At 38.0% G+C, this 511,257-nt stretch overlaps 6 protein-coding genes and 1 non-coding gene across 33 annotated transcripts; 4 read left to right on the top strand and 3 right to left on the bottom strand.

Moving 5' to 3' along the window:
• Positions 1-25,318: 25,318 nt before the first annotated feature.
• LOC111750014 (U6 spliceosomal RNA) lies at positions 25,319-25,429 on the top strand. The gene has a single exon (XR_002785163.1). It is a non-coding gene; the product is annotated as a U6 spliceosomal RNA (small nuclear RNA).
• Positions 25,430-90,276: 64,847 nt separating this feature from the next.
• On the bottom strand, positions 90,277-237,905 carry NLN (neurolysin). Of its 11 annotated transcripts, none has more exons than XM_010588186.3 (14): positions 237,451-237,479; positions 229,876-229,884; positions 199,128-199,387; positions 192,268-192,416; positions 154,636-154,743; positions 153,020-153,122; positions 152,225-152,385; positions 146,833-146,968; positions 143,901-144,267; positions 137,395-137,596; positions 113,903-114,089; positions 113,460-113,588; positions 110,467-110,603; positions 90,279-99,383 (listed from the first exon to the last, which is right to left on the bottom strand). In XM_010588186.3, the coding sequence occupies exons 1-14, from the start codon at positions 237,462-237,464 to the stop codon at positions 99,249-99,251; spliced, it is 2,097 nt and encodes a 698-aa protein (XP_010586488.1). In that variant the 5' UTR covers positions 237,465-237,479; the 3' UTR covers positions 90,279-99,248. The 11 variants fall into 11 exon arrangements, with proteins under 11 accessions (XP_023401285.1, XP_010586485.1, XP_010586488.1 ...); XM_023545516.2 differs by lacking the exons at positions 90,279-99,383; positions 229,876-229,884; positions 237,451-237,479 and adding exons at positions 99,410-104,178; positions 105,578-105,662; positions 237,743-237,905; XM_023545513.2 differs by lacking the exons at positions 90,279-99,383; positions 229,876-229,884; positions 237,451-237,479 and adding exons at positions 104,237-105,662; positions 214,024-215,715; positions 237,743-237,855.
• Positions 237,906-238,121: 216 nt separating this feature from the next.
• On the top strand, positions 238,122-288,764 carry SGTB (small glutamine rich tetratricopeptide repeat co-chaperone beta). Of its 4 annotated transcripts, none has more exons than XM_023545508.2 (11): positions 238,122-238,289; positions 238,946-239,536; positions 247,704-247,807; positions 253,675-253,744; positions 257,643-257,742; positions 278,092-278,196; positions 280,639-280,777; positions 280,876-280,938; positions 283,929-283,966; positions 284,181-284,264; positions 286,222-288,764. In XM_023545508.2, the coding sequence occupies exons 2-11, from the start codon at positions 239,437-239,439 to the stop codon at positions 286,331-286,333; spliced, it is 915 nt and encodes a 304-aa protein (XP_023401276.1). In that variant the 5' UTR covers positions 238,122-238,289; positions 238,946-239,436; the 3' UTR covers positions 286,334-288,764. The 4 variants fall into 4 exon arrangements, with proteins under 4 accessions (XP_023401276.1, XP_003408115.1, XP_010586482.1 ...); XM_003408067.4 differs by having other exon boundaries at positions 238,122-238,303; positions 239,402-239,536; XM_010588180.3 differs by lacking the exon at positions 238,122-238,289 and having other exon boundaries at positions 238,310-239,083; positions 239,402-239,536.
• Positions 288,765-290,256: 1,492 nt separating this feature from the next.
• TRAPPC13 (trafficking protein particle complex subunit 13) lies at positions 290,257-336,330 on the bottom strand. Of its 8 annotated transcripts, none has more exons than XM_064272523.1 (15): positions 335,912-336,330; positions 333,045-333,224; positions 331,876-332,320; positions 318,390-318,458; positions 317,468-317,567; positions 316,161-316,245; positions 310,017-310,144; positions 304,242-304,314; positions 303,249-303,293; positions 299,675-299,692; positions 297,655-297,788; positions 296,450-296,648; positions 295,160-295,260; positions 292,484-292,634; positions 290,257-292,372 (listed from the first exon to the last, which is right to left on the bottom strand). In XM_064272523.1, the coding sequence occupies exons 3-15, from the start codon at positions 332,201-332,203 to the stop codon at positions 292,265-292,267; spliced, it is 1,539 nt and encodes a 512-aa protein (XP_064128593.1). In that variant the 5' UTR covers positions 332,204-332,320; positions 333,045-333,224; positions 335,912-336,330; the 3' UTR covers positions 290,257-292,264. The 8 variants fall into 8 exon arrangements, with proteins under 8 accessions (XP_064128593.1, XP_064128603.1, XP_064128609.1 ...); XM_064272533.1 differs by having other exon boundaries at positions 292,484-292,631; XM_064272539.1 differs by lacking the exon at positions 299,675-299,692.
• Positions 336,331-336,392: 62 nt separating this feature from the next.
• TRIM23 (tripartite motif containing 23) lies at positions 336,393-394,927 on the top strand. 4 transcript variants are annotated; one of them, XM_010588174.3, is made up of 11 exons: positions 336,393-336,788; positions 343,325-343,487; positions 347,991-348,112; positions 358,697-358,975; positions 359,899-360,081; positions 364,666-364,881; positions 377,538-377,672; positions 379,730-379,859; positions 380,391-380,501; positions 383,453-383,577; positions 386,453-394,927. In XM_010588174.3, exons 1-11 carry the CDS (start codon positions 336,708-336,710, stop codon positions 386,630-386,632), a joined length of 1,725 nt encoding a protein of 574 aa, XP_010586476.1. In that variant the 5' UTR covers positions 336,393-336,707; the 3' UTR covers positions 386,633-394,927. The 4 variants fall into 4 exon arrangements, with proteins under 4 accessions (XP_010586476.1, XP_023401274.1, XP_064128586.1 ...); XM_023545506.2 differs by lacking the exons at positions 358,697-358,975; positions 359,899-360,081; XM_064272516.1 differs by lacking the exons at positions 336,393-336,788; positions 358,697-358,975; positions 359,899-360,081 and having other exon boundaries at positions 343,389-343,499.
• Positions 391,652-421,486, bottom strand: PPWD1 (peptidylprolyl isomerase domain and WD repeat containing 1). 2 transcript variants are annotated; one of them, XM_010588172.3, is made up of 12 exons: positions 421,255-421,446; positions 420,156-420,198; positions 417,007-417,109; positions 414,757-414,857; positions 414,451-414,571; positions 412,511-412,958; positions 406,530-406,720; positions 405,515-405,704; positions 396,824-397,005; positions 395,518-395,599; positions 393,349-393,531; positions 391,652-391,795 (listed from the first exon to the last, which is right to left on the bottom strand). In XM_010588172.3, the coding sequence occupies exons 1-12, from the start codon at positions 421,321-421,323 to the stop codon at positions 391,652-391,654; spliced, it is 1,857 nt and encodes a 618-aa protein (XP_010586474.1). In that variant the 5' UTR covers positions 421,324-421,446. The 2 variants fall into 2 exon arrangements, with proteins under 2 accessions (XP_010586474.1, XP_003408112.1); XM_003408064.4 differs by lacking the exon at positions 420,156-420,198 and having other exon boundaries at positions 421,255-421,486.
• CENPK (centromere protein K) lies at positions 421,430-473,684 on the top strand. Of its 3 annotated transcripts, XR_010318623.1 has the most exons (11): positions 421,430-421,659; positions 431,755-431,892; positions 434,109-434,165; positions 443,585-443,657; positions 452,972-453,018; positions 458,855-458,937; positions 459,435-459,533; positions 459,878-460,004; positions 462,670-462,723; positions 465,765-468,443; positions 468,492-473,676. XR_010318623.1 is itself a non-coding variant. In XM_064272605.1 (10 exons), the coding sequence occupies exons 2-10, from the start codon at positions 431,776-431,778 to the stop codon at positions 467,015-467,017; spliced, it is 669 nt and encodes a 222-aa protein (XP_064128675.1). In that variant the 5' UTR covers positions 421,430-421,659; positions 431,755-431,775; the 3' UTR covers positions 467,018-473,684. The 3 variants fall into 3 exon arrangements, 2 of the variants coding, with proteins under 2 accessions (XP_064128675.1, XP_003408111.2); XM_064272605.1 differs by having other exon boundaries at positions 467,006-473,684; XM_003408063.4 differs by having other exon boundaries at positions 465,765-473,676.
• The last annotated feature ends 37,573 nt before the right edge of the window (positions 473,685-511,257 follow it).

Genomic DNA, 511,257 nt, shown 5'->3' with positions numbered 1-511,257 from the left:
CAGGGTTATTGTCTCGATAGCGCCTGCCGCGCCCTTCGCCCGCGCTGCTGCCGCCGCCCGGAGCCGGAACCGAGGGGCCGGGGAGACTCGCTGGCGGACCCCTCCCCGGGCCGTCCGTCGGGCAGTCCGTCCTTCCGTCCGTCCCTCCCCGCCTTCCCTTCCCCGTCCTCGGACCCTCTTCTGCTCCCTCCCCGGTTTTCCCGCCGCCGTCCCTTCGCTCCCCTCAGCGCTCTTCTTCCCCAGCGGCTGTGGCTCCCCCAAGAAGCTCAGGGGGAGGGGACAGCCGGCGGCGTCTCCTCACGAGCTCGTGGGGCCGCGGCAGGCGCCGAGGCTGCGTCCCGCGCTGCCGCGCCACATTCACTCGAGCTAGGGACAGCGAGGAGAGGGGAGGGGAGGGGAGGGAGGGAGAGGAGAGAAAGGAGGAGGAAGGGGCTGTGGTGGAGAGGAGTTACTGCCTCACAGGCCGCGACAGCAACAGCGCCACCGCCCCGGCGAGGTGGAAGCAGCAGCGCGCGGCGGGGGCGGGGCGGCCTCCCGCCGTCTTCGCCCCAACCGCCAACAGCCGGGCTGGAGGTCGGCGCGAGCCAGTGGCTGCTCGCGGGGGCGGGCGGCCGACGTCGACGGCGCCGGGGGGCGGCGGGCGAGGGGCAGCGGGGCCGTGGGGGAGGGGCTGCCGGCGGCCGAGGGTTAGCAAGTGAGTCGCTGCGCGGCGAAGGGCCCCGGGGAGGCCTATCTGCCTCTCCCCAGCCCGCCCCACGACCCCGCACACACCCGCTCCTGAGCGGTCCGAGGGGAGTGGCGGTGCAGACGCGGACCCTGACCGGCTCCTCGCAGCGCCGCGCTGAGCCCCGGAGACCGAGAGCCCACAGGCCTCCGCCGCCCCAGCTGACTGAGTTTCTTTGTACGACAGTAATCGGTGCGGAGAGGTTGTCCAAGTCCAACCCCGATTTGAAGGCTGCAGGTATCTCTTTCAACTGCAGCACTCCAACTTCCGCTAATGGCACGCTCAGGTTGCAGGAAACCACAGCGGCATTTCGGTGAAGCTTCCCACGCTGGCCCTTGCTCGGAGCTTGCTCCCACAGCCACCCAGCTGGGGCTCCTCCAGTTCTCAGCCTCACACCGGCGGGGAGACAAAGCTGGCGCTGGAAGGAGGAAAATGGCCCGCGAAATTGCCTCAAGATAGTGCCTTTGTTTGAAGAAACATTGGATACACTCCGAATGCGACGTAGGCTTCCAACCCCAGCGGTTTTGGTGGTGCAGTGAATTGCGTTGGCCCTAATAATTCAGCCTGGCAGGGTTTGCGTTTATTGCGGAGAGAGATTTTTAAGGGTTGTGTCAACACATATGGCATAGAAATCCTCAACCATAACATTGCACTGTTTTTTGCAGTTGCTGCTTTAGATACCTTAACAGGCAAGACGGCTTTGTTTTACCCGGAGAAGAAAAGATACTGAGCAAACCACACACCCCACCCCCTACCCCCGCTGTGCTTAACTGTGTACAGTGATGGTAATTAGTCTCTGGGTCCCTGAAGTCACTGGTTCAGTTCTTCCGTCTGCGTTACAGAGATAATTATTTATTACCAAGTATGAATAAAGAGTTGAATACCCTGCAGATGATTTTTGGCGCGCATCCAACGGGAGGAGTTCATTAAAAACCATCAAAGAATCATTTACCAAAGTGAGTTGTATACTTGTGAAAAGCACTTGAAATAACCCTAAAGATACTCAGGACATTCTACTAGGGGCGGGAGCATTTTAACTAACCCCACCTCCCACCTCTAACCCCCCATTGCTGGAATTAACCCTGGTAAAGGAGCCGTTATAGGTTGCTATGAGTCGGAATCGACTTGACGCCAACGGGTATAGGAGCTCTGGTGGCTAATAGTTAAGAGCTGGGCTGCTAACCAAAAAGTCGGCAGTTCGAATCCACCATCCGCTCCTCGGAAACTGTATGGGGCAGTTCTACTCCGACGGCAACGGGTTTGGTTTTGGTATTAGTTCCTTAATGTAGAGCAGAAGTTGAAGATTTACTAGTAACATCAATACCAGATTGTTCACGCTTATTCAGTGCTTAACTGAAAGTAAGGGTGTTGTAACTAGAATAGGAAACAGCAGCCATATATGCCAAGCGAGGTATCCATTTTATATGAATAAGAATCTTAGCCATTGTATAAAATTTAAAGTTAGCATATTATATGATCAATTTTTAAATCCTCATGAGAAAAGATTTCTTCCTCACTTCCAAAATCTCCTGTGAGTCTGAACAGAGCCGGATGTTCTAGCTATGAACTGAAAGGATCAGTCCCCTAAATCATTCCAGGGTGAAGAATCTCCCATACCAGAGACCAGCTGGATCTTGGAATTAGAATGCTAAATCTAGTCTCAAGTTGATTCAACCAAAACCTGTTGCCTTCAAGTCATTTCCGACTCATAGCAACCCTATAGGACAGAATAGAACGGCTCCATAGGGTTTCCAAAGAGTAGCTGGTGGATTCAAACTGCCAACCTTTTGGTTAGCACCCGAACTCTTAACCACTAAGCTGCCAGGGTTTCCCAGGTTGATTCAAGAGCCCTTTAAATCTTGGGGTGTCCAAAGTAAACCTAACCACCACCACCACTGCAAACCTAAATAAGTAGAACTAGACCACATCCCTAGGCTAAGACCTGCCCTGTCCTAGTCATTTTTTACTTGAACTCATACTCCGGACCAACCTGGCTGACCATCATTCAGGCTATAGAAGTCCCTATAACCCAAAAGCCCTCCTTCAGCTCACCTGAAATTCTGCCATTGGGATTTTTTCCCTTTGAGTAGTTTCATCCTCTGGCACAAAATCATAATCCTGGAAAATGTAATATTTTAAGCCTTATTAGTTATTTAGACCTAATTCATCAGATTATTTCCCAAAAGCAGATTTGATGGGAGGGAAATGGAAATAATACATGCTGAGGCTGAGTATGTAGGAGAGGGAAATGTGGTTTCATTCCTTGGAATAATGTATGAAGTATACGATTAAAAAAAAAAAACGATTAGAGACAATAAAATGACTCCCTTTTGATTGTTAAATAAGTGTTGCTTACTCATAATACAAGAATGAGCCCCAAAACACTGTTCTTCAAGGGTGGAAGCCAGGATACACTCGTCAATAGTTATCTATGTTTTGTCAAATATTTCTTTCATAATCCCTTTATAAAGTAGGCAATTGGTTCTTCGAGAACTGTACCTTCAGCAGTGATTCTGCATCTGTACTCATAGAAAATGGTGAAATGACAGCTATATAATCAGGGAATATGACTCATCTTTGCTATTCATCGCTGACCACTTACTTCTAACTCATATGAACAGCACATACAGATACAGCCAAATCGTGTAGTTGTTCTTTTTTATAACCAGGCATTCCTGCTCCATGCTTTACAGATTAGTTTCTTATGAAAATTCTCCCTCAAGACCCTGAACTAAAATGGACTTCACTTTTCAATCATGATTAAAAGAACTAAAGCCCCACCCTAAACAAGCCTTCCTAACTGTGATTGTGTAATGATTAACCGATTGTGTAATGATTAGCTTGATCTTCTCCATTGTTATTCTCTAAATGATTCTTTGCAAAAAGCAAAGGAATCCTTTAGGATTCTTCTTCCCAAAGGTTGAACTCAGGAAAGGAATTACTGCCTAATAGAGATAAGCCGTACTTCTTAAGGAGATGCCTTAAGGCTTTAATCATTCCATGGAATACACACAGCTCCCATCAGAAAAAAAAGTACCGGGGTATAAGGCCAGGTGCTTTTAAAAGGGTCCCTCTATCATTTCCCCAAACCAGCTGAGCAGCTATGCAGAAGCATTAGAGAGACAAAAGTAGCAGGAGGAAAGAAAAGGTTTGGGGTGATAATTCTTCTTTTCTCCTTTTTTCAACCCCTTGTAAAGAGTTGGTTACCTAAAATCAAATTTTTCATCATAGTGGTGTTTGGAGAAGATCAATCTCAGACCAGAGTACGGTTACATTCAAAAGAAGTCAAGAAGCACCGTTGTTCTTAGGTGTCATCAAGTCGGTTCTGACTCAAAGTGACCCTACGTACAAAAGAATGAAACACCGTCCAGTCCTGTGCCATCCTCACAATCCTTGCTATGCTTGAGCATATCATTGCAGCCACTGTGTCAGTCCATCTTGTTGGGGATCTTCCTCTTTTTCACTGACCCTCTACTTTCCCAAGCATGATGTTCTTCTTCAGGAACTGGTCCCTTCCAATAACGTGTCCAAAGTATGTCAGAGGAAGTCTCATCCATCATCCTTGCTTCTAAGGAATATTCTGGCTGTATTTCTTCCAAGACATATTTGTTCATTCTTCTGGCAGACCATGGTATATTCAGTATTCTTCACCAACACCATAATTCAAAGTATCAGTTCTTCTTTGGTCTTCCTTATTCATTGTCCACCTTTCACATGCATATTAGGCAATTAAAAACACCATGACTTGGGTCAGGTGCACCTTACTTCTCAAAGTGATCTCTTTGTTTTTTAACACTTTATAGATGTCTTTTGTAGCAGGTTTGCCCAATGCAATGCATCGTTTGATTTCTGGACTGCTGTTCCCATGGGTGTTGATTGTGGATCAAAGTAAAATGAAATCCTTCACAATGTCAGTGGTTTCTCCATTTACTAAGATGTTGATTATTGGTCCGGTTGTGAGGATTTTTGTTTTATGTTGAGGTGTAATCCATACTGAAGTCCTCTTCACTTTCAGCAAGCAAAGTTGTGTCATCTGCATATCACGGGTTGTTAATTAGTCTTCCTCAAATCCTGATGCCACATTCTTCTTCATATAGTCGGGCTTCTCGGGTTATTTGTGTAGCATACATATTAAATAAGTATGGTGAAAGCATTCTTCCCTGACACACAAGTCTATCTTAGAAGAAGTATTGCCAGAATACTCATTAAAGGCAAGGATGGCGAGACTACAAGGGACTAGTCCCTGGAGACGGACATCATGCATGGTAGAGTAGAGGGTCAGTGAAAAAGAGGAAGGCCCTCAACGACATGTGGCTGCAACAATAGACTCAAGTGTAACAAAGATTGGCGAAGCTGGCACAGGACCAGGCAGTGTTTTGTTCTGTTGTATGTTGGGTCTCTATGAATTGGAACCTAACAGCAACAACAACACACGGTCTAATGCTCTTGCACAGTCAATAAAACACAGATAAACATCTTTCTGGTATTCTCTGCTTCCAACCAAGATCCAGCTGACATCAGCAATGATACCCTTCAGTCCAGGTTCTCTTCTGAGTTTGGCTTGAATTTCTGGCAGTTCCCTGTTGATGTATTATTGCTGCAACCACTTTTGAGTGATCTTAAGTAAAATTTTTTTTGTATGTGATATTGTTTGATAATTTTTCGCATTCTGTTGTATCACCTTTGCTTGAAATGGGTACAAATATGGATCTCTTCCAGTCAGTTGGCCAGGTCTTCCAATTTCCTGACATAGTAGAGCACTTCCAGCACTGCATCCCTCTGTTGAAACATCTCAATTGGTATTCCGTCAATTCCTGGAGCCTTGTTTTTTGCCAATGCCTTCAATGCAGCTTGGACCTCTTCTTTCAGTACCATCTATTCTTGATCATATGCTACCTCCTGAAATGGTTGAATGTCAACCAGTTCTTTTTGGTACAGTGACTCTGTGTATTCCTTCCATCCTCTTTCAGTGCTTTCTGCATTGTTTAATATTTTCCCCATGGAATCCTTCAATATTCGACTCGAGGCTTGAATTTTTCCTTGAGTTCTTTCAGCTTGAGAGATGCTGAGCATGGTCTTCCCTTTTGGTTTTCTATCTCCAGGTCTTTGCACATGTCATTATAATAGTTTGTCTTCTCCAGCTGCCCTTTCAAATCTTCTGTTCAGCTCATTTACTTCATCATTTCTTCCTTTCACTTTAGCTACTCTACATTCAAAAGCAACTTTCAGAGTCCCTTCTGACGTTCGTTTTGGTCTTTTCTTTCTTTCCTATCTTTTTTAATGACCTCTTGCTTTCTTCATGTACAATGTCCTTGATGTCATTCCACAACTGGTGTGGTCTTCGGTCATTAGTATTCAGTGCATCAAATCTATTTTTGAGATGGTCTTTAATTCAGGTGGGCTATACTCAAGGTTCTACTTTGACTTTTGTGGACTTTTTCTAATTTTCTTCAACTTCAACTTGAACTGGCGTGGTGCAATTAATTAGTTTTGTGTGTGGCCTTTCTAGCCATGGTCTTGTAACTCCTAACAAGGTGATTGGGTGGGATTGTGTGATAGGGTAATTGTGGTCTGCCAAGAGAATTGTTCAGTTTTGCACATATTTGGGGGGAAACAATTCAAACCATGACAGTGGCCATTGCAATGAATTATCGAACCCAGCAGAGAAATAGAGAGTGCTGAATGAGGGACGGTTGCTGTCAGAATTAGTAAAGATGGTGGACAGAGGACGATTGCCTGGCCTCCACCTCATGGGAGTCAGCCTTGCGCTGTTGATCATAGTTCTCCTTCCCCCTTGTGGGATTGCAGGAGGTCAGACACTGCCCCCATGCTGTTTTTACAACTTGCATATGAGCAATTGATCCTCTGTTCCACAATCGGCCCTGTGCCTTGTTCTGACTGATGACAATTGAGTTTTTCTATCGTCTCTTTCTACAGATGTAATCAGTTTGATTCCTGTGTATTCCATGCGGCAGGGTCCATGTATGTAGTCACCATTCATGTTCTTGAAAAAATTATTTGCAGTAAAGAAGTCATTAGTCTCACAAAATTCTATCATGACTTTGTTTCTATCACCAAGGCCATGTTTTCCAATTACCGCCAGTCTTTTTTCTTTGTTTCCAACTTTTGCATTCCAATCACCAGTAATTACAAATGCATCTTTATCACACGTTTGATCAATTTCAGACTGCAGAACTTGGGAAAAATCTTCAATTTCTTCATCTTTGGCATTAGTGGTTGCCGCAAAATTTGAGTAATAGTCTTATTAACTGGTCTTCCTTGTAAGCATATGGATATTATCCTATTGCTGACAGCATTGTACTTCAGGATGTATCTTAAAATGTTCTTTTTAACGATGAACACCACACCATTCTTGAATTTTTCATTTCTGGCATAGTAGACGATATAATTTTCCAATTCAAAAGAGCCAATGCCAGTCAACTGCAGCTCACTAATGCCTAGGATATTGATGTTTATGCATTCTATTTCATTTTGACAACTTCCAATTTTCCTAGATTCATACTTTGACATTCTACATTATGATTATTAATGGATATTTACAGCTTTTTCTTCTCATTTTGAGTCATGCCACATCAACAAATGAAAGCCCCAAAAGCTTGACTCCATCCACATCATTAAGGTCTACTGTACTTTGTGGAGTCAGCTCTTTTCCAGTTGTGTTTTCAGTGCCTTCCAACCTGAGAAGCTCATCTTCCGGCACTATATCAGATAATGTTCTGCTGCTATTCATAAGGTTTTCAGTGGTCTATTTTTTCAGAAGTAGACTGCCAGGTCTTTCTTCCTAGTCTGCCTTAGTCTGGGAGCTCTGCTGAAACCTGTCCACCATGGGTGTCCTTGCTGGTATTTGAAATACCAGTGGCAAAGCTTCCAGTATCACAGCAACATGCAAGCCCCCACAGTATGACAAACTGACAGACACATGGTGGATACTGCTGGGATTAAAATGAGGAACTGTGTGTGTCAGAGTTGTATCCTTTCACCATACTTATTCAATCTGTATGCTGAGCAAATAACCTGAGAAACTGGACTATATGAATAAGAATGCTGCATCAGGACTAGAGGAAGACTCATTAACAACCTGCATTACGCAGATGACACAACCTCGCTCGCTGAAAGCAAATAGGACTTGAAGCACTTACTGATGAAGATCAAAGACTATAGTTTTCAGTATGCATTACACCTCAAAATAAAGAAAACAAAAATCCTCACAACTGGACCAATAAACATCATAATAAATGGAGAAAACACTGAAGTTGTCAAGGATTTAATTTTACTTGAATTCACAATCAACGTCCATGGAAGCAGCGATCCAGAAATCACACAATGTATTACATTGGACAGATCTCCTGCAAAAGACCTCTTTAAGGTGTTGAAAAGCAATGATGTCACTTTGAGGACTAATGTGTGCCTGACCCAAGCCATGGTATTTTTCAATTGCCTCATATGCATTTGAAAGGTGGACAATGAATAAGGAAGACCGAAGAAGAATTGATACCTTTAAATTATGGTTTTGGCAAAGAATATTGGTTTTGATCTGCCAGAAGAAGGGACAAATCTGTCTTGGACGAAATATAGCCAGAATTTTCCTTAGAAGCGAGGATGGTAAGACTTCATCTCTCATACTTTAGACATGTTATCAGGAGGGGATCAATCCCTAGAGAAGGACATCATGCTTGGTAAGGTAGAGGGTAAGCAAACAAGAGGAAGACCCTCAAAGAGATGGATTGGCACAGTGGCTGCAACTATGGGCTCAAAAATGGCAACAATTGTTCGAATGGTGCAGGACCTTGCAGTGTTTTGTTATGTTGTGCATAGGGTCGCTATGAGTTGGAACCAACTCAACAGCACCTAACAGTAACAGCAACCATAACACAACCAGAACACTGGTTAATTTGGTTTAAACAGTATTTGGAAAATAATATTTCTCAGCTGGATTTTCTAAATAGTTCTGAATACCCTTTATATAATTTCTTCTCTTGGGAACAAATTTATTTCCTGGTAATAGTCTGCGAATTTCCTTTAAAAATCCTAATCCAAATAAGATCATGTTTTTAAATATCTCATCTCTCCTCTGTTTTTCCCCAATTCAATCTCTTTGTTTTTTTATGACATTAATGTCAACCATCAGATCGATCACATAATATTTCTGTTTTCTTAGTTTTTAATTAACTCTCATTTTCTTATTCTCTTAGTTTTCCTCTAAAATGGATACTGAATTTCTCTTTCCTCTATCTCTGGGAACCCCCCCCACCCCGAGAAGCTTTTAGTTTTCTTATTTCTTTCATATTTCCTGCTATACAATAAAAATGTTACTTTGCTTCCAAAGGATGTTTATTTGTACTTCTTTATATAGAAATAAATGTATAGCCAATATTTTTATTTTATGATAAATAGCCAATACTTTCTATTTTATAATTCTCAACAATACTTTTATTTTTCATTCTTAATATTTTTTGTTTCATTTACCTGATCACCAGCCATCTTACCTCACAGATGATTGCTATTTCTACTTTGTCTTTGGTTGAAATGCAAACCTAGCCAATAAATTCTTTCTCAGCAATATTATTATCTTTCAGAAGAGTTCTGGCAGTGGCATTAGTGTGACCTTGGTCAAATTATTTAACCTTTCCAAGCAGTGTTTCATGATTTATAAAAGGGAAAATTGAACGCTGCCATATCTATATCATAGGATTATTGTGGCCAACAATAGATGATATATATGATAGAAAATAAATAAATACTTTTTTTTTCCTCTTCCATCAGTAATAATACAACTCATTATTATCATCAGTAAAACATCATAAGCCATTTTAAATGTCCATTGACTTAGTGGCTCCATATTATGCATAGTTTAGAGTACATACTAAATGCAGGCTTTTTTTTTTTTTTTTCTATGAAGTCTATAGCCTATAAGACGAGGTGAGTACAAACTTATCAAATTCTATATAAAAAAATTCAAGTCATTAATTCAGATGCCAAAAATTCAGAACTTTTGATAATTCAGGCAGCGGTTAGACTTTACACTATGAAAATGTTGCTAAGGAAATTAGAAGTGTTAATTTCAGGAAGAGCATTTGGCCTACTTAAGAAAATAAACTTTTAAATATATAGAATCTGAGAAATTTGAGTAAGTGTTGAATTAAAGCAAGAAAAGACCCTAGAGGTCATGTGGTGTCTAGTCTAAGTACATTTTATAGGTGAGAGAACTTAGGTTTAAAGATTTGCCCAAAGTCACACTGCTAGTTAGTGGCAGAGCCATAATTAGAACCCAGATCTCTCTGAGTTCAGTACATTTTGTACTATATCCCACAGTGCCACCACATAGCAATTCAAATGTGGAACAACCCAGAAACCACAAAGGAAAAGTTTGACAGATTGGACTACGTACTTAAAAATTTAAAACTTCAGTTGGCAAAAGACATCATAACCAAAATTAAAAGACAAATGACAGCCTGGGAGAAAACATACCATATATAAGAAACGATTGTTAATATCCATAATATATAAAGAACTCTTACAAATCAAGAAGAAAATAATCCAACAGAACTATACACAAAAGACATAAATCTTCAGTTCATAAAAAAAATACGAGTAGCCAATAAAAATTTCAAAATATTTAAAGGCCTTAAAAATTCAGGTGGGGAATGGCTCTATTTAAAAACCAGGATAATTCAAACTCTAGCCAGCTTTTGCGGTTGTTATTGTAACTAGAGTAGTGGTTGCTCTTCACCTCTCTCAATGAGCAAAAGGAACACCAATAGGCTATAAGGCGTGCTGCTATGACCTTGCCAGAAAGGGAAATGAACCAATATGGTAACAAGTAGGTTGGAATTAAACGGATTTAAATATGGTCCCAGAAACTAGACACAATCTTTCTGGTGCCACCCTCCATAAGTGTCTGTAGGGAAACTCAACAGCACCACCTCAAAATGGTCAGTCCTGAGCATGTACTAGTGAGCCCTTTCTTGGGTATATTCCCCTAGGCCACCATGCTTCTGGCATGTCTTTGCCACCATTTGTCCAAATTCCAACCATTATATACTTTAGAAACTATAGATTTTAAAATACTAGGTTCCTCAAACAAGGGCTGAACAGCATGAGATGGTAGCAAATTGTTCTAGTAAATATAAAGTGGTATTTGTATAGTGGGTTTAATTCACAATTTTCCCCAAACTCTTGGATTAAGATTTTGTTGGTGCTGGAGAATCCTGTCAAACAATCCAGAGGCAAGTGCTGGAGTAGCGGCAGGAGTGGGGGAGGGGAAGGGAAGAAAGCCTCTGTCTTTCTGCCTCTGTAAAATGTGGACTCTCTCCCCCGCTACCCGCTGCCATTGAGCCTTGCATTTCGCTGGACTTGCTTCTACCCTACTACTATAAGGACAAGCTGTAGACAAAAATATGGGATCATGTAGGAGAAGAAGAGAAGAAAGTAGGCTTAGAATAATTTTTTAAAGACTTCAGATGGCCTCTAACTAGGAATCAAGGAGGCCTGGGGTCATCCTGGTGGCATAGTGGTTAAGTGCTAAGGCAGCTGCTAACCAAGAGGCCGGCAGTTCAAATCTGCCAGGCGCTCCTTGGAAACTCTATGGGGCAGTTCTACTCTGTCCTATAGGGTCGCTGTGAGTTGGAATGGACTCGACGGCAGTGCGGTTTTTTTTTGCGGGGAGGTGGGGGTCACCAGAATTGACTAGACGGCAACGGGTTTGATTTTGGCTTTGGGGTCACTCTAGGGTGCTGAGTCAGAATTGACTCAATGGCAACTGTTTTTGTATGTTTGTTTTTTGACGGCACAACAGTTAATCACTCAGATGCTAACTGAAAGGTTGGTTGTTCAAACCTACACCAGCGGCTCTGCGAAAGAAACACCTGATAATCTGCTTCCATGAAGATTACTGCCAAGAAAACCCTCTGGGGCCCTTCTACTGTGTCGCAGAAGGTAACTATAAGTTGGAATCTACTCAACAGCACTGGACAACAACATAATTAGGAATTAAAGTAAAATATTTTTAAAAGACTGAGATACGTTCATATAAAACAGACAAGAGGAGATAAAGTGAGCAGTGTAAATCACTAAAAAGAGCACATAGAGAAAAAATAGATTTGAGGGTAAATTCTTCGAAAGCCAAACCCAAAACCCAATATTTTCAATCACCTTCTATGCATGAGAAAGCTGGACAACGAATAAGACCTAAGATGAATTGATACCTTTGAATTGTGGTGTTGTCGAAGAATATTGAATGTACCATGGTCTGCCAAAAGAACAAACAAATCTGTCTTGGAAGAAGTACAGCCAGAATGCTTCTTAGAAGCAAGGATGATGAGACTTTGTCTCACATACTTTGGACATGTTATCAGGAGGGACCAGTCCCGGGAGATGGACATCATGCTTGGTAAAGTAGAGGGTCAGCGAAATAGAGGAAGACCCTCAAAGAGATGGATTGACGCAGTGGCTGCAGCAATGGGCTCAACCATAACAACAACCGTGAGGATGGTGCAGGATCAGGCAGTGTTTTGTTCTGTTATACATAGAGTTGCTATGAGTTGGAACCAACCTGACAGCACCTAGCAGCAGCATAACACAAAAAACAAACAAATACAGTTATAAATTAGTTAAAATGAAAGAAAACAGGTAGAGGCCATTTGGTTCCTGAATCTGAAATCCATAGAAAATAGGTTCCTGCTGCACCAGGAAATTCCTAGGTAGAGAATTAATGAAACAGAGGGCCACACAACTTCCTGGGAAGTTCATGGTTCCCTAATGCCCTTTCTCAGCTATCTGTGGAAGCTTCTGAGCAGGGCTTCCCACTGGTATGTTCCTGGTTTGAACCTCTGCTGAGAATTTGTATTTTCACCCCAGATATACTGAATTAGAATCTACCTTTTTAACGCGATCCCCAGGCGATTCTTATGTATAACTTCCTGGAACTTTGTTAGAAATGCAAATTCTCAACAGGCAAAACCTTGCTTCTGAGAGCCCAAATTTCCATACTGATTCAAGTAGTAGAACTTCAGAGCCTGGCCTCAGCAAACTTCTTCCAAGCCCTCCACTCTCTGGCCTACTTCAATATATCATTTTCAGAATAATAAATTAGCATGTCAGTTAATAGATAAACTGCCTCCACAAAATCACATATCTGGTAAGTTGCAGAGCTGGAAAATGAACTTGGCAACCTGAGACTAGAGCATAAATCCCAACCATTAATGCTATGTAATTCTGTAACCACTTTTAATGCCTGTACCAGTATATTTCCACACCATATATAAGCTGACGTTTTCAGTTTTAATCATTGGACTTTTTTTTTTTTTTTCCATAATCCACAACCTTCTGGCAAAAACAAACTAGTTTTAATTTCATCTTAAAATACCAGTCTGTGCAGGCCGCTCCTGACTGCAGAAGAGATGAGAGGGCAGAGGGGGTCAGAAGCTGGCTGAATGGACACAAAAATAGAGAGTGGAGGGAAGGGGTGTGCTGTCTCATTAGAGGGACAGCAACTAGGAATATTTAGCAAGGTGTATATAAGTTTTTGTATGAGAGACTGACTTGGCTTGTAAACTTTCACTTAAAGCACGCAAAAAAAATTCTTGTTTCTTCCTCTTCTACTTCTGCTCCTTTAAAATAAAAGCAGATATTTTTTCCTTTTCTTCATTTTTTTCTATTAGAAAGGCAATATGTTTGCATTGTAGAAAATAAGGAAATTACAAAGCGTGCAAAAGAGGACAAAAAAAAAATTTTTTTTTAACCAAGTAGAAACAACTGAAATTGGGATCCTGATAAAGATAATGGTGTCTCTCAAGTGCTTGAGTGTAATTATTGTATATAGATTACAAGGTCTTTTCTTCAGTACATAGAACTTGTTTGGGGGTAGCGGCAATGCATGATTATGCCACATTCACAACTAGAGTCACACTCTTTTTATTCATGGGACTGAACGAAAAATGAGCCCTCCCAATTTGGTTTTGCGGTAGCTTTCGTCTAAGTACTAATGCTGTGTTTTCTCTTAACCTCATCTGTAATCATTCCATCTCATTTTACTATAAACCTTTCAGCATTGGAATCTTGCTGATAACCATTCTTTTCACATGTCTAATGGAATATAACAAAAATAGAGTGAGCATGGCTTCAATACTGATATGCTTGGTGGTCTCTAACATCTTGGGGTTCTTCTCTTTCCCCTTAATGTATATATGACTCATTGATGCCTCTAAGCCGCTAGTGGAGAAGGTAGTTTAAAAATCATTACCACATAAATTTCCATTCACAGACTCTACATTTTACTTTCTCATACTACCTCATCGAAAGTCTTTTTTGTTTAAAAGTATGTAATAGTCCTAAAAGAAGGTATTATGTGTCTCATCTGTTGCTCTAGACTATTAACTTGCTGCGCAATCCCTGCACAAACTACAGCGCCTTTAAGTGGGAAGCCAGGCTCTGCTAAAAGCAGGGAGGATTGCAGTTTAAACATTACAGGGTCAAGTTCAACATTTGTTCCATTCACAGAACTCCCACTGACATCAATGGGAGTTTTGTGCAGAGTAGAATTTCTTACTCAGTTAAATCGTTTCTATAATGCTTTCAATTTTGCCAGAACATATTCCATAAAGAATGTAATAAAGAAAATATATGCAGTACCCTTCTTTTTTTTTTTTCCCCAGGCCTACTCTTGATTTCAATAAAATGTCATCTGCAAAAGCATTTTTCTTGTTAAGCATTTAGGAGGTAAATAAGTCATTTATAGAGAATGTAAAGAGTTTTCACATTATGCTAGACTCATCTGCTTGCAATTTTTTAGGGCTTTTTAATTTTTTTTTTTTTTGGCCTGTGATGTAAAAAGCACAATTGAATTCAGCCAGAGGACTTTGAAACTCTAAAATTTTATGTTCTATGGTATATCACAGTTGACTGATTGGGACCGTTGGGTTCTTATGCTGATTAGCGTATGAGAGGTATGTGGAGTTAAATATCAATTCCAAAAACCATCCCTAGGCAAATAAAGGCTGAAAACTAGGAAAAGTAAAGGGACTGAAATTTATATGATTATTAGGATGGACAATCTGTATTACTGAAGAGTTTGAATACCTTAATGTGATTTTATTGTTATATATAGTAATATCAACTAAAATTCATAAAATATTTTAATAAATACTTATAATTTGTAATTACCCAATTGTTTATGTAACTTACGATTTTAAGATACTTTTTTAGTTTTATGTCATATTAGATTTTCTCCCTTTGAATAGCTATAGTTTTTATCTGATGAACATTTCTGTCATTTCTATTCAGAGAAACCTATCCATATACCTCTTCCCCATACCTCCTTGTCTTAATTTCCCTATCATCTTTCTTCCAAGTCCCTGACCATCCACCAAACCATTGGCCACAGCCCATGAATCAGTATATGATCGCACATTTGGCCATTTCTTCTTCCAAGCAAAATGAATAACCAGGAATGTTGCTCAAAGTTCTGCCCATTGGGAGGATTTCCCTTCACCACTGTCCTTCAGGGAGGTCCCAGAAAGGGGCTGTAGTGCTGCCACTGCCCACTTTTGAGTGGTGTCTGCATATCGTGCAGAACCATCTGTAAACCAGGCACGAATTTTCTCTTCCTCAGTCAACTGATCAAAAGGAACTCTGCATGAGGCCATAAGTGCAGACTGGGAGATGGAAGATAATGTGACAGGAGTGGAGACTATAGGCATTTGGGCCACTTTCTCATGCAACTTATTTGTGCCTTCAGGTCCTGCTCGGGCCTGATCTTGTATATACCACTTTCATTTAGTGATGGAGTGCTGCTCTGCACAACTGTCTCTATGACTCTGTCAGTCAGACAACACCCAGTTCATGATGGGCAGGTCAGGCCACATGGTGAGTTGGTGGCCCATGGTTAAACATTCAGTCTCTACTAAGGCCCATTAAGTACTAAGCTAAAAACTGTTTCTCAAAAGAAGAGTAGTTATCTGCTAAGGGGGCAGGGCCGCCATGCCCAAGGGGCAGAAGAATGGGGCCTGCTGGGGCTGAGGAGGTAAGGTCACCACTCAGACAGACTAGGAGAATGGGGCTGCCCATATCTGAGGCGGCAGATTTGCCATTCCAGTGACCCTGGAAGATGGAGCTGAAGCCCAGGAGGGGCCTCCACCTGGAGTCTGGAGAGTGTGACCAACACCCAGAATCTTTTTTTTTTTTTAATTGTACTTTAGATGAAGTTTTACAGAACAAACTAATTTCTCATTAAACAGTTAATACACATATTGTTTTATGACATTGATTAACCACCCCGCGACATTGGTTAACAACGCCATGATGTGTCAATACTCTCCCTTCTCAACCTTAGGTTCCCTATTACCAGCTTTCATTTCTTCTCCTGCCTTGTGGTCCCTGCCCCAGGGCTCGTGTACCCCTTTAGTCTCGTTTTGCTTTATGGACCTGTCCAATCTTTGGCTAGAGGGGGGAACTTCCGGGCTGACCTCGTTACTGAGCTGAAAGGGTGTCCTGGGGCCATACTCTCAGTGTTTCTCTAGTCTCTGTCAGGCCAGCGAGTCTGGTTTTCCTTTTTGGCCTTTCTTTTTGAGTTAGAATTTTGTTCTACATTTTTTTCCAGCTCTGTCCGGGATCCTCTATTGTGATTCCTCTCAGAGCAGTCAGTGGTGATAGCCGGGCACCATCTAGTTGTACTGGACTCAGTCTGGTAGAGGCTGTGGTAGATGTGGTCCATTAGGGCTTTGGACCAGTCTTTCCCTTGTATCTTTAGTTTTCTTCATTCTTCCTTACTTCTGAAGGGGTGAGGCTAGTGGAGTATCCTCGATGGCTGCTCACAGGTTTTGAGACCCCAGACACTACTCACCACAGTAGAACGTGGAACGTTTTCTTTATAAACTATGTTATGCCGACTGAACTAGATGTTCCCCAAGACCATGGTCCCCACAGCCCTCAGCCCAGCAATTTAGTCCCTCAGGGAGTTTGGATGCGTGATGGTTAAGGTCGTGTGTCAACTTGCCTGGGCCGTGATTCTCAGTGTTTTGGAAGTTGTATACTGTTGTAATCACTTCCCTGTCGAAATTTGATATGTGATCACCCCCATAATGGAATCTACTGAGTGGTACCGGCAGGGGTGGGGCCTGTGGTGGCTCACCGTCCCCTCAACTTCGTCTCTCTGCCTTTTGCTGCCTACTTCTTTCCTCCTCACCTTGCAAAGGTTGTTGGCTTGTTCTTGATCCAGCAACTGTCTCTTGTCTGACCTCTGGTTCATGGGACTTGAGCTAGCAGCTTATCTGTCCATCTTGGGATTCCTCAATCTTCACGACCTGCAAGCAAGAGTCCTGCTCCAGACCTGCCTATCTTGGGTTCGCCAGCCCCTGCAGCTACGTGACTCAGGAGAAATCTTGCAGTCTTGCCTGCCGACCTTGGGGATTCCTCGATCGTCACAGCCTCTGAGCGGGAACCCTGCTCTCTGACCTGTTCATCTCTGGTTTACCAGCTTCTGTGGCTCCGTGAATTGGGGAAGGCCTCTATCCTGATCCAAGGACTTGGGACGTTCCAACCCCTACAATCTCATGAGCTGTTTCCTTGATATAAATCTCACTATATATATTTATACACTTTACTAATTTTGCTTCTTTAGAGAGCCCAGCCCAAGACATTTGGTACCAAGAGTAGGGTACTGCTGCTCTAACAGATACCTAAAATGTGGAAGTGGTTTTGAAACTGTGAATGAATAGAGGAGTAGTAGTGGCAGAGAAACAGCAGCAGCAGAACCAGGAGACCAGAACAAGACGGCAGTGGATCCGACCCACAGAGCAGGAGAGCTGAGTGCCTGTTCACAGGCAGCTGCCTGGCAGAGTGGGGTGCCTCTGGGCACTTATCAGTGGAACTACTGAGCTTTGGAACACTTGCCCCAGCAGGGCAGATGCAGGCATGAGACCCCAGAGCTGAGAGGCCAAGAAACCAGGAAACAGAAGCTGAAGAGACAAGGAACACAAGAAACTGAGCTGCCTCAGTCTCAAAAGGTATGGCCATGACCTCAGGGGTTTCAAAGGGTGGAGCCATGGCCTCTGGTGTTTCTAAGGGTGGAGTTACCACTCACATGGAGGAGGAGAATGGTATGCCTAAAGCCAAGAGAGCAAAGTTGCTGTCCCAGTGGCCCTGGAAGGTGGAGCTGAAGCCCAGGGCCAAGGTGCCTCCACTCAGAATCTGGAAAGTGTGGCCAATACCTAGAGATGGAGGGCAGGGTCCTTGTGTAAATTGTCTCAGAGAACAGAGGATTATTTTCAAACCTTTGAGGGCTAGTCTAATGTGTTCTGCTGACTTGCTTGGTGCCTTTTGTCCCTTCTTTTCCTCCGGTTTCTCCCATTTGTAATGGAAATGTCTTATATGTGCCTGTTCTGCCATTCTACCCTTGGAAGCAGATAACTTGTATTCTAGATTTCACATATGAAGAGGAATTTTTGGATTTTGGACTTGGGGTTAAGTCCAAAAGACTTTTGCTTATGATATGATGGGATTAATTTGTTTCTCATATTGCAAGTATGTGATTTTTCGGAGGCCAAAGGGTAGAGTGTCATGGATTGAATTATGTACCCCCAAAATGTGTGTATCAACTTGGTTATGCCATGATTCCTAGTATTGTACGGTTGTCCTCCATTTTGTGATTGTAATTTTATGTTAAGAGGATTAGGGTGGGATCGTAACACCACGCTTACTCAGGTCACCTCCCTGATCCAACATAAAAGGAGTTTCCCTGGGGTGTGGCCTGTACCACCTTTTATCTCTCAAGAGATAAAAGGAAAGGGAAGCAAGCAGAGAGTTGGGGACCTCATACCACCAAGAAAGAAACACCGGGAGCAGAGCATGTCCTTTAGACCCAGGGTTCCTGTGCAGAGAAGCTCCTAGTCTAGGGCAAGATTGATGAGCAAGACCTTCCTTCAGAGCCGACAGAGTAAGAAAGTCTTTCCCTGGAGCTGATGCCCTGAATTTGGACTTTTAGCCAACTTTACTGTGAGAAAATAAACTTTTCTTTATTAAAGCCATCCACTTTTGGTATTTCTGTTATAGCAGCACTAGATGATGCCTAAGACAGGATGTATCTATGGAGCTTCCATGACTTTGCCTTGTACAAGTTGTGCTGGCTTCCCCAGTATTGTGTACTGTCTTACCCTTCACCAAAGTTACCACGTAACTATTGTCTATTTAGTGTTTTTTTTTAATCCTCACCCCTTCCCACCCTTGTAACCATCAAAGATTGTTTCTTTTACATGGGTATTTACAGTAGTGGTCTCATACAATATTTGTCCTTTTGTGATTGACTTATTTCACTCAGCATAATGCCCTCCAGTTTCATCCATGTTATGAGATGCTTCACAGATTCATCATTGTTCTTTATCATTGCGTAATACTCCACCATTTGTATGTACCACAGTTTTTATATCCATTCTTCTGTTTGTATGTACCACAGTTTTTATATCCATTCTCCTGTTGATGGGCATCTAGGTTGTTTCCATGTTTTTTGCTAGTACGAACAATGCTACAATGAACACGCGTGTGCATACATCTATTCGTGCTACACCCAGAATCTTGAGGGCAGGGCCATTGCCTAAACAGTCTCAGAGGACAGAGGATTATTTTGAAGCCTTGAGAGCTAATATAATGTGTGTTTCTGACTTTCATGGTGATTGTTACCCTTTCTTTCCCTCTAATTTCTCCCATTTGTAATGGAAATGTCTAGCTTGTGCCGGTTCCACCATTATACTTTGGAAGCATGTAACTTGTATTCTAGATTTCACAGATAAAGATGGATTTTGCCCTAGGAGTTTTTGGACTTCGAGTTGATTTAAGACTTTGCAATGATGTGATGGAGTGAATGTGTTCTACATATGGCAAGGACATGAATTTGGTTGGGGGGGCAAAGGGTGGAATGCTACTGATTGAACTGTGTCCCCCCAAAATGTGTGTCAACTTGGCTAGGCCATGATTATCAGTACTGTGTGGCTGGCCGCCATTTTATGATTAGATGTGATTTTCCTATGTGTTGTAAATCCTACCTCCATGATGTTAATGAGGCAGGATTAGAGGCAGTTATGTTAATGAGACAGGACTCAATCTACAGGATTAGACTCTATCTTGAGTTAATCTCTTTTGAAATAAAAGAGAAAAGTGGGCAGAGAGGAGAGAGACCTCCTACCACTAAGAAAGAAGAACCAGGAGGGGAGCATGTCCATTGGACCCAGGGTCCCTACATTGAGAAGCTCCTAGACCAGTGGAAGATTGATGACAAGACCTTCCGTTGATAGCTGACAGAGACAGAAAGCCTTCCCCTGGAAGTGGCATCTTGGATTCAGACTTCTAACCTCCTAAACTGTGAGATAATATACTTCTCTTTGTTAAAGCCATCCACTTGTGGTATTTCTGAGAAAGCAACACTAGATAACTAAGACAAATACCTATAGTTTTTACTTGATTAACATTTCTATCAGTTTGGGAAATTACACATTAATTTATATTACAAATGAATTTTAGTGTTTAACAAGATAATTTAAGGTCATCTCTGACCTTTAAGATTAAAGAGAAAATCTTAATTTTCTTATAGGTCAAAGAAATACTCTCAACTCTGATTTTTTTTTTTTTTTTTGGCTTAATCTTCAGAGATATTTTAAAACAGATTGGACTCTAAACACCATTAGTATTCTATAAAAAGCTTTGGCATGATACTTCCAACTTCACATAAGGGAAATGCTCCTATTTTTATGTTGCTTAGGGAAGTTTCAGAAGGCAATCTGGGAAAGAAGAAAGCTGATAGAAAGTAAAAACAAAACAGAAAACAAAAAAAGCACTCTGTCTATGCGAAAACTCATCTCCTGTTATCACCAAGCATCACCCATCTGTAACACTTTATAATGAATTTTACACTTTATCAGTTCTAGAGAGGTTCAATACTTCTTTCAAACTGGAACTGTTACAGGTCTTTCAGAGAATCATGAGATTGCACCAACTACTATTTATTAATGGTGTGCTCAATCTATAAACACTTCTGAGGAATTCAAGCAAGGATCAGACACCACCACCATTTATGGAGTATCTATTTTTTTTTTTCTATTATGGATATGGTACTGGGCTGGGCATTTGACATGTGATATCCTTTAAAGTCATTTAAGAGATACCAAGTTATGAAGTTTTAAGATAAGTCTGTAAGGTATATGGCAGTTTGAAGAGGAATCAGTAGTTCCATTGTCCTAGGAATCAGAAAAGTCCCAATTTATGAGCAACATTTACGATAGACTTTGTCAACACTTTTGTGGCCTTTTTGGTTGGAGGTTGATCACCAGATGTATGTGACTATTAAAATAATGTACCAGCTCCACAAATTCTTTGACATTCCTTGCACCAAGAGATGCAAATGGGCTAGCTTTTGATTTTGCTTCAACCAATAGAGTACAGAGAAAACGAGGCTATGTAACTTCCCAGGCTAGTGTATAAAAGGTTCTATTTCATTCACTGAAACACTAACTCTTTTTTTTTTTTTAATTTTGATGAAGTCCAATTTTATTGATTTTTTTCTTTTATGGAGCGTACTTTTTTTTTTTTAATTTTTATTGAGCTTCAAGTGAACATTTACAAATAAAGTCAGTCTGTCACATACAAGTTTATATACACCTTACTCTGTACTCCCACTTGCTCTCCCCCTAATGAGTCAGCCCTTCCAGTCTTTCCTTTCGTGACAATTTTGCCAGCTTCCAACCCTCTCTACCCTCCCATTCCCCCTCCAGACAGGAGATGCCAACACAGTCTCAAGTGTCCACCTGATACAAGTAGCTCACTCTTCATCAGCATCTCTCTCCTACCCACTGTCCAGTCCCTTCCATGTCTGATGAGTTGTCTTTGGGAATGGTTCCTGTCCTGGACCAACAGAAGGTTTGGGGACCATGACTGCCGGGATTCCTCTAGTCTCAGTCAGACCATTAAGTCTGGTCTTTTTGTGAGAATTTGGGGTCTGCATCCCGCTGTTCTCCTGCTCCCTCAGGGGTTCTCTGTTGTGCTCCCTGTCAGGGCAGTCATCAGTTGTGGCCGGGCACCATCTAGTTCTTCTGGTCTCAAGGTGATGTAAGTCTCTGGTTCACGTGGCGCTTTCTGTCTCTTGGGCTCATAGTTATCATGTGACCTTGGTGTTCTTCATTCTCCTTTGATCCAGGTGGGTTGAGACCAATTGATGCATCTTAGATGGCTGCTTCTTAGCATTTAAGACCCCAGACGCCACATTTCAAAGTGGGATGCAGAATGTTTTCATAATAGAATTGTTTTGCCAATTGACTTAGAAGTCCCCTTAAACCATAGTCCCCAAACCCCCGCCCTTGCTCCCCTGACCTTTGAAGCATTCAGTTTATCCCGGAAACTTCTTTGCTTTTGGTCCAGTCCAGTTGAGCTAACCTTCTGTGTATTGAGTATTGTCCTTCCCTTCACCTAAAGTACTTCTTATCTACTAATCAGTAAAAAACCCTCTCCCACCCTCCCTCCCTCCCCGCCTCGTAACCACAAAAGTATGTGTTCTTCTCAGTTTGTACTATTTCTCAAGATCTTATAATAGTGGTCTTATACAGTATTTGTTCTTTTGCCTCTGACTAATTTCGCTCAGCATAATGCTTTCCAGGCTCCTCCATGTTATGAAATGTTTCACAAATTCGTCACTGTTCTTTATCGATGCATAGTATTCCATTGTGTGAATATACCACAATTTATTTAACCATTCATCCATTGATGGACACCTTGGTTGCTTCCAGCTTTTTGCTATTGTAAACAGAGCTGCAATAAACATGGGTGTGCATATATCTGTTCATGTGAAGGCTCTTATTTCTCTAGGGTATATTCCAAGGAGTGGGATTTCTGGGTTGTATGGTAGCTCTATTTCTAACTTTTTAAGAAAATGCCAGGTAGATTTCCAAAGCGGTTGTACCATTTGACATTCCCACCAGCAGTGTATAAGAGTTCCAATCTCTCCACAGCCTCTCCAACATTTATTATTTTGTGTTTTTTGGATTAATGCCAGCCTTGTTGGAGTGAGATGGAATCTCATCATAGTTTTAATTTGCATTTCTCTAATGGCTAATGATCGAGAGTATTGAAATACTAACTCTTAAAGACAGCAGCTGACCACTAAGCAGACTGACTTCTCTGAGGCTACTATGTGTGAGAAAAAAAGAAACTAACCCACATGGAAAGACTGCATAGGGAGTATCTGCGACTTCCAGGCTCCCACCCCATCTCTTATCTCCCACCTCTGGCTGTTACAGCTCTATAGCTCTAGCTGCCATCACAAAAGAAACTTGGAGAACCAGAATTGACCAGCCAAGCCATTCCTAAATTCCTGACCCAGAGAAAATATGAGAGATAATATAATGATTATCGTAGTTTAAGCCATTACATTTGAGGTGATTTGTTACACAGGGAGTCCTGGTGTTGCAGTGGTTAAGAAATCGGCTGCTAATCAGAAGGTCAGCAGTGCAAATCCACCAGCCATTCCTTGGAAACCCTATGGGGCAATTCTACTCTGTTCTATAGGGCTATAGAGTCACTATGAATTGGAATCTACTCAATAGTAATTGTTTTTTTGTTTTTTAATCTTAACCAGAATAGGTATAAAATTTTAAGTTAAAAAAATCTTATATTGAAAAAATTTCAGATATATTCTAGAGAGACTATATAATAAATCTACATGTGCATTACCCAGATTCAACACTTATTAAAAATGTTCCCACATTTGTTTCATCTATTTCTTTTTTTTTTTCTTTGCTGAAATAGTTGAAACTTAATCCCAGATATTGTGTCATGTTATTATCTCATGCTTTGGTATGAATATCTAAAAAATATAGACATTTTCTTACATAACCAAAATGCTATTATTACACTTAACAAAATTTACAATTTTTTTTGGCATCTTCTAATAGCCAATCCATAAGCAAATTTCCTGATTATCTCAAAAATGTCTTTTTACGTTAATAGAATAAGGATCCAAACACACCGCGTTTATAATAGTTGTGCCTTTTGGCCTCTTTTAGTCTAGAACAGTCACGCCCCCTCCTCTTTTCCCCTTTCCCTTAACTAGTTGCAGAAACTGGATTAGTTGCTTGAGAAATGTTTGCTTCCTTGTGGTGTCATTTAACTTTCTCCTTTATCCTCTGCAGTTCTTATAAATGAAAGTTGGCTCTAAAGACTTGATTAGATTCTCTTCTCCCCCACAAGAATATTTAAGAAGTGCTGTGTGTATCATGTCAGGAGGCACACAGTATCTGGTTGTTCCACTTTGGAGATGCTAAGATTGATCAGTCATGTGACGATTGCCTGATCCATCATGGTAAACTTCCCTATCAGCCTTTCAACTAACATTTTGATCCAGTGATGATCTTTGCCAAATCGAGTATTTCATCATTGCTACTGGATTGTCATTGTTTCTACACCTTTTCAGTAGGTAGTATGAGGAAATTTGTATATTTGAAAAGGAAAAAAAAACACTGATAAGTTAGTAATGATATTTCCAATCCAAATTTAACATTATAGAATTTTTTACTTAAGTTTTTTTGATTTTCTGCTTGTTTCTTTTACACTGAAAATCTGTTCTTAATATCAACATAATTACTTATTTGTATTACTGTACAGTATATTTAAAATAGTTTCAAAATAATTATTACAATGTTACCTCTAACAATTAGACTACTGAATACAGTTAAGCATTTCTTTGTATCTCTATTTGTTCTTAGAATATGCTCTGCTAAGCTGTACCCTTGAAATAATCACATTCTTTGTGTGTTTTTGTGTTACCAACTTGATATTAAGTTCATTTGTTTCAATTCATTAATTTCAGTTCAAATTAGATTCATTTGTTTCAACTTTTTATGCATTGATTTTAAACTTATTTTATTTTTTAAACTTGTGAAAAGATTTGTGTGTTTATATGGGCAAACTATGTAACAAGATATTCAGAGAAGTCTCCTTTCTATTCCTGCTGCCACCACCTTGTTCCCTCCCTTTATAAGTAGTCATTTCTGTTAGTTTTGGTTGAGAGCTGTGTTTTTTTTTTTTTAACAAGGTTTTCATTTATTTATCTTTATTTTCAGATGCCATAGAGGGTGACAATTAGGCTTAGTCTGAGTTGCTACAGCAATTCTTAGGATTAGGATAGCTGTAGATTGAAGAATTAGTCTGCAGATGAAGCGGTCTGCATAAAAACAAGTCATTTTGCCTTTTCTCCCCTCACTCTTCCCCACCAAAGCCTTTTTTAAATAGAGAATTTGTTCTCTGCACCTTTTCTTCATGGTTATTTACCATCTCTACTGAAATGTGCTTACCTGCGTAAAAGAATTTTTTTGATGGTTAGAAAGTAGAATTCATAATAGGATTTCATTTTACATATATACATTTGGAAGAGGAAAACAATGATAACTAGACACCAAAATATTAATGCTACTTATTTGTGGAGAGTGAAATTTCAGAAGATTTAATTTTAATTTTTATCTATGTTCTTAATTTTCTCTAATGATGATATGTTTCCCCTTATACAAAAAGATAATAAAAACAATCATTTAAAAAATGACTACAGTGCTTGCTTTGGCAGCTCGTATACTAAAATTGGAACTATACAGAGAAGATGAGCATGGCCCCTGAGCAAGGATGATGCACAAATTCATGAAAAAATGGATACAGATTTTCCCAAGTATTAAATAAAACTTATTCTTTTTATTAAGTACCATGATCTTGTCATGCTTCAGTTATATTCATTAGACAGAGGTTCAAAATATTATTACTGGCTTGGTGTATAAACCAAAAACCAAAACCCACTGCCATCGAGTTGATTCCGACTGACAGCCACCCTATAGGACAGAGTAGAACTGCCCCATATGGTTTCCAAGGAGCGCCTGGTGGATTCGAACTGCCAACCTTTTGCTTAGCAGCCGTAGCTCTTTACCACTATGCTACCAGGGTTTCCACTTGGTGTATAAGAATAATAAATATAAACTAATGTTTATTGCCCCCACGTGTCTGTCAGTTTGTGGTACTGTGGGGGCTTGCCTGTTGCTGTGCTGCTGGAAGCTATGCCACCAGTATTCAGATACCTGCTGCAAAGGACCTCTTTAAAGTGTTGAAAAGCAAAGATGTCACCTTGAAGACTAAGGTGCGCCTGACCCAAGCCATGGTATTTTCAATCGCATCATGTGCATGTGAAAGCTGGACAATGAATAAGGAAGACCGAAGAAGAATTGACGCCTTTGAATTGTGGTGTTTGCGAAGAATATTGAATATACTAGGGACTGCCAGAAGAACGAATAAATCTGTTTTGGAAGAAGTACAAGCAGAATGCTCCTTAGAAGCAAGGATGGTGAGACTGCATCTTACATACTTTGGACATGTTATCAGGAGGGATCAGTCCCTGGAGAAGGACATCATGCTTGGCAGAGTATAGGGTCAGCGGAAAAGAGGAAGACCCTCAACGAGGTGGATTGACACAGTGGCTGCAACAATGAGCTCAAGCATAACAACAATTGTAAGGATGGCTAAGGACTGGGCAGTGTTTCATTCTGTTGTGCATAGGGTCGCTACGAGTCGGAACCGACTTGACGGCACCTAACAACAACAATATTTATTGAGACACGAAGAAAGCATTTTACATACAATATGTCATTTGATATTTCCAAAAGTCAATGAGATAAGTACCAGTATCACCTCCATTTTCAAAACGAAGAAACTGAGGCTAAGAAAAGTTAAGAAACTTCTCAAAAGCTTCTCAGCGAATAGAGGAAAAACCAGGGTTTAAGCCAAGTCACCTTGACCCTGCTCTTAACCACCATGTTGTAGCAGTGTGGCTACACAGTTCTATATTGCCCTATAGGGACTTGTGGCATCCCAGTGTTTATTAAAAATTCTTTCGTAGCTTTCTAGCTATGAGTTGACTTAAGAAGTCTGCCATATTTACTTTTAAACTTTTGTGTTTCTGCTATGTTTTAAAAAATTGGTTAATAGAGATCTCATAGAAATTGTTCCCATGATTACTATTCTAATCAACCAATTTTATAGCCACGTTAAATAATGATAATTGTGTTACACTTACTCTATTTTTCTTGGAGGCAAGGTCAATAAGAAGGTGTACTTTAGGATGGATTTTGAACACATTTTCCCAAGGTGAAGTCAGCAGCTTTCTGGAAATAATAGATAAAAGAATCATCCAATCATCTTTCTAAACCCAGCAACTTCAGAGTCTACAGGGTTTGGGGAGAGGACCAGGGTTTGGGTTCGGCCTGAGTTATAGAAACATAGTCACTTTACACATTCTCTGGAAGCTTAAAATGTACACTATGTTAGAGTACAGGGTAGCACATTGGTTTTAGGGCCCACTCCCTACTTCATACTTCAAAGCTCACAGGAAGCATAATTTGGCTCCACTAGGATCGCTGGCATGGCTTAGAACTACTGCAAGGATCCTGGAACCAATTTATTCCCTTAGATGCCAGTCAGAGTTTTGATTCTGAACCAGCAATGTGGCCACGCTCCTAGATGGACTATTAATAGGAGCATGTTTCTCTGGGCCCCTTGAACTGACCCTTTAAACACTGAACCCTCAAGTACAGGATGCAGTAGGCTACCTAAAGTTTGAAGTACAGACTAGCAGCACTAAACTGAAAATATGTCTGTACAGGGAGCCTGCTTATAACTTTGCTTTGTATTGACTTAGTTTTCCCACATAAATATAATAATTCATTTAAAACAAGAAATACTGTTTCCAGAGCTGTCAAAAATATGTAAATTTAAGAGCATTGCAAGCTCATTCCTGAAAGAAATGAAAAAAGCAATTTAAAATCATCAATATTAACAATACCCTTAGTATGAGGATGAGAAAGTAAAATTCATGCCAAGAATTTGTCCAGTCATGCAGAACTGAAGTCTGTGCTTGCGAAGTAACTCAGTTAATCAGTATCAAAGGACAATAATGAAATAGGCCTTTGAGGTATATAAAGGGCACATAAAAATTGGATGAACATGCAGAAAACAAAAAATCCAGAGGCTTGACCCTCTTGGAATTCAAAAGATTTCACATTGAATATGTTCTCCATACTCTTAGTTAATACTCTATGAGAAATTCTTCACATAAATTTCTACCGCCCATAAATATGCCTCTGCCGTTTTACAAATGGCTAGCATCAGACATTCTCATTAGAAAAGAAGGTGTGTCTACCACTCTAATCCAAAGGCTATAGACTCTTCATTAGCCATTGGAAGACATGCACAGAGAATAACACGTGTGTATTCAATGCTTCATTATCCTTGTTTATAGAGGGAAGCTGTGGAATAGCAAATCCAAAATGGAGGATAACCCCAAAATCACTCATATTTCAATTTGAAATGTGTTTTTTAGTTGTTAATTGCTTCCCATTTGATACTTTATTTAAGCCAAGGTTTTCGGCCTCAATACCACTGATCTTTTGTGCCAGATAAATCTGTTGCAAAGGGCTGTCCAGTGCATAGTGGGTGTTTACCAGCACCCCTGGCTTCTACCAGTAGATGCCAATAGCAATCCCCAGTGCAACCAAAAATGGCACCAAGCATTGCCAAAGATCTCTTGGGGAGGTAAAATTGCTCCTATCTGAAAGCCACTGATTTGCACAAATATCAAAATTAATTTGTCTTTCCTGCTGGTAGAGAGTGGCTCAAGGGAGTACAGAAGAAGGTGGCTCAGGACAAAGAAAATGTATTGCAGATAATCTGCAGCGTGGATAATCATCATGGTAATTAAATATAGGGCTAGGTGCATCTTATTAGAACCAATGATCTTAATCCGGTAGACAGTGAGTGATTGAGGTTGTTATAAATACCGGACGTAGTTACAATCACCTTCCGCCGCCAGACCCTGACTACTGAAGATTAAATCAAGTATTCTTTTTATAGAATTGCGTGACTTGATACACATTGTGCAATTGAGAGTCTGCTTGTTTTTCATTCATTGACAGCTGGTCTAGGAGAAAGGCTGCCAGAAACTTGGGTCATGCAACCAAATCTCAAAAAGCACATTTGTTTTGAGAAAAAATAGACATGATAAGTAAGAATTTTAAGAAAGGAAAAGTAATCACTGCTAACTTAAACATAAATTTGATGGTGTTTATGATGCACTTGAGCAAAGTATGTTTTAGCCTCATGTAGTTTGTATGAATATTTCTGGACAAAAATCTTATTTCTGTGAGAAAGTAGTAAGTTATGGCAGCAGGATGGTTCATAAAGTTGTATTCTGAAGACCAGTACAATAAAATATGGGCTAACAACTTACACTCTTAAAAAGAATACCTATGTTGAATGTATTTCTTCTTGTTCCTCTATTAATAATTTTGACTGTGCCCTAAGCTCTGTTGTCTGCCCCGTGTGAGACATTCAACAAAAAATTGTACAGATGTGCCTGTGGACCAGGAAACAGCTAACTCAGCTGTATCTATATCAGGTTCAATAACCATACTTTCTGTATGTTCATTAAATGAGTGCTATCTATTTATCTACATAGAGGAAAATCTAGAGTTAAGAGACATAGCCAGACGTTGATCCTGGAACCTATTTTGTGCAATAATTTTATTAGTGAATTTAATAAAGACCCCAGAAAAGGCATTTACTATATTGCTAACAGTGCCTGGTACATAGAAGGGGCTTCATAAATATTTGAATGAATGAGTAAATGAGTGGATGGATGGAAAAATGGATGTCACATGACTAAATTAGGGGCAAAGTAAAAATAATTAGTAAAAAAAGAAAAAGAAAGGTGGTTAAAAAATTAATAAGCTTAAAAAAGTAAAGCCGTTTACCCAAGGTCAGATAGCCAGAAAATGAATGAGCTGGGTTACAAGCCCAGGCTGTCTAACTTCAAAGCACTAAACTAGGTAGAATACTTGGAAAAGAAATGCTAGTAGGGATGAATAAAAATTCTTACATTTGAGAGAAAAAATAAATTGCACAGGTGAAGAATTGTGTACTACTTTTTTTTTAATGACTACATTTCATATGAAAGAGACCTGATGGCTTTGGTTGATCACAGTCTCAGCTGATTCCTCAGTGTCATGTACCAGTAAAAACACTTATGCCATCTGAGGCTATATTAACCTGTAAAATCCCAATCAAAGTAGTGGAACTCCTGTTCAAACCAGCGTTGCACTGTTCACTTTCCTCTCCTTGCCCAATGTCTTGGACAGGATGTTGTAAAAAGATTCAGTTCTTTGACCTTGGGTCCTTGTGTTTTACTGTCATTGGAAATACACAGGCTTCACATCATATAGACGAGTAACTAAGAACAGATAAGACATTCCAAATTAACCATTTTTATTACTAATCGTTGCTTCAGGTCCAATTCTTGTCCTCTGCCTGCTACCTTTACTTGACATTTTATATTGCCCCTTACTTCTGGTCCACTTTCACATCAGAAGTGGTCACCAGCTATCTTTGCTTTATGCCCCCAAACTCAAGCCAGCAAGGTCCACTCCCATACCCAGTCTGAGAATTCTGGCCTGCCCTGGACCCCATTAATTTAAAAAGGAGATTGGGCAAGTCTCAGTTAATTCTACGATGGAACATTATACTTGATTATGTGACCCTCATTAAGACAGATAGAGATAAGCTAAAGGCAATAAGATGATGATATATCTAGAGACCATACCAGATTTACACATTTTACTGTAGCCAGAAGACTGAGAAAGAATATGTTATATGAGGAAAAGCCTGGTGTGTGGTAAGCATGATTTTGTTTTATATGTGAATGGCTACTCTGCAGAAGAGGGAATAGTCTTATTCTCCTTATACACACAGGAAATACAAATCGATGGAAGCTTTAAGGGGGGCAGTTTGGGTCTGATGGAAGGAGGAGCTTAACCATAAAGATGCATCAATACTAGGCACGTTGCAACCCAACTCAACCTAGTTTACACACTGAGCGGAATATACTGTCTTTTGAAACTGAAAAACTCAGAGGGAGGGTTGGCTTAAGACTTGAGAGGAAAATGAGGTAAAGATACTACAGAGGTAAGGAAAATTGATAAGATTCTTGAATCATTCTAAGTTATTTCCAAAGGTTGGGGTATGTTAGGGTTGATTTCTTGAAAGAGGTTAGTTTTCTAAGTAGTTTGAAGAATAGAATAAATTTCAGAGATTGTTCTGTACAGTATAGCTGGGGTTTAGAAAAGAGAATAATGAATACAATAAGAAGTTCTTTCTTTGACTAGACTGGAACGAGTAGAGAGAAATGAAAGGATAGGAAATTTGAGACTGTGGCAAAGTGATTGACAAGTTAGTCTTATTCTAGCTCTTAAGATATTTATGAAACAGTTTAGGCCACAGACTCCTAAAAGTTCTTAAATATTTACTTAAACTTAAAACAAGATTTGTCTATCTGTAAAAGAATCATTATTATTTATAAAAATATATCCATATATTATTAAAATATCATGTCATGGATAGTTTACCAACAAATCCATGACAATATTTATAGACCTGCCATTTCTAAAGAAAAAATCAAAATAATATATAAATTATCAAGATACTATGCTTGTATATATGTTTCTATATTCATAGTACATTTTTGGAAAGAAACGCAAGAAACTGCCTCTAAGAAGGGGGCCTAAAGAGCAGGGCCCAGGCATGGAAGGATGAATTTTCACTTTATACCTTTTGGAACTCTGTGAATTTTTGTATCATATGTATGTATTACATTATGTAAATAATCAATGAATAAAAATGGTAATCTTTTATTCCTGTTTCAGGCGGTATCAAAAGTTTGAAAGACTCTATGTACATTTTTGCATTGTTCTAACTATTGCTTTTAAAATCCTAGCCTTCCATATAATCACATGCTTTGGATCTTCTTTTAACCTGTTCTTTATTTCAAGGAACATGGCTGACCAAAATAGTTATTTAATTTAATTTGATGTTTGAGGGCAAGCCCTTGAGCCAGACTTATCTTTTTCTCTTTGCTATTGGTCATTGTGGTAGCTTGATAGGAAAATTCCTGAGACAGAAATGACCAGAAGCTCTCAAATTTATCCAATTTTCTCTAGTGATCTCTTTATCTTAAGTCCTATCTCCCTCCAATTCTTGCTCCACATTACAGCCAGTAATCTAATCATGTCTCTCCTGCTCAAAATCCTTGGATGACTCTCCCTTGTCCTCAGGAAAAAATCCAAAATCCTTTATACAGCTTACAAGGCCTTGCAGGATGTGGTCCCTGCTTCTTCATCATCATCTCTTGCCATCCTCCCCTTCTGTGCTCCAGTCTTTCCATTTCTGGAAATTGCCTTGCCCTTTCTTACTCCTTGAACTATCTGCCACCCCATTTTTGCCTGGCCTAACTCGTATTCCTCTTCAAGTTCACTTAGCCACTTCCCCTGGAAAGTCTCTCAGCCCTCAAATCTGGGTTAGGAAGCCCTCCTATGTGCTTCCATAGCACCTGTACTTCCTTTCATCATCTATTATTTCACTGCACTGAACTTACTTTACTTCACCTGATTCCTTCACAAGACTCTCAGCTCCATGAAGACAGGGACCATATCCTTGTGCTCATAGTTATATCCCCAGTATTTAGCATAGGTCTTGGAATGGATATCACTTAACCTACTAGAGGCATACTCGGGAGAAAGAAACTATTCCTTCTTCTCTCCTTCCTTTGGATGTGTGATGGTTAAAATCGTATGTCAACTTGTACAAGGCAAGGTACCAGAAGATAAACTAGGTAACTGGAAGCTTCTAAAAATTAAACATTTCTGCTCATCAGAAGGCTTCACCAAAAGAGTAAAAGAACCTGCAGACACATCCAAACTCCCTGAGGGACCAAATTGCTGGGCTGAAGGCTGTGGGGACCATGGTCTCAGGGAACATCTAGCTCAATTGGCACAACATAGTTTATAAAGAAAATGTTCTACATTCTGCTTTGGTGAGTAGTGTGTGAGGTCTTAAAAGCCTGTGAGGGCCATCTAGAATACTCCACTGGTCTCACCCCTTCAGGAGCAAGGAAGAATGAAGAAAACTAAAGACACAAGGGAAAGATTAGTCCGAAGGACTAATGGACCACAACTACCATGACCTCCACCAGACTGAGTCCAGTACAACTAGATCGTGCCCCGCTACCACCACTGACTGCTCTGATAGGGACAATAATAGAAGGTCTTGGACAGAGCTGGAGAAAAATGTAGAACAAAATTCTAACTCAAAAAGAAAGACCAGACTTGTTAGCCTGACAGAGAGGGAGAAACCCTGAGAGTATGGCCCCCAAACACCCTTTCAACTCAGTAATGAAGTCACTCCTGAGGTTCCCCCCTTGGCCATTGAGTGGACAGGCCCATAAAACAAAAGGAGACTAAAGGGGCACACCAGCCCTGGGGCAAGGACTCGAATGCAGGAGTGGACAGGAAATCTGGTAATAGGGAACCCAAGGTTGAGAAGGGAGAGTGTTGACATGTCATGGGGTTGTTAACCAATGTCATGAAACAATATGTGTACTAACTGTTTAATGAGAAACTAGTTTGTTCTGTAAACCTTCATCTAAAGTACAATAAAAAAAATAGTGATCTCATACAGTATTTGTTCTCATGTGATTGACTTATTTCAGTCAGCATAATGCCCTCCAGATTTGTCCATGGTGTGAGATGTTTCACAGAGTCGTCATTTTGCATTCCCACCAGCAGTGCATAAGAGTTCTGATCTTCCCATGACCTCTCCAACGTTTGTTATTTCCTGTTTTTTTGGTGAGATGGTATCTCGTTGTGGTTTTGATTTGCGTTTCTGTAGTGGCTAGTGATCACGAGCATTTCCTCTTGTATCTGTTGGCCGCTTGAAAGTCTTCTTCGGTTAAGTGACTATTCATTTTCTTTGCCCATTTTTTAATTGGATTATTTGTCTTTTTGTTGTAGAGGTATTGGATTTTCTTGTAGATTTTAGAGATTAGACCTTTGTCTGATTTGTTATAGCCAAATTTTTTTCCCCAGTCTGTAGATTCTCTTACTGTTCTGGCAAGGTCTTTTGATGAGCACAAGTGTTTAATTTTTTAGAAGATCCCAGTAATCTAGCTTATCTTCAGGAGTTTTTGTGTTGGTGCTTGTGGTTTGTATCTTGTTAATGCCATGTATTAGGGCCTCTAGGATTGATTCTATTTTTTCTTCTAAGAAATTCGCAGCTTTTGGCTTTATATTTAGGCCTTTGATCCATTTTGAGTTAGTTTTTGTATATGGTGTGAGGTATGGGTCCTGTTTCATTTTTTTGCAGATGGACATCCAGTTTTGCCAGCACCATTTGTTAAAAAGACTGTCTTTTCCCCATTTGATGTACTTTGGGCCCTTATTGAAGATCAGGTAACCATAAAAAAAAAAAAACCATAGGTGGATGGATTTACATCTGGGTTCTCAATTCTGTTCCATTGGTCAATGTATCTGTCATTGTACCAGTACCAGGCTGTTTTGACTACTGTAGCTGTATAATTGGTTCTGAGGTCAGGCAGTGTGAGCCCTCCCACTTTATTCTTCTTCAATAGTGCTTTACTTATCCAGCACTTCTTCCCTTTCCATATAAAGTTAATGACAAGTTTTTCCATCTCTTTAAAGATTGTTGTTGGTATTTGGATGAGATCACTATTATGAAAACTCAAGAAAAGGTTTACACACAGAAAAATAAATCTTTGATGGTTACAAGGTGGGGTAGGGGAAATCACTAACTAGATAGCAGACAAGTGTTAACTTTGGTGAAAGGAAAAACAACACACAATATAAGGAAATTTAGCATAACTTGACCAATGCAAAGTCATAGAAGCTTCCAAGACACACCCAAACACCTAGACAGAATTACTGGGGCTGAGGGCTGGAGACCATAGTCTCAGGGGACATCTAGGTTAATTGGCAGAACATAGTTCATAAAGAAAATGTTCTACGCCCTACTTTGGTGAGTAGTGTCTAGGGTCTTAAAAGCTTGCGAGTGGCCATCTGAGATACATTTACTGGTCCCAAAGGAGAATGAAGCAAAGGAGAATGAAGAAAGCCAAAGGCACAAGGAAAATATTAGTTCAGAGGACTAATGGACCACATAAACAACAGTCTCCATCACCCTGAGCCCAGAAAAACTAGATGGTGCCCAGCTACCACCACTGGCTCTTTGACAGGGATCACAATAGAGGATCCTGGAGAGAGCAGGAGAAAAATGTAGAACAAAATTCAAATTCACTAAAAAAGACTAGACTTACTGGCCTGACAGAGACTGGAAGAACCCTGAGGCTACGGTCCCTCAGAACTGAAGTCACTCCCGAAGTTCACCTTTCAGCCAAAGATTAGACAGGGCTAGAAAACAATAACACACATGAGGAACGTGCTTGTTAGATTAATCAACTGTATGAGACCAAATGGCAACACCTGCCCAAAAGCAAAGATGAGCAAGCAGGAAGGGACAGAAAAACTGGATGAATGGACACAGTGAAGAACCTGGGGTAGAAGAGGGGAGAGTGCTGACAAATTGCAGGGACTGAAACCAATGTCAGAAAACAATTTGTGTATAAATTTTTCAATGAGAAAAAAAGAAAGAAGATTGTCATATTGGGTAATGGAGACCTGCCTGACAAGAACCACAGAAAAGAAGGATCTTATCAGTTTAATTTATTAAATTATGTTAATATAGTTTAGTTCATGATTATTGTCTTTACTGAATTCCTGGAAGGAAGGCATTAGAATATTTCCTTTGGGTGAGGGTATATTTATATCCAGAACACATCTTAATAAAGCTGGCTCTGCTGTTAGAGAATCCTCTAGTGTAAGTATACCTGGGAATCTAATGTTATTTGATTAGGATTTTATTAAAATTTTCTTAAGTCTCCTTTTGCTTACCACTACTCTTTATCTTATAGTTCCTATTCTGCACGAAAATACTCCTAAATAACCCTATACCGTGTTTTTTAATATGAGCACATTGCTTTTACATCTGAAAAAAAGGTATGAAATTAAACTTTTTAAAAATAATTTTTATTGTGCTTTAAGTGAAAGTTTACAAATCAAGTCAGTCACTCACACATAAACCCATATACACCTTGCTACACACTCCCAATTACTCTCCCCCTAATGAGACAGCCCGCTTTCTCCCTCCACTCTCTCAGCTTCTAACGCCCTCCACCCTCTCATCTCCCTCCAGGGAGGAGATGCCAACATAGTCTCAAGTGTCCACCTGATCCAAGAAGCTCACTCCTCACCAGCATCCCTCTCCAACCCATTGTCCAGTCCAATCCCTGTCTGAAGAGTTGGCTTTGGGAATGGTTCCTGTCCTGGGCCAACAGAAGATCTGGGGGCCATGACAACTGGGATCCTTCTAGTCTCAGACTATTAAGTCTGGTCTTATGAGAATTTGGGGTCTGCATCCCACTGCTCTCCTGCTCCCTCAGGGGTTCTCTGGTGTGTTTCCTGTTAGGGCAGTCATCGGTTGTAGCCAGGCACCATCTAGTTCTTCTGGTCTCAGGTTTATGTACACTCTGGTTCATGTGGCCCTTTCTGTCTCTTGGGCTCATAATCACCTTGTGTCCTTAGTGTTCTTCATTCTCCTTTGATCTGGGTAGGTTGAGACCAATTGATGCATAGATGGCTGCTTGCTAGCGTTTAAGACCCCAGACGCCACTCTTCCAAGTGGGATGCAGAATGTTTTCTTAATAGATTTTATTATGCCAATTGACTTAGATGTCCCCGAAACCATGGTCCCCAGACCCCTGCCCCTGCTACGCTGGCCTTTGAAGCATTCAGTTTATTCAGGAAACTTCTTTGCTTTTGGTTTAGTCCAGTTGTGCTGACCTCCTCTGTATTGTGTGCTGTCTTTCCCTTCACCCAAAGTAGTTTTTATCTACTGTCTAATTAGTAAATGCTCTTCTCCCACCCTCCCTCCATCCCCCCTCTTGTAACCACAAAAGAATGATTTCTTCTCAGTTTAAACTATTTCTCAAGTTCTTATAATAGTGGCCTTATACAATATTTGTCTTTTTGCAACTGACTAATTTCACTCAGCATAATACCTTCCAGGTTCCTCCATGTTATGAAACGTTTCACAGATTCCTCACTGTTCTTTATCGATGCGTAGTATTCCATTGTGTGAATATACCATAATTTATTTATCCATTCATCTGTTGATGGGCACCTTGGTTGCTTCCAGCTTTTTGCTATTGTAAACAGTGCTGAAATAAATATGGGTGTTCATATATCTGTTCATGTAAGGGCTCTTGTTTCTCTAGGATGTATTCCAAGGAGTGGGATTGCTGGATCGTATGGTAGTTCTATTTCTAGCTTTTTAAGGAAGTGCCAAATCGATTTCCAAAGTGGCTGTACCATTTGACGTTCCCACCAGCAGTGTATAAGTGTTCCAATCTCTCCACAGCCTCTCCAACATTTATTATTTTGTGTTTTTTTGGATTAATGCCAGCCTTGTTGGAGCGAGATGAAAATCTCATTGTAGTTTTGATCTGCATTTCGCTAATGGCTAATGACTGTGAACATTTCCTCATATATCTGTTAGCTACCTGAATGTGTTCTTTAGTGAAGTGTCTATTCATATCTTTTGCCCATTTTTTAATACGGTTGTTTGTCTTTTTGCAGTGTAATGTAGATTTTAGAAATCAGGCACTGATCAGAAATGTCATAGCTAAAAACATTTTCCCAGTCTGTAGGTAGTCTTTTTACTCTTTTGGTGAAGTCTTTGGATGAGCATAGGTGTTTGATTTTTAGGAGGTCCCAGTTATCTAGCTTTTCTTCTACATGCTTTATGTTTTGTATACTGTTTATGCCATACATTAGGGCTCCTAACGTTGTCCCTATTTTTTCTTCCATTTCTTTTTTTTTTGTTTTAGATTTTATATTTAGGTCTTTGATCCATTTTGAGTTAGTTTTTGTGCATGGAGTGAGGTATGGGCCTTGTTTCATTTTTTTGCAGATGGATATCCAGTTATGCCAGCACCATTTGTTAAAAAGACTGTCTTTTCCCCCATTTAACTCTTTTGGGGCCTTTGTCAAATATCAACTGCTCATATGTGGATAGGTTTATGTCTGGATTCTCAATTCTGTTCCATTGGTCCATGTATCTGTTGTACCAGTACCAGGCTACTTTGACTACTGTGGCGGTATAATAGGTTCTAAAATCAGGTAAAGTAAGGCCTTCCACTTTGTTCTTCTTTTTCAGTAATGCCTTATTTATCCGGGGCCTCTTTCCCTTCCATATGAAGTTGGTGATTTGTTTCTCCATCTCATTAAAAAATGTTGTTGGGATTTGGATCGGAATTGCATTAGGTGTATAGATCTCTTTTGGTAGAACAGAGATTTTTATAATGTTAAGTCTTCCTATCCACGAGCAAGGTACGTTCTTCCACTTATGTAAGTCTCTTTTGGTTTCTTGCAGAAGTGTACTGTAGTTTTCTTTGTATAGACCTTAGATTTATTCCTAAGTATTTTATCTTCTTGGGGGCTAGTGTAAATGGCATTGATTTGGTGATTTCCTCTTCGATGTTCTTTTTGTTGGTGTAGAGGAATCCAGCTGAGTTTTGTATGTTTATCTTGTATCCCGATACTCTGATGAACTCTTCTATTAGTTTCTGTAGTTTTCTGGAGGATTCCTTAGGGTTTTTTGTGTATAAGATCATGTCATCTGCAAATAGACATACTTTTACTTCTTCCTTACCAACCTGGATTCCCTTTATTTCTTTATCTAGCCTAGTTGCTCTGGCTAGGTCTTCCAGCATAATGTTGAATAAGAGCAGTGATAAAGGGCATCTTTGTCTGGTTCCCGATCTCAACTGGAATGTTTTCAGGCTCTCTCCATTTAGGATGATGTTGGCTGTTGGCTTTGTATAAACGCCCTTTATTATGTTGAGGAATTTTCCTTCTATTCCTATTTTGCTGAGACTTTTTATCATGAATGGATGTTGAACTTTGTCAAATGCCTTTTCTGCATCAATTGATAAAATCATGTGATTTTTGTCTTTTGTTTTATTTATGTGGTGGATTACATTAATTGTTTTTCTAATGTTGAACCATCCCTGCATACCTGGTATGAATCCCACTTGGTCATGGTGAATTATGTTTTTTGATATGGTGTTGAATTCTATCGGCTAGAATTTTGTTGAGGATTTTTGCATCTACATTCATGAGGGATATAGGTCTATAGTTTTCTTTTCTTGTGGTGTCTTTACCTGGTTTTGGTATCAGGGATATGGTGGCTTCATAGAATGAGTTTGGTAGTATTCCATCCTATTCTATGCTCTGAAATACCTTTAGTAGTAGTGGTGTTAACTCTTCTCTGAAGGTTTGGTAGAGCTCTGCAGTGAAGCCGTCCGGACTAGGGCTTTTTTTTGTTTGGAGTTTTTTGATTACCTTTTCAATCTCTTCTTTTGTTATGGGTCTATTTAGTTGTTCTACCTCTGTTTGTGTTAGTTTAGGTGGTAGTGTGTTTCTAGGAATTCATCCATTTCTTCTAGGTTTTCAAATTTGTGTATAGTTTTTCATAGTAATCTGATATGATTCTTTTAATTTCAGTTGGGTCTGCTGTAATATTGCCCCTCTCATTTCTTATTTGGGTTATTTGCTTCCTCTCCTGTTTTTCTCTTGTCAGTTTGGCCAGTGGTTTATCAATTTTGTTAATTTTTTCAAAAAAACAGCTTTTGGTCTTATTAATTCTTTCAATTGTTTTTCTGTTTTCTATTTCATTAAGTTCAGCTCTAATTTTTATTATTTGTTTTCTTCTGGTGCCTGTGGGTTTCTTTTGTTGCTCTCTTTCTATTTGTTCAAGTTGTAAGGATAATTGATTTTGGCCCTTTCTTCTTTTTGGATGTGTGCATTTATTGATATAAATTGGTCTTTGAGCACCGCTTTTGCTATGTCCCAATGGTTCTGATAGGAAGTGTTTTCATTCTCATTGAATTCTCTGAATTTCTTTATTCCATCCTTAATGTCTTCTATAATCCAATCTTTTTTGAGCAGGGTATTGTTCAGTTTCCAAGTGTTTGATTTCTTTTCCCTGCTTTTTCTGTTATTGATTTCTACTTTTATGGCCTTATGGTCAGAGAAGATGCTTTCTAATATGAAGTTAAACTTTTACTAAATGTATGATTGTACATTGTATTTTCTCAATTCCGAGATGCCAAAGATTTAATAATAGCTTTTCAGAGGTGTGTGTATGTGCAGTTGGAGAACAAATATGATATTAAATATAGCCAACAACTTTAAAACTTACCTCAATTTCAAAGTATACACTGTCATCGTTTTCTAAGAGGGAGATTAAGATTCTAGCAGGGCTTCAACCATGATTTTTCCTGTTCTGATTATGGTACCAGTTCTCCCAAATTTTTAAAATTCAGGTCTATTCTGGTGTTGCTTTCTCAGCCATGATTGAATTGGGAAGAACTGATTTGAAGCCCTGGTGTAAATGCCATGTTCCCTGGGAAGTCTTTCTAGCTTGGCTCCTGCCCTTGACTGAGAAAGGTACACCTTATGCTCCCATAGCATCCCACACTTACTCCTGTCACATTGCACACTTTATTTTAAGTTTTTGCTTACTTGTCTGTCTCTCTATACTAAACTGTTAGCTCCTTAAGAACAAATACAATGTCTTGTTTACTTTTATATTCCTTGTACCTAGTAAAGCCCTGGCACACAGTAAGCTCTCAAATAACATTTGTTGAATTGACGGATGAAGGTATAGAAGTAACAGGTTTCGTCAATGCTAGAACTTCTACAAATAAAACTTGGTTACTCTGATGGTTTGGATTAGCAAGTATGTCTTCAGACCTAGGTCAGATGAGAAAAATCAGGACTCTGAGTTTGATGGAAGGCTTGGGTTAGATTAATTCGACTCCAGAGTCAGCTGTTCCTTTACCAATCTGAGACATGTGAATTGAAACAAGCCTCTTATCCCTGATTCTGAGAAGCAACGTCATCCTCAAGACAGGCTATAAACTAGGCAAAGTAACTTTTCTATTCTTTTCTTTGTTGGAGCATTCTTCTGAGGATTAGATGGTTTCAATCTTAGACTCCAGAAAAACAGATAGGCACAAGAAAATGAAGATTAGTGCTGAAGAACAATGAAGGACAGACTGCATTGCACCTAGCTCCAACAATGTTTTCAACTGAATGTATTGAATAGTTGGAATATTTTGATAAGAATATTCCAGAAATAGAGGTTACCAAGAGACAATGCCCCTGCTGTGTAGTAGAGTTATACAATAAGCCAACAAATAAATCATCAAGATTAAAATCAGAAAGTAATAAATTTTATGATGTCAATAAAACAGGATGATGTGATATAGGGTCGCTATGAGTCGGAACTGACTCGACGGCACTGGGTTTAGTTTGGTGACAGAGAGTGGTGGTGGTGAGATGGATGCTTACAACAGGGAATCAGCAAAGGCTCTCTGAGGGGATGACATTTGAGCCGAGACCTGAATAGTGAAATGGAGGTGGGCATGTAAAGAAATGAAGGAAGAATTATCCTGTTGGAAGGAATAGCAGATGCAAAGAATACATTTGCAAGTTTAAGGAACAGGAAAAAGACCAGTGTGAACAAGGGAAGCATGGTTGCAGATGAAGGTAGGAAGGTGGTCAGGGGCCTACTGAGCAAGGCTCAGGAGTTTGGATTTAATATCAGAGCAGTGTGAAGCCACTGGAGGTTTCCAAGCAAGTGGCTGACTGTCTAAACATAATTGAATTCATAGACTGAGAAAAAAAAAGGCTAAATGTGAAAACAAATTTTTTCTTTTTAACCTCTCCTACTTAATTAAAAGTGTATGCTTGTGTTTTACAGCATTAACTACTTAGAATGAATGGTTGACATAATAAAATGCATTTATTACAGATTTTATTTTCTTAATTGAAGGAGAACTTAGAAATATCACTGCCATTAGTGATTCTAGGTGAAGAATTCCCTGCACATTTTTTTACTGTTCTTACCCAATGGGAAATTAGAATGTAATTTTGTTTAAGAACTAAAATTAAAGTAATTACTAATTTTAACCTATTCTGCTCCCATGTGATTATCGCAATTAAAATCAGGACTTTCAATGGTCTTTTCCAACCAGAATTCAGCGTTTTAAAACCATTCATTATAGGCCTTTAAGTTAATAGCTGAAATCTTCTCTGTTTAACTGCAATTAACACAGCCTTTCTAGTGATTTTTTTTCTAGTGAAAGTGGGAGGTTAAAAGGTGAATTGAATCTGAGTGTAACTAAAAAGTTATTTGGACCACATTCCTTGCTAGGAAATGTTATCTATATAGTGTTTGTTAGTGATTATAAAGCTTGATTTGTTAACTGTAATTCAGAAACATTATGTGGTTCTCTGTCAAAATAAAAACTTAACATATCTTAGGGCTGAAAAAAATTTTTTTTTTTTCCTGAGAGACTCAAAGCACTTCACTGTTGTTTTCCCATTAGTCGTCCCCATTTCCCCAAGCTAGAGGTGGAAAGTGTTATGCACATTCAATAGATGGAGGAACAAGGCCAAGAGAAATGAATGAACATGCCCAAGGCCATATACTACATCAGTGGCAGGGAAGGGATGAATCTCAGGTCTTCTAATTCCCAGGGATCTGGTATTTTACAATGTAGGGCAAGGTACCAAACCAGTTCTTGTATATTTGAGCCCCACGTACACAGTTACACGAACTAATAAGATGTCTGTTCTAGGGTATATCTCTATGTTTGATGTTTACATTGGCAATGCCTCTTAACTGTTATTTTTTAAAATGAAGATACTTAACAAATACAATAAGGTTAGAATATATCATGTATTATATAACATGGGTTGCCTGTCTAGGAATTTACACTGGCTTTTTTTTTTTTTTTATAGGGTTTTTTTTTTTTTTTTTTATAGGAACTTCATCCTTTTTCTAAAGACTTATTTTAGAAATAATTCTTTGTTTAAAAAATAAACTTTCAGTTTTTCTAAAGGTTTATTGCCTGCAGTTTAAGAAATTAGGGGGGAAAAAAAACACTCCAAAAACTTCGTTGTATCGTTGCAACATTTTCCCATTCAATGCTTTTTCTTCATAATAGGACATTTGAACCTCGGGGACTCTGGTAAAAAGTTAAGGTTGTTTAAGCTTTGGTTGGTTCTTAGATTTTAGGGTGTTTACATCATATTAGTAGGTATTCCTGTTTTTTTTTTTTTGCTTCATTTTCCTCTCTTTCTCTCCCTTGCCTGTCTCCTCTCTCTCTCCTGTGCCTGAATATTTAATATAAAAAATTCTGAACACACAGAGGCTTAGTAAGGTATATGAGCCTACATATACCCATCATCCTGATTCAAATATTATATTTTGCCACATTGTTTCATTTGTCCCCCGTCCTTTTTTTTTGTTTCTTGACCTTTAACAAACTTTTTTTTAATAATTTTTATTGTGCTTTAAGTGAAAGTTTACAAGTCAAGTCGGTCTGTCACATATAAGCTTATATATACCTTGCTCCATACTCCCACTTACTCTCCCCCTAATGAGCCATCCCACTCCCTCCTTCCAGTTTCTCCTTTCGTGACCCTTTTGCCAGTTTCTAACCCTCTCTGCCCTCCCATCTCCCCTCCAGACAGGAGACGCCAACACAGTCTCAAGTGTCCATCTGATACAAGTAGCTCACTCTTCATCAGCATCTCTCTCCAACCCATTGTCCAGTCCCTTCCATGTCTGATGAGTTGTCTTCGGGAATGGTTCCTGTCCTGGGCCAACAGAAGGTTTGGGGACCATGACCGCCGGGATTCTTCTAGTCTCAGTCAGACCATTAAGTCTGGTCTTTTTGTGAGAATTTGGGATCTGCATCCCACTGTTCGCCTGCTCCCTCAGGGGTTCTCTGTTGTGCTCCCTGTCAGGGCAGTCATCAGTTGTGGCCGGGCACCATCTAGTTCTTCTGGTTTCAGGATGATGTAAGTGTCTGGTTCATGTGGCCCTTTCTGTCTCTTGGGCTCATAGTTATCGTGTGACCTTGGTGTTCTTCATTCTCCTTTGATCCAGGTGGGTTGAGGCCGATTGATGCATCTTAGATGGCCGCTTGTTAGCATTTAAGACCCCAGATGCCATACTTCAAAGTGGGATGCAGAATGTTTTCATAATAGAATTATTTTGCCAATTGACTTAGAAGTCCCCTTAAACCATAGTCCCCAAACCCCCGCCCTTGCTCCCCTGACCTTCGAAGCATTCAGTTTATCCCGGAAACTTCTTTGCTTTTGGTCCAGTCCAGTTGAGCTGACCTTCCGTGTATTGGGTATTGTCCTTCCCTTCACCTAAAGTAGTTCTTCTCTACCTAAAGTAGTTCTTCTCTACTAACTAATCAGTAAATAGCCCTCTCCCACCTTCCCTCCCTCCCCCCTCGTAACCACAAAAGTATCTGTTCTTCTCAGTTTATACTATTTCTCAAGATCTCATAATAGTGGTCTTATACAAAATTTGTCTTTTTACAGCTGACTGATTTCACTCAGCATAATGCCTTCCAGGTTCCTCCATGTTATGAAATGTTTCACAGATTCGTCACTGTTCTTTATCGATGCGGAGTATTCCATTGTGTGAATGTACCATAATTTATTTAACCATTCATCCGTTGATGGACACTTTGGTTGCTTCCAGCTTTTTGCTATTGTAAACAGTGCTGCAATAAACATGGGTGTGCATATATCTGTTCATGTGAAGGCTCTTATTTCTCTAGGGTATATTCCGAGGAGTGGGATTTCTGGGTTGTATGGTAGTTCTATTTCTAACTTTTTAAGAAAATGCCAGATAGATTTCCAAAGTGGTTGTACCATTTTACATTCCCACCAGCAGTGTATAAGAGTTCCAATCTCTCCACAGCCTCTCCAACATTTATTATTTTGTGTTTTTTGGATTAATGCCAGCCTTGTTGGAGTGAGATGGAATCTCATCATAGTTTTAATTTGCATTTCTCTAATGGCTAATGATTGAGAGCATTTTCTCATGTATCTGTTAGCTGCCTGAATATCTTCTTTAGTGAAGTGTGTGTTCATATCCTTTGCCCACTTTTTGATTGGGTTGTTAACAAACTTTTTTAAAGCAAATCTCAGACATTAAATCAACCCAAACCTATATCTTTTTTTTTTCACTGATGTATCTTATAAAAGTAATCATAATGCCATTATCACACCAAAAATATTAACAGTAATGCCTTTGTTTTGTCTAATATCCATTTCTTAATCAGCTTCTCAGATTGTTTAAAAACTATCTTTTCGTAGTTGATTTGTTCAAATCAGGATCAAAACAATGTTCCCACGTGGCATTTGCTGATTGTGTCAGTTGGTCTCTTTTACTCTAGAGAAGCCCTCTTCCTTTTCATTTGCCCCCTGCCTGTAAATTGCCCTGAAGAATGTCCCACATTCTGGAATTATCTGTTTTCTTCTTCATTCAACTTGCTTTCCCTAATCCTACGTTGTTTACAGATAGAAGGCAGGCCTAGAGAGTTGATTAAAGTTCGATTTTTTTGTTTTAATTTTTGTGGCAAGAACGATTCATAGGAAGTGCTGTGAGCTTCCCATTGCTTTATGTGAGGAAGCCCACAACATCTGGTTGTCCCCTTCTTAATGATGCTAACACTGATCAGAGGGTTACTATGGTGACAGCTGTATTCCTCCATGGTTAAGTTCTCCACCAACCTTTCAACTAATGGTTCAAATAATTATTTTCTAATTTTATTAATTTCTCAAAATTTATGCTGAAATTCTCCCGTAAATCAGAATCTTTATCAACTAAACTCATTTTATTAAAGAGAATAAATGCTTAATTCTTTCCTTTTATTTGACAAAGAGTTGGTATCTTATAGTCAAGGGTATCCAGTGGGGTGGGTTTTCATTTAATTGCAGTAATGATTCTTCCTGATACTCAAATTCATGCACTAAATATTTATTACTAACAACAGCAAATGTTGTTGTTAGGTGCTGTTGAGTCAGTTCCAACTCATAGGTGCCCCATGCACAACAGAACGAAACATTGCCCAGTCCTATGCCATTGTCACAATCATACCATTGTTGCAGCCACTGTGTCAATCCATCTCATTGAGGGTCTTTTTCACTGACCTGCTACCTTACCAAGCATGATGCCCTTGGTACATTCAATATTCTTCAGCAACACCATACTTCAAAGTCATCAATCCATCTTCAGTCTTCCTTATTCATTGTCCAGCTTTCACATGCATATGAGGCAATTGAAAATACCATGGCTAGAGTCAAGCCCACTTTAGTCTTCAAGGTGACATCTTTGCTTTTTAACACTTTAAAGAGGTCCTTTGCAGCAGATTTGCCCAAGGCAAAGTGTTTGATTTCCTGACTGCTGCTTCCATGGGTGGAAACCCTGGTCGTGTAAGTGGTTAAGTGCTACGACTGCTAACCAAAGAGTCGGCAGTTCGAATCTGCCAGGCTCTCCTTGGAAACTCTACGGGGCAGTTCTACTCTGTCCTGTAGGGTTGCTATGAGTCAGAATCGACTTGACGGCACTGGGTTTTGGGGCTTCCATGGGTGTTGATAATGGATCCAAGTAAAATGAAATCCTTGACAACTTCAATATTTTTTCAGTTTATCGTGATGTTGCTTATTGGTCCAGTTGTGAGGCTTTTTGTTTCTTTATGTTGAGTTGTAATCCATATTGAAGGCTATAGTCTTTGATCTTCATCAGTAAGTGCTTCAAGCCCTCTTCACTTTCAGCAAGCAGGGTTGTGTCATCTGCATATTGCAGGTTTAGTGAATCTTCCTCCAATCCTGATGCTGTATTCTTTTTCATGTAGTCCAACCAGGGATGCATTACCCAATAAGCAAGGTATGCATGGGCTTAATTGTGCTTACTTACTAATCTGTATCACAGGAGAATTGATTCATTTGAATTATTGTGTCGGTGAAGAATACTGAATACACCATGGACTGACAGAAGAACAAACAAATCTGTCTTGGAAGAAGTACAGCCAGAAGGCTCCTTAGAAGTAAGAACAGCAAGACTTCATTTCACGTACTATGGACATGTTATTTGGAGGGACTAGTTCCTGGAGGACATTACGCTTGGTAAATCAGAGGGTCAGAGAAAAAGGGGAAGACCCTCAGTAAGATGGACTGACACGGTGGCTGCAACAATGGGCTCAAACATAGCAACAATTATCAGGATGGCACAGGACTACTCAATGTTTCAAAGTGTTGTACATAGGATGGCTATGAGTTGAAACAAACTCAATGACGCTTAACAATAACAACAACATACAGACTGAATAAGTGTGGCAAAAGAATACAACCCTGATGCAAGCCTTTCCTGATTTTAAACCACCCAGTATCCTCTTGTTCTATTCGAACAACTACCTGTTGGTCTATGTACAGATTCTACATAAACACAATTAAGTGTTCCGGAATTTCCATCCTTTGCAATGTTATTCATAATTTGTTATGATCCACACAGTCGAATGCCTTTCATAGTCAATAAAACACAGGTAAACATCTTTCTGGTATTCTCTGCTTTCAGTCAAGATCTATCTGACATCAGCAATGACATCCCACGTTCCATGTAGGCTTCTGAATCCAGCTTGAATTTCTGGCAGTTCCTTGTCCATGTACTGCTGTGGCTGCTTTTGAATGATCTTCAGCAAAATTTCTATAATTTCTACATTCTGTTGGATCACCTTTCTTTGAAATGGGCATAATTATGGATCTCTTCTAGCTGGCTGGTCAGGTAGCTCTTTTCCAAATTTCTTGGCATAGAGAAGTATCTTAGGCTGGGTTCTCTAGAGAAGCAAAACTAGCAAAGTGTATAAATATATAGAAAGAGATTTATATCAAAGAAATGGCTCACATGGTTGTAGAGGCTGGAATGTCCCAAGTCTGTGGGTCAGGATAGAGGCTTCTCCTAATTCACATGGCTGCTGGGGGTGGTGAACCCAAGATCAGCAGGTCAGAGAGCAGGGATCTTGCTCACATGCTGCGAAGATTGATGAATCCCAAGGTTGGCAGGCAAGACCGCAGGTAAGTTGCTAGCTCAAGTCCCAAGAAACAGAGGTCAGATGAACAGGAGCCAGCTGCAAGATCTGGAGTGAGCAAAAGCCCCGAACCTTGCCAGAATGTCCACTTATATTTGAGGCAGGCTACATGCCCAAGAAAATTCCCTTTCAATTGATTTGCTACTCACAGCAGACCTCATCATGGAGGTGATCACAACATCATGACTGCCAAATCACTGAGAATCATAGCCCAGCAAAGTTGACACATAACCTTAACCATCACAGACAAGTGAGCACTTCCAGGATTGCATCCATTTGTTGAAACAACTCAGTTGGTATGCCGTCAATTTCTGGAGCCTTGTTTTTTGCCAATGCCTTCAGTGCAGCTCAGACTTCTTCCTTCAGTTCTTGATCATGTGCTGCCTCCTGAAACGTTTGAATATCAACTATTTCTTTTTGGTATAGTGATTCTGTGCATTCCTTCCATCTTCTTTTGATGCTGTCTGTGTTGTTCAGTACTTTGCCCACAGAATCCTTCGGTATTGCAACTCAAGGCTTGAATTTTTTCTTCAGTTCTTTCAGCTTGAGAAACACTGAGCATGTTCTTTGCTTTTGGTTTTCTAACTCCAGGCCTTTGCACATTTCGTTATAATACTTTACTTTGTTTTTTTGAGCAGCCTTTTGAAATCTTCTGTTCAGCTCTTTCACTTCACCATTTCTTTCATTTGCTTTAGCTACTCTACTTTCATGCACAGCTGCAAACATCCATTAATAATTGGAACATGGAATGTACCAAGTATGAATCAAGGAAAATTGGATATTTTCAAAAATGAAATGGAACACTTGAAGACAGATATCCTAGGCCTTGGTGAGTTGAAATGGACTGGTATTGGCCATTTTGAATCAGACAATCATTTGGTCTACTATGCTGGGAATGATGAATTGAAGAGGAACAGCATTGCATCATTGTCAAAAAGAACATTTCAAGATCTATCCTTAAGTACAATGCTGTTATTAATAGGATAATATCCAAGTCCTGCAGGAATACCAGTTAACATGACTACTATTCAAATGTATGCACCAACCACTAATGCCTAAGATGAAGAAATTGAAGATTTTTACCAATTTCTGCAGCCTGAAATTGACCAAACATGCAATCAAGATACATTGATAATTACAGGTGGTTAGAATGCAAAAGGTGGAAACGAAGAAATATTAGTAGTTGGGAAATATGGCCTTGGTGAAACAAAAGATGCTGAGATTGCATGATAAAATTTTGCAAGACCAATGACCTATTCATTGTAAGTACCTTTTTCAACAACATAAATGGTTACTATGCATGTGGACCTCCAGGTGGAATACTCAGGAATCAGACAGACTACCTGTGTGGAAAGAGTTGATGGTGAAGCTCAATATCCTTAGTCAGAATAAGGCCAGGGGCCAACTGCTGAACAGACCATCAATTGCTCATATGCAAGTTCAAGTTGAAGCTGAAGAAAATTAAAACAAGTCTAGGAGAGCCAAAGTATGATCTTGAGTATATCTCACTTGAATTTAGAGACCATCTCAAGAACAGATTAGATGCATGAGCACAATTAAAGTGTTCTGGAATTCCCATTCTTCACAATGTTCTCCACAATTTGTTATGATCCACACAGTCGAATGCCTTTGCATAGTCAGTAAAACACAGGTAAACATCTTGTGGTATTGTCTGCTTTCAGCCAGGATCCATATGACATCAGCAATGATATCCCTCATTCCATGACCTCTTCTGAATCTGCCCTGAATTTCTAGCAGTTCCCTGTTGATATACTACTGCAGCCATTTCTGAATGATCTTCAACAAAATTTTACTAGCATGTGATATTAATGATATTGTTTGATACTTTCTGCATTCCATTGGATCACCTTTCTTGGGAATAGCCATAAATATGGGTCTCTTCCAGTAGCTTGGCCAGGTAGCTGTCTTCCAAATTTCTTGGCATAGACGAGTGAGCACTTCCAGCACTGTATCCGTTTGTTGAAACATCTCAATTGATATTTCGTCAATTCCTGGAGCCTTGTTTTTCGCCTATGCCTTCAGTGCAGCTTGGACTTCTTCCTTCAGTACCATCTATTCCTGATCATTTGCTACCTCCTGAAATGGTTCAACATAGACCAATTGGTTGAACTAATTCTTTTTTGGTATAATGGGTCTGTGTATTCCTTCTATCTTCTTTTGATGCTTCCTGCGTCATCTAATATTTTCCCCCATAGAATCATTCACTATTGGATCTCAAGTCTTGACTGTTTTCTTCAGTTCTTTCAGCTTGAGAAATGCTCAGGGTGTTCTTCCCTTTTGGTTTTCTATCTCTAGCTCTTTGCACATATTATTATAATACTTTGTGTTCTTGAGCAGCCCTTTGAAATCTTCAGTTCTTTTACTTCCTTATTTCTTCCTTTTGCTTTAGCTACTTGATGTTCAAGAGCAAGTTTCAGAGCCTCTTCTGACATCCATTTTGGTCTTTTCTTTCTTTCCTGTCCTTTGAATGACCTCTTGCTTTCCTCATGTATGATGTCCTTTATGTCATTCCACAGCTCATCTGGTCTTCGGTCATTAGTGTTCAACCTGATGTCTTTTCTTGAGATGGTCTCTGCAGAAGCTGGTGAAAATCTTCAATTTCTTCATCTTTGGCCTTAGTGCTTCATTCATAAATTTTAATAATAATCATATTAACTGGTCTTCCTTATAGGCATATGGATATTATCCCATGATTGACAGCATTGTACTTCAGCATAGATCTTGAAATGTTCTTTTTGGCGACGAATGCAATACCATTCCTCTTCAAGTTGTCATTCTGGCATAGTAGGCCATGTGATTGTCCGATTCAATATGGCTAATACTAGTCAATTTCAGCTCACTAATGTCTAGGATACCAATGTCTATGCATTCCATTTCATTTTTCCTATTTCCAATTTTCCTAGATTCATACTTCATGTGTTCCTTGTTCTGGTTATTAAAGGATGGTTGCAGCTATTTCTTCTCATTTTGAGTTATGCCACATCAGCAAATGAAGGTCCTAAAAGCTTAACTCTATCTATGTCATTAAGTTGGCCTCTACTTTGAGGAGGCAGCTCTTCCCCAGTTGTCTTTTGAGTGCCTTCCAACCTGGGGGCTTATCTTCTGGCACTATATCAGACAATGTTCCACTGCTATCCATCAGATTTTCACTGTCTAATTCTTCTCAAAAGTAGACTGGCAGATCCTTCTTCCTAGTCTGTCTTAGTCTGGAAGCACAGCTGAAGAAACCTGTCTGCTATGGGTGACCCTGCTTGTATCTGAATACCGATGGCATAGCTTCCAGCATCACAGCAACACGCAAGCCTCTACACTACAACAAAATGACGGCTATGTGGGGAGTTTTGGTAGGTTTCAGAAGATAATTTTATGCTGTACTCATGTACAAAATGAAGTTGGGAGACTAGCTGTCAGCAATGAAATTTATAAGAACTTTTTAATATCTTTTAATGTTAGAGGGAACACAAAAATCATTACCACAAACCAAAAGTAGTTTGGCAAAGCATTGTTTCCTTTACAAAAAACAAAAAATATAAGGCTAATCCGCAGTGTTTTCTTAATGGTCCAAAAATCATAGAAAATCATAGCTCAGAGTAAGAATGCTTTGTTTTTCATTCACCTTCCTCTAATGGATATTAATTTCTTAAGTCATAAAATTTTCTCAGCCCTGCCAAGTTATACATTTTAAAAATAAAATCTTATAATGCAGCCTGACATTCTTCAAAGTTATGTAGTATTAAGGATACAGGTCTTAGAATATTTGAAGACAAGGTGGAAGTAATACATTACTGACTTTCATAGAAAACAAGTTTAAATGGTATCCTTTTCCCAAGAACAGTTAAAAAGAATCTTGCCACTCAATTCTGTTATCAAGGTAATGATAGTTCTTGTGGAAACAAGTTATCTAAAGACTAGACTTGGATAATTGGAATGATGAGTTCCCAGAGGTTGAAGTAGAAATAATTAATTCTAAGTATCTTGGCATCATTTCTCATTAAGTAGGATATATATTTGTGGATGGACATAAGACAGTGGACACGAAGTGTGAAGATCTTTGTATTGCACATTAATGCCCACCAGGAATAACCTACATGAAAGAGTCACTAAGCAATCAAGGAGACAAAGTGACTCTGTTGGTTATGTCAGCCAACCTACGTTACTGGCCACTGCAGTGCCGGCACAATGGACACGTGAACAGAGCGATGAAGAAAGATGGATGAATCCCCAAATCAGCAGCGAAGACAGCAGGTAAGCTGCTAGCTCAAGTTCCAAAAACCAGAGGTCAGATGAACAGGAGTCAGCTGCAGGATCCAGCATGAGCAAAAAGCCTCCCAGCCTTTCCAGAGAGTCCATCTATATTGGATGTAGGTCACACCCCCAAGGCTTCTTTCAACTGGCTTCTCACAGCAGATCCCATCATGGAGGCGATCACATATCAAATTCCTTCATGGAGATGATCACAAAATTATATGACTACCAAACTACATCACAACTGCCAAGCCAATGAGAATCATGGCCAGCCAAGTTGACACACACCCTTAATGATCACAAGGAAGAATTCATGAGTCTGGGAACTAAGGGGTGGAAGCATGAGTGGCCCTATTTACCATCACTCCCAATATCCCACATGAGGAATTGAATTTGTACTTCTCATCCCCATTATTTTGTGCTCTGTAAATTTAGTGACCCAGATTCCAAAAGGGGAAACATTTCTCCCAGGGAACACAATAAGAATTCCACTGAGCCATAAGCAGGCTGCACCTGGGTACTTTGAGATTCTTGTGTTGAGGGACCAGTAGGCAAGAAGAAGAGTCACCATTGAGGTTGGGGTAATTGACCCTGATCTTTAAGAAGAGATTAGACTGCTATTCCACAGTGGGGCATGGAGGAATATATCGTGGAATACAGATGATCTGCTTAGTTACCTCTTGTTACACTCTTGCCACATTACAATGGAAATAGGTACGTGCAGTAACTCCAGACTGGGAAGAATGTGGAGACCAGGGGCTCAGACTCCCCAGGAATGAGTGTCTGGGTTATGCCACTAGATAATCCACCACCAAAACTAGCAGAGATGCTAGCTGAGGGGAAGGGGATTCTGAAAATGGTTAGTAGAGGAGAGATAAGGTGAGTATCAGTTGCAGCCCCCAAGACTAGCCTCAGCAGTGGGGGTATAGTATGTCCCACTAACCTTCGTCTTTTAAGGAAGAGACTCCAACTGGACATATACAAAGAAGTGAATCTAAGTGGTACAAGGGGTAGGCTGTGGTGAACATGAAGAGGAGCTGTCCAGATCCCTCTTCAAGGAAGGATTTGTTGCCCCAGCTGGTGGGAGTGCAATTGACAGATAACCTTCAACTGTTGGTTCGTGCAGGGACTGCTTCAGCTTCAGATATCCACCTCATCCAAGCTCACATCCTTCTGGGGGTAGCCCATATCCAATGACTGATTGAGGTGAGAATATAAAGGCCTGGCTACTTTGACAAGGATCCCTGGTAATGCAGGGGTTAAGTGCTCAGCTGCTAACTGTTTGAAAGTTCAGTGGTTCAAACCCACCAGGCACTCTGCAAGAGAAAAGATGTAGCAGTCTTCTTCCATAAAGATTACGGCCTTGGGAATCCTGTGCGGCAGTTTTACTCTGTCCTGTAGACTCACTATGAGTTGAACTCAACGGCAATGAATTTTTTTTGGCTACTTTGTTCCAGTGTGAGGGACCATTTCAGCTCCAGAGCTCCCCATGGAGTTGGCAGAGGCTGCCAGGCCTGTGTCACAGCTGACTTTTCTTTCTGCCCAATCCGACTTTCCCTTTCTCCTTAAAAAACATCCCAAACACCAAGCTCTGTCTCAGAGTCTGCTTCCCAGAGAACCCAAACTGTTAGTATCTGTTACAGAGACTCCTGCTTTTCTGCTTTCATGAATTTCATTCAGTCTGCCAATTTCTTTCATTAGCTGTGCTCATGTTGGGTCTATAGCATGCCTAGGTAAAACTGGCTTCTCACTTCTCTGTGCCCCCACAGCACTGACTTCATTTCTTTAATTACAGCACTCACCACATCACATTGAGTTACATTTATGTCAATGTGCCAGCCTCCCTCCCCAAACAGGAATTCTTTCCTCATCAATCTTTATATTCCCAGTGCCTAGTGCATAATCAGTGCTCAGAGCGTATGGCTGAATAGCAATGAATGAAGGAAGAAGCTTTAGCACTAAACAAGGCTTTTTGTTTGACTCCTTCTTGAAGTTTTAAGCTCTTTACTAAAAAATTAAGGTCTTATTAGATGACCTACTCTATTTGGCTTTGTGCCAGGTAAAGTCATGCTGATGGCATCACAAATTGTTTTCTCATTGTATTAGCATAGGGATCAAGTGGTAAATGATTACAAGCAGCAGAGTAGCAATGGATTTTCCAAACAGGGGAGAAGGGTGAATGAGTCCTGTCAACTTCTTTGGCAAATATCCTGGATATCAGTGCCTGTTTGCTGACACAAGTGGTTGACATTTACTGAGAGGCTGCTATGCACCAGGCACAGTGCTAGGTTCGGGGGTCTGAGAGAGGAGAGACATAGTCCTACCCTTACAAAGGCTAATCTAATGAGGAAAACAGATGAGCAAATGAGACTTGGATGTAAATAACCCATGTTCTTCCTAAAACACCTACGAGAGCATCAGTACCTGGATGAGAGTGAAATGTGCAGCAGCAGGAAATATCCTTTGAAATAAAATAGAATAAAAGCCAATACTAATTAGAATGCCATTAGACACACACACACACATACACACACTCTTTTTCTAGTTAAGCAGCTAAGAAACAGGGCTTCAAACCTATTGGTTCTGGTTCAAATCCCTGCTGAGAATTTGCATTTCTAACAAGTTCCCAGGTGAAGCTAATGCTGCTGGTTAGGGACCAATTCTGAGAATCACTACTAGAGCCCAAATCAAAAACTGAACCCACTGCCGTCGAGTTGATTGCAACTCGTAGCAACCCCATAAGGGTTCCAAGGCTGTAAATCTTTATGGAAGTTGACTGCCACATCTTTTTGCTATGGAGCCGCTGGTGGTCTCACACCACCGACCTTTTGGGTAGCAGTCGATCGCTTAACTCACTGTGCCCCAGGGCTCCTACTAGAAAAGCAATGATTCTCAAATTTTATTATACATAAGAATCACCTGGGGATCTTGTTAAACTGTAGATTCTGATTCAGTATATCTGGGGTAGAAATGCAAATTCTCAGCAGGGATTCAAACTGGAAGGAATCAGTTCAAAGCCCTGCTAAGAAATCACAGATCTTTTCAGCAGAAGATAGTTAAACAAAGGGTAGATTGTTTATTGGGAAAAGAAATTAAGTAATTAGGTGAGAATGAAAGGGTACGTGCAGCTGAAGCTGTGGGAAGAGTATATCAGAGATGAACTTCTGGTATCACAGATACCAGAAGAGTCATGTGTTCTTTCTCCTTTCCCCCCACTTTGAGGCAGGAAGAAGGAAGAGTGGACTTGTAGTCCTTTCTTATAAAATGAGAAACTACCAAAATAGTATTTTTGTCACTGTTTAAATGCATGGGATAGGAGGAATAAAAAGTTCTGCACTGTGGTATCAATTAGTTACTTACACATGGAAAAAGAATAAAGTGTCAGAAAGACAGTGTATCTTCTGGGATATTAGTACAAGAGCTAGCATCGACAAGATAATAAATTTTGCACTAAATTACTGTGTTGCTCTTTGTCGGTAATAAGGGTGCTACCATGCTCCCATCGGTAGGACTTGATCTTTGAAGAATGGTAGTGGACTTGTGATAAGCCAACTCTATTCTCTTACCCTTTGTTCAAGAGTGAGACCAGTAAACAGGTTAGAAATTAGCAGGATTTACAGTTAGACATTCAGAGAAAAGCAGGTATTCAGCGGAGAACCCTGTCTAGGCAGATGCCAGGTTCAGAGAAATATAGCAATGAAAGATGCCAGAATAAATAGAACACAGCATTAATCACGGCAAGGTGGAAAGCTATTTGGTCATTCTCAACCAGGTGCCTCCTGTAACTCTGCAAGAAAGTCACTATTGAGCTTTGGTCCAAAGCCTATGTGGAACCTCCAGTCCTGAAGCTGGATTGGATTTTATGGGAAGCACAGACACTGCCACTCCTCTGATCTAATGTCTACTCGGAAAGCAGGCCCTCTCTTTGAGGCCCAGGACTGAATGTTGGTTTTACCACTCTAACGGCGATGTCATGAGCCAAAGAGAGAGAAACCTAAGGAAAACCAACCAACTAAAAGACTCATAGAACTACCATATGACCCAGCAATCCCACTAGGGATTCACCTAGGTATATATATATAGATTTGAAAGAAGAGACTCAAACAGACACATGTACACCAATGTTCATTGCATCACTATTCACAATAGCTAAAAGGTGGGAACAACCTAAATGTCCATCAGTAGGTGAATGGTTAAACAAAATGTGGTATATACATACAGTGGAATATTATTACTTAGTCATGAAAAGAAATGAAGTCCTGATACATGCTACAACATGAATGAACCTTGAAAACATGCTGAGTGAAGTAAGTCAGTCACAAAAAGATAAATATTGTATGATTGCTCTTATACGAAATTATCTAGAATAGGCAAATATATATAGACCAAAGTTTAATAATGGTTACCAGGGGTGAAAGGGAAAGTAAAAGGGGGAGTAATTGTTTAGGAAGTATTGAATATCTGTTAATAGCGATGGAAAATTTGGTAACAGATACTGGTGATGGTTGCACAATATGGTTAATGTAATCAATGTCACCGAATTGTACATGTGAAAGAAAAATGTTGAATTGGCAAATGTTACATTATATATATTTTTACCACAATAAAAAAAGAACATAGACTAACAACATGGATGAATCTCACAGACATAATAATAAGCAATAGGGAACATATTGTATGATTCCATTTATATGAAGTTTAAGAACAGAATAACTACCGTATGGTGATACAAGTCAGAATAGTAGTTATCCCTGGGAACCGGTGGTGGGAGTGTTAGATATTGCCTGGGAAGGGATTCAAGAAAGCTTTCTGGGATGTTGGAATAGAAATTACCTGGGGAATTCAATATGTAAAAATTCATCGAACTGTATATTTAAAATGTATACACTTTACTTTCTATATGCTATACCTCAAAAGGAAGTAGAAAAATAAAATATACTTATTTTAACCCCATTTCCCTTTCCTTAACTTCTGCCATGAACATACACATGTGTGCACATGTGCGTGCACATACACACACAAACACACACACATTATATAACCCAAGCATCTTGGCCAATTTACATTTGAGCTCCTCTTCCTGAGGAAGCGGAATGTAGATAGGGCATCCTTGAGTTTTCCCCAGTGGTTGGAGGGTCCCACTGATGCAGCAGTACATAAGAGTCCCAGCCAAAGGGATTGGATACATGGGCAGAACTTATTTCCTAAAATTTGGGGGTGGGTTGGGCAAGGCTGAAAGCCTAAAGGAAGGGGATACCTACAAGGATAAAACTAGGGTGCTTATGGAGACTAAAGGGACTTGGTCACAAAAAATAAGTCCAGAATCCTTTCCTTACTTGGGAGGTACAAGGAATGAAGAGGAACAGAAACAACAATGACTTTGCTAAACACCACAGGGCTAATAGCCTAAGTTCTCTGATTCCCCTGGTCTAAGAATGGGATTAGCTCTGGGATCTGCAGTGAGATTAAACTACAGGTAAAGGTCGTTATGTGGTCCCAGCTTTGTGGCCGGGGCCAGAGCAATCATTAGAAATACCAAGCTCTCACAAAGGCATTAACCTGAAAACTTGGATTCATTGACCTCACATTTTAATCAAGTGTCTTCCAAAGAGTTAGCAGGTGCTCAAAACAAAACCAGTATTGAACCTTTTCAGAATATGAGACCTTGTCTACCACCTGAATGGCTTTCAGCTTTGAGATAAATATAATGTGCCACTGGCATAGAGCACATAATAGAATGGCATGATGGAATCTCTAATTGCATCAGTAGATCCATGAATATAAGCATAGCTTGTCTAAGATCAAACATCATACAGGTGATGCTATTGTAATCTGCAGGATAGAGCCACTCTTGGTGCAGCCATTTCAGGATAACATTAACCGTCTCAGCATGCAAAGGAAGCGATGCTGTCAGGACAGCTGCATCTGAGAATACACTGTAGTCATCAGAAATCACCACTCAGCTGGGCAATCAAATAGAAGTCCAGTAATTAATTAAGTGTAGAGATTGTTCCAAGTTAGCTACTGGTTCTATTGTCCAATGTCATTTATTGGAAGCAATTATTTTCAGTCAGGACAAGAATACTATTCCCTGAGATAGGAAGTGCTGCTGGATTCATCCTCCAAAAGCGCTTCTTCTAAGGTGTTCCTCTGCTACTCGAAACCATTGATGTCTTTTCTTTCAACATAGCAAATATTCATCATTTTAATTGGCTTCATGCTCCATAATCTGGCTTCATTCTGTGCGGCAAAACTTCTTTTTAACTGCTTGCAAGAATCCTTTTGATTTGATTAGTCTAGAAAGCCTTGGAGCCCTGGTGGCTCAGTAGTTAAAAGCTTGGCTGCTAAGCAAAAGGTCAGCAGTTCGAATTCACCAGCCATTCCTTGGAAACTCTATGGGGCAGCTCTACTTTGTCCTATAGTGTCGTTATGAGTCAGAATCAACTGGACGGTAACAGGGTTTAGAAAGCCTTGGCTTGTGCTGTTCCTCTTATGTGGACTATCCTCTCAGTTTCCCTCCTGTCTATTCAAACACTAAGCAGGCTTTAGAGTCTAGTTCTAGATTCACCTTCTACAGACAAAGGCAACTGTCCTTGATTCAATCAACCCTCAATGAGCTCCTTATCAAGTCCCTCAACACTTATCCTCCCAGGCAATTTAGCCCTTGGTTTTATAAGAACAATCATGTTTTTTGCTCTTATTTGAGGTAATTTGGTCTTCTCCAGTACTTTCAAAGCCCCAATGTGCCTCCATCCTGATGACATCCCCACCCTCCACCCCAAAGAAAAACCTCTATTCTGAATTTTGTACGCGAGTTTCTTTAGGGTATATATTTAAGAGTGGAATTGTAACTTGTAAGGTATATGCATGTTCAACTTTATCAGGTAATTCTAAACTTTCTCATATGGTGATATTATCAATTTACACTCCCACCAGCAGTGACTGTGTTGCGGGTGCGGGGGGGGGTTCCTCAGGAAAGTAGACTCTGAGACGAGATCAATTTACTACAGGAAGTTTACGAGAAGTATTCTTGGAATCAACACCTGGGAATGAAGCAGGACTGGACAGAGGGTTAAGCTGAACTATGATGCAATCTCAAGGAAAGCCTCAGCTCACCCCTCAGGGAGCTCTGAAGCTGAGACAGCCCTTCAGATTTGTCCTTTTTGTGGGTGAAGGAGTCAGGCCTTATAAGCCTGCATGAACAGTCACAGGATGCAGGCTTCCCCCAGGGAAAATTCTCTCCAGCTGATTTCTGACACTGTCATAAATCAAGTTTCCATAATGTCTAGTTCTATTTCTGGACTCCCCTTTCTGTTCCATTGGTCTATTTGTCTGTTCTTCTACCAATTCCACATTGTCTGAATCACTCTACCATTATAAGGAAGTTCTGATACCTCCATGGGGTTTTGTTTTGTTTTCTGTCGTTAGGAGTGTCTTGGCTTTTACTGGCACTTTGTTCTTCATATAAATTTTAAAAGCTAAATCATACAAAAAATTCTGGTTTACACTGCATTTATAGATCAATTTGTCGAGAACTGATGTTTTTAAGACATTGTTTTCCTATCTAAGAACATAGTCTGTCTTTCTAGATATTAAAGACTTCTTTAATATCATTTAATAAAGTTTTATAATCATCTCTACACAGGCCTTGCACATTTTTGTTAGATTCTCCCCCACCCTGGCACTTTATACTTTTTTGTTGCTATTATAAATTTGTGTTTTCCAACAGCTTGTTGCTGGTGTTTAAAAACACAATGAACTTTTGATTTTTATCCAGCAGTTTCATTGAATTCTTATAGTAATTCTAACAATTTTTCTGCAGATTCTTCTCAACTTGCCAGTAGTTAATCCTAATATCTATTTTGTATTTTTGAACGAACAACACGCTTCTGTAATAATTCATTATGATACAAAGATGTCTAAAAACAAAGAATGAAGAACATCAAAGATATGTAGTTAAGATGAGCCCAAGAGACAGAAACGGCCACATAAACCAGAGACTACATCAGCCCGAGGTCAGAAGAACTAGATGTTGCCTGGCTACGAATGATGGCTGCCCTGACAGAGAACACAACAGAGAATGCCTGATGGGGCAGGAGAACTGTGGGATGCAGACCTCAAATTCTCATAAGAAAGATCAGACTTAATGGTCTGACTGAGACTAGAAGGACCCTGGAGGTCATAGTCCCTGGATCTTCTGTTACCCCAAGACTGGAACCATTCCCAAAGCCAACTCTTTAGACAGGGATTGGACTGGACTATAAGACAGAAAATGATACTGGTGAGGAGTGAGCTTCTTGGCTCAAGTGGACACATGAGACTATGTGGGCAGCTCCTATCTGGAGGGGAGAAGAGAAGCAGAGGAGAACAGGAGCTGGCTGAATGGACAAGGGGAATACAGGGTGGAGAGGGGTGGTGTGCTGTCTCATTAGAGAGAGAGCAATAAGAGCACATAGCAAGGCGTATATACATTTTTGTATGAGAGACTGACTTGATTTGTAAACTTTCACTTAAAGCACACACACACATACAAAAGTAGTGCACAGACACACGCACACACACACAAAAAGCAGATGAAGCCACGATCAGCAAAATACTACCAACAAAAAGTAACAATCTGATTTTACTTATCTTTGGGTAATGTACTGTATCAGGTGACTCCAGTTGTTTCAATGGTTCTGTGCTGTGCCACCCAGATCATGTCTGTCCAGTGAGGTTAAGTGAGAACAGAAACTATACCAATCAGCCCGCCAACAACTTTGCGGAGATTTTTGGACTTGCAACCTAGTAGTAATTTTAAACTAAAGAGATGTCTGAAACCAAACATAATAGAACTGGTCATTCTTGCTATGGTTGCTGGGGGAGAGTTTTCTCTGTCTGTGGCAGCATATGAAATCCCATTATGTCAAAACTCTAGAACACATGGAGCCTTCTACAGAAGCATGGTGTGTAATCTGCCAAAAAAAATTAAACGAACCAAATTCATCTGGTGTTTTCTGTAAATATTTTACTATTGTAGTCTAGCATTTTGTCAGTATTGACTATGTTTTGAAAATAGAATTCTAGGAATGACTTACCCTATTTTCTGTGACTTCACTGAAGAGGGAGCATATTATTTTATTTGTATATTTCATGTCAGCAATTTTTAGATATTATAGTTCCCTGTTAAGATTTTGTTCTTTGCACCATGGAGTCATAATATTGCCCCACACTGAGTGATTTATTATTTATTTGAAAGTTAGTAGTGTATATATTTCATAATCTTCATTATCATCATTAACAGCAAACAGTGACAGTGTATCATATAAAAAGCCTACTGTGCTAAGTTTGGTGAAGGATGCTAGAATATACGGCATGCAGTTTCTGCTATCCAGGAACTGACAGTCTAGATGGGGAGATAGGTATAACTAGATGAAAAAAAGATAACACAGTTCTACCTTTTACTGAACTGTGAATTACTATGTTCTGGTATAGTGCTAAGTATTTTCCATAATTATCTTATTTAGTCCTCACAATAATGTAATATGGTGGGTAGTATGTTCCCATTTTACAAATGAAGACACTAAACTTAGCAGTAACTTGAACTTGGCTGTGAAGATTTAATCTTTCATTCAATAATGATCACTTCTTGAGCATCAGATATTATATAATATAGAAAACTCAAGGCAGAGAGAGATCTACTTGATAACGCTTCATCTGATCCTCATGGCTTAATTGGATTTTAGCAAACAGGGAGAGAGAGGGACAGCATTCCAGGCAAAGGAAAGGACACTCCTGAAGGTAAAACGTATGATGAAAGCATGTTTGATGAGACCAGTTGGCCTCAAGTGAGTATAAGTAGGAAAGCTGAAGGTGAAACTCAATTCTATCAACAAACATTTCTTTAAAAACTGGCAAAAACTAGTTTGTCACCAACTTTTAGAGTGTTTCAAATATAAAGCTAAGAAGTTTAGACTTTATTCCACAAAAAGTTGTCAAAAATGATTTAACACCGCATGGGTTTGCCAGGAGTAGTAAATCGACTCGACGGCAACTGGTTTTGTTTTTACATAGTTATATGTCCATAGGTAGACAGATACGTGGAAACCCTGGTGGCGTAGTGGTTAAGCGCTACAGCTGCTAACCAAAAGGTGGGCAGCTCCAATCCACCACACACTCCTTGGAAACTCCATGGGGCAGTTCTACTCTATCTTATAGGGTCACTATACGTTGGAATCGACTCAACAGCGATGGGTTTTTTTTTTTTATAGATGGACGTGTGGCAAATTACTAATGAGTATTATGGGTAGATTTTCCTCCTTTCATTTTTGTTTACCTACACTTATAAGTTTGCCTAATGTCTTAGTTATCTAGTGCTGCTATGATAGAAATACCACAAGTGGATAGTTTTAACAGAAAGAAATTTATCCTCTCACAGTCCAGTAGGCTAGAAGTCCAAATTTAGGGTGCCAGTTCCAGGGAGAGGCTTTCTCTCTCTATGGGCTCTGGGGGAAAGTCCTTGTCACCAATCTTCCCCTGGTCGAGGAGTTTCTCAGCACAGGGATCCAAAGGACACGCTATGCTCCCAGTGCTTCTTTCTTGGTGTCTCTCTGCTCGCTTCTCTCTTTTATATCTCAAAAGAGATTGGCTTAAACTGTAGATTAATCTTGTAGATTGAGTCTAACTGCCACTAATCCCATCTCATTAATATCATAGAGAGGATTTACAACACGTAGGAAAATCACATCAGATGACTAAATGGTGGACAACAATACCGGGAACCATGGCCTAGCCAAGTTGACACATTTTGGGGGGACACAATTCAATCCATGACACCAAATAAACTTGTATTTGTTTTATAACAGAAAATGATTTAACACACATTTGAATTATTTAAATTGTACTAGTAACATATGTGCATTAAAAAAAGATCAGACAATACAGAAGTGTAGAAAGAATAAGGCAAAAATTCCCTTCTCCCCATCATGCCATAAGTCTACTCCCCAGAGATATAACTGCTAATAGTTTGAGTACCACTTTCCAATCTTTTAAAATTCATAAAGGTATAGATGTACTTTTCAACATAAGAGTAATTATACTATATGTAGTTTTTGGCAACCTGTTTTTTTCACTGAGTAATGTATTGTGGATACCTTTGCATGTCAATACATGCTATGAAGGCTTTTGAGCAGCCTCAAGCATTTCAAAACATGGATGCACTAAAATGAAAAAAAATTCTATAAAATGTATATTAACCCAACTAATGTTGCAACAAATATCTTTGTATGAATATATCTTTGTGTACTTGCCCAATTATTTCTGTAGGCTAAATTCCTAAAAGTGGAATTGCTGGATATGTACATATTAAAATTTGATATATATGTATATTTTCAAATTGCTTTCCGGAAAATTTGATCAATTTACACTCCCACAGAAGGTGTTTGAATGTTATTTTCCCTGTACCTTTCCCAATACCAGATCTTATCAACAAAGAAACTTTTTGAGCAAGGATGTGGCATGATCATAGGTATGTCAGGTAGCTGGCCTATTTCAGAGCATTGTTTTTAACGCATAATTCATTGTTTAAAGCCTTAACATGTATAAGAAAACAAGTAAATATAGTTCTTAGAACATTCCCTGGAAGATTAAAAAAAAAACACACACACAAGTTAGAACAGCTCAGGTCTGGCTGACATTCAGATAAGGCAAGATTTACGTGGGCAACATTAGTAAAGAATAAACTAGTCCACAGAGAACTGTTCTCAGGTATTTCAACCAAGTGTGACCTGATTTCCCCCATCTTATTACCATTTAATCTTGTGATAAATGCTATTGGGAGGAAAATCATACCATGTTTTGAGGGATAAATGGGTCCTCACCCTGCTGACTGGGAGAATGAGTCACTCACTTCCCACAGACCTCAGGATATTTTGGTGTTCTCTGTCAACCTATCATTGCCAAACAGCATCTGACACTTTAAAGTGAACCTCTGTCCTTCAGAAATGGAAACTGAGCTCTAAACTTAGCTATTCTGAGTTTCACATTGTGCCTGGGTTGGCGGCCAAGGCTGCAGAGGCAGTCAACTTTCTAGGTACAGTGAGAAGCAAGTTGCTGATCGGCGCTGGCAACAGAGCATCGGACCTGGAATTCATTTTCTGATATCATATTGGAAACAGAATGGCTTTACTAGAAGGTGTGCTAATAAACAAGCTCTCTGTGAGGTGGAAGATAGTGGGGGGTGGGGGAGCCCTGATTTGTAGCATTTGCCAGTTACTGTGGTGTAAACACTCCCACCACAGCTGATTTCAAATTATCAAGTTAGCAGTAAGTTTACAATCCTGAATATTCAGCAGTCCGCACTCTTTAGCTTGTGGGAGCTGGCTCCAGCACACCACTAGGTCTGCCTCTCTAAGAATGAACAATCTTGTTTTTCTGGTGGATGTTATAAATTGACAGCAAGCATAATTATTAGAGTTGAAGCCATTTTGTTGCTCAAAATTCTGCCCAAGTGAGCAGGAAAGCCCAGCTCACACCTCGACCACAAGTTTCTCAACACCTACTTTCAAAGACTATAGGGCTCTAACAATGAGAAAGCTCAGTTATTAGCATTTCAAAGAATTTTATTTTTAAGAGGATATAGTCTAAAACTAAGAAAAATAATTATTTTGGGTTAGGAGCATGGAATATATTGAAATTTCAAAAGTGTTTAATCTAATAACTAAATCTGTTTCTCAACAGTAATGGTTGCATGCTTGACCATTCTCTTCTTTTCTCACGAAGTCCAAAAGTTCTGTAAGGAGTGAATGGCTGTTCCATATCCTACTTTATTTGGCCCAAATATGAGTTGTAATCTCTTTGGAAGAGATGACTTCTCTGCTTTTCTTGTGAAGTCTCATGTTTAGTAAGTGGGTGGTTTGAATAAAAACAAACACTGGTTGGACTGGCTTCTATCTGGAAAAGGAACCAGTCTACCTCTCTCTGGAAAATGATCATTTTCTATTCACATGCTTGTAGGAGGGAGTCATTATTTTTCCTTAGCATATTTCACTTAAAAATGTTGAAAATATGGGAATAGAAAATGTCAGTAAATTACAATTTGAAATAACTACCTGTTAAGTGCTTTCCATACCACCATCCCATAAAAATACTGCTTATTGTATTAGTCTCACTCAATAATAACAATGCCAATAATAACTTGCATTTGTATACTACAGGTCAAGTGACCTGGGATCAGAACAGGGGTTAGATCAAATATTTAATGTGCAATGTGACTTTGAGCAAGTTATTTAACATCTCTAAGCCTTAACATACTCGTTTGTAAAATGGGGTTGTTGTGAGGATTAAATCAGATAATATAAATGAAGCACTTAGCATATGCTGGGCATTCAGTAGATGTACAATAAACCATGAAATTATTATTATTATATTGTTATTCTTTTGACCCTTTACAATGTTCTTAATCAACCCAATCTCGTAAGATTGTAATCTTATGAAGTATGTGAAATAAGTATTATTACAGCCCTTTTAAAGGTGAGGAAATGAAGGCTTAGAAAAATTAAGAATTTTCCCCAGGTAGAATAGCTGGTAGATGACTGAGTTGGGATGCACTTTTCACTATATGTTTTTTTTTTTTTAATTTGTGTTTATTTTTAGGCGTGAAAGGAAAGGAGTTTTATTGGGGAATAATACAGCCCAAGCTGAGCAGTGCTAAGTAAAATTATAAAGCACTCCATCATTCAAGCTGGAGAGAGGAGTCTATATACACAGAGAACAAAGGAAAGGTAGGAGGTTAATGATTGACAAGATCAGCCTCAGCTTCAAATTCTTGCAAATGTAGAGGTTGGCGGCTTGGCTACAAGGGAGTGACTTACCACCTAGGTGAGTAGCACTGGTCAGTTCGGTTATACATGATTGCAGTCATGAACTAATTTTTCCTGGAAACAAATTGTTTACATCTTGACACATTACTCCCCTGAGCAAATAGTTTACATCCTGATCTTTCCCTTCCTGGGAATGCACATTGGCCCCCTCATTTTTTCCTCTGACACAAGTGCCTACAATTTGAAACATTTGTTTACAAGGGATATTCCACAAAATAGCTGACCAGTATCACTAAATGTTTTTATATAATTAACGATAACAGTATTTTGCTGACTCAAAATAGGGTAAACTATTAACTAACGATAAAGGAGCCCTGGTGGCGCAGTAGTTAAGCACTTGGCTGCTAATCTAAAGGTCAGTGGTCCACACTGTCCAGCAGCTCCATGGGAGAAAGATGTGGCAGTCTGCTTCAGTAAGATTACAGCCTAGGAAACCCTATGTGGCAGCTCTACTCTGTCTTATAGGGTCACTATGAGTCGGTAGATACTTGACAGCAATGAGTTTTATTAAACGACAGTAAAACTAGTATTCTCATAAGAAGATTTTTTCTTTTCATGAGTAGGGTAAACGTTGCTAGCTATTAATTTTGAAAATACTATTATTATTATTCCTTGGAAACAACTATACATGCCTTCTGTTAGTGGCAGCAACAACTATTTTTAAATGCTTTCTATGTGCCACACTGTATTAAATACTTTATATCCTTCATCCGTTTTGATCCTAACAAGAACCCTCTATGGTGGGTATTCAATTCCTTTACAGATAATAGGAATAGCTAACATTTATGACCACTTAGCCTATGCCAGACATTGTGCCAGTATTTTACATACATTTTCTCATCTTAATCAGTCAACAACCTTCTGTGAAAACAAAATAAAACCCATTGCCTTTGAGTTCAACTCAGTGACCCTATAGGTCAGTGTAAAACTGCCCCATAGGGATCCCTAGGTTGTAATCTTTATGGGAAGACCTGGTGGCTCAGTGGTTAAGAGCTCAGCTGCTAACCAAAAGGTCTGCAGTTGGAATCCACTAGCCACTCCTTGGAATCCCTATGGGACAGTTCTACTCTGTCCTATAGGGTCGCTATGAGTCAGGATCAACTCAGTGTCATCAGGTTTGGTTTTGGTTTGATCTTTACGGAAGCAGACTGCTACATTTTTCTCCCATGGAGCGGCTGGGGGATTCGAACCACCAACCTTTTAGTTAGCAGCCGAGTGCCGAACAACTGTGCCACCAGGGCTCCCCGTTTGCTAATGGAGGTAATAGATAGATAAATTTCTGTTAGAATTACAGAGCAGGAAGCTTTTTTATCCTACCCTTTGTAATTTTATCATTTAAAGGTACTGTCAGGATTATCCTGCCAGAGTCAGTCTATTAAAAATAGCCATTGAAATAGAGATTAGAGACAAAATAGGATTTGAGGTAAAGCTCAAAGTATGTTTGTACATTCTTTTGATACTGCCTCTCCCCCCACCCACACACACATACTCCTTTCTCACGTAGTTGTAGAATAAGAAGACATGCTGTTAAAAAAAAAAGAATTTTGGAGAGTCATTGTATCAGCCAAGCCCTATCCCTATCCAGTCTGAGTAAAAATAAGTTTAATTTGGCAACTGCAAGTCAAAAAGTAAACTATTCTTACCATCCGGTAACACATCATAGCCTTCCCTCAGATAAAAATGGCGATAGGCTCAGGACGTATGCTGCTATTAATAAAACAGTCTCTCCGCAGGAAATATACACAGACAGCTCACAAAAGCAGGAAAGTCACTCAGGAACCTGCTTCAAAACTCCTGGTCTGAACTCATAAAATCGCCCTAAAACCATGAGGAATGGGTATCATAAATTAGACGCCAAGGAGAAGAACACAGTGTCTCTCACACTTTAACTTAGTACCGTAGTTTCAATCCTGTGAAGACTGATCTAGGCAGACTAGAACAGGACTTTTTAGACCAACCCCTTTATTTTATAGACAAGGAAACTAAGATCACAGTTGGATATGGTGAACATCTCGCGTTTTTGCCTGCCCGGAATCCATTTCCCCTTCCCGTAACAACCTATCCCACGGAATTTTTCAGGGGAAGTTTCCCTGACTCATGATCTATTTCATTTGGCCAAGGCTGAGCTCACCCCTTGCTTTAGGAGTGGACATGAGACCAGGAATGGTCAGAGTCACATTAAAGCATGACGAACACGAGGCAGAATCTGAATTGATTTAATGTAGAAGTTAAAGTAAACCCAAGATCACACAGTTGATGCCAAAGCTAGGACTATATCTCAAGTCACCTGTCCCTTAGCCCAATGCTCTTTTCATATTATTATGCCACCAAATCTACACAAGCAAAAAATGTTGTTACTAGTTTAAAAAATAGTTGTAATAAGTCAAATTGTCTCAGGGTCTATGCTACCTCCTGTTTATACATTAGGTACTTGGCGCATATGCCCACCTTTTCTTCTATTTCCTTAAAGAGAGTAACAATTTATACCTGAGTGAGTAGAGAACATGATGATTTAGTTACTTTATATTCAATGGTCCCCTGAGGTCATTAAAAAAAATTGTCTTATGCAACTAGGATACCACTATATATCTCAGTCAATTAATGATTGCACTATAATTTATAACCATGTGAAAAAGGGACCAGACTAGGAAAGAAATGGGAGTACAGTGTCCCAAAATACTTACAGTGGTTGTATTGGAGTAATTGGATTATAACATCCCCTTGTTCCTTTATTCCCCCCCCCTTTTTTTTTTTGGTAATACTATATTTCAAAAATTAGTAAATTTATAATTTTGTGAAAATCTGATTATTGAAAGATCAATTGTCTATGCTTCAAATTATTCAACCTTTTTGCTACTGTCTCACAACTCCCTCCTGCTGTGTCTATTTTGGCCACTGCTCTCCTCCTTTATTCTGCTAGGACAGAAAGACTCAAACCAGATGATACTTCGAGTATTCTAGGGCATAATTTGTGTGAAGGTGTGACTAGATCAGGGCCTGTGCATCGAGGTTCCCAGGAAAGCAGCTATGTAGAGTGAGGCAGTGAACATGAAGAGGAGGAGATTTAGGAATTACCCGTATCCCTTTTAATTAGTTACAGCAATATGCTCTTTCATTATCTCATGAAATTGGAGTTGACACCCTTAAAATTATATTTGAGCATAATACACGCCAAACCTCAAACACAAAATGTCTGAACTGAATTCTCTATCCTCCCCTTTCCAAAACAGTTACACACTCTATACACACATCTCTGTGAGTGATCATCTAATTCAAGCCAGAAACCTGAGGCTTATTCTCAACTCTTCCTCGCTGCCTACATTTAATAGCCATCAAGTCCCTAATGTGTTTTCTTCACCATTCTCATGGCTACTACCTTCATCAGTTCCTGTTTGGACTAATGTAATAGTTTCTTAGCCATTCCTCCTCCTCCTTCCTGCCATCCTCCACAGCAACCTTTCAAATCACAAATCCAATCACGTCCCTCCCCAACTTCATCTCCACCCTACTCAAAACCACTCAATGGTTCCTCATTTCCTTCAGGATAAAATCCAAACTTCTTAGTATGGCATTCAAAGATTTTCCAGGTCTGGTCTCTGCCTATGATTTTTGCACTATCGCTCACCCATCCCCTATACATTCACGGTCTCTCTTCAGTCACATCACATTACCTGAATTACCTAGCTGTAGTTTTATAATCCACTTTGTACAGATTATTGCATCTTTCTGGAATACTTTAACCCCTCTGTCTGGGGATGATTAACTCACACCTGTTATTAAGACTTAACTCAGAGTTCAACTAACCCTCAGGGGAGACATGACGGTGATTTAGACTATAAAAAAAAAAAAAAAATTTTTTTTTTTTTAGTAGCAATGGCGAAGGAGAAACAGACATTTAAGAATTGTCAAATCTTGCCGAGGTGAAGGAGGAGAAGGAGTCCGGAATTGCTCCAAGGTTTCTGGATAGAGCAGCTAAGTGACTAATGATGCCATTTACTGAGATATGGAACGATGGAAAAGAAATGCCAGCAAAGGATGAAAAATATCTCTGGGTAGTGCAGCCTCCGCCCTCTTTCACCCCCCACAAGTCCTCCCACTGAGGCTGCATAGGCCCATTGCATCCTGAATGACTAGCCCTACTTATTAATTGACTTTTTCATAGTTCTTTTGCAGACTTCTTGGAAAATAAATTACCACCCTACCCCCATGCCAAATAGTTGGCATGGTTGTTCTGATGGCTGTCTTGTGGTTATTGTTGTTCTAACCGTATTAAAGAGTTGTGTTGATGTCATGTTAAAAAAAAAAAAAAATCAATGCAACTTCCATACTAAGAATCAATAAAGAAAATAAAAAAGCAATTGGGAAAACGCTAAGAATTTCTTTAAAGAAAGAGAAAAATTTGAAGCAATAATTGATTATAAGAATAAAATTCTGATTAAAACAATTACAAAAAAAACTCAGAATTTTCTATCATGACCCCAACAGCCCCCAAACTGTGATGTCTTCAGTCTTGCAGTCTCTAGCCTACCAGCAGCAGGAAATGTGCTTTTACAATTTGTGAAACAACTTTTAGAAATGAAAGTGCATAAAAAGGAACATTGACTGACATTTTATTGGGACAGTTCAGTTTATGGAAAAGCACCAGTTAGCAATGGAAGCACAGGGAAATGTTGAGTAAATAAAGTTTTTCTGGTTAGGTGGTCAATAGAAAGGGTGAACAATGGTGATCTTTGTATACAAAAAGACAGAAGACCCAGGTGGTGATGAGAAAGAGAGGCAAGGAAGAGACATGGTATAGGTACCCAGAATATTTAAAAGTGAAGAAAAATAGGTATGCAAAACTATAAAATAAGATACTTTAGAATATATCAGAGGAGCTCAAGAAGAAGGGAGAGCTCAAGAGAAGGGAAAGGAAGAATCACCTGAAGTGAAAGTAACATGTACTACTTTTCAAAAAGACTTACTTTTCAGTTCAGGCAGGAGATGTTTGAGTCAGTCTGTCATCCTCACTCCTCAGGAGAGTAAATGCTGAGGACTTTGAACTTCTAGTTTGTCAGGTTTTTTTCTTTTAACAACTTTTTTTCTGATTAAAAAGTAATAGAGGCTCATTGTAGAAAATTTGGAAAAAACAGAAAAATATTAAGGAGAAACCAAAAATTGCTCAGAGATGACCACTGTAGCATTTTGGTACAGGGCAATTTCTAATCCGCACAGAGCAGCAAAACAGAGCGGGCCAGAGACTCTTGCCTTATGGTCCTAGATGTTGATTCTTGGAGATTTGCAATTTTTCTTTCATTGGTGCATTTTCCCACTAGAATAAATCTTCATGAGGGCAGAGATTTTTGTCTATTTTGTTCACTGTTGTATCCACATTGCCTGGCATATAATAGGCACTCAGTAAACATTTATTAAATTAGCTATTATTCATATTTACTTATGAATTTAACTGCTTCTTATGCGTTCTTCTTATATTTTCCTTCCACTATTAAAACATTTGAAATTATTTCCATGTTCCATTTGGTGACTTTTCAGAAAAACCTGAAACAGAGTTTATTGAGCAATAGAGTGTTCGTGATTGCAAGCATGGCACAGGCCTGGGCAGTGTTTCATTCTGTCGTACATAGGGTCGTTATGGATCGGAACTGACTTGACAGCACCTACGAACAGCAACAACAACAAGCTGTTCATGAACAGGGAGCACCCAAACCAAAAGTGGCAAGGGGCTCGAGTTTACACAGTTACAACACAGCCTTTTATAGCTTAGATGATTAAGAATTTTGCCCTTTGATTGGTTAATTCTATTTAATCTTTTGGAGGGGGAGATTTGGCTATTGAATGTTCAGCTGGCCTATTTTGATTGGATGAGTGTTGCTAACTCATGCTGATAAGTATTGCTAACTCATGCTCATAGATACTGCTAACTCATGCTAACTTATGTTGATAAGAAAAACTTGTGTAACTTTTCACTGTGCAAAGTTGAAAGTTTCTTGTAAATAGCCTTATGATTAATTTTCATTTGGCTCTTGGCCCTGAGAAACCATTTTAACTCTTGCATCTATTGCAATTTTTAACATTATTTAGATTAATCTAGTCATTAAGTAAAAATATCCATTGAAGTTAGGAAAAAATCAAATGTGATTAAAAACTTCATAATGTATGTTATTATCACATTACATTTTTCCTGAGATGCCTTTTCATGTACTTTCTCTGAATATCAGCAGAAACAATTTCTTCTACTCCTTATTAGTCTATTGCCCGTACAAGTTTTGAAGTTATAACAAATTGAACTTGAAAATCAATTTAACATCTACATCATTGCAGCTCATTTAAAAAAAAAAAAAAAAAACATAATTTGTTTTAATATTCAAGTTAGGAATTTTTTTTTCCAAATCAGAACTTGCCTTTGAATGGTGAAGAATGATCAAGGAGATTACACGATGCTTATAAGTCTAGCGAAGGAAGTTAAGAATATTGAATATTTCTGCAGTAAAAAATTTCAGGGAGGGCAGATGGAATTATTCAAACTTCAGATATAGCCATAATTCTGTAGCCAACATCCCTATCCTTGGAATTAAAACAAGACCCTTGTAATCTTTCCTAATCAGAGGTAGCCAGGGTCTTCAACTGTCCAAAGCCAACCAAGGGCCCTGGGGCACAACACAGTTATTTTGGAAAACAAAACCTGACACACGCCACATAATTATGCAAAAGGGGGTTTTATTGGTTCAAATAACTGGGACGTTTAGAAGTGGCACTAAGCAGGCCATCGCTAAATTCAGGGGGCTTATAAAATATTGGGGAAACCCTGGTGGCGTAGTGGTTAAGTGCTACAGCTGCTAACCAAAAGTTGGCAGTCAAATCCACCAGGTGCTCCTTGGAAATTCTATGGGACAGTTCTCTACTCTGTCCTATAGGGTCACTATGAGTCAAAATCAACTGGATGGCAACGGGTGCGCATATACAATGTCGTGATACTCTTTTCCAGTATCCATGTGATCAAATCTCAGGAAAGACTGATTGGTTCTGCTTGGATAATGTACCGTTTGTTGGGCAATTAATGCTGTTGTTAGGTGCCATCCAGTTGGTTCTGACTCATACCAACCCTATGTACAACAGAACAAAACACTGCCAGGTCCTGCGCCATCCTCACAATTGTTATGCTTGAGCCCATTGTTTTCACCACTGTGTCAATCCATCTCATTGAGGGTCTTCCTCTTTTTCACTGACCCTCTACCAAGCATAATGTCCTTCTCCAGGGACTGGTCCCTCCTGAAAACATGTCCAAAGTATGTGAGACGTAGTCTCACCATCCTTGCTTCTAAGGAGCATTCTGGTTGTACTTCTTCCAAGACAGATTTGTTTATTTTTCTGGCAGTCTATGATATATTCAATATTCTTCGCCAACATCATTAATTCAAAGGCATCAATTCTTCTTCAGTCTTCCTTATTCATTGTTCAGCTTTTGCATGCATATGAGAACACCATGGCTCGGATCAGGTGTACCTTATTCCTCAAAGCGACATCTTTGCTTTCAAACACTTTAAAGAAGTCCTTTGCAGCAGATTTGCCCAATGCAATATGTAGTTTGATTTTTTGACTGCTGCTTCCGTGGGCATTGATTGTGGATCCAAGTAAAATGAAATCCTTGACAACTTCAATATTTTCTCCATTTATCATAATGTTGCTTGTGGGTCCAGGTGTGGGGATTTTTGTTTTCTTTATCATGTTGAGGTGTAACCCATACTGAAGACTGTAGTCTTTGATCTTCATCAGTTAGTGCTTCAAGTTTTCTTCATTTTCAGCAAGGAAGGTTGTGTCATCGGCATATCGCAGGTTATTAATGAGTCTGCCTCCAATCCTGATGCCAATCCTTCTTCATGTAATCCAGCTTCTCGAATTATTTGCTTAGCATAGGATTAGAATAGGTATGGTGAAAGAATACAACCCTGACGCACACCTTTTGTGATTTTAAACCATGCAGTATATCCCTTTTTTCTGTTCAAACAACTGCTTCTTTGGTCTACGTACAGGTTCCACCCGAGCACAATTAAGTGTTCTGGAACTCCCATCCTTCACAATGTTATCCATAATGTATGCTCCACACAGTTGAATGCCTTTGCATAATCAGTAAAACACAGGTAAACATCTTTCTGGGTATTCCCTGCTTTCAGCCAAGATCCATGTGACATCAACAATGATATCTTTTGTTCCACTTCCTCTTCTGAATCTGGCTTGAAATTTTGGCAGTTTCCTGTCGATGTATTGCTGTAACTGCTTCTGAATGACCATTGATAGTCATACGATTTGAATTGTCAAGGCCTGGACCACGTGTCCATCCACATGAGTAGGAAAAGTAGGGAAAAACCCCAGCCAAAGCAAGTAAATTGGAGTTTCCACAAGAAAGAGGGGTTCTTTCACTACACAGAGCGGCAAATGGTACTGAAGACAACATTGAATTATAAGTGAGCCCTGTGCTCCTGGAAAACCGTGGTGGTCAAGAAATTCTCCCCACCGGTTTATGTTCTTCTCAGAACAGAAATGGTTTACTGCAAAGAACCACTTTCTCCCATATGACTTAAAAAAGATTTATGTATGGCCCCTTGTCTACCTATAACAAGGCCCAAGATACCAACCAAAAAACCAAACCCAGTGCTGTCAAGTCAATTCCGACTCATAGTGGCCCTATAGGACAGGGTAGAACTGCCCCATAGAGTTTCCAAGAAGCGCCTGGTGAATTCAAACTGCTGACCTTTTGGTTAGCAGTCATAGCACTTAACCGCTACGCCTCCAGGCCCAACGTAGACCCTCCAAATTCTCAGTCTTTTTCTCCTAAGTGATTAGCTAAACTGTTTGTCCCCACTGACCCTCTAGATAAAATGCCAGCTAGCTTGATTAGACCAAACTTAGTTAGGCTTCTCTTCCTTCCTCAGGTCCCTGAACTGTGGCCCATCCTTGAGCATTGGAACAAAAGAACAAGCAAGCCCTGCCTAACAGCCCCTCTGTGACCTCAGGGAAAAACATTCCCTGATCAACTGTCATGTCCCTACGTCCACTCATCCCACTCCCTACACCTGGCTTTTTGTAGCCTTGTTTACTCTGCCCTATAAAAGCCTATTTCTGCCTGACCTTTGAGCTGCTTGCAGATCTTATGTTCTGTGATGGGAACATTCTCCCTATTGCAATAGTCCTCCTCCCCTTATTAAAATAAGTCTTTTGAGTAAAGTCTCTCTTTACCTAAGTCTGGATTTAGGTTTTATTTGACACTGGTCGGACAAAACAATAGATATCTACCACAACACACTATTACTCAGTCTGATGGGGCCTGAGGGGATAGTAATTAATTCCACACCTTCCTCTCCTCTTACTCTCAGTTTTGAATCATTGAGAGAAGCAGAAGCAGGAATCAGGCAGCCAGAGTTCAAAATGTCAGCTTCATTACTACTAAAGCTGATTGGAGAGTTCAGTACATAGATCTGAGGCCAAATGGATTTGCTAATACTCGCTTCCCTGAATTAAAATAAACCTCTTCAAATTTCAGGCCTTCTTGCAGGGCAGTTCCTACTCCAGTAAGCTTGTCATGAGGATGGACAGGGAATGGGTAGGTCCTTGAGGACCGGCTACTCTGACAGAAAGAAGGGCTGACTCACACATTAGCAGTCTCTTTCCTCAATCTTACCAAAGAAGGCGTTTTTCTCAAGGAAAGAGTGAGTGAGGGGAAGAGGCCTGAGCTTCCCACTGTGTTCCCACTCCTGGAAAGTAGACTGAGGCCTGAGGGGATGAGCATTCACCCCCTAACCAGTTTGTTAAAAGGAAAGCACATTAGAATATGGACAGGAAATGGATATGAAAAACTGTGAAGAGTTGCTAGGACAACAGGTTTTGATGTGATCTTTTTATCCAAATTAAAACAATATTATTGTTATACCTTTTTAAAATATAATTTTGCGAACATTGGAATGATGACATTTGTAATAATTTGATGCATACAATTTATTAAGTGGTGAAAAGGGAAAAAAATCATAAAAGGGATCATTAATATACAGTTCAAATTTCTATAATTATCCTATTTTCTGGCTTTTTGTCATGCAATGTTCATTAATACAATCAGTGAAGCTGAACTGTTTCAAAATGCCCTTAATTGATATCGATGCCAAAACAAGAGGATAATTTTGTTGTTACAAAATTTTGTTGTTACAAAATTATCTGATTTACATGTTTTCATTTGAAAAAGAAATACACCCCCTCAGGCACAAAAACTCTAAGGTCAGGTAGAAATGCAGTAGACATATTTGACTGGGTACAAATTTTTAAAGTGTAATAATTCAATTCACTACAGTACTAGTGCTATCCCTGCCTTTCCAGCATCTTTGTGCAGAACGTAGGGTGGGTTTCATTTTTCTAGGTTATCAGATGAGGAAACTGAAGCATGATTATGTTAAATTATATGCTTCTCATTATATCGCCAGGGAGTGAAACAGCTGAATTTAAAACCTCATTCTCTTCTATTTTACACTTCCCAAACACAGTATGGTTAAGTATATACTTCTCTCTCATTTAGCTAATTTGTGGTGAAAGGGTTACCTTAAAAAGTTACAGTTATTTGCAATTCAGATTTTAAAGACAAACTCTTATTTACACTGAATATAATTAAACATCACTTAAAAATTTTAAAAAAGCATAACACAAAGTTGAAGGAAAAAAATACTTCTTTATTGTAGGGACCTCAGATAAATACATGAGTAAATTTAGGATAGGCTGTAGTACAACACTGAATAGTATAGAGGAAAATTCACTTTGTATCTTAAAAAAAAAAAGGCAAATGGATATTGTTCCATCAAAAAAATATATACCCTCTATCAGTCCAAAGCACATTTGGTTTGAATAATTTCTACATCCTCAGAGACATTCTCTCTCTAAGGAAACAATCCATTTAGGAAATTACTTCCTTGAACTTGTACTAAAAAACGAAGAGGACTTATCTATCACATTTGCTTTGAGGGGAAAATGGTGCACTTTAGATAAAACATTACAGTGACCAAAATACCTCCCATCTGTCAACTTAATATTTCTCTGGTTTAGTTTCACATCATGCATTTTGGCAGCATTCACGGGGCAAAGCAGACAGGAACCTATTTTTACCATTGTTAAAAGCATGCCAATTTGGCAAGGCTGTGGACAATGGGCATTCTAATCCACAGTTAGCAACAGTATTAATTGGTTCAGTCTTTCTGGAAGGTAATTTGGCAATAAACAGAATAACAGGATTTTAAATATGTATATCCTTTGGCCTTGAAATTCAACTTCTGGGAATTTATCCCAGTGAAAAAACTGGGAAAATACACAAAGATATACATAAAGGGCATTCACAAAGCCCTTTAAGTTTGAAACCACTCAAATGTCTATCATGAAGGAACTGATTAAATACATTATGGTATATCTGTTCAGTGGAGTATCTTGCAGTGCATTGAAAAGATCATGTATAACTGTGTTTACTACTTAGGAAAGGTTACAAAATAGCATGTACAGTATGGGTTGTAAAACAATATTATTGTTATACTTTTTTAAAATATAATTTTGCTAACATTGGAATGACCACATTTGTAATAATTTGATACATACAGTTTATTAAGCGGCTAAAAAGGAAAAACGTTTTTGTTAACATTTTGTAAAAATGTTTTGTTAAAAAAATATGGTTCTACATGCACAGATCCTTTTGGTTTTCTATCTCCAGCTCTTTGCACATGTCATTATAATACTTTGTCTTCTTGAGCCGTCCTTTGAAATCTTCCGTTCAGTTTTTTTACTTCATCATTTCTTCCTTTTGCTTTAGCTGCTCGACGTTCGTGAGCAAGTTTCAGAGTGTTCTCTGACATCCATCTTGGTCTTTTCTTTCTTTCCTGTCTTTTCAATGACCTCTTGCTTTCTTCATGGATGGTGTCCTCGATGTCATTCCACAACTTGTCTGGTCTTCCGACACTAGTGTTCTGTGAGTCAAATCTATTCTTGAGATGGCCTCTAAATTCAGGTGGGATATACTCAAGGTCATATTTTGGGTCTCAAGGACTTGCTCTGATTTTCTTCAGTTTCAGCTTGAACTTGCATATGAACAATTGATGGTTTGTTCCACAGTCAGCCCTTGGCCATGTTCTGACTGATGATATTGAGCTTTTCCATTGTCTCTTTCCACAGATGTAGTCAATTTGATTTCTCCGTGTTCCATCTGGCATGGTCCATGTGTATAGTCACTGTTTATGTTGGTGAAAGAAGGTATTTGCAATGAAGAAGTCCTTGGTCTTGTAAAATTCTATCATTCGATCTCTGGCATTGATTCTATCACCAAGGCCATGTTTTCCAACTACTGATCCTTCTTCTTTGTTTCCAACTTTCACATTCCAATCACCAGTAATTATCAATGCATCCTGATTGCATGTTCGATCAATTTTAGAGTGTAGCAGCTGATAAAAATCTTCTATTTCTTCATCTTTGGCCTTAGCGGTTGGTATGTAAACTTATATAATAGTAGTATTAACTGGTCTTCCTTGTAGGCATATGGATATTGTCCTATCACTGACAGTGTTGTACTTCAGGATAGACCTTGAAATGAAAGAACTGAAGAAAAAATTCAAGCCTCAAGTTGCAATAGTGAAGGATTCTATGGGGAAAATATTAAACGATGCAGGAAGCATCAAAAGAAGATGGAAGGAATACACAGAGTCATTACACCAAAAAGAATTAGTCGATGTTCAACCATTTCAAGAGGTGGCATATGATCAGGAACCGATGGTACTGAAGGAAGAAGCCCATGCTGCTCTGAAGGCATTGGCAAAAAACAAGGCTCCAGGAATTGATGGAATATCAATTGAGATGTTTCAACAAACAGATGCAGCACTGGAGGTGCTCACTTGTCCATGCCAAGAAGTATGGAAGACAGCTTCCTGGCAACTGACTGGAAGAGATCCATATTTATGCCTATTCCCAAGATCCAACAGAATGTGGAAATTATTGAACAATATCATTAATATCACACTCAAGCAAAACTTTGGTGAAGATCATTCAAAAACAGCTGCAGCAGTATATTGACAAGGAACTGCCAGAAATTCAGGCTGCTTTCAGAAGAGGATGTTGAACCAGGGATATCACTGCTGCTGTCAGATGGATCCTGGCTGAAAGCAGAGAATACCAGAAAGATGTTTACCTGTGTTTTATTGACTATGCAAAGGCATTCGACTATGTGGATCATAACAAATTATGGATAACATTAAGAAGAATGGGAATTCCAGAACATTTAATTGTGCTCATGAGGAAAGTTTACATAGATCAAGACGCAGTTGTTCAGACAGAACAAGGGAATACTGAGTGGTTTAAAGTCAGGAAAGGTGTGGGTCAGGGTTGTATCCTTTCACCATACCTATTCAATCTGTATGCTGAGCAAATAATCTGAGAACCTAGACTATACGAAGAAGAATGGGGCATCAGGATTGGAGGGAGATCATTAACCACCTGCTTTATGCAGACCACACAACCTTGCTTGCTGAAAGTGAAAAGGACTTGAAGCACTTACTAATGAAGATCAAAGACCACAGCCTTCAGAATGGATTGCACCTCAACATAAAGAAAACAAAAATCCTCACGACTGGACCAATGAGCAACATCATGATAAACGGAGCAAAGATTGAAGTTGTCAAGGATTTCATTTTACTTGGATCCACAATCAACAGCCATGGAAGCAGCAGTAAAGAAATCAAAAGGCGCATTGCATTGGGTAAATCTGCTGCAAAGGACCTCTTTAAAGTGTTGAAGAGCAAAGATGCCACTTTGAAGACTAAGGTGTGCCTGACCCAAGCCATGGTATTTTCAATCGCATCATGTGCATGTGAAAACTGGACAGCGAATAAGGAAGACCGAAGAAGAATTGATGCCTTTGAATTGTGGTGTTCGCAAAGAATATTGAAAATACCGTGGACTGCCAAAAGAACGAACAAATCTGTCTTGGAGGAAGTACAACCAGAATGCTCCTTAGAAGCAAGGATGGTGAGATTGTGTCTTATATACTTTGGACATGTTGTCAGGAGGGATTGTTCCCTGGAGAAGGACATGATGCTTGGCAGAGTGCAGGGTCAATGGAAAAAAGGAAGACCCTCAACGAGGTGGATCGATACAGTGGCTGCAATAATGAGCTCAAGCATAACAATGATTGTAAGGATGACACAGGACCGGGCACTGTTTCGTTCTGTTGCGCATAGGGTCACTATGAGCACCGAACAACAACAACATGCATAGATAAAATTCTGGAAGGATATACAATGAAACAATATGATTATCTCTGGTCTATGTGCTTTAAGTGATTTCTACTTTATTCGTTTTATTTGCATCCACAAGCAGCACCCAGGGAAGCAGCAGTTAAAAAATCAAAGGACTCTTTGCATTGGGCAAATTGGCTGCAAAAGACCTTTGTAAAGTAATTAAAAAGCAAAGAGGTCACTTTGAGTACTAACTTGTGCCTGACCCAAGCCACGGTATTTTCAATCACCTCACATGCATGTATAAGTTGGACAATGAATAAGGAAGACTGAAGAAGAATTGATGCCTTTGAGTTATAGTGTTGGCAAAGACTATTGTATATATCATGGACTGCCAGAAGAATGAACAAATCTGCCTTGGAAGAAGTACAGCCAGAGAGGTCCTTAGAAGCAAGAATGGCAAGATTTCATCTCGTGTACTTTGGACATGTTATCAGGAGGGATCAGTCCCTGGAGAAGGACATCATACTTGGTAAAGTACAGGATCAGCGAAAAAGAGAAAGACCCTTGTCTTAGTCATCTAGAGCTGCTATAACAGAAATACTACAAATGGATGGCTTTACCAAAGAGAAATTTATTTTCTCACAGTCTAGTAGGCTACAATTCCAAATTCACGGCATCAGTTCCAGGGGAAGTCTTTCTCTCTCTGTTGGCTCTGGAGGAAAGTCCTCTCATCAATCTTCCCCTGGACTAGGAACTTCTCTGCGCAGGAACCTGAGGTCCAAAGGATGTGCTCTGCTCCTGGCACTGCTTTCTTGGTGGTATGAGGTCCCCTCTCTTTGTTTCCCTTTCCTTTTACCTCTTGTAAGATAAAAGGTGCTGACGGCCACACCCCGGGGAAACTCTCTTTACATTTGGTCAAGGATGTCACCTTAGTAAGGGTGTTACAATCCCACCCTAATCCTCTTTGACATAAAATTACTATCACAAAATGGAGGATAACCACACAATAGTGAGAATCATGGCTTAACCAAGTTGACACATATTTTGGGGGGACACAATTCAATCCATGACAACCCTCGATAAGATGGATTGACGCAGTTGCTGCAGCAATGGGCTCAAACAGCAAAAATTATGAGGATGGCGCAGGACCAAGCAGTGTTTCCTTCTGTTGTTCGTAGGGTTGCTATGTGTCAGAACCTACTTAAAGGCACCTAACAACAACATTCTTTTTCATGTTGCTTGAAACTATGCAGTAAGCATGTATCACCTGTTTAATCATAAAATACAGGTCTCCGAGCTTGAAAAAAAGTTAAAACATGCCAACTTTAAAAACAATTGTTTTCTACATAAACCAGAACCAAACCTGCTGCTATGAGTCAATTTCTACTCCCAGCAACCCTATAGGACAGAGTAGAACTGCCCCATAATGTTTCCAAGGAGCGGCTGGTAGATTCCAACTGCAGACATTTTGGTTAGCAGCCGTGCTCTTAACCACTGCATGACCAGGGCTCTGTTTTCTTCATAGAGGTATCTATTTCCATCATTCTTACAGAAAAAATATCTATAGACTTTAGAAAACAGAAAACTTATATTCACCTCAATTCCTATTATCCTACCAGCCTGACCTACATTGGAAGATATAGGGGACATTTATCCAAGTTAATAAGAGTTAGATTAATCCTCTTCATTCCTCTCAATCCAAATTGGTTTGTTCATATGTGACCCTTATTTCTCCAGATTGTATCAGACACCTGGTGGAAAGATTGTAGGGGTAATTGCAGGCAAATGTTTACTCCAGACCTGTCAGCTTGAAGCCAACCTGAAATACTCGGGCTTATAAATGATTACAGCTCTTCAGGTTCTCAGAAGTAGTCTGGCTTTTTCCAGTTTTTATCTTCATCAGGCACTGGCCTGGTAGGAGCTACTACTAGTGTGACCTCAATCTGCACCATTCTCTTAGGCAGGCTCAATAATCTTGGCTCCTGGTCTCAAAAGGAACACATAACCCTCTCCTGAATGTGAAGATTAGTTTCCATCCTTTTCAGGGACCCACTCCCCAGAGGTGGAAGCAGTTTTCAACTCTATTGATGGGAGAACTTCATTACAGTGGGGACCTCTCAGTCCCACAGTCCCCTTTGATGTTTCTCCCTGGGATCATGGGGGAGCTAAGGTGAATAGCTAGTGCTTGGGCTGGGGCCTGGGGTGTGGGAGGAGCAGCACTGACCCCAAAGAGCCAGGTCAACAGAGCACTGAGCTGGTACTGGGAAGAAAAGAGGGGCTGCAGCCTCTAATTAGTCAGGCCCAGGCAATTTAACAGCTGCCCGATTGTCTATTAGGTCCCTATGCGTGGGAATCAACTTGAGGGCAACAGGTTTGGGTTGGGTTGGGTTTGGTTCTCTGTACAAGCCTTTATGACAGCACCCAGGACTAAGAAATCTAAAATACCTTCCTTCATTCTTTGGCAATTTCCCTCCCACCGCCAAGAGAAAAAGAAAACAGAAACAAACACTGTTCCACCTCTTCCTTTTCACTGTGCCAAATCTCATTGCTGCTTAGTTAAAACCACTACTTTCTCTTCTGGAAAAAGAAGGGAAGGGAGCCTTTTCTGTTGTTACATGCAGGGGCCCCTCATTTTGCACTAGCCATATTTTTACCAGTTAACTCACTGTCCACTGCCTAGGAGCTTAGGGGAACCTCGTGCTAACTGGACTTCCAATTGCCTGCCCTTGTATCTTACCCTTCCTTAGGTAAATGGGTATATGAAGCACTATTTTGATTCTCAAGACTAGAGCACACAGGCTTCTGAAACTGTAGACCTAAAAGGGATTTTGAAGACCAACCAGTCCAGTTTCTTCGATTTTTGGATCAAGTTCAAGGACTTTAAGTGATCTGACCAAGAATACAACTATTGCATGTAGAAATCTTCACCATTTAGTCTAGGAATAATTAGGACTTCTTCCTTTTGTGGCTTGGTTTCAATCACTGCTTTCAGTACCTTCATCAGTGGAGAAGTAGGGAGAGAAAAGGAATCTCAAATTAGTCATTCTTTGTAGTTGTTGATGACTCGGATGTAAGGTTTTTTGTGATAAAGGAAGTTGAAATTCGTAATTAAAACCAGTAATTAAAAGAAAAAAACAAAACCTCTATATCTACTTACCATTTCCCCATTCTCACGAATATTTAAGAGTTTACAGGATTTAGCATATGCACCAATCAGCTGTGTGGAAAAAATGGGTAAGAACTATGGATAATACAACAAAACAGCTAGTTGAAAATTAAACTAATTTGATTTCTGAAAATAATCACACAGATCCTGAATAGTTTCAGTCTCAACTTTGACAAACTGGGTCCTACCTGCTTTTGGAAAAGGCCCTCTCTTCCATGGCTGAGCCACTCCTGTTTCACTGGAATTGAACTTCCTATCCATCTTCTATAGTTTTTCGTGACTTGGAAGCATGATGCAGTGCTGGTGGCTGCATGGAGTTGGTGAGATGGGAAAGGTTTAAGACCTGCCCACGAAGCTTGGACGGCAAGATGGACCTGGCTGCCAAGGTTGACTCCAGAGGCTTAGCCAGCTGGGACAAACACATAACTACCCGTGTAGTGTCCAAAAAAAGGACACAATAATTTCAGTTCTAGAATTGGTGAGCAATGGGTTTCCAATAAGACAGGCTGGGCACAGTAGAAGGTAATTCAGATGGTGGTCACCACTCAGGCTGAAGGGTAAGGTATGGGACAAAGGTTAAAGAATAGGCCAGGGGCTCTAAGTCTGGGACCACCATGCCCATGGAAGCAGCAGCTGGAAAATCAAATGATATACTGCACTGGACAAATCTGCTGCGAAAGACCTCTTTAAAGTGTTAAAAAGCAAAGATATCACTTTGAGGACCTAAGGTGGGCCTGACTCAAGCCATGATATTTTCAATAGCCTCCTATGTATGTGAAAGCTGGACAATGAATAAGGAAGACCGAAGAATTAATGCCTTTTGTCTCAGTTATCTAGTCCTGACATAACAGAAATACTACAAGTGGATGGCTTTAATAAGGAAAAATTTATTTCCTCACAGTCTAGTAGGTTACAAGTCCAAATTCAGGGCGTCAGCACCAGGGGAAGGCTTTATCTCTCTGTCAGCTCTGGAAGAAGATCCTTGCCCTCAATCTTCCCATGGTCGAGGAGCTTCTCAGGCGCAGGGACCCCGGGCCCAAATGACGTGCTCTGCTCCTGGTGCTGCTTTCTTGGTGGTGTGAAGTCTCTAACTGTCTGCTTGCTTCCCTTTCCTTTTATCTCTTAAGAGATAAAAGATGGTCCAGGCCACACCCCGGGGAAACTCCCTTTACACTGGATCAGAGAGGTGACCTGAGTAAGGGTGGTGTTAAAAATCCCACCCTAATCCTCTTAACATAAAATTACAATCACAAAATGGAGGACAACCACAATACTGGGAATCATGGCCTAACCAAGTTGACACATATTTTTTGGGGGACACAATTCAATCCATGACTCCTTTGAATTATGGTGTTGGTGAAGAATGTTGACTATGCCATGGACTTCAAAGGAATGAGCAAGTCTGGCTTGGAAGAAATACAGCCAGAATGCTCCTTGGAAGTGAGGCTAGCAAGATTTCATCTCACGTACTTTGGACATGTTATTAGGAGGGACCAATCCCTGGAGAAGGACATCATGCTTGGTAGAGGGTCAGCAAAATGAGGAAGACACTTAACAAGATGGATTGACACAGTGGCTGCAACAATGGGCTCAAACATAGCAATGATTGTGAGGATGGCACAGGGCCAGGCAGTGTTTCATTCCGTTGTATGTAGGGTCATTATGAGTCAGAACTGACTCGATGGCACCTAACAACAACAACTAGTCTGGGATAATTTGGGGACAAAGACTAATGTAAAGCAAAGTTCTTCATAGATGGGAAAAGGAAAGAGATGGTAATACATCCATAATCATTCTGGGTTCATCCCTGCAGACACCATAAGTTTAGTTAGCAACATCAATACTTAGAGACTAATTAGCCCCAGGGGTTATCACTAGGTTGGAAGAACTCTCATTTTTCAGCACTCCTGGGTGCTTTTCCTAGATGATGTCATTAAATTCTCAATTAGTTTTACCAGGTGTATTGAAGGAATTGGCTTTTGCAATTTCAGGGTGTAGGCAAGAAAATCATGGACAAAGCTATCATGAAGGGTAGACTGGAAGGTCTTAGGTAGCAGCTGAGGCTGTAGTCCACAGACAGAATTTCTTCTTCCTCAGGGGAATCCCAGGCCTGTCAACTGATTGGATCAGGCCCACCCAATTACCCAGGATAATCTCCTTTCCTGGAAAATGTAGATTATCCCTGATTATAGATGTTAATCACATCTACGAAATTCCTTCACAGCAACACCTGGTTTAGTGCTTAATTGAATAACTGTGTACCCTAGCTGTGATGGTTAAGATTGCACGTAAACTTGGCTGGGCCATGATTCTCAGTGGTTTGGCAGTCATATGATGTTGTGATCACTTCCATAACGAGATTTGATGTAATGTGATCAACTACATGATGGGATCTGCTGTGAGTAGCCAATCAGTTGAAACGAGGTTCCTTTGGGGCTGTGGCCTGCACTGAATAAAAGTGGACATTCTGGCAAAGCTCGGGGGTTTTTGCTTGCTCTGGATCGTGCAGCTGGCTCTTGTTCCCTCACCTCTGGTTCTTGGGACTTAAGCTAGCAGCTTACCTGCTGTCTTGCCTGCCGATCTTGGGATTCATCGATCTTTGCAGCCTGTGAGCAAGAGCCTTGCTCTCTGACCTGCTGCTCTTGGGTTTGCCGGCCCATGCAGCTACGTGAATCAGGAGAAGCCTCTGTTCTAACCCATGGACTTGGGACATTGCAGCCTCTACAACTGTGTGAGCCATTTCCTTGACATAAATCTCAGTCTAAGAGAACCCAGCCTAAGACAATAGCCTAGCCAGGAGCCCTGGTGGTGCAGTGGTTAAGAGCTCAGGCTACTAAATAAAAGGTTGGCAGTTCAAATCCACCAGCTGCTTCTTGGAACCCCATGGGGGCAGTTCTAGTCTGTCCTATAGGGTCACTATAAGTTGGAATCAACTTGATGGCAATGGGTTTGGTTTTTTTGGGGGGGGGTTTGTAAAGCGTAACCATGGAACCTTGTGGTGCAGTGGTTAGAGTACTTGGCTGCTAACCAAAAGGTGAACAGTTTGAGCCCATCAGCTACTCCACAGAAGAAAGATGCGGCAGTCTGCTTCCATAAAGATTTACAGCCTTGGATACTCTATGGGGCAATCCTACTCTGTCCTATAGAGTCACTATGAGTCAGAATTGAGTCAACTGCAGTGGGTATAGCCTAGCAAAGTTGACATAAAACTGGCCATCATACCAGGTAAGCTTCATTGCTCTGATTTTAGATCTGGAATCTGAGTCTCTGAGAGGTAAAGACTCTGGTCCTTTGATACAGGCTGTGGTTTTTGCATTATACCATGTCTCCTGGAAGGGAAATAAATGCATTCCAATCATCTGTACGATCTAATGTTTCCAAGATCTTAGAAAAGTGGGAGAGAGAACCAAACATGTATTATTTGTCCCAGATAATTATGTGTAATCTGCAAACAAGTGAGACCAAGTCTTCTGGGGAAGAACTCTGGGTCCACTTGAGGAAACTGGTATGACAGAGATTGGAGAGGTAGCATAAGGTCATACAAAGACAATAGGCTTTGGAATCAGGAACACTGCATTTGAATCATGGCTTTGCCACTTTGCAAATGCTGAATCTTAGGCAAATTGCCAAAGTATTTTTTTAATGCACTTAATTAAGGTATAATTTGCATACAATATAATGTATCCATTTAATTGTATATCTCAATGAATTTGAACAAATTTATACACCTGTGCAATCATACACATAATTAAAATACATATTATTCACTCTTGTTGACCGATATTTTGGTGGTTTTCAATGTTTTGCTATTGCAAACAAAGCCACTGTGAACACCTAGTAAATATTTCATGGTGCAGATGCAGGAGACCTTTTCTGATGGTTCATACCTTGGAGCAGAATTACTGAGTGTGCTCATCTTCTACCTTAATTGTTGGTGTCAGATTGCTGCGAAATGGAATGGCATCATTGGTTTCAGAAGTATAACTTTTTTTTTCTCCCCTTACATTTTTAATACATATGATATTCTCCAGTATCTTGAATTATCCCATTTTAGTGCATTGGACTACTTTTTTTTCTTTCTATATCATGGGATACCTTAGTGGCTATCTCTTTGTCTTGAGTGAGCCTGTTTTCTCCTTTGAAGTATATTTTAATATTTATTGGACACAGAGAAATGACAGTGAGAGGAAAGAAATAAACACATATATACAGGTATTTGTCACTTTCTGTCATTGTTTTTTGATTTAAGGTAATTTTTTCTTGGTAATTTCTTTCTCACTTGACTACATATATAAAGCGATCAGAATTTTGCATTTCATACGGGCATTGGAATATATCCCCCTTTCTTCTCACTGGAGAAATCCTAAGATCAGGGGAGTTGAGAATAGTTTTGGTAAGTAATTAGTTTAATTAGTGTTTGGAAGCTCTGTCCAGTAAATCCTTGGAACTTGCACTTGCAGTACAGAGAAGATGCTACTGAATGATGCCACTTTTGCATCTTACAGCACTGCTTTATTTTTATTCAATGCCCACCTAAGAGGCTCAGTTGCACTTGGATACACACTTATAGCGGCTCACTGAAGTTTCCCTGTGTTTTGGGGGAAGAAGCTACATCAGTAGATCAAAATTTACACCCTGTTGATCTAGGAAATGCAATGACAACACAATAAACAAACATGAGATCATATTTCCATTTTGTTGACGACAAGGGGAACATTTAATCCTAAGCAGAGCAAGAGAGAAACAAGAGGAAATAAGATGCATGCTGACTGCGGTGGTAGTGTTTTCTCTTGCAGTTCTGCTCTGCAAAATCCAGATAGGAAATGAATAATCATTTACTTCTTTCACTTTCCACACTTACCTTTTAAATGTCTCAGAATCAAAAGAAAACCTCAGTTGGAAAGTATATTTTTCTTGACTCAAAGAATGTGGTTTAAGTGAGAATGTGCGTGAGGGTAAAGGTGAGTGGGGAGAGCTTTGTGGGCACAAAGAAATATTCAACATAAAAATCATGGAAAAAAATGATACTTTCTAAGTTGTAAGACAGAAAGCTCTGGGGAAAGTGATTTGTGTTGGCTACAGGTTCCTAGAGGACTGGACCGCACAACCTGTCCTTTTGTTTATTGATTAGGCTGTTCAAAAATGTTACAAACAGCCGTGGAGTCTGCAAACAGTTGCCTTTACTTCTTGCTCTAGGGTCTCAAGACAACAGTCAGATTTTCCTGGCATGCACAGGAAAGGTCAGCCTTGGTGTTGTTCCATGAAAACACGACTACAAAAGCTTTTATGCATAAGAGGTCATAAGGAAGTTTTTAGGAGTTTTCTTCTAACTTATGCCTTTTATTAATGGTTAACAAGACCTGAACCTTCTTTGGAAGAAGTTAGATATTCTCTTATAATGCTTTTGAAAAGTAAAACTTCTACTCACTTGAATTAAAATAATAATTTATTAATCAAACAGATTCTTGAAACTGAACACTTTCTTCTCTTGAATATTCACGTCTCCCTTAGATTCCTGCATTGCCCTTGTTCATAGCTGCCCTTGCCTGCTATCAAGTTCTCTGCCCTCTGTTCTAACTTCCCTCCCAGCACTGACTTTCTGGTAGGCACATCTGCACTTCAGCCTCCTCACCAACCCCTGTCATTGCTGTGTCAAATATCATAAAACCTTAACATTCTTAAGTGGCACTTCCGTCTCACCCTCTCCTGGCTTCTGTAACTCTTACAGCTGCTGAATGAGTGACCTTAACCTAGGAGAGGGTCAGTGTGCTCAGGGTGAGAGAAGTGTATCCTGGCACATGATTCACTTTCTAATCTAATGACTTCATTTCATTATCCCAGAGGAATCCAGCGGGCATATTGACATTTTGTTTACTGGCACCAGAGAAAACAGTGTGTTGCTGTATTAACATGTCCCAGCTGAATTTTGATAGGGTACTGAGAGACTTGTTAGATAGAGGAACTAATCAGGCCTTCCCAAGGCTTAACAGGAGCACACATCACCCTTATAAAAAAAACAAAAACTCAAACCAAACCTGTTGTGTGGAATTGATTCCGACTTATAAAACAAGCTACTTTAATTAGCTTTTTTTCCTCCCCCTTAACCTGGACTTCAGTAGATAAAGGTCAACCAGGTAGCAGCCCAGCTTTCCTGGAACAAGATCATAATCTTACTTGAAATGTTGTTAATGTATTATAAAAGAAGCCAAACCTTTGAGACCTCTTCTATCTTCTGCACAGACATTTAAAAAAGGCATTTACTCTTAGGAGTAGCTGCATGTAATTTACCCTTATCCCAATCCCTTCAAACCTCCCATTTAACCTGCAGGCATCAGAACCTTGACTGTAATTTAACAATGGGGTGTTGTGAAGAAAATTCTTCCAAGCCCCCACTCCAAATTAAAAAGCACCTTGATCTGATGTACATGGCTTCACTGGTCACATTTTCTGCCTCAGACCTCTGTCCTGTTTGTTCCTGCTGGGAATTGGAGAGATTTGCCCAGAGTCTTCCACCTAATTGGACTTTTGGAAGAAAAAAAGAAAAAGGAAGGGAAGGCAGGAGGGATGAGATGCTTCATATGGCTGGTTACACCACAGTATGTAGCTCATCAAAGAGGAAGTGACATGAAAATAATGAAACAGAAGGACTGAGCTCTATGAATTTAAAGGTTCTGTCTTTATTTGGCGCCCTGGTGGCAAACTGGCTAAGAGCTTCAGCTGCTAAACAAAAAGGTCTGCAGTTCAAATCCACCAGCCCATGCTTGGAAACCCTAAGGGCAGTTCTACTTTGTCCTATGGGGTCTCTATGAATTGGAATCGACTTGATGTCAATGTTTTTTTTTCTTTTTTGTCTTAATTTAGATCAAGTCACCATTAAACTACTTCCATTTCCCCACCCTTAACTAAGGTGGAAATAGGAACGCAAAGTTGGGTCACCTTTCAGTAATTTAATCAATGGCTTCGGATTAACCAAAAAAAAAAAAAAAAAAACCCGTTGCCGTCAAGTTAATTTTGACTCATAGTGACCCTATAGGACAGAGTAGAACTGCCCCACAGGGTTTCCAAGGAGTGGCTGGTGGATTGGAACTGCTAACCTCTTAGGTAGCAGCCAAGCTTTTAACCACTGTACCACCAGGGCTTCAGATTAGGTGGCCCCAAAAAGGGGGAAACACAGCAGGGTGTAGATAGGCTTCATGGACAATGTCTGAGAAATTTCTCTATTGCCACCTGATCCCAGTTGGAAATTCACTGACCCCAAACTGTGTCCTGACTGAACTAAACAGAGGATAATAGTCTCTGGCTGAAGATTTTATAATTGCAGCTGAGACAGAGTAGGCCATGTGCATGTTTAGAACAGTGACAGCATTGTGAATTATAACAGAAGTCCTACTTGTCAGTCACACAAATGTTTAAGACCATAGAAAGGGATCTGATTTGGGAAGGGGGTCACAAAATCAACCTTTTGGTTTTTCCCACTTTGACCTGAATACAAAGGGACTGGTGACTACCTTGTTGTGGGATGCAGTCCTTTTAGTACCTACTCAATCATTAAGGGAGAGAGAGAAAATTCCTGTCTGGAATCAGTCCTACCACTTTCTAAAAGAAGTAACCTTTAGTCCTCATGGTGAAGAAAGCAATGTAAATACCAAGCCAGAGAGTTTTTGCTTTGTTTGCTATCATCACTTTCTTCATTTACCTTTAGTAAATGCCTCAGTGTCGCTCTGGTAAGCAACATTAAAAAACACGGCTCTAATTTGACAGTATCTATTGACATTGTGGAAACCCTGGTGGCGTAGTGGTTAAGTGCTACAGCTGCTAACCAAGAGGTTGGATGTTCAAATCTGCCAGGCGCTCCTTGGAAACTCTATGGGGCAGTTCTACTCTGTCCTGTAGGGTTGCTATGAGTCGGAATCGACTCGACGGCAGTGGGTTTTATTGACATTTAAAATGCCTCTATCCTTTGAACCAGCAATTTACTTAAAAAAATTATTTTTTAAATGTGGAAAATGACCTATTTACAAGGATAATCATAGCAGCATTATTTGTAACGTTCTAAGAATGAAAACAATCTAAATGGCCATCAGTAGGGGATTGATTAAATTACGGTACATTTATACAATGGGGTATTAACCAATACAAACTAACCCGGTGCCATTGATTCAGACTTACAGTGACCCTATAGGACAGAGTAGAACTTCCCCATAGGGTTTCCAAGGAGCGGCTGGTGGATTTGAACTGCCGACCTTTTGGTTAGCAGTGATAGCTCTTAATCACTGTGCATCAGGGCTCCAAGAGAATATTAGGCAATCATCAATTAAAATGTGCCAGATCTCTAAATACTGATAAAGAAGGTACAAAACAATGTGTATAGAATGCTACTGCTTGGGGCTGAGGAGGATATATGATTTTATATGTGTGTAGAATATCTCTGGAAAGATATTAAAAAAAAAAACTGGTTGCCTCTGGGGAAGTGACTGGGTACCTAAGGGACAAGGATGGGAGGGAGACTTAATTTTCACTATCTATATTTTTTGTACCCTTTGCATTGTGTAATATGTGCACTTATTATCTCATAAAAAATTTAAATAATTATACAAATAAATGAAATCCAAGAAAATAAATACACGGGTCTGATGGACAGACATAAAGGAGCTCTCTGAAATATATGATTGAGGAAATGCAAAAAATGGGGTGCAAGTTTAAAGTCCAGTCCCAGATCCTGTTTTTTTCCATCTTTTATTCATCCACTTAATTAGTTGTTAAGAGATTGACTGTATCATAGATTGACAGGATGCACCAGTAACTCTTAGGTATATAATGCTTATCAGGCCAAGATGAGGCCCCTATTATTCCTCTAACGGCTATAGGTTTATAAGCATTTGACCACAATACATAAAAATAGTTGAAGTGAATATTTTCCTCTCTTCTTTGTGAGCCCTTTAACCACAGGACCAAAGAAATTCCTGGATATAACAGAGATGGAAGAACTCCACTTAGGCTTTTCTGGTGAAATGTAGAAAAGAGAAAAGCAACTATTTTGATAAAAATAAAGGTCTGTGGTGGCAGGTGGCATGGTAACCATATACGATTTTGTGACACAAAGGTGTAATTGCATAATTGAGTCAGCCACTGTTTTGGAAAAAGAACAGAGAAGCTTTATATACGTACTTTTATAATTTATCTTTACGTACTATGAACTTACTTGCCTTCCCCACTACACTGAGCAACTTAAGTTCGGCATTGTCATTTTTGTATCCTCAGTGCCAAGCACAGTGCCAGATGCACCATGGACATTTTACAAATGGTTTGTGAACTGAATTCAAAAACAAAAGTTTGAAAACAAATTGGTTAAGACAGTTATTAAGTTTTCCTGATAAAGCTAAGCACCTTCTCTTCAGAAAAATAAACAGATCCATGTACACCAAAATTTTAATTCAGGGTAGTCATGAGACATCTTCTTCCCCTGCGTTTTTCATAGACCCTCCCTCCTAGGGAACCAGAAATTCTAGATTAAGAATTTGTAAATTTAGACTAAGTAGTAGAGGGATCTTTTGGAAACGCTGTCTACACCGCTCCCCCCGCAACTTTTCTTTTACAAAAGCATGTTTCTTTCATTGCCTTCATGCGGAAGCCCTTTCAGTACACTAAGGAAAAGGGACCTTTCATGTAGAAATCTGTCCCTAGCAGATGGAAAAGTCCTTCTCTATGTGGAGTTAGATTCATTTTCAAATTAGACATTTTGCAGTCACTTTAGAAAAATGCATCTTTATAGCAAAAGATAATTTTAAAGAAGGTATACTTATTTTACAAATTCGATGAGTTATTTACTATGAGTCAAAGACTGTGTAGGACAGAGGATAGAAACAATGACTCAAAGAGATCACAATATGGTAGGGTATGTGCATAATAAACCTGGGCTCTCGAGTCAGATTTTTGCCTTTGTGTATGTGTGATGAAGACAGTGGTGGGTGGAATGGGCAGAGAGCAACTGTAACTCCTCTAAGGGAAGAAAACTAGCCTTTATTCATTCTCTAAGACTCCTTGGTCACTATGAGTTGGAATCGACTCAATGGCAATGGGTGTTTTGGCTTCATTATATATACAGTCACAAACAACTGTTACTCTTCCATCCTCAGCTCCCAAATTACCCACAGGACGACTGATAATTCACCTCTGGATAAGCTCTGGTTGATTATAGGTGGGAAGATAGCACTTAAACGGTAAAGGAAGCTACATTAAGAGGGAGTTGCAACCACCTAAATGCCATTTCTGAGATCTAGTAATATAAACGTTTCACCTGAGTGATGTTTTTCCAATCATCTTAAGCTTTGGAGGAGTCTTCAAAGTTGATCTGGGACTAATGTCTAATCAAAGGAGGAATTCCCTCTGTAGCATCTGTGGCAGTCACAGGTTTTGGCTGAATACCGTTAACAGCTGCAGAATCTACCGTTAAGCAGTGATATTAGAAACCTCTTCCAACCATTTTTCTAAGCTTTGCCTTTTAAAGCAACGCAGAATACATCTACTCCCTCTACCATACCCTTTAAGTATCTGAAAACAGCTATCACATGTATTTCTGAATTTTCTCATCTTCAGACTGAATTTCCAGAAATGTTTTATGTATTCCTCTTGAAAAATATTTTCAAAGTCACTGCCATCCTGTTCCTGCTCGTCCGAACACTCTATACTTGGCCAAAGTCAGCTTATAACGTGGCAGCTAGAATGGAACATGATATTCTAGCCGTGACTGATCTTACCATATCAGAGTACAGAGGGTTTATTCTTTTGATCTGGTCACTTGCTTGTATCAGCACACTTTTAAAAGGCTTTAGTTCTTTCCTCCTAGGTGTGTTGTACTGTGGGTTTTATTTGGAATTTGGTGAAATTAACTGCCAGGTCTTTTTTCCTCCCCAAATACCACTATCAAGTCAGGTTTCCCCTTGTCTTAATTTCCTAGTGCTGCTTGAACACAAATAGCACAAATGGTGGCTTTAAAGAGCAGAAATTAATTTTCTCACACTTATGGAGGCTAAAAGTCCAAATCAGGTTCTTGGTGGTGTCGATCCTTTCCTTGTTGGTAGCCCTGGGCATTCCTTGGTTCCTGGGCGTTCCTTGGATTGTAGACAATTATCACATGGCATCTGTCTTTTCCCACATGTGTCTCTGTGCTCATTCCGCTGTTTTTATAACTCAGAAATGATTACATTTAGAATCCACCTACTGAGGTATAAGGAGTCCCAGTGGCACAGTGGTTACGTATTCGGCTACTAGCAAAAAGGTTCGCAATTCAAACCCACCAGCCACTCCACGGGAGAAAGATGTGGCAATCTGCTTCTGTAAAGATTACAGCCTTGGGAACCCTATAGGGGCAGTTCTACTCTGTCCTATAGGGTCACCATGAGTCAGAATTCACTTCATGGCAATGGGTTTGGTGTTTACTCAGGAATATTCTAGATAACGTAACAAAGAAAATCCTCTTTCCAAACAGGATAACATTTACAGGTATGGGGAGGCCAGGATTTCAATACACATTTTTTGGGGACACGGTTCAAACCACTAACACCCTTTCTTTTACTGTGGCAACAGGATGAGTCCCATTTCACCTTAAATTTGTCTCACCATTGAAATGATTTTATATCTTAATAATGTTACCCTATGTAACCATTCCAGCTGTTATCTGTACATTCAATAATACCTTTCTATGGAATTCCTTGTGTCTTTGTCCAAAACACTGAATCACTATTCGACTCCCTCAGGCAGGGATGTTTCAGTAGCTAGGAATCTACCTGGCTCCACTATCACCCAGTCATATCCTCCATCTTAGCCACAAAGATGTCAATAAAGATGTCGAGTATCTTGTTGGTTTCAATGAACACTGTTTCTTTAAACCACTCTTAGCCATACAGCTTCTCTCATCACTGTCTAGAGCACCATGCTGGCTCCGCCCTCCAAACTTCTCCCATTACTAATGCTAGAGACGTTTTATGAAGAGAGTAAAAGTTTAGGTGAGCCTCCAGACTTTATGAAATAAGCAGCTAGAGTGGTGCCAGCTCATGTGAGCAGAAACAAGAGAGCTTGTTTTAGATTCACCCCTTCCCTTTTCTTGTACATAAATACAAGTAGTCCTCAGGTTACAAATGAGATCTGTTCCTAAGTGTGTCTTTAAGAATTTGCAGGTAAGTTGGAACACATGCATAAGGTTCTTATTTAGCCTTACCTTTTCTTTTTGGAGTCATGGTGGTGCAGTTCCACTCTGTCCTTTGGGGTTGTTATGAGTTGGAAACAACTTGATGGCAAAGGGCTCTTTTTTTTTTAGTGCAAGAAAAGGCTCGAAGCCAATGATTTAAAAGCTGCATGTGCAGCAAGCGAAGGTGACTGTGATGATGAATTTTTAGGGGTTGGTTCAATCGTTTCAAAGTAAGGGCAAATTTACTAACGTTAAAGGGCAAGTACCAGTTGTCTGTTAAGTCAGAGGTTAGTAACGGGGACTTAACTTCAGATGCATCAGGCCTTTATTTTATCAGGAAAGGGAATGACAAGGTGAATCCGACCAAATAAAAACTCAAGAATCACACACTGGTGAGGGTGGGAGAGGTTGTGTTCATTGCCTCAGTCTTTAACAGTTTTTTTTTTTTTTTTACAAAGCCTCTAATTATACCGTTTCTGTGGGTATGTTGGGAAAGACTATTTTGATCTAGTATTTACATTTGATAAATTCTTACCATTTACCTTGGTAAACTTGATATTAGATTATCTCTTAACTAGGTGGATTTGCTTCCAATGAAAATTTCCCCACTAAAGATAACTGAAAATTTAACTTTGGACATTGTTTTTCAAAGAAAATGAAAATGTGTGTCTTTTTTGCTTTTATTCTCACCAAATATTCATAAAACAAGACATATTCAATTGCGAGGGGCTATCCAAATTCAGATGAGAGATAGGTGTCTTAAGGGAAGAGAGCAGTTTGGTTTCTACGTCTATTCAAAAGAGATAGGGTTTCTCTTTTAACACTGTTTGGGGCTTAGTTAACTAAGCTTAAATCCGGTTTGAGGGATTAGTATTTTATTGCAATTTCCTCAGAGCACGGAAATTTCTTCTTGTGAATGAGAAAAAAAGAAAAAAATGGCCATACATAAACCAGCTAATCCAGTGGGGGGGCAGAATCTCCACGTACATTTAATTCATACACAAAGGGTACGGGCAAAATAGAAAATTAAGTCATTCTCTGTTAAGGCTTTTAAAAGTACAAAAACATATCAGTATTTTTCTTTAAAAAGCTATTTTCTCAATTTTAACCTCTTATACAACGTTTTTTATACAATGTAGTTTGTTAAGTCTAAAGAGCTACAGGTATCCATCTTTAATCATACTAGCTTTAAAAAAAAAAAAAAATTTTTTTTTTTTTTTTTGAAAGGCACAATTTTGGCGTTAATAACTCTTAACAATCCGGAACAAAACCAAACCCACTGCCTTCCAGTTGATTCCAATTCATAGTGACCCTATAGGACAGAGTAGAACTGCCCCATAGAGTTTCCAAGGAGTGCCTGGTGGATTTGAACTGCCAACCTCTTGGTTAGCAGCCATAGCACTTAACCACTATGCCACCAGGGTTTCCATGCTTAACAATAGTTTTTGTTATTTATCTTGGAAATATGCAACATTTATACTAGAGGGGGAAAAAAATCTGTATTAGGTAGCATAACATCAGGTCTTTTTTTTTCTCTTCTCTGAAGTATCTTAAAATTAAACCTCTAGGAATCATGCCTGATTTATTATTACTAGCAGAAGATGTTTAAGAACTTACCCTTAGCAAAATAACAAGACCCTGAAGACCTGAAGCATGAACTGTGTGGATCACTAAGCAAGACAGACATTATTACATGTGGCCCAGTCCATATATCTGAAGTTTGCCCAATTACAATTTTTATAGCTATCCACTATTCAGGAAGCCTCAATGACACCTATGTTCTGATTGAAAAAAACAAAACAGAAAAGCAAGCAGATGGATGGCCACTATCAAAAAGGTTTTAAAAAAAAAAAGTTCTTTTGAATTATGCTAAAGAATACTTTTTTGTGTGAAAATTTAATTTTGTTGCTGTTCTTTGGTAGATTTTAAATATTAGATATGGACCCTAAATAAAAAGAATGCCATAGTGCTTTTGCTCTCATATGCATTTCGATTTTAACATTAAATTATTAAAGAAATATGAGTTCATTTTCTTGGATGATACTGTAGCTTTATTGTGTGCAGCAGTTATTAATTTTTCCATGTGAAATAAGTTAGGATTTAACATGATAAAGTTATCGTTGATGTGACACATTGGGTGATAGAAAAAGCTGAAGAGAGTTTTCGTTGAAACTAGAAACAGAACAGTCTAAACAACAACAATAAAAACGAAGATACAAGTAAGTGATTACAGGTTGCTAAGACAACAAAAACAGCTTTAGGGACCAAAGAAGGTGACACTGAATTGAATGTGGGGGAGAGAAGGCCTGGACAAATTGTCTCAGGAGAGAGGTAAGATTTCATGTGGAAGTTTAAGGTATTTGTTTAGCAATAATATTTTTTTAATAATCTTAGAATTTCCTTCTGAGTCTCTAGAGCTCTTCACTTTTCCTGTTATCTATAATTTTATTACTTAGCATAATAATTCTTAGTAAAATCAAAGTCTATTTGGACAAAAGGATAGGAAGGTTCTAATTTTGTCCTTGGCCAGTAAAATAACACCTCAGATACACACTGGGAAGCGACTAGAAGATCTATGCAAAATACATTCAAAGGTTTTTTTTTTCTTGGTTTGCTTTGTTTTTGGATTATCCTGTCTTGGCTTCCGTTTTGAACAGATTCCTAGAGGAAAAACAAGTACTGTGAGTTTACTAGTCCGCTGCAAATTTGAACTTGGGCTTATAGTACACAGAGTTATAGAGCGATCCAAAGGTTCACTTAAAAAAAATCACCAGACAAAACAGGCTACTGAAGAGTCTCTTCCCCATGGGGTCTCAACAGCTGGCTTCAAACACTTCTGTCCAGAACCTACTCTCTTCTGGAGTTTCACAACTCTTTGTACTGTACCTCAACTGAGCTTTCTTCCTATGGCATCCTAAATAGCCATTTGTGACATGTCTACCTGACAGTTTGGGTGAGGGGGGCAGTAAAAGAGGCAAAGTCCCTATCACTTATTTAAGAAGGAAAAATAGAAAAATATCCTTGGACTTGCTTTAGTGTTTTAATCTGGCAAAAATTTCAAAAAGCGACAGTCTTGATTATGGCAGTGAGAATGGGCTAATCCTCTACTACAATATAAAACTTGCTCTATACATTAGGCCAGTTCAGTTAAAACTCGTAATTGTTTCTTACTTTCTGACTGGGCTATAGACAGAAAAGACAAACCTAAACAGAGGCACATAATTCAAGTGTGGCAGAAAGTTGGAAATCACAAGGCCTCATAGACAAAGATAAATGCATTACTGAGGTATATTCCCCAGGCCCTAAGGTGTGCAGACAAAGAGGTCACACTGTACTGTATGAATGAAAATCAAACTTGATGCAGGGTCCAAGAAAGTATTTACCAGAGGAATATGTAGTGATTCATGTATCAGTTCAGAAATCCCAAGTACAAAACTTCAAAATACAAGAAGGATCAAATTATATAATGTATATGATTCAATTTAAAAATTCTTAGCCCTCTTACATTACATTATCTAGATTATCATAGTAAAAAAACCAAATTACATTCATATGAAACTTTTATAAAAAGAAATCAAATCCATTTTAATGAAATTTTATAGTACAATTATTTTCTAGCGGTCTTAGGTCACAGTATTTGTTATTCCATTTACATCTGTATCATTTTTAAAATTGAAAAACAAAACAAAGTCAATAGAAATTTAAATTTTGATTCACAAACTCCCTTCAGTTTCTAGGCCAGTAACACATGGTGATGTCGACTTGTCCTCCAGACATGGACTGCTACCAAAGATCCCCAGTTTATGAAGCATGCAGGCCTCTACTCATTAGGAACGCTTTTTGGTTTGGCTCACGTTTCAAGAAATTCTGGAGCATGTCCATGCCGTCCAGAGATCCCCCAGGTTTCAGGATTAGGTTTCTGTATTTCATTCCAACCTAATAAAATGAAACATACCTAATAATTCATGGTTACATGAATTTTCCAAATCTCTAGATGCAAAAAAAAATAAAGGAGTAGGAGCAAAGAGAAAGCGACTTCAGCTTTACATTGTCTGGATGTTCTTTTACCTAGACTACAGCTCTGTAGTGTTTGTTCACTTATTTATTTTGTTAGCTAAGAGAATTGGAGCTTAAAACTCAGGTCTTTCTTACGTTTCCTCTCTTACATCTCCTTATATTCTCAGCAGTGAGCTAATAATCTGAGTAAATAGACAAACAAAAATTAACCAAGTGGAATGTATAACATACTACTTTTTGATGCTCCATCGCAAATAAAATTTCAAAACGGTTAGAAAAGCAAGTGTTACAAATGCTACAATCAGGGCTTCTGTAAACCTGGAAACAATGGTACAGCTATTGTCAAAATGGCTTCTACTTACAGACTGGGAAAAAATCTTTGGAAATGACATAACCAATAAGGATCTAATCTCTAAAATACATAGAAAACTTCAAAACTCAACAATAAAAAGACAAACAACCCAATTAAAAAATGGGCAAAGGACATGAACAGACACTTCACCAAAGAGGACATTCAAGTGGTCAAGATACACATGAAAAGATGCTCATTAGAGAAATCCACATCAAAACTATGAGATATCATCTCACCACAGCTAGAATGGGACTGATAAAAGAAAAACAAATATTGGTGAGAATATAGAGAGACTGGAATGCTTAACCATTGCTGGTGGGACTGTAAAATGGTATAACCACTATGGAAAATGGTATGGTGCTTTCTCTAAAAACTAGAAATAGAAATACTTTATGATCCAGCAATTTCTCACCTATATATATACCCTAGAGATTTAATAAAAGAGACCTGGATAGACATACGCACATCTATGTTCACTGCAACATTATTCACAATAGCAAAAAAATGGAAACAGCCTAAGTGGCCTTCAACTGATAAATGGATAAGCAAAATATGGTATATACATACAATGGAACACTATGCAACCATAAAGAACAATGATGAGTCCACGAAACGTGCTATGACATGGATGGATCTGGAGGACATAATGCTAAGTGAAATAAGTCAATCACATAAGGACATACATTTTATGATCTTCTTTTATGAGAAGGTAAGGATACATATATATATACACACACACACAGACCAATGTCCATTGGTGCTTACCAAGGATGTGTGGGGAAGGAAGGGAAATCACGCTCTAGATCATAAACCAAAACTAAACCCATTGCCATCGAGCTGAGTAGATACTTAGAAGCACACAAGAGAAAAGGGTGTTTGTGCTAAAGAATACGACATATATAATTTGGCAATACGACATATATAATTTGGCACCAACAATAAATAAAAAATGAGTATATGCTCACATATGTAGGTGTATAGGCATACATGTATATGGGTAGGTACCGGTGTGTACATATGTGTGCACAGACAGAAGTATCTGCATATACAGGTACACACAGATATGTGTATGCATGTATATATATTCATAGAGGACACAATTACAGAGACTTCTCAGACATAACCAAGCACCTTTTGAGATTGGTTATCTGGGTTTGAAGGCTTAGGACCTAAGTCACATGGAACAACTCAGTCAATTGGCAACTCAAAGTTCATGTTCTGCATCCTAGTAGAGTAGCATCTGGAGTCATAAAATCTTGTGAGCAGCCATCTAAGATATGATTGGTCTCTACTCCTCAGATGCAAAAGAGAAAGAAGGAAACAAAAGTTTCAGACAAGAAATTAGTTTACAGGGCTAACAGCCCACACAAGCCATGGGACCATGTACCTTGAGACCAGAAGACCTAGATGGTGCCTGGTCTTATAAGGGCCACAACTGATGGACCCTGATAGAATGGGAGAAAAACGTGGAACAGAACTCAAATTCTTAAAAAGTCCAGATTTAGTGGAGCAGTTGAGACTAGAGGACTCCCTGAAGACTATCGCTCTGAGAAACTCTTTAAACCTTGAACCAAAACTGTCTCCTGAGATCACTTTTTAGCAAAACAACAGACAGACACACAAAGGATATTACTTGTGAGTACAGTGCTCAATTAAAAAAACATCTATATGAGACCAAAAGGTCAACAATTTCTACAAGCTAAGATGAGAAATAAGGGAGCAGGACAACTACAGTACTGGAGAGGGAACAACCAGAATGCAATTAAAGAGAATGTTGACACATCGTGAAAAGTGAAAAATGTAACTAGTGTCATTGGACAATTTGTGTAGAAATTGTCGAATGTGCTGTGTAAACTCTTTTTGAAAACACAATAAAATGTTATTTAAAAAAATGGCTTCTGCTGTGTTTCTGCTGATGGGAGCAGTGGTGATCAGTGGTAGAATTCTCACCTTCCACGCAGAAGACCTGGGTTTGATTCCTGACCAATGCACTTCATGTGTACTGATTCCCCATCTGTCAGTAGAGAACTGTGTATTGCTATGCTGCTGAAGAAGTTCCAATGGAACTCCCAGACTAAGTATGACTAGGAAGAAAGGCCTGGTGATCTACTTCTGCCCACTTGAGAAAATCAGCCAATCAAAATGCTATGGATTACAATGGTCAGATCTGCAACCTGTCACGGGAATGGCATAGGACCAGGGATCCGTTGTGCATGGAGTTGCCATCAGTTGGGGGCAAACTCCATGGCAATTAATCATAACAAATGGTTCTGCTATGGTTTTATGAGGGGATCATAAAAGAACCCTCTTCTCTGTATATGCTAGTAGGAGAACAGGACATGTCCCATGGTGTAGGGTAGGACATTTTTGTGGGCCCAGTAATGGGAATGAGGACCTCTGTAAAGTTTTCTGTGGGGACAGAGGTCTTGAAGTCTAAAACATCATAGTTCCTCTGCCTCTATTTATATAAATGCAGAGGCAGATAAAGTGAAACAAAAACAGTTGTTATTCAATATCAGTGACTAATTTCCACTTCCTTTTGATTGTCCTCTGAGGGATGCAAGAGAATTCAGTGAAGAACAATTCTTAATAAACACAAACTAAGAAGTGCACAGAGTAGCACTCTTAAATTTATATCCATTATGTTATTTGATCAATGGGACTAAAAGTCTTTTTGACTACAAGGAGACTAGATAATTTCTAGAGACTATAGTTATCTTTCAACATATAACAATGATTTTGCTTGGTACAATCTTAAAAATAGGTCTAGTCAAACTGTTAAGGAAAATAAAACATGGATGAATGAAATCTTCTAAGTGAGATACAAAACTGATGTCCTACAGGGTGATAAAATCAAAATCTCTGGGGTCATTTCTTAGTTAGAAACAAAAATCATGTGTAGCTTATCAGTCATCTACAGGCCAACATCTAACTTCAGTCTGGACCCTAATCAGGAGTAAATAATTAGTCAAAGTTACCCTCTCACAGACTCTAGAGTAGCACTGTCCAATAGAAATACAATGTGGACCATACATATAAATTTAAATTTTATAGTTGCATTAAAAAAAAAAAGAACAGGTAAAATTAATTGTAATCAAATATTTTATTTAAACTAATTTATCTCCAACATTATAACTTCAACATGTATCAATAAAAAATTTTTTTGAGATGTAATTTTCTATAGCAAGTCTTTGAAATCTAGTGTATTTTTTATGCTTATAGCACATCTCAGTCTAGTTCCTCAGTCGCACTAGCCACATTTCAAATGCTTACTATCCACACATGTGGCTACTATGTTGGACAGCACACGTCTAGGGCCTACACCATAAGATGATCCTGAGGTGGCTTGTTAGACGATGCTTTAGTATGACATCGAAAGGACACACAGTAATCCTGTTGCCTTATTTACAAGTTTTGGGTAAATAGTCCTAAAAAAGGAGGGTCTATAATCACTGCTATTGGACTTCCTGAAAACCTTGGTGATGATAGCTTACAGCCAGATTTAATCTGCTTTAGAAAAATAATGACATGTCATTTCTTGCTTGGTCTGCAGCCATTTATTCCTGTTACAATAGCAATTCAGACTCTAAAATGTGAGTGATGGCTATTATTCTAAAAAGTAGTATATCAGAGCTCTTGAGCCCAACCACAATTCACTTCCCTTCCCTGTCTGTCTTTCATTGCCCGATGGGTCTAAATTTGACCAGTGGTAAGTTAGTGGGTAGGGCAAAGAAAGATGGTGCTTTCTGGGTTTAGGAAGAACATAAAAAATGTGAACAAAACTTATCTGCAGAATTACAAAAATATTTATACTGCTTATTATAGAAACCTTAAAATATGTATTCATAGTAGAGACAACAATATAACGAACCCTCGTGTACCCCATGGTCCAATCTCAGTAATGAAGATTTATCTGCAGAAATTCTTAATGCTCAAGATGGAATTCTTTTATCTATTATAAAGACATTTTCATTCCACAAATACTACAGGAGCACTCATGGAAATCTAAATAAAAGTTAAAAAATCACCTACAAGCCCACCATCTGACAAAGTATTCTCTTTTTGTAGACAGAATGGTAATTTTAGGTAGTAAAGAAAGGCGAGCATTTGAGGAGTTACATGGTGCTGTGAAGGCACAGCTCACGGCTCCTCTAAATGGTAAAGTCAGGTGAGAGCAGGGCACTGTGCAGTCTCACAATATGTGGCTCAGTGCAGTTCAAGTCTTCCTCTGCTTATAAGCTCCAAACAAGTTGATTCAATTTCCTGAATTACGGAGCAATGGTCTTTTAATAGTTTCATTTCCTTTGCAGTGAAGTTTTGAGAAGAGTTTAAGAGTCACTTTGGCAACAGGATCTTGCTTTTCTTTTAAAAAAAAAAAAAAATTAAGTGAATTTTTGTGTTTTAGAAAGGTACCCAGCTCTCTGGGTGAGAGAACACAGTCTGGGAGACATAATGTCACCAGTGGAAGGAGTCTTTGCCATGTTTTGTTTATCTAATAGACATTTTAACTGTGAGGAAAGCAGGAAGAGAAGCACTAAGAGAACCACTAAACTTTTTCATGCTCAAAGTATCCTTCAGGAGGCACTGCATATAGTATAAGATTTCCTATTAGCTAGCCTATGAGGGAAAATCAGTATCATATTACCTCTGTGGTTTTTAATCCTTGAAGATTAGTATGTTTCCTCTTGCAATTGTGCAAGTCTTTTCGAACACTTAAGTTTTTTAATGCCTCAAGATGAGGAGTTTTGGAGTTAGGCCTAGGTTTGAATCTTGGCTCCATCCTCAACCATGTGACCTTGGGCCTTGGTTTCCTTTTTGTAAAATGAGAATATGCCTACCTCACTCAGTTGATGGGTGATTAGAGGAGATGATTTCAGTACCTGTCCACTCCCTACTATAGTACCTGGCATACAGTGGTTTTCAATAAGCCTCAGTAGTCATCTATCCCTCCTTTTATTCCTTCTCCTCTCGCACTGCCCCCAAGTTCAGTTATTCGTATACAGTTCAGGTAAATAAATATATTCTTGGTTTTGCATTTCCTTAAAAATTAGCTTTATTTCCTAATAAACCAAACCCACTGCCATCAAGTCGATTCCAACTTATAGCAATCCTGTACGACAGGGCAGAACTACCCCGTAGGTTTCCAAGAAGTGGCTGGTGGATTCGAACTGCCAACCTTTTGGTTAGCAGCCAAGCTCTTAACTACTGCACCACCAGGACTCCATCTCCTAATAAAGGTAGAGAAAAGTCCAAGAGACTATTTAGAAATAGGAAATATAATTCAGTAGGAATATTAAATAGGAGAGACAGAACTCATTTTATCCAGGAATATGCACCTTTTATAAAAGACAACAGTCTGCTTCTGTAAAGATTTATAGCCTCGGGAATCCTATGGGGGAGTTCTACTCCATCCTATAGGGTTGCTATGAGTAGGAATCGACTTGATAGCAACAGGTTTGTTTTTTGGGGATGTGACGCAATGTTTTCATAGCAATCTCAATTATCTGAATGAAGGATGCTCATCATTTATTAGGAATGAGAATAAATAAATGGGAAACAGATTGGGTCTCCTACTATCTCTCCCATCTCTGAAGAAGCACATGCAAGCACCCACTGACTTTCAACCCTCCCTCCTCCCTGCTATGACTGACTTTGGGGAGTGGAGCCAGAATTTCTCCTTCACACACTAAGTAACAGGCATCACGGCACAGAACATTCACCCAGGGACAGGAGAGGATGATCAGGCACATAAGATGCTTACCAGCATGCCTTAAAATTGGACTTTGAAACTCTTCTCTTCCATAGTCCATCTGTAAACTCCTTCCCAACAGCACACCCTTTGTTTTCTATAAGGGTGGGGAGATTGTGGGTGGAAAAAAGATTTTTGAAAGAATACCTTTGACAACAACAAAGGAGGGAGACAGCCAAAGACTGGCATTGGTAGTCGGGGAGACGGAAACAAGAACAGTGGTAAGAATCATCACTTGACAACCATGGGGAAGGCTGTGCTTAGAAGAGGCTTTCTGGAAATCTTACGCAGAGTTCTAGTTTGTGGAGGGAGATGGATAAACAGATCTTTATTTGGGTGGGGGAAATCAAGAGAAGAAAAGTACCCTGGGTGGTAGTATGATTAGGGAGGTGGAGAAGTGCAAGCAGATGGGTGAACTCCGGTTGAGGTTCAGAGAGGTATGTGTGTGTGTGTATATATATATATATAAATATAAAATATATAACAACAATAATGAAATTAAGCACTTAGGAAGCATAGGAGAGAACACACGGATGAATAAAACAGTTCCTGTTTCAAGAGTCTTATAATATGTAGGGGAGATAAAGAAACAGACAACTAACAAGGCAGGTTATGAGGGCTCTAAGAAAAACACAGAGAAGGTCTGTAAGAACACAAAAGAAAAACTGCTTCCAGTTTGGGATTCAAGACTTAGAAGCTCTGGCCTTGAAAATATTCAAAGAGTAGGTTGGAAGTCCTTCACATTTCCTTCCTTTGTCCCTTAAGTAAGGCAAAATCTAAGAGAAAATCAGATCTACCACCAAAATGTTGGCTGGTAGATCAAGAATAAGGCTCTCAAGTGGAAGAGAAGCTATGGTAATCTACCTGTAAGCACCATCAAGAGAGGAAATTTCATATTATCCCCTTAGCAACACACTGAAGCAGCAATTGGGCCAAGTATTCTGTATGAAGAGCCCTGGAATTCTCGGCTTTGTATTATACTTTCTCTGTCAGGTTATCCTTTTTCACATGAAACCATGATTCTGTGTCTGTTATTGCATGTAAGATCTTACTACTTCTTTTGGCATTAAAGATTAAACTATAATAGTTACACTTATTTGTCTTGATTTTCTTGGTATTCCCTTCAGAAATGACACTTAGATGTAATTCTACTTCACTGATGGAAGAAACAAAGTTTAATAATTTTTCTAAATGCAAAAGAAGAGGAAGGTAATTCTGGCTTAAAAATATAATTGCCTTTGAATCTACAATGTCTATTACCTCTTAGAAAACTTTCCCATAACGAAGCTGCATATAAAAAGAAATGGCCCTAGTTAAAGTACCCCATTCTTTCAACCCTGTGATTGGCTGCTGGATTTTGAAACTACATTTGGTCATCTTAAAGATATCCTTAAGGAGCTCCTAGAGCTTGCTGCAGAAGTGTTAATCCAAACCAGTTCCCTTGTGTAGTTATTTAAGAGAACAACAAGAGAAGTAAAAGATATGTCTGATAATGAGACAATTTCTCCATGTTCTACTAAGAAAAAGACTGTAGGTAACATTTAAACTAATTAAACAGTTAAGATGTGATATCTATTTATTATGAAGGGTAACATAAAAAAACTACAGATAAAACCAGAGGTAGCAAACTTTTAGGTTACTTATAGGTAAGCTGCCAGTTCTCTTTGATAAATGGTCTCAAAACAGAATGAAAACAAGCTTGCCATGCCACAAAATATTCTACCACTATATTTGGTATCCAGAAGACTGTAGGCTTATATTTGCTTCTTTCTATAACTGCCTTCCCAGGGAGTTTCCAGTTCTGCTTGCTAAGATGTGAAATGGTTCTCAGAACAGACACTGCACAATGTAGCTGTAACAAAGATCTAAGCTTTTTGTAGAACAGGATTGTTGTTCCAAAGCATTAATTTTAAAAAAGTGGGTATCTGAATTTTGTAAATCAGGTGTTATTTGAGAGCAAACATTTGCAAGTATAAATAAAAATTTAAAATAAATAAATAAATGGTACAGTGTAGAGGGAAGAAATTGGTTGCTTAAAAATAGCAGCTTAAAAAGCTGTATCTACCACTGCAGTGAGGGGGATGGGGTGGAGGCCAGGTACAGGGAAGGATTCTCCATGGCCACTTGAGCCAGGTCCACTACTGCTGTCAGAGTAAGGACAGCAAGAAAAGACATGATACTCCAGAGTAGTATTTGATATGAAAGAAAAAAGAAGCCAGAAGAAAGGGATTAAAGCCAGCTTCATGGCATATAATGTCTAATAATATATACCACGTTAGAATCCAAAATTTTAGTACAACTGGAAATTCTTTTTATTATCACAAGGAAGCAACTTCAAGTTGCCTCCCAGTAGCAGCCTACACCTCACTACTGCTTAGAGTTTGGTGAACTAGCCCCTCTGTCTAAATCAAGAAGAGTCTGGAGGTACCTACCAGGCTGCAAAAAGCTTGAGAATAACGAGTACATAGAAATATTACAGCAGGAGTTGTTTCTTTTGGGCTATCAAGTTCCTACTTTGACAGCTGGAAGAGAAGAGGTAATGGTGGAGGTGTCCTGGGGATGCGATCAGGTGCGTGGAAGCACTGCAAAGGTGAGTGAGGACGCTTAACCTAGGAAGGGAACGCAGCATTTATGCCAGGAAGCCTCACCAACTAATGAAAAGAGCCACCAAGATGTCATAATAGCACCTCTATACAGTTAGACTTTTTGTCTATTTATAACATTAGTTTTCTGATTTCTAAAGTAATCCATGTTCTATGTGAGCACTAGGAGAATGCTCCACAAAAAAGCACAGAAGGAAATTTAATAATCACCACAAACTTACCAACCAAAGATAACCACTGACAACATTTTGATGTCCTTTTTTCTAAGTACACGTTTTCAAATCAAAACTTACATGCTATGGTATAAACCATTTTATAACTTGATTTTTTCATTTTATATAATAGCTACATTAGACAGTCCAGACATAAGAAAAAGCTTACTGAAAACTATTCTCATGGCCAAGTCCACTCTTTTGTTCAGGGAATGGAAGGATAACTTTTGGCTTGGATAATCTGGCAGACTTCATAAATGAGTGGCATTTGAGTAGGGCTGGTAAGAATGGTAGGATTTTGAGAGGCACAGATAAGCGAGGAATACATTCTAGGTAGAAGGAATAGAAACAGTAAATTTGTGAAGGTGGAAAGATCTAAGGGAGCACACAGACTCAGTTGATGCACAGGGACTACTGGGAAGTAAGGAAGGAATTTGATTGCTAAAAAAAAAAAAAAAGCTAAGGGTTGTGGAAAAAAAGGAGAGGAATACCAAGCAGGGGGTACAGATAAAGGTAGACTGAGGGCCTTTGGAGTTAGGGACTAGGCCATCAGTGGGAACTTTGGAGGGAGATGTTCCAGCTCAATTGACAGGGCCAAAACCCAGGAAATAGATTAAAAAGACTCTTTCTTACATCAAGAAGTAGGGCTGTGAAAACAAAATCAAAAGAACATTAGCACCGGGACTACTAGAGTCAGTACAAGCTTTTTTACAAGATTGCAGAACAATAACGCTTGGTGTCAAAGATATCTCCTCTGAGACAGAAGGAGAGAAGATAACAAGTACTGAAGTACAGAGAAAGAAAGGTGAATGTACTCATTTCTCAATGATTTCAATTTTCTCACTGAAGAGGAGAGATCAGTGGAGGGAATCAATAAGAGAAATGTAGTAGGACAACAGAGTAACACTGAACGCCCAGTTCAGGTGGGACAGAATGACTGTGTAGTGGGCCATATTAATGGAGTTACTCAATATTTCCCAGAACACTTGAAATTCCAACGGTGCTATTTCTAAATGAGATGGTGGAGGAATTCAGGGGTGGGCACTGACTGAAGTTCATGCAGATTAGGTATTTGTGAGAACAAGAGTCAATGGTTGACCTTTGTAAATGGGTTGGCCAGCAAATGAAATGAAGCTTAAAAGAACCTAACAGACCAACAGACTGGGTGGGTGGGATGGGAGATGAAAGGCTTGAAGGGGCTTGTGAGTATAGAATGTGGGTACCATGGGAGTGTTTATTTTTTTTTGGAGGGGGGTTGTTGGTGGTCTAAATTACAGTAGTGTATTTCAGTGCATATGTGTAAGGCACTATGCAATCCAGAAATGTAAAGTTTAGAGAACAAATCAACTGGCTGAAAAAAGAATGGAGAGCCTGATTTTGATAATTTGTTCTTCTAATCTTTGAATGAAGCAGAAATTTAAAACACCCTAGAAAATGTGTCAACCTTAGCAATAATCTGACAGCTGAATCTTCAATGACAGTGGAGTTTGGAGGCTGTAACTCAGGAAGGCTTGGCTGGCAGCCACCTGGCAGTCAATTCACTGGACACGGAAAGGGGTGGCTCGGGTTAATGAAGCAGTTTAAGTTACTTTTAAAGGCATTTAGGTTACAAACTGCAGTAGGTGGGGTATGCCAGCCACAGAAAAAGGGTGCCACCCACAGAAAACACACAAAGAAAGCATGTGGAGAATATCAAAACACAGGGAGACCATTTACATCACGAAGGAGTTTACCTTTCTTACTCAATGTCCTATAAAACTAAAACAATGTACAGCACATGTCCAAACTAGCAGCTATAAATGCCCAAATCCTTAAACAAACCTTTGAATTTTTAATTACGTAACATGTTGGAATGTTAATAAGCAAGAAAATGCAGTAGTTTTTTTTTTAACTTACAGAATTAATCACTTGTACACTGCAACTTAATAAGGATGGATAATGATTTGAGAAACTGTACGACCTTAAAGTTAAAAGCTGTTACCAAAACTCTTACTCTAAAATCTAGGTGTAATAAATATTTTATACTAGGAGTTAAAGGCAGAGGAAACAACTACAATACCAACAAAAGGAGAAACAAATACAATACCTCTGGATTCATTATCCCTTCTTTTTTAAAACAGCTGTAAAACATGTCCACGGAAAAAACTTCACTCCAAAGATATCCATAGTATTGGCCATCATATCCCCCTGCCAAATGTCCAAAAGTAGCTGGCATATTTGTGCCTTTAAAGAAACAGACATTTCAATCAATGAGATGATAAGTGTTAATTATCAGGTTATCAGCTAGCTAAGGTCTCCCTATGAGGAGTCCAGCTGTGGGAGGAAAGAGTGATAGGATCTCACCTCTAGTACTCCCTGGGTTATGCCTTTGGCAAAAATGTTTACCAACTTCTCTCCTATGTGGCTCAACCTCAGACCTGGTTTTGGCCTTAAGCTCTGGAATGCCTAACAATAGTTTCAGAGGCTGTCCACACCCAGCAAATAGTTCAGATTTTCAGAAGTCAGTTCTTTCTTATCTCTTGCTGTTGCTGTTGTTAGGTGCCTTTGAGTCGGCTCCAACTCATAGTGATCCCATGCACAACAGAATGAAACACTGCCTGGTCCTATGCCATCCTCACAATTGTTGCTTTGCTTGAACCCATTGTTGTAGCCACTATGTCAATCCATCTCGTTGAGGATCTTCCTCTTTTTCACTGACCCTGTACTTTACCAAGCATGATGTCCTTCTCCAGGGACTGATCCCTCCTGATAACCTGTCCAAAATACATGAGAGAAGTCTTGCCATCCTTGCTGCTAAGGAGCATTCTGGCTGTACTTCTTCCAAGACAGATTTGTTTGTTGTTTTGGCAGTCCATGGTATATTCAATATTCTCCAACACCACAATTCAAAGGAGTCAATTCTTCGTAGGTCTTCCTTATTCATTGTCCAGCTTTCACATGCATATGAGGTGATCGAAAACACCATGGCCTGAGTCAGGTGCACCTTAATTGTCAAGGTGACATCCTTGCTTTTCAACACTTTAAAGAGATCTTTTGCAGCCAATTTGCCCAATGCAATGCGTCTTTTGATTTCTTGACTGCTGCTTCCAAGGCTGTTGATTGTGGATACAAGTAAAATGAAATCCTTGACAACCTTAATCTCCTCTCCGTTTATCATGATGTTGCTTATTGGCCCAGTTGTGAGGATTTTTGTTTTCTTTATGTTGAAGTGTAATCCATACTGAAGTCTGTGGTCTTTGATCTTCATCAGTAAGTGCTTCAAGTCCTCTTCACTCCCAGCAAGCAAGCTTGTGTTATCTGCATAATGCAGGTTGTTAATAAGTGTTCCTACAATCCTAACGCTCCATTCTTCTTCATATAGTCCAGCTTCTCAGATTATTTGCTCAGAATACACACTGAATAGGTATGGTGAAAGGATACTACTCTGATGCACACCTTTCCTCACTTTAAACCATGCGGTATCCCCTTATTCTGTTCAAACGACTGAGTGCCTCTTGATCCATGTACAGATTCCTCATGAGCACGGTTAAGTGTTTCGGAATTCCCAATCTCCGCAATGTTATCCATAATTTGGTATGATCCACAAAGTCAAATGCCTTTGCATAGTCAATAAAACACAGGTAAACATCTTTCTGGTATTCTTTGCTTTCAGCCAGGATCCATCTGACAACAGCAATGATATCCCCGGTTCCACATCCTCTTCTAAATTTGGTTTGAATTTCTGGTAGTTCCCTGCCGATATACTGCTTCAGCTGCTTTTGAATGATTACTGGGAAATCCCTTAGACATACAAAACAAAAAACTAAAAACACCAAACCTGTGCCATCAAGTCAATTCCAACTCATAGCGACCCTGTAAGACAGAGTAGAACTGCTCCACAGAGTTTCCAAGGAGTGCCTGGTGGATTTGAACTGCTGACCTTTTGGTTAGCAGATGTAGTTCTTAACCACTACGCCACCAGGGTTTCCTCAGACATACGTGTGTCTTACAAATGCTCTAATATAACCCTATTCTTTTTCATACCTCTTTATATCTAAAATGTGTCAGCAAGGCACTTATCTTAGGTTGATAATTACTAAAAAAGAACTCTTCACTTGAAAAGTTAAAAAGGTTTTACCAGTTTAGTCTTCCTCTAAAGAAACAAAAACAAAAAAACCAGTTGCCATTTAGTTGATTTTGACTCATGGCAACCCCATATGTTGCAAAGTAGAACTGCACTCCACTGGGTTTTTAAGGTTGTGATCTTTCAGAAGCAGATCACTAGGCCTGTCTTCTGAGGCACACCAACTTTAGGTAGGTACAAACCACCAACCTTCTGGTTAGTAGTTCAGTGCTTAATCTTTTGCACAACTCAGGGACTCCAGTCTACCTCAAGGGCTACTTTCAAAAGGAGCTAAAGTGGCCTGAGGCACAAAGTTGCCCTATGGTCCACTATAAATAGATCATAAAAGGAAGTGAAGAAACTAGATTGATTCAACTGACCATTCTTATCTTTATTATCTGTACAAATGTGGCTGATTCATTTTAACAACAATTTCCTTAGTGAAAAAAAATTCTCCTTACCAACTACATAGACACGCCCAACTACATGCATGTGGGTTTAAAATACATAAATATAGATAATACAAACACACACGAAAATGAATCTCAGTTTAGAAACTGCAAGTCAAACTGACTGAACTGATCTCAAAATTAGAAACAAGGTAGAAGTTTGTGCTTCTCCTTAAAAAGGTTTTTTTCTTTCAAATCATAGGGAAGTTCATGGTGCATATAGGGAAGGGGAAGCCAAGTGGGTGTTACCAAATGTGAATGGCTCTCCCTGCTCTGGGGTGGAGGCCAATTGTGCATGCCTAATTACCACTAAAATGCTGCAAAGCTGGACCCACCTTTCTTTCAAGCACATTTGGCAGGATAACTCATAAGGACATAGTATGCTTATCTGAAAGTCATGGCTTGATTACAGAAATCAGAAACAAATTAAATTAGGTAAGCCATTGGCCAAACTCCACCTGTGGCAGTAATAGGAGGATGCCCTATGCTTCACAGGAAAAATGAACCCAAACCTTAGTATTTACATACCAGGAGTAGCTGAAACACCTAAAATTTCTGTGCAGTATTTGGCGTATTCACTCGCAGCATCCAGTGATACGTTGGTATGGAGAGACTGATCAACTTTGCTTAAAACAATCTGGCGTAGGGTCAGAAGACCTAGTAACATAAGAATATTTGGGCATGTTTTAGAGAAGAGAGAATTGTGTTTTCTAACATCATAGGTTTCAAAAACTGATTCCAGCAATACTCATCACAAAATGGGAGCAAGACATTCTATTTAAGATTTAAAATCTTAAATTTAATATTTCAAATTCAGATTTAAAATACCACAGGGTTCTCTATTCCAAGGTATTAGCACTCTTGGGGTGCCATTACTATGAAAGGACAAATAAGTTTTATAGATGAACATGTCAGCAATTCTGCATTAAGTGGTTCTAATTTATTTTCCTTTCTAAAATTTCAAGTCATACCTGTGTTGACCAGTTTAGAAGCAACAAGTTTTTCCAGCTGATCATCTGTAATAGGACTTCCATCTTTATAATGTTTTGACAGTCTTCGGAGAGAATCAATGTCCCATACCCAATTTTCAAGCATTTGTGATGGCACCTCTACAAAGTCAGTTTCCACATTTGTTCCACTAAATCGTGCAAAATCAGTCTATAAAGTAAACATAGTATTTTTTAAAGTACAGAATGAAAATTATATATGTGATCAATTATAATTAAGACTCACTGAAACTTAAATCAGAGGCAGGGTCAATTGTTCCTTGAATGAAGGGTTAAAAAGACCTCAAATTTAAATGAAAATAAAATACAGCAGCCAAGCAGCATGAAAAATAATCCCCAAACACTCTATATTAAGGGAATATTTCATTCCTTTGAATCACAGACGAACTTGGAGCAATCATGAGAAAATCACAACTGAAAAAATATAGCATAAGCTAAAACAATTCTTAAGCTTTGAAAGTAAAAGTATTTCTAAAGAATTTTCCATTAGAAACAAAAAGATCCATAATTTAAGACAAAAAATTTCTCCTTAGCTGCCCCTTCCATTTGCTTACTATGTTTACTTAGTAAGTGCCTTTTCGGGGCACTCAGCGCTCTACTGCTTAACTACTCAAACCACATCAGTTGTTCTTGAGTCAATTCTGACTCATGGCGACATCATGTGTTTCAGAGTGGAACTATGCTCCATAGGATTTTCAGTGGCTGTGATCTTTTGGAAGTAGAAAGCCAGGCCTTTCTTCTAAGGCACCTCTGGGAGGATTTGAACCACTATGCTTTCAGTTGGTAGCCAAGTGCTTAACCATTTGTACCACCCAGGGACTCCACATAACTAATCAGTTTTAATAAAAATCAATTGTTGTTGTTGTTAGGTGCTGTCGAGTCAGTTCCGACTCATAGTGACCCTATGCACAACAGAACGAAACACTGCCCGGTCCTGCGCCATCCTTATAATCCTTGTCATGCTTGAGCTCATTGTTGCAACCACTGTGTCAATCCACCTCGTTGAGGGTCTTCCTCTTTTCTGCTGACCCTGTACTCTGCCAAGCATGATGTCCTTCTCCAGGGAACAATCCCTCCTGACCACATGTCCAAAGTATGTATGACGCAGTCTCGCCATCCTTGCTTCTAAGGAGCATTCTGGCTGTACTTCTTCCAAGACAGATTTGTTAGTTCTTTTGGCAGTCCATGGAATATCCAATATTTTTCGCCAACGCCACAATTCAAAGGCGTCAACTCTTCTTTGGTCTTCCTTATTCATTGTCCAGCTTTCACATGCATATTATGTGATTGAAAATACCATGGCTTGGGTCAGGAGCACCTTAGTCTTCAGGATGACATCTTTGCTTTTCAACACTTTGAAGAGGTCCTTTGCAGCAGATTTGCCCAACGCAGTGCGTCTTTTAATTTCCTGACTGCTGCTTCCATTGCTGTTGATTGTGGATCCAAGTAAAATGAAATCCTTGACAACTTCAGTCTTTTCTCCATTTATCATGATGTTGCTCATTGGTCCAGTTGTGAGGATTTTTGTTTTCTTTATGTTGAGGTGTAATCCATACTGAAGGCTGTGGTCTTTGATCTTCATTACTAAGTGCTTCAAGTCCTCTTCACTTTCAGCAAGCAAGGTTATGTCATCTGCATAATGCAGGTTGTTAATGAGTCTTCCTCCAATCCTGATGCCCCATTCTTCTTCATATAGTCCAGCTTCTCGTATTATTTGTTCAGCATACAGATTAAATAGGTACGGTGAAAGAATACAACCCTGATGCACACCTTTCCTGACTTTAAACCAATCAGTATCCCCTTGTTCTGTCTGAACAACTGCCTCTTGATCTATGTAAAAGTTTCTCGTGAGCACAATTAAGTGTTCTGGAATTTCCATTCTTCGCAGTGTTATCCATAGTTTTGATGCATTGAACACTAGTGACCGAAGACCAGACAAGTTGTGGAATGACATCAAGGACATCATCCATGAAGAATGCAAGAGGTCACTGAAAACAGAGGAAAAAAAGAAAAGACCAAGACGGATGTCAGAGGAGACTCTGAAACTTGCTCTTGAGCATCAAGCAGCTAAAGCAAAAGGAAGAATTGATGAAGTAAAAGAACTGAAGATTTCAAAGGGCCTCTCGAGAAGACAAAGTAAAGTATTATAATGACATGTGCAAAGAGCTGGAGATGGAAAACCAAAAGGGAAGAACACGCTCAGCGTTTCTCAAGCTGAAAACTGAAGAAAAAATTCAAGTCTCGAGTTGCAATAGTGAAGGATCCTGTGGGGAAAATATTAAATGATGCAGGAAGCATCAAAAGAAGATGGAAGGAACACACAGAGTCATTATACCAAAAAGAATTAGTTGATATTCAACCATTTCAAGAGTTGGCGTATGATCAGGAACTGAAGGTATTGAAGGAAGAAGTCCAAGCTGCTCTGAAGGCACTGGCAAAAAACAAGGCACCAGGAATTGATGGAATATCAATTGAGATGTTTCAACAAACAGATGCAGCGCTGGAGGTGCTCACTCGTCTATGCCAAGAAATGTGGAAGAGAGCTTCCTGGCCAACTGACTGGAAGAGGTCCATATTTATGCCTATTCCCAAAAAAGGTGATCCAACGGAATGTGGAAATTATAGAACAATATCATTAATATCACATGGAAGCAAAATTTTGCTGAAGATCATTCAAAAATGGCTGGAGCAGTATACTGACAGGGAACTGCCAGAAGTTCAGGCTGGTTTCAGAAGAGGACGTAGAACCAGGGATATCATTGCTGATGTCAGATGGACCCTGGCTGAAAACTGAGAATACCAGAAGGATGTTTACCTGTGTTTAATTGACTATGCAAAGGCATTCGACTGTGTGGATCATAACAAAAAATCAATTAAAGGGTTAAATTACAATATTACAGACTGATACCCTTTTTGTGTGTGAAGTTTTGGTTTAGTCTAAACTTTAAGTAAGTCATTTCTACAACATGGTTGTAGAAAGCCTGAGTCGTACCTCTCAAATTGGGTAGAAGTGTTTACCTTAAAATAAGAAACCATTTTAGTGGGAATCAGGGCTGCAAATTAGCTGGTAAGTAGGGTGAAGTAAAATGGTACAGGAAAAGAGAAACAAAAAATATACTCAGAAGTTAAAACACCCCTGGAAATATAAAAGGCTTATACTGAGGTGCTGGGCCAAGAATAATAAGAGTTAAAAAAAAAAAAAAAAGGAAAGTTCAGTAAATTATTGAGTCAGATGTCAGAAAAACTCTTGAGCAGCAAGCTGGGGAGTCACTAGAACAGGCTAGTGGTTTGTAACCTTCACGTCATTCATCGAACATCTGTACAATTGCCATTTGCAGAAGAGACTAAGCATTCACCTCAACGGGTCAAGTGCAGAATGGGGGTCAGCATTATGTTGTCTTTCTCTACCTCTGTCCTATTTTCCTCTTCAGATGCTTTACATCCCAATCTTCTCTCCCTGACTTCATCATCCCTTGGGCTTTAAATGGAGGGGAAAGGGGAAGAGGGACTTAACTACTGGAGAATGCAGCAGATGGGATGTCAAATCAGCAGCAAACAACCATTCTGTTTTTGGCCCAGGGCAGAGGCACAGATTTCAACGCCATCTCACATTCTGCCTTCCTCTCTCTATGCAAAAAAGTGTTTTGCTTGACTTCCCATTATAATTGTGCTGATTCTAGATATGAAGAGCTGCAAATACTCAAGAGCCAAGTGAAACTAAATTCACTAGGAGCTGGAATTAGGCCACCTCTGTTGAGGACATCCCAGTAAAAAATTCTTACAGAGAAAGAGGCAAGGGTCCCTGGCTTTTTGGTATATTATTTTCTAACATCCTGCATTATACAAAAAACAACTGCATACAATAATTATAATAATAGACAACATCTGTTGAGATTTTACTGTATTAGGCATTATGTTTGGCTCTTTCCATGGATTATTTGATTTAAATTCCAAAACAATTGTATGAAGTAAGTAGTGTTAGCTCGATTTTTGACATGAGAACAGGAGCACACAGAGAATAATGGCAGAAGTTGGGTTTGAAATCAGGCAGTCTGACTCCAGAACCCAGAATCTTAACCATTAATGTAATCCAAAATCCACTGCCGTCGAGTCAATTCCAACTCATAGCGACCCTATAGGACAGAGTAGAACTGCCCCACAGAGTTTCCAGGGAGTGCCTGGCGGATTTGAACTGCTGACCTTTTGGTTAGCAGCCATAGCACTTAACTACTACGCCACCAGGGTTTCTATTAATGTGATAGTGTTTCTCTATTGTACAGAAAAATGAAAGGTCAAATTATGATATTAAAGAATGACTAACTTCTCTTGGAAGGCATCTGAAATATATATGTGTTATATCAAACTCCCCTTTGAGTGAAGAGTTATAGTGAGGTTTCACTGTGCTTCCATAGAAATTTGGCTTCCTCTATCTACTGGCAGAGGTGCTCTGGTGGCACAGTAGTTAAGAGCTGTGCTGCTAACCGAAAAATATTGGCAGTTTGAACCTAGTAGCTGCTCTGTGGAAGAAAGATGTGACATTCTGCTTCCGTAAATATTTACAGCCTCGGAAACCCTATGGGGGCAGTTCTACTCTGTCCTATAGCGTCGCTATAGTCAGAATTGACTTGACAGCAATGGGTTTGGTTTTTCTGGTTTATATACTGGAATACTTCAAGGATCAAATATAAGGCTGGGTTGTAAAGGTCAGCCTTTGTAACCATCTATCCAGGACTCGGGATGGTAGTGATATTTGTAATGATAACTGCATACTTTTCTAAAGTATACAGTTACTAAAATAGGTACTAAGAGAGCAAATAAAGGCAAAATTACACCATTCTCTACCACTATACGATAGTTTGACAAAAATATAAACTTTATCCTGTTTGCGTATTTGAAAAAAAGTAATTTTTCAGAGTTAGTATTTGCAGATGAGGGAGTAAAATCAAGCCCAAATAACAACAAAAAAGTGTATGTGTGTGTATAGGGGGGAGTAGGTTCAGTACCCAGAGAAAACATGAACAAATGAATAATTCACACAGTGGAGTTAAAACTGAATAAAATAGGAATCAACACAATTATGTCATGCAGAGTAGAGAAGAGAGGGCTTATTCTACCCAAAAGTCTTCATGCGGTGGGGCGGGGGGGAGGCAGGGGGAGAGAACACAGCAAATGAATGAACAGATCAACAATGTCTTCTAAAGAACAAAGGGAAATGTTTGCAGGGAATAAAAGCTAAAAATAACCCTAGTGCTTACTAATTTCCCGATAGTCACACTGCTTCTCTGTGTGCCCGCCCTTTAGGCAACGTCATTTGAATATTTTTCAAATGAAGAGGACAAAGAACCTAAAAAATTCAAACCTTCAATTTCTAGCAAATAACTAAATTCTAAAGAGAAAGGAATCCACAGTCAGCCACTGTGTATGCCCACACAGAAACCACAGGCAAGACTCGGGATCTAGCAGCCTCAGAGGCAAACAGCATGGCAGCAAAACTATTACTCATTCCCCCCAGCCGCCAGATACCACTGCAAAGTTTTTAAACTGCAATCCAGTGAGCCCTAAAGTACATTATATACTTTTCAATATGCACATTTTTTAAAAATAATTTTTATTGTGCTTTAAGTGAAAGTTTACAAATCCAGTCCCTCACACAAAAACTTATATACACCTTGCTACATACTCCCAATTACTCTCCCCCTAATGAGACAGCCTGCTCTCTCCCTCCACTCTCTCTCTTCATGTCCATTTTGCCAGCTTCTAATCCCCCTCTACCCTATCATCTCCCCTCCAGGCAGAAGATGCCAAAATAGTCTCAACTGTCCACCCGATCCAAGAAGTCCACTCCTCACCAGCATCCCTCTCAGTATGCAGAACTTGAGGGTTTTTAATATAGAAGCTTTGCGGGCTACGGTAACTACGGGTGCTAATATATATCTCCCAGATTGATAAAAGGGTATTCTCAAACAAAGATCACAAAATTATCCGATTAACAAATCATTTTGCCGGTGACACTTCAAAAAATCTTATGGCATTACTGCTATAGAAAATATTTTGACAAAGCCTAGAGACCGATGTAAGCTTAGATTCCTGTTTGCTTATAAGTTCCTGAGAGGAACAAAGTTATCTGAAGATGATATTTTTCCTTATCTTTTTAAACAGACAATAAAAACCAAAAACCAAATCCGCTACGATCGAGTCGATTCTGACTCATTGTGACCCTATAGGACAGAGTAAAACTGCCCCGTAGGGTTTCCAAGGAGCGCCTGGTGGATTCAAAATGCGGACCTTTTGGTTTGCAGCCATAGCTTTTAACCACTAAGTATCAGGGTCTCCAGATAATAGCATGCCTAAAACATACTCCATGACAGATTTTTATAATATAATTGAATCTCCAACAGATGACTTGATGCAATATACAAAGATTAACTTTCTCATTTCATACCAGACAGTATGAGCTGGAACAAAATTATATAAATTAAAGTTCAAAAAGTCTTGTGTAAGCTTTTGAATTTAAATGTCAAACTTTTATGGGTTATTGTTCTAATGAAGAGACAGTTGCTTTCAGTGGTTGCAACTCAGTGTTATTTTCATGATAGAAAATCCCAATTCAAAGAAAAGGTTGTTGCTGAAATCAATAGGTGTACTGTATTTAGGAAAAAGAAGAGGCCTCAGGAGAGCTGACCTTGGCTCTTCAGGGTGATTCACTATTGATTTCTTAGCAGTCCTTTCATATTGTGACCTGTCTGATCTACCACTAAATTCAAGGATGATGGAGAAATTTATGTTACAAACCAAGGCATGAAAAAAGAAAAAAAAAAAAAAAAAAGTGACCACTACCCATAGACTTGGTCATGGTCATAAATAGATGGTTAAAATGTCATGCTTTTAACTTCATCACATACCTAATGATCACTGTAGTTAACAACAGTAATAAAGAGAACATGAGTAACAGAAAACCTAGGATTAGCGGTGGAAAGACTGTGAGGATGGCACAGGCAACAGTGTTTTGTTCTGTTGTACATAGGGTCACTATGAGTCGGAACTCACTCAACCCTAACTAACAACAATAAGCAATAGTTCAAGAGGTCAGTATCACCACTATCATTTAAAAGACATGTAAAACAACACATAATCTGCAGAAGTCTTAAATATTGCATCTTAAATTCCCAGCCTTGTCCCTAAATTGGCTATACCTTCCTATGTTGTGCTGTTGGGTGCCGTCAAGTTAGTTTTGACTCATAGAGACCCTGTGCACAACAGAATAAAATGCTGTCTGGCTCTGCTTCATCCTCACAATAGCTGCTACAACCACTTTTGAATGATCTTCAGCAAAATTTTACTTGTGTATAACATTGATAATTTCCACATCTCTTTCGATCACGTTTCTTTGGAATGGGCACAAATATGGATCTCTTCCAGTTGGTTGGCCAGTCTTCCATTTCGGTCTTCAGAATTTCTTGGCATAGATGAGTTAGCACCTCCAGTGCTGCATCCATTTGTTGAATCGTATAGTCCTTCTATTTCTAGCTTTTTAAAAAAAAAAAATATATATATATATATATATATATATATTTTTTTTTAAGGAAGCGCCAAATCTATTTCCAAAGTTGCTGTACCATTTTACATTCCCACCAGCAGTGTATAAGTGTTCCAGTCTCTTCAGTATCCATTTGTTGAAACATCTCAACTGGTATTCGGTCAGTTCCTGGGGACTTGTTTTTCACTAATGCCTTCAGTGTAGCTTGGAGTCTTTCCTTCAGTAACATAGGTTCTTAATCATATGCTACCTCCTGAAACGGCTGAACATCAACCAATTATTTCTGGTCCTAAACAGGACTCTGTATATTCATTCCATCTTCTTTTGATGCTTCCTGTGTCATTCAGTTTTTTGCTCGTGGAATCCTTCAATATTGCAACTTGAGCGTTGATTTTTTTCTTCAGTTATTTCAGCTTGAGAAATGCCAAGCGTGTTCTTCCCTTTTGGTTTCCTAACTCCAGTTCTTTGCACATTTTATTATAATACTTTGTCTCCTCAAGCCACCCTTTGAAATCTTCTGTTCAGCTCTTTTACTTCATCATTTCCTCCTTTTGCTTTGGCTACTCTTCATTCAAAAGCAAGTTTCAGAGCCTCTTCTGACATCCCTTTTGGTCTTTATTTCTTTCCTGTCTTTTTAATAACCTTTTGCTTTCTTCATGTATAATATCCTAGACGTCATCCCACAACTGGACCGGTCTTCAGTCATTAGTGTTCAATCATTAAATCCATTCTTGAACTAGTCTCTAAATATAGGTAGGATATACTCAAGGTCATACTTTGGCTTTTGTGGACTTGTTTTAATTTTCTTCACGTTGAACTTGAACTCACATATGCGAAATTGATGTTCTGTTCCACAGTCAGTTCCTGGTCTTGTTCTGACTTAGGATATTGAGCTTCTCCATCATCTCTTTCCACAGATGTAGTCAATTTGATTCCTGTGTATTCTATCCGGTGAGGTCCATCCATGTGTATACTACCTGTTTATGTTGTTGAAGAAAGTTATTTGCAATGAGTAAGTGATTGGTTTTGTAAAAGTCTGTCATTCGACCTCTGGCGTCATTTCTATCACCAAGGCCATATTTTCCAACTACCAATCCTTCTTCTTTGTTTTCAACTTTGGCATTCCAATCACTAGTAATTATCAATGCATACTGACCGCATGCTTGATCAATTTCACACTGCAGGATAAGGACTGGTAAGAAGGACATTGCGACCTATTTCTGAAAACAATGGCCAGTGAAAACCTTATGGATAGCAGTGGAACATTGTCTGATGAGCCTCCAGGTTGGAAGGCACTCAAAACACGACTGGGGAGGAGCTGTCTCCTCAAGGTAGAGTCAACCTTAATGGTGTGAATGGAGTAAAATTTTCAGGACATTCATCTGCTGATGTGGCACAACTTAAAATGAGAAGCAACAGCTGCAAACATTCATTAGTAATTGGAACGTGGAATGTACAAAACATGAATCAGGTAAGGCTGGAAGTAAAAAATGAAAAGAAATGCATAAAGATTGATATCCTAGGCATTAGTGAGCTGAAATGGACAGGTATTGGCCATTTTGAAGTGGATAATCATATGGTCTAACGTGTCCGGAATGACAAATCGAAGAGGAATGACGTTACATTCATCATCAAAAAGAACACTTCAAGATCTATCCTGAATTACAATGCTGTCAGTGATAGGATAATATCCATACACCTACAAGGAAGACTAGTTAATACAACTGTTATTCAAATTTGTATACCAAGCACTAATGCCAAAGATGAAGAAATTAAAGACTTTTATCAATCTTCCCATGTACTTATTTAAATTGCTTCTTTTTAGGTAAAGACAAATAGAAGTACTAAACTCAAATATTAAAGTCAGGGAGTATGCCTTATTTTTCACCATATCTTCAAAATATAGCATGTGCCCAGAAAATAGTAGGTACTCAATAAATATCTGTGAAATGAATATAGCTGTAAGGAGAAATTTTCTATATGAAGACCCAACCTTAAACAACTTTAAGATATTTACTCTTATTATTATATTTGACCTGACCTCTTAACCAACCTTCAGTCTAACTTCACCTCTTAATAAATACTGAAATTTTTATCAATTTAACTCAATAATATGGTTTTTAATTTTTTATCTGATCATTTCATGTGACCCAAACTAAACTTGAAACATTCAAGATACTATATCTTTTCGTTCTATTAAAACCCCTCGTAACAGAACTAGTATGTCAGACACATCGGATAACCAAACTCTGTTTCTTAAGAATCAACTAAACATCTCTCTCTCATTTAAAAATTATTTTTCTAATTATTAAAAAAAAATGTAGAAAATACAGTAAGCAAATCAAAGAAACACATACCTCCCCACACAGAAATAAACATTGCATAGATTACCAGATTTTGGTTTACAACTTTAGAAGTTATTCTATGTACACATGTATGTATGTGCTTGTGTGTATATAAACAAACAAAAAAACGAGATCCTAATGAAATTACTTCTATAGTTAAAGCAAAAAAAAGGTAACAATGCACAAGGGCTGGGGTTAGGGAGATAGGATGATCATCAGAGAAGGCCCCATGGTTGGTGATAAGATGTACTCCAGGACCTAAGTCTCAATGGTCAAGTAGATAAACTCATTCATTCCACACAAATGTACCTGAGATTGATTTAGAGGGGATGCCATTTAAGTACTAAGAAAGAAGTCCATTTAACAGCAGTACATACTAAGGAGATCAAATTCAGATCATATAACCTGGTGGCATCTCCAGTGCACGGAATGACAGAACAAAGGATGGTTATAGGTAATAAAGTAGAGTTGTTAAGAGAATGACATGAGATCTTTGACAACTCACTTAACTCTTTTGAGTCTCAGTTTTTTACACTTGGAAAATGGGAAAATAGTACCTACCCACCTACCTCAGAGAGTACTGAAAATAAAATGAATAAGTGAATGTAACGCACTGCATTATGGTGCCTGGACCAAGGTAAGTACTCAGTGAATCTTGACTGCTATTATTCTTCTTAGCCTGCCCAGCCTGCCTGACCAGATATGGTCTTGGCTGGTCTGACCAAGCTTGTCTCAGCCTCCTCCATGTATCTATTCCTTGGTGTTAATGCTGAAGATAAACACCATTATTTTCTCTTCAACTAATCTCTTACCTACCCCAAAACTCTAAGCTTATTATGTTCTCGCTTTGGCAATCAAACTTCTAAGTAGGAAGCAATCTTTTTTTTATAATAACTTTTATTAAGCTTCAAGTGAACGTTTACAAATCCAATCAGTCTGTCACATATAAGTTTACATACATCTCACTCCCTACTCCCACTTACACTCCCCGTCTTGAGTCAGCCCTTTCAGTCTCTCCTTTCTTGACAATTTTGCCGGCTTCCATCTCTCTCTATCCTCCCATCCCCACTCCAGACAAGAGTTGCCAACACAATCTCAAGTGTCCACCTGATATAATTAGCTCACTCTTCATCAGCATCTCTCTCCCACCCGCTGACCAGTCCCTTTCATTTCTGATGAGTTGTCTTCGGGGATGGTTCCTGTCCTGTGTCAACTGAAGGTCTGGGGAGCATGGCCGCCGGGATTCCTCCAGTCTCAGTCAGACCATTAAGTTTGGTCTTCTTATGAGAATTTGGGGTCTGCATCCCACTGATCTCCTGCTCCCTCAGGGGTCCTCTGCTGAGCTCCCTGTCAGGGCAGTCATCAATTGTGGCCGGGCACGAACTAGTTCTTCTGGTCTCAGGATGATGTAGGTCTCTGGTTCATGTGGCCCTTTCTGTCTCTTGGGCTCTTAGTTGTCATGTGGGCTTGGTGTTCTTCATTTTCCTTTGCTCCAGGTGGGTTGAGACGAATTGCTGCATCTTAGATGGCTGCTTGTTAGCATTTAAGACCCCAGACGCCACATTTCAAAGTGGGATGCAGAATGATTTCATAATAGAATTATTTTGCCAATTGACTTAGAAGTCCCCGCAAACCATGCTCCCCAGACCCCCGCGCTTGCTCCGCTGACCTTTGAAGCATTCATTTTATCCTGGAAACTTCTTTGCTTTTGGTCCAGTCCAATTGAGCTGACCTTCCATGTATTGAGTGTTGTCTTTCCCTTCACCTAAAGCAGTTCTTATCTACTGATTAATCAATAAAAAAACCCTCTCCCACCCTCCCTCCCTCCCCCCCTCGTAACCACAAAAGTATGTGTTCTTTTCAGGTTTACTATTTCTCAAGATCTTATAATAGTGGTCTTATACAATATTTGTCCTTTTGCCTCTGACTAATTTCGCTCAGCATAATGCCTTCCAGGTTCCTCCATGTTATGAAATGTTTCAGAGATTCGTCACTGTTCTTTATCGATGCGTAGTATTCCATTGTGTGAATATACCACAATTTATTTAACCATTCATCCGTTGATGGACACCTTGGTTGCTTCCAACTTTTTGCTATTGTAAACAGAGCTGCAATAAACATGGGTGTGCATATATCTGTTTGTATGAAGGCTCTTGTATCTCTAGGGTATATTCCTAGGAGTGGGATTTCTGGCTTGTATGGTAGTTCTATTTCTAACTGTTTAAGATAACGCCAGATAGATTTCCAAAGTGGTTGTACCATTTTACATTCCCACCAGCAGTGTATGAGAGTTCCAATCTCTCCGCAGCCTCTCCAACATTTATTATTTTGTGTTTTTTGGATTAATGCCAGCCTTGCTGGTGTGAGATGGAATCTCATCGTAGTTTTAATTTTCATTTCTCTAATGGCTAATGATCGAGAGCATTTTCTCATGTATCTGTTGGCTGCCTGAATATCTTCTTTAGAGAAATGTGTGTTCATATCCTTTGCCCACTTCTTGATTGGGTTGTTTGTCTTTTTGTGGTTGAGTTTTGACAGAATCATGTAGATTTTAGAGATCAGGCGCTGGTCGGAGATGTCATAGCTGAAAATTCTTTCCCAATCTGTAGGTGGTCTTTTTACTCTTTTGGTGAAGTCTTTAGATGAGCATAGGTGTTTGATTTTTAGGAGCTCCCAGTTACCGGGTTTCTCTTCATCATTTTTGGTAATGTTTTGTATTCTGTTTATACCTTGTATTAGGGCTCCTAGGGTTGTCCCAATTTTTTCTTCCATGATCTTTATCGTTTTAGTCTTTATGTTTAGGTCTTTGATCCACTTGGAGTTAGTTTTTGTGCATGGTGTGAGGTATGGGTCCTGTTTCATTTTTTTGCAAATGGATATCCAGTTATGCCAGCACCATTTGTTAAAAAGGCTGTCTTTTCCCCAGTTAATTGACACTGGTCCTTTGTCAAATATCAGCTGCTCATACGTGGATGGATCTATGTCTGGGTTCTCAATTCTGTTCCATTGGTCTATGTGTCTGTTGTTGTACCAATACCAGGCTGTTTTGACTACTGTGGCTGTATAATAGGTTCTGAAGTCAGGTAAGGTGAGGCCTCCCACTTTCTTCTTCTTTTTCAGTAGTGCTTTGCTTATCCGGGGCTTCTTTCCCTTCCATATGAAATTGGTGATTTGTTTCTCTATCCCCTTAAAATATGACATTGGAATTTGGATCGGAAGTGCGTTAAATGTATAGATGGCTTTTGGTAGAATAGACATTTTTACTATGTTAAGTCTTCCTATCCATGAGCAAGGTATGTTTTTCCACTTAAGTATGTCCTTTTGAATTTCTTGTAGTAGAGCTTTGTAGTTTTCTTCGTATAGGTCTTTTACATCCTTGGTAAGATTTATTCCTAAGTATCTTATCTTCTTGGGGGCTACTGTGAATGGTATTGATTTGGTTATTTCCTCTTCGGTGTTCTTTTTGTTGATGTAGAGGAATCCAAGTGATTTTTGTATGTTTATTTTATACCCTGAGACTCTGCCAAACTCTTCTATTAGTTTCAGTAGTTTTCTGGAGGATTCCTTAGGGTTTTCTGTGTATATAATCATGTCATCTGCAAATAGTGATAACTTTACTTCTTCCTTGCCAATCCGGATACCTTTTATTTCTTTGTCTAGCCTGATTGCCCTGGCTAAGACTTCCAACACGATGTTGAATAAGAGTGGTGATAAAGGGCATCCTTGTCTGGTTCCCGTTCTCAAGGGAAATGCTTTCAGGTTCTCTCCATTTAGAGTGATATTGGCTGTTGGCTTTGCATAGATGCCCTTTATTATGTTGAGGAATTTTCCTTCAATTCCTATTTTGGTAAGAGTTTTTATCATGAATGGGTGTTGGACTTTGTCAAATGCCTTTTCTGCATCAATTGATAAGATCATGTGGTTTTTGTCTTTTGTTTTATTTATGTGATGGATTACATTAATGGTTTTTCTGATATTAAACCAGCCTTGCATACCTGGTATAAATCCCACTTGATCAGGGTGAATTATTTTTTTGATGTGTCGTTGGATTCTATTGGCTAGAATTTTGTTGAGGATTTTTGCATCAATGTTCATGAGGGATATAGGTCTATAATTTTCTTTTTTTGTAATGTCTTTACCTGGTTTTGGTATCAGGGAGATGGTGGCTTCATAGAATGAGTTGGGTAGTATTCCGTCATTTTCTATGCTTTGGAATACCTTTAGTAGTAGTGGTGTTAACTCTTCTCTGAAAATTTGGTAGAACTCTGCAGTGAAGCCGTCCGGGCCAGGACTTTTTTTTGTTGGGAGTTTTTTGATTACCGTTTCAATCTCTTTTTTTGTTATGGGTCTATTTAGTTGTTCTACTTCTGAATGTGTTAGTTTAGGTAGGTAGTGTTTTTCCAGGAATTCATCCATTTCTTCTAGGTTTTCAAATTTGTTAGAGTACAATTTTTCATAATAATCTGAAATGATTCTTTTAATTTCATTTGGTTCTGTTGTGATGTGGTCCTTCTCATTTCTTATTCGGGTTATTTGTTTCCTTTCCTGTATTTCTTTAGTCAGTCTAGCCAATGGTTTATCAATTTTGTTAATTTTTTCAAAGAACCAGCTTTTGGCTTTGTTAATTCTTTCGATTGTTTTTCTGTTCTCTAATTCATTTAGTTCAGCTCTAATTTTTATTATTTGTTTTCTTCTGGTGCCTGATGGATTCTTTTGTTGCTCAGTTTCTATTTGTTCAAGTTGTAGGGACAGTTCTCTGATTTTGGCTCTTTCTTCTTTTTGTATGTGTGCATTTATTGATATAAATTGGCCTCTGAGCACTGCTTTTGCTGTGTCCCAGAGGTTTTGATAGGAAGTATTTTCATTCTCGTTGCTTTCTATGAATTTCCTTATTCCCTCCTTGATGTCTTCTATAACCCAGTCTTTTTTCAGGAGGGTATTGTTCATTTTCCAAGTATTTGATTTCTTTTCCCTCGTTTTTCTGTTATTGATCTCTAGTTTTATTGCCTTGTGGTCTGAGAAGATGCTTTGTAATATTTCGATGTTTTGGACTCTGCAAAGGTTTGTTTTATGACCTAATATGTGGTCTATTCTAGAGAATGTTCCATGTGCGCTGGAAAAAAAAGTATATTTTGCAGCAGTTGGGTGGAGAGTTCTGTATAAGTCAATGAGGTCAAGTTGGTTGATTGTTGTAATTAGATCTTCCGTGTCTCTGTTGAGCTTCTTACTGGATGTCCTGTCCTTCTCCGAAAGTGGTGTGTTGAAGTCTCCTACTATAATTGTGGAGGTATCTATCTCGCTTTTCAGTTCTGTTAAAATTTGATTTATGTATCTTGCAGCCCTGTCATTGGGTGCGTAAATATTTAACATGGTTATGTCTTCCTGATCAATTGTCCCTTTTATCATTATATAGTGTCCTTCTTTATCCTTTGTGGTGGATTTAAGTCTAAAGTCTATTTTGTCAGAAATTAATATTGCTACTCCTCTTCTTTTTTGCTTATTGTTTGCTTGATATACTTTTTTCCATCCTTTGAGTTTTAGTTTGTTTGTGTCTCTAAGTCTAAGGTGTGTCTCTTGTAGGCAGCATATAGATGGATCGTGTTTCTTTATCCAGTCTGTGACTCTCTGTCTCTTTGTTGGTGCATTTAGTCCATTTACATTCAGGGTAATTATAGATAAATAAGTTTTTAGTGCTGTCATTTTGATGCCTTTTTATGTGTGTTGTTGGCCATTTCATTTTTCCACACACTTTTTTGTGCTGAGGCGTTTTTCTTAGTAAATTGTGAGACCCTCATTTTCATAGTGTTTGACTTTATGTTAGTTGAGTCGTTACGTTTTTCTTGGTTTTTGTCTTGAGTTATAGAGTTGTTATGCCTTTTTGTGGTTACCTCATTATATACCCCTATTTTTCTAAGTAAAAACCTAACTTGTGTTGTTCTATATCGCCTTGTATCACTCTCCATATGGCAGTTCAATGCCTCCTGTATTTAGTCCCTCTTTTTGATTATTGTGATCTTTTACCTATTGACTTCCATGCTTCCCTGTTATGTGTATTTTTTTTTTTAATTAATCTTAATTTGTTTGTTTTTGTGATTTCCCTATTTGAGTTCATATCAGGACGTTCTGTTTTGTGACCTTGTGTTGTGCTGATATCTGATATTATTGGTTCTGTGACCAAACAATATCCTTTAGTATTTCTTGTAGCTTTGGTTTGGTTTTTGCAAATTCTCTAAACTTGTGTTTGTCTGTAAATATCTTAATTTCGCCTTCATATTTCAGAGAGAGTTTTGCTGGATATATGATCCTTGGTTGGCAGTTTTTCTCCTTCAGTGTTCTGTATATGTCGTCCCACTCCCTTCTTGCCTGCATGGTTTCTGCTGAGTAGTCAGAACATATTCTTATTGTTTCTCCCTTGAAGGAAACCTTTCTTTTCTCCCTGGCTGCTTTTAAAATTTTCTGTTTATCTTTGGTTTTGGTGAGTTTGATGATAATATGTCTTGGTGTTTTTCTTTTTGGATCAATCTTAAATGGGGTTCGATGAGCATCTTGGATAGATATCCTTTCGTCTTTCATGATGTCAGGGAAGTTTTCTGTCAGAAGTTCTTCAACTATTTTCTCTGTGTTTTCTGTCCCCCCTCCCTGTTCTGGGACTCCAATCATCCACAGGTTGTCCTTCTTGATAGAGTCCCACATAATTCTTAGGGTTTCTTCATTTTTTTTAATTCTTTTATCTGATTTTTTTTTCAGCTATGTTGGTGTTGATTCCCTGGTCCTCCAGATGTCCCAGTCTGCATTCTAATTGCTCGAGTCTGCTCCTCTGACTTCCTAGTGTGTTGTCTAATTCTGTTATTTTATTGTTAATCTTTTGGATTTCTACATGTTGTCTCTCTATGGATTCTTGCAACTTATTAATTTTTCCAGTATGTTCTTGAATAATCTTTTTGAGTTCTTCAACAGTTTTATCAGTGTGTTCCTTGGCTTTTTCTGCAGATATCCTAATTTCATTTGTGATATCATTAAGCATTCTGTAAATTAGTTTTTTATATTCTGTATCTGATAATTCCAAAATTGTATCTTCATTTGGGAAAGATTTTGATTCTTTTGTTTGGGGGGTTGGAGAAGCTGTCATGGTCTGCTTCTTTAAGTAGTTTGATATGGATTGTTGTCTTCGAGCCATCACTGGGAAACTAGTTTTTCCAGAAAATCCGCTAAAAAAAAACTGCAGTCAGATCCCTATCAGAGTTCTCCCTCTGGCTCAGGCTATTCAGATGTTAATGAAGCCGCCTGGGGAGGGTGGGGGAGGGAACAGAGAGATAGGAGAGTAGCACCTCAGAATATAGCCAGAGTTGCTTGTCTTGCTTGGAATGACTGTTATATCTGAGATTCCCGCGGGCGCGTCGCCTATGTGTGCTGGCTGTGTGGAGATTGCCCCCAGGGGGTCTGGCCCGCTGGAGTCACGGTCAGATCCTCCGCTTCCAGCCCCACGCCCAGCGTCAAGGCTCCCCTACTGGGACGGTGCACTCTCAACTCCAAAATCAGTCGCTGCCTCCCGGGGACTTCTCGTCCCTCCAGCCGCGTGGCCGTGCCGCCCCCGTGAACCAGGTGGGCCCCCTCCCGGGGTTAGTTCAGATGGGTAGAGTAGCTCCCCGTGCTTGTGCCGCGACCAAGTGTCCCGGCTGGAACGCTGTTCTCCCCACTCCAATACCAGTCGCTGCCTCCCGGGGACTTCTCCTACCGGCTGCGTCCCACGCCGCCCGCGCGACCCGGCTGGTCCCCTTCCCGGGGTTAGTTCAGGGGGTGGAGCAACTCTCCGTGTTTATGGCGTACCTGCGAGCAGTCCAAATCCCTGCGGGACGGTTCCCCGGCTCGGATGCTGCTCTTTCTGCTCCAAGATCAGTCACTGCCTCCCGGGGACTTCTCCTACCGGCTGCGTCCCACGCCGCCCGTGGAACCGGCTGGTCCCCCTCCCGGGGTTAGTTCAGGGGGGTGGAGCAGGTCTCTGTGCTTGTGCCGTACCTGACTGGTACGCTGGCTCCAGGCTCTGGAAACTATCGCTGCTTCCCTGTATTAGTTCGTTCTCCGTCTCTAAATCTGTGTTTGTTGTTCAGGGTTCGTAGATTGTTATGTATGTGATCGATTCACTTGTTTTTCCGTGTCTTTGTTGTAAGAGGGATCCGAGGTAACGTTTGCCTAGTCCGCCATCTTGGCTCCGCCGGAAGCAATCTTTAAAACAAAACCAAACTCATACTTGGTGCCTTCCAATCACCTTCCACAGATCTTCACTCACAATCCACGGAGCGTAAGCATTTGTAAATTTTCCTCAACCTGAAGTGACAGTATGTTATCTCATGGCAACTACTATTATTGTTATTTTAAAGTTTTGAATTATGTGGTATTTATCGACCCAAAAAGAGTTGAATTAAGGACGGTGGTTAAGAGCTCGGCTGCTAACCAAAAGGCTGGCAGTTCAAATCCACTAGTCCCTCCGTGGAAACCCTATGGGGCAGTTCTACTCTGTCCTACAGGGTCACTAAGAGTCGAAATTGGCTCGATAGCAATGGGTTTTTTTATGGGTATAGTTATAAAACTACTTCAAACATGTATAGCACTTTATGATTTTCCAAGTGGCTTCTCACACATTATTTTAACTCCCCAGCACCCAGGGAAGTGGGTACGAGAATCACTGTTGCCCCCATTTTATAAACAAGAAAAACGAGATGGTTCAGAGAGGTAAGTAACTTGCCAAAAGTCACAGAGCTAAGCCCACAAATACACAAATTATTTCTAATCCAGTGCTCTTGTCATAACACCAGGGTGTCTTCCTGGCTACTACAGTGAAGTTTACTTACAACAGTATCTAATTCAAAATATTTAGAGCAGACAAAATACTTCTGACTAGATTACACAGACTTGAAATCACATAAAGTTTTACTGCTCCTTCATTCTTCTTATTTTTAAATAAGAAGACTTTATTGCAATTCTGATGTATTGCCTTAAAACAACTATCCCTAACAGTTAAAAATTCATGACTGCCCTTAATACACATATCAATATAGACATTACAATGGAGGCCATTGAGAGGTATGGCTCTCCTACAGAAGCTCAAAAGGCCAGTGATTACTGATAGCCCAAACCACAATAAAGCCACAAAACAGGGACAGATACTAGAGGTACCACCGCTTGATTGGTACCTTCAAATTACATACACTGTAGTGTAAACATAAGAAAATATGGGTGAAACTCATCCCCTGAACAATAAGACAGTAGACATATTGAACTAGTGCATCTACGTGTCTGAAAACTGGATGTTTCCGTCAACACATTTCAATACTACTAGCTCAAAGGAGCCCTTCTGGTCATCAAACCTGCAAACTGCCACAGTGGAGAACTCAAATACTGCCAGATCTTGAAACCCACCTATTGAATATGTCTGGCAATTTTTTTATTCATTATATACATTTATCGGATAGATAAGTCAAAAGTATTACTGAACACAGAAACTATTAAACTCGTTATTCATTACTATCCAGTATAGGTCACTACAAAAGGTTTTGCAATTATTAATAAAGCTGCAAATATATGGATCTATGCCTATTACATTTAAGACAAAAGTAGTGACCAGTGGTTCCAATTACCGTTATACCTTAAAAATTCTTACATTACAGGACATCCGAAAAGTTTAATGGACAAATAAGATACTATTCAGAGATAACCTCATGAGGAGATGACCAAGCAAAGATCTTAACTAACACACTATTCATCAGTATGACACATTTTGTGCTCATGAATGAGGTTAGGCAGAATTCCAAGAATTGAATATAGTCTACTGTTTCAAGAGAGAGACATCGAACTAGGGAATGTAATATATATAGCTCAGTCACGAGTCAAACAGCTCTAAAATGTCGTAGTACCAAGGAAAGATTTTCCAGTAACAAAGTGTCTATCTCAAAGGATCAAAAATAATACGAGAAATAAGAATATTATAAAAGAGCTCCGCAGGACTGCACCGTGAATACATGATAAGCATATATAAGGTTATAAGAGGACTGTACCTGAAAACAAGAACATCCACCAAGTGCACTGAAAACCCTGAAGATCACTATTATTTTAATAACCCTGGTGGTGCAGTGGTTAAGGCGATCGGCTGCTAACTGAAAGGTGGATGGTTTGAAATCACCAGCTCTGTGGGAGAAAGATATGGCAGTCTGCTTCTGTAGAAATTTGCAGCCTTGGAAACCCTACGGGGTCTCTATGAGTCGAAACAGACTCTACAGCAGTGGTTTGGTTTTTGGAGTGGGTATTATTTTATAGATGTGATTAAGATATCGAATTACTTCTTTGTGAAATCATCGGTCTAAAATGAACACCCAAATAAGGAGGAAACGTGCTACAAACCCAGGAATTCTTAACTTAGGGTCTGTCACGGGCTGGGCTTCAAGGAACCTATGAGCGCTTTGGAATTCTAGCCTCCTAAACTGTGGAGAATACATTTCTGTTCATTAAAGCCACCCATTTGTGGTATTTCTGTTATAGTAGCACTAAGAAACTAAGACACCCTCTGTCTTTAAAATAAAAGATGGATGCACTGGGATAAAAGATAAAACGTTGAAAGAATTACAAGTTTCTCCAGAAATGTGGCTGTGTTATTTTGGAAATGAGTGGGTACATTTTTGTTATTACAATGATTAGGGATCACTGTGGGGGCTAGCAATGTCCAGGATTGTTCTACATGTGTCCGGATAACAAAAAATTGATCCATATTTGGCATGTTTTTCATATGTCCTGCTGAACTTTCATATAAACGAAAAAATGAGCCTGTAACTAATACCATTGTCCATATTTATGCAAAGTTATTTTTTTACACAATTTTAATTTCCAAGACTACAACTACTGGAATCTACTGTATAACTCAAAGTTAGATTCAGTTTTTTATTTGGAAGTTTTACAATTTTGGAAAATTACATCACCATTTGTCATACCATTCTTGGATTTGCACTGACAATTCAAACTACTTGTCTGTAGTTGTTACTGCTGCATTCAGGGTTATTTATATGTACTTCAAACCCTTGAATACTTCATCAAGCATTACTTCATAGTCATGCCCAGCTATTACCATTTGAAAAACATAATACATTTATTTCTTTTATGTTCAGTGAAGACACTGCATTGATTTTAAAAAACGGAAAAAGGACATTAAGAAAAACTAGTAAAATCTGAAAAAGAAACCATGGGGTTTAGTTAGGAATAATATACTAAAGTGGATTTCTCAAATGTTAATAATAGGGGAAACTATAGGAGTATATGGAAAATCACTATAAATCAAAAACTATTCTAAAATAAAATGGTTATTTTAAAAAAGCTTAACTTTAGAGACTCGTTGTTAGGTGCCAAAAAGGCAGTTCTAACTCAGAGTGACCCTATGTACAAAGAATGAAACACTGTCCAGACTTGCACCATCCCCATAATCATTGTTATGTTTGAGCCCATTGTTGTAGCCACTGTGTCAATTTGTCTCATTGAGAGTCTTCCTCTTTTTTGCTGACCTTCTACTTTACCAAGCATGATGTCCTTCTCCAGGGACTGGTCCCTCCTTATAGCATGTCCGAAGTACATGAGACAAAGTCTCGCCATCCTCACTTCCAAGGAGCACTCTGGCTGTATTTCTTCCAAGACAGACTGGTTTGCTCTTCTAGCAGTTCATTGTATATTCAGTATTCTTCGCTGACACCCTAATTCAAAGGCATCAATTCTTCTTCGGTCTTCCTTATTCATTGTCCAGCTTTCGCACACATAGGAGGTGAATGAAATATCATGGCTTGGGTTAGGCGCACCTTAGTCCTCAAACTGAAATCTTTGCTTTTTAACACTTTTAAAAGGTCTTTTGCAACAGATTTGCCCAATGCAATACATCATTTGATTTCCTGACTGCTGCTTCCATGGGTGATGACAATGGATCCAGGTCAAACGAAATCCTTGACAACATCAATCTTTTCTCCATTTATCATGGATGTTGCTTATTGGTCAAGTTGTAAGAATTTGGGTTTTCTTTATGTTGAGATATAATCCATACTGAAGGCTGCAGTCTTTGATCTTCATTAGTAAGTGCTTCAAGTCCTCTTCGCTTTCAGCAAGGCTGTGTCATCTGCATATCACAGGTTGTTAATGAGTCTTCCACCAATCCTGATGTCACATTCTTCTTCACATAGTCCAGCTTCTCAGACTATTTGCTCAGCATACAGACTGAATAAGTATGGTGAAAGGATGCAACGCTGATGCATGACTTTGATTTTAAACCATGCAATATCCCCTTGCTATGTTTGAACTATTGCCTCTTGTTCTATGCACAGGTTCCTCATGAGCACAACTAAGTGTCCTGAATTCCCATTCTTTGTAATGTTATCCATAATTTGTTATGATTCATGCAGTTGAATGCCTCTGCATAGTAAATAAAACACAGGTAAACATCTTTCTGGTATTCTCTACTTTTAGCCATGATCCATCTGACATAAGCAACGATATCCCTCATTCCATGTCTTCTTCTGAATCTGGCTTGAATTTTTGGCAATTCTCTGTTGATGTATTGCTGCAATTTCTGAATGGTCTTCAGCAAAATTTTACTTGTGTGTGATATTAAGGATACTGTTGGATAATTTCAGCATTCTATTGGATCACCGTTCTTTGGAATGGGCACAAATATGGATTTCTTCCAGTTGGTTGGCCAGGTAGCTACCTTCCAAATTTCTTGGCATAGACAAGTGCACACCTCCAGAGCTGCAACATGCCAGCTACCACAGTACAACAAACTGACAGATGCATCGTGGCTAGAGACTCATTAAGATTTTTATTCTGGAAAACTGTCCCTCTGTTTATGTTAATATCAATATATTTAAATATTAAGTTAAACTACTCAACCTTTCCATATGTCAAAGATGGCTAAATATTAGCAAGTGACACGGTTCAACCTAAAATAGTTTGACAATAGCTTACTGGACTGTGTTACAAAGATTCATTGTTAGAAATAAAGAGAGATCAGTTGTAATCCATTGCATATACCCTTCTCCCTGGAAAATTCTCTGCTTGATTAGGTTATATTTTCTATTATTTTAATGTGAAGCTAATAAAGGGGTACTACAAAATATTTATCATGCAAAAAGGAATAAAGGGCCTGAGAGAGTTGAAAATCAGTGAACTAAACAAAGCATAAATAAGCAGAAAGGACAGATTACATCTCAGCTTATCTGTGAAGCTTACTCCAAATTCCCAGGAAAAGAATTAAAAGAAAAAAATCTATAGTATTTATAACGCATACTCAATGGCAGTCTTTTTTTTTCCTTTTCCATAGGCCAGTATTCAAAAAGCTCTTTCATTGGTAGGTTAACTTCTGAGTGAAAATATGTTGTTAAAGAGGACATGATTAGAAGAAACCTGTGTTTCTGCAGAACATCTATGAAATTCCTGAACATATTCAGTTTCTGAAAAAACACATTAAGTGGAGAAACTTGACAAAAGAAAAAAAAAAAAAAGCCCAGAAAAGCAAGGGGAAATTGGTAGGCTTACCATAAAAATTCACTTACCTGTGCACAAATCTGATGCATGACATGACCAAACTCATGGAAGTAAGTCCTCACCTCATCGTGCCTCAGGAGAGAGGGACGACCTGCTACTGGCTGTGAGAAGTTCACCACAAGGGCAGCCACAGACATCATTCGACTCCCATCAGGGAGAAGGCAGCCAGGCTGGAGACCAAAGCAGGCTGCATGGTTGTATTTTCCTTCCCTACGAACCAGAAACATATGTCAGTGAAATATGTCAGTCCCCAGGCCATATCAGATACATTTCATTCACCTTTTGGAAAACAGGTCAGTGTTTTGTTAAAATAGAAAAACTAAAACTAAACAAAGAAACAAAGAACCCACCATCACTTTCCTTAAGTTATAGCTCCGAGGTTTCTTTTGTTGCAAATCTTAATGTGAGAATTAAGATGCATACCACACCTATCGTACAGCTGAATATCCAACTTATTTTAATGAGCTCCTGTTTGTCTTCTTCAAAGATGGAGTCAATTCACTTTTCACTAAATAGTGTTGAAGCAAATTTGAAATGAAAAAATATGGTTTGATTGATCAGGTATTTTTTTCTTTAAATTAGAATTGATTAAAAAAAAATTAATTCCAGACAATGAGGTTTTTCCTTTTATTTAGAGAGAAGAATCTCTACTCACAATTAAACGAGCTCCTTTATGAACTAGACAGGGTTTTTGAAAACAGAATCCTTTTAGTTAGCCCCAAATAGCATAAATTAAACTATGAATCTTCTGTTCTTGAGCAATGTGGTATCTGTGACGGTCTGTTCGAAAGGCCGTTAGACTTCATTCTTGGAGTAGGCTTACTTCTTTTTCTGTGCTCAGAAAACTAACAGTGTATTTGGGTTTGGGGAGGTTTTTAGTTTGCTTTGTTTCAGTTTGTGTATTTTTTCCAGACTGCTTTTCTTGGTGACTCTAATTATTTTGTTTTTTTTCCCCGCTGATGCTATTCAAGTTAAAGAGAAATTAGCCTTTTTCTAGCTCCCTCTTAATATGTATAAAACTGGAAAGAGCATTGGTCCTGCCTTTATAACAACAACAAAAACAGCGGCAGCAGCAGCAACAACAATAATCACAAAAACAAAGCATGCTTGACCATCTGCAAATGCAACTTTTTTTAAACCCATGAGACCGCTGAGGTTACGAGTAATCAACTAATGAACAATCTAAAACAAATGCCTCCAAGGAGAGAGGAAACCAGCAGCTACAAGAAGTTTTAATAAATTACTAAAGGCTAACAGTTACTAAATTATTAATAATTTATTAGTTACATTACTAATATTTTGGAAGTGAAGTGATAGCTGTATAACACAGTGAATGTAATTAATGTCGTTGAATTGTACACTTAAAAATGGTTAAAATGCCAATCTCTTATTATATATATTTTACCACAATAAAATAAAATAAATAAGGTAACAAAAAAATTACTAATAATTAAAAATTATCAGCAAAATCAGAGAAGAGGCGGTATAGATAAGCGAAATTTTGTATCCATTTTCAGGTTCTTCTCTACAGACTTCAATGGGCACACACAAAAAGACTGGGGCAGTTGAGAGCCCTAAGGGATGTATTAGTTGTGATGCAGGCCTGGGGGAAGGTAGCAGCTGCTGTGGTAAAGGCATGGACCAATGCCTAGATTCTTTTTACCTCTTTCTCCTACAGAACAAAAGTTTTAAATTGCTGGGGAAAAAGCAACAAATGCTTTCATCCTTACAGCACTGGTGAAAGTCTACTGTCACTGGGGAAAACAAACAGGAAAAAAAAAAAAAACCTGAATCCCTGGAGGAAGAGCAGGAATACGTCCTGGGCCCAGACCTACAGCTGAGGCTGGAGTAGAGCAAGATCACTGAGCAGGGCCCACTCTGAGGTGTAATCACAACAACAGACAACTCTATTCTCCTAAGCAGACTAAGGATCGAGTAACATAACAGCAGTCTACTGCCGGGAGAGAAGTTAAGAGCTTCAAGGGACTCATTTTAAGGCACAGCACAAAAGGAAGACCTAAAGGAGAGGACGAAACAGACACTGAGAAAAACTCCCAGGCAAACTAGTTCCCATCGTAAACACAACATAACAATAATGTGAAGCTTGTGGTCCACTAAGGGCAACTATGGCAACAAAATGTCAAACTCAGCTCAAGTACTAAATAGAATCAAACGGCCTTAAAGACATTAAAGACCTAGCAGAAGTAAATGTGTGTCCATTTTCAGGCACAAAAAAATAATTTGCTTTAGTCTTCACTGTCCTATAAAAGTTATCTGACTTTTAAAAAAAACTGTGAGGCATACAAATGTGCAAGAAAAAAGAACACACAGTCAAGAGAAAAAACAAACAACAGAACAAGATTCAGACATGACAAAAATGTTGAGCTCTCAGACAGAGAGCTATGAATAATATGTTTAAGTTTCTAGTGAAAAAAGAGGACACCACGCATGGTTAGATGGATATAGAAAGTAGGAAACTATAAGAAACAAATGGGAATGCTGTAAATGAAAAACACAGTATACCTATCCCTCACTTATCAACTATCCTGTTATCTGACATTTCAAGTTTACAACAATAGTAAAAAATCTACTATATAACTATTTTGTGTATTAACGAGGCAGTGGCCATGGCAGCAATAGCTATGGAGTGTCACCTCCCTTGAGAAGGGTCTCCAGGTAGCCTCTGGGAAGCTGGGCCACAGTGCCTTGTGCCCTCCAGTCCCCATCAGCAGGGGTGCCTCGACCAGCTGGTGCTTGGGGCCAGCCTCCTCTGTGGCCGCAGCCTCTAGGTGGACGTGCAAGTCGCACTGAGCCAGGGGCATCTGTTCTGGGTTTCCAGCTCCTATTCAGCCTGAGGCCCTAAAGCTCAAAATTGCTGTGGGGTGCGAAGGGAGGGAAGAAAGAGGCCTCAAAGAGGGTGTTTGGAAGAAAAGCTCGTGAGCTTAATGGCATCCTGAAGTGAGCTGTACTGGGCCTGAAGTCTCTGCCTCAGTGGGGCTGGGTGTGTGGCCCAGCTACCAGTCCCTTTGCAGAAAGCCCGGAGCTTCAGTGACTTGCCAGGCCTGGAGGGCAGAGCAGGCTTCGGGATGCTGAAAGCAGGGCTTGCAAGGGTGGGAGTGGAGCCCTGGTGGCAGCTCTTGAAGGCAAGTGCTGACCCAGTAGCAAGAGGAAAGTGAAGTGGTTAAGCCACGAGTCCTCCAGTCACATCACCCATAGCCCGACTTTATCCAGCTTTGTTTTCTCCAAGCCTCCTTCTCCACAGAGGAATAATTCATAACTGAACTCGTCACAGTGATTTACTCATCAGTAAATCTTAGCAGTTATTATTTCTGTGATATTTTCTAAAAAAAACTGGAAAAAGAATGGCCTGAAAACAACAAAAATCCCCCATTTTTGCATAACAGATTTTTATATAACAACATGGTCTTTGGAACCTCACCGTGTTGGCAAGTGAGGAATGGGCGTAACAGAGATGAAAAATGCTTCAGACAGGATCATTAGGAGACTTGACACAGCAAAGGAAAGAATCAGGGACCCTAAAGACAGGCCAATAGAAATTGCCCGAACTAAAACACAAAGATTAAAAAGAGTTAAAAATAAAACAAAACAAAACAGAAAAAAGCCTCTAGATCTGTGGGACAATATCAAATGATCTATCATATATGTAATTGGAATCTCAGAAGAGAGATAGAACAGGATAGAAGAAATATTTTAAGAAATAATAGCTGAGAATTTCCCACAATTAATGAGACACCAAACAACAGATCCAAGAATCTCGGAGAACAACAGTGAAGTTCAAAACAAACAAGAAAAATAAAACTACGCAATATACTTTAGTATAACGAAACTGCTAAAAACCAGAAATAGAAAATTCTGAAGGTAGCCAGAGGAAAAGAGCACATTACACATGGACAGGGATAATAATTATAGCTGACTTCTCCCCCCAGAAACTATGCATATCAGAAGAAAATGGAGTGACACCTTTAAAATGCTGAAAGAAAAACCCCAAGAACCCAGAATTCTACAAACACCAAAAATATCTTTAAAAAAAGGAAGAAAAATAAAGACTACCTTGGACAAACAGAACTTAGAGAATGTATTACTAATAGACGTGCACTACAAGAAATTTTAAAGGAAGCTCTTCAGGCAGAAGGAATATATCAACCCAATATGAAAGTGTAATAAATGAAGTTAAATGTAAAAATTCTTATTTTTTGGTGCTCTAAAAAATAAACATTTACAGCAGTAATATTAACAATTCACAGGGTGTTTATAGCATAGTAAAAGTAAAATACAGGCCAATGATAACACACATGATGAGGGAGAAATTGAGAATACACTGTTTTAAGTTCCTTATACTACATGTGAAGTGTTATAACATTTGAAGACAGACTCTGATTAATAAAAGATGTATATTTCAACCCTGAGAAACAATTCAAAAATTTAAAAAGAGGCATAAAGAAAATGTCAATAGTGGAGATAAGATTGAATCTTAAAAAAACCCCTCAATCCTACTACACTGTGCTGCCTGTCAGCAAGACTGAGGGGAGTGGCAATAGATTTAAGAATACTGGCAGACAAGTTACTTAATCATAAACCTTTTTTGGCAGGGGTCACAATAGAGGGTCCCTGGCAGAGCAGGAGAAAAATGCAGAGCAAAATTTGAACTCAAAAAAAAAAAAACCAAAACAAAAACCAGACTTACTGGTCTAATATAGACTAGAGAAACTCTGAGAGTATGCCCCCTGACACCCTTACAGCTCAGTGGTGAAGTCACTCCTGAGGTTCACCCTTCAGCTGAAGATTAGACAGGCCCTGTCATGAATTGAACTGTGTCCCCCCAAAGTGCCTGTCAACTTGGCTAGATCATGATTCCCTTGTATGATTGTAAGGTTGTTTAACATCTTATCATCTGATGTGATTTTCCTACATGTTGTAAATCTCATCATTATGATGTAATAAGATGGATTAGTGGCAGTTATATTGATGAGGTCTGTAAGATTACATAGTGTCTTAAGCCAGTCTCTTTTGATATAAAAGGCAGAAGTGAACAGAGAGACATGGGGACCTCATACCACCAAGAAAGCAGCGCTGGAAGCAGAGCATGTCCTTTGGACCTGAGGTTCCTGAGCTGAGGTGCTCCCATACCAAGGGAAGACTGATGACAAGGACGTTCCTCCAGAGCCAACAGAGAGAGAAAGCCTTCCCCTGGAGCCCTGAATTCAGACTTCCAGCCTACTGGACTGTGAGAGAATAAACTTCTCTTTGTTAAAGCCATCCACTTGTGGTATTTCTGTTATAGCAGCACTAGATGACTAAGACAGGCCCGAAAACCAAAATGAGACTAAATGGGCACACCATCCCAGGGGCAAGGATGAGAAGGCAGGAGAGTACAGGAAAGCTGGTAAATGGAGGAACCTAAAGTCAAGAAGGGAGGGGTATTGACATGTTGCAGGGGTGGCAACCAATGTCACAAGACAATACGTGTTGTGTATTAATTGTTTAATGCAAAGCTAGTTTGCTCTGTAAACCTTCAACTAAAGCACAATTTTTTAAAAAAAAGGAAAAGAACTGACAACAGCAACTGGAAAGATTAGATAGGAAGTTTAGGAGACAGTGACTTTATGTTAATGGGGGAGGAACAACTCAGAAAAATAGGGTGACAATGGTTGCACAACTTGAACACAATCAATGTCACTGAATGGTACACGTAGAGACCGTTGAACTGGTGTATGTTCTGCTGTGTATATTCTCAACAACAACAACAAAATGATAAAAAATAAACCTTTTTTTGGGTCAATTTTAAGTAAATGCAGTGCACAAATTAGATGCTGCTGCTGCTGCTGCTAGTTACTGCTGAGTCAATTCTGACTCATGGCAACCCCATGCATGTCAGAGTAGAATTGTGCTCTACAGGGTTTTCAATGCTGATTTTTCAGACGTAGATAGGCAGATCTTTCTTCCAATGTATCTTTGGGTGGACTTGAACCTCTAACCTTTAGATTAGCAGGCAAGTGCATTAGCTGTTTGCACCACCCAGGGTCTCCATGATGATAGCAGCTAACTAATTAGGCAACTGTTATGTGCTGGGCACTCTTCTTTAATGCTTTGCATGGAATAAGCCAATTTAATCCTTACAACAACCCAATGAAATAGGTATTGTAAGTGTTTCCATTTTATAGGACCTAGTAGTACAAAGAAACTAAAACCAAAACCAAACCCATTACCATCGAGTCGATTCCGACTCATAGCAACCCTATAGGACAGAGCTGGGTTTCCAAGGAGCGGCTGGTAGATTCAAACTGCTAACCTTTTGGCTAACAGCTGATCTCTTAACCGCTGTGCCACCAGGGCTCCAAAGAAACTAAGACACATAAAAATTAAGTTTCTTAATTTTTTATTCTGGCTTCAGGGTCACATTTTTCACCCTATACTGAGAACGATGGAAGAGAGGAGTCTTAAACTGGGAGGGTTGAACTCCTAAGGTCCCTTCCAACAGTGTGATCCTCAGTACCTTGGATAGAGGTCCAAGTAGAACTGTCCCAACACTTCTCCTGTAGCTTTATCCTTCACAGTGTAAAGTGTAACACTTTTATCCCAAACGTGAGCATCTGGTACTTGCTCAAATGAAAGTCCCAACAACTCCTGGTAGATGCTCAGCAAGCCTTCTGTTACCACATCGATTGGGAAGTATTCCTTGAGGATTTCTTGGTCTAGAGAGTACTTGAGTTCCTCTGTCTGAGTCATGTAGTAATGTAGATCCCAGGCATTGATTTTTCCATCGTATTCAAAACCTCTCTCTTCACATTCCTTTTTCTTCAAATTCAAAATAAACTCTCGTTCTGCCTCGCCCAAGGGTTTTAATTTCTGGCTTAAATCATCTGTGAGGAGAGTGGGAAAATTTAGTGATTCACTGTCCTTGGGAGCAAGCGGTATTTTATCATGGTACCCTCTCCTTGGTAAACCCGTTAAAACCTGTTGCTGTTGATTCTGACCCATGGCAACCCAACAGGACAGAGCAGAACTGCCCCATAGGGTTTCCAAGGAGCAGCTGGTAGATTCAAACTGCTGATGTTTTGGTTGACAGCCAATCTCTTAACCACTGAGCTGCCAAGTTTCCCCTTCCTTGGTAGTAATCAATAAAGATAAACAGGAAGGCAGGCAGGAAGAAAGGATGGAAAGAAGGATATAGGGAAGAAAGGAAAGAAGGATGCACGGAGGGAGGCTCTATTATAGCAGCATATTATATGCTTTTCTCTTCAGGGTGATTTATTTTTATGGCTCCTCCCCTCTTTTTTCTTTTTGCACCACCAAAAGCAGGCCAAGACTTCCTGACATCATCAACAAAGCTGAAGTTTATCTCAGAGAACTATGACTCAAGAATGGTGTGATTCATGGAAACTAAACTCACGTACATGATCATTCCTCGACGAGGTCAGCCTTCTCAAAAAGCCAGGGAACAAAAGAGATGTAGCCTGTGGTCGGTATTATGTAAAAATTGCTCAACACATTTGACAGTCATGGGTTTAATTTATCACTCGCCCATTCCTATCACGAAGATATATTTGGACATAGCAGTTCCACTTTTTAGATGGGGAAACTTCTCAGACTACAATTTATATACTGAGTCCAATTTTGTGACTTGTTTCATGTTTTCGGTTAAATGAGAAGGCTCTTACTAGTATTTATTCCTCGCAACTTGTTAGATACGTAAGAGAAAAATGTGCTTGGCTCTGTAGGGACATGGCAGTTCAGGGGGCAACCCCGTAGCATGACGAGGAGGCAGCAGCCTGAGGAATGTTGTGTGAAGAGAAAGGAGGAAGCTTATGGTGTCTACAAAGAAACACAACTCTGATGGGGGCCTATGAGAGAATATGTGAGTACAGGTGATAAGAGAACAACTCTGGGGAGAATCAGACAATTTTAAATTAGAGAGGATACTACTTTAAAGTAATTAAGTCATTCAGGTAGTTACCAAGAAAACATTTCAGCATATGCAGTTATCCTAAAGCAAGCAGTCTCAGCAACCTTGTTAACACCCTGTGCCATGCTTTTGCATAAAATGCATCAGACTGTATGAGTTACCTGTTCACATCTCTATTGTTCCACTCAATGTAAAATTCATTGAGGAAAGGAGCCTTATCTTTTTCCTTTCTGCAGATCTACCACTTAGCGTTCTGTATAATACAAGGTAGTTATTCCACAAATGTCTCATGAATGAATAAATGAATTACGCAATAATAAATATAGCTACCATTTATGGAATACTGGCTCTATGTCAAACACCATGCCCACATATGTATTAATGAATTAATGTGCGGCCATTGGGGACACAGTGGACTCAATTCTGCACTGAAGGCTTATTTTAACAGATTACTAACTCTTTCTACCATAATTAAGCTAATAAAAGGATATCATGGTTAAATGAGTATCAAAGCAATAAATTACATAATCTGATTAGCTGTTGAAGGTGAATAAAGTCTGAAAGGTGTCAATGAGGAAAATACATAAAATATCCTACTTTGGGTAACTTTGATTAGAGCTGACTACAATGAAAATTAGTATCTTTACTATGGCTAAGTTATTCAACCATCTTCACTAAGATGAAGGAGAGTGACTGTTAGAATTGTGATACCCAGACTGACAAGTGGATGGGGAAGAGTACTAGAGTATCAGTGATTAAATGCCATGGACATAAGAACCATGGTTTTTAAAAGGTTAATGAAAAAGTTATTTTAAATTAATGTGAATATAATGATTATAGTTTTGATGTACATCATTTAACACTACTTTCATATAATAGCAAGTGGTTTCTGGAGTGGAAAACATTTATTTTTTGTTTCTTTATGTTCTATTTTCATTTATACCCATTTGTCAGCTTATTTCATATAAATTCACAAGTAGCCATGTTATCACTGCCAAAAGCCTGGTGGCAGTGAACAATGCCAATGGCCTAATATTCTCCATTAGAACCCTAGACATCTTGTTAAGAATTAGCATGAAAATACAAAATAAGATACAAATAGAATAAAGCCAGGTCTATAATAGTAATACAAAGACTCCTGGTTATGCAGTGCTTAAGAGCTGAGCTGCTAATCAAAAGGTCAGCAGTTTGAGTCCACTAGCCGCTCCTTGGAAACTCTGTGGGGCAGTTCTACGGTGTCCTGTAGGGTTGCTATGAGTCTGAATCGACTCAACGGCAATGGGTTTGGTTTTGGGTTTTATAATAGTAATACAAACAATGAACAATCCCTAGAAGCCAAGCAGTCTCTAGCATATAGTAGGTAATCAATAAACTTCTTAATGAAAAATAGGATTGTTAGAATTCTATTCTAACAGGCATGTTAGATTCTGAACCCCTCTGTCCACCTGCTATGATGTTGTAAAACAGTCATAGAAAACAAGAAATGAAAACCACATAACTGATTTAAAAAAAAAGAACTCACCAAGAAAGGCTATTACACGGCTTGTACTCTTTGCAGTATTCATTTCAAGTACAAAGTCAGCATGTGTGCTATAGCCAAGTAGTTTGGCTACTTTGGCACGCAGTGGAAGTAGGTGCTGCAGAATTATGGTGTTTTCCTAGGAATAAACAACAACAAATTTAATACCTGACAGGATTCAAAGCACTAAAAATAAAAGAGTTATTACATATAATCTTAGGCTGGTAAAAACTGTCAAATATTTTTAGATCACCTCAACTTCTGCTACATTATTCCCTATCAGCGTTATATACTTTTAAAAAATTTAAGGGGAGGATGGGATGGAAAACATAGAAAAGCAATTCATCCCTAGCGGAGAAAAATTTTGTTCCCTTCTTAGAAGACTTTTTTTTTTTTTTTGTACACCCAGAGACAGCCTGTCATCAACTGCAATCTCATCTCAAAGACGGAATTCAAAACAGCACAACTTAAGCATTCATTTGTGAGTCAAAAATACAAACTAAATTTTAACTAAGTTGATAAATATTTCTTAAATAATAATAAAAAAAAGAGTGACTGTATTTGCTACCAAACCAAGTGTTGGAAATCAATACCCTGGGACAGGTTTTCTGCGGCCTTATGTTAACTTTTGCTACCACTCATAAGATTTTCATTGGTGCTAATTTTTTTCAGAAGTAGGCTGCCAGGTCCTTCTTCCTGGTCTGTAAGCTCAGCTGAAATCTGTCCACCATGGGTGGCCCTGCTGGTATTTGAATAGCAGTGGCATAGCTTCCAGCATCCCAGCAACACACAAGCCACCACAGTACGACAAACTGAGAGAGTTGCCTCCTCAAAGTAGAGTTGACCTTAATGACATGGATGGAGTCAAGTTTTTGGGACCTTCATTTGCGGATGTGGCATGACTCAAAATGAAAAGACACAGGTGCGAACATTCCTTAATAATAGGAACATGGAATGTAGAAGTATGAACCTAGGAAAATTAGAAATCATCAAGACTGAAATGGAACCCATAAACATTGATATCCTAGACACCACTGAGCTGAGATGGACGGGTATTGGTCCTTTTGAATTGGACAATCATATGGTCTACTATGCCAGGAATGACAAATTGAAGAGGAATGGCATTGTATTCATCATCAAAAAGAACATTTCGAGATCTATCCTGAAGTACAACTCTGTCAGTGGTAGGATAATATCCGTAAGTCTATAAGGAAGGCCAGTTAATATGACTATTATTCCAATTTATGTACCAACCACTAAGGCCAAAGATGAAGAAATTGAAGATCTTTACCAACTCCTACAGTCTGAAATTGATCAAACACATAATCAGGTGTACTGATAACTACTGGTGATTGGAATGTTAAAGCTGGAAACAATGAAGGTTTGGTAGTTGGAAAATATGGCCTTGGAGACAGAAATGATGCCGGAGATCATATGACAGAATTTTGCAAGACCAACGGTGTTTTCATTGCAAATGCCTTTTTTCAACAACATAAATGGTGACTGTACATGTGGACCTTGCCAGATGGAATACACAGGAATGAAATTGACTACATGTGTGGAAAGAGTTGATGGAAAAGCTCAATGTCATCAGTCAGAGTGAGGCCAGGGGCCGAATACAGAAGAGACCATCAGTTGCTCATATGCAAGTTCAAGTTGAAGCAGAAGAAAATGATAGCAAGTCCATGAGAGCCGAAGGACAACCATGAGTATATCCCACCTGAATTTAGAGACTATCTCAGGAAAAGACTTGATGCACTGAACACTAATGACTGAAGACCAGGTGAGTTGTAGAATGACATCAAGGACAAATGTATGAAGAAAGCAAAAGATCATTAAAAGACAGGAAAGAAAGAAAAGACCAAAATGGATGTCAGAAGGGACTCTGAAAGTTGCTCTTGAACACAGAATAGCTGAAGCAAAAGGAAAAAATGATGAAGTAAAAGAGCTGAGCAGAAGATTTCAAAGGGCATCTCCAGAAGACAAAGTAAAGTATAATGAAATGTGCAAAGACTTGGAGCTAGAAAACCAAAAGCAATGAACATGCTTGGCATTTCTGAAGCTGAAAGAACTGAAAAAGAAAAAAAAAAATTCAAGCCTTGAGTTGCAATATGGAAGGATTCTACGGGCAAAATACTTGAGTGATGCAGGAAGCATCAAAAGAAGATGGAAAGAATACAGAGTCGCTGTAGTAAAAATGAGATGTTTCAGCCAACAGTTGCAGCAGTGGAAGTGCTCACTCATCTATGCCAAGAAATTTGGAAGACAGCTACCTGGTGAACCAACTGGAAGAGATCCATATTTGTGCCCATTCTAAAGAAAGGTGATTCCACAGAGTGCAGAAATTATCAAATAATATCATTAATATCACAACCAAGTGAAATTTGCTGAAGATCATTCAAAAGTGGTTGCAGTAGTACATCAACAGGGAACTGCCAGAAATTCAAACCAGAGTCAGAAGAGGACATGGAATGAAGATATCATTGCTGATGTCAGATTGATCCTGGCTGAAAGCAGAGAATACCAGAAAGATGTTTACCTGTGTTTTATTGACTGTGGAAAGACATTCAACTGCGTGGATCATAACAAATTATGGATAACTTTGGGAAGAATGAGGAATTGCAGAGCATTTAATTGTGCTCTTGAGGAACCTGTACATAGACTAAGAGGCAGTCGTTTGAACAGAACAATGGGATACTGCGTAGTTTAAAGTCAGGAAAGGTGTGTATCAGGGTTGTATCCTTTCACCATACTTATTCAATCTGTATGCTCAGCAAATAATCCAAGAAGCTGAAATACATGAAGAACATGGCATCAAGATTGGAGGAAGACTCATTCACTACCTGTGATATACAGATGACACAACCTTGGTTGCTGAAAGTGAAGAGAACTTGAAGCACTTAACTGTTGAAGATCAAAGGCCACATTTCAGTATGCAGTATACCTGCACATAAAGAAAATAAAAACCCTCACAACTGGACCAATAAGCAACATCATGATAAATGGAGTAAGGACTGAAGTTGTCAAGGATTTCATTTTACTTGTATCCCAATCAATGTCCATGGAAGCAGCAGCCAAGAAATCAAATGGTACATCGCAGTGGGCAAATCTGCTGCAAAAACCTCTTTAAAGTGTTAAAAAGTAAAGATGTCATTTTAAAGACTAAGGTGTACCTGACCCAAGCCATGGTGTTTTCTTTCTTTTTTTTTTTTTGTTAGAAATTATCTTTTATTTCTTACATCATTTCACTATTGTACACAACATACAGATACATAGAAGACATTAAATAATTGTTATTTTTAAGTCAACTAACCCTCTAAGCTTAGCATCTTTATACCAATTCCCTTTTTTAACTCTGCATATTCTACTTATTTTAAGGGCTTTTTTTTTTTTAATTTGTACTTTAGATGAAGGTTTACACAGCAAATGAGTTTCTCATTAAACAGTTAATACACATATTGTTTTGTGACATTGGTTGCCAACCCCACGACATGGCTTTGGGTTCTCCATTCTTGACTCTGGGTTCTCCATTACCAGCTTTCCTGTCCCCTCCTGCCTTCTCATTCTTGTGTCTGGGCTGGTGTGCCCATTTAGTCTCATTTTGTTTTATGGGACTGCCTAATCTTTCCAAGCTGTGGTGTTTTCAATCACCTCATATGCGTGTGAAATAAATAAGGAAGACCAAAGAAGAACTGATGCCTTTAAATTATGGTGTTAATGAAGAATACTGAATATACCATGGACTGCCAGAAGAACAAACAAATCTTTCTTAGAAGAAGTACAACCAGAATGCTCCTTAGAAGCAAGGATGGAGAGACTGCGTCTCACACACTTTGGACATGTTATAAGGAGGGACCAGTTCCTGGAGAAGGACATCATACTTGGTAAAATGGAGGGTCAGTGAAGTAGAGGAAGACCCTTGATGAGATGGATCAACCCAGTGGCTATAACAATGGGCTCAAGAATAGCAATAATTGTGAGAATGGCACAGGACTGGGCAGTGTTTCGTTCTGTTGTATATAGGGTCACTATGAGTCAGAACTGATTCGATGGCACCTAACAACAACAACATGTTAAACTTCTGGAGTCCCTGGGTAGTATAAATGGTTAAGGAACTTGGCCTACTAACTGAAAGGCTGTAGGTTCAAGTCCACCCGGAGGCACTACAGAAGAAGGGCCTGGCAATCTATTTCCAAAAAATCAGCCATTGAAAATCCTATGGACCACAGTTCTACTATGACACATACAGTGTCTTCATGTGTAGGAATTGGAAAGTAGTTTTTGTTGTTTTTTAAAGCAACCCTAAGGATTCAAACCAGTATCAGGAGGAATCTATATTAGAATCCATCAGGGATTTGGAGGCTAATAAATAATAAAGAATGCCCTGCAGACAAAATTAGGGGCCGTGGAGGACAGTTGCTAAAGGAATTCCTGTCAGAGAGCCAGCCTAAATAAGTCCAATGGGCTAACCAGGGAATTTCACCAGAGCACAAGATTCTCACAATTTCTGCCAAATCTTTTTGACAATTGCAATGGGCCTGCTGTTTCCCAGTCTTTTCTTTTCTGAATGGGAGTTTTTATTGTGGTTATCCTGTTCCTATTCCACCACTGGGTGTATGTATTGGGATGAGAAGGCCAGACAACTAGTCTTTCCTTTTACAGGTTGCCAAATCATGAGAAGCCACAAGTGGGGAGGACTTTGTATTACCCAGAGACCTTTGAGCTTGAGGCAGTACTTGCTGAGAGTAAAATGGGTACTGTGTGTGGAAGAAAGGGGGCTCATGGTTACTTGGATATCCAGGGAGGCTGACTACAGAGGAGTCAGCTCTAAGAATCCATTTCTAATTCTTCCTTTCTTCTGTTAATAGAACTCGCTTAGCGGAACAAATGGCTGTCAACTAAAGACTATACTTACCATCCGTCCTTACAGCTAGATATAGCTCTATGACTGAATTGTGGTCAGTGTGAATGGAGTTGAGGTATGCCATTTCCAGGTTTTCTCCTTACAGGTGTTTTCTCTGTACTCTCTTTTCCCCCTTCCCAGCAGGCTAGGGAATGGTGACAACTGGAATGACCTTGGAAGTCACTTGCTGAGGAAGGGAGAGATGCCCACCAGCCCTGGACTGTTGGCTTGGGAGAGGAAAAAAACTTCTACTTTATTTAACCCATTCTATTTTTGTTAGAACCACTTAGCCTGTGCCCAAACCAAGCAAGGCTCCAATCACCAAGGAAAAGGCTAAAAGTCTTGCAGGTCAGAAGAACTGGGAGGCAAATAAAAGGGCTTAAGGCAAACACAAATAAAAATGTCAGTCCGAAGTGACTTCAACACAAGTAAACAAGGCAAACCTTTCTCTCAAAATGCTCCACTAAAACAGAAGACAAAAATTTATAGTACCTCTTTGCACCTTGTATTAAAAGCCATTTCCATCTTCCTTCTGGTTTCAGGGACACAACATTTCTTCATGACAGGAAAATAGTGTGGATATTTTAAGGTAATTTTATACTTGTCATCATTTGTCTTTTCTAAACTGTCAATGAAATCATCAGGAAGAGCACCTGCAAAACATCGTTTGGAAAATACATCATTTTTTCCACTCGTTATTGGTTTATTTAGTATTGGTATGGTGCCAAGTGGTTTGAGGAATTTTGTGGAGTAATTGAAACTCAAGTAAAATAATGACAATCTTTATAATATCTTTTTAATGTTGCTGAAATGGGGGTGGTGGTCAGAGGCCAGGTGGCTTAGGATATGGTAATTCAAAATATGAATAGGCTTCAGCGTACTTGTGTTTTGATGGAGAACAGGCAAATGTAAGCCAAGAAATACCAGGAACAGAATAGAAGAGACTAGCTTAAATTACAATGTAGGGGACATTGTAAGGCAGAAAAAATTTCAAGGCACCAAAGGCTGTTAAACACCAGCATTAACTAGGAACAAAGATCATGAAATCGCCTCTGGACTGTTTTTCCAGTACACAGTCTTATTAGCCTAAAATCTAGGATTGGTTTGGCTGTACTTTTTTTTTTTTATGGTAAGAGGAATGGTGGAGTTAGGTACTGAATGATTTCGTTTGTTTGTTTTTTAAAGAATTCTTTGATTTAGGTTTGGTATCTGGAAATTGAGGCAAGCCGTGAAGTGACATTATCTGCCTAAATTACATCGTTTAATCTAGAAATAACAAAAATTTACCAAGTTCAGCCTTGGAAAATACAAGGAAGGTATCATCCTCATTGAGGTTTTTGTTAAAGTCAATACACAGCTCACTCATTCTTTTCTTCATTGCTTTGATTTCCTGAAACAAAGATAAAAATATGGGACATTTAATGGTAAAACGCAACTGATTTTTACTGCTACCAGTCAAGTAAATTTCACTTTTATATGAAGATTGGCTTCTGTAGCCAACCCTCTGGAAGTATTTTCTTAGAGATGTACCTGATAAAATAGCTTTCTACGGCTTCTGTATCATCCACATGTGCATTTGTACAAAGCACTCATGGAAAGGCAGTTTTGATGATGTTTTTAAAAGTCTGAAAGAACTAAATAAATTTAGGAAGTATCATAAAAAAACAGTGCCTGGTACATAGGTACATAGTAAAAATAGACACCATAAATAACTACTGAGTGATTGAGTGAATGTAGTAGCTCATTACTAATTAGCATACTTTGAATTCAAAATTAACAATCATTATTTGGTGCTGAAGTAAACCAAGAGATAAGAAGCCAAGTAATTAATTCTATGGCTGCTTCAGAAAAAAGGTTAGGTCTCAGTTTTACAGAGATTTTGTAAACAAAGGTGATTTATAGGTCCTAACTTTTACATAAAAAGTATTATGTAGGAGATTTTTTTTTTTTTTTTAACTTTTACATAAAAAGTATTAGGTAGGAGATCAAAGGAAGCAATAAAAAGGAAATCACAAAGAGAAAAAAACATTAACCTGGCCCACTGCTCTTCCAACAATGCTAGATAATGAAGTTTACTTAAACCACTAGTTCTCAAAGTGTGGCCCTGACGAGAAGTATCAGCATCACCGTAGGAAATGAGAAATTCAATTCTTGAATCCCAACTCTAGGCCCACTGAATCACAAACTCTCAGAGGTAGGGCCTAGTAATCAGAATTTTAAGAGTTCTGATGCATACTGAAGTTTGAAACCACCAAGTTAACATATATACTGTTCAGTGTGGTTTGCAGACACTTGAGTTGTCTCCTCAACACCCCTGCTGTCTCTCCCCCACTGTACAGCAGCCAGGTCATTGGGGAGGGACCTGATTCTATATGCCCTGTACCCCAGTTAGGTCATCCCATCTGCCTTGACTCAGTGACTGGCTCAGACAACCCAGGTCTGGCATTCCCTTGACTAAAAGATTCAGGATTAGACATATAATACAATCTGGGCCATTAAGACATGAGGGGAGGTTTGATGGGGATATCTCTATGTCCTTCCGGGTGGTGGAGTTTTTTCAAGTCTGCGGCTATTCTAGTAATGAATGGAAGTCAGCCTTTGAATAACAGTGATACTGAAGAAGACAGAGTAGAGAAACAAAGAATATAAAACAGAGAAGGGAAAATATACCCAATACACATGAAACAAAACTTGTACAGGATTAAAGATTAAGTATTTAGTGGTCTGTCAGTCACCGTGAGGTTAACAGAAGTTGTAGAATTTAAAGCCGCTGAAAATCAAATACATTGTAAATGAATTTGTACTTTGGGATATTTTATTACAGCGCACCTATTTCCCTATTTCCTGGTTTTAGTTTTATTTATTCATAATTCTCCCAATAAGGAAAGGAAAGATAAACTTACATTCTGAACTTGTTCTGGAAGATGGAGCCCATTCCTTTTTCCCATTTTAACTGATTTTTCCAAGTACCGTCTGGCTTCAGGCTTTATCTTCCCCAGATCACAGGTTTCCTGAAATTAAAGAGTGTGACAACCATTTCTGTTGCAACAGTGCATGAGTAAATCATAAACTATGAGGCCAAAGCAAATTTATTCATCAACTCTGTTGGGCTACGAAGTACATAGGTGATTATGAGGCAGGCCCTTTCAAAGACCTCATTTCACTGCTGCCTGTTATGCTCTAGTGTGCTTCTGCTAATTTAAAATAGGAAAAAAAAAAAAAAAGCTAGCTAGCCATCATTTCCTTGCCTTGAGTAAGAATCAAGAGTGCCTGTACCATCTGAAAGTGCGATAATAGAAGCATTTGCATAATCTCATTCTGAGCTATGACTCAGTGGTCTTTTTCACAAAACACATTCCTTATCACAAATCATATGGATTTAATTTTCTATCATTTGCTAACCTGGTTCCACTTGAAAGGCTGGAAAAGAAATAATGGGCAAATCCTATACAAATGGAGAGTAAGACTCTTGCCAATATGCCAAACAAGAACATCTGGATAAAACCCCAGGAAAAAGCTTCTAAAACTTCAAAAATGCCTTATTGTCATCTGGCAAGTGAGATCAAGGGGCTACAGCAGGCAGCATATGAACAAATATTGGGGGAAAATGAGTCAGCACTGTATAAAGAGGAGGAAAGCTGGACAGTGAATTTGAATCTGCATGCAGCAACACAAACAATACTCCAAAGAACGGAGGGCACTGGAAGAGAGTGGAAAATTCCTCCAGCCACAGCAAGGTAATAATGCCAGGTGTTTCTCTAAAACAGGTGGTGGAATATACATGGCACATCTGGATGGCCATCCAATTCATGGTCCCTGAGAGGAAATCGAATCTAGACAGACTCAGCAGGTGTAATGAATTCATTCTGGTTGAGAGCCAAACTTTCAGACATCTGTCTCTGGAGCCTTAAAACTCTCCCATCTGTGGAACTCTCTCTCCATGCAAGATCTGGGCTGTCCATCCCTGAGCTTTATATTTTACCAACTAAATAGGTCTTCAGAAGGTCAAGGGCTGTGTTCAGCTGTTGAACCTGAATCTTAGATTGTTGGTGCTAGGTTCTTCTTTTTTTCTTCGTAAATAGTTTTATTTTATTGTTGTTGTTGTTGAGAATATACACAGCAGAACATATACCAATTCAACAATATCTATGTGTACAATTCAATGACACCGATTACATTCTTTGAGGTGTACAACCATTCTCACTTCTCTTTTCTGAGTTGTTCTTCCCCCATTAACTGCCCCCTAAGGCTCTTATCTAATCTTTTGAGTTGCTACTCTCAGTTTCATTCCATACAGATCTTAAAAGAGCACAATGCTCAAGGCAAGCATTACTAGTTAAGCTAAAATACTGTTTGGTTTTAAGAAGACTTTGGGGGCTATTTTGGTTTAAAAGATTATTGCAGGGTAATAGCTTCAGGGGTTTGCCCAGCTTCCATGGCTCCAGAAAATCTGGATTCCATGAGAATTTGAAATTTCATTCTGCATTTTCACCCTTTTGATCAGGATTCTTTGATGGAATCTTTGATCAAAATGTTTGGTAGTAGTACCTGGGCACCATCCAGTGCTTCTGGTCTTATGACAAAGAGGGCAGTTGTTTATGGAGGCAATTAGCCAAACATTCAACATTCTCCTCCTATTCCTGACTCTCCTTCTTCCTCTGTTGCTCCAGGTGAATAGAGACAATTGTTGTACCTTGGATGGCCACCTGCAAGCTTTTGAGACCCCAGGCACTATGCAACAAACTACAAGGTAAAACAGAAGCACTAAACATGTTACTATGCCAATTAACTGGGATGTCCCATGAAACTATGATCCTAATCCTCCAAACAAAGGTACCAAATTCCAACAGCTGTTTGGTTGTACAAAAGCCTCAGCAGCTTCCCTCTCTTTTTTTTGGTCATTGTTGTAAATGTATCTATCATACAACTTTTGCTAACTCAGCTTTTTATAAGTGAACAACTTATTGATGGCAATTACATTAATCAGCTGTGCAATCCTACCCTTAATCAATGTGATTTTCTTCATCACTGCAAATGGAAACTCAGTACTTCATAATCAATAATCTCCTCTTACCCTCAACCCTCCTGCCCCCAGTAACCACAAAAAAACTTTGGTCTCTATACATCCATCTGTTCTTATCTTTTCATATAAACGAGGTCATAGAGTATCTGTCCTTTTGTGATTGACTTATTTCACTCAGCATAATGTCTTCAAGCTACACCCATGTTGTAGCATGTATCAAGACTTCATTTCCTTAAGGGATGAGTAGTATTCTATTGTATGCATGAACCACATTTTGTTTATCCATTCATTCATTGATGGACATTTCGATTGTTTCCATATTTTGGCTACTGTGAATAGTGCTGCAGTGAACACTGGTATATAAGTATCTGTTTGAGTTTCTGCTTTCAAGTCTTTTGGGTATATACCTAAGGAGTAGACTTGCTGGGTAATATGGCAGCTCTAGTTTTAGTTTTTTGGTCTTGGTTATTTAGTGCTTCTATAACAGAAATACCACAAGTATATAGCTTTAACAAGCAGAAATTTATTCTCTCACAGTCTATGAGGCCAAAAGTCTGAATTCAAAACACCAGCTCCAGGGGAAGGCTTTCTCTCTCTGCTGGCTTGGGGGAATGTTCTTGTCATCAATCTTCTCCTGGGTCTAGGAGTTTCTATGCACTTGGATCCCAGGTCCAAAGGATGTGCTCTGCTCCTGGCTCTTCTTTCATGGTGGTAGGAGTTCCTCTCCTCTCTGCTTCATTCTCTCTTTTATATCTCAAAAGAGATTGACTAAAGATACAACCTAATCATGTAGGTTGTTTCCTGCCTCGTTAACGTAACTACCTCTAATCCTGCCTCATTAACATCACGGAGGTTAGGATTTACAACACTTAGGATAATTACATCAGATTAGAAAATGCAGGAAAACCACACAATACTGGGAATCATGGCCTAGCCAAGTTGACACACATTTTTGGGGAACATAATTCAATTCATAACAGTCACATTGTTTTCCACAATGGCTGTACCATTTTGCATTCCTACCAGCAATGCATATGGGTTTCAATTGCCCCTCATCCTCACCAACATTTATTATTACTATTATTTTTATATCTTAGCCTTCCTAGTAAGAGTGAAATGGTATCTCACCATGGTTTTTTCAGCCTGTAAATTATATTTTGTTGCTGTTGTTGAGAATATACACAACAAAACACACACGAATTCAACAATTTCTACATGAACAATTTAGTGACAATGATTACATTCTTTGAGGTGGGTAACCATTATCACCCTCTTTTTCTGAGTTGTTCCTCCATTATTAACAAACTCACTGCCCTCTAAGGTTCTTATTTAATCTTCCAAGTTGCTGTTATCAATTTGGTCCCATATAGATAGTTCTTAAAAGAGTATAATGCTTAAGAAGCAGAGCCAAGATGGTAAAGTAGTCAGATACTTAATGTTGTCCCTCTTACAACAAAGACCTGAAAAAACAAGTGAATCAACCATATATGACAATCTAGGAGCCCTGAATATCAAAGACAAAGTTGAGGAGTAGGACTGAGCAGCAGGGTGAGGGAGAGACAGTTCAGAAGCAGTGAGGATTTGCCAGACCTGACCTGGCTGGCACCCTGCAGGCTGGATTGGCCAGTGTGCATGAGCTGGGGCAAGCACTAGTGCTCAGGATGTGTTTTCCACACTGGGAGAGCCCGAGCAGCGGAGAGTCTGTGCTGGCTTGCGGAATCAGGGGAAAGCCTTGCTGAACCTGTGAAAGTTAAGCACACATCTAACCTAGAGCATATGATCAAAAACACCCTGCCCCCCGGGAAGTACCTCTCTCCCATTTAACTGCCCCCTCCCTGCTCTGCTCTGGTCCTGGTCCAGCTACAGCGACTGTGGTGTCCCCCCGGGGCTAGAAGTGGTACACACTGCATGCCCCAAACCATTCTTCCGGCTTCGGAGAGGGAAAAAATTAACAAACTGAAAAAAATAAGCTGCAGCTCCCCTAAGCTGGGAACCCAGGACAGGCATGGCCCTTTGCCTGGGCACAGGAAAAAAGGATCCATGGACTTTGAAAGCCTTTCACCCCTGCCTAGACCTATGTGGGCCCATTTCAACAGCGTAGGCCCTCATTAGCACAGTACAACAGGGTATACACCTGAAACCTATTTTCAACAGTAAAAGCTAAGGAGGAGTTGCAGATTTGTGATATTTGACACTGCCCTGCCCATTAAGCAGGGTCCTTACCTACCCACATCCACCTAGCCACCTGAGACACAGGTCCGAGAATAAGCAGCGCCTCTCAGTCCTTACAGCCAATAGCATTGGGTGCTCGAAGTCTGGCTGGAAAACCCACCCACCTACATGCTCTAGGGAACAGGGACATGCCTTCCACCCGGGCACTCTGGGGAGCCATCAGCCCCCTACTTTGCTTAGTACATAGCCTCCTACTGCAGCCAGATACATGGGCCTACTCTAATCACCCCTATGTAGCCCTGCCCGTCTAAGACTGTAGGTGAGAGTCTGCACCACATACTCGGTGACCAATGGACACCTGAGCTGAATTTACACAAGAAAAGTAAATAGACTCCTGGGTTCACATACCTAGTAACTGCTCAATCCACCTGGTGACAGAAAGTGAGAGCTTCAAAGATGCCAATAATCAAAGTAGCTCATGACCAGCCTATTTGGCCATATCAAAACAAAACAAGAAGCTAGGACACAGTAAACAAACATAAAATAAATATGATAACTTATTGATGGCTTGGACACAACAGTCTATATCAAATCAGGCCACGATGACTTCAGCAAGCGGCCAAAACAAAGAACCAAGAGACCTCCTGGAACAAGATAAGGTCTTGGAATTACCGGAGGTAGAACTCAAAAGATGAATATACAGAGTTATTTAAAAGAACAGGAAGGAGATCAGGCAAAATGCAGAACAAGCCAAGGAACACACAGACAAAGCAAGAGAAGAGCTTATGAAAGTGCTATAAGAGCATAATGACAAACTTAACAGGCTGCAAGAATCCATAGAGAGACAGCAAACAGAAATCCAAAAGATCAACAATAAAATTTCAGTATTAGACTACTCAATAAATGTCACAGCAGAACTGAGGCAATGGATGTCAGAATTAGTGAGATTGAAGATAAAGTACTTGACACCAATTTATTTGGGGAAAAATCAGAAAAAAAAATTTACAAAATGAAAAATCCTAAGAATTATGTGGGATTCTATCAAGATTAATCTATGAGTGATTGCAGTACCAGAAGTGGGGGATATAATGGAAAATACAAGAAGAATTGTTAAAGATTTGTTGGCAGAAAACTTCCCTGATATCATGAAAGACAAAACAATATCTGTCCAAGAAGCTCATCGAACCCCACACAGGGTAGATCCCAAAAGAAAGTCACCAAGACATATTATAATCAAACTTGCAAAAACCAAAGATAAAGAGAGAATTTTAAGAGCGGCTAGGGATAAACGAAAAGTCACCTACAAAGGAGAGTCAATAAGACTGAACTCTGACTACTCAGGAGAAACCACACAGGCAAGACGGCAATGGGATGACACATGTAAGCCTTAAACGAAAAACACTGCCAGCCAAGAATTATATATTCAGCAAAACTGTGTCTCAAATATGATGACAAAATTAGGGCATTTCCAGAAAAACAGAAGTTAAGGGAATTTGTAAAAACCATATCAAAATTACAAGAAATACCAAATGGAGTCCTCCGATCAGAAAATCAGTAACATCAGATAACAACCCAACACTAGCACACAGGAGAGAACAACCAGATATCAACCCAGATAAGAAAGTCACAAAAATAAATCAAAGCCAAAACACTAAAAAAAGGGAAAGAGAGCTGTCAATGTGTAAAGATGACAACATTAAAACAAAAAAGAGGGACTAAATAATGTAGTCAGAGATCTTTCATATGGAGAGGAAGTCAAGGTGATATTGAGAAATAAAAGACTGGTTTAAACTTAGAAAAATAGAAGTAAATATTAAGGTAATCACAAAGGAAACTAAGAATTCTTCACATCAAAATAGAAAAGAAGAAAAACATAAACTCAGCAAATACAAAATCAACGACAATGAAAAAGATGAAAAGAAAATACATAAAGAAAAATGACTCAGCACAGAAAATTAAGGGGAGCAAGGAAACCGTCAACCACACACACATGAAAAACACATCAAAATGGTAGCACTAAACTCACACCTACCAGTAAGTAGGCTGAATGTAAATGGACTAAATGTTCCAATAAAGAGACAGAGAGTGGCAGAATGGATTAAAAAAACACAATCTATTTGCTGCCTACAAGAGACACACCCTAGACTCAAAGACACAAACTAAAACTTAAAGGGTGGAAGAAATATATATCAAGCAAACAACAATAAAAAAGAGCAGGAGTGGCAATATTCATCTCTGACAAAACAGACTTTAAAGCAAAATCCACCGCAAAGGATGAGGAAGGATACTATATAATGACTAAAGGGTCAAAACAACAGGAGGACATAACCACAATAAATATTTGCGCACCCAATGACAGGGCTCCAAAATACGTAAAACAAACTCTAAAAGCATTGAAAAGAAAAACAGCCCCAGAATAATAGCAGGAGACTTCAACACACCACTTTCAGTGAAGGACAGAACATCCAGGGAGAAGCTCAATAAAAACACATAAGAACCAACACAATCAACCAGCTTGATCTCATAGACATATATAGAATACTCCACTCAACAGCAGCCAAGTATACTTTCTTTTCCAAGGTGCATGGAACATTCTTCAGAATAGACCACATATTAGCCCACAAAGCAAGACCTGACAGAATCCAAAACATCAAAATATTACAAAGTATCTTTTCTGACCATAAAGCTATAAAGGCAGAAATCAATAACAGAAAAAGCAAGGAAAAAAAAAAATCAAATACATGGAAACTGATCAACACCCTGCTCATAATCTACTGGGTTATAGAAGAAGTTAAGTACGGAATAAAGAAATTCACAGATTCAAATGAGAATGAGAACACATCCTACCAGAACTTTTCGGACATAGCAAAAGCAGCGTTCAGAAGTCAATTTATAGCAATAAACACACACATCCAAAAAGAAGAAAGGACCAAAATCAAAACATCAATCCTACAACTCAGATAAATAGTAAGAGAGCAGCAAAAGAAGCCCTCAGGCATCAGAAGAAAGGAAATAATAAAAATTAAAGCAGAAATGAAACGAAATAGAGAAGAGAAAAAGCTGAACAAGACCAAAAGCTGGTTCTTTGAAAAGATCAACAAAACTGACAAACCGTTAGCCAAGCTGACAAGAGAAAAACAAGAGAGGAAGTAAATAACCTGAATAAGAAATAAGATGGCTGATATCACAACAGACCCAACTGAAATTAAAAGAATCATACCGCAATACTATGAAAAATTGTATTCCAACAAATTTGAACACCTAGAGGAAATGGACAAATTTCTGGAAACACACTACCTACCTAAATTAACACGAACAGAGGTAGAACAATTAAATAAACCCATAACAAAAGAAGGGATTGAAAAGGTAATTAAAAAACTATCAACAGGGAAAAGCCCTGGCCCTGATGGCTTCACTGGAGAATTCTTCCAAACTTTCAGAGAAGAGTTAACACCACTACTACTAAAGGTATTTCAGAGCATAGACATGCATGGAATACTCCTGAACACATTCTATGAAGCCAGCATAACGCTGATACCAAATCCAGGTAAAGACATCACAAAAAAAAAAAAAAAAAAGGAAAATTACAGACCAATATCCCTCATGAATACAGATGCAAAATTCTCAACAAAATTCTAGCCAGTAGAATTCAATAACATATCAAAAAAATAGTTCACCATGACCAAGGGGGATTCATACCAGGTATGCAGGGATGGTTCAACATTAGAAAAACAATCAATGTAATCCATCACATAAACAAAAGATAAGAAGCACAGTGAGTGATCTTATCAATTGACACAGAAAGGCATTTGACAAAGTCCAACACTCATTCATGATTAAAAACTCTCAGCAAAGTAGGAATAGAAGGGAAATTCCTCAACATAATAAAGGGCACTTATACAAAGCCAACAGCCAACATCATCCTAAATGGAGAGAGTTTGAAGTAATTCCCTTTGAGAATGTGAACCAGACACAGATGCCCTTTATCACCACTCTTATACAACATTGTGCTGGAGGTCCCAACCACAGCAGTAGGGCAAGTAAAAGAAATAAAGGGTACCCAAATTGGAAAGGAAAAAGTAAAAGTATCTCTATTTGTAGATGATATGATTTTATACACAGAAAACCATAAAGAATTCACAAGAAAACTACTGAAACTAATAGAAGAGTTCAGCAGAGTCTCAGGATACAAGATAAACATACAAAAATCAGTTGGATTCCTCTATGCCAACAAAGAGAATGTTGAAGAAGAAATCACCAAATCAATACCATTTACAATAGCCCCCAGGAAGATAAAATACTTAGGAATAAATCTAACTGGAGATGTAAAAGACCTATACAAAGAAAATTACTAGACACTACTGCAACAAACCAAAAGAGGCCTACATAAGTGGAAAAACTGAGACAGATAGGGTCAACTGTGCTAAACAAAAGAGCTTTTAAAAGATTATCACCTAGAAGTTGGGTAAACAGGAACCACACCCTATAATGAGAAAGATACGGTTAACTGTTCTGGTGGAACAAAAGAGCTTTTAAAAAGACTACCATCTAGAAGCTGGGTAAACAGGAACCCACCCTGTCAACATGAGATAGGATTGTGGCAGCCTGTGAAAACTTTTTTTTTTTTTTTCTTAGTGTCTTTCTAGTCCTCTCCTCCTTTGCAGGCTCCATACATGCAGATGAGCAGAATGTGACTGCTGTTTGACTGTCCTTAGCCCTTCGAAGATGGCGATGTAGTGCCGAAGATCAAGTGTGCTTGCGCTATATCCCATAATAAGTGATGCCAAGGGCTGACGAGAGGATTCCATCTTGAATATCAGTGGCTTCCACCTTAGATTCCGGATGCACACGCAAGCTAATTAACATACACCGGCATTCTGAGAAGTACCCGCCCCTTGAAAGAAGCCCACTAAATATTCATTTCTCTATTGTCTCCAGCGAACCCATATAAGCCCTAGCCTTGCTTCCCTTTTTGAGTCAGACTTTTGGAGAGGCTTAGATCCCCGCTGACTCCTTTTGCTTGACTCAAGCAAAATGAAGCTTGCTGAAGATAAAGTTTGTCTTTTGCATGTATTCTTACCCAGGAAAAGACAAGGACCCTTTGTGTCAGATTGGCAATTGGTAACCAAACCTTGCCCATGGATAGGAAGAGTCAACATGGTAAAAATGTCAATTCTACCCAAAGTGATCTACAGATACAATGCAATCCTGATCCAAATACCAATGACATTTTTTAACGAGACAGAGAAACAAATCAGCAACTTCATATGGAAAGGGAAGAGGTCCTGGCTAAGTAAAGCATTACTGAAAAAGAACAAAGTGGGAAGCTTCACACTACCTGATTTTAGAACCTAATATACCAGCCCTGTAATCAAAACAGCCTGGTACTGGTACAACAACAGATAACACAGACGAATGGAACAGAATTGAGAATCCAGATGTAAATTCATCCACCTATGAGCAGCTGATATTTGATAAAGGCCCATAGTCCGTTAATTGGGGAAAAGACTGTCTTTTTAAGAAATGGTGCTGGCATACCTGGACATCCATCTGCAAAAATTTGAAACAAGACGCATACCTCATGCCATGTACAAAAACTAACTCAAAATGGATGAAAGACCTAAATATGAAATCTAAAACAATAAAGGTCATGGAAGAAAAAATAGGGACAATGCTAGGAGCCCTAATACATGGCATAAACAGAATACAAAATACAGTTAACAATGCACAAACACCAGTAGAGAAACTAGATAACTGGGAACTCCTAAAATTCAAACACACTCATCCAAAGACTTCACCAAAAGAGTACAAAGACAACCTATAGACTAGGAAAAAATTATTGGCTATGACAAATCTGTTCAACTTCTAATCTCTAAAATCTACAAGATACTGCAAAACCTCAACAACAAAAAGACAATAACTCAATTAAAAAACAGGCAAAGGATATGTACAGGCACTTCACCAAAGAAGACATTCAGGTGGCTAACAGGTACATGAGGAAACGCTCTCGATTATTAGCCATTAAGAAATGCAAATCAAAACTACAATGAGACACGATCCGATTCCAACAAGGCTAGCATTAATCTAAAAACCGAAAAATAATAAATATTGGAGAGGTTGTGGAGAGACTGAAACACTTACATACATTGCTGGTGGGAATGCAAAATGGTATAACCACTTTGGGAATCAATTTAGCGCTTCCTTAAAAAGCTAAAAATAGAAATACCATACAATCCAGCAATCCCACTCCTTGGGTTATATTCTAGAGATATAAGAGCCATCACAGGAATAGATATATGCATACCCATGTTCACTGCAGCACTGTTCCCAATAGCAAAAAAATGGAAACAATCTAGGTGCCCATCAACAGATGAATGGATAAACAAATTACGGTATATTCATATAATGGGATAGTAAGCAACAATAAAGCACAAAGATGAATCCACAAAACATCTCACAAAATGGATGAATATGGAATATATTATGCTGAGTGAAATTAGTCACAAAAGGACAAATATCATATGAGACCACTATTATAAGTATTCAACTAAAAGGTTAAACACAGAAGAAAACAGTCTTTAATGGTTAGCAGGGTGAGAAAGGAGGCAGAGGGGAATTCACTAACTAGATAGTAAACAAGAATTATCTTATGTGAAGGGAATGACAACACATGATACAGAGTAAACAAGCACAAAAGGACTAAACCAAAAGCTAAGAAGCTTGCTGAACACAACCAAACACTTTTGAGGGACAGAGTAGCAGGGGCAGGAATCTGGGGACCATGGTTTCAGGGGACTTCTAGATCAATTGGTGTAACAAAGTTTATTAGGAAAATGTTCTGTGGCCTCTACCAGACTGAGTCCAGTACAACTAGATGGTGCCCAGCTACCACCACTGACTGCTCTGACAGGGATCACAGTAGAGGGTCCTGGACGGAACTGCAGAAAAATGTACAACAAAATTCTAAACTCAGAAAGAAAGACTAGACTTGCTGGCCTTACAGAGACTAGAGGAACCCTGAGAGTATGGCCCCCAGACACTCTTTCAGCTCAGTAATGAGGTCACTCCTGAGGTTCACCCTTCAGCCAAAGTTTGAACAAGCCCATGGAATAAAACAAGACTAAAGGGGTATACCAGCCCTGGGGCAGGGACTGGAAGGTAGGAGGGAACAGGACAGCTGGTAATAGGGAGCCCAGGGTTGAGAAGGGAGACTGTTGACATGTGGTGAGGTTGTTAACCAATGTCATACAACAATGCGTGTACTAACTGATAAGAAACTAGTTTGTTCTATAAACCTTCACCTGAAGTTCAATAAAAAAGAAAAAATGTTCTGCATCCCACTTTGGTGAGTGGTATCTGGGGTCTTAAAATCTTGCACGTGGCTATCTAAGAAGCACCAACTGGTCCCAACCCACCTGGAGCAATGGAGAATGAAGAACACCAAAGAAACAAGGAAAATGTTAGCTGAAGAGACAAAAGGGCCACATAAACCACAGACTCCATCAGCCTAAGACCAGAAGTAGATGGTGCTTGGCTACCACCAATGACCGCCCTGACAGTGAACATAACAGAGAGAACCTGATGGAGCAGGAGAAAACTGTGGTGCAGAACTCAAAGTCTAGTAAAAAGACCAGACTTAATGGTCTGACTGAGCCTAGAGAACTCCCTAAGACATGGCCCCTGGACTCTCTGTTAACCCAGAACTAAAACCATTCCCAAAGCCAACTCTTCAGACAAAGATTAGACTGGACTATAAAACATAAAATAATACTTGTGAAGAGTGTGCTTCTTACGATAGACAAAACTCAATAGACAGCTCCTGTCTGGAGGCAGGACGAGAAGGCAGAAAGAGATAAGAGCAGGCTGAATGGACATGGGAAACTTGGGGTGGAAAGGGAGAGTGTGCTGTCACATTATAGGGATTGCAACTAGTGTCACATAACAAAATGTGTATAAATGTTTGCATGAGAAATTAACTTGAGATGTAAACTTTCATCTATCTAAAGCACAATTTAAAAAAGGCGGGAAAAGCATGTATGCTCAAGGCAGGCCTTTTTTACTCGTTAAAGTAAACAATTGTTCAGTTTTAAGATGACTTTAGGGGATATTTTTGGTTTAAGGTGCAAAGATTATCTCAGGGCAATAGTTTCAGTGGTTCATCCAACCTCCATGGCTCCAGAAAGTCTAGAGTCCATGAGAATTTTAAATTCTCTTCTGCATCTTCCTCATTTTGACCAGGATTCTTCTATGGAATCTTTGATCAAAATGTTCAATGATGGTAGCTGGGCACTATCCCATTCTTCTGGCATCACAGCAAAGGAGGCAGTGGTTCATGGAGGCGATTAGCCACACATCCCATATCATCCTCCTATTTCTGACTCTCCTTCTATCTCTGTTCCTCTAGGTGGATAAAGACCAATTGATGTGGCTTAGATGGCCATTTGGAAGCTTTTAAGATTCCAGGCACTATGCAATGAACTAGTAGGTAGAACAGAGCACTAAACATGTTATTAGGCCAATTAACTGGGATTTCCCAAGAAACCATAACCCTATACCTCCAAATCAAGGAACCAAATACCATGAAGTGTTTGGTTGTACATAAGTAGCCTCAGCAGCTACTCTCTTCTTTTTTTTCGTAGTTGTTGATATATATGTATCACATGACTTTTGCCAGTTCAACTTTTTATAGGTGTACAACTTATTGACAATTACAATAATTGGCTGTGCAACCCTGCCCTTTAATCAATGCAATCTTTCCACGACTGTTAACCCTTGTTTTCCCCTCCCTCATACCCTGGTAACCACTAATAAACTTTGGTTTCTATATTTTTGCCTTTTTTTCTCTTTCTTTTTAAATTTTATTTTACTATTGTTGTTGAGAATACACACTGCAAAACATACACCAATTCAACAATTTCTACATGTATAATTTAGTGACACTGATTACAGTCTTTGTGTTGTACAACCATTCTTACCCTCCTTTTCTCGGTTGTTCCTCCCTCGTTAACATAAATCACTGCCCCCTAAAGTTCTTATCTAATCTTTTGAGTTGCTGTTGTTCATTTGACCCCATATAGATAGTTCTTAAAAGAGCACAATGCTCAAGGCAGGACTTTTTTACTAGTTAGGGTAAACAATTGTTCAGTTTTAAGATGACTTCAGGGGAAATTTTTGGTTTAAGGTTAAAAGATTATCTCAGGGCAACAGTTTCAGTGATTCACCCACCCTCCATGGCTCCAGAAAGTCTAGAGCCCATGAGAATTTTAAATTCTGTTCTGCATTTTCCTTATTTTGATCAGGATTCTTCTACAGAATCTTTGATCAAAATGTTCAGTAATGGTAGCTGGGCACTATCCTGTTCTTCTGGTGTCATGGCAAAGAGGCAGTTGTTCATGGAGGCAATTAGCCACATATTCCATATCCTCCTCCTATTCCTGACTCTCCTTCTTCCTCTGTTGCTCGAGGTAAGTACAAGACCAATTGTTTTATTTGGATGGCTACTTGCAAGCTTTTAAAACCCCAGGCACTACACAACAAAGTAGGAGGCAGAACAGAAGCAGTAAACATGTTTTTAGGCCAATTAACTGGGATGTCCCATGAAACCACGACCCTTGTCAAAAATCAGCTGATGCATTACATTGGGCAAATCTGCTCCAAAAGAGCACTCTAAAGTGCTAAAAAGCAAAGATGTCACTTTAAGGACTAAGGTGCACCTGACTGAAGCCACGGTGTTTTCAATTGCCTTAAATGCATGCAAAAGTTGGGCAATGAATAAGAAAGACTGAAGAAGAATTGATGCCTTTGAATTGTGGTGTTGGTGAAAAATATTGAATATACCATGGACTGCCAAAAGAATGAACAAATGTGTCTTGGAAGAAGTACAGCCAGAACGCTCCTTAGAAGCAAGGATGGCGAGACTTTGTCTCACATGCTTTGGACATGTCATCAGGAGGGATCAGTCCCTGGAGGAGATCATGCTTGGTAAAGTAGAGGGTCAGCAAAAAAGAGGAAGACCCTCAATGAGATGGATTGACACAGTGGTTGGTACAATAGGCTCAAGCATAACAATGATCGTAAGAATGGCGCAGGACCTGGCAGTGTTTAGCTATGTTGTACAAAGGGCAGCTATGAGTTGGAATCGACTTGACAACACCTAACCACAGCAACATAGGTGTTTGGGTCTATTTCTGGACTCTCAATTCTATTCCATTAGTCTATGTGCTTCTTGTTATACCAGTACCAGGGTCTTCTGATTACTGTAGTTATATAATATACTCTAAAATCTGGAGGTCTGAGCCCTCCTATCTTGCTCTTCTCTTTCAAAATTGCTTTAGCTATTCAGGCCATCTTGCAATTCCATGTAAAGTTGAGGATTGGTTTTTCTATTTCTGTGAAGGCTGTTGGAATTTTGATCAGGATTGGGTTGAATCTCTAGATTGCTTTGGGTAGTACTGACATCTTAATAACATTGTCTTCCAATCCATGAATATGGAACATCTTTCCATTTATTTAAGTCTGCTTTTAGGGTTTTTTTTTTTTTTTAATGTCTTTCAGTAGTGTTTTATAATTTTCATTGTATAAGTCTTTCAGATCTCTGGTTAAATTTATTCCTAGGTATTTTATTTTCTATTGTAAATGGAATTGTGCCCCTAATTTCCCTTTCAGATTTCTCATTGCTGGTATATAGAAACCCAACTGAGTTTTGTTTGTTGTATCCTGCAACTTTGCTAAATTTGTCTATTAGCTCTAGAAGCTTTCTTGTGGACTCTTTGGAATTTTCTCTATATATAATCGTATCATACATGAATAGAGACAATTTTACTTCTTTTTTTCCCGATTTGGATACTTTTTATTTCTTTTTCTTGTATTATTGTTCTGGCTAGGACTTCTAATACAATATTGAATAGAAGTGGTGAGAGTAGGCACCCTTGTCTTTTTCCTGATTTCAAGGGGAAAGCTCTTGATCTTTCTCCATTAAGTAGAATGTTGGCTGTTGGCTTATCATATATGCTCTCAATCTTATTGAGGAACTTCCTTTCTATTCCAAACTTCTTGAGCGTTTTCATCAAGAAAGGATGTTGGCGTCATCTGGAGCAAAGAAGAATGAAGAAAACCAAAGACACAAGGGAAATATTAGTCCAAAGGACTAATGGACCACAACTACCTCAGCCCCCACTAGACTGAGTTCAGTACAACTAGATGGTGCCTGGCAACAACCACCAACTGCTCTGACACGGACACAATAGAGGGTCCTAGACAAAGGTGGAGAAAAATGTAACTCACACACACACAAAAAGAGACCAGACTTACTGGTCTGATGGAGACTGGAGAAACCCTGAGAGTATGGCCCCCGGACACCCTTAGAGCTCAGTAGTGAAGTTACTCCTGAGGTTCACCTTTCAGCCAAAGATTAGACAGGGCTGTAAACAAAAACAAGACTAAATGGGCACACCAGCCCAGGGGCAAGAATGAGAAGGCAAGAGGGGACAGGAAAGCTGGTAACGGGGAACCCATGCTTGAGAAAGGGAGAGTGTTGACGTGTTGTGGGGTTGGCAACAAATGTCACAAAACAATATGTGTACTAACTGTTTAATGAGAAACCAGTTTGCTCTGTAAAGTTTCATCTAAAGTACAATAAAAAAAAAAAAAGGGTGTTGGAGTTAATTGCAGTTTTCTGCATCCACAGAGATGATGAAGTGTTTCTTTACCTTTGTTCTATTGATGTAGACATTGATTTTCTAATGTTGAACCATCCCTGCGTTCCTGGAATAAATCATACTTGGTCATGGTGTATGCCTCTTTCTAAATGCTGTTGGTGGTACTACGTTCTTGTTACAGTAATTCTGTAATTTTCTATTTTTGTTACAGCAGGTATATAGGGAGTTGTATTTTAACTGGGATATTATTTTATGTAACAGACTGTATTTCATTTTACCTACCAATAAATAATTTTGTGTCACAGTACTAAAGTATCTATAAAGCATTACTCACAGCTTCCCCTGAGTTTGTTCTCAGTGGAGGCAGAGAATAGTTAGTCTCCTTTTTCTGTTATAGCCTCTTTTTACGTCATTGGAGACTTTGTAAGCTTGCTGACATGACTGAAGCTAGAACCCTCTCCAGCTGGAATTGACCCATGCTGGGATCCCAGCAGCAGGTGCCTATACTGGGAAGAAAAACCCAAAATGGCCAGGAAGATGATTGGGCTATGGGCTGATTCCATCAGCAGTGGTCAGCAGTTCAATTCACAGTATTCACTCAGATGTGATTAACTTGAGCTTGATCTAGGCTAGCTTTAATAGCATCAAGAAGACTGTCCTGAGATGTAGGGCACGGCAACAGCAGTCTCTAGACAGTACAATGCTGGAAAATTGTAAGGCTGGAGCGAATCCAGGCAGTAGCTGTGCACAGCAGGGGGAGAGAGAAGAGCAAGAAAATCCTTGAAGAGGAGGGGTTCACAAGAGCTGGGTGAGTTGTTAAGGACCCAGGCAAACGAAAGAAGATCCAAAGCAGAGGGTCATCCCAGCAGGGAACCAAACCCAGGCCGAAGCCCAAGCATACATCTGTGTAGCAGCAATGGGCACTTGGGTTCTTGGGGTTCACCTCAGCCACATTTGTGCCTGAACTTAGGACAGAGACTCATCACAAAGCCTCCTCAGAGGTTGCTGGCAGAATTTCTACTCTGGCTATGCTGGATCAGGACAGGCTCTCATGCTAGGTGAGCCTGAAACTGTCACATCTGTGAGCAGCAGGGCTGCTACTTTAGAAAACACGGACATACACTCAGGACAGTAAACTAAAAACTCAAGGTCTAGGTTTAGTAAAGCTACTTACTCCCAAATGGTCTAGATTAGGTGAAACTACTTACTCACAAAATGGGTGATACAGACGTAAACAGGTAGAATATTCTGAGAAAAATCAGCCCTGAATTTGGCCTAATTAAAATATGACTAATTAGCTGTGCTGAAATATTTAACTTACCACAAAAATTACACTTTGCAAAAGCCTCACTCGATTATAACCAGAAACCTTTTGTCAGTCAGACTCTAAGGTCTCGGTAGGAGCAAGGCATTTCTAAATCTGCTTCAGAATTACATTCCTGTTTCAATACTGATCATAACAATATTCTTCCTTACAATCTCTAGGCACAGAAAGAGTTACTGCCCAAGGGTTTTCTAAGATGGAATCAGTTCAACACTTCTAGACTGATTTGCTGCAGCTGTGACTTCCTTCCTGAACAATAATTTCTTCCCTTGAATGTGAACCAGGTCTCAGGCTTCTTTGGGTGAAGCTTTTCTTCCTTAGATGGGGCCTGAAGTTCTTTGAAGCAATTTTTGAATTTATATGATCTGACGGCAGGTGTAAGAAGAGGAGCCCTATTTTAATCACTGCTGTGACACGTTTTGTTTCCTTACTTCCTCTTGTAACAGAAAGCTTTTATATAAATGTGTACACACACACACACACGTTGTATATACTCATTTTACAGATAAGAAAACTGAGGTTAAATGATCTTATAAAGATCATAGTGGTAAAAAAATTCTTCAAACTCTTAGTTTATAATTTTGCCCAATGTTCTGTACTACATTACCATCCTTAATTCATTACCATTCTTTAAAATTTCATAATAAAAACTGAATATTTTTCTTAAATTCCTCCAAATCCTCCCCACCTTCTGTCCCATGACTTTATCCCTTTCTTCACAAGACCTTCACAATTCCAGTTTCTAAAATATGTAAGTAAAGAATTATTTCAGTGAGATTTTCTGTATTGTGTCTACAAAGTAGAAATTACAATATTGGAAAAAGAACTCAAAAGATCCAGATAATATATTACTCTGAATATTGTTTAGAAAAACTGATATAGAAACTTTAAGTTTGCTAAGGAAATATAATAATACCATAGAATCTGATAATAAGAAGCCTATTTCAAAAGCTGAAATAGAGGTATAACTTGTTTAATTAAACGTGTTACATTTGCAGTTATTTCGCTTTCCCTTCTGTTTCTTTCAGTCCATTACATTTATTGTTAAGTTTCTAACCTGCTATTAAGGTGAGGGCACCGTGGATTCCTGGACTGGAAAGATGCAAAAAGGCCTATCGCTAACTACTAACTCATGTTGCCATCACAAGATTCACTGCTTTGGCGTGAGCCACAGGTTGAGCGAGGACACTGGGAGAAGGGTACTCTATTGGATGAAATCATAATTGGGGCTAGTATAGGTCCATTCAGTATACATTTACTGAGCACCTATTTATGCCTAGTACTAGAGAAACAAAGAGATGGATATCCTTGAGGAGTTTTACAATGTTTTTACGAAAATGACGCACACCTTCCATGTTTGTTTGCCAACTACACCCACCCCACCCCCCCCCGAGGTATTTGGTAAGTGCTTTATGCTAATTTTTTTTACAGCAACATGTAAAAAAAATTAGCATAGTGGCACTTATGAAAATACCTTGAAGGGGAGGGTGAGGTTGGCAAACAGAAGGCAAGCGCTATTTTCATAAAAATGCGGTTAAGTACTATAAAGGGGAAAAAAAATGATATGTTTAAGAGATAACTTCAATGTAATGTAGTGAGTGAAATGAAGGGTAGGAACAAGGTATCTGGGAAGCAAAAAGGAGGGGCACTTGGCCCACAGGGAAACTAAGCCAAAGTGGCACTGTTAGGTTGAATTGGTTCTGACTCACAGTGACCCTGTCTACAACAGAATGAAACGCTGGCTGGTCCTGAGAAATTCTTACAATCATTGCTATGTTTGAGTCCATTTTTGTAGCCACTGTGTCAGTTCATCTCATTGAGGGTCTTCCTCTTTTTCACTGACCCTCTACTTTACCAAGCATGATGTCCTTCTTCAGCAATGGTCCTTCCCAATAGCACGTCCAAATTATGTAAGGAGAAATCTTATCATTCTTGCTTCTAAGGAGAATTCTGGCTGTACTTCTTCCAAGACACATTTGTTTGTTCTGGGAGTGCACAGTATATCCAATATTCTTCATCAACATCATAATTCAAAGGAGTAAATTCTTCTTCAGTCTTCCTTATTTATTGACTAGCTTTTACATGCATATGAAGCAACTGAAAATACAACGGCTTGGGTCAGGCATACCTTAGTCCTGAAAGTGACATCTTTGCTTTTCAACACTTTAAAGAGGTCTTTTGCAGCAGATTTGCCCAAAGCAATACATCTGATTTCCTGACTGTTCCTTCCATGGGCACTGATTATGGATCCAAGTAAATGGATCTTGACAACTTCAATATTTCTTCACTTTTCATGATGTTGGTTATTGGTACTGTTGTAAAGATTTTTGTTTTCTTTATGTTGAGGTGTAATCCATATTGAAGGTTGTAATCTTTGATTTTCATCGGTAAGTGCTTCAAGTCTTCTTCACTGTCTGCAGGTTGTTAATAAGCCTTCCTCCAATCCTGATGTCGCCTTCTTCTGGATTTTTGCTGAGCATGCAGGTTGAATAAGTACGGTGAAAGGATACAACCCGATACACGTTTTTAAATTTTAAACCATGCAGTAGTCCCTTATTCTGTTAAAAAAACTGCCTCTTGGTCTATGCACAGCTTCCTCATGAGCACAATTAAGTGTTCTTGAATTCCCGTTCTTTGCAATGCTATCCATAATTTGTTATAATCCACCCAGTCGAATGCCTTTGCACTGTCAATAAAACACAGGTAAACACCTTTCTGGTGTTCTCTGCTTTCAGCCAGGATCCATCCGACGTCAGCAATGATATCCCTCGCTTCACATTCTCTTCTGAATCGGGCTTGAGGTTCAGGCAGTGCTCTGTGGATGTACTACAGAAACTGCTTTTGAATGATCTTCAGCAAATTTTACTTGCCTGTGACATTGATGCTACTGTTTGATAATTTCTGCATTTCGTTAGATCGCCTTTCTTTGAATGGCATGTATATGGATCTCTTTCAGGCAGTTGGCCAGGTAGCTGTCTATCAAATTTTGTGGCACAGACGAGTGAGCACTTCTATCTTTGCATCAGTTTGTTGCAGCATCTCAGTTGGAATTCCATCAATTCCTGGAGCTTTGTGTTTTGCCAGTGTCTTCAGTGAAGCTTGGACTTCTTCCTTCAGTAACATTTTAGGAGGTAGTACACTACCTCCTAAAATGTTGGAATGTCGTCCAATTCTTTTTAGTCCAGTGACTCTGTTATTTTTTCCATTTTCTTCTGATGCTTCCTGCGTCATTCAATTTTTTGCCGATAGAATCCTTCAGTATTGCAACTCAAGTGTTGAATGTTTAATTCAGTTCTTTCAGCTTGAGAAATGTTGAGTGAGATCTTTCTTTTTGGTTTTCTAACTTCAGGTCTTTGCACATTTCATATAATCCTTTACTCTGTCTTTTTGAGCTGCCCTTTGAAATCTTTTGTTCAGCTCTTTTATGTCATCATTTTTCCATTGCTTTAGCTACTCTATGTTCCAGAGAAAATTGTAGTCTCTTCTGACATCCATTTTGGTCTTTTCTTTCTTTCCTGTTTTTGAATGACGTTTTGCTTTCTTCATGTGTGATGTCCTTGATGTCATTCTAAAACATGTCTGGTCTTCAGTCATTAGTGTTCAATGTGTCAAACCTATTCTTTTTAAAGAAAAACTTTAGTGAGATTTTGGAGAAAATTTACATACCAAATTAGGTTCTCATTTAACAATTTTTATACATATTATTCAGTGACATTGGTAACACCCTTCACAATGTGTCAGCCTTTTCATTATTTCCATTCTGGTTGTTCTATTTCCATTAATCTAGCTTCCTGGTTCCCCCTTACCTTCTCATCTTTGATTTAGGGTAAATGTTGACCGTTAGGACTCATTGAGATGATTGGTTAGAGGAGTACAATACTCATGAGTGATATTATTTATTTTATGAACCATTCTGCCTTTTGGCTGTTAGGTGACCACTAAGAGTGGTTTGAGTTTCAAGTTTAAAGGGTATCCCAGGGTGATTATCCTGAGGGTTCCTCTAGTCTCTGTCTAGTAAGTCTGCCTCCCCCAACTTTTTTTTTGTTTTAGGAATTTGAGGTTTGTTCTACACTTTTCTCTCATTCTATCTAGGACCATCTATTGTGTCCCTGGTCTGAACAGCTGCTAATGATAGCTGGACACCATCTAGTTCTTTTGATCTCAAGGTAGGTAAGGCTGTGGTTAGTGCAGAATATTAGTCTTGTAGACTAGTTTCTTCTTTGAGTCTTGGTTTCCTTTTTCCTCTTTTGCTCTAAACACGTAGAGATCAATAGTTGTAACTTAGATGGCCGCTCACAAGCTTTTAAGACTTCAGATGTTACTCACCAAACTAGGGTTTAGAACATTATCCTTATGACCTATGTTATGCCAACTGGCTGAGATGTCCCCCAAGACTGAGCCTCAAATCTATTCTTGAGATGGTCTCTAATTTCAGGTGAGATATACTGAAGGTGATACTTGGTTCTCATAGACTTGCTTTAATTTTAACTTGAATTGTGTATGAGCAGTTGACGGTTTGTTCTGCAGTCGGCCCCTGGTCTTGTTCTGTTGATATTGAGCTTCTCTATCATTTATTTCCACAGATGTAGTCAATTTGACTCTTGCACATTCCATCTGATGACATCCACATGCATAGTCATGGTTTATGTTATTGAAAAAGGTATTTCCAATGAATAAGTCATTGGTCGTGCAAAATTCTATTGTGCGATCCCTGGAGTCTTTTCTATCACCCAAGGACAAATTTCCCAACTACTGATTCTTTGTCTTTGTCTCCAACTTTTGAATTCTAGTCACCAGTAATTATCAAAAAAAACTTATCAATGCATCTTAATTGCATGTTTGATCAATTTCAGGCTGCAAATGTTGGTAAAAATCTTCAGTTTCTTCATCTTTGGCCTTAGTGGTTGGTGTGTAAATTTGAATAATAGTTATATTAACTGGTCTTCCTTGTAGGAGTATGGATATTATCTTACCACTGACAGCACTGTACTTCAGGATAGATTTTGAAATGTTCTTTTTGACAATGAATGTGGTGCAATTCCTCTTTGATTTGTCATTCCTGACATAGTAGACCATATGATTGTCTGATTCGAAACGACTAATACCAGTCCACTTCAGCTCACTAATGCCTTTACGTGTTCCATTTCATTTTGGATGAATTCCAATTTTCTTTGATTCATGCTTTCCATATTCTACATGCCAATTACTAATGGATGCTTATAGCTATTTCTTCTCATTTTAAGTCATGCCACATTAAGGAAACAAAGGTCCTGAAAGCTTGATTCCATCCATATCATTAAGGTCGACTGTACTTAGAGGAGGCAGCGCCCCCCTAGTCATATTTTGAGTGTCTTCCAACTTGGGCAGCTCATCTCCCAGCATTATATCAGTGTTCCACTGCTATCCAAAATGTTTTCACGGGCCACCCGTTTTCAGAAGTAGACTGCCAGGTCCTTCTTCCTAGAGTGTCTTAGTCTGGAAGCTCCACTGAAACCTGCCCACCATGTGTGGCCCTGATGTCTGAAATACTGGTGGCATGGCTTCCAGCATCACAGCAAGATGCAGTCTACTATATAGTATGACAGACTGACAGACAAGTAGTGGAAGTCAAAGTAGCTGATGGTTTTATCTGGGTTCCTAGGCTTTAAGGGAAGTCCCTGGGTGGTACAAATTGTTAACATATTTGGCTGCTAACTGAAAAGGTGAAAGTTTGAGTCCACCCAGAGGTACCTCATAAGAAAGGCCTGGTGATCTAATTCTGAAAAATCAGCTACTGCAAATGCTATGGATCACAGTTCTACTCCTGATACTTGGGGTCATGTCTTAGTTATCTAGTGCTGCTGTAACAGAAATACCACAAGTGGATGGCTTTAACAAACAGAAATTTATTTTCCCACAGTCTAGTAGACTAGAAGTCTAAATTCACAGCATCAGCTGCAGGGGAAGCCTTTCTCTCTCTGTTGGCAGGTCCTTGTCATCAATCTTCCCCTGGATTTGGAGCATCTCTGCGCAGGAACCCTGCAAAGGATGTGCTGTGCTCCTGGTGCTGCTCCTGGAACTGCTTTCTTTGTGGTATGAGGTTCCCTCTCTCTGATTGCTTCCCTTTCCTTTTATCTCTTGTAAGATAAAAGGTGGTGCAGCCCACACTCCAGGGAAACTCCCTTTACATTAGATCAGAGATATGACCTTAGTAAGAGTGTTACAATCCCACCCTAATCCTCTTTAACATAAAATTACAATCACAAAATGGAGGACCACCACAAAATACTGGGAATCATGGCTTAATCAAGTTGGCAGATATTTTTGGGGGACCCAATTAAATCTGTGACAGGTCACCATGATTTAGAATTGATTTGATGGGAACTAGGTTTTTTTCAGGCTTTAAGAGGTAGACAAAGTTACAAGTTTCAATAGCATTGATTTTGGCCAATGACTAGACTTATGCTTTTAAAAATCAAAGATGCCATGTCAAGTAAAGTGAATTAGACTTCAACTGAATTTTGGCCATACTGGTTTTTTCTTTTGGGGCATATTTTTTAACATGCTGGTTCTTTAATTTTGCACTTGGCCTCTATTTCTGGTAGGGTAAGAGAAATGACATAATGCTAAAAAGAATCTATACTCTCATGATCTATTCATTTGCACTTGCAACATTAAAACTTTCCTTTTAAATAAGGAATTGGTTAAGATGAATTGGCAAGACCAAAGCACAAAACTCTGAAAAAATATAAACAATGTTATAATAGATCACTGCATTCCTCAAATTTAGCTTACATAATTCAGCCTCTCTTTCACTAAAAAATTCCTCCTGTGTTTTTATTACTTGGCATGTCATTGAAATAAAATATTACATGACTGGATTGTTTTAACATGAAGAGAGTGTACATTTTTTTCTCACCAGTATGGCTGGAAAGAGTGTCTATGAACTCTTCTTTGATCACTGTTGGCTTTTCAGCCAATGATTGAGAACCCTTTGTCAAGACTGGCAAATATCAAGATTTGTGGCCATAAACACTGGCTTTTGGCATCTGGCCATTTTTTAGACAAATGGATGAGAAAATACTTGTTTTCATTTTTTTTTTTTTGGTGGTAGGAATAAAGATAAATTTTGTATGTTAAATTTTTATGTAATATTTGATACCAACAAATGAATATAATTACATATATATGTAAGTTATGAAAATAAATTAAAACTACCATTCAATGGAAGAAATAGAACATTAACAACATTGTTGCATTTATTTATATAAACAGCAACCTTTGTGAAAGGTAGCCAATCATTTCTGGGCTTTTAACTTCTACAAAACCTTAGTGGACTGTCAATTTCTTTTTAAAGAATTACTATTATTAGTATTAGTATGGTAAATATATATTACAAAATTTTGTCATTTTAACCATTTTTAAGTGTACAATTCAGTGGCATTAATTTACATATACCAGGTCGTGAGATCATCACCACTATCTCTTTCCAAAAGTTTTTCACTTCAAACAAAAACTCAGTGCCCTTCAAGTAGTAACTTCCCATTCCCCCCTCTCCCCCCATCTCCTGGTAACTAGTGATAAACTTTTGACTCTATCCATTTCCTGTTCTAGATATTACACATAAGTGAATCATCCAGTATTTGTCCTCTTGAACATATTTCACTTAGCATGTTTTCAAGGTTCATTCATATTGTAACATGCGTCAGAACTTCATTTCTCTTTATGGCTGAATAATGTTCCATTGTATATGTGTACATTTGTTTATCCATTCATCTGCTAATGGATATATGGATTGTTTCCACCTTTTGACTACTGTAAATAATGCTGTAGGGAATATTGCTGTACAAGTATCTCTTTTGAGTCCTTGTTTTTAATTTTTTTTGCCTATACACCTAGGAGTAGAATTGCTGGGTCATATGCTAATTCTATGTTTAATATTTTGAGGCATGTTAAACCTGTTTTCCACAGCAGTTGCACCTTTTTACACTCCCATGATCAATTAACAACAGTTCCAAACTTCTCCACGTTCTTCTCTGAACATATTTAAGACAGATGTTTAAAAGTCTTTATCTACTAATTCCAATGGCTTGGCTTTCTCAAGGATAGCTTCTGTTTCTTTATATTGTTCCTTTGAATTGTCCGTCCTTCTCTTTTTCCCTGTATGTCCTGTGACTCTTTGTTGAAAATGGGACATTTGGATAATATAATGTGGTGACTGTGGAAATTAGATTCTCTCCCTTCCTAAGAGTTTGCCAGCCTTTTCTTTTATTGTTGAAGGCTGTAGTAATCTGTTGGTTCAGTGACTTTTCCAAACTATCTTTCCAAAGCCTGTATTACTGGATGTGTGTGTTCACTGAGAAGGAGCCCTGGTGGTGCAGTGGCTAAGCTCTCAGCTTCTAATCGAAAGGCTGTTGTTTGAACCCACCAGCCACTCTGCAGGAGAAAGATGTGGCAGTCTGCTTCCATAAAGATCACAGCCTTGCAAACCCTATGCAGCAGTTCTACTATGTCTTATAGAGTCTCCATGAGTCAGAATTGACTTGATAGCAATGGGTTTGGTTTAATTTAACAGGTGTTTACTGAAGTCTCAATGAAAAACAGACAATCTTGTAGTCTTTGCGGATTGGCTCTGTGCTATGGCACTCTTTCAGCACTTAGCCAGGCTTACATGCTCCTACAGAATCAGCCTGAGGTGAAAGCTCAGGATTTTCTCAGGTCTTTTCTGGGCACGTGTCCTGCCCTGGGCTTATGTGTGGCTTTCTAAATTCTCTGGTATACATAGGTACTTCTGAATGTTCCATCTTCTTAAAGAAACTCATCTCAACACCATGGCCTTAGCCCTAAGCTTTCTTTTGTGTGTCTCAACTGCTCTCTTTTGCCCCAGGCAGCTACAGACCTATCAGTATGCTCTCCACTGCTCCAGCCTGTGCTACCTCCAAGATGAATGAAACGCAGGCATGTGCCTGGCTTCAGTCCTTATGGTTGCCACTGGACAAGTCTGAACAGACACATACAGTACTTTGTGCACAAGGTGTAGTCTGTTCTTTTCAGAACCCAGGATGAAGGTCTCAAGGTAGGAACGTGAGCTGCACTTCTAATCAGGGGTTGGGGAGGGGCATGGTCCAGTAACAAAAAGCCACAAAGCTTCCTTACTATTTTCTTGTAGTCTCATTATTGATAATTTTGCTTGGTGGCTGTGAATCTCTGTGTACTTGAGTTCTGACAAGGTTAGTTCTGACTTTCTACTTATTTTTTGGCATTTCTTTGGAGGACCAGAACGTTAAGCTTTTTATTCCACTATCTTGGAGACATCACTCCTCCCAAAAAAACCACACCCACTGCCGTGGAGTCGATTCCGACTCATAGCGACCCTATAGCACAGAGTAGAACTGCCCCGTAGTTTTCAAGGAGCACCTGGTGGGTTCGAACTGCTGACCTTTTGGTTAGGAGCCATAGCACTTAGCCACTATGCCACTCAATCACTCCTCCAGTTTACTTATTTTTACTGCTATAAAATATTCTATTGTATAAATACATCAAAATTTATTGATATAGTAGTACTTCTTGTACCTTGTTTAAAAAATACTTTGCTGCCCACGTGTTACAAACAATTTACAAATTTCTAAAAGACTTACGGCTTGGCCTTTAAATTTAAGACTTTAATCCATGAGAAACTTTTTCACTTTGGTTGCAACAAAGATATCCCATTTTATTTTGTTTTCATGTGGATAACCCACATCCCAGGACCAATTACCGAAAGCCTATTTTCTGGATCTGTTACTAGCTAGTTTCTCAGTTTGGTTCAGTGAGCATCTACTGAATGCTTACTTTGTACCAGGTACTTACACAGGAGGTATAAAATGAATCAAATGTGATACCTCCCTCAAGACATTAATGTAATGTCTGCATGACTTCTGGCAAGCACTTATCAACCAGTTCTGTGGCTTTTTGGAAAGTCTCCATTTCTGAGCCTCAATTTTTTCATTTATACAAAGGGCTACCTCTAATATTGATATAAAGTTTAAATTAGATAACCATAATTTCTATACAGACTCACTAGCTACATTGGGAGAGAGGTAGGAAGATCATTGCACACTGGTTAGTCTCATGCTGTATTATAATTTTACCCATCCATTTAGTCTACAAATTACTTCTTGTGGAGGTTTTGAAACATAACTGCAAATTATTTGATACTCCCCACACTGAGACATAATGTCTAGATTCTTTTCTCTTGAGTAGGGCTAATTGCAGTAAACAGCAAAGTAATATAGTACGGCAAAAGTGATGCTGTGACTTCTGACCTAGGTCACAAAATATAATGGAGCTTCTGCCTCATTCATTGGAAAACTTGTGTTGAAGTCCTGTCATCCTAAAGCTACCATGCTGTGAGGAAGCTCAAATAAGCTTACGTGAACAGATTACATGGAAACACCTTGGCTATATAAAGAGCTGCCTGGTTAGCCCTTACATGCTTCAACCCTAGCCACTTATGTGTCTGAAACCACATGCGAGATCCTGACAGAATTGCCCAGTTGATTCAACACCCATAGGATCTGTGTGAGATAATAAAATGATTGTAGTTTTAAGGCACAAATACATAACTACAACCATTATTGAGCATAGATCTTGCACAAAGAACTGAAAAGGAAAGTAGTTTCACATTTCTATTTATCAATTCTTCATATAGTACAGCTTCTCGGATTATTCGCTCAGCAGACAGATTAAGTACGGTAAAAGGATACAACCCTGAAACACACCTTTCCTGACTTTAAACCACACAGTATCCCCTTGTACTTTTCTAACTACTGCCTCTTGGTCTATGTACAGGTTCCTCCTAAGTATAATTAAGTGTTCTGGAATTCCCATTTTTTGCAATGTTATCCATAATTTGTCATGATCCACATAGTCGAATGCCTTGGCATAGTCAATAAAATACAGGTAAACATTTTTCTAGTATTCTCTGCTTTCAGCCAAGATCTGACTTCAGCAACAATATCCCTCATTCCACATGCTGTTCTGAATTCAGCTGAAAATCTGGCAGTTCCCTGTAAATGTACTGTTGCAACCACTTTTGAATGATCTTCAGCAAAATTTTACTTGCATGTGATATTAATAATAAAATCATATTAATAATATTATAAGGTAATTTCCGCATTCTGTTGGATCACCATCCTTTGAAATGGGTACAAATATGGATCTTTTCCAGTCAATTGGCCATGTAGCTGTCTTCCAAATTTCCTGGCATAAACAAATAAGTGCTTCCGGCGCTGCATCCATTTGTTGAAACATCTCAGTTGGTATTCCCTTCAACTCCTAAAGCCTTGTTTTTCGCCAATGCATTCAGTGCAGCTTGAACTTCTTCCTTCAGTACTATCAGTTCTTTATCATATGCTACCTCTTGAAATAGCTGAACATCGACCAATTCTTTTTGGTACAGTGACTCTGTATTCCACCTCCTTTTTATGCTTTCCACATCGTTTAGTATTTTGCCCACAGAATCCTTCAATGTTGCAACTCAAGGCCTGGATTTTTTCTTCAGTTCTTTCAGCTTGAGAAACACCAAGTGTATCATTCCCTTTTGGTTTTCTACCTCCAGGTCTTTGCATATTTCATTATAATACTTTACTTTGTCTTCTTGAGCTGCCCTTTAAAATCTTCCGTTCAGCTGTTTTACTTCATAATTTCTTCCATTTGTTTTAACTACTCTACGTTCAAGAGCAACATTCTGAGTCTCTTCTGACATCCATTTGATCTTATCCTTCTTTCCTGTCTTTTTAACAACCTGTTGCTTTCTTCATGTATGATGTCCTTGATGTCATTCCACAACTCATCTATTCTTCTGTCATTAGTATTAACGCATCAAATCTATTCTTGAGATGGTCTCGATATTCAGGTGGGATATACTCAGGGTCGTATTTTGGCTCTCATGGACTTGTTCTCATTTTCTTCAACTTGAACTTGCAAATAAGCAATTGATGGTCTGTTCTACAATCAGTCCCTGGCCTTGTTCTGACTGATGATATTGAGTTTTCCATTGTCTCTTTCCACAGATGTAGTTGATTTGATTCCTGTGCATTCCCTGTGGCGAGGGCCACGTGTATACTCGCCGTTTATGTTGGTAAAAAAGGTATTTGTAATGAAGAAGTCGTTGGTCTTGCAAAATCCTATTGAGCAATTTCTAGCATAGTTCTATCACTAGGGCCATATTTTCCAACTACCAATCCTTCTTTACTTCTGACTTTCTCATTTCAGTCACCAGTAATTACCAACATACCTTGACTGCATGTCTGATCAATTTCAGACTACAGAAGTTGGTAAAAAAAATCTTTAGTTTCTTCATCTTTGGCCTTAGTGGTTGGTGTGCAAAATTGAATAATAGTCGTATTAACTGGTCTTCCTTACAGGTTGTCATGGATTGAATTGTGTCCCTCCAAAATATGTGCCCACTTGGTTAGGCCATGATTCCCAGTATTGTGTGGTTGTCCTCCATTTTGTGATTGTAATTTTATGATAAAGAGGATTAAGATGGACTTGTAACACCCTTACTGTCTTAGGCTGGGTTCTGTAGAGAAGCAAAACCAATAAAGCATATAAATATATATAGAGAAAGGTTTATATCCAAGAAACGGCTCATACAATTGTGGAGGCTGGAATGCCCCAAGTCTGTGGATTAGGATAGAGGCTTCTCCCGATTCATTTAGCAGCAGGGGCTGTCAAACTCAAGATCAGCAGGTTGGAAAGCAGGGCTCTGTTCACAGGCTATGAAGATGAGTGAATCCCAAGACTGGCAGATAAACTGATAGCTCAAGTTCCAAGAACAGGAGGTCAGATGAACAGGAGGCAGCTGCAGGATCCAGAATGAGCAAAAAGTCAGAGTATCTGCTTGTATTCAAATGCAGGCCATAACCCCAAGAAACTTCCTTTCAACTGATTGGCTACTCACAGCAGATCCCATCATGGGAGTGATCCCCATATAAACACTGAGAATCATGGCCCAGCCAAGTTGATATGCAATTTTAACCATCACACTTACTAAGGTCACATCCCTGATCCAATGTAAAGGAAGTTTCCCTGAAGTGTGGCCTGCACCACCTTTTATCTTACAAGAGATTAAAAAGAAAGGGAAGCAAGCAGAGAGCAGGGTCCTCATACCGCCAAGAAAGTAGTGCTGGGAGCACAGTGCATCCTTTGGTTCCAGGGTTCCTGCACGGAGAAGCTCCTAGTCCAGGGGAAGATTGATGACAAGGACCTTCCTCCAGAGCCAACAGAGAGAGAAAGCCTTCCCCTGGAGCTGATTTCCTGCATTTGGACTTATAGCCTACTAGACTGTGAGAAAATAAATTTCTCTTTGTTGAAGCCATCCACTTGTGATATTTCTGTTACAGCAGCGCCAGATGACTGAGACAGAATTTGCTACCAAGAGAGTGGGGTGCTGCTCTAACAGATACGTAAAATGAGGAAGCAGTTTTAAAACTGTGAATGGACAGAAAACTCAGAAGGAAGTGAGAAGTGTTAACACCGGAGAAGGTACAGATGGTGAAAAACAGCAGCAGAGGGCCAGCAGCAGCAGAACTAGGAGATCAGCCCCAGACAGTGCTGGAGCTGACCACAGAGTGAGGAAGCTAAGTGTGAGCAGGAGGCTTCCTGGTGGAGTGGGGTGCCTTCAGGCACTTATTGGTGGAGCTACAGAGCTTTGAACACTTGTGTCAGCAGGGCAGATGCAGGCGTGAGGCCTGAGGGCTGGGAGGCCAAGGAACACAGGAAGCCAAGCTACCTCAGTCTCAAAAGGAATGGCCAGGACCTCTGAGATTTAAAAGGGTGGACAAATGGCCTCTGGTTTTTCTAAGGGTGGAGTCACCACTCAGACGACTAGGAGAATGGTGTGCTCAAAGCCAAGGGAGCAGAGTTGCCGTCCCAATGGGCCTGGAAGGCAGAGCTGAAGCCCAGGGCCAAGGGGCCTCCACTCAGAATCCAGATAGTGTGGCCAATACCTAGAGTCTGGAGGGGAGGGCCATTGTGTAAATTGTCTCAGAGAACAGAGGATTATTTTCAAAGCCTTGAGGGCTACTGTAACGTATTCTGCTGGTTTGCTTGGTGCCTGTTAATGCCTTCTTTCCCTCCAATTCCTCCCATTTGTAATGGAAATGTCTAGCTTATACCTGTTTGCCATTGTACTTTGGAAGCAGATAACTTATATTCCAGATTTCACAGATGAGGAAGAATTTTTTGCATTTTGGACTTGGAGCTGATTTAAGACTCTTGCTATGATACAATGGGGTGAACATGTTTTACGTGTGGCAAGGATGTGAAGTTTTGGGGGCTAAAGGGTAGAATGTCATGGATTGAACTGTGTCCCCCCCAAAATATGTATTAACTTGGTTAGGCCATGATTTCCAGTATTGTGTGGTTGTCTTTCATTTTGTGATTGTAATTTTATGTTAAAGAGGATTAGGGTGGGATTGTAATAGCCTTAGTAAGGTCACATCCGTGATCCAATGTAAAGGGAGTTTCCCTGAAGTGTGCCTGCACCACCTTTTATCTTACAAGAGATAAGAGGAAAGGGAAGCAAGCAGAGAGGAGGATCCTCATACCACCAAGAAAGTAGTGCTGGGAGCAGAGTGTGTCCTTTGGACCCAGGGTTCCTGCATGCAGAAGCTCCTAGTCCAGGGGAAGATTGATGACAAGGACCTTTCTCCAGAGCCGAGAAAGACTTCCCCCAGAGCTGACACCCTGAACTTGGACTTCTAGCTTCCCAGACTGTGAGAAAATAAATGCCTCTTTGTTAAAGCCATCCCCTTGTGCTATTTCTGTTATAGCAGCACTAGATGACTAAGACACAGTTGTATAGATATTAACCTATCATCACTGACAGCATTGTACCTCGGGATAGATCTTGAAATGTTCTTTTTGATGATGAACATGATATCATTCCTCTTCAATTTATCATTCTTGGCACAGTAGACCATATGACTGTCTAATTCAAAATGGCCAATACTAGTCCATTTCAGCTCACTAATGCCTAAGACGTTGAAGTTTATGCATTCAATTTCATTTCTGACTCCCAGTTTTCCTAGATTCACACTTCGTTCATTTCACTTTCCTATTATTAATGGATATTTGCAGCTATTTCTTCTCATTTTGAATTGCGCCACATCGGCAAATGCAGGTCCTGAAAGCTTGACTCCACCCTTATCATTAAGGTTGACTCTACTTTGAGGATACAACTTTTCCCTAGTTGTACTCTGAGTGCCTTCCAACCTGAGGGACTCATATTCTGGCACTATATCAGACAATATTCTGCTGCTATTCATAAGGTTTTCATTGGTCAATTTTTTCAGAAGTAGACTGCCAGGTCCCTCTTCCTAGCCTATGTTAATCTGGAAACTCTGCTGAAACCTGTCCACTAAGAGTAACCCTTCTGGTGTTTGAAATATCAGTGGCAAAGCTTCCTGTATCACAGCAACATGCAAGCCACCACAGTATAACAAATTGACACAAGCGAATAATCTGAGAAGCTGGACTATATGAAGAACACGACATCAAAATTGGAGGCAGACTCCTTAACAATCTGCATTATGCAGATGATGCAACCTTGTTTGCTGAAGATGAAGAGGACTTGAAGCCGTTACTGATAAAGATTAAAGACCGCAGCCTTCAGTATGGATTACACCTTAACGTAAAGAAAACAAAAATCCTCACAACTGGATCAATAAGCAACATCATGATAAATGGGGAAAACATTGAAGTTTTTAAGGATTTCATTTTATTTGGATCTACAATCAATCCCATGGAAACAGCAGTCAAGAAATCAAACCATGCCTTGTATTGGGCAAATGTACTGCGAAAAACCTCTTTAAAATATTAAAAAGTGAAAATGTCACTTTAAGGACTAAGGTGTACCTGTCCCAAGTCATGGTGTTTTCAATAGCCTTATATGCATGTGAAAACTGGACAGTGAATAAGAAAGACCGAAGAACTGTTGACTTTGAATTATGGTGTTGGCAAAGAATATTGAATATACCATGGCCTGCCAGAAGGATGAACAAATCTGTCTTGCAAGATCTTCGTACAGCCAGAATGCTCCTTAGAAGCAAGGACGATAAGACTTCGTCTTGTGTACTTTGGACATTTTATCAGGAGGGACCAGTTCCTAGAGAAGGACGTCATGCTTGGTAAAGTAGAAGGTGAGCAAAAAAGAGGAAGGTTCTTGACTAGATGGATTGACCAATGGCTGCAACAATGGGCTCAAGCAGAACAATGATTGTGAGAGTGGCACACGCCTGGACAGTGTTTTGGTCTGTTGTACATAGGGTCGCTATGAGTCAGAACCAACTCAATGGCACCTAACAACATTTAACAATTCTAAGGAAAAAAAAATACCATGAGAGCTAAAATAATATTTTATATTTAATTTGGATAGTACAGTAAAACTTGTGAAAGTCAGAGCTTGTGTCAGAGATGAAAACTAAAATATTTTCTAATAAAACAAGCAATACAAAAGTGGTAAGACTGCATTCTGTCAAAGGCAGAAAACTTGGAAGAGCTGAAAAAACAAAGCAGGCCTGTCAACTTCCCACTCTCATGTTTCATTGCGTTATATCTGATTATTATTTACATTGGTGTATTTTCAATTCTTAACATTATTCAGAGCACCGTCATTTTAGTAGAGCATTCTTGATATTGCTGACTTTATATTAATGTAAGATTATATTTGCACAGCTTAATAAAGGCTTTATATGTTACATCATGGTTACCTTATTTCACTTCCAGTATTAAAAAAAAAATACTTCCAGTATTACAGGGAAGAATAAATACATATATCTAATTTTGTACTTTAAATATGAATGAGATGAAATTTACCATTTATTAAAGCTATAGCAGAAAACGGTACTGATAATTCTAGATTCTAGAAAGTACTGCCTCAATAAACATAACTATTTGTCAAGAAAGATTTTTAAATTCACTTAACAAGCTCCAGTACAAAAGCAAAAACAAAAGTTATTTTTCTGACGTAGCCTTAACAGACATAGTAGAAGCTCCTAAAAATGTTCATATAATAATCCACATGTACTAGAGCAATTACTCCATTGGAGAGAGGAAACATTATGGAATCAAATCTGAAACAAAATTGTTACAATAAAACCCTGAAGTGAACCAACCCAAACAAACACACAAATCTGATGAACACACTGGTGCTTTTTTAGGTAACTACGGTATGCTAGGTGCCCTGGTGACGCAGAGGTTAAGTGCTTGGCTGCTAACCAAAAGGTTAGCGATATGAACCCACCAGCTGCACCGTAAGAAAAAGACGTGGCAGTCTGCTTCTATGAAGATTACAGCCTTGGAAACTCTATGGAGCAGTTCTACTCTGTCCTATAGGGTCACTATGAGTTAACATTGACTCGATGGCTATGAGTTTTGTTTTTGGTTTTATGGTATGCTAGTCTACTGTGATAATCTACAGGCAACAATTTGATCCTAAATTTAGCTAGATCAGTTTCAAACATATACAAAATTAAAAAATATAGCAAGAGATGGTCCTGGATAGAATGAAAGAAAAATGTAGAACAAGCCTTGAATTCCAAAAAAAGGCCAGATTTACTGGACCAGTAAAGACTACAGTATCCTCCAAGACTACTTCCTTGAGATACACTTTAAACTTGGAAGTGAAGCCACTCCTGGAGGTTACCTTTCAGCCAAATCATAGATTGGCTCATATAATTAAACAGTATCACCTGTGAGTATTGTGCACCTTTAAATAATGACCTATGTGAGACCAAATGGTCAATATTTATCCTAAAGCAAAGAATAGAGGGTAACGGGGGCCAGGGAAGCTAGTTCAAAGGAAACAGAACAACCAGAATGGAAATAATGATAATGCTCACACATTGTGAAGAATGTGAGCAATATCACTGAACAATATATATAGAAATTGTTAAACGGGAACCTAATGTGCTGTGTAAACTTTCACCAAAAATACCATAAAAGGAAAAAAAGTATAGCAAGGAAATTAATAAGGAGTTTCTAAAATCAAACTGAGTCTGTTAGCAAGGCCAAGATGGTTGATGACTAGGCTCTCAGTAGAGGGTTAATCCAGCTCACTCCAAGTAAGCAGGGGAGAGAGACGGACAATGTTCCCAAGGACATCTCATTTATGTCAAATGCTTCCTGGAACACTCTAAGCACATACATTACTTTTCTTTTTGTCTCCCTCTCCTGCTTGTCAATTTTCATGCTGTTAGTTGTAAGACTTGTTAAATGTATTGTGTATTATATATCTAACTTTTGTAGCCATACCGCCAGACTCAAAGTTATGAAAAGGATTATGTATCTTCAGGAGACTCATGTTTCTGGAACTTCGGTGCTTGTGCCCTAGCACTCCATCACCTTGTGTATTGCTGAGAGGTTTCCCTAAAAAATTTAGCCTATCTACTCCAGATGTCCCTTACCATCAGATCACCAGAAGTAGAGTGACTAAGGAATGGCATAGTAAAGATACTAGATGGTGCCCAGCTACTGAATAAAAGAACAGTAGCTTCTGGAGTCTTAAAAGCTTAAAGGCAGTCATCTATGTTACAGCACAACTAAAAGACCATGCAGGAAGAAAATGCTCTTATAGTGGTCTTTGTGATCTAAGAATTTCTATAAAAATTCTTGATCAAAAGGGGGGAATAATAAGCACTTTCTAAAATTAAAATGAGGCTCTCAGCTAAGCCAAGATGGCTGACAACTAGGCTCTCAATAAAGTGTTAATCCAGATGACTCTGAGTAAGCTGGGGTCAGAGACAGAAAGAGAAGTAATGTATGTGCTTAGAATGTTTCAGGAAGCATGTAAGGCAAATGTGATACCCTCAGAAAATGTTTTGCGCAGATGGTCTTCCGGAAGCAGAAAAGATTAACTGATATGAAGAAAGAGCTGTTTTTGAAATGTTTGTAGGATTAGTCATGCTCAAGTTTGTATATAAAAGCTCAACTTTGTCTCCAGAAAGATGGAGCATTTTGGGAGTTCTTCCTGAATGCTGCCTGATTCAAACTGCCATGTTCCCTCAATAAAACTCTTTACTATTGCTTTCAGTAGACTCAGAGATTTTACTCTGACAAAATCTAAAGTGACAAACCTTCCATACCTATGGACAACATTTATAATAATCAGACAAAGTGGAATAGTAACAAAAACATTAGACTTAATTAATGACATTAAGATTGAAATGCTTTTTTGAGGTTAGAGTATCCAAATGAGAACTTAGAAGTCAGGACGAAAACACAACAAATCAAAGGAAATCAGAAATTCCAGAAAAAAGTTCTAAAATATGTATATAACACAGAGTAGAAAGGAAATCAGATTATTTTGGGATGAAATAAAAATAGGAGACAAGTAAAGGTTACAATCCAAATCACATGAAATAATAAGTGTGGCCAAAGGAGAAAAGAGAACAATTTAGTTCGTAAAGAGTAATTACAAAGTTATTCTCATTTATATTATATAGTACCAAAGACAAGCAATCATAAACCACACAGATGATTATAAATTATGAAGCGAAAAGTACTTGTCTGACATAAGAAAATAAATAGCATGTATATTTTACAAACCTAAAAAAAAAAAAAAAAATTGTTTTTATATTCTATAAGTGAGTTAAAAAAATTTTTTTTTTTATTTCAAATGCTTCCTTTTAACTCTCGGCATAAACTGCTAACAAGGCATAAAGAACATTTGAGATTCTGCAGAAACAAACAAGTAAAATTAAATAAAAATGCTCAGGATTGTAAAACATTTGTTTTCCAACAAATTGCTGAGGTACCATGAAAATTAAAATTTAAAGCAAAGACATGATCAAAATGCTGGGAAGCAAATCAAAATTGGGGACGAAAAGACCAAAAATACTCAAGGCAGACCCACCTAGAATATTCGTTATCCACAATTTCCATGAGTCCTAAAACATGTAAGGATGACAGACAGGAATGACTCTGGTGTGCATCAACAGTTTGTTATAACTATGATCGACAAAAATACAAGGTATTTACAAATAAGTAACTCAGTTCCACTTGCATCTAGTTGATATGATCTAACATAAACCTTGCAATATTTTGAAAATTCAGAGGTTTCTACATTGAACCTTCAAATTCATTGATGGTTAATAAGCCCTAGATATAGATTTATATTTACCTACACTGTGTTTAATTCTAAGTGAATGAAATTAGCAACTCAACATAAACCTACCTGGTATCATATAATATTATAGTCTACTATGCTTTGCCTATTATTATAATCCTTGTAACAAAATGTAGGAAAACTCAAATACTTTATATTGCTGGTCAAGGGCTATTAATTTTTTGTGTGGTTTTATGTTTTTTTAAAGGGATTTATAACACCATTTACCTGTAGGTGAACAATTCTCTGAAATATATCTTCTCTCATGCTCATCTCAATATCAAAACGAGAAAGTCTTTTGTCTGCTTCAGTACTTGCTGCCCGTACTTCTTTGTCAGAGGAGACATGCTGGGGAAAGTCTAGCATGGTTCTTTCCACTGTTGATAGAGAAAAAAATAGTATTTTTTTTTTCCAGTTGTCATTGATTCAGACTCATGGTGACCTCATGTGTGTCAGAGTAGAACTGTGTTCCACAAAGCATCCAATGGCTGATTTTTCTGGAAGTAGATCACCAGGCATTTACTCTAAGGTGCCTCTGGGTGGACTTAGTCAAATACCTCCTGCCTATATGAATGATTATCCAAATGTAAGTTTGTCATTTTATACTTTCAGTAAAGGTTTTTAGGGCTATCAAAAAACAGCATCAAATGCAGGACTTGGCTGTTGGTATGTTATTAACAATATGCTATGTTGTTAACAGAAGTGTTGTAGACTGAGGAATTATCAAAGTATGTTTAGAGCATAATTAATTTACTGGGAGCGCAGGAAGAAAAAAACATAGTTTTGTAGTCAGGCATCTTATAATTTTTTGGGGGAAGTATATAAGATGATAAAGAACAACACATTACAGAGAATATTAGTTTTCAAGTGAAGAGGATAGTATCTCAAAGACAGCAACTACCAAGGGCTGGGAGACTCAGTAATTGAAGAAGGTAGTAACTGTACTGGACCTTAGGGGATGGGTGAGACAAGAGGAGGGGCGCAGTAGGGATTGTAAGCATGGGGGCTGGCAGAGACAAAGAATGTTTAAGAAACAAGCAGATCAATGTAGTAGGGTGGGTTATGTTTAGAATAGGAGTTCTTCATCTTGTTTTGCTATTAAAAAAAACCGAAATAAACTCATTGCTGTTGAGTCAATTCCAACTCGTAGGGACCCTATAGGACACAGTAGAACCATCACATAGGGTTTCCAAGGCTGAAAATCTTTACAGACATACTGCTACATCTTCCTCCCACAGAACAGCTGGTGGGTTTGATCTGCTGACCTTTTGGTCAAACTTACGCACCAACCACTAAGGTCAAAGACAAGAAATTGAAGCTTTTTAGCAACTTCTGCAGTCTGATATTGATCAAACAATCAGGATGAACTGATAATTACTGGTGACTGTAATGTGAAAGTTGGAAACGCAGAAGGGACAGTAATTGGAAATATGCCTTGGTGATAGAAATAATGCCAGAGATCGCATGATAGAATTTTGCAAGACTAATGACTTCTTTGCAAATATCATTTTTCAACAACATAAACGGCCACCATACACGTGGACTTCACCAGATGGAATACACAGGAATCAAATTGACTACATCTGTGGAAAGAGGCAATGGGAAAGCTCAATATCATAGGTCACAACAAGGCCAGGGGCTAACTGTGGAACAGGTCATTAATTGCTCATATTCAAGTTGAAGCTGAAGAAAATTAGAACAAGTCCATGAGAGCATCCACGAGAGCCAAAGTATGACCTTGGGTATATCTCGCCTGAATTCAGAGACCATTTCAACAACAGCCTTGATGCATTAAACACTAATGACTGAAGACCAGACAAGATGCAGAATGACAGCATACATGAAGAAAGCAACAACTCATTCAAAAGACAGCAAAGAAAGAAAAGACCTTAATGACGTCAGAAAAGACTCTGAAACCTGCTCTTGAACATAGGATAGCTAAAGCAAAAGGAAAAAATGATGAAGTAAAAGAGCTAAACAGAAGATTTCAAAGGGTGTCTTGAGAAGACAAAATAAAGTATCATAATGAAATGTGCAAAGACCTGGAGTTAGAAAACCAAAATGAAAGAACATGCTCAGCATTTTTCAAGCTAAAAGTACTGAAGAAACAATTCAAGTCCCAAGATGCAACACTGAAAGAGTCTATGGGAAAAAAATTAAATGATGCAGGAAGCATCAAAAGAAGATGGAAGAAATACACAGAATCACTGTACTAAAAAGAATTGGTCAACGGTCAACTATTTTGGGAGGTGGCATATAATCAAAAACTGATGGTACTGAAGGAAAAAGGCCAAGCTGCATTGAAGGCACTGTCAAAATACAAGGCTCCAAGAATTGACAGAATACCAATTGAGATGTTTCAACAGAGTTGGAAGTGTTCACTCATCTATGCCAAGAAATTTGGAAGACAGCTACATGGCCAACTGACTGGAAGAGAACCATATACATGTTGGTTCCAAACAAAGGTGATCCAACAGAATGCAGAAATTATCGAACAACATGTTTAATATCGCACACAAGTAAAATTGTGCTGAAGATCATTCAAAAGTAGTTGCAGCAGTATATGGACAAGCAACTGCCAAAAACTCAACCTGTTTTCAGGAGAGGATGTGGAACAAGGTATATCATTACTGATGTCAGATGGGTCCTGGCTGAAAGCACAGGATACCAGAAAGATGTTTACCTGTGTTTTATTGATCTTGCAAAGACATTTGACTGTGTTGGGCATAACAAATTATGGATAACATTACGAAGAATGGGAATTTCAGAACACTTAATTGTGCTTGTGAGGAACCTGTACATAGACCAAGAGGCAGAGATTTGAACAGAACAAGGGAATAGTGTGTGGTTTAATATCAGGAAAGGTGCGCATCAGGGTTATATCCTTTCACCATACTTACTCAATCTGTATGCTGAGCAAATAATCTGAGAAGCTGGGCTATATGAAGAAGAACATGGCATCAGGATTGGGAGAAGACTCACTAACAACCTGCGATATGTAGTGACACAACCTTGCTTTCTAAAAGTGAAGAGGACTTTAAGCACTTACTAATGAAGATCAGACGACAGCCTTCAGTATGGATTACACCTCAACATAAAGAAAACAAAAATCCTCACAACTGGACCAATGAGCAACATCATGATAAATGGAGAAAATGTTGAAGTTGTCAAGGATTTCATTTTACTTGGATCCACATCAATGCCCATGGAAGCAGCAGTGAAGAAATCACACGATGTATTGTATTGGGCAAATCTGCTGCAAAAGACATCTTTAAAGTGTCAAAAAGAAAGACATCACTTTAAGTTCTAAGGTGCACCTGACCTAAGCCATGGTGTTTTCAGTCACCGCATATGCACGTGAATGCCAGACAATGAATAAGAAAAACTGAAGAACTGATGCCTTTGAATTTCAGCGTTAGCGAAGAATACTGAATATACCATGGACTGCCAGAAGAACAAACAAATCTGTCTTGAAGAAGTACGGCCAGAATGCTTCTTAGAAGCAAGGGTGGCAAGACTTTGCCTCACGTACTTTGGACGTGTTATCAGGAGGGACCAGTGGCTAGAGAAGGACATGATGCTTGGTAAAGTAGAGAGTCAGTGAAAAAGAGGGAGACCCTCGACGAGATGGACTGCAACAACGGGCTCAAGCAGAACAAAGACTGTGAGAATGGTGCAGGACTGGGCAGTGTTTTGTTCTGTTGCACATAGGGTCGCTATGAATTGGAACTGACTTCACGGCATCTAACAACAACAAAGTTACGGACCCTCTCCCAAATGTGCATAAGCATATAAACAGAAAAAATTCCATACAATTACAGGGAATTCCCAGATTCCCTGAAATCTCAGTAGACACGTCCAGTAAGCAGCTGGATATTGGGGCTATCTCCTGTGAAATGATGACAATGTTGTTGTTAGTTGCCACTGAGTGGATTGAGTAATAGTGAACCCATGTACAGTCCATATGGTTTTCAAGGCTTTGACCTTTTGGAAGCAGATTGCCAGGCCTGTCTTCAGAGGACTCTTAGTCTGCTCTAATCTTCACAAATTAAAATTGGTTCTTAGGCTTTTCATACATTTGTATTTTGGCTTTCACTGGACAAAAATCTGTTAGTAAAATAATATACACTATAAAACAAAAATGACAATAGTTCACAGTGATGGTTGTGGCTCTGCTACAATGAATATGTTTTTATTATCATCAGTGTTCTGAAAGTATTATAAGAAAAATTTACCCATATAACATATAGTAAACAGTAGAACTATCCTATTCATACCAATATTTGTACAGTTAAATAAGCTAACTCACTCATATCAGTTCTCTTAAAGCACTGTTACAAATAAAACTGTAAAAACAAAAAATAAGAAACAAAAATCTGCCAAAAATATCTGAATAGTTTAATAATGTGTGTTTTTAAAAAAATTGAATTAGGTAATTATGCTTTTATGATTCAATTAAATATATAATTTTACGCCCCTTAACTATGGAAAGAATGAAATAGAAAATTTAAATTTTAATACATATAGTACTTGTTTAAATGATATAGTTAACTATAGAGTTATATTTTGTTTAGTTTTTTAAATTAGCACAAAAAGATATTAAGAAGGAATATTGCTAAAGATCTTAAATGTGCAACATAAAATACACAAGCCTAAAATTGGAAACATATTCTTAAGCAAACAATGCTGAAAAGCACTTCCTTCCTTACTTTGCCACAAAGACCTGGAATCAAACTTTATGCTCTCATTGCCAAACTATAAACAATGGTGATACCCAGTACCTGACACACAAATGGGGTCTTTAACAGCTATTGTAGAAGGCATAATGAACTCTGAAAACACGCACACATAGGAGAAACTAGTCTTTAAAGACTCTCTTTCCAAACTAAAAAATTATGATTAATTCACAAAGATAAATCTTGTTACAGGAGAACAAAGAACAAATACCACAAAACTGAAAGTATATTTAAAAGATCTGTTATTAGGTGTGGAAACCCTGGTGGCATAGTGGTTAAGTGCTATGGTTGCTAAGCAAAAGGCTTGCAGTTGGAATCCACCAGGTGTTCCTTGGAAACTCTGTGGGGCAGTTCTACTCTGTCCTATAGGGTCGCTATGAGTCAGGATCGACTCGAGGGCAGTGGGTTTATTATTAGAAGTGGGGAATAAAATTTAAAACAGTAATATTTTTTAAGATTTTGTTTTTTCCTCACTGATTTTTTATATTAGTCAAATATGTAAGTTACCAGGCTGGTATATCATCTTGGCTATAGAACTGAGCACCTGGTCTATGGACAACCCAAATCCAGGGTGGGGATGCACGTGAAGTTAAAAGTTTTGCTGAATAGGGGCCAATCTCATCCCTTTGACTTTGACTAACAGGACCAATTATATCTTTTTATTCAGGAGCTTCAACTCAAGACTGGTAACAAGATCTCATGGTCAGTAATGAGAGTGAAGTAGTTGGTAGTAGGGATAGAAACTGAAGAGAAACACAGAGATAAGAGAGAAAGTGGCCAAGTCCCTGTTATGATGGAACACTGAATAGGGAGCTCTTGGTTTTCAAGGATTGGTTCACTAAGGCTATGCTGGATTCTGGACAACTTTCCAAACTCCAAAATGCATACATACAAGTGATTATGATATCCAGTTCTACAGCTATCCTCTATTTTTATGAAGCTTGGACACATAGCCAAGATTGTATAGCTATAATTATGCTACAAAATATGTCCAAGTCTTACAGTTAAGACAAGTGACTCTTCATTTCTTATAACTCAAAGGACCTAACACATATATTATAAAAGTAATACATGTTCATTTTAGGAAATTTGGAAAAAAGATGGAAAGCACAAGGAGGAAAATAAAAATCAACGGTAAACCTACCACTTAAGACATTAACCATTATTAAAATCTGTGTATTTTCTTCTAGTTTTCCTTCTGTGTCCTCTTTTTCTGTGTTATTAAATATGGCTCTGAAACATGATTTCAACAGCTACATAGTGTTACAGAGGAAGGATGTATCATAATTTACTTAGCTGTTCTATTCGCTGACATTTAGAAATCGTTTCTAAGCTTTTAGTATGACAGTATCTATTTATACATAAATTTACACACAAATTTTGCCTGTATTTCTGATTATTTTCTTTGAATAAGTGATTGCATTTGGAATTATTGGGCTAGAGTATGAACTTCTTAAAAGCTTTGATACAGTCAATCCTCGTTATTCACAGATTCCATATTTGCAATTGCCTGCTTGATAAAATTTATTAGTAACCTCATACTCAGGACTCGCAGTGCTCTCATGGTCATTCACGGACATGTAGAGTGCTGAAGATGTGAGTTGCCTGATGTGCATATTCCCAGCTGAAGTCGAATGAAGCAATGATTTGCCTTCTTATTTCAGCTTTCATACTGTAAACCAGGGTCCTTTTTGTGGTTTATTTAGTGCCATGTTTTTTGCATTTTTGTGCTTTTTCTTGATAATTTCACTATTTAAAATGGCCCTCAAGTATGGTGCTGAAGTGCTGTCTAGTGTTCCTAAGTGCAAGAAGGCTGTGATGTGCCTGACAGAGAGAACACCTGTGTTAGATAAGCTTTGTTCAGGCATGAGGTACAGTGCTGTTGGCCATGAAGTCAATGTTAAAGAATCAACAATATATACTAAGTAAGGTATCTTTAAACAGAAAAAATATGGAAAACACGGTATGTACTGACTGGCTGACGAAAATGTGACTAGAGACTCGCAGGAGCCTAACCCTGAGTTTCTCCTAGGAGCAATGCTCAGCACTTGCTAATTCAGTGTTCGCTGTGATTTTATAGAACATAATAAGTGCAAATAATGAGAACTGACTGTATATATTCCCAAAATGCTCTCCAGATAGCAGTATGATGACAGTGTGCATTTTACGGCACCTTTGCCAACGACATAAAAATTTTAAATCTCTGGTAATTTAATTCTAAGCAATTAATTAGCCATTATGTAAAATTCAATCTCTTGTAAAATTGGAAAATTGACTGCCAAGCCAGAAAGCATAAAATGGTTTATGATGCCCACAAGATGAAATATTGATATACCTTTGCATCCTACTCACCTATATATTTCACTTCTACATCTGCTAGTGCCTGCAAACAGTTCTCGTAAGTTACTTCCTCAATATCAATCATTGCAACAGCATCATACACCTGTTTAGTCTGCACAATGAGCTCCTCAGTTCTTGTTTTAATTTGCTCTGGTGACAGATCCCATCTTAAAATGTTTCTGCCCGCTGCAGTAAAGGAAGACATTGTCTGAAGAGGAGACATCACTTCTCTTCCTAAAGTCATTCTGAGTAAAATCTTGGAACCACCAACTCTAAAAAGAAAACAGAAAAAGAATAAAAATCAGGGATTTCTGTTGACCCAAAGTCAATATACAAATGTATAATTATCTAATTTTTTTAAATTGTGTTTTAGGTGAAAGTTTACAGCTCAAATTAATTTCTCATACAAAAATCTATACACACTGTTATGTGACATTAGTTGCAATCCCTATAATGTGACAGCACACTCCCCCTTTCCACCCAGGGTTTCTTGTGTCCATTCAACCAGTTCCTATCCCTTTCTGCCTTCTCATCCTGCCTCCAGACAGGAGTCGTCCATTTGGTCTCATGTATCTAACTTTACCCTGCCTGATATTAACTCTATGTGTAAAAACTAAAACTAAACCCATTGCTGTCTAGTCAATTCCATCTCATAGTGATCCTGTAGGACAGAGTAGAACTGCCCCACAGGGCTTCCAAGAAGCGTCTGGTGGATTTGAACAGTCGACTTTTTGGTTAGCAGCTGTAGCTGCTGACCACTGCACCACCAGGGTTTCCCGTTATAATTAATAGCTAACATTTATTCTTTGCACGCTTAGGCATTATTATAAATGTTTTCCAATTATTAACTCACTCAGTCCTCACAACAACTTTATACGGTTGATACCATGGTTATTCCCATTTCACCAAAGAGGAAACTAAAACATGAAGATGTTCAATAACTTGCCCAAGGTCACAGAGCTGGTTATATGGTAAAAAAAAAAGTAGAAGCAAGAACTAAACACCTGGCAGTATGGATTCAAAATGCACACTCTTAACCCCTACGCTAAGCTTCATCCCAATTATCTTAAAAAGCCAAAACCCAAACCCATTGCCGTTGAGTCGATTCCAATTCATAGCAACCTTAGAGAACAGAGTAGAACTGCCTCACAGGACTTCCTAGGCTGTAATCTTTATGGGAGCAGGCTGTCACATCTTTATCCTGAACGGTGGCTGGTGTGCTTGAAACGCCAACCTTTTGGTTAGCAGCCAAGCCCTTAATCACTTGTGCTACTAGGGTTCCTTTCTATTATCTTACAAGACCCCAAAACAGCCTTATTAGGTAGGTAGGGTACTAATTCTTTTTCATCAATATGACAATTGAGGCTCAGAGAGGCTAAATGATTTAAGTTAAGAATACTCGACAAATATTTATGAGCATATAGTATGGATATGGTTACTGTGATAGGCACTGGGGATAAAATATCAACTAGGGCAATTTTATTAAAATATAATGGAGAAGACAATGACTAAACAGGCAATTATATTACATTGAGATGAGTGCTACGATAGGGGTGTTGTTGCTGCTGTTAGGTGCTGTCAAGTCAGTTTCAATTCACAGCGACCCTAGGTATAACAGGAAGGTCCTTGTCATCAATCTTTCCCTAGTCTAGAAGCTTTTCTGTGCAGGAACCCCAGGTACAAAGGATGCACTGTGCTCCTGGAGCTGCTTTCTTGGTAGTATAAGGTCCATATGCCTCATTGCTCGCCTCTATCTTTTATATATCAAAAGGGATTGGTTTAAGACTCAATCTAAGTTTATAGATTGAGTCCTGCCTCATTAACACAACTGCCGCTAATCCCATCTCATTAATATCATAGAGACAGGATTTACGACACATAGGAAAATCACATCAGATGACAAAATGGTCGACAAGTTGATAGATATTTTTGGGAGACACAATTTAATCCATAACATTCCACCCTTTGACTCCCCCCAAATTCATGTCCTTGCCACGTGTAAAACACATTTACCCTATCTTAGCAAAAGTTTTAAATCAATTCCAAGTCTAAAATCCAAAAATTCCTCTTCAACTGTGAATCTAGAATACAAGTTACCTGCTTCCAAAGTACAATGGTGCAACAGACAGGCACAAGCTAGACATTTCCATTACAAGTGGAAGAAATTGGAGGAAAAGAAGGGAAAACAGGCACCATTGTCATCAATCTTCCCCTGGTCTAGGAGCTTCTCTGTGCAGGAACCCTGGGTCTAAAAGAGGCGCTCTGTTCCTGGCACTGCTTTCTTGGTGGTAGAAGGTCCCCATGTCTTTCTGCTTGGTTCTCTCTCTTATATCTCAAAAGAGATTGGCTTAAGACACAATCTAATCTTATAGATTGAGTTCTGCCTCATTATCATACCTGCTACTAATCCCATCTCATTAATATAGAGATAGGGTTTACAACACATAGGAAAATCACATCAGAGAACAAAATGGAGGACAATCACACAATACTGGGAATCATGGCCTAGCCAAGTTGACAGATATTTTTGGTTGAGACAATTCAACTCATAACACTAGGCATGCAATATATTTCCTGTGCTGTGGATTTATATATACACACATACATACTTACACACACACACATATATATATATATCTTTAACTGTGGCAAGTTTATAAAGAAAACTCCACTTAAGCTCATTTATTTAATGTTATTATTTGCATGTCCAAGACATAAGCAGTTCTATCTAAGAGTGTTTACCTACCATGGACCGTTACTGTTATGGATTGAATTACATCCTCCAAAAATGTCTATCAACTTGGCTAGGTCATGATTCCCAGTATTGTGTCGTTGTCTACCATTTTGCCAACTGATATGATTATCCTATGTGCTGTAAATCCTAACCTCTATGATGTTAATGAGGTGGGATTAGAGGCAGTTATGTTAATAAAGCAGGATTCAAATCTACAGATTAGATTGTATCTTGAGTCAATCTCTTTTTAAGATATAAAAGAGAGAATTGAGCACAGAGAGGGACCTCATACCACCAAGAAAGAAGCACCAGGAGCAAGTGTGTCCTCTGGATCCAAGGTGTCTACACTGAGAAACTCCTAGACTAGGGGAAGATTGATGACAAGGACCTTCCTCCAGAGCTGACTGAGAGAGAAAGCCTTCCCCTGGAGCTGGCACCCTGACTTCAGACTTTTAGCCTCCTGAACTGTGAGAGAATAAATTTCTTTTTGTTGAAGCTATCCACTTGTGGTATTTCTGCTACAGCAGCACCAGATAACTAAGACAATTATATAAAGCCCTGATTTGCAATTAATGAAGGTGATGCACACTGGATATGACACACATTGAATATTCAAGCATTCTGAACATCGCTAATAATTTTTCTTCTGAATGGGTTGCTGGTACATTAAGGAATCAGATTTAGGAGTAGCATTCAACATTTACTGAGCCCTTCAGTTTGGGTACCTATAGTCTCCTAAGTATCTAACACTTGAGTCACTAGTGTCCCAAACAATGGACTTTTTCACTTAAGGACCTTTTATTTTGGCTTAGGGTCAGACTGTTTAATGAATAGAATGTCTCATAACTAAATGTGTTAGCATAAGTAAACTTTTACTATAAAGAGACTCATTCTTAGTCAAAAGTGTTATTTTATCTTTAGTAAACTATGATGAATTAATGTCCAGAAAGGCTCTTCTAGCTCAGTTTCTGAGTTTACGGGTATGAGGTACAAGCCCTATTTTTACCCTAAGTAAGGTGGCCTTTGTCTTGGGCTCCAGAGAAATAACCCTCGGAGTAATTGAAGTGCCTTGGTCTGACACTTCCAGGGTATACTTGAAGACTTGTGCTGGGGAGAGGAGACTGGCCAGACTAGAAAAGAGTCACCTGGGAGGCCGGTATCAATTAGCCTTGGGAGGCATGATTTAGCCTATCACGCAGGACTGGCTGATAAAAGCTCTGAACACAGAGGCTCAGGGAGTTTCCTGGTTGACAAGAATATCTGCTCTCAGAAGTGTAGTGTGTCCCTTGGGACACGGAAGCGCTATATGGGAACACTCCCAGGCTGTACCCTATGCATCTCTTTATTGTATTGTTTTTGGTTATAACAAATCTGTAGTTGTATGTATAGTATACTCTGTGAGTCGTTCCTGTAAATTATTGAATGGAAAGATGTGGTGGGAGCCAGGAGGTCAGAAAGCAAGGGTGTCATGCAGAGGCACAGTGAGGGGGACTTTTGCCCTGGATGCAAGTCCAAAGGGGTGCCAGATGAGGTTTGCTGGAGAATCACCCCTACAATTGATGGGAGGTAAGGTACAAACTTAGAGACTGCTTCTGGGCTTTCATTACCCTCGATATGCCTCTGGTGCTGTGTGGACTCCAAGTCTACAGCTGGCATCCTAAAGGGGTAGTGGAAAACCAGCCCCAAATTTGTGGCTAGCAGGCCAGAAGGTTGGGATGTCATGTGGACACCCCAAGCCTGTGGCTAGCATGTGACTATCTGGCAGTCTGAAGGATGACACCCTTTTAACTTTTGAACTCTGACCTAGTTCCAGGTGCTTAGGGTCAGAGAGAGAGTGTCCTGAGGGAAGCTTGTGATGAGGGTGGAGAAGTGGGAAACTGAGGACTGAATTAATCTCCACATTTTGGGGTCTGGGTTCATGTTGGTTCTTATCATGCAACAGGAAATGTAAGTATGATAAATGTTATGTATATCTGTACCCACCCTCACCTTTCTCTTAATCTTAAGAAAGATGTATCCCCCAACCTATGGTTTTCAGCTTTTGCACCCTGCAAATTTCTCACTGTCTCTATTTCCTTGCCTATCATTCTTTTACTATTCCACTAAAAGTGCTCTGGCAAAGGTGTAGCTTTTTTCTTTTCTGGACTTCTTCCACTTTTCCGACCATTCTTTCAGTTTCCTTTGCTGGCTTCTCGCCCTATACCCACCCAAAACCTACCCATAAAAGTTGGCGTCTGCCATGATTCTGTGCTTGGTTTTCTCTTTTCATTTGATTTATGAAGGCTTCCACTCTGAAGACTTTAATGACCACCTATAATTATCTATAGCCTTCATCCAGATCTCTCACTGAAGCTTCAGACCCACGTATGTAACTGCCTCAGACATCTCAAATGTAACATGCTCAAAACTTACTTTTCCCTACAAATTCCCAACCAGGGTTTACCACTCTCCTTCTAGGCATCTAAGCTAGAAACCTGTCACATATATGACTGGTATGTATCATCATCACACCTAATATTTACTATGAGCCTATTAATGTGTTTTCTTATTTAATCCTCCCATAAGCAATGAGGCAGGTATTAACCCAATTTTACTGGGCACTGAGAGGTAAAGTAATTTGCTCAAGGTCACATAGCAAGTGTAAAGCTGCGAATTAAACCCAGGTCTACTCCAGAGCCCATAATCTTAACTACTATGCTATACTGAAGTTCCAACTGCATCCCAGAAAAGATAAACATCAAGTTTCTCACCAGTTTGACCTCCCTGATCTTCCACCCTGCTTTTGTAAGGAGAGAACCAGGTTAGTTAAAGCATACCCATTTATATCATTTCTCTGATTTGTTATCTGTACCACTCCCTGAGGGACTCCTGCAGGGAATATGGAGGAGTGTCCCACCTTAGCTTTCACCCAGCTCTGAAAAACAGGCCATGTTGGCTTTGGCAGCTTTTAGTCTCTCATTTCTAAAGACTAAAACAACTTAAACTGGGACTACCTGGATGGCTACCTTTTGCATCCAAGCCTCATTCCTTTCTAGAGCCCTTTCATTAACTGTTCTTAGGTAATCAGTAAACCACCTGAAAAAGTGTACCCTCAGGAAGTAGCACCCTTTCTTAAAGTACTCAGGCAAAGAAGTTTATCAATCAGGTTCAGCAGAGGCATTCTAAGAAAACTCTCTATGTAATAAATGATAGTTCTTTATTCTCCAGTGATTTCTCAGATAAGAGATATTGATTTGTTACCTTCATCTGTAATTATGCCTACATTGCAGACTATATTACAAAAAAAAAAAAAAAAAAACCTCAGTACAAAGCGAACTGCTGTGAGATAAATTAGGTGTTTCAGTCAATTATTCAGCAAATACTTAGTGACACCCTAACACATACTGTGGCTACAAAGATGAATAAGACAGGAGCTTGTATAGCCTTGTGAGGAGAAGACATAGAAAGAAAGAGATTGCAAGATCAGGCAGCCAATTCTATACGGAAAAAGTGATCTGGGAACACAGAGGACAGTGTCTTGGAGAACTAGGAAAGGCTTCAACAAGCATATGACACCTAAACAGGTTCAGTTTTTCAAGATAGCTGTATGAGGTACGGAGGGCATGTAGATTTGAAGGGTCTACAGAGTGGGAGTTAAGGCTAAAATACAGTAGGTCAGACCCAGACTATGCATCCTCTCAATGATTTGCATAACCAAGCTGATGATAAAAAAAAAATCCTTTAACTGGGTTGGAAATTTTTGATGAACAACAGATTAAGATGATGGGCAGCTTGGGGCCTGAGAGATAGTACTGAATATTGGTAGCAGCTAAATCTTGCAAGAAATTCTGACACCATTCTTTTCTGTTTTCCACAATCATGAAGTTCTTCTATATTTCTCACTCTATGTACACACACACACACACCCACCCACCCACCCTTAGAATTTGGTTCTCCTCTTTCTTTTATACCTTTTGTATTAATTCACAGCTAACAGAATTGACCTAGAGTATCATATTTCTATTTTTACTTCAACCAGCATATGTGGACTGTCTTCTAAGTATATTTCAGATAGTGTCACCCATATTAGCTACATCTACCTGAAAATTCCTTAAGCTCAAGGTTTTAGGGCATATAATGTCAAGTGGTTACATGCTTTGCATTCTGTATTGAAATATTTTTTAAATTAAAGACTGTTTTGATCCTTTTTTTCCCCCCATCTGTAAGAAAAAAAAAACATAAGTTTATAAATTAAGTCTCTATATGGTACCTGGCACATCACAGACAGTAATCACTTGTTGAACAAATTAAGTCTGTGTGAATACTGAACCTTAATCACTACCTAGTGCAAGCCACAGGCGGGCAGGAGATATACCAGGAAGGTTGAAAGGTCTGCTCTGCCAGGTCGGAGAAGAATGAAGACATTTTCCTTCCAATTCTATAAACTCTTTGGGAATATGGTCTGTGTTTTAGTCAAGTTTGTATTTCTAGAAAAATGTGGAGGAATTTGCTCAGCATATAGCATATATGTGATAACTATTCAATGAACGAAATAGGGATGGGAAGAAAAATCCAGGTTGGTTTGTCTTAGAATGACTACTAAGGTCAGCCCAAGACACCAAGCAAGCACAAAAATAAAACAATAAAGAGAGGTGCTAAGCATCAGGAGAGTTGTTGAAGAAAAGTAATCAAGTAAGGATATATCATAAAGGTACTTTGGAGACATGGATAGATATCTACAGAACATGCCAGTACACTTGGAAAGCAAAGCACTACAATTTGACTGTTCTTGCTTCCACCTGGTGGTATAGAAAGTAATTTTTTAGGTATGGGCAGAAACTGTATAACAGCATTATAAAAAATGACTTTGTGAAAATACTGAAATTTGAAAGCTTTCTTGCCAAGATACTACAGTACATTTTCTATCAACAGCCATTCACTGAAATGCACACCATGAATCAGCTACACCAATTTTGAGTGTAGAGTAGAACTGTCTAAACATGGAGACATTCCAGTGGCCTTTATTCTGAGTAGTCTCTTTTGTCTGATAAAGCCAGAAGCATTATCAGTTTTCTTTCCTTATACAATCCCTTTTCTTGTACTCACAAAGGTAGCATTTATATTTGATGACTAAAATGACCAGTGAAACTTCAATGGTCCAATCTTGGCCTTAAAGAGTGAAATCTACCACTTGATTTGGAAATGGTGCCACATGCAGTGTTATTTGTGCATGACTTCCTCCATCAGCAATATCTAAAAGTGGAACTAATTATACCAAGGCTCCCCTAGGAACCAACGACTGATTCACTCTCAACTGTGTCTCAAATGTTAGGGATGCCAGTTAAAAAAAAATAAAAAGGAAAAAGGTAATTTTATTTTAAATTTTGTAGTGTAACAGAAATATGAAGTTCTTGCTTCCAAATTTCATTGTAAATAAATGAAAAGGAACCCTTTAAAGTCTTGTGTCCCAAGAAATATGAACAAAACAAAAATATTAGAAGGAAACTGCTCAAGGTGTAAGAAGAACTGTTTGACACTAGAAATGTGTAATACTTCTACCCTTGACAAATAGAACTTTTAATAGAAAAGGTTCATATTAATAAACTATAAAGAATGATAAAAAAATCATAGGTTCTGAAAAATAAGAAATAGAAGATAAAAATTTAATTTTCTACTAAATTTATATATGAGATAACTGGTTTAATAATTACAGGTAATTTCTTATAAGTGAACATGAAAGGATTTCTTAAATTGTATAACTGAATTAAGTAAAGCTACCTGAGACCACAGGTCATATAAAAACAAGTGCTGCTTCATAAATGAAATCAATAGATTTCCTTATTAATTCATTAGTAAAGAGCCCTATCCACATACCCGGAAAACCACAATTAAAAAAGACATTCTAATTTTATTTTTCTCCAGAAGCATGAATAAATTGACTTCAGCACATTTAATTGGTGTTTGCGGCATACTTCTCAGAATTGAAGTCCTTAGTAAACTGCTCAGGAGAGAGATTCTCCAATCCTAACACATTATTTAATACTCAGAAATTTTTTTTTTTTTTTGTCTTCTACACATGGATATTTTGCTGTGTGAATGATGATGCCTAAGTCTCCATCCTACACCTGGCTCATAACTAGTTTCCTGATGAACTAGCAAGAAGTGTTCATCATTTTTACGTGTGACAATGATATTATGATTATGTTTCTTTTTTTTTTTTAAAAAAAACTATCTTTTAGAGCCATATACTGAGAAACAATTGAAACAATATAATGCTAGGTGTATGTTTCAGAATAATTGGGGGAGGTAAATGAAAAAATATTGGCCATGAGCTGACAATTTTGAAACAGTGGTGAGTACATGAGAAGGTTCAGAATAATAATTACTTTTGCTTATGGTTGAAATTTCCTATAATAAAAAGTAAAATAAAAAAAGTATTTCATAACTGTCCATGTATCTAGCTCTAGTTGTTATTCTAAATTCAGACAAGTAGTTGAGTGTCTTCTGACTCATAGCAACCCTATAGGACAGAGTAGAACTGTCCTATAATGTTTCCAAAGAAGAGCTGGTGGATTCGAACTGCCGATCTTTTGGTTAGCAGCCGAGCTCTTAACCACCAGGGCTCCATCATGCTAATGAGCATATTATAAGGGATATTAGATGGAGCAAACCCTAAGGGGGAAAACAGAGGAACGGTAAGATGAAATACATTTCACCAACAAATGAAAATTCATAAATTTACAGTTGGAGGGAGTCTTAGAAATCAGCTTGTTGAAATACTTCAATAATGAAGGCCAGTGACGTTAAGCCACAACTATAGCCCCAGGGTTAAACATTTAATTTTACTGCAGATACAGGGAATGTTATGTTAGAATATTAGAGAATATTTAAGTGATACTGTGTATCTAAAACTTGAGGTTGGCAATTGTGAGCATAGCTATCAGATGGTTGGCATGCTGCTTCATCTATTTACCCGATAAGCCTCTTTAGTTGCTGCTTGGCTACTGCCAACCACAACTACCACCACCAACATTGTCAAACATTATGTAGCAGGCACTGTTCTAAGAGCTTTACATATACTAACTCATTTAATCTTTTCAATAACTCTACTTAGACCCTATTATTATCCCCATTTTTAGTAGATGATGAAACTGAGACACAGTGATGTTAAATAACTTACCAAGGTCACACAGCTAGAAATGGCTACTAACCCAGGCAGTCTGCTCCAGAGTCAACACTGTTAAATACTATACCATACTGCCAATCACACTATCTCTGGCAGTTCTGCCATTCTCTTCAAGCTGCCCACAGCCATTAATCTAACACATTATCAGCACCCACTACTTTATCTTCTCCTGTCTTTGTTGACAGGCAGGGTCATAAGCAGACCCTGTGGCACTGTGGTGACCTATGCCATGTACCAAGGCTCTTCTTTTGGTCTGGCACAGGAAACCTAAAAGCCATCGTCATTTTTTTTTGAGGATTATGTTAGAGTGCTCTCAACAGTCTACACGAGAAAGGAAATCATGACATCTTGTATTTCTATATTAAAACCCAAAAAAAACCCCAAACCCATTGCCACTGAGTCAATTCTGACTCACAGTGACCCTGCAGTACATGTAGATAATTAGCAGATGTTATCTCATGATGGTAAAAATGATTTCAAATTCTTTGACCTTCTATATAACAAAAGGCAGGGTACAAAGAAGGTCAAAGGAAGCCTTAAAGCAGGGTAGAGAGCTTCCTTATCAATAAAAGATAAAAGGCATTTTTTTTTTAATTTCCTAATAAAGGATGAATAATTACCAACTTTAGATCCCTTAGGTTTGGAAGCCAAAACAGAAACCAGATGAAAGGATAATCACGTCTATTGAATATAATTCAAGGTCATTCATTTACTTATGGTGTGCTTAGTACATCCATGCACTGTGCTCAGTGTTTTCTACACATTATCTCATATAATTCTGGCTCTACAGATATAGAAACCAAGGCGGAGAAAGGTTTAGTTACTGACCCCAAAATCATGCAGCTATTAAGTGGCAGATCTGGGATATGGCCCAGGCAATCTCCTTCCAGAGCCTGAAACTATTTACTAAGCTGCCTCCTTTAGCCTAAAAATGTTATATTATTTTGTATAAGCCAAGCTGCTGGTTACCAAGAGAATAACAGAATTTCAGAACTGGAGGTGATCTATTTGATTCTCTATCTAGTAAGTTTATATGCATGACTTAGTAGAATGAGGCTGGGAAGAGAATGGGCGTCTAAGGTGATGACCATGTTTCTGCTTTATGTAGATATGCACAACAGTGCCAATCACCAAGCTACGGGATTCAGGAGGAGAAGCAGCTTAGAATTTTTTTTTTTCTGTTTGGGGGCACAGAGGGGAGAGTGAGAGAGCTGTGAGGGAACAGGGGCTTGAAATGCATTCAATTTTGGACATTGAGTTTGTGATGCCAGTGAGATGTGTACCAGCCACCTGGAGCTCAGAAGAAAGTAATGAGCACAGGGCTAGTTGCTAAAGACACAAAGATGAATAAGGCCTCAAGGTACTTACTGGATAGTAAGGCAGAGAAACACATTAGAATTCATTTAGCAAATACTGAGCACTTGGGTTGGGTGGCTATGTAATAGTAAAACCCAAAAAACCAAACCTGTTGCTGTGGAATGGATTCAGACTCATAATAGACACAGATAATAACAATACAGAGTTATAAATTCAATTATAGAGTTAAATACAGGCAGTTCCTGGGTTACAAGCAAGATTTCTTCCTAAGTGTGTCTTTAAGTTGAATTTGTAGGTAAGTCAGAACAGGTACATACAGTTCTTAGTCTTACATTAGTGCAAGAAAAGACTCAAAGCCTTTTCAATGATTTAAAAGCTGACCTTGCAGCAAGTGAAGGTGAATGTGATGAAGAATTTGTTGCTAGTAGGGGTTGGTACAATCGCTTCAAATTGAGGGAAAATTTATGTAACATTAAACGGGCAAGTACGAGTTGTCCTTGACATTTGTAACCCAGAGACTTACTGTTACAAGACTTTAAGGTTGGACAGGGGAAAAACTCTCAACAGACTGAGGAGTCAGAGAAAGCCTCCTAGAGGCAGTCGTGAATAGCAGTAACCTAGGTGAAAAAAAAAAAAAAAAAAAAAAAATTTTTTTTTTTTTAGGTGACATAGTGGTTGAGAGCTACAGCTGCTAACCAAAAGGCCGGCAGTTCGAACCCACCAGGTGCTCCTTGTAAACCATATGGGGCAGTTCTACCCTGTCCTATAGGGTCACTATGAGTCAGAATGACTCGATGGCAACGGGTTTAGTTTTTTTTTTTTTTTTTGGATAGGATGGGGAAGGGTGGGTGAAGAAGCTTAAGAGCAAATGTGAAAGAGTGAACAGGACCAACAAAGACTCCTTATCAATCACTACCCACTACTCACTGCCGTCGAGTCGATTCTAACTCGTAGTGACCCTATAGGACAGAGTAGAACTGCCCCATAGAGTTTCCAAGGAGTGCCTGGCAGATTCGAACTGCCCACCTCTTGGTTAGCTGCTGGAGCACTTAACCACTACACCACCAAGGTTTCCTATCAATCACTGGCATAGTGTATTCCAGGAATTACAAGCATTTTGGAATTTAGAAGTGAGAACTGGCAAGACATGAGGCTGTAGAGGTTGATAGGCAAGATTCCGTGGATTCATTTATGCTATGCTAAGAGTTTATACTGTAGGCAATGGGAAGCCTTCAGTGACAGGGGAGAGATCTGTATTTTAGCTGGGCACTCCAGTAGCTGTGGAAGGTGTGGAAAGTTGATTTTAGGGGGCAAAGGAGACCAGTTAGGAGGTAAGTTTTAGACATGCTGAGTACTGAGTGGAAACCCTGGTAGCAGCGGTTAAGTGCTACAGCTGCTAACCAAGAGGTCGGCAGTTCAAATCCGCCAGGTGCTCCTTGGCAACTCTATGGGGCAGTTCTACTCTGTCCTATAGGGTCACTATGAGTCGGAATTGACTCAATGGCAATGGGTTTTTTTTTTTTTTTTTTGAGTATTGACTGTCTCTGAGATACACCAGGGTTTGTGTGGTTGAGCGGTGATTTGGCAACTGGGTACGTGAACCTGAAGACTGAGAGGACTCTGATATAGATACAGACGTCTTCAGACAGTAGGTATCATTCTTAGAACGGACTGGGTCACCTAAGGAGATAATGTAGGTGGGAACTGTGGAGACGCATGGGAAAGTAGGCAAAGAGAAAGACTGCATAGTAGCTGGATTGAGGGAACGTTTCAGACAGGAGTATGTGTGTGGAAGAAACTGGTGCATGCATGCAGGCTAAAGGGAAGGAAGTAATAGAGAAAAACAGATTCACAGTAGAAGTTGAGAACTGAAACTTGAAAAAAACAAAAAAACACTTGAGGGGCAAGTGTTAGGAAAAGGAAGTTTAAAAGGAAACCTGGGGATTGCTCAAAGGAAAGGAAAATTAGGCCAACAGTGCAAATGTCACATGGAGACCAAGTAAGGTCAGTGTTAAGTCCACTGAATTTAGCAACTAAAACCCAAGATTTAAAGTGTCATCTGATCAGTATCTTTCCTCTCTTGTTCTTTGGCAGTCTCATCAGTCTGCTAATTCATACTGAACCTGGAAACAACTCAAGAGTCTGAGTTTTTCCTAAGTGCTGCTCTTATATCATCTTGCTCTATAAGTGATTTGTGGAGTTTAAATGAAAGATTTCGTATTAATGATATTAAGAATCACCTTATTAGACTGGTGTTCTAATGAGTAGAGAATCTTCTGGAGCTTTAATTTCTCATTTTTACTTAGACTTTACTTAGGTGAAAATTTTATCTGTAGGTCATCTATATCCTCACCCTAGTCACTGATAAAATCTTGGTGATTTTCAATACCCACATACAGTCAGTTCTGAATTATGCAAGGGTTGATTATTCATTCTTCACACAAATTATCCAGGTCCTTACTACTGCTTTTTTTCTACCTTGAATGGAAAAGAAGAAACTATAATTTACTATGTAGCTATAGGTATCAAGCAGTGTGCTAGGTGTTTTCTCATACACACATACATACATTGTTAAAGAAATTATAGGACGTAATCATTCAACCTGTATGCTGAGCAAATAATCTGAGAAGCTCAACTATATGAAGAACATAGCATTAGGATTGGAGGAAGGCTCATTAACAGCCTGCAATATGCAGATGACACAACCTTGCTTGCTGAAAGGGAAGACATGAAGCACTTACTGATGAAGATCGAAGACTACAGCCTTCAGTATGAATTACACCTGAACATAAAACAAAAATCCTCACAACTGGCCCAATAAACAACATCATGATAAACGGAGAAAACATTGAAGTTGTCAAGGATTTCATTTTAGTTGGATCTACAATCGATACCCATGGAAGCAGCAATCATGGAAGCATTGGACAAATCTGCTGCAAAAGACCTCTTTCAAGTGTTAAAAAGCAAGGATATCACTTTGAGGATTAAGGTGCACCTGACCCAAGCCATGGTATTTTCAATCGACTCATAAACATGCAAAAGCTAGACAACGAATAAGGAAGATTGAAGAAGAATTGATGCGTTTGAATTGTGCTGTTGGTGAAGAATGTTGAATATACTAAGGACTGCCAGAAGAATGAACAAATCTGTTCTGGAAGAAGTACGGCCAAAATGCTCTTTAGAAGCAAGGATAGCGAAGCTTCATCTCACTTTGGACATGTTATCAGGAGGGTCCAGTCCCTGGAGAAGCGCATCATGCTTGTTAAAGTAGAGGGTCAGCAAAACAAAGAGGAAGACCCTCAATGAGACGGACTGACAAAGTGGCTGCAAAAATGGGCTCAAAATTAACAATTATTGTGAAGATGGTATAGGATCAGGGAGTGTTTTGTTTTGTTGAACACAGGTGTCTTAGGCTGGGTTCTCTAGAGAAGCAAAACCTGTAAAGCATATAAACATATATCTACGTATATAAAACCACCAAACCAAACCCACTGCTGTCGAGTCGATTCTGACTCATAGCGACCCAAAGGACAGAGTAGAACTGCCTGATAGAGTTTCCAACGAGAGCCTGGCGGATTCGAACTGTCGGCCTCTTGGTTAGCAGCTGTAGCACTTAACCACTACGCCACCAGGATTTCCATCTAAAAAAAAAAAACATATATAGAGAGGTTTAAATCAAGGAAATGGCTCACGTGGTTGTACAGGCTGAAATGTCCCAAGTCCATGGGTCAGGATAGATGCTTCTGATTCACGTGGCCACAGATGCTGGTGAACTCAAGATCGGCAGGCAAGACCACAGGTAAGCTCCTAGCTCAAGTCCCAAGAACCGGAGATCAGACAAACAGGAACCAGCTGCAGGATCCAGCTCAAGCAAAAAGCCCCCAAGCCCTGCCAGAATGTCTGCTTATATATTCGATGCAGACTACACACCAAAGGAAACTCCCTTTTAACTGTTTAGCTACTCACAGCAGATTCCATCATGGGAGTGATCGCGTATCAAATCTTGACAAGCAAGTGTTCATAACATTCTACTACTGGCAAAACACTGAGAATCCTGGCCCAGCCAAGTTGACACACAATCTTAACCATCACCACAGGGTTACTATCAGTCAGAATCAACTTCATGGCACCTAACAACAAGTTAATGTTATCTCTATTTTAGGGTTGAAGAAACTGAGGCTTAAGGAGATTACACAGGCATTTGAACCCAGGATGGCAGTGGGTTTGGTTTTTTTTGTATGCCTCCAAAGCTCATGTGGTTTATATTCCAGTGCATTCCCTTTCTTGGTGTTATTTTGTTAGTTTTTAGCATCTATGCCTTGGGTACTCAACTTAATGTGACAATTTCTAAACTCTGGGACATAAACTGAGGAAAAGAGTACACACTCTCCCTGACCTTTACATGTCTACATCTTTCAAGGCCCATTTCCCACGCATAAAATATTTCCTTATATACTGGAAGTAAACTCTCCCTCCCCTGAATTCCTATGTCAGTTTTTCTGTTACCCTCTGTAGTACTTATCACTCTATTTTGTAATCTAATTATTTACATGTGTGCCTTATCACCCTTACTAACTTGTATTGCCCTGGCCTTTTAAGAAAGGTCAAAACAGTAAATAGCTCCATGAAGTCTACTTCTGCTTTTCCCATGTAAGTATTCTTAAGGCTATTACTCATCGAATTACTCAATTTCCCCTACAGAATATGTCCACATGATAAATTTATCTCATAAACAGTCCCAAGAAAAACTTTGGTACTGATAATTCTCAACAATATGTTTTCCCTTTGTCCTTACTTCCAGAAAACTCACGGTAAAATTCTGGGCCCAATTATTACAGCAACTAGGCCAGCTCTAGTTCTTTTTTTTTTTTTGTCTAATATTCTTTTCCCTTTACATTCTAAATCTTAAAGTGTATTTTTTTTTCCTGGTAACCAACCACAAATTATTTTTTGTAAAGAGGGAGTATAAAATAAATTTTAACAAGCAAATAATACCAACATTAAGTGTCTCTTATATAGGACCTACGTGCCTTATACATCTATCCTCGTGCTATTTGTATTTAGCACAGTCCCTTGCATGTATTAACTGTACTAAGTTAATGTGTGTGGCATAAATTAATAAAGATTTGGACGCTATATATAGTTTAAATCAGCCACATTCCACTACTCACCATTTCTGTAACTTTATAATTTCTCAGTGCCATAAAGAACATTTTTGATGAGTGGTTATCCACCTTCTGTGTAGTCTTGGGATCTTTTTGCCATTCCAAGAAAATTTTCCATATTATTCCTTCCTTTCAGCTGCTTCTGTGCAGTTATGAGAATATAGTACTTACAGCACAGGGTGCTAGACCTGATATGGTAACATCTGTGAGATCAAGAACCTGTGAAAGGCAGGAACCTGTCAGAGAAGGAAAACTCAAGTATTTTCCACTAAAATGAGCGATAAAAAAAATGCTAAGACTGTACTCTGTCAAAGGCAGAAAACTTGGAAGACTTGGAAAAACAAGGCAGTCCTGCTGAGTTCTAGCTCTCACAGGTTTCACTGTATAACAGCCATGAGATGTGCTCTGGGATATGGATTCCCCCATTATGGTTTCTCCGAGTTCTCCTGGGCATTTTGTCCACCACATAGGTCAAGCTGCTTGTCATTACCTTCTTCATCTGGTCAACAAGTATTTCTGCTTCTTATAGAATTATATAACCTATGTTTAGTGACCTATGTTTCCCCAGTTCCAAGTAATCCCAAGTAATACCAATCCAGAGAGTCTGGCTTCCCTGTGCTGGGCTGACTCCAGGTTTACCCATGAGAAGCCTGCCTTCTGTTCTTCCTCAGCTGTGGTTGGTTCTGACCCAGTACTGCAGGGATTGGCATCTCCTTCCATTTCTTCCATACCCAGGCTACCATGTTTAGAAGGAACTTTGCTCTCAGAGTATTATTAATTAGACTATCACTCTACAGACCCACCAACTGGGTCTGCAAGGCACCAGGTCACTGTTTGAATGCCCCCAGTGATGACATGGGAATATGACACAGCTCATGCTGTTTAATACACAGCTTCTCTTCTGTCCCACTTCCATCCCAGTATATACCCCAAATTCCTGCGTATCTGCTGATTACACTGACAGCTTCCTACTGCGTGTTACTCCACACTGTAATTTTTTATTACACAACTAAGTCTAAATTGGCTCACTTGATATGCAGACATAGTAATTTCCCCTGGCAACAAGTTTTTTTTTACCTAAAGAAATTCACAACCAGCTATGTCACATAGAGCTTGAAAGATTTACTTTCTACTGAAAGTTATACCTATAATTGTCAAAATCTAAATGCCAAATCCAGGCCTAGGCTCCTTAGATATCAGCAACAAATAACGAATTTTCAAGTATTATGGCAGATGACATCTTTCCACCCATAGAGTGAACAAATATATTTAGTGAGCATCTACTACGTGAAAGGCACCATGCTAAGTGCTGGAGATACAGACGAACAACAAAAAAATTGGCTCCTGATCTCAGAGAACTTGTAAACTAGTGGAGAAGACAATCACTATTAACAGTAATATGTGTGCCATGAAAGTACAGTATACAGGGGGATCTAATTTGGTAAGTCAGATAAATTCACCTCAAGGAAGTGCAAGTGAAGAGGATATTGATAGCACTTCTCACAATCTAATTATTTGACAGATTTGTTTATTCTCGAACTCCTGACGAGAGTGAGGGCATGAATCCATGAGGACAGGGATAGCGTTTCCTTGTCCACAGCTTTATTCCCAGAGTTTAAGCAAGCAGCTAGTAAAGATCAAACATCCTATATATATATTTTTGAATGAAAAATATCTAGAATATATAAATAATGCTTAAACTCAACACGTAAAAGACAAACAACCCAACAGGAAAATGGACGTTAAGACACAAACAGGCACAAAATGCAAATTACAAATAAACGTGAAAAAACAAACTCATCAGTACACAGGACAATGCATATAAAACCTAGAGATGGCATTTTACAACCACTGTATTGGCAAAAGGTCTGACAAAACCAAGAGTTGCTAAAGATGATGGACAATGAGTATTCATGAACACTATGCAGGAAAGAGAATAAATCAGTATCATCACTTTGGGAAAGAACTGGCATTATTTTGTAAAGTTAAGGATGTGTACATCCTACAAGCCAGCAATTTTTCTCTCAGGCCCATATCCTTGCATATATGTACCAGGAGAAATTATAAAAATATGGATAGCAGTATTGCTTGTAATAGCAAAAAGCTGGAAACAACCCAAATATTAATTGACAAGAAAATGTATAATAAATCTTGGAATATTCACACAATGAAAGGTCTTGTTGTTGTTGTTGTTAGGTGCCGTCGAGTCGGTTCCGACTCATAGCAACCCTCTGCACAACAGAATGAAACACTGCCCGGTCCTGCGCCATCCTTACAATCGTTGCTATGCTTGAACCCATTGTTGCAGCCACTGTGTCAATCCACCTCATTGAGGGGCTTCCTCTTTTCCTCTGACCCTGTACTTTGCCAAGCACGATGTCCTTCTCCAGAGACTGATCCCTCCTGACATGTTCAAAGTATGCAAAACGCAGCCTCGCCATACTTGCTTCTAAGGAGCTTTGTGGTTGTACTTCTTCCAAGACAGATTTATTTGTTCTTCTGGCAGTCCATGGTATATTCAATATTCTTCGCAAACACCACAATTCAAAGGCATCAATTCTTCTTCGGTCTTCCTTATTCATTGTCCAGTTTTCACACGCACATGATGCGATTGAAAATACCATGGCTTGGGTCAGGCAAACCTTAGTCTTCAAGGTGACGTGTTTGCTCCTCAACACTTTAAAAAGGTCCTTTGCAGCAGATTTACCCAAGCAATGCGTCTTTTGATTTCTTGACTGCTGCTTCCACGGCTGTTGATTGTGGATCCAAGTAAAATGAAATCCTTGACAACTTCAATCTTTGCTCCATTTATCATGATGTTGCTCATTGGTCCAGTTGTGAGGATTTCTGTTTTCTTTATGATGAGGTGCAATCCATACTGAAGGGTGTGGCCTTTGATCTTCATTAGTAAGTGCTTCAAGTCCTCTTCACTTTCAGCAAGGAAGGTTGTGTCATCTCCATAAAGCAGATCGTTAATGAGTCTTCCTCCAATCCTGATGCCCTGTTCTTCTTCATATAGTCCTGCTTCTGGGATTATTTGCTCAGCATACAGATTGAATAGGTATGGTGAAAGAATACAACCCTGGCGCACACTTTTCCTGACTTTAAACCAATCAGTATCCGCTCGTTCAATCTGAACAACTGCCTCTTGCTCTATGTAAAGGTTCCTCATGAGCACAATTAAAACGTGTTTTGGAACTCCCAGTCTTTGCAATGTTATCCATAATTTGTTATGATCCACACAGTCGAATGCCTTTGCATAATCAATAAAACACAGGTAAACATCCTTCTGGTATTCTCTGCTTTCAACCAGGGTCCATCTGACATCAGCAATGACATCCCCGGTGCCACGTCCTCTTCTGAAATTGGCCTGAATTTCTGGCAGTTTCCTGTCGATATACTGCTGCAGCCATTTTTGAATGATCTTCAGCAAAATTTTGCTTGCGTGTGACATTAATGATTTTGTTCTATAATTTCCACATTCCATTGGGTCACCTTTCTTGGGAATAGGCATAAATATGGATCTCTTCCAGTCAGTTCGCCAGGAAGCTGTCTTCCATATTTCTTGGCATAGATGAGTGAGCTCCTCCAGTGCTGCATCTGTTTGTTGAAACATCTCAATTGATATTCCATCAATTCCTGGAGCCTTGTTTTTCGCCAATGCCTTCAGAGCAGCTTGGACTTCTTCCTTCAGTACCATCGGTTCCTGATCATATGCTACCTCTTGAAATGGTTGAGCATTGACTAATTCTTTTTGGTATAATGACTCTGTGTATTCCTTCCATCTTCTTTTGGTGCTTCCTGCATCATTTAATATTTTCCCCATAGAATCCTTCACTATTGCAACTCGAGGCTTGAATATTTTCTTCAGTTCTTTCAGCTTGAGAAACACCGAGTGTGTTCTTCCCTTTCGGTTTTCCATCTCCACCTCTTTGCACATGTCATTATAATACTTTACTTTGTCTTCTTGAGCCGCCCTTTGAAATCTTCTGTTCAGTTCTTTTACTTCATCAATTCTTCCTTTTGCTTTAGCTGCTCGACGTTCGAGAGCAAGTTTCAGAGTCTCCTCCGACATCTATCTTGGTTTTTTCTTTCTTTCCTGTCTTTTCAATGACCTCTTGCTTTCTTCAAGTATGATGTCCTTGATACTGAGCTTTTCCATAGTGTCGTTCCACAGATGTAGTCAATTTGATTTCTGTGTGTTCTATCTGGAGAGGTCCATGTGTATAGTCACCGTTTATGTTGGTGAAAGAAGGTATTTGCAATGAAGAAGTTGTTGGTCTTGAAAAATTCTATCATTCGATCTCTGGCATTGTTTCTATCACCAAGGCCATATTTCCCAACTACTGATCCTTCTTTGTTTCCAACTTTCACATTAAAATCACCAGTAATTATCAAGGCATCTTGATTGCATGTTCGATCGATTTCAGACTGCAGCAGCTGATAAAAATCTTCTATTTCTTCATCTTTGGCCTTAGCGGTTGGTGCGTATATTTGAATAAGAGGCATATTAACTGGTCTTCCTTGTAGGCGTACGGATATTATCCTATCACTGACAGCATTGTACTTCAGGATAGAGATTGAAATGTTCTTTTTGGCGATGAATGCAACACTATTTCTCTTCAAGCTGTCATTCCCAGCATAGTAGACTATATGATCTCCGATTCAAAATTGCCAATACCAGTCCATTTCAGTTCACTAATGCCTAGGATATCAATGTTTATGTGTAAAAATGAACCATAGCCACATGCAACTAGTTTATTCATGTGAAACTAAACCACATATCCTTTAGGGGTGCATGTTTGTGGTAACAGTATAAAGCAAGAGGATGATAAATACAAAATTCAGGACAGTGGATAACTCTGGAATGAGGAAAAGGGATATGACCGGAGAGGGGCACCCTAGCGACTTCGAAGGTATATGAAATACCCTTTTAGAAATACAAATACCTTTTCTTCTCTTCATTCTTTAAATTATACACAGTTACACATTCTTTTCCATATATTTCATAATAACTTTCAAAATAAATGTTAGCCAGGCTGTGAGAGGTGGGGGAAGAGAAGAAAGTTCCAAATTAAAGGATTAGCATATGCTAATTTTATTAAGGCCAAGAGATGAGGATGTGACTCTGCCTGAAACATTGAGTTCAATGAGCAATAGTGAGGGGGGACAGTAGGGAAAGGTAAGTAGGGGTTACGCTGTATAAAACCAAAAAAAACCCAAAAAAAAACCTGGTTGCCATGAAGGGTTCCAACTCATGAAAATCCGCTGTGTGTCAGAGTGGAATTATTTTCCAAGAGTTTTCAATGGTGGATTTTTTTGGTGATAGGTTGCCAGGCCTTTCTTCTTAGGTACCTCTGGGTAAACCTGAACCTCTGTCATGTACACTGAATTGTGTCCCCCTAAAATATGTGTCAACTTGGTTGGGCCATGACTGTCCCCCATTTTGTGATAGTAATTTTAATGGTAAAGAGGATTAGAGTGGGATTCTAATACCCTTACTAGGGCCACATCCCTGATCCAATGTAAAGGGAGTTTTCCTGGAATGTGGCCTGCATCACCTTTTGTCTTATAAAAGGTAAAAGCAAAAATGGAAGGAAGCAGTGGGGGGGTAGGGGAGGGCTCACACCACCAAGAAAGCAGTGCCGGCAGCAGAGCCGTATGTTGGACCTGGGGTTCTTGTGCGGAGAAGGTCCTAGTACAGGGGAAGATTGATGACAAGGACCTTCCTCCAGAGCCAAGAGGGAGAGAAAGCCTTCCCCTGGAGCTGACGCCCTGAATTTGGACTTCTAGCCTACTAGACTGTGAGAAAATAAATTTCTCTGTGTTAAAGCCATCCACTTGTGACATTTGTGTTACAGCAGAACCAGATAACTAACACAAACCTTTCGATTAGCAGAGAAGTGTGTTAACTCTCTGCACCACCTGGGGACTCTTAAACTGTATAAAAAAAAAAAATTTTTGATTTATAAATCATATTAAGGAATTTTGATTTTATCCTAAGGTTAGTGGGAAGCTAAAGAAGAATTCTGAACTGGAATGTATATACCATATTCACATCTCATAAAGATCTTTGTTTTCCTAAGAAGAATATATTAGTGGGAAGCAAAAATTGAGGCTGGGATATAATGAGAGTTTGGATTACAGTGGTGGTACTGGGGATAGAGAAAAGAGGGAATCTGAAGACTATTTAGGACTACTTAGGACTTGGCAGTAGATGGAACAGATAAAGGAGATAGAAAACAAATCCAGGAACGGCTCCCAGGTTTTTCACTTGGGTAAATGGTGGCATTTATTGAGACAGAGAACAGCATTAGAAGAGCACGTTTGTAGGGGAATATTGTAAATTTAGCTTAGGACAACTTGATACTGAAAGTAAACAACCATGGAACTGGTGCTTAGTAAATATCTGTAAAAAGGAAAAATCAACTGAACGTGAGACCTCCAATAGGTAAAAAAAAAAAAGAATTTGGAACTAAATACCCATTATCTACCACTGTTTTAAAGAAATACTTTGTGTTTATTTTTTACCTTGGCTAGGAAGAAGAAAGAACCTGAAAATAATTCCTATGAAATTTGAAAGGTGTATATATGTATTTAAATAAGTATGTGGCCCTAATAGTATGGGTGTTATGTATTGCAGTAAGCAGGATTCATCTGAAAGCTGAATTCCAGTCACTACACCCTTGCCTAGGATATGAAGCAGAAATAGAATTTTTCTCTTGGTCATGATCACAAATAGGTTGTTGTTAGGTACTGTCGATTCTAACTAGTAGCACCATATGCACAAAAGAACAAAATGCTGCCTGGTCCTGTGCCACCCTCACAATTGTTGCTGTGTTAGAGCCCACTGTTGCAGTCACTATATCAATCTATCTAATTGAGGGTCTTCCTCTTTTTTGACTGGCCCTATACTTTACCAAGCATGCTGTCCTTCTCCAGGGACTGGTCCCTCCTGATAACATGTCCAAGTATGTGAGATGAAGTCTTGTCATTCTCTCTTCCAAGAAGCATTCTGGCTGTACTTCTTCCAAGACAAATTTGTTCATTCTTCTGGCAGTCCATGCCAACAATATAATTCAAAGGCATTAGTTCTTCTTCAGTCTTCTTTATTCACTGTCCAGGTTTTGCATGCATATGAGGCGATTGAGAATTCCATGGCTTCAGTCAGGCACACCTTACTGCTCAAAGTGACATCTTCATTCTTAACACATGTAATAGGTCTTTTGCAGCAGATTTTGTAGAATGCAACACGTCATTTGATTTCTCAAGTACTGCTTCCACAGGTGTTGATTGTGGATACAAGTAAAATGAAATCCATGACAACTTCAATATTTTCTCCGTTTATCATGATGCTGCTTATTGGTCCAACTGTTAGGGTTTCTTTCTTTTTTTTTTTTTTTATTGCACTGTAAGTGAAAGTTTACAAATCAAGTCAGCCTCTCATATAAAAATTTATAAACACCTTGCTATATACTCCTAGTTGCTCTCCCCCTAGTGAGACAGCACACTCCTTCCCTCCACTCTCTTTTCGGGTCCATTCGGCCAGCTTCCATATCCCTCTGCCTTCTCATCTCCCTTCCAGACAGGAGCTGCCCACAGAGTGTCGTGTGTATACTTGAGCCAAGAAGCTCACTCCTCACCAGTATCATTTTCTACCATATAGGCCAGTCTAATCCCTGTCTGAAGAGCTGGCTTTGGGAATGGTTCCAGTCCTGGGCTAATAGAAGGTCAAGGGACCATGGCCTCTGGGGTTCTTCTAGTCTCAGTCAGACCATTAAGTCTGGTCTTTTTACAAGAATTTGAGGTCTGCATTCAACTACTCTCCTGTTCCATCAGGGATTGTCCGTAGTGTTCCCTGTCAGGGCAGTCATCAGTTGTAGCTGGTACTTCTTCTGGTCTCAGGCTGATGTAGTCTCTGATTTATGTGGCCCATTCTGTCTCTTGGGCTCATAATTACCTTGAGTCTTTGATGTTCTTCATTCTCCTTTGCTCCAGGTGCGCTGAGACCAATCGATGCATCTTAGATGGGCACTTGCAGCTGTTTAAGACCCCAGATGCCACTCACCAAAGTGGGAGGCAGAATGTTTTCTTAATAGATTTTATTATGTCATTTGATCTAGATGTCCCCTGAAACCATGGTCCCCAAACCCCCACCCCTGCTACTCTGGCCTTTGAAGTGTTCAGTTTATTCAGGAAATTTCTTTGCTCTTGGCTTAGTCCAGTTATGCTGACCTCTCCTCTACTGTGTTGTCTTTCCCATGACCTTAAATCGTTCCTGTCTATTATCTAATTAGTGAATACCCCCTCCGTTCCTCCCTCCCCACTCTTGTAACCATCAAAGAATATTTTCTTCTTAGTTTAAACTACTTCTTGACTCCTTATAATAGTGGTCTCATACAATATTTGCCCTTTTGCAACTAATTTCACTCAGCATAATGCCTTCCAGGTTTGTCCATGTTATGAAATGTTTCACAGATTCATCATTGTTCTTTATCAATGCATAGTATTCCATGGTGTGAAAATACCATAATTTATGTATCCATTCATCCATTGATGGACACCTTGATTGCTTCCATCTTTTTGCTATGGTAAACAGTGCTGCAATGAATATGGGTATGCATATATCTGTTTGTGTAAAGGCTCTTTTCTAGGATGTATCCCAAGGAGTGGGATTGCTGGATCGTATGGTAGTTCTGTTTCTAGCTTTTGAAGGAAGCACCAAATCGATTTCCAAAGTGGCTGTACCATTTTACATTCCCACCAGCAGTGTATAAAGGTTCTAATATCTCTACGACCTCTCCAAGATTTATTATTTTGTGTTTTTTGGATTAATGCCAGCCTTGTTGGATTGAAATGGAATCTTATCATAGTTTTGATTTTTATTTCTATAATGGCTAATGATCGTGAGCATTTCCTCATGTAGCTGCCTGAATGTCTTCTTTGGTGAAGTGCTGTTCATATCCTCTGCCCATTTTTTAATTGGGTTATTTGTCTTTTTGTTGAGTTTTTGCAGTATCATGTAGATTTTAGAGATCAGATGCTATTGAAAATGTCATAGCTAAAAACTTTTTCCCAGGCTGTAGATATTTTTACTCTTTTGGTGAAGTCTTTGGATAAGCACAGGTGTTTGATTTTTAGGAGCTCCCAGTTATCTATTTTCTCTTCTGGTGTTTGTGCATTGTCAGTAATGTTTTGTATATTGTTTATGCCATGTATTAGGGCTCCTAGCATTGTCCCTATTTTTTTTTCCGTGACTGTCATTGATCCATTTTGTTAGTTTTTGTGCATGGTGTGAGGTATGGGTCTTGTTTCATTTTTTTGCCGATGGACATCCAGTTATGCCAGCACCATTTTTTAAAGAGACTGTCTTTTCCCCATTTAACTGACTTTGGGCCTTTGTCAAATGTCAGCTGCTCATATGTGGATGGATTTATGTCTGGCTTCTCAATTCTGTTCCATTGGTCTATGTATCTGTTGTTGTACCAGTACCAGGCTGTTTTGACTACTGTGGCAGTATAATAGGTTCTAAAATCAGGTAGTGTGAGGCCTCCCGCTTTATTCTTCTTTGTCAGTATTGCTTTACTTAGCCGGGGCCTCTTTCCCTTCCATATGAAGCTGGTGACTTATTTCTCCATCTCGTTAATAAATTTCATTGGAATTTGGATCAGAATTGTATTGTATCTATAGTAGAATAGAGATTTTTACAATGTTGAGTCTTCTTATCCATGAGCAAGGTATGTTTTTCTACTTAGGTAGGTTTCTTTTGTTTTTTTGCAGTAGTGTCTCGTAGTTTTCCTTGTATAGGTCTTTCATGTCTCCGGTTAGATTTATTCCTAAGTACTTTATCTTCTTGGGGGCTATAGTAAATAGTATTGATTTGGTGATTTCCTCTTTGATGTTCTTTTTGTTGGTGTAGAGGCATCCAACTGATTTTTGTATGTTTATCTTGTATCCTGATACTCTGTTAAACTCTTCTATTAGTTTCAGTAGTTTTTTTTGAGGATTCTTTAAGGTTTTCTGTGTATAAGATTATGTCATCTGCAAACAGAGATACTTTTGTCTTCCTTACCAATCTGGATGCTCTTTATTTCTTTATCTAGCCTAATTACTCTGCCTAGGACCTCCAACACAATGTTGAATAACAGTGGTGATAAAGGGCATTCTTGCCTGGTTCCTGTTTTCAAGGGGAACACTTTCAGACTCTCTCCATTTAGGATAATGTTGGCTGTTGGCCTTATATAAATGCTCTTTATTATGTTGAGGAATTTTCCTTCTATTCCTATTTTGGTGAGAGTTTTTTTTTCTTTTTTATCATGAATGGGTGTTGGACTTCGTCAAATTCCTTTCCTGCATCAATTGATAAGATCATGTGGTTCTCGACTTTTGTTTTAGTTATGTGATGGATTACATTGGTTATTTTTCTAATGGAGAACTATCCCTTCATACCTGATATGAATCCCACTTGGTCATGGTGAATTACTTTTTTTGTTATGTTGTTGAATTCTATTGGCTAGAATTTTGTTAAAGATTTCTGTATTTAAGTTCATGGGGGATATAGGTCTGTAATTTTCTTTTTTTGTGGTGTCTTTACCTGGTTTTGGTATCAGGGATATGCTGGCTTCATAAAATGAGTTTGGGAGTATTCCGTCCTTTTTTATGCTCTGAAATTCCTTTAGTAGTAGTGGTGTTAACTCTTCTCTGGAAGTTTGGTAGGGCTCTGCAGTGAAGCCATCCAGCCAAGGGCTTTTTTTGTTGGGAGTTTTTAATTACCTTTTCAATCTCTTTTTTTGTTATGGAATTATTTAATTGTTCTAACTCTGTGTTAGTTTAGGTAGGTAATGTGTTTTTAGAAACTCATCCATTTCTTCTAGGTTTTCAAATTTGTTAGAGTACAATCTAGTAGTAATCTGATATGATTCTTTTAATTTTAGTTGTGTGTTGTGATTTCGCCCATCTCATTGCTTACTCAGGTTAATTGCTTCCTCTCCTGTTCTTCTTTTGTCAGTTTTGCCAATGGTATATCAATTTTGTTAATTTTTTCAAAGAACCAGCTTTTGGTCTTGTTAACTCTTTCAATTGTTTTTATTATTTGCTTTCTTCTGCTGCCTCAGGATTTCTTTTATTGCTGTCTTTCTTTTTTTTCAAGTTGTAGGGATAATTTTTGCCCTTTCTTCTTTTTGTATGTGCCCATTTATTGATATAAATTGACCTGTGAGCACTGCTTTCACTGTGTCCCAAAGGTTCTGATAGGAAGTGTTTTCATTCTCACTGGGTTCTATGAATTTCTTTATTCCATCCTTAATGTCTTCTATAATCCAGTAGTTTTTGAGCAGGGTACTGTTCAGTTTCCAAGTGTCTGATTTCTTTTCCCTGCTTTTTCTGTTACTGATTTCTACTTTTATGGCCTTATGGTCAGAGAAGATGCTTTGTAGTATTTCGATGTTTTGGATTCTGTTAAGGCTTGCTTTATGACCTAATAGGTGGTCTAGAGACTGTTCCTTGTGCGCTGGAAAAGAAAGGATACTTGGCTGCTGTTGGGCAGAGTGTTCCGTACATGTCTATGAGGTCAAGTTGGTTGACTGTGGCATTTAGATCTTCTGCATCTTCACTGAGCTTCTTTCTGTATGTTCTGTCTGTCACTAAAAGTGGTGTGTTGAAGTCTGCTACTATTATTGTGGAGCTGTCTATCTCACTTTTCAATGCTGTTAGAGTTTATTTTATGTATCTTGCATCCCTGTCATTGGGTCCATAAATATTTAATATGGTAATATCCTCCTGGTATATTGTCCCTTTTATCATTATATAGTGTCCTTCCTTATCCTCTGTGGCGGATTTAAGTTTATTTAAAGTCTCTTTTGTCAGAAATTAATATTGCCAATACAGATATTTTTTGTTTGTTGTTTGCTTGATATATTTTTTCTATCCTTTGAGTTTTAGTTTGTGTCTTTAAGTATAAGGTGTGCCCCTTGTAGGCAGCATATAGACAGGTTGTGTTTTTTTTTTATCTAATCTGCCACATTCTGTCTCTTTATTGGTGCATTTAGTCCATTTACATTCTGTTTAATTATGGATAGGTATGAGTTTAGTTGTCATTTTGATGTTTTTTTTTGTGATGTTGACAGTTTCTTTTCTCCCCTTAATTTTTTGCGCTGAGTAGTGTATATATTGTGTTTTCCTCTCATTCATTGTTATTGATTTTGTTTTTGCTGTGTTTTTATTTTTTTCTTGTATTTTATTTTGATGAGTACGGTTGTTAGTCTCCTTTGCGGTTACCTTAATATTTACCCCTATTTTTCTATGTGTAAACCTAACTTTTATTTCTTTATATTGCCTTGACTTCTTCATATGAAATATTATGACATTTTTTAGTCCCTCATTATTGTTTTAACGTTGTCAGCTTTTACATAATGGCATCACTGTTTCCCTGTTTTGAGCATGTTTTTATCTTGATTAATTTTTGTGATTTCCCTATCTGGATTGATATCCAGTTGCTCCATCCTGTGTCCTAGTCTTGGGTTCATATCCGATATTATTGATTTTCTAACCAGAGAACTCCCTTTGGTTTTTCTTGTAGTTTTGGTTTGATTTTTACACGTTCCCTAAACTTCTGTTTATCTAAAAAGTCTGAATTTCACCTTCATATTTGAGAGCCAGTTTTGCTGGATATCAGATTCTTGGCTGGCAATTTTTTTCCTTCAATGCTTTATATAAGTCATCCCATTGCCTTCTTGCCTGTGTGGTTTCTGCCGAGTAGTCTGAGCTTATTCTTTTTTTTGTTTTTTAATAATTTTTATTGTGCTTTAAGTGAAAGTTTACAAGTCTGTCACATATAAGCTTATATACACCTTACTCCATACTCCCACTTATTCTCCCCCTGATGAGTCAGCCCGCTTCCTCCTTCCAGTCTCTCCTTTTGTGATGGTTTCACCAGTTTCTAACCGTCTCTACCCTCCCATCTCCCCTCCAGACAGGAGACGCCAACATACTCTCAAGTGTCCACCTGATACAAGTAGTCCGAGCTTATCCTTATTGACTCTCCTTTACCGGTGACTTTTCATTTCTCCCGAGCTGCTGTTAAAATTCTCTACCTTTGCTTTTCTCAAGTTTGATTATAATATGTCTTGGTGACTTTCTTTTGAGATGTACCTTATGTGAAGTTTGATGAGCATCTTGGATAGATAGCTTTCATGATATCAGGGAAATTTTCTGCCAATACATCTTCAATGATTCTCTCTATTTTCTGTTATCCCTCCCTGTTCTGGTACTCCAATCACTCATAGGCTCTCTCTTGATAGGGTCTCACGTGATTCTTAGGGTTTCTTCATTTTTAAAAAAATTTTTTATCTGATTTTTCTTTAAATATATTGGTGCCAAGTGTTTATCTTCAGTCTCACTAATTCTGCCTTCCATTTCCTCAATTCTGCTCTTCTGACTTTCTATTGAGTTGTCTAATTCTGTAATTTTAGTGTTAATCTGAATTTCTGATTGCTGTCTCTCTATGGATTCTTGAAGCCTAATAAATTTTTCCTTACATTCTTGAATAACTTGTTTAATTACTTCAACTGCTTTATCTGTGTGTTCCTTGGCTTGTTCCTTGTTTTGCCTGATCTTGTTCCTGATGTCTTGAAGTGTTCTGTATGTTAATCTTTTGTATTCTAAATCTGGTAATTCCAGGGAGACACCAACATCTGAAAGATTGCTTGATTCTTTGTTTTGAGAGATTGTTGAAGCAATCATGGTCTGCTTCTTTATTTGACCTGATATTGACTGTTGTCTCCCAGCCATCTATTCATTACTGTGTTAATTTATGTTTGTTTAATGTATCCTAGTTTCCTGCTTTGTTTTGTTTTGATATGCCCAAGTAGGGTGCTTGAGTGAGCTAGCTTAATTATCTTTGCCTTTGGAGCTCTGATGTACTATACCAGATGGACAGAGTTGTTACCAGGTGTATAAGCCTAGGAGTCCATTCACTTTTCTTGTATGGATTTAGCTCAGGTGTCCACATAGTTGGTCCTCAAGTGTGTGGTACAGGCATCGTCCTACAGTCTTAGAGAGGCAAGGGTGATTGGTGTAGGCACAGGTATCTGGTTGCAGTAGGAGGTTATGCTTGGAACAAGGCAGAGGGTTGACAACTATTTCCCAAGTGTTGTGAGGAAAGTGCATCCCTTCTTCCTAGGGCACACAGGTGGGTGGGTTCTGGACCATGGGCACCCAATTCTTTTGGATGTAAGGACTGGGAGGTACCACTTGTCCTTGGACCCATGTTGCAGGTGGCTAGGTGACATGGGTGGAGCCACCAGTCCTTAGGCCCCTAATGTGGGTAGGTGTAGGTGAGGACCCTGCTTAATAGGGAAAGTGGTGTTAAACATCAAAAACCCACCTCTCCTCCGCACTGCTGAAACAGTTGCAGTCTGCCAACAAGGGCCTATTCTCTTGAAATGGGCCCACACAGGTCCATGCAGGGTTAAAAGGTATTCCAAGTCCGCGGACTGTTTGTGCCTGGACAGGAATCACTTCTGTTTTGAGCTCCCCAGCTTAGTGGAGCTGGCAGATTATCTTTTCCCCTAATTGTTAATTTTTTCGTTCTCCAAGGCTGGGAGAATGGCTCAGGGTATGCAGTAAAACCTATCTCAGGCCCAGGGAAATTGGCAGCCACTGAAGCTGGCTTGGGGCTGGGGGCATGGTAAAATAAACACAAGTACTTAGCTTCTGCTGAGAGCGCCGTTCTTCTGTGGTTCCGTAGGTGTGTGGCTTGCTGTCTCTACTTGAAAAAACTGTCTGGAATGCTACTGTCAGCGCTGCTGCAATTGCTCCAGGGGATCATGCCTGAGGATTCCTGTTACCTCTGTACCGTCTCTCCCTGTCCCTGCAGCTCGATCAATTTTCTACCTTTGCCTTTGATATTAAGGGCTCCTATCTTGTCGTATATACAATCGTTTCACTTGTTTTTCCAGGTCTTTGTTGTAAGAGGGGTCTCCGGAAGCGTTTGACTATTCTGTCATCTTGGCCCCACCTCCAGGATTTTTATTTTCTTTATGTTGAGGTGTAATCCATATTGAAGGGTATAATCTTTGATCTTCTTCAGTAAGTGCTTCAAGTCCTCTTCACTTTCAGCAAGCAAGTTTGTGTCATCTGTATGTCACAGGTTGTTAATGAGTCTTCCTTCAATCCTGATGGCATGTTCTTCTTCATATAGTCCAGCTTCTTGGATTATTTGCTCAGCATACAGATTAAATAAGTATGGTGAAAGGATACAGCCCTGATGCACACCATTTTTGACTTTAAACCACGCTGTAACCTCTTGTTCTGTTCAAATGACTGCCTCTTGTTCCTCATGAGCACAATTAAGTGTTCTGGAATTCCCATTTTTTGCAGTGTTATCCATAATTTGTTATGCTTTACACAGCTGAATGTCTCTGCATAGTCAATAAAACACAGGTAAACATCTTTCTGTTATTCTCTGCTTTCAGCTAACATCTATCTGATATCAGCAATGATATGCTAGATAGGATTAGTTATCAAAAGATACCAGTAAAGTGTGGCTGGCAAGTAAGAAGGCATCTTTTGAAAGCCAAGCTGGAGCTATAGATAATTTCAGAGTAGGTGGAATGGGAGCACGTCTTCCAAAGTAAGTGGTGGTAAATCAGAAGCCCGTGTGTTTTAAGCTGAACTTCTTACATGTTCTCTTTATAGAGTCTGTGTTGATTTTCTTTTTATTTCACTTAATGATTAGAAGTCTTTTCCAAGTAAAAGTCATAAAGGAAAACTGATATGCTTGAATGCATGAAAAACTTAAACTTCTGCATGGTGAAAATGGAAAAGGAAAAAGCAACCATCACCCACCCCAGAATTCAAAGACTAAAAAAACTGCAGAAAAAGCAATTGCAACATCTATGAGGAGGTCTTATCTATTAGTAACTTCAACTTGAAAAGTCCCCAAATAAAACTAAGAAATTCACAAAAGTAAAAATAATAGCTAATATTTACTGAGCTTTTATTATGCACCAGTGTGATATACTGACTCCTAACAGTCCCCAATCCTCCAGTTCTGTATGTATCCATAAGGCGAAATGGTTAAGTGCTCAGCTGCTAACCAGAACATTGTGGTTGGAGCCCATCAATGGCTCTGAGGGAAAAAAGACCTAGTGATCTACTACCATGAAAACCTGTTGCCCTCAAGTCGATGCTGACTTATAGTGACCCTACAGGACATAGCAGAACTGCCCCACTGGGTTTCCAGGGAGTGGCTGGTGGATTCAAGCTGCAGACCTTTTTAGCTAGTAGATGACCTTTGGGTTAGCAGCCATAGCTCTTAACCACCACGTCACCAGGAATCCCCATAAAATTACAGCCTAGGAAAACCTATGGGGCAGTTCTATTCAGTCCCCTCGGGTCACTATGAGTTGGAATCAACTGGATGGCACACACAAAAAATTATGTATTCACGCCTCTGTACAGAGTACTATCCTGTTCTTCCCATTAAGTGATAGAGTTTATTTCCCCAATTCTTGAATCTGGGCTGGCCTTGTGACTTGCCTTGGCCAGCAGAATGTGGCAGAATTGATGATGTTCTAGTTCCAAGCCTGGGCCTCAAGAGGCCTTCTACATTTCGTCTCTGTCTCATGGAACCCTGCCACTGCCATGAGCATAAGCCAGAGTTAACTTCCTGGAGGGTGAGAGTTTATGTGAAAGAGAGCTCAGTGGATCCAGCATTGGGTTTCTAGACCCCCAAACATGTAAGAGAGCCCGGTTGAGATCGGTAGAGATACCTATACAATCCAAGCAAAGTAACGCATATAGCCAAGCAATATTCAAAGCACTCTATGTTTATTATCTCTCGATTTTAAAAGGCAAGTGTAATGTTTACCTCTCTGATCTCATCCTCTATTCCCCTCTCTGATGTGTATTCCATTCTAGTCACAATGGCCTCTTCACTTTCTCAAACACACCGGGAATGATTTTACTTTCACAGCCTTGGCATTTGCTACCTCTCTTTAGAATGCTTTTCCCCCACATATCCACAAGGCACATCTCCTCATTTCTTTTGGATCATTACTCAAGTATCACCTTCTCGGTGAGCCCTTTCCTGATGACTCTATCTAAAATCTCATATCCCCAATTCTGAGTATTCCCCTTTCCAGCTTGATTTTTGCTCCTTAGCACACTTCCCCACTTAACATACTCTATTATTTTACTTAGTTGTCTCTCCCACTGGAACGTAAACTCCATGACCCCAGGGATTTTTGTCTGTTTTGTTCATTGCTATATCCCCAGACGCAGAATACTGTATGGCACATAATAGACACTATAAATGTTTGATGAATGAAGAAATCAGCCAATTAATCCTCAATTTACTGATGAGGAAATTGAGACACAGAGAATTAGCTCTGCCTGACTGCGAGTAAGTGGCAAAGTCAGTATTCAAGCTCAGGCAAGCTGACTCCAGGTAAGTTCAGTACAGTACAAGATAGTTTAGTATAATATAATACAGTGAAATGTGTTAGAGCTGGAACTCGGTGGGACTACCTTTTTTTTCTAGGTCTTGCAAGCTCTCCACCTTTGACAGGGTAGTCTTACCACTTTTCTATTGCTCGTTTTAGTGGAAAATATTTGCGTTTTCCTTCTCTGACACGTTTCTGCTTTACACAGGTTCCAGTTTTAGCAGGTTTTACTGCATATACAGTACGTTACATGCTCTTTCTAAAGCAGAGCTTGGTATATACATACATTCTCAATAAATAGTCATTTACTTGATTTTTCATATCTTTCACTTAGTTGCTTCTCTTCATGGAAATCCTGTGCCTTGTTTTAACTGAAGGGGTAACAGTATTTAAGGTTGAGAAAGTATCAGGATATTTCTCAATTTCTACTTAATTACAGTCAGATACACAAAGACTGCTAAATTTATGAAGAGTGCAATTTAATTTGTCTGACTTCTTGAGACTTTTCATATGAATAAATTTTCACATCAAAAAATAAAACCTTTCTTGATGTTTGGACCACAAGTCCTAAATTTTTGGTAAGGAATTATACTCACTGAATAAATCCCCCCAAAATGTAAAGAAATGCAAATTATAATAAGAACGGCTTCCACTTATCAAATTGGTAAGGATAAAAAATATTAAAATGCTCAGTATTACTAAGCATGTGAGAAGCTAACATTTCATACTTTGTTGGTAGGAGTATAATTTGGGAAAAACTTTTTGGAAAATTTTGGAGGATAATATGATAGTATGTACCAAAAGCCTGAGAGATGTTCATGCCCTTTGAAGTGTGAATTCCATTTCTGGAAACTTATCCTAAGGAAATAATTAAGGATTTAGAAAAACACTTAGTAAAAAGCATGCTTATCCAAACGTTGTTGTTCTTCATTGCAAGAAGTTAAAACAGTTGACATGTCCAACAGTAGGGTTTAATCAAATTATCAAACATCCTGAAATGGACTATGTTTAAGATATTTCCATTACGGAAAGATATTTTATATTGTATTTCATGAAAAAATTATAATATCATAAATATAGTATATATTTATTTTTGTAAAAACGCTATGTCTATTTTGATGCTGTTAATAGTGATTCTTCTAGATGGGTGAATTGTGTATATTTTTAATATTTTCTGTGCTTGTCAGTATTTTCTAAGTTTTCTCTAATGAACATGCACCACTGTCATAATTCTAAAAACCAATCTTTTAATTCAAAAAGGAAATAAGGGCTATTACACCTATAATTCAGCTAAATACTGTTGAATCATCTTTGACCATGCTTTCTATTTTTCATTCTATAATATATACTTAGATTTTGATGTGCAATCTGGCTGAGATAGGAAGGGAAATTCTCCTGATTTAATTGCTATGTCAACATTTTAGAGTTGAAAGAAAGCTTAGACATCATTTAGTCTAGTCCTTTTCAATTTTACAAAATAAGGAACCCGAGAGAGGTTCAAGAGATTGCATGATTTATTTAAGGGCACAAGGTTAGCTGAACAACTATAATTCAATCTCTAGATTCTCAGCCCACTCATTTCAAAGAAATGTGCTTAAGACCCCCAGGATTAATGATTCTGGCTGCCAAGTTGGCAATTTTAAAACCCACAGGAAGCCATAAGTCAGTTGAAGAAAAGCCTAGTTACTTCCACAACACCAAAATGAACTCCCAAGTGTCAGAGGAAACAGGAAAAAAAAATTCCTAACACCACCAGTTTAGGAGAACACAGAGGCCTCTCCATGTTATTTAGTAATGACATCTTTTAGAGGATACAGATGTTGAAACAAAGAGGAGATTCGATGATTAAGTCATTTGTAAGAGGCCTTTTTTTTTTTTTTAAGAGGCCTAGGTTAAGAACCACTATATCTTATGATTAACTGCAAGGATGCCTGTAAGTAACAAAGTAGTTGATACACTTATGATATGGCTTTTATGTATTTGTTTTCCTCCATGCGTAAGCAAAGAATCTAGAGACAACATATCAGAGTTTCTCAAAATATAGTCTGCAGACCCTGGGGGTGGGGGGGCAGGGAGGTGTCCTTTTAGCCTTTCAGGGAGTCTGTGAGGCTAAAAATACTTTCCTGATAATATGAAGGCATTATTTACCTTTTTCACTTTGTTACATTTACTCGGTGGTAACAAAAAAATGAATAAAATTGCTGGCACCTTAGGAAAAATCAGGAGCCCTGGTAGTGCAGTGGTTAAGAGCTAAGGCTGCTAACTCACCAAAAGGCTGGCAGCTCGAATCTACCAGCCACTCCTTGGAAATCTTATGGGACAGTTCTACTCTGTCCTATAGGGTCACTATGAGTTGGAATCCACTCAACAGCAATAAGTAGCACAAACCAAGGCAGTGGCACTGAACTGTACTGGTGTTTGTATTCACTGTCACACACACTAAAAATAATGCCAATTTCATTTTAGATGCCCTTCATGAAATAATAAAAATTATTAATTTTATTAAATCTCATCCCTTGAATATATGTGTGTATGGCAATGCATGCATAGAGCACTTCTGCTGCATACTCAAGTACAATTGGTTGTTAGAGGAAAACCTCCTGTGCAATGAAGTTGTGAGCTGAAATAGCTGCCTTTCTCACGGAACATCGTTTTTACTTGAAGGGCTGACACACAAACCATGGCTACTTAGATTTAACTATTTGGCAGGAATTCTCTCAAAGATGTAACAATGTCACTTTCACTTCAAGGAAAAAAACTGACGCATTTGCTGCCAGTGATAAAATTCCAGCTTTATAGCAAAAATTAAAATTTTGGAAAATTGTATCTGCCACCAGGATCTTGAGAACTTTCTAATACTTGAACACTTTTCTAATGAGATGGTTGATTATATTATAATGAAATGTGTCGATATTACGAAGATCTGCGTAACACAGTGAACAGCTATTTTCCAAATGATCAATGTCTGAAGTTACAAAATCATTATGGGTAAAAGATGCATTCAAAGTGTAAGAGGGACCAAATGATTTTAATGTAACAGAGTAAAAAAAGTACACTGATAAGGCTTCAGATTCCACATTGCAACTAAAAGCCACTGCCATCGAGTCAAATCCGGCTCATAGCGACCCTATAGGACAGAGTAGAGCTGCCCCACAGGGTTTCCAAGGCTGTAAATCTTTATGGAAGTAGACTGCCACATCTTTCTTCTGCAGAGAGGCTGGTGGGTTCAAACCACCAAACTTTTGGTTAGCAGCTGAGTGCTTTAACCACTGTACCACCAGTGCTCCCTCCACATTGCAAATGATCTTTATAAAATTACTAATTGTGAAATTTCGGCATGTCAAGGAATATTCATGATTATTTAAACAAGGCTATTAAAATACTCTTTTCCAACTACTTAACAGTGTGAAGTGAGAATTTCTTCACCTCCTTAAACCAAAACAACAGAGTGCAACAGATTAAAGGTAGCAGATTAAAAGAATCGAGTTATCTTCTACTAAGTCACACATTAGTTCTGAAAAAATGTTAACCAATGCCACCATTTCACTGACTTTGGAGGAAGGGTTGGAAATTTTTTGTAGAAATGTTATTTATACATGTAATGACTTTATTATTGTTATTAAAAAAATAAGCTAATATATACTTAAAAAATTTCCCAGTTTTAATTTCTGGTATGGTAAATATGGGTAGATATAACTCACATTAACAGAAGTTCTTGGGTCCTCAGTAATTTTTAAGAAGCAAAGGGGCCCTGAGACTAAAAAGTTTGAGAATCGCTGCCTTAAAATGAAGAGCCTCTCTTCTCACACCTGCTAGCAGCTTGGAGATTAGCAAAAAAGAATACCCTGAAATATGACCCAAATCATTACATTAATTTGACAATTACTATTGTCCTCTGGATGCATCAAGACTACGGTAAAAGCTGAGCAACACAAAGCTCCCTGCAAGATGAAAGGCCATGTGTATGTAATAGAAAACTGTAAAAAGCTGAAATGCTAATACATTCTAGTTTTACAGGTATCTAGCAAGGTACACGCATTTCTTCTGTTGAATCTTCATGTGAATTTACAGTTCAGGGCTGGATTTGGGAATGGGGGTGGTGGTGGTGGCATTGTTTCTGAAAACCACTCCATCTAGCGCATCCGTGCAAAGAATTTAATTCTCTTAGCATCTTGCTGGCCTATTGCAGAGGTGTGGTCAGGGAGCTAGGAAACAACCCCAAAACAGCAATAATTTTTTCCATTTGGGGCCAAGTCAATCAGTCCCTGCAAGAGCCAGAATGTTTTAAGAGAAGAGGGAAATAAAAAGGAAATTAGAAAGCATGGACGGAAATAGGAGCAAAACCAAAGCGGTTTCATCTTACGTGGTTGTTAAATGATTGGTATACTAACCACGTGTGCGAGGGGCAAATGCGAATTGCTAGTTCTGAGTGCACAGATGCGGCACTTTTAATGACAGGTCTGCAGTTCTGGATGCGGGCGAAAGTCAAAAGATTTTCTTACCGGACCACCTTTCTGCATTCATTTTGGGCTGGGCCTGCGACCAGTTGCGCTCTCTGCGGCTGAGGAAGACCCAAACAAAGGGGAATGGATGCTCTCCTCAGGAAGCGGAGGAGGGAAAGGTGGCCCCGGGGCTCCCGCGCCAGGTGTCCCGCAGGAGTCGACCTTGCAGGCCGCGGGGGAAGGGTTCCAGGAGCGTCGTAGGGGTGTGGTCGGGAAAGGATAGGCCCGAGTACTCGGTACTGTCCCGCCAGAAGACCCGGCCCTGCCCACGGTCAAGGTTAACCGGCACACGGGAGGTACCTGTGGAGGCCTCGCACAGCCGAAAGGCACCAGGCGATCATGGGAGCGCCGAGAGGGCGGCGGCGGCAGCGAGCGCGTTGTCCTTAGATTTGAGAGCGGAGAGGAAGGGCGGCGGAGTCGAGGCACTGGAGAGCCGCGAGGCGGCCGAGGCAAGGAGGGGACAGCGGCGGCAATCACGGCCGCGCTGCGGCCTGCCCAGCCTGAGCCCTCCCACGTGCGGCGGTCCAAGCCGGAGTCCACTTCAGCTCCGCCCCGCGCCCCGCCCCCGGGTCCGCCCCGCACTCCGCCCCGCCCCCGGGCCCGCCCCTCTCCGCGCGCCCCGCCCCGCGCGTCCTGCATCGCCCCCGGGGCGGTCCTGGCGAGACCCAGGCACCGTGAGCGAAGAGCACGGCCGGGTGGGCTGAGGGGTCGGCGGGGCGGCTTGGGAACCTTGGAAGTTTGGGCGACCGCTGCCTGCGTTGCGGCTCGCGAGCCAGGCTCAAACCCCGAGGACGACGGGGCGTGCGGACCGGCCTACGGACGCCCGCGAGACCGCTGCTGTCGTCTCGTATCCTCTTGCTGGTAAGGGGCTTCTGCTTGGGAAGGGCGCGTTTCCTGTCGCCCCTGCCGGAGGCCTGTGCCGCACACCCGCTGCAAACCCGGTCGGGGCCGAGGCGCAGCCCTGGTGCAGAAGGGAGAGAGGAGGTCGCTGGGGAGAGAAGTCAGTAGGAGATGGAATATCTCTTTCCCCCCCGCACCTCCTTTCCCCCATTCTTTTTTCACCTTCTGCCCTGGGGCCTTATTCAGTATTTGCAACTCCATGGCCTAGAATCTGGGCTCGCCTTTAGAATAAATACACTGATAATAAACACCCTAGCGGCGGGTACCACACCCTGGCTTGGAATTAGGGAACCTGGGGAGCAGATGGATGATGCGATTTAGTGGAAATAAGCCATTAATGCCGGCTGGCCCTGCGCCACTGTTTGGATGCGATAGTATTCCGTGTGAATGAACGCGATCTGCAGCTTCCAGTTTGTCCAACAGAGCACAGCTACTGCAGAGAGCACTGATCGGTTTGCAATATCCATCGATTTAGGCAGAGATTTTGTGACATATCTGTTGAATGAGTAGAAATGCCATTTTTATTAAGGATGACAGTCAACAGTTGAATTGCCTTTCCTTAATGTATTTTCTCATTAAATAACTCTCTCAACTTACAAAAAGTATGTGGAGTGTAAATTATGCATGCATTTTTTGAAAAATCGCATGAAATAGAGGAAAATACCAAGTGGGGATCAGCTTCTGAGTCAGCAGTGTGAAATCTACCTCAACTTTGTGCTGAGGCCTTTTGGGGATACCTATGTATGTATGTATACTGCTGTACCTATGTATGTTGTTAAGATATAGTGAGGTGCTTAGTGAGCTTATACTGTACATGTTTTTAGAAAAATTTTTCTTATACAAGACTTAATCTAATATTGCTGGGTATAAATGAAAATACATAATGAATTTCCATAACAATACTTTGTGCTTTCCTGGCTCAAAACGAGAAAGAAGAGAAGGAATACAGGGCTTTTTGAAATTTTGCTTTGTTTTTTAACTTTTAATGTAACTCATAACCCTTGTTATTTATAACATTTGTGACTGATTCTTTAAAATAACTTAATCCAGTGTTTTCAGTTTTCTTATCAGGTAAACGTGTTTAAGCTTCTAAAATGTCATCTCTCAAGCACCTAGTTTATGCAGTGATTCGTTTCTTACGGGAACAAAGTCAGATGGATGCTTATACTTCAGATGAACAAGAAAGCTTGGAAGGTAGACACTTGTTCTTTGCATTTATTTGTATTTTAATTATAAATAAAGACTAAAATAGCTATAAGCCTGATTTTATGATCCATTATAGCAAAAATCAGAATGTTCTGTTGATCTTTCAAGAAGAGAGGCCTAACTATAAGGTTATTGTATTCCTATTCTCTGAAGAAGAGCCTTGGTGGCGCAGTGGTTAAGTGCTTGGCTGCTAACTGATGGGTTGGCGGTTTGAACCCACCAGCGGTTCCGTGGGATAAAGATGTGGCAGTTTACTCCTATAAAGGTTAGAGCCTTGGAAACCCTGTGGGGCAGTTCTACTCTGTCCTGTAGGACCGCCATGAGTTAGAATCGACTCGACAGCAACGGGTTTGTTCTCTGAGACTTGCTTGATTTATTTGTTTTAATTAGCAAAAGGGTAGGGGAACTGTCTTTCATTTATTGAACAACTAGTATGTGCTAAGACTATACTATTCATTTTGTAGGGAATTTATTCTTCACAGTAATGTTAATATCCCCATTTAACAGATGCATAAATGAAAGTAGATAGGCAAAAGTAACACAGTTAATATGTGTCAAAGCTGGGATTTAAATCTTAGTTTTTACTCTAAAACTCTTACTGTGTCCTCTACCTAATAGGAAATTATCCAGTTTAGAAACTGTATGAAAATACCTTAGTTATCATAATAGCGTCATGTTTAGGTCTAATACTTATACCACTAGTGAGCTGACAAGTGCCTGTTTGGGACTTGAAATGAGAAGTTTTCTTCCTTGTTTTTATGTGAGCTTTAAATATTGGATTTGGTAATTTGTAAAGTTGATCAGAGCTTGGATGATGGTATCATGTGTTTCCTAGACACCATCCTTTGTTCTTCATGTTTATCGTTATAAAATTTAAATTAAATATAACTCTACCAAGATAGAATTTTGCAGATGGGCTTGTGGACATTCACTGGGCCCACAGAGGATTCAGTAAGCTTCCTTGTGGTCTAAGGACTTAATAATTCCAATGAGACAGTACATTTTGGAAAACTTAGCAACCAGTACTGTGTGAATTTCCTTTCTTGAAGCTGTTTCTCGTATAAAGGAACACATCCATTACTTTCAACTAGCGCCTTCCTTGTGATGTGCTTTTAGGAGGTGGGAAGGGAAATTGGGCATTTGCTCTAAATCTTGCAATCTGGTGAGATGATGTCTTTCCAGGTGGCAGTGAGAAGAGCAGGTGACACACAGTTGGAGAACATTGCAATCAGTCCATTTAATATGAAGGTCTTTTTGTCTTCCTTGATGGTTAGGCTATGTGAAGATAAAGGCGATTGGTTATCTAAGGGAAATAGCATTGGTTGTGGTTGCTCTGCAGCAAGCAAATAAATGCAGTCATTTAACAAAAGTTTTTTTTTTTTTTTAAATTCTATTTAGAGACTGAATAATACTTCTAAGCATGAGAAAGAAAATTGAGAACTTTTAAAAATCAAGATGTTAACTCCTATTTTTAGGATGGTATTCAGCCAGAAATATGTGCCTTCAGCTGTTTGTTATCTATGGCCGTCAAAAATGGTGCTAATTGTTTTTTATCTTCTCCTATTTTTTGACTCTGTGAGTCTAATTTAATTGATTATGAAATCATGTGGAGGCGTCTGCCCACCTTCTAGACATTTAAAAAATCTTTAGGAAAGGAGCCCAAGCTCTAGTACCAGCTTCACCACTGTTGTTAAGCTTGGTGTATTATCAGTTTTGAGTGTCATTATTAGATCATATCATCCGCTCTTCCTAGTTATTGCCATCAACTGACGTCTGAGTCATTTTTCAACTGCTTTAGCTCCTTGTCCCTGTTATTCTCTCTAGCACTACTCCTGTCGTAATTCTCAGCAATTCCAATATGTTCATAGATGATGATTCTTCCAGTTCTCTGGCTTCTCAGTTCCTTAATGTTCTCTCCTCTGGTGATCCTGTCTTCCCACTTACCTAAACTATGCACTCCCTTGGTCATCCCCTAGACTAGTGGTTCTTAACTAGGGGTGATTTTGCAATGTCTGGAGACATTTTTGATATCACAATGAGGGAAGGTTGTTACTGGCATCTAGTGGGTAGAGGCTAGGGATGCTGCTAAACATCCTACAAAGCACAAGATAGCCCCCCACAACAAAGAATTATCTAGTTCAAAATGTCACTAGGTTGAGAAAGTCTTCCCTAGACCTTGTCATTACCACAATCTCAATCTTAGACATTTCACTTCCTGACTATTACTGCTTGTCTTTCTGGCTTACTCCCTCTTCAATTCACTACCCAAACAGTTCTTTGACCCCACCAATACCTCCAATCTCTTGATCCGTCACCTTTTCACGTCCCTCTTCTTACACAGCTTAAATTCCATAGTTGATCATTATGATCATTCTTTTGCATATTCCTTCCTTTCTTGCAAAAATCCAACCTTGTTTAAATGAATCTCTCCACCTACTGCACGCTGGTATCCATTTTTTTGTTGTACATAAACAAAAAAAACCCAAACCCATTGCTGTCGAGTCAATTCCAACTCATAATGATCCTATACGACAGAGTAGAACTGCCTCACAGGGTTTCCAAGGGTGTAAATCTTTACAGAAACAGACTGTCACATCTTTCTCTCATGGAGCAGTCTAGTGGGTTCAAACCACTGACCTTCTGGTTAACAGTTGAACTCTTAACCACTGCACTACCAGGGCTCCTTGGTTGTACATAGATGGAGAAAAACACACAACTATGTTGCCTGGTTTTGCTTTTAATCCATGACCGGGAACCTCAAGTGGACCTTTAATGCTGCCAGATAATCACACTATCTGTTCCAAGTTCATTCATCCTTCACTCTCCAAGATGACTATTCTAACACTTTCTCCTCTCTTCTCATGCCCTAAACTTCCTTCCCCATCCTCTCTTTTAGCTGATGACCCTTGCTTCCTATTTCACCAAGAAAATTTAAGTAATCAGAAGACAACTTCTATAGACTCCCACTGCTCCCTCTACCCACCTGTTTACATACACACCCACATGCTCTGCCTGCATGCCTGTCTGCCTGTCTGTTACCACAGATGAACTGTCCATGTTCCTTTCTAAATAAAACCCCTCTAAAAGTACATGGAACCCATCCTGTCTCACCTACTCCAGGATATCACCAGTTATTCTGCCTCCTTTCTCTTCATCAGATTTTCACTCTCTTGGATCATTTCCATCAGAATATAAACTTTTCATTATTTCTGCCTTCTTCCAAAAGCAAAAACAACAAAAAAATTTACCACTGACCAACCATACTATCCTCACCCCCCTCCTCAGCTAAGGCCTAATTTCTTTTGTCTTCCTTTGCTGCAGAATTCTTTGACAGAGTTGTCCAGTTCCTCCCCTATTCTTTCTTAAACCCACTCCAGTTAGTGCTTCGCCTTGTCGCTCTACTCACATTGTTCTCATCAAGGTCATTAGTAATTCTGTGCTGTTTTGTTCAGTGGTCAGTTCTCAACCTTCATCTGACTTATGAGCTGTCATTGATACAGTTGGTGACTACTCCCTCATCCTTATCCTCCTCCAGATATACTCAATTCATTTGGCTTCCAGAACACTTATACTCCTTGATTTTCTTATCTCATTGTTTGCTTCTTCTCTGTCTCCTTTGCTGATACCTTTTCTTCCTGACCTGGAGTGCCTAGGGTCCAGTGCTTGGTCCGCTTCTCTATCTGCACTCACTCCTTTGGTGATATTATTCAGCATCTTGGCCTTAAATATCCTTTATTTATATGCTGGTATGTCTCAAATTTATGCCCTTGGCCCAAACCTTTCCTCTGAACTCTAAACTTCTATATTCACTGCCTAGTTGATATTTCTACTTGTATGTCTAATGTTGTTGTTAGATGCAATTGAGTCAGTTCCCACTCAAAGCGACCCTGTGTTCAATGGAATGAAACACAGCCTGGTCCTGCACCATCCTCATGATCATTGTTATGCCTGAGCGCATTGTTGCAACCACTGTATCAGTTCATCTCATTGAGGGTCTTCCTTTTTATCACTGACCCTCTCCTTTACCAACTATGATGCCCTTCTCTGGGGACTGGTCTGTACTGATAACATGTCCAAAGTATGTGAGATGACGTCTCACCATCCTTGCTTCTAAGGAGCACTCTGGCTGTGCTTCTTCCAAGACAGATTGTTCATTCTTTTGGCAGTCGATGGTATATTCAGTATTCTTTGCCAGCACCACAGTTCAAGGCATCAATTCTTTTTCTGTCTTCCTTATTTATCGTCCAACTTTTACATGCATATGAGGTGATTGAAAACACCATGACTTGGGTTAGGTGCACCTTAGTCCTTAAAGTGACATCTTTTGTTTTTAATACTTTAGAGAGGTCTTTTATAGCAAATTTGTCCAATGCAGTGTTTTGTTTGATTTCTTGACTGCTGCTTCCATGGGTGTTGATCGTAGAGCCAAAGTAAAATGAAATCCTTGGCAACTTCAATCTTTTCTCTGTTTATCATGTTGTTGCTTTTGTCTAATAGGAATCTCAAATTTAACATAGACAAAACTGAGCTCCTGAACCTCCCACCCCAAACCTCTTCTATCTGCAACTTCTACATTTTAATTAATGTCAACTCCAGCTCTTTAGTAGCTCAGGCCAAAAACTTGGATGTCGTTCTGGACTCTTCTCTTTTGCTCAAATTTCTGTGTTAATAAATCATTTTGGCTGTGCCTTCAAAATATGTCTGGAGTTTGACTGCTTCTTACTACCTCCACTGGTATCAGTCCTGGTTAGAGCTATAAGTATTTCTCACCAGGATTACTATGGTAGCCTCTAACTGGTCTCTCTACTTTTATCCTTGTCCCTCTGTTGACTATTCTTGCAGAGCTGCCGGAGGGATCTCTTTAAAACAGTGTATGTCATATTATATTACTCTTCCACTCCAAATCTTGCAATGAATGGCTCCTTATGTTACCCAGTCATTGTCCCTATATAATTTGGACTTCTGTGATCTTTCTAATGTCTGCCTACTTTTTCCCTTTCTCACTGGCTTTAGCCACGTTAGTTTCCTTACTTTGAATGCATCTTGCCTAAGGCTTTTGCTCTAGCTATTTCCTTTGTCTAGATCGTTCTTCTCCTAGATAATGGCAACACCGCCATCTCCTTCATGTTTTTTTTTTTTCGATGACGCCTACCCTGACCACTCTATTAAATCTATAGCCCCGTTTCTGCTCCACTGTCCACCACTCGCCACCTTCTTACCCTGTACTACTTGTTTATACTCTACTGTTCCTTCTCACTAGAATGTAAGTCCCAAGAGATTAGGGATATTTTAAGTTTTCTTCACTGATATATCCCAAGTGTCTAGAAAAGTGCCTCACACATGATAGGTGCTCAATAAATATTTGTTGAATTGATGAATCAAGTGATCCTGGGCATATCATTTAGTTAGTTTATATCTTAGTTTCTAAGCCTATTAGATGGAGATATTGCCCCCTACCATGAGTCAGAGTCAATTCTATGGCAACAACCCATCTAATAGATTTGTCACAAGAATCAGAATCAGTGAATGGTAGGTGCGAAGTATGTGAAAGCTTTTGAATAAAGTGTTACACAGGTGGGATAAGGTATTATTCAATAGAATTCTTTGGTTGCCTCTTTCTGTTCATCAGTACCAAACAGACTACTGTTGTTTGGTGTTAAAGTAGATATGTATATCTATTGCCCTCTATTAGTGGAAAATATTTGAGTTTTCCTTTTCCAACAGGTTTCTGCCTTACACAGGTTCTAGCTTTTGCAGGTTTTACTGTATATGCTGGATCTGTGTTTTAAGCTTAGTGGCTGCAGAAATAAAGGAGCTGGATCGGATTGCCTCAACAAGATAGGGCATAAAAACCCTTAGAGCCACAACATGGACTTTTTCACCTGTCGTGTTTAGCTCAGAAGTTTCAGGCTCTGATTTTTGGTTAAGGGCTTCCTTAGGTTCTATCTTTCATGTGGCTGCAAATGAATTTTTTTCCACAGATTTGATTGTTTTTATTTCCTTTGAAATTAAATTATTACTTTCACTGGAAACAAAGAAGGCAGTAGATTAAATTTATTGTGCATCTACTATTTGCCAGACTCTGTTAAGAGTCAAAGATGAATAAAATGTAGGCTGTGTTCTCAAGGAGACAGACATAATCTAATATGGAAAATAGACATGTAAGCATGTATCATGTAGTATGATAAGTGCAATAATAGAGGCATATATAAGCTACATGCACAGTAAAGGACATGATCAATCTGACGAGGGAGAGAGGATGTTCATCAAGGAGATATATATATACACACACACATATATATGTTTAATCTATATGATATAATCTATATTTAATATTATGCACGTACAAACACACACACAATCTTCATGGCCGTGAGAGCCTATTTTCTTGTGGCCGAAAGTTTTAAGTCCAACTGTTTGACAAAAATAGAAAGGGAGAGAAAGAGGGATGGCTAAACAGTAGATTATAGGCAGTCCCCAGGTTACAAACAAGATCCATTCCTAACTGTGCCTTTAAGTTAAATTTGGAAGTTGGTAACAGGTACATACAGTTCTTACTTAGCCTTACTGTAGTGCAAGGAAAGCCTCGAAGCTGAGCATGCAGCAAGTGAAGGTGATCGTGGAGAATTTGTTGCGAGTAGGAAGTGGTTCATTAGTTTCAAGGTGAGGGTACATTTATGTAACATTAAAAAGCAAACACAAGTTGTCCATAAGTCGGACCTTTTTAACCAGGACTGCCTGTTTTTTTTTAATCTAGGAGACAGTTACATTTTGTGTTTGGTATCTTAGTTGCTTCAGTTTCTTTTCTAAGGAGAATTGCTGTAAGGCTGGTGAGAGTACGATAGTAGTGTTTCTTTTATGACAGAGGTAATTTTCTCAGGACCACAATTAATATGTAGCTTTTAAAAGTTATTACAAGTATGAATATATCTGTTTCACGTTGTCTCGATGTATGCTAGACATTTTGGCTAGATTCTCATCTTGTAGAGCCAGGAGAGAATTCTTTCTCAAACTAGAGCACCATCAGAATATGAATCTGCTTCCCTTCCCCTCAAAGGGTACATGTAGAGAGAAGACAGGATAGATATACTCCTCCATTGTTACTGCCCTGGTTCAGACTCTTCGTATCATTTAAGTAGGAACCCCCCTGGTGCTCTCCTTCTCTCACTCAGCTTCCGTTTCTAATTCTTTCTCAACATTCCTACCAGACTTTTAGTTCTAAGCATAAATCCAGTTATGGTATTCCCTTTCACTAAATTTCTTAATGACTCTCCATTTACCTAAGCATGGATCCAAATCCTTTGAAAATGCCATTTAAAGTGGTTTGTCATCTGATGCCAGTCTTCCTTCTAGCATTATCTCCCAGCATGTCATTCCACACAGCCTACGCTCTAGCCATACCAGCCATCTATCCACGCACCAAATATAGAAGTGGCACGTATCATCACTTAACATTCTTTGTATTTTACTTATTGTGTCTGTCCACCTCCTATTAAATGTAAGCTTTGTCATGTGAGCAGTGATTTTTGTCTGTTTAGGTGTACTGCTGTATGCTTACTACCTTAGAACAGTGCCTTACACATAGTAGGGGCTTGGAAATTTGCATGCATGAATGAATTTTTTAACATCAACCTATCTTCACACAACTAAACCTGGATCAGTATTTACAGCCTCCTATTGTTTGTTGTATGTGCCAGAGACTAAATTGTGCCTGATTTTAAAAATCAGGTAAAGAATTCTATTTCTTACATTAAAAAATACAAAAGATAAATTTTTAGTTTAAGGAATAAGACTTTAGTCGTATTCAGAGATTTTAGTGAGTGGGAGTAAATTGTTAATGACTTGCTCTTTCTTAAATCATATTCTTGTAGCATTCCACAAGAATATGATGAAATACATGTATTGAGAAATTATGTTCTAGATAACATTTTTCTTTGAGTGAAGAATAAGAAATCAAGTTGCCTTCCCTCAAAAAAAAAAAAATTTTTTTAGCTAGCCTATAAACAGAAATCTCTGTGCAGCTGAACCATTTAGTTTTCCGTATGTTCTGTGATGCTAAATGCTGAAATACAACAGATTGCAATCCTGCCAGAAAAAGAAAAAGTGGTTTCTTTTTTTAAGTTGCTATTTTTTCACTATTAAAATTTATTTCAAGTTGCAATTCAGTGCTTGGAGACAGTTTTTAAGATCAGCTCAGAAGATACACACCTCGCAGTTCCACAGCGTTTGACAGAAATGTTTACGAATTCCTTCTGTAAGGTAAGCTGTCGTTGTTTTCTCATTAGCACCTGATTTAAGTATGATTACGATTTTATGTTACACTGTTACATAGTTGAAGGGCCCAGCCTAGAAGTAACTAACTTCTTCCTGGGTATAAGCTTGATAGTCCATATGAGTACCATTTGGGACAGGAAATGACAACTTGTAATGCGTTTTAGATTTTCATATTAGTAACTATTCTCCTCTTCTCAACCTTCTTTTGTATTTAACAATATGTCTTAGTTGACTTTTAAGTCCTTAAAATATCTAAGTATTTTCAGATTTCTAGTGTCTGAGTTGACGTTTCCCTAAAACATGGAATACAAGTTCAAGATAAGTTTTAACATCTAGAAAGCACCCATGCAGAAATTGGTTCATCAAGAATTGGATCATCATTTCTGAGAATGGATTTCATCGAATTTGCCCATTGACGGGGCCCTTTAAAATGGGGAAAGCTTCAGGGTCAGTGTACAAAACAAGACTGAAACCCAAGTTTTCTGATGCCTATTTACGTGGTCTGTGATTTCCAGCCTTTATGGGAATCGTAGACCATAAAGTTGTGTTTGAAAATTTTTCAGATTAGATCTGGTGCCTCATGGATTCCATTTGTTGTTCTAGTTCTGTATCTAAGCTTCAGTACAGTATGAGGAATTCAGGAATGAAGCTGAAATGTGTAGTGTATACCTTAACCTGGAATGGACATTGCTGAAAATACCACATTTGACTGGATTTTCTATGCTTTGTTTCTGGAACTAAGAACTAAGAAAGGTTCTTAAGGTTGCAATGAAGATGTTAATTTGCCAGTAAACGAATCCCTCCTTTTATAGTTGAAAAAGAATAATGTGGTTTTACCTTAATTCATCAAAGAGATGAATTCTGATGATATGACAAGGCCTGGGGAGACAGTGGCATGTCTCTCTGTGTTGCTCATCAGGGAATTCCCTTTCCTTCCCTTTGGTTATGATGGGCTGTAGTTTTCTCATTGTCTGGGCTTAGTGGCTGCATATGGCTGTGACTGAAGCATACCGTCTTACTCATCTAGTGCTGCTATAGCAGAAATACCACGAGTGGATGGCTTTAACAAAAAGAAGTTTATTTTCTCAGAGTCCAGTAGGCTAGGAGTCTGAATTCAGGGCACTGGCTGTAGAGGACGGCTTTCTATTTCTGTCTGCTCTGGAGGAAGGTCCTTGTCATCAGTCTTCCCTTGGTCTGGGAACATCTCAGTGCAGGAAGCTCAGGTATGAAGGATGTACTGTGCTCCCGGCACTGCTTTCTTGGTGGTATGAGTTCCCCATGTCTCTCTGCTTGCTTCTCTCTCTCTTTTATATCTCAAAAGATATTGGCTTAAGACACTACCTAATCTTGTAGGCCTCATCAGTATAACTGCCACTAATCCATCTGATTATATCATAGTGATAGGATTTACAACATATAGGAAAATCACATAAAATGGTGGACAGTCACACAATACTGAGAATCATGGCCCGGTTCAGTTGACAGATATTTTGGGGGGACACGATTCAATCCATGACACATACCATATTTACTCTTAGGTGTCCAAGAGGCCTGTGCTTGAAACAGAAGTTGAGTCTGTTCACTCTTAAGCTCCTGTTACCATTGACCTAGTAGTGAGGAGATCAGAACTTTGCCTGTCTCCCAGGAAGCTCAGAGTGACTTTTGTACTCTATTTCAACAAAGTTCTATTTTTTCCTTTATGTTCTAATTGCATATAATAGTAAGAAATTGATTGCTTACTATTTTCTTAACATAGTTTCTTGAAACTGGCTCCATAGTAAAATATTATTTGTGGTATCACAATCCTTTAGTAGTCCTATTTTACAGCTTTGGCTTCACTACATATGTATTTGTTTGCAGAATACTGAAATTCTAAAACTTGTGTGAAATAGCATCAAGATCGTTATAATTAAAGAAATTATCTGTCTCGTCAAGTGTACTGGGTTGTTAAATAGGTCATTTTATTTTAGGATGCTGCTTTTCTATTTTTTCCCCCCTCCAATTCAGCTTACATACTAAATAAATTCATTTCTTTCATTTATAGTAGGTAATGCTCACCGCCACATCATGGTTGCTGATATGCAGTTGAATATGGAAATTGGTTTCCAAAGTGATAAAATTGTAGTAATTTCATTAAAATAATTCAGAAGTATTTGGAAGACAAAATGGATTATAATCCAGTTTTCAATATGCCATTTTTCTAGCCTAAAAAGATAATTTTTCCCCCATACATAAACTGCCTAGGTTTGTTGGAAGAGTTGAAACAGAAGGAACCTCAAAAGCACGTACTGAAGGACAGTAATGTGTCTCGAAACTGTAGTTACATCCTGAGTTACTATACTCACTTTTAACTGGTGACCTCCTCTTACAAAGTTTCCCATTTTATACTTCCCTTCTATACTTTTCTATTCCATTAGTTTTCTTGTTGTTAGAAGCCATTGAGTTGGTTCTGACTCATAGTGACCCTATGTACAACAGAAGAAACACTGCCTGGTCCTGGGCCATCCTCACAACCATTGCTATGTTTGAGCCCATTTTTGCAGCCACTGTGTCATTCCATCTCGCTGAGGGTCTTCTCTTTTTCACTGACCCTCTACTTTACCAAACAAGATGTCCTTTTCCATCAGCTGATCCCTCCTGATAACATGTCCAAAGAACTTGAGATTGAGTCTCACCATCCTTGTTTCTGTGGAGCATTCTGGCTGTTCTTCTTCCAAGACAGATTTATTACTTCTTCTGGCAGTCCATGCTATATTCACTATTCTTCACCAACAGCATAATTCAAAGGCATCAATTCTTCTTCAGTCCAGCCTTCACATGCGAGACAATTGAAAATACCATGGGTTGGGTCGGTCACACCTTAGCCTTCAAGGTGAAATCTCTGCTTTTTAACACTTGAAAGAGGTCTTTTGCAGCAGATTTGCCCAATGCAATATGTCATTTGATTTCTTGACTGCTGTTTCCATGGGTGTTGATTCCAGATCCAAGTAAAATGAAATCCTTGATAACCTCAGTCTTTTCTCTGTTTATGATGATGTTGCTTATCGGTCCAGTTGTGAGGATTTTTGTTTTCATTATGTTGAGGTATAATCCATACTGAAGGCTATAGTCTTTGATCTTAATCAGTGTTTCAAGTCCTCTTCACTTTCAGCAAGCAAGTTTGTGTCATCTGCATGTGAAGAAATTGAAGATTTTTACCCACTTCTGCAGCCTGAAGTTGATTGAACATGCAATCAAAAATGCATCAATAATTACTGGTGATTGGGAATGGGAAAGTTGGAAACAAAGAAGAAGGAACAGTAGTTGGAAAACGTGGCCTTGGTGATAGAAACAGCGCCAGAGATCACATGATAGAATTTTGCAAAACCAACAACCTGTCCATTGGAAATACCTTTTATCAACAACATAAATGGCAACTATACACATGGATCTCACCAGATGGAATACACAGGAATCAAACCTACTACATCTGTGGAAAGAGGCCATGGAGTAGCTCAATATCATGAGTTAGAATAAGGCGAGGAGCCAGCTGTGGAACAGACCATCAATTGCTCATATGCAAGCTCGAGTTGAAACTGAAGACAATTAAAAGAAGTCCACGAGAGCCAAAGTACAACTTTGTATCTCACCTGAATTTAGAGACCATATCAATGTATAAATTTGAGACATTGAACGCTAATGACCGAAGACCAAACTAGTTGTGAGATGACATCAAGGACATCATACGTGAAGGAAGCAAAAGGTCATTAAAATACAGGAAAGAAACATAAGACCAAAATATACGTCAGAAAAGACTCTGAAACTTGCTCTTGAATGTCGAGTAGCTAAAGTGAAAGGAAGAAATGATGAAGTAAAAGAACTGAACAGAAGATTTCAAAGGGGGGCTTGAAAAGACAAAGTGAAGTATTGTAATGAAATGTGCAAAGACCTAGAGTTAGAAAATCGAAAGGGAAGAAAACTCTTGTCATTTCTGAAGGTGAAGGAACTGAAGAAAAAATCTAAGCCTTGAGTTGTAATATTGAAGGATTCTGTGGGCAAAATGTTGAATAACACAGAAAACAACAAAGAAGATGAAAGGAACACAGAGTCAGTGTACCAAAAAAAAATCGATCGACGTTCAACCATTTCACCAGATAATAAATGTTCAAGAATTGATGGCATTGAAGGAAGAAGTCCAAGCTGTACTAAAGGCATTGGTGAAAAACGAGGCTCCAGGAATTGTCAGAATACCAACTGAGATGTTTTAACAAACAGTTGCAACACTGGTAGCACTCACTTGTCTATGCCAAGAAATTTGGAAGACAGCTACCTGGCCAACCGACTGGATGAGATCCATATTTGTGTCCAATATGGTGATCCGATAGAATGTGGAAATTATTGAACGATAGCATTAATATCACACACAAGTAAAATTTTGCTGAAGATCATTCAAAAATGGTTGCAGCAGTACACTGATAGAGAACTGCTAGAAATTCAAGCTGCATTCAGATGTGTGGATCATAAATTATGGATAACATTTTAGAGAATGGAACTTCCAGAACACTTAATTGTGTTTGTGAAGAACTTGTCCATAGACCAAGAGGTAGTCATTCGAGCAGAACGAGGGGATACTGCGTGGTTTAAAGCGAGGAAAGGTGTGTGTCAGGGTTGTATCCTTTCACCATACTTATTCAATCTGTATGCTGAGCAAATAATTTGAGAAGCTGAACTACATGAAGAAGAATGTGGCATCAGGATTGGAGGAAGGCTCATCAACAACCTGCATTATGCAGATGACACAACCTCCATTAGGTTATGTATAGAAAAATTGATTGGAGATTTTTATTTTAAATAATGACAAGACTCATATGCTTTATCAGTGATTTTGTACTATGACTATACATATGTAATAGGAAAGGAATATTTCCAATGTTAAATCGTTAGTTTTGTTGAAACTTTAGTCAAGACAGGGGTAATAGTAGATATATTTTAAATATAGTATGTAGGTATAATGGCTACAAATTATGCTTTCTTGAAAATTGTGGCTTATTTATGAACATTAGACTTAGGTTAAAAGTGGTGCAATTAAAAAAAAATCTATCAGAAATGGAAGAATATATTGTGTTCTCAGTGCCACTGAAGATATTTTAAAATTTTCAATGTAGTTTTCATAAGCACCTTCGATTTGAACCTTATTAATGCAAAAGAGGTTTGAGGTAATAGTGGTTGCTAAAAAACAGGAAGTTTATGTTTCTTACCTTATGATGAAAATAATATATTTTCATTGTTTTAAAAAATTTGGATAAGTGGAAAGATATAAAGAAGAAATTGAAATATTTATCTCCAATTAGTACTCTTGTAAACTTTTTGGTATACACCTGTCTAGTGTTTGTTTTTTTACCCTTTGTGTGTGTGTGTGTATGTGTGTGCGTGTGCATGTGTACATTTTGAAATAATATATTATAAATTTTTTTTAATTACTTAATGTGGTACTGCTTGGATATGATATTAAACGTTTTGTTTTAAAATTTTCACTAATATAAACACTTTTATGAGCACACTTTTATCTAATCTTTGTATACTGATTTTAGTTTTTTTTTTTTTAATGAAGTGGATCGATGTGTACAGAGAAAGCAGTTAAACAAATTTTGATTCACAGTTACTCATTGTCCTTCAGAGAGATTCTACATATTCATATTTCTAATATATGAGGACTCTTCCTCTATTTCTTGCTAACACTAATATTTAGGTGTTAGATTTCATGAGTAGAATTACAGATTGTTTACTATAATGTGGATAATTCAGTATTCTTGTAGTTGTCTGAGATGACTGGGTAACTAAATGGAAATACATTGATTTTTATTTAATTTCAGAATGACATTCTGCCCCTATCTAATTCAGTGCCTGAAGATGTGGGGAAAGCTGACCAATTAAAAGATGAAGGTGAATATTTCATAGAAAAAGTACTGTTTTAATAAAGCTTTCTGAAACTCTGAAAAAAGTGATTGTCAATGAATTAATATAATTCTGATTTTCACTGCCAAGACTAGATTATCATAGGTTCACCTGGCACTTGTGAAACAAAAATGAATATGATGTATAAGAAACCTGTAAATACAGAATGGCTTGTGAGCGGTGTAGGTATGGCTTCCTTGAGTAAAAGTCGATCTGTTGTGAGTAAAACTTGCAAAATGAATAACTTAAGAGCTGATTATTTGTGACTGTATTTGCTACTTGTACTCTGGGATCCCGAATTCTTTGTGTTTAATCAAAGAGGGAAAAATAATTTTCAGTATTATTTTAACATTAGTGTATTTAGTGTTTTTGAATTCTTTGAAATTTGTTAGTGCATGCGTATGACATTTAAGCGTTTATTAGCCAGTGCATTTGATTACCTACAATATTGTATTTCTAACTGCTGGCTGTTGAAGCATTCCTGGTTTTAACAAATTCCCTCTTGAGAATCTGTGTTCAGTTTTTCCATCACGTCTGTTATGTTAAGCTATAGAAGAGAGCCAGGTCAGGTCAAAAGATTTGTACTAAAGAATCTGTAAAGCAGAGCCATTATTTTTAGCTGTGAATGAGAGCCAATAAATTCCCCTTCCTGTAGGCAGAGAGTTGTTAGGGAACGTATGCGTTCAGAAATTATACTTGGAATCATTTACTGGCCTTTTTGTTCGTTCATGTCCTGAAGAAGGTACTTGAGTTTTGTTTGCTTTTTAATCACTTAATGTCTAAAAAAGGAAGCTATGGAAAAGAGTGCATTTTTCTGTTCCATGGGCTGGTCATCTCTCTGGGTCAATAAATATACAATTATATCATTATTTTTAATAGCTCTGGTTTTGGAGCCCTGGTGGGGCTGTGGTTAAGAGCTCAGCTGCTAACCAAAAGCTGGGCAGCTAGAATCCACCAGCCGCTCCTTGGAAACTCTATGGGGCAGTCTATCCTGTCCTGTAGGGTTGCTATGAGTTGGAATTGACTCAACGGCAGTGGGTTTGGTTTTTGATTTTTAGTGCTCCATGACACTGATAGACCATTATTTACTTACCCAGACAGATAATTTTGTAATCCCAAGTAGCACTGTATTCAGTATCATTGCATGTATATCTTTTCATTATTGCATGGTTATTTTGTTAGAATGATATTTATGAAGTGCTTTGTTTCCAGTACACTGGTTTCAGTTTTCAATTTTTTATTTCCTTTCAGAAATGGTATCAGCACAGTGCCTTAAAAGCTTAGAATACAAACAAAACAAAACAAAACAAAACCCCTTGCCATCAAGTCTATTCTGACTCATATTGACCCTATAGCTTAGAGTAATATGACTTAAATAAATTAAAGCTACAGCCAACCAGATCCTCAGTGTCAGTTGAGTTATACTGTTCACCCCAAATGAACTTGGTTTAAAAATTCATATCAAGTATGAATTTTTCACACATTTGTTTCTAATTGAAAGAATTTGATCTGTTTTTTTCTCTTGCCCAGGTTTTTCTAGTGTATGAAATCTTCAGTGATGTAGTAGTTTCTCTACTAATGTTTTACTTCTACAGGTCTCATGGTTTAGCATAATAATAATGACGAGTAAATGGCAAATTAAGATTTTGTTTTAGTCCCTCATGCTTATTCCCTCTGCATGGCAAAACATTGGGAGATTATATTCCCTGTGGAGTTTGTTTTGACATAACAAGTGTAAGACGAGTTAGAGGAATGAGCAGGGTGAGGCTCATTTACTGGGATTGCAGCATCAATTACTGCCTTTGCCTTTAACCCAGAACTTTTAGTCCTTCTTTTTTATTAAGACATGTCACATCTAAGACATGTTTCATCTAAGATTGTCATTTTATCCAGGTTTTATTATTTGTGTGGGGGAACAAATACCCAAAAATGGCCCTGGCATATTGTCAAGCATAGGGTTATCCCAGGCTGCATGTTGTACCTATCTGACTGAGTAATTAAGGCTTTTGGCCTGCATACCTTTCTGGAAGATTGCTTTTAAATATTTTGGTGTGCTTTGCTTCTGAAGAGCTCCAGTAAGATCAGAAGAGATCAAGAAGAGTTCAGTGCTGTCATTACCCGACAGGTCACAGAAGTATAGGGTTCTCATAGAGGTGATGTGAGATTAAAGGGAACAGTTTAATAGGAGAGCACCATGTAAGTATAAAGTGCTGTACAAATGCTTAGTTATACTTATGTCCTCAATTTTTGTATATTGAATATTTTGTGCTTTGAAACGTTTCATCATTAACTTACAGTTTGCATATATGTAATCTTTGTAGAATGTATACATCCATTATAGTATATATACATTTGAGGTGGTTTACAGTAAAATATATATAATACATTTTAATAATAATAATAAATGCCATCCCAAGAATAAAATAGCTAGCATCAACAATAAAATCCCAATAACCCCCTCAAATTAAAAGCTGTTATATGGAAGAAGCAAATCTATTTTAACTACCTGGTCTAATGTAGTTAACTTTGTGCTTAATCATAAAAATGATGGTATCTTCTCAGCTTCCTTGGAGGCTTTATATTCATTACTTTTTTGGGAGGGGCCCCAAATTATTTAACTTATAGAACATTTTCCTAACCTCAGAACAGTCTTCATTGCGTTCATCCCTGATTCCCAATTTTGCAGTAACTTTTGCACAATTCTAGATGCTTTTATCTACTTGCCTTTTCTTTAGTCTTTCTGTGCCTGATCCCTGCGGACTTAACACCCCCTTCTCCCCTTTAAGTAGCTAATGATCTATTAATATACAAGGCATATAGGAGAGCTTCTGGTTTAGAGAATGCTGAAAGACTCATAGAAGCCTTTGTGATGTAAATCCTTCATTCTTATCCCCCAATTTATTATTGTAAAAGTTTTGATTTTAAGCACTGGTTCTTATAAATGTGCAGAACATTTTAATGTAAAACAAATGATAGCTACAGGAAATCCCTTGTTTTGCTAACCAGTTGTTAATCTAGTAAATTATTAACAGATGTAATTACAGATACCCTTCCTGAAAATTGGTGCCCTGTGGGCTAGCCGAAGAGCACTGGTGGGCCAGCCAGTGGTTAAGCACTAGCCTGCTAACTGAAAGGTCGGTGGTTCCAACTCACCAGCTGATCTGAGGGATGAAAGACCTGGCAGTCTGCTCCTGTGATGATTTCAGCCTAGGAAACCCAATGAGACAGTTCTACTCTGGCCTATAGGGCTGCTATAAGTCGGAATCTACTCAGCGGCACCTAACGACAACAACAACGTGGGCTAGCTATGGTATCCGAAATGCTGTCTTTGCAGAAATTAATCTTCAGAAATCCCCTTCTTAAAAGAATCTGTCTCTGGAAGAGATAGCACATAAAAATTTTATTTGCTAATTACCATGATTAGTTTACCAGCTTAGCCCCAGTAGAGTTCTGAGAGCCTGGTTACTCAGCAGGTATAGGTTATGATGGGATGAATTGGGATTGAAGACCAGGCCTGGATTGAGATGGTGATTGATGAGGTTGTTGCATCTAGAGCAGGGCGGGACACTTCTAAAAAGGAGAGAGATGAAGATAAGGAAGGTTAAAAGAAACTGGATTTTGCTGTAGTCATAATTGTTGCATTTACTCTCTTAATGAGGCCTGAATCTTATAAGGTGTACAAACATTAATTTTGAGGACTCTGCATTGTTCATGCATGCACACTGAAGGCTAAGGAGAATTAACTATATAGTATGATATAAAATTTATCTCCATGATGAGTGAAAAATCATGTACCTGCCGTTTGTACTATTGTAGTTTCTATGATTAAAATTTACCTTTCAGACTTTAAGTATTCTGTATTTACTGTATATATTGGTTGTTTTAGGCAATAATCACATGAAAGAAGAAAATTACGCTGCTGCGGTGGACTGCTATACACAGGCAATAGAATTGGATCCAGATAATGCAGTTTATTATTGCAACAGGTAAACTGGCACTGTTGTAGCAGATTTATAGTCTTAAACATTTGGATTAATACCTCTGAAGGAGAACTGTAAAATGTATTTCCTTAGAAAATTTTGAAAGTTCAGAAACATATAAAGAAGGAGGAAAAAAAACCCTAAAACTTACCACTTAGAGGCAACCTTTATCAACCTTTTGGCATATTTTCTTCTACATAAGTGCAATCAATTTTAGACTCAGTTTTATTCACTAAGCATATTGTAAACATTGCATTATTTTACTGAAATCTTTTATAAACATTATTGAAATGGCTACAAGTTATTTTATTATTACCTCCTAATTCTTTTCTGGAAACCCTGGTGGCGTAGTGGTTAAGTGCTATGGCTGCTAACCAAGAGGTTGGCAGTTCAAATCCACCAGGTGCTCCTTGGAAGCTCTACGGGGCAGTTCTACTCTGTCCTATAGGGTTGCTATGAGTTGGAATCGACTTGATGGCAGTGGATTTGGTTTGCTTTGGTTAACTCTGTTCTGAATTTCCAACACTTGCCATTGTGCCTGGCGAATATGAACTCAATGTTATTTTTGAACGATTGGATAGACATAATTTATTTAACTGTTACCCTGCTGATGGACATTGAGGTCATTGCCATTTTTTTTCCCCAGTATTATAAAGCTGCAGTGAGGATCTTTGTTTCTAAAATTTTTTCTGGAATTCACGTTTTCTAGATTTTGTAGTAGGGCTAATGGTATAGACAAGAAAAAAAAGTTGATGCACCTTGCAAAGTTGTTTCAACTTTGAAAATATTTAGAAAATGATTTCCCTCCCCCAGGAGTGTATGAGTCTATCTACCAAACCCTTATCAGCATCAAGTATTCAAGTTATTATTTACTATTTAAAATATAATATTGTTATTTTAATAGCAGTTGTTCTAATTTATATTTATTTGATTATTGGAGAGCTTGAACGTTTTTCATATGTTGGCCATTTGTAAATTATCTTTTTGTAACTATCACAGGCTGTAGCCTGTTTGGCCTTAGACTTATTTTTTTATTTCTTTTCATGTTGAGCTTTTTATAATAGTGGGGCTGACTCCTATAGGCTGCATTTCCCAGGCTCCTTTTTCTCTTGGCTTCTGTCTGGGTTCAGCCACGGAAGGTACTGAAAGGAGATTGGAAGGTAGAATGAAGGGAGAACTAGGGTATTTCTCCCTCCTCCCCCTCCCCCTTTTTTTTTTTACCTCAGGGCACGCATCTGGCAGGGCTATGTCTCATATTTGCCTCCGTCTTCCACTGGAGAGATCTGTTATGTTCCCAGCTTTAGTCAGGTGATCAATCTTGGGTTTTGGACTCTGCCTTTTGTCCTGTCTTAGGCTCCCTATCTCTGGATTGTTGTACAACCCCGTTTGACATCTCAGCTCTTCTCTTACCTGTGTAATTAATTCCCTGAATTGAGTTACTCTATTTTAAATATTTTAACTGCTACGTGTTCTTTAACCATTTTTTTATTATGTTTTTCAATATATGATATGCATATATCAATGTTATTCAATAAAACTTTTTACACTGATGGAAAGGTTCTATATCTGTGTTGTCTACAGTGGCTATTGAGCACTTGAAATGTGGCTACCATAAATGAGGAACTAAATTTTTAACTGAAAATTAGTTTAAGTTAATTAATTTAATCAAATTTAAATAGCCACACGTGGCTAGGCCTACCATATTGAACAGCCCATCTATATATTAAACGTGTAGTTCCTTTGTCATAATTGCAGAGCTTATTGTTTGCCTTTAAATGTTTTTAATACATAAAAGCTTAAAATATTTATGTAATGAAATTTGTTTTCCTTTAAATTTTCTTCTAATGCTTTTCAGCTTAAAGCTGTCTTCATTTATAGACTTGACAAATAACTTCTATTTTCTTATTTTTCCTTTACATTTAAACTTTATCATCTCAGATCTATTTTGGTGAATGGTATAACTATTTTAATCAATCTGCAACCTTTTATGACTTAGCCTAATAAGATTTACCTTTTATTTTACAGTAAGTTCTTAGATTTGAAAGATATCTTTAAGTTAATTTGGTCCAATTTATCATTGAGTTACTATTGCTGTATTGAGGGTATTCATACCCTTCTGAGATAGCCTCCCCCACTTTTCATTTTTGGTTCTATCTAACTGTAAGAAATGTCTTCCTTCTACTGACATTGAATTTGTTTGCATGTAACTTCTATCAGTTGGCTTCATTCTTACGGGCCATTATAGAACAAGTATTATTCTTTTTATGACAGTACCTTATATATTTGAAGTTTGCTACCATGTTCATTTGAGTTCTTTTCTCCATGTTAAATGTTTGCAGTTTCTTCAATTATATCTCAGGAAGAACAGCTTTAAGCCCGCATCTTTACTCTAAACTTGATCCAGTTTACCTGTGTATCTTAAAGTGTAGTTCGCATAAGTTAACACAGCGTACCTGGCATTGGTCTGACTAGAACAGTCTTGTAGGGCTCTCATTTAACCTACTTCTAGATAACCGTTACATATTAACACTTTATAGCATTGTTCATTTAATTCATATTTTGCTTTTGGTTAGTTAAAAACCCCTCTCTTTTTCACACATTCACTCTACTCTATTGTCAGTTATAAGTCCAGTAGTAACCTTGTTAAAGTAAAAAGGAAATGATGCTAGTCAGATAGGCTTGAGTTAATCCAGTGTTATTTTCTTTCTTCTTTCTTGTCCCCAACATTTTATTATGAAAATTTTCAAATTTGAAAGAAGTTCACAGTGAAATCTTGAGCACATTCACTGAGTTTGGACAGATGCATACACCTTTGTAACCCAAACCTTCACCGACATATAGAAAATTATCATCAGCCCAGGAGTTCCCTCATGCCTCTTCACTGTCAATTAGCTCCCACCCTCCCCAGAGGCAGTCACTTTTTTGTTTTTTTCCTATCATACATTAGATTTATCTGTTTTAGAGTTTCATATGAAAGAAATAATACAATATGTACTGTTTGTGTAAGACCTTTTTGGCTCAACATGATGTTTTTGAGATTGCAAGTTTGGGGCCTCCCAAAAGAACCCACATGTTTGACAATTCATTGGAAGTACTCACAGAACCCCCATGTGACTGTCAGTTTGTCATACTGTGGGGGCTTGTGTGTTGATGTGATGCTGGAAGCATCACATCAAATACCAGTGGAGTCACCTGTGGTGGACAGCTTTCAGCTGAGCTTCCAGACTAAGACAGACTAGGAAGAAGGACCTGGTGGTCTACGTCTGTTCTGTTGTACATAGTGTCGGTATGAGTCGGAACCGACTCGATGGAACCCAACAACAACACTCACAGAACTAACTGAAAGCTATTATACTCATGGTTATGGTTTTTTTCAGGGAAAGCATACAGATAAAAATCAGCCAAGGGAAGAAGTACATAGGGGAAGGTCCAGAAGGGTTCGAAATGCAGAGCTTCCAGTGTCCTCCCCCCGTGGAGTCACAGTGCTGTTATTTTCTGGCAACAGATAGCTGACAATATGCATGGAATATTTGCTAAAACACACCCCAGCTTTGGTGTGCTGAGTGTTTATGGGGCCCCCATTATATAGGCATCATTGATTGATTGATTGCCTACACAGATGATTTCTGTCTCCAGGTTGACTGATACCTCATGACCAAAAGTCTTCACCCTATATCACATTGTTGGTCTTTTTGGCATGGTCAGCCTCTATCCCAAGAGCCTATGAATGTGGCCAGCCTCTGTCCTAAGTCACAGTGTTAGACTATCCAGTATGACCCTTTGTCTTCAGGCAAACAAAGACACTCCCAATAGGCATGGCATCCCAGAGATTACCTCCCAAAAGACGAGTGCAAAGGCCAGGACTCTTCTTTTGGGCACGTTCTTTACTACATAAAGATTCAACCATGTTGCTGTATATAGCAGTAGTTTGTTCCTTTTTATTGCTCGGTAGTATTCTGTTGCTTGAATATGCCATAGTTTGCTTAGCCATTTACCTATTGATGATTACATGGGCTGGTCCAATTTTTGGCTATTATGAATAAAGCTGCTATGAACATTTTTGTATAAGTTTTTGTGAATGTATTTTTTTCCTTTCTATTGAGTAAATACCTAGGAATGGAATTGCTGGATTAAAAAAAAAAATTTTTTTTTTTTTAGGGTAGATTTATTCTTAGTTTTTATAAGAAACAGCCAGGACATTTTCCAGTGTGGTTGTACCATTTTAAATTCACATCAGCGATGCAAGAGAATTCCATTTGCTTCACATCCTTGTGAACATTTGACATCTATCTCTTGAATTTTAGCCACTCTAAGTGATTGTGTAATGGTGTCTCATTGTGAGTTTAATTTACATTTCCCCAATGACTAATGATGTTGAGGACATTTTCATGTGTGTATTGGTCATCCTTATATCTTTCTATTATGAAGTTTCTGTTAAAAATTTTTGATCATTTTAAAATTGGATTTATCTTTTTATTATCGTTTTGTAGGCATTTTTTATATATCCTTTTTTTATATACCAATCTTTTGTCTCATGTAAGTTTTGTGAATATTTTCTTCCAGTTTATGGTTTCATTATTTATTTCTTTAATGCCAGTCTTTGATTACCACATTTTTAATTTTGATGAAGTCTAATTTACAAATTTTTTCTTTCATGATCAGCATATTCTATAACCTAAGAAACCTTAACCTACCCCCTAAGATTCAAAGATGTGATCCTTCATTTTCTCTAAAGCCTGTATTATTTTAGGCTTTCCATTTTAGGTCTGTGACCCATTCCCAGTTAATTTTTGTATATGGTGAAAGGTAGAGGTTAGATTCCTTTTTTTTTTTCCTCCCCTATATGGACAGCCATTCATTCCAGCAGCATTTGTTGAAAATATTTTTTTTCCTCATTGGATTGCTTTGCTGCCTTTGTCAAAAATCAGTTAACTATAGCTGTGTAGCTCTATTTCTGGATTCTATACTACTTTATTATCTATGTGTATCTTTATACCAATACCATGCTGTGTTGATTTCAGTAGCTTTATAATAGTCTTGAAATTGGATAGTGTAAGTCCTCTATATTTTTCTTCTATTAAGATTGCTTTGAATATTCCAGGTCCTTTGTATTTTCCGTATAAATTTTAGAATTATCTTGTTAATTTCTACAAAAAGCCTGCTGGGATTTTGATTGGAACTGCATTGAATCTGCAGATTAATCTAAGGAGTATTGCTGGCTTAACAATATTGAATCTTCTGATCCATGAACATGGTGTGGCTCTTCATTTATTTAGGTCTTTTTCTCAAGTGTTTTGTAGTTTCACTATGGAGGTCTTGCATGTTATTTGTTAAATTTATTCTCAAATATTTAATTTTTTTCTTACACTATTGCATGTAGAATTTTTTTTTTTAATTTTATTTTTCCACTTATTTGCTGCTGCTGTTAGTTGCCGTCAAGCCGATTCTAACTCATGGTGACCTTATGTGTACAGAGTAGAACTGCGTCATAGGGTTCTCAAGGCTGTGACCTTTTAGAAGCAGATTGCCAGGCCTGTCTACTGAGGCACCTCTGGGTGGGTTCGAACCTCCAACCTTTCAACTAGTAGTTGAACGCTTGACCACTACCTAGGTACTCCTATTTGCTGCTAGCATATAAAAATACAATTTAATTTTTTATATTAACTTCATATCTAGCAGCCTTGCTAAATTCATTATTAGTTCTAGTAGTCGTTCTATAGATTCTTCAAGATTTTCTATGTAAACGGAATAGAAGTGGTAAGAATGGGCATCCTTGTCTTGTGCCTAATCTTAGGAGGAAAGTGTTTAATATTTTACTTAAGTATGGTGTTACCTGTTTTTTTTTTTTTTTATGTTGTTACCTGTAGGTTTTTTAATAGATGGCATTTATCAGATAGTGAAAGTTCCCATTTGTTCTTAGTTTACTGAGAATTTTATCATGAATCAGTGTTAAATTTTGTTAATTTTTTTCTTCTATTGAAATGATTATATGGTTTTTATTCTTTATTACTATGGTGAATTATATTGATACATTGTTTTGAGTAGTGATCTACCTTGTATTCCTCGGATAAACCTCACTTGGTCATGATGTATTTTTAATCTTTTTTAGATCATGTGTGGTTTAACTTGATAATACTTTGTTAAGTGTTTTTGCATCTATGCTTGTGAGGGAGATTGGTGTATAATTTTTTTTTTTTTTCAGTTTGATATCTGTCAGATTTTGGTATCGGAGTTATTCTGGCCTCAGTGAGTTGAGAAGTGTTCTCTTTTTTCTGTACACTTTGTTTAAGATTGGTGTTGTTTCTTCAGTGATAGCATGCATCAGTTAAATCATGTAAGATGATTTCTCGGACGTATTTATTTAATAAATATAAAGATATTCAGATTTTCTGTTTAGTCTCGCATCAGCTTTGATAGATTATAAATTTTAAGAATTTTTAAATTTCATTTAGGTTGGCAAATTTGTTGGCATGAAATTGTTCTTACTATTTTCTTATTATTTGTTTAAGTGTATAGAATCTGTAGGACATTTTTTACTTTATTCTTGGTAATGTGTATCTTTTTTTTTCTTTAAATATAAGCAGGGGTTATCAATTTTGTTGATCTTTTCAAGGAATCAACTTTTCGCTATGTCAGTTTTCTCTATTGTTTGCTCTTTTTTGTTGATGTTTCTTCTTATTTCCTTACTTCTACTTGCTTTGGATTTACTTTGCTCCTCTTTTTCTAGCTTCCAAAAGTAGAACTTTAGATCACTGACGTTGGACCTTTTTTCTTTTCTAAGTATTTAAAGCTCCGACTTTTCCCCTAACGATGCTTTAGCTACCCCACATGCATTTTGATATGCTGTATTTTCATCCTTTTCAAAATGCTTTCTAATTTCTCTGTGATTGATTATTTTTTCCCTGGATCATTTAGAAGTCGTGTTTAATTTCCAATATTTGGAGTTTTCCTATATATTTTATTTTTATTGATTTAAAATTTCATTCCATGTGGTTGGAGTACACACTCTGTACAGTTTCATGACTGAAATTCTTTGAGAGTTCTTCTGTGGCCCAGCATATGGTCTATCTTGGTGAGTGCACTCTGTGCACTTAAAAAGAATGGGTTGTAGGGTTCTATAAACAATTAACTTGTTTCAATCCAAACTGCAAACTCTGTCTCTAAGATGGCAGTCAGATTTCAGTTCAGTTCCTTTACCTAGCTGGGCCGCTTGCAGTCTGCCTTATGCAACAGCGTTTCAGGGGTCTCCCAGGGATGTGGATACACACAATGTACTTCTTTGGCCTTCTTCTTTTTAGGATATTGGCTCATCCCCTCCCCCGGCCCCCCCAAACTTTCCAGCCTCTGTGGTTGTCCTGAACTCAGTCCCCTGGTTCTTTAAGTCGGAAAACCAAAGTTTTTCTCTCTGAGGTTTAGCTGCTCTACTCATCACCACCATAAAAATGGGAAGCTTACCCTGCATTGGTATCTTCTTCCCCCTTTGAGTCTCCTTCACGATCTGCCTGTTTTTTTTTTATTCTTCAGTGGCTTCTGACAGTTACTTTTCTTTTGTATTTTATCCAGAATTTTAATTGTTATTTGTGGGAGGGTCAGATCCATAAGAAGTTTAGTTGGCCATATTGAGAACCTTTATTTTCTTTCCCTATGAAAAATATCTTTATTGATCTCTCCTAAAACCTATCCCAGAAAAAAAAGAAAATCCATGATTTGGGGAGAATAAATTTCGCAAGCTTCAACATGATATTTGAGTTTCATCCTCTGTAATCAGATGAATATACATAATGTTTTAATTTAGCATACGAAATCTTGAAGTAGATACATTAAATCTTGTTATTTTTAGGTGCTGTCTAGTTGGTTCTGACTCATAGAGACCCTTTGTACTGCAGAATGAAACAGTGCCCAGTCCTGCACCATGCTCACAATTCTTGCTATGTTTGAGCCAATTTTTGCAGCCACTGTGTCAGTCCGTCTCATTTTTCACTGTCCTCTTTTTCACTGACTCTGTACTTTATCAAGCATGATAATCCTTTTCCAGGGACTGCCTTATCGTTAATGCTCAAAGTACATAAGATGAAGTCTCTCTAGTCTCGCTTCTGAGGAGCATTCTGGCTGTTCTTCTTCCAGCATGGATTTGTTCATTCTTTTGGAAGTCCATGCCGTATTCAGTGTTCTTCACCAACAACATAATTCAAAGGCATCAGTTCTTCAGTCTTTATTCATTGTCCAGCTTTTGCATGTATATGAGGCAATTGAAAATACCATGGCTTGGGTCAGGCACATCTTAGTCCTCAAAGTGACATCTTTGCTTTTTAACACTTGAAAGAGGTTTTCTGCAATGGATTTGCCCAATGCTGTACGTCATTTGATTTCTTGACTGCTGCTTCCTTGGGTGTTGATTGTGGATCCAAGTAAATTTAAGTCCTTGACAACTTCAATATTTTCTCTGTTTATCGTGATGTTGCTTATTGGTCCAGTTGTGAGGGTTTTTGTTTCCTTTATATTGAGGTGTAATCCATACTGAAGGCTGTGGTCTTTGATCTTCATCAGTGAGTACTTCAAGTCCTCTTCTCTTTCAGAAAGCAAGGTTGTGTAATCAGCATGTCAAGGTTGTTAATGAGTCTTCCTCCAATCCTGATGCCACATTCTTCTTCATATAGTCCAGTTTCAGTGTTTTTAATACATTGAATAGTGTCAAAAAATATTATGACTAAGCATAAATATTATCAGATAATTCCTTACTAATAGAGCACAACAAGCCACATACTTTTACTGTGAATGTGAGCCTAAACAATTTATTTTTAATGAGATTAGAGTTCAGAAGTAGTTTTCCACTGGTTCTGTATTAGAAGAGATTTATGGCAATACTTATACTTGCTTTTTATTTAATTTTATTGTTAAATTGAAATTATAAAATAATTATGATTCTCTTTTGCATTTAAAATTGTATTTTTTCCCCTGAGGAGTTCAGTAATAGAGCATGCTATTTAACATTAAAAAACTAGAAAATTTTGTTCATACATTTAGTACAAATACTGAATAAAGCTTTAGGATCATTTTGTCTTTCTCGAGACTCTTTATAAATATCTTGGAAACCCTGGTGGCATAGTGGTTAAGTGCTATGGCTGCTAACCAAATGTTTGGCAGTTCAGATCCACCAGGCGCTCCTTGGAAACTCAATGGGGCAGTTCTACTCTGTCCTTTACAGTTGCTATGGATTGAAATCGACTAGATGGCAACAGGTTTGGTTTTATAAATATCTCAGTAACCAGAAGTTTTGACAATTATCCCTTGTCGTCTTTCTTAGCCAGCTGACTGCCAAGAGTTGGAAGCTCAGAATAGCACATCTAAATCTTCCTTTTAATACTCATTTTCACAGTTTTCTTACTAGTCAAAATATTTTTCACATACTGAACTTGCTAGGATTATGTAAAATTTACTTTTTATGGAAGTGACTTTTAAAAAATTTTTAAGTAGAAAATACCAATTGGCAGTTTTAAGCATGAGTCTTTCTTTTCTAGCATTTATCTTTTATTTTGGCCTTTGAAGATCCTACTGGTCTTGATTTCTTTCTGAAAACCTGTTATATATTTTTGCTTTTTTTTTTTTCTATACTCTTAGTGCTTATCAGTCCATGTAAATGTTTACATAGTTTTATCATGCGTTCTACCTTATAGTTATTTGCATATGTATTTTATTTCTTCAGGTGAAGGGCAGTGATTGGGTCTAGTATATGTTTGTATTCACTACGGCTCCTAGCACTGTGCCACACAGGAGTTCAGCAAGTTTTTGTTGGATGAATAGAGGACTATAGAGGAAATAAAAGAAATTTCTGGTGATTCTGAATCAATCAGACATTCACATTAACACTTGTATACATAAAACAATAAATGACTGAGTGTAGGTCTTAAAACACTTTTCAGTACCTAACAGTATGAAACAAACAGCCAGTTTTCTTTGTCTTCCATTCCTAAACAAACATGGTGTCTTTTTTTTTTAATAATATTTTATTGTGTTTTTGGTGAAAGTTTATCCAACAAATTCGTTTCCCATTTTACAATTTCTATACAGATTGTTCGGTAATATTAGTTACATTTTTCACAATGTGTCAACGTTCTCTTTAATTGCATTCTGGTTTTTCTGTGTTTAGTGCTAGAGTTTCCCTGCCCCCTTATCTTATCATCTTTAGAGTAACTGTTGACCTTTTGGTCTCATATAAATGGTTTTTTAATGGAGCACCACACTCATGGGTAATATTCTTTATTTTGCATGACAGTCTAAAATGTAACCTCAGAGAATAGTTTCGGTTCCAGTTTTAGAGAGTATCTCACGGTGGTAGTCCCAGGGAGGCCTCTCGTCTCAGCTGATCCAGTACATCTGGATTTTTTGAGAATTTGGGTCCTGTTCTGCCTTTTTTTCCCATTCTCTCAGGGTCCATCTATTGTGGCCCTGATCAGAGAGGTCAGTAGTGGTACCTGGGGATCATCTAGTTCTTCTAGTCTCAGGGTAGGTGAGGCCGTGACTTGTATAGACTCTTAGCCCTGTAGGTTAGTTTCTTCTCTGAGACTTGACTTTATAAACACAGTGTCTTATTTCCTTCATACAACCTCAGTGCTGAGTGCATTGCTTTATCTATAGCAGGCTCATGTTTCTGGAGTGGATAGATGATTGAATGACTGAGACAATAAATGGAATAAAAGATCAATAGGAAAGAGGGAGCATGATGGAGGGAAGGCTTCACAGGTGATGGGGAACTTAAGTTGGAGCTGGATTTGAAGGACATTTAGAACTTGGATAGACAGAGAAGAGACAGGAAAGCATTTTAGGTTGGGGAGCATAGTTTTAAAGATAAAATCAGGAAGTATCAGTTGATTGTAACAGAATGGTAGTGACAGAGAAATCCCCAAGAAAGAAAGGCACAGAGACATCATTATTTTGTTCTCTTATCTTTCTCCACTTCTGTGAACACCACGTAGTCACTCAATTCACTGGAATTTGAACTTGACTTTTGGACTTGAAGTGGAATCTCAGTTCTGCCACTTGTTAGCTATATTTAACTTCTTGAGGATCAATTCCCTCACTTGTAAAATAGGGGTAATACTAACCACTTCACAGGGTAGTTGTGAAGAGTGATAAAGTGCACAAAGTCCCTAGAATTGTGTTAACTTTCAATATTTGTTTGTTTTCAAAAACAATATAAGACTTTTTTTATCTGAAGGATATATGTTTGCTGTAATTTATTTATGCATGACATACAGTATGGGAAGTGTGAGGTACATGGTTTTTTTTTCTGCCTCATTTTCTACAAAAATAGAGCACAAATTATTTTTGTGCTTTTCCTCTAATAAGATAAAGAGATAGAGGGTGTTTCAAAACATGGTGACTCTGACTCTATTGTTCTACTGAAATTTCATTAGTTATGCCCTGATAACTAGACAGCAGAGGCAGAGAGAACAGACCACATTGTTATTCACTTCAGACAGTGGCATGTTTAGCTTCCTCTCACAGGAGATTTGAATATAGCTTGGCTTCTCTTCCCTTTCCTGGCCTCAGAAGTTCAGACGCGCCTCCTCCTTTTGTGAGCTGCACAAATTTGCCTTCACCCTAGCTTGCGGTTTGTGATCTAAAGCTGTCAGGAGTGAAATATTACGATTCTCTTCTCTTTCCTTCTCTTCCTCTCTTCATTCTGGGTCTGATCTTTCTTGCTTTATTACCTATCCTATTATCAGTATCTGAAGCCAGAGAGCAAGGAGTCTTCCTCTAGGCCTCTTTTTCCTGTATACCTCCCAAATAATCTGATTTGTTCCCTCTTCCATTTCTCTTACTACTCCCTTAATTTAGGTTCTTAACTTTTGGTAAACTAATACAATAGTAACTTAAATTGACCTCCCATTTCCACTTTTACTCCCCATTCCAGAGTTCTGCCAAAAGGATCTTTCTAAAATGTGAAATTGACCATCTGATTTTTGCTAGTTCCAAATACCTGCATGGTTGAATTTAAACTCCTTAGCATGATATATCTTTTATAACCTAGGCCCTTTCTTTTCTCTTAACTTTATTATCTCTACTTGTTCTCCTACGCCATTCCTCTTCATTCTACCCTCTGTGTACATATAATGTGAAATGTACTGATTTTTAAAAAAATACCATTGGGCCATTTCTCAATCCTTTGTATACACTGCCCTTATGCCTAGAATATTTCTCACCTTATCTAATTGGTCCACTGCTAGTCATCCTTTAAAATCCTGTTTAGGTGTTGCCTCTTTTGGGACAACCTCCTTAATTTCTTCCACTCCCCAGCCTTCCTGACTATGCCCCTACACCCTTTTCCTTTATCTGGTGCTGTTTTATGTGGTAGTTCCTGGTCACATGTGACTATTTAAATGTAAATTAATTAAACTAGACTGTAGATAAGTGGTAACTTTGGTGAAGGGTAAGACAGTACACAATACTGGGGAAACCAGCACAACTTGACCAAAGCAAAGTCATAGAAGCTTCACTGACACATCCAGATTTCCATAGGGACCGAGTTACTGGGCTGAGGCCTGGGGACATCTAGCTCAGTTGGCATAACATAGTTTGTAAAGAAAATGTTCTATATCTGACTGTGGCAAGTAACATCTGAGGCCTTAAAAGCTTGTGAGTGGCCATCTGAGATATGTCTACTGGTCCCACCCAGTCTGGAACAAGGCGGAATGAAGAAAACCAGAGACACAAGCAAAAGATTAGTCCAAAGGACTAATGGATCACAACTACCACAGCCTCCATCAGACTGAGTCTAGCACAACTAGATGGTGCCTAGCTACCACCACTAACTACTCTGACAAGGATTACCATATAGGGTCCCAGACAGAGCAGGAGAAAAAATGTAGAATGAAATTCTAACTCACAAAAAAAACACTAGACTTACTGATCTGATGGAGACTAGAGAAACCCCAAGAGTATGCCCCCCAGATACCCTTTTAACTAATACTGAAGTCACTCCTGAGGTCACCATTTAGCCAAAGATTAGACAGGCCTATAAAAGAAACAGTAGTACATGTACCTCAACCATATATATTAGACTAAATGGGCACACCAGCCCAGGGGCAAGGATGAGATGGCAGGAGGGAACAGGAAAGCTGGACGAATGGAAATGGGGAACCCAAGGTCAAGAAGGGGAGAGTGTTGACATGTTGTGGGATTGTCAACCACTGGCACAAAACAATATGTGTATTCATTGTTTAATGAGAAACTAATTTGCTCTGTAAACCTTCACCTAAATCACAATAAAAAAAAAAGTAAATTACTTAAAATATAATGAAATAAAAAAATTCAGTTCCTTGGTCACACTAGCCGTACATCAAGTGTTCAGTAGTCATATATAGCTAGTGGCTGCCGTATTGAATATGCAGATATAGAACTTTTCCATCACAGAAAGTTCTACTGGACAGCTCTGACTGGGTTAATTACACCTTTCTCTGTACTGCCTTTTACCTTGATACTTCCATTCTTGCATTTACCATAGTGTTTATTTATTCGCATGTTTGTGTCCCTAGTAGACTGTGAAAGGTTGGAGGGCAGGGATATATCCTCTTTCTCGCTAAATGTTGGTTTCAAATTAAGTGTCCAGCATATTATAGATGTTCAACAAGAGTTTGTGTTGAATTGATTCAGTGAATTTTAGGAGTGAAAATTGTCTCTGGGTGAACATGTCTAGTGGTGAATCCATTCATATGGTAGTGTGCTACATTTTTTTTTAAAGGTACATTTTTTTAGAAAAACAAATTTAAACCTATATAAAACCTGTTCAAACTTATGGAAAGAGTAATACAATGAATATCCACGTACACTTAATCTAGAGTCACCAGTTCTAATATTTTGCCACATTTTCTTTTTCTGTCTTTGTCTTTCTCTCTATGGGGGTGTGAAGGTATGTATGCATATATACAAATATATATGTATATACTTTTTCTTGCCGATCCTGAATTATTCAGCTTTATCTCCTAAAAATATATATTCCACATAATTATCATGCCATTCACACTTAAGAAAATTACCATTAATATAAAAATCTCCTCCTCCACGTGTCTGTCATTTTATTATACTGTGGGGGCTTGCATGTTGCTGTGATGGTGGAAGCTATGTCACTGGTATTCAAATACCAGCAGGGTCACCCATGGAGGACAGGTTTCAGCTGAACTTCCAGACTGAGACAGACTAGGAAGAAGGACCCGGCAGTCTACCCCTGAAAAGCATTAGCCAGTGAAAACCTTATGAATAGCAGCGGAACATTGTCTGATATAGTGCTGGAAGATGAGCCCCCCAGGTTGGAAGGCACTCCAAAGACGACTGGGGAAGGGCTGCCTCCTTAAAGTAGAGTTGACCTTAATGACATGGATGGAGTAAAGCTTTTGGGACCTTCATTTGCTAATGTGGCATGACTCAAAATGAGAAGAAAGAGCTGCAAACATCCATTAATAATTGGAACATGGAATGTACAAAGTATGAATCCAGGAAAATTGGAAATCGTCACAAATGAAATGGAATGCATAAACATCGATATCCTAGGCATTAGTGAGCTGAAATGGGCTGGTATTGGCCATTTTGAATCGGACAATCATACAGTCTACTATGCTGGGAATGGCAACTTGAAGAGGAATGGTGTTGCATTCCTCATCAGAAAGAACATTTCAAGATCTATCCTGAAGTACAGTGCTGTTAGTGATAGGATAATATCTATATGCCTACAAAGAAGACCAGTTAATACGACTATTATTCAAATTTATGCACCAACCACTAGGGCCAAAGATGAAGAAATAGAAGAAGGATTGGTAGTTGGAAAATATGGCTTTGGTGATAGAAACAATGCTGGAGATTGAATGATAGAATTTTGCAAGACCAACGACTTCCTCACTACAAATACCTTCTTTCACCAACATAAACGGCAACTATACACATGGACCTCGCCGGATGGAACACACAGGAATCAAATTGACTACACCTGTGGAAAGAGATGATGGAAAAGCTCAATATCGTTAGTCAGAACAAGACCAGGGGCTGACTGTGGAACAGACCATCAGTTGCTCATATGCAAGTTCAAGTTGAAACTGAAGAAAATCAGAGCAAGTCTATGAAAGCCAAAATATGACCTTGAGTAAATCCCACCTGAATTTAGAGACCACCTCAAGAATAGATTAGATGTATTGAACACTAGTGACCAAAGACCAGATGAGTTATGGAATGACATCAAGGACATCATCCGTGAAGAAAGCAAGAGGTCATTGAAAAGACTGGAAAGAAAGAAAAGACCAAGATGGATGTCAGAGGAGACTCTGAAACTTGCCCATGAACGTCAAGCCACTAAAGCAAAAGGAAGAAATGATGAAGTAAAAGAATTGAACAGAAGCTTTCAAAGGGCAGCTCGAGAAGACAAAGTATTATAATGACATGTGCAAAGAGCTGGAGATGGAAAACCAAAAGGGAAGAACACGCTCAGCATTTCTCAAGCTGAAAGAACGGAAGAAAAAATTGAAGCATCGAGTTGCAATAGTAAAGGATTCTGTGGGGAAAATGTTAAATGATGCAGGAAGCATCAAAAGAAGATGGAAGGAATACACAGAGTCATTATACCCAAAAGAACTAGTCGATGTTCAACGATTTCAAGAGGTAGCATGTGATCAGGAACTGATGGTACTGAAGGAAGAAGTCCAAGCTGCTCTGAAGGCATTGGCAAAAAACAAGGCTCTAGGAATTGACGGAATATCAATTGAGATGTTTCAACAAATGGAGGCAGCACTAGAGGTGCTCTCTTGTCTATGCCAAGAAATTTGGAAGACAGCTTCCTGGTCAACTGAGAGGAAGAGATCCATGTTTATGCCTATTCCCAAGAAAGGCATTCCAACCAAATGCAGAAATTATAGAAAAATATCATTAATATCACACGCAAGCAAAATTTTGCTGAAGATCATTCAAAAATGGCTGCAGCAGTATATTGACAGGGAACTGCCATAAATTCAGGCCAGTTTCAGAAGAGGACGTAGAACCAGGGATATCATTGCTGATGTCAGATGGATCCTGGTTGAAAGCAGAGAATACCAGAAGGATGTTTACCCCTGTTTTATTGACTATGCAAAGGCATTCGACTGTGTGGATGATAACAAACTATGGATAACACTGCGAAGAATGGGAATTCCAGAACACTTAATTGTGGTCATGAGGAACCATTCCATAGATCAAGAGGCAGTTGTTCAGACAGAACAAGAGGATACTGATTGGTTTACAGTCAGGAAAGGTGTGCGTCAGGGTTGCATTCTTTCACCATACCTATTCAGTCTGTACGCTGAGCAAATAATTTGACAAGCTGGACTATATGAAAAAGAATGGAGCATCAGGATTGGAGGAGGACTTATTAACAACCTGCGTTATGCAGATGACACAACCTTGCTTGCTGAAAGTGAAAAGGACTTGAAGCACTTACTAATGGAGATCAAAGACCACAGCCTTCACTATGGATTGCACCTCAACATAAAGAAAACAAAAATCCTCACAACTGGACGAGTGAGCTACATCATGATAAATGGAGCAAAGATTGAAATTGTCAAGGATTTCATTTTACTTGGATACATAACACCCATGGAAGCAGCAGCCAAGAAATCAAAAGACGCGTCGCATTTGGTAAATCTGCTTCAAAGGACCTCTTTAAAGTGTTGAAGAGCAAAGATGTTACCTTGAAGACTAAGGTGCCCCTGACCCAAGGCATGGTATTTTCAATCGCATCATATGCATGTGAAAGCCAGACAATGAATAAGGAAGACCGAAGAAGAATTGACTCCTTTGAATTGTGGCGTTGGCGGAGAATGTTGGATATACCATGGACTGTCAAAAGAATGAACAAATCTGTCTTGGAAGAAGTACTTGGAAGAAGTACAGCATCCTTGGAAGCAAGGATGGCGAGACTGCATTTTATATACTTTGCACATGTTATCAGGAGGGATCAGTCCCTGGAGAAGGACATCATGCTTGGCAAAGTACAGGGTTGGCAGAAAAGAGGAAGGCTCCATGAGGTGGATTGACACAGTGGCTGCAACAATGGGGTCAAGCATAGCAACAATTGTAAGGATGGCACAGGACCAGGCATTGTTTTGTTTTGTTGTGCCTAGGGTTGCTATGAGTTGGAACAAACTTGACAGTACCTAACAACGACAACAGCATTGAAATTTCCTCAGTATTTCAGTATTTTATTTCAATATTTTTGATCTAGAATTCAGTCAAGGTTCACTACATTGCATTTTGTTATGTCACTTTAGTTTAATCCAGAAAGTATCTCCATATTTTTTCTCTTATTTTCAGGACAGAATTTCTTGAAGAGTTCAGGCCAATTGTCATATTCTGGATTTGTGTGATAGCTTCCTCATGATTAAATTTAGGTTCAAAGTTTTTGGTACAAATCCTACGTAAATGATTATGTAAATCATTTATTACATCATATTAGGAAGCACTTAATTTCAAACTGTTTCATTATTGGTAATTCTAAATTTGATATCTGTTATTCCTTTTATAGTTAATAAATAAATAATTAATGGAGCCAGACCATGTGAATATCCTGTTCTCCGAAAATCTTTGGCTCAATGATGTTATCATCCATTCACGATCCCTCCCTGAATCATTAATATATTAAGGGTTGCAAAATGGTGATTTTCTAATTTTATTATATATAATTTCCTCAGTTATTTCTGTAAAGAAAAGCTTTCCCCTTTTTCCACCTTTTTTTCCTTTCTCTGTGTATCCCTTCCTTGCCTTTTTGAGTATTATTATGGACTCATGAAGGAGCACTGATGGTGCAGTGGTTAAGCACTTGGCTGCTGACTGAAAGTTCAGTGATTCAAATCCACCAGCGGCTCCAGAGGAAAAAAGAGCTGGAGATTTGCTCCCATAAAGATTTACAAGCCTAGGAAGTCCTATGGAGGAAGTTCTAGTCTGTCATATAGGTTACTATGACTTGAAATCAACTCAGCAGCACACAACAACATAGACTCATGAATTTTTTAAATTCAGAAGGCATTGGTGGTAGAATTCTTGCCTTTTATATGGGAGACAGAGGTTCAATTCCTGGCCATTGCACCTCACGTGCAGCTACTACCTGTCTGTTGGTAGAGACTTGTGTGTTGCTATGATACTGAACAGGTTTCAGTGGAGCTTCCAAACTAAGGCTAGCAAGAAAGGCCTGGTGATTTACTCCCAGAAATCACCCAGTGAAAACCCGGTGGATCTCAGTGGTCTGACCAGCAGGGGATCATGGATCCCGAATGGCTTAGGACCAGGCAGCATTGTGTTACTTTTGTTACTGTTGTGCATGGTGTCAATATGAGTTAGGGGCCAACTCCACAGAGCTAACAAATCAGTTACCATAATTATTTTTGACATTAGATTATCCTATATTTGGCTAGTAGGAGCCCCTTCAAACTGGTCCCGTGTACTTTTTCATAACTTCATTTGCATTTAAACACTTTGTTGCTTTCTGAGACAACAAAATACTCAAGATTTACTTCACGTTTTCCCATCCCCAGATACGGGCTCAGCCATTTCTCCAAGGAGCTCTGGTTCCTTTTTGTGAAGTATGGTATTTAGAAACTAAGATCTGGTCTCAAGATGTGATCATTGTTACAGAGTGTCATTGCATCTAGGCCCTATCAATGGACAGACCTAGGACATACATTTTTTAAAAAGTCATCAGTTTATACAGATAACTTTAATTTACATTCCATTGTCAGAGAGCTCTCCTTCACCTTCCCCCATTTTATATTTGTATCTCCCTTCTCCCAGGGTGAAAACACTACTTGCCAGCTCTATTCTTCATTATCCTTCAGTTGGTATTATAACACTGATACTACACTAACAACAAACCTACTAAATAAACTTCAGTTTTTTTTTCAACCTTTTTTTGTAATAAATCCTACTAAGGATATATACTCAGAACACTGTACTCAAAAGTTACTTGAATTTTTTTTCCTTTTTGATATACTTTAAGATCATATATTTCTGTTTGATTCAAATAGTTTCAAGATTTGCTTTTCATCCTTTTTTAAGTCTCACTCCCATTCCTATCCTACCTTATCCCCACCCATCCCCCCAGAGGGTGAGAGTGAGACTGTTAATATAGGTTTGATCTCTGAGCCACGTTAAGTGTTACATATTAAAAAAGTAAAATTAAAAAGGATAATAAATAATGACTCTATCCCCTTTAAGGGCTCTTTGTCTTACATATGATATTAATGTTTCTATACCAGCTTTCTTTTGCTTGGTTTTCATTTTGCCTGATTGTCTTTTTCTATCCCTTTAACTTCCAACCTATGTGTGATTATGTAACCAGTTTGAGAATCTCAGTTTTGTTCTGGCAACTTCATGGTCACTAATGTATTTGAATTGCATTCTTCTCTTTGTTTGTTTAGCATGCCTCTTCTTGCCTCCCTCCACCTCCCAGTACCCCTTTTCACTTTCTATTGGATTGATTGAATTTTCTTTACTTAATTTTTTCTCTAATTATATTTGGAAATTATACATTCTATATCTCTTCTTTTAATGGTCATCCTTATCACGCTGTTAGTTTGTCTTGGAGGTAAGTATTTGAGGCAGAGAGCTGCAGCGTAGCATTCCCTTTTGTAGCTGTGAGAAATCTAAGAAGTGATCACAGCAAATGGTGACCACACTCTGGCCCCCCTGCCTGATTCAAGAGCATTGACTGTGGTTGCTCGTGTAGCTACTGTTTTTTGGCTGCTGGCTCTCCATATTGTCTTTCTTAGCATTTATTTTAGAGCTTCTGTTTTCCTGTTTCTTCTCTAGGTTAATTTTCCCTACTTGGAAACATCACTGAGAGTAGGTCATACTTAAAAGGATACAGGTCTACACAAATATTCTTTTTACAAAGTTGGCTTTTTCAACCTTTTGCTGAGGGACAAAATTATGAGAATTTCTGAGAGACTGAAAGGATTAAAAAAAGTTTAGTCTGCGTTAGAAGTGAATTTTCATTCAAGTGCCAGAGGATTGGAATATTTTATTTGTGCTTTAACCCCGCTGGTAAAGTACAGTTGTATAACACTCTGGGTAGCCATTCACAGCATAACTCACTTTGTGTGCCTCCTAAGTGACCCCAGATGTCCTAGCATTTTCAGTTTGGGCAAATTAGAAAGGCAGTAAGCAGGCAGATAATTTGCATCAAACAGTGAAAGGCAACCTATATATTTTCTCTGAACATAAGTTTCTGAGTTATTTTGGTTTGATTATCAGTTTTTCTTAGCTTGATATAGAGATTTACTGGGAGTGATTTACAATTTGGGAAAAGGAAAATGTGTTAACAAAAGTCTCTTCTCTTTCTCGTAGGGCTGCTGCTCAGAGTAAATTAGGTCACTACACAGATGCAATAAAGGATTGTGAAAAAGCAATAGCAATTGATTCAAAGTACAGCAAAGCCTACGGGAGAATGGGGTAAGTCCTAGGAAAATGTCCCAAATAGTGCCAAGTAATACCAGATTTACTTTTCATGAGTTGGCTTTAATCTCCTGCTTAATGTTGTACCTTCTGAACTAATAAGTTATAACATAACACAGTGGAGAAAATGACTGTCATTTCCACGACTTGGGAACAAGATGATTAGTTGTATGATAAGTAGTTAGTTGGAGAAGATTATACAACCATATTAGGTAGATTCAGTTCATATTTATGACTATATATCTCAAATGAGCATTCACTGTTGACTGACAGTCCTTCTATACTTCCTTCTAAATTCACCTTACCCACTCTCTGAGGTATTTTGCACCTTCCCTTCTCTCTTCAAATTTCTAGTACCCTCTCCATGGTGACTCTCATCTGACAATATTACTTCATACTTAATTGAGAAAATAGATGCATTTAGAAGAGAAGTAAGGAGTACTTCCAAATCTTCCAGCCTATCTGCATTTGTATACATACAGACTGCCTTTTTCCTGTTAAAATTGGAGGTTCTGATCTAAGACCATCCCCTCCACTTTATGCTTTTGATCTCATCCCTTTGTAACTCCTCCAGGACTTAAACTTATACTTATCCTCCTTATCTTCTATAATACTAATTTTCCTATCTCTAATAGATGACTGGCATGTGAAAAGATCATAAAAATCATCCATCTGAACCCTCCTTTTACCCAGTGTTCCCCTCTAGCTACTACCTTATTTCGTCTTTCTGTGCAAGTTGTCTGTACTTGTCATCTCTTCATTCTCTCTTCTGTTCACTGCAGTAGGGCTTTTGAATCACCTCTTTAGAGTCACTGGTTGTCTGTATCTTGCCAAGGACAACACTCAGTTTTGTATCCATATTATACAGACTATATCTAATCCTTCAGCAAGTTCTGTCTTGAATCTCAGCGTTGATCACTGTCTTCCTCATGACCCTAGTCCAAACCACCACCTCCTAACTGGTCTCCCTGCCTCTACTCCAACCCTTGCCCGTGTCTGTCCTCTACAGATAAACCAGAGTGTGCTTTCTAAAGTGCAAATCAAATCACATGACTCTGTTGCTAGCAGAATAAAACCCAAGCTCCAAACCATGGTCCTATAATACGATCTGACACCTGACTACTCTGACATTATCTCTTTGCACACTTTGTTTTCTGTGCTCCCTTTGTGAGCTTTTGTCCTGTACCTTAAGCAGACCATACTTGCGTCTTTCTCAGAGGGCCTTTGTGTTTACTGCTGCCTCTGATTTTTCATATGACTGTTTTCTTCTCATCATTCAGGTCTCAACTCAGTTGTCACCTTTTTAATGTGGCTGGCCTTGAGCAGCTCCCCTATTCATTCTCTTTAATATTATCATTTTTAATTTGCATGTTTATTGCCTGTCTTCCTCAGGTTGAATGTAAATTTCTTGAAGTCAGAAACTTTATCTTTTTCATTGTAGAATCCTCAGTGTCTAAAATAGTGCCTGGGTTTCAGTAAGTACTTACTGACTGACTGTTGATTTACTGGGGACCCTGATGAAGTATCTTTCATGGTTGACTAGTAGACAGCTAATTAGGTTCTGAGAAATTTTCTGTTGTTAGGCACTGTATTTTATCCATATCAGAAAACTGTGAGGTAAGTCAGCAAAGAAGGAATTGGTGTGCTTTGTTAGAAATCAAACCTAGAAAAAACAAAATCCCCAACATTCTCTCTCCATATATACTTTTGGCCATTATTATTTACTTCTGAAGTAATTATCCAATAAATAAATTCTAACTGGGTATAGGTAAACATTAAAATTTAGTAACTATTTGATCTGTGCCTGCGATAATAATTTATGCTATTTGCATTGTAAAGGGTGCTAATTCTATTTAACAACTAAAGTTTCTTGTTCAGGAATAGTAAGCTGATAAACCATAGCCCCCTTCCCCCCTTTTTTAGTGGTAAATTGGTGTTTACCATGGCTCAAGTTCTCTGTTAGGAAAAAGGAAGAAGTGGGACATTATGAGGCACAAATCTAGTTCAGAGTCCTTAAAACGGTTTTAGCAACATGGAATTATATGACCATAGGATTATTAGTTAGCTCACATCTTTGTGGAGCTTAATCAAGGCCTTCATAAGCAAACTGTTCCACATTTTAGGCATCAGAATGGAAAGGTAGACAAGGGTCATGTCTAAGTGTAAAATTCAGGATGCTTTTTTTTTTTTTTTAGGACCGCCAAGGTTGTCAGGAAGCAGAATGAAGAGAGTTCAGAGTCATAGAATCTTAGAGCTGGAGTTCATTTTATTGTTCCAGTTTTTTTCCAGTGATGCATTCCTGTGAGCCATAGTATAATGAATAAGTTAAATGTAATCTGAATTAAAACTGAATACCAGGGCAATCCTTGGCTACATTTATGATGTTCTGATGCTCTCTAATCATATATGTTATATTCTTATACTCTTTATTTTCTTCAGGCTGGCCCTCACCGCCATGAATAAATTTGAAGAAGCAGTTACAAGTTATCAGAAGGCAATAGATCTTGACCCTGAAAATGATTCCTATAAGTCAAATCTGAAAATAGCAGAACAGAAGTTAAGAGAGGTATCCAGTCCTGTAAGTTATAAGTGTCAAACGGCTGAAATATTTTGTCATTCACAATGTATTGTAATTACATTGTAGCAGTTAGAGTGATTCTCAGAATTCTTTTACAGACAGGAACTGGATTGAGCTTTGACATGGCCAGCTTGATAAATAATCCAGCCTTCATTAGTATGGTGAGTATATTACCATTTCTGCTCTGTTGCCTGTTTTCCATAGCACTGTATAGTTTTAATACTTTTTAGAAACAAATAAGGAAGCTTTTGTGGTGGGTGGTGGTGAGTGGTGGCACAAGGCTGTGGCAGAGGCTCTTAACCTACTCAAGGACCTGTTTGTGGGAAAGCCATGGATGAACTTCAGGAAGCCCAGGGATTCCCTGAAATTGTATGTACAAACTTGTATATATGGGGATATATGCATTTTTCTTAGGGGGAGAACCATAGTTTTCATCAGATTGGCAAAGGAGTCTATAATTCACAAAAGGATAAAAACCACTCTCCTATACAGAAGTGCTCCTAGGAATATCTAATTGAGGTCTGAGGATTTTGGCTGTAGTGGTTCCCTACGTTCACTCCTCAGCATTATCTGCCTTCCTTTCTATCTTAGAAATTTATTTGAACTTTTAATATAATTCTCGTGTGTGTACTCCATCCTTCAAGCTGACAAAATCACTTTGGGACCTTTTTGAAAGCACAAATGCTTTGGTCCAATACATGGACACTCTAATTTGGTGGGTTTGGGATGCCACCGGGGCATATAAGCAACTTGGATGACCACATACTGCTGGCTGAGAACAACTCTATTACATGCTATGCCCTTGGAAGGCAGGAATCATTTCTTATTCATCTTTGTTTCCTTCAAAAAACATCTGTTGCATCTACTAAATCTTCAGTTGAATTGAAATGCACAGATGACTCCTTCCCAGTGAGACAAAGAAGTCTTTTGAGCAATTGGTTGTTTTTATTTTCCATCAAACTTAAGTCAGTTTTCCTTCCTACTTAGGAAGTTTATGTCTCTTTGTAGGTTTTGTGACATTTTTGAACATTGTTACTCATTGCCAGGCCTCAGGTTATGCTGTTGTAATGGGATGTGAAAACGGAATTCTTTTAGTTTCAGATTTGGCATAGGCCCTGAGATGCTTCGTGGTGTGGGACCACCATGGAGGAGTTGCAAAGGTGGGGGTTAAAAACATGTCTTGTGACTCTTAGAAAAGAATCAGACTGATAGGGATTAAAGAGGATTTTTGAAGACAGCTATTGGAATTCCAGAGTCCTGTTCTATGAGCCAGGGAAGTAGGTAGGTGTGTCCTCATCTCAAGCCCACTGAGAAGGGATTTTTCTAACCCACTCAGGAGGCTTTCTCTATGGCCCTCCTTTTGGAAGACAGCGGCCTGGTGTCTGACTTGCTAGCTAAAGAGGCCTGTGGCTGAATTAGTGGTCTGGATTGGGAAATAACTGTCCTGATGACAGTGGAGTGGAGGTGTGTTTGCTGTGGACCAGAGTTGAGCACACATGCTTGTGAGATGGTTCCAGTCTCAACCAATCTAATGGGACTTTGCCCAAGGGGCCTCCTGGAATGTGATGGGATCCCAACACAGAGTCTCTGGAGAAGGACTACTAAGAACCTGGGACCAAAAGGAAAGTCATAAGCATCCAGCCAGCGAGTATATTATTTTTCAGAGAATAGGTGAGAAATCTTGGGTGGGTGGGTAGGGGGAGGTATCTGAAGAACCTCAGAAAGTACCCATGAGAGATTGAGAGTAATTTTAAACAACTGTCAAACTTAAAGAGCAGCAATGCAAAACCACTGTGATAGTAGTCATCAAATAACTTTCCTGCTCCCCTCACCTCTCTTTCCTCCACTTAACCCAGACCCTGGAGAGCCAAAAATCTTGGTCAGTGAGCTGGGGAAAAAGGAGTAGAAGCATTATGGGGAAAAAGGGCAGCTAACCATGCCCTTCTTTTCTATGGCAAATGGCCAATTTGTAGCAGGCCCATGCTAGGGAGGGAGAAGTTTTACCTATAAATGAAGTTTTATGTATTTAGTTATTACACTGAGTAAGACATATTAATTACTGAACTGAAAGTCATAACAAAATGACTGGAGGACTTCTTACTTGAAGGCAACCAGAAAAGCCATGGGAAGTGCTCTAAATTTCTTCTCTGGCTTCAATTGTAGGAGAAAGGGGAAGAACTAGTTTTGCAGAACCAGCTTAAAGGGATTGTGAAACTAAATAAAAATATGTTTATGGCTCATAATGTACTTTTTATCTAATGCCTATAGCACACGTTTTTGCTCAGAGGCACCAATCCTGATTGAGACTTAGGATAGTTATTGAATTATATGCAAGTCAACTGAACAATTATCTTCTGACAGTAAAAGCAAGTGGTTTTTTTTTTCCCAACACCTCATTTAGGATCGATGAATCAAAAATTACCGTCTACCAAGATTTAGGCTAAATTTAAATTTTTCATGAATATTGTTGACAATAAGGAGTCTGGTGGCGCAGTGATTAAAGTGATCGACTGCTGACCGAAAGGTTGGCGGTTCGAAACCACCAGCTGCTCCGTGGGAGAAAGATGTGGCAGTCTCCTTTTGTAAAGGTGTACAACCTTGGGAAACCTGCAGGGTCGCTGTAAGTCAGAATTGACTTGATGGCAGTGGGTTTTGTTGACAATACCAAGTTAAGACAAAAAATTGTTATATTTCCCAAATGGAAAATTTTTAAAGTGTGTGTATAAATCTGATTTACTCCCACTCCCAATCCCACTGTAAACATGAGAACGATTGAAACCACTTGGCCCCATGGAGCACAGTCACATCTCCTTTGGAGTGCACCATCTCAGGTGCGGAAGATACTTTTAACTTACATTTAAAGTTTCTACTTTCCCTTGTGGCTCAATTGATCTGATCATTCGTAAACTACCATCAGTATCCTTAGTTTATAGTGTTGCTTGTAATCTCTTTTTCCTTGCAATGTATTTTTTAATGACTTTTTTCCTATTCTAGTACCTCCTCTTTTTCCCATTCACTTTGTATTGTACACTAAAACTCTGTAAAATGCTATATTGTTTAGCCACTACTAAAAATATATATATATATATCTTTGTCAAAGATCCCTAAACATTAAACACCTTTAATGGGAGATGCCATTTTTCAATTCCAGGCAGCAAGTTTAATGCAGAACCCTCAAGTTCAACAGCTGTAAGTATATTGAAAGAGCTTATTACATTTTTCCCTTCCACCCCAGCAGGCTGTCAGCTCAAAAATGATAAAACTATCCTGAATGCTAGTCAGTTGGACCTTAGAGCCACACTTGGCCTAAACTTTTATATAATTAGGGTATATTTAGTTGCCAGTTATCCTACTTGTTAAGAACGTATGCCAATCCCAGTGATATACCTTTTGTGTACTGTAGAATGTCAGGAATGATGACAAATGCCATTGGGGGACCTGCTGCGGGAGTTGGGGGCCTAACTGACCTGTCCAGCCTCATCCAAGCGTAAGTGTTACAAGAAACAGTGAAATGTAGTTTACGTTTTAAAGTTTGTCTCTAAGGTGAGGAAACTAGGACTTTTTTTGTGTGTTTTTATTTACTCTTATTATTAAATTCGGTGGTCTCATTAATTATTAAATCTGGAAGAACTTTATAAATTGGAATCACTTTTCAGACTCAAGGGCAGGAATCCAAACTTGGATCCTCTGGCCAGCTTAGTCATATCTTGCTCAATGGGCTTTTTTAAGGCATCTCCAAGTACCAGTGGGGGTATTTTTTTCCCCTTTCAAGTGAGAACAATTTAGTAGAAAGGGAGTAGGTAATTTACATTCCTATCCAGTGGTTAAGAAATGGAGGTACAGGTTAGTGACTTACTGTTTCAGAGAATCCATGGCGGAGCTAGCTCCACAGTTAGTCTTTTGACTTCCGCCTAATTTTTCCTTACTTGATTGTGCTGTAAGTGTGATATTCCCAGTTGCTGTCTAGTCAGCTCTGACTTATGCAGGGCCGGCTTACCCAGTAAGCAAGGTATGCACAGGCTTACTTGTGCTTGCTTACTGATCTGCAGTGCAGAGTTTCACCTGTTTTTCACACAGCAACTATGTGATGAAACTCATGTGAAATTGTGCACCACAGATTAGTAAGTAAATACAAGTAAACCTGTGCGTACCTTGTTTACTGGTTAATCTGCCCCTGGACTCACAGTGAGTCCATGTGTGTCAGAGAGAACTGTGCTCCATAGGGTTTTCAGTGGCTAATTTTTTGGAAGTAGATCATCAGGCTTTTCTTTCGAGGTGCCTCTGTGTGGACTCAGACTACCAGCTTTTTGGTTAGTAGTTGAGCACGTTAACTGTTTGCGCTAACTGGAGACTTCTCAGTATATTAAGGGCCTCAGTTTCTTAAATGGGGATGTCAGTGGTACCATCTTCATTTATAGAGCTTCCTAAGGATTGGTGATCTGGTACTTTTGAGGGCAGGGAGAGAAATAGTAAAAATCATATGTTCAAATATTATGTGATCTCACATATAAAGCAATTTATTCCCCCATTTTTCCCAGTGAAGATCTAAGAAAAAGTTTTTTGGCAGGCTTGTATATGTAACTACTGAGGGATCTAGATTAAAGTAAAATATCTTAATTTAGGAACACATATATTTAAAAATCACATTACATATATTAATTTTCAAACTATTTTTTTCTGAATTTGTATTTTAGGAAACTATTTTATTTAAACATTTTTATGGTCATCACTAGAGAGAGTCCTTGCATCTCTTCACTGCTTGGCACATTAACCTTCACTTCCATTCAAGGAGCTTAAGATACATTACTCTGTGCATCTGTGTGTGATGCTGTCGCTGCAAATTTTATATGAGGCCACAAGTTACCTATTTGCTGTTTGTGATTGAGACATATAGCCATTTACACTATAGCTTTTTTTTTAGTCATCTTTAAGTGGTGTAATTATAAAGATGTTCAACACTTGCAATTGAGGGTCACACACTCCGGAATTTGTGTTAAACTTCTTTGCCTTTTTAAAAATCAGTACTGTTAGGTGACCTCTGTAAGCATCTCAAACTGTGAGTTACATTCTGTGATACGAGGGACTTTTAAGACATGAATATAAGGGAAAATATCCTGCATTATATTTGAGCACATAAAATAAAAGCCTCTTGTTTCTTTGTGGTTAAGCACTAGAGGTGTGGATTTCACCCGATTCAGGCACTCGCATTTTAGCTTGAGTGCTTTAAAGAATTATAGAATAAAGAGTTCTGCACTGTAATAACTTTATGTGGAAGCACTGGTAAACTTGCAGATACTAAAACTGTGATTCTAAACTTGTCTTTTATAGAAAAAGTTACCTTTGGCTAGTCACCTCATCCTCTGAAGTTCTTTCTACATGAGTATTGTGTGAAATTATAGAACCACTATTGTAATCTCACATACCACCCTGTGTCTTTATTACAGGGGACAGCAGTTTGCTCAGCAGATACAGCAACAGAATCCTGAGCTTATAGAGCAACTGAGAAATCACGTCCGGAGCAGATCATTCAGCAGCAGCGCTGAAGACCATTCTTGATTTGACTAGGAACCTTAGCCCTGAGTGCAAATGATTTATGGCTCTGAAATCTTCACTGTAGGGAGTGGCCAAAAACACTACCATATCTGATGTTTGAAAATAGTGGAGGAAAAACTCTTGTGTATATTCCTAAAGAATAAATCTGTTTAGATAATAGGTTTATCACAGACTTGAACATAACATGACTCCTTTGGAAGGCTTATTAACTGAAGTGCCAATATAGCACTAGACAAGGTTCCATTTTCAAACCTTTGTTATCATATTTGTATATTACACTTAACAGCAGAGTGTATTTATTGAAGAGTAGGGGTGTTTATCAGTGAGTTTTCTATCTCCAAATTCCCTTAAGCAAACTTTTTTGAGAGGGGAGAAGAGTAAGAGGAAATGTTTCCCATGCTGGTCTAGAAAAACTATACTTGCCATGGACATGAGTAGCAGCATGTCAGAAGAAAGTTGTTACCTAGGTTTAGCTTTCATAGTGCCATCAGCAATGAACGTCTGTCATAGATGCGAGTACCACCTTTAATGCTGCTTGTTCCAATGAGTGACATCTTAGGAGCTCGTAGAAAGTCGCATTTGGTGCAAGGGATGTTGTTTTGGAAAGAAAAAAATAGATGAAGTAAACGTATAGAAAGTAAAGGTCGGATGCTCAGGTTTTCTGCATAGTTCTTAACCACTCTTGCCTGCAGTTTGGTGTTGATAACATTAGCATGGCCAGTTGTGCTAAGTTCATAATAAAATACATTTAGAAATCCTTAATGGTACTGGTTAGGTCAGTCATATAACTATTCAACTTAATTAGCACAATTTCACCAGTGGTGACCTTAACATGGAAACTCTGATATAGGTCAGATATACCTGTATTTTAAAAAACCAGTGGCTTGGCCGTAAGGATTTTCTAAGTGGCATTTGATTTGTTCCAAAATATTGATTTTTTTTAAAGCTCAGTAATTATTTGATGGATTACAAAAAACATCTAACATTGCTTGCTCGTGTCATCTGTTGTAATTTGGCTTGGCATGCCACATGTATGCTTAACTTTAATTTGATGCAACTGAAACAATTAGGAAACTTAAAATGTTGTATTGTAAATTAGATTCCATAATAGTGGAGAGACGTGACATTAGGTAGTAATGGAATAACTCTATCTACAGTGACAGATAAGACTGTTCAAATTCCAATTAGAATTTCTTTTGTTAATCCTGAATTTGGCAAAGTGAGGCTGACATGTAATGATTTCACAAGTTTTGTGAGGGAAAACTGAAAAAGAAAGTAATATAAAATTAAAGTAATAATGTTGATGATCAAAGTCTTGTTATTACTGTTCATTCATAAAACCTAATTAATTGGGATCTTGGAGTTTAAAAATCAACTTTTTCTTTCTTTCCCTTTCTGAGATCTGAATAGGGGTTCTATAGTTTCATTGTACCAAACGTCTGGGGCATTTATTAAAAATGCAGAACCAGGGCTATGCCCCAAATTTTGATTTAGTAGGTCCTGTAATATGGCCTGGAAACCCTGGTGGCGTAGTGGTTAAGTGCTACAACTGCTAACCAAGAGGTCGGCAGTTTGAATCCACCAGGTGCTCTTTGGAAACTCTATGGGCCCGTTCTACTCTGTTCTATAGGGTTGCTATGAGTTGGAATCGACTCGACGGCAGTGGGTTTGGTTTTTTGGTTTGGTAATATGGCCCAGGAATCAACATTTTAAACAGAATACCAGGTGGTTCTGATTGTAGGTCCAAGGACTCTAACTTAGAAAATAGAGATTTCTCTTGAATTCAACCAGGAAACAGACGTCTGGGTTCTGGCAACAAGGAAGACCTATATGAATTTATGGGTCTTGCCAGAGAAGACCAGGACTTAAATCTTAGGTTCTTTGAAATTAAATCTCTGTAGTGATTAAGCACTCGGCTGCTAACCAAAAGGTCAGCAGTTCAAACCCAGCAGCGTTCCATGGGAGAAAGATGTGGCCTCTGCTTCCGTAAAGATTACTGCCTTGGAAACCCTATAGGCAGTTCTACTTTGTCTTACAGGGTTGATATGAGTTGGAACTGACTCCGTGGCAATGGGTTTGGTTTATATTCTATCTAAATCAACTTAATTTTTCATGAAGTTAGATTCACCTCTTAGTGTTCAAGTGCTACGCAGAATAAAATGCTAACTAATCACATAGAAGTGATGAAAAAACAAATGAGAACCGAAGTTGATCCTTAATTAAAAACTAATCATTCTTATCCAATGTCGAATAAGAAATTAAAGTTTCTAGCCTGTCCTGAGTGCATTAAAAATACTTTAAGATTAATTAAAATTGGTAAGCCTCTAGCCAGACTAAGAAAAAACAGAGAAAATACAAATTAACACTATCTGCAATGAAAGGAGATACCAGTAGATGCTGTAGACATTAAAAGGATAATCAGAAAATACTAAGACCAGCTCTTTTTGATAGCTACCATCAAGTTAGCCCCCAACTCTTGGTGAGCCCATATAAAATAGAATGAAATACTGCCTGATCCTGTACAATTCCATGATTGGTTGCGGATCAGACAATTTTGATCTACAGGGTTTTCATTGGCTGATTTTTGGAAGTAAATTGCCAGGCCTTTCTTCCCAGTCTTAGCCTGGAAGCTTTGCTGAAATCTGTTCAGACTCTTAGCAACACACAAGCTCCCACTGATAGATGGGTGGTGGCTGTGCATGGATTGGCTAGGAAGTGAACCTTAGTATCCCACATGGAAGGTGAGAATTCTACCACTGAACCACAAGTGTCCCCAGTTCTAGGTCCCTATTTTTAGCAATTTAGATGAAACAAATTCCTTGTAAGATACAAACCACCAAAGCTCACTGAAGAAATAACCTCAATATAGACCTATATTAATCAAAGAAATTGAATTCATAGTTAAAAACCTCCCAGAAGAGAAAACCACAGGCCTAAATGGTTTTACTTTTGAAATCTACCATATGTAAGGGAGAAATAATATCACTTCTACACAATCTCTTCTAGAAAATAGGAGGAGGAAACACTTGCACCTAATTTTATTTGCCCAGTATTATCTTAGTACCAAAATCAGACAAAGATATTATAACAAAAAACACTTTAAAATAGTGTCTTGATGTGCTTATATTATCTGTAGTTAAGATAGCCTATCTTTTTACATAAGGAGCCCTGGTGGTACGGTAGTTAAAGCACTTGGCTGCTAACCGAAAGGTCAGTGGTTTAAACCCACCAGTGGCTCCACAGGAGAAAAGATGTGGCAGTCAGCTTCCGTAAAGATTTACAGCCTTGGAAACCCCATGGGGCAGTTTATGACCCTGTCCTATAGGGTCATTGTGAGTCAGAACGGACTCGATCGCAGTGGGTTTGGTTTTTGTTTTTCTTTTTACATAAAGGGAATTGGTCCCCATTATTCTCATTATTGCGTGTAATGGGGACGAATTCCCATTATTGTATGTAGAAAGAAAAGGAAAAAAATCCCTGGAGCCCTGGTGGCACAGGGGTTAAGCATTTGGCTGCTAACCAAAAGGTCAGCAGTTCAAATCCACTGGCCCCCACTTGGAAACCCCGTATGGCAGTTCTGCTCTGGTCTGTATGGTTGCTATGAGTCAGAATTGACTCAACTTTTTTTTTTTTTCAATGGGAATTGGTATATTTCTGGCATTTCACCTTTTAGTTTCTTTGCTAATACACCACCCATAACAGATTCAATCTAGATGTCATCTGTCCACTTACCTGGGTTCCCATTATATTGACGCCATTTTTGCTCTTCAAGAAAATACCTTCATTACTTTGGAATCATTACATTGCAGGCTACTTGAAGAAAGAATTCTGTGTGGTTAGATTATGCTAGCTACTCTTAAAATTAGAAGACTTGCCCCAAATATTATTCTTTCTTATCTGGAAAATATAGTTCCAATCTAACTAGAGAAACAAGAGGGCATCATGTAAATCTCTGTAAACATTCTACTTAGGAATGCCTGACTTCCATTAACCATATTTCATTGTGGTAGCTGTAGCTGACAGATGCTATGTAAAACTGAACATGTCTTTGTTATGCAGATAACATTTTCATTTAATGTACCAAATTATTTCTTATCTACTTTGTATACTATGGTTTAAACAGATTGTTTCCAACGTGGCATTATCTAACCTTTAAACCTTTAAGTATGAATAATACGTGTTTGGTTTCTTGTTTATAAACATAAGAGACTTTATAATTAAATTGTATAGCAGATTCCAAGTGACCATTATACGCTAACTTCTAAAATTTGAAACAGAAGGTTCAGTCATGAGAAGATGCTTAAAAACAATCAAATTGCCCAATGCAGCAGCTACAAAATCTTGTTTCATCTTTTAATTAATTTTAATAATTTCAGAAGAAAGATAGACTTTAATTTTACAGTACTTGTACTTTATGTTGCATGGAGATTTCATTAATTACTCTGATTTGGGAAGCAAACCTCATTCTGACCATAGCTTTCATTTTGGACCAAACAATTTGTCATGGCAATAAATATTTATGCATTTACGAAAAACTGATTTTTGTATTTGACTTTAATACACTCTTACACTTAAGAAATTCTATATACACCCTTGAATTTCAGTTTCCCAAAATAGGATCACTTTTATTTAACAGCTAAGCTTTTGTTTTCCTGACAAAATATTCAAACTTTTATAACTTTCATGTTGCAAAGTTGTTTACAACCTTAACTGTTTTGTTCATGACATAAGTAAAAAAGTTTGATTACATGCAGAGCTAGAAAGTTTTATTACAATATTAATACTTGATTCAGAGTTCAAGATCAAGTATCAGAAGCTGGAAATCTTTTAAATAAGACATGAAAAAAATGGATAATTTTTCAACGGAGAGAAAAACAAACCAGGACTTTCTGGCTTAGAATTAGAATATTATTTGGCTTTTTTAACTTAATTAAAAGTTAACTGAGTAATCAACCATCTAAGGAATAAAAGTAATTCTGATCTGCTGTTTAGTAACTGAAAGTAAAGAGGTACGTACATACCACAGCCCCAATACAATAATTTTGAAAATAGAAAAGCTCATACTGTGTTAGCAAATAACAGGTTATTCAAGGACTACCCCAATTGTTTTAAACAAATACCTTTTCTGTTGACTGAAGAAGCAAGAAAACATGGGTCACCATATTTTAATGCAAAAAACACACGCCATTTATGTTTGCTTGCCAACTGCGCCCTGCGCCGACAAGGTATTTTCATAAGCGCTGTGATGCCCCTTTTCTCTGACATGTTGCTGTAAAAAGTGAGCATAGCATGCTTATGAAAATACCTTGAGCGGGGAGGGCGCAGTTGGCAAACAAACATAGGAGGCATGCGTTAATTTGTGTAGAAATAAGGTAACTGAACTATTTCTGATAAAATATCAAGAGAATTCCAAACTTGTAAGAAATAAATATCTTCTAGATCAGTGTCAACAAACTATAGCCTAATCCATCCTGCTACCTCTTTTGTAAATATAGCCAGTACTCTTTTTTACAATTGTCCATACCTGCCTTCGCCGTACAATGGCAGAGTTGAGTCGTTGTGACAAAAACTACATGGCCTGCAAAGCCTAAAATATTTGCTATCTGTCCCTTGACAGACAAAAGTTTGCTGATGCCATTCTAGAGGCTTGCTAGCAACAGATGTTCTCAAATAGAGTACATTTGGATAACAAAGTACAAAGGTCACTGAAAATGAAATGAGACGTGGAAAATGTACAAATGTTCATGTAGAATATAAAAACCAGATAGTTCTTTTCAAAACAAATATTTAATATTTTAAACAACTCAGTTATACAGGAAATTTAAATCATACATACTCATTTTTGTTGTTAAATTGGTCATTTTACAAAGCTGACAAAAATACAGAAAGCAGTTGTGTGAAACTAAATGAAAAGCGTAACATTAGAAATTTTCTTCAGTTTTCCATTTTAACGGCCGAAGATACCACACAGACTTGTGCGATGTCATCATATTCATATGTTCTCTTTAAGAATGTGTCTGTTAGTCTTAAGCCAGAGACACTCTATTAAGAGAAAGACAGAAGTCTAAGATATACATACACACACACACACATATAATAAATGATTATGGGTTCATTGTCTCTCCATATTGAAATTAGTAAAAGAAAGCATACCTGCAGTCCTTGTACTGAAGACAGCAGAGTAAGGGCAAGGCAGAGAGAGGAACTTGGATGTAGTTTTCCAAGCTGTCTTCCTGAAATGCCACACCAGTGGATAGAATTGGTATTGCACATTTCCAAAACCAGATCCATAGTCCTTTCACTGCTGGAGCAATCAGAAAAAAACGATAAATCTTGTTCCTTGCACAAAGAGGTATTATAGTATTTCTTTCACTATTGCTAAATGAACTTGTTTTCTGGGTTTCCAGGAGAATATAAACCAGAAACAGAACTGAAAAGCTATCATATCATTTTTATTTCACTTTACGAATCAGGAAAATGCAAAGGGATGTCACCTTCTAGGGCTTAAAATGGCACTCAGACTAATCAGCCTGCCTTGATGTTGGCCTTCTGGTTCTAGTACTGCACCTCTTAACAGCTTTGCTATTTCTCTGGGAGGCTTCCAGACATTTGCATCTAATCTTGCTGTTATATACCCTTCCTATTTGTTAGGTACTCTACAGGAAAGAAAATGACAAACTGAGTATGGCCCAGTGTTTTTGATATTTAATCTATGTTCCTTTAGTATTATTATAGATATGCATATAACCTAGAAAATGACTGACAGGATTCATAAGAAGTTATGTATTGTATTATTTAATATGAAAAGACTGCTTCTGCTTATAATTGATACTACCAGTTCAGCTTAAACATTTATTGCAAGTTAAATTTTAATGGAAGTATGTACATTAAAAAAAAAAATCTAAAGGCTCATTATGAAAAACAGTTTCCTACTCTACCATCATTCATGAACTACTTTCAACTTTTTTAACTGTTTTCTCATAGTTGGCTCTATATTTTAAATTACTCATTTTAATTTTAATATTAATTTACTGATTTTTAGACTTAGTGACCTTATGATATTTAGCTTTTATATGTCTCTATATCCCTGACAGACGTTTGCAATGTCCACTATGTGCCAGAGACCAGGTTAGGTGCGCTACTTTAGTTTTCTCATTAAATTTCACAAAAATACAGTAAGAGTGTATATGTGTTGTGTATGTGATGGGGGTAGGGTTAGCACCAGTTGGAAACTGAAGATCCAAGTAATAAGTGCTTTTTAGAAAATTCTTATTTGAATCACCAGAAGTTAAAGTGAACACTGAAAGAAACTGAATTTATTTTTTATAGCACTTTTGTCGGTTGGTGAATAACTGAGTTGCTATGCTTCAAAAAAGACAAACAAAACAACCCCAAAACAAACCCTATATGCACAGGGTCTTTACCATGTGTGTATTGCTTACTGAGCTCCTATGATGTGGCAGGCACCGTATAAATGAGGCTTGGTAAAACATGATCCCTTTTGCTGAATAATTCACAGTCTAGTGAAGAAAAGACTAATAATTATAGCAATATGTAAGTGTCACTAAAAAGCTATGTTAAACTGTGCTTTGGAAGGACTACGCAGCTTCACAGAATAAGCTGGAATTCTGAAGGATGAATATTTCTTATCTCCGTAATATCAAAAAGTTGGAATGGATATGAGATTAAAAATGGATTTACACATTCAGACTATTAAGGATGGGATTCATCACTGCAATATTACCAAAATGCCTCAACTAATAGTAAATAAACCAAGTAGTAATACAAGTAGTAGCAAAAGTGGGACTTAATCCTAGGATTTTCTAGCTTCAAAGCCCTATGCTTTTCACCTAATGGCTAGATTATGCTGTTTATTGGCAAAGCTCTGTTTCCCAATCTACTATTATCACTCATGGAGGAGCCCTGGAAATGCAGTGGTTAAGCAGTCAGCTGGTAACCAGAAGGTCGGTGGTTTGAACCCAGCAGCGGCTCGATGGGAGAAAGGTGTGACAATTTGCTTCTGTAAAGGTCTACAGCCTTGAAAATCCTATGCGGGAGTTCTACTCTGTCCTACAGGGTTGCTATGAGTCAGAATTGACTTGATGGCAATGAGTTTGGTTTTGGGGTTTATTATCCATCATATTTAAATTCATAACTAGTTTTTAGTTTCTTAATACTAAGCATACAACTCAGTTATTACCCAAGTATCTGTCAGAAAAAATCCATCTTATTCTAAATCTATAATGCATTTTCCCATAAGAACCTACTAGCTTATGCTTTAGTAAACTCAACTGTGAAGGAGGTATAAACAACAAAAAGAACATGAACTTTGAAGTCAAATACATCTGGATTCAAATTCTGACCCCATCTTTACTAGCTCTGTAAGTCTGAATAAGTTACTACTTAACCTCTCTTGAATTGGCTTGTCCATGCATAAAATGTGAATGTGATAGATAAAAATACAGAAAGAATCTAACACACAGTAAACTCGTTGCCATCGAGTTGATTCTGACGCATAGCGACCCTACAGGACAGAGTAGAACTGCCCCAAAGGGTTTCCAAGGAGTGCCTGGTGGATTCGAACTGCCAATCTTTCGGTTAGCAGCTGTAGCTCTTAACCACTATGCCACCAGGGTTTCCCCTAACACAGTAGGACCTATCTAATACACTGCCACCAGATGAAGAATGTTACATTATTCAGCATCTACATCAGAGAAGACTATAAGGCAACGGGAAACTTAAAAGGAGACAGCGTATTTAAAAGATTTAAAAGCTCTCTTTTAGGTAGGTGAGGAAGAAAGGACATTCATCCAGAAACACTGCCATTACCTGCAGTTTGTTATTTTACAGGTTATATGGAAAGGTTCTTCTAGGTTTACAGTATCTGGGATTGCCTCCAAAGACAACCTAACATCTCCATAACCTGGAGCCTAAGAGAGAAAGCAATACAGTTAATATATATCTATTATAAAACCCCTCAACTTTAATAAAGGCACCAAACCAGCACATCCACTCAACAGTTGTTGAACCTCCAAGCTGATGTTCTGAGAAAACACTTGTCATTCATTCCACCGTTCCCCCATTCTAACCTCTTGTGCTGCTATAGCTAAAGAACAGCACTGTGAGCCCTAACAATTTGTTTTTGCTATAATTACTCCAAGCTCAGTAGAGTTGAGATGAATCGCATAGGTAAGTAGTCAATAAAGAAATTTCAGGGAGTCTGATCTTAAAGTGATGCTTTCCAGAGATACTGTAGCAATCTGTATACATAATTCTAAATAGACAATGTTGCCGCATTTTTACACAAATAATGCACACTTTCTACATTTGTTTGCCAACCATGCCCCCCTCCCCCGCCCCTGGCAAGGTATTTTCATAAGTGCACCGTGCTAAATTTTTTTTTTAGCAGGAACATGTTAAAAAAAAAAAAAAAACTTGGCATAGCACTTATGAAAATAACTGGTGGGGAAAGGGCGTGGTTGGCAAACAAACATAGAAGGTGCGTATTATTTACATAAAAATAAGGTACTGTCTAAAGAGAAAGATCACTTTGAAACAGGCCAGAAAGAAAAACACATCTTTTCACAAGACACATCATCAGACATCAAGGTTTGAAACATATCATGTCAGCATGATAGCTAACTGCTGTATTTTAAACAGATACAGTGATTGTCTTTTTTTAAAGAAATTATTGAAAATCTCCAAGTAATGGGATGGCTACATAATGAAAATCCTTCCTTTTGAAATTACTAGCTTAAACAGTGAAAGGAGAGTAAACTTTAAAATTATTAGTCTTTTCTCTCTTATTCTCTAGTAAGATTAATATCTTCTATGGTGTTTTGATTTTTAGTGATAGACCTAGAAAAATTTAAGTTGTTCTAACCATCCCTCACATGGAAACCTGGTGGCGTAGTGGTTAAGAGCTACAGCTGCCAACCAAAAGGTAAGCAGTTCGAATCTACCAGGTGCTCCTTGGAAACCCTATGAGGCAGTTCTACTCTGTCCTATAGGGTCGTTATGAGTTGAAATTGACTTGACAGCAATGGGTTTGGTTTTCTTTTTTTTTGAACTGTAGCCACGTGCCCCCAAACCCCCATCAAAATTCTTTTCCAGACTCACCATTCTTTGAAGTTGGCTGGTTTGTAACCTTCCCCTTTCACCTAGATTTGTTTTCCATACTATATCCAATTTTCCGATTACTGTTACTCCCTTAATGATGCCTGCTTTTTCTGCAAACTCCTTCTTGGGCTTAAGGCAGTATAAGTACTGGCGTGTATCCATTGGCTGCAAATATGCTCTTGAACCAAACGTAGATATACTGAGAGGAATGGAAATAGAGATGGAGAAAAATCTCTAGCATCTTTTAAAAGAAAAACCACGGCTTGTGATTGTTTGTTTTGGACAAGAACTGGATGATTTACTATCTAAAGACCTAAAATAGAGCAGGTCAGTGGTTTCATCATAAACAAAAAGGATTTGTATTGGCAGGATTTATTTATGTATTTCAGTTGATTGACATGGAAAATCTTGAGGTTCTTTACTACAGAATGAAACCTAGAGTATACTACCTAAAAAGAAAAATGCAATAGAAAATCAGGACATTAAGTACCATGTCCCTTTTCTCTAAACTTGTCAATGACAATAGTTTAGAATAAGAAGAAACATACCATTCTAAAGTTAAGTAATCATTTTAAAAATGAACTAAAAGAGAGGACAGGTTTCAGTTAGGAAAAGAAAGCAAAATCATTGTTTTCCTCAGTGAGGGACTGGAAGACTAAACTTTTCTATATCTGACCACCATGATAAAAGTAAACCTCATTCCTGGCTAAGAAAATGAGGTACTACTTTTTCCAGCTATTACTTTCTTATCCACGTTAATATCAACCATACATCTATTTATTCTCCCTCTTTTGTATTATCTATAGAAAGACACATGTGCTTCCTTTTCACACAAAAAATTAAATCATCTCTTCCTATGCCCACTACTTTTGGTGTCGGGAGAGTGTTTCTTCTTAAGACTCACCATCACTCTTTTCCTAACTTATTTTTTATTATTTCTTTCTATGCCTCAGTTTCATCATATGCAGGATAGGGATGACAGTTTCCATATTTACCTCACAGAATTATTTTGAGAATTCAAAGATCAAGTGCTTCAAATAGTAAAACATAAAATGCAAAGGACCATGATTCTTATTTTTATGTGGATAATTGAAGCACTGATGTCGAATTACTGAAACAAACAAAAAAACCTCCAAGAGTAATGGATGTTAGAAAAGCATTTATTTTTCAAACACAAAAACAAATGCTTCATAATTCATATTTACCATTCTCCAGCTTGGTTGACAGCATTTAATTCTGCTACATTGTACATTATAGATGGTTCCAATGAAACCTTCTCCATAAACATAGGTGAGTTCGTAATATTCTGAATCTGGGCTTCAAGAAATACTTCATCAGTCTGAGGATATGAAAAAAATATCCACCAAAGTGTGAAGGTATTTAAAATACTGACCTCAAGAACAGTATCTGATCTATATGCAGAAAAAATATTAACCACAAATGTGATTAGTTCATGCCTGCAAATCAAAGTTATTGTAATTAATGCAAGAAATCTTCATCCCAACATAATTAATAGGAGCAAAGTTAAGTGTGTTAGTCAACTGATACCTTGCCAAACAATGGATGGGGGATAACTGTAATATACTTTAAATTAACATTTCAAAAATATTTATTTAACTGAATTTCATTCACAAATATCCTAAAGCTTTTAGTAAGTCATTAAAATGCTAAAATATGCTTTATATGAATATACCTGTGCACCAATAATTTTGTGGTATTTCATAATACGAGATAATTAGGTCTTTATTTTAGATATTACAGTGAGCACTAGTACTGTGAAATAGTCTTTTATAATTTTATAGGAATTAATTTTTTAATTAAAACAACTTGTGAATAGTCATTAATGATTTCTTGGTTCATGTTAAATATATATTTAGAATTAGAAAAGGAATATATTAACTATACCTGACAATCTTAGAGTTTTTAAATCAAGCAAAAAGTTAATTCGTAGCCTTAGTGAGAGACATGAACATGGATACTATTCAGCAGCATTTTAGTCATTGGGTATTTTAAGCATCTAATTTTATACAAAATTTTTATTCCCTGATTATTTATGGTAAATAGCCTTGTTTTTATGCTATTTGATTACTATTTTTCTTTATGTAATTGAAGGACAACAGACTCAATTGGTTGATCTTTGAAACAAACCTATATTAAAAAATGATATACTGAGAGAATTCAAGAATTATTTTATTCAAAGATTCCATAATAAATATACAGAAATAAAACATTAAAAGAAAAACACTGTGACCAAAAATTTGACTTACGAGTTTTTGTAATACTAAAGATAAGCAAAATCATTTGTAAACATATGATGAGGAAGTTACAATATATTATCATCTAAAATAAAACAAATTCTGTAGTCCCTGACACATGTGCTCGAATGAAAATAGTAAGACAATCATTTATCAGTTTAAAACACATGTACAACTAAGGGCATTATTCTGTTCCCTTTTCTCAAAAAAATTAGTAAATATATCCCATCAATCCATTGCTTTAAACAAAAAACAAAACAAAACAAAACCACAGACCCACATTTCAATTTAAAAAATGCAATTGTCCGCATAAACTGGGGAAGAGTTTAGATAAAATGGAAGAAAAACAAGCAGCATAAAGGAAAACCAAGTTAGTTTGAACAGTTAGTATAAAAGTAATTTGACATCTGAAAAATTAAGATAAGAATTCAATGTTAAGGCAATTGGTATTGTTATTAAATGTGCAGCACCATATAAGCAAATGCCGCTTATTTTAAATAGAAATTTGAAATGTGATTTTAGTAAACTGGGGAAAATTTGCTTTTCTTCTACTGGCCCATCTTTAACTGATCCATACTTAAAAATGCATTTGAAGACCGATTTCAACTATATAATGTAGTCAATGAATTCAAGAATAGCAGAATAGTTTATAGCAAGGTGTTGAAAATCCCAAGGGTATTTTCAACAGGGTTACTAAGCCTCTTTTAAAACACAGCTAAATGAGAAACATTAAAAATGGGAAGTGTTTCAATATGACAATTTAACCTTTGATCTACTTTTTCCCCAAATAAGATAATCAATATAAATAAAAACTATATAAAAATTATACATAGCTTTCTGAAACCATATAGGTGGTATTCATAACTAACTTTGTTTTTCCAGTATGTTTTATAAAGAGAGATTAATTAGGCAGAGTCAATAAGTGGTGAGTAAGAAAAGCATATAAATTTATAATAAAAAATCAAATTACCACAGAACTGAGGTCACTCTAATGGAAAAATAAAAAAGAAAAATTAGAAAACTCAGAGTTAAATGTTAAAGAAAAAGAATAACTAACTTTAAAATAAAATAAAATGCATTTCTGCATTTTTTTAACATTCACTAAACAAGACAGCATTAGTGAACAAGTAAACAGAAAGCAACATAAAGAAATATGACAAAACATTTCTCTAAAAAGGTGAAACTGCTGAAGTTAAATGACAATGGAATAGAGAAGAACACCACAGCTGAACACTTAAACAGGAGCAAATACTTAAGGAAACATCTTGGAGGACAGAGGTATACTCCATGCCTTTCTAGTTCTATAAATTTTACACCTACATTGTAATTCTTCATAGATCATTTAGGATGGATATATACTACTCACAACAGTCAGAATAGATATATACCATATTGTTGTTGTTAGTTGCCACTGAGTCGATTCTGACTCATGGCGATCACATATAACAGAGTAGAACTGCTCCAAAGGGTTTGCAAGGCTGTGACCTTTCAGAAGCAGAGAGCCAGGCCTATCTTCCCTGGTGCCAGTCTTTTGGCTAGTAGTCAAGCACTTAACCGTTTAGCTTCTCCTACACTTGTCTGATAGAATTCTTTTATCGAGGAGCACCTTGGGTGATTAGAGTTCCATGGATCACACTTTGAGGAATGCTGGCTAGACCACTTCAGACAGCTGAGAGTTTATTCTCTTATTAACAGATTTCATAGTCTTTTTTTCATATATATTTCTAAAAGTATTTATTTTTCAAGGGCCATCTTGAATATCACCTCCTTTGTCAAACGCATAGCTGGAAATAGTTTTTCACCTCTCTATTCCCAAAGTATAATGCTTGCACTTCATGTTTTTTTTTTTTTCTGCCTTATATTGCAGTTATGTCAGTCTCCTCCACTAGATGTAACTTCCTTGAGGAGTGGGAAGATATTCAATTTATATTTATTTCTCTTTTGTACCTGGCATGACACTGTGTATTCAGCAGGTGGCCAGGTGTTTGAATCCTACCTTCTAATGTCACCAATCTTCTTGCAGACTTTCTTAGAAGACTACAACAAAGTTTCTCAGGAAATTATTCACTTATTTGAAACAGCATCAAAAAACATGTTTGAGACAAATGTGGGGCTAACAGCACAGAGTAATACTCATCAGCTATTAATGCTAGTGTGGTTTACTGACTCCTACAACCTACCAGAAATTCCTAATTGTGTTCAATAAACTCTGCCTTGTGCTACTGGCTGAAGAGTAACTGAACAGTAATGGGTAGTACTGAATATCTCAGAGAGATCCTTAAGGCCATTTATTCACTCCTGGTTTTTAAAGAGATGTCTGTTTTCAGAAGTTAAGAATTTTACTAAAAAAATTTTAGTTGAAGTTCTTTGTAAAGTTTAGATTAATGATTATACCTACATATGTTAGCTGAAGAGGCAGTAAACTAAATTGTTACTATGATTATAAAAACAGAATATTATATGTAAATGGATAAAAATTGAAATAGAATATGGTGTAGTGAGGATCAATTACTTGCTGGTGTGGTGAAATTGTGGGGTTTTTTTCCCCTTTCTTTTTAGGGGCACTTCACTGCTATACTTATGGAATAACTAGAAATTTAAAAATCAGCTGGCAAATCACTCTGAATATGTGTTATAAAACCACCTGACAAGTATCTAATGTATTACCACATTTCCAACAACAACAAAAAAACCCTAGAACAGTTTATTTTAGGAGTCTATTATAGAAAAGAACCTACCTACATCCCTATTTGTTTTTTGCCTATCTATCCTAACAGAACAGTTAACATTCTTCCCTCATCCAAAAAACCCAAACCCATTGCCGTCAATTCCAACTCACAGTGACCCTATAGGACAGAGCAGAACTGTTCCACAGAGTTTCCAAGGAGCGCCTGGTGGATTCAAACTGCCAACCTTTTGGTTAGCAGCCATAGCTCTTAACCACTATGCCACCAGGGTTTCCTCTTCCCTCATACTAGAAATGAAATCTTTTCCAGCATAATGACAAATGAGACTATTTAAAATTCACCAAGTTGAATGGCTATACTACAATTAATTGACAGCATACTATTAGTAACAAAACATGTGGAACAAATATGTAGTACCCCAAACTCCCCTCCTCTCCAAAAAGAAATGCCAACTCTAAACGTTTATTGCTCTCCATAATGAGGCTGTACCTCCCATCAAATATGTATGCTCTTTATTATGTGGTCAGTATTCCACACGCATTAATAACCCTTCTTGGATGACTTCAATGACACTTTCTATTTTCAACATCCACTCCTTCCATACTCTGCTACAGTTCTCCTTCTCTTCTAGGAAGCTGCTTCAGACTACCCCAAGATCTCATCCCAAGTGTTCTACAGCACAACTGTTTATATCATCTTTTTAGACTTACTACAGACAGGAAACCCTGGTGGTGTAGTGGTTAAGAGCTACAGCTGCTAACCACAAGGCTGGCAGTTCGAATCCACCAGGTGTCCTATAGGATTGCTATGAGTTGGAGTTTACTGTATGGCAGTGGGTTTGTTTTTTTTGGTATATACTATCCCAAGTAGTTTTGTTATTTTATGCATTTTTTTTTTCCTTTTCTCCTAATAGGGCTTCACTGCAAGCAAGTTCCTCATCTTAGAAATCTCAACATTTATTTCCAATTTATATAAACCTTATACCTCAGATGCTGATGATAAAAACATGTTATCAAAGTGCAAATTTCTGATTTTCACTAGGTTTTAGAGTATTAGAGATATAACCTTCATTTCAAAATACTTTATTTGGATATCTTTGAATTTACCACTAAGCTATGAAATACATGATTTTTGGGAGGAGGAAAGGGAGTGTCAAGTGATTTGATTTTTCTAGAGCTATAAAAGCCAAATAAAACAGAATATTCTAAAAGAAATCCAATCAATAAAATCCTTCTCCTATGGCAAATTCTGTATTATGCCTTTTGTTAGGATAGAATATAGATTATTGTTTATTCAAAAGGTTACTTCTCTATTTTTCCTAAACTTGTTTCTCCCAAGGAGCTTTTTAAGCCATTCACCAAACTCAGCAACCTAACTCTGGCTGGCATGTTGACTTCCCAGAACAAAGAATTTAATGTGCTGAGCTTCACTTGTCAATATTTTTACATAGGAATAAGAAATCTATTTTGCAGGGTTAGATCTACTTCAATTTTTGTAATAACCAGAGCATTATAAATATTCAACAGATTGTTGCTGTTTTTAAATAGTAATGACCACCATTAAATGCAATTACAGACAAATCACTTAATGAAAGAGGGGGAAAAGCCTCACAAAATTAACAATGGAAATAAAAATCAAGAACCACTGAATTTGAGTAGGTTGAAAGCAGCAGATTAAGAAGAGACCTACAATTGAAATTATTCACTCTTGAGTGAGTTTTATGCTCCTTTTTTCACAAGAAATGCACAATCTTATAGCAATTTACTTCATTATGATGAGAAATGTAATAAATCAGATTTTTAGTAAAATAAGATCTTAATGTTCAATTTAAAATCCCATTAGGTGTCTAACACTTACCTCTGCATTATAAAATTTGGTTTTCACATCCAGTGGTTTGAGAACCTGGTTGAATAAAGCATATCAGAAGAGATTCTTATCATTTGACCATTTACATTTTATTTGTTTTAAATATTAGGGCTTAAATTTATCAAAGTCATTTCCCAATTTTAATTGTCAAAGACTTTTCTAATGGGTATTAAAAGGTAACCATTTTTTCCTGACAGGGTGATGGTTACATGGTATTCATTTTATAAGATTTTGTTAAACTTAACACATTTTCTTATCTATGTTACATTTCATAGTAAGAAAATTTACGATAAAAGCAACTGAACCTTTTATTTTAAAATTCATTCCAAGTCTTTAATAACTGCATGCTGTAGCAAAGCAATGGCAATGTTTCTACTGATAATACTTTTTCTTCTACTTACAAAGAGAAAAATACATGTAACCACTCACCCCAAGTTAAAATCTCCCTTTAAAATATTCAGAAATTTGATACTATTTCCACTCCTTTTATCCTTTCTATATTCTTGTGTGTTTTTTCAAGTCATGAAAACAAACTATTATTCTTTTGGATAAAAACCTTCAAATTTCATTACAAAAACATTACACTGGTGGTGTTATTTTGCTTTGCTTTTATTTAACATATTTTAGCCTGCTTTAAGATTGCTAGTAAAATAGCAGGAAGCCCTGGTGATTCAATGGTTAAAGCCCTTGGCTACTAACCTGAAGTGCGGTGATTTGAACCCACTCGCAGGAGAAAAGAACTGATGATCTTGTCCCGTAAAGATTACAGTTTTGTAAATGCTATGGGACAGTTCTACTCTGTCCTATAGTGTTGCTATGAGTCAGAATTGACAGCATATAACAACAACAAATAATATGACAAATGCAAAATATTGAGCCATCTACTTTATTTGGAGCTTGTTTTCACTGAAAATAAATGTGAATCACTGTACACCTCCAGGAAAAATAAAGTCGAAAACTACTGACCACTGTCATATTTAATACCTGAAATTTGAAGAATTTTCTAAAATACATTTTTTCTCCACTCTGAGTTGCATAACTCACTGCACACACCAAGCTGAAAGAGAAAGATGTCTTAATGATTCTGAACTATTTTCAATTTTATTTCTTAACAGTACATACAACACACCTCAACTTTACCCATAGATCTAAAAAATATTTATGCCAGTGATGTCTAACTGATGAGGCTAGAGCAGTTACGGATATAACTCTATGACAAAGAAATCTCTGATTAGTAAAATGAGAGGCATCAATTTTGGACCAGCAAGCTCCGTTCCTTTGAAAGATGAAATATATTTCAAAATAAAAACCCCAGAATAACCAAGTAATCAAAGAAACAAAATAATGAGGTAAGATTTTTCTATCAAGGTTTGCCAAAAATTATTTTTTTTTAAATATTTTTGTTGTAGTTGTTGAGAATATACACAGCAGAACATACACCAAGTCAACAATTTCTAGGTGTACAATTCATTGAAACTGATTTCATTATTTGAGGTGTGCAACCATCAGCACCCTCCTTTTCCGAGTTGGTATGGTAGTTCTCGACGGCACTGGGGACTGGGGTTGGGGGATGGTAGTTCTACATTTAGTTTTTTGAGTAACCACCACATTGTTTTCCACAGTGGCTGTACCATTTTGGATTCCCACCATGAACGGATAAGGGTTCAAATTTCCCCACAACCTTGCCAACATTTGTTATTTTGTTTTTTGCTTTTTATCTTAGCCATCTCAACCAAAACCAAACCACTGCCATTGAGTTGATTCCTACTCATAGTACCTGTATAGGAAAAAGCAGAGCTGCCCCATAGGGTTTCCAAAGAGCGCCTGGTGGATCTGAACCAGCAACCTTTTGGTTAGCAGCCAAACGCTTAACCACTGTGCCACCAGGGCTCCATCCTACTTGGCATGAAATGGTATTTCACTGTGGTTTTGATTTGCATCTCTCTGATGGCTAATGATGTTGGGCATCTTTTCATGTGTTAGTGCCATTTGAATGTTCTCTTTGGTGAAATGTCTATTCAAGTCCTTTGCCCATTTTATGATTGGGTTTTTTATCTTTTTGTTGTTAAATTGTTGAAGTTTTATTATGTACTTTAGTTATTAGATTCTTATTGGATATACAGTTTCTGAAGGTATTCTCCCAGTCAGTAGCTTGTCTTTTAACTTTTTTGGTAAAGTCTTTCGATGAACAAAAGCTTTTAATTTTTACGAGGTCCCATTTTTTAATTTTGTCTTTTGTTGTTTGTGCTTTTATTACATTAGATAATCCAACAGCGTTTCCCCTTCATCTTCTTCTAAGATTTTTATGGTTTTAGTTTTCACGTTTAGGTCCTCAATGCATTTTGAATTCTTGTGTATGATGTGAGGAATGGATCCTGTTTCATTTTCCTGCATGTGGAAATCCAGTTTTCCCAATACCACTTGTTGAAGAGATTCTTCTTAATCCATTGAATACACTCAGCATGCTTCTCAAAAATCAGTTGCCCACAGATGTCTGGGTTTATTCCTGGACTCTCAATTTTATTTATTTAGTCTATGTGTCTATTGTTATACTAGCACCATGCTGTTTTGATTACTATAGCTGTATGTTTTAAAAATCAGCAAGTGTGAGTCCTCCTACTTTGTTTTTCTCTTTCAATACTGCTTTACCTATTCGAAGCCTCTTGCCATTCTATATAAAGTTGAGGATTGCTTTTTCCATTTTTGTAAAGAAGTCTGTTGGAATTTTGATTGGGATTGCATTCAATCTATAGATTGCTTTGGATACTATTCACATCTTAACAACATTAAGGTCTACAGTCCATGAACATGGACTATCTTTCCATTTATTTAAGTCTTCTTTAATCTCTTTCAGGAAAGTTTTACAATTTTCATTGTATAAGTCCTTCACATCTCTGGTTAAATTTATTTGTTAAGTATTTTATTCTCTTAGATACTATTGTAAATGGAATTGTTTCCCTAATTTCCCTCTCAGATTTCTCACTGCTGGTTGTTATGGATTGAATTGTATCCCCGCAAAATGTGTGTCAACTTGGTTAGGCCACGATTCCCAATATTGTGTGGCTATCCACCATTTTGTAATCTAATGTGATTATCCTACGTGTTGTAAGTCCTAACCTCTGTGATGTTAATGAGGCACAATTAAATCTACAGGATGAGGTTGTATCTTGAGTCGATCTCTTCTGAGCTATAAAAGAATTGAGCAGAGAGGAGAGGGACTTCATTACCACCAAGCGAGAAGACCCAGAAGTGGGGCACGTCCTTTGGACCTGGGGTCCCTGTACTGAGAAACCCAGGGGAAGACTGATAATAAGAACCTTCCCCCGGAGCCCCTGGAGCTGGCATCCTGAATCTGGACTTCTGGTCTCCTAAACTGTGAGAGAATAAATTTCTGTTTGTTAAGGCCATCCACTTGCGGTATTTCTGTTATTGCAGCTCTAAATAACTAAGACACTGGTATATAGAAACCCAAATGATTTTTGTTTGTTGACCCTGTACCCTGCAATTTTGCTAAGTTAATGATAAAAAGTGTGGTATCACTTTTAAAAGGCATGCCCAGATGCAACAGATAAACAAAGAAGATTACCTTCAATCAGTTGAAGGCCTACAGAGCAAAAACTGAGGTTTTCTGGAGAATAAATTCTACTGAGTTTGTAGCCTTTCAATCTGCCCTCCAGATTTAAAACTCAAGACTGCAACATCAAGTCTTACATGAGCTTCCAGCCTGCCAGCTTTCCCTACCGATTCTACACTTGCCATCCTCCAAAATTATGTGAGCCAATTCCTTAATTACTTTAGATATATCCTATTGGTTCTGTTTCTCTGGAGAAACCTTACTGATGCATCAGGGTTAGGGAAAGCTTAAAAAAACTAACTCTCTTTGCACTGCTGGTGGTTGTTAGGAGTTTGGAAAACAATCCTTCAATAAAAGAGCTTTAAAAATGCTTATACACTCCGATAGCAAACCCACTTCAAGTAATCTATCATAAGAAAATACTAGAAGATTTATACACAAAGGTGTTCACCACTATGTTATTTATAATAGTGACAAATTAGAAACAATCTAAGTGTCCAAGATTAGGGAATTTAAATTCAAATATATCATCCAAATGACTTTATAAGATGCAGCCATTTAAAAAATCATGTTTACAGAGAATACTGGCTGACGTGGAAAAATGTTCACAGTTAATTTAAAAAGATAAAACCATGTGTAATATGATCAAAGGTCCCTAGTTGGAACAAATGGTTTGCATTTGACAACTAACCTAAAAGTTGGTGCTTTGAACCCACCCAGTGGTACCACAGAGGAAAGGCCTGACAATCTTCTTCCATTAAGATTACAGCCAAGAAAACCCCACAGAGTACTTTTACTCTGTAATATATGGCGTTGCCATGAGTTGGAATCAACTTGATGGCAACACGTTTGATTTTGTTTTAATATGATGAAAATTTTATAAATTATTATTTATAAACATCTACTTTATACACACACGCAAAGATTGGAAAGAAATGTACCAATATTTTAATAATAGCTATACCAGGTAGTGACATTATATAATGTAGTTTCTCCTTTATACATCTGCCAAGCACTAAGCCAGATGCTAGGGATACAGAGTTGATCAAAACACAACACCTACCCTCAAACTGTTCACAGCAGGAAGAAGTGTAGTAAGGTACAGGTTTGTAAATTAGATTTGGATCTGAGTTCTATGCCACCATTTACTAGCTGTTTAATTCTACAAGAATCTCATTTTCTGTAAAATGGGAATTTTACGCATTTAATGTTTCAATACATTCAATTTCAACAAATACTGACCACTGTTCTCTGCTAGATCCTGTGGCTATAGTTGACCTGCTGGACCTCATAATTTAATGGGGAAGGCAGGCACTTAATATATATAAGTATGAAAGACATAAAAAATGATAAATTGTGGGTACTGTAGAATATACAAAAAGGGGGTTTAATCTAGCCTATATGGTCAGGAAAAGCCTCCTTGAGGAAGTCATGTTGAAACTGAGATACAAATTATGTCCTCCAAAAACATGTGTTAGAATCCTAAACCCTATACCTGTGGATGAAGAAACCCTGGTGGTGCAGTGGTTAAGCGCTTGGTTGGGGTTTGAATCTACCAGCTGATCAGGGGAGAAATATGTGGCAATCTGCTTTTGTAAAGATTACAGCCTTGGAAATACTATGGGGAAGTTCTACTCTGTCCTACAGGGTTGAGAGGAATTGGAATGGACTGGAAGGCTCACAACAACAACATACCTGTGGATGGACTCCCATTTGAGAATAGCGTTTGCTTTGTTGTGTTGTTTAGGCCATGTTAGTGTAGGGTGTATCTCAGATCTTATCATTTTTTAGATCTAAAAGGGCAGATTAGATACAGAGAGAAGTAAGCAAGAAAGGGGGAAAGATACATGCTACCTGAAGACCTCCAAGGAATGCCCAGAAGAATGCTAGAGAAGCTGAAACAACAATTTTCCCCCAGAGAGCACAGAGAGAGCCTTCTTCTAAAGCCTGTGCTCTGAATTTGGACTTCCAGTCTCATAAACTGTGAGAAAATAAATGTCTGGTCACTAAAGCCATCTATGTGGTATTTGTTACAGCAGCATTAAGAGACTAAGAATGAATGAGAAGTAGAAGTTAACTAAACAAAATGACGAAGGCATTTCTTTGTGAGGGAAGAAGGCATTTCAAGCCATGGAGTTTTGAGGTAAAAGAAGTCCAATATGACCGCAGTGTAGGGAGAGAGGGGAAGAGTGAGAAAAAGTGAGAACTAGAGTGGTAGGTAAGGATTAGGTTGTGGAGAGCTTTGAAAAAGCTATGATAAAGTCAGAATTTTCTGCAAGGGCAATGGAAGGTCATGAAATAGTTAAGTGACTTAATTCAAGATCACATAATTATAAACGGTAGAGTTGAAATTGGAATCCAGAGTATTTGACTCCAAACCTCACATCAATTGCAGAATATATATTAAAAAGTGCCCACAACAGAGCTTATGACCAAAATGAACTCATTAAATAATAGCTAATTCGATGGCACTAGTTTTTTTTTTTTTTTTTTAATATATACTTTAATGGGTTCACAGAAGAGAAGCAAAAATGGAAATGAAAGTGAACATGGAGAGAAGGGGATAAACGAGAAATGTTTAAGAATAGGACTTTGTGAATCGACTGGATGTGGAAGTGGCAAGGGGGATAGAAAGTCTAAAATTACATCTGATAGCTGAAATTTTCACATTTGCCTCTCCAATGGAGAGAAAAGTATTCACATTCAAATACATAACCAGGCCAGTAGTACAGAATTTAAGATTTTTTTTTCATAGCTTGTATTATTTTGGTGCTGTATTTCTGAGTTCTCAGGACAGAGTATATACACAAAGTTAAATACAGAACTAAAAAACTGTGATTTAAAAATAAACCCTATGAACATAGGTTAGCATTTCAAAATGCTATCTTTTAGACAGAGTGCCACCTGGGTTTTAAACGTTTGTATGGCTTTTCATTTTTTTATAAAATTGTCTTTAGATGCAAAAATGAAACAAGAGATAAATTAGGATAAATTAAATTTTTTCCTAAAAAACAGAAAAACAAAAACATTTAATTTAAAGTTGGTTCTGGTAAGGATGTAAACATGAATCCATAAAGTTCCTTTTGAAGTAGGTGCTTAGACTTAATGATAAAGGGAGAGAAAACAAAAATTTAAAATGAAAGCATATATAAGTAAAAGCCTTTGAGAATAAAATTAACTCTTACATGTGTGTTCCAATCTCCTTTACTTCATGATGTATGACGTCATCAATACAGCAATCAGGTTTTAGTTCAGCCACTGCAGCACTGGAGGCTGAGAGATTTAAACGCTGAGAACTTGTCTGAAGATCAGCCTTGAAAGAAAGTATAAGAAAAACCGAAATGCGATTAGTTAATGTACAGGATGTGGATGGGCAGAAAGCATAGGGGAATAGGAATGAGGAAGTAGGGATGAAGAGGGAGCAAGCTTCTCTACGTAAACCTTCAATATTAGCTCTAACGCTTGGAAACGTGGCAATGGTTCATACTGCCAAAATAAATAAAATCAACCAGGAAATGGGGAGAACCCAAAATGGAATACAAACAGTAACAAATGAATTTAACTGTATTCAAATGAAGAACGTAACTACACTGTGGGGAATGAAGGCAGAAAAAGAACTAACGTAAGTTTGGAAAACAAAGTCGTGACTACTGGATAAAGCTAAAGATAAAAAATATACTCATTTGTTTTTCACAGGGATATGGGCTAGCAATGCTGAAATTACTTTGTGTGTTAAAAATAATCAAAGACCAAAGAAATTGAAATGCAAGGTTTATTCGGAGCACTTATTCTATCTGCATACAGGGAGATGATTTAGATTTCAGAAAAAGCAAATGGCTTGAAGTTTACTAGTTACAATGAAGCTTATAAAGAGGAGGAGGAATAGATCAACCACTGGCTAATCTTAACATGACTGATTGAATCCTGCCCTTTCCCTTTTACTAAGATCAACTAGTATCAGGTCACAAGGTAGCCCTCCACCCACCTGCAGCCACATCTTTTGAAATTCGAATTTAGTAAACCTGGCTTCAAACTAGAAAGAAAAGAATAGCAATTTTCAGTGAAAGAAAAGCCACTGGCAGAATTAATTTTGGTCAGGAATTTCTTTACAGTGAATACCTGGTTTCACAGGTAAGATTCAATGTCAGATGTCTGTTATTAATTTTTCTCTTTGACATGTGTATACTAGGACTAAACACAAAATAAATAGAGATAAGTTTCTTGAGTGAAAAAAAGGTACAAATAAGGAAAGGGGGAAGGCTGGAATGAAGCCTTTGGTGTTGGACTGGAATTGGAGGCATCAGTATGAACACATGTGTTTTTTTAAAATATAGGTACAGATAGACATTACAGAAACAAATATATGTGCATGTATATGTTAGTACACAATGCCAAAAGATAAATATCCATTCAAAACAATGTTAGGTATCAGAGACTAATTGATTTGTAGAACTGAAAAAGGGCTTTAAAGCCACCAACTAAGAAAGAACTACCTTCTTTAAAGTAGTACCCCCCCGTTACTATTATATGCCCTTTTTATTTCCCTTTGAATTTATCATTTTCTCTAATTACCTCAAACAGCACATTCCCTTAATTTCAGTTACTATCTATCACATTCAAATTTTACTTCTTTTATTACATTTATCACAAGCTATGAGAAAAAAAAAAAAAGAGAACACTTTCTCTCTTTTATGAGTAGAACTGACTCTATGATGACAGATTTGGTTTTTGAAGCCCTGGTGGCACAGTGGTTAAGTGTTTGGCTGCTATCCAAAAAGGTCAGCAGTTCGAATCCAGCAGCCTCTCCTTGGAAACCCTATGGGGCAGTTCTACTTTGTCTTACAGGGTCGCTGTGAGTCGGAATCGATTCGATGGCAAAGGGTTTTTTTGTTTGTTTGTTTTGACTAGGTGCAAGGCATATTTTAAGCACATTACTCATTTAATCCCCACAATCTTGAAGTAGTTATTAGTATTATTCCTGTTTTACTACAATTTTACAGATAAGGAAACCAAAGCACAACTAGGCACAGGGTACAACCCACAACAACTTCTCCAAGGTTCCACGACTTATGAGTAATGAAGCTGTGATTCAAATATCCTTAAAGAGCATTTTAGAAATCAGAGAAGAGAAAAAGAATACTCAAACCCACTGGCTTTCTTTCTCAATATGCTTTCTTATGTGCCATTTTTTAAAACATTAATCATTACTCTGGTATATGTTATTATTTGGAAACCCTGGTGGCGTAATGGTTAAGTGCTACGGCTGCTAACCCAAGGGTCGGCAGTTCATATCCACCAGGTGCTCCTTGGAAACTCTATGGGGCAGTTCTACTCTGTCCTATAGGGTCGCGCTATGAGTCGGAATTGACTTGATGGCACTGGGTTTTTACTGGGTTATGGTATACATTTGGCTGAACATTTTGTTTTTCTTCTTTTTTCACTATATAAATCATGCTGCATTGAACATTTATTTCCTAATTACCAACTATATGTCAGGGCCTGTTGTAGAAGCAGGAGATACATCAGCAAACAAAACTCATAAAAACCAAACTCACTGCCACTGAGTCGATTCTGATTCATAGCGACCCTATTTATTTACTGCAAAAATTCTACCTCTGAACTACCACTGCCCCCTTGACTTGGGGTAGGAGAATGCAATTTAAATTGCAGGGTGGGCTTCATGCTGCAAGATTTGAACAGGCAGAGAGGAAAGGTAGGAGGGAGACATTATTCCCAGTAAAATGAAGACAGCTAGCCAAACACCAAAAGAATGAAATTTCAAGGTGTCTTCAATAAGGTCATTAAGAAAGAGTTTGGTATAACTAAGGAGTTCATATTCAGGAAGAAAGAAAAACATATTTTAAAAATCTCTAGAACAAGCTTCAAGAAAGCAGAGTGTTGGTAAGTTTTGTTTCCTGCTGTAACTCTAATATCTACAATCATGCCTGGAATATACATTTGTTGAATTAATCAATGAAAGACTAGTATTGTTCCTAGACCAACAGAATCATCATCAGACGGAAGCTTGTTAGAAATGCAAATTCACTGGCGTTATTTTGGATGAAATGAATCAGAAAAACTGGTGGTGCGGCCCAGTGATCAGTATTTTAACAAGTCTTCCAGATGATTTTGACATCTTCTACAGTTTCAGAACCACTGGTATAGACCCTATTAGTTACTATTTTTTACTTATGGAAAAAAAAAAAAAAAAAACCCAAACCCAGTGCCATCGAGTCAATTCTGACTCATTGCAACCCTACAGGACAGAGTAGAACTGCCCCATAGAGTTTCCAAGGAGTGCCTGGTGGATTCGAACTGCTGACATTTTGGTTAGGAGCCATAGCACTTAACCGCTACGCCACCAGGGTTTCCAGAATTAGATGAGGACTATTGAACTGTTTCTGGAATTTCACAGGTGTAAAGATCAGGCTGGCCTCCTTATAAGCAGCAGATCTGATCAACCCCACCTGAGCCGTTAAAAAAACCATCTCAGATAAAGGCCTTTGGAAAGGAGCTGCTAAAATGCCTGAGGCTTCAAGACGCCGGGTTTTCTCTGGGCTACAGAGAGAACCAAGAACCCGCTGCCATCAAGTCGATTCTGACTCATAGCGACCCTATAGGACAGAGTAGAACTGCCCCATAGAGTTTCCAAGGAGTGCCTGGTGGATTCGAACTGCCGACCTTTTGGTTAGCAGCCGTAGCACTTAACTACTACGCCACCAGGGTTTCTATTATAGTTTGTTCTTTTTTAAAATAGAAGAGTTTATCTTTTTTGTAGTACACTAAAGTTTTCAGACTTAAGGCTGAGATTTTGAAAAAATTAAAACAACAACAACAAAACACTAGTGGTTTTCAGTTAAACACTGCAGATTAAACATGAGCGTTAGCATTCTAAACACCACTAAGATGACAGTAAAAGAACAAAAAAAAATGTATCGATGCACAATCTCTTCTCCGTGATTCCAAAATTCAAAGGGTTAAAAAAACTAAAATTTTGAGGGCAGAATTCTGGGTAGCCGAAGTAACGGCAGCAGTGTAATTGTGAATGTCCCAAGACATCTTCCAAAACGAAACAAGAACAAATGAAACTATACAAAACTTCATATTTAGCGTAACTGGAAGGCAGTGAATGTCCAAACTTTAAAATACCTGTAAGTAAACAAATACCAACTCCTGCAAGCTATTTTCATGCTCTTGCCATAAGCTTTTGCAAAGAATAAGAGCAGTTCAGGAAAAAAACGAAGGAGAAAAGGAGAGTAGTGAGAGGCCCAAGAATGAACTACACCAGTGCCAGAAAGATAAAGTTTACATTAAGTGTTAAAACACTGAGAGTGTATTACTGGAAGATGAGAGCACAGACTGCGGGGAATACTGTGTAAGGAATGAGGTGGCAATCTTGGAAAGACAGCCTTTCAGGATAAGAAAAGGGAACCAAAAAGGAGAGGTACGCCTTGGAACTGCAGTGAAGGGGAAAAGAAGCGAGGGGGGCAAATTTAGGACGGTGTAATTCAAAGGAAAGGAGTCTCTGGGTGGTGCAAATGGTTAACATGCTCAGGTGCTAACTGAATGGCTGGAGGTTAGAGTTCACCAGAGGTGCCTGGTGATCTACTTCTGAAAAATCAGCCATTAAGAACCCTATGGAGCATAGTTCTGCTCTGACACACATGAGGTTGCCATGAGTTGGAACTGAGTTGACAGCAGCTGTTTTTTTTTTTCCAATTGTGATTTAGGTGAAAGTTTACAGCTCAAGTTAGTTTCTCATTCAAAAATTTATACACATACTGTTTTGTGACATTGGTTGCAATCCCCACAATGTGACAGCACTCTTCCCCCTTTCTATCCCAGGTTCCCAGGGTGCGTTTGTCAGGTTTTCTTGTCCCTTCCTGCCTTCTCATCCTGCATTTGGGCAGGAGTTGCCCATTTGGTCTTGTATATTTGCCTGAACTAAGAAGCATGCTCCTCAGCTGTGTTATTGTTTGTCTTACAGGCCTGTCTGTCTGAGAAGTGGGTTTTGGGAGTGGTTTCAGTACTGAGTTAGCAGACTGTCCAGGTGCCACAGTCTTGGGGATGTTTTGTTCTTTGGGATCTAATAAAAATAAAACATCTGTAGTACAACAAACATAGGTATACAAATATAAAAATTTGCATCTAGTTTCTAGAAGTTGGACCATATATGAAATTTGGAATATTTGCTCTTTAAGGTTCTTTTTGAGGAGCTCTGGTGGCATAGTGTTTAAAGTGCTCAGCTGCTAACCAAAAGGCTGGCAGTTCAAACCCATCAGCTGTTCCACAGGAGAAAGATGTGGCAGTTTGCTTCTGTAAAGACAGATTATAGCCTTGAAACCCCTCTGGGGTAATTCTATTCTGTCCAATAGGGCCGCTGAGTTGGAAACGACTGCAGTGTGTTTGGTTTTTTGGTTTAAGGTCCTTTTCAATTTTAAAACTCTGTGATCATCTTCAAACTCATTCTAATTGGACTAGCTTTTCTGTTAAAATTCCAATGACCTAAACTCATCACTCAAAGACAGCTCTGACAACTTCTCCTCTAAATATAGCCAATTTTTTTTTCTTAATGCCCATTCTTTTTGTGAATATATTTCTGGTTGCTTAATTGAGTTAGCATATTTTATCTTTTGATTTTTAAACTGCTGCAAGAGTCTTCTAATTGGTCCTTCTTTCTTATAAACCGTCCTATATAATGTTCTTATATCAGTCTTTTTAACACGACATGTGAATACCTCTGTTCAAAAGCCTCCAATGATTGTCCGCTGCTTTTTTTTCCCCCCAAAATGCTGAAACCTTAGCCTGGCATTCAAGATACTCCGCAGTTTGGCTATTACACATCTCTACAACCTGACCTTCCATTATCACATAAATTCTGTTCACTACTAACAGAACATGTTACGTATCCTTATGTCTCTGCCTTGGGTCACCATATCCCTCCTGCCCTTTTCTCTAAAACTTACCTTTCTTTGAAGATCCTTTGGTGTTTCCTCTCCTCCAATAAGGCTTCCTGATTGCTACAACCCCCAGTGATCTTTCCTTCTCTTTCAAATTTTCTTATGTTAAACACATATATTAGCAAAAACTTAAATTGCTACTTACCTTGACTGGTAAATTTTTTCCCTCAAACTATGACAAGCTTTGAACACAAGGAAATGTTTATGTATCTAGTAAAATGTCTCATGCCTTTAGGTGTTCAGTTAACACTTGTTAATGACAATTAAGAATTCCAGTATCAAACATGCATTTTAATAAATTTTCAAACACATTTGAGTATGTACTGCTTTATTTTTAAAAAATACATCCCAAACAAAAATGTCACTTACTTTCACCAATATATCTTTTACAACTTGACTGCTATCATTATGAACGCTGATATAACTGGAAAAGGTCTCACCCAAAAATATATTCCTGTAAATAAAATAAATTTTTAGGTAGAAATCCATTCAACTCTTACCACAAATATACTATCGGAGAGGAACAATGAGAACGTAACATGGAGAAAAATTTCTTAAAGGATAGACAGCAGGTAAAATACTGCTTCAACATTCCTTTGTTCACATTAGGCCATTCATTTGTTATCTAGTGCAACTGAAAATACTGACTTAATCTGTAAAACATGAAATATCCTGGCTCTCAGCTGGTGCAAAAACTGTCAGTTTCCCTAAATACAATAATCACTGAAATTGGATTCATGTTTAGAGTCTTAAGATTTGTATCTGAAGAAGCCAGGAGAAAGCAATTTTTCATTTTTGAAATAACTTATTTTTTTTGAACCTAGAAGAGACCCAAGTAACTGATCTTTAGAGTAACAGGGATATTTTTATCAATTTATTTTTCTACGATATCTTGATAAAAATAATGACCAGTGGCTTTACTTTATATACTTTTATATTTTTTACATGAATAGATTTCCAAGTATTCAACACACTTATCAATGACCACATTCTCTAAGGCTAAAAAAAATCCTGAAGGTTTCCTTTTATCTCGAATTCTCTGAATGGTAAACAGAGTGAAACCAGGTACTTCTACCTCATCAACAATCTAGAATAAGAGGACAGCTCAGAGTAAGAGCTCCTAATTAGCTAACAAATATGATAACTTTTGTTCGGAGAGGAATGTGAAGTTGAATAACAACTTCTGAAAAACACATTTAGATTAAATCAGTTAAAATAAAAGGAATACAAGTCTGTAAAATACATAAGATGACTAAAAATGTAAAAAGATTAAATGAAGAATGTTAAAATTCTATTGCTTTGGAAACCACTGTTAACATTTTAAACCAAACCAAACCAAACACGTTGCCGTCGAGTTGATTCCGACTCATAGCGACTCTACAGGACAGAGTCGAACTGCCCCACAGAGCGTTCAAGGAGCACCTGGCGGATTCGAACTGCTGACCCTTTGGTTAGCAGCCGTAGCACTTAACCACTATGCCACCAGCGTTTCCGTTAACGTTGTGGTATACACGTATATTTTAAAGAAAACCAAAATCACGCAGAATAATTTTTGTAAAACTTTTTTTTACCACTTAAATGTACCATGAGCATTTCCCACCCCATAGTTTTTTGAAACATGATTTGTAATGATTTCAAGGTACTGTTGCATTTTTTTGTGGCTATATCATTCTTACCCAAAATTCTGTGGTAAAGTCAACATTTCTCCCAACATTAAAATTTCTGCACCATTTACAGTTGAAGGATCATCTCTCATGAGTTGGTTAAACAGATCTCCTGTAGCAATAGAAAAACATAAAATTCTAACATCTACCTTGCAAATAAATTCTATTTATATATAGAAATAGCTAGGAGAGATATTTTAAAAAACTAATCTCTTGACAAAAATTGTATTTAAAAAAATCTAATTTCTAATAAAACTTATGCCAAAAAATAATGAGAAAAAATGAGGAAGAACTGCACTGATCTTATATTAAGCATATTTAATTCTATAATTAACCAATTGGCTAATTAATACAAAACTACAGAAAGTAAGAAAACAAAAACCCCAGACTATTAGAATGCAGCAAATAACAAAATCAACAAAAAGGCAAAGGAGTAGTCATTATAAGTTACTGGGACAACTGGAAGTAGCCATGGTCACACAGCAGTTAAGCGCTCGGCTGCTAAACTAAAGGCAGGCAGTTGGAATCCACCAGCTGCTTCCTGGAAACCCTCTACAGAGAATCAATACTTCAGCACCAAAGGAAAATGGTAACGAGACACAAAAATATAACACAGAAAATCTCAGTAATTCTAAATAAAAGGAATGCTGATACATAGAATATTTGAGGATAAATGCAATTTTAATAGTATTATGAATATGAATATACCATTACTTAAACTAAAAGTCTCTTGTTGTCAAGAGATATCAACAGTATCTTGACTTACAGATTATAAGTGAGGACTGTTATCATATGACCACTATTGACATGGTACTAAAATAGGTAACATATAAACCATCATAAGGTTAGCAAGGCTAGGCCTATTCCCAGGTAAAGTAGACAACCGAGGTTTCAGTTTTTCCCTAGGTGCAATAGGGTAAAGCATGTGCCATACCAGGCAAGTCTTTCTCCTCACACGTTACTGGAATATTGGTGAATAAAGTAGGCTTGGTCAACCGCATCACTGTGAATTAAGAAAGTAAAAAAACAAATAAAAAGCCAACGTTAATATTGATTTTGGTTAATATTCCCAAGCTGTATGTACAATATTCATCAATCTTATACTAATATAAAATATAACCTTAATATTTCCTGAGCTAAATACTAAATAGTCTCTAACACTATTACAAATCAATGCTTTACTAAAAACTCTTATATGTAACAAAAACATTTGCTTTATATAGGAAAAATAAGGGAAAAATCTTGCTTTCATTTACAGCGTACCTAATTACAAAAATTAGTGCAAATGTAATACATTCTTATTACAGAAAAACTATAAAATAAAAGGAGTTTTAAAGCTTTGGTATATTAAGATCATAAGGCTTTAAAAAATGTCAAGTGACTTTACTGTAAATAATATTTAAAAAATGAACAAATATTAGCCTGGAAGGAAAACAAATTTAGAAGCACCATTTTGAATAGGAAATAATAATTTTATGTCATAAGGGTCTTTGTGATTTTTAATCACTCAGTTATAATCACTGGGCACTGGGAGTTCAGTAAGATTTCCTTTTAAGTAATATCAGGGAATTCTGTGTAGAAATTATGAAAATATCAGTTAATGTATTTAAAAAAACCCTAAAACCAAACCTATTGCTGTCCAGTCTATTCCGACTCATAGTGATCCTATAGGACAGAGCAGAACTGCCCCAGAGGGTTTCCAAGGAGCAGCTGGTGGAGTTAGCGGCTGAGTGCTTAACCACTGTGCCACCAGGGCTACTTCCAGTTGTCCCAGTACCTTATAATGAATACTCCTTTGCCTTTTTGTTAATTTTATTATTTGCTGCATTCTAATAGTCTGGGGGTTTTGTTTTCTTACTCTGTAGTTTTGTATTAATTAGCCAATTGGTTAATTATAGAATTAAGTATGGTCGATATCAGTCGGCATCGACTCTATGGCACAGGGTTTTTTTTTGTCAGGGGTTAATATAAGGTCAGTGCAGTTTTTCCTCATTTTTTCCCATTAATTTCCTTAGCTCATTCTCATTTATTTGATTCTTTCAGGGTCCAAAAACAAATCTTTGTTTTGATTAGAATTACATAAACCCAGAATGGCAATTCGAACCCACCAGCCACAACTTGGGAGTAAAGACCAGGCGATCTCCTCTCGTAAAGATTACAGCCTAGGAAACTCTATGGGGCAGTTCTACTCTGTCCTATAGGGTTGCTATGAATCACAATCAACTCAATGGCACACAGCGACAAGGACAACTAATTAGCTATCTGGGAAGAGTAAAATTTAATTTACAAATTCATTTAAAACATCAAATAAATTTCACATATATCAAAGAGTTAAACAGGAAACAAATTAAGCAGCAGAAAACTAGAAAAAGTGAAAGTTATTTATTAAACTTCTAGTCTGGGGAGGATATTCTTTAAAAAAAAATCTTTTTTTCAATTACTTCTAAAGACACTCGACCACATCAAAGGAAAAACAGATACAAGATTAAAAATCATGCATACTTGCATAATTTTTCAGAAATGAACCACAGAAGGCTATTGCTTTATAATCTATTTAAGTGCTCGTTGAAGTAAAAAACAAACACCTTTATGACCAACAGACTTAAATGGTTAATTCACAATATAAGTGGGGTTTGCTGGCAGATGTAAAAATGTACCACCTACCCACTAATTGAGGAGCCCTGTTGAGAGCCCTGCTGGCACTGTGGTTAAAGTGATTCACTGCTAACCAAAATGTTGGTGGTTGGAAACCACCAGTGACTCCACGTGAGAAAGATGTGGCAGTCTAATTCCATAGAGAGTTACATACAGCCTTGGAAACCCTGTGGGGTTGCTATATGTCAAAACTGACTCGACAGCAGCGGTTTTTTTTTTTTCTTCCAGCTGCTAACTGAAAGGTTGGAGATTCGAACCCACCCAGCCGCTCCATAGGAGAAAAGATCTGGCGACTCACTTCTGTAAAGATAAAAGCCTAGGAAACCCATGGGAAAATTCCACTCTGTCACATTGGGTCACTATGAGCTGGAATCGACTTGAGGACACCTAACCACCACCACTAATTAGGTATAGTATTCATGTCAAATTTAGCGCTTTTCTCACTTTGGTCTCAGCTTAAATGTCACCTTTTTCACAAAAGGAATAACTAGTCATCCAATCTCTCATGTTGTTGTATGTCATCGAGTTGATTCAAACTCACAGCAACCCTATAGATGCCCTGAAAGTGAAATACTGAAGGCAGTTTCTGCCACAATCTAAATATCTAAGGTTCTAAGTTCATTTTTAAGACAAATTATTCTTGATTACTTCCCCATCGATTTTTTTTCTCATTACAGAAGAAACCAAGTCTTAATAAACCAAGAGGAAACACATTCTCAAGGGAATCCCGAAACTTTTTTTTTTTTTAACTTTTGTGGAGGTATAATAGGTTCTAAAATCAGCTAGTGTGAGGCCTCCCATTTAGTTCTTCTTTCATAAGGCTTTACTTATCTGGGGCCTCTTCCCTTCCCCTATTAAGTTGATTTGTTTCTCCATCTTGTTAAAAAAGTCATTGGAATCTGGATCAGGGTTGCATTGCATCTCCAGAAGCTTTGCATAGAACTGACATTTTCACAATGTTGAGTCTTCCTATCCATGAGCAAGGTATGTTTTTCTGCTTACGCAGATCTCTTTTGGTTTCTTGCAGTAGTGTCTTGTAGTTTTCCTTGTATAGGTCTTTTATCTCTGGTTAGATTTATTAAGTATTTTATCTTCTTGGGGGCTATCATAAATGGTATTGATTTGGTGATTTCCTCTCTTAAGTTCTCTTTGTTGGTATAGAGGAATCCAACTGATTTTTCTATGTTTATCTTGTATCCTGACCCTTTGCTGAAATCTTCTATTAGTTCCAGTAGTTTTCTTATGGATTATTTGGGGTTTTCTGTGTATAAGGTCATATCATCTGCAAAAAGGGATACTTCTACTTCTTAACAATTTGGATGTCTTTTATTTCTTTTTCTTGCCTTATTTCTCTGGCTAGGACCTCCAGCACAATGTTGAATAAGAGTGGTGATAAGGAATATCCACGCCTGGTGGCCCTTTCTCAAGAGGAATGCTTTCAGACTCTCTACATTTAGGATGATGTTGGCTGTTGGCTTTGTATAAATGCCCTTTATTATGTCGAGGAATTCCCTTCTATTCCTATTTTGCTGAGGATTTTTATCATGAATGGGTATTGGACTTTGTCAAATGCCTTTTCTGCATCAATTGATAAGATCATGTGGTTTTATCTTTTATTTATGTGATGGATTACATTGTTTTTGTAATGCTGAACCATCCCTGCATGCCTGGTGTGAATCCCATTTGGTCATGATAAATTTTTTTTTTTATGTTGTTGAATTTTATTGGCTAGAATTTTGTTGAGGATTTTTGTGTCTATGTTCATGAGGGACATTGGTCTGTAATTTTCTTTTCTTGTGGTGTCTTTACTTGGTTTTGATATCAAGGTTATGCTGGCTTTATAGGATGACATTGGGAGTATTCCATCCTTTTCCATGCTCTGAAATACCTTTAGTAATAGTGGTGTTAATTCTTCTCTGCAAGTTTGGTAGAATTCTCCAGTGAAGCCATCAGAGCCAGGTTTTTTTTGTTGTTGTTGTTGGGAGTTTTTAAATTACCTCTTCAATCTCCTGCTATAGGCTTAGTTTCTCTACCTCAGTTTGTGTTAGTTTAAGTAGGTAATGTGTTTCTAGAAATTTGTCCATTTCCTCTAGGTTTTCAAATCTGTTGGAGCACAATTTTTCATTGTATTCCATTATGATTCTTTTAATTTGTTGGGTCTGTTGTGATATTGCCCGTCTCATTTCTTATTCAGGTTATTTCCTTCCTCTTCTGTGTTTCTTTTACCTGGTTTATCAATTTTCTTGATCTTTTCAAAGGAGGACCTTTTGGTCTTGTTGACTCTTTCAATTGCTTTTCTACGTTCTATTTATTTCTGCTCTAATTTTTATTACTTCTTTTCTTCTGATGCCTGAGGGTTTCTTTTGCTGTTTTCTTACTATTTGAGTTGTAAGTTAATGTTTTGATTTTGGCCCTTTCTTCTTTTTGGGTATTTATTGCTATAAATTGACCTCTGCGCACTGCTTCTGCTGTGTCCCAAAGGTTCTGGTAGGGTGTGTTTTCATTCTCATTTAGTTCTATGAATTTCTTTATCCTGTCCTTGATTTTTTCTACAACCCAGTAGTTTTTGAGCAAGGTTTGTTCAGTTTCCGTGTATTTGATATTTTTCTTTCTTTTTTCTGTTATTGATTTCTACTTTTATGGATTTATGGTCAGAAAGATGTTTTGTAATTTTTCAATGTTTTGGATTCTGTGTAGGCTTGCTTCGTGGCCTAATATCTGGTCTATTCTGGAGAATGTTCCATGTCAGTTGGAAAAGAAAGTATACTTGGCTGCTGCTGGGTGGAGTGTTCTGTGTCTATGAGATCAAGTTGGTTGATTGTGGAATTGAAATCTTCCATGTCTTTACTGAGCTTCTTTCTCGATGTTCTGTCCTTTACTGAAAGTGGTGTGGAGCTATTTCTCTTTTCAATGCTGTTAGAGTTTATGTATTTTGGAGCCCTATTGTTCGGTGTGCAAATATTATGGTTATGTCCTCCTGGTGCACTGACCCTTTAATCATTATATAATGTCCTTCTTTATCCTTTGTGGTGGATTTTGCTTTAAAGTGTATTTTGTCAGAGATTAATATTGCTACTCCTGCTCTGTTTTGATTGTTGTTTGCTTGATATATTTTTTTCCATCCTTTTGGTTTGTATCTTTGAGTCTAATGTGTGTCTCCTGCGGGCAGCATATAGATGGATCGTGTTTTTTAATCCGTTCTACCACTCTGTCTTTTTATTGGTGCATTTAGCCCATTTACATTCAGTGTAATTAGATACATATGAGTTTAGTACTGTCATTTTGTGTGTGTGTGTGTTGTTGACAGTTTCTTTGTTCCACTTAATTTTCTGTGCTGAGTCATTTTTCTTTATGTATTTACATCTTTTTCATTGTTGTCGATTTTGTAATTGCTGAGTCTTTATGTTTTTCTTCTTTTTTACTTTGACGTGTAGTCTTGTTAGTTTCTTTTATGGTTACCTTAAAATTTACTTCTAATTTCCTAAGTTTAAACCAATCTTTTATTTCTTGATATAGCCTTAACTTCCTCTCCATATGAAAGTTCTATGACTACACTATTTAGTCCCTCTTTTTTGTTTTAATATTGTCATCTTCTACATATTGATGTCTCTGTTTTCCTATTTTCAGGGTTTTGGCTTTGACCGATTTTCGTGACTTTCTTATCTGGGTTGATATCCGGTTGTTCTGTCCTGTGTTCTAGACTTGGGTTATTATCTGATATTATTGATTTTCTAGTAGGAGGACTCCTGTTAGCATTTCTTGTAATTCTGATTTGGTTTTTACTAACTTCTTTAACTTCTGTTTATCTGGAAATGCCCTAATTTCACCATCATATTTGAGTTTTGCTGGATACATAATTCTTGGCTGGCAATTTTTTTCATTCAAGGCTTTATACGTATCATCCTATTACCTTCCTGCCTGCACGGTTTCTGCTGAGTAGTCAGAGCTTGGTCTTATTAACTCTTCTTCGTAGGTTACTTTTCATTTATCCCTAGCCACTCTTAAAATTCTCTCTTTATCTCTGGTTTTGTCAAGTTTGATTATAATGTGTCTCGGTGACTTTCTTTTGGGGTCTACCCTGTGTGGGGTTCAGTGAGCTTCTTGGATAGATATCCTCTCATCTTTCACAATATCAGGGAAATTTTCTGCCAACAAATCCTCAATAATTCTCTCTGTATTTTCTGGTATCCCCCCACCCCCGATACTTCAATCACTTGTACGTTATTCCTCTTGATAGAGTCCCACGTAACTCTTAAGGTTTCTACATTTTTTAAAATTCTTTTATCTGACTTTTCCTCAAATAAATTGGTGTCAAGTGCTTTATCTTCAATCTCACTAATTCTTACTTCCACTGGCTCAATTCTGCACCTGCGACTTTCTATTAAGTTGTTTAATTCTGCAGTTTTATTTTTAATCTTTTGGGTTTCTATTTGCTGTCTCTCTATGGTTTCTTGCAGGGACAGGTGCCTGGCTGCAGTAAGGGGTTATGTGCTGAGCAAGGTAGGGGGCTGATGGCTGCCCCTGAGGTACTGGGTGGAAGGCACCGAAACACTTTTTTAAAGTGACCCTGAGTTGTCCAAACATGCCATCAACTTATTTGCTTATAGGCTCAAACTTCCAATATACAGAAGTCCTGTACAACTTAATTTTTGCTAATCCTAAGGTTTTCTAGAGGATGAGAGGGTGGCAAAGGAACCCTCCATTAAAAATAAAAAATCTCCAAGTGATATTAAACCTCCTTCCCGCATATTTTCAAAAGAGGATAAAAATCAACTTAGGGGGAAACATTTGGTAGGCCATACTATCATCTTGTAGACTTCAAAGAATATTACCATGAAGCACAATTCACCACACTGCAGATTCTTAACTGCAAATGAGGAAACTGAGTAATATACAACCATCCCATTCCTTGAAGTTTTAAATTAACTAGGGTTTCACTGTAGTTGTTCATAAGACAATCCAAACTATGCCAAATTCAAATACAGATTTGAAACTCAGTATTTCTTATGTTATAAAGAATTAATAGACATCAGAATTAAATACAATGTTAGCTGGAAAAGACAAACACCTATAATAGCAAGGTTTAAAAAAAAATGACAGAAGAACAATAAAGCACTGATAATAAATAGTAATCTTGTAATGTTAATGTAGGTTCTCGGTTTAAAAAAGTTACCCATTTCTGTCTCCTAAATTAAGAATCAAAGATTATCTTTAGTCAAATATTTCCTATACACAAGGCATAGTTAACGCCATGGTATAGAGACGCCACCAGTGGAAATCATAAAACATACACCATATTTTATTTACTTATGAACAGGTTTCATATAAAATCTCATAAAGCACTTTGATACATCTTCAGTAAAAAAGACAGGCCAGAGGTTACCAACTAGTGAGCTGCCCCAAATTATACTTGCGTATACATTTTGTTTGGTCAAAGATTAAAAATAAAAAGTGGCGTTTTCTTCAGGTCTCAAGTTCTTAACCACATTCTACATTCTTACCCGTGTAGCTCCTGAACGCATTCAAGTGTGTGAAACTTAAGATTAATTTTGGCATTATGAGCAGATTAAGTCAAAGTGAATCATTATGCAGGAACTCATCTCAGAAATTTTTAAAAAACGGTCTTTATTTAGTAAGTTGCAAATTAAGTTAAATTTGCCTAGGATCAGGACAAAAGTAAAAAGCTTACAACCTGGATGCCCTCCGCATCATATCTTTTTTATTTGAATTAGATTTAACATTTATTTGAAGACAGACAGGTAGTGGGGAGAAATAATATTACATTACTGCTGCCACTTTCCTAGAGAGAAAATGCTGGTGGCATTTTACCATATGCCCTTCAGATGCACCTTCCTGTGTACTTCTGTGTTTTCCCAGTTTATTTTCATGTCTGTAACTTAACACTGGAACGCAGAAATGCTGCTGAGTCCTCACACTCATTGCTATCGAGTAGATCTGGACTCACAGTAACCAAGGCTACCCCATACAGTTTCCAAGGCTGTAATCTTTATGGAAGCAGACTGACATCTTTCTCCCATGCAATGGCTACTGGGATTGAACCACCAACCTTTTTTTGATTAGCAACTGAGCACTTAACCACTGTCCCAACCTTTAAATATTCCAAGGCTTCAAAGAAGTAATAATGGGATTAAATTACTTCTTAGGCTGCAATTACTTAAGTACTGTCCAGGTAGATGAAAAATGAAATCTCGTATCTTTAAGATCATGGCACTATTTACATTAAAATTCAATCTTCCGTTTCCCAGCTCTGAATTACCTTTTCATTGTTCTCAGAAAGGTAGATGGCAATTAATTTATAGTCAATTAGAAAAACTTACATCTGCCAAGGCAAAGAATCTGAAGAAAAGATAAACTAAATCTGAAGACAAAGAATCTCTTTTTAATGTGTGATTTTTGGTACCTTAAGTTTTCTGCTCTATGTACATTATTCCAATATGATAAAAGTATCATAAGAAAAAAAACACTGCATTTTATGCAAGCGACCCTGTCTTATGATCACCTACTTTTTAACCCTTGATTAGCATCCTTATGGTAAATAAGACCTAAACAACAAAAACCAAACCCACCATTTATGACTGCCTAACAATGTCAAGTGACTCTTATTTGCACACCTGCTGGCAATACTGAAGTTTCTCCAGCAGACTTAGTAGAAGAATAAGATTTTTCAATTAGAAGAGGAAGTAATTACTAAAAAGTTGCCCCTATTTCATTTTTTCATTCAAAGACTACTGGAAGCATTCATAAACATGATTAGTATTTTCTAGACAAGAGTCTCTTTTGAGACAGAAAAAAGTACTAGAAATAATTAAGAAAAAAACCATATTTGACTAGAATGAAAACCATCAGAAGATATCTCTTTAGTTTCAAATGAGTGGACTCCTTGAATTTTAAGCAACCTCAGCCAGTTCACACTATAAGAATTCTTTCGAAGAGTATATTTACCCCGTATTATTGAGCTCCTCCACCACTTGTCTGTCAATTTGTCATGTTGTGGTGGCTTGTGTGTTGCTGTGATGCTGGAAGCTATTCCACTGGTATTTCAAATACCAGCAGGGTCACCCATGGTGGATAGGTTTCAGTGGAGCTTCCAGACTAAGACTAGGAAGAAGGACCTGGCGATCTACTCTAACAAACCTGGCTGGTGAAAACTTTTTGAATAACAGCAGAACATTGCCTGATATAGTGCCGGAAGATGAGCTCCTGTCTGGTATAGTGCCGGAAGATGAGCTCCTAGGTTGGAAGGCACTCAGAATACGACGGGGAAGTGCTGCCTTCTCAAAGTAGAGTTGACCTCAATTACGTGGATGGAGTAAAGCTTTTGGGACCTTCCTTTGCTGAGGTGGCATGACGCAAAATGACAAGACACAGCTGCAAGCATCCATTAATAATCACAATGTGCAATGTACAAAGTTTGAATCTAGAAAAATTGTAAGTCATCAAATATGAAATGCAACACATAAAGACTGATATTCTAGGCATTAGTGAGCTGAAATGGACTGGTATTGGCCATTCTGAATCAGATAGTCATATGGTCTACTATGCCGGGAAGGACAAATTGAAGAGGCATGGTGTCACATTCATAATCAAAAAGAACATTTCGAGATCTATCCTGAGGTAGTACAATGCTATCTGTGACAGGATAATATTCATACGCCTACAAGGAAGATCAGTTAATCAACTATTATTCAAATTTATACACCAGCCACTAAGGCCAAAGATGAACTAATAACTGAAGATTTTTACCAATGTCTGCAATCTGAAATTGATCAAATATGCAATCAAGATGCATTGATAATTACTGCTGATTGAAATGCGAAATTTGGAAACGAAGAAGGATCAGTAGTTGGAAAATATGGCCTTGGTGAAAGAAATGACACAAGAAATTGCATAACAGAATTTTGGAAGACTAACAACTTCTTCACTGTAAATACTGTAAATACATGTAGACTTTGCTGGATGGAATACACAGAAATCAAACTGACTATATCTGTGGAAAGAGACAATAGAGAAGCTCAATATCATCAGTCAGAACAAGGCCAGGGGCTACGGCAGAACAGACCATAAACTGCTCCTATGCAAGTTCAAGCTGAAGCTGAAGACGATTAAAACAAGTTCACGAGAGCCAAAGTATGACCTTGAGTGTATCCCACCTGAATTTAGAGACCATATCGGGAATAGATTTGACACACAGAATACTAATGACAGAAGACCATATGAGTTGTGGGATGATATCAAAGATATCATACACAAAGAAAGCAAAAAGTCATTAAAAAGACAGGAAAGAACAAAAGACCAAAATGGATGTCAAAAGAGACACTAAGACTTGCACTTGAATGTAGAGTAGCTAAAGCAAAAGAAAGAAAAGATCACGTAAAAGAGCTGAACAGAAGATTTCAAAGAGCAGCACAAGAAGACAAATTAAAGTATATAATGAAACGTGCAAAGACCTAGGGTTAGAAAACCAAAAGGGAAGAAAATGCTGAGTGTTTCTCAAGCTGAAAGTACTGAAGAAAAAACTCGAGCCTCAAGTTGCAGTACTGAAGGATTGTATGGGGAAAATACTGAACGATGCAGAGTGCATTAAAATAAGATGGAAGAAATACGTAGACACTGTAGCAAAAAATGATTGACATTCAGCCATTTCAGGAGGCAGCATATGTTCAAGAGCCAATAGTACTGAAGGAAGAAGCTCCAAGCTGCACTGAATGCACTGGTGAAAAACAAGGATCCAGGGACTGACGGAATACCAATTGAGATGTTTCAACAAATGGATGAAATGCTGGAAGTGCTCACTCGTCTATGACAAGAAATTTGGAAGACAACTACCTGGCGAACTGACTGGAAGAGATCCCTATTTGTACCCATTCCAAAGAAAGGTTACCCGGCAGAATGTGGAAATTACCAAAAAATATCATTATTATTGCTAAAGATAATGGAAAAATGGGTGCAGCAGTACATCAACAGGGAACTGCCAGAAATTCAAGCTGGATTCAGAAGAGGATGTGAAATGAGGGCTATCATTGCTGATGTCAGATGGATCCTGGCTGAAAGCAGAGGATACCAGAGAGATGTTTACCTGTTTTTTATTGACTATGCAAAGGCATTCAGCTTGTGGATAACAAATTATGGATAACATTGTGAAGAATGGGCATTCCAGACACTTAACTATGCTCATGTGGAACACGTACATAGATCAAGAGGCAGTTGTTAGAACCGAACAAGGGGATACTGTGTGGTTTAAAATCGAAAAGGTGTGCATTAGGGTTGTATCTTTTCACCATACTTATTCAATCTGCATGATGAGCAAATAATCCGAGAAGGTGGACTATGTGAAGAATGTGGCATCAGGACTGGAGAAAGACTCGTTAATAACCTGCAATATGTAGAGGACACAATCTAACTTGCTCAGAGTGAAGAGGACTTGAGCACTTATTGATGAGGATCAAAGATTACAGCCTTCAGTAGATTATACCTTAACATAAAAAAAAAGAAAAAAAAATCCTCCCAACTGGACCAATAAGCAACACCATGATAAACGGAGAAAACACTGAAGTTGTCAAGACTTTCAGTTTTTGGGATCCCTAATCAATGTCCATGGAAGCAACAGTCAAGAAATCAAACGATATACTGCACTGGGCAAATCTGCTGTAAAAGACTTCAAAGAGTTAAAGAGGGCTAAGGTGCTCCTGACCCAAGCTACAGTGTTTTCAGTGGGCTTAAATGCAAGTGAAAGTTGGACATCGAATAAGCAGTAAAGAAAAATTGATGTATTTGAATTACAGTGTTGGTGAAGAATATTGAATATACCATGGACAACCAGAACAAATCTGTCTTGGAAGAACAGCAAGAATGCACCTTACAAGCAAGGATGGCAAGGCTTCATCTCTTATACTTGGGGCATGAGTCCCTGGAGATGGACACCATCCATGCTTGGTAAAGTAGAGGGTCAGCAAAAAAGTGGAAGACCCTTGATGAAATGGACTGACACAGCAGCAGCCAACAATGGGCCGAAGCATAGCAACAATTGTGAGGATGGTGCATGACTGGGTGGTGTTTCGTTCTGTTATACAAAGGGTCACCATGAGTCGGAACCAACTCAAGGGCACCTAACAACAACAAGAACACTGAACTCCTACCAAGCCAATCACTGTGCTACAAGGCAAACAGGTATGTCTTCCTAGAGAGTACAGTGTTACTGGTTTTTCTTAGGAAGTTGGTTTGACTACTTGATAGTAGTTAAGCCCATTATGAGGGCAAGGTCCACGTTTGTCTCCTTCCCTATTATATTTTAGTACCTAGCATACGGTAGGCATTTAAGTTTGTTAAATAAATACATGCTTACATGCTTTTTCAACAACTACTTTATTCTATAATCACTTTGGGCATTTTCACAGTGATGCATAAAGCCAATTATAACATTTTGCTTCTTACAGGAAACAAGGGTAAATCCCACAATGATTCCAGCCAAGTAATAATCAGTATCAACAGTCATTAAGATCAAATTACCTGCATTAGAATAAATAAAAACTTAACCAATTATAGCCTTAAAGATATATTATGGCCTTGAGCAAATCATACTTATTTGTACCATTTTTCAAAACAACACATGAACTCCTATCCATTACATACCTTTGTAAACATCAGTAAAAATTTGGGCTGGTCTAGTATTTTGAAATACACTCATGTCACTAGAACAGCACTCTCATGGAATTTAAATTATAATAACTGTTGTTAGTCTTTCTTTAAAAGAACCATTATACTTTGAATAAAGAAAAAATACTGTAAAACTAGATTTTGAGGATTTGCCAAAATTCAAACTATTCACCATAATTCATAGGAATATCTAATTCCATCAATGGAAAAGTAACAAAACGAAAAGAATAAAAACATTTTACCTTGAAGTTCAGTTTAAACAATAATATATCATAATTCATTTAAAAGAAGCTTGCTAATAAGGAGAACCCACAACGTTCCTGACCTAATTAACAAGCCTCACAATTTACTCAATACAGTATTTTTGCATATAAGGTGCCCACATATATACCACTCAGAAATGATGAAATTAAGTAAAACAGTTCTGGTATAGCAGGTGCGTTATTTGTGAAAAAATATGATATTCATTTCTGAGAGTGTATGTATGCGATATGTTTCTGGGATACATTCACTTACTACCACACAAATTTTTTCCCCACAATGTTAAGAATAGGCTAAAGAGTCAAAGAAAAATTAAAAAACTTGTAAAAAAATAATTCATCTCAATATTTAAATCCTACTCAGTTCATTCAGAATATCCTTTTTGACAATAGGTAAAATTCACTACATACTAAAAATAATACCACATTTATGCACAAATAAATTCATTTTTCCAGTAAGAGCTAATCTCACTTTAAGAAGATTCCCCACATATTCACAGTACATAATATCACAGAATACCCATATTTGGCCTAAATGTCTCTGAATTGTAGCATTGCAAGACGGAAGTTCTTTGTGCCTGATGATTCGATTGAGCTTTGTCCAAACGTCTTCCAAAGTTTGGTTGTCACAAATAGTCTGTTCTATTGTCCATCTAGCTCTATAAAATGAGTGCAAATTTAATGCCTTCAAAATACCTTGCAATTTTTTAGATAAAGGAAAAATCTTTTCAGTACAATTACTGTTGGAAACTGTAACACTCCAAGACCTCTTTAAGTGCTGTTTTTCTGTTCCTGATTGTTTACCCAGATTTCCAGAACTAGTCTGCTCACCTAGTGTGTGTGACCGGATTAAATGATTCTTTGTTTTCAAATTAGGTTGAAACTCCAATAGATCTACTGTGCAATCATAACTCTGTGATTTAACATCACGTTCTAAAATGGTCAAGTGCCGTTTCACATCTTCAGCTGCCTCTTCAGAAATCACAGGTGGTGATCTCTTAGGTTTAAGCACAAATTTAGACTCATCATGTGGAAACCAAGGAATAAATCTTGATAGCTGACGAGTAGGAAAGTCTTGAATTGCTTTTTCCACAATTTTTGGCAGTTGTGTGGGATCACTCTCATATGGTCGATAATGTAATATTACTTCTGTGGTCATTCTGCAGTAATCCAGTTACTCTTAATGACGAGAAAATTTTAGCCGAGCTCCTCAGAGCTAGAATGTAAATTATAATTATAAGACTGTCTCTCTTTCCAACTCAGAGGGAAACAGGACCTAAAGTGGAAGTATTGCAAAGAATAAGATATGGTAGGGATAGCCTGCACACAAATAGGCAGGGAAGAAAACACAAAAATCAGCCCCAATATGATATTTCATCTAAGTGACTATTGGTAATTAAGAATGTAATCTACTACAAACTTCAAAAAAAATCTCTCTTACCAAAATAAGGGATCTGAATTAGACACTTTGTAAGATTGCTTCTAGTTTAAAAATCCTAGTAGTCAACATGTTTAACTCAACAGATAAAAGGGTTTTGGAAGCATTGATATTAATATAATAAGTAATACTATTCTTAAGACAAAGACATTCAGAGACAAGGAGTCAATCAGTGATTCTCCAAATCCAGGACCCATATGAGGATAACTAACAAAAATATAGTAATACAGGTATTTCAAAATTTGAGACATCTTGATTGACGACAATGAAAATCACTATGATTTTAAATCTACCTGGAATAAAATTGAACATTTTACACTGTAAAATTAAATGAATTGCCCCAAATAAATATAAGGACAGAATACTTAGAGATTTTCTCATTAAACACTAAAAGCATAAATATGCTTTAACTTTCAGTTTTAACCAGGCTAGGAACTGATTTTGTGACAGTCTCCTCTGATTAAGTGGGGCACTTAAGCAGTATTAAGACCCTCAGTACCATGGTCCTGATGAATTCAATGATTTCCAATTTGGAGTAGGAAATTGTATAAGAAGTCCAGACCTTTATTGTTTCTCCTGGTTCAAGAAGTCCCCAAGATGCTTCGAATTAAGTCAAGAATAGTAGGTTCCAACATATAGCACACTGGCACAAGAATGGAATCTTCCAGAGTCTGCAAGTTAGGCTTCCTAACCAGACCCAAAGCTGCAAGATCATAATGCAGGTTCTTTCATATCTTAACTACTGTAGAAAAAAATAAGAGAATGAATTCCTTCTCCCCAAAAGATATGAGAAAATTATTTAACAAGCTGGGATGTCTGTAAGTGGGGAATCCTGTCATGATGTCACAATATTCATTTGACTACTGTCACATTCTGAAGAGTCAGAAGAAGTAACTAATCTCACAATGATTCTTTACACCTATTGATAATGTCCACTGACTAACAGATTTGACAACCCTCAAGTTCATAAATGACTGTGATCCCTAACATCCACATTTTTATATGAATCAAAATATAGGATAGTATATTCTTTTAAGAATTAACAACGCTTTCATTTTTTTCTTGCACCATCTTTATACTTTCACACAATAATATATGACATTGAAGATTCCTTCACTGTCTCCACTTATTCACTGTTGTACTGGAAGGACAAATGAAATTACTAGAGCTCCTTTCAAACAAAAATTCTCTATTTTCAAGCATAAAAAGATACTGGCTCAATATTTTACATATTAAAATATAAGACAGTTAACTTACATGACTATTTAAATTGATATATTCGCCATCCAACAATAAAACTAAAGCTTATGAAAATTCTTGATTAACTAAGGACAATAGGAAAGAATGATGCCAAAGAGCTTTAATAAAATGGAAACTATCAGTGAATTTCAAAGCACACATCCTTCTAGGCTGCTAAAATACTCTTTCCTAGGCATCTCCTGTTTTAGAAAACAATAACAAAAAACTAAAAATTCACAATGGCAACTAGTCTCTGTAAGAGCGGAACTCAACTGTGTTTAGTAGCTTTTAATTTGTATAAAGTCACACTTTGCAGCTAATAGAACTGTTTCAAATTCACATCAAAGCAGTCAGTAATGATCTCTAAAATGCTGTTGCCTCCATTAGAAGACAACATAGCATCTTGTAAATATGGAAACAGACCTTGTGTTGAAATACTGCCTCAATCACTAAAACTAAAAATTTATGTGATACTGGAAAACTTACTTAAACTGAGAGATATGTATTACCTATTCCACACATACTTGATGTGAGATTAAGAAGAAAACCAACCAACCACCCACCCACCCACCTACCAACAAACCCATGCCAATTAGTTCCCTTTCTCCAGAAATAACCTATATCAGTCCACACCACTTGCTCAGGCTTAGAGGTTCCTTTACTATATTACTTAATATTGTGGTGCTTCCTAGTTCTACAATCAGGACAGTATTGTTAATCCCAGGCATCAGTATATGATTTATGTCATGTTACATATGGGACTGGTGAGTTCTAGTATACTTGATGCCTACATCATAACAGGTCCCTAAAAATGGGTGCCATAAGGAAGGTGTCACGGATTGAATTGTGTCTCCTCAAAATACGTGACAACTTGGTTAGGCCGTGATTCCCAGTATCATGTGGTTGTCCTCCATTTTGTGATTTTCCTATGTGTTATAAATGATCTCTGCCTGTGGTTTAAAAAGATTAGGGTGGGGTGTAACACCCTTGCTCAGGTCACATCCCTGATGCAATGTAAAGGGAGTTTCGCTAGGGTGTGGCCTGCACCACCTTTTATCTCCCAAAATAAAATGAAAGGGATGCAAGCAGAGAGTTGGGGACCTCATACCACCAAGAAAGCAGTGCTGGGAGCAGAGCGTGTCCTTTGGACCTGCTGGAGAAGCTCCTAGTCCGGGGGAAGATTGATGACAAAGCCCTTCCTCCAGAGCTGACAGAGAGAGAAAACCTTCCGCTGGAAATGATGCCCTGAATTTGGACTTGTACCCTACTAGACTGTGAGAAAATAAACTTCTCTTTGTTAAAGCCATCCACTTGTGGTATTTCTCTTATAGCAGCACTAGTTGACTAAGACAGAAGGTAAGTGAAATTCAACTTAATTCAAACGTCTTATGAGCATTTCCTCAGCTGAGTCCAAGAAGACAATGGTAAGCAGACATTAGAATATCCAAGAGATAAAAAGTGCATTTGTGGTAATAGAAAACAGATGAAATAAAGCATAATACATCTGAAATAAATAGTTTTTCTAAAATAGGAATTCCAGAACAACTCGGTCCTGCAGCTTTTTCCAAAATAATGGTCTTATTAAATCATTAAACTTATTCAAAACTGTTTTACCGTGTACAGAAAATCAAAGTGGACACGATCAAATTTTGGACAAAATCCCCACAGACACAATACTGTGAAGTAAACTGCAGTTAAATTTTAATAAAAATTAGTTACACGTTGTAATACTATGTATTTCTAAATCCTTGGCACTTTTATCATGCAACATTAATTTTACAGATGAAAATGAAGCCTCGTAACTTCGTCAGTGCCACATAAAGAGACAAGAGAGATGGAAAACTGACTTTCCAAGCCTACTGTAAATCATTCTAATAACAAGGATATCCCCGGGACGTCAGCTTCTGCGCTAAAATCTGGTGACTACGGCAGCCTAGATTAGAGAAAGTAAAGTACCAGGTACATATACAGAGGATGGCTCTCAAATCTAAAAAGTCAAGAAGCCAAATCGCTTTCTCCCGCTCGGCGCCAAGGGACAGAGCAGGAGAGCGAGCTGAAGGCTGGAGAGCGAGTCCTTAAGAAGGACTAGGTTTATACCCCAGACGCTAGGTTTATGTGATAAATGTTTCGAAAAATCGTGAGAGAAGATAAGAAAACAGAAAAGGGGGAGCCAGATTCGCAACAGTTTACCTTTCAGCGCCAGCAGATGCTCCTGTTTAGGGGGATTCACTTCCATCTTGAACGGCACTTTGGACCTCAGCCTACCGGGACTGAAGAGGTTCAGCCTCACCCGGAAGCTAACAGGAAAGTGCACGTTTGGCAAGACCGGGTGTCAAACACACTTCCAACGGCTCCTTTCTGCTGGTGGTGCCTTAAATTCTGTTCCTTTTACTCCCGTTATGGGCCCAACGGCTCCTTGTCACCAAAGCCATCCGTCATTTCTTAGAGACCTATACACAAAATGCTTCTCCGTTTTCCAGCCACCATCATACATCCCGATTTCATTAAATACAAGGTTTCCCAAACTCCTATATTGCGGGAGCAAAAAAAAGAGAGAGAGAGAGAGAGACGGATGGCAGGCTGGAATTTGTAGTTTATTCAAAACCGCATGGCATGCAGGGAGATGTAGTTCCTGGCTTCCGGTTTGCAACTTGGGAGAGCGGGGCATTACAAAACCGGAAGTTTCGCCCGAAGACGTTATTTCTTCTATTTTATCCCTTCTTTTTTTCTTGACCTTCTTCTACCAGGTGCAGCGTCCTTAATAATAAAAAATATATAACAAGCGCCAGTGCGCAGAGCAGTGCAGCCAAACTTAGCCACTAACTGGGAAGGACGAGGCGCGAAAAAGCCAGTGGAGCGGCGCGCCGCGACGTCGTACTGTGCCTGTACGCCAGAGGCGTGCGCCGAGGCGTCTGGGTAGTGAGCTCTACTCCGCCTGTCAGCTGAAGGCTGTAAGGGCTGGATCTGCGGCGCTGCTCCTCCCAGGATGGCTGCCCTGGTAGTAAACAAGCCTGGAGCGGGACTAGACAGTGGCCGGCAGGGCAGCCGGGGGACGGCGGTGGTGAAGGTGAGGGACCTTGCGTGCTCTGTTCACCATCGGCCTCATCCCGGCATCGGCATCGCGGCGGTCCGGGCTTGCATGGCGGGAGGCTAGGCCTCTGGGCCCCTCTTTGCTTTAGAAGCACTGCCCTCCCCTCTGCAGCATATATCCCTGTTGGCCTAAAGTTGACTGCTTTTGTTCATGCCAACTTTCTGATTGGCATCGCCAACAGGAACGTTTGTAAAAAGGAGCCTGTGGGTCTGTGAAAGTGACCTGGTCCGGCCATTCCCCAGGTCCTCTGTTTTTAACTCAGTTCAACAGGCATTGATTAGCTTATTTTGTTTTTAATCGAGCCACTACTATTGCTAGGTAATGTGTTAGGTGTTTTATCTTTAGTATTTATTATGAGATATTTTTTAATCCCCATATCACAGGTAAGGACACCGAGGTTTATGTTAAGTAACAGTGCGTGGTAGAGCCAGGTTTAATTGGCTCTAAAGTGTGTTTTTCATCACCGCTACTACTTCTATAATCAGACATCTATTATTGGTTGAACTGCCCCCTCCACCGTTGGTAGTACAGTTTGTCAACATCCTTGAGAAGTCTCTAGCTGAGCATTAATGCTAGAGTTTATGAATTGCAGCATGCTTCAAGTTTGGGATTCTAGCATGTGTAAGTGCTTCAAAGTGCACTTACCAGAAAGTCAATCGAAATACATGAAACTTATTTTTATCTTCTACTATGTATGTGGACAGATCTGGAAAGAGGCTTGATTTCAGTGGCTAGTAGAGTAGCTTTCAGAATCTGTTATCTGAGAGATTGGTAATTCTCATTCTTGGCTGTATATTAGAGTCGCTGGGGGGTTTTTAAAAACTACTGATAACACCCCTCTTTCCTCCATTCTGATTCAATTGACATGCATATATTTTAAATATTCTCAGAGCTGATGTTAATGTGCAGCTAAATTTTAGGACCACCTGTCCAGATAATACCGAGTTCTTTTAAGATCTTGAATAATCTGCACCTATAGTTTTTTTTTAACCCAGTGTTGGTTTTCTATGACAGCAAATTATATACTGCTATCAATGAATATTGGTTGCTGTTGATTCATCTAACCTTTGTATATTAATGAAGATACTTTGAAGGTACACAGAATGTCAGAGATGCAGAGGGGCTCTCCTACTATTAGACATGTTGTATGGTTAAGGTATTTTACTTATTAAACTTTTTCTAAGTAGAGAATACCTGCATATTGTTCTTGTGAATTAACTTGAAGTTGAAGAGGATTTATTCCCTACTTGGAGTGGGTGCCTTTGCTGTACCTATTTTTGTTACCCTTTTTGCTGTTACAATCTCTAAAGTGTACCAGAGCCTGATGTAACTCCAGATGTTGCAGGACAGAATTTGAGATATTAGAGGCTCACCTTGTTCATTCTCACCTTTTCATGTTCAATGTGCCTGTGCTGCACACCAAAATCATCCTTTTGGGAAAGACCTTCATGCCGTCATTTTTAAGAAGTATGGAGACTTACATATTTGTTTTTTAAATCATTGTCATTTTCATAAATGAAAGCAAGAAGTATTCATAGGAAGGTAAAGGCTGAAATACATAATGCTAATAATATATAGATAGCTTCTTGCTTAACGAACATGTTGTTAATCGCAAGGTTTCATGATTAGAAAAACAGACACTAAAATCTAATATTATGAAATCATTTGTATTTACATAGGAAACATGGAAAGTTTCTTTTGATTAGTCAACCGTTTTAGCCCTTTAAAAATATATTCTGGATTATTAAAGTTGATTTACATGTAATAAGTTGGAAGCCCCCTTTGCCGTATTTGTAAAGTTTGTAAAATTAACTTTTTTTCCCGTCTAGTTCTTAATTTCTTATGCTGTAAGCCACAATTCCCATTCATAAATACTGAAGGATTTTTTTTTTTTTGCTCTACTACTTACTGAGTTCATGCAAACTCTAGTAACTTTATTTTTGGACCTGTGTTTAGTTTATTGATTGAGTTTCCCTAGTATTGTTTGAAAAACCTATGGTAGCAACATGAGTTAAATTCTTTTATCTCACTCAGTGATTGGGTCAGATATATCACATATGAATGAAGTAAATGAAATTTTAATTTGGTTCTTTGGAGTTTATTGCCATAAACAAGTTTAATTTATTGTAATATCACAACAGTGAGAACATTTATGGAAGTAGATTCAGCAGATTTTCCTCTGACACATAAAAAATGTTGCATTTATTTTGTAATATCCAATTCTATTGTGCATATCTTTTCTGTATTTAATTGAATTTTTGTGAGGATATTTAAGTGAAAAATTTCCCCCCTTTATTTTTTTCTTTTTAAGTGTAGGATAAATAAAAATGTGTATATGTGTGCATGTGTGTGTGCATGAGGGTGTAATATATATATAATTTTATGGCCACCAATACCCCAGCTATCCAGTGCCCTTCTCCATATGAAATTAATGCTCCAGTGTTATCAGTTTCCTGTGTATCCTCCTAGAAAGATAGTATGCATATATAACAACATATATGAAAATGTGTTCCCTCTCCCACTACTTTTATACAGAAGTTAATATATCATGTATATTGTTTATTACTTTGTTTTATTTATATGGAAATCATTCTGTGTGTGTACATAAAGAACTTCCTAACTCTTCCTCGCTAGGCAGCATAGTTTAGCACTATATTGATGTACCATAATTTATTTTTCAGTTATGCATTGATGGACATTTATTCTCCAGTCTTTTCCCGATACAGACGGTGCTGTAAAGAATGACTGTCTATATAGGTCTTGTCACATATATGTGATATATTTGTAGGAGAAATTGCTAAAAGTGGAGTTACTGAGTTCTCCAACTTTGATATTGACAATTGCCTTCCATAGAGGTTGTATTAGTCAATAAGCATTTCACAACAATCAGCAATGTGTAAAAATGGCATGGAGTCAAGAGCTTCTCTAACTTTAGGGGGAGGAGAGAGAATCAAGACAAGCATCAGCCCAAAGCTGATTCCTATGAGGTGGAGGTCAGACATACCTCTACTCTGCAACCTTTTTTTTTTTTTTTTTTTTACCAATTCTGACACTAGCCATCCCTCCCAGGGCACCCTCTACCTCTCTGCTGGGCTCGATAATTCCTTGCAATGGCCACACAGAACTCACAGACCATACTCATGATTGTGGGGTTTATTAGGGAAGTAACATGTTACAACTCAGGATCAGGATCAACTTGGAGGCAACAGAAACAACTCAGGATACAGTTCTTCAAACAGGACAGCTTCTTGGTCATGTCAAAAGGCAGACCCCTCTTTCTACCTGCTGAGGACAAACTCCTCTAGGCCCCCTGAGGACAGGCTCCTCTCATTCCCCTCAGAACAGGCTTCTGTCAAGGCTCCTCTTTGCCCCCTCAGGATAGCCTTTTCTTGGCTGTGCCTGCAGGCAGCCCTCTGCTGCTGGGCCTTTCTTAGGCCTGGCATCTGCCCTGCTCAGAAAGTGTTACAAAGCTCTCTAGCTCCACTGATAAGTGCCTGGGGGCACCCCACTCCTCCAGCAAGCCACCAGCCTGGAGGCACTCATCTCTGTCACTGGGTCTGCATGTCCACTGTAGCCACCTTGATCCATGAGCCGAGAAGCCCACTGCACCATCTAGCACTGGTCTCCTGGTTCTCCTGCCACCATTTCTCTGCTGCTGGACTCTGCCATGCTTGCTGCCACTTCTCATTCATCTTGTGGCGTCTCACACCCTCTCCAGTGTTATAGCTCTCTTTGTCTCCTGCATCTAGGAGGTTCTCAGCATAGGGATCTGGGTCCAAGGGACATGCTCCTCTCCTGGCTTGTTTTGATGGTAGTGAGGTCCTCTGGGGTTGGCTCCCTTTAAGCCTAGCAGGATGACAGAACTGTCCAGTTCCCTAAAAGGGTTCCATGCACCTTATTTGCATAGTCCCATGCCCCTTAAGAGTTCTGTATACCTTATTTGAATAGTCCCACCCACAAGGATTTCATACACCTTATTTGCATTACTAGAAGGCTGTCCAGTCTCCTTAGTGGGCCACAAGCACCTTATTTGCATAGTCCCACCCTGTCATTTTGTGAGAGTTATCAAACAATGGCTGGAAGAGCCATATAAAGTAACTCATTGCACCGCACAATGTATGACAATGTCTACTTTTCCATGCCTTCACTAACACAAAGTGTTATCAACCTTTTTTTAATCTTTGCTAGTCTGAAGAAAGGTATCTGTGTAGATTTAATTTGCATTTTCTTATCCGGAGTGAGGTTGAGCATTTTTTCATATATTTAAAGAGCTGTTTTATTTCATTTTCTGTGAACTGAGTTTACATTTAGGCTTCTTTTGAACCATACTGAGCAGTTAGGCAGTTATGAAATAAAAGTTTATTTATAGTAAAAGATGCTTGCATTTCAAACATGAGGCCAAATTGCAAAGTTAAGTAAAATTTTAATGGATTCAGTCTGATTTCTGTCCTGGCTTGCTTTCTTTTTTTAACCTTGTGCTGTGTGTGTATTGAGGGGAGGAAGGTTCTGGCAGTTCTGGCTGAAGTATTCTTAAATTTTTATTTTGTAGGACATTGCAGGGGAGGGGAGGTGTGAGAGAACAAAGGATAGCAGGTCATTCAGTTGGACTGAGCAGTAGGTAGACCTGAGGTATAACATAAGGTTATTTAGGAACTTGGTGGTGTATTAAAAGAAAAAAAGGATCTGGTAGAAAAATACCTACTTAGCTGTTTTCTCTGCATTAGTGTAAAGAAAGAGGCATGAAACAGTTTGTCATATTCTGGGAACTACAAGTTGTTTGATACAATTGGAGCAGAAGATCTGAAGGGCCTGGTTAGGAAGTGGTTTTTGTTGTTTTTGTGTGCCGTTGAGTCGATTTCAAAGCATAGTGACCCATAGGGCAGAGTAGAACTGTCCCATAGAGTTTCCTAGGCTGTAATTTTTATGGGAACAGGTTGTCAGGTCTTTCTTCTGTGGCGCCACTGGCAGATATGCACTGCTGACCTTTCGGTTAGCAGCTGAGTGCTTAACCATTGTGCCACAAGGGCTCCTTATGAAGCAATAGGGCAGGGACCAGATTGTAGCATGTCTTGAATGCCAGGCACATGAGTGTGAGGTACAATTTGGGGTGCAGTTTGGGTATTTTAAAATATTAATTAAAGCTGTGGAACACATCAGATATATTTAGAAATAAAAGTACCAAAATTGTTACCTTAATATAGTTTGTTGACTATGAAACATAAACTCAGCCCAAGAGACAGAAAGGGCCACATTAACTAGAGACTTACATGATCCTGAGACCAGAAGAACTAAATGGTGCCTGGCCACAACCAATGACTGCCCTGACAGGGAGCACAACAGAGAACCCCTGAGGGAGCAGGAGAACAGTGGGATGCAGACCCCAAATTCTCATAAAAAGACCAGACTTAATGGTCTGACTAAGACTAGTAGAATCCCAGTGATCATGGCCCCCAAACCATCTGTTGACCCAGGACAGGAACCATTCCCGAAGCCAACTCATCAGACAAGGATTGGACTGGACAATGGGTAGGAGAGAGATGCTAATGAGGAGTGAGCTACTTGCATCAGGTAGACACTTGAGACTCTGTTGGCATCTCCTGTCTAGAGGGGAGATAGGAGGGTAGAGAGGGTTAGAAACTGGCAAAATGGTCACGAAAAGAGAGACTGGAAGGAGGGAATGGGCTGACTCATTAGGGAGAAAGTAAGTGGGAGTATGTAGTAAGGTGTATATAAGTTTATATGTGAGAGACGGACTTGATTTGTAAACTTTCACTTAAAGCACAATGAAAATTATTTTTAAAAAAACAAACTCCTGGGCCAGGGTATTAGAATATGCCAATTCTTGTAGCCTTTCTTTTGACTGACTGTGTGGCCTTGGATAAGTCATTTACCTGTAGTTGGAACTAAATGAACAAAATATTTTTAAACCCAGGGCCATATTTAGTTACAAAGAATAAGGAATTGAAGTTTAACTCTAAACTGATTACTTTCTTCCCTTTATATGATGTAAATGGCTATTAGAAGATACTTGAAAATTACATGCAGTCTTTTCTTAACAAGTTTGACATTTATAAAGGTAAATTGTCATCGCAGCACAAATTTCAAATTATTTTAGTTCAAATTAATGATGGTTTACTGGGGTTTAGGCAATTGCAGAGAAATTGCTTAAGTACTCAACTTCCTTAGACTTATATATTGGTGTTAAAGATCCAGCTCTTACGGGGTCTTAGTCACCATTTTTAAACAATAAAGACAATGTTCATTTACATTTATTATCTTGGTCCCAAACACTTAGTATTTTAAGGAGATTTCACTGTGATACAATTTTGGAGGGGTCTGTCAGATGAAATGACAAAAAGTAATTTAAGGTTTTACAACCCAAGCCTTTTTTCTATGGAGGAATAATTTGTCTGATGTAATTGAGTCAATATATTAGACCAGTTTTTGTTAACCTAAAATGTGTATGCTTTTAAAGTCACTTAAAATGCACATGTTCCCTTTCTAAATATTAGGTGCTGGAGTGTGGGGTTTGTGAAGATGTCTTTTCTTTGCAAGGAGACAAAGTTCCTCGTCTTCTGCTTTGTGGCCACACAGTCTGTCATGACTGCCTCACCCGCCTACCTCTTCATGGAAGAGCCATCCGTTGCCCCTTTGATCGACAAGTGACAGACCTAGGTAGGAAAATATGTATGTATATATATTCAAGATTTTAAAATGTTCATGTAATATAAATGTCTTAGTAAACAATTTCTTCCCACTTGATACTTAAAGTAATAAAATTGCAAGGAGATTTTAGAAGGCCTGGATTTCTATTAAGGTTAGTAGTCGTCTTAGTCATCTAGTGCTGCTATAACAGAAATACCACAAACGGATGGCTTTAACAGAGAAAAGTTTATTCTCTGAGTGCAATAGGTTAGAAGTCCGAATCCAGTACACCAGCTCCAGGGAAGGCTTTCTGTCTCTGTCAGCTCTGAAGGAAGATCCTTGTGATGCAACAGTCTTCCCCTGGTCTGGGAGCATCTCAGCTCAGGAACTTCAGGTCCAAAGGATGCGCTCTGCTCCCGGCACTGCTTTCTTGGTGGTGTGAGGTCCCCACTCTCTGCCAGCTTCCCTTTCGTTTTATCTCTCTTTTTTTTTTTTTTGTAATAATTTTTACTGAGCTTTTCCTTTTATCTCTTGAGAGATAAAAAGTGGTGCAGGCTACACCCCAGGGCAACTCTTTTACATTGGATCAGGGATGTGACCTGGTAGAGGTGTTTCAATCCCATCTTAATCCTCTTTAACATAAAATTACAAAATGGAGGACAACCACAGAATACTGGGAATTGTGACCTAACCAAGTTAATACACACATTTTTGGGGGGACATAATTCAATCCATGACATTAGTCTTAAAAACTAATCCAATCTTAGTTACTGATTTTACTTCATCTTCTGAGATGATTATGTTCAATATTTGTGTAAAAATGGCATGGGGGGTGTGTCTGACTTCCTCTCACTTCCCGGGCAGAGGTGGGGTCGGGGCGTGGAAGTAGAATCAGTATCAACAGCCCCAGGTTGCTTCCCATGACATGGAGGTCAGACATACCTCCTCTCTCCACCATCTTTACCGATTCTGACACCAACCGTCCCTCCCACGGCACTCTTTACTTCTGTACTGAGTTTGATAATTTATTTTAATGGGCACACAGAACTCAGAGACAATACTCACGATTATGGGGTTTATTAGGGAAGTAACATTATAATTCAGGCTCAGGAACGCTCAGGATACAGTTGTTCCGTCAGGACAGCCTCTTTTCAGCTGTGCTCACAAGCATACCTCTCTCTGGCCCTAGGCCTCTGCCCTGCTCAGGCAAGTGTTACAAAGCTCTTTTAGCCCCTGCCAGCAAGTGCCCAGAGGCACCTTACTCCCCAGTAAGTCTTGGCCCTAAGGCACTAAACTTTCTTACTCCTTGGGCTGGGAAGTCTACTGCACAGTCTCCTGCCAGTCTCTCCTGCCACTGCTTCTCTGCTACCGCACAGCTCTCTCTGCCTCTTGGGTCCAAGAGCGTCTCAGTGCAGTGATCCCAGGTCCAAAGGACGCACATTCCACTCCTGGCTGTTCTTCCTTACTGGCTTAGTGGTGGGATATCTGCTCTCTGCTCTGGAATTTGCTCTGTTTTAAGGCAGAACTGACCAATCCCCTTGGTGGGCCACAATTTCCTAATTTGCACAGCCCTGCCCAATCACCTGGGTGGGAATTGCTAGACCATGGCGAGAAAGGCCACACAAAAGTGATCCATTGCATTACAACTTGTATGTGAAAAGCTTTAATACACCTGAAGAAACGTATGCTCCTTATTCAAAGAAATAAGAATATTTGTCACAGAGTAAATCATTTGCCTGAACAATGTTTTCTTTATAAATGAATAAGTAATGAAAATACAGATAAGTAATTTGAGTCTCTTCAAAATAGGTATTTTAAGATTGCCATTTTTTTTTCAGGTTAGTAGCAGTGTTGTTTTAAGACTTCTTTAATTTATTCATGCTGTATGTCAAGTGGAACACATCAAAATAATTTATCCACTAAAAAAAGGAAGTGAATGTCTAGATATTTAGACTGGTAAACTTTAATATGATAAGAAACTTGTTTTAAAATGTTTTCTTGTAGAGAAAGAATAGCATTTCTTAAAGATTTGGTGGTATTTGATGTAAATAAGTAGTACACCCAATTTGCCTGACTAATATGGAACAGTGAAAGCATTATTATGGATACTATTAACTTACTATTAGCCAGGAAATAACGGGTGGGAGAAGATGTCTCTATTTTGAGATTCTTTTTTGTGAGCTTTTATTCTCTAAGACATACACGTATCGTACAGTTTTCTTTACATAAGACTAATTTATAGAAACGGTGACTTTCGGTGAAGAATAGACTTTTTTTCAGTGCCATTTTGAAAGGGCATTGCACCTTCTTTATAGTCATGTTAGAATGTGGGTTGTTGCCACCTTCAACTTTTAGTTAAACTAGGAATTTATGACAGGGCATGGTTAGTCATATCCTATGTTGAAATCGAACTTGATTGCTATTGCAGTATCAGCATTAGAACAAACGAACAAATCTGTCTTGGTTATAGATTGTGAGTAATACAGCTTGTAGGTTAAATTTTTACTGTGATGCTAGCTTGTGGAATATATGTTAGTGACCCTTGGTATAGTTGGATCATTCTTTTTTTTAATGTATTTTTAAATGGTATTATGGAAGTAATATATATGCATTGCGGGAAATTTGAAAATATAGAGAAGTGTAAAGAAAAAAATTCATTTGTAATTCCTCCTTCTAGAGAAGAAAACCACTGTTAATGTGAGAGATAATAATCAAAATTCTTCTCTAGTCCAAAAAGCATATCAGTAGTTATTTGTGGTAGTAATCGTACTGTTCACTGATATTTCCAGTTCCCCTCTTCTGTCCACATAGTTAGGTTATACTTTCTTGTCTTTGTATAGTTAGATACGGTTCTGTGATTTCCTTTTAAATAGTGAAATGTGAGCAAAAGTGAAGTGGTCACCACTTCACCATTTAAGAGGAGGTTTATGGTTTGCTATAAATCTTTCTCCCTCCTACTGTGACTAGAGATGGTCCAGGTGGCTGAAGACTCAGTGATCTGTGTTCCTGAGTGAGTACGGTAGGAAACAGAGCCTCTCTTACTTCTTCTCCAGCTCCCTGAGATGTTGCAGGATCGAAAAATAAATCTTTCTTGGTATTGTAAGCAGCTGAGATTATAGAGTTGTTTTGACAGTTACAGATGTATTAAGTCATATACTAGGCAGTAGATAGATACTGCTAGGAGTTTATGTGTATGTTAATTATATAATAACTGGATATTTGAGAAGTTATTAACACCATAATTTTAAATAAAGGACTCATTTAGTATACTTCTTAATCTTTCTAAAAACAGAGCGAATAGAACTCGGGTTGTTATAGAGTATGGGTAAAAAAAACACTTAAGGAGAAAGCTTTTTTGGGATGGCAAGGCTGAGAGGAAATACTGGGTGGGCTACATGAAGGTACTTGGGAAAGGAAGTCAAAGAAGCCAGAGAGGGGGATGGACATTTGGTCTAGTTTGAAGTTTTTTGAAGATCCACAACAAGAAAAGCTTCCTCTTTTAGAAAAGAGGAGCCAAGAGAAAGGGGATCCCTGCAGCCAAAGGCCTTATCATCCTTTCATATACTCATTTAACAAACATGTATTAGGTAGCAGCTGTGTCTTAAATGGAATTTGTTGCTTCTGCTCGCTATCAACAGAAAGGTGTTCCTTCTAACTGCCAAAGGATCTTGCTTTTATGTATAAGCTCAGGAAAGGTGTGTTCACGTGTGTGTGTGCGCGCATGCATGTGTGCATGCATCTGCACGTACACACACTTATCTGGATTTGTGTGCTGAGTTTCGGGGAAGAGAAGCTTTGGGCCTTACTCAGAAGTGCTTACAGTTTTATCTGCCTATTAGGAATTGTTGTCTTGCTTTGATTTGAGACTCCGTATATTTGTGTGAAAAGGAGTTCAAGCATTTACTACTACACATTAGAGAAGGGGTGGAGAAAATATCTTCAGATGTTCTAATTCCAGTTTATTTAGAAATGGAGTCTTTTAGGTTGAAGTGTATCTTTAGTACCATGGTTTTCAAATATGGGTCGTAATTCACTGGTCATGAAATCAATTTAATTGATAATGAACATCATTTTTTAAAAAAATAAATAGAATAAAAAATACCAGCGCATTGCATACTGAAAGGGTAAATTTTTTTTTTCCCCCAAAAAATATGCTTTGTGAAATGTTTGCTTCAGTTGTGTATATGTATGTTGTCTTGGGTTGCAATGTAAAAAGTATTTCTTACTGTAGGCTGGTGTTAAAAAAATATTTGGAAGTCCATATTTTACTATAAAGAGCAAAAGTTAGTGACAAAATAGGGTTTTTTAAATTAAATGATATCATAACTTTAAAGTATGGTGAGGGGTACTTTTTTTTAAGAGAATATTAAAAAGACAACTGTTAGGACTTAAAATAAAAATGGAGAAAATTTGAATTTTTAAAGTGTAGACATTATTAGTGATTAAACTATACCACTTAGAAATTACTGTTGAAGTATGGGTTAAAATAATTGATATTGTTTTGTTAAATTTAGTTTTTTTGTTATGTTCTAGGAGATTCAGGTGTCTGGGGATTGAAAAAAAATTTTGCTTTGTTGGAGCTTTTAGAACGGCTACAGAATGGACATATTGGTCAGTATGGAGCTGCAGAAGAAGCCATTGGGATATCTGGAGAGGTATTGATTGAACTTGGTGAAATATTTATGAACGTGATTTTTTTCTTTTAAAGTATCTGCCATTAAAGCACAACATAATTGCACTTAATCCAGCAGGCATATTTCTAGAAACACAACTTTTCAACGTTACAGTTACATTATATTACAGTTCTGAAGGCAACATATTCCCAAGAGAACAAAAGTAAATACAAAACTTAAATTCCTTGAAAATGCTACACCGGATTATATTTTATGTGTGACGTATTCTCCTTGTGTCAATTGTATCAAAGGATAAAGTGAAAGAATAAAAATATTATGGAAGAGTACAAAGAATGTGGAAGCTACATTGGAGTAGAGGATGTAAAAGAAAATCATTCAACAGCAAAGCACAAGGAAAGAAAGAACTGGCAGCACCTCCAACTTGAATGGTGACACTGTCTCTGGAAAACTCTATGAAAGAGGCCATTTACAGTAGAGGCAAAAACACTTCAAAGGTAGCAGTAGCTGCTGAGAGAATAACTGCTATTAGATATCTTCAAGAAAAGGTTAAATTACATGTAACATGTACGTCTTTTATCTGGAAAGGCAGATGCCTGGTAAATACTAGAAAAAAATCTATTCACATGTGTTACAGTACATTTCTAGCACTTAATAAATTGTCTGCCTAGCTTATGTAATAGAGAACATGGCTTTCTTATATAGTTTTGCATGTAAGAATGATCGTAGTAAATAATAGTTAATGATTTTGGTAGCTAACTTTAAAACCACATAAAACCCAAAACCAAATCCAGTGCTGTCAAGTCGATTCCGACTCATAGCAACCCTATAGGACGGGGTAGAACTGCCCCATAGAGTTTCCAAGGAGCACCTAGCGGATTCGAACTGCTGACCCTTCGGTTAGCGGCCGTAGCACTTAACCACTGCGTCACCAGGGTTTCCAAAACCACATAAGGCAGACAAAAAGTCAGATTGATTTCTACTTCTCCTTTATTTTAAAAGTGAACCAGTGAGAATAATAAGGGTGGGCGTAAGGCAAATGACCACAGACTAGATGAGTTATAGGATGATGTCAAGGACATCACTCATGAAGAAAACAAGAGGTCATTAAAAAGACAGGAAAGAAAGAAAAGACCAAAAGGAAAGAAAGACTCTGAAACTTACTGTTGAACATAGAGTAGCTAAAGGCAATGGAAGAAATGATGAAATAGAAGAGCTGAATAGAAGATTTCAAAGGGCAGCTTTAGAAGCAGAGTAAAGTATTACAATGAAATGTCTAAAGACCTAGAGTTAGCAAACCAAAATGAAAGAGCATACTCGGCATTGCTCAAGCTGAAACAACTTAAAAAATTCAAGCATCGAGTTGTAATATTGAAGTATTCTTTGGGGAGAATATTGAATGACACAGGAAAGAAGATGGAAGAAATACACCGTACCAAAAAAAATTGTTCCACGTTCAACCATTCCAGAAGGTGGCATATGATCAAGAACCGATGGCACTGAAGGAAGAAGCCCAAGCTGCACTGAAGGCAATGGTGAAAAACAGAGCATCAGGAATTGATGAAATACCAACTGAGATGTTTCCACAAATGGATGCAGCACTGGAGGTGCTCACCTGTCTGTGCCACAAAATTTGGAAGATAACTGCCTGGCCAACTGACTGGAAGAGATCCATATTTGTGTGTATTCCGAAGAATGGTGATCCAACCAAATGTGGAAATTATCTAACAATAGCATTAATATCACACACAAGTAAAATTTTGCTGAAGATCTTTCAAAAAGATTGAAGTTGCAAGGATTTTATTTTACTTGGCTCCATAATCAACGCCCTTGGAAGCAGTACTCAAGAAATCGAATGATGTGTTGCGTTGGGCAGATCTGCTGCAAAAGACCTCTTTATAGTGTTAAAAAACAAAGGTGTCACTTTGAGGACTAAGGTGTACCTGACGCAAGCCGTGGTGTTTTCATCACCTCATGTGTATATGAAAGCTGGGCAATGAATTAGGAAGACTGAAGAAGAATTGATGCCTTTGAATTATGGTGTTGGCAAAGAATATTGAATATACTATGGACTGCCAGAAGAATAAATAAGTCTGTCTTGGAAGAAGTATAGCCAGAGTGCTACTTGAAAGCGATGATGGTGAGCCTTTGTCTCACATACTTTGCACATATTATCAAGAGGAACCAGTCCTTGGAGAATTCTGGACGTCACACTTGGTGTCTTAGTCATTTAGTGCTGATGTAACAGAAATATCAGAAGTGGATGGCTTTAACAAACAGAAGTTTATTCTGTCACAGTCTAGTAGGCTAGAAATCCAAGTTCAGGATGTCAGCCCCAGGAGAAGCCTTTCTCTATTGGCTCTGGAGGAAGATCCTTGTCTTTCTGCTTCCTTTCTGGCCTCACTGCCCATTTCTGCCCTGCTCGGGCAAGTGTTCTAAAGCCCTGTAGTTCCACCAATAAATGCCTTGAGGCATCCCGCTCTTGTCAGTAAACTTCAGCCATAAGACACTCAGCTCTCTTGCTCCCTGGGTCGTCAAGCCTAGCTCCACCAATAAGTGCTCAGAGGCATCACTTCACCAGGAGCCTCCTGTGCAAAGGCACTCAGCTCTCTTGCGCGATGAGTTGGCTCCAGTCCCCTCTCTTGCTGATCTCTTGGTTCTGCTGGTGCTAGTTCTCTGCCGCTGCTTCTCGAGGTCTGCAGTCACCAGTTAACAGCTCTTCTCATTTCTTTCTGAGTCCTCTATCCATTCACAGCTTCAAAACCACTTCCACAATTTAGGTATCTGTTACAGCAGCACCCTTCTCCCGATACCAAACTCTGTCTTAGTCATCTAGTGCTGCTGTAACAGAAATACCGTAAGTACAAAATGAAAACCAAACCCATTGCCGTCGAGTTGATTCTGACTCAGTAGCAACCCTATAGGACAGGGTAGAAATGCCCCATAGAGTTTCCCAGTAGCATCTGATGGATTCAAACTCCCGACCTTTAAGTTAGCAGCTGTAGCATTGAACCACTACGCCACCAGGGTTTCCATACCATAAGTGGATGGCTTTAACAAACAGAAGCTTATTCTCTCACAGCCTAGGAGGCTAGAAGTCCAAGTTTAGGGCTTCAGGTCCAGAAGAAGACTTTCTCTGTTGGCTCTGGAGGAAGATCCTTGTCATCAATCTTCCTGCAGACAAGGAGCTTCTCTGTGCAGGAACCCTGGATCCAAAGGACATGCTCTGCTCCCAGTGCTGCTTTCTTGGTGGTTTGAGGCCCCCAACTTTCTGCTTGCTTCCCTTTTATCTCTGGTAAGATAAAACGTGGTGCATGCCATACCCCAGGGAAATTCCCTTTACATTGGATCAGGGATGTGACCTGGGTAAGGCTGTTACATCCCACCCTAATCCTCCTTAACATAATTTAATCTTATCTCATTAACTACAGGCAGAGATTAGGATTTACAACACATAGGGAAATAATATCAATCACAAAATGGAGGACTACCACACAATACTGGGAATCATGGCCTAACCAAGTTGACACATATTTTGGGGGGATATAATTCAATCCATGGCACTTAGTAAAGTACAGAATTATTGAAAAAGAGGAAAACCCTCAATGAGATGGATTGACATGGTGACTGCAACAGTGGGTCAAGCATAGCAATGATTATGAGGATGGTGCAGGACTGGGCAGTGTTTCGTTCTGGTGTACATAGGGTCACTATGAGTCAGAACTAACTTAATGACACCTAGCAGCAAGAACACAAAATCGGGAGCCCTGGTGGCGCTGTAATTAAGTGCTTGTCTTCTAACTGAAAGGTTGGCAGTTTGAACTCACCAGCTGCTCCATAGGAGAAAGATGTAACAGTCTACTTCCATAAAGATTACAGCCTTGGAAACTGTGTGGGCCAGTTCTACTCTGTCGTATAGGATTGCTATGAGTTGGAATTGACTTGATGGCAATGTGTTTGGTATGGTTTTGGTTTAAGGGAAAATGGCAGTGTAAATGGTGAAACTAATGAACTCAAAACTCTGGAAACCAGTCAAAGAATTATGGTATCTGAGGGCAACATGGTAAGAAAGCATGTGTCTTTATTATATACACCCTTCCTCCTCTCCGCTCCCCTCCCCACCACCTGTGAGGCAGGGGGAGGTGTAACAGACCTTTTGCATCCTGCTATGAACTGGGTAGCTTGCCCTCCTTTGGTCTAGGAGTGTGGGGAATAGACTTAGCTTTTGCTTGTGAACTGTTGTGTGTGATTCTTTATATTTGTCTGGAGACTGCTGGAAGAACTGAGGAGGTGCAGTCATCATGGAATGGCTAGCCTTCGCGCCACCACAGGATTGGGGGAAGCAGCAAGACACCTGCCAGCTGCAAACTCTCTGATTAAAATATGAATAATTAGTGTAATGCTTGCAAACAATAGGGTTCCAAGGGCTATAGGAGAAGGGCTTGCCTGAGAATTTCTTACAAAGTTAGAACTTTAAAAGCAAAGTGTAATTAGGTAAAATAGTGGATTAGAAAGTTTCAAAGGTCTGCCCCCCTCCCCTCCCCACCCCCCCCAAATCATCTATTGCTTGGGAAGAGCACTTGGAATTAACTCTTTTGGCACTCTAGAAACAGAGCAGACATTTAACTCAACCAGCGAAGTGTTTGGTGAAGGGATAAGTTGATGATCTTTCCTAGGTGAATCATGTGCACCGAGCGGCTGGCTGGTGCCAGGGCAGGCAGTATGAACCTTATCCTCAATGTTTTTGGGGTTGTACAGTTTGTGGAAATGACTTGGTCAGGGGATACCCTGAAAACCTCAGGTGATTGTGGAGATTTTGACCCTTTCTTTGCACCATGTTTTTGCAAATAGATCCAAAGGTCCAGGGAGTCCTCTAGTGGAATCAGTCTGGCCACTGATGGAAAACAGAGGTATCAGAAATGAAACACATGCTTTCCAAAAAGCTTGGAAAAGACACTAAACAGTTGACCACAGCCTACATCAAGTAATAACAGTAATTCCTTACTTTTACTGTGGAAGAATCAGATAGTTTCTGTATTCTGCTATTTGTTTTTTTCCTCCTTGAAAACACGAGGACTTGGGCTGTACATCAGAGTCCTTGATGTCTACACATATTTTGGAGGGCACTTATTTCAGCAATAGTTAGAAGTGGTTGCTAAGAAGATAGACTATTATAGTCTTCAACGATTAGGGGAAAAAAGACACACAATTGCAGTCCTTGGGGATAGAAAGAATTTGAATTCCAGAGTTATGACAGTAAATACTTAAATGTCCGTTTCAACAAAGAATTACAAGGCATGAAAAGAAACAGGAAAGAGTGGCCCAATTGAAAGAACAGCCCCATGGAAGCCCAATTAATAGGCAAAATGTTGTTGCTGTTGTTTGCCGTGAAGTTGATTATGATTCGTAACAACCCTATGTGTGCAGAGTAGAACTGCTACATAGGATTTTCAACGCTGTGACCTTTCAGAAACGAAGTGCTGATGGGTTTGAACTACCAACCTTTCAGCTAGTAGTCAAGTGCTTAACTATTTGTGCCACCTGTGGGCAAAATAACCCAGTGCTGTCGAGTGCATAGTGGTTAAGAGCTACAGCTGCTAACCCAAAGGTCAGCAGTATGAATCCATCAGGTGCTCCTTAGAAATCCCATGGGGCAGTTCAACTCTGTCCTATAGGGTTGCTATGGGTCAGAACCAGCTTGGCGGCAAGGTGGGCTTTAGGATTTTTTTGGATTCTCATAAGCGAATGAAAACATGGACAATGAACTAAAGGAAAGCAAGACACAAAATGAGAGTTTCAATAAGGAAATACTAAACGTCAAAAAGAACCAGAAATGTTGGAACTGAAGAATATAATAACTAGAATAAATTTATGAGAGGGATTCAACAATTGAGTTGAACTAGCCAAGGAAAGAATAAATTAATTAGAGGGCAAGGCATTTGAAATTATTGAGTTTTAGTAGAAACAGGAGAAAAGAATAAAGAAATGAGCAAAGCCAAGTGAAATTGTGAGGCACCATTGAGTAAACAACATATGTATCATGGGAAACCCAAAAGGTGGAGAGAGAAAGTGACAGAAAGGCTATTCATAGAAATAATAGCAGAAAACTTTTCGTATTTGTTGATGGACTTGAATTTGCAAACCCCTGAAGCTCAACAAACTCCATGTAGAATAAACCTAAAGAGACCCATACCAAGACACATTATAATCAAACTCTTGAAACTGAAGATAGAGAATCCTGAAAGGAAGAAGAGAGTAGCAAAGTGTCATATATGAGGTATCTCAATAAGATTAAATGCTGATTTTGCCTCAGAGACTTTGGAGGCCAGAAAGCAATGGAATCAGAGAAAGAACTGCCAACCAAGAATTCTTTATCTAGCAAAACTGTCCTTCAAAACAAGGGTGAAATTAAGATATTCCCGGATAAAGAAAAGCTGAGGGAGTTTTTTACAACCATACCTGCCTTGCGAGAAATGTTGAAGGGAGTTCTTCTGATAGAAAGGAATGGATACTAAACAGCTACTTGAATCCGTACATAAGGAAAAATAGATCTCCAATAAAAGTAAATGTCATGGCCAAATACAAGGGCCAGTTTTATGGTATTTTCAGTTAGTAACTTTAGTTATTATGTTCTATAGGCTTTATAACGTTACATGCGTGTGAGATGAGTTAATTTATGTTAATGGACACATGAAGTATAAAGCTGTAATTGGTAATAACAACAGAGCGGGGGAGGCTATAGAGGAATAGTTTTTGACTGTTACTTAAGTTAGTGTCAATTTTAACTGAGTTGTTGTAAATTTAAGATGTTAAATGAAACCTTCATGGTAACTACAAAGATATCTAAAAAATATACACAGAAAGTAAAAAGAAGGAAATCAAAAGGGTTCAACACCAAAAAAATCAACTGAACACAAATGATGAAAATATCGGAGGGAATGAGGGACAAAAAAGGCACAAGATACACAAACAATTTACAAAGAGACAGAAGTAAGTCCTTCCTTGCCATTAATTACCTTAAATGTAAATGGACTAAACACTTCAAGTAAAAGGCAGAGAGTGGAAGAATGGATTAAAAAAAAAAAAATCATCCGTATGCTGTGTACAAGAGGCACATCTTAGGCCCAAAGACACAAGCAGGCTGAAAGTGAAAGAACGGAAATAAACAATCCATGCAAATGGTAACCAAAAGTAAGCTAATGTGGTCATATTGATATCGTACAAAGTAGAGTATCAGTCAAAATCTGTTATAAGAGGCAAAGAAGGACCTTATATAATGATAAAAGGGTCAGTTCATCAAAAGTATTTAGGAATTATCAAAAAATATATGCACCTGACATTAAAACAAGGTGCCTTGGTGGCACAATGGTAAGTGCTTGGCTACTAACCAAAAGGTCAGCAGTTCAGACCCACTAGCCATTCCACAGGAGAACGATATAGTCTGCTTCTGTAAAGATTTCACCCTCAAAACTCTATGAGAGTTCTAATCTGTCCTATAGGGTTACTGTGAGTTGGAATTGACTCATTGGCAGTGGGTTTGTTTTTGGTTTAATATCAGAAACCGAAAATACATGAAGTAAACACTGACAGAACTGAAAGGAGTAGTAGACAGTTCTACAATAATAGTTGGACATTTCAGTACACCACTTTCAATATTGGACAAACCATTTACAAAGAATGTTATTAAGGAAATAGAGGACTTGAAGAACAGTGTAAACTAACTAGACCTTATAGACATACAGAGCACTCCACCCAACAGCAGAACAACACACATTCTCCAGTGCACATCAGTCATTCTCCAGGGTAGACCATACGCTAGATAACAAAATAAGTCTCAAGAAATTTAATACAGTTGAAGTCGTCCAAAGTATCTTCTTCGACAACAAGGGAATGAAACTAGAAATATATAACAAGGATAAATGGAAAATATGAAAATATGCAGAAATTAAACAAAATGCTTTTAAATAACCAATGAGTCAAGATAATAACAGAGAAATCAGAAAATATTTAGAGTTCAATGAAAAATAAAAGCACAACATACCAAAACCTACAGTTTACAGTGAAGACATTGCTCAAAAGAAAGTTTGTAGCAGTAAATACATTAAAAAGGGAAAATCTCAAATCAGTAGCCTAAGCCTGCAACTTAAGGCACTAGAAAAAGAAGTGGAAACTAAGCCTAAAGCTACAAGAAGGAAGGAAATAACAAAGATCAGAGCAGAAATAAATGAAATAGAGAATAGAAAAACAATAGAATCAACAAAACCAGAAGTTGGTTCTTTCAAAAGATGAATAAAATTGACAAACCCTTGGCTAGGCTGACAAAGAATCACAGAAGATGCAGATAACCAAAATAAATGAAAGTGGAGACAATAAAGCTAATCCAAACTTAGGTGAAATGGACAAATGGTTTGCAAGATACAAGCCACCACAGTACTGCCTACTGACAGGTGGCCGTAGAAACACATACTCTACCTAAATTGATTCAAGAAGAAATAGAAAATCTTAACAGACCCATCTCCAGTGGAGAGATTGAATCAGTTATCAAAAACTCCCCCCAACCAAAAAAAAAAAAAAAAAAAAATCCTGGACCAGATGGCTTCAGTGAGAAGTTCTGCCAGACATTTAAAGAGGCTTGACACCAATCCTTTGCAGACTCTCCCAAAAAGTGGAAAGAGGAGTGAATATTACCTAACTCATTCTATGAGGCTAGTATTACTCTGACACCAAAGCCAAACACGTCACAAGAAAACTATTGAGCAATATATCTTATGAATATAAGTGCAAAATTCCTCAATAAAATATTAGCAATCTGAATCCAGCATCATATTAAAAGAATTATGCACCATGACCAAGTTGGTTTTATTCCAGGAATGGAAGGGTAGTTCAACATTAGAAAATCAGTCAGTGTAGTATATCACGTTATTAGAACAAGGGAAAAGAACCACATCATTATCCCAATGGATACAGAAAACACATTCGATAAAATACAGCACCTGTTTATGATAAAAACACTTAACAAGCTAGAAGTAAAAGGGAAATTCTCAATACAATTAAGGACACTTTTGAAAAACACACAGCCAGTATTATACTCAATGGAGAAAGATTGACTATGCAGAGCTTTCGCTGTAAGTTTGGGAAAAAGTTAAGTATGCACACTCTCACCACTGCTAGCCAATATTGTACTAAAATTCTAAGCCACAGCAATAAGGCAAAAAAATAAAAGGTATCCAGATCAGAAGATGTAAAACTATCCCTTTTTGTAGATGACATGATACCAAAGAACTCCCAAGAAAGCCTCTAGAGTTAGTAAAGGAATTCAGCGAAGTTAGGGTACAAGGTCAGCACGCAAAAGTCAGTTGAGTTCCTGTTACTGACAAACAATTTGAAAAGGAAATTAAGAAAACAATTCCATTTACAGTAGCATCTAAAAGATTAAATACCCAGCAATAAATTTAACCAGGAATGTGAAAGACTTATACAATGAATATTATAAAACATTGCTGGAATAGGTGAAAGAACACCTAAATAAGTGGAAAGGCATTTAGTGTTCGTGGACTGGAAGACTTCAGATTGTTAAGATGTCAATACTACCCAAGTGATCTATAGATTCAGTGTAATTCTGATAAAAATTTCAACAGTTTTCTTTGCAGAGATAGAAAAACTAGTCCTCAAATTTGAAAGAGATCCATATTTGTGCCCATTCCAAAGAAAGGTGATCCAGCGGAATGTGGAAAGTATCAAACAATATCATTAATATTACACACAAGTAAGATTTTTTTGAAGATAATTCAAAAACTGTTGCAGCAGTGCCTTGACAGGGAACTGCCAGAAATTCAAGCGGAATCCAGAAGATGACGTGGAATGAGGGATATCATTGCTCCTGTCAATGGATCTTGGCTAAATGCAGAGAATACCGTAAAGATGTTTGCTAAATTATAGCATCCATAATTTGAATTAAATGTACCACGGACTGCTGGAAGAACAAACAAATCTGTCTTGGAAGAAGTACAACTAGAATGCTCCTTAGAAGCAAAGATGGTGAGACTATGTCTCACATACTTTGGTCATGTAATCAGGAAGGATCTGTCCCTGGAGAAGGACATCATGCTCAGTAAAGTAGAGGGTCAGTGAAAAAGAGAAAGACCCTCAGCGAGATGGATTGACACAGTGGCAGCAACAATGGGCTCAAGCATAACAATGATTGTGAGGATGGCACAGGACCAGACAGTGTTTCGTCCTGTTGTACATAGGGTCCATATGAGTCGGGTGCAACTCAGTGGCACCTAACAACAACAACCTCTTTCTGGTTTAGTTCCTCAAATGCAAAGTGAGGGGATTTGGTAAATGATACCTTTGCCCTGACTCTGATTCTATAAAAATTGTTTAAATTTGGCCTCAAATTCATAGCATATATTGGTAGTCAGTCTTGGAAGTGAATATTTTCTCAGATGTGTAGTGAATGACCTTTGTACTTAGTTACCATTATATTTTTATGTATTAAGGCTGGTAAATAAAAGAAAAAAGAGTTGATAGGGTTTTCGATGTTAAAATATGCCGTGTTATAATGGTTAGTATTCAGTTTTAAGACATTAATCTTTTGTTTATCAGAGCATCATTCGTTGTGATGAAGATGAAGCTCATGTTGCATCTGTATATTGCACTGTATGTGCAACTCACTTGTGCTCAGAGTGTTCCCAAGTTACTCACTCCACAAAGACGTTAGCAAAGCACAAGCGTGTGCCTCTGGCTGATAAACCTCATGAGAAAACCATGTGCTCTCAGCACCAGGTGCATGCCATTGAGTTTGTTTGCTTGGAAGAAGGTTGTCAAGCTAGTCCACTTATGTGTTGTGTCTGCAAAGAATATGGAAAACACCAAGGTCACAAGGTATGATTTTGATTAAATTAAATGACTCTAGCTATTTTACCTACCCACCATTTCTTTTTACTGCCCTCATTCTTTTTTGTTTTGTTTTGTTTTGATACTTTGGATGAAGGTTTACAGAACAAACCAGCTTCTCATTAAACAATTAGTACACATAGTTGTTTTGTGACATTGGTTACCAACCCTACAACATGTCAACACTCTCGCCTTCTTTACCTTGGGTTCCTATTACCAGCTTTCCTGTCCCCTCTTGCCTTCTAGGCCTTGTCCCTGGGCTGGTATGCCCCTTCAGTCTCATTTTGTTTTATGGGCCCGTCTAATCATTGGTTGAAGGGCGGACCTCAGGAGTGACTTCATTACTGAGGGGAAAGGGTGTCTGGGGCATACTTTTGGGATTTCTCCAGTCTCTGTCAAGCCAGTAAGATCACTGCCCTCATTCTTTATGCTACAAGTATGGATTGAAGAAGATCTAAAAGATGGACAAGTTGGGATTGGTAGCATGAAATGAAGTGAAAGATTTACTTTCTGAATGTCAGGACCAAAATTTCAGAGAGGCCTTATGCTTCTTTACTGAAAAATAGCTTTCTAGTAGGAAACAAGAGTTTTCTTTGTGTGCATGTTTAAATAACGTACTGTATCATTTTGACAATATTGATGTCTGTTGATGAACGGTTATGGTGCAATTTAAAAAAATCTCTTGGTTTCTTTCCTAGTGATAAATGCACTTCCATGTTTTAAATTATTTCTTTGTAGGATAAATTATTTTCTTATGAAAGGTTCAAGAGGAATTAGTATTTTTTTCTAAATGTAATATAAAAGTCACTTGTGGCTGATGCCTGTTTTAAAATAGGAATTTAAATAGTGTTTTAAAAATATCATTAGTCAATACTATCAGTTCTTTTCTATAATTATGTTGCATTTTATAGCATTCAGTATTGGAACCAGAAGCAAATCAGATCCGAGCATCAATTTTAGACATGGCTCACTGCATACGGACCTTTACTGAGGAAATCTCAGATTATTCAAGAAAATTAGTTGGAATTGTTCAGCACATTGAAGGAGGAGAGCAAATAGTGGAAGATGGAATTGGAATGGCCCACACAGAACATGTATGGATTTTTTTCTTCCTTCTTTACCATGTACTTTTCTTTCTTACCCTTCTTCTAAGATGTATTTATGGAGCAATTACAATGTGTCCGTACTGCATTAGTCAGTGGAAAGAAGTTTTTTTTTTTTTTAACGAATTTCTGGCTTCATGGAACTTACATTCCATCATGGAAGAGAGGCAATTTAAAGTGTAGTAACTATTTATTTTATTGGGGAGGAAGTATAGAATGCCTTGGCAACATGTAAGAGGGGCAACAATTTTGCTGGGTCAAGGCAGGCTTCCTAGAAGAAGTGATGTCTAAACTAAGATTTTTTTTTTAATTGTGGTAAATATATTTGCAACGAAACATTTGCCATTTCAACATTCTATACTTGTACAATTTCATTATGTTAGCTGTGCATACAATGCTGTGTAACTATCACCATTATGTTTCCAAATTTTTTCATCACTCTTTAACAGATGCTCAGTGTCTCCTAAGCAATGAGTCCCTTTTTACCCCCTCATTCCACCTCACCTCTGGCAACCACTAATAACCTTAGGTATATCTAGTCTGTAACACATGGGGTTGTCATGAGTCAGAATCAACTTGATGGCAGTAACTTAATTTCATTCAGCATAATGTTTTCAAGGTTCATCAGGACTTCATTTTCTCTTTATGACTGAGTAATATTTCATTGTCTATATGTACCACATTCGTTTATCCATTCATCTGTTCATCAACATTTAGGTTCTTTCCATCTTTTGGCTATTGTGAATAGTGCCAATGAACATTGTTGTACATGTATCTGTGTTACTGCTTTCAGTTGTTTGGGTATATACCTAGAAGTAGAGTTGCTGGATTGTGTGGTAATTCTAAGTTTAACTTTCTGAGGAACTGCTAGAGTGTTTTCCATAGCAGCTATACCATTTGCAATCCCAACATCAGTGGATAAGGGTTCCTATTTTCTCATATTCTCATGAACGCCTATTATTTTCCATTTTTTTAATCATGGCAATCTTAGTAGATATGATGTGATATCTCATTGTGGTTTTGATTTGTATTTTCCTAAGGACTAATGAAGAGCCCTGGTGGCGCCATGGCACTTGGCTGCTAACCGAAAGGTCAACAGTTCAAACCTACGAGCCGCTCCTTGGGCGAAAGATGTAGCATTCTGCTTTTGTAAAGATTACAGCTTTGGAAGCCCTATGGGGCCGTTCTATTCTGTCCTATAGGGTCACCATGAGTCAGAATTGACTCAATGGCAATGCGTTTTTTAATGACTAATGGAAGTCTCTGGGGTGGTGTAAATGATTAACATGCTATGCTGCTAATCAGAATGTAAGAGGTTAGAGGCCACCAAGAGGCATCTCAGAAGAAAGGCCTGAGTATCTACTTCTCAAAAATTAGCCACTAAAAACCCTGTGGAGCACAGTTCTATTCTGACACACTTAGGGTTGCCATGAGTTGGAATCAACTCAGTGGCAACTGGTTGGTTAATGACTAGTGATGTTGAGCATCTTTTAATGTGCTTCTTGGCCATAAACTGAAATTTGAAGATGTTAAATCAGGGAGAGGAGTGAGGTAGGGAGTGCGTTACCTCAGAGAGGGAAGGATATGTTGAGATGTGCGGAAGTGAGAACTGGACATATCGTAATAGCTTAAAGAAATTCACTATGGTTGGAACCTTGACTATTGGGTAGGCATGGCAAGAGAAGAAGTTGTACAGTTAAAGCCAAATGATATAGGATTTTGTTTATGTTAAAGAGGTTGAACCTTACCCTAAGAGCAGTGAGGAGTCATTGAAGAATTGACATAGGAATAAGATAATCAGATTTGTATTAAGGAAGGTTAGTCTTTAATATAGAAAATGAATTGGAGGAGCAACAAGATTGGAAGCAGGGAGACCTATTACGAGATTGCTGAAGTTATCTGGTTGAAAGATATTTATGGCCTATAAATACTAGGGTAGTGAGGATGGAGAGAAGTGGATGGATTTGAGGTCTTAAAGAAGTAGAATAGGTAGGTCTTGGTGCTTGATTTAAAATGTAGATTGAATAAGTAACTGGATTGTCGAGCATGATGCCCAGGTTTCTACCTTGTTCGGCTGGGTAGATGGTGCACTAACAGGTGAGGAGGAAGAGTTTGGGGAGGGAATAGTGGGAGTAAGATGATGAGTTTAATTTGGAAGTTAAGTTTATTATTCCTATGGAATTATCAAGTATATTGAAAAATGAGTGCGATTTGAGAAGTGAATGTATCTAACTTTTAAGAAGTCTGGCTGTGATGTGAGGAAGGAACTAGGGTGGTTACTGTAGTTGTTTTTTTAAAATTAAATTGTAGAGAAGAAAGGAATCTTTTCAGATGGGAATATAAAATACAGGGACAGCCAAAATGTATTAAATTAAAACATTTAAAGCTAAGTCACTGAGGAACAATGCTAGAACTTCTCTGTCCAATATTTAAATTAGTTAAAAATTAAATAAAATACAAAATCTAGTTATTCAGTCTCACTCTCCGTGTTTATTTTTTTAACGATGGTTCGCTTTTTTTTTAGTTGTACTTTAGATGTAAGTTTACAGAACAAGGTAGTTTCTCATTAAACAGTACACATATTGTTTTATGACGTTGGTTAACCACCCCTTGAGATGTCAATACTTTCCCCTTCTCGACCTTGGGTTCCCTATTACCAGCTTTCCTGTCCCAGCCTGTCTTCTAGTCCTTGCCCCTGGGCTGGTGTGCCCTTTTTGTCTTGTTTTGTTTCACGGGCCTGGGCCTGTCCAATCTTTGGCTGAAGGGTGAACCTCATGAGTGACTTCATTACTGAGCAAAAAGAGTGTCTGGCGGCATACTCTTGGGGTTTCCCCAGTGTCTGTCAGGCCAGTAAGCCTGGTCTTTTTTTTGTGAGTTAAAATTTTGTTCTACATTTTTCCCCAGGTCTGACCAGGACCCTCTATTGTGAGCCCCATCAGAGCAGTCAGTGGTGATAGCTGGGTACCATCTAGTTGCATTGGACGCAATCTGGTGGAGGCCATGGTAGTTGTGGTCCATTAGTCCTTTGGATTCATCTTTCACTTGTGTCTTTAATTTTTCTCATTTCTCCCTTGCTCCCAAAGAGGTGAGACAAGTGAAGCCTCTTAGATGGCTGCTCACAGGCTTTTAAGACCCCAGACGCTACTCACCAAACTAGAATGTAGAATATTTTCTTTATAAACTATGTTACGCCACTTGAGGTAGATGTTCCCCGAGACCATGGCTCCCACAGCACTCTGCCCAGCAGTTCGGTCCCTCAGAGATTGGATGTGTCTGTGAAACTTCCATAACCTTGCCTTGTACAAGTTGTGCTGGCTTCCCGAGTATTGTGTACTGTTTTACCCTTCACCAGAGTTACCACTTACCTATTTCACTGTCCATGTTTTAAGTGCTCAATAGGCACACGTGGTTGGTAGACAGCGCAGACATAGTCTATGTCTGTCTTCACAGAAATTTCTATTGGGCGTTGTTGCGCTAGAGTATAAATATGTACTGAACATAAACTAAGTACTTTACAGTGTTCCAGAGGCTGGGGGGCACAGTTGTACAAGCTAGACAAAAATCCTTGCCTTTGAGGAGTTTACATTAGAATTTGGGGAAAGAGATAATAAATAAGTAAAACAATTGGCAGAAGTTTTTTTTATCTTAAACCCTTAGTAGGAAAATAAACAAGGAAAAGGGGATGCTTCCTATATAAAAGGCAGAGAGAAGAGCAAGCACAAAGGCCCTGAAGGTGGGGTGTGTGCCTGATATGTTCAAGAAACTGGGGGGAAGCTAAATGTAGCTAGAGCAGAGTGATTGAGCAGAAGGGTAGCAGGAGGTGAGGTCAGAAAGGGCTTTGTAGTCACTTACTCTTCTTTCCACCTGGAATGCTCTTCCTCCAGATATTCTTATTCTCTTTTACCTCCTTCAGGTCTTTGCCCAAATGTCCCCTTCTCAGGGAGTCTGTCCTTGAAAACCTCAGATAAAGGACTTTGACATTTACATTGAGTAGAATGGGAAACTACTGGACACTTTTGAGCAAAAGAATAACATTATCTTTCTAACTTAACATTTAAAAAGGATCATTCTGGCTACAGTGTGGAGAATACATTTTAAGGGGAAGGAGTAGATGGAGCAAGACCAGTTAGAAGACAACTATAATTATCAAGTGAAAGATGGTGATGTCTTTAATCAGGTTGGTAGAAATGGAGGTGGTGGGGCATGATCAGATTCTGGATATATTTTGAAGTCAACAGAATTTGCTGAGGAACTAGATATGGGATATGAAAGAGAGGTGTTAAGGATGACTCCAAAAGTTTTGGCCTGAACAGCCAGAAGGATGTAGTTGTCATTTACTGCAATAGAGGAGACTGAGTTTGGGGTTGGGGAGACTAGATATTAGGTATTCCATTTTGCTTGAGATGTCAGTAAGCAGTTGAGTGTACAAAGTCAGGCATTAAGAGGAGAGGTCTAGTGTGTAGGTATAAATTTTGGAGTTTATGAGGATATAGGTGATATTTAAATATTCAGTGTTTCATGTGTAAAATCTTTGTTGAGGTTATAATTGTTTAAAACTTATTTTTATTTCTTTAGGTTCCAGGTACCGCGGAAAATGCCCGGTCATGTGTCCGAGCTTATTTTTCTGATCTGCATGAAACTCTGTGTCGTCAAGAAGAGATGGCTCTAAGTGTTGTTGATGCCCATGTTCGAGAAAAACTTATTTGGCTCAGGCAGCAACAAGAAGATATGACTATTCTGTTGTCCCAGGTTTCAACAGCCTGTCTTCATTGTGAAAAGACTTTGCAGCAGGTAGATAGTTTAAACATAATTTAGACATGGTTTAGGAAAGAGGATTTGCAAGGTTATTTAACTAGGAAACAAGTACACACTAGTCTATCTTATTAATTTAATAAATATCTAGTGTCTGCGCTGCATGCATTAGCTTTGTCCTTAGGACTTGGTCTCTAACCTCGAGTTACTCCACCAACCATATCGTTGTCCTCTCCTTCATGTGCTTTCCCCACCATAAAACCATGTGTTCCAGAAGCGCTCTACCTTTTTGTCATTCTTCAGTCATGCTAAGCCTTTTACTGTTCTTTACCAACCATGTACTATTCTTTCTGCTTGCAGTGCCTGTATCTGCCTTCTGGTAGTGGAAGCCCTCCTTTTTCCTTAGAGTCCAACTCAAATGTTTGCTCTTCTTTGAAGCTCTTTCTTCCTTGCTCTTTTTTGAGGTGTCTCTTAACATGCAAAAGAGACACCTAGCTCTACTGTAATTCTGTGGTTCTTAACTTTGATGTCACAGCAAACCCTGTTTTGAGATGGTTCAGGTGTCATAAGCAATTTGTTACTAAGTTTGCAGATATTTATTTTAAAAAAAAAATGTTTATTGTGATAAAATATATATACCAAAAAAATTGCTATTTTAACCATTTTTAAATGTACAATTCCATGACATGAATTATTTTCCCCATTTGTGCTACCATTACCACTGTCTATTTCCACTTTTTCATCATCTCAAACAGAAGCTAAATACCCCTTAAGCAATAACTCCATTCCGCCTTCTCCTCAGCCCCTGGTAACCACTAATAAACTTTTGTCTCCATGCATTTGCCTATTCTAGATATTTCATATTTCAAGTGGTGTCATAAATATTTGTCTTTTTGTGTCTGACTTACTTCACTTAGTATAATGTTTTCAGAGTTCATCAATGTTGTAGCATGTATTAGACCTTTATTCCTTTCTATGGCAGGATAATATTCCATGGTGTATAGATACCACATTCTGTTGATGGACACGTTTGGATTGTTTCTACCTTTTGGCTATTGTGAATAATGCTGCAGGGAACATTGGTGTACATGTATCTGAGACCCTGCTTCCAAGTATTTTGAGTATGTATATACCTAGGAGTAGAATTGCTAGGTCATATGGTAATTCTGTGTTTAACTTTTGGAGAAATTGTCATACTGTTTTTACAGTGGCTGCAGCATTTTACATTCCTGCCAGCAATGTACAAGGGTTCCAGTTTCTCTGCATCCTTGCCAACGCTTGTTAGTTTCCTTTTTTTTTTTCTTGATAATGGTCATTTTAGTTGGTATTAATTGGTATGTCATTGTAGGTTTTGATTTGCATTTTTTAAATGACTAATGTCATTGAACATCTTTTCATATGCTTGTTGGCCGTTTGTATGTCTTCCTTGGTGAAATGCCTATTCAAGACCTTTGCCCCTTTTTTAATTGGATTGGTTATTTTTTAGTTCTTGAGTTGTAGGAGTTCTTTATATATTCTGAACACTAAACCTTTATCAGACATATGGTTCCCAGATATTTTCTCCCATTCTGTAGACTGTCTTTTCACTTTATGGATAAAGTCCTTTGATGCACAAAAGTGTTTAATTTTGGTGAAGTCCAGTTTACCTATTTTGTCTTTTGTTGTTTGTGAGTTTGATGTCATATCTAAGAAACTATTGTCAAAAACAAGGTGTTGAAGCTTTACTCCTCTGTTTTCTTCTAAGAGTGTTGTGATTTTAGTTCTTGTATTTAGGTCCAGGGAAACCCTGCTGGCGTAGCAGTTAAGTGCTATGGCTGCTAACCAAAAGGTCAGCAGTTCATATCCACCAGACACTCCTTGGAAACTCTGTGGGGGCAGTTGTACCTGTCATAAAGGGTCACTATGAGTCGGAATCAACTCGATGGCAGTGGGTTTGGTTTCGGGTTTTATTTAAGTCCAGATGAGTTACTTTCTCAATAAATTAGATTCAAGGTTATTCTAAAAAAATGTTAGTTGTATTTATATTTTTGACCTGCATTCATAAGTAGGAGATATAAGGATAATTATTAACGCTAGGAATTTCAGATAAGCATAGACTCCTAATAATTGTGTGGATCTTAAGTCATAGACTCCTAATAATTGTGTGGATCTTAAGTCATTGTACAGCTAACTCTTTTGCCATTGTAGAGCTCTACCTCTTTATCAGTTTTGAATTGTTCTTTAATCCTTATCACGTAGCATTATAACAATTGGTGTGTATGCCGTTTATTAAGTTGTCTTCAGTTTGAATCCTACTCTTCTGTTCTCTGCTTTATGATGCTGGGGCTGAAGCTATCCACAAACCACATATCTGCTTTACCAGTTGACTCCATGTTAGGCTCTGCCAATACAGGGCACTAGAGGTAGGCTGGAAGATGGGAGGAGGCTTCCTCTTTGCCTCCTGTGGGTTTTCTTTTGCTTGGGGTTCTTGCAAGTGTTGCTCCTCATGTGAGGAGAGGGCCTGAGGAGGTCCTTTCAGTTATCTAATAAGTATACCTAGTTAACAGTATTTTTTATTACATTCTTTCTGTTCAAAATAAATGGTATGGTTTTTGTCTCCTGATTTGATCCTGAATGATATAATATGCATATTTGTTTGTCCTTCTAGTTGGTGACAGGATAATTCTTGTTGTTCTTTGTATCTCTAGAGTCTTTGTATCTAGATAGAAAGAGTTCAATAAATACTTGTACAACTCATGAGTAATCAAGGTACACACCAAAATCAGAAATGAATCATATCCTAAATCATACTTAAAAGTATTTTTATATTTATTTTATTAAAAAAGTATGTTCAGAGAGGTGGGGCCAAGATGGTGGACTAGGTAGATGATAACTCGGATCCCTCTTGCAACAAAGACTCAGAAAAAAAAGTGAATCGATCACATACATAACAATCTACGAACCCTGAACAACGAACACAGATTTAGAGATGGAAAATGAACAAATATGGGGAGGCAGCGACTGTATTCGGAGCCTGGAGCCAGCGTCCCAGTCAGCGGGTTTTCTGGAAAAACAAGTTTCCCAGTGATGGCTCGTAGACAGCAGTCGATATCAAACCACAAAAAGAAGCAGACCATGACAGGTTCTACAACCCCCCAAACAAAAGAATCAAAATCTTTCCCAAATGAAGATACAATCCTGGAATTATCAGATACAGAATATAAAAAACTAATTTACAGAATGCTTCAAGACATCAGAAACGAAATAAGGCAAACTGCAGAAAAAGCCAAGAAACACACTGATAAAACAGTTGAAGAACTCACAAAGATTATTCAAGAACATAGTGGAAAAATTAATAAGTTGCAAGAATCCATAGAGAGACAGCATGTAGAAATCCAAAAGATTAACAATAAAATTACAGAATTAGACAACGCAATAGGAAGTCAGAGGAGCAGACTCGAGCAATTAGAATGCAGACTGGGACATCTGGAGGACCAGGGAATCAACACCAACATAGCTGAAAAAAAATCAGATAAAAGAACTAAAAAAAATGAAGAAACCCTAAGAATCATGTGGGACTCTATCAAGAAGGATAACTTGCGTGTGATTGGAGTCCCAGAACAGGGAAGGAGGACAGAAAACACAGAGAAAATAGTTGAATATCTCCTGACACAAAACTTCCCTGACATCATGAAAGATGAAAGGATATCTCTCCAAGATGCTCGTCGAACCCCGTTTAAGATTGATCCCAAAAGAAAAACACCAAGACATATTATCATCAAACTTGGCCAAAACCAAAGATAAAGAGAAAATTTTAAAAGCAGCCAGGGAGAAAAGAAAGGTTTCCTTCAAGGGAGAATCAATAAGAATAAGTTCAGACTACTCAGCAGAAACCATGCAGGCAAGAAGGAAATGGGACGACATATACAGAGCACTGAAGGAGAAAAACTGCCAGCCAAGGATCATATATCCAGCAAAACTCTCTGAAATATGAAGGCGAAATTAAGATATTTACAGATAAACACAAATTTAGAGAATTTGCAAAAACCAAACCAAAGCTACAAGAAATACTAAAGGATATTGTTTGGTCAGAAAACCAATAATATCAGATACCAGCACAACACAAGGTCACAAAACAGAACATCCTGATATCAACTCAAATAGGGAAATCACAAAAACAAATTAAGATTAATTAAAAAAAAAATTGCTCATAACAGGGAATCACTGAAGTTAATATGTAAAAGATCACAATAATCAAAAAGAGGGACTAAATACAGGTAGCATAGAACTGTCATATGGAGAGTGATACAAGGAGATATAGAACAAAACAAGTTAGGTTTTTACTTAGAAAAATAGGAGTAGATATTAAGGTAACCACAAAGAGGTATAACAACTCCATAACTCAAGATAAAAGCCAAGAAAAACATAACGACTCAACAAACATAAAGTCAAACACTACGAAAATGAGGATCTCATAATTTACTAAGAAAAAGTCTCAGCACAAAAAAGTATGTGGAAAAATGAAATTGTCAACAACACACATAAAAAGGCATCAAAATGACAACACTAAACATTTATCTATAATTACGCTGAATGTAAATGGACTAAATGCACCAATAAAGAGACAGAGAGTCTCAGACTGGATAAAGAAACACGATCCGTCTATATGCTGCCTACAAGAGACACACCTTAGACTTAGAGACACAAACAAACTAAAACTCAAAGGATGGAAAAAAATATATCGAGCAAACAATAAGCAAAAAAGAAGAGGAGTAGCAATATTAATTTCTGACAAAATAGACTTTAGACTTAAATCCACCACAAAGGATAAAGAAGGACACTACGTAATGATAAAAGGGACAATTGATCAGGAAGACATAACCATATTAAATATTTATGCACCCAGTGACAGGGCTGCAAGATACATAAATCAAATTTTAGCAGAACTGAAAAGTGAGATAGACACCTCCACAATTATAGTAGGAGACTTCAACACACCACTTTCGGAGAAGGACAGGACATCCAGTAAGAAGCTCAGTAGAGACACGGAAGACCTAATTACAACAATCAACCAACTTGACCTCATTGACTTATACAGAACTCTCCACCCAACTGCTGCAAAGTATACTTTTTTTTCTAGCGCACATGGAACATTCTCTAGAATAGACCACATATTAGGTCATAAAACAAACCTTTGCAGAATCCAAAACATCAAAATAGTACAAAGGATCTTCTCAGACCACAAGGCAATAAAACTAGAAATCAATAACAGAAAAACTAGGGAAAAGAAATCAAATACTTGGAAACTGAACAATACCCTCCTGAAAAAAGACTGGGTTATAGAAGACATCAAGGAGGGAATAACGAAATTCATAGAATGCAACGAGAATGAAAATACTTCCTATCAAAACCTCTGGGACACAGCAAAAGCAGCGCTCAGAGGCGAATTTATATCGATAAATGCACACATACAAAAAGAAGAAAGAGCCAAAATCATAGAACTGTCCCTACAACTTGAACAAATAGAAAGTGAGCAACAAAAGAATCCATCAGGCACCAGAAGAAAACAAATAATAAAAATTAGAGCTGAACTAAATGAATTAGACAACAGAAAAACAATTGAAAGAATTAACAAAGCCAAAAGCTGGTTCTTTGAAAAAATTAACAAAATTAATAAACCATTGGCTAGACTGACTAAAGAAATACAGGAAAGGAAACAAATAACCCGAATAAGAAACGAGAAGGGCCACATCACAACAGACCCAACTGAAATTAAAAGAATCATATCAGATTATTATGAAAAATTGTACTCTAACAAATTTGCAAACCTAGAAGAAATGGATGAATTCCTGGAAAAACACTACCTACCTAAACTAACACATTCAGAAGTAGAACAACTAAATAGACCCATAACAAAAAAGGAGATTGAAACGGTAATCAAAAAACTCCCAACAAAAAAAAAAAAAGCCCTGGCCCGGACGGCTTCACTGCAGAGTTCTACCAAACTTTCAGAGAAGAGTTAACACCACTACTACTAAAGGTATTTCAAAGCATAGAAAAAGACGGAATACTACCCAACTCATTCTATGAAGCCACAATCTCCCTGATACCAAAACCAGGTAAGGACATCACAAACAAAGAAAATTACAGACCTATAGCCTTCATGAACATAGATGCAAAAATCCTCAACAAAATTCTAGCCAATAGAATTCAACAACATATCAAAACAATAATTCACCATGATCAAGTGGGATTTATACCAGGTATGCAGGGCTGGTTTAATATCAGAAAAACCATTAATGTAATCCACCACATAAATAAAACAAAAGACAAAAACCACATGATCTTATCAATTGATGCAGAAAAGGCATTTGACAAAGTCCAACACCCTTTTATGATAAAAACTCTCACCAAAATAGGAATTGAAGGAAAATTCCTCAACATAATAAAGGGCATCTATACAAAGCCAACAGCCAACATCACTCTAAATGGAGAGAGCCTGAAAGCATTTCCCTTGAGAACGGGAACCAGAGAAGGATGCCCTTTATCACCGCTCTTATTCAGCATCCTGCTAGAAGTCCTACCCAGGGCAATTAGGCTAGACAAAGAAATAAAGGGCATCAGGATTGGCAAGGAGGAAGTAAAATTATCTCTATTTGCAGATGACATGATCTTATACACAGAAAACCCTAAGGAATCCTCCAGAAATCTACTGAAACTCATAAAAGAGTTTGGCAGAGTCTCAGGTTATAAGATAAACATGCAAAAATCACTTGGATTCCTCTACATCAACAAAAAGAACATCGAAGAGGAAATAACCAAATCAATACCATTCACAGTAGCCCCCAAGAAGATAAAATACTTAGGAATAAATCTTACCAAGGATGTAAAAGACCTATACAAAGAAAACTACAAAGCTCTACTACAAGAAATTCAAAAGGACATACTTAAGTGGAAAAACATACCTTGCTCATGGATAGGAAGACTTAACATAGTAAAAATGTCTATTCTACCAAAAGCCATCTATACATACAATGCACTTCCGATCCAAATTCCAATGTGTTTTTTTAAGGTGATAGAGAAACAAATCACCAACTTCATATGGAAGGGAAAGAAGCCTCGGATAAGCAAAGCATTACTGAAAAAGAAGAAGAAAGTGGAAGGCCTCACTCTACCTGATTTCAGAACCTATTATATAACCACAGTAGTCAAAACAGCCTGGTATTGGTACAACAACAGACACGTAGACCAGTGGAACAGAATTGAGAACCCAGGTATAAATCCATCCACATACGAGCAGCTGATATTTGACAAAGACCCAGTGTCACTTAATTGGGGAAAAGATAGTCCTTTTAACAAATGGTGCTGGCATAATTGGATATCCATTTGCAAAAAAATGAAACAGGACCCATACCTCACACCAAGTACAAAAACTAACTCCAAGTGGATCAAAGACCTAAACATAAAGACTAAAGCGATAAAGATCATGGAAGAAAAAATAGGGACAACCCTAGGAGCCCTAATGCAAGGCATAAAGAGAATACAAACCATTACCAAAAATGACGAAGAGAAACCAGATGACTGGGAGCTCCTAAAAATCAAACACCTATGCTTATCTAAAGACTTCACCAAAAGACCACCTACAGACTGGGAAAGAATTTTCAGCTATGACATCTCCGACCAGCGCCTGATCTCTAAAATCTACATGATTCCGTCAAAACTCAACCACAAAAAGACAAACAACCCAATCAAGAAGTGTGCAAAGGATATGAACACACGCTTCACTAAAGAAGATATTCAGGCAGCTAACAGATACATGAGAAAATGCTCTCGATCATTAGCCATTAGAGAAATGCAAATTAAAACTACGATGAGAGTCCATCTCACTCCAACAAGGCTGGCATTAATCCAAAAAACACAAAATAATAAATGTTGGAGAGGCTGCAGAGAGATTGGAACTGTTATATACTGCTGGTGGGAATGTAAAATGGTACAACCACTTTGGAAATCTATCTGGCGTTATCTTAAAGAGTTAGAAATAGAACTACCATTAAACCCAGAAATCCCACTCCTCGGAATATACCCTAGAGAAACAAGAGCCTTCACACAAACAGATATATGCACACCCATGTTTATTGCAGCTCTGTTTACAATAGCAAAAAGCTGGAAGCAACCAAGGTGTCCATCAATGGATGAATGGGTAAATAAATTGTGGTATATTCACACAATGGAATACTACGCATCGATAAAGAACAGTGACGAATCTGTGAAACATTTCATAACATGGAGGAACCTGGAAGGCATTATGCTGAGCAAAATCAGCCAGAGGCAAAAGGACAAATATTGTATAAGACCGCTATTATAAGATCTTGAGAAATAGTATAAACTGAGAAGAACACATACTTTTGTGGTTACGAGGGGGGGAGGGAGGAAGGGTGGGAGAGGGTTATTTACTGATTAGTTAGTAGATAAGAACTGCTTTTCGTGAAGGGAAGGACAACACTCAATACATGGAAGGTCAGCTCAATTGGACTGGAACAAAAGCAAAGAAGTTTCTGGGATAAAATGAATGCTTCAAAGGTCAGCGGAGGAAGGGCGGGGGTTTGGGGACCATGGTTTAAGGGGACTTCTAAGTCAATTGGCAAAATAATTCTATTATGAAAACATTCTGCATCCCACTTTGAAATGTGGCGTCTGGGGTCTTAAATGCTAATAAGCGGCCATCTAAGATGCATCAATTGGTCTCAACCCACCTGGAGGAAAGGAGAATGAAGAACACCAAGGTCACACGACAACTAAGAGCCCAAGAGACAGAAAGGGCCACATGAACTAGAGACCTACATTATCCTGAGACCAGAAGAACTAGTTGGTGCTCGGCCACAATCGATGACTGCCCTGACAGGGAGCACAATAGAGAACCCCTGAGGGAGCAGGAGATCAGTGGGATGCAGACCCCAAATTCTCATAAAAAGACCATACTTAATGGTCTGACTGTCACTAGAGGAATTTCGGCGGTCATGGTCCCCAAACCTTCTGTTGGCACAGGACAGGAACCATCCCCCAAGACAACTCATCAGACATGAAAGGGACTGGACAGTGGGTAGGAGAGAGATGCTGATGAAGAGTGAGCTACTTGTATCAGGTGGACACATGAGACTGTGTTGGCATCTCCTGTTTGGAGGGGGGATGGGAGGATAGAGAGAGTTGGAAGCTGGCAAAATTGTCAGGAAAGGAGAGACTGGAAGGGCTGACTCATTAGGGGGAGAGCAAGTGGGAGTAAGGAGTAAGATGTATATAAACTTATATGTGACAGACTGACTTGATTTGTAAACGTTCACCTGAAGCTCAGTAAAAGTTAATATAAAAAAAAAAGTATGTTCATATTTACTACAATATTTAAAAGTATTTTGGAGTTTCTGAAGGATTGTGTTAAAGTGACTGGTAATTGTTAATGTTATGGTATTGAATGTGTTTCTGCAAATGAAAATCAGGATCTTGGATTCATACTTTATATGGACCTTTAAGTTCTGTTTTTATGGTTACAGAACCCTAACCCTAACCAGTGTTCTTAAAAAGTCCCTGCCACAGAGATAATTGAGGAGAGAAATTGATGAAACATCACAAATTTATTACCACCTTTGAGAACAAAACTTAATTATCCCTCCCTCCCCAAAAATTATGCATCTTCTAAGTTCTAGACATGATGCTGGGTGCTGAGGATTTATCATTTAAGCAAATATTTATTGGATGCCTATTATATGCCATGTACATTTGAGGTACATGGAATATACCAGTGAACAAAAATTATAGCTTTCTATAAAATTTGCTGAAGATCATTCAAAAGCAGGTGCAGCAGTACTCCACAGAGTACTGCCAGAAATTCAAACTGGATCAGAAGAGGACACGGAACCAGCAATATCATTGTTGATGTCGGATGTATCCTGGCTGAAAGCAGAGAATACCAGAAAGATGCGTACCTGTGTTTTATTGACTATGCAAAGGCATTCAGCTTTGTGGATCATAACAAATTATGGATAACATTGGGAAAAATACAAATTCCAGAACACTTAATTGTGCTCATGAGGAACCTGTACATAGATCAAGAGATACTCATTTGAACAGAACAGGGAGATACTGTATGGTTTAAAGTCAGGAAGGGTGCATGTCAGAATTGTATGCTTTCACCATACTTATTCAATCTGTATACTGAGCAAATAATCCGAGGAGCTGGACTATATGAAGAAGAACAGGGCATCAGGATTGGAGGAAGACTCATTTAACAGCCTGCGTTATGCAGGTGACACAACCTTGCTTGCTGAAAGTGAAGAGGACTTGAAGCACTTACTGATGAAGATCAAAGACCACAGTCTTCAGTATGGATTGCACCTCAACATAAAACAAAACTCACAACTGGACCAATAAGCAGTGTTATGATAAACGGAGAAAAGATTGCAGTTGTCAAGGATTTCATCTTACTTGGATCCACAATCAACAGCCATGGAAGCAGCAGTCAAGAAATCAAAAGACACATTGCACTGGGCAAATCTGCTGCAGAAGACCTCTTTAAAGTCTTAAAAAGCAAAGATGTCACCTTGAAGACTAAGGTGTACCTGACCCAAGCCATGGTGTTTTCAGGCACCTCACTTGCATGCAAAAGCTGGCCGATGAATAAGGAAGACCAAAGAAGAATTAATGCCTTTGAATTGTGGTGTTGGAGAGGAATATTGAATATATCATGGACTGCCAAAAGAATAAATCTGTCTTGGAAGAGGTACAACCTGAATGCTCTTTAGAAGAAAGGATGGCAAGACTACGTCTCACATACTTTGGACGTGTTATCGGGAGTGACCAGTCGCTGGACCAGGACCTCATGCTTGGTAAAGTAGAGGGTCAGGAAGAAAGAGGAAGACCCTCACTGAGATAGATTGACACAGTGGCTACAACAGTGGGCTCAAGCATAACAACAATTGTGAGGATGGCGCAGGACCGGGCACTGTTTTGTTCTGTTTTACATAGTTTTGCTATGAGTCAGATCTGACTTGACAGCACCTAACAACAACATAGTATGTTAGAAAGTTATAAGTGTAGAAAAAAAACGTTCAAGGGTATAGCAGATTGCATTATTAAATAGAGTGGTTAGGGCAAGCGTCATTGATAGAAGTAAGATTTGATCAAAGTCTTGAAGAAGGTGAAGGAATTAGTTCAAGCTGTGATGTGGGGGAAGAATATTCCAGCTGAGGAAATGGTTAGAGCAAAACCCTTAGGTCTGCTGCCTGGTGTGTTTGGGGATCAACAAATGAGGCCACTGTGGTGGAGGAGAGTAAGTGAGAGAGTGAAAGAGTAATAAGAGCCAAAATCAGTGAGGTTAACAGGCAACTGTATGTAAGGCCCTGTGGACCGTTGTAAGGGCTTCAACTTTTAATATTTGAAATGGGGAGTTTTGAGCAGAAGAATGACTTGTTAAAAGGATCACTTTGATGTGTGAAAAATAGACTGAAGAAGGCAAAGATGGAAGGAAGGAGTTCAACAGTTAAGTGGCTGTTTTAGAATTCCAGATGAGAGCTAATAGTGGCTTGGATAATGGGGACTCGACATGGCCAGACTCTGTAACAGGATTTGCGGACAGATTGTATGTGAGATAGGAGGTAGAGAGAAGGTAAGAATGACTTAAAGATTTTGGTCCAGAGCAACTGGAACAGTAGAATTACTCTCAACCAATATAAGCCAGGTGGTGTAGTAGTTAAGAGCTGTGGCTGCTAACCAAAAAGTCGGCAGTTTGAATCCACTAGACGCTCTTTGGAAACCCTATGGGCCAGTTCTGCTCTGTCCTGTAGGGTCACTGTGAGTCGGAATCAACTAGATGGCAATGGGTTTTTTTTTTTTCCTAATGTAAGTTTTCAGCAGTGACCAAAAACAGACAATCCTACTTCTCTCATGGAGCTTATTTGCTGTTGACCGTTCTCTTTCATAGGAAGAATGTGTTGGTGTATGCATAGAATCTCTGGAATAATATTAAAGAAATGGGAAAGTGCTCAGCTTGAGGAGAGGGCCTAGGGTCTAGAGTGTGAGGGAGACTTTCACAGTTTGAACTTTAGGCCTTTTTTTGTTAATTAGCACGTGGATATCTTACATTATTTTAAAAAACTTTATATAGAAGTACTATGTAGGTGCAGAAATGTTCGCATAGTGTTCGGTTGACTAAGTGTTCAGACTGGACGTTGCTGTGTGACCAGCACCTGGATTAAGTAACAGAACATCACCAGCACCCCAGAAGCCCCCCTCACGCTCCCATCACTAGTTGCCCTCTGCCATAAGGGCAGCTCCTAGTGCTTATCTTTTTTTTTGCATGTTTAATATAAATGGGATCATATAATACAAACTGTTTGTGTCTGGCTTCTTTTACTCTACATTTTGTTTGTGAAGTCTGTATTACCACATGGAGTTATGGTTCATTCTCACTGTGGTATAGAGTTTCATTATGTGAATACACCATAATTTATCCATTCTTCTAAAAAAAAAAATTTTTTTTTCTGTTGACAGGCCCTTAAATTATTTATTAATGCCCAGTTATTTCTGTTCTAGTCAAAGTTACATTTAATTTTGAATGCTGTAATATTAAATGTGTGTGTGTTTTTTTAAAATATGTGGGTGATTTAAGCATCTTTTTTCCTTATTTCTTTAACAAAAAGTTTATGAAAAATAACTGTCTTCTCTAGGATGATTGTAGAGTTGTTTTGGCAAAACAAGAAATTACGAGATTACTAGAAACATTGCAGAAACAACAGCAGCAGTTTACAGAAGTTGCAGACCACATTCACCTGGATGCCAGCATCCCTGTCACCTTTACAAAGGTAACATACTGTACTTCAGTTTTAGGTGTGTTGCTGACAGATCATAATTGATTTACATTCCATGACAATTACCTTGAAGAGACAACTATGTAATCCATGAATTACCAGATTTTTATAAACTTTTATCAGTGTAAAACAGAAAGAGTGGTACAATGAGTCTCTCTGTATCCCAACTTTAACAATTAAAAACTCCATGTTTCAACTACGCTTTTCCCCGCTCTACCCTTTACCCCCTATACCTTAGGTATTTTGAAACAAATCACAGATAGCATGTCATTTCTTCTTTGAAATCTTTTAGTGTGTCTCCAAAATATAAGTATTCTTTAAAAAAACTAATCAAAATACCGTTATCTCACCTAAAAATTTTAATAATAAATCTAGATAATGGTTAGAGATTTATTGCTAAATTTCTTAGGTGTGATAATGGTATTTTGATTAATTTTTTTTAAGTCAGTCCAAATAAGATCCATACATGGCATTTGGTTGATATATTTAAGTCTCTTTTAAATTAGGCTCCCCCTTTTTTTTTTTTTAATTTTAAAAAAGGTTCATATGTTTTATTTTGCTTTTATTGTTAGGAACTTTTTTTTAAATTTTGTTTTATAATTATGAGAAACATTTACATGATCCAGAGTCAGACCTACATAGCAAAGTACATTCAGAGAAATCTAGCTTCTATTCCTATCCTGTCCACCCTTTTTCCTCCCTACCCCATAGAAACACATGCAGAGTTTATTAGTTTAATTCTTAACATTTTCAAAAACATAAATATGTTTACATTTTATATCCACACCTCCCGCATTTCAACATAGAATACCGTACACACTTTTCTCCACCTTGCTCTTTTCACTTAACTCTTCATTCTAGAGATCATGCTATAGCAGAATAAAGAGATATTTTCCATTTTTTTTTACAGCTTTGAGGTCCTCTATTGTGAGGATGTGTCCTATTTTGTTCAACCAGTCCTGTATTGATGGACATTTGTTTTAGTCTTTTGCTATTAGAAATTGTGCTGTGATAGCCTTGTACATGTCTTTTCAGTCTTGTCAGTGAATCTGTGTGATACATTCCATACAGCTGGGATTGCTGTGTGAAAGAGTAAATGTATTTGTAATATTGCTAAGTATTGTCAATTCCTTTTCATGGGGTTGTACCCTTTTGTATTTTCACTAGCAGCACATAAAAGTATGTTTCTCCACAGCCTAGCCAACAGAGTACATTGTCTAGGTAGGTTATGGAATTCTGTCAGTTTCATGGATGAGAAATATTTTGGGGATACTTTTATGAATTGTAGTGGTTCTCATCTATAGCATAATATATAAATGTAAGAAGGTCCTGGAATCAGGGCAGGGGCACATTAACCAGTAAGCAAGGTATGCACAGGCTTAATTATGTTTTCTTACTAATCTATAGTACACTGTTTCACATGGGTTTCACTACATCTTTATAGATCTTCAGTATTTTTTTTCTAAGATCAAAGTTCAGCAACAAAATGCTAAGAGCCATTAGTTATCATCTGTGTATACATCTCTGTGCAAAACACTGTATCACTGGGAATAGGACATTTTAGCCCTCAAAGAATTCACAAATACTATGGGAAAAACAGTTACATTAAGAGATATAATTAAGATTGGTAAAATTTTAAAAGGATGAGAAGAAATATGTATTCAATGAATCATCTCCCCCTTGTTCCTCCTCACCATTCTCAGGTATAAGGGCCCTGTTTGAGTTTTTCAGTATAGTATAAAAACTTCCTCTGAGACGATTTTGTTGAGCTAGAAAATCTGGGAAAATTAAGTGGATGTGTATATTTTTTATCTATAAAAAACAAAGTGTCAGTTATACTAAGGAGAAATTTGGCAATGGGGCGGTATTTGTCTCTCTGAGAAAATTGGATTCTGGAGATTTGGGGGAATACAATTCATATTGCAGTAGGTTGGAGAATGAGTAGGATGTGAGGAGAAGACATGAGGTATCTTATCATTGAAAAGTATAAATGCTGATATTTCTAAACTGTGTATCAAAATAACAAGATACTTTAAAATTTTAAATTATAGGACAATAGAGTTCACATTGGCCCAAAAATGGAAATTCGAGTTGTCACATTAGGATTAGATGGTGCTGGAAAAACTACTATTTTGTTTAAGTTAAAACAGGATGAGTTCATGCAGCCCATTCCAACAATTGGTATGTATGAGTATTGGTTTTTAACTTAATGAATTCTTTATAGATATACCCTAGCTTACTGGTGAGTTCTAAGGGTATTAGTTGCTACAGGTATGGCATGGAGGTGGGCTCTCTCCTGGCTCTAAGACACCAGCATTTTAAGAGAAAAAAATCATGATTTTGTGGCTTTGTGATTGAAATGTGGATGGTGGGATAGTAAGAAGGAACCTAGTATTGGTGGGACAGTAGAAAGGAATAGAGGATTAGTGAGCCTAGTCGAGGGTTGAGGGTAAGAGGGTTGTAGAGGTGCCGAGCAGACAGGTACTTAGCTTTCAAGGCCCTAAGAATCCTGGGGGAAGCTTAGAAGGCTAGCAGCTGTTAAATGTATAAATTCTCTGTACAGGTTTATTAAGAGTGGAGTTGGTTGGGCAGCGTTTGCTATTGCTATATGCAGATAATTTTTAAGTTAAAATTATAAACGGGGCTGCCTTTTGTGTATCACTAATTGTAAATATGAATGCAGTGTAAAGTAACTTCTTTTTTTTAAAACAGGTTTTAATGTGGAAACCGTAGAATATAAAAATCTAAAATTCACTATTTGGGATGTTGGTGGAAAACACAAATTAAGACCATTGTGGAAACATTATTACCTCAATACTCAAGGTAAGAGTGAAAAATGACATCTTAATTTTTCTGATTTTTAGGATGCCAGTTTTCAGTATACTGATTTAACTAACAAAGCTGATACTTGAACATTGATTAGACATTACTTGACTGTACAATTAAATATCAGTGGATAACCCCTGGAAAGACTGGAAGATGCTTATTTCATTGATAAAACCATGACTATTTTTTTTTTTTTTATAGAATAAAAACTATACTTAGCTTAGATATGCAGGCAATCAAGAGTACTTACCTCTTACTGTCCTTGACAGTTAGAAGTGTATTATTAGTGGTCATATGGGTATGATCACTGGCAAAATTGTAGTGTACAGAGTTGAATTTGTAGTATATGGTTCTCCTGCTCAGTTGAATACACATTTACTTACTAGGATATCTCAGTAGCCCTGCTCCCTCCTTTCCATTCACAAATAGTTCTTATCTGCAGAAGAACCTATGGTGGCTTGCTTTTGACCAAACTGCATTATGTCACATATACTTCACCTAGCTTTTAGGATGTTCACATTTGGGCTCAGGCTGGCTTTTCTAGAGAAGCAAAACCAGTGAAGCATATATGCGTGTGTGTGTGTGTGTGTGTGTGTGTGTGTGTGTATGTATGTGTATATATATATATGTGTATGTATATATAAAGAGAAACAGAAGTTTATCTTAAGGAAATGGCTCAAACAGTTGTAGAAGCTGGCAAGCCCGAAGTCCATGGGTCAGGTGTCAGGTTGGAGGATTCTCCTGACTCACGTAGCTGTAGGAACTAACAAACCCAAGATCAGCAGGTCAGATGCAGGCCATTGGCTCATGGGCTACAGGGGCTGATGAATCCAAGATTGGCAGGTAAGAGGGCACCCCACTGGCTCAAGTCCCAAGAACCAGAGGTCAGATGATGACGAGCTGGATGTAGGATCCAGAGCAAGCAAGCGAGCTTTGCCAGAACGTCCATATATATATTAGATGCAGGCCACACCCCTGAGGAAGCTCCCCTTACAACTGATTGGCTGATCATATCAGATTGACATCATGGAGGATGACTAAATGATTACACAACTGCCAAACTACATCATTATATAACTGCCAAACCACGGAGAATCATGGCTCAGCCAAGTTGACACACAACCTTAACCGTCACAGGCCCCATTTCTATACCTTTCTCTACTACATACACCCAGATGTGAAGCTTATGTTCATGACAACTGTTCTACATATCATCCCATTTTTTAGCTAGATGGGAGACTAGATAATTATTTCTGCTTTGAGATTTTTGATATTAAGTTCAGTATGAGCATTGATTAACGGGAAAAAAAAATGTCTTGAATATGAGGAATGTTTGAAGGAGCTGGGAATATTTAGCCTAGAGAGAATACTTTGGAAAGACTAAGATGGTGATTTATATATTTTATATATATATATATATATAGAACTTTAGATAAGGTTTACAGAAAAAACTAATTTCTCATCAAACAGTACACACATTGTTTTATGACATTGGTTAACAACTTCACAACATGTCAACACTCTCCCTTCTCAACCCTGGCTTCCTTATTACCAGCTTTCCTGTTCCCTCCTGCCTTCCAGTCCAGTCCCTGCCCCAGGGCTGGTGTGCTCCATTAGTCTTGTTTTGTTCCATGAGCCTGTTCAATCTTTGGCTGAAGGGTGAACCTCAGGAGTGGCCTCGTTACTGGCCTTAAAGTGTGTCCTGGGGCCATACTCTCAGTGTTTCTCCAGTCTCTGTCAGACCAGCAAGTCTGGTCTTTCTTTTTGAGTTAGGATTTTGTTCTACATTTTTCTCCAGCTCTGGCCGGGACCCTGTATTGTGATCCTTGTCAGAGCAGTCAGTGGTGGTAGCCAGGCACCATCTAGTTGTACTGGTCTCAGTCTGGTGGAGGCTGTGGTAGATGGTGATTTTTTTTTTAAAAGACTGTCTTTTGGTAAAGGAAGTAATAGTCAAAGAACAAGTAGCATCAGTAGGTAGAAGACCATGAAAGGCATATTTTTATTCACTAAGAAAAAAAATATTAAATGTATATCAGCTTGTGTTTGGTAGAGCAAGTGTTGTAAATCCTTGTTGTAGATGTAGAAACTAAAGCTGAGAAGTTACCCGTAAACTTAACTCGAGATCGTACCATAAATTAGTGGCATAAATAAGTAAACATATAGTTCTTCCTTTCATTATTGCTAGGTGCTCTTACAATACTAGGCAGCCTGTAAAAACGGCACGGGGGCAGGAGTCTGACCTTCTCTAACTTCACAAGGGGGAAGGAGAACTAGGATCAGTAGCCCAAGGCTGATTCCTATGAGGTGGAGATCAGACACGCCTCCTGTCTCCACCATCTTTACCAATTCTGCAACCAACCATCCTTCCACAGCACTCTCTACTGGGTTCAATAATTCATTGCAATGGCCACACAGAACTCACAGACCATACAATTAAGGGGTTTATTAGAGAACAGGTAAAACTCAAGCTTAGGAACGCTCAGGATATAGTTCTTCCATGAGGATACCCTCTTCCCAGCTGTGCTCTGCAGGCACACTTCTCCCTGGCCCTCAGTCTCTGCCCAAAGGCACTCAGCTTTCTCTCCCAGGGGGCTGAGAAGCCCACCGTGCTGTCTCCTGCTGCCAGGTCTCTCCTGCTGGTGTCTCCTTCCTTGGTGGTGGTGGGCTCCTCCTCTCTGCTCTGGAATTGGCTCTCTTTTAAGGCCAAAATGACCAATCCCCTTAGTGGGTCATAATTACCCTAATACACAGTCCTGCCCAATCACCTGGGTAGGAGTTACGAGACCATAGATGGAAAGGCCACACAAAAGTAATCCATCACAATGCACAGCCTTTAAGCAGAAATAATGATGGTAGAAAAACTGTAGACCTAATAATGAGAGCATTAAAATATTTGGTCCATTTACTGAAACTTAAGTGAATAATTGAATTTTTTTTCTTTTTGGTAGCTGTTGTATTTGTTGTTGATAGCAGTCATAGAGACAGAGTTAGTGAAGCACACAGTGAACTTGCAAAGTTGTTAACGGAAAAAGAACTTCGAGATGCTTTGCTCCTGATTTTTGCTAACAAACAGGTAATATATTTGTACCTCAGAATACTTATTATAGTAGTTTTGTGCCTCCCATGTCATACGGTAGCTGGAAAGACTTCAAAAGAGAATAAATTCAATAGATATTTATGAAGGTTCTACTGTGTTTTATGTGGAAACTTCTGTGCTGGGTACCTTGGAGTATACAAAAAGAGAAAGGTAATTGATGCTTACCAAAAGCTTCTGTGTACATGTGAATATATATGGGATTGTAATACCAAGAAGACTGGTAAGTAATGTCAGTAATATTAAAGTGTTATGGGAAATTAGGAGAGAGAGTAGGTCTAAAGGTAGCATCTTGTAAAATTTGTACAAAGTCGGATTTGAGTTGAATGTTGAATGTTGAATTGTGGATAAGATTTTGAGTCAATATGTGAAAGAAAGGACATTATTAGCAGAGAAAATAATTGCATGAATGTTTTTAGGGAGCACTTGGCAGATTTATATGTGAGGGGTAGGTAATACCCATTATTGCTGAGCCAGTTCTGACTCATGGCGACTCCATTTGTGTCAGAGAAGAACTGCTTCTTAGGTTTTTCTTGGCTGTAATCTTTACAGAAGTAGTTCATCAGACCTTTCTTCCTTGGATCTGCTGGATAGGTTCGAACTGCCAAGATTTAGGTTAGCAGCCAACTGCCACCCAGGCTTCTCTGAAGGGTAGGGTAGGAGGATGAAAAAGAAAACCTAGAACAACAGATGAGGCCAAATTGTGAAGGCCTGAAAAATTTAAGCTTTATTTGATAAGAAAAGCAGAGTCATCAGAATGATTTTTGACTAGCGGATGATAAAATCGTATCAGTATTTTAAGACTATAATTCTAGAGTGGGAATCTACATAGAATGAATCAGAGAGATAAGGGACCAGAAACAGAAAGATACAGTAAATCGCTGGAGTAATCCAAGTGAGAGAGGTCATGAGGTCCTAAATTAAAGGAGTAGAAAGTTGGAAGCAGATTGAAGAGATTTTGGGGAGGTAGAATTGTTAGAATTTGGTGATTGAATGGGGAAGATGAAGTACAAGGAGTAGCTGAAGATTCCTAGATCTTGAGCCTAAGCTGCTAGGAGGATGAGGATGCTTTTATGTGAAATAGAGGAGCTTAGATAGCATAGCAAGGGAAGAGTAGGATGAAGAATAAGTAATTTTCCCGTTTAAAAAAAAAAACAAGAGCCAGTACATTCAGCCATACTTAAAGACATGCAAATAAGACAAAGTAAAATAATGTTTTCCACCTATCAGATTGTTAAAGATGAAGATGTTCGATAATGCTCAGAGACTCAGTATGATGTGGTTATTAAACTGATAGATTTTCTTGAAGGGCATATTGTCAGTACCTGTTAAAGTTTTAGATGCACATGCCCTTTTTACCTTGCAATTCTACCTCTAGTAATGTATCCTGCAGACAAATATTCTAAGATTATCCTACACATAATTTTGCAAATATGTGTGAAGAGTTTGAACTGGCTCTCACCACAGCTTGTGGCTGCTGGAGTATTGGATGTTGCTTGATTTTAAAGGCAGGTGTTTAAAGTTTTGTGGTTAAGAGTTATTTTGCCCATATATGTTGTAGGAACTTCTATATCTCAAGGGTGTTCATTAATTTAGGATGCATAAATAAGTCTTGGATTAGGAATTCAGTATAATATGGCATTGAAAGTTATTCTAACAATTATTTTGTGGGAAAATTAAATATCTGAACAGAATAGGTATAGAAAGATATATGTATCTTTACATACATTTTGCAAAATGATCTGTAGGGTAAGGTTTTAGGATATTTGTAGGATACATTACTAGAGGGTAGATAAGTAGGTAGATTTGTAGTAACATATAAGTACATGACTTGTGTGTACCAACTGTTGAGTTGGTACATACAACATAAAACAGTTCAGATGTTAAAAATAATGTGAAAAATCTGCTTGTGCTTATAATGGAAAGATCTCTATTCTCAAAATGTGTAAGTAAAAAAAAAAAAAACCCTGAAAACTGTAGGATACAAAACAGTCTAGAGTATGCTTCTGTTTGTGCTTATTTGCATGAATGTGCATGGAAAATCTCTGGAAAAAATATATTAAAAATTGCTACTGGTGGTCGCTTCTGGGAAGTGGGAGTGTTTGAGGTGAGAGAGAAATGAACTCTTCATTATATAAATCCTACTTATAAACCATATTTTATGGTATGTATGTGTTAATTTCTGTTTAATTTTTAAGTTGGTATCTTATTATGCCTTGGGCAGTATCTTTCATCCAGGTTGCATGGCCTTTATTGATTTCATTGTAAGGCTATTCTTAGAGAAAGAATTTGTATATTATATATGTTGTTGTTAGCTGACAGAGTCAGCCCCTCAGCTCATGGCAACCCCGTGCACAATGGAGTAAAACATTGCCCGGTTTTGCACCATCCCCATGATTGGCTGCACATCAGACCACTGTGATCCATAAGGTTTTCATTGGCAGATTTTCAGAAGTGGATCGCCAAGCCTTTCTTCCTGGTTCCTCTTAGTCTGAAAGCTCTGCTGAAACCTGTTCAGCACCATAGCAACACACAAGCCTCCACTGATGGCCAAATTGTGACTGTGCATGAGGTGCACTGGCCAGGAATCAAACCCAGGTCTCCCAACACAAGGCGAGAATTCTATCATGGAACCATCACTACCCCCGTATATATAAAATAGTTTTAACGAAAACTCTAATTTTTCTATGCTTATTAATCTCAGAATAAATAATTGAAAGGTAAATTTGGGTTTTACTTTTGTTTAGGCTTCTGTTAGAAGGATGTCAACAGATTTCTATAGCAATAGTAATAATTAGGAGAATGATAATTTGAATGGACTGATACAAATTAATGATGTGTATATATCTTTCAGGATGTTGCTGGAGCACTTTCAGTAGAAGAAATCACTGAACTTCTCAGTCTCCATAAACTGTGCTGTGGCCGTAGTTGGTATATTCAGGGCTGTGATGCTCGAAGTGGTATGGGACTGTATGAAGGGTTGGACTGGCTCTCACGGCAACTTGTGGCTGCTGGAGTATTGGATGTTGCTTGATTTTAAATGCAGCAGTTGTTTAAAGTTTTGTGGTTAAGAGTTATTTTGCACATAATATGTTGTAAGAAATTCTGCATCTCAAAGATGGCAGTTAATTTAGGGTGTTTATATAAATAGAATCTTGGATTGAGAATTTAGTACAATATTGCTTTTAAAAAATTATTCTGCAGGGAAATTTAAATATCTGCGCAGATTAAAAAAGTGGATTAAATAGGGATTTCTTGAATTTACATTTTTTTTTAAAGTAAATTTGTTATTTAAGTTTTTCAGATTTTATGCAACCCAAATATTGGGACAGAAGTAGTCACACAGAAAGGGTAAGTGGAGGTTTATTCTTTGAATGAAAAAAGAATAGCCATTGAGTGCCTAATGGCACCTCTCTTAGGCAGCAAATGAAGCATTGTTTCTTCTTTAACTTACCTTTTCACTGAATTTTGGCAGTATTTAGTAGCAAAAATGGCAGTGGGTTAAAGAAATAGAATCCAAACCATATCTTTGGGTAATAGGATTCCTTTACTTTTATGCTCAGTATGAAAGAATACCTTTAATGCTAAGAACTATAAGCTATATACTTAAAAAATTAATGTTTGATAGAGTGTTTTATTAAAACGTTCTTCTAAAGCATTTTGTACAAAACAGTAAGACAGAATGAAATGTTATTTAACTAGGCCTGATTGATCATACTTGTCACATTAGTACCAAATCGAAGAACATTAATAAAAGTGTGAAAGTCAATTTCTAGTTCACCTTCACTTATGCAAGACCCATTTCCAGGGGTGAACCTAGGTCAAAACTCTAAACAGGTGCCTCTATTTTTCAACATATTTAAAGTACTTAGTAGTATTTCTTTTAAAAATAATATTGCATTCTTAATGGGACTATAGGGAAAACGTAGTAAGTTACACATAGAACCAGGGTCGGCTTTCCATAAAACAAAGAGACCCAAATAAAAAACTACCTTTAGGTTATGGGAAGTTGTTTAGACAGCGTTAAATGCTTATTACATTAATTACTTGACCATATTTTGCCAAAAATAAGTGCATTTTTTTGACAATAAGATATGAACAAAGCTCTCCTTAACAAGGCCTTGGAAAGTTATTTAGGAGGAATAAAATGTCTAAGGAAAGGAAGAAATGTTTGAAAAGTTTACATCACGTTTATTATGCAGTGTTCTGAGTGTAAGTTTAAAAATTTTGTGCTCTTTACTGTTTTTGAGTTTTTAAGGTTACTCCTTTATTATGGAAGCATGATTTATTATATTTAAAAATAGCTAAATTGGGATGCCATGCTTTTTTTTACTATTCTTCATATTTTAGGATGAAGTTGAATCTTAAATCTTACTAATTTAACTGTCTTATTAAGGACAAAGACATCTGATGAAAAGATGTGGCCTTTAGGTGGCATTGTTTCAGTTCAGTCTTTTCAAACGTATTTTTGTTTGTTTAAAAACAAAACTTTTAGCAAAGCATTAAAAAACAGCCCATCAGTGTTACGGGCAGTGTGTAAATATGTAAATATCTCATCCTTCATTTTTTCAAGTACAAGGTTATGCTGTTGACAAGTGTCATTTGTGTGCATAAGTAATACTTCTGAGTTAAATTATTTAATATTTGACTGATTTCAATAACTGTGAAAAATAAAAAAGTTGTTGCATTTGCCTGTGAGCCCTTGGACTGTTTTCTCTACTAGGTGATTGGAAAAAAGTGTAACACTAGCATATGAACTTGGCTTTCTTGTAAATTATTAAGTTTATTTTGCACATTTTGCTTAACTTTGTAATTCATTAGTATATTGAATACAAGTTAAATAATGTGTTTAAACCTGTGCTTGAATTTGATTGTACAGTGTATAACAATAGCGCTTGTGTGATTTTTTTTTTAATATTTTTTTCAGATTCCTATTACTATTTGTGGTTGTATTCTTTTACTAATCATTACTTACGAATGTGCTAGTTTCCCTGGGGAAGTACCAAATTTAAGAACAAGAGGTTTTAAATACAATCTAATAAAATTTGCCTCTTAGCTCTGAAATTCTGTATTAAGCCTAAAGTTTATTAATACAGTTTATGTAGAGCAAGTCTGACAAGTGGTTAGCCCTGGGCTATAGTTCAGGAATGCTTTATAGCTAGCAGAAGCCATTATTTGCATGACATAAATATATGATCGGTGTAAAACTAAAAAAAGACCCGTTGCCATCGAGTTGATTCTGACTCACAGGGACCCTGTAGGAGAATAGAACTGCCCCGTAAGGTTTCCAAGGAGTGGCCGGTGGTTTCGAACAGACCTTTTGGTCAGCAGCCAAACACTTAACTACTGCGCCACCAAAAAAACCCCTTTGCTGCCAAGTTGATTCCACTTCATAGCAACCCTAGCAGTAGAATGTTAAGATCATTTTAAAGGCCTATCATTATTATGGAAACTTTGGTGCTGCAGTGGTTAAGTGCTATGGCTGCTAACCAAAGGGTCGGCAGTTCAAATCTGCCAGGTGCTCCTTGGAAACTATGGGGCAGTTCTACTCTATCCTATAGGGTCGCTATGAGTCGGAATCGACCCGAGGGCACTGAGTTTTTACTGGGTTATCATTATTATAAGAAATTTTGTTTCTTGAACCATATATCCAGTATTATTGCTAGTAGCCAGTTTAAGTCATATTCATACTGTGGTTAAGGGAACAATAAAATAAAATGGAGGGGATTGACTTTCATGTCAATTTAAGATGTAGTTTGATAAAGCAAAGATTTGGAAATAACCTATTCTGATTTGCAATTTAGGTCACATTTAAATGAGTGCAACTATAGTGTTTGGGGAACTAACATTTTCTTCATTGAATCGAGTGAAACTACTGCTTTTAAATTTTTTAACTTTATTTCATGAGAACATCGCATTTTAGACGACTGGTTTAGAAAATGACTTTGAAAACTTAGTTGTAGCTTATGAACTAATATTGCTAAGAGAAAGGTTTTTTATGTAACCTTGGGCTATTTCTCAATTTGCAAAGTGGTAACAGTTGTGCTCTTTTAAAAAAAAAAATGAAAAGGGTTAATAAATATCAGATTGTACGTTGCTAATAATTTTAAACATGCTTTAAAAGACATCTGTCAATAAGTGTTTTTTAGGTCTCATGATTCTGTTAAATTTTTGACATGCAATGGAAAAGTTCATGAATGAAATGTGATTTTCACTCAAAGCAAAAATATAACCTTAATTTTGGGGGACTATTTTTTTTTTTAAGGTATCACTACCACCTGGTGGCAGCATTGCCCAAAATTTATGATTAAGCTTTTAGGCACGAATAAATTGCTAGGTAAAAAAAGTAGGTAAGTCTAAACGCCTAAAATTAAGAAGTGAAATGTCATAGTGAAATGTCTTTTTATGTCCAACTTTGTTCTACTTTTAAAAAGGAACGTATTAGTTTAAAATAGTGTAAATTGGCATATTTTCCCGTTTACAAGAATTTGTGGTATAAAATGAATAAAGGAAATGATCCTGCACATCAGTAGAAGGAAAAGCGTAAGCTTAGATTTAAAGCATAAGAATGTGAATTCTGTAAGTAGGTCTGCTGAACATGTTAGTAAGTTTCTTGAAGAGTGTGTCTGGAAACTAGCAGTTGTTTTTAATAGTTAAGAAGTAGTTACGAAGTTTAAGAGCAAATGAAGAAATGAAATCAATACAAGACTTAGAAGTCAGTGTTTTATAGCTCGTTTCTATTAAATCTCTCATTATTAGATGCTGTTATGGATTGAATTATGTTCCCCAAAAACGTGTTGACAAAGAATGGGCTCAAACATAGCAACAGTTCTGAGGATAGTGAGGTACCAGGCAGTGTTTTGTTCTGTTGTACATAGGGTCACTGTGAGTCAGAACTGACTTGAAGGTATCTAACAACAATAAATCTTAACTTCTATGTGCTTGGTTTTAATACCATTTGGGAATGAGCTGTCTTTGTTACGTTAATGGACGGCATTAGCGTACGGTGTGTCCTAAATCAATCTCTTTTGAGATACAAAAAAGATTAAGCAACCAAGAAGCAGAGATGGGGGAAGAGAGATGCCAAGCCACATGAAGACTGCCTAGGAGCAGAAGCTCAAAAGACAAGGACATTCCTCCAGAGCAGAAAGGGAGAGAACGCCTTTCTGTAGAGCCAGTGCCCTGAATTCAGACTTCTAGCCTCCTATACTGTGCGAAAATGAATTTGTTTGTTTAAAGCCACCCTCACGTGGTATTTCAGTTATAGCAGCACTGGATAAGACAGATGCTATAATTTTTACTCAATGTATATGTTCTTGAAGGTGTATTATATCATGGGATATTGACTAACGTAAGAAAAAACATGCTGTACTTTGAGGACAGAAAACAATTGTTTAGCTATAATGGAAAAAGAACATGAAAATAGTAAATGAACTTACATACAAAACCAATGACTCAGGTATTCATTTTATTCTGATTCTCATATTTTAAAGAATATTTTATAATAATTGAGGAATTTAACACTTTTGACCAAAGGGGACTTCCTGTTTACTCACTGAAACTTTACTTACAGCTGCTTGCTACTTAACAATGCTGAAAAGAAAGACAAAACTAATTGGCATGAAATACAAACCTTATCAAAGAAAAGAAATGGTATATGCTATCAGATACTAGGACCTTTTTTTCATGGATCTAAGGAAACACACCGTAAGAGCAGAATATCTGGCAGATTTTTAAAAAGTTAAGGAAACAAATCTATACCAGTATGGTTAACATGGTTTTGAGTCTCATTAGAAATTATCTATAAGGAGTGCTTTTTGCCTACGTTTAGTCCATTTCAATTTATCACCTCTGTATGAGAAATAATTGTATGAAAAAATCAAAGGCAGAGTTTTTAAAAAATGTCCTTTAATGAAAAATATAAAAGTACAATATTGCATCCCTAAAACGTGATTTGTATGTTTAGCAAGTCTTAGAGCTTCTCAGTGTAAAACAGTTCTATGTTTAATATATGTATATTTTAATTTGCAAATATAATGAAGCATATCTTATTTTACTTGATGGTAATATTTATGATGCTGACATCCTCATAGGGTTTATCTGTTTTGGGATTGACTTTGACGTTGGAGATCCTTTGTACAACTTCCATTCCTTTAGTCACTCGTCCAAACACTGTGTGCTTATTATCAAGCCAAGGCTGTGTTGGAGGACAAATGGAAAATCTTTGTAAACCTACATTTCTTAAATCACACCCTCTGGGTGAGCAAATTAAAGAAATTTTAAATGTACGCTTCATTTTAGTATACAATTAAAAAAGAAGTACAGTAATTTCACTTAGCAGCTCTTAAAATCAATTTCCATGTTTAAATGAAAAAAATATGAAAGTATAGTATAATAACATTTCATAAAAATCTGGATCCTGCAGACCAAAGGAAGCTAGAAGAAGTTTGCTAAAGGCAAGTTACTTTGCATGGCTTAAAATGTTATAGCTCAGGCTTTAAAAGTTCTCTGCAGAAACCCTACCTGAACAACTAAGAGGCAGTATGGAGTAGTTTAATAAGCAATGTGTGCTTTGGTGTTAGATGGGAATTCAAATACTGGCTCTGCTACTTGGCTTTTTGGAAATTAAATATGTCCCACTGTTTCCTCCTTGGGCTTCAAACTGGTTCATTCAGGTTTGAACCCCTGCTGAGAATCTGCATTTCTAACAAGTTCCCAGGAGCTACTAATGCTGCTGGTAGGGACCAATTCTGAGAACCACTAGTAGAACACTGGTTTTCAAAATCTATTATACATAAGAATCACCTCAGGGATCTTGTGAAAATGTAGATTCTGATTCAGTATATCTGGGGGTGGAAATGCTAATTCTCAAGAGGGGTTTGAACCATAATGAACTGGCTGGAAGCCTTGGTTTCCTCATCTGTTATTTAAAACTGATCTCACTATACCCAGTTTTAAATAACAGATGAGGATTTAAAATTGGGTATTAACAATAGCAGGAAACCCTGGTGGCGTAGTGGTTAAGAGCTATGGTTGGTAATCAAAAGGTCAGCAGTTCAAATCTACCAGGCATTCCTTGGAAACCCTGTAGAACAGTTCTTCTCTGTCCTGTAGGGTTGCTAAGAGTCAGGAACAACTTGATGGCAACAGGTATAGTGATACCAAAGTATTGTGAATATTAAATGAGACTATGTACCTGACCTGGCATGTGTTAGTTATAAACCTCTCTCCTTTCTTCAGTGTTTGGTGCTTAATTTAAAAAAATAATGTAATTTTTATCATTTTGTGAAACTGCATAGCAGTAGAGCTAGATGATTTTATACAGTATTTCCTGAAATCTAAAATGCCATTGATTGTGAAATGTTCTGATTTCAGAGATGCAAAAATGTGGAAAAAAAGTTTTGAAATCAGGAATTCATATACTCTAATCTGTGCATTCTGAAGAGGGGACAGCAGGTCCAGAGATGTGAAATAATTTGTTTCATATTGAACAATCAATAGTGGCAGAGTTGAAACTTAAGTATCGTGAATCACATAGTCCACTGTACTCCCTAGTACCTGAAAGTATTGTTTTGCCAAGTAAAAACGGATTTGTTAGGTAATTCTATATTTTTTCTCTCTAAATTGTTTTCATTTTTATATCCTAGCATATATAAATAATGGCAGAGAATAATGCAGCTCTCTTTCACTAAATTCACTCTCTTAGATCATAGCCTGTGGATCTCTGGCTTATAGTGTTGCTGTACTTACCGTTGGTACTACTGTTATAAAAAACTGGGATCCATTAGTATTTGATCCAGCATTGGCCATGCTGAGTGTATATGGTCTGTCATGCCGTAATGTTGAATGAAATTCATCTTCAAACTCTCCTCCCCATATGCTTTCTCCTCCCATACCAGTACCTGTTGGATCTCCAGTCTGAATCATGAAGCCCTTAACAGAAAAAAAGAAAAAGCATATTACACTGTGCTTTTCTATATATGTATACTTTGGAGTTTTATGTATTTCTTCCGATAGTACTTTGTATTCAGTGAAATCTTAACTTCCTTAACACTCTATAAAGTTACTTGATTGAGCCCTTAAAAACCAAAAAACCAAACCCATTGCCATCAAGTCGATTCCCACTCATAGTGATGCTATAGGACACTATGAGTGGAGCGCCTGGTGGGTTTGAACGGCCGACCTTTTGCTTAGCAGCTGTAGCACTTAACCACTAAGCCACCACCAGGGTTTCCATTAAACCTTTAATAAGTTTAACTTGGATGATGCATTCCATTGCTGAACCAATACCTTATTCTCAATAATCAAATATGCAAAGGTCTGCAAATGTATATATGTATATATGCAAAAGACATATAATGTCTTTCTCAATAATTAATACCAGTTAATTCTATAAACAAGTCATAAGATACTATATAGTATTTTGTGTCTTACATAATGTGCAAGAAAATAAGGTTTTAAGGTATCTACATTTTTTACTTAGAATTAATGGGTTCTTGTCAGAATCAACTCGACAGCAATAGGTTTGATGTTTTGGTTTTTTGTTTTCTTTTGGAGCCCTTGGTGGCACAGTGGTTAAGAGCTCGGATGCAAATTAAGAGGTTGGCCGTTCAAATCCACCAGCTGCTCCTTGGAAACTCTATGGGGCAGTTCTACTCTGTCCTATAGGTTCGCTATGAGTTGGAATTGACTCAACATCAAGGGGTTTGGTTTTGCCTTCTATTTGTCCTTCATATAACCGTTCATCACATTCATATGCCTGTTCCTTCCCACCAATTGAGTTCCTTGAGGGAAGAAACTATTTTATTCACACAATCTGCTATAATAAAGGAATTTAATCTGTTTGCTGAATGGAAGTATTCATCTTTCACAACTGGAAGAAAAATGCATTGGCCCTTCCGATAATGCCATTTCTCCTACTATAATTTCATCAGTCCTCTACAGAATGTCCCATTATCTCTTGCTCTCTGCCCACTAAAGTTTAGACCATTAATTCTGTCACAGTTACCTTCTTTTACCCCACTCTCCTCCCTCTCCCCCAGCCACCCTGGATTTCATGAGCCTCTTTGCTAATTTCTTTAGAACCCTGAACTCTGACTTCTCCTCCTGCCATTTCTGACCTGCCAATCATCAAGAGCTATGTCACTACCCCATCTAATTTATGGAATGATAATCAACAGATCCCAGGGCTGAGGCTCACTCTGCTCTTTAGGTACAATAGTGGCTCTTACAGAATGGGTGCCTCTCTTATTATTTAAAATCTTATATTCTAGATTTAGACTTAGCCAGCCACTAGGAACAAGTTACCTTGGCTATTGGTTTTATCTCGGCATTACCTTCATCCTACACTCATTATCCTTTGCTTTAGCGGCATAAGGGAGCCTTGTTGGTGTAGTGGTTTGTGATTGGTTGCTAACCAAAAGGTTGGTGGTTTGAACCCACCAGTCACTCCGTGGGAGAAAGATGTGGCAGTCTGCTTCTGTAAAGATATATAGCCTATGGGGCAGTTCTACACAGTCCTACAGGGTCGCTATGAGTCAGAGTCAATAGCAACGGAACTTAGTTGCATACAAGATATTGCTACACTGTTTCTAAAAAGATAAGCATACTGTTATTCCTGTTCTTGCTTCTAGATCTGATATTCATGACCACCCATTCTTCCTCTGGCTTTCATAATCCATATTTCTGTTCCCTTTTACTAAACTGGTAAATGTGAAGGAATAGGCTAAACCTCTTATTATACAATAACGTGTGTTGTTGTAAGTTGCTGTAGTCAGCTCTGACTCATGACCTTATGCTTAACAGAATGAAACATTGCCTAGTTCTGCACCATCTTCATCGGGATGTTTTGAGTCCACTGTTGTGGCTGTTTACGATAATGTACTGTTCCTTAAATCACAAGAAATTTGCATAACTTACCTTAATTATACGGTGAAATGTATGCCCGTTATAATAACCATTTCTGCTGTGAACACAGAAGTTTTCCACTGTCTTGGGGCACCTAAAAAGATACATAGTAAAAATATGAAACCGATTTGAAGTATCATAAGACCATTTTTTTTGCAGTTCTGTTTCCTAATGTTTTCAATATTTTCTGAATGTTTCAGAAGGACAGTATTTTTTCCATAATTCCTTAAGTCTCAGGATAAGCAAGAATTGAAAGGGCAAATACATAGTAGTATATTCTTATTATTTTAGTATGTTTAGATTATGATTGTTTATTATATTTGAGTTTGACAGTTTTTAGATTTGAGTCATTTAGCAGTTTTAAAAAAAATTAACCATAGCACCTTAATACATATAATTCACTGTATATGGTGAGATGAGTTCCTAGAAAAGGTAATTTTCTTAATAAAAACAATGTTGTAGTACAGTGACAGATTCCTGCCCAAGGACTTATTCAAAAGCCAGTAACTCTTAAATTTAGTCAACTTTAAATGACAATCACACACTCAGGGTATAAAGCTTTCTCAATAATATTAACTAATTTCATGAAATGATTTAATGTGGTGTATTGTCTTGTAATAGCTCTCAGAGCTGGGAATGGAGGGGTGAGTCAAGAGAATCTTGCACTAAATGCATCAGGAAATAGGCTTACTAGGTGCATGGGTTCTGAGCACTTGAAATGAGACTGACCAGGAGTTTAGAAGTGCCTAGTTCTTTGTTCAGTGCCAAGACATGGTATGACAGAAACATTCACTTTCAAAATACATAAGTACTTTTAAGTAGAGGTGTTGTAAAGGATGTCACCCTTAGGATCAGATAGCCAAAGATATTTTATTCTATTTGACATTGCATATTCATTTTGCAAACTTTTAAACTGTCCACAATATTTTCAGGAAAAACAAGAAAAACTCTTTGGTTATTAAAACTCTGGAATTCTTAAGGCCTGTTTCCTTTGTTTGACTCTCAGTAAGTAGAAATCTTCTCACCTAAGAAAACTGAATTTTGTTTTCAATTAAAGTCCTTATGTTTTTGGTTAGAACTAATTTTTAAGCCATATAGCTACTGGAACTAAAAGAGGAGGTAGTAGATGTCTAGCAAATGGTCAGGAATGAAAAATAATTAGCCATCCTTATGCTCTGAGAGGAAAGGTAGTTATAACAAGGAAGCCACAAAACCGAGAGTTGGGATGTTCACTTAATAAGAATTTTAAGTTGCATAAGTTCCTCAAATATACACATTTACATTGATGTTTACTTAAAACAACAAAAATAGTACATACTCAACAGGAAAAAGTTTGATGTGAATGTCTCCCATGCTTGTATGGATAATGGCACTATCTGAAACTCGTTTAGGTCCTTCAGCTTGAGTAGCTGCCATGACTTCTTCTTTAGAAGGTTTTTCATTAAAAACATCTCGGTCAGAATCTGCACTTTTTGTATCTTCTGGTTCTCGTTTGGTAAACTTAGGGAGGAAAATAAAAACTGAGTTACTAAATTTTTCATCTGGTAAAAATTTATGAACAAGAAAATTTCATTTCTAATAAAGTTTTTGAGTAAAATAAGAATTCACATCAGAATAAATCTTTAATTCAGAAATCACTTCCCACCACAGGACATGTGAGGCAGTTAAATTATGTTTACATTTGGCTACTATGAAAATAATCCATGTAATATATATATAAATATATATATAGGAAAGATGTATGATTTCCAATGAGATTTCCTTTTGGGTGGGAATTTTCTTGGCTACACATTTAATAAGATATGGTTTTGATATAATTCTGTATTTCTACTTGTATGTCCTAACTTATGTGTTATTCACTTTACACTATTTAGATTTACTGTGCTTGAATTTCATCTGGGCCACTTACTAGTTTTGTGACTTAGGGGAAGTAAGTTAATTTCTTCAGTTTCTCATTCATAAAATGGGAATAACTGTACCTACTGTGAAGATTAAATGAAATGCTTAGAGAACTATGCCTAACACATAGAAGGGTGTTATATAAATATTAACAATTGTTATTACTACTGTGTGCAGGACCTGGTACAAGATGGGATGAGGATTCACAAAAATTATTCAGTAATGGATCTTGACCTTCTTTTTTTTTTTTTTATAGAGAGCCCCATCTGAACTATCTAAACCCAGAGGCTTGGGAGAAAGGATGCAGATTTTGAGTGCAGTTGCTAGAAATCTCACCATTCCCAGGATGTAGGGAGAAAGGAGAAAAACCCTTTGGTTACTAAAACTCTGGAATTCTAAAGGCCTGTTTCTTTTATTTGACTCTCACTAAGTAGAAATCTTCTCGCCTAAGAAAGCTCTACCCGATGCCAATCGCATTCTAGTAAGGCAAAGCTAGTTGCCTAGTCCCCAACTTGCCTAATGCCATTCCTTCATCCGCTTGGATAGAATCAAAATAAATAAGCAAGTTAGGATGTTATTGTCTTAACATGTTGTTCTCCACTTTTCTAAGGAATGTCTTTTTTTTTAACCCATTTTTATTAAAATAATTTTTATTGTGCTTTAAGTGAAAGTTTACAAGTCAGTCTCTCACATAAAAACTTATACACAACTTCCTATATATTCCCAGTTACTTCCCCCCCCCATTAGACAGCCCGCTCCCTCGTTCCACTCTCTTTTCGTGACCATTTTGCCAACTTCTAAGCCCCTCTACCCTCTCATCTCCCCTTCAGACAGGAGATGCCAACATTCTCTCAAGTGTCCACCCAAACCAAGTAGCTCACACCTCACCAGCATCCCTCTCCAACCCACTATCCAGTCCAATCCATGTCTGATGAGCTGGCTTCGGGGATGGTTCCTGTAGTGGGCCAACAGAAGATCTAGGGGCCATGATCACTGGGGTCCTTCCAGTCTCAGTCAGACCATTAAGTCTAGTCTTTTTATGAGAATTTGGGGTCTGCATCCCACTGTTCTGCTCCCTCAGGGGTTCTCTGTTGTGTTTCCTGTCAGGGCAGTCACCGGTTGTGGCTGGGCACCGTCTAGTTCTTCTGGTCTCAGGATGATGTAGTCTCTGGTTCATGTAGCCCCTTCTGTCTCTTGGGCTCATTATTATCTTGTGTTCTTGGTTTTCTTTATTCTCCTTTGATCCAGGTGGGTTGAGACTCTGATGCATCTTAGATGGCCGCTTGCTAGTGTTTAAGACCCCAGACGCCACTCTTCAAATTGGCATGCAGAATGTTTTCTTAATAGATTTTATTATGCCAATTGACTTAGATGTCCCCTGAAACCATGGTCCCCAAACCCCTGCCCCTGCTTTACTGACCTTCGAAGCGTTCAGTTTATTCAGGAAACTGCTTTGCTTTGGTTTAGTCCAGTTGTGCTGACCTCCACTGTGTTGAGTGTTCTCCTTACCTTCACCCAAAGTAGTTCTTGTCTACTATCTATTTAGTAAATCCCCCTCTCCCTTCTTCCCTCCCTCTCCCTTCTCGTAACCACAAGAGTGTGTTCTCAGTTTAAACTATTTCTCAAGATCTTATAATAGTGGTCTTATACAATATTTGTCCTTTTGCAACCGAATAATTTCACTCAGCATAATGCCTTCCAGGTTTCTCCACGTTATGACTTGTTTCATGGATTCTCCACTGTTCTTTATTGATGCGTAGTAAGGAATAACGTGTCTTTTGTGCATTTGTAAGAATTTTTTCTATAAGTTATCTTCATTTAGCTTACGTATGAAACTACTAAGTTCAAGATTTGGAAACTACGACTTGTATTTCAGGATACTGTATTTGAAAACATGGAATATATCTATATTTAACATATGTCTATGAATACACACACACACACCTGTATTTTTACACAATTAACACACATGTTTTTCTATGCTTTCTATATATGTGTGGGAGGCACATCATTTATGTGGGCATATTTGTGAAAATATGGTATACATGCATATATATCTCAGTTGAATATGTACATCTAATAAGACAAAGAAAATTTGTGAAAATGTTAGCTTATAAGGAAGCACTGAATTATTTGTTTATATTTCCTCAAACTATACAATGAACATGCATACTTTCATCAACATAAAAGTAAACTTTACAGAAAACAACAAATGCTGATGACGTTGTAGGGAGACTGGAACTCTTATACACTGCTGGTGGGAATGTAAAATGGTATAATCATTATGGAAAGTGGTATGGCACGTCCTTAAAAAGCTAGAAATACCATATGATCTAGCAATCCACTCCTAGGTTGTTGTTGCTGTTGTTCTTAGGAGCCGTTGGGTCGGTTCTGACTCATAGCGACCCTAAGCACAACAGAAAGAAACACTGCCCAGTCCTGAGCCATCCTTACAAATGTTGTTATGCTTCAGCTCACTGTTGCAGCCACTGTGTCAATCCACCTCGTTGAGGGTCTTCCTCTTTTCCTTGACTGTGTACTCTGCCAAGCATGATGTCCTTCTCCAGGGACTGATCCCACCTGACAACATGTCCAAAGTATGTAAGATGCAGTCTTGCCATCCTTGCCTCTGAGGAGCATTCTGGTTGTACTTCTTTTAAGACAGAGTTGTTGGTTCTCTTGGCAGTCCACGGTATTTTCAATATTCTTTGCCAACACCACAATTCAAAGGGGTTAATTCTTCTTCAGTCTTCCTTATTTATTGTCCAGCTCTCACATGCATATGATGTGATTGAAAATACCATGGGTTGGGTCAGACGCACCTTAGTCTTCAAGGTGACATCTTTGCTCTTCAACACTTTAAAGAAGTCCTTTGCAACAGATTTACCCAGTGCGATGCGTCTTTTGATTTCTTGACTGCTGCTTCCATAGCTGTTGATTGGAGATCCAAATAAAATGAAATCCTTGACAACTTCAATCTTTTCTCCGTTTATCACGATGTTGCCCACTGGTCCAGTTGTGAGGATTTTTGTTTTCTTTATGTTGAGGCGCAATCCATAGTGAAGGCTGTGGTCTTTGATCTTTATTAGTAAGTGCTTCAAGTCCTCTTCACTTTCAGCAAGCAAGGTTGTGTCATCTGCGTAATGAAGGCTGTTAATGACTCTTCTTCCAATCCTGATGCCCCATTCTTCTTCATACAGTCTAGCCTCTCCTATTACTTGCTCAGCATACAGACTGAATAGGTATGGTGAAAGAATACAACCCTGACACACACCTTTCCTGACTTTAAACGAATCAGTATCCCCTTGTTCTTTCCGAAAAACTGCCTGTTGATCTATGTAAAGGTTCCTCATAAGCACAAATATGCGTTCTGGAATTCCCATTCTTCACAATGTTACACATAATTTGTTATGATCCACACAGCTGAATGCCTTTGCATAGTCAATAAAACACAGGTAAAGATCTTTCTGGTATTCTCTGCTTTCAACCAGGATCCATCTAACATCAACAATGCTACCCCTGGTTCCACATCCTCTTCTGAAACCGGCCTGAATTTCTGGCAGTTCCCTGTTGATATACTGCTACAGCCATTTTTGAATGATCTTCAGCAAAATTTTGCTTGCGTGTGATATTAATGATATTGTTCTATAATTTTCACATTCAGTTGGATCACCTTTCTTGGGAATAGGCATAAATATGGATCTTTTCCAGTCAGTTGGCCAGGAAGCTCTCTTCCATATTTGTTGGCATAGACGAGTGAGCACCTCCAGGGCTGCATCTGTTTGTTGAAACATCTCAATTGATATTCCATCAATTCCTGGATCCTTGTTTTTTGCCAGTGCCTTCAGAGCACCTTGGACTTGTTCCTTCAGTACCATCGGTTCCTGATCATATGCCATCTCTTGAAATGGTTGAACATCGACTAATTCTTTTTGGTATAATGACTCTGTGTATTTCTTCCATCTTCTTTTGATGCTTCCTGCGTTGTTTAATATTTTCCCCATAGAACCTTTACTGTTGCAATTCGAGAAGAAACAGCTGCAAACATCCGTTATTAATCGGAACCTGGAATGTACGAAGTATAAATCTAGGAAAACTGGAAATCATCAAAAATGAAATGGAACACATAAATATTGATATCCTAGGCATTAGTGACCTGAAATGGAGTGGTATTGGCCATTCTGAATCAGACAATCCTATAGACTACTATGCTGGGAACGACAACTTGAAGAGGAATGGTGTTGTGTTCATCGTCAAAAAGAACATTTCAAGATCCATCCTGAAGTACAATGCTGTCAGCGATAGGATAATATCCATACACCTACAAGGAAGACCAGTTAATACGACTATTATTTAAATTTATGCACCAACTGCTAGGGCCAAAGATGAATAGGAGATTTTTATCAGCTGCTACAGTCTGAAATTGATCAAACATGCAATCAGGATGCATTGATAATTACTGGCAATTGGAATGCGAAAGTTGGAAATAAAGAAGAAGGATCAGTAGTTGGAAAATATGGCCTTGGTGACAGAAACAATGCCGGAGATCGAATGATAGAATTTTGCAAGACCAATGACTTCTTCACTGCAAATACCTTCTTTCACCAACATAAATGGCGACTCTACATACGGACCTCGCCAGATGGAATACACAGAAATCAAATTGACTACAAGTGTGGAAAGAGACAATGGAAAAGCTCAATATCATTAGTCAGAACAAGGCCAGGGGCCGACTGTGGAACAGACCATCAATTGCTCATATGCAAGTTCAAGCTGAAGCAGAAGAAAATAAGAGCGAGTCCACGAGAGCCAAAATATGACCTTGAATTTATCCCACCTGAATTTAGAGACCATCTCAAGAATAGATTTGACGCATTGAACACTAGCGACTGAAGAGTAGACGAGTTGTGGAATGACATCAAGGACATCATGCATGAAGAAAGCAAGAGGTCACTGAAAAGACAGGGAAGAAAGAAAAGACCAAGATGGATGTCAGAGGAGACTCTGAAACTTGCTCTTGAACATTGAGCAGCTAAAGCAAAAGGAAGAATTGATGAAGTAAAAGAACTCAACAGAAGATTTCAAAGGGCGTCTTGAGAAGACAAAGTATTATAATGACATGTGCAAATAGCTGGAGATGGAAAACCAAAAGGGAAGAACACGCTCAGTGTTTCTCAAGCTGAAAGAACTGAAGAAAAAATTCCAGCCTCGAGCTGCAATAGCGAAGAAATTTCAACTCCTTGGTATACATCCTAAAGAAATAAGAGCCACAACAAGAATAGACGTATGCACACCCATGTTCATCGCAGCATTATTTGCATAGCAAAAAGATGGAAACAACCTAAGTGCCCATCAATGGATGAATGGGTATGTAAAATGTGGTACATACACACCAAGGAATATTTCACAACAATAAAGAATAATGATGAATCTGCGAAACAACTGACAACATGGATGAATGTGGAGAACATTATGCTAAGTGAAATAAGTCAATCACAAAAGGACAAATACTATATGAGACCACTTTCATAAACAGTCAAGAAAACGTTTACACACAGAAACATTTTTTGATGGTTACCAGGGATGGGGTACGGGAAGGAAAATCACTAACTAGAGAACAGACACATATCAACTTTGGCGAAGGGAAAGGCAGTACACAAAAGGGAGGAAGTCAGCACAACATGACCAACGCAAGGAAAGACGCTGACAGGTACACAAGAATAAAAGGGAACGAAGGTGAATACTATAACACACACAATCCTGCAACAACAGTAATAACAGACTTATGAGTGGATACATAGATACATATACTGAATAGGTGTGGGAAGGCGCATGGGAGTACACCCATGTGCATACATAGGCTTGGCTGTGGATATTTCTACATACATATTCATATGTGCTGCATGTATATGCATACATATAATAGTGCACACAGTGGGCAGAGTCATGGAAACAACCTAGATACAGCCAAACACCTGACGGGACTGAGTTACTAGGCTTGCTTGAAGGCTAAGGACCATAGTTCCAGGGGAAAGTGCTGACAGACTGCAGGGAGTGTAACCTATGTCATGGAACAATTCATGTATAAACTATTGAACGGGAAAGGAATTTACTCTGTAACCCTTAATCTAAAGCACAAGAAAAAAAAAAAAAAGTAAATTTTAGTGAAAGGAAAAAAACATGTTATTTAAAAGTTTTTTTAATAAAGTGGATGGAAACTTTATATTTTTAGTGTATGTCATCGATTCTCTTTTATGACTAATTTTTACCTTCATAATAGTTATGGGTAAAAATAAGAAATTATTTTTCTTTAAAATATATTAATAAATTTTTGACTTTGCAAGTTTTAAACAAAATTCTCATCTTAAAAGCATTTACCCATTTTAGGTTGAAAGCTTGGTTGAAGTAGGGAAATTGCTATTTCATACATTTATTCAACGCTAACAACCTTTAACAGCATCACAGCTGCTTACAGTATTTCAGATGAATGAGTATACTACAGTGGGCCAGATGTTTTACCGAACTTGTGCATTTAACAGTGAAAAAGACATAGTACCCTGTCTTCATGGATTTTATACTATCTTGAGGAGGACAGGAAACACTGGTGGCAGTGGTTAAGTGCTACGGCTGTTAACCAAAGGGTTGGCAGTTTGAATCCACCAGGCGCTCCTTGGAAACTGTATGGGGCAGTTCTACTCTGTCCTATAGGGTCGCTATGAGGTGGAATCAACTCAGCGGCACTGGGTTGGGTTTGGTTTGGTTTGAGCAGGACATGGCAATGTCAGAGACAAAGTATCAAATTATTCAAAAAAAAGTGTGACACATGCCATGATGGGGGAAGTATAAGAAAGATCATCAGCAGGCACACCTAACCCAGACTTAACGGCTAAGGGAAGGTTTTAAGCTGAGACCTGAAGTATGAGTAGAAGCTGATGAGAGGTGTGTGCCAGGCAGAAGGAATAGCCTATGCAAAAGCCCAGAGGTAAAAAAGAACACTCAACTATTGCGAATGGGATAAAGTTTCGTAAGGTCAATGTAGCAAGTGAACTTAAAGCTTTAGAAGCAAGGAAGACCAACTAATGTAGAGAGCTGGGGAGTCATTAAACGGCTTCAGGTAGAGAACTAACAGTCACTTTAGGATTTAGAAATTTCTCTGGCTGCAGTGTATAGCCTAGAATGCAAGGGCAGAGGTCTCTATACTTCAGATTTTTTCTGCCTGGGTGAAGAGTTAGAAAAGTTCTATTCATAGATCGCATTAGTTATTTGATTTTGAGCCCAAGTTAGTTATAAAGTGCTTTCAGATATGCCAGGAAAAAAATAATTCCTCAGGAAATACATAACTCCAAGGTAGCACCATTACAATGGATGAGAAAGTCAAAAAAAGGAAATGCATTTAGAGAAGCAAGTTGTGCATATTTAGGGGAGATAAATTATGTTCAAGAGTAAAAGCTGAAAAATAATAGAAAACACACGAAAAATTTTAAACCCCATGCTGTTGTTATCAGCAGCTGTGGAGTCAGCCCCTGTCTCATGATGACCCCATGCATGATAGAACAAAATGCTGCCTGGTCCTGTGATTGGTTGTAGGTCAGACCACTGTGATTTATAGGGTTTTTAATAGCTGATTTTCAGAAGCTTGCCAGGCCTTTCTTCTTACTTATCTTCAGTCTAGAAGCTCCACTGAAACCTGTTCAGCATTGTAGCAACACGGAAGCCACCAATGACTCATGAGGTGCACTGGCTAGGAATCAATCCCGGACCTCCCACGTGGAAGGTGAGAATTCTACCACTTAATCACCAATGCTTCATGCAAAAACTACTTTGCCTGTAAATATGACTCTATAATCACTTACTTGCCTATCACAGACAAAACAAATAGTTGCAGAAGCCAGGTTGAAAAAATTTTAGAACAGCATGGAAGCCAGTACAGAAATACTCAAAAATCAAGTTCTAGTTAAAATTTTTACAATATTAATGTTAGTATTCTTGTTGTTTAGAAAGCCTGCTGCTATTAGTACCAACATTCTCTTTAGCTGAAGGTATGAGAAAATAAAACTCCTATCCAAACTGGAAGAAACGTTAAGGTTCATCTCTTTGTACTTCCACATACCATATAAAATCTATTCTTTTTGAAAGATGTACAGACTATTGTTGGGTCAGCTTGAATATTCTGAAGAACAGGGTTTTCAGAAGCTTTCATCTCTATGGTAGTTGCAGCACGGTGTTTTTTGGCTATTCCCTGGAACAAGGCCAACTGCATGACTCTAATATTCTCTTGCTTGCCTAAGATCCGCACACACCTGGAAAATACAATAATGTTTTATAGAATAAGATCACTAAAATTAACTCCAGTCATAAGAACTTTACAGATAAAAGCTAGGAATCAACTGTCCATTATGTAGAAAATAACTAGCAAAAGATTCTTTAAAATGTTTCTGTACCAAATAATATATTATTTTTAAATTGGTAGGTGGCTATAATTTTGAACTTAAAAATACAATCATTCAGTTATACAGTTTTAACCCATCCTTATTATTTTAATCTTTGTGTAAGCCTTCAAAGATTTTGTATTGCCAAGAACTGTAATATAAATATGTTTGTATGTGGGAATGTACAGCATGGGACTTTTTCTCCTGAAAATATACTTTCTTTTCATTTATACTCAGTGATAGTATCTGATTGTGGCTATTTTGTACTAAAACCAAATAGACTGTTTGCACAAAAGGCTTATTGTGGTTTCATGCATTTTAACTTCTGATTTTATGTCTAGCAGGATGTAATGCTGAATTTTGTGGTTAAAATATTTGGCAATTTTTAACATGAACCAGGCTAATTTAAGTCAATAAGCAAAAGACAGACTTAAACTTGTTAAAAAAAAAAAAAAACTTGAAACTATGCATATCTTCTTTCCATTTCTTTTACAAACATGAGTGGAAACTTTTTACGTAAGATTATAAACAAGCAAGAGACCACAGAAAAATCCAGTCAAAACATTTGGTTAAGTTTAGACATTTGGGACTATTCCACTTGTCTTGGAGCAAACAAACCTCCCATTGTTTCCGTGAGGGAGGAAATGGTCTCCCATAAATGCATTTTTTAAAAATACACATCATATTGAAGCTTACCGGTTTGTTTCTACATTTATGACTTTAATGCCCAGCATTGTTCCATAGAGCACGAAGTGTCCAGTTTCATCAAAAACTATATTAATTAATCTTACTGCATCCACCTTCTCCAATTCACGTTCTACAGCCATTCGTCGGCCAAATTCCATGTCTGGTAGCTGCTGCCTCATCTGCTGCAGTTCAGTAAACATCTAGAGAACAAACCATTTATTAACAAAAAAAGCTATATAATAAAGGGAATCAGAATTTAAAAATAGAAGCAAAGTACACATTAAGAGTCAGATAGTTTGTGTATTTATATATCTTCTTCAGGAGGATTCTAAACACTATGAACATTATATAAAGACATTAGTAAACCTAATCAAAAAATAATACTTTACACTTACTGGTAACTGGTTCTTCTAATTAAAAAGGAAAACAGTTGGTTAATACAACTACTGTTTTCTACAGAAATAAGATATCTTGCTGCCTTTTATAAGCTACAGACTAGCACTTTCCAGTAAAAATATAATGTAAGGTACAAATGTGATTTTAAATTTTCTAGTAGCTGTATTAAACAAAAAGGTGAAATTAATTTTAACTCAATATTTCTAAAATACTATCATTACAATATTAAGCAATATAAAAAAATTGAGGTAATTTACATTCTTTTTTTTTCATATTAAGTCTTTGAAAGCTGGTGTGTATTTTATACTTCCAGCACATCTCAATTCAAACTAGTTACATTTCAAGTGTTTAACAGCCACATAAAGCTTGTGGCTACTGCACTGGACAATGCAGCTATGGACTGTGAGCTCCCTCAACGAGGATCATGTGCCTGACACATAGTAAGTACCCAATTTTTGTTGAATGAATGAACTCTTATCACACTAATTTATAAAAAATTTATGATAAAAATGTTTCAAGTTATTTTGACATGGGACACAACTATACGTGTATTATACCTGCTGCTGTCGAGTCAATTCCAACTTACAGCAACCCTATAGGACATAGTAGAATTGCCCCACATAGTTTCCAAGGCTGTAAACTTATGGAAACAGACTGCCACATCTTTCTCCCATGGGGTTCAAAACAGCTGACATTTTGGTTAGTAGCCCAGTGCTTAATTACTGTGCCACCAGGGCACCTCATATTAAAATAAAATAGCATTACGTAAATATGGTTTAGAATAGGTCAAGGTTTTTAGGAGTGCCCTTTAGTTTGACAATACGACATTTCTTCAGATATTTAATACACAGTTTTCAAGATAAGGGTCACATCTCAATTACTGTGCACTAGCATTCTACTATAGGAGCCCTGGTGGTGTAATGGTTAAGCACTTGGCTGCCAACAAAAACACTGGCTGTTGGAACCGGAGAAAAGTCCTGGTGCTCTGTTCGCATAAAGATTACAGCCCCGGAAACCCTATGGAGTGGTTCTAATCTGTCCTTATAAGACTAGTGACCTTATAGGCCACTATGAGTTGGAATTGACTTCACAGCACATATCAACAATGGCACCCTCTAATCGCCTCCCAGAAGATGTGATGTTCTTTACATTTGGTTTTCTAGACATTCAAGGCATCAAACAGCAGAACTCAGAATTAGCTTTCCACTACAGCCAAAAATAAGGTAGACTTTTGATCCATCTACTTGTATCTTTTCTTCATGCTTATCTTTTTTTTTTTTTTTGGCAAACCTGGATTTGAATCCCAACTCTCCCACTTTCTGATTTTATGACCTTGAAAAAGCCTTTCTGAGCTTTTAATTTCTCATATGAAGAAAACAGCTAATAACAAACCATCTTTTGTTTATGCTTATGATTTGTGACTCCAGTCATTTACCAGGACCTAGGCAGCATTTAGTTGTTGTACATGGAGTTGCCATAAAAACGGGGTTGACCTGACAGCAGCTAACAACAACAATAAGCATTGTAGCATTATTTGTAGCATTACTAGTCACTAGCATTGTAACTTGCCAATTTAATTGGCATTTGGCATTTTGGGCAAACTCTCTCATTCTGAATTTCAACTTCCGTCATAAGCTTTACTGTTGATCTCTTATCATCTCAGTCCTATCACTTTAACAAATGTTAAAGGCAACATGAAGAACTAGAAAGAGTAGATTGAAAAACTCATATGAGTGTTAAGAGATTTATGTTCAGAGATTAGATTCTGAATGTTTCTTAAGCAATATTTTTTTCCAAGGAATATTTGAAGAGCTGCCAGGTGGTACAGTTTTAAAATTATCTTTAAGTTGCAAGTAACATCTAGTTATCAGCCACCATAAAAGATGAAAACAACACAAAGTAAGGGTGCTTCTTTTCTTAAAAGCAAAATGGAAAGCTATCTTCTTCCAACAAGAAAATGAATTATGAAAATGATTTGGTTAGAAAATGGATCTTCGCCTGTGTCTAGATTCGTATTACTTCAGGTAGACTATCCACCCAGCTCATTACCACTTGCCACCAAAATAGAGAGTCACTAACAAGATAGTATTTTTGAAGGGCTTAATGAGGAGAATCCAATGTAAATCAGTCACTACCAAAGACTTTAGAATTTACAGTCATATAATAAGCATTATTGCTACAAAGGTTCAACTCAGACTTTCAAAGGACTCAACATATCATTAGCAGTCAGAGAACCACCTGACAAGCAGAGTTTATGAGACCCATGTATCCACAAAAACCAGCTAACTTTGCATACTCTTATTCTACAACAACATGTTCTATAAAAATTCTTGTAGTATACGAACAACTGATGGTAGAGTCACTCTTTCAACAAATACCTGAGTAATGATTATGTGTCATGCATTTTTTTTAATAATTTTTATTGAGCTTTAAGTGAACGTTTACAAATCAAGTCAGTCTGTCACGTATAAGCTTATATATACCTTACTCCATACTCCCACTTACTCTCCCCCTAATGAGTCAGCCCTTCCAGTCTCTCCTTTCGTGACAATTTTGCCAGTTTCTAACCCTCTCTATCCTCCTATCCCTCCTCCAGACAGGAGATGCCAACACAGTCTCAAGTGTCCACCTGATACAAGTTGCTCACTCTTTATCAGCATCTCTCTCCTATCCGTTGTCCTGTCCTTTCCATATCTGCTGAGTTGTCTTCGGGAATGGTTCCTGTCCTGGGCCAACAGAAGGTTTGGGGACCATGACTGCCGGGATTCCTCTAGTCTCAGTCAGACCCTTAAGTCTGGTCTTTTTATGAGAATTTGGGGTCTGTATCCCACTGATCTCCTGCTCCCTCAGGGGCTCTCCGTTGTGCTCCCTGTCAGGGCAGTCATCAGTTGTGGCCGGGCACCATCTAGTTCTTCTGGTCTCAGGATGATGTAAGTCTCTGGTTCCTGTGACCCCTTCTGTCTCTTGGGCTCATAGTTATTGTGTGACCTTGGTGTTCTTCATTCTCCTTTGATCCAGGTGGGTTGAGACCAACTGATGCATCTTAGATGGCTGCTTGTTAGCCTTTAAGACCCCAGATGCCACATTTCAAAGTGGGATGCAGAATGTTTTCATAATAGAATTATTTTGCCAATTGACTTAGAAGTCCCCTTAAGCCATAGTCCCCAAACCCCCGCCCTTGTTCCACTGACCTTTGAAGCATTCAGTTTATCCCAGAAACTTCTATGCTTTTGGTCCAGTCCAGTTGAGCTGACCTTCCGTGTATTGAGTCCTTCCCTTCACCTAAAGTAGTTCTTATCTACTAACTAATCAGTAAATAACCCTCTCCCACCCTTCCTCCCTCCCCTCCTTGTAACCACAAAAGTATGTGTTCTTCTCAATTTATACTACTTCTCAAGATCTTATAATAGTGGTCTTATACAATATTTGTCCTTTTGCCTCTGACTAATTTCACTCAGCATAATGCCTTCCAGGTTCCTCCATGTTATGAAATGTTTCACAGATTCATCACTGTTCTTTATCGATGCGTAGTATTCCATTGTGTGAATATACCACAATTTATTTACCCATTCATCCATTGATGGACACCTTGGTTGCTTCCAGCTTTTTGCTATTGTAAACAGAGCTGCAATAAACATGGGTGTGCATGTATCTGTTCGTGTAAAGGCTCTTATTTCTCTAGGGTATATTCCGAGGAGTGGGATTTCTGGGTTGTATGGTAGTTCTATTTCTAAGTTTTTAAGAAAACGCCAGATAGATTTCCAAAGTGGTTGTACCATTTTACATTCCCACCAGCAGTGTATAAGAGTTCCAATCTCTCTGCAGCCTCTCCAACATTTATTATTTTGTGTTTTTTGGATAAATGCCAGCCTTGTTGGAGTGAGATGGAATCTCATCATAGTTTTGATTTGCATTTCTCTAATGGCTAATGATCGAGAGCATTTTCTCATGTGTCTGTTGGCTGCCTGAATATCTTCTTTAGTGAAATGTGTGTTCATATCCTTTGCCTACTTTTTGATTGGGTTGTTTGTCTTTTTGTGGTTGAGTTTTGACAGAATCATGTAGATTTTAGAGATCAGGTGCTGGGCGGAGATGTCATAGCTGAAAATTCTTTCTCAATCTGTAGGTGGTCTTTTTACTCTTTTGGTGAAGTCTTTAGATGAGCATAGGTGTTTGATTTTTAGGAGCTCCCAGTTATCTGGTTTCTCTTCATCATTTTTGGTAATGTTTTATATTCTGTTTATGCGTTGTATTAGGGCTCCTAACGTCCCTATTTTTTCTTCCATGATCTTTATTGTTTTAGTCTTTATGTTTAGGTCTTTGATCCACTTGGAGTTAGTTTTTGTGCATGGTGTGAGGTATGGGTGCTGTTTCATTTTTTTGCAAATGGATATCCAGTTACATGCATTGTTTTTAATGCTGGAAATAAAATCATGAGCCAAAACAGATACAGGTGTAGAGCATACAGAGCTTAGTCTACTGGGGATGATATGCGTTAACCAAACAATACTACTGTACCAAATGCTCTAAGAGAAAACAGAATGATACAAACTCAGGTTTAAAAGAAAAAAAAAAGCTGTTCTAGATAGGATGAACAGTGAAAGCTTCCCTGAAGGATTCTTCAGTTGAGATTTGAAGGATGAGTAGGTATTCAGTAAGTAATGGGAGGATGGTGAGGAAGGTGTAGTCCAAGCAGAAGGAACAGCATATTCAAAGGCCCTGTGGTGCGAGGCATGTTTGAGAAATCGAAAGGTGGCCTAACTGGGTAAAGTAAGTGACAGGGAGAAAGGTGATTTATGTCGGCTGGAGTGGTAGGTAGAGGCCAAATATGGAAGGTCTGGTTGGCCATGATTTTGGTTTTGATCCTAAAAACAACAGGAAGTCACAGAAAGGATCTAAGCAAAGGAATGACATGATCAAATACATACTTGTAAAAGATTACTCTGGCTGAAAAATGGATAGCAGAGGATGCCAGAATAAACACAGTCAGTGGGCCATGCAATAGGCCAGGCAAAAGATCATGAACTAGAGTAGTGACAGCTGTGCTCAAAAGAAATGGATGGGTTAAAAGTATATTAAGAAAGTGAAACTGACAGAACTCATAATGAATTAAATAGAGGGGTAGGGAAAGAGGGTTAAGGATGCTTCCTAGTTTTCTGGCTTGTACAACTAAATGGACATGGAGATAGAAAAAAAAAAAAAAAGGATGAGAACGGGTCTATGTATAATAGAAAGCTGGGGGAATAAGCTGGATAGCAGACGTATAGGTAGCAATGAATAAAGACTGAGAAGAGAACCCAGATAAAATGAGTTTTGAGGATCTAAAGAAGATGGACTTGAAGACAAAATAAAATCGAAAAGGACAGCCACATAAACAGTAGGATGACTGTTTGGGAAGGTATCACATCATAAAGCAACCGAAGAGTTCCAAGGAGCAACAATGGAAGGCAGAAGATAGGTAAGTAATATCTTTAATGTGCTAAGAGAAAATAAACCATCAATCTAAACTTCTATATCCACCAAAAATATCTTTTAAAAGATAGCATAAAATAGACACTTTCAGAAAAGTAAAATCAGATTTAAATTGCACTTACACTTAGTGATTCATCGAAGACTCTCATGAGTTTTCCAGTTAAAAATCTGAAAATTCTAACTTTTCTATCAGAACCAATAGTGGCTATTTTCTTCCCATCAGGTGAAAAACATATGCTGGTTGGATAAGCCTTGCACTTGGCAAATTCATATAAATCTGTGTCAGTTTTATAGTCCCAGTTCACATTTTTGGGGAATTTATATTCATGAGGAGGCCCAGTCCAGTATTCAATCATTCCAGATTTGTCAGAAGACACTACGGCTTTGTAAACCGGGTTTAGCCGTATCTGAGTAAGAGGCGATGTATGGAGTTTGTCAAAAACATGAAGAGGCTGGTTATCTCCTCGACCATCGTAAATGAAAATTTTTCCTGTACTCTTCTCAGAAGCAGCAACTGAAGATATGGCATCCCCTGGGCAATAGATCCACTCACACTGTCCAGGAAAATAGCTAGAAGGGTAAAGAATTGATTAAAAAAAAAAAAAAAGTCAATACAACAAGTAAGCATCCCCTACCATTACCACCAAAAAAATGTTCCAGTCAGTTCTGAACTACTTGTTCAAAAGTAGCAGAGAAATACAGAATGGGGTGGAAAAGCTAAAAATAGTTTACTACTTTTTCCCCTTCTGGCCTCATCAATACAATGATGATAACTTCTGAGGACCTAGCAAACCACAAGAAGAGAATTTTATGTAGTAGCCCATTTACTTCCCTTTGGTAGATAAAGAAAGCTAATTAGTCCTGGGCCTTAGATATTCTGGAGCATAGCTTTTTGAATCTCTGTAACACAGTCTATGCATAATTTACTTCTCAATAGGAAAGCATGTAACAGTATACTTTGGAAATCCACTCTTGAAATATTTAAGATAAAAATATTTTAGTTATGGCTGTGTTCGACAGACATTGTCACATCACACTCTCATTATCACTACCTTTTTTTGATCTTGATATTAAAACTATAAGCTTTGGACATACTGCCTGATGAACAAAATATAAAAGGTTTGGGACAGATTTAATAAGCATACCAAACTTATACATTCAAATGAGTATTGTTTCCTTCAAATTAAGGTAGTCAGTTGGAGAAGTTACACAGTTATTGTCATCACATTGCTGATGCTCAAAGCCTTTTCGGAACTCTTCTTCTAAAATTTCTATCAAAGCCTGAAATATATTTTTTGAGTACTTTCAAAGGTGCAAATGTTCAACATTTGTGAATGGATTTGATTTTTTAAAAAACAGCTAAAGTCTGTGGAAATAAAGCTGGGGAATAAGATAGATGATCAACTTAGGTAATTCTACTTGCAGTGAAAAAATAAGTTGTGACCATAAATAACTGATTTTGAAGGAAATTCCAGAAGAATTCCCAAAATGGCTTTTACGTTGCTTCAACTTTCAAACTGACATTCATTTAGGTATGTATAAGTTCAACTTATCATCTTAATTAAACGGGGGCAAAAAGGAAAGTATTAGTGTCATTACTGTACAGTCTAACCACATAGTTTGGATATTAATATACTCCAAGATTTACAATCACCAACAAATAACTCCAATTCCAAAAATGTGCTTAAGCCTTATAAGAACACAATACCATATTACTGAAGTAAGTACAACAAGGACGTTAACTCAGTACCAGTAAATTAGACATAATGATGGTTCCACATTAATTTACTAAATACTGTTAATGAGATACAATGAATCATCATCATGATACTATTTGGAAATTTCTGCTGTGATTAATAATGACAAAAACCACAGCAGAAACCTCCAAGGAGCAATACAAGAAGCATTCATAGAATCTAATTTTCCCAAGCAATACCCAAACCAAGGCACATTTTAATGGCATCATAATATATTCTGTTTAGAAATAACCTCTGAAATGGTTAACTTTGGTTTAAAATTTATTTCACAAAGTTAAAAAATATATACTTTAAAAAAGACTCACCCAAGCTTCAGCATATTGATCATGTCAAAGTTCACTACATCGAACACCTTCATTGCTTTATCGTCACCCACAGAGCAGAACAAAGCTCCCTCAGAGCTAACTGCAATACTTTCAATAACTCCTGTGTAAATAAATCAAATTAAAACACCCTAGTGAATATCAATGTAATAAATGTGAATGATTCAAAGGGGGGGGGAACATTTTAAAAGAAACATGGTATTTTCAAAGGAACTGTAATTAGTACAGTTTAAATGGGAACTACCAAAAAAAAAAAAAAGAAACAGAAAACAAACGTGAAATTCTTACCCAGGTGGCTACGAAAATGTTTAACAAATTCAATTCCCTCTTCTATTTTTTTCCAAAACTTAACATGTCCATCATGACTGGCGGTAATAATAAAATCTGTCCTGCATATACAAAATTTTCAAAGTTAGTTTCTAAGATCTAGTAATCAATCAGTATCCCAAATGCAATCATTCACTGAGAATCTTTAACAATTTTATAGTGCTTTTTTGTTTTAATCTTTCTTTATGCAGACCACTGTACTATGGCAAAATATTGTAAATTTTGACTATCTTCTAGATATGGTAATAGTTGCTGTTGTACTTATTTTAATCCCCATAGGCAGGATCAGATTTGAGCTAAAATGTGAAGCTAAAAAAAAAAAAGGGAAAGACATAATCACTAGGATCATTGGATCTTAGGGTCCCTTAACACTAAAATTACCCATAGGCAGTCTAATTTAGCATTTTGCCAGAGCTGATAATTAAATTTCAATGTACTACTTTCATATGCAGCAAAATTCAACATAAGTCTGTTTTGTATTCTATCTAAAATATTTTAGTTACTGAAATATCAAAAAGGCCTTGTATGGAATAGTCACCCTAAAGGTATATAAAGGAAACCCTGGTGGCATAATGGTTAAGAGCTACAGCTGCTAACCAAAAGGCTGGCAGTTCAAATCCACCAGGCGCTCCTTGGAAATTCTATGGGGCAGTTCTACTCTGTCCTATAGGGTCCCTGAGTCAGAATTGACTTGATGGTAATGGGTATAAGGCATATAAAAACAGATAGCATTTATTGAAACCTAGTATATTTCAGATACTTTATACACATTAGTTAATCTTCATATTAACTCTATTAGGGTAGGTATTTTTATCACCAAGGAGCCCTGGTGGCACCAAAAGGTCAGCAGTTTGAACCCACTAGCCGCTCCGTGGGAGAAAGATGTGGCAGTCTGCTTCCATAAAGATTACAGTCTTGGAGACCCTATGCGGGCAGTTCTGCTCCATCCTATAGGGTTGGTATAAGATGGAACTGGATCAATGGCAATAGGTATTTTTAATCACCATTTTACAAATGAGGAAATAGTATTAAAATGTTAAATTTACTTGCTCCTGGTCCATAGCTAGATAGCAGCATTCAGTACCAGATCTGCTTAACCCCTAAGACTATGCACTTCTATTATTGCACTGCCTTGGGTCAAAAAACAAACAAACAAAAAAACTTGAGGAAAGCGTGATAGCAATCCTAATACCTATATGCTGCTTTATACACTGACAACTTCGGATTAGGAAAGGTGTTAATATTGGATCAGAATTACCCTATACATGAAATATAAAGATACATTGTTACTTAGAATTACATCTTAAATGTTTTCTCAAATGCAATTTTTCTCTATGAGATCACAAATAGACTGGTCTGAATAGTAGCATGAAACAATTCATCTACTTCTTTCCATACTCACTGCCAATATCATCCAAACCACCATCATACCTCGTCCAGATTTCTATACCAGCCTCCTAACTGCTTTCCCTGTATCCATTCTTGCCCTATTTGAATCCATTCATCTCACCACAGCCAGTGACCCTTTAAAAAAATAAATCTGATGTTACTCTCCTGCTCACAGGTTAAAGTTCAAAACCCATATAAGGAATAGAAAGCCCTTTAGAATTCAGCCCTTGTCTTTTCTTCAGCCTTATCAGCCATTTAACCATTTTAAATCCCAGTTTCCTCATCTATAAAATAAAGATCATATATTACCTCACAAGGTTGTTCAAAAAAATGAGATAATTTATGAAAAACCTTCACCACCTGGACATACTATGCTTTCAACAAACAGAGTATTACTATTACTACCCTTCTCCCAATCCCTAATTTTGCTTTTTTGAAAGTCAGCTGACATCTTCAGAATGTTTTAGATCCCACCATTTTCCTGTTAGTGCCAGTGAGGCCAGGTATCAATTATTCCCATCTTAACTAATGTACACTCTTCTCCTGAGAAGCTCAGACACTACCTGGTTAGTCCCACTCTTGGCATTTATCTCCAAAGGACGTACACACAAACTAGGGGGCTCTGTCGTATAGAATATATTTTTTGTGTGATGTAGGTAGGAAGAACATATAGGCCTTTTTAAACTTAAACTATCACACAGCCTGTGGAATTAAACAGAATTCCATAATGTCCTAAAGTGATTTCTATAAATCCACCTCAAAATTGAAGCATTAAAAAAGTAAACAGCTCAGGAAAAAATTAAAAAGGTAAGATAGACTTACTTGGTGCACACCACATGGGTAATAACATCTCTATGCATGTAACTGCGCTCATACATGGATGCACTAGGGAGATTGTCAAGATAGACTCTTTCAAACTCTAGAACTTAGGAAAAAAGTAAAAAATTAATTTTTAAGATAAATGCAGCTAAATACTAGCTGGTATTTTCTTTATTTACAATATCCTAAAGTCTATTTTGTATTTTCGTCTAGATTTTAATTGTTCTCAATTTACATGTAATGATGAAAAGTATTATGTCTGCTATGTCAATTGTAACTTTTGTTATTCCAGAGTACTGAATACCACCATTATTTAGTCAGTCATGACAGGTTCTCATGTGTTATACAGATGCTTACCTTGTCCCCAGAACTAAGTGGATCTGGCTTACTATGAAGGTCTGGTTAAAGTAGGAAAAAAAAAATCTTAAAGATGTTTCATGAAAATCTTTCTAATCATGTAAATCCAATTATTAGTGTTAATCTAAATAATTAATGAGATCAGTAGTCGTCTATAACATATCTCAGTTTATCTTTAAGGCATTGATCCTCTTAGAAGTTATTAATCCTGGATTTGAAACTTTTAAACACAATGGAATGCTTAGATTTTTAGAGCAGAGAAAATCCTAGAGATTATCAAGTTGAGTACTTCTCAAATTTTTTTCCAGGGGCAATCTGAGTACCACCAAGAAATATTGATTCTATTATATGAGCTATGAACAATTTTACTGGCAAAAAATGACACTGTATGTGTACCAAATCATCTAACCATGGCCAAATATGCCTATAAATTAAACACGATGAGCTGTTTCATAGTTTTTCATAACTGTTCTAAAAAAGACTTGTCTCTTACAAACTACTTTTCCCCTCATTTTTAGTAACAGAACCTCCGCATTTACAAGGGTATGTATATTAATCTCCAACTATAAGATGACCTTTCTTACCCTCTCCTGAAGTTAGGTGTGACCATTTGCCTAAGTTCAGGCCAATGAAATAAAAGTGGAGGTGCTGTGTGACAGCCAGGAAGTCTCCTTAAAAAGAAAGTACACCCCTTTTCTCTTCCTCAGTCCTACACCTTGGAATTGGGGTATGATCTCTGTAATTCTAATAACCACTCAGGACAATGAAGATGAAGGTCATACCCTACTGATGTCAGGACAGAAATCTAGAAGGAGTCTGGAGCCTGCTGACTTTGGAGCCTCCTTATCAATCCTGGTCTACCTACTCTGGGACTTCTTTTTTCATGTGAGAGAAGCATACCTCTATCTTTTTAAAGCCTATTATCATTTTGGCTTTTTCAGTAACATGCAGCTAAATTTAATCCTGCCTGATACATATTCCTTTTGCTGTTTGTTGCTTTACTTACTGAACAAATATTTAATGAGAACAAAATAGGACATGACATCAAGGAAAATAAGATAGTCCCCATCCTTAGGAAACAATCAGTTCAATTAAAGGCAGTGCCATATATTCATATATAATGTCTTTCTGAATATGTATTAAAAAACCCAATGTCCAAAGTTCATGGTGAAGAGGATGGCTCTGTTTCTAGAAAGCTAAAAATATTAACCCCCTACACTTTTGCGGGTTAATGATATTTTTCTAACATTTCATGCATTTTTTTTAATTTCAAGTTTTTCTTCAAACTGAATATACTATTGACTGGCTTAGATCCAATGAGCATCTGATTAAGGATATTTGCACACTTAATGATTTCCATCTTTCTCTCAATTATATTAAATTTAAGAAATCTTTGTCTCTTAACATTAATATCAGCACTTTGACCTTTGATTTTTTCAATTTTTTCTCATTCAGTTCCATAAAATAAGGACATGCAAAAATACTCAAGTGCAATAAGTAAGAGCATAAACGTTAATATTTATTCACTCAAAAAATACTTGCTAAACACCTGCTATACGCAAAGAACTATATCAAGTACTGGAGAAAAACAGGCATGTTTCTTGCCTTTATGGTGCTTAGTCTTAGAAATGAAGAGAAACATTAATTGGACAATCACATGGATAAATATACAATTATAAACTGGCAACTGCAATGAAGAAATAAAAAATTTTTAATTAAAAAAAAAAAAAGATTTAACAGGAACACCTGGCAGTAAAAAAATGTACTTCAAGGGTGTTAATGTACAATGTTCAAAAAAAGTTGCTTCGCCAAAATTTAGATAAAATATGGGGGCCATTTATAAATTCAGTGTGATAAATATTACTCTGGAGCTACAAGAAGGTGCCTTAGAAGCCCAGGCTAGACTGGAGAAGTCACAGGCTTCCCAGGGGTGACAGGCGAGCGGAGCACTAAAGGTTGAACAAAAGGTAGCCCCGTGAAAAGGATGAGGAAAATTATTCCAGGCTGAGACACATGATACTTGGGCAAGCATCACAGGAGAAAAAGAACATGGCTTATTCTCAAGTGGTTTAGTATGGCTGGAGCACAGAGTAAGGAGGAAAGAAAGAAATGGAAGATGTGGCTGGGGAGGTAGGAGAGATCAGATCATAAACAGATTTGTAAGCCATGTTAGGAGTTTGGAGTTTAATTTTGAAAGCAATAAGAGTTTTAAGCAGGGGAGAGTGATAAAGTAAGATTTAAGTTCGGAAAGATCATATTTTAACGGTCTTAAACATTTCACAGAAATACATGGAACACAACACAGTTTAATCTATTCTTTTCCCCACCTTTTATTTGATCAAAGTTTGTCAGAATTCACTTTAGTGGCAAAATGGTAGCTCATAAATATGGTTTGAGAATCACAGACCTTGGGTTTTAGATGAACAAGCCTGTGATCCGGGAAAATTAAAGTAACTTTCCCCAGGTCAGAAAACCCATTAGTGGAAGCGCTGGGGTTGAAATCATCTCTATCCACCCCTTACAGTTTTAAATAGGTACCACCTTTCTTATGCCCCCAACACTTTTAACACCACTCCTGAGTCAGACTCCATACTAAAGCCTTAGGGAGAGAAGGTCAGTACTCTTTCTAACCTGCAATAGAAACCAAACCAAACCAAACCCAGTGCCGTCGAGTCGATTCTGACTCATAGCGACCTTATAAGACAGAGTAGAACTGCCCCATAGAGTTTCCAAGAAGCACCTGGCGGATTCGAACTGCCGACCCTTTGGTTAGCGCCGTAGCACTTCACCACTACGCCACCAGGATACCGGGTTGGAAATTCCAGATTCATATGGCTGCTATTGGGATTAAGTACGGGGCTGTCAAGCACATAGTTAAGTACAGATATTTCTCCCTTTTTGAAAGTTTGCTTTACGCCACTTTACTTTTACGAAAAACCTACATGTTTTTGCGAACCAAAAGAAATTCAAAGAGAGTTTTTGCTTTTAGGAGAAACGGCAACAGTATGTAGTATTTGTTTTGCAGCCAGCGTTCAAGAGGCAATGTGCACCGGCACAGCAAGAGTGGCGTTGCCAAGCTCCTTTCCCAGGGACTATATTCACCACTCCTGCTTTTACTATAAAACCCAAACCCAGTGCCGTCTAGTCGATTCCGACTCATAGCGGCCCTACAGGACAGTAAAACTGCCCCGTAGAGTTTCCAAGGTGCGGCTGGCGGATTCGAACTGTCGACCCTTTGGTTAGCAGCCGTAGTAGCACCAGGATTTCCGCTTTACTATACGTTTTTTATACGTTAGTGTTATTTTAGGTTTTACGCGTTATTTGCTATGATTTGGTAGGTTATTTTTGGGGGTCTGGAAACACTCAAAAACTTTTCCCATTAAATTAAGGATAACTGCTTCTTTGCTTTATGCCATTTCGGCTTACTAAAAGTTTCAGAGGAATGCTCTACTTTCGGATGGGGGGGGCTGTACAGGCAAATGTTCGTATTAGCACTTATTATTTTAAAAAATCAGTGATCAGTAAGCGTTACACGTTATCGGAAAGTCGCTGTACCAAGTCCAAATCACTATATAAACTATACAGTGCGTATAAAATGCACATACACTACAGAATTTTCCGAATACTGTATATATTTTCGGAAAGACATTATATATGAATATATGACACTGCCTTTAATTAAACAGATTGTTTCTTAAGAACAGGGACTATGTCTTATTTTCGTATGTATTTCGAAAGAACGTTCAAGTACCGAGTGGCCAGAAGTAAGAAGGCGAGCCCTCTATTCTGAGGGCACAAAACCCCAAAATCACATCCCTTTTCGGGTGTGGCTAGAACTCTACCACTCAGAGGCCTCAGCATTCCAACTTGCCCAAGGTCTATCTCTGCAGCTACCTTTCCTTTTCTTGGCCAGTGTTGCTTCCACAGGTAAAGGCCCAACCCAGCGCTCTTCGTTCTCCTCATCGTTCTCTTGGGCCACCGCCACTTGCAGCTCTCTTCCGCTGAGTTCCGTTTTTTCCGGTTCCTCGGGGTCCCGGCGCCGTCTTCTTTTCAGCTGTAAATCACCACCACCTTCCTCCGCCATGTTGTCCGAGTTGTCAGAATACGCGCGACACTCGCAGTTCCGTTACCAACCTCAAAGCGGCGGCGCAGCCTTTTCGTAAGCGGCCCAGCGAGCTTCGGGATTGGCTGGAGCAGCAGCAGCAGATCCAATCAGGAAGCAGCGCGCGCACAAGCTCTGGGCCTGGCAACGCTGACCCTCCACGGCTGAGGAGACCTGGAGTCGGTGGCTCTGTCACGGTAAGAGATGGGCGGGGAAGAGTACGGTAACTGTTGAAACCTGCAGCTTGGGGCAGGCAGCTCACAGTATATGGGATTACGGCCCCGAAGCTTGGTCCCTTACTGCCGGGGAACTGGATACCCAATGTTCACGAAGCCTTGAATCCTGGTGTTGTCAGGCTCCCGCGTTAACTCGAACTCCAGAACCCCGCGGGTTTGTAGAAAAGGACTGAGGGGTGGGGAATTGAAGGGGCTGGCTAACTTGCGGGCCTGCAGTCATGTGCTTCTAAATATTCCTTCTCTCCCGAGCTCTTTTATTGTCGTACCCTCACTGAAGAAGGTGGCGGGTACTTGTTACTGCTTCCAGAGAGAAAACCAGGCAGCTCAAAGGTTAACCTATCATAGGCCACGAAAGGGCCTTTCACCCTTCCTTATTCATCCTGGTCTGGGCTTTCGTCTCTTAGTGGTCTTAAGAACTTCACGGCTCTCTCCCTTTAAATAGACTTATTTTTTAGAGCAGTTTTAGGCTTAAAGACAAATTGTACAGAAAGTACAGAGTTCCCACATACCTCTCTCCCCCCCGCGCACTATTTCTTCTGTTATTAATATCTTGCATTCCTGTGGTACATTTGTTATAATTGATGAAATAATATTGATAACATTATTATTAACTAAGGAGTCCCTGGGTGGTGCAAATGGTTAACATGCTAGACTTCTAACCTAAAGGTTGGAGGTTTGAGTCCACCCAGAGTTACCTCTGAAGAAAGGTCTAGCGATCTACTTCTGAAAAATCAGCCTTTGAAAATTCTATGAAGCATGGTTCTACTCTGACACGCATGGGGTCGCTATAAGTCGGAATTGACTCAACAGCAACTAGTTGGCTTGGCTGGTTATAATTAAAATCTGTTGTTTACATTACAGGTCATTCTTTGTGTTGTACAGTCTGGATTTTGACAAATGCTTAATGTCACGTGTCCACTATTACAGTGTCATAGGGAATAGTTTCCCTGTGCTAAAAATGCACGGTGCTCCATCTGTTCACCCCTCTTCCCTTCCCTCTGAACCCCTGGCCACCAGTGATCTTTTTACAGTCTCTATGTAGTTTTGCCTTTGGTGGCGCAGGGGTTAAGAGCCATGGCAAGATACAGTTGCTTACCAAAAGGCTGGCAGTTCAATCCACCAGTCGCTTCTTGGAAACCGTATGGGGCACTTCTACTCTGTCGTACCGGGTGGCTGTAAGTCGGAATTGACTCGACGGCAACTATTTTTTTTTTTTCTTTTAAATACAGGTTTGCTTTTCCAGAGTGTAATATAGTTGGCATCCTACCATATATAGCTTTTTCAGACTGGAGGACATGGAGGAACCTTAAATGCATATTACTAAGTGAAAAAAAAAAAAACGTTAAAAAGAGATTTATCTGGTTTGAAATGCACACCCACAAGGCTTTAGAGTATGCTTTTGAAACCAGTGTTTTAGGGAGATTATTTTGACAATTGTATTCAATGAGTAAAAAAGAAGAGTCCAAACCACATGTCTTATAAAGGACTTATATCAAAAAAACTCAACAATAAGAAAACAACAATCCATTTACAAAATGGGCAAAAGATCAGAACAGACACTTACCAAAGATGACAAACATATGAAAATATGTCCAACGTCATGTCATTACTAGTTGTTGTCAGTGTGGTTCTGACTCATGGTGACTCCATGTATGTCATAGTAGAACTGTGCTCCATAGGGTTTTCAGTGACTCATTTTTTGAAAGTAGATCGCAGGACTTCTTCAGAGGCACCTCTGGGTGGACTCTAATTTCCAACCTTTTGGTTAGCATCTGAGCAGATTAACTGTTTGCATCACCCAAGGACTCTTCATATGTCACTATGGAATTAGAAAGTAAAACAACAGTGAGATATCACTGCACACCTATTAGAATAGCTAAAATATAAAACACTGATAATACCACATGCTGGTGAGGATTTGGAGCAACAGAAACATTCTTATTGCTGGGAATGCACTTTGGAAGACAGTCTGGAAGTTTCTGACAAAGCTAAACATGATTGAGCAATCGCACTCCTAGGTATTTACCCAAATATGTTAAAAAAAGGTACGTCTACCAAAAAAAACTGCATAGGACTGTTTAGAGCAGCTTTATTCATAATTGGAAATCCCGGTGGCATAGTGGTTAAGAGCTACAGCTGCTAACCAAAAGGCTGACAGTTCTAATCCACCAGCCACTCCTTGGAAACCCTATGGAGCAGTTCTACTCTGTCCTGTAGGGTTGCTTTGACTCAGAATGGACTTGGTGGGTTTTTTTTTTAATTCGTAATTGCCAAAATTTGGAAGCAAACAAGATGTACTTCAATAGGTGAATGGATAAACTGGTACATCCATTCAATGGAGTTATTCAGCAGTAAAAAGAAATGTGCTATCAAGCGCTTTCAGTCTGTGTTCTACAATTTACCACTTCATAGGGTTTTTGGGTAGCATGTCTAACTACCTGAAATCATATGTATTTAGTTGTCTGTTTTTTTGTTTTGTTTGTTGTAGGGGAGAACGTAAGCATCTTGAAGATGAAATTTTTTCATATACACTGTTACAGCTACAGTGTCTGACAAATAGCAGACATTAAGGACATTTGTTGAATAAATAAATACAGCGTAATGGGTACTTTCTATTACTTTATTTCATGTTTATTAATCTTTTCCCAATTAAGAGTATGAGTTTCTCTAAGTTGGTATTAGATCTTTAAATATTATATGGCATAAAAAAAAAATATGGTGATATTCTTATCCTTCAGCAAATGATTGGTTGGGAATTGGAGTACCAACTGGGGACTTAAAGAGGATGACTTGTTCTTCAAGATAAACAGGCTTAAGAATGTGGGAAAGGGACCAAATTAAACTAGTAAACATTTTTATTTATTTGTATTCTAGTGTTACCTTGAATCCTGCTAGTTTGTTGAATCTCTTTATATGTGTGTGCATGCACATGTGTGTATGTACACATATACATACACACATACTCAGTTTCACATTTTTGCATACTGATAATATATTTTAGTGCTCAGTAGTCTACAGAGTGGGGAAAAATCAATTTGTGCTTAATTTTTGAGAATATTTACAAAAGAAACATTTAACTTATTAAGATACTCTAAAATTTGTAATGAGTGATTATGGATTTGTGAACTTAAACTATATTTTATGAGTACAGTAGAGGGGCCCTAATAATGGTGCAGTGGGTAAGCACTTGGCTGCTAACTGAAAGGTCAGTGGTTTGAACCCAACAGCTGCTCCACAGGAGAAAGATGTGGCAGTCTGCTTCCTTAAAGATTTACAGCCTTGGAAGCCCTGTGGGGCAGTTCTACTCTGTCCTGCAGGGCTGCTATGAGTTGGAATTGACTTGACGGCAGTGGGTTTGTGTGTTTTTTTTTTTTTTTTTTTTACGTTTGGTTTATGGGTATAGCAGGAAAGATATTTTATAGCTGAAACATTTTTATGAATATGATATAAGCTATTTAACCAATCTTCTACTAGTTGACATTGAGAATGTTAATAGTAAAATTAACAGCTAACACTATTATAACTCTTTATATGCTAGGTACAGGTCTAAGAGCTTTACATATATTAACTCATTTAATTATCTTAACAACCCTGTGGAATAAGTAATATTGTTATCTTCATTTTCCAAAAACCAGTTGCTGACAATTCAATTTCAACTCATGGTGACCCCATGTATTGCAGAGTAAAACTGTACTCCATAGGGTTTTCAAGGCTATGACCTTTTTGGAAGCAATTCTCCAGGCCTGTCTTCTGAGGTGGCTCTAGGTGGGTTTGAACTGCCAACCTTTTGGGTAAGAGTCAGGTACTTAACCTTTGTGTCAGGGACTCCATTCTCATTTTACAGATAAGGAAACTGAGACTCAAAAGGGTTAGTGACTTACCCAAGGTCCCACAACTTGTAAGTAATGAAAACCTGTTGCCGTTGAGTAAATTCGAACTCATAGTGACCAAATAGACCCTATAAAACAGAGTAGAACTGCCCCATAGGGCTTCCAAGGCTGTAATCTTTATGGAAGCAGATTGCCACATCTTTCTCCCATTAGCAGCTAGAGGGTTCGAACTGCCAACTTTTTGATTGGCAGCTGAACACGTAACCACTGCACCATCAGGGATCCTTGTAAGTAATGAAGCCAGACTTAAACCTAGACAGTCTGGTTGCAAAGTTCATATTCTTAAAATTTCTTATAGATAATGCTGCAGTAAGCATACATGTACACATTTATGCAAATATTTCTATCTGTAGCATAATTCCTAGCAGTAGAATTTCTGGGTCAAAAGAGATGCATTTAAAATTTTGGTAGATGTTGCTTATTATCTTACAAAGAGATTGATTCTCCAACAGTGCGTGCCTCTTGTTCCATAGCTTGTCGGTATTGTTTATTATCAAAAGTTTCATTATTGCCAATTTGAGAGAAAAGTAACTCTCACTAATTTTTATTTCCATAAATAATAGTGAGTTTGGGAATGTATTTTTTCTGTATTTAAATGTGTATATGTTCTATATTTATTTGTAATTTATTTTTTAAATTCCTTGTTTGTATCCTTTACCCATTTTCTGTTGGGTCCTTATAAATACCACCAGGGTTTATGTCAACTAGGGCTAGGAAGTGTTTGGGGCAGTTTTGAATGTTTTTAAAGCAGACAGCCTCTAAGTGGCTAAAAATCTGCTTATTTGAGCTATTTTTAAAACAGTTGGATTTGAACAAATTTGAGCTTGGTGCCAATGGGCTTTTTTGATCTAATGGGCCTCAGCTTGCTATGAAGATGTAAATAATTTGGGGCCGATATATAGAGGCCATCTTTAGCTCATTTATATAATAGGCAGCAGCCATATTGTATTAGGGCCCACCCTACTTCAATACGACCTCTTATTTCCAGATAAGATCACATTCACAGGTACTGGAGGTTAGGACTTCAACATATCTTTTTGGGGGACACAATTCAACCCATGACACCTTTGCGTTAAAGTGAATGACTATTCTATTACAATGGATGAACTGTATATACACTTATCTTAAGGCAAGATAAGTGTGCATGCGGTGCACTTGTGTACTAGATCCCATTCTTCCTTCTTCACTTCCTCTTCTGTATCAGTAATATTTCTTTCTCTTACTGTATCGTATAAAAATGTCTTTTTGCACATTTTAAACAAATCCCTCTCTTGACCCCACATTTCTTTCCAGCTACTGCCTTATTTCTCTCTTTTCCTTTGTAGAAAAAATTCCTGAAAAAATTTTATATACTGGATAGTTCCAATTTCTTGCCTTCTGTTCTTTCTTTAACCCACTCCAGTCAGGCTTTAACTCCCACTCTTCTACTGAAACTACTCCTGTAAAACTTAACAAAGCCCTGTGTATTTAGTTCAATGAAATTAATGTGACAAATTATCCCAAAACTTGGTGGTGTAAAGCAATCATTCAGTGTGCTCATGGATTTTGTTATTCAGGAATTCAAACAGGGCATAGCAGGAACAGCTGGTCTGTGCTCCACAGTGTCTGGAACCTTGACTAGAAGAATCAAAGCCTGGAAGCAGAGTCATCAGAAAACCTGTTTTTGCGCGTGACTGGCAGTTAATGCTAGGTTTTGTCGGAGAACCTCATCTCCTTTCCATATGGGCTTCTCTATGTGGTGTCTTCATTTTGGGCTAGCTTGAGCTTCCTCATAGCATGGTGGCTGGGTTGAGAAAGAGCCAGATGTAAGCTCCATTGCCTTTATGGCTTAGCCTAGGAAGTTGTGTGGCATCACTTCTTTCATTGCATTCTGTTCATAAAGCAGTCACAGAATCACACCCAGGTTCAAGGAAAGTGTAAATAGACTCTGACTTTATAGGGAGTGACAACTTGAATATTGCTGTGACTATTTTTGGAAGCTACAGTCTGTCCCATCCACATTGCTAAAGTTAATTTTTTGTTTACATCTTACTTGACATATTTCTAGTATTTGATACAGTTGGTCCTTTCTTCTCCCTTGAAAGCTTTGTTATCTTGGATTTTAATATACCATCCTTTTGATTTTCCCCTCGCCTCACGCGGGGCTTCTTCTCAATTTATTTAGCTGGTTCTTCCTTATCTCCTTAACTTCGCTAGATCTGGAACTCTTCTCTTTTCTATCCGTACACTTTTCTTTTTCTAATCTCACCCAGCCTCAGGGCTTTAAATATTATCTTTATGGTAATGACTCTCAAATATATACCTATAGCCTGAAATTGTCCCCTGAACTCCAAACATGTATATTCAATTGCCTAATCAATGAGCTCTACTCATTGCCATTGAGTTTATTCCAACTCATAGTGAACCCTAGAGGACAGAGTAGAACTAGAACTGCCCCATAGGTTTTCCAAGGCTGTAAATCTTTATGGAAGCATACTGCCACATCCTTCTCCAGCAGAGCAGCTGGTGAGTTTGAACTGCTGACCTCTTGGTTAGCAGCCCAGTGCTTAACCAATACGCCTCCAGGGCTCTTAGCTGCACTAAGAGACACCTCAAATGTAGCATGTCTTAAACTGAATTCTTAAGGAGCCTGGTGGCACAGTGGTTAAGCACTTGGCTGCTAACTGCAAGGCTGGCAGTTAGAACCCGCCAGCCTATCCATGGGAGAAGGATGTGGCAGTCTGCTTCCATCTCTTTCCACAGATGTAGTCGATTTGATTCCTTTGCATTCCATCCAGCAAAGTCCATGTGCATAGTCGCCATTAATATTGTTGAAAAAAAGGTATTTCCAATGAGTAAACTAGGAGAGAATAAGTTTTTATTGTGTTATGCCACTCAGTTTATTGTGTTAAGCCACTAAGGGGCCAACTGTAAAACAGGCCATCATTTACCAACATGCAAGGTCTATTTGAAGCTGAAGAAAATTAAAACAAGTCTATGATAGCCAAAGTATGACCTTGAGTATGTCCTGCCTGAATTTAGAGAACCATCTCAAGAGTAGATTTGACATATTGAACACTAATGACCAAAAACCAGACAAGTTGTGGGATGACATAAGTGACATCATATATCAAGAAAGCAAAAGGTCATTAGGGAAAATAAACAAACAAACAAAAAAAGGAGCAAATTGGGTGGCAGAATAGACTCTGAAACTTGCTCTTGAATGTAGAGTAGCTAAAGCGAACGAAAGAAATGAAGTAAAAGAGCTGAACAGATTTCAAAGGGCAGCTCAAGAAGACAAAGTAGTGTATTATAATGAAATGTGCAAAGTCCTGGAGTTAGAAAACCAAAAGAGAAGAACATAGTCAACATTTCTCAAGCTGAAAGAACTGAAGAAAAAATTCAAGGCTTAAGTTGCAATATTGAAGGATTCTATGGGCAAATTATTGAATGCTGCAGGAAGCATCAAAGGGAATGGAAGGAATACACAGAGCCACTATACCAAAAAGAATTGGTCAATGTTCCAACCATTTCAGTAGGTAGCATATGATCAGGAACTGATGGTACTGAAGAAAGAAATCCAAGCTGTACTGAAGGAACTGGCAAAAAACAAGGCTCCAGGAATTGATGAAATACCAATTAAGATGTTTCAACAAATAGATCCAAGTACTGGAAGTGCTTACTCTTCTATGCCAAGAAATTTGGAAGACAGCTACCTGGCCAACTGACTGGAAGAGATCCATATTTATGCCTATTCCCAAGAAAAATGATCTAACTGAATGTGGAAATTATTGAACAATATTATTAATATCACATGCAAGTGAAATTTTGTTGAAGATCATTCAGAAGTGGCTGCAGCAGTATATTGAACAGGAAACTGCCAAGAAGTCAAGCAGAATTCAGAAGAGGACATGGAACCAGGGATATCATTGCTGATGTTAGATGTATCCTGGCTAAAAGCAGAGAATACCAGAAAGATGTTCACCTGTGTTTTATTGACAGTGCAAAGGCAATCAACTGTGTGGATCATAACGAATTATGGATAACATTGTGAAGAATGGGAGTTCCAGAACATTTAATTGTGCTCATGTGGAACCTGTACATAAACCAAGAGGCAGTTGTTAGAACAAAACAAGGGTATACTGCATGGTTTAAATAAAAAAGGGTGTGTGTTAGGGTTTCCCTTTCACCATACTTATTCAGTCTGTATATTGAGCAAATAATCCAAGAATGTGGATGCTCTGAAGAAGCACATGACACCAGGATTGGAGGAAGACTCATTAACAACCTACGATATGCAAATAAAACACCCTTGCTTGCTGAAAGTAAAGAGGACTTAAAAGCACTTACTGGTGAAGCTCAAAGACTACAGCCTTGAGTATGAATTACACCTCAACACAAAAAAATCCTCACAACTGGACCAATAAGCAACATCATAATAAACAGAAAATATTGAAGTTCTCAAGGGCTTCATTTTACTTGAATCCACAATCAATGCTCATGGAAGCAGCCATCAAGAAATCAAATGATGTATTGCATTGGGCAGATCTGCTGCAAAAGACCTCTTTAAAGTTTTAAAAAGCAAAGATGTCACCTCAAGGACTAAAGTTTACCTGACCCAAGTCATGATATTTTCAGCCACCTCATATGCACACCAAAGCTGGACAATGAATAGACAAGACTGAAGAAGAATTGATGCCTTGAATTACGGTGTTGGTGAAGAATATTACATATTGAATACCATGGACTTCCAGAGAATCAACAAATACGTCTTGGAAGAAGTACAGCTGGAATGCTCCTTAGAAGCCAGGATGGTGAGACTTCATCTCACGTACTTTGGACGTGTTATGAAGAGGGACCAGACCCTGGAGGACATCATGCTTGGTAAAGCAGAGGGTCAGGGAAAAAGAAGACCCTCAATGAGATGGATTAACACAGTGCCTGCAACAACGGGCTCAAACATAACAATGATTGTGAGAGTGGTGAAGGACCAGACAATGTTTTGTTCTGTGGTACCTAGGGTTGCTATGAGTCGGAACTGACTAGACAGCACTTAACAACAAAAATAGCAACATAGCTCTAGAGGCTAGAAGTCCAAAATCAAGAAGTCATCAAGGTTGGCTCCTTCTAGAGGCTCTAAGGGAATAATTTGTTCCGTGCCTCTCTCCTAGGTTCTGGTGGTTGCTTGCAGTCCTTGGCATTCCATGTCTTGCATCTGCATCGTTCCAGTCTCTGCCTCCGTTTTCACATGGTGTTCTCCCTGTGTATTTGTGTTTCTGTTTTCTTATAAGAATACCAGTCATTGGATTAAGCTCAGTATGACCTCATCTTAATTATATCTGCAAACATTCTATTTCTAATTAGGTTGCATTCTGAAGTTCCAAGTGAATGTGAATCTGTGGGGGACACTATTCAGCCTTGTATACTTGAATCGTTTCAATAGCTTTCTAACTGGTTTCCCTACTTCTACCCTAATTCCATGTAACTAACCAAGTTATACTGCTAAAACAATTTGAATCATACCATTCCTCTGCTCAAAACTCTAATAGCTTATCATGTCGCTTAGAATAAAAGCTCAAGTCCTTGAACTGGCCTGCAGAGCCCATATAATCTCACCCCTGTTGTCTCTCTGACCTCATCTCCTACCACTCTCTGCCTTACTTTGCTCTAGTCACACTGATGTCTTTACTACTCTAGGAACACAACAATCATACTTGTGCCTCAAGATCTTTGCACTTGCAGTTCCTTCTGCCAGGAGCCTCTTCCATTAAACATTCCATGGCTTACTTCCTTACATCTTTCATGTCTTTGCTCAGTTGTCAACTTCTCAGTGACCTCATATGACCACCTCATTTAAAGTTATATTGTCCTTGCTCTAGCATTCCCTGTGTTTCTTGTCAGTGCTGTGCTTTTGTCCATAGCACTTAGAAACCATTTGCTATACGAAAGCGTATATATGTATTTTTTTCATTTTCTTTTTGGTTTATTTTCTGTCTTTCTTAACTAGAATGTAAGCCCCAGAGTAGGGTTTTTATTCTTATTAATGTCTTATTTATTTGTTTGTTTTTGGCCTATTTTGTTCTCTGCTATATCCCTACATCCTAGATGGGTATCTGGCAGGTAATAGGTGTTGAACAAATATTGTTGAATGAATAAATATTCTTCTTTTGGTTTTTCTTGTCATAAGGCTAAGAAAATCAGAAAGCGCATGTCAATGAATCAGCAAGATCTAGATCCAGTTAATACCACAGACGTGGACCAGGTTACAGATGCTGAAAAAAAACTTATTAAAGAATGTGAAGAAATATGGAAGGATATGGAAGAAGTAAGTATCAGGAGATAAAAAGTGATTTAAATCAATTTCAATACATGTTAGATATAGGAAAGAATAATTTTGCTGACATCTGAGAGCAATTATATGATAAATATTTATTAGTCTTTGGACCTATAGTAGATGAGGGATAGACAAAAAAAATTATTACAGATCCTACCGTCAAGGAACTTATCATCTTACAGAGGCAATAGCCACTATAATATGTTACCATACAATGGTACTTAGGAGGACTATCAAATCTAGACCAATGAGGTCAAGGACAGCTTTCTAAAAAAGGTAATAACTGAATTCATTTCTAAAGGATGGGTAGGAGTTAGCCTGTGAAGGTGGGGGAGATACACAAAGCAGAAAGAACAAAATGTGTGAAGGTTGAGAGAGCTTGGAGAATTATAAGTAGAATATTATGGCTAATGTAAATTTGGAGAAGGATGACTTGTGAGGTGAGACTGGAGAGGTAATCAAGGGCAAGAACATGAAGAGTTTTGCTGAATGTATACTATGGAGAGCCATTAAAGGATTATAAGCATGGAAAACGTGATTAGATAGGCAGTTTGTGAAGATTAATCTGGTAACTTTGAAGAAAGTGGAATGCAGAAGAGTTAGACTGAAAGTGCAAAGAACATTTAGGAAGCTCTAGTAGTAGCTCTCTAGAGCTTCCTAAATATTCTTTCTAGTTTTAGTAGCAGTCCTGAGGAGCCCTGGTGGCACAGGGCTGCTTACTGAGAGGACTGTGGTTCAAACCCGCCAGCCACTCAGTGGGAGAAAGATGTGGAAGTCTGTTTCTGTAAAGATTACAGCCTTGGAAACCCTGTGGGGCAGATCTACTCTGTGGCATAGGGTCATTTTGAGTTGGAATATACTTGACAGCAACAGTTTGGTTTTAGTACCCTAGTAAGAAATAATGAAGGTCATTTGCAAGTAGGGGGAAGAATGATTTCAAGAGATACTAAGGAGATGGTCAGATTTGAGGTTAATTGGATATAAAATGGGAGGGAATTATTACGGATAGTTTCAAGTTCCTAGTTTGGGCCATTGGGTGGTTGGTAGGATTATTCCCTAAAATAGAGAATATGGAAATAGGAAGAACACATAGTTAGGACTTTGAATGAAGCCATGAATTAATTTAGAAAATACTAAGTTTAAAGTATATATACAGTTTCTGAGTTAGTGAGATAGAATCACTTGATATACTACAAAATGTTACTAAAAATTTATTCTACTTAAAATAGCATAATGTATGATGTAGTCTACAGACATTTTTAGCATCCTGTTCTTTTGCTATGAGTTGGAATTGACTCTCCAGCAACATGTTTTTTATTCTTTGCAGTGAAGTTTCACTTTAGAGTGGATTAGTGCTTTATTTTTTTTTTTTTACTCTTTTTGAAAATAGTTTTAACATAAGTCCTTGCTACCCTGTATCATTAATGTATTTTCAAGATGGTTTATATAATCCCTTTTTTTGCTTTTGGTATTTTTTCACTATAGACATTGGATTTAAAAACAAAATTTTCTTGTAGAAAAATACTGCAATAAGCACAAATAAAATTTAAATTATCCATATTTTTACCTTTCAGATATAATCACTACCAGCAGTTTTGGATTTTTTAATGGCACAGAAACAATGTCTCTTAAAGGCTTTATTTTCTCATGATCTTAACTGTCTTATTACCTATTATTTTTGTAATGTGGTACTTTCCCACCTTCTTATTTTCTTGCCTCCTATTTTTCTACTGTCTAGCTTCGAATTCACCCTAGCTATTAGTTTTTGTTCTTTTTATTTATTTATTCTCACTTTATTCTGTATAGGGTTTTGTACTCCTCCCATCCCCCTTCTTTTTTTTTAACGTGTTCGCCTTGGGACCTGTTTGTCTGCCTTCCTGATCCTTGTGATTAGAAAGTGAGGGATTTAAGCAAAATCTTCTCTTACATCAGAGAACTCTGGTGGTGTGGTGGTTAAGTGTTTGGCTGCTAACTGAAAGGTCGGTGGTTTGAACCCACCAGCCAGTCTGTGGGAGAAAGATGTGGCAGTCTGCTTTCATAAAGATTTACAGCCTTGGGACAGTTCTACTCTGTCCTATAGGGTTTCTGTGAGTCGGAATTGACTCAATGGCCATGGGTTTTCATTACACTTACTGGTATAAAAGGGGAAGGGAATTGTTTGTGGCTTATGGTGTATGACATGTTTTTCTTTACTTTTTTAAATCGAGTGCCAGAATAAATTATCACTCGTTGGAACGGAGACACTTACCAATTCAAATGCTCAGGTATGAATCATTTTTTTTTTCTTCCTGAAAATAAGTAAGTGAAATTCATTGTGTTTTGGAAAAGAAGTATATCTGTCTGTATTTTTTCTAAGTATAATTGCTTTTTTAGTACCTGTAATCATGAAGCCCTGGTGGCACAGTGGTTAAGAGCTTGACTGCTAACCAAAAGGTCCGCAGTTCGTATCCACCAGGTGCTCTTTGGAAACCCTATGGGGCAGTTCTGCTCTGTTCTGTAGGATCATTATGAGTTGGAATTGACTCGATGGCAACAGGTTTTTTTTTTATGTTTGCTTTATCATTCAAAAAATTCCCTATTCCTTCTGATTTAAGAGTAACAAGAGGTATTTTAAAGACTTTTTTGAAAAAGTTAGTATAAATAAATAATTTTTAAAATTTATATTTTAACAGCTATATACATTTAACAGTAGAGTGAGCTGCTGGTTGGCTGCTATTATGATACCTTGTTAAAAATTAGAACAAGGACTGTCCTACTTTTTGTTAGTTACAGTAGCTACAGATATTACTGTGTAGAATCTTAACTGATTTTATCCTAGGTTTAAAAAAAAGGATTAGTATATGCAGTATAATAATCAGAGCACTATGGAATTGGTTTAGGAATAGACAAATCAATCAGTGAAACAGATTAAAATTTAAAATATGGCAAAGATGATAGTTAAAAATCTATGGGAAAATAATGAATTATTTAATAAATGATAATGACACAACTTGATATCCATCTGGAAGAAAATAAAATTGGACCTCTGTCTTTCATGTTACAGTGGTACAATATAAATTCCAGATGGGTTACCAGAAAATCTTGTAAAAAAGCCAGGAGACTATCTGTATGATACAGGGATACGGGAAAACTTTTTGTCTAATAGTAGAAATCTAGGCATTATGAAAGTTAGATATATTTGACCATATGAAAATTTTAAAGCATTAAATGATAAAAATTCCAAGAACAAAGTCAATGCACAAATGATACCAATGAGGGTTCCCCAAAACTGATGGATGTTGTTGTTAAGTACCATTGAGTCAGTTCTGATTCATAGGGACCCTATGTACAACAGAACGAAACTCTGCCCGGTCCTGTGCCATACGCATGAATGTTGTTATGGCTGAGCCCGTTGTTGCAGCCACTGTGTCAATTCATCTCATTGAGGGTCTTCCTCTTTTTTCCTGACCCTGTACTTTACCAAGCATGATGTCCTCCGGAGTCTGATCCCTACTGGTAACATGTCCAAAGTATGTGAGACAAAGTCTCGCCATCCTTGCTTCTAAGGAGCATTCTGGCTGTACTTGTCCCAAGACAGATTTGTTTGTTCTTTTGGCAGTCCATGGTATATTCAGTATTCTTTGCCAACACCATAATTCAAAGGTGTCAATTCTTTGGCTTTCCTTATTCAGTGCCTAGCTTTCAGGAGTCAACTTAAAGACACTCCTGCTATCCAAATTTGGTGTCTTTTGAACACGAAAAGTAATAATGGCTTTCATTGGTGATAACGATATGACAAAAAAAATCCAATCCACAAGATAGCTACTAAAGCTAGTAAACAAATTCAGCAAAGTTACGGGCTACAAGATCAACATGCAAAATTCACCAGCGGTGAACAAGGGAATTAAGAAAAACATTTCATTTGCAATACATCTAAAATAATAAAATACCTAGGAATAAATTTAACCAAGAAGGCAAAAGACTTATATACTGAAAACTACAAAACATTGCTGAAAGAAATTAAAGATCTAAGTAAATGGAAAGACAAGTGTTTATGGATTAGAAGACTTAATATTGTTAAGATGTCAATACTACCCAAAGTAATCTACAGATTCGAAGAAGTTCCTATCAAAATACCAATAGCATTTTTTTCTTTTTTGCAGAAATGGAAAAGCTAATCCTCAAATTCATAGGAAATTGCAAAGGGACCTAAATAGCAAAAACTATTTTGAAAAAGAACAAAATAAGAGGACTTACACAGGATGCACTTAATTTCCCCAACAACAAGTTGTCATAACATGCATGAAATGTTTTCTACCAGGGAAGCTCATTTGATACTTTCTGATTGAGGTTTTTTTGGGTGCTGATCATATAGGCATCTTCTTCCTAGCAGGTACCAAAATACCAGACTCCCAAAAGGAAAGCAGGTGATCAGCATAAACCACATTGTTTCCACAAACAGTTTAGGCACAGTGAGCTACTCTTAGAGTTACGTTGGTTAGAGCCCTCTCGAAATCTAAGCCCCTAGATACCAGTCAAGGGCTAACCTTTCATGCAGGATTTTTTAAGGATAGCAGTCTCAGGCCTACTGCTCTTTTCTGCCTACTTATTAACTTCAAAACTTCAGTATTAAAACTCAAGTCCATTTTCTGATGCACGAAGTAAGATATTTTAAATGAAAAAATGGCAGAATTTCTCCATTTTTTGTGCTTAAATTACTTTAGAAATACTGCTATTTAGTTTTTTAGAAAGAGTTGTTTAATTTTATAGTAAGATCAGAAATAATTTGAATATTTGCCTTAGCTGGACTTTGGCCAGCTAAAAGCTCTGTTTTATAAATACAATACAAGGCTGAACCATATGAAATTCTGTTTTCTTAATAGGTTAAAAAACAAATATTGGTAATTTCATATATTTCAGCCTAATAAGAGCGGAATTCCTCATCATTACATCATAGTTTTGCCCAATTTCAATACTACTTTTTAAAAATTATTTCCTGATAATAATAATGATAAATACCATTTGTAAATCACTTTATAGATCACAAAAATCTTTTTCACATTCTTATTTATCTGTATGCTCCTTAGAAGCAAGGATGGTGAAACTGCATCTTATATACTTACATACTTTGGACATGTTGTCAGGTGGGATCAGTCCCTGGAGAAGGACATCGTGCTTGGCAGAGTACACGGTCAGCAGAAAAGAGGAAGACCCTCAACGAGATGGATTGACACAGTGGCTGCAACAATGAGCTCAAGCATAACAACAATTGTAAAGATGGCTCAGGACCAGCCAGTGTTTCGTTCTGTTGTGGATAGGGTCGCTATGAGTTGGAACCGACTCGACGGCACCTAACAACAACAACAATTTATCTGTAAAAATAATACTAAACTGTCTTATGGTATAGATTTTAAATGGTATAGATTATAAATGAATTTGTAAATTTCTTATTGTGTTAAAAAAAAAAGTATAGCAAAACATTTGCCAATTCAGTAATTATTATGTATGCAATTGACATCGATTACATTCATATTGTGCAATCATTGTGCTGCAGTCTGAAATTGATTGAACATGCAATCAAGATGCATTGATAATTACTAGTGATTTTAATGTGAAAGTTGGAAAGAAAGAAGAAGGATCAGTAGTTGGAAAATATGGCTTTGGTGATAGAAACAATGCTGCAGATCAAATGATAGAATTTTGCAAGACCAACAACTTCTTCACTGCGAATACCTTCTTTCACCAACATAAACGGTGACTATACACATGCACTTTACCAGATGGAACACACAGAAATCAAATTGACTACCTCTGTGGTAAGAGATGATGGAAAAGCTCAGTATTATCAGTCAGAACAAGGCCAGGGGTCGACTGAAACGGACCATCAATTGCTCGTATGCAAGTTCAAGCTGAAACTGAAGAAATTCAGAGCAAGTCCACGAGAGCCAAAATATGACCTCGAGTATATCAAGTTGTATCTGAATTTAGAGACCATCTGAAGAATACATTTGACGCATTGAACATTGGTGACTGAAAAGTAGACGAGTTGTGGAATGACATCAAGGACATCAACCATGAAGAAAGCAAGAGGTCACTGAAAAGACAGGAAAGAAAGAAAAGACCAAGATGGATGTCAGAAGAGACTCTGAAACTTGCTCTTGAACGTCGAGCAGCTAAAGCAAAAGGAAAAATTGTTGAAGTAAAAGAACTGATGATTTTATCTATCTGGAGTTTTCTTAAAAAGTTAGAAATAGAACTACCATACAACCCAGAAATCCCGCTCCTTGGAATATACCCTAGAGAAATAAGAGCCTTCACACGAACAGATATATGCACACCCATGTTTATTGCAGCTCTGTTTACAATAGCAAAAAGCTGGAAGCAACCAAGGTGTCCATCAATGGATGAATGGTTAAATAAATTGTGGTATATTCACACAATGGAATACTACACATCGATAAAGAACAGTGATGAATCTGTGAAACATTTCATAACATGGAGGAACATGGAAGGCATTGTGCTGAGTGAAATTAGTCAGAGGCAAAAGGACAACTATTGTATAAGACCACTACTATAAGATCTTGAGAAATAGTATAAACTGAGAAGAACACATACTTTTGTGGTTACGAGGCGGGGGAGGGAGGAAGGGTGGGAGAGGGTTATTTACTGATTAGTTAGTAGATAAGAACTACTTTAGGTGAAGGGAAGGACAATACTCAATACACGGAAGGTCAGCTCAACTGGACTGGACCAAAAGCAAAGAAGTTTCTGGGATAAACTGAATGCTTCAAAGGTCAGCGGAGCAAGGGTGGAGGTTTGGGGACTATGGCTTAAGGGAACTTCTAAGTCAATTGGCAAAATAATACTATTATGAAAACATTCTGCATCCCACTTTGAAATGTGGCATCTGGGGTCTTAAAGGCTAACAAGCGGCCATCTAGATGCATCAATTGGTCTCAACCCACCTGGATCAAAGGAGAATGAAGAACAAGAACACCAAGGTCACACGACAACTATGAACCCAAGAGACACAAAGGGCCCCATGAACCAGAGTCTTACATCATCCTGAGACCAGAAGAACTAGATGGTGCCCGGCCACAACCAATGACTGCCCTGACAGGGAGCACAACAGAGAACCCCTGAGCGAGCAGGAGATCAGTGGGATGCAGACCCCAAATTCTCATAAAAAGACCAGACTTAATGGTCTGACTGTGACTAGAGGAATCCCGGTGGTCATGGTCCCCAAACCTTCTGTTGGCCCAGGACAGGAACCATTCCCAAAGACAACTCATCAGACATGGAAGGGACTGGACAATGGGTTGGAGAGAGATGCTGATGAAGAGTGAGCAACTTGTATCAGGTGGACACTTGAGACTGTGTTGGCATCTCCTGTTTGGAGGGGAGATAGGAGGGTAGAGAGGGTTAGAAACTGGCAAAATTGTCACGAAAGGAGAGACTGGAAGGGCTGACTCCAGAGTAAGTGGGATTATGGAGTAAGGTATATATATGCTTATATGTGACAGACTGACGTGATTTGTAAACGTTCACTTAAAGCTCAATAAAAATTATATATAAAAAAAAGAACTGAAGATTTCAAAGGGCATCTTGAGAAGACAAAGTAAAGTATTATAATGACATGTGCAAAGAGCTGGAAATGGAAAACCAAAAGTAAAGAACACACTCGGTGTTTCTCAAACTGAAAGAACTGAAGAAAAAATTCAAGCTTCGAGTTGCAATAGTGAAGGATTCTATGGGGGAAAATATTAAATGACACAGGAAGCATCAAAAGAAGATAGATGGAATACACAGTCATTATTCTAAAAAGAATTAGTCGATTTCAAGAGGTAGCATATGCTCAGGAACTGATGGTACTGAAGGAAGAAGTCCAAGCTGCTCTGAAGGCATTGGTGAAAAACAAGGCTCCAGGAATCAATGGAATATCAATTGAGATGTTTCAACAAACAGATGCAGCGCTGGACATGCTCACTTGTCTATGCCAAGAAATATGGAAGACAGCTTCCTGGCCAAATGACTGGAAGAGATTCATGTTTATGCCTATTCCCAAGAAAGTTGATCCAACTGAGTGTGGAAATTATAGAGCAATATCATTAATATCACACACAAGCAAAATTTTGCTGAAGATCATTCAAAAATGACTGCGGCAGTATATCGACAGGGAACTGCCAGAAATTCAGGCCAGTTTCAGAAGAGGACATGGAACCAGGGATATCATTGCTGATATCAGATGGATCCTGGTTGAAAGCAGAGAATACCAGAAGAATGTTTACTTGTGTTTTATTGACTATGCAAAGGCATTTGACTGTGTGGGTCATAACAAATTATGGAGAACATTGGCAAGAATGGGAATTCCAGAATGCTTAATTGTGCTCATGAGGAACCTGTACATAGATCAAGAGGCAGTTGTTTGGACAGAACAAGGGGATACTGATTGGTTTACAGTCAGGAAAGGTGTGTGCCAGGGTTGTATTCTTTCACCATACTTATTCAATCTGTATGCTGAGCAAATAATCCAAGAAGCTGGACTGTATGAAGAAGAACAGGGCATCAGGATTGGAGGAAGACTCGTTAACAATCTGTGTTATGCAGATGACACAACCTTGCTTGCTGAAAGTGAAGAGGACTTGAAGCACTTACTAATGAAGATCAAAGACCACAGCCTTCAGTATGGATTCCACCTCAACTTAAAGAAAACAAAAATCCTTACAACTGGACCAATGAGCAACATCATGATAAACAGAGAAAAGACTAAGTTGTCGAGGATTTCATTTTACTTGGATCCACAATCAACAGCCATGGAAGCAGCAGTAAAGAAATCAAAAGACGCATTGCATTGGGTAAATCTGTGTTGAAGAGCAAAGATATCACCTAGAACACTAAGGTGTGCCTGACCCAAGCCACGGTATTTTCAGTCACATTGTATGCATGTGAAAGCTGGACAATGAATAAGGAAGACCGAAGAATAATTGATGCCTCTGAATTGTGGTGTTGGCAAAGAATATTGAATATACCATGGACTGCCAAAAGAACGAACAAATCTGTTTTGGAAGAAGTACAACCAGAATGCTCCTTAGAAGCAGGGGTGGTGAGACTGGGTCTTAACATACTGTGGACATGTCGTCAGGAGGGATCAGTCTCTGAAGAAGGGCATCATGCTTGGCAAAGTACAGGGTCAGCGGAAAAGAGGAAGACCCTCAACGAGGTGGATTGACACAGTGGCTGCAACAATGAGCTGAAGCATAACAACAATTGTAAGGATGGTGCAGGACTGGGCAGCGTTTTGTTCTGTTGTGCATAGGGTCGCTATGAGCTGGAACTGACTCGACGGCACCTGACAACAACAACAAGGATCATTACCACTATCCTTTTCCAAAGTATTCTACCACCATTAACAGAAACTCAGTGCCCACTAAGGAATAAATCCCCTTCCCCTGCGCACATGCCTTATAAAGCCTAATGAGCTTTGGTCTCTATACTTTTGTCTGTTTCATATGGATGGAGTCGTGCAAGATTTTTCATTTTATAACTGACATAGTTCACTCAGCATAATGTTTTCAAGGTTCGTCCATGTTGTAGCATGTATCAGGACTTCATTTCTCTTTATGGTTGAGTAATATTCCATTGTATGTATGCATATTTTGTTTATACATTCATCTGTTGATGGACATTGAGGTTGTTTCCCGTCTTTTGGCTATTGTGAATAGCGCTGGATGTTGCTGTACAAGTTTCTGTTTGCATTCCTGCTTTCACCTCTTTTGGGCATATAGGATTGGGATTGCTGGGTTGTATAATAGTTCTGTGTTTCAATAAAAGCATTTTTATATAATTATATAAAGCTTTCAAAGAGACTTTAGTTAATTTTATGATACAGAATAGGGACTTTGAGTTGCCACGTGTTAAAAATGACACCGTAGGTGCCCTTTTTGTGTAAATAGTGCAGCAATACCCACTGCATTTTTGAAACATGAATTTTTGATATGTCTGGGTACCAAATGTTGTTAGGTGCCATCAGGTCACCTCCGATTCATACCTACCTTATGCGTAACAGAACAAAATGTTGCCTGGTCCTGCACCACCCTTGCAATTGTTATGTTTGAGCCCATTGTTGCAGCCACTGTGTCAATCCATCTCATTGAGGGTCTCCCTCTTTTTTGCTGACCATCACCTTTAGCAAGCATGATGTCCTTCTCTAGTGATTGGCCCCTCCTGATAACATGTCCAAAGTAAGCAAGATGAAGTCTTGCCTTCCTTACTTGTTAGGAGCATTCAGCAAAATTTTTCTACCATATGATATTAATGATATTGGTTGATGATTTTCCCACTCCATTTGGTCTCCGTTCTTTGGAATGGGCATGAATATAGATCTCTTCTAGTTGGTTGGCCAAGTAGCTGTTTTCAATATTCATCTCAAGGCCTGAGTTTTCCCTTCAGTTCTTTAAGAAATGCTGATTGTGTTCTTCCCTTTTGGTTTTCTAACACAATAAGACTCATATAAAGGACAGAGAAATGCTGTGATATTTAATTTTAAGCATGTTGTTGTTGTTATGTTAGGTGCCATCAAGTGAGTTCCAACTCATAGCGACTCCACACACAACAACGAAACACTGCCCAGTACTCCATCATCCTCACAGTTGTTGCTATGCTTGAGCCCATTATTGCAGTCACTGTGTCAGTCCATCTCGTTAAGAGTCTTCCTCTCTTTCACTGACCTTCTACTTTACCAAGCATGATGTCCTTCATATTTTGAGTGCCTTCCAACCTGTGGGGCTCATCTTGCAGTGCTATATCAGACAGTGTTCCACTGCTATTCATAAGGTCTTCACTGCCTAATTCTTTTCAGAAGTAGACCTCTGGGTGGTTCTTCCTAGTCTGTCTTAGTCTGGAAGCTCAGCTGAAACCTGTCCACTGTGGGTGACCCTGCTGGCATTTGAATAGCAGTGGCAGAGCTTCCAACATCACAGCAACACACAAGCCCCCGCAGTAAGACAAACTGACAGGCATGTGGGGGATTTTAAGCATACAGGCACTTTAATCTTCTGGTCTAATCAGTCAGTAAATTTATCACTTAGATTTACAGTTATCAAAATTAGAATGACTGGAATCATCTAATATAAACTATACTCATCCTAATTTAATCTTTGGCTAAGGGATATACAATTTAGAAACTATCGTATAGTAATACTGGTTTTTATGTGTGGTTCATAGAACCAATCGAATTTTGTAATCTTCTCCATGTATGTACTTAAACTTATTTTCATTTCTCAGCTAAAGTCAGTACCAGTTTTTCTGAAAGGATGTAGAGAGCAAAAAGAACATCTTTAAAGCAACTATGTCTAAAAAATGTTGACAATAAATAACATCCTATTTTTTTTTATTCTAAGAAATATTATTCAGGAAATAAATTTCATGTGCTAGAGTTCTTTTAATGTGACTGGTGAAACATAACTTATCATTTTTTAAGCTATATTATACCAGTGCTTTAACAGGCAATTTATGAGCTATAATTAGTATGGAATAAAGTAGAATTCTGTTTTAAGTTGGTATAGTTTAAATTGTTATTGTGTTAGCTATTTATGTTAGGAATTTGTATTAAAATATTTCAAATGTCTACACTTTCATCTGTGAACAGCTATGAATATTCCAGAAGTAGTAACTTTGCTTTATTCTCTTATTTTCTTTTTTATAGCTATCATTATTAATTATGCAAGCAAAATATTTGGCTGCTGAACTTAGTCAATGGCAGAAAGAAACTCCCAAAAGTAAGATTCTTATTTCTCTTTTTGTGCTGTACACAAATTAATGGTAAATACATTTAATGATCACAAGAAGAATTACAAGATTCATTTGGTCTCCTTGAAATTGCCTAAATTTCATTGATAATGGGAGGCCACCCAGTCTTTTCTTCCTTTATACACATGTTGTTTATTTTATTATTATAGATGAACATATCTGTCTAACATTAGATTATGATAACCTTGACCATGGTGACATTATCATAGTCATTCCTGCAGGCACTACTTTATGCTCAGTACCCATTGTCTTCAAGTCGACCCTACTCATAGCAACTCTATAGGACAGAGTAGAACTGCCACATAGGGTTTCCAATGAGCTGCTGGTGGATTTGAACTGTCAGCCTTCTGGATAGCAGCCATAGCTCTTGACCACTACACCACCAGGGCCCCTCATGCTCAGTAAAAAAAAAAAAAAATGCTCAGTAGAAGCTATAAATTCTTTAATGAATGAATCTTACTTAATGAAAGGAAACAGTTATTTAATTTTAGATATTTATTGACATAAGGGCCACATAGATTATATGTATGTCCAACCAGGCCAACTGTGTTTTTGCTTTTAGTTGAGAAACACAAGATAGCTTAAAAATTTGTATCTGTATCAACAACAAAAAGGCAAACACCCCAATTAAAAAATGGACAAACAATTTGAGTAGACATTTCTCCAAAGAAGATATGCAAGTGACCCATATGCACATGAAAAGATGCTCAACTTCATGAGTCGTTGTTGTTGGCTGCCATTGAGTTGACTCCAACGAATGGTGATGCCATGTACAATGAGTTCGGACCATTATGACCCATAATGTAGTAGATTGGCAGACCTTTCTTCCTAGCCTGTCTTAGTCTGGAAGCTCTGCTGAAACCTGTTCAGCATTATAGAAACATGCAAGCCTCACTGACAGATGGGCGGTGGCTTCTTTTGAGGTACATTGGCTGGGAATCGATTCCAGGTCTCCTGCATGGAAGGCAAGATCTTTACCCCTGAATCACCACTGCCCTCTACATTAGTCATTAGGGAAGTGCAAATCAAAACCACAATAAGATACCATTTCACGCTCTCTAGGACGACTGTTGGAGTCCTGGTGGCTAAGTGGTTAAGAGCTATGGCTGCTAACCAATGGGTCGGCAGTTCGAATCCACCAGCCACTTCTTGGAAACCCTATGGGGCAATTCAACTGTATCCTTTAGGGTCTAGAGTTGCTATGAGTCGGAATCGACTCAACAGCAATGAGTTGAGGATAGCTATTATTACAAAAGGAAACTCTGGTGGCGTAGTGGTTAAGTGCTATGGCTGCTAACCAAAAGGTCAGCAGTTCAAATCCGCCAGGCGCTCCTTGCAAACCCTGTGGGGCAGTTCTACTCTGTCCTGTAGGGTCGCTATGAGTCAGAATTGACAGCAGTGGGTTTGGTTTTTATTATTACAAAAAGAAGCCAAGAAGATCAGAAAATAGAAAGTGTTGGCAAGGATGTAGAGTAATTGGAGCCCTTGTGCATTGCTGGTGGGAATGTAAGATGGTGCAGCCATTGTGGAAAACAGTTTGGCGGTTCCTCAAAAAGTTAAACAGAATTTTCATACAATCCATCAATTCTTCTGTTAGATACATACCCAAAATACTTGAAAGCAGGAACTCAAATAGATACGAGTGCACCAATGGTCATAGCTGCATTATTCACAATAGTCAATATGTGAAAACAACCCCAGTGTCCATTAACAGAATGCGATATGTACATACAATGGAACATTATCCAGCCATAAAGAGAAATGAAGTTCTGATACATGCTACAACATGGATGAACCTTGAAAACGTTATGCTGAATGAAGTAAGTCAGACATAAAAATGAGTCAGACAAATATTAAATGATCCCACTTGTATGAAATATCTAGAATACGCAAATGCATGGAGACCAAAGTTTATTAGTTGTCACCAGGTATTGGGTAGAGGGCGAAATGGGGAGTTATTGTTTCAGGGGTACTGAGTTTCTGTTTGGAGTGATGAAAAAGTTTTGGAAGTAGGAAACAATGATGATTGCACAACATCATGAATATAACTAATGCCACTAAATTGTATGGTTAAAATGGCAAAATTTTTGTTATATCTTTAACCACAATAAATTTTTTTGAAAAATTATCGTTGTAATATCCAATTAGCAGATATTTTTTCTATTTTAAAAGCCTAAATTTTTGTGTGTCATATATGTCTGTATTTGTTGTATAGATTATGCTCTCTTTTTTTGTATGTGTCTCCTTTTTTCCTCCCCTATTGTCTATTTTCCCCTTTAACCCCTTACTTCCCTTCTTAGTCTCCTTTGTAGGCTTATCCTTCTCCACCCCAAGGAGCAATCCTAGGCTATCTTTTCTCCTCATTCTCTTCCTAGACAGTTTCATCCACATCCTTGATTTTAATTTCCATATCCATGCCAATGTCCACTATTGTTCCACATCTTCACTACCACTTGTTATTGTTAGTCTTTTTGATTTTAGCAATTCGGGTGGATATGTAATGGCATACAATTATGATTTTAATTTGCATTAAACTGTTTATCCTTTTGCCTACTTAGCATGAGTTATACAGTTTGAACATCTCAAAGGCTGCTCATACTCAGCTGTTAAATAGTGGTGTTCTCCAGAAGACTGTACTCAGCTCTTTTTGCTTCTCAGACTCTACATGTTATACTAGCATTATATTTTTCTCCCCCATGTTTATATGTTACATCTATATTAATGATTTCCAAATCTATATATCCAAACTGACTTCTCTGCAACATGAGACTTATATATCTACCTTCAAGACATTTTTTCCAAAATGTTCAACAGATATCTCAGACTCATAAAGTGAACTTCTCTGTATTCTGTAACCCACTGAATGGAATCTGTTTCATCAACCATAAATTTAAGAGTCCTCCTAGATTCTTCTTTTTCATATATAACCAGTCGCTAAATACTAAACCACACTGCCACAGGTTTGCTTTAGGCCTTCATCACCAATCCGCTGAATTATTATAATAGACCTTTCTCCCCTTAATTGGAAGTTTTATTGTAGAAATTGGGGTCTCAAGGTTATAATCAAGGTATCAATTAGGACAGGGTTCTCACCAAAGTCTGGAGAGGGATCTACTTTCAAACTCCCTCAGGTTGTTGGCAGAATTCATTTCCTTGTAACTGTAGTGATTCATGACAGCTTTGTTACGTGTTTTTGCTCTCTCCATTGTTCTTTCTTCCTGACTCTCTTAGTTATCAAATACTGCTATAAGAGAAATACCACAGATGAATGCTTTAACAAAGAGAAATTTATTCTCTCACAGTCTAGAAGGCTAGAAGTCTGAATTCAGTGTGCCAGCTCCAGGGGAAGGCTTTCTCTCTCTGTCTGCTGTGGAAGAAGGTCCTTGTCATCAATCTTCCCTGGTCAAGGAGCTTCTCAGCACAGGGACCCTGGGTTCAAAGGATGCGCTATGCTCCCAGTGCTTCCTTCTTGGTGGTGTGAGGTCCCCATGTCTCTCTGCTCAGCTCTCTCTTTTACATCTCAAAAGAGATTCACTTAAGATACAACCTAATCTTGTAGATTGAGTTCTGCCTCATTAACATAACTGCCACTCATCTCATCTCGTTAACATCATAGAGATATGATTTACAACACATAGGAAAATCATATCAGATGACAAAATGGCAGACAATCACACAATACTGGGAATCAAGGCCTAGCCGATTTAACACACATTTTTTGGGGGGACACAATTCAATCCATGACACTCACATTCCAAGATGCCTTCTTTTATCATTTCCCTTCTATTTCAAGAACTGTCTTTCTCCATTCTTCTAGGGTAGATTTGCTGGCTGATGTATTTTCTTAGTTTTTTTTTTTTTTCCCTTGTCTGAGAATGGCTTTGTTCCTCTTTCATTCTTTAAGGACATTTCTACTAGATACACTATTATAGGTTGATGCTTCCTTTCCTTTAGCAGTTGAAGAATGTTGTGCCACTTCCTTCTGCTTCCCTGGTTTTTGATGAGAAATATGCTGCGACTCTAATTATTTTTCCTCTATAGGGCAAGCATTGTTTTTCTCTGGCTGCTTTCAAGATTTTTTTTTTGTCTTCAGCTTTCAGAAATTTAATTATCATATGTCGTGACGTGGATTTCTTTGGGTTTTTCCTGTTCACTCATATTCTTGAATCTGTGAGTTAATATCTTTTGCCAAATTTCAGCTGTTATTTCTTTTAATACTTTCTCAACCCCACCATCGTTCTCCTCTCCTGGAATTCCAATGATGCAATTGTTAGACCTTTTTTTTTTTTAATAATCACACAAGTCTGGTCATTTTTTTTTTTTTTTTCAATCCACTTCTCTTTGAATTCTCAGATTGGGTACTTTTTATTGTTCTGTCTTTAAGTTCACTGCTTCTTTCCTCTGGTCTCTCTATTTTGCCGTCGAACTCATCCACTGAATTTCTTTCTGTTTTAGTTATTGTATTTTTCAGTTCTGAAATTTCCATTTGGTTCTTCTTTATATCTTTTATTTCTCTGCTGAGCCTCTCTATTTTCTCACTTGTTTCAAACATGTTTATATTACTTGCTGGAGCTTTTTTTTTTTTTCCGTATCCAACTATTTATTTAATTCACAACCTCCTCAATATGCTAGTCAAGCTTAAATAAAAATTCATCACAGGACAGATACTCAGGGAGCCTGGATCATTATTACTTGGATTTGAAGGAGCAAAAAAGTGGGCACAGTCTCCACAGCAGAAATCTTGGTGAATGTGAAGACATGGGATCCATCACTCATGTTGAAAAAGAACAGTCTTCCCACGTCCATATCCAGGAAAATGCCCACTTGGCGCAAATTGGGGTCCACACAGAGTTCCAAGGCAGGTGTGATGCTGGCAAAGAAGTAGCCCCCCTTTCTCAAACCCACTGTCCAGAATCCACGTTCTGTAGACAGCTGAATGTTTCCTCGTCGATGAGTGGATTTTCTGCAAATGCCCAGATCCCATTCTTGGCTTGTTCCCATGACACCTCCCAGTAATGGCGGCCGGAGGTGAACCAAGTGGAGCCCAGGACACGCAAGGCATAGTCAGACCTCTCCACACACGCAGTCAGCTGGTGTTTGAAACACCGACAGTGGACTGTCCTCAGGTCAGCAGAAATGGTGAGGAGGCTAGGAACTTTTTTTTATGGCAGGTGCTTTAAAAAATTTGTCAGATAATTCCAACTTATGTGTTATTTTGGTTGAAGTGACTTTTAATTGTATTTCTCATTTAAGTTCAGATTTTCCTGGTCCTTGGTAATTTTTTATTATATCCTGGACATTTTAGATATCATGTTATGGGACTCTGAATCTTATTTAAATCTTTTGTTTTAATAAGCCTTCTCTATCATTGTGCTGGAGTCCTGGTAGCGCAGTGGTTAAAAGCTACAGCTGTTAACCGAAAGGTCAGCAGTTCAAATCCATCAGCTGCTCCTTGGAAACCCTATGGGGAAGTTCTACTCTGTCCTATAAGGTCGCTATGAGTCAGAATCACCTCGACGGCAATGGGTTTTATCATTGTGCTGGCAAAGAAAGGGAGGCATGACTCATGACTGCCAGATGGGGGTAAAGGTCAGGTTCTCTACTCAGCCTTCTTTGAGAATACAGGGAGGGGATCAGGAATGCTTAGTTACTGCTGGGTAGTGGTGAGATTTCAGGCTCTTCAGCAAACCTCTGCTGACATCACCCTAGCTGGGAAATGTAGGGATGTCTTGTTAATGCTTACACATGGCCTCTACCTACACTGCAGTTCAGGGAAGGACTCATTGTCACTGAACGGTGGTAAAAGTTTTAGCATCCCACTTAGCCTCCTCTGACTCTGACAGGGAAGGGAAGTAATTCCACATTACCATTGGGTGAGGGTGAAAGTCTAAGAAGCTCATATGGTCTCCACTAACCCTATGGAGAAGAGGGGTACTTGTTACCCCTGGGCTAGAATAAAAGTCCTGACTTCCCATTTAGACTTCTCTGATATCATCCTGGTGGGAATAGGGGGATTGCCTCATTAAAAATGGGCAAAATTGAAAGTCTAGAATTTCTACTTGACCTTTGCTGATGGATAGAGGTATGGCTGTTTTTTCGATGATGTTTGACTTGGGTAGGGGGATGATTTTCTATATTAGTTTTCTATTGCTACTATAACTAATTACCACAAATTTAGTGGCTTAAAATAATACAAAGTTATAATTTTACAGTTCTGGATATCAGAAATCCTAGATGGGTCTAACTGAGCTCCATTCCTTTCTGGAGACTATAGAGGAGAATCTGTTACTCGCCTTTTCCAACTTCTAGAGGCTGTCCACATTTCTTGGCTTGTGGCCCTTTTCCATCTTCAAAGCTGGCAATGACCAGTCATGTCTTTCTCATATCACATCACTCTGACATTTACTTTTCTTCCTCCCATTCTCACTTATAAGGACCCTTGCAATTGGGCCGACATAGATGATCCAGTATTATCTCTCCATCTCAAGGTCACCTGGTTAGCAACCTTAATTTTATTTGCAAACTTAATTCCCCTTTGCCATGTAAATTAATATTCACAGGTTCTGGGGATTAAGATGTCTTTGTGGGCATTTTTCTGCCTACCACATTGTTTGAACATTTTCTTTCTTGCTAGTTTGCTTCTTTCCTGGTCCTTTGACTGGAGAGAGCAGACTTTGCTTGGTCCTTTTTCTGTCTGCTGCCATTTGCATTTTCAAGTTGCTGTCTTCTCCAGCACCTAGTCCAGAGTATATGAGGCAAAAAGAACTCTCCACCATGTTGCTCCTCAGGTCCCAATGTCTGTCTGCCTTCTTCTCTTTATGTTTGTTTTATGTGTAAGCCTAGAGTTTTTAGCTGTGCTTTTTTTTTTTTTTTTTTTTTTTTGATGTTAGGAATAGGAAGAAGTATTTCTTTTCTATCATGGTCCTCAACCAGGAGTTTTCAATCATGTTTATCCACTCCCCAATCCTCCCCACCTCATGCTGTAATATTTAAAGCAAATGACATAAATATTTCAGTATGTATCTTTAGCAGATAAAGACTTTATTTAAATATAACTGTAACAGCCTCAGAAACCCTATGGGGCAGTTCTACTCTGTCCTCATGGGGTCACTAGGAGTCAGTATTGACTTGACGGCAGTAGGTTTATACATATACGTATACACATATGCACATACGTACTTGTACACATACATGTATGAAGGTTATTTTTGTCATTGCTAATTTATGAGAATGGGATCATATCATACACACTATTCCAATCTTGGAAACCCTGGTGGTGTAATGGTTAAGAGCTATGGCACTAACCAAAAGGTCAGCAGTTCAGATCCACCAGGCGCTCCTTTGGAAACCCTTTGGGGCAGTTCTACTCTATCCTATAGGGTCGCTATGATTCAGAATCGACTCAACGGCAAGAGGTTTGGTTTTGGTTGTATTCAGCAAAACCTCTTTGGAAATCCTTTCTATTTATCTGGTATAGCTCTAATTCATAATTTTATTTTAAATGACTACATAATATTCCACAGTATGAATATAGCATAATGTATTGATTTCCATATTGACTAAGCATTAGCTTTGTGTCAAATTTTTAGCCACAACAAACAATAATCCAGTAAACATCCTGGGATTAAGGTTGCAAATAAAATAAAGTTTGCTAATCAGCTGACCTTGGGGAGATTATACTGGATCATCTGAGTGGGCCCAGTATAATCACAAGGGTCCTTATAAGTGAAAGAGGAAGCAAGAAAAGTCAACATCAGAGCGATGTTATATTCTTAAAAAAAAAAAAAGCCTTTATATTTTGGTGATTTTATCTTTATGGGACAGTTTCACAGAAATGCAATTTGATGGAAGGAAATGTGCTATTTTGAATTTTAATAGAAGATGCATATTCCTTACTAAAAACATTTCTATAAGCAATGAATAAGATATAGTAAAAGATATTAAAAAGATATTTTTTGTCAGTCTGATGAGTATAAACTGATATTTTAATTTTGCTTAGCAAAATTAAATGTGTTCAATCCTTATTCTTAGAAAAGCTTACCTTTTCTAATGACAAGCTATTTGAAATTTCTCAAATGACATGCTACTAAAAATTTTCAAAGCCATCTGCTTTTCTAGAGTGCCTGGCAACAGAAAGGAGCTTCCTATATGTACTTCGTAGGTCCTGTATTGGAAATGTTTATAGGCACCTCCAAGATGGTAACTAAAAAATTTCAATAAATGCAATACTCTAAAAATACAAAGATTTAAAAAAAATCTCCCTCTTGGCCAGTGTGACCAAGAGTATCATTTCAACATTCATTCATGTAAGCATTTCAACAAATACAACATTGTAGGTCCTAAAAAGATAAAGGTTTTAAAAAAAATTCTTTCCAGTGTAGCAGGCTGTGGGACTGGTGACCCTAAGCTAGATGGGTACTTGTCAAATAGCCTGTATGTTCAGTGATATGAGGACAAGGTGTGCCCATAGAGATGATCCTAATAAGAGAAATACCAATTAAAATTTCTCTGAGATACAATTTCTTATCAATCAGATTAGCAAAAACCCAAAAATTGGAAACATATTCCATTAGACTAGTTGTGGGAAAACAGGTACTCATACATTGCTGATGAAAATGCATAAGTGTACAACCCCTGTGGAAGGTAATTTGGCAATATCTAGCAATATTACATATGCATTTACCCTTTGATCCACCAAACACCCTTATAGGAATCAATCTCCAGAATACACTGGTGATAATCAAAGTAATATATTGATAAGTCTATTCATTGTAGCATTGTCTGCATGAACAAAAGATTAGAACAACCTAAATGTCTATCAGTCAAAAAACTGGTTGACTAACTATGGTACCCCAACACAAAAAAATAATATTCAGCTGTGCCTGGTGAATTTGAACTGCCGAACTTTTGCTTAGCAGTCATAGCTCTTAACCATGACACCATCAGGGTTTCCGTATATATGTATATATAGGATCATATGACTATAGAGAAAATATTTGAAGGATACTATAGATAGTTAACTTTGCTTTTGGGAGGCTGGAGAAACAAAATAAAAAAGACACAAAAATGCATAAATGTAATCACATGTATGTAAAATTATACGTAGCTGGCTATATATGTAAAGATGTTAAATAAAAATAATTTTGTAAAAACTGCACACATCTCATAAAAAATTGTATAATATGTAAACGTAAAGGAAGAGGGGTATTTTAGAAAACCACAGAATTCTTGATTTTTGAATAGTAAGCATATATATAAATTTGGTTTGTTTTTGTTTCTGTAGTTACACCCCTGAATGAAGATGTTCTAGCAACATTAGCAAAAGAAAAGGTAAGTCATTTAATGAATTGGTAGTGACTCCAAATAATTTATAACTAAAATAGTTATAGGTAAATTAATAAGAAATACAACTAAATCTCTTTAAAACTATATTTTTAAAATTGCTGTTTTAATTGCACTAAATATTTTAACAGATTTGAATTTTGAAATCATTTTTTAAATCAAAACTATTGCTAAAGTTAGTGTTCAATATGCAAACCTTACTCTCATAACTAATATTCAGTTGATTAAGCTCTTTTCATAATAAAAAAAAATTAAACATTGCTAAATGGCTAAACACATACATATCATTTCAAAATTTAACACAAATGTTAATAAAAGCATTTTTAAAAGCATAAATCCATAGGGTCAAATTGTGGGAGAGAGGACAAAAGGAAAGAAGTTAACAAGTGTGGAGCGTGGAAAGAGATAATTATCTCTGTGCCTCGAGACAGAAATAGTATGAAAGGAAATTATCTGCCCTGTAGAATTAAAGAAAGGCTTGGGATTTGAAACAGCCTGGTACTATACAACTCATTGTTCAAGCGCGGAGCTAAAAATAAGGAACGTCCTTTAAAATCAGAATATAGAGCTATGACACCTTTCCAGATCACTCTCTCTTTCATAATTTAGGCACTTTACTCTTTACCCACACGCCTGAAGAGCGTGAGGCTCTGGACTCAGGGACACCAAGTTGGGTGTTTAATAGGGGCATACAGGTCTAAAATAAGAAAGATTGTGTAATGTATTCATTTTGAGTGGTGGAACTACAAGCTCTTTTTCCTGCCCTATCTCCAGAGCTACCAAACCCTTTGCCATCGAGTTGATTCCGACTCATAGCAACCCTATAGGACAGAGTAGAACTGCCCAATAGGGTTTCCAAGGAGCACCTGATGGATTCGAACTGCTGACCTTTTAGTTAGCAGCCATAGCACTTAACCACTACACCACCAGGGTTTCCTCCAGAGCTACAGTCTGGTGTAAACATAGATTCAGACAGGGGATAACTAATCTTCCCTGGAGAAACTAAATAGCCCAAGAGACAAGATCTATAATTAATATTTGGGGGTTCCCTGTGAGAAAGCAGGGTAGCTGCACGTCCAAAAGGCCCATTCATAAACACAGACTTTTCAGGAGGTTTTTGAGTTTTAAATATGAATGGCCAGCCAAAGATCACAAGGTATTTGAGAAATGCTTCCAAATGGAAAGGCAGAAAACCAAAACAATTGAACAAAGACTTAAGGAAATAGAGAGAATTTAGGGAACAAAAGAAAATATGAATAAATAATGTCTTCAGAGTGATAAAAAATTTGAGTCCACAAAACAGCAGAATGCCAATAGAAAAAAAGATCACTTTACACCCACTAGGATGTCTATAATCAAAAATACAGAAAATAACAAGTATTGGTGAGGATGTGGAGAAATTGGAATCCTCATAGACTGTTGATGGGAATGTAAAATGGTGCAGCCACTTTAGAAAACAGTCTAGCAGTTCTTGAAAAGGAAAACATAGCGTTACTATAATAACCAGCAGTTTCACTCCTAAATATATACCCAAGAGAAATAAAAACACGTGTCCACACGAAAATTTGTACATGAATGTTCATAGCATTTTTCATAATAGCCAAAGAGGAAGCAATCCAATTGTCTATCAACTGAATAATGGATTAAAAACATATAGTATATCCATACAATGGAATATTATTCAAAAATAAAAAGAATTAGAGTACTGAAAATGTGCTACAACATGGATGAAACTTGAAAGCAGTTTGCTAAGTGAAACCAGCCAGTCACAAAAGACCACATATTGTGTGATAACATTTATATGAAATGTCCATAGTAGGTAAATCTATAGAGACAGAAAGTAGATTACTAATTACCTAGGGCTAGAAGTCGCGGAGGAAGGAGTTTGGAGAGAAGATGAGGAGTGACTGCTAATGGGTACTACTAACAGGGTTTCTTTTATGTTCTAAAATTGATTGTGCTGATGGTTGCATAACTCTGTGAATATACTAAAAAGCATTGAATTATATACTTTAAATGAGTAAATTGTATAGTATGTGGATTATATCTCAATAAAGCTGTTATTTTTTATTTTTATTTTTTAATATTCAGTTTTTAGTGAAAGTTTACTCAGCAAATTAGGTTCCCATTTAACAATTTCTATACATACTGTTCAGTGTCATTGTTTACATTTTCCATGTTGTGTCAACATTCTCATTTCCATTCTGGTTGTTCTGTTTCCATTATTCTTGCTTCTCTGCCCCCTCTGACCATCCTCTTTTGCTTTAGGGTAAATGTTGACCACTTGATTTCATAAAGATTTTTTTAATTTAAAAAGGGCACAGTATTCACAGGTGCTATTGTTTATATTACGAGCCAATCTGTTATTTAGCTGAAAGGTGACCTCTGACAGTAGTTTCAGTTCAAAGTTTAAGGGGTATCTTAGGATGATAGTCTTGCAGGTTCCCCTAATCTCTTCTGGTCCAGTAGTATGGCCTTTTTTTTTTTAAGAATTAAAATTTTGTTCTGCAGTTTTTTCCCATTCTATCTGGCACCATCTTTTGTGGCCCCAGTCAGAATGGTTGGTAGTAGTAGCTGGGCACCGTTCAGTTTTTATGGTCTCTGAATAGGTGAGGCCATGGTCTGTGTAGGCAATTGGTCCTGTAGACTAGTTTCTTTTCTGAGTCATTTGTTTCCTTCTTTCTGTGTTGCTCCAGATGAGTAGATACCTGCGAGGTGTTTGGTAAAGCTGTTATTTTTTAAAAGGAGCATTCAGAGAATAAGAAGAGCCCTTAAGAATGACATTGTGATAGCTGAATTAAAAAAAAAAGAAAAAGTTGGTAATTATAGTCTTGTAAATCTTCTGGACAGTAGATCATGAAGGAAAAAAAGAAAGGAAAATTGTAAAAATAGAAAATAGAATTAAAGTATCAATGAAGAAGTACAGAATGTGACCAGTAGGAATTCCAGAATAGCAAAAATGGAAGGGAAGAAATAAGTAATAATTCAATTATTTTTCAAGCATTTTTCAATAACGAAAGATATGATTCTCCGTACGGAAAAGGTCCAACAAATTTCCAACATAATGAATTAAAAATGACCCATGGCATAATAATTCAGCATAATTTTCATGTTTGGTAGTGGCCCTGATTCTAGACTGGCCAAAATCTGAGAGCTTGGTGCTGTGTCAAAATCCACCCCAACAACTCTCCTCTACTTTCTTTTAGCTATTACAGGTAAAAATAACAGCTCGTTTATTGCATTTTCTTATGTATCCAGTGAACGAACTTCACAGCAGTTGAGTCGATCATTTCTAAATTCCATTGGCAACTTACCTTCTGTAACTGATCACAGTGCAGCTGCTGCCTCATATCATGGATGACTCAGTAGCCATCAGGCCTCAAAAGTTCATCTTTCCACCCTGTCATCTTTCTTTTCCCAAAAAATGCTTTTGGTACATTTCAGTGGGTCAGGGTCCATATGGTGAATCCCACTTATGACATCAATTGTGTCAGGAGTGTCTGCCTTCAGGCTTGTTGATTTGCTAAATAAACTCACAGGACTCAGAAAAGCTCTTACTATCATTAAGTGTGATGTTAATAGTAGGTTTTCCATACATACACTTAATCAGGTTGAGGAAATCTCCTTCTAGTCCAATTTACAGAGTCTTTTAATCATGACTTAATATTGAATTTTGTGACTTGTTCTTTCTGAATTCATTGAGATAATCAAACGTTTTTTTTCTTTTTTAGTTTGTCGATTTGATGCATTACATTGATTGATTTTTAAATTGATTTCAGATAATTTAATTAACTGTGTATTCCTGGTCTAAACCCCACTTTGCTGTAATGTGTTAACCTTTTTTTAAAAAAATTTTTTCTGAATTTAATTTGCTAAAATTTCATTAAAAGCATTTGATCTATGTTCATGGAGGTTATTGGTCTGCGGTTTTCTTTTGTCATAATGCCTTTGCCAGACTTTGATATCAGGATAATATCAGCCTCTTAGAGTGAGTTGAGAAGTATTTTTTCCTCTTCACAAGAGTTTGAATACAATCGTTATTGTTTATTCCTTGAAGTGAAGCTATCTAGGCTTGGAGTTTTCTTTGTGGGAAGGTTTTTAACTATAAGTTCAATTTCTTTATGGCTAGTCTGTTTTTCTTTGAATGAGCATTGGTAGTCTGTTTCTTTCAAAGAATTTGTCCATCTCATCTAATTTGTTATTTGCATAAAAGGGTTCATAACATTCCCTTTGTTACCATTTAAAATGTCTGTAGTAATCTTATCTCTCTCACAACTGATATTCGTAATGAGCCTGGCTAATTTTATTGATCTTCTCAAAGAACCAGTGGTTGGTTTTACTGATTTTTCTCTATTTTTATTTTGTTTGTTTTCTATTTCATTGATTTCTGTTCTCTACTATTATGGTTTTTTATTCAGCTTACTTGCATTTACTGTTTTTCTAGTTTCTTATGGTGGGAGCTTAGGTCATTACTTTGAGAGCTTTTTTTTTTTTTTCCTAATATAGGTGTTAGTGCTACAAATTCTCTGACTACTGCTTTTATCTCATTCCAAAAATGTTTATGTTTTTACATTCATTTAGTTCATAATAACTTCCCTGTTGGTTGCTTCTTTGACCAATGGATTATTTAGAAGTGTGTTTTTTAGTACGCAAATATTTACAAGTTTTTCCAGATACCTTTCTGTTATAGATTTCTAATTTAATTCCCTTCTTAGGCCATTTATATTTAATGTAACATCAATATGATTGGGTTTAAATCTACACTCTTGATTTTTCTTTTGTAGTTATTCTACCTATTTTCTGTCCAGTTTTCCCACTTTCTTGGATTAATTTTGTAATTTTATAAATTAATCCATTTTATTTCCATTCTTGACTTATTAGTTATTCCTCTTTATTTCATTCTTTTTGTGGATGCTCTAGGGTTTATGGAACCCTGTTGGCACAGTGATTAAGAGCTCAGCTGCTAACCAAAAGGTTAGCAGTTCAAATCCACTGGCTCTTCTTGGAAACCCAGTAGGGCAGCTCTACTCTGTCCCGTAGGGTCACTGTGAGTTGGAATTGACTCAACACCAACGGGTTTGGTTTTTAGTTTTAGGGTTCGTAGTACACATCTGAGAGTCATCACTGATTACCTTCAAACAATACACTACTTTCAATGTAATGTAAGAAACTGATTATACCTTCATTTCCTTTGTTTCAACCTTTGTGCAATTGCTGTGATATAATTTGCTTCTTTGTAAGTTATAAACTCCATTATTCATTACTACTGTTTTCCCTAGACATCCAGTTATCTTTTAAAGAGGTTAAAAATAAGACAAAAACTTAAAAAAAAAAAAAAATTATCTGCATTTTTACCATTTGCAGTGCTCTTTATTCTTATTTGTTTATTTCTGGGTCTAGCTTTCTATCTGATGTGTTCTTTCTGAAGTAATTTGTTTAACATTCAGCAATGTCTGGTAGTCTGTAACTGATAAGTATTTGTTGAATGAGTAATTTTCATTTGTGTCTGTTTTTATGTAGTCTCCTTAGAAAAGAGACCTAATGTATCTGACTACTGAAAACTCACCATTAATTTGCCTTTTATTGTGAAATTAAAATATATTACTCAAAACTCCTTTTATTTTTTGCGTGTAACCATGAAATGTTTAAAAAAATAGCACCTGCTATATATATTTGCCTTTTCAAAAGCTTTCTGCTACACTTGTTAGCTATTGATTTCTGAACTGAAGTACTGATCCTAGACCAACATGTAAATTTCAGTATAAATCAGAACTATCACTGTTCATAGCATTAAAAACTAAATAATTAATTAATTTTGTTCCAGTTCCAAAAATTGAGACATGATCTGGAAATGGTACTGTCTACTATGCAGTCAAAGAATGAAAAGTTAAAGGAAGACTTGAAAAGGTATATTTATGTAATAAAAACCCAGTGCCATTGAGTCAATTCCAACTCATAGAAACCCTATAGGACAGAGTAGAACTGCCCCATGAGATTTCCAAGGCTGTGATGTCTATGGAAGCAGATTGCCACATCTGTCTCCCATGGAGCAGCTGGTGGATGGTTTTGAACTGCCAACCTTTTGGTTAGAGCAGCCAAGTGCTTTAACCACTGCATCACCGTGGCTCCTTTGTTTATGTTATAGATACCATTGGGTGGTGGTAGTGGTTAGTGCCATCTAGTCAATCCTGACTCATAGCAACAGTATGGGACAGAGTAGAACTGCCATATAGGGTTTCCAAGGAGCACCTGGTAGATTCAAACTGCTGATCTTTTGGTTAGCAGCCATAGCGCCTAACCACTACACCACCAGGGTTTCCATAGGGATACCATTAATCACTGATAAATGTTGAATTGGCGATTAATGTTTTATTTGGCTTTTTTTTTCTTCTCAATGTTTAAAGGGAGCAACAGTGGTTGGATGAACAAGAACAGATACTGGAATCTCTTAATAGAGTATACAATGAACTGAAAAACCAGGTTGTACCATTTTCTGAATCAAGGTATTAATTTTGTGTTCTAGGTTTTTAAAATAGGGAAAAGTATTTTCATTTTTACATTACAAGAAATACATGGTTGGAAAGAAGGTAAATGTTACCAGGAATCATGAGTCTTGCCCTAACTTTTGCTAGTTACAAATTGCACAGTGTTTTTTCAATGATTTGACTTGATTGTGCTTTTAGTTTGCCTTTATGTTAAATAATAGAATGTATTATTTCATAAAGCTAGTTATTTGGTTAAGCAGTGAAGTTTGAACGAAGTTTTTGATCAACTTTATGAGTAACCAGTTACATGTACATATGTATATTGTCAGCTAAATGGTTCTCAATTTTTTTTAATCTACTAGAATCTTTAATGAGCTGAAAACTAAAATGGTTAATATAAAAGAATATAAGGAGAAGCTTTTGTTTACCTTGGGTGATTTTCTTGAAGACCATTTTCCTCTGCCTGATGGAGAAGTTAAAAAGAAAAAGGTAAGTTTTAGCGTAGATATTCTTGCAGATATTCCTATTTGAAATTGTTTTAGGTAGTTTCAAAAGGGAACTTTCTGATAAATTTTTTATTGTTACTGTACAGATCTAAGATATACACATGTAGATACGTGTATAGAAATATTCCATGATCACATTATAATTCTTATTGAAAAATTAGAATCAATTGTTCAATAAAATGAGATTAAATATATTTTTTGGTTGTAAAATGAGAAATATGGGGAATATATTTAAGAATTCTGTAAAATAAAATGTTTAAGCCTTATTTAACTCATGCATTTTGGTCATTGAAACTCAAGATTTATATAAATTAAACCTAGCTATTTGGTGAACTAAGTCAGCTTTTTGAAAGATAGTTTTTCCAGTTCGGATCTTCTATTTTCATATGCACCTATTTCACAGCTGCAACTTTTCCCTATCTATAACGGTTCTCTTCCTGGAATCTCAGTTTTACTGGTCTGTGAGTAAAAGTATGGACATTGCATGACAAAATTGCCTAGAATAGTTATTTTCAGTCTTTTTTAAGAGATCCTGATACGTCTGTCTCCTAGTGAAACATAATGAAACATAGTGAAACATAAAAATCTTGTGTCTCAAAATTCTATAGAGCACGCTTATTTTTTTAATGCCTGTATGTTCATAAGTGATCTTTCCTTTATCATGCCTGATATTTATAATTTGTATTTTCTGTCTTTTTAAAATCAGTCTTTCTTGGAGTTATCAATTTTATCAATCCTTTCAAAGAATCAATTTTAGTTTTCTCTATTATTCATCCATTTTCTATTTTATTATATCTTTGAATTTAATTTATTCTTTTTTTAGCTTCTTGGGTTAGAAGCTTGATTACTAATTTTAGACTTTTAATATTCTCTAATATATCCATTTAAATGTATAAATTACCCTCTAATCACTGCTATATCTGCATTCTACAAATTTTGATATGTTGTAATTTCATTATCTTTGAGGTAAAAATATTTTCTAATTTGCTTTGTGATATCTTATTGGACTCATGAGTTATTTAAAGTGTGTTGCTTAATTAACATTAGTTTAGATGAAGAAATAGAAGGCATGGTTATCAAAATTTGCAACTGATATAAAACTAAAAGGGCTAGATAGTAAATATATTAGAAGACAGAGTCAGGACTAATTTTTCAGCTGGCCAGAAACCAGGCCAAATAAAATAAGATGATATTTAGTAGAAATACATAGAATATCTCTCTTGAGTTTAAAACATTAAAAGAATGAGGGAGATGTATTTTAGCTAGATATGTGAAAAAGACTCATCTTAGATGATAGTATCCTCAGAAGTCAACAAGTTGAAATAGATGCCTAGAAACTAATGCAGTCTTAAAATTAATGAATAGAACACCAGTATTTACAAATATAGATGTGTCTTCCTTTTCCGCTTTTGCGGTTGAATCACCTAGATCATTGTAGAGACTGGATTAAAAAAAAAAAAAAAAAAAAACACAAATTAGAGCACATTCAGTGAACAACAATGATATTGAGGGACCTCAAATCTATGGCATATGAAAATTTTTTGAAGGAACTAATGATAATATGAAGAAGAGAAGATTTGGGGCTCATAATAGCCATTGTCAAATATTTGAAGAACTCTTGGGTGGAACTGGAATACTACATTTTTATAAATAACACACACACACATATAATGCACATACCACACACAGGAAAATAATGCAGGAAAAAGTTGCACACTTGGCAAAAAGCATATAGTGCACGTTATTCACGTAAAATGTGGTAGATTTATTCTCTGTTATCCCAAGAAAAAGGAATCAGTTCAGTGAGTGGACTTAATATCAGAAACTGTCATCAGCTGTAGAAAGGTGAACAATGTTCCCTCTCCTGAAACTATATCAATAGTTTGGGATGTCATTTGGGAAATTTTTGTTGAGGGGTTCACACGCTAGACTTTCTGTTATCTAATTATATCTAATATGTATAATGTTATTTATGTATTGTATGTTTATGGATAGTTTCAATTGTATCTCCTACTAATTATAAAAGTTTTTATTGTCATACAAGTTGTTTCAACTTCATTTTTTATTTTTACAGTTAAGTACAATCAGATTGTTTACTTTCAGAATTCTTCTTAAATCATCTAATTATGAGTGTTTGATTTTAGTATACTTTTGTTTTAGTTACCTAATGCTGCCATAACAAAGCATATATGAGTGGGTTGCTCTAAAGAACAGAAATTTATTTTCTTATCCTTATGGAATCTGAAAGTCCAAATCAAGGTCTTAGCCATGTCGATTCCTTCATGGGTCTCTCTCTAGTTTCTGGTTGACTGCTGTCAGTCCTTGGTTTTCCTTGGCATTCTTTGGCGTTGCCTCCCCCAATGTGTGCCCTTTTTATAACTCAGAAATGATTAGGTTTAGAACCTTCCCTACTCTGGTATGACCTCATTACCATAACAAAAGGAAACCTTTATTTCCGGAGTCATATTTATAGGTACAGGGGTTAGAATTTCAACATGTATTTTGGGGAACACAATTCAATGCATTACAGTCTTGTGCCATTACATTTAAGAAATGTCAATTTTTTAAATCTTGTAAGAAATACAGTCTAATACTCTGTCATTGGCAGAGTTGAAATGTTAATTTTTCTATTCACATTTCTCTCAAAGAAAAACATTCAAGAACCAACTGCACAGCTGGTAACACTGCATGAAATGTTAGAGGTAAGTGTTCTGTGAGGTTTAATTCTTCTGTCTTGAACATCTTTCTTAATTAGTAATTTGTGAACAATTAGACCAGTTTCCAGTTGCTGTGGAGTTGATTCTGACTCATGGAGACTCCATGTGTGTCGGAGTAGCATTGGACTCCATAGGGTCTTCAATGGCTGATTTTTTGGACGTAGATCAGCAGTCCTTTATTCTCAAGTGCCTCTAAGTGGACTTGAACCACCATTGTTTGGTTGGAGGCTGAGCACATTAAAGGAGCTCAGATGGTTCAGTGGTTAAGCACTTGGCTTCTAACCAAAAGGTTGGCAGTTCAAACCCACCACCCACTCCGTGAGAGAAAGATGTGGCAGTCTGCTTCCATAAAGATTACAGCTTTGGAATCCCTACAGGGCAGTTCTACTCTGTCCTATAGGGACATTATGAATTGGATTTGACTCGATGGCAACAGGTTTGGTTTTGAGCGTATTAACCATTTGCACCACCAGGAACTGCACACACAGCCTCAAAAAAGAAAAAATACTGTTTTAGACCTTAAGGTATACATCAATTTTTTATAAATATATTTATAATAATTTATCATTAGTACAAAATTAATTTCTTACAGTATTAGAAAAAATATTGTTTTTTAAAAGAATTTGAAATTAAAATCTAATCCTTAATCATATTCCCAAGATTTTTTTATAGGTAAATACTTTTTTAAATGTTTTTATGAGATTATTTAGTATTTACATGGTAAAATCCTATACTGTTACTTGATGCAATGTTTAGTTGGCATTTGCACTCTATTTAAAATATAGAAGTGAGCTTAAGGATTCTTTCTACAAAATTTTAAGAATTTGTGCACAATTGTTCTTTAAATAACATCAGGTCATTTTTCATATTGTAAGGGCTGAGTAATTTTAACTTTATCTGCTTTACATTCACTTTCTTTTACAGATAGCACTAACCTGTTTTAAAAAATATTTTTGAACTTCGAACAAATTATCAAACCTGTTTAGTACTTTAGAAGATCCTGATACAGCCACCCAAGGCAAATTGGGCAGAGTGGAGGATAAAATAGTCTATGAAAAACAGGATATTTAGCAATTAGCATGCCTTTTTTTTAAAATCACTGTTAAGATTAAAAGAGTGATTTCAGAAAACAAGTTTCATCGTAGTTTTATGCATTGAGTACTAAAGTCTCTTTTTTTGTTCAACAAACTAGTTTTGGTGCCTCAGAATACCTTAAATACAGAATGTTATTGTTTTGAAAAGTAAAATACAAATATGTATTATGATTAAAACCTTTTAACGTGCTGCTGGGTACTCTAGTTTGTACTGAAATTATAAGACTACTGTTTTTTATGGATGATTTAAATTTTTTTTAATAAAGGTTTTATTTATGTGACAAATATTGACAGATGTTAACTGAAATACGTGTATAATTTTTTAACAGTATATTATGTGATACCATACAAAACTTAGAATTACAAACCAGTTTTGTCTCCTAGGCTTATATTATTGATCATAACAAAATTTAAACTGCAGTTCAGTGAAAACTAAAACAATGTAAATGTTTATTTTAGATTTGGATTTTAGTATTTGACTATTTCTAACATTTTCTGTAAGTTCAATTAATATAATTAAAATTAGAAATAGAAAACTAGAAAGATGTTAAATTATATTATAATAAGTATTGCTTTAAAATAGATTTAAAATGTAATTCTTAATCACGATACCTGAAAGAAATGAGGCCAAAGCTTTTTTTCCCAGGTGGTAGGGCTTAATATAGCTAAAGTTAATGATAGATGAAAATGTTACTTTAAGAATAGAGCTATTGATATTAATATGAAATATGATTGGGATTAGAGCTTGAAATTTTTTTTTTTCATTTCTTTTTTTTTTTATGGCACTTTATATTTGTAAGATGTTTTTACTTTTCTGTGTTTCTTAAAATAATTGTATCTTTCAGTTAGCAGTTCAGAGATATGGAGTATAATTCATGATCTGCCACCAATTAGCCCTGAAAAAAAAAAAAGGAACCCCTTAATTCTTTCAAGTCCTGATTTTGTAATTTCTGAAGGCACTGGGAGGTAGCTGGGGAGGTAGACCAGTAATTGGAGTACATTTAGTATTTTTTCCTTGTGTTTCATAGAATATTAGTGTTCAAAGAGTTGTAAATATGTGTTCAATGAAAAAAATATCCTAATGCCAATGCATTTAGGAAAGAGTGATTCTCAGTGCGCATTAACAATCTTTCTCAAGTTTATTTGACTACAGAACCTGCTTTTCAAGAGCTAAGAACATCTTTTAGGGAGACATTCTATGGAATGCAGCTTGGGAAATGCCACTGTATAGTTTTTTTTTTTTTTTTTTTATTGTTGTAAGAAGTGTAGGTAACACATTGGCCAATTCAACATTTTTCACTTGTATAATTCAATGAAAAAAATTACGTCAATCATATTGTGCAACCATCACCAACATCTGTTACTGTAATTTCCATCTTTATAAACAGAAACTCAGTACTAGCTGTACAGAGATTCCGAGCCTATATAATTTTAATACAGATAGTCAAAACTTCTCAATTTGTGGTTGCAACCTCTCAACTTTTTCTTATTTTTAGGTAATTTCTTTTCCCCAAATATTAAAGAATATGTACTTACTTTCTTTTGAATTTTTTTGCATTTTCTTGAGTACTTAATTGATTTTTTTTTAAGTTTTGTATTTTTATTTTTTTAGAAGTGATTATAACTAAACTTCTAAAGAAATTGTTCATCTTAAGTGGGAGAATTACAAATATTTTTTAAACCAGTTTTTAGGAAGAGTTTTCAAAGTTAAGATGGAGCGATACATTTTAAAGATTTTTTTCCCCCACAAATATCTGTAGTCTTTAAAAAAGGGAAATCAATTATTTAAGTTAGTACATAAGTATTATGATTTAAACAACTGTTCAAGGAGAAAGGAGATCAACATCTTTTGGTGAAAAACTTTATTAATGTTTTATTATAGCTGTATCAACTTTTTCCCAAGTAAAGTATGTTTTGAATATTTTTTCCTAGATTCTTATAAATAGATTATTTGATGTTCCGCATGATCCGTATGTCAAAATTAGTGATTCCTTTTGGCCACCTTATATTGAGCTGCTGCTGCGTAACGGAATTGCCTTGAGACATTCAGAAGATCCAAACCGAATAAGATTAGAAGCCTTTCATCAGTAAAAGGATGTAATCCTTTTCATGCAGTCTTAAAATACCTTGTCATTCAAGGATGATGGAAACACTGAGGACTATTTGGATAAAAAATGTTATTTGCAAATCAAAGTACATAGTCCATCTTCCTTATATCCTTAAATGACACCTGCTGTTACCTGTTCATTTTAAAATTGTCCTTTCTCATTCAGTCAGTGCTTCTGTGTTTTAAACTGTGTGGACAAAAATGCAGATAAAAATTATTCTATACTTAACTGCTATAAAACATTTAATGCACCTTATCTCACACAATATTCTTTGAAAGATTCTTTGTTAATTTGTGATATTGCTAATGTAATTCTTCATAAATTTTTAAGTTTCTTATGCATTTTGAATTCCATTTGGTACTTAACTCCTTTGTGTATAGGAAATCTAATGGAAAGGTTGTTTAATTTGCAGATGGTTTTAAAGTTCAAGTAGTATTTGACATAGAAGGTAGAATACTTTTAAAATATTTAACAAATCTGTTTCATTTATACTGCCTTATTTGTAGATTTGTTAAAAATTGGAACATCAAAAAACCAATGGACAAAGCTAGCAAAATATATTTTAATGTATATTATTTACTAAGTGATATTATATATTTAACCACTCGATTCTGCTAATTATCACCAACAAAATTGTGTTTATAACATTTTGTTAATCCTTTGTGAATTTTCTGTAAATAAAATTCTCTCATCTAAAGACTCTTTTTAGTGATATGGCACCATATTTTTATTCACAGAAGACTTTTTCACAAATAGAGAAATTAAGCTACTATAGAACTCATTCAGGATTGAGTCCTTTTAGGGGAAGATGACATGTAAAGTACCTTCTTAGAATACTCCTGTTGGGAGTTCAAAGAATGAGTAAGTTCTATTTCTTGAAGTTACAAGAGGCAAGATGTAGTTATGGTAGTGTGAGCCTGACAATAATTCTTCAAAGCCAGGGAACTCCTCTGTGTTCCAAATTACAGAAAAGAATGGATAACGGCAGTAAACAGCTTGGTGATTTATCTAGCAAGTCTTTATGTTTTACTGGTAAATCTACTTATTAAGATAGTTTTTTTACAGGATCTTGTATAAAAGGAGTGCTGGTGATGCAGTGGTTAAAGTGCTTAGCTGCTAACCAGAGGGTCAGTGGTTTGAACCCACCAGCCACCCCACAGGAGAAAGACGTGGCAGTCTGCTTCCATGAAGATTTCAGCCTTGGAAACCCGATGGAGCGGTTCTACCCTGCCCTGTGGGGTCGATATGAGTCGGAATTGACGGCAACAGGTTTATCTTGTAAAAGGCTGTAAAGGAACTACGATTGTATCCTACTTTAATTCATTAACCTAGTCTTCTTACATAGAAAGATTGCTTGCCCACTTTTGATCTTAGATATAAACAAAGTAAATTATAGTAGAATTAGTTAGTCTTGATTTGTAGCCCATCTAAACTTAGAACTCTTAAAGCCTTTTGTGGTTTTGAGTATGTTTGAGAAAATGTTTCCAGTGCTAAGAAACTATATCTGTCTTCAGTTTTTATTGATTTAAGAAAATCAGTGAAATTTATTTAGATTTAGAATTTGTTTTTATATTATTGACTCTCAAAACATGATAATGCAAAATATCTAAAAATAATACCATATTCTAGATTTCCCATACCAGATGGTGATAGTAATATAAAACAGAAATTTAATAAGAACATAAATTTATTTTAGTCTATCACAGATATATTTAACTTTGTTATTAATACGTAGGACTATATTGATTTGGGGAAACTAAATCTCTGTTTAGTTGGAAATTCAACCTAGTTGAATAAGACCCTGTTAAGTCTTATCCTGTGTTTTATTTATTTGACATCTATATTAACATTCCTGTATCCTTATTTTCCTTAGTTTACTTTTTTGTTATTTAGTTTGCTTTTAGTTTACTTTTTTGTTGCATTTACCAAGAGTTATATTTTTCAATTCTATACAACTTCTTACCTCAACTTAATTTTCTGAAATTTCAACTTAATGATTATTAATAACAACTACTAATAATAACTGCATCAGAAATAGTAAATGAAATGACCTATTGCCTTTTTAGTGTTTATTAGTCAAAACATTAAAAATATATAATTTTTATGCTAGCAGTGCCCACTCATAGACTTATCTATAAAGTGTTTTTTCCTAAAAGTTTCTATGTATTTATCAATATGCTGCCAGTTGTCAAATGCAACATACCAAATACTTTATGATTATTGTTACATTGTACAACATGTTGACTCAGAAATGACATCAATTAGTAAAGTGAAAATTATATGCTATTAGCTTATTTTTAGTATTTTTTTCTAGTTGTTTGTCTTTCAACCTAGTTTGAGTTGCATTTCCCTTTTTACAGTATGTAGAGCTTTTAATCTTTAATTAATTTTTAATTACACATGTGCTGCATGAATGTATTCTTTTTTGAAAAATTATGACAGTATAAATAAATTTAAAGCCTCCTTTGACCACATTTCCAATCTGGATCTCACTTATCATGAGGTAACATTTTTTGACCACATTTCCAATCTGGATCTCACTTATCATGAGGTAACTAGTGTTTGATACATGCTAGTATTTTTCATATAATATGATCATGCTGTCCTATGTCCTACTGTTTGACTGTGTCCAGAGTGGAATAACATCCATTGTAACGCATCTTGCTTTGTACTAATCACAGAACCAACTTACATGATGGTGAATTCTTACAAATCTGCTCACTATCCCCGTGTAAAATTTCTACATCACAATTTTTAGTTTAGTGTTAATGCAGTCTTTAGTATAACAACATAATTTAGTGGCTCAGTGGTTAAGAGCATGGCTGCTAACCAAAAAGTCAGCCTTTCAAATCTACCAGCCACTCCTTGGAAACCCTATGGGATAGCTCTACTCTGTCCTAAAGGGTCACTATGAGTCGGAATCAACTCAAGGGCAGTGGGTTTGGTTTAGTTCAACTGTATTTATTTTTTGGAAAGATAATTTTGGTTTAACTTAATTTTCAAATTGTCCCTTAATTTTTCTAAATAATAAAAGATTGTTCCAACCACAGAAGTGCTCTATTCTTTGACACAATACAAGAAGCAACGTTTGTTACCCATTTCCATATATACTTGGGGCATGTAGAAATCAGAGCAAGAGTGCTGGCAGGAATATGTGAAAGAGTCATGGATAATTCATATGCCCAAGTTTACTAACATAATGTGATGGGAGGAAAATGCTTACTTTCTCTTGAATGCTTTGGTTAATGACCTGTAATAAGTTTGTTTTTTTTTTTTTGTTTGATCATTATCACTCAAAGAAGTACTAAATTCATTTCTAGTTGGTAACTGGTTGGGGTACCTATTATAAAGATGGAGAGAGAAGAATCTTGAGTCTTAGTAATTTTGTTTTCTTGGTTTTTGCCGTTCCTGCTGTCTGTTAAAAAACATGCCTAAAACGTTAAGTCTCTGTGTCCTGTATTAATTGTACTGTGGACTACTAGGCCACATTCACTGTCAAATAATAGGATTATGAATTATCTAAAGAGAATATAATTTAGTTTATGGACATTCATCTGTATCATTTCAAAAGGGGCCTTAAATACAGAGGGATATTTTCATCCAGAATTAGTCAAGATTGTTGCTTTTAAGTTAAGAACAAATATCAAAGTAAAAATCCCTTCCAGTGCCATGAGTTAGGATACATACAATGAGCAACACTGTTTTAGAATTTTGTCCTCTGTACCTGGCTTACTCTCAAATATAATCAACCCTGTTCTGTGTACCAGAAGCCAAGTTGGTATAACATAGTCCAGACCTACTTGTACCTCCTTATTTTCCACTCTTCCTTAATAAATACCTTTGGTTCTAATCATAATGACTTCTTTGAACCATGAGGTTGCTATGCTTATGGTTGCCACCATTGCTTAGCCTTCAATTAGAACGTACATCTCTCTTTCCTCTCTCTGTTCAAAATATACTTATTTTTAAAGCCCTGTGTCCCTAATCTCTCTGGAACCTTCCCTGATTACTCTGATTTTCTTTCACCTTCCCTGAACTCCTGCAGCTTTTTGTCTGCGTCACATAATATATCAATTTCTTCTTTATTTTGTATAATGAGGGATGCAGAAAGTGAGGTCTTGGAGAGCCATATAATGCTTTTCTAGCGAGTTTTGACTTGTTTCTGTAAGCCAGGACTTCTTCCTAATGCATCTGTATCCATTGTCACTGTTAAGGGATGGTGAGATATCAACATTAAATAGAGTACTTACAAATATAAGGTAGATGTAGCAATACTGAAAGGAGGAGAAATAAAAAAGCATTAAATGTGACCACAGCAAAAACTAGAAACCCTGTAAGGTGCCAGGAGTTTGCTAGACTGGTAGAGAAGGGTGCCATTAAACTAGGAATCATGTAAAACACTATAATATTATGAAAGAGAACAAGAAGAAAGTAAAATCCACATCAAATAATAACAAGAAATTAGGAACTGAAATTTCACACAAATCAGCTGAAGAAAATCCCTCCTCTTCAACCATTAAACAGAAGAAAATGTAGTTCTACACTCCAAATACAATTAAATGTATTCAAGAAAGCATTTGAGGATTTGAAAACCCACATTGAATTAGAAATTTAACACTAAGAACAAATGGAGAAAATAAAAGATTAAATTCAGGAATGACATGGAAGACAAAGACAAATTATCTCAGAAATACAGAGTGAATTACAAGATGTCCAATAGAGAGTAGACTCAAATAAAAAATTATAAGAGGCATTAAAAAGGCAGGAAAACAACGAAGAGTATGAAAAAGACGTAAAGAAGTAGAAGAGTTAGAAACAGTGGAAATGGAAGTCAGGCAAAAAAGGGGTAATATCTGTATTATTGGAGTTCCTGAGAAAGAAAACAATAGAAAAGAACTAATATTTAAAATTATAATCAAGAAATAGAAAAATACCTGAACTTATACCTCGAAAGGACTCAGTGGATAAATGGGAGGCTATACCCATAATTATCAATTCCAGTACATATTGTAGTAAAACAGATTTCAAAGAAAAATATCTGCAAAGCTTCCTGGTAAAAATAAAAGATCAAATAACTTACTAAAACAAAAGAATTAGATTTGTGTCAGACTTTTCAAAACCAACATACAAAACAAGGCAGCAATTGAGCAATTTTTGTTTTTTCTTTAAACTTAAGGAACACATGAACTAAAGGTATTCTACCCAACCAAGTTACCCTTCAAATATCAAAGTTTTAGAAAAACAGTTTACAATATACAAGAATTCTATATCCAACAACTCTTCTTGGGGAATTTTACAGGATGAGCTTTATCAAACTAAATGATGATTGTAAAATTCAGCAAAAGGACTGATGGGGAGCTTTTAAAAACATACAAGCATACATATAAAAACTAAATCAAAGGTGAGTATGACCATGGAGGACTAAATGTACAAATGCTATATATTGTGACAAATTATAATTCTTTAAAATGAGGAAAGGGAGAAAGCAAAATAGGAAAAGCTTGTCATATAGACACTAGGTTAGTGTTACAAGGACACCAAACAAAAGCTGGTAAACCAGATAGTAAAAAGTCAAATAAGAGAAAAAGTATAAGTAAAAAAAGTAATCACTAGAACCAAAATGCAAACCTTCCCAGATACCAGAAAATTTTTCAATAAAAGAACAGGAAATACGTATTTCATAGAGAGACATAGCAAGTATAAAAAATGCACATAATTATAAAATATGATGATGTCTGGGAAGAACTCCAACCTCAGAGGATGGCAAGGAGTATACCTGTCACAGCTTTGTAAGTGCTGAAAGTAGATAAGATTTAATAAATCGGAGCAAGACAGTTGTTACAGCACTGCAAACTCCAAGTCCCATTGAGCAACATGATGGGCACAGATGGAGGTTACACATGCAGTGGGTTTTGCCACAGATAAGAAAGCCAGGACCAAAGAAGACTCAGCACCTTTTTAGCAAGCATCAAACAAGCCAGGCCAATTATTGGGGAGGAAGCATTTATGTAGTAGTCACACTGTGGTTTCCTTAAGACCAGAAGACCAGATAGTCATGCTTGCCTATGTGACTTGGCCTTAGAAACTATTCAGTATCAGGGGATGGGTAAGCCTTATAGTTCTTTACTCAGCAAGAGCGTACAGGGATGTTCAGGGTCCTCCTATTCTAGACCAAACCTATTAGTCAAAACAATGAGAATGGGGCTTAACTCACAAAGCAAAACTGAACTGGAGTCTAAACACCTAAAACAGTGATTTGGAAAGGTGAAAAACAAAGAGAAAAAAAAAAAAAGCTTATGAAGCAAATGAAAATAGCGGGGATAGAAAACGTCATACCAAACAAAGTAAGATGCAAGCTGAAATGGATAAAATTGACAAGGATACTTTTTATGCTAAAAGCTACAATCCACAATGAAGATAAGAATATTTATGTACTATGTAACACAGTAACCACCTGTGGGAAGCAAAAACTACAGGAGATGCAAGGAGACACAGAAACTCAATAGCAGAGTTCAACACACCAGTCTTGTTACAAGACAGATTAAATGGACAAAAAATAAGGAGAACTAAGCAACACATCAACATGGTAGATATTATGGATATATATCAAGCTTTCCATCATAAGAATAGAGAATACATGAGTCCTACAGTACATTCACAAAAATCAATCATGTTTTATGTCATAAAACATTAGTAATTCAGTAAATTAGAATTATTACAAACATTGATTACAAACATTAAAACTAGAAATTACTAACAGAAAGCAGAAAGGCCCTTCCATTTGGAAATTAAAAACCCTCCTATTTAAAAATTCCTTGGTGAAGGAGAAAATACAAATTATAGGATTTACAAACAATGTATTGACAAAACACCATATCAGAATCTATGAAAAGGATCTAAAGTGTCGATCAGAGGAAAATTCACTGCAGTAAATACTTTTATCGATAAAAGTGAACAAATAAGAATGAATTAAGTTCCCAGCTCAAAAAACTAGAAAAAAATCTACAAAGTGTACCAAAACCAAACCAAGTACAAAGAAGGAAATAATGAAGATAAAAGCAGAAATTAATGAGGAAGAGAGATAAAAACCCATAGACCTAATTAGTAAATAAAAATGACAACGTAGGGATAGCCATTGAAACAAGAAAAAATTTTAAAGTCATACTATTTTGCAGAACTCTATGCAAATAAATTTGAAAATTAAATGAAAAGGATAATTTTCTAGGGAATAACAGATTACCAGAATTTACACCATCTGAGTTTGAAAGCTTAAACTGAACAATTTCCATAGAAGAAATAGAGACAGTTATGAAGGAATTACCCCACAGAAACACACCAGGCTCCGATGATTTCAAAGGGTAATTCTACCACACATTCAAAGACCAGACAGTCACACTGCTTTATAAATTATTCCAGAGCATTGAAAATGAAGGAAAACTCCCTAATTTATAAAGCAACTGTAACACTGTCTCCTAAATCAGGTAAAGACAGTACTAAGAAAATCATAGATCAATATCATTTGTAAATATGGATGGGAAAATTATAAAACATTAGCAAACAAAATCCAACACCACATTAAGAAAATAATGTACCATGACCAAGGGATATTTATTCTAGGAATGCAAAGAAGGTTCAATATTAGAAAATCCATTATTAAACACAATACTAATAAATATAAGGTAAAAATTATGTGATCGTCTCCATAGATGCTAAAAAAGACTTTGTCAAAATTTAACATATATTTATGATAAAATAAGAATATAGGAACTGCAAAATATTGTCTTAACATGATTTTATATATGTATGTAACCAAACCAAACCCATTGCCGTCGAGTCGATTCTGACTCAGCGATCCTATAAGACAGAGAACTGCCCCATATATTTATATATGTTGTTATTTGCTGTTGAGTTTGCTGTGACTCATAGCAACTCTGTGTATAACAGAACAAAACACCTTCACCGTCTTTGTGATCACTGGTATGTTTGAGTCCATTGTTGCAGCAATTGTTGCTGTGTGCCATCTAATTGATTACGAATCATAATGACCGCATAGGGTACCGTAGTGTTTCCTAGGCTATAATTTTTGAAGGAGCAGACTGCCAGGTCTTTTCTCCCATGGATCTGCTGGTGGGTTGGAACCACTGATCTTTTGGTCAGCAGCCAAATGCCTAACCTTTGCACCACCAGGGCTACTTGCAGCTATTGTAGCGCCTTCCAATCTGGGGTGCTCATCTTCCAGCAGTATACTGCAGAATGCTCTGTTGTGATCCGTAGGGTTTTCATTGACTGACTTTTGGAAGTACATTGCTAGGTATTTCTTCCTAATCTGTCATAGTCTGTGAACTCCACTGAAACCTGCCCACCATAGGTGACCCTGCAGGTATTTGAAATACTGGTCGCATAACTTCCAGCATCATAGCAACGCACAAGCCACCACAGTGTGGTAAACTGACAGACGGGTGCTGGATATCATTATATATACCATTTGCCATTGAGTTGATTCTAATTCATGGTTATCCTATGTGTGCCGGAATAGAATTGTGCTGTATAGCGTTTTTCAATGGCTGATTTTCCTGAAGTCGATCAGCAGGTCTTTTTTCTAGGGCGCCTCTAGGTGGACTCAAATCTCCAACCTTTCACTTAGCAACTGAGTATGTTAAATGTTTGCACCACCTAGGGTCCCTCTCTCTCCCCATATGTATATTTGTGTGTGTGTGTGTACATGCACGCATATATGGCTTAATACTAAAGCCAGTATCTTATTTAGTGGAGAATCACTAGAAGCGTTTCCACTAAGATCCAGAACAAGGCAAGGATGTATACTGTCTCCACTACTAGTCAACATTGTACTAAAGACTTTAGCCAGTGTAATTAGACAAATCGATTTGAGGCAACAGAATGATAAAAAAGAAAACTACCTCTATTTGAAGAAAGTGTGATAGTATACCAGGAAAACACCAGAGAAATAATAAAACTAAAACAATAAAATAATTCAGTGAATTAACATACAAAATCAATAGCTTTTGTAAACACAAACAGTAGATAGTGAACATAATGGTAAAGAAAAACAACAGCAATAAAAATGATCAAATACTTGGGAATTTAACCAGAAATGTACAAAACCTATTTGAGGAAAATATAAAACTCTCCCTGAAGACAGAAAAGTTAACTTGAAAAAATGGAAAGACATCCCTTGTTCTTGTGTAGGACAATTCAACATATATTTGACAGTTCTCCCTGAATTAGTTTATTAATTTATCCCAATAAGAATACCAACAAACACTTTTATGGAGTTAGACAGGTCAATACTAAAATTTATTTGAAAAAAACAACTTAAAAGAATGACAGCAAAAAGACAAACTATAAGGGGAGACTTGCCCTCTTAGGTATTAAAATATACTATAAAGCCTCTATCCCCTATGTGCAGGTCAGTTTCTCGTACTGTGGGGGCTTGCATGTTGCTGTGATGATGGAAGCTATGCGACAGTATTCAAATACCAGCAGGGTCACCCATGGCGGACAGGTTTCAGCTGAGCCTCCAGACTAAGACAGACTAGGCAGAAGGACTCAGCGGCCTACTTCTGAAAAGAATTAGCCAGTGAAACCTTATGAATAGCAGTGGAACATTGTCTGATATAGTGCCAGAAGATGAGCCCCTCAAGTTGGAAGGTACTCAAAAGATGACTGGGGAAGAGCTGCCTCCTCAAAGTAGAGTCGACCTTAATGAGATGGATGGAGTCAAGCTTTCGAGACCTTCATTTGCTGATGTGGCGTGACTCAAAATGAGAAGAAATAGCTGCAAACATCCACTAATCAGAATGTGCAATGTATGAAGTATGAATCTAGGAAATTGAAAATCATCAAAAATGAAATGGAACACCTATGCTCATCTAAAGACTTCACCAAAAGAGTAAAAAGACCACCTACAGATTGAGAAAGAATTTTCAGCTATGACATCTCCGCCCAGCGCCTGACCTCTAAAATCTATACGATTCTGTTAAAACTCAACGACAAAAAGACAAACAACCCAATCAAGAAGTGGGCAAAGGATATGAACACACACTTCACTAAAGAAGATATTCAGGCAGCTAACAGATACATGAGAAAATGCTCTCGATCATTAGCCATTAGAGAAATGCAAATCAAAACTACGATGAGATTCCATCTCACTCCAACAAGGCTGGCATTTATCCAAAAAACACAAAATAATAAATGTTGGAGAGGCTGCAGAGAGATTGGAACTCTTATACACTGCTGGTGGGAATGTAAAATGGTACAACCACTTTGGAAATCTATCTGGCGTTTTCTTAAAAAGTTAGAAATAGAACTATCATACAACCCAGAAATCCCACTCCTTGGAATATACCCTAGAGAAATAAGAGCCTTTACATGAACAGATATCTGCACACCCGTGTTTATTGCAGCCCTGTTTATAATAGCAAAAAGCTAGAAGCAACCAAGGTGTCCATCAACGGATGAATGGTTAAATAAATTATGGTACATTCACACAATGGAATATTACGCATCGATAAAGAACAGTGACGAATCTGTGAAACATTTCATAACATGGAGGAACCTGGAAGGCATTATGCTGAGTGAAATTAGTCAGAGGCAAAAGGACAAATATTGTATAAGACCACTATTATAAGATCTTGAGAAATAGCATAAACTGAGAAGAACACATACTTTTCTGGTTATGGAGGGGGGAGGGAGGGAGGGTGGGAGAGGGTTATTTACTGATTAGTTAGTAGATAAGAACTACTTTAGGTGAAGGGAAGGACAAAATACACAGAAGGTCAGCTCAACTGGACTGGACCAAAAGCAAAGAAGTTTCTGGGATAAACTGAATGCTTCAAAGGTCAGCGGAACAAGGGTGGGGGTTTGGGGACTATGGCTTAAGGGGACTTCTAAGTCAATTGGCAAAATAATTCTATTATGAAAACATTCTGCATCCCACTTTGAAGTGTGGCTTCTGGGGTCTTAAATGCTAACAAGTGGCCATCTAAGATGCATCAATTGGTCTCAACCCACTTGGATCAAAGGAGAATGAAGAACACCAAAGTCACACGATAACTATGAGCCCAAGAGACAGAAAGGGCCCCATGAACCAGAGACTTACATCATCCTGAGACCAGAAGAACTAGATGGTGCCCAGCCACCTCCGATGACTGCCCTGACAGGGAGCACAATGGAGAACCCCTGAGGGAGCAGGAGATCAGTGGGATACAGACCCCAAATTCTCATAAAAAGACCAGACTTAATGGTCTGACTGAGGCTAGAGGAATCCCAGCGGTCATGGTCCCCAAACCTTCTGTTGGCCCAGGACAGGAACCATTCCTGAAGACAACTCATCAGACATGGAAGAGACTGGACAATGGGTTGGAAAGAGATGCTGATGAAGAGTGAGCTACTTGTATCAGGTGGACACTTGAGACTGTGTTGGCATCTCCTGTCTGGAGGGGAGATAGGAGGGTAGAGAGGGTTAGAAACTGGCAAAATTGTCACAAAAGGAGAGACTGGAAGTGCTGACTCATTAGGGGGAGAATAAGTGGGAGTATGGAGTAAGGTGTATATAAGCTTATGTGTGACTGACTTGATTTGTAAACATTCACTTAAAGCTCAATAAAAATTATTTTAAAAAAATAATAAAAAAAAATGAAATGGAACGCATAAAAATTGATATCCTAGGCATTAATGAGCTGAAATGGACTGGTATTGGCCATTTTGAATCAGACAACCATATGGTTTACTATGCCAAGAATGACAACTTGAAGAGGAATGGTGTTGCATTCATCGTCTAAAAGAACATTTCATATCCTGAAGTGCAATGCTGTCAGTGATAGAATAGTATCCACACGCCTACAAGGAAAACCAGTTAATTTGACTATTATTCAAATTTATGCACCAACTGCTAATTCCAAAGATGAAGAAATTGAAGATTTTTGCCAACTTCTGCAGTCTGAAATTGATCAGACATGCAATCAGGACGCTGGTGATTGGAATGTGAAACCAGGGATATCATACCTGATGTCAAAGGGATCCTGGCTGAAAGCAGAGAATACCAGAAAGATGTTTACCTGTGTTTTATTGACTATGCAAAGGCATTCGACTATGTGAATTATAACAAATTATGGATCACATTGCAAAGAATGGGAATTCCAGAACACTTAATGTGCTCATGAGAAATCTGTACATGGATCAGGAGGCAGTCAGTTGAACAGAACAAGGGGATACTGTATGATTTAAAGACAGGAAAGAAGAGTGTCATGTTGTATCTTTTAATCATACCTACCCAATCTCTATGCTGAGCAAATAATCTGAGAAGCTGGACTTTATGAAGAAGAATGGGGCATCAGGATTGGAGGAAGAGTCATTAACAACCTGAGATATGCAGATGACACAACATTGCTTGCTGCAAGGGAAGAAGACTTGAAGTGCTTATTGATGAACATCAAAGACCACATCTTCAGTGTGGATTACACCTCAACATAAAGAAAACAAAAATCCTCACAACTGGACCAATAAGGAATGTCATGACAAACGGAGGAAAGATTGAATTTGTCAAGGATTTCATTTTACTTGGATCCACAATCAACACCTATGGAAGCAGAAGTCAAGAAATCAGAAGATGCTTTGCATTCGGCAAATCTGCTGCAAAAGACCTCTTCAAAGTGTTGAAGAGCAAAGATGTCACCTTGAAGACTTAGGTGTGCCTGACCTAAGCCATGGTGTTTTCAATCTACTCATATGAGTGCCAAAGCTGGACAATGAATAAGGAAGACCGAAAAAGAATTGATGTCTTTGAATTGTGGTGTTTCAAAAAAATATTGAATATACCATGGACTGCCAAAAGAATGAATAACTGTCTTGGAAGAAGTACCAGAATGCTCCTTAGAAGCACGATGGCGAGACTACATCTCACATACTTTGAACATGTTATCAGGAAGGATCAGTCCCTGGAGAAGGATATTATGCTTGGTAAAGTAGAGGGTCAGGGAAAAGGAGGAAGACCCTCAATGAGATGGACTGCTGTAGTGGCTGCAACAATGGGCTCACGCATAACGACGATTGTGAGGATGGCACAGGACAGGGCAGTGTTTCGTCTGTTGTACATAGGGTCGCTATGAGTCGGAATCGACTCGACGGCACCTAACAACAACAACATAAGGCCTCTATAAATGTGGCACTAGCACATGCATTCACAAAATGACCAAGAAAATAGGATAAGAAACCCTGAATTAGACCCAAATATATATGGGAATTTAGCATATGCCAAACTGGCATCTCATATTACTGGGACTTTTTAATAAATGACACTGGGATAACTAGGTAGAAATCTGGAAAAAAAATAAAGTTGAATCCATATCTCATGCATTACACAATAAACTCCAAATGAATTATGGATCTAAACACAAGTAATTAAAACTAAAAGAAAACATGAATAAATTACTCTTTAACTTTGGAGTAGAGAAAGACTTTCTAGCACATAAGAATGTACATGACCATAAGCAAAATCAAAAGACAATGGACAAGAGACAACAGATATTTTCACTACATATACCACAGATAAAAGGCTAACATTCCTTGTATATAAAGAACTCTGAAAAATTGAGGGACATTTAACCAAAGAGGATATACAGATGGCAAATAAACATGAAAAGATGCTCACCATAATTGGTCATTAGAGAAAACCAAACTAAAATGAGATATCACTACACACCTATTGGAGTGACTAAGATGAAATAGTGATAAAACCAAATGTTGGCAAAGATGCAGAGAAACTGTATTACGCATGCCACTGGGAATATAAAATGGTACAGCCACCCTGGAAAATAATTTGGCAGTTCCTTTCAAAACTAAAAATGGACTTACTATACAACTCAGCAGTTGTGCATTTGGATAGTTATGCCAGAGAAATAGACTTATTTTCACACAGAATCTATACACAAATGTTTGTAGAAGCTGTACTCATAGGAGCAAAAAACTGGAAACTACCCAAATACCCTTCAATAGATGAATGGCTCAACAAACTGGTACGTACACCCATATCATAGAAATCTACTCAGCAGTAAAAAAGAAAATGAACAATAAACATGTGCAACAATTTTGATGATCTTAGTGAAATTATGCTGAGTGAAAAAAAGCCAATCTCAATACATACTGCATGATTCCGTTTATGTAACACTCTTGTAATAACATAATTAGAGAGATGGAAAAGAGATTAGTGGTTGCAGGAATTTAGGGATGTGGAGTTGAGGGAATGGTTCTGCCTATAAAGGATTCATGCGTATACAGTTGAGTAGTTTGATCGTGGCAATCGTTACACAAGACTGCACATGTAATAAAATTATGTAGAGCTACACACACACACACACAAATGATTGCACATATAACTACTAAAATCTGAATAAGCTCCATGGGTTATACCAATGTTGATTTTTGGTTTTGATATTGTACTATAGTTGTGCAAAATATTAACACTTGAGAGAGTTTGGGGAAGGGTGTACACGTCTTCCCTATACACTTTTGCAACCTCCTATGAATCTATAATTATCTCATAATAAAATGATTTAAAAAATTGAAACAATAGACCAAGAACCCAATAGAAAATGGAAAAAAGACATGAATAGAATATATATATTTATGTGCGTGTGTGTATATATATGCATATATATATACACATTGTTGTTGTCAGGTGCCATGGGCTTGATTGTAACTCAAAGTGGCCCTATGTACAACAAATGAAACACTGCCCTGTCCTGTGCCATCCTCACAATCGTCATTATGCTTGAGCCCATTGTTGCAGCCACTACAGCAATCCATCTCATTGAGGGTCTTCCTCCTTTTCCCTGACCCTCTACTTTACCAAGCATAATATCCTTCTCCAGGGACTGATCCTTCCTGATAACATGTTCAAAGTATGTGAGATGTAGTCTCGCCATCGTGCTTCTAAGGAGCATTCTGGTACTTCTTCCAAGACAGAGTTATTCATTCTTTTGGCAGTCCGTGGTACATTCAATATTTTTTGCAAACACCACAGTTCAAAGGCATCAATTCTTTTTCGGTCTTCCTTATTCATTGTCTAGCTTTGGCACTCATATGAGTAGATTGGAAACACCATGGCTTAGGTCAGGCACACCTAAGTCTTCAAGGTGACATCTTTGCTTTTCAACACTTTGAAGAGGTCTTTTGCAGCAGATTTGCCGAATGCAAAGCATCTTCTGATTTCTTGACTTCTGCTTCCATAGGGGTTGATTGTGGATCCAAGTAAAATGAAATCCTTGATAACTTCAATCTTTTCTTCGTTTGTCATGACCCTTTTTATTGGTCCAGTTGTGAAGATTTTTGTTTTCTTTATGTTGAGCTGTAATCCATACTGAAGGCTGTGGTCTTTGATGTTCATCAATAAGCGCTTCAAGTCCTCTTCACTTGCAGCAAGTGAGGTTGTGTCATCTGCATAACTCAGTTTGTTAGTGCATTTCCCTCCAATCCTGATGCCCAATTCTTCTTCATATAGTCCATCTTCTCAGATTATTTGCTCAATGTACAAATTGAGTAGGTATGATGAAAGGATACAACCCTGACACACACCTTTCCTGACTTTAAACCATGCAGTATCCCCTTGTTCTGTTTGAGCTACTGCCTTCTTGGTCTGTCTACAGGTTCCTCATGATCACAATTAAGTGTTCTGGAATTCCCACTCTTTGCAATGTTATCCATAATTTGTTATGATTCACACAGTTGAATGCCTTTGCATAGTCAATAAAGCACAGGAAAACATTTTCTGGTTTTCTCTGCTTTCAGCCAAGATTCATCTGACATCAGCAATGATATCCTTCATTCTACATCCTCGTCTGAATCCGGCTTGAATTTCTGGCACTCAACTATATGGAAAAATTCTCTAAGTCACTCATAATTACAGAAATGCCAATTAAAACAGCCCAGAAATACTATTTCTCACCTGACTTAATATCAACAAATTTCAAAATATGATAATATTTTGCTGGTGAGATTGAGGAAACAGGCACTCTTTTACATTGCTCAAGCGAATGCAGACTGCTAAAACCCTTCTGGAGGGAAACTGACAATAGCTAAAAAAAAGTACTTATGCACTTATTTTTGACCCACCAATCCACCTTCTAGGAATCTACCTGGAACATATACCTCCAATAATATAAAAATATGTATGTACAAGGGTATTTATTCTATCATTGTTTAAGAACTCTTTGCCAAACCAAGGCACAAGGATTTTATCCTGTTTTCTTCTCAAAATTTTATAGTTTAAGCTTTTATAATCCTTTTTGAGTTAAATTTTGTGTATTGTGTACTTGCGGGCTAAAGAATCTAGTTTAAGTAAGATGAACTTTGTCCTTGGCTCTGGAGAGATAACCCTTAGAGTAATTGGGGTGCCTTGGTCTGGCACTTCCAGGCTACATCTGAGAATTTGTGCTGGCAAGTGGGGCCTCGCTAGACTAGAAAAGACTCACTTGGGTGGCCGACACCAGCTTGACTCAGGAGGCATAATTTAGCCTATTATGCAGGACTGGCCCATAAGAGCTGTGAACACAGTGGCTCAGATGGTTTCCTGATTGATGAGAACATCTGCTCTCAGGAGGGTAGAATGTCCTTTGGGACATGGAAGCTCCATATTGGGAATGCTCCCAGACCTCTCCCAGTGCATTTCTTCATTTGTATTCTTTTTTGGTGTAATAAATCTGTAGTGGTAGCTATGGTATTCTCCGGTGAATTCTGTGAGTCGTTCCAGTGGAGCAGTGGGAGCCAGCAGGACAGAGTAAGAGTGTCATAGTTGGTGATATTACTGCACCCATTTCCTATGATACACAGTTCTTCTCCTTTCCCGTCTACTTCTCGCCTTATCCTCTTTTCTTTTTTCCAGTATTCCTTCTTCTGTTACTCATGCCTTAGTTCTGCCAGTGACACCTGAGATATGACTTGGCTCTTTGGTGTTCTTCCAGAACTTGGGACCTTGAAGGAACTGTGGGAATATGTTTTGTTACAGATGAGAGATCTAATGTAGATGTCATAGCCAATAAAATCACAAAATAACCTCCAAAAAAAAAAAAAAAAAAGGAAAGAAATTAAGGGTGTCATGTGGGCTCCGAGCTTGCAGCTTGCAATGTGAAGGTGTAGTGGCAAACCAGCTTTCAATATGTGGCTAGCAGAGCAGAAGGCTGGGTGTCACGTAGACTTCTAAATTTGCAACTGGCATCAGCCTATTTGGTAATCTAAAGGACAGTATCCTTTTAACTTGTGAGCTCTGACCTAGGTCCGGGTGACTAGGGTCTGAGAGAGAGTGTGTCACTGGGGTGGCTGGTGATGAGGATGGAGAAATGAGACCACGAGGATTGGGTCAATCTCTACATTTTAAGGAATGAATTCCTACTGGTCCTTGCCGTGCAGTGCTGTAAGAAACTAGTATTGAATTTTAACTCATAAAATAAATATCCATGAATCCATAGTGATATAAATTTATAACCAAATAAGTGGGAGAGAAGGGACAATTCTTCCTTGCAGAAGTATTCCAAGTAATAAATACAGAAGGGAAGTCATCCTTAGGAAAATACCACAGTAATAGTTTTGCAGACAAGAGCCTCGGATGGACGCTAAATTAGTAAGTGAAAGACCAAGAAGATACAGGATATTTGCATGGTCTCAAAGTATCTGCCTTACTATATTCATTAACTACAAAGAAACATAGTGGAGAAACCCAGCAGTGGAGAAACACCACCTCAACTAAGTGATCAAGGTTAGCATCACCAACAGTCTGAAACACTGACATTGTAAATCCTTTGATGTAATGCAGTGAGGACACATCATTTCTGTGATGTTCTTAACAAAAATGCATAATCTCATTCTAATCATGAGAAAATATCAGACAAATATAAATTGAGGATTATACTAAAAAATAATTAACCAGTACTCTTCTAATGTGTCCAGTTTATGAAATACAAAGAAAGCCTGAGAAACTACCACAAATTAGAGGAAACTAAGAAGAAATAACAACTAATTACAAGGTGGGATCCTGATAGTCTTCTGAAACAGAAAAAGGGCAATAGTGGAAAAACTGGTGAAATTCGAATAAGGTCTGCAGTTTAGTTAATAGTATTGTACCAATGTTAATTTATTGGTTTTCATCATTGTAATAGAGTTATATAAGATGTTAACATTAGGGGAAGGTGACTAAGGAACATATGGGAACTCTTTATACTATTTTTGCAACTTTTCTTTAAGTCTAAAATTAGTTTAAAGTAAAAAGCTAAGAAAAAAAGTAAGACTTTAAGTCAAGGTAGGACAATGGGTTCTCACTTTATTGTACCCTTTCTTCTCCAACATGTAGCACTGATTGATAAAATTTAAAAGAGGAAAATGAAAATGTTAAAAACTAAATTACAAGTGGATCAGAAATCAGAAGAGAAATAGAAAGCTGTGAGTAACTGTTGTATTTGACTCAAGGTTTAGAAGTACTTAGTGGAAACAATATTGAAAGAAAGGAACTAGAATCAAGCTCACTGACTAAGGGCTTGAGTGGATCTCTTCACACTAAAAAGTTAGGAAAGGATATTTAAAAAAAATCTGTCATTACCTGCTTCTTAGAACTATGGTTTATAACAAGCTATTTTTTTTTTCCTATGGGTCTAGGGAGGTGAAAGTGGTACAGATACAGCCTAATGAGCAGGAACTAAAGTAGATGGAGATGTTAACTGCCTAAAATCACTTAGATGGGTGTGATATGATCCTTCTCCCCTGGTATTCATGCCCTTCTATAGCCCTGCCCCTCCCCCATATTGTGTCATTGTTGGTTTGTGTGACTAATAAAATACGGAAAAAATGATAGTGTACAACTTGTATGTCAGTTTGTCAGTGAAAATCTTATGGATTATAGCAAAACATTGTCTGATACAGTGCTGGAAGATGAGCCCCTGAGGTTGGAAGGCACTCAAAATACAACTGGGGAAGATCTGCCTCCTCAAAGTAGAGTTGACCCTCATGACATGGATGGAGTAAAGCTTCTGGGACCTTCATTTGCTGATGTGACACAACTCAAAAGGGCAAGAAGAGCTGCAAACATCTATTAGTGATTGGAACATGGAATGTAAGACATGGAATCAAGGAAATTGGAAGTTGTCAAAAATAAAATGGAATACTTTAAGATTGATATCCTAGGTGTTATAGATTAAATTGTGTCCTCCCCAAAATGTGCGTCAACTTGGCTAGGCCATGATTCCCAGTATTGTGTGGTTGTCCTCTATTTCCTGATCTGATGTAATTATCCTATATGATGTTAATGAGGCAGAATTAGAGGCAGTTATGTTAATGAGACAGGACACAATCTACAGGATTATGTGGTATCTAAAAAAAAAAAAAAAATTTTTTTTTTTTTTTTGAGTCAATCTCTTTTGAGATATAAAAGAGAGAAGTGAGCAAAAAGAGGAAGACCTCATTACCCCTAAGCAAGAAGAGCCAGGAGTGGGGCATGTCCTTTGGACCTGGGGTCCGTGCACTTAGAAGCTCCTAGACTAGGGAAAGATTGATGAAAACGACCTTCCGAGCCAACAGGGAGAGGAAGGCTTCCCCTGGAGCTGGTGCCCTAAATTTGAACTTCTGGCCTCCTAAACTGTGAGAGAGTAAAGTTCTGTTTGTTAAAACCATCCATTTGTAGTATTTCTGTTACAGTAGCACTAGATAACTAAGACAGAATTTGGTACCAGGAGTGAGGTGCTGCTGTAACAGATACATATAGTGTGGAGGCAGTTTTGGAATTGAGTAATGGGTAGAGGCTGGAAGAGTTTTAAAGTGCCTAATAGTAAAAGCTCAGATTGCCTTGAAGAGACTGTTAGTGGAATTATAGACATCAAAGACAATCCTGGTGAGAGCTCAGAAGGAAGCAAGGAGAGCTGTAACACTGAAAACAGTGCAGACAGTGAGAAGCAGTGGCAGAGAAATAGTGGCAGCAGGACCAGGAGACTAGTGCGAGATGGTGCACCACAGAGTGAGAGAGCTGAGTGCCTTTGGGCAGGAGGTTTCCTGGAAGAGTGGTGTGCATCTGGGCACTTGTCAGTGGAGCTAGGCTTACTGACCATGGAGCAAAAGAGCTGAGCACCTTCAAGCTGAGGCTTACTGGCAGAGCAGGGTGCCTCTGAGCACTTACTGATAGAGCTAAACAACTTTGTAATACTTGCCCAACCAGGGCAGAGGCTGGGCTGGCCCAAGAGGCCCAAGAAACCAGGATGCCAGGGAAACAGAAAACAGAAATTGAAGAGACAGGACCAAAGGAAGCAGAGCTACCTCAGTCTTAAAAGGTTGGGCCATGACCTCTGGAATCTCGAAGGTGAGGCCATGGTCTGCTAGGTTTCAAAGAGTCATGTCTTCACCAGCTCAATGTCAAGTTGGCTAGGCCATGATTCCCAGTATTGTGTGGTTGTCCTCCATTTTGTGATCTGATGAAGTTATCCTTTGTGTTATAAATCCTAACCTCTATGTTTGAGGCAGGATTAGAAGCAGTTATGTTAATGAGGCAGGACACAATCTATAGCATTAGATTGTATCTTGAGTCAATCACTTTTGAGATATAAAAAAAAGAAGAGAGGAGAGGGACCTCATTACCACAAGCAAGAATAACCAGAAGTTGGGCATGTCCTTTGGACCCAGGGTCCCTGCACTGAGTAGCTCCTAGACCAGGGAAAGATTAATGACAAGGACCTCCCTCCAGAGCCCACAGAGACAGAAAGCCTTCTTCTGGAGATGGCATCCCGAATTCAGATGTCTGGCCTCCTAAACTGTGATAGAATAAATTTCTGTTTGTTAAAGCCATCCACTTGTGGTATTTCTGTTATAGCAGCACTAGACAGCTATGACACTAGGCATTAATCAGCTGAAATGGACTGGAATTAGCCATTTTGAATTAGACAATCATATGATCTACTATGCCAGGAATGACAAATGGAAGAGGAATAGAATTGTTGTTGTTAGGTGCCGTCGAGTCGGTTCCGACTCATAGCGACCCTATGCACAACAGAACAAAACACTGCCTGGTCCTGTGCCATCCTTACAATCGTTATGCCTCAGCTCATTTTTGCAGCCACTGTGTCAATCCACCTCGTTGAGGGTCTTCCTCTTTTCCACTGACCCTGTACTCTGCCAAGCATGATGTCCTTCTCCAGGGACTCATCCCTCCTGACAACATGTCCAAAGTATGTAAGGTGCAGTCTTGCCATCCTTGCCTCTAAGGAGCATTCTGGCCGCACTTCCTCCAAGACAGATTTGTTCGTTCTTTTGGCAGTCCATGGTATATTCAATATTCTTTGCCAACACCACAATTCAAAGGCGTCAACTCTTCTTCTGTCTTCCTTATTCATTGTCCAGTGTTCACATGCATATGATGTGATTGAAAATACCATAGCTTGAGTCAGGTGCACCTTAGTCTTCAGGGTGACATCTTTGCTCTTCAACGCTTTGAAGAGGTCCTTTGCAGCAGATTTGCCCAGTGCAATGCATCTTTTGATTTCTTGACTACTGCTTCCATGGCTGTTGATTGTGGATCCAAGTAAAATGAAATCCTAGACAACTTCGATCTTTTCTCTGTTTATCATGATGTTGCTCATTGGTCCAGTTGTGAGGATTTTTGTTTTCTTTATGTTGAGGTGTAATCGATACTGAAGGCTGTGGTCTTTGATCTTCATTAGTAAGTGCTTTAAGTCCTCTTCACTTTCAGCAAGCAAGGTTGTGTCATCTGCATAATGCAGGTTGTTAATGAGTCTTCCTCCAATCCTGATGCCCCGCTCTTCTTCATATAGTCCAGCTTCTCAGATTATTTGCTCAGCATACAGATTAAATAGGTATGGAGGAAGAATACAGCCCTGACGCACACCTTTCCTGACTTTAAATCAATCAGTATCCCCTTGTTCTGTCCGAATAACTGCCTCTTGATCTATGTAAAGGTTCCTCATAAGCACAATTAAGTGTTCTGGAATTCCCATTCTTCGCAGTATTATCCATAGTTTGTTATGATCCACACAGTCAATAAAACACAGGTAAAGATCCTTCTGGTATTCTCTGCTTTCAACCAGGATCCATCTGACATCAGCAATGATATCTCTGGTTCCACGTCCTCTTCTGAAACTGGCCTGAATTTCTGGCAGTTCCCTGTTGATATACTGCTGCAGCTGTTTTTGAATGATCTTCACCAAAATTTTGCTTGCGTGTGATATTAATGATATTGTTCTATAATTTCCACATTCAGTTGGATCACCTTTCTTGGGAATAGGCATAAATATGGATCTCTTTCAGTCAGTTGGCCAGGAAGCTGTCTTCCATATTTCCTGGCATAGATGAGTGAGCACCTCCAGCGTTCCATCTGTTTGTTCAAACATCTCAACTGATATTCCATCAATTCCTGGAGCCTTGTTTTTCACCAATGCCTTGAGAGCAGCTTGGACTTCTTCCTTCAGTACCATCGGTTCCTCATCATATGCTGCCTCTTGAAATGGTTGAATATCAACTAATTCTTTTTGGTATAATGACTGTGTATTCCTTCCATCTTCTTTTGAAGCTTCCTGTGTCATTTAATATTTTCCCCATGGAATCCTTCACTATTGTAACTCGAGGCTTGAATTTTTTCTTCAGTTCTTTCAGCTTGAGAAATGCCGAGTGTGTTCTTCCCTTTTGGTTTTCGATCTCCAGCTCTTTGCACATGTCATTATAATACTTTACTTTGTCCTCTCGAGAGGCCCTTTGAAATCTTCTGTTTGGTTCTTTTACTTCATCAGTTCTTCCTTTTGCTTTAGCTGCTCGACGCTCAAGAGCAAGTTTCAGAGTCTCCTCTGACATCCATCTTGGTCTTTTCTTTCTTTCCTGTCTTATCAGTGACCTCTTGCTTTCTTCATGGATTATGTCCTTGATGTCATCCCACAACTTGTCTGGTCTTCGGTCACTAGTGTTCAATGCGTCAAATCTATTCTTGAGATGGTCTCTAAATTCAGGTGGGATATACTCAAGGTCATATTTTGGCTCTCGTGGGCTTGCTCTGATTTTCTTCTGTTTCAGCTTGAACTTGCATGTGAGCAATTGATGGTCTGTTCCACAGTCAGCCCCTGGCCTTGTTCTGACTGATGATATTGAGCTTTTCCATAGTCTGTTTCCACAGATGTAGTCAATGTGATTTCTGCGTGCTCCATCTGGCGAGGGCCATGTATATAGTCGCTGTTTATGTTGGTGAAAGAAGGTATTTGCAATGAAGAAGTCGTTGGTCTTGCAAAATTCTATCATTTGATCTCCAGCATTGTTTCTATCCCCCAGGCCATATTTTTCAACTACTGATCCTTCTTCTTTGTTTCTAACTTTCGCATTCCAATCGCCAGTAATTATCAATGCATCTTGATTGCATGTTCGATCAGTTTCAGACTGTAGCAGCTGATAAAAGTCTTCTATTTCTTCATCTTTGTCCCTAGTGGTTGGTGCGTAAATTTGAATAATAGTCGTATTAACTGGTCTTCCTTATAGGCGTATGGATAGTATCCTATCACTGGCAGCGTTGTACTTCAAGACAGATCTTGCAGAGTTCTTTTTGATGATGATTGCAACACCATTCCTCTTTGAGTTGTCATTCCCAGCATAGTAGACTATATGATTGTCCAATTCAAAATGGCCTATACCAGTTCATTTCAGCTCACTAATGCCTTGGATACCGATGTTTATGTGTTCCATTTCATTTTTGACGATTTCCAATTTTCCTAGATTCATGCTTTGTACATTCCAGGTTCTGATTATTAATGGATGGTTTGCAGCTGTTTCTTCTCATTTTGAGTCGTGCCACATCAGCAAATGAAGGTCCGGAAAGCTTTACTCCATCCACGTCATTAAGGTCGACTCTACTTTGAGGAGGCAGCTCTTCCCCAGTCATCTTTTGAGTGCCTTCCAACCTGGGAGGCTCATCTTCGAGCACTATATCAGACAATGTTCTGCTGCTACTCGTAAGGTTTTCACTGGCTAATGCTTTTCAGAAGTAGACTGCTGGTCCTTCTTCCTAGTCTGTCTTAGTCTGGAAGCTCAGCTGAAACCTGTCCACCATGGGTGACCCTAGTGGTATCTGAATACCGGTGGCATAGCTTCCAGCATCACAGCAACACACAAACCCCTACAGTATGACAAACTGACAGACACGTGGGGGAATAATAATAGAATTGTATTCATCATCAAAAAGAACATTTCAAGATCTATCTTGAAGTACAATGCTATCAGATGAATTGTGGGATGACATCGAGGACATTTTATATGAACAAAGCAAAAGGTTATTAAAAAGACAGGAAAGAAAGACCTAATGGATGTCAGTAGAGACTCTGAAACTTGCTATTGAATGTTGAATAAGTAAAGCAAATGGAAGAAATGAAGTAAAAGAACTGAACAGAAGATTCCAAATAGTGGATTGAGAAGACAAAGTAAAGCATTATGCTGAAATGTGCAAAGACCTGGAGTTAGAAAACCAAAAGGGAAGAACACGGTCGGCATTTCTCAAGCTGAAAGAACTGAAGACATAATTCAAGCCTCAAGTTGCAATATTGAAGGATTCTATGCACAAAATATTGAACGATGCAGGAAGCACCAAAAGAAGATGAAAGGAATACAAAGAGTCACTGTAGCAAAAAGAATTTATCAACATTCAACATTTCAGGAGGTAGCATATGATCAAAAGCCAATGGTACTGAAGGAAGACGTCCAAGCTGCAGTGAAGGCACTGGAGAAAATCAAGCCTCCAGGAATTGATGGAATACCAACTTAGATATTTCAACAAACAAATGCAGTGCTGGAAGCACTCACTCACCTATGCCAAGAAATTTGGAAGAGAGGTACCTGGAGGGACCAGTCCCTGGAGAAGGGAAGGTGAGTGAAAAAGAGGAAGACTTTCAGCAAGATGAATTGACACAGTGGTAGCAAGAACGGACTCAAACATAGAAACGATTGTGAGGATGGGGCAGGACTGGGCGATGTTTTGTTCTGTTGTACATAGGGTCTGTATGATTTGAAACCTACTTGATGGCACCTAACAAGATGGCACATTCAAACCCAAATGTATCCGTAATTAAATTAAATACTGAAATTTCTTATCTATTGCTCTAACAAATTACCCCAGAAATCAATGACCTAAAACAACACATATTTAGTGTCTCACAGTTTCTTTGGGTCAGAAATTGGGCTACAGCTTAGATGAGTCCTTTGATCTATTTCTCTCAGATGCTGCAATCAAGGTGTTATCTAGAGCCTTAGTCATCTCAATGTTCATTTGGGGCAGGATCCACTTCCAAGTTCAGTTAGTGATGGTTGGCAGGATTTAGTTCTTCACAGGTTGTTGGACTGAGGGCCTCAGTTCCTTGCTGGCTGTTGGCCTGAGGTCACCCTCAGTTCCTTGCCACTTGTACCTCTCTATTGAGCAGATTGCAACAGGGCAGTTGACTTCATCAAAGTAAGCAAGAGAGAAAGAACAGGAGACTGCTAGCAAGACAGAGGTCACAGTCTTTTGAAAGCTATTTTCAGAAGTGATATCCATCATTTTTGCCTTAGTCTAGTCATTACAAGTAAGTCGTAAATTCCAGCCCACATTCAAGGGGAGGAGGATTGATTACACAAGGCCATAGATACCAGGCGGTAGAATCACTGAGGGCTATCTTAGAAACCTGCCTACCATAAATGTAAATAAACTAAATGTTGCAGTAAAAAGACAAAAAAAAGTCAGGAAAAAAAATGCTATAGATACATTAACATTGAAGAATACAATCTTTAAGGAGTGGGTATGTTAGTTTTTACTAATATATTTGGACAGTTTACCAGGAAAACACAAATTAACAACACCGAGTCATCTTTCTCTTGCTCTTTCTCTCTAACACACACACACATACTATAACCATTTTAAGAACTGAATTAGTAATCAACTTTTCCCATTCCAGAAGGTACTAAATCCAGATAGTTGCCATGGACTTAGTTTTCCTAGCCTTTAAGGAACAAAGTATATGTACATAATATATACACACATATACATAAAGTGTTTTAGAAATTATTTTAAAAAGCAAAAGTTACTCAACTTTTTCAAAGCTGGAGTGCTTAGGTTTGCAATGTCACTATAATTCACAAGGTCTTGGTGAAAGACCATTGGAACAGAGCACAGACCAGACACTTGGGATGGCATGGTGAACAGCCATTTAATACTCATGGAATAAACAGGAAAGGAATGAGTTGAACAGGGTACATCATCCTCAGCCTAGTTTCCCCAAAGTTAGGCTCCTGTCCACAGGATTAAATGGCATCCAGTTTACGTCTTAGAAGGAGAAATGCCTAAGTCCCTCTCTCCCAGGATCATACACTAACAGAGCAGCCATGTCTATGTGCCAAATAGCATGTGTAGAGAATGGTTAAGGGAAGGTGTAGTTAAATGGAACTAATGAAAAGTAAAAGGCGATAATAAAAGTAGGAAGCCCCCTGCAGGAAATGGACATCATTTATTGTCCCTGTTCAGAGTGCACTAGATTTACTGGTGCCACAGACCAGCCCTTCCTCCTTTACCCCACTAAGCTTACCAGAGTTACGGTTTTCTTCATAATGCATTCATCTCCACCTAAAACACACACTTAACGTTATGTCCATTAGTAGCTATTATGTCCATCAGCAGCTAGAAAGACGTTAAGGGGGCAATTATAATATAGTACACCTATGCATCCAGCAAGGTTTTTTAGGGACTTTTTAGTCTTCTTACATGTGTTTAACATACAATGTTTAAGTTTTTTAGTTGTACTTAGTAGGAGAAATATGTCTATCCCATCTTGGTCCAAAATTAGAAGTTTTCTCTCACCTTTATTTTTAAAACATTTTCTAGATATTTATTCTCTATTGTGAAGTATCTCTTTGATTTTTTTGCCAATATATTTTTTTAATTGGGATGAGTGACTCCTGTTTATTGATTTTGGGGAATTCTTTACACATTTTGGATTTGAGATGTTTGTTGGATTTACATACTGTAAATACTTTCTAACAGGTTGCCATCTAACACTCTCTAAACGGAGATTTTTTTTTTTTTAAATAAACTGAGATTCACATTTTAATATCTCTAAACGGAGATTTTTTTTTTTTAAATAAACTGAGATTCACATTTTAATATAGTCCATTTTAACTTTTTTTATGTTTAAGTTTCCTTGTATTGTATGTCTTTAAAAAACTCTGCTCCCTTTATAAATAAGTATGCATATCATGTTCCACAGCCACAAAACACTTTGTACCCTAAGATAAATAAAAAAGAAGAGGGAAACCCTCTCTCATCTTCACAAAAAACCTTCAGTATTTCTCATGAGTTTCATTTGTTCCTACTTTTGTTTTATAATGCCTTGCATCTTTTAAATGAAAGATCTTTCTTTATCTCTTCAAGTGTCTTCCACCTACACATTTTAAAGTCTTTGTTGGACTGTTCCATAAAATTAATTTCATCAGGAGCAAATGTATGTTCCATTTTGTCATTTTGTTGTGTGCTTCTACCAGTTACGATGCCTTTAGCTTCAAATTACATAAAACCCTGACTCAATGGAACTAAACCTGGAGGAAAACTTATTATCTTAAATATCATATTCCCAAGTAGAGCAGGTCTAGAATCAATTAATTCACTGGCTCAATAACATTAGCAGAATCTGCCTTTTTTTTGTGTGGCTCTGTCATACTAAGCATGTCAGATTTGTTCCTGGCTAGCGTTCCTTTTGGTTACAAAATGGCTAAACAGTTCCAGATGTCCCATGCAGACCCAATAATATCCCCCAGAACAATAGAAGCCATATTTTCCTGTGCATTTTTTTTAATCAGAATTTTTTTCCCTAAAGTTCTCTAGTAGACATATAGATTAAGCCAATATTACATCAAATATATTCCTAAATAAATCACTAAGAGGGGGTTTCAGATAACCATGTTTGGTTTACTAATGCATGACTGGGCAGACAAGAGCAGATTACCCAAACAAAATTCAGTTCATTTAGAAACCAGAAAGGAGAGAGACAAATAACAAAATCTGCTACGCTGGCTATCTTTGCACTAGATTTCCTTATTTAACATTTTGGTTTGCATGTTCATTTTACTGGGAAGGTGTTACATTTATGGTTTGTCATTTTTATTCTCTCTTACTCCCCCTCTCTTTTGACTCCTCCCCATATAGGAGATCTAAAATTATTTCTGCCTGCCCCATCATGAAGTTCAGAACTGGTATTATCATGTTATTTTAGTACTCTCATGATGAAGTTGTACGTCACTACATAATGAGATACTCCAAAAGTTAATGGCTTAAAACAACATTTATTTTCTCAGGGTTTCTATGTGCCAGGAATTCAGAAACAGCTTAGCTAGTTGGTTCTGGCTTGGGGTATCTCATGAGGTCGCACTCAAGATATTGGCCAGCAATACACTTATCTGAAAGGCACACTTACACAACTGACTGCCTGGTGATGGTTGTTGGCAGTTCTTTCTCATGTAGACTTCAATACAGGCTGCTGGAATGTTCTCATGACATGACAACTGGCTTCTCCCACAGCAAGCAAACGAAGTGAGGAGCAAGATGGAAGGTAATGTCTTTTATAACCTGGCCTTGGAAGTTGTTGTTGTTAGGTGTCATCAAGTTGGTTCCAATACATAAGGATCCTATATACAACAGAACAAAGCACTGCCTGGTCCTGCCCCATCCTCACAATACTTGCTACGTTTGAGCCCATTGTTGCAGCCACTGTGTAAATCCATCTAGTTGAGGGTCTTACCCGTTTTTGCTGACTCTCTACTTTAACAAGCATGATTCCTTCTCCAGGAACTGGTCCCTCCTGATAACATGTCTAAAGTATGTGAGACAAAGTAGGACCATTCTGGCTGTACTTCTTCCGAAACAGATTTGTTCATTCTTCTGGCGGGCCATAGTGTATCCAGTATTCTTCACCAACACCATAACTCAAATGCTTTGATTCTTCTGTCTTCCTTATTCATTGACCAGCTTTTGCATGTCTTTGAGGCAATTGAAAATTGCTTGGTTTCTCTATGTTGAGGTGTAATTCATACTGAAGGCCATGGTCTTTGATCTTCATAAGTGCTTCAAGTCCTCTTCACTTTCAGCAAGCAAGGTTGTGTCATCTGCATATCACAGGTTGTTGATGAGCCTTCCTCCAATCCTGATACTGCATTCTTCTTTGTATAGTCCAGCTTCTCAGATTATTTGCTCTGCATACAGATTGAATAAGTACGGTGAAAGGATACAACCCTGACGCAGACCTTTTCTGATTTTTAAACCATGCAGTATCTCTTAGTTCTGTTTGGTCTTCAGTCATTAGTGTTCAATGCATCAAATCTATTCTTGAGATGATCTCTAAATTCAGGTCGAATATACCAAAAAAAAAAAAAACCAAACCCAGTGCCATCGAGTCGATTCCGACTCATAGCGACCCTATAGGACAGAGTAGAACTGCCCCGTAGGGTTTCCAAGGAGCACCTGGCGGATTCAAACTGCCGACCCTTTGGTTAGCAGCCGTAGCACTTAACCACTACGCCACCAGGGTTGAATATAGTCAGAGTCATACTTTGACTCTTCCGGACTTGTTCTAATTTTCTTCAACTTCAACTTGCGTATGAGCAGTTGATAGTCTGTTCCGTACTCAGCCCCTGGCCTTGTTTCTGACTGATGATACTGAGCTTCTCCATTGTCTCTTTCTATAGACGTAGTCCATTTGATTCCTGTGTATTCCATCCAGTGAGGCCCATGTGTATAGTTGCTGTTTATGTTGTTTTCAAAAAGTATTTGCAATGAATAAATCGTTGGTCTTGCAAAATTCTATCATGCTATCTCTGTGTTTTATCACCAAGACCATGTTTTCCAGCTTCTTTGTTTTCAGCTTTTACATTCCAATCACAACAATATCATTAATATCACACACAAGTAAAATTTTGATGAAGATCATTCAAAAGCAGTTGCAGCAGTACATCAACCGGGTACTGCCAGAAATTCAAGCTGGATTCAGAAGAGGGTGTGGAACAAGGAATATCACTGCTGATGTCAGATGGATCACAGCTGAAAGCAGAGAATACAGAAAGTTGTTTACTTGTGTTTTATTGACTCTGCAAAAGCATTCGACTGTGTGGATCATAACAAATTATGGATATCATTGCGGAGAATGGGAATTCCAGAACACTTAATTGTGCTCATGAGGAACCTGTATGTAGAACAAGAAGCAGTCTTTGAACAGAACAAAGGGATACTGAGTGATTTAAAGTCAGGAAAGGTGTGTGTCAGGGTTGTATCCTTTCACTGTACCTATTCAATCTGTATGCAGAGCAAATAACCTGAGCAGCTGGACTATATGAAGAAGAACAGGGCATCAGGATTGGAGGAAGACTCATTAACAACCTGCATTATGCAGATGACACAACATTGCCTGCTGTAAGTGAAGAGGACTTGAAGCACTTATGAAGATCAAAGACCACAGCCTTCAGTATGAATTACACCTCAACATGAAGAAAATAAAAATCTTCACAACTAGACCAATAAGCAGCATCATGATGAACGGAGAAAAGATTGAAGTTGTCAAGGTTTTCATTTTACTTGGATCCACAATCAACAGCCATGGAAGCAGCAGACAAGAAATCAAACAATGCTTTGCATTGGACACTCTGCTGCAAAAGATATCTTAAGGTGTTGAAAAGCAAGGATGTCACTTTAAGGACTAAGGTGTGCCTGACCCAAGCCATGATGTTTTCAATCACCTCATATGCATGTGAAAGCTGGACAATTAATAAGGAAGGCTAAGAAGAATTAACACCTTTGAATTATGGTGTTGGGGAAGAATATTGAATATACCATGGACTGCCAGAAGAACAATCAAATTTGTCTTGGAAGAAGTACACCCAGAATGCTCATTAGAAGCGAGGACGACAAGACTTCATGTCATATACTTTGGACATATTATCAGAAGAGACCAGTCCCAGAATGGAGAAGGACATCATGCTTAGCAGAGTAGAGGGTCAGGAAAAAAGAGGAAGACCCTCAACGAGATGGATTGACACAGTGGCTGCAACAATGAGCTTAAGCATAGCAACGATTGTGAGCATGGAGCAGGACTGGGCAGTGTTTCATTCTGATGTACATAGGGTCGCTATGAATCAGAATTGACTCGATGGCACCCAACAACATTACAATCACAATAATTATCAATACATCTTGATTGCATGTTTGATCAATTTCAGACTGCACAAGTTGGTAAAAATCTTCAGTTTCTTCATTTGTGACATTGGTGGTTGGCACATAAATTTAAATAGTAGTTGTATTAACTGGTCTTCCTTGTAGGCATATGGATATTATCCTATCACTGACAGCATTGTACTTCAGGATAGATCTTGAAATATTCTTTTTGATGATGAATGTGAGGCCATTTCTCTTCAGTTTGCCATCTTACTCTTTCCTTTTTAATTGTCTTACTTGTTTATGTTTCTTTTTCTCTCTTGCCTTCTTTTGGGATGATTAAATACTTTTTATTATTGTTATTAATCTACTAATCTATCCTATGCTATTAGTGGGGTCCCTAGAAATTACAAGAATCCTTGACATCAATACAATGATCCTAGAACTCTAACACATGTATTCTCCCTCCCAAAGTCTGTACTATCTTTGTAATGTATTTTAATTATATGTATAAGTAAAACAACAGAAGAGATTATTATTATTGCTGGCTTGTATAGTCAGTATTCATTTAGGTATACCCAAATATTTACTCTTAGGGTTGGTGTGTATTCCTTCCTAAAGATCTGGGTTTCTACCTGGAGTGAGTCATTTCCCTTGAGCCTGAAGAAATTCTTTTAGTATTTCTTGTACTGAGTGTGGGGCAGCAAATAATCCCAGGTTTTGCTTTTCTCAAAATGTCTTTATTTCTTTTTTTGGTGGATATTTTCTTTAGCAGTTACTCCTTTTTGGTGCTTTAAAGATGTCATTCAACTGTCTTTTGCCTTCCGTTGTTTCTGATGAGAAGTCAGCTTACCTGTGTTTTATTTTTTTCTTTACTATAATTGTTCTACTGAACCCTGGTTCCACAGTGGTTAAGCACTTGGCTGATAACCAGAAAGTTGGTGGTTCAAACCCACCAGGTGCTCTGCATGAGAAAGATGTGGTAGTCTGCCTCTGTAAAGGTTACAGCCTTGGAAACCCTATCAGGCAGTTCTGCTCTGTCCTTTGGGGTTGCTATGAGTTGGAATTGACTCAATGGCTATGGGTGTGGTTTTTTTGGATTATAATAGTTCTAGCTGATTTTTATTTATTTATTTTTTTTGTGAAAATAAATAAATAGCTTATTTTTAGATTTTCTAAATATTCCTTCTGTCTTGAAAATTCTTGACCATTTTCTCTTCAAATATTCCTTTGCCCCATTCTCTCCTCCTATACAGACTCTAGTTGCCAATTAGATCTTTTTTGCATATTTTCGTATTTCTCTTATGCTCTGTCTGTATATTATATTGATTTTTAATATTATTTATAAATATTTTCTTCTGATTCGTCTTCTAGTTCATTAATTTTCTTAGCCTTTCTAACCTGTTAGTAAATTTATCTCAATTTTAGTTAATTTTTTAGTTCTAGAATTTCTAGTTGGTCTGTTTTTCATAATTTTCAGTTCTCTTTTGGAGTTCTAAATATCTTCCAAGTCCTTGAACACATACAACCTAGTTATTTTAAAATTAATGTTTGATAATTCTTTTGTCTAAATCTCCTGTGGTTTTATTTCTATTGTGTATATTTTTTTCCTGTTGTTTTTAATCTTACATATTTATCTCCTCATATGCATGGTTATTTTATATTGAGTGCTATTCTTGTATATAATGAATTATTAAAGACTATCTGAGACTTAGTATGATCTACAAGGAAAATACCAGATAGTTATAATTGCTATTCAGAATATGCAATGATGTACAGGTGAATGAATAGGGCCTACTTTAGTTTGTATGGTCTGTGGAATGCATTCAATGGCAAATAATGGAATAGCAGACTAAACAGAGTTTAAATAACTGTTTTCTTCCCCCCACATCATTTTCTTAGTTTGTTCAATGGCCTAAGAATGTCAGGGCTCTGGGTGGCTTCTCTATGACTCTCTTGATTTCCCCCTCTTTGTAACTAACAATAGGGCATCAGGAGCTGTAATCCTGTCATCCTGACATGACAATGTCTGATGCTGTAAAAGCAGAAGATGGTTCTGCAAGAGGTCTCTTCTAAGCTCCTTTCTTAAGGATTAAAATCCCTTCCACAAGTTTTTCAATAGAATTTCCCTTACTTTTTGCTAGCAAAACTCAGTCACATAAAGACTTCTAAATCAATCACTAGCAAAAGAAAATGGAATTACCATGGTTAGTTTAGACTGATCATGGTTCATCTCTTGGAGTTATCTCCATCTCCTGATAGACAAATGCAACAGCTTCCCACACTTATCCTCTACAGCAGACTCTCTACCCAAAGCTTCCCATCCTACTTAAGTAAATCCACACTCCTTTTCATAGTCCAAGGAGATGCCTATCTTTAATTATTTTACTCAATTTTTAAATTGATATTTCTGAAAAATGGAGAAATGACTACTGGATAGTTGACTGACAGTTTTGCAACAAATAATCATGAAAAGCCTCTCTGAACTAGTTATCATCTAAATTAAGATCTTACTGACTTGAAATAGTCATGTCAAGTCATTGGGAAGAGCCTTACAAGAGAGGAAATATTTAGCCTATTAGAAGAACAAAAAGACAGTATATGTGGAGGAAACTTTGCATACCAGGGCAGGTCAGAGAGGTAGGTAGTGTTCAGATGATGTAGTACCTTTAGGCTATGAAAAAAGGTGTATTTTATTGTAAGTAGAACGGGAAAATCTGGGTAGGGACTGTGCTGTAGAGAGTTAAGTGTAGAAATGGGACCAACTGGGAAGCTGTTGCAGAAGTCTGTCAGGAAATGGAGATAATCTATCATGAGACTTGGACTAGGATAATATTCATATAGACAGCAAAAAATGGATATATTCAGTCCATGTTTGGGAATAGAGTCAACTGGACTTATGTGGGCAGTGAATAAAAAAAAAAAAGAAAAGAAATGATTACTTCTAGGTTTTTGGAATGAGCAGCTTGGTGAATTGTAGTACTATTTATTAACGTGGGAAAGATAAATAGAGGAACAAGTTGTATTTTGTTTAGGTCGCATTGCTAAGTTTATGTTGCCTATTAGACACTCAAGCAAATGTTTAGATAAAGGAGTCTTTGGCATATAGATGACCTCTAAAGCCATGAAAAATGATACATTCACCTAAAAAATCGGTAGATAGAGAAGAGAGTGGGTTTCAGTACTGACCCCTGGGCATTTTATTATTTAGTGATTGAGCAGAGGAGGAGGAAGGACCACTGACATAGGAGGAAAACCAGGAGAATATGGTGTCACAGAACCGAGGGAGAAAAGTACAGTATTTCCAGAAATAGAGGGTGATAAACTGAATTGAATGTTGCTGGGAGTTTAAGAAACAAAACTGACCAATGGATTTGGCAACAGGGATGCCAGAGAAATCATTTAGACTTCACTGGATTCTCTATTTTTTGAAGCCCATAGCACTTACCATATATGCTACACTGTTAGTCACTAAATTGTGTAACTTCTTGCATTTTGCCTTATTTTATCACATTTTAATCTTGTTTTCTATATTACATTTCCATACTTCTTAGAGACCTTTGTACAATACCAAAGAGCAAGCAATTGGTATTAGCAAACCAGGGTCCTCACCAGTAGCTCAGTGATACCCTTTTACTTTATCTTCTCATTCTTTTTGAATATTGGATATTATTTGTATAATAAACCATTGACTATATCCACTCTTGTCAAATTTTTTATTCTTTCTACTTTTCATGTCACATTCTAATAAGAAAGTAAACAATGGAAGAGAGGTTAAAATGAAGCTAAGTAGTATTATTGTTATTTTCTTTAACTTCTATTAGGCTTGTAAAGACTACTAGCAAAGTTTTTTAAGGTGTGCCTAGGGGGTTTACTGTCAACTCTAGTCTGCCTGTAATCTTCATTTCTTAACTAAATGGAGAAAGAAAAGGAAAGCAGGAGAGCAAAGTTTTAAAAAAAGCATTGGCCACTACAGATATGTTGAAGAATTTCTGTGCAGCTTAAATTCACTCAGGGTTTAATTTAAATTTGTTTTATACAATTCAATTAAAAAACAATGCATGGATATAGCTTAAAATATTTCCATGTTTACAGAGCTGTGAAATATAGTATTTATATGGCAAGATATTAACACAGTGTTTACATTGTAAGGGGAAAAAAAGAAAGAAAGAAATGAGGCAGAACCAATAGATTAAAAGAGCTTTAGAAGAATGGTGATTACATGGACAAGTTTACTTTGCAAAAATATATTAGGCTGAACACTCATCATCAAGTTATATACTTATTTATGCACTTTTCTGTATCTATGTTCAATTTCATAAACAGTTTACTTAAAAAAAAAAACTTAAGGGATCAACCCAGTACAATGTGTGGATCCTGATTACAATAAACAGTTTTTTGTAAAACTTTGCAATTGGGCAAGTCAGAACATTGATATTTGATGAAATAGTGGATTTATCATTGTTTTAAAAGTAATAATGGTATAGTAGGGTTATAGATTTTTGTTTTTACTCCTCTTATTTTAGAAATATTTAATGGATGCAATTAAATGATATCTGGGATTGGCTTCAAAATAATCCAGTGAGGTGGAGTAAGTAAATAGGATTATAGATAAAATAAAATAGATCATGAGTTGACACTTGTTTGAAACTGAGCAATGGCGACATTGGAGTTTCATTATACTGTTTTTTTCTACTTTTGTATGTGTTTGAAATTTCCATAATAAATGTATATATTTATAAATGTAAATATATATTTAGTATGGAAAATTTCAACCACACACATATATATAAATTGACACTTCACCATTTCTCATGCTAATAATTTTTCACCCTTGTCGTACTGTTCACTTATTTCACTTCCCACCTTTACGTATAGTCATTTGGAGGAAAAAAAAAAAATGGAATCTGCTGGAAAGTGTTCATTACTCTGTTTAGACGCAGGATGGCACTCTTTGAATAAGTAATTACCAAAAGTCTCCCCAGAATAACCTTTCCTTTACAATGCTGCTGCTTCCTAGGACAGTTTATCTTGGTTGAGGATAAAAACTTTTGAGATAGCCTATATGGATGATTACTGTTCACGCCTTAACTTTGGTTTGCCGTGCTGGCTTCATCTATCTACTACCAGTTCTTGAGAAATTAAGGAAGGTTTGCAACTATTTGAAAGGTGATTGGTGCAAACAATGCTCTGTGCCCACTCTCTATTTTTGGTGTTTACAATTATTCCTACAAGGTTTAGCCATCTCGTGTATTTGAATGCAACTATATATATGGAAACCCTGGTGGCATAGTGGTTAAGTGCTACGGCTGCTAATCAAAGGGTTGGCAGTTTGAATCTGCCAGGCACTCCTTGAAACTCTGTGGGGCAGTTCTACTCTGTCCTATAGGGTCACTGTGAGTCAGAATCCACTCGATGGCACTGGGTTTGGTTTTGGGTATATATATTGGGTATATATATATACACATACACACATGGAACAGGCCAGGCTGCTCAGACATGACATGAACAGAACCTACACCATTTTTCTCTCTTCTAAACTTATTAGTGACTGCTCAGTTCCTTTTTCCTTATTAAAATTTTTACTAATGTCCTTTCGAGACTATAGAAAACAGATGATATGATCTAAGAAAGTCTTGACTACGGAAACCATCCCAGGAGACCAGTCACCCCCTGACCAAATGAAATGATACCTGGGACCATGAGCATTGAAACCACCCGAAGAGACCAGTCACCCCCTGGGCAAATGAGATAATACCTTGAGACCATGATCACTAAAAACACCCTAGGAGAGAATGACATTCCACAAGTTCCTGAAACACGTGATTTTGCCCTATAAATCTTTCAGCCTATCTCCAGTTTGATGAGACAGACTTTGGAGGAAATCATTCCCCCCTGTCTCCTGTGTGTGGATACACTTTAAAGCTCTTGCTACTCACCTCATCCCAGTCTCAGGAATTGGCTATCTGCAGCAGGTGGCTCTGACCTGTGAAACTGCCTAACAAATTTCGGCGCCCAACGTGGGGCTCCAGCCATCTGAGACACGGGGGTTCCGGGGTGGGGCTTGGGCCTGATCAGTAGTTCTTCTGTCTAGTGGCCGCTGGGGACCTTGTTCATCCCTGGAGGAGCTTGGATGGACTCAGGCTCCCTAGGCACCAGCGGTCCCCTACTGCATTCTGGAGGTGAGTAAAAGGCAAGACCTAACCAGGATCCTAAAATGTGTACGTGACTCTCTCCCTGTTGCACTCAGGGCCGGGGTGGATAAGGCAGACCAGTGTGGCTTCCAGAACTGGATTCTAGCACTTGGTTTCTGGGGCGAGTGGCGGCCTGGATGACCGACTCCTTGAGTAGGGTTGCAGAGAGGGACTCCGCGGAACTCTACAGTTCGAAGGTTGGCGTGGCAGCCATTGGAGTAGGGGAGTCTGGGAGGTTGAGGCCGTCAAAATCACCCTGTCACATCTTTTGGTCCTCTGGGGGGTTGAGGCTGTCGCGATTACCTGTCACCCTTGTCTGTTAGTCTTGTGTCAGTCTAAACGTTCTTTGTATGTCTTTTCATCTGTACTTGTACCTCCGAATCCTTGTAACATCATCATCACCATCTTTACTTGTATTAAACCCCACCACAAGATTCAAGAACTATTTTGGTCTAAGGAAGTTTACTATACACTGGCTAGCTTGGAGTGGCATCTCCGGGGAGGTTGGGTGCCTAGGATGGGGATTCTGAGAATCCCAAGAGAATTGAGTCAATCTTACCAAAAATTGCTATAAACACTTTAAGAAACTAGAATCCTCATAGACTTGTGTAGTATTTTTCAGTGAGTTTATGTGATCTTTCTGTTCTAAGAGCTTGCTTCTGGTCTAGAGCACTGTGTTGAAGTTCCTGTCTGGTATCGGATTAGAGGCTATGGCTGACAATTGTTGGTTTTTTTAAGGCTGTCTTAGAACCTCAATTCTTTCCTCATCCAGAAAAACTCCATCTTGTGTCTTAAGATTCAGATTTTTAGTAACAATTAGAGAAACTTTTATATAAATTGGTCTATTTGAAAAGTACACCAAGATTTTTATGTTCTGTATGTCAATCTTAGAAGCAAAAACCTTTTTAAGTAACTTAAGTTAGATATTATATGAAATGTATTTTATTTTTTAAAAAAGGGATAATTTTGTCTTAAAGTAAAAGTAACAGTTTCAGAACAGTAAAAGGGAAAGAAATTAGTTATCTTTTGCCTTTTGAAAATGTCTAGATATACTTAAATATACATAAATGAATTAGAATGACCTAATCTTGTCTTCCACCATGAGTTAAAAGGTAGGCAGGGTGGGGCAAGATCAGGTCTTCTCAGCCTCCAGTCCCTAGTCTTCAAGGTTGTATAGCTCCAGGGAAGCCTTTGAAAGACACTTTCCAAAAGGTGGAAACCCTTTTAAGACAAGAAGAGATAAGGAAAATTACCCTCAAGTGGATTCCGCTCATAACAACCCTATGTCAGAAATTAAGTGGATCCCAATCATAAAAGAACTGTAAACATATATATATATATATTTCAAAGTTGTCAGGAATTTCATAAGTTACTGTGAAACAATACTTTATTTAACCAAAGATCTTTAAGTAAAAATGAGTTCATTTTTGCCATTTAAAGGGATGTACTATAAGAGACATGCAACAAAGACCGTTTAAGAGGTTTATTGAAAAAAAATTTATTTGATAATGCTCAAAAGTTTTATCTGTCTGACTGAAGTTTAATAGTTTAATTTATGAGATTTAAGAGCTTTAATGTTAAATAACATATATTTTAAAAAATTGGGTTTCTCACTGTTAAAATAACAAATTTTTTTTTGATTACTGAGTTAAAGAGTTAATCTGTTCTTTGTGTAATCTGCCTCAAAGACAAAGGTTTGATCTCTCGTTAGAATAAGATTCCTGAGTTGAAAACCAAACCACAAGGCTTTAGGAAAAAAAAAACAAGCTAAGGGTTTTTTTTTTTTTTTTCACTTAAAGATCTTTGGTTAAAGAACTAAAGTGTTGTTTCACAGTAACTTATGAAACTCCTGACAACTTTGAAACTTCATAGAAAGCCACAAAAAAATTCTATAAAAGAAAAGTGCTAAAAAAGTTTATCTAGCATGTTATAAATTATACGTATTGTTAAAATCAAGAGAAGTGCCTGCTTCTTGTTGGGTTGAAATTCATACGTTAATATTTCCTCTTATGTTTTTGCCTAATATTATACAGCAAATGTATAATATTATGTCATAATTTTATTATTATTTCTTTATTGCTAACTTGGTTAAAATTTTATTTTTTGAATCTACACCATCGAAGCCAATGGTTTAATTGAGGAACTCACATCATTTACCTATGATTTTTTTTTTTACTATTCAGGTATTTAAAGACTTAATAATCTTGGTATATTCTTAGTCAAGACTATTATGTATACAGTTAATGGTTATATTTAGAAATATTTTTCTCCGAAGTTTTTTAACTGATTTTATTTGGCCTTTATGTTGTACTCATAATTAATTTCTATCAGGTCTTTCACTATTAAGGGTTTTTTAAATAAATTAATCATGGGCGTGTTGAGTTTTGTCACCTACAGATGAGTTTTTAATTTGCTAATTTTCTGAAAACATTTGACCAGAATATCTCAACAACAACAAAAAAAGATGGACTGTATTAGATTTGGAAACCCTGGTGCCATAGTGGTTAAGTGCTATGGCTGCTAACCTAAAGGTCGGCAGTTCAAATCCATCAGGCACTCCTTGGAAACTCTATGGGACAGTTCTACTCTGTCCTATAGGGTCACTGTGAGTAGGAATCGACTCAGTGGCAATGGGTTTAGTTTTGGTTTTATATTAGACTTGTGAAAAAGACTGTGACTAGACTCAATCAAGATTTCCAAAACTCCTGTACAGAAGTTGATAGGTTCACAGACTGTGGCTGATCCAGAACCATTTGGAACAGAAAGTAACTACATAAGACTGAGTAAATGAGATGATGCTATGAGTTTTATGTGAGAATATTGCTGGCGTTTTGAAGTCTTTCTTTCTGGAAATAAATGCTTTAAGGTCCTACTTTCTAGATATAAGAAACCATTTTCCTCTTTTCTCCTAAAATATCTAACTAGTGGGTTTAGACATTGTAACTCTTGAATTAGAAGTTCTTGTTGACAAACTTAACAAAGTTATAAATATCATAACAAGAAAAGTGTCTGAAATTTGAGCTATGGTTTTACAAATTAGAATAACATCAGATTTCCTATTAGTTCTCTCAAGGAATAGTTTGTGCCTTAATAGAGCAATATTGCTGTATTTATATTAATATACAATCTGAGGTCTTAGAGAATGTAGTTGCTGCTGAGGCACATGACAAACAGTCACTGATGCTGTTTATGCATAAACAAACACCTCATGAGGTTTGTTTCCTTGGTTCAAAGACCTTAGAGTCATGGTTTTGTTGGTTATTTCAGACAGTTGGCCTAATGTTATCTGTTAGTATTTCTATTTTACTTCCTGGTTTGCTGTATGGCGCCTGGGATCTTAAAAACTAGGTAGTGCCCAATTACCATTTATTAACCATTTTTGATCAAAAACTCTATAGTAAGATCATGATCGAAAGGAGAGAGCCATGAAAAAAATTGTAATTCTCGTAGAATCCAGATTTCTGACTTTCATAGAGGTTGGGGCAACCCACACAGGCCATTGACTTTGGGTGTCCTTTTGAACCTTGAGCTATGAGGAAAAACTGGTTACTGAAGCCACTGTGAGCCAAACAATTGTCCAGATAAACTAGCACGACCATTTTGCTCTGGGCATTGTGTTTTGCTTTGAGTCTGGTGGCTGTTGATTTCCCTGGGCCTGAGATAGGTTCTGTTGTGTGTGCTGAGCCATTCTCCCAGCCTTGGAGAAGGAATAAACTCACAACTGGGGAAAAGATAATCTGCCAGCTCCACTAACCTGGGAGCTCAGGATAGAAGCTACTCCTGTCCAGGCATAAACGGTCTGTGCATTTTGAATACATTTCCCCCCTGCATGGACCTGGGTGGGCCTATTTCAGGAGACTAGGCCCTTGTTGGCAGACTGCAACTGTTTCAGCCGTGCAGTAGAGAGTTGGGTGTTTGATATTTGACACCACTTTGCCTATTAAACAGGGTCTTCACCTACCCACATAAGGGGCCTAAGGACTGATGGCTCTACTCAGGTCACCCAGGCACCCGTGACAGGGGTCCAAGGATAACTAGCACAGTCCTTACAACCAAAAGCATTGGGTGCCCATGGCCCATCTGCAGAACCCACCCACCGGTGCACTCTAGGGAACAGGGATACTCTTTCCTTACAGACACTTGAGGGACAGTTGTCAGCCCCCTGCCTTGTTCAAAGCATGATCCCCTACAGCAACCAGATACTGGTACCTACACCAATCACCCCTTCCCCTCTAAGACTTTCGGACAGAGCCTGTACCACCCACTTGATGACTAACTATGTGGACAACTGAGATGAATCCATACAAGAAAAGTGAATGGATTCCTAGGCTGATATACAGCTCTAGCCATCTGGTGACAGGACATTAGAGCTTCAAAGGTGAAAATAATCAAGCTAGCTCACTCAAGCAACCCATTTGGACATATCAAAACAAAACAAAGCAAGAAGCTAGGATACAGTAAGCAAACATAAAATAAACTAATACAATAACTTTATAGATGGCACCGAGACAACAGTCAATATCAAATCACATAAAGAAGCAGACCATGATAGCTTCAACAAGCTCTCAAAGAATCTTCTGGATGAAAGTGCCTTCCTGGAATTACCAGATGCAGAATACAAAAGATTAATATACAGAACTCTTCAAGACATCAGGAACGAGATCAGGAAGGAGATGAGGCAATAGGCAGAACAAGCCAAGGAACACACAGATAAAGCAATTGAAGAAATTAAAAAGATTATTCAAGAACATAATGAAAAACTTAATAAGCTGCAAGAATCCATAGAGAGACAGCAATCAGAAATTCAGAAGATTAACAGTAAAATTACAGAATTAGATAACTCAATAGAAAGTCAGAGGAGCAGAATTGAGCAAGTGGAAGGCAGAATTGGTGAGATGGAAGATAAAGCACTTGACACCAATATATTTGAAGAAATATCAAATAAAAGAGTTTTAAAAAATGAAGAAACCCTAAGAATCATGTGGGACTCTATCAATAGAAATAGCCTACAAGTGATTGGAGTACCAGAACAAGGAGGGATAACAGAAAATACAGAGAGAATTATTAAAGATTTGTTGGCAGAAGACTTCCCTGATATTGTGAAAGATGAGAAGATATCTATCCAAGATGCTCATCGAACTCCACATAAGGTAGATCTTAAAAGAAAGTCAGCAAGACATATTATAATCAAACCTGCCAAAACCAAAGATAAAGAGAGAATTTTAAGAGCAGCTAGGGATAAATGAAAAGTAACCTACAAAGGAGTGTCAATAAGAATAAGCTCGGACTAGTCAGCAGAAAACATGCAGGCAAGAAGGCAGTGCGACAACTTACATAATGCATTGAAGGAAAAAAATTGCCTGTCAAGAATCATATCCAGCAAAACTGTCTCTCAAACATGAAGGCAAAATTAGGACATTTCCAGATAAAAAGAATTGAGTCTGTTTTGAGAAACAGACTCCAAAGATCAGTAAATAGAGTTATATTTAGGGTAAATCAGTAATGAGTTTAATCAGTCTTCAAGACAAAGCTGTATGAAATATCTGTCTAATGTTTGTAATCAAACTCTCACCCTCTTGCTGTACAGAAAATTACATATCTTAAAGAAACCAGTTCGAATCCGCCAGGCACTCCTTGGAAACTCTGCGGGGCAGTTCTACTTTATCCTATAGGGTTGCTATGAGTCGGAATCGACTTGACGGCAGTGGGTTTTTTTGCGGGGGGGTGTTTAAAGAAACCGGGTTCTCAAAAGAGATCAACCTCATGGCTCGGACTCCATTTTATCTTAGGTTCCACTTCTGCTTCTGAGAAAGTGACCCATGACTGTTAATAGGTAAACCAAGGAGGGGGATCTTGCCCTTGAGAAAAACACTTAGTATGTTTTAGACAGATTAACTGGAGACCTCCAACAGGAGAATTCCATCCTATATTGTCTTGCTAATCATGTATTCTTTAATAGAAACTTGTTTGTCACATGTAAATTTTTCTGTACCTTCTGCTTTTTCTAGACAAACTTTGTGTGCTTTATGGATATATGTTTTTTGTGTAGTAGATTCAACTAAACTAATTTAGATGATCACTTTCTAAATGCTAGTGAATTTAAATGGGCTATCTGTTGTTTAGATTGCTGGCAAATACATGGGCAATGCACTTTGAGAGTCTTAAGATTTTCTTTAGATTTTTTTTTTTATTCATAGTAATGAAGCTAGTAAATACTAGAAAGATAAATGTTAATTTGTTACCCATTATACAATTAGAGTCAGAAGAAATCTCGTTGGTCCAACACTCAGGATATGGTTGGTAGATTTAATTCCTACTTAGTCGAATTAGAAAAATCTTTAAGAAATTTATCAATTGCCATGGGACAAATAGCAGATAAAGTTGCTAGAGGGATAGAAACACAACAGCAACTTCTGACCTCATTGGCCAAGGTGACATAACAGATTAGCCTAAGATTTTTATTAGCCCAAGAAAGTATAGTCTGTAGATTTATTGGTTTACCGTCAAGAATAAATACATGGGCTAGATCATTGCGAGGAATAGTAATATACTTAGTCTGAGTAAAAGACGAAAGTAAAGAAAATACTCGGGCTAAAATGTTGATGTACATTGAGTCTGCAGTTGATGAGAACTTTGCTCTTAAGATCGTGGTGAAGAACCAGATGGTATCTGGTGGAAAACCAGCACCGTAGGTTTAAAAGCCTGCAATGGCCACCATCTAAAAGCTTCACTAAGTCCAGGTATTAATCATCGATCTGTTATATCCAGTCTCCGATCAAAAAGAAGGAATGATTTAAGACATTATTCCCTGTCCTAGAGCATAGAAAATTTGACCCAGCTGGAGCTGGGCTTGTAAGGACTTGCAAGGCCACATCAGCTGGGCCCTGAGGTATAAAGACAATAGCTAAAATAATCTTAGAAAATATTTTTTTAGGGAACCTTTTGCCTAAGCCAGAACACAAAAGACTTCCCACTTTTATCTTTTTCTATTAGCATTTTAAAAAAAGAAAAAAAACCCATTGCCATCCAGTTGATTCCAACTCAGAGAGACCCTATAGATAGGACAGAGTAGAAGTGCCCCATAGTGCTTCCAAGGACCGCCTGGTGGATTCGAACCTCCAACCTTTTGGTTAGCAGCTATAGCTCTTATCCACTATACCACCAGGGTTTCCATATTAGCATTTAGTGAATAGAAAATTTGTTGGACCTGACTGTTGGTTACTGAAATCTGTACAAATGATTGTTAAGAAAGGCAATTCAAAATGTAAGATCACAGTTTCTAACCAATCTGTGAAAAGGTGAAGCTTTCAATGGTTTTGCCCATTTTGCACCCTGTAATTAAATTTATATTTTTTAATATTCTGAGGACTCGGGCAGACATGGCTGTGGCAACATGCTTATCCGTTTTCCCATTCTTGCCTATTCTGTAATATTCCTTGGATTTGGACAGACGTGGCTCTAGCAGCATGCTTGTCTGCTTTCCACTTTTGCCTTTTTGAATATATGAACCAGCTGAAGGACTTAAGTGGCTGCTCAAGAGACAAAACAGAGACCGGTAAATAAATACAAAAATAAGTACTGTAGAGGTATTAAGAATTGTTTTTGCTCTAGCCCTTTTATTAATTTTTATTTTAACCTTTACTTGCATTGTTCCTCTTTTTAGACAAGCTTGTGTGTCTTGGTATATGGCTTAATGAGTTGGCGCCTTCTCCCTGAAGGGCGGAGTCATTTTCAAGCGATTCTAAAATTCCAGCCCCAAATGATGGTTGCTCAGGGATTTCAACCCATCCCCCATCAAGGAGAGACAACAGCCCAATAGAGGGCCAATATAGATACAAGAGAGATTTAATAGTTTAGCTTAGACTACACAAGAGTTCCACTCCTCTAACCTTTAGGCCTCTATGCAACTATCCAGCAGGAAGCAGCTAGAG

The sequence above is a fragment of the Loxodonta africana genome, chromosome 2 (assembly GCF_030014295.1).
Source record: "Loxodonta africana isolate mLoxAfr1 chromosome 2, mLoxAfr1.hap2, whole genome shotgun sequence".
Lineage (NCBI taxonomy): Eukaryota > Metazoa > Chordata > Mammalia > Proboscidea > Elephantidae > Loxodonta > Loxodonta africana.
This window is presented reverse-complemented; position numbering and strand designations above follow the sequence as displayed.

Coding starts and splice junctions, on each gene's coding strand:
- NLN (XM_023545510.2), bottom strand. CDS start 237,783: ATGATCGCCTGGTGCCTTTCGGCTGTGCGAGGCCTCCACAG. Junction 192,417..199,127: donor TGTAGAAGTGAAATATATAG/GTGAGTAGGATG, acceptor CTCTATCAACAG/TGGAAAGAACCATGCTAGAC. Junction 105,663..110,466: donor AAGGGATAATGAATCCAGAG/GTATTGTATTTG, acceptor CCACCCTTATAG/AAAACAAAGGGTGTGCTGTT.
- SGTB (XM_023545508.2), top strand. CDS start 239,437: ATGTCATCTCTCAAGCACCTAGTTTATGCAGTGATTCGTTTCTTACGG. Junction 253,745..257,642: donor TGACCAATTAAAAGATGAAG/GTGAATATTTCA, acceptor TGGTTGTTTTAG/GCAATAATCACATGAAAGAA. Junction 280,939..283,928: donor ATCCAGCCTTCATTAGTATG/GTGAGTATATTA, acceptor TTTCAATTCCAG/GCAGCAAGTTTAATGCAGAA.
- TRAPPC13 (XM_064272523.1), bottom strand. CDS start 332,203: ATGACCACAGAAGTAATATTACATTATCGACCATATGAGAGTGATCCC. Junction 304,315..310,016: donor AAGGAGATTGGAACACACAT/GTAAGAGTTAAT, acceptor TTTCTCTTTCAG/CTTGGTGTGTGCAGTGAGTT. Junction 292,635..295,159: donor TGTAAAATAACAAACTGCAG/GTAATGGCAGTG, acceptor TGATTGCTCCAG/CAGTGAAAGGACTATGGATC.
- TRIM23 (XM_010588174.3), top strand. CDS start 336,708: ATGGCTGCCCTGGTAGTAAACAAGCCTGGAGCGGGACTAGACAGTGGC. Junction 343,488..347,990: donor TCGACAAGTGACAGACCTAG/GTAGGAAAATAT, acceptor GTTATGTTCTAG/GAGATTCAGGTGTCTGGGGA. Junction 348,113..358,696: donor CCATTGGGATATCTGGAGAG/GTATTGATTGAA, acceptor TTTGTTTATCAG/AGCATCATTCGTTGTGATGA.
- PPWD1 (XM_003408064.4), bottom strand. CDS start 421,444: ATGGCGGAGGAAGGTGGTGGTGATTTACAGCTGAAAAGAAGACGGCGC. Junction 417,110..421,254: donor ACTGGCCAAGAAAAGGAAAG/GTAGCTGCAGAG, acceptor TTTTTTCCTAAG/TTCTAGAGTTTGAAAGAGTC. Junction 412,959..414,450: donor ATCAATATGCTGAAGCTTGG/GTGAGTCTTTTT, acceptor TTACCCTTCTAG/CTATTTTCCTGGACAGTGTG.
- CENPK (XM_003408063.4), top strand. CDS start 431,776: ATGTCAATGAATCAGCAAGATCTAGATCCAGTTAATACCACAGACGTG. Junction 443,658..452,971: donor GCAGAAAGAAACTCCCAAAA/GTAAGATTCTTA, acceptor TTGTTTCTGTAG/TTACACCCCTGAATGAAGAT. Junction 462,724..465,764: donor CACTGCATGAAATGTTAGAG/GTAAGTGTTCTG, acceptor ATTTTTTCCTAG/ATTCTTATAAATAGATTATT.